The sequence below is a fragment of the Strix aluco genome, chromosome 8 (genome assembly GCF_031877795.1).
Source record: "Strix aluco isolate bStrAlu1 chromosome 8, bStrAlu1.hap1, whole genome shotgun sequence".
Classification (NCBI taxonomy): Eukaryota; Metazoa; Chordata; class Aves; order Strigiformes; family Strigidae; genus Strix; species Strix aluco.
Window position 1 is genome coordinate 15,086,930 of NC_133938.1, and position 576,716 is coordinate 15,663,645.

Consider the following 576,716-nt stretch of genomic DNA (forward strand, 5'->3'; position numbering starts at 1 on the left):
ATGTTTCTTTAGTTTTCACTAGAACATAGTTTTCTTTTTTTCTTTTTTTAATTCCAAACCAAGAAAGCAGACAGAAAACAAAGTAAAATCCATGGTTTGAGGGTTTTGCTTGTTCTGAGAGTTTTTTGTTTTCACTGTATTTTGGTGGTGACTATTATCATATTAAATCAGAAGGGGCAAGAGAACAATACATCCTGTGGAGTTGGAATTGCTCCCTACCTTTTGGACTTATCTTTGAATAAAAAATTATTTCTTTGAACAGATGGGTGAATTCAAATTTCTAGAGGCAAAGAACATCAACGAGGTAATTGGTTTTCTATAAAAACTTTCAAGATTGAGAAGAAACCTTGCCATAATAAATGAAACTATTTGTGTGGAAAGGAAAAGAAAAGGGAGAAAAAGAAACATGAAAAAACAGTACTTTGAGAAAGTTGCTACTTGGCTGTAATGATGAATCTGCAGTTCAGGAATATTCCATCCATTTTTAATGAAAATTTCATATACACAGCATTTTTGGTAAAAGGCTACTGGAGACATCTATTCTTTTATAGAAAAGGGAGTCTATTCCACTGACGACATAGAAACAGAGCAGTACTTTGATATGTTTTAGTGGCTATAATTGACCTGAGGCAAGAAAATAGGTTACTTCCCAAATTAACTTTAATATTCACTAACAGCTCTTCCACCCTCGCAAGAACTTCGCCCTCATCACCATAACACATCAAATCGCCACTTTCCATAAAATTATCCCATCTGAGACTCCTACCCCAAAATCCAAAGATTTGTTGAATTTATAACTGATTTGCTGCTGTTATCTGAACATATTCCGTGTAATTTTGATACTGTAACAATGAAGAACAGAATAAACTAGATAGATCAGGAAGGGTTGCACAATGAAAATTCCAGACTTAATTAAATTTATTTCATACATAATAAGGTGAGTTAATTTTCAGATTTTTTTTTTTTTAATGGAACTTCTAAATCTATATGTAGAAAGAAATCATTGTTTGTTTCATGTCATTTGTGAAGCGGCTGGTGCATGTGTGTCCACTGACAGGCTCAATGGCTTCTGCAACATCACTGGATAACTGCTAGAATCAATTCAAATCAAATTACATGCATAAATCTAATTATCTGCTATTGTTTATAGAAGCTAGCCCCGAGGGATTTAACAGATAGGAAAGCAGAGTGTGGAAAAAAGCTTTGAAGTGGGTGGTTCTGTTCCACTGCCCCTCAGCTTTCAGGTGTTCAAAAGTACAGGAAATTTAAAAAACTTCACTGTGAATCTCACACAGTAAATAATTACATCAGGCTTCTGATTGGTTCTTTCTATTTATTTTGTGCTACAGTGCCACTCAGACTAAAAATTACTCATTCTTGACTGGAACATATTTAATATTTCAATCAGAAAAATAACATGTAATTTCAGTCTTCCCCTTCCATCTCTCCTCTTCGCCATTAAAAGTATTAGGAAATAAAAATGAAATTTTAACTTTTATTTAATTAGTTACTATTTTAAAGATGTTTTTGTCATGATTTTGTCTGTTTTGAGCCTTTACAATGTTATTCTTTTTTTCATTCTGTGTTTTTCCACTGATGTATATAATTTCAAATTCTTCAATAATGTAAGAACGTCTTGGGGATTGTCTTCTAATAGTGTAAATCAGGAGTAAATCAACTGAAGTTAATTTAAAACAGATGCAATGGGCTTGAAAATCAAATCTTTTTCTCTACTGTATTATCTTTTAAACAAAGTAGTTGTTCTTATTTTTAACTACATATGTTTATTTCATGTTTGCTGTGTGTTGATTAGATCTCTCTGGATGGCTAAGACAAGCCTACTCAAGTTATAACAGGAGCAGTGCCTGTGAGCTCAACTGATAGAAAATGCCTTCCAGTCTTGCTGAGTCTTTTACCAACACTTTGTTGTCTGCTACAAGACACAACATTATTAGGCAGAATTGCATTTCTAATTGATAATACCTAATTAATAAATTCAAACCTTAGAGTACTAAAAACTCATGCAGTTTATATGCTATTCTCTTGTTTTCTCTGAAGTTTTTCTGTGCTGGAACACTGTACTGTGAATGTTTTCATGAACTTTCCTATAAATTACATTGCTTGCTATTCACAGATTGCTTTGTTCCTTAACAACCTTTGAACTTTTTTCTTCCTCAGCAGACTGGTGTGTAGTGCTATAAATTACAGTTTTCATAAGCTGTGCTATTCATCTTTTTTAGAGAGAAAGAGTTGACATAGAACTCTAACATATGAATCTTAAAAGGAGTATAGTATTTGCATTCTTTTCTCTCTTGCTGCTTAGCGGAGGAGGTGTGAATGTAGACAAGTAGAGGTGGTCAGCTGCACTGGACATGATTTCTGATTTTGAGAGTTCTCTGAACTTTGCCATTCACTCTTCCATGCTATAAACAAACTTTTATTGTTCTTAAATACTTAGGTAGCTGTTAACAAAAATGAAATAAGTCATTGCTCAAAAAATGTCTGTAATGCTTCTAGCAAGGCTTTATCTTTATGACACTAATGATAATCCCTTGTGTAATTAACTGTAGAGTGGTTATGCATGCAGTATGCAGTCCATGACAAGCCTCATAGAAAATACATCAGTATTAGCCACAGGTGAATTCATTTAGAAAGATTAATGACTGCACCTGAATTTTAATGTCTGAAAAGGGATGGAACACTGAATCCTTAATTAAAAAGTTGAATGACTGGTATGGTTTGTTTAACATCGCAAATTTCAACGGGAGATTTTTATATTCAAATGAAGTCTGCAAAGGAAAACTTTCGTTAGAAGGTGATGAAGTACGGGTGAAAAGCAAAAATGTTTTATGTGCTTTACTTTATGTAAATCGATACATGGATCAGTAGCTTTGATATGGATCAAATGAAGTATAATTATGGTTCCTCTCTGTTTACAGTGAATATGGGGCAAAGAATTCTTAAGAAATGCAAGGCATTGCTACACTCCTACTGATATAAAGTTAGATGAGAGGAGCAGTAAAATTGACGAGTGATCTTATTCTTTCCTTAATGAGATGGTTTCCTCTTCATTATTATTTTACAAAGTTTTTAATGAAGAGAAAGTAACCTTGAAAAACACTGTTACAATCCCATTCCCAGAAGATGCTTAACTCACTTTTTTCAAACTCAGCTTTCAATTAGTAAGTTAGTTAAAAGTAATTCAGAGAACCACCTTTATCAATGCAAACAGTGTCTTTCAAAAATTCCTTACACTTTAATATTTAATAAAAAGAGAGGCTAGATTTTGAGAGGAATAAATAATTGAAGTAAAGCTCTCATACCTGTTCAGAAATGCTAACATAAGGGACATCTGAATGTACTGTTGCTATGCTGCCTAAAACACATCTTTAAAAACTCTCTTCTGACTGCTTTCAGTTAGTCTTAATCATGGGAATTTTATTCTAAAAACCAGAGCCCTGGTAAAGCTTATTTGAACAGCAAAATGGATCAGTGTTTTCAAAAGCAAGACTGTGACGTTTATCTACTGACCTGAATAGATACTGAAGGTCAGTTGTTTTACTGTCTTATTCCTAACAAATGAGAATCACCCAAACTTTATTTTTAATGAGATCTCCTTCTCTTTAACTGCAGTACTAGACTCTAGAAAAGCAGACTTCAGAGCATAAACAAGAAAACTGGTTCAATTGAAGATTGTCTTCCTAATAACCTAATTATATTTCCCATTGCTCCACTTTTATCCACTAGGAAAAGGAACATAGACCAAAAACTTTGAAATGAGAGAGAGAAGAAAGAAATGGGAAATCAGAAGTCAAGGAAGGAGTGCCAGTGTTTTATCCTGGGAAGCACCTGTGACTACTACTTGCAGCTGTAGTAAAGCAGGTTGCGATGCTCTTTAGCTGCAGCACAGTGCCTGCTGTACCACTTTTACTGCCAAGCAGAAGCATGACTTTATTCTTGACCACTTTCCAAGGAGACATATTTTTAATGAAATGTCATTAAAAGAATGTGTACCTTCTTGCAAAGCTTCAAGGTAGGGAGGAGGCATTTGGAAAGGTGTGTGGGGTGTGTGTGTGCATGTGTGTTTGTGTGCGTGTATAAACACTCTTTCAGTTACTCATGTAAACTACCTGTTATATTTGCCAAGACACAGAAAACTAGAACATTATACATATATAAACATATTGCAATATGCATATATGTGTGTATATACATATATAAAATATTTTCGTTTTCAGGTATATCAGCTGTTTGAATCAGTTGAAGGGTAATATGTATAATAAACTGCTAACATCTCCAGTTTAGTGTTCAGCTTGTTTATTGCTCCGTATTTTCATATTTTCTGCTGCAAAACAATCACTGGCATATGAACTGTAAATATTTTTGATACTCAAAGTTTAATTCCCTGGAATTAAACACTGACATTGGAGAATAAAAATAAAACTGGAAAGACATGTTGAAACTTCAGGATTCTTGTCTTGATAAACTTGGTTAATCCACTCAGCAAAAAGTCAATCGCAGCATACACCTTTGAGGGAGTTAAAGCAATGATTTTGTTAATACCAGCAAAATCAGTTGCAAAAGGTGTTATTAAACCTGTGACAAGGAAATGGTGGCTGGCAGAAGCAGGTTAAGTCCTTGGCTATCCAAAATATTTTGCATAATATGTCAGCTGACTTGGGCAAACCTCAAAAAGCACAGCACTTGTATTGAGCTCTTATGCTCTACCTAAATATTACAATTGAATGTGTTTGACCCAAAATCAGTAGGATTCCTTCTATTGACTTCAGTGGAATTTGGACAATTATCGTCTAGGTAAATAAGTCTAGGTAAATAAGGTTAATAACACCTTCTGAACCAGGAAACTAAGTTCCCTGGGTTTAGTTTTTCAATTTTAAGGAGGGTGGTCATTGTAAGAGATGGGACTAGAATGAGACCTTGGAGCTTGGTCTAACTTGTAGACCATGCCCTTTCCTTTAATTCTCTGGGCAGTAAATGACTCTGGAAGACAAAATTTAGGCTGGACAAGAAAACAAACAAGATGAGAGTTGATACAATACTAGAAAAAATGGAATGTGAAAACTAAAAATAACTATTTCAAAATTGTTCAATTTTGCCTTGAATACACATTTTAATATTTCTTATTATATTCAGACAATCTTTTTTGTTACTGTTCTGGGGATTCCATATGCTGAGGAGAAAACAAGCTCTTGGTAGATATTTACAATGCACACTATATCAAAAGTCCCATGTGGTTGTTAAAAATTCCGTGTGCAGACACACTCTTAAGGACATGGGGACACACATTCACACATATCTCACCTCTGCAATACCAAACATCTCTGCACCCTAGGGCTCTCACTTCCCAAAGGAGGTGAGGGGCAGGTGTAATATGGGCACCCTGTCTCCCTTCACTCTTTGAAAACCGAGGAATTTGCACAGAAACTTCACACAAGTCTCAAAGGTTTGTAGTGTCCAGAAGGTGACCATCCTCCCAGCTTAATGAAGGCAAGGATAAGTGTAGTCTCTTTCCCAGAACCACAGGGGAAAACTCCCTAGATTTTATAGAAGACTTTCCATTGACTATAACAATGTTCTGGGTCCATCTCAAAAGCCTGATTCTTCTGTGAAAGTTTCCCTTTATGGGAATGATCTTTCCTAACATCACCCTTTTAACTCAATACACCATATTTTTAAAAAAGATTTTTTTTTAAGTTCAAGTTAGTATGCAGTTTAATAGCTGGATGTTTTCAGATTGCCATGGTTCATTTTGTCCTGTAAAATAATTTCATGTGTGGGTGTTGCATAAATATAACTGAAGTGATACTTTGAGAGAGAAAGGGAAATCATTTTATGGAGCTTATACCAACTCTAGAAATCTAAAAAGTCTGAGACAGTTGATGTCCTTAAAGGGGCAGTGAATAACCTCTTCAGGGTGGACTGCAAGTCCCACGGTACACTACAAATCCCCACATCTGCTGTAATCTTAGCCTGTTTATCCGGAAGCCAGACACATGCAATGCATTATTGGATCAGATCTGAACCACTTTCTTTGCTGAAAGAAGGAATATAATGCTTTTTGCCATAAACTGAGCTAGGTAGCATGTTTTAACATTATCAGTACAATGCAAACTCTTTTTAACACAATTCAGAGTTGTGGCTACAGTTGTAGTATCTAAGGGGTGTATCTGAAACAGTTATGTTTCTTGAGGTAATCACTTGAACAATATACAGCCTTAGAAAGAGAAGTCCCAGCTAAAAGCTATTTGAAAACAATGTAGCCCACAGGGCACCCCGAGATAAGCTGATTCTCCTTTCATTGCTTCTTAACCCCCCATTAAAAGCTAAGCGCTCCATTCTGCCCCTACTTGCACCCTGCAGATCCTGGAGGTTTGTGCCATGTGGATGAAAGGCACTACCCCAATCTGTCATTCAAACTACAATTAGACATCCATCTTCAAGAACCCAGGGCATAAAGAAAATATAAAATAGAGGCAAACAAGGTCTTAGCAAAGTAGAAAACAAAGAACACACGGCCCACATAGGCATGTTATGTGTGTTTTCATTTCTGAGATATTTTGTAGGCTTGGAAAAAAACTGGATGTATAGGTTAAAGCAGTCCCTAGGCAAATTTAACTTGCACAAGCAGCATTTATGAGCTGATCACCATCCGTTATAACTGACCTTGGCAATACTACAACAATCCTATATTCACACGGATAAACTCTTCTCTGCAACTTCACCAACTTATTAGGGATAAACAGGCTTTACTTCAGCATCTGGCATGTGTGATTCATATCTATCTATTTTTCATTCAGCCTCCTCTTTTCACCTCTCTTTGGACAATGATTGCTTCTCCTCCATTTCTCCTCCTGTGTGCTATGTAAGTGAGTTTTCAAGAGATCAGTTTATTCAGGAGGGAAAACTGACAGTGAATAATATCCAAGAGAGTGCAAGCTTATGTTACTCCAATTAGTCATGAAGAAGTATGTAGAAAATTATTAAATGCAAGGGACATAACTAAGACTGGAAAAAAATCCTTTAGATTGGGCTAAACTGTACAGAAGATACTCTTACCCACCGTATATTGTTCTCTACTTGATAATTGTTGAAGAAAAAACCTGTGTGACTGATACAAACTGTTTTTTAAGCACCTCTCGTTACATTTAGATTTGGATTTAGAACCTAAACTTAATGTCAAATATGGATTTCCTTATTATTATGAAAAAGTGTGAAAAATATCTCTGTGTATGCATAAAAATAATATGAGGTGATTAATATTAAGGATAAATAACTGTGACCAGCACACTGACATTATATTAAAGACCATCTCAGTATCATTCTTGTGCCAGACTGTTTGTACACTTGATATCAGAGAAGCACATGCCTAGGTATTATTGAAAAATAAATTATTCTTATAAATGGTGAGATTGAAGCAAGCATTGCCAGAATGAAAATGTAATTCTTCAAAGTTACTCTTTAAGATCATATACTTTAAGAAGCATTTAGGTTTTTGTTTTTTAAGAGCTGTTGCAAATTTAATATTTCTTCTATATTAGAATGCCTGTGGAAAAAACAAGTAGAGCACTTACTACTAAGCTATTTCTCATATAGTTTCAATGTCTATTCTGTACCTGTGGTGTACCACTAAAATTTATTGCCATTTTAGTAGAAATTGAGTAATATAGAAAATAAAGAGCAACATGAAAGCACAAAAAATGTAAAGCATTATGTAAGTATTTATTTTGTATGTGTATGTCCTGATTTCAAACATCGAAATAATTTCTTGACCAAAACAGACTGCTGCACAGTCATATGTTTTATGTGCCCAGCAAAGCTGGAGTTTTACAGTTTTCACATTTAACATTAATACTCTGGGATTATGTAGTTGAAGAGTTGCACTGATTAACAACAGTGCTTTTGTTTATTCGGTGTTAAGGTGAACCAGTCCAGTGACAACTGTATTATTTCTTGCCTTTTCAGCTGTCCACACTTGCAATAAGCTCAACGTCCTGTCAGGTTTCATCATGTATCCTCTTTATTATCACATTGTGTGAATCCATATAGTTGTAAATTAGAATGACTTTTTTTTTTAAGTTGAATTCCTCATGACAGCAAAGATGCCATGGTTACCATGCCAATCAGGCACGGGTAATCCAGTCCATAATAAGGGATCTCAGGTATGCTTGGTATCTGCCTGGAAAATTAAAATTTTAGAAGTTAATGCCACCAGGACTGTTGAGGAAAACAGCTGCAATGTAGGATCTGGTAATTTTTAATATTTTTTTAAGGCTCAAGGGGAACACATAAGGCAATGTCTGTTACATATAAGAATGCTGGTATATTTATCTCTCATGTACACACATTTTTATTATCCTTCATAAAATTTCCTTTCAAAATATGACAGCAGGAGTCTGGCGTTGTTCATCAGGACTATCTAAACACAGCACCAGGTTTAGTGTTTGTATACTGTATTTGTCACTGTGATGTGGGGCCTGTTATATTTGTAATATTCATAGTCTAAATTTTCTTTGAAAAGTAGTTAGCAGCACAATGCAATCCTGGAGCTTGGCTTATGTTTGTTTTCATCTGTATGCAATAATTCAAATCCATTCTCATAGGATGGCTGTGTGAGCCACAAAAGTGTAAAAGTCATTCTTGCCTATGTTCTCTTTCCAGGTGCTGAACCAGCTATTTCTCCCTTGAAAGAACAATGAATCTGCTAGTTGTCAGCAATCTGAGGTTTAGAAGCTAAATTTTCCCCTTGTGTTACTGTGTATTGATCTCCTTTATCCTAATTTCTGTTTGTTTGTTGTTCAGTTCACTGTCTCTGAGTAAGCTAATCTGTTTAGACTTTTATGTATACACATGACTCAGGTTTAGGCTTGTGTTTGCTTTAGGATGGTAGAATTTCAAGAGTGAACGAGGTGTCTGTTACATGGGGCAGACTCCCTGTTATACACACACACTCCTGGGGATACTGAAAACCTTTAATAAATTGAGCTTCACCATTTAGGTTTTTTTCCTTGATATTAATTTGGTAAAGTGCAATTAATTTTTTTAAAAAAAAAAAAACAAACAAACCAACAAAACCCACACTGCAAAAAATTAGTAACTTGAGCACCATAGTCAGTTGGATTTCTCTTTGTAGGATACCAAAAGACCCCCAAATCAGCTAGCTCATCCCCTGTCCCTCTTGATGGATCAGTACATGACTCCTAACCACTCCAGATCTTCCCTTTGGCCGATGTGCCACTCCTCACTGCTGCTTCTAAGAGCTATTAAGGTCAATGGGTGTTTTCATTCTCTGTCATCTTTGTCTCTGCTAATTATCCCGGAGGTATAAAATTAAATCAAGGAACAAAAACCGAGTAAATATATATAATAGATTGAATCCCTCAATCCAATATGGAAAAAAATTGCTAATGATTTCTAGTAAATTGATGGTAATTGCTAAAACTTATAGCAATTTTTTTGCTTTCATATAAACAAATTACTGAAATATGTTGCTGTGATTTACATGTCCCCGTTTCATCTCACTCACTAAACGGTTATTGCTCCACACTTTAAAACACTGTTTATATACAATTCTGTAACAACCTTACTGTATGACAAACTCACACTAACATCTCTAACTTGGTGTTTGAGCATTTGCAGTCACAGAAGGTCTGTCTGGAAGGCCCCTAAGATCAATAAGATTTTTTCCATTGCTTTCAATATGGTTACTGTGAATCCCAAAGTGAAAAGTAGCTTGCAAGGAGCCTGGATATTGAGCAGGCTGGTACACACAAGTAGGAAGTGCCAGACTGTAAATTTCTGGGAAATGTTTTTGCTTCTGAGCCAGACTGCTGGGTCGGTGTGAAGCTTCTGCCTGTGGTCTCTTGTGCAGTTGGGGCTACCAAGCATTTAGCAACAGTGACAACAAAGGTCTGACCTCCACTCTAGCGCTTTGGCTGCCGCAATATCGCTTCAACCCACATGAGTGAATTTTAAATTAAAAAAAAAAAAAAACCTAATGGTTCTTTTATGCACTTCAGTAAGCAATTTTTCTTTTAAATGTGTAACATATGCTACGTCTATGTATTTTCTTCTCCTCCATTGCCCTCTCTCTCCTCTCCATTCTCTAAGAGAAGGGAAATTTTAACAATTTTTCCCCTGCTGTGCATGGGAACACCATTCAGACTCACGCTGTGTCAGTCAGAGCTCATCACTCTACAGTCAGGCATATCAGCTTAATCCTGCCACAAAGTTCTGACTTCCTCAAAATCTGAGAACTGAGTTTGTCAGCCAACAAACAGCATCAAATTCCTTGTTCCACATGTTGAATGATGAAATGTGTATTCTTTAACTCTTTTTCTGGCTTCTTCTCAGCAGTTTATATGGTTCTGTGATGGGAACTTCAAAAACTTCCACTAATTATTAGTAGCCCTGGTCAGAGAAATTTAGCTAGAATCATATTGCTCTGGAATATTCAACTCTGTCAACACAGTACAAGGTCACTTCTACTTTTGTCAGAATTAGCTTTCAAAAAAACCACCCTAGAATACAGTTCTGGCAATGTTATGGCACTCTAATTTTAACAGGTTTTAATTCAAAATTTTCTGTTTATAATAACAAATTTAAAAATAAAAATAAAAAGTAACTGGTTTTTGTAAGTGAATTTCAGAACACTTAGGTTTAATTTCTTGTCTCTTTCTATATTGAAAATTATTTTATAAAACTGAATGTCCACATGTGATCCAGGAAACTTCAATATAACAGTAAGCAGAGAGGACTCTAATATGTATCTCAATGAAATACCTTGTTGCATGGTCTACCACACATGTTAATCACATGTCTAATGTTTCCAATGTGAGCTAATAAAAAAGTAAAAATATTCTGGAAATAATGAGCCTGATAGAATGTATTTGCAGTTAATATTTTGTTTAATGTTATAATTTATATGCTATACAGTTTATTGTGGATCATAAAAGGAATGCAAATCAAGCTAACTAGATTAGTTTAAATAAAGAACAAAGTTAAATGACTTTTGCTACAAAACGCAGGTAGCCACCAAGCGCATTTAAAGCTCTTTAAACATCCCAAAGCTTTCAGCATTTCTCAACCTTATGTATTTTGCAGCACAATTGTTTAAATGAAATATTTCAGTACAAAAAGGTAAATGTACACATAAGCACACATTCAGACATTCAAAACACTAAATCTCACATCCAATGTAGGTTAAATGGCATCTATCTCTTCAAAAAACAATGTGAAAAAAGTTTTCATATCCATCATTAAAAATGTAAAAGAAAACAAAATACAGGAGAAATATACATCTTGAATACAAGTAGGGGAAGTTTAATAGATAGCAGTTCCTTTGTTTGGAATGCACAGGTAACCTCTTATGCCTTTCTCAGCTTGCTTTTTAGTATCCTGTGTGCTGCTCTACCTATCTAATTTACTACAAATTGCTTTTAAACTCTAGCTTCTAATAGTGACAGGGTTTTCCACATCCCTAAACTGAAAATTCCTGCAAATGTTAACTACTAATTCAATAAGCACAAGGCCAGCAAAACAATAAAGCCTAAACACTAATTTCCTTCACATTGACCCTTTTCTCAGAACCAATTGCATTCAGTTAATCCCACTGGTCCAGATCAAAATTTAAAAATTAAAATCTTGAAAGTCGCTGCCCCTTGAAAGTCACTGCCCCTTGAGCAATTTTAATGGGGGCCCAATTCAAAATATAAGTTCTGTCTCACTGTTGACTTTAATGACTTGAGTGAGCTTCCTTGAAAAGCTTTGTGCTGTCCTTTGCTAAGTGTCCTTTGGCACATAAAAAACAAATGGTGAGAAAAGAAGGTAAAATCAGTTTGCACTTTTTTTTTTTAATGGAGTTAATTATAACTGTTTGTTACTTCCACTGAGAGGATCAAATTCTGCTCTCTAAAGGCAGTCTAAGTCCACTGAAGCCATCTGAATTGCTCTGAATTCAACCCAGGTAAATGCCAAAAAGTATTTTTCCCCTTGGACTGCAGTGGCACAATGTTAAATGCCTTAAACAGGAAATCAGATCTCCAAAAGACAAAGAGTTAATAAGTACGCAGCTGAATATATAGACTATATAAATTATCCAGAACATACTGTGCCCAAAGAAGTGATGCCAAAGTAGCTATTTTGAAAAGCTGTCAGATGGAGACGTTTGGTGGTTTATATAGCAAATATAGACTGCTGAATGCCTCCCTTGAGCCTGACACTGTTGATGCTGTATAACCTTAATTAAGATCTGATTCTGAACTCTTCTACCTCTTTCGCTGTTGGCAGTCATGTCTACCTGTGAGTGGACAAAACTCCAGATGTAGTAACTCAAAGTTGTAACCTCCCCTCCCCAAACTGATACGTGATAGGAACGCTTAGTATTGAAACTGCTTGGAAAGATTAAAATATCACTTGTCATCTCTTTCCTGAAAAAGAAAGTAAACCTGATTTTCTAAACTGAAGACGACCCAGTATAATTATGTGACAAAGTGAATACCAGATGCATAGCAGCAAAGCAAAGCATCTAAAACATAAAAGCCAAACATAATATCGAAGTCTTTACTTTTCTCCTCATTTCTGTTGAAATAGTTGACGTGTATGCATAACCAACCGTATGTAGCACATCTGCATTCAGAGGCCAACTGTCTCTCTAAAAATAATTGTAATACTAATTGCGAGAATGATGAAGTCTGCTAAGACACACATACCAATGACATGAGTCAGCGAAAACCACATCCAGCTGTTCTGTCCTTGAAGAGTCCTGGAGCTCGCACAATGCAAAATTTCATGCTTTTTTTCTTTTATTTTCCTCAAGGACCACGGGTCAGTTTCATTTTGTCCTTCTGATCATTAACTTCAAGGGATAAGAAGAATGATTTCACCAGAACATCTCAAAAGAATTACAGTCTTGGGTTAAGTTCGGTGACTCCTGCTCTTTGCACCTCTCTGAGCTGTGAAATAGATCCTTTTCTGCTCACCTCTGTGCTGCCACAGTCTCTCCCTGCTCTACTGGCTCTTCTGCCATCTTCTGTCCTTTTGCCAATGCTTTCATATTATGTTGCTTAAAATCTTTATACTATCTGGTGCTTCCTTAGAATGTATTCAACATTTTGCTTTGCTTTGAAGAATATGTCAACAGAAGAAGAAGATAGAGTATGATCAGGAACCTTGGATATTCAAAAGACACTTTTGAAAAATTTCCTTTTCAGAGTTTACATTTTCTCTGATTTAATCTGCATGTTATTAATTAAAAGAACAAAATGAGAAGTTGCCACTACTCCCTATAACCGCTACAAAAATAGCTCTGAAGTAATTTTTTTCCTTTAAATTTTTATTTCGTACAAAAAGAAGGTAATTATTATCATGTTTTGTGATTACTTTTAAATGTTATTAGAAATCATAGTAGTCTTTTGCTAACTGCAAAACAGTTTATAGTGCAGTATTCTTCGGGTAAACTGGTATTTTGACTGTACTCCTATGACTCGCACTGGCAGTCAAAGTACTGCAGTACTGCAGTACAAAGCAAAGTACATCCCCAGTTTTCTTATTTAAACCTGATGACACAAAATATACCACTACTAAACTATAGGCTGGATCCTTAGGCAATGTAAATGGAGTTAATCCTCTTGAAGCAGCAGAGCATCAAAATCATTCATTTATTTTAACAAGCACATAATTAATTTATTTGTTTCCTTATTCATGATCAGTTAGGTTTTTCTGTTTTCTCAGTGAATTAGGATATCACATATAAGATGCACACTTTCTGTGTACTTCTTTCCATGTATTTCTTCATGTGTGAAGAGAGTGTCTTTTCTTTAAGGACATGCCTTTTCTGCAAGTTCACAGGGATGAAACAGGCCTTTTTATACTATTACCAAAATTAGAAGAGTCCAAAAGGAGGAAATGTCCTTTTTCATACTGAGGACCTGACAGAGAGAAAATTGGTGGCTTTCCATAAGTGAGCTGCTTGATTGAAGTCAGATAGTTACTTAGGTCTCATTATGTGTGGTTAGTTTGGCTAAGAATAGACACATTCAAAACCAGACATCAATGTCTTAAAAGCCGCTCATGGGATAAACAACAGCTTCTTTCTTTAAGCCACTTAATTTTTGCCATCAAATTAATATTTTATTATTCCTTAGAGCCCCTGACATGGTCTTTATGGTTTTAAGATGTGCAACACACCATATACACGAATTCTAAATAGGGTCTTGCAAGTCCATTGAGAAAAGGTGCTGGAACTAAATATTTTAGTTTCCAGAAGAAGTAATTAACCATGTATAATGTTGTAATAGTTTATTTTAAGTGAGAATGAGCAAGAGAATAAAAATATAAATAAATACAATTTCTGAATTGCTTATCTATTGGCTTCTGTTTTCATCCGTAAATATCTTGTTTAAAGCTGTTGATTGAATCTCCTGCTGGTAAGCATATATTTTATAGCCTAAACCATTCCATATTTCACACAAGAGACTTCATAAAGGAGACAGATTTATAATTTTTTTCACTGATCTCAAAATTATCAATTACTTTTTATAGAACTTTTTGCATCATTTACCAAGAAAGTATTCATGGCTTTATAGACCCTTTCTTTTTTCATCAGTCATTCAGAAGTAAAAGATTTATGAAGTCAAATGTTTTTTACCATGCTCTGATTCATACAAGCATGTTGGTTAAAATTGGTGATGCTTCAGTCAAAATTAATGTTCACAGTAATGATTTTATACTTTTTAATAATGTTCAATAGGTGAATTAAGAAATAAGATGAATACATAGACAAAGACAGATTAATATGGGCCAAAATTTTCAAAAAGGATGTTCATGAATTAATTGTACTTTCTCATTTTTTTAATTCTTGGGTATTTTTTCTGGATTATTGCAACTACTGGGAAAATAAAACCACTAAAAAAAAAATAAAACCTGCCACAGTTTGAGCAGTGATTACATTAAACAAGCAGAAAGGTAATAAATTGTTTATCAGAAATGGCTAGAACAGTTGTGACTAGGACATGCCAATAGCAACATGCAAAAGGATACTTAAAATTCTTTCATATTTAATACAAATCAGGGGCCAAATAATTAGCAATTTGTAAACACTGTGGAATTACACATGTTCTTAGCTTAAGTTTATACACATTTTTGAAAGCTTTCTTCACAGCCACCAGGGCAGGTGCACTGACATTGATACACTCAATGAAGGATTTAGTCAGGTGTTTTTTAATAATATCAGTGGGAACCCTTTATGCCTCTGTAATATGTGCTTCTGTAACAATAAGCCTATAACTAGCATTTACATGGGTCTGTTTCTGTCTGGCTCCCAAGACATGTACAAGGACTGTTCACAGCCTTGTACTGATATGCTCTTACACAGATCATTTTACATTAATGTAGGAGTGCATATTTTTTACAGAACATATGACAGATACACAGTATAGCTTTCCTATCAAAAACATGCCAGGAGAAAGCAGCTACCAGTCTTAGTGGTCATTAGCAAATACCTGGATTAAATTCCATATGGAGGGAATCTGATTACCAAGACAGCTTTCTACAAATGATGAGCAGAATGATTATAGAAAAGCACAGAGGATTATAGGAGAATGACCGTATCAGAGCAAAAAACAGCAGAGTTAGAGAGCTTAATCTGAGCTGAGTGGAATAGGCCAACTGCAGCCAAGTAGGGAAGGATGTCTCCATCAGAGCGTAACAAAGTAGGCCAATAGTGCTGGCAGTGGGAAGAGAAGTGTGAGCCAAGTCTATCAGGAGGAAAAGAAGAGCTGAGAAGAACAGTTCCTTTGATGAAGAGTGGAATGAGCCAGCCTCTTTAAAGAGAGAATCAGACCACGCTCAGCAGAGAAGAGAATTGTACAGCTACAGCACTTAAAAAGCCTGAAATCAATATTACTTGATTGGAAAGAATTGTTAAGTATTATGCCAGCTTTAGGTTGCAAACAGAGTCAAAAACCATAAAGTACTCTATGTAAAATAGCTTGACATGCAGTACACCATAGTGAGACAGACTACTAAAGAGAAAGTGAGTGAAGCCGTGGTTTACAGAGCTCTTGGAAACGTGTGTTGATCGATGCTACTAATAGCAAGATCACTGATTCAACAAGTGCCTCTCACTGTATTTACTTTCCATCAATATTTCTGTCCTCTACTCTGTCGTCCAATGATATATTGGAAAGAGGAGACAGGTAATCACAGAACTTTTCAGGAATGATTTTGAGAGAAATAGAGTCTAGTAATGCTTTCCATTTATTGCAAAGTATGATATAAAGGCAAAGTGAAGTGATTGCAGTAACCATTCAGTCACAGACAAATGGAATCAAGCAGTAAAGGTTTAAGGAAATTTTTTGATGTATGTTAAAGCAAATATTTTCTGTTTTATATCTCAGAAGTTTGCATTGAAGTAGCAGGTAAACTCTTTCCTTTGAATGACGGATTGCAAATATGGGACAAGCAAATATCTCCAAACCAGTGTTGGGGAGATACAACATACTTCCTGTAAAAGAATAACAATTCATGAAACAAAAGAAGAATAAAAATCTTTGTGCTTTAGCTTAAATATCTTTTATTTTCCATTATCAATTTCACTGTTACCATGATGACCTTCTTCAGGTTAGAAGACTGTCAAGAAGTTCCTAAACACAGGATGAGGTATGGCACAGAGCTGTCACTGACTCTCATGTTCCTCGGAGCATGTGTATTGGTCATTGTGGCCAGAAGTCCACTGGAGTATCTTATCAAAGGCAAACTGGTGACTTGGAATTTAGGGGTCATTTTTTTCAAAAAGAAATAAAACCTGGTGTTGTTACAATGTGTTAATTTTTTTAATTTGCACTTTATTCTGGGTAAAGAGTTGCCTCATGAATCCCCCTAGAATGATAAATGGTGGATGTTTTCCTACTTCTTCCTCTCCCAGAGCTTGATCCATGGTTATGGTAATGATTAATCCCTGAGTATTCATTAGTCTTTCTGCATAATCCTGATCTAAGAACGACAGTAAGAAGGATTCCTTATAATAGAAAGATGTAATACTCTGGGAAATTAGTCACTGAGAGTTCCAGTACAATAATGTTATATTACAGAGAGATAATCACAAGAGGAGAAAGTCTTACAGTGACACAGCATGTCTATGAGAGTCTCTGGGTTACAGAATCAAAGTGTTTTCTACAACCTCCTGTCCATGTCAAGCTTTAATAACGCCTCTCATCATGACATTAGACAAATCAGACTGAGTTTGCATTATTCTAGTAGCTTCAAGCCAGAACTGCAAATCCTGGTTGTGTCTGATAACCTCAGGGTTTTTTTTTTTTAAAAAAAAAAAAAAAGAAAGGTCTCTTCTAAATCTCTAGGGACTGTCTATTATAAGCAAATAACTTTCAAGAAATGTGGTAAATTAACGTTCCTGAGAGTGAATAGTGGCTGAATTTCTGCCAGAGAATGAAGCTGCCCTGGAGACTTACATGTGATGCTAAACTTGAGCATCCAGGCAACCACCTGATGAAGTTTGATTTTTGCCCATGTCTAAAAATAATGGTGAAGTCATAACAAAAGACTCAAAAATGTATGCATGAAAGCCTATAAGAAAAAAAAACCTTCCCTCAAGTATGTACAGCAATTAGCAACAAAAAAAGGTGCAGAAGAATGGAAAGATCACTTAGTATAATGTTTAATACAAAATAAGTAAGTAGGGAGCACTGGAAGTAAAGAAAGAAACATGATAATATGTAGAATGACCTTACGCTATCTCAATTTAAATCTAGCCTGAAAACTTTTCTATTTGCAGAGACTATTCAGGTTTAGCTTCCTCTTTCCCCATTTTATAAAGGACTTTGAACTGACTGCTTGATGTTAAAAGCAGTATATAAATTGAATCTCTATTATGCTTCAGAGCAGATAAAGATATTGCAAATGCAAAGAAAAACTTTCAAATGAGACACACTACAGCTGGAAGTGCAAACCACATTAATCCAAGAAGTTTTTGTTTTTTAGTTCTGCCAAAGGAAGACAGAGGTCAAGGGCAAAGTTTTAAAGAATATAGGAAGGGATATGAAAAAAAATCATAGAGGATAGTAAAATAGCTGAATTAGAAACAAAAGCACAAACTGTCAGATGAGTCCAAGAGACCAGGCAGGAAGCCAGCAAATATGGTTGCAATATTAAAACAAGGGATGAAAATCATCAAGAAAATTATAGACACATTAAATGTATGTGGGGAGTGAAGGAGGCAAAAGTAAGTGACACAGAGGGAGTCGTCAGATGAGTGCACAAGGTTATATTTTACGCCACATGCAGAACACTCAGGGTTTGTCACAGTTCACACAGGGCAGCAATAAGAGCATCCGAATTATTAGATAAAATCTGGCCATATTGGAGTCAATGTAAGTTCTGACATCGACTCTGACAGAGCCAAGATTTCATTCATTAAGGGAGGACTTTAATACCCACTTCAGTCACATAGGAAAAAAACTACTATTTCATTTTGCAGAGGGGAAACTTGGACTACAGTAGACAAAAGGTCATGTTCTGTAAAGATTTGTTGCCTCTGTAAGGTCTAGAGACTTCGAATTTTAACAACCATGTGTCTGACATGTAGAATAAGATCTCAAACCAAGATTTAAGTATTCAGCTTTTCACTATAATATTCAGGTGGAATTAGTTGGGTAACAAACCAAGCGCACTGCCTTGAGCTAAGCCAAGAGGAATAAGCCTACACTAGACATTGATAAAAAAGTTGGACTTCCCCAGCCATGCCTAGCCGAAAAGTCTGTTTCATGGGGATTTTTTTTTAGCAAAATCTCTATAAATAGCTGGGAATAACTGGGAAAATTGTCTAATTAGCTCAGACTTGGCATGACACAAACACAGTCACACAGTATTGTTTCAGATCAGGAGGTGCTTGTAATTCACCAGAAGAAATGTCAGAGGAAAAATTCATCAGGTTCCCAGTATATGGATGAGGAATACCTTAGGAAATACTGAGTAAAAAAGTCTGTAACCCAACCCTTCTAATTGAAGGTAAGAGGGAAACAACTCCTAGGTATAAGCATTTATTTGTATTCCTTGAACGAACCATGCATGATTTTTTCTCTTTAGAGAGATGCTGGAGGACTTGTTGAATACATGTCATATTAAACAATTATTGACAAAAAACACTCTGAAATAAAATGCTGGGAGTACAACCTAGAACACTTCCCCCTTTTTACAGTTGAATGCCCTGATAAATTAAAATCCATGCTCTCTCTTTTATTTTTCCTGCTGGTGAAGCTAGTCTTGCTTTATATGCTATTTGCATTATTTGATATGACATAGTTGTATCAAGATAGGAGATGTATATTAATTCCATAAAATCTGGTGACTCACTCATTGTGGTGGTTATGGCTTGTAAACCTCCTGATGTCTGGAAATGAACATTGCTCAGGAACTGAAGCGCTTCCTCACCTAGCTTTTGGTTTCTGATAGTGCTATAGAGATTTCCCATTTACCATAGCTGTCCAAAGCAATGTGCACAGTGCGTATCTATATATACCCAAAGATGTTCCAGGTAGGACAAAAAAAAAAGAAAAAAAAAAGTTTTTTTTGGTTTATGAGGCCACAGATCAGGTTTTAAGCATTATTGGACTCTCAACCTTACCTAAGTCTCATTTTCAGTGTGTAAGGCATATACAGACATTCACTTTGAAACTGTTTGGAATATCAAAATGCTGCAGCCCCCAGACTCTGTTTTCAGCCGTCTGGAAGCTCACTCCACTTCCCCTAAAACAAGGACTACGTAAGCACTCCATCTGAAATCACCAAAGCTTCAGCTGAAACCTTACCTAAAAAACTGCATGAGCTCAGTTAGCTTTGGCTGAAAGTAAAGGAGCAATAGCAAGATCTGTCCCATTACCTGAGATGCAGCTGCAAGGCTATAGTTGTAACTGGACGCAGGAAGGACGACTGTGTGTGCCTCAAGCTTCTTGGACCTATTTCTAAACATTGTGCTTTTGATCTCCCAGATCTCCCAAAGTTTTTGCTTAACGTACTAACCCTCCATCTTCCTTGCTGCTGGGACATTCCTCATGACTATTTGTCCTGGAGTATGACAGTCTCTCCCTAGTCAGCTTGTGCATGAATTATTACAGTGTTCCTACTGCAGGGATCAGCAAAACACCCCATCTTATTAAAACCATGATTTTCAAACTTATTATTTATGTATAGAGTTGCCATCTAATATGTTTTGGGTTTTTTTTTACTTGGGGTGTTTGTTATATTTCATACACTCCATGTTCTGTTTCTGTGTCAGCCAGGGACCATTCTTGGAAGGACAGATCCTTTGTAAGAAAGAAATTAAACTGGCAAGCAAAACTATTCATTCCAAATCATTTTTCAGTTCATAACCAGCTACAGGCTTATGGTTGTGTATCCATAAACTATTGAGCTAGACTAGAGTATTGTATAACACTCTGGAGCTGAAAATACCTTTTTTTTTCTTTTCCCATGGGAAAAAAAAACCCAAACCTCCTTTCTATTACTGGCCTAAGTTTGTGACTTAGATCTATGTAAAATTACGTTGGGTTCATTTTTCCACATTTCTAATTGTTTCTTCACCTTTAACTACTATAATTAGAGCTGTATTACAGATGAGGGAGACAAAAAGGTTAAGTACCAATACATTAAAAATAAAAAAAACCTCTTGAAAACACTTCTCAAATATGTAGAGCACAGGTTACATGAAAGTAATTGGTATAAAAGTTTTATTTATGCTAACATTGGCTAGGCTATATAATTCACCTTAAGCAGAACCATTCGAATCTTGTACTCTGACAGTGGGTGAGCAAGTCGCAATGCGTGTATAACATACAAATAACCAGTCAATCAGCTGTATTCTCCAAGTAATGATGTAAGGTCTTTCATCATCTGCCTCCTTATATCTGTGCTTATGAGCTGTCTTGAAGTTGTCCTTACCATGTGTACCACAGCTGCAGCCTGCACCAACAACACAGTGGCTGACGTGTAACCTATCCTGCAAAGGGGAACCTTCTGGGAGCAGTCTAGTGGTGTCTCCTAAGAATGTCCCCAGTTGCTAGAAAAGACAAAGAGAGAGATGCATAAAACTGGAACAGGATTTTATAAGGCTGATGCTCATGACTGATGCTCAGTTCTTGAAATTCAAGTAAAGTACAGAATTTGCTCATGTTCTCTTGAAGATAGTAATACAGTTCCAATGTGCTAAAAGTTGAGAGGTATCATAATGGAAAATCAGTTAAAGAAAACAATACATTTTATTGTCATGAAATCACAATATAATTTATAAAATAATAACATTTTTAAACATAAGTGTCTGTGAAATACATAAAGTAGCTCAAAGAAATGTTTTATTGGTATTTCATAGCCATTCATTGAATGGGTTATTAGCTTAACACCTCAAAGCAAGGCTAAGTCTCATGAGAACAAGATTTGGTTTTGCTGATCCTAAAGCACCTATGTTGTTAAGAAACAAAATCTAAAGGAAGAAAAGAACCCTAATACTGAGACTGAGTACAAGGTACTTTGTATGTAGCACATATTCTAGCATTTTATAGATAGCATAAGACAGATATAAAAAAGTTACAAAAAAAGAAAGGAGAAATGTAGATTTAAAAATTAAAGGTAGGAATATTTTATAAACATAGAAGTATAGATAGGCTACTGCATGTCGGATAGTCACCGCCAGCAACTAGCAAAGTTGTTATTTATTTTTAATTCTCAGTTGTGCCTTTAAATATTCACGTCATTATTCTTACTAACCCTACCACTATTAAAAGCTCTGCTGATCTAGATGGTAAAGATTCCAGATTTGCAAGGTTTGGGTTGGTTGAGAAAGAGATTACTTGCAGCATCTAGTTAAAAATTGCTTCTCCATTGTCTTTATATTTCTTCTTTTTTTTTTTTTTTCCCCTAAAAAATGGCTCACAAATATTGGCTATATTAGACGACAAACATGAGACATAAACACTTTTGTAAAAGGCATCCATCTAAAACTTTTTTTGTAACCCTTATATTTTATTGAGGTTTGTTCAGAGACTGTCTCATGAAGTTCTATGTATTTGCCTTAGCCTATTTGCTTGTCCAAAGAAGGGCAACGAAGCTGGTGAAGGGTCTGGAGGACAGGTCGTACGAGGAGCGGCTGAGGGAACTGAGGTTTTTTAGTCTGGAGGAGGCTGAGGGGAGACCTCATCGCCCTCTACAACTACCTGAAAGGAGGTTGCAGAGAGCTGGGGTTGAGTCTCTTTAACAAAGTAACAAGCGATAGGACAAGAGGTAATGGCCTCAAGTTGCGCCAGGGAAGGTTTAGACTGGATGTTAGGAAGCATTTCTTTACAGAACAGGTTGTTAGGCATTCGAATGGGCTTCCCAGGGAAGTGGTGAAGTCCTCATCCCTGGAGGTGTTTAAGAGTCACATTGACACAGCGCTTAGGGATCTGGTGTAGTTGGGAATGGTCAGTGTTAGGTTAATGGTTGGACTGGATGATCTTCAAGCTGTTTTCCAACCTTGATTCTGTGATTCTGTGATATGTTATAAAGCCTGTATTCTAGCAGAATACATACAAGTATGTGAGTAATTTGAACATTGAGTATACAAGTGAGTAATCAGTCCTTCCAAGATCAGGCCATAAATTTGCACAATTAAGAATTTATCAGTGTCTCAAAAACTGGTATCATTCTATAGTCTAACACAAAATGTGTTTTTTCAGTTTTGTCTATAGTTCAGGCTGAAAAGAATATACTTAAAATCATATATTTGAACAAAAAGGCATTAAATTAGAATATTTCATTGAAAAGCATCGTATTACTAGAAAAAAAATGCAATAAAGTTTCCTCTGAAAAAAAGAACATAAGGAAAACAAAAATCTGTAGAGAATTTGGGACCTGATATGGAATGCAAAATGCATGTTTTTCGCAAACTAAAAATGGGTTTTTTCTCCTATGGAAAGCAAACAGCTGTCCTTGACATTCAGCCTCTCCACCCCTTGCATAGTGCAAGACTTTTTCTTAGTGTAGTTCTAGCATTTGGGAATTCCCAAATTCTCTATAATTCCATCTATTTCTCCATGCTTTCCAATTCCTCCTATTCAGGAAACTGTTGTGGAAGAACAGAGGACACATAACAGGCTTTAACTAGTGAAAATAATTAAATTAAGTATTAGCATTTGCACTCCTTTATCAGTAGTTCCAAAATGAGATAAGTAAATAAAGTTGCAGCCTAATTAAACCATATTAATTTCATCTTATCTATTTCTCCCCAAGTGTCCTGGACAGCTGTACCTTACAAAATAGATATCAGAGATGCCTAAAGAGTAAACTCTCATTAGGGAGGTACTACTAAGCATACATCCTTTTGTATCTCATACAAAAAACTGCAAAATGCAGTTTTACAACTCCCTTTGTAGCAAAGTACAAGTTAGGTACTATAGAATAAAGAGGTAAAACAGCATAAAGATATGTTGCCTGTTCATTGCTAGTATATTTCTCCAGTCACAAAAGCAAGGGAGTCCCACATGGAACGCTATTATTTCTGTGTTATCACCTCTCACTGACATACCACAAGTCCCAGCATATTTGGTGTTTTCCTTATCATCCCTGCTGTAGTGGTCACGTGCTTCTATAAGAAACCCAAATTTAACTCTGAAAAAGAAATGCTCTTGCATTCATTTTGGGGTGAGAATTGATTCACGACTGTTCACAGCTTGGGTTGCTGGTACAGTTTCTAACCTACTTTAACGTTATTATCTAATAGCAATAAGGGATTTTGATAGCAAAAGCAACAACTCGGAAGTGTAACTAGCTCACCCTACAGAAATTTAGTAGAAAAAACACTTACCATGGCTGCTGTTTCAAAAACCTGTGACTAGCACCTTATTTTATCCCCAAACATGCCATTTTGACTCATTCATCAAAAGCACTTACTTCAGTCTCAGCCAGCTGCAAAACCATTTGAGGTTATCTTGCCAGAGAAGGAGCCTTCATATCCTGCTCGACTTGAAAAACACCTTTGCTCTTTACATACCGGAAGGTAAATACACTAGAAAAATGACAAAGCCTACCACAGTTCAGATATTTGAGAGTCTCATGAAGAAAAGGCACATAGAGAACCTGAGTAGATGCTGCCCATGAACTTTTCAAAGAATGCAAGAACATAATTCTTGCCTCTCTGAGGTGAGCAAGTCATCAGCTCACTCACAATTCATTTCTCTCTTAACAAGCTTATAGAGCAAACCACTACAGAGAAGAGCGTGCTTTAAAAAGAGATCAACAGCAATCCCACTCCCCAGCTATGCTGTGAATCTTCTCAGGAGACAAGAGTTATGCATGGCCTTCCCTGTGGCACAGTGTAGCATATAATATTAAAAGTGAGGGGCAGAAACAATATAATTAAAAATTCCTTTAATTTCTTTTACTTTGCAAAGCAAAGGATAAAAGATTTGAACAATGTTCCTAAGAGTAAAGCAAATATCTAATCGGACTCCAGAGATGGCACCTTTATAGTAAATGTTATATCCATGTTGAGATCTCCCTACTCATGTAGATAGGGCTTCCTAACAGATGTTTATGTTTACTAGCATTAGCACATGCCACTTTATTAAAGACAGCATCGGAATGAAGTCCCTGAGTTTGAATTTCATAAAGTTTGTTAAGGAAATATTTTTGAAAAGAAAGGGAGAAACTATGTTTTAATGATGTTCACATGTTTCCCCAAAGAGTGAAAGCTGATACATGCAGGCGTCGAAAGCATTACATGCTAATTTCATTAAAGTGGGGGAGGGTACCTAGAAAAAGCACAAAAGTAAATGCTGTTGACCTCTCTGACAAGAGGCTGAGAAGGGACCTGCTCTGGGAAGCCAAGACTTTTTGCTTCTGTAACAACTAGGTAGGTGATGGCTGTCTTGGAATATTTATGGTATCATTTTATTTATAGAAGATGTCCCTAAAAGCAAACAGTTTTGCTTTATACTACACAAATCTTATGGATAATTACAAAACGTAACATGGAGGTTCAGTAATGCTGCAGACATCAACAGTATTTTCTAAAATGGATTATGAATGAAAAGAGAAAAAAATGTCTGATACTGATCTAAGGCTTGAAGATAAAAGGTTAATCAAAACAAGACTTTTGCTGATGCTTTCTAGAAACTTTTTTGTTTTAAGGGGAAAAGGTAAAAGTTGAAACTTTGTATGGAGCCCACTAATTAAATTATCATTTACCTGAAATGAGTCTTGCAGTTCCAATAAAGATGATCAAATGCCAAAATGAGCCTTAAGTAGTATGAGTGATTATGGTCAGAGACCTATAACCCAAGAGTTTATTTTGGATATGTATCTTTTTTTCAAGCAGGGAAACAGTCCTGCTTGCATCTCTTGCTCTACCCAAGCAAAACAAGTTCAAATCATCAATTCCATTTTCTTAGTGGAACCCATACAATAGACTTCCCATTCATTTAAGCTATGGTGGGTTTTTTCCTAAGAAGGAATTGCTAAGCTGCATCTTGCAAAAATGTCATCATCTCGAACCAGCTAAAAGAATCAAGAAAAATTAAACCAGACATTGTAGTCCCACAGAAAAGTTTCACCAATAGAGAGGCTGATTAAAGAGGATTTGCCACCTTTCTATATCAAAATTTTAATTTCCCATGTTAAACTGTTTCTAATTTCAAATATAAAACCTAATCCTTCAAGCCCTTGGACATGAAAAAAACTGTTGTTGATTAGGGTTTTCTTCCCTAATTTTCTCCCCTAATTAGCAAAGTTCAACATGGAAATAAATGAATTTTTTGAAAATGAAACACAAATGGAAAGAAACATTACATCTGTGAATTCACTGTTCATTATGCACGATTTGTAAGAATGCATATTTCAAAAAGAAAGTCATTAAAGTAATTCTGCTGTTCTGTTTTGCAGGTCTTCGTGACAGTTTAAGCAATAAAATGGTTTAATCTCTCTGGATTGCAAAAACAGAAACCCCTGACAAGGACAGGAGATTGACAGAATTTGTAATAATATATTTTTACTTATGTCACATATTTGTAATTTCAAGGACATGATTCATGATGACCCTATTGCAATATTGTGTAGGCATTGTTCTACACTGATTTGCATTAATATCTACAGAAGAGTTTTCTTCTCTTAGTACTGCTTCAGAGGATATGCTTGTCATTAAAATTCTGATCACAGATGTGGGTTAAAATATCTCTAACCTTTACAAATGTATTATGTGGCACTACTGACATAGCTTTTATTGCAGATAAAATCTATAACAAATTCTCTGTGTGACAGGAGAGGAACATGATTTTGTATTAAACTCACATGATAGAGATGCATTCCTTGCTTGTACTTTTAAAATGTTTTGGATATAGTAACAATGAGTTAGGTTTCCTACTCCATTGCAGTTAGAAAGCCATTAAATCTATTCATTTTGCTTTAGCTTTGGTATTTTAATATTTTTTTTTCTTAAACTGACTTTCAGAAGATGACATAAAACAGTGGAAAGATTTCAACTAATTTCTAATCTTGGTTGAATTCATGAGAAGTAAATAAGAAATCAGTTTATTAGGTTGGACTACTTAATATCCATCATTAAAAATTTTTTATAACCTACATTAAACACAGCCGTGACCTTCTGCTTCTGTTTCCTAACTTCCTTTGGTATTCACGTGTCTAAAAGGGTCTCAATAATGTATTTATTTTCCAAATACTTTTTGCACATCCCTCTGTACAAACAGTGTGCTGAACATCACTTCAACTTGTTCATATGTGCAGTAGGAAGGCAGTACATTCCCCATTGGTCATAGTAACAGTCCACACTGGTTATAGTCACAGTACTGTCATACTGGGTATGTTTACACAATTAAGTTGCACCAGTTCACAAACTGAAAGCATGCATTTAAACTAATGTTTAACAGATACTATTCCCCAATATTTTTTTTTTTTTGCAAGAGTACATTTTTTGCTTATACCAACCGGGGCTGATTCCAGCCTTGCTGCAAAATAACGGTTTCCATTGGATAAGGTGACAGTTTCCATTAGTGGTTATACTGGCATAACTATCACCAAAACCTTACAACCAGATCTACTGCTGTTAACTCTGTCTAAGAACGGTGAGGCTGTCATTGTGCAGCTGGAGGAGAGGGCTTGCTGAGGGTCAAGACCTGGACATTGGAAGTTTATCATTCTTACTGTGTAGAGCTGAAGACTTAACTGGCTTCTGATGTCAAACATGCTCTTTAGATGAGCCTGTCCTAATGAGCACAATGCAACACAGTCTTCCATTTCACTATCAAAGCTTGTGACAATATTCATGCATTATCCATGTGTTTATATTAATACAAAAGTTTACTACACTTTTTTTCCCTTTTATAAAGAAAAGAAGGTTGTACCAAGTGACTGTTGCATCTTCCCCTGTCAGGGTGGACTTACAAAATATATTTGAATCTCATGTTTACTGGTGGAGAGAGGTATATCTATGTTAGTGGTTGATCTTTAACTACAACGTGTTTTCCTTGGGAAAAGGAATTGGAAAATGAGGGCAATTTAATCAAAGAATGAAATTAAAATAAATAAATAAAATTAACTAATAGTGGTTATGACATCTTTAGTTTCTACCTCAGGAACCAGGGTACAACATCAGAAAACATAAGAAAATCCCATCCTAGTCACAGAGCTGGGCTGAAAGGATGTGGTTGGGGCAAGAGGGGAAGTTCTTATGTGAAAACCAGTGCCAGGGCTCTTCAGATCAGTCCAAATGGGTATGTGTGGATTGGAGAAATGCTTCTAAGGGGCAAGGATTTCATTCAGATGTCACCAGATCTCTGGTCTTTGATTCTCAAGCAGGTTTATCTCCTTGTACAATCTCTAGCACCTTGGACATTCAGGAACAGTCTAGGGTTATGGAGTAATTCATCACACACTCAGGGAGGAATAAGCTCTTCAAAAAGTTGACACAATTGTCTGTGGACCCTTGGAGAAGCAGTCCTGTATTGACAGTAATGAAGATAGAAAATGCACAAAGTTTTGTTATTTAGCAATACTTAGTGACGAAAGGGTATGGGGAAGAGAAACAAGCAAAAAGCAATGAAAAGGTGGCATGGGAATTTACAGAATTGGTGAATTTTGGACGGGATGAGGGGTGGGATTTGGCTGATTAAGGTCATACATACTTGATTTTGAAGGCTTCCAATGCATTTTTTCATATGGAAGGGATGTATTTTGAGGTGACCAGCAGGTCGAAGGAGGTGACTCTTGCCCTCTACTCCGCTCTCGTGAGACCCCACCTGGAGTACTGTATCCATCTCTGGGGCCGCCAGCACAAGAAAAACATGGACCTGTTGGAGCAAGTCCAGAGGAGGCCACGAAGATGATCAGGGGGCTGGAGGACCTCCCGTAAGAGCACAGGCTGAGAGAGTTGGGGTTGTTCAGCCTGGAGAAGAGAAGGCTCTGGAGAGATCTTATAACAGCCTTCCAGTACCTAATACAGAATCCAGTACCTAAAGGTACTCAGAATACAAGCAGGAAAAGTTAAAGAAACCACTCAGTGTCTTTAACTACTATGCTCTTCTTATTTAACCCTTCCTTCAGTGCAGCAAGAATTTGTCACAGTAATTGGAGGCTGAATATTCAAGTGTAAGTGCTGGGATATGACCCACCACTGAGTTGCCATCTGCACCTCTACACTCACTAAAAGACTGCTGTATGCCATCACACTACTGAGAGCTAAGGAATAGGTCGTGATAACAGATGCTTTGGGCCCCATAAGCGGATAGTCAATTCTTCCCAGTGCTCTCTCACAGTTAATGTTGGCTTGTAATGTCTTAAGTCAACTCCTGTTCATAGTGAATCCTATGTAAGTATGCATATATTTTGACATTCTGATTTAGACAGAGCAGAATGTATACTTAGTGACTCATTTCCTTGTCTGGAAAAAAGTGAATTAAAATCAAGAACTCTCAACATATTTCAGTGTTTCAAATTATTTAATTGATGAATTTTCAACCCCTCTGAACTCAGACTGATAAGGTAGCCAAAGAGCTGTAGGACAAAATCTTTGTAAAAAAAAGTATTTGACCAGTGGTAGCAATGAAATGTTTCTTTTGAGAATTGCAAGAATGTGAGGGGCTTCTTGATGCAAAGAGGATTATGTAGATAAAAGGTCCCCAACCCTGCTGCTGAATTTTCTCTGCAATTCACTTACCTAATAAGATTAAGGGAACAGATACCAGGTTTTTGTTGTTGTTTTAAATTTGTTTAATTTAGTCATGATGCTAAATCATTTCCAGAATCTTACATGGAATATAGTAATTTGAGATGTGCAGAGAATACTAGATGAAGTTTTTTCTAAATACCAAATTTCCTTACCTGTAGAATGGGAATTATGATGTTAAAGCTACTTTTCTGAGAATTTCTAAAGTTTGAGAAATTCTAAAGTGTTATATGAAGAATATACATACCTAATGTTTGTATTATATTTCCAAACAATGTGTTTGTATAGACATACATAAAATTAATAATAAATTTCCTGATATTATTGTATTTTAAGTTCTATTTTATTAACTATATCATTAATATTCATTTTATCAACACCAAAAACCTGATGAAAAACACTCTTAAGATTCCCATTTACTGTTATTCACTTTGTGTCAGGTTCTAACACCACTGACAGCAATTTCATAAAGACGTTAATGAATTTTACATGATATTCATGAGAATGAATGTATTTCTCACCAGATAACATGTACAAGATTCTGTCCAGAAAAGAGTAACTGAGTTTGCAAAAAATGTTAAAATGTAGTACATTTCTGAGAGAACAATTTGTAGTATGCATGGGGGAAAGCTGATAGCATTTGTTCATATTGTAAATTATACAATTCTTCTCCATGTAGTATACTTCTACTGAAAAAGAAAGAGAGAGAATTTAATTGCTTTAATGCCTTTTTCAGGGGTGCTGAACACAGATGGATACATTTGTATTAGTTTAAGATTATGTGGCAAAGAATATAGAAATCTGCTATAAATAAAATTCCAAGCCATTTCAGTCTTCACTGTCATTAAATGCCAGATGAAAAAATCATTAATGTTTTTTCATCATACACAACTACAATACAAACTATTTTTATTTCGTTTTGCTCTGGTAGAAGCAAATGCAGAAAAATATTACAGATTTTCTTTCCATTTTTGGCAAAATAATAATTTTATTAATTATAACAAATATTTTTGTTTCATATTCTACTTGATTTTCAGTAATCTGTTTCCTTTAAATACAATATCTTTATAGCTACAAGAACAAATTCAGCCTGATTCAGATGTGTGACATACCACTGAAGTCAACAGAGCTGTCTCTATGACATGGATTTTTCTTTCTGTCTCTCCATCTGTCACATACATTCATGTCAGTGTGATACAAGATGAATAAGCTCTTAGCACGGGCCAGATTCTGCAAGGTGCTGAGTGCCCTAAACTCAAACCAGCTTCAAAGGAAGCACTCAATACCTCCTAGCATATCTGGCTCTAAATACAGTATTTCCTTGTATTTCTCCATAATTACTCTAGGAAATACTTTGAATAGTACAAATATTGAGTTTAGCCAACTGCCAGAGTCAGCATCAGAGTTTTTGGATAGATCTGTGAAAAGTTGCATTTGGCTCATTTTTTGGTTTTTTGACCTTTTTTCTCCCCACTCCCTTCTCCACATACACACATAACTTTTGTTCATGCGATTGAGCCCAGTAAACACAAAATGGGTTTTAGAGGTGTTTTGGAGGGTGAGATGAAGACTTATGCTACACACAAAGGCTGAATATATGTGGAGTGCACGTGCATGCCTCTGTCTCGGTGTTTGTTTTGGGGCAGGTGATACTTATATTCCCCACAATGCTTTCTTTTTACAAAAGTGGGACCCAGCTGACTCAGCTGTCATCAGCTTGAAGTAGTCCCTGTCATAATAAAGGAAAATGCTAGCAATAAACTTATTTCCCCTCCTCATGAATTGAAATGTTCCTGTACTTCCCAACTATCCCACATCATTCAATGTTCACAGCTGCCATTCCTCTGAGAGCAAATTTTTTAAAACTTGCCAGGTACATCCAATAGCATTTTATAAATTAATGTTATTCACACATGGTGAGTTTTGCAGTTAAACCTACTAAAGTAGCAAAGACTTGCTTACAGATATAGATAAGGGAAAGAAGCAGAGCTGGGTTATTTCAGTCTGAGCCAGGCCTAGCAGAGGAGAGAACTCTGCTCTGCACCCTATGCTTTCTCTCTGTAGCCTGAAAGAGCATCTAGATGCAACACAATTGAACCTGCCCTCAGCTTCTTCCAGCCACTTAGTATTGTCATAAGAGACAGCACTTTTGACAGTCCGACCCAAAATAATCCAAATTATATTTGCACTGATAAATATATCTAAGGGTTCTAGATGAGAACAAATGAACGCAATCCTACTCACTCCTTCTCAGGGTTTTGCAATGAGATGAGATATCTTCATAAATCAGATCTGCTGAATAAAGTGTTGGTACTGTAATAAAATTATGAATATTAATAACAGGACAAAGCATACAACAAGGAGTCACAAGAGAGTGACACAGTAACGAAAAGGTAGATAAGCTTTACACTCTTCGTGAAGTAATTTCTTTGCATTACATAACCCAGTGGAAAAGGCTAAAGTGGTTGCTTAAATTCAATCTTCAATATTGCTTCTCTGCAAAAATAAATGTGATGAAGTAAAAAGTAAGACTTGCATGAAGAATAGGATTGCCTGAGTTCCTGAGCAAACAGAAAATTAACCCAGAAAGATTTCTTTAAAAACAGTTTTACTGATTTGTTTGACCTTATTAGCTCTTTAGCAATTTTGTTGATTTTTTGCCCATCAGCCCTCTGTTTCAAATCAGCTTCAAGACTTACAGGGAACACAGTTTGGTAGTATGCAAATCACTTTTAATGAAAAAGACCTTCCTGACGGCAACCAGAGAAATGAAAGATTTAATTCATCCAGGTGCTGAAATTCATGTCTATCAAAACTGCTTTCATTCACTTCTCAAAGGGAGAAGAGTATTTGGATTACTAAAACAAGAAGTGAAAGGAAGTAATAAAAATTATTTACGCGACCGGAGACCCTGGTCCAAAAAAAAAAAAAAAAAAAAAAGTAGCTAGATTTTCCATTCAAAACTCCTGGGATGAGATTCTCAAAACAGCATCAGCGTAGACACCAAATTGTCACTAATTGTAATGGTAAATGGGTATCAACATCCATTAGCTTGTGAAAAATATCGCAAAATAAATGTGTTCCTCTTTGACACTGCAATCCCAGTGCTGCTCCCAATACTCACCTGGAATAAAAGACCACAGATCCATTAATTAATCCATCTCCTCTAGAAGCTTGCTGTTGCTGCTTTACAGCTGGAACCTCAGTTTAAAGGTATGGGAGGTGGGGGTCCTGCCTACCTTAGGTGACCTGAATTGCTCTTTGAAAGAGTGGCTCTTTCTCTCTCTCTCTTTTGAATATGGAGATAGTTAGAAAGACAAGGGTCCCAGTTTTGTATTTAAATTAAGTATTTAATGCTGGGTTTTGTTAATATGCTCCAGGATTAGCAAGCAACTTATAATTCCTTGGCTTTAAAAATTTATTTCTTTATTCAGATCTTTGGCCTTAATCCCATGAAATACATATATATGTTTAGTTTAGGTACTGCATACAGTTACACTGAAATTACTAGAAACAGAAAATAGGAAACTAAAGAATAGCCCAAACCTTTCAGGAATCAAGGTATGAAATGGGAACATTCTCAGTTGAGTGTTATTTAATATACTTGATTAAGATATTGTTCCTGAAATTAAATAGCAAATCTCAAAATGGTACTTGCAAAATGAACATTTCATATATTAAAATACTGCATTGGTAACTAGGGAGAAGAGAGGAGACTGCTGTATGATGTTGGTACAAACATCATTGCGTTCACTCGACTAATCTTCTGTTGCACTGCATGGACCGTAAACAACAGAGTCTGCTGGGGAGGATCAAACAGGAAAAGAAACAATGTGAACTAAGTCCAGGAAAATACCAAAAGTCTCCAAGTCAAGTCAGTCGGTCACTGAAAATGCCTATCTGTCATGTTAACAGACCTCTTTTTTCAATTGCAAAGACAAAAGTCAGAAAACGGTGAAGTCATTACACAGTCCTAAACTTCAGACCCAGGTAGGGCAGTGAGCAGCCTCCGTGAGAGGACCTGGTGCTCTAGGGAGATGGTGTGAGGTGCAGAAGTTGGAGAAGGGAGGAGAGTTAAAAGGGCTTACATGGGAGCATGTGGGGGAAGCCCTGATGCAGGAAAGGAGGCAAAGACCCAGGGAGGATGATTCAGATTTCACTGCCACTCAAAAAGTGTGTGAGGGAATTATCAGATATCCAGCTCACCCCTTGAGCCGTTCCAGCACTTAAAGGCAGAAACACTAATACTGTATTTACAGAGAGAAGAGACACTTGATCTTTTGTAATGACAATAGACTGACTTTTGTCTTGTTTGATGACATTATATTCATAAGACACAAGTGGAAGAAGCCCCAAGTAGCTTTGAAAATACAGCTACACTTACATGAATACTCACAAATCCCTTTCGTTCATGGAGTTTAGCAGAATGTGATTTGTTTCAGTTGGACACTCAGAAAAAAAAGATGTGATAAAGCTGTACTGAATGTCATACTATAATATGAAGCCATGTATTTAGATGTGATGACTACAGTTTTAAAGAACTCACTGTGAATTCTGATACATAATCTTGAATACTAGTAGATAACACTTCTAAAATAGAGGGTTTCTGAAATTTGCGCTAATCTTGGTAAAACAGAACCCCATATTAAACAAATCAAATGTTTTAGGTTTTTTATTTATCATTCATCAATGCACATGCTGGTTTTTTAATTATTTCTTGCTGAACTCATATATATACATACAAATTTTCACTTATATACTTAAAAGAGCAAAACTTCAGGCACTTCAGAAATTTAACATAATTGTTGTTGCAAGGAATAGCTGGCCCTCTGAGGTGGATAATAAAGGCAGAATAGTTTTATGACAAGAAAACCAAAGTCTAAAATTATTTTTGTTTCAAACAATTAAAAAAAATGCATGTTTAGTTTCACTAGATTTTGTAATATTTGTTTTCAGTTTGCTTTAAAAAAAGTGGAAAGTGGATAAGAATACAACTATTAATACAATAAACTTTCTCACACTGCCTTTTTTGCCTCTGTAATAATGATGTTTATGGGTGGATTTGTTACATACTGGTAATTGGAAGTCTATGATATTTTACCTTATTCTGTCACCTGGTATTTACAGTACTTTTTATTTCCCTATATGATGTTCTTCAGAGTCTTTTTTGATGCTCATAGCCTCACAAGATATAAAACTGTTTCTCATTATAAATTCAGGGGGTCAGTTAGCATAATTATGCATAACATGGTATCTATGTGAAGGCATTCCATCTTTAATACAGAGATATATTGTGTTATTTCTTCTGCTTTCCTTTCTTTTCTTGCCTTCTCTCTTCCATACCCCCTTTTCAACCATTTCTTAATTTTACTAGATTATATTGAAAAAAAGTTAATACTATTATCCAGTTCTTTAACTAATGAAACTAAATGAATCTCCTGTTTGACCATTTCTTGCTTTAGTCTGGTTAAAAAATGTGTTTTGTTTCCTTTTGAGCAGGGTAACAGACTGACACAAGAAATGTATTGAGGCCATTTATATGCAGATGATCTGCTGTCCTGCTTCTTTCAGTAGATGCCATAAATTAGCATTCAAATTTTGCTACAATTTTGTCAGGTCTATTTTTTTATTCATTTCATATGTATTTAATCCCACATCAGTCTCAGTTGTTCTGCAATATGTGCCATATTGTAGCAGCTTTTTAGCTGCCACTGATGATTTTCACATTCCTTCAGTGTGAGGCTTTAATTCTACTAACACTTTTGTTAATGAAATACATTTCACTTAATGGAATTAAATGCATAGCCTGTCTCTTGCTCATTACACTATACAGTCTTAGAGTTTGGATTTAAATTTCACCCTTCTTCTATAAAGATTATCGGCCGCATTTTGGCCTAACAGGCACTCTATGCTTTGTATGAAGTGTGGGAAAGCTGTTATTACAAGTAAAATACCAGTAATAGTTTCAATGTTCTCTGGAATGTTCTATTTTATTCCTTTTTTTTCTGTTACTAAATATGTTTAAAATGCATTTTCTACCATTTCTTTATGTGGGGTTTGAAAGGCTGAACTATCAATTTGATCACCTACAGACATCATAGGTAAACCCCAAACTATTCAGAGCATCCATTTTTCCATTTTTTTATACAAATTATGAAACTACTTCAGAGATTCTCTCCAGATTAAGAAAAAACTCATACATATCTGCAAACATACAGAAGAATTAAAGTCATATAGGAATCTACCCGTGAAAGAGTTTCTTACCAGCCACCAACTTTCCTTTCTTCATAGATTGCATATTTTGTGAAAAATCTATGGAACATTTTTTTAAATTTTAAAAATTTTAAATTTTTGTTGGGATGTGGATTCTCAGTTTCTGAGTGGATTAGTTTGGCTGTGAATTCCACATGTGTGACCTAATACCTCCTTGGAGGGTTAGACTTGAGCTGTCTCCAGGTTGAAACCTGAAGTCTGGTTGCTGTTCAGATGGCTTGTTTCTGGCATGGTTCGTTTTGTCTTTTATGAAGATTTTGGTATGAGTTGGGGTAAAAAAAGAAAAACCTTTAGAAATTGCAGGTTTAATTGTAGGATTCTTTTCTAGCTTTGTCCTGGACCTACAGAATTTGTAATAAATGCCTCTGCAGCGTAGGCTCTTTGGACTTATCATAGGTAGTTGAAAAGCAGGGTATCTACCTCACAGGATTAAGCAAGGATTGTTTGTTTGTTTGTTTAGATTAATAGAAGGACTTTTTTCTTTTTTTGATATGGTTTCCTAACCCTATAGCTTATCAATTAAAATTATGATCTTATCAACATCTTTGCTATTATCAGTGAGTTTGTCTGAAGCAGAACAGTGAATATATTGGCCATAGTTACATGCCTGAGACCCGGAAAACAGGGTCCAAAACTCACAGCCAGCTGTACTACTGCTGCATCACATTTCTTCACCTCTACAAAAAGACCTACAAGGGATCAAAGGTTTCCTCAGAGCCTTCCTTGGAATCTACAACACTTTGTCAAAAGTTCTCCAGTTTAACAAAGCAGCTTTTCTCAATGAACTTCCTTCAGACAGAAAATCTCTGACTGTCTCAGCCTCCTTCAAAGGTTTCATTTACAGGGTCACCAAGGATCTGGTTTCTTCTACTTTTCTCTTTAGGAAACCAGATCATAGGCTCTTCTTTAATCAGCTCTGGCTCTGCCGGAAGTACTTCATGTAGAACCTTTTGATATTGATTATTTTGGATACTTGGGGTTTAGTTACAGTTTGCACATGCATTTATGATGAGTTATGAGAAATCCAGGAGCTTTTATTTTATCTGAATGTGTTCAGTTATTGTTGATGTTCACATCTGCCCGTATTGGAAATAGGAATAAACAAAAATAGCACCAACAGCAACCACGTTCGTGCTTTTGCATATTAATCTGACTTTGTAGGTACTGAGTTACATCTGCTGGACTCTCCTTTCCGGGATGTGGCAATGTCCTATGAACGTGATAGCCAGTTGTTAGAATGTATTTGGCTTTTCTGCCATTATAACCGTGATTGGTTCTTTTCCACTTTCCCATTGTCTAATCAACAGAGAATTGTTAACAGGTTGTACAATTGCAGAGTAAGGATGTTCATGTGGATTTAAATAAATCAAAGGGCCCTCTTTTATAAGTGAATCAAAATCAAGCCTCTTGTAAAGTTAAAAAATGTTTTTGAATTTCTTTGTCCATTTTCTGTAATCTTTCCTACATCCTTCACTCTGACTCTGCCTGACTTGCTCTGTGATCTCAGTCATGCCAAGAGATAATATGCTTTTCTCATTTCTTTTGCTTCAGTAATATTTTCCTGGTAAACTGCACTCTTGTGTTTTCCCGCTAGATTATCTTGTTCCTTTCAATGTTCCTTTTCTTTTTCTTAGTTATTTTGGATGGAGGGCCTAACAAATTCTGTACCGGATGCTAAAATAATTGCTATATCTATGACATAATCTTTCCTTATTATCAGACATGTTTCAAAATGAAGGGTAGAAGTGGGAAGAATGCACAGTGCGTCTACGGACAGCATATTCTGAAGCATGACACCATTGAATCTGCTCAATTCTTCAGCAACACCAAAGACACTGATTGGCACTAAAAAAGGGGGATGGAGAAGACACATGACAGGTCACTGAGTTCAATGGAATATATTACAGAAACTGAGAACAAAAGACAAGGAATCTCTCTAGTCTAGATTTCTAATTGCATAGGCAAACAGGTGAGATGACTCCTTTAATAAAAGAATAATTCTCCATTAAAGTGCAGTTTGTTTGGTTTTTTTTAATCCCTACTACAGCTGTCGGGAGTCTGGAAAATTCACTTTTCTGATGGTTGGAATCATCTCTGTGTTTCTTATCTAAGCATCGGCTGATTTTTCATTTGTCAGCCTTGTCCTATAGCTTCATATGGCTGTTTTTCAGCCTGGTGTCTAATAAATACATTTATAGACATCAGCCATATCCCCTTTCAGCTTTTTGCTTAGCCAGACAAAAACAGCAAAGCATTTCACTCTCCTCCCTGAGTGGTGGCTCTCCAGTCTGCCAGCCGTTGCAGTTGCACCTCTCTGCAGTTACTCCAGTTTTAGCATATTTTCTTGACTCCAAGTGACAAAGACTGTGCACAGAATTTCAGAAAAGGCCACACTCTCAGGCCTGTGGATGGTATGAGTATTTCTTTTTTTATTATAGAAAAATATAATACTATATTTTATGTATGTATGTAAAATATTTGGGTACATATATTTTATGTAATAAAAAAACCCCAGTAATCCTGTTTTGTAATGACTTTGTTTCCTAGCTTAATGGAAACTATGAATTTCATGCTTCTTCTCTTTATGCCTGGATCTTTAAAAAAAATTGATCCCCAGACTGATTTTTGAGGATTCCTGCTAGTAAACTTCCTGCAGTTTGATGCTGCTTCTTTCAATACCACCTGTTGCCATCTATCCATTAGACAATCTCTTATCCACTTTACAACTCTTCTCCTAATCCCCTGCTTCCTATGTCATGCTGTATCATATGCAGCACAGATACAGATAAGATGTATCACAAATCCTTTGTCTAGAAAATCAGTTATCTTATTAAAGAGAGATAACAAATTCACTTGGCACAATCTATCTTTAGTAAATCCTTTTTGTATGTTATCCCTTTTTCCATTTACCTCCCTGTCTTCAATTATTTTTTCCTTCAAAATTTCTTCTAAAGCAACTGAGGTCAAACTAATGGGTTTGTAGCTGCATAGGTCTCCCTTTTAGAAATGGGTAATACATTTGCTATTCTCCAGTCAGCCAGTATCATGTCTGAGCTGCTTCCTACCAGGTTTGGGATTTCATGTTCCCTTTCTTGTCAGAATTGTGGAATGGAGTTTATTTGATATCTCTCCTTGGCTTGAGTGCACTCTGCTTTTAGCTTTGCTTCCAGTTTGGTAATTTCTACCATCATGACTTCCTTCCTATTACTTAGCCTGTTTCCTCTCTGGTCAATATTACTGAAAACATAGACAAAGTAGTCAGTTTTTAATTGTAGATAGATTTTTTTAATTTCCATTGACTCCCCCTTGTATTGATGCCCCATGTTTTATTTGGTCTCATTAAGATTGTTTTGCTGTTTGTTTCAATATCACTTCCAAATTGTAGTTCAGTTTGACTATTGACAATTTTCACTTTACCTTATATTTTGACCTCTAAAACACATCTGTCTCTGTTGATACGTCTTTTTTGTTTCATCCTGTGCTCTGCATATCTCTAATAATCTTCTTGAAGGAGTTCTTCCTTTGCGTGGAATAGTTGGACCACTTTCCCTCACACATTCTCTCCCTTCCATCAGCCCCACAGTCCACATAGTTTTAGCACTTTTGATTTAAAGTAATTCCAAGGCTCTTACATATTCAAGGTCTTGAATAGATCAGTCTATTTAATTTCACTAACAAGACCTTTTAGATTATCAAAATTTGCCCTTTGAGCTCTAAAGCCTTATTTTTACTGATTGTTCCACTTCATTTAAATGAGCTTCACTCATGATTAGTTTTTGGGCCAGTTTTCTCATAGTATCTGTATTGCTTATTAGAATAATGACCGTAATACTTTTATCTCTTACTGACTGTTGACTGCTTGGTAAACATATGCATTAATTTAGCTTAAATGTATTCTGTTTGAGGCATGTCATCCTTTCTTATTTCTTTTTAATCTATCAGATTATTAGAAGACAGTTACACAAGGTTATTTATGCTTTCTTCACATCTTTTCTGGGTAGCTTGTACACTTCAATACCATGGTCCCAATATATAATTTTACCTTCTCTTTCCTGATCATCCACTGGTATTTCCTCAACCATAGCTCAATTTTCATTGACCAGATTTTCTTCTTGTTGTGTACAGTAAGAAGGCATAAAGATGACATGAACCTCTGCCAAGAGTTCCTTGATTTTCTTAAGGTTCTTTTCTTAAAAATGTGGATCTCAGTCCCGATTGTTTCCATGAATATTCAGCCAGATACTATTCCCATGCACCTTCACTTTTTAGGCATTTTTCCCCCATCTAAATTGAAATTATTTAGTGTAATCATCTTTGATGTATTCCAGCAGGAATTTCATAGCGTCATTTTCCCACTGTGAAGAAAATTAAATTAAAAAAAAGATTCTTCTCTATTCCTAGCAGGATCCTTTTTTCCTTTTCCACCCACATCCCACATCCTCCTTCTTGGGAAATGACCTCGCATCCTGTTCTGTGGAATTGATCTAGTGACAACTTAGTTGTTTCTCTTTAACACAGGCTCCCAGTTCATGTAGACGCTATTTTTTCTCTTAGTCCATTTTACCATGTCTATTCACAGATGATCCTGCCTTTTGTTCTTCCTCACAAACTTCTCTACCATTCTCACTCCTCTGGATCCTAGCCTCCTACATTTTTTGCTGGAATTAACTTTTCCACTTTCTTTCTACCTTCTGTTTTGGTTTTGTCTGTGGTACTTTTTCAGTCTCCCAGATGGTAAGCATTTTCTTTAGCTTTCCTCTGTTTCCCAGACTGTTCCTTTTGTTCATTTTGTTGCAGGCTTCCCTAACTCACCAGTCTCCTCTGAGTTCTCTCTTGTATGACCTCTCGCTCAACAAGTGTCCATAAATCCCCAGCTGCCAATTCAGTTTGCTTTTTCTTACTCCATTTCCTTAAATCCACATCTTCATTCAACATTGCCTCCAGGCACATCTCTAATAAGGTCTTCTCTTCATGAACTTTAGCAGATGACACTTCAGGCATACATATCTTTACAGAGAATAAGATACATCTCACAGCTTCTGCATCCAGCTCACATTGTCCCTGCAATTTTTCTTGTACCCTCCATGGCTGTCTTGATTCCTTACATAGTCATTTCCTCTTATCTGTACCTTTAAGGTGAAAATCCCTCTCGTTGCTGGATATTTATTTCTTTTTCTGGGCTTCCCTGCTGCCAGTGACATGTGGGTTGGTGGGACTGAATAGTTATGCCATTATCAGCTTGGCATACTGCAGGACTGAGGAGTGTATTGCAGGGTGCAGAGTAATAGGAGCAAATTTGGTTCACAGTCCATCTTTTTCAAAGCCATCTATCAACCAGGAGGCTGCTTTCCACAGCTATCATATACAGGTTTGATATTGAGACTAGACTTCTGAGTGCCCTGCTGGAGACAAATTCATCTGTTATTACCTGGTGAGTGGTCACTGGAAAAAGAACAAGTGAGAAAATAAGAAGTAAAAGTTGGGGTTCAACATACAAGTAAGGTATTGAGAAGTTGTTGAGAAGTTCTGGAAATTTCATAGGGAAGGATGAGATTTCAGCCAGGTTAAATATTATCTGGGTAAATATTCAGATACAGAGTCTAGTTGAAGGATCATCTCCTTCTCTTAATAAAACAATCAAACTCCCAAACCTTCTCCAGTGAACCAAGAACATTTCTCAGAGGAAGCACTTTATGGGGCTCAGGCAGACACCAATAACTGTGTCACATAGCATTTATTAGAAAATCCAAATATATTCTCCTCTACTTTGTCCAATATCTATGTGATCATTTATCTGCAGCAAATTTTACTGTAAATGTGATTATTTCCAAGAAGCAATTTTTCATGACTGGATTAAGTATAGTACTTACCATATATTCTGTTCAGATAGAGGCATTATTCTGGAGTCTGTGTTACAAGTAAATGCTGGGATCCTACAAAGAGAGCTCTTAGGCCTTTACCCCAGAAATGTGGATCAGAAACAGGAACAGACTCATGTTCAACTCAGCTTGATGTGCAGATGAGCTGGAGTCAGAATTCAGCCCTCTCTGAACAAGCAGTATTTACAGTAAGACATGCTTCTTACAAGACAAAGTTCAACTGTTTTAACTGCTAATATAGGACGTTTTGTCCCACTGAATCTCACCAAATAATAATTCTCAAAGAATGTTGATTTCATCCATTCATGTTTTCAGCCAGTGATGAAAGGACATGTGGTCAGCCATTTTCCTTTCTTCCCATGATTTTGGTCTAATTTCTGAGCAGAATGAATACATGTAGAGGTTCACAAAATTCTATACCATGGTGTAAAAATAACTTATTTGAAGTACTCTAAACAAAACAAAAAAAAAGTTCAGTTTCCTCTTGGATTGGATGCAGGTTCAAGAGGGTTGAACATACTCTCATATTTCTCTAATCAGCTTAAGTACTGCATTTAAATCAAATCAAAAATGTGCAACAGGTAATGTTTGTGGTATTTATGGTAATAAAGGAGAAATTCTGAAGTGGTTGAATGCAAATGTTTTGTCTCTCTTTTGTCTTGATAGATTTTAGATAACGTTGAAAATACTGGCTGGAGCACACACCATCATCCTGTTAGTGATCCTCCTGCACAGAAGTGCTTTGAATGCTGCCTTCCCTTAACTATTTTAAAGACACCTGCACACTCACAAATAATAAATCTGTCAAGGCACACTTGGAAATACCCCATCACCATTTGTACAAGTTACTCTGTTCAAAATATTTCCGTGTTCAAAATCATTTAGCAGAGTTTACCAGATTTATAATCATTTGAGGCTTGCAGTATAAAACCCTAGCTGCATGACAGACTGAGTTATTAAGTGTTTATAGAAATCTGATCAAATGGACCATCAGAAGCTGGAGGAGCGGGGGGGGGGGGGGGGGGGGGGGGCGGGGGGGGGAGAAATCTGTTTTAAACTCGACCATAATGACAGCTTTCCTCATCTTACAACTGTGACATGAAGAGGGAGCTGTAGCTCTTCTGAGACACAGCTCTGCCTGAACCAGCGTATCCAGCCAAGCGCCCCGATCTCCTCTCTCCTTCCTCGCTCTCCTCCGCTCCCCTCTCTCCTTCACTCACTCACTCACTTACTCTTCCTTTTTTTTTCTTTTTTTTTTTTTTTTTTTTTTTTAATCCCTGTGCCCCTATGCCAGTTATTTTAAATGTATCTGTTCAAGTGGAGATAATCCATGCAAATCAGAGGCACTGGCTCCCAGTGCTTGATTCACAAAGAGAACTCAGCTTCAGGAGGTCACTCGTTCACAGCTGCTCCTCCCATTATATTTTTCCCTTATTGCAGAACTGCTGCATGTATACAGTGACTGAAAGGACTCAATTTACTGCAACTGCTGCCTGGTTTTACTTACAACTTTCTTTAAAGGGGGACTTACCTTCTATCAGTCTTACTAAGGTAGGAAGTCTGATTCTTCTAAAGACATGTAATGCCTCCAGTGTTTGCTCATTATCAGATCCCACTATAATGATGCATATTGTTGTCAGAATTAGGTCCTAATAGAATTGCGCCAGGTGCCTGATGCTTTTGTTACTTGTGTGTATAGGTGCAACTGTTTAAACGGCTGTTTTACTGTTTATTTAGCCAGCTCTGTAGCTGCCACACGGCGCCCCCCCCCCCCCCCCCCTCCCTCCCCCCCCCCCCCCCAGTTTTCTTTTCCTTTTCATAGTGGCAGGTAGGATCTTAGAGCAGCAGCTTTCTAATCTACAAATGTAATCTTCAGTCAAGTTTGTATTTCCTTTTTAAAATGTTTTCTAATGTCTATGTAAGTTAATACAGTGGTCTGTACCCCCCCAAAAGAAAATAGTATCAAGAGAGCTTTCTGGCCTGAAACCTGCTATCTTTGGAGCAGAACAAACTGTTGAAAGGTTTAAACAAAAATAAAAAGGTTACTTTTTCTTTGCAGTGTTGTAAACAAGGAAACTCCAGGCCTCACTGCAAATGGGCTTGTTTTAAATTTAGACCACAAGATAAACATACAGTTAATAGAATTGCCAGCAGAAGTGGTGAAATGGAACCCTCACAGTTCTCTGTTAGTATCTATTGTTCAGAAAGGTTGGACAGGCAGTGCTTGCTCTGCAAACAAAGTGCAACTCAGAAACAACTATTTGAATATGATTCTTACAAAACTCCTTAAGAAAAGGAAAGTCAGGCACTACTTCATTAGTTACATTCTAACTTTGAGCATACATCACATGAAACATTGAACTAATGCATCTGACAGCACACACTGCTTTTATGAAAGCAGACATTAAATTTTGCATTTATTTATGTATATTTCTTTGAATTTGTCCGAATTTAGGGATACAAATGATTAAAATAACTATAAAAACAACTTTGGATGTGTTAAATCACAAATAATGGATTTGAAGAGTAATGTGTTGAAAAAAATAGAATTATTCTGAGTTACACTTGTCCCACAGTAAAGTTCTTGTTTGTTGTTGCACAGCTGGAATTAAGAAATTACAATGATTAGCTTTGGAGCCACCCCGCTTTTGTATAGACTTACTATCTAACACACCCAAGTTAATCAAAGAACAGTTCTGTGAAGATTTAGACAGAATTTAAAGTGAAAATTTAGTTGACCAGCCAGGATAGAGAGAGAAGCATAGATATTACCAAACATATCCTGTCTAATTTCTTCAAGAACACTTGAGGCATACATTTTCCATTTCACCTTTTTCGATTAGATATTTTTAGTTAGCATGCTTCACGAAAGAGTACTTGCTCACTATATTAAGTATTTCAGTGCCTAAAATGTGCATCTTTTCTCTTTGATATACAGTCTGCTTTTTGAAAAAAACGCATTCTGATTTTGGAGTACAGTACAAACCTAGAGAGCCTTGTCATTGTTAGCATAAAGAAGACATCTACACAAGTATTACTGTGCAGAGGGCAATCTTTCTTTCTCTGGCATTTGTTAGGTTACTGTACGTAGAATTTAGCAGATAAATATCTTTTGCTTCATGGCATTTTGGAGATCCTATTGGTATGCAGGTTACCCTGTGAGGATGGCAACTGAAAAAAGAAATATGTTTTATAGCAGTGTGTAATAAAAGCCCTTCACAATGATGTAAGTGGAGTCTGACCTTTCTTTCTTATCCTGTAATTAGAATTTTTATTAACTCTTTCAAGTGCAGAGTTTTTTGAGTAAATTAATGTTACTTAGGGAGAACAATCATGTATTTTTGATCTATGAGTTTTAAAAGTAAAATTTTAGAATCCTTTTTAGACAGGGAAAAATAAAAATATATTCTTCCGAGCAACTTCTTTCACACAAAACAATTTTGATTTGTAGATAAGGGAGATTTGATACAAGCATCCTGCCCCTCACACCCCCACACCCCCCCTCCAGAAGAAAGAAAAGAAAAAAAGAAGGGAAAAAAGCATTTCTAAAAAAGACTTTCATTCTCTGAAAGAGGAGGGGAATGGATTTTAGAGAAGAGAGCTGAATTTAAGGAAAGACATTAAGGATCTTTTGTCTGACTGAATCTCTGGCCAGGATAAAGTTGGGAAGTAAAGGTGATCCCTGTGGAGTTTAGTAATATACAGAGATGAGATTAGATGACTCACCACTGGAGATATGAAAAAGGGAGAAAAAGGCCTTTCCAAGGAAGATTTTTTGTAAGTGGATTAAAATATTGTTGCAGCAGACAGTTATTTCCTGCTTCCTTTCCACCTTTTACCGAATGACCAATGTCTTACAGGGACAAAAGTGTTCCTTAGTGAGTCATCATCATTATTTCATACAGTTACTTCCAAATTATGTACTCAATTCTTCTTGTAGGTTCACCAGGTTTACCTGACATAACTCAGCTTAATTCCTTGATACACTGAAATAAATGAGAAGAAATCAGGCGTTTATATTATTTAGGCCTCTGAATGTATTTTCAGTAAACTCTCAATGGAGTGAACCTTTGTGTTGGATTTCAGCCTAGTGTAGACTACACAGTTTTCTAAACAAGATTGTTAGTGTCCTCCTACAACCAGTGCCTTTTTTCTATTGGTGTGGTTTCTTCCTCTGTCTCTGCAAACTTGCCATTGCTATAGTAACTCAGTCAAACATCTCTTCAAGATAAGTTACCTGATACTCTGCTGTAGTGTGCCTTGCAGCAGAATCTATAGGATGCAGTAAACCTTGTAGCTGTATATCATGCAGGGCTCTTACTCCCATCAGGTTCTATTCTGCTGGTTTTACAGAAGACACTTAAAAATATAAATTATCATCTTAAATGGATGCTATAGGGATTGTTAATAAGTTCCATTTGACTTCTTAAAGTCCTTAGTTGCTTTCAGCTCTAAGCAGGTACATTTGCTGAACTATACCTTAAAAATATTCTAGAGAAGGACCAAATTTGGGAATCCTAAAAAGTAAGTGGTAGAGTCTTTGAGAAAAGGTACAGTTATAAATGGGAAATATAATTGTCAATAAAGCCCTTGGTTAATGATTTGTCAGTATTTTCTATAATTGCATAGAAAGAATACATTCCTCACAGCTTCTCATCAACTTACATACACAATTATATCATTTTTATCATTGCCTTGTACTGTAGAGTAGATTATTAAAATGTAATGTTGTAGAATACAGACCTTGCATTTCTTTTGCAGATAAAGTGTGCTTATACCTCTAGGGGTTAAAAGCTGAATTGGATCCGTAACTTGCCTACTGACAGCCTTTGAAGTTGCTCTTTATTTATTTATTTATTTATTTATTTATGTCTAAAGGTTTAGATTGACATCCTTTTATATGTTTGGAATTCTTCAGCAAATGTAAAATGCTTGGTAATGACTGAAATTAACCTAAGGCTTTATATATCCATCTTCCCCAGGAACTGCACTGAAGCTTTAGTAACAGTTGAGAATTTTATGCAAACTATTCTCATGAGAACATTTCATTTCTCTGTCCCATCATACTCTCTTTATAATTTCTAGAGGTGTTTTAAGTCAAGTTGGATCCTTTTGCATCCCTCTATCCCTGTTACCTCTTCTGGGGAGCCTACACTAAAATTTTATCAGATGAAATGCACCAAAAGAGGGGCAGATAAAAAGAAAATAAGTGGAGTGGAAATGAATCTTTAAATGGCAAGTCTGTGAAACATGGAACATGGTTATCTGACGTTATGTCAGAGAGTGTTATCTTTTGAGGAGAAATGAGCAACAGCAGTCCACACAGGAAAAGTAATTGTTGCTTTACTTCTGTCTGTTTATTTGGGATAGCTTGAACTGTCTCTCACTTTTTCCTTTCTCTCAGTGTGAAAAGATTAACTATTAGAAATGCAGCCAGTAGACATCTGACTTAAAAGCAATGCTCATTTGACCTTTGGACACAAAAAATCTAATGCAAATGAAAATCTCAGCAACCTCAAACATCACTGAGTACAAGAAATATGCAGAATACGGATCAGTAGAAATTCAACACTATTAAAAATAGAAATAAAATAAACCACTGAAATCACATGGTTAGATTAGCATTTATTTCTTCATTCCATATCAGAGTATCAGATGCTGAAGCTTTGTCCAGTGTACCTGAGGCAAAAGATCTGTGGCAAAATTCTGCATTATTTTTAACTGCAACTGAAATGTTAGGGAGAAGAATAAAGGGAAAAAGAAGGGTAAGAGATGCTTAACCAATACCTACATATTTCTCAAAGGTTAGGTTTTATAAGAGACAGAGTACACAGGAATTAAGACGTATTTAAAGTCTGTGTGATGCTACCACTTCTTTATTTAAAGGTTACATTTGTCATGTAAGGGACTTCATCCCTCCCATTGTTTTAATTCTGCTGGTTTGGTTGGGGGGGTTGGGGGTTTTTTTAACTTGGGGGGGAGTGTTATGTGAAAATGCATGAGTGTGAATGGATAAAAATCCTTCAGTAACTAGCCACTATTTCTTACTTCTCTTTCTACCAAGTTAGGAAGGAAGAAGGCAGGAAATGAAATGCATCCCACATGAGACAAAGGACTGAAAGAGGGATGCAGGTTCTGTCTCTGGAGAAATAAAGCTAGTCACAACAGGCCACTTAGAGCCAGGACTTTGATATCTGTCTTGCCCCTACAGAATAGTCTATGACACTGAGGAAGAGGTTGAAATACTTGTTAAAGTCACTTAACAGCCCCCATGCAATTTCTGTTACCCAGTCTTTGCACTAGCTGAGTTAGGTGAGTTCATAGAACAGTAATAGTATAATGTTAATTGACAACCTAAAATTTAAAACCAGAAAGAAATTTCAGAATTTGCTCCAGTGAACCTGAGGATATATAATTCCCATCACCTTTACAACTGAGGCAAGAATGGTTTACTTGGAGGATATAAGGGAGATATATTAAGATATATTAAGTTTTTTTTACTAAAACTTCATTGTCCATGTTGAGTCCAAACTTGATCACTAGAGAAACAGCCAGCTGAATGAGCAGGCAGCTCAGAAGAGGGGATCCACAGGGACCCCATGTGTAAGTGACCTTGTTCCACATTTCCAGCAGGTCATGGAACTGGTCTGCACCAAACTTTTCTATAGTTCCAGTAGCTTCTGCACTTCCTGTCCAGCGAGTTATGTGTAACCTGGTGTCTTTTTTCAGGGGAGGGAGGGATGGCCCACAGAGAGAGATGGCTGAAAGTTAAAGAAGATAAATGTTGAGCTTGCCAGAAAATTATGCAGATCAAAAGTGTTCCACGAATGTGTGTTATGTGGTTAGTTATTATGTGGAGCAGGCAGGACAGACAGACAGATGCAGAAGAGCATTGGGGTAATATGGGGGACAGGCAAGGACATTATAAAAGGCTGCTTGAAAGTCTGACATGGTTTACAGCCAGAACATTTGGTTTTAATTTATTTAGAAATTACATTCCTAGATTGTGAAAAACTAAATACAGCATGGCATTTCTGGGGATCTTCCCTGTCTTGTTTGGCATGTATCTTTTCTCTAATGTTCCAGTCTCTATCCCCTCAAAAAATCCACCAAAAGTGTATCATAAGACCTGTTTAATTTCCTACAAAAGACTATACTAAGTGTGCTTTTAATGTAATGATGTCAGTGGCAGATGATAACATGTATTAAGTAGTGCAAACTGCTGATTATCTGTCAGGATAAATCTGTTTATTTCAGAAATAGCAGTCTGACAACCCCCTGTTGTTAATCATGAAAGTACATGCTAATGCCAGGTACTGTTTGGTTGGAGTCTCTCAGAGGAATGTGTTTGTTAGATTTTTGCTTTGACAGTCTTTACACCAAGTTTTGCAAATTTTCTGTATGTATATGTATATTTTAAAATATTTTTTTTTAAGAGCGAGGCTAGAGCAAAGCCGCTGATCTACAACTTAGGTTCACAGCAATTCAGAGGAAGGAATGACTTGTGAAAAGAGAGACTGGATTATAGGATTACACAGCAGTTCAGACTGTGCCCATGGCTGGGTTCATCTTTAGTAATTTCAATGCAGACCCATTAGTGATGAACAAAAAAAAGCAAAAGGAAAGTTAGGGAGTTCTTTTTCCCTGGGAGTCGCTCCTCTTATATTTGTTTATTTATTTTGCAGCATTTACAGCAGTTCCTAATTATATCCTGAAATAAAAAGACCATCTCCAGATGATGCTCATACCATTCCCCCTTTAATGAGATAAATGGCAAAGTGAACCAGCCAGCTTTTATAATGTGAATTTGACCCAGCTTTTGTGTTGTAGAAAATGAATGTTATGTATTTTGAGTGAAACATAAATGCAATACTGAGGTGCAGTTTGCCAAATCTTAGGTGAAGAGGTATTTTGTCTGACTTTATTGCATTTTGATCATTTCATGAATGTCGTAAAATGCTGAATAGCATAATAAAAATTGATATTTATATTGACATTTCAGGATTCTAAATAGAAGCTGAGAAAATCTAAACAGTCTTCAGTATCTCCGCAGCTGTTCATCTAAACCCATCTGAGTTCTGACTAATTCACTTTTTCTCCCCACATACCCTCAATTGGCCCTAATATAAACATCTCTCTCTAAAGCAATTTCTCCCTGGAAGATTATGCACATCTTCATCTTAATTCAGAATTTACATGTGTACTTTGCATATTTTTGCATCAGTATGTGTGTTTTAAATTAGATAAAGGTCACTGTCATTCATAATCAAGAAGAAGGTGTATAAAAGGTCAGGATTCAATAAAAAAACCTGATTAGATGTAGAGGTTTGTTCATATGATTCAGTATATCATTGGATAAGTGGAAATCATGAGTCAACAAATTAACCTTGGTATAATGGGTTACTTGCTTCATTAGGATCAGAAATGAGAGTCACAATTTTTTTTCCAATGTACTCCTTGTTTGTCTCCGTAATAAGAAAAAATACCATGGTGTTGATAGTTACACAACTGAGTATTTTTATAATTTAATTTGGCTTAAAATGCAACACAAATGACAGTTCTTGTGTTAAAAAAGGAACTGAGGCACCAAATACATTTGCAATGAATATAAATATCAATGAAAGTTATCCACTGTAAAAATAGGTAGGTTAATTTAAAATAATGGCCCGTATGTTTCATATAGGCTTTAGTTTAAGCACATTAAAGAACCCGTGATGATTCAGGCTTTCAGGGTCTAGTGTCAGGAGGAGATCCAGACGCAAGTGAGCGTGAACTAAGAGCAAGGATGAAGTTGCATTCCACATATTGGTTCTGCCTCAAACTTTCCACATGTTCTTGGGAAAATCACCTATATTGACTATGCCTCACTTCCATCTGCAAAAAAGGAAAAATAGTAACGATGCTTATATTGCAGGAATGTTTCTGTTTCTGCACATGGATTTACCAGGAGGGCTAATGAAATTTTAGGATTCCCACCACGGCCCTGTTCATTCCCCCATATTCCTAGTCACTTACTGCAGACAAAATGGCAGGGCTGTGGATCTCTGCACTTGAAAACATCTGAGGATTCTTCAGTAATATTCTCCAGGATAGATGAGAAATATCAGAAGTGAAAGGAGTCTATATTTACAAAATAATCTGGCCTAGAAAAGACAGCATCATTTATACAAAATGTTAATACCATATTTTCAACTTCAGACTGTACATACTTGGTGCAATTTTTATGATTACACCGTAAGCTTTTCCAAACTGATTTTTTTGTGGTGGTTTTTGGGGTTTGGGGGTTGGTTTTGGGGTGGGGTTTTTTGCCTGGAAAGTGTTGCAACTATTTCAACCTGTACCATAGCAGAAAATTCTATTAGAAAAGCAACATTACAATTAAAATAGTTATACATGTCAATGTTTCAGACATTGTGTATTTCTTTGAGCTTTCTTCACGTCTGTGTAGAATAAATATCAAGTTACTACTTGTTCATTTTTTTTTCCCTTGGGCAGCATTCTGTACCTATTAAATCCTAAGTATGAAAGAAAATTAGACTTGCCTGTTACCACTATAAACTTACACCAAATGGTTTTCAAATAACATGTAGGTAATCTCTCTTCTGTAAACACAGAGACTTGGGGTTGCTCATAATTAAAGCTGCAAGCATCACAATTTAAGCTGACTCTTTTCTGATGTTCATATGCCTCATTCTCTCCCAAAATAAAATAGAAAGAAAATACACTGAATCATAGTAAACTTTCCTTATTTACAATATTGTTTGGATTTTATGCAGTTTTAATACAGCTATAGCATTAGTCTATTATTTCATTCTTTTCAGTTGGGCATGAGCAGGACTTTCAGATGGGGCATTAGCAAGTGAGATTGTAGTATCTGTTCCTGATCGTTAAAAGGATCAGACAACGTTTTTGTAATAATCAGGCTTAGCTTACTGTAACTCCCAGCTTCTGCCTCTCCTCTATTTCATAGGTTTGTAGGGCTGAGTTGTTTGACTGGTACCCACCTTTCAGAGCCTCGCTGTAGGCAAACTCCTGATGTATGTTGGCCTTGGAAGTACCAAGCTACAGAACCAACATGTGAGTGCATGGAGGGTGTACCTTCGTGAGGGTGCACATAAATTAGGAGTGCACTCTTGAAGCAAATCTCCTTGTCCTCCCAAATTACTGAGCTTTGGCCCACATCCAAAACCATCCTTGTTCCTTCTATCACTAGATATCACTAACCTAGAGGATGTGTTTCAGGAATGCTTCTGATGGGATCTAACCAGTCGTGGGCATTCAGACTACAGGACCAAGCTAGAACTACTAACCCAAATTAAAATACCTTGAAATATGCACATTTATGTTGGGTTCTCAGTGTTTGATAATTCACAATACTCTGACTTCTAGTGAGTGGTAGTATTTACTAAGATAGACATATCCTGAGACATATCTACATAGAGAGTTGTCACTAGACAGAATTCACCAGCTCTAACCCTTATTTCAATTTTAGGGACTCATAGTGTGTCCAAGTTATTACTTCTAGGGACTTGCTGCAGATGTAACATAAAAGGAAACTTTGTCCACCTCATCAAAGCTAGGAAGTCATACAGATCAAGGAATACCCTTTCTATACTATGGCCATCTCCTGTGACTTGTCAGCTGATGAAAAAGATGCTCCTCATAGTCTCTCTTCTCTCAATAATATCTGCACAGTAACAATTGGGTCCTATGTACATAGAAAGAAAAACTCTTCGTGCTCCACTGAAGCTCAGGAAGTGACCTTAGGACACTGGACAGTGTCTAAGTCTAAAGAAAGCTAAACCATAGGAGTTTTGTAGATGATAGCATAGCTATTCCAGTCAGTTTTGTGAGGGCTTTCTCTGTAACATGGTAGGAGGTAACATGTAAGTGGGTGAGAAAAGGGGTTTATGTAAAATGACTAGACTTCAGAGTCCTCTCCCTGAAGCAGTGTTGTATCAGCTGTTTTTGCAACTAGGTAGCTCTGTGAGGAAGGGACGTTTCTCTTGTTCTTGCAGTATCTCATACAAATCTTTGGACTATGATAGCGTGAAATAGTCCCTGCCCACACCAACTCACTTTAGCTGCATAGATCTGTCATTTTGTAAGTGATTCATTTAGCCCATAGTGTCTGTGCTGAGATCTCTCTGAAGACAAGGTGTTGGAAATCAAGAATCTCCTAATTCTGACACTGGTTTGTAAGGTACCTTTGGAAAACTCACCTAGGTGAATTTTTTCAAACTTAAAGTTGTGAATTTAAAATTCACGTTTAAGCATCTAAATTAGTGGTCTGATTTTAATGTGTGCTGACACTCACATTTTCAATCAACTTCAAAGGGAGCTATGAGTGCTCAGAAGTCTAAACCTATGAAAATCAAGCCAGTTAGACACTCAAACTTGAAAGGTTTCTCCTGTACCATTATTGTTATTTGCATTACTTTAGTTCTATAACTGGGGTTTCAAGCTACTAAAGTGCTAGGCACTGTATTTTATATATCTTTTTTTTTTTCTCATTTCTTTATGTGTAAAACCTGGCACACAAGGATGTTATGATCATTGTTTGGTTAATATTTGTATATAGCTTTGAAAAATAAATGCTCTATAAACACAGGATATAATTATTCATGGAAGAAAATTGTATTCCTATTATTCATTCCTTTTTGAAATAAGTTCCTTGGATTTTGAACCTAACCTTAAGAACCAGCGTTGATACTGCATGCGGAATACGTACAATAAAATATAGGGGCCAAGTTCATAATTTGCTGTTAAAATATATGCTATAACTGTAGTAGTTTGAACAGTAAACAAATTAAATAGTCGTATGCTGTGTTTAATTTGAGCAGAAATCACAACATTTAACAACTCTTACATAATCCTCAGAGAAATTAAGTAGAATGATGAACCACAAAGCTTTCCTTAGAAACTTTTGTCTTATCCATACCTCTTTATTTTAGTTATGCTGATCCCTTACTAGCAAACAGTAGACTCTTTGTGACTGGGTCCTACATAAAGCTTGCTTTTTTTCCCTGAGGATTCAATAACTAAGCTGCTTGAAACAGCTTTGATGAAACCATCTTCTTTCATAGAATGTAGTTCCAGCACTGCTGATAAATTCCACAAAATGGTGTCAATTTAACCAATGTTTTCTTTGGAAACAAAACCAGGAGGGAAACTGGTAACATATTAGTGTTTTCAGAGCAAACCTTTACATAGAAGTTATTTTTGTTTACATGTTTTCAATACCGCAATCTTATACAGCACAAAATTAAATGAAACATTTTTATTTTGTCAAAATATTTTGCTTAAAAAAAATGTTTTTCACTCACAAATAATTAAGTAGTTCAAAGATCATTTTTAGTTTAGAACTTTTTTAATATAGAAGTGTTCTGTGAATCAGAGTTTCCAACCTCTGAAAAGTTGAGGCCAGTAGCAGTGTTCCCATTTACTTCAGTAACAGCACAATTGCTATATCTGAGGAAAGGCAATCATGATCTGCTTGAGTTTTTGTATGCGTAAGTGCAATATGCATATGTATAATCCGTCAGATCCCTAATGTTAGATTAAAACAATATGTAAGCATTTCTCAAGAAAAAGAAAATTGGGTTTTTTTATATCAAAGCTTTTACTGTTTGTTGGTGGTACGGCCCATGGCTATGACACCTTGACATGGGCACTTCCCTGTGCTATCAAATCAGGAGTGCAATTTTAATATATGTAAAAGTACAGGTTGGGTTTGTTTGGTTTTTTAAAATAAGACAGGTGGTTTAAAACCAGGCACTAACTGATTAATAAGTTTGTTCATGCAGACTCTCATTCAGGCATCAAGAATAAGTGCTCTGTCTGCTTGATAAATATCCAGGCTAAACACAAATGTTGTTATTTGTCAAATAGTAACTGTTTTAATGGGCTATTCTTCATGATCTTTAACAGCTATAAATTGATCTCCAGAACACAGATGCCACAGTGCAGTAGTCCCAGTATTTCTGAGAATCCAATGTTAAGGAAACCTCAGTACAAAAGAAGGAAATGCTTTAATTTACTCCAGAGACAGAGTATATTAGGCATAGTAACAAGGATTTTAGCAACAAGCAGAAAAGTCAAGGATACTATTTTTCTACAAAGCAGATAATATAGTAATCAATCAAGACAGCCATAGTATATCTTCCAGTACTTAGAATATTAATAAAAGTAATCATCAGGAATTCTATTTAGATTTTCAGACCTTGACATCATGAACCATTAAAAATAATGATACATGATTTTAATCTGTTTGGTGTAAACTGATTGATTTCTTGCTTGTAAACTGCATACTCTTCAGATAGATCAATTTTCACATTTACCATATCTAATTATTTTCTGTTTCCTTCTTGCTTTAAAAGTCATAGATCATTTGGGGCTCCCTTTTCTTTTTTTCTTGTCTTCCCTGACAGTTTCTTGACAGCTAATACAAATAACAAAATAAAGCCTGTAGAAGAAATAAGTTGTATTTTAGAAAAGGTTTAGCACAAGTGTTTACGTCCTCTGAGTACAAAGGGCTGTGCATGCTTCCTTTATCTTGTAGTCTCGGATGGCAACATTAACAAACCAACATTTTCTGCATTTCATAAATAACGTTCCATGTGATTATAAACCTGAGCCTGGATAACTGAATGAAGTTTGCCCAAAAATGAAAAGAAAGACATATGCTCCTGAGAAAAAGGGCCCAGACCCATATCTTCTGTGAGATCTGGGAAAGTCACTCTTTCGGAAACTGCGTAGAGAGATCAAATGTGATAATAAAGGCTCACAATTCTAGCAGGTTTCCCTAGAATAGTACTTCAGAAATGTGAGGTGTGAAAGAAAGGCAATCTGTGCCAGATACTGATTAAATTTCAGTCATCTATCCAAAGCAGTCCCTAGTTGCTTGTAAAATGCTCCATGTAATTACAGTAACTACAGTTTTTAAAGCAATTTACACATTAGCCTTTATCTTGGGTCTCTCTTTGTGGGTGCATTTCTTCTTTGGAATCAATATCCTTAAAATATATGTTAATAAGCTATATGAATTTGTAGCCATATAGACTCTTTAAAAAATCCATCTCTAGTATCTTCCTCATGGATTCCTCTTGTCTGTTGGAAAAGCTTAACTGTAATCAAATATCACACTCTGGATGTTTAACTAACATTGTTCAGTGACCCCAGAGGTAAGTCACAACCATATCTAAAACTGTTAAGGAGTTAGGAGTTGATGCAAAATCAAACCAGGATATATTAAAATGCTGCCAGGATAAAATAATATTAAGGGCTAAACTTTGTCCTTTGCTAGTTACCCAGGTGCAAATATCAAACCTGGCAAATCCTTTCAAAACTTTGTGTGTCCTAATCTTTCAAATCTTCTTCTAGTCATTGGGCATGGAAGATTTTGCTAATGCAGGAGCCACTTATGTAGTTATAGGATGAACACTGGCCAAAGAAATGGGGCCTGGCTCATTGCTGTGATATTCCAATTTTAAACTAATGTAGGTGTGAATTTTGGAAGGAAACTAAACTGACTATTTCATTAAAGTTGTACTGGCTAAAAAGAGAAGAAATGCAAGGAGTGAATTGAACTCCTCACAGTCAGTAAAACTGTTCCCACCAGAGTTGCACAGTGCAGCTGCAGGTAGCTTTAAACATTTTTTGTTGTTTTATTCTGTTTGTTCAGAGTGCCTTTTGTAAGTGCCAAGCACAGTAAAGCTCCTTAGTTATTCTGCATCTCATTGTTACCAAGGCTATTATCCTAACTGGGGCTAATAATATGAAGTACATTTATGTTTGTGTAGGAAAACTAAGATCACTAGAGATAATCCAAAAAGTTGTTCCACAAGGGATTATCTAGGATGCTGTTTTCCAAAACTGTCACATATCAGAAAAAGGGCAAAGCACTTGTAACTCTTGTGATTGATCCTCTGTCAAGTCATGATTGCTGTCACCAGCAGGTTACATTCTTTCAACAAAGCAGTAGGCGCTGCTGCATTTTAAGCTAAACCAGTTAGGCTTCCAGTGTCATATTCCCTTCCTTATCTCTTTCCATACTTCATTCTCTCACATTAAAAGAGATAAATTTGAAACTGAAAAGAGAAGATGATATGTGCAAGATCCTTCTGTAGTACATATTATACCTTAAAATTCGTGCCACTTACACGCCGCCATTAGGTTTATTGTTCTTAGCTGTTATGTCTGGCTAAGGACCTGGTCCTGCACACACTAGCTATTATGTGGGGAAGCAGAACTATGTGTGACACCAAATGCTACATTTGGGCCTGAGGAGTTTTCATAATTAGGCTTATAGGCCCTGAAACCCAAGGTTAAAGCACTTAATTTACTTGAGCTGTGAGGGTATGGAATGATACATCTGTTAAAGGTTAAATACAGGCTTTAGTTGCCTATTGGACAAAACTGTACTTTTAAGATTCTCATGAAATAACAGATGTTTTTCAAACTGATTTTGAAATTAAATGCTTGTCTATGGTTCTGTTCAAAGACTCTGAAGCCTCTCTTTTACCACCAAACACCATTGCTTTGTTAGGCTGTGGTCAAGGATGCACAGGGCTCTTTGTCTTTCTCTACGCAGAGTACTCTCTTTGTTTTTCTTATTCCCTCTTGTCTTTCAGCCTTTGAAAGTGTCCAGTGGATAGACCCATAGTTCTCAGACATTTCCATGCATTTTTCTAAGGAATGTTAGAGATTTTGTTGAATTTTCCAGTGAATCCTTGCATTTGTAATTTATTTACATTAATTAATGTATTGTAATTAAATACCTACCTTTTTTCAAAGGCATTTACTTCCAAAGATATCTGTCAGTAAATCTGGTAGATTTCCTGCTTTCGTATCCATATATTAAAGTGCAAATAAGACTTGAATTAAACATTCACTTTTTGTTTTTAAAGTTAACAGTTTTTCCGTGATCAACTCTTGTTTAAAATGGTTGTCAGTTAACTGTTGATTTTTGCAAAAGATTCTCCACTGAGTGCCAGTCTTTACAAAATTGTCTCAAATAGCCTCATTGGGCTAGATTTTAGCTTGCTTGCATAAAAGGTAGTGTTCTGTCTGATTTGACTTAGAATTCATGGAAAAGCATTCCTGGCTCTTCCCCCAGTGGTCTGTCACCTTCCTCTGCCAGAAGTTGCCATCCTCCCATTTCTGCTTGTGGACGAGTTTGTGTACACATTCCTTTGCATTGCAGGCAAAATGAGCTGGGAAAGCTTAATGGACTGTTGAAGGTGAATATGAGCTAACCCAGCTCATTTTGTCTGAAATGGATTGAAAAGAACTCACATGACCTCCTTCCTCTGTCAGAGCTCTGGGGTAGTAGCTTCCCATGATGGAAAACAGTACCAACCAATTCAGGGAGATCTTGAAGACTTTTGTCTGTGTCCTGAAAAGCAGGTTCATAAGTCACATTACCTTTTCTCCAGCCCTTACAGAAAGACTTATATCAACTGTAAATGAGGAGTTGACTTTTAAGGGAAGCTAAGCAACCAGCAGTGAATTACAAGTAGGCAACACAGCTTTTTTCTAAGCTATGGCCATAGCCTCTATTGGTCATTTCAATTACTGAATGTCTAGGGGCAAAATGTCCAGGCCAAATTTAGCAAAGTCTGTAACAGCAGTAGTAAAATGCTGTCTCTGGCAAATTCTCTCTTCTCTAGATGGTGGTTCATTTTTAAAAATTACTGTCTAGGTGGTTGAGACTTCTATTATCTTTAGCGACGAGACTTCTGGAGGTGAAAGGCCCTTTCAAATAGCCATATTCTGACTCCCAGGTTTTAACCCATCTTTCTCCTTATGAATAACATGCAAAAAGCTGGAGAACCTAAAATGTCCACATAAATATTCCAAAATAATCTCATGTTCTCCCTACTCATGAACGAAGCTGATGTCTCCACTATTTCATAATGTTGCCTCACTACATTAGTAAGGCAACTGATTCATCTCTGCTACTCTCTTGCCCTCTAATATAATGTTTGAATCGGGAATGGTTAAAGTTCTCATTAGGTTTGTTGTGGGGTTTCATAATGAATTCTTTTTTGCAAGCTGGAGAGTCTTTTGATTTTTGCTTGCATATTCATAGAACTATGTCATAAACAAAGTCTAAATCTGGCACTACTCTCTTGCTAAGCCACGCTGACTGTGTTGTATCTTTCTACACTTTACCTCATAAAGAAAACAATGTCAATGCCAAGTATGGAAGGTGAAGAAGGCTGCTATTTAAAGAATAATTTTCTGGCCTATACAGCACCATTGGACGCACATCATAAACAAAAAGAAGGTCCATTGCTTTTCTTCCACAGTGCAAAATTCTGCCTTGGTCTATCCCAACAGAAAGGACAATACGCTTCTCTGTGCAAGATTGTTCAGTATAATCCAGCTGCTCAGTAGGAATGCATCTCCTCCTATATGTACATATATAGAGATAAGTAAAAAATACACATATTTTGAGAGTCCTTTTTTAACCCATACTCTCCCTCTAACACAAATACCCACATGAATCAATGAGATTTATCCTGTCAACATGAAAAGAAAAGAATATACTGATAGATAATGTACATGAATACACTGGTCAAGCAACAGATTCAAGCTTAACTGATATGTTTCATTCAGTGGCAAGAATATTTGCTTAGGGTAGCAAAAAAATTCTGTATCTCCTAACAATGTGGAACCGAATTCTTTATCTCCCCTGCTGCTAGCTTGCTTTTAAGGCAGAACTGGAGATATCTATCACAACTAAATAGGTATTTTGTAAATTGTACTTAACTTAGCTACCTTTAAGAAAAGTTACAAACCATATATTGTATAACCATTGCCAGAGATTTTATCTAGCTTGGCTGGAAAAACAACTTAATGCTACATTCTTCTTGCCAATCAGCACAATAGAATTTTGGTTTTTATCTACTCTCAGCTAACAGGCCAGTATTACAGGCAGAATTTTGACTTCCAGTTGCTGTTTTCTTTTATACTGTGGGCCTGTTTAGGGTACTCACAGAAATGTCAACAATAATACATAAAATCACTGTCATGTGAAATAATTGATTAGCTGATCAGTTTCCTATTCTATTTCTTTAATATATTTTTTCCAAGAATAATGATCATATATATATATAAATATAATAATTTTCTATGCTAAAGTAAAATGATATTTGACATTAACAAAAGGTCAGGTATCATACTGTAAACCACAATGAGTATTGCTTTTAAAGATTATTGAATTACAAGGTACATATATTTGACAAAGTATGGAATTCCAATAACTGCCATAGTAGCAGTGCCCTTTTACATGCCATGGATTTATTGACATTTGCTAACTGTAAAAATGCAAACCAGTTTGCACATAATAGACATTATCAATTTAAAAAATAAAAATGTCTCACTGAAGAACACGTCTATTTTCAACAATGCCTTCTGACTTTGCATGCACACGTTTAGACACTCAAATATCTGTGCATCCCACTGTGATTGTGGTTCATGTGGACAAATACATGTTCGTTTTCTAAAGCCACTTTCACATTGTGCTTCCTTATGCAATAATAAAACACACTTTTTTTTAAAAAAACCCACAAAACAGCGATACTGCCCTGTAAACTTGATCCAAGACTTTTCAGAGGAGTAAGATAAAATGAGTGCAAGGGCAGCATCATAGCCTCTCCATAGTATTTGCTCACACCACAGATCTTGGATCTGTCACATTTCAGTGTGATTGACTGGCCTTAACTGAAGTCTCAGGCCTTTTAAGGGTCAGAATCATTGTTGGAATTACGCCAGAGCTTGTCTGGACCAAATACCAGTACTTCAGGAACTGCCAGTGTGTTTCAAGCTGTGAGGGCATATTAGCTAAAAAGGAATTTTTGTATTGATAGGTCTGAATAATAACAGTTTGCAAACATAGTACCTTTTATGTGTGCTTGCAGTTAATAATAATAGAAAAGCTATAGAGAAGGAGGCTCCTTCTGTTCCACAAGGCTGTCCCACACTACTATAAAACTCTTAACAAGGCTAAAGCATTTATTAACCAAATGAGTTAAAGTTCACTTTCAAGGGATATTACACATTCAAATTCGTCTGTATTTTCAAGCAACTTTATCTGGTAATATCAGATGATTTTCTTATAACAGAAAAGGTCTTGATGTTTTTGTTTGTTGTTGCTGTAGTGTTTTTGTTTTTTTTAATTTGCAGCACATCTTTCAATATTTAGTGACACAGCCTAGACAAAAATCCCAGACTGGTCAGTTCCATGTTCAATGTTTAAGAGAGAGATTTTCACCTAAAAATCTGCCTTTTAAATAGTTTCCTATATGTAGAATGTGGATAAAAAGGAAGGTGGCTATGTAATAGCTTTTCATTAGTCATCATCAACTTGTCATCAGCAAGGGTGCCATTCAGTGTACCCTTAACTCTTCCCTCTTTTGTTCGTCCTTTCTGGACCTTTTTAAGCTTCAGGTCTCACTACTTCTGCTAACTACAGGGCTGTTCTCTGCCTTTTTCCCTTCAAACTCACATCAGCTATTACACACAAGAACTGAAGTCTTAATTATAAAAGAATAGTTAGGATTTAAACAATATGTGGTGCTTTCATGTAAAATGAGTTTAAAAAAAAAAAAAAAACACAAACAAAACCAATCGAACAAAAACCAAAGACAAAACTTGCATGCAGTGTAACTTCTGATAGGTTGATTGTGTACAGTACCTCAGGTTTTGATGTGCGAATTGCCATGATGGATAGATAGAAGGCTTGTTTTCACTGAACAGTGGCACAAATATAGTCACATATAATTCAAAGTCAACACTCAATTTTCAAACATGGGTGCCTTAACAATACTGCCAAATCTTGCATTCGGTCTATTAAATCAGCACTTAGGCAAATAAAACAGTCATTTGAGTGACAATTTCAACATACTAATGAGGTATTCAGATGTCAGCAATTGAAAAATACACATTGGCCTTTTGAATTTAAGCCAAGATTGGCTCTGGGTTATATTAATAAGGTTTAAGACTTTATAGAAGGATAAAAATAATTTCTGAATTTACCTTAATCTTTCTGGGAGAGAAGCAGATGGGATCAGATTTCTTTGTGAAGTCTTCACTGTTTTCCTACCTTCCACCGGGTTTTGATGTAAAACTTTCCTTTGTCATTTCATTATTCATTCATTGTATTTTGGTTCATAAGCAGGTCAAAAAGCAGCCTTATGCAGACTTCCTCACTTTCGTGCGCATTCACCACAGTTCTCACCACAACACAACCTGTTCCTGTACAAGTGCCTACATCACTTGTATTGCCACAAAACTGTATTGCTATGGATGTATTCCTTCCTTCTTTGCACTTTGTCTCTCTCCATCATCAAAACCAAGTTTAGCTGAGCCTAAAGGGATCCATGTTGGATATGGGTTTTGGCAGACACCCAGACCAGCATTTGTTCCATCTAAATAGTTTTGTTCATATAGATATCAACTCTTTTATTTTCATTGTTGTTCTTTCTTTTTTATGTATTCATCCATTTCCTGAAAAATGTTAAGACAATGAAAAATATTACAGATCATATTTATCACAGAGATGAAAAGTCTCTATCATGCTTTACTTTTCTTAGAAAACTAACTAGAAAATGTACTTTTAATTATGACTGTGACTTTCAAGAACTAAACCAAAGTATGAACTACTCAATGCCATTCCTGTTATTAATTTATTAGTAGTAATAATGTGCTGCCTACAAATCCTTGTTCTTACTAGAAGCCCACTGTGCTAAACTTCTAAACAGATTGGAAAAATTCCCGTGCTACATGTAAGTGCAAGATAGTACAAATAGTACAAAACAGAAGACAATGAGACAAAATTTGCCAACATAATAAGCAGTATTCCTTGGAAACTGTAAGCCTTACCATTCACAGGTGCAACAGAGCAGAGATTTAAAGGAGGAATTTCAAGTGGAACAATGATGTGTTATTTAACAGACACATTAGCTCAGATATTACTGGGCATGCTCTCTGACTATTCTGATAATCTATTTTACCTTATTTGCTAGCTCCTTGAAATTGCTAGGTATCCATTTACTGGATTAATTAATTAAACATATTTAAATTATGCATTAGTCATGGCTTTAGGAAGTTAGAGTAAATAACATAGGCTTTATTAATTTTTTTCCCTCTCTTGTTATTCTCCCATCCCCAGTCTCTAATTTTCATAAATTTTACTTTCATTTTTTCTTTTTTTTATTTTTTATTAATTTTTAAATACTGCTGGTTGTTTCACCACTGGCTGAGGAAGGAGCGGGTGTCTTTTCTCCAAAGTGACACCACAGCTGATCTGTGGAACTGAGAACAGAGTTGTCTCTAGGGATGGAGCGCACCCCGTTTTTCCTGTGACAAGCTGTCATGGCTGGAGGCTTAATAAATTAAAGGGATTTTTTTTTTTTTAAGCAAAATATTTTCCACCACTTTCATATTTTCAGAACATTGTTCTGGCCTTGTACAGGAGACAGGGAAATGTAAATGTCAGACATTTACTTCTGTTTAAATGGGCTCATTATACCACAACATGTTGAGTTTTTTTCCCTACCGGCCGGTTCTTTTCACTGTCGTATCCTGTAAGCACTTTCCTTGCACCTGCCTGAGGAGACTAATCCTCTATTAAAACATGTTCAAACTGAGCGAAGGCAGAAATAGCAGCCATTTTGCTCAAAGAAAATTAATCAAAACCTTGTAAAAATAAATAAATCAGGGTAGCTTTGGTGAAGACATTTGGCTGTTTGGTCTGTAGTTGAAGCCCTGTTACCTCACTATTTTCCATCTGGAGAGCAGGCTTTGGCCTTAGGGCATGGACCTTTTTTGAAAACAGTGCGGAAAAAACTCCCCCAAACGTAGGTTCTCAGCTGTGATATGAGCACAAGTGCCATACAGACCTCACTGTTCCAGGGGCACAATCTTCCCTCGGTAGTGCATTCCCCAGGGATCGGCCATACTCTCATTTTCTTCACCATGATCATGGCTATTTATTTAGATGGAACCATAATTATGAGTAATAATATGGATAATGTGTACTTCTCTCCTGCTTTGGCTCAGTGTTAGACTCTACAGGGAGCTGCAGAGACATTGCAGAGGATGGCAATGTCACTGACTGGTTCATTGAGGAGCGAAGCTGCCTCTACCAGATAACAAAGAACTGCAGTCTGACAGGGCAAAGGAAGAGCGAAAATCTGTTCTGACATGGTAAATCAGTGGACTAAACTCTGTGTGCCTGAACTGCACTATCTAAGAACTGAAGTCCCATGGGGCAGCCTTCATCAGTGTAAAGTATAGGGCTGAGCACATTCACAATGCTCAATAAATGACCATATTAAAAAAAAAAAAAAAACAAAAAACAGACACACCAACAATAACAACAACATCCCATCGCCCCCCAAAAATATCCCAAACTCCTTGCAACTGCTGCACATATGCACATAAATCCAGGTAGATAATTTATAATACAAGGTCACATTTTTCTATATCCAAACCCATCTCTGCTAATGAAACTGGTATAAAGATCAAGCATAAACAGTGAACTGTTTAATTTGAAGACAGTCAAATTGTATGAATAAATGTGTTTGTGCTAGTTGCAATGAATTTTTAATTCCTTTCAATTCCTAAGCACTTTGTATCTTTCTAAGTTGGATCTATGAATGGATTTTGTTGACATTTGATGTCAGTAAATGATTTATAACCAAAAAAGTCACTTGAAAATGCAGTACTACAATGTTCTCTCCTATTTCTACAACTTTTGTTCTCATTTGTTTCATAACATCATCTTTCATAAGATGACTTTTTCTGTGCGTTTCACTAAGAAATTTGAAATCCCTCTGTTTTATGAACATATCCCTCCCAAAAACACTCACTGAAGTTGTCCCTACAAGAAAGGGAAAAGAGGTCTGTGCTGTTGCCGAGAGACATACCATACAGTCTTAGATCAAGACAAAAGAGAGCTGGATTGATGCCAGGTATTTTTCTGGAGGCCCAAATGTATCTAGATACTTCTCAGAGAAAGTTGTTGTGGAACAGTAATTTCGAATAATGTACAGTGAAACCAGGCATAATTAAATCTACAAACAACTCCTTTTCCTTTTCTGAAGCATTAGGGTTCAAGTGGTACGTTGTTTTATTTTGGTCCCAAGTACCTTGATATATACAATCTGGTATCTGCTGAAAAGATTCCTTTCATAATGCTAACAAAATACAATTAATGCTAACATGTTTCTGAAATAAGATTATGCGGAGCACTTCAGCAGCTTATTGTGATTTTGATTACAGATTTCCACAAATGAGTAAAAATAGTAAGAACTCCTTTACACTGCTTCACAAGTTTCGAGTAGACAAATAATAGCAGTCATTCACATTCTGGAGCAGAAGCCTGTTAGTATGACAGAATGTCAGTTTCATGCTTTTCATATTATCATTTGGGCATCTCAACTAGTTTCTGATACAGACCAGCACAAAAGTTATACTCCAGCAAGGACAAGACAGTAGAGAAGCTTAACAGACTGCTAAATCATAAGACCTGCTGAGGTTCAAGGGGGACAGTTTAGGTGCTTGTGCTAATGGTTGTTCTTTATGACAAATTCTAGCCGTTCGAGGCTAACTTGAGATTTCAAGCCTATACAATAGTATAATTCAATCTATGAAGCAACATGCTACTAGTAGAAGAAAATATTACATATGTGGAATAGTGGAAGTTTTTAAGACCCGGGAAAAATGCATTACTAACAATGCTGTATTATTATTGGAGGTTTTTTTAACAAAATTATATCTTTCTTTGAAAGGATTTAGAAACCATAAATAATTTAACTTGCAGATTACACCAAAAATATCTGGGTACAGTAGTTGTAACAGCTTAACAATTTACTTTTTCTAAAAATTTTGCTTATAATTTTCCTTGGCCCGTTTCTAAAATATTGCCTATGATTTTAAAATCTGACTTTAAATACTATACTATTCATTCCTGAAGCTGCAAGATCCACAGAATTTCAACAACATAAACCATAGTAATATGTGATGAAACTCCACTGACTTTGGTAGAGCTAACTCTGAGGTGAATTAAACATGACATTTTATTGTTCTGGTCATCTTGTACAGCAGCCTTTTTTCATTTATAAAGCAATATGGTTTAATATATTCTTCTTGTCCTCGGTCCTGCTTTTGAATTACTTTAATAACAGTTGTAAATAAGCAAAGCTCATATGATGGTTCTATTACCTACTTATTAGTTTCGGATCCCATGATGGATTGTACAGCATATTGGGAGATATGCACTTCAGGGGACCTACATCTGATATATACATGTAGCTCATGTTAACTTTAATGAGAAACTTAGATATCTTATCTCATTCAAACATCTTGTATGTAATACAGATAAACAAGAGACCTTTTACTCTTTATTCAAAAAGGCATGGGATGGAAATATGCATTCTCATGCCTGGACATGAGAGGAATATACAGGCTATAAGATATGTGGTGAGAAAAATCACAGATTCTTTCCAATTCATTCAGTTTTGAAGGCCTGTAAATCACAAATGTCCTACTGTAGCCAATTTGAGAGACTACAGGGATACAAAAGACTTGTGCTGATACTGTCTTCAGGGATAAATGCAAAGCTCATTCTCAGCCAGGTGATCTGTTCATGTAATACAGTCCTTCTTTTACACTGTGCACGTGCAACCTTTCTCAGTCTCCCTCTTCCAGCCCAGAGTTCCCCTTTACGCTCCCCTGAAATCCTGGTCTTCGACTGGGATCTCTCAAAGTCTGTTTGGCTGAGGAATATCCTCACTTCCTGCTGTTCAATACCCTGAGCAGGGCCCTAATTTGCTGCTTGAGTTAACTTCATCCAGGCCATTGGGCTCTTGTAAATCCCATCACAGGGACTTTATGATATTCTTAGTTTTATTTTATTCTGGAAACCCTAGTGCCTAAAATTATCAGATTATGGGAGTTTCATTTCTCAGCAAAAACACAGACCACAAAAGCTAAAAACACAATAAATAAATAAAAATATAAATTATAGTTGTTGAAGGGGTTTTAATCTCATTATTTCTAAGACAAGCCCTTGATGTTGCAAGAAGCATAAATCATGATTGTTAAACACTTAGCTATTCTGTACCACTCTGCTAGGAAAAATATTATTTCAAGAAAATGAATTTTATAATATTTCATCTTAACCCATTATTCCTTGTATTTCAAAGAAAAATGTCAGTGCTCCTCATGCTATTAATGTCTATAATTTTCTGTTTGGTCATGTCTAATATCTTAAGCATGGTACTGTTGAAGTCAACTGTGCACCTTATAAATTCTGGCTACCTAATGACATGTAATGTTTTGTAATGCTTAAAAACTGTTATGGAGATTTAACTGACAAATCTAAAGATAACATTCATCTCTAAGAAAACACACAGAATGACAGGAATGCTTAAAATTATCTCATAACAAATGCCAAAAGGGGATGAGGGTATATTTTTCCTTTAACTGAATTTCTTCGGTCTACTCCATAGACTATTGTTTGTTAATTTCATAAAAACACTTAAGAAATTAGAATAGATTTTGAAATTAAGATCCAGCCAAGCTTCTCTAGTGTAATACTCAGACATAGTAAACAATTACATTACATAAACCAACCATCTGAACAGAAATGATAATTAAAGTAATGCATCGGTGTGCTTCATTGATTTATGAATTTGTTTAATGATTCCTGTTAGAACAGCAGAAGCCATTATGCATTCACTGATTTTAAGAGATGGTATATAGTTATGTGACCTTTCACTGAAGAAGAAAAGTAATATTCCTGAGCTATCAAAGAAATTATAAAAGAAGTATTGTTACAACAAACTTTACAACAATTTGAAAATAACATCCCAAACCCATTCATTTTCTTCATGCACAAAACTGTTCCCATTTTCCACACTACTATTCAGAAAAATGTACAGGAATCTGCCTAGTCAATGCTTGCGTGTGGGTTCCTGTCTGAAATGAATAAAAGAAGTAAGCTGGTGCTGAATTTATTTGAATCTGATTCAGATTCAGCCCAACCAAGTACCCCATATTCCTGGCTGAAAGGTAGTAGCCCGCACTCCCCCCTCAGTTACTGTTATTCATTGGCATTTGGAGAGTCCATCCAAAATCAGAGCTCCACTGTGTGAATTGTGGCTAACACATACACTGAAATACAGTCTCTGACCCAAAGCGCTTATGATCTAGACAGACAGTTGGGGAAAACCCAAGCATACAAATGAAAGCATACAAATAATAACCTCCTGCTGAAATCCAGGGAGATTTTATTCTCTGTTTCAAGCTAATTCTCAGTGATATTGAAAATCTCACCCACAAAGAACAAGCAAATATATTATCTTGCTGTTATGGAGATGGGGAGCTTAAGCAGAAAAAGATGAAGTATATTATCCAGCTCTGTGCAGGAATTTTGTGGTGAAATTGAGTCTTAATAAACAGGATCATAGATTTTTGCAGAAGGTCAACATACCTGCATCCCTGCCACAGACATACCCTGCTCTGCCCACAACAGTTTTGTGAAGAGGGTCTTCTCCCACCCGTAATATGCATCCATTAGTGCTAGTGAAATCCACACCAGGTACTAAGAGTAAATAGTATCAAATGCCTTCAAACCTTGACACAGTGGGAGGCATCTTGAAAGTAAAGAACAAGGAGCCTTTTAAATTAGCTGTTGTAAAACAAATGGAAGGGTCCAGAGGGTGCATTTGACATTTATCTGTGTATTTCCTTGCTTTTGTTGTTTTCTGTCATTGTCCTATCATTCCATTCCCCTTGATTTTTGTGTAAACTTCCTTGTTTGTTTGCTTTTCTGATAACTTGTAGAGTAAACTACTCCTTCACAAGAGAAAATGCAGCTGGGAGAATAAGGTGGGGGAAGGGTTTCTGGCTGGAATACTTTCAACATGGCATCATAGTTGCTTGTGACTTTGAGCACTGTGAAACATTTGTTTGTCTTGCTTTCTTTCCTTGCTTTTCACAGACCTCTTCAATCTCCCAGGCAGCTGATAGAAAGAGAGAATCTCCTACAACACTAAACACATTTTCTTATTTACTGTTAAGACTACATTTTCACACATAGCAGAGATTGCACATGTCAATATATCTTTTTAATTGAATGTGGAACTTGTCACATCAGGTTGTGAGTTCCTTGAAGTCCCAGAGCCCATTCTGGACTGGCTTGACACTTCAAAGAAGAAAGGGAACAAGAATGGAAAGCTCTCTGAATCACAAAGAACCAAATGAAAACACTCCATCAGACTTCAGTCCTCAATTATGCTTTTTCCCTGTGTATTTTGTCTGCCAAAATCCATAAATGACTTTCAGAATGGCAACATGATGTTCTAGAGACCAACTCTTTATCTCTTCTTATCATTTTAGCAGCTCAGCTCATTCAGGCAATTGGACTTTTTTGTATGAATACAGAGGTGATACGAGAAACTGTGAATTTAGAAGAGGGACAGACCCTCAGTCCTAAAATTGGACTGTGTCTTAGTGACAGGTTTTTGTCATTAGCTGAGACTGCCATTCACATTCAGTAGGTGAGGAACAGTAAGGTTTATGGGTGGAAGCATGGCATGGTCCTACTACAGTTGTTAGGAATCTTTTCATTTTGTGTTGTAACAAACTTTATTGTTACTCTAACAGCAGCCCATAGTTCCACAAATCTTAAAAGTGAATAAGAATGTAAGGAAAATGGATATTCTGATTTACATTCTTTCAGGTCAGGATACATGATGACCATCACCATTTGAACCCTTTACAATACTGATAACAAGAAAGTACTGTGATACCATAACCCACTGAAATATTTAAAAGATGTGCAATGGAGCAAGAAAAATGTACAACAATGGGAGGAGGAATTGGGAGAAGAAAGAGGTGAGAGGACTCCTTTGCTACATGAGCATCCAACATGCCCTACAGAATGGCAGTGGGTGTGGAAAGCCAGCACCCTCCCCCTGCTTCACAAAATTACCTGCAGATAGAGAAGAGCCAGCTGTCTCCCTAGCCCTTTGGTCACCGACTCAGTGTGAAAACCAAGAGTTAAAGCAACAGAAGGGTCTCTTTGCTCTCACCTCAGAAATAGTGCAGGAGCTGACACCCACAGCACTCCTTAAAGGATACTTAAGTCCAGAAATGCTATGTTAAATTTGGGTATCTTTTTGTACTGCAGGCATGTAAAGACAAGATAGATGTTATTCCAGGTTTCAAAATACTGTCCACCACAGTTTGGATGTGAACTCTTGCTGTAGTCACTATCATATAGCTCATTGCCGGTCTTTGGACCATTCTCAGGTAATATGGGGATTTTACGTGACTCCCACACATGCTTATCTTTATGCATTGTAGGGAGGCCCACTGAAGCTAGGAGGGCTTTCTAATTTACTGTGTATCAGGTTAAGCACTTTCATAATTCCTTGATGGATCACTGAGCAAGCAGCACCAGTGTAAAAGTTTATCACCATTACTAGCAGTAATTGGCAAAGTCTTAGCAGTGCCGGTAGAGACCACAGTTGGAGAGAGACTGCCTTAAATCCAACAATAAAAAATCTGACTGAGATTCTACTTTAAAGAGCGGTTTGGAAGCAGAGTTTTGAGTGAAAGCAGAGTATCACTGTGAGTCTGAAACTTATTCAAGCTGTCAATCTCGATGCTTTGTGTCGGTTAGCATGCCTAGCTTTATTGTTATTGCTTGTTTGCATGTTTACCAAAATGTAGGCCTACATTTTTGTAGCATACACATACTTGTAGTGAACAGCTTCTGTGAATCAGATGTAATTGAATGCTATGTGGCAGTTTATACCAAGTGAAGCTTTAAACATAGGCTGGTGGAGCTGGCTTTGCGTGTGCCTCCCCTCACCTCTTCAGTTAGTGGACATTTCTGTATCACTCACTTGCTAAAACATAGACTGTGCTGTTGGTAAGCTACTTAAATATAGAAGAATGCATCTAGGTAGGTTTGCCAAAGCAGTAAAAACAACTTAATTTTAATGTTTGACATTTTACTAGCCGTCAGCCTTTTGTAATGAGGAACTGTGCAACCTGCTTCAGAGATAGCAGCATCTCTTAAATGCCTGGGCCAGTAAATGAAAACAAAGTTAGCGTACATGATGTAAAATATGAAGTCTAGAAGCAGTGAACCAAAACAGAAAAAAAACCCCAACCTATTAAATAACAAAAACCTGCAGCATACTGACAAAGGAAAGAGATTTGGGAGATTACCACAGAAGAAATGTTGATGTCTTCCACTATGTGGCTGCATTAGAAAAGGCAAATATGAAGGATAAACCGGCCCTAGAGACAAGAAGGCAAAGCAACACAGAGAACCAGAGCTGTATTAACCACAATCCAGTTTAGTATAAATTTGTCAGGGAGAGCAAAAGGCTTTAAGGTAAGATTATGACTTTAGGCAAGGCATATTTTACAAACAGCATCTGCCAAGAGCAGCCATAGAAATAATTTTACACTAGAAGGCCCACTGAAAAATCATTCTTCTTTCCCCAGCCTCACCCTCATAGAAGGAGTTGAGAGGGGGCAGTAATTAGGAGAAATTAGGAGTAATGAGGAGCAGCTGTGGTCCAGCTGCTGGGGTGGGAGAGAGCCTATTTCTGCCCCCACCCCCCACCACCCCCAGTGTCTGGGGTGCAGGATGAGTGTCAGAAGGGTATGGCTGATGAGCGTCTCCCTTGCGCTTGGAGGTTTCTATGGTAATGAGTGAGTCTATGCAGCTTTCTCTTTTTTTTTTTTTTTTTTTTTTTCTTTCTTATTTTGGGTGTAATATCCCAGTCCGAGGCTGGGGAAAGCACTTGAAGAACGGTAGGAGTTACTCCTGAGACTGTGAAATGGCTGCTGTGCTCTCACAGGGAAAGCAGCCTGCCTTGGGAGTGGAGGGAGGTAGATTTAACTGCTTGGAGATCTGCTTGGTTTAAGAAACCTTGGTGTTTTCCCTGTGTAAAACCCTCTCCTGAAAAGTATTGGAGGAGGTGCTGAAGGTAGCTCAGTAACAAGTTTTTTCTGGTTTGTTCTTGCCCTGTGACAGAACTAAGGATTTGCATAAAGGTCAGCACTTGTTTTTCCCCCATTGTTTTCCTGACTGCAATTCAAATTTAAGGACTCACTTTCATTAGTTTTGGTTTCCCTTCCTCCATCATTCCCTTCCCTAACATCAGTTGTGTTCTTCATTTTCCTCCTGTGTCTCAGTTTTCCCGCTTTCTAGTGGGTCTGCCTGAAGCCTGTATTCCCACCTGGCAGCCTGGGTCAAACTGCTGAAGGTGTTGAGTTGTTTAGGGTTGGAGCTTATTTTACTATGAAAAAGGAAAAAAAAACACCAAGGAAAATAATAATTTAAAAAGAGCCAACAAGAGAAAGAGCAGGCAGAGAGGCCTAAAAAGGGATTTGTAAAGTTTGGCCCTCACTGTTTAAAATGGAAGTGTGCTATTGATAACTTAAAAAAGTAAAAGCAAAGACAGATAAAAAAACCTCTGGATGAAAAACAGCTGCTGAACTTGAGCCACCGATATTTTTAGGATGTTTGTTTCCCTGCAGTAGTTGAGTAGGCCATATACTTTCTTATTAATAAAATCAATTTTTCATATCTTTTAGCTCTCACGTAGAGCAAATTACACAAAACTGAAACCTAGCATGCTTTTTTGGCAGCACAATTTGAAATATTTGTCCCCAAAAGATTGTTTAAACTATAGACCTTGTTTTGATTTCTGAAGTGGCAGAGAAAGGGAATTACCTAGAATTTCAGATGCATGTTTGCTCAAGATCAAAATGATGATGAGTTACAATTGCCCTTAGAGGAGCTCAAATCTTTTATTACTAAAGAGAGGAAGAAAGTCCAACAGCATCATTAAAGACACTGCTATTATTCAGTATCTTTTCATGTGGTACTGCAATATGTCATTTGATTGTCCAAACCTCTCTGAAATAAGTGGAATTCTTGCATCACTAATTCCAGTTGAGCATAGTATTTTCTTTATGGTATGTATTAACACTCTACAGAAATAGTAAGAATAAAGTGTTACCAGAGCAATTGTATGATTGAGCTTGCTTTTGAGTAGCTTTAGAAATGCTGAAGCTTTATTTGGTAGACTAATTTTACTATTTAGTGACCTACTGGAAAAAAAAAAAAGAGCAGACCATCACCAGCTTCATAGAGTTTACATGGAAAAGTTGCTTATGAATGCAACCAATATGAAAAACAATGAAAGAATTTTCAGCTGTTGAAATAAGTTGCAATATGCAGCCCTGTAGTGGTGCAAAACAACCCCAACCTGACTGACTCTCATGTGGTCCTAGATATTCTGAACATGAGTGAGTACAGCTTGTGTATCTCTGGAGAAACAGAATAAAGGTAGAACAAACAATCCACAATAACTGTTTAACTGCTTGGACCTGCTTAAAGGGTAAATTTTACATTGGAGAAAGAAGGGAAGATAACTATGCAGATATAATTCAAGTGTTTGATGTGTGTTATGGCCCAGTATGTGACACAGTTATCTTCTATGTCTGTGTGCTTAGTATTTCTGGCTAGTGGACTGTACGCCTTTCAGAGCATCCAAACAATTTCAAACACTAGGCATACAGAGAATTGAGGCCAACCAAGTCTGAACCATGATATTAAAAAAAAAAAAAAGGCAACAAACTCTGTTCCCATGGAAATAAGCCAAGATGGGATGATAGTCTTGCGTAGACTGATAGTCCCCTTGAAGTCTGTTTCCACAGTTTTTTTTTTCCTGCTTTAACCAAAACAGGGAACTGCGCTGAGTTCTCTTCCTGACTGTCATGCAGCCATGATATGTAACTCTGGCAAGAGTACTTGGCCAAAAGCTTACAGTGCACCTGGATTCTGCCTGAGCACCTGTTTTATGCTGATTTCAGTGGGGATAAAAATTCTTTCAGGGAGTTTATATGGCTGAGTATATTGATATTTATAAAGCATGTAGAATAGCTCATATTCAACACTTCTAGGGTATTTTTATTCAGGGCAGGCCTTTGTTTTACAAAACAATGTTCAGACACTTCAAGGGTGACTCAAGGAGGGATGTTCAAATCTGTATTGCGTTGGGAGTGCTAGAAAAAATGCTGGCTTTCTCCTCTGGAGAGTCTGACAGCTGGAATGCCAAAATAGTTATTTAAATAGTTATTTCTTCTGCTGAGGATGTGAAGTTTTCGGGCTATGGGGGACTAAATGTGAGCAATGCTTTATATACAAGGAACAGTCATAAAACATTCTTCTAATGACTTCTTGTTCTACTCTCTCCATCTCACCAACTCCCTACCTATCCACAGGTATGGTACGTGGCCAGAGCATGACTTTGACACAGAATCCCCTTAGGAAACCTCAATTGTAAAGATCAGAGTGAAACGAAAGGACAAGCTACACTTCCTGATTTCCCATACATAGCTCAGCACTTGTTAGGTGAACATATATTTAAAGGCCCCAAAGAGTCTCCGCTTGGGTGCAGTGTTACTAAATTTGCCCTCTTATTACATAATCTCACTGGAAACTAACATAATTATCTCTTCAGTGCAAATATCCCATAACTATCTGGTTACTTTAATATGTATTTGGTGTGATTACAGGTAGATTACTTTACCTTCTGAAAGCTTTGTGTTTCTGCTGGTACTAGCATGCTAGTAAAATGACTAGTTGCAGTCCTGAACTGTGGTTAGAGACAGCTTCTTCCCCTCCATGTCCTTGCACTAAAGGAAAATCCATCCCTGGTGTCTGTGATCTCCCCTAGTCTGTATAGTTGTGTTCTTGTTTAGTGTAACAAAGTGTAGTATTTTTCTTTCCAACTCTGTGGCTGTACATTTTGCTGTTGCTTCAGATTTTATTTTTAAACTGATTTTTTTCTCTTCAGATATTGTAATACCATTATATTTTGCATGTGTACTCATAAAATTCTGTTTAATATTCAGTGATGCTTGAGTTGATGTGGTGTCAGGACATTACTGTCATAAAGGGTCTTTGGCCTCAAAGCTGTCCTTTTTTGGCATTTAAGCTTGAAATACACATTTCTTTGGCAATGAGTCAGACTTCAAGAACACTAAACTCAATAGTGTTTAGCACTAAGATTTTCCTGCCACTAGTGTGTTTGGGTTAATAGTTCTGTATAAAGAAAAAAATGCACTGTGTATATTGTCCATAAAATACCAAATGATAGAATTATGCCTTGCATCATTGAGGAAAAATGAATAAATAACACAAAAATGTCAGTAAAAAGCCATTCAGTCTGTAAACCCAGTAATATATCTTGTAAAACACACAGTGTGTGTTTATAAAAGTACCCAGAAATTCCCAATATATTGCAGGCATGATGATTACAGCAGAAGGTAACAATGACTAGCTAATAATTACAGTGGCAAATTTGGGCCCCGATTTGGCCCAGCCCACAGAAATACTGCAGTTAGTTTGGACTAACCATCTAAAAGGAGAAGTAGTGTGTGCTGTTATTTGTTTCCACAACAAACACTCATGTTGAAATTGTCTCAGCTGCTGAACCTCATGGTCTCTTCCACTTAGAAATATTTCATTTTGGGATAAGATGATGGACTTCAATATTGGAGAAAACCTGAGGGAGAGTGTAACAAGTCTCACTGCTAGTTTTCTACAGGCAAAGGGTAAAGTTTGCAGAATACAGGTACCTACCTATCTTTGAGCTCTCTTACCAGCAATTGGTTGGGGAACTTTTGGTTTCCCAAAGTATGAGTCTTACCTGTGACTACTGGGGAGAGGCTTGGCAATGCTGTGCTGTGCAGCAGTCTTCCTTCTGCTCTTGGAGCCATATACATAGGGACAGTGAAAAAAGACTAATCCAAGAGTCAAATGAATGTACTTGGAGCATTAAATGTGAACCCTTGAAGCTCTGTAATTATTTAAACCATGTGTATGTTCAAAAGTCTTGCTGATTTCCACATTTGCAACTAGGTAGAAATCATATACCTTAAATTATGCACATTTTGCAGCATCCTGCTGATTTGGAGTTACTTTTCTACTCTGGCTAGGGTAGATTTCCTTATTCACAGCTCTCTGCGGAACTGTGCCATCTCTTTAAGGTGTTTGTAATTGTCTCTATTGTGATTTGCCCCAAGATGACTGAGGAGGGAAGGTTACAAGAGTTTTTATTATATTTGTGATATGATTCTCTCATAAGTGTCATTTAGTATTATTTTGAACAGGAAATAAAACTTCATAAAAATAGTATTTAATAATACACATTTTGTTAATATATTTTGATACTTCTTTGCACAAGTAATGATCTGCTGGACTTGGATGGTGGGCTGTAAACCTAGAGCTTTGAAGGAATCATTTCAACACTTGGAAACACCATTGCCAGGGCAGATCTCTAGTTATTGTGAAGGTTTCCTGATGCTAGTGTACACGGGTAAAGGGTCATTCTGCAGTGTAAGCATCCTCTAATTTGAAGAAATGGCTTTATTGCAGCAGTAGTTATTGGAATAACAGCTGGTACTGTCAACGCTGATGCGCAGGGAGAGCTGTAGTGGTAGAGATTTGGTTCTCACCTACAATAGGAACTAGCATATGAGCCTCTCACACCTTTTTTTTCTTTTTTTCTTCTCCAGGAGAATTAACACAGAGTCACTTTAAAATATAAATGTTGTACATACAGAAAGATCACAAGGAGAAACGAAGAGTAAATTTAATTTAGCCTTTTGCCATAGCTGTGTATTTTGAGACCGAGAATAACTGCACTACCTACTTCTGGGAATGTCAGATGCCACAATGTAGAAAAATTATTTAAAAGTTTGCAGCTAGCATTCATTCTTTGCAGAATGAGATGCTAAACTGGGGATTCACAAAAGCAAAAGGCATCTTAGCTAAGATGCCAGATATTTCAAAGCAAAAATAGTATTTATTTCACTATCTACCTCCAGATCGTAATCTACTTACTGATAGATTAATTGCCATTGGATTTTTTTTATTTTAAAAAGTAAATAAAAATATTATAGCGGACTTCAAAAGGAGGCATTAATGCATTCAACTAAATCTTTTTATAGCACTTATGTCACACCTTTTATATAAAGGTCACAGATGGAGGGAAAGCAAAATGTGCCACCTCCCATTTCAAACGCAGCAGTTCTTGAGACTAGCAAATTGTTCTGCTACCTGATTCTTGTATTTGTTTGGGATTAAACATTTTTTTCTACAAAACATTCAAATGTGTCTTCTGTCTAGCAGAATATATCCATCACTATACAGGGACTATTGTTCTAGCACTGAAAGAAGTTTTCCTCCATGGAAGAGCTTATTTTAAAGTGCCAGTTCATCTGAAAAGCCATATGCTTGGGTTTTTTTGTGTTTGGCTATGAAGCAGGAGGGAAGAAGGTCAGGGAAGGAGGGGGTGCATGTGTGAATGTTTGTTTTCCTCCAAGAGAAGGGCATAGGCAGACTACATTGATTTTTATTTCCAATAAAGAGTGGAGACTGGAGGGAGGAGGGAACTGTCAGAGAAAGTGCATGGAAGAAAAATACATTAAATAAAGCATCACTAAAATGTGTATAATTCATGTACAGACTATATAATCATGCAGGAAGGACTGGAACAGGCTTCATATTGAAATTACGTATTTTAAACTTTTCCCATCCCCGTTACTACTGTGACCTTTGCAGTTATGTTACTGGTGACTGAAAGAAGCTTATTCAGAGGTGCAGAGCTAGTGGCATGTTGGATGGTTTCTCCAAAATGGGGGTGTCAGTGGTTACACAACATCTTCTTCACCCCAGATGTTACCAAGAAGTTACTCTCAATATTAGCTGTACTTTCACTTGTCAAGAAAAGAAATGCATAACTTCCTTTATTCCGTGGTGAAACAAAGTGGTTTAGACACCACTTGTACAATACCTGCCAGAAACAACAAAAAAGACTTTAACTTAATAGTATTTCCACATATTTAGCTGATATCTAGAATATATGACTTTAATTGATGTCTTTTTTTTGGACTGGAGATGCTGTAATAGAAGTTGTCCTTTGGCACATTACCAGAACTTACAGGGTGGGGGGAAGCGCTGTTTTGTTAGTCTTAAGCCATTGGATCGGTCTTTTCCATTGTCATTATGTTTTTGAAAAATCATCTTTAAGGAAAAATACCTCAGTCTTCTCTGAGTAATGCTTTTTGTTCATATTATCTCTGACATGGATCTTCATAGTATAACTGTTCGTTAAAATGCTGTTGCATGCTAAGTAGACTGAAGTTTACTCCTATCAATTTCCTACAAAAATGGACTGTTTCTTTGACTTTTGATAGTGACCTCTTTGTTCAAGTCTTGTTAGATAACTTTGAATTTTGTTTTCTTTTAAAAAAGAACACTTTCTTGGGGAAAGTTGATCTGTAGTTTACAAGTAGAGCTGTTTAAAATTGATCGCTTCAGCAATGTTGTGCTGCAGAAGTCTTTCAAAAGATTTTTTTTTAAATGACACTAGCTATTTGACAGAAGCCTTTGAAGGTCTTAAAATAGTATTGTGTTTTTATTAACTACAATTTTATCCCTTGTGCTCTATCTTAAAACTATGTTTTCTTTGTACATTTTTAAAAGTGAAGTCACTCGCTTTTCAAACTAAATCAACAATTGCCATGTTCTGTTATTCAATCTACAGAACTAATTCTGGCAGTAAGGAGGGAAACAATGAAATAGAAATGTGGGGGGGGGAAAACTCAACACAATCCAGACTTAAAGCTGAAAAGGAGGTGCTAACAGGGACTGGAATTGAAAGTTATCCCTATCCAATTTCTCATATGGTTCCACCTACTAAAGACACTATTATATGAAAACAACTTCTAAAGTTTATTTTATAATAAAGTATTTATCTGGTACTGTGTCATTTACAGAATGAATCAGTATGGCTCCTTATGAAATAAAAAGGTTTTTCAGTGTCTAAATAGTCTTAAATTATTATAGATGAGATTCAGGCCTTCAGACACTGTTCAGTTTAAATAGCTAAAACCAGCTTTTATTAAATTAAAACAGAATGTTTCCTTAAAACTGTTCTTGAGGGGGGAAACACTCTGGGGTTTCAGTGAAGTGCTTCAATTTTTTTTTCAATTGTTTTTTAATCATACATCCGAATGACTGAAACAATGTGTCAGTTCTCAGCTCTTCAGGCTCTCCATGTGTCCTGATGCCCTTGCACTTGGGCACAGCTGCAAGGGGCACCCCCTGGGTGGCACCACCCTGACACCTTCTGCGGGGTGACATTAACCCAGGGTCAGTGTGAGACCTGGGGAGCATCACCTGCAGGAAGAGCTCTGCATCAGTAACAAGTGTGGAGTTATGCGTCCAGTACCTGAAGCTTTAGAATTTAGCTTATTTTAAAACAGTACTAATTTGATGCCTGTTTCACCAAGAACCAGAAATGGCAAAATATTAATGAAGCTTTCTTGTCGGTTATTATGATTATAGTAAAACGATGCTTGTAGTCATGATTTATAGATGCTTCAGTGCTTGCAATAGAAGTGCAACTTTTGTCATTTATTGACTTCATAAAGAGAGACCATAAAAGATTAAGGTCAACTTTCTCAAAGGCTTTGTTAATTTTCAGAGGTGCCATAGATGCACATGCTCTGACTTCTTTGGAGTTCCATGTATGCAACTTGCCCAAAAATCTGGGCTAAAAGAGACTGAGAGACAGGGGCTTGGTTAGCTCTTGATACTCTCTTGGAAGGGGTTAGGCATGCTTTGTCAGGTAGACAAACTTAATGTCAAGTAGCTATTCTCTTGGTTGGATCAGATGCATAAAAGTTGCAATGAAACAGAGTAGTTAACTGCTCTTCTAAAAGAGAAATTAAGACAAGATTTGAATTCAGATGCAATTTAGAAACTTGGACCTGTGGCTGTAATGTAAACAGCTACAAATTTTGGAAATAACTTTCCATAGTGGCTTTAATTATTGGAAAATAATATTTACACAGTTGAACTGAATGTACAAATCAAAGTATATTTCAAAAAAACATTTTTCAAAAAATCAGCTGAGGATTATTTTTTGAGGCTTTTTAAGTCATTCATGACACCTGAGTATCAGAATATTTTACTTTATTCCTAGCTACCAGATTTTTTATGAATAAATCACTTAATAGCCTCTTTCTAACCCTGCAGAAAGTATATTTCTATCACAAATTTCCTAATACAACATAATATGATATTTGGTACAGTTATTAGTATAAAAATGGATAGTTTGCAGAGCTAATTAATGTGCCATTATTTTGCTTTTGTAAATAACTGCTAGCTTTAAGGATCTGTGCATGGATACAGGAAAAATGCATGCAATATTTTAATACTGTTTCATTTCTAAATAGCTGGTATTTGAGTGTCAGGAAGGTATCATCATGTAGTCAAATTACTATAGCAAAATGATTTTGTTTTCATGGAAGAAATCTCAGGTCTTACCACAAGTCAACCCAAAGGAAAACCAACACATTATGAATATTTCAATACCCAAATAAGGGCAATATGTTTCAATGTCTAGGTAAAGTAAACAGTCCTTATTTGGCAGACATCAATATGATTGTTATTACATTTTAGATCTATATGCTTCTACCTAGTTCCTTAATTGATGGTGGTAAAATCCAAGCCATGACAGTAGCCCTGAAACAATCTATCAGCACATTATTTGCATGCTGACTTCAGTCATTATCTCTGGATTTGTACTGTCTGGTTTCTCTTGGGGGTAGGGGAATTGAGGATTCATAGTACACAGAAAGGAAACATGGTTAAGACAGAAGTTTGATAGTTCTAGAGTACTGGAGTTCATACATTTGGCTCTGGATTTTCTTTTCATATGCTGAAAATGATTTGGCATAAATTTAATTGAGTTTTCACATGCCATCCAATAATACTTTGCTCCCCTAGGGTTCTTCTGCAACCGAGTCTCATCTATTTTCACCAACTTCCACTCACAAATGCCAGAAGACCAACTTAATGCTAACAAAGTGTCTAGCCTGGCAGATAAACCCTCAAGGAGGCAAGAAAGAATTATCTATATTAGAGTGGCATTTCAGAACTAATCCCACATTCCAAAAAGTGGCATATTTGGGTTTAGCAATCTGCATTAAATAAGCAGAGGTAAATTTGCAACAGAAGACTTATTCTGTCCTCCCTGAAGGGAGTCTGTTATTTGAGATGCCTTGCCCAGAAATGTGATGTGGGTCTGTGGTTGAGTTGAACAACTTCGAAATCCAGTAGGGAACAGATAGCATCATCTTGTTTGATTTCTTTTTATTAGTTCTGCCTTTGAGTTTGTAATACAAAGAAGGATGAAACAATGAAGGTCTTCTGAAGCTGCAGGATTTGGGAATTCAGATATAGAGGAATTCTTCTGTGGGTTTTTTCAGTTGGGAGGGGTGGGGGTGGAACACAGCAAGGAGAAAGGGGAGAGTTGCCTACCTGGTGAGGAAGCAGATTTAACTGGATTCAGTATACTCATTATAGCTAGGAAGAATTATCTAATATTATCCTTTCAAACATAGTTCTTTGAACTGTGACTTCCGTGTTTTCCATTAAAATGTATGATGAGCTATCTTGTCTCTTGTAATCAATATTGACTGACTGTAACACCTCCAAGATTACATGCTGCTCTCTGACATGTTTTCTGGCTCTGTGACAAGATCTCAAATGGGTACAAATTTCAATTTGTTTAAATCCAAACTGGGTTCCAACTAGTCTTTTCTTGGTAAAGAAAGGCTGTGCCGTAACAAAGCTAGTACTGGCTCAGTTTATTCTTGAATTATACTACATCCGATAGCCTGTGAACCAAAAACATTCAGCCCTACCATAATCCATTTTGATTTTTGGGATCCTGCTAACTTCTCTATTCATCTGCGTTGCTCCACAGTCCTTAGCTACCCCACCATAAAAAGCCTATGTTATGTATAATGGAACATAATATCAATCTTCAAACAGCAAGCTGTTTTCATGATAACACTAATATTTGGTATTAATATTTCATATTATACTTTGCTATTAAATTCTTTTCCTCCCCACAAATTCATGGAAGCAAGTTGATGAATTACTGGAATTTTTGGCTGAGCTTGAGGAATCGGGTATTCACCAGGCAAGATGGTACATGTAAAAGGAAAATCCTGAGTATTCATGCAGGGCAGAGCAGAATTATTCCAAGTCCTTAAAAAGTACTCCCTGATTAATTTCATGTGTATGGGAAGAATTTTCTTTCCTTTTAAACAGTCTTTCTTGTTTTCATATGCTCCTGGTAGCTCTCACTGCCACAGTTTACTGGAGAAAGAAATGTAAAGGCACTGCCAAAAGGGCTACTCTTACAGGTCTTCTGTACCAGAGAGCACTACAGAGTTTGAGAATTATGTGGGAGTAAATTTAATCTTAGACATTTCCTGAGTAATTTTGCAGGCACAAGAAGGGTGGCTGGTTCAGATTAAAGCCAGGATAAGAAGTTAAATTTAGGCTGTACTTTAACATGAAATCTTTGGAGTCAATACCAGCATAAACAGTTTTTAGCTATTCTTTGATGTCTGTTTATGCCCTTGCAGTTTCCTCTCTCAGCTGTACCAGTATCAGCATGAGAGAATTGAACCTAGGAACTGATCTAGATTTTTTTGACAGAATTTTCTTACAACAGAGAGCTGGGGAAGGGAAAGGTTAATAAAAGGATGACAGAAAATTTAAACCATTTTTGCTGCTGAGCATTTCATGTTGTCAAATCATGGCCTTAGAAACAGCTTTGTTTACCTATAAATAGCTGATTGCCTGTGTCCTTAATGTTCATGGAGTAGCTCTCCAAAGGACTTAAGAAAAATATCTCCTCCTTTTAATAAATTCTAATTGTATGGAATGATAGTCTTCCCTTGCAAGAAAGTGGGAGTTTGGTCTTCCACTGGCTGATCCAGGCTTGATCCCGTAAAATGTGGTCTGGGGAATATACAGGTTGGACTCTTCCAGTTGCAATATGTGATATATAAAAGGCCCATCCTGGGAACTAAATCCAATTCCAGTTTACCAGTCTAGGCGAATGTGGTGGGATCCTCAGAAATAATCTGTGTGAAGACAGTGTTGAATGAAAATAAACTAAATAAACCTTCCCGTATGGCTCATTGAGAACACCAGGGTTTTGTGTTTGAATGTCGGAGTCCTCATCTGGATTCACTCAGTAGAATGTGGACTTACACAAGATACTGCTTATTTCCTACCATTTTTTAGAAACTCTCATAGTATGAGAAGTTCATAGGGAGAAACAGTAATAGTTTTAAATGTGCTCTGATTAATAGGGACCACCCTATGTCTTGCTTGTTTGACATTTGAAAATATCTGTTACTTAGTCCTGATGAGACAGATCTCAGCAAGAACCTACAACTGTTAACGGTTACTTCTAAAAACTTGCTTATTAGCATGTCCAACTGAGACTTAAGCAAAGTTGGAGGGGCACTATTTTGTGTCTGATAATATTTTAATCATGTGATAAAATGCAAAGTCAATACAATTGCACTAGCAATATGATTCAAATGCATGGAAAGTCAGATTTCTGGAAAACTATCATGGCTAGAGGATCCCTGCTGTTTCAGATGATTATCACTTCCCCTGTGAAAGGGCAGGGGGAATTGGTTCAAGAAGGTAACAGCTTCTTAATTTGCTTTCTTAGAGTCTCACATCACCCACATATGGAAGAAGCAAAACCAGGTTAACACCCAAATTTAAACATAGTAGAGATGTATTCTCATGATGTCAGTAATAAAAGTATGTCTAAAGCAGCTGTATATTCTGGAAAGGAAGCTAACTGTTAAAGCCAAGAAACATAGTCTGGCACGAATCTTATTACAAGTCCAAAAAGACTTGATGATATACAGAGAGGTGTAGCATAACAGCAGGAAGAAAAAGGAAAAGGGGGCTGGGCAGCTGTCTGCTGTGTTAGTAGTACCACACAGTGCCAGCTAGTGTTTTGTATTGGGAGTAGCTAAAATTGATAGTAGTGCAATTCCACAAAGCTATTGCTTTTTTTTTTTTTTTTGCTCTGTGTTTGGAATAAGCACCGTCAAACACTAGCAAGTTTCTGTACACAGCATGGATCTGGCACAAGCTGTGAACACAAAAATAGAGAGGGAGATTCCTCAAATTATCAGGAGTTCAGATCATATTTGGAGAAATGTAAACCTCTTGTCTTTATAATTGCTATGATTTTTATCAGAAACATTAGGTCTTCCTTATGGGGAAATATTCAAGACATTTTATGGAAAGCATGCAGTTACAGTTTCTAAAGACCTGTTGGGGTAAGATGTAAGAATGGATTGTCAGTCATTTTAAAATTCACTCAGGTAGTAAAATGCACAGGCAAATAAAATCCGTTTTAATAACTACATATTCCAAATAGACATGTTCTGAAGGTAGTTGCCTGTTTTCTATGACACAGTGTATTAGCAATCGGTAAAATCTTTCTGGTTTAATTTAAAGGACTGTAATTTTTCCCTCTGGTTTATTTATTGATTATATTTCATGTTACTGGGGTAAACACATCATACAAGGGAAAAAAAAAAACAAGCCTGTTTATTGGCAAACAAGAGCACAGAGGCCCAGTTCAACAAGAACTTTTACAGTAGACCTTCGCAGTGCATTGGTTTTGGAGGGAGGGGGAGTTGTTCTTGAAAGTATAATTTCTTTGATATTTTCAAGCTTATTGCTAAACAATCTTGCCTAATGAGATGGATGCAGCTATTTGCAAGGATATACATGTCACCAAGAGTAAAAAGAGCAAGGTGGATGGAGAAAAGCAGGGAACAGATTAATACCATTAGCACAGGAGCTGCCCTCATAACTCTACAGTATGAGACACCAAAAGGTCTGTCTGGTTTAGTGCCTTAGTTCTGCTAGTCCTGCACTTCTCTGAAGCTTTCTCATCATGTATTTGAGCACCAGCCTTGAAAATCTTAACCAGGCGCATTCCCAGCCCTTCCCAATGTGGTTACTCCTAGGGCCAGAGCCATGAAGTCAAAGTAGGCAGTTGCTTAGGGCAGAAGATTGCCAGAGGCAGCAAAATTAGCCAAGGCCTTGCTGCTATTTTGTCTGTCCCAGAGCCCTTGAAAAACAGACTTGTCACTGAAAAAGTGGGCTTGGGGCTGTGGGAAAACTGCTACTTTGTCCATTACACTTACCAGGGCTGAACTGGCTGGCACTGTTTCTGTCCCATCATCCTAGGGTTGGCAATTCTTTTTTTCGTTCATTACTCCTCCCTCATACTGGGAAGCTTTGAGTTAGATTCTTGCCTGCTCTCTAAAGACTATAATGGCATATTCTGTCAGTACACTTAGCTGCCATGCAAAGCAGAAACTGAATAATTCTATAGTTACCTTCATGTTGTCAATCCACTGACACCTGTAAGAATTATGAAAGTTTCCAAATCTAAACAAAATTAGGATAAGAATGAGCAATTACTTACTAATCTATCCAAAGCTGCATTATTACTGCTTAGTATCTCAGCTCAGCAGTGGGGAAGGGGGAGCATGATAAATGACTGAGGAAGGACGTGCTTCAATAGAGGTCTGCTTTGGTCTGCAAATTAAGCCAAAACGAATTGGGCAGAAACATACTTTGAAACAACGTCCTCTTGCCCCCTCCTTTTCCCCTGAGTGCATTAATGATTACAAGATGTGGGATACATATCTGAGCAGCAATAAGCGCATGCCTCCCAAAGAGGAGAAGAATATGGGAACACACCCAGAGGAAACATAAGTTAGCCAACAGGCTCTTAACATTAAGAAGTACTATCAGCAACAAGGGATTGTAATACCACACATGTATCAAAACCAGGCTTTGCTTCTGTATTTTTATTGGGATGTTAAAGGTACAAAGTAGCTATTTTCAAATAAACAGACAATTGTCCTTTTTTCTTTTTTCTGAAGACTTGTATTAAAAGGTCAAAACTTGCTGACTTTTCTCCACTTATAACATTAATATAATAGCACTTTACTTTCCCTGGACATGAAATGGCTTTCTAAGACTTAATCCTACTTTATAGCCAAGGAAACTGAGGCACAAGGAGATGAAATAACTAGCACATGGCTGGAGTAAAACTAGGTTCCTTGAAATCCAGTCCTATGCCCAGTTCATTGATTAATGCTGTGTATCTGGTGAGCAGCCTTTTGTCAACTCTTTTTTTCTTGTTCTTAGAAGTAAAGCAAATTTAAGAGAGGCAGAAAGCGAACACTGTTTTCATGAAACAACATAAATCTGTCTTCCTGTGCCTCATTATTTTCTTCTCTAAGACATCTGGAAGAAAAAGGCCATGTATTTTCTATCCTTTGCACTGTCTGCTGTGAATGTATTTGTTCTGGATGGATTGGGAGGGTATGGTCTCACCAAATGTCATTTTTCAGATTTATCTTGTTTGCCCTACAGATGAAAGGATTCACAGTTTTTTATGATGTTATTTGGCTAAATTTGATTTTGCATATGATGAATATTCTGACACCTGCACTCCAACAGTTCAAATTGTGCCTTATGTGTGGACTGTTCCTTGCAAGGAGATAACCTCTTTGGTGATCTGGCTATTTTATTTCTTCTTGTCTTTATAAAAGTAATCTTCTCTGGACAAAACTGTCTGGTATGCCCAGAGTAAAGCAGTGTCGGAGTGGGACAAAAGATGTACTGTCCCTTATCTTAGTCTGGGACTAATGGTGGGATGGGTGTTTATAACGATGCGTTGGCCACAGACGTGTGGGAAGTTTCCTTTTAAGATCCTCAAGAACTACTATAAATTTAAAGTGGGCTAACTTAGCTCTGCACTAGGAAAATATGAACAACTTTTTGCAAGACATGTCTCAAAGTCTACTTCCCTTCATTTTCACTTGGCTGCCTCTCCTTAAAGATGCAGCTCAAAGATGGCCCAAAACCTCTGTACTGGCCTTAACAGCTGTAAGGAATAACATATTGGGATCTGTATCTTCAGTTTCTAGTTAAACTAAATATGACACCATGTTATTAATAATTATATAGTATTGCTTAAATTATCAACAAAATTGTAGTAGCATTTTACTACTTTATTGAGAGTTTAACTAGTGGGACTAGAGTGTATTTGGATTCAGATTTTTCTCTCTGGTCAGTAAATGCATACTGCTACAGATACAACCAGGCTTCAGCTTTGTGTGATTTATTCCATGGCTATTTTAGCAGCAAGAAAATGAACACTGGATGCCAGTTTTCTTTAATAAAAAAAAAAAAGCCATTACTAGTCCTGGGTCTGGACAGTCTTCTTTTGTCATTACTGCCTCCAAAATGATTATAGGCTGAATTCATGTACAATCTATCACATTATCCAAGGGCATTCTATGAATAGCTTCAAGCCAGAGCTAGCTTTGGTGAAGATACAAAGGCAGAATATCAAAGTCAGCAGCAACTTTCAATAATTTGTTCCAGGGTTAGCCAATGCAGATCAAAGTATTCATCTATGTGATATGTCAAACCACAACAAATTATGTTACGGATCATATATCTGCTTCAGCCAAAGTAAGATCCAAAAATGGGATAGTGTTTGTGGATGTGTAAACAAAGAAAATAAGTTGGTGTCTATATGATCAAAGGGTATTTATTAGCAAATCAAGAATTTATCATTATTTCATTTTCTCACCTCTGATAATTTTTTTCAGAAATAAAGAAATAGTAGATTCGCTATTTCCAGTCCAAATTAGATATTCACTTTGCTCAACAATAGACAGACATATTTTCATGGCTTTAGAGGTAGGTTTTTTTGAATAAAAGAAATCTAAATAATCATCCTCCTCTAATTCTGCTTTTTAAAGAACATGAAAATCTTCTAATCATTTCTGTTGGTCATACTTATTTGGCTGTTAGAGATCTGCTGTCAGGTTCTTTCCCACATTTGGATAATAGAGATAAGAAAGCAGGGCTCCAAAAATTTTATGCTAATTCAGTGTAAAAAAAAAAAAAAAAAAAGAGTGTCAGCACAGACACTGATAATGTGCATTTACCTAAGAAATCTGGAAAAAACCTCATCACTAGTTAGGTGTGCTAAATGCAGGAATTTATTGCATTGGGGCTTGTGTGTGAATGCACATGCATGTAATTACACACATTGATGTACAAATGCACACACATATATCCAATGTTAATATAACTGGGTTTTGCTTTATCTCTTAGGCTCTCCTTTCATTGTTAGTGGCTGTCCTTCAGAAACTGACACACCACTGATAAAAACACTTGGTGGAGTACTATCTTGATAGTTGAGTTTAAACAATTTTCCTCAGTTCTTTTGGATCATCAGCTTGTCTTTCTCTTCCATCGGAAATGCTGGTCATCCATGCTGACTTTAAACAGGAAGTCTTGGACATATTTCATGGCTCTCATGGAATCATCTTCATTACCCCGATTGTGAGACATCACTATCGTTATCTCATAGGTTTATTTGAATTACTTCAGAGGCTCTGACATTAATTTTCTCAGCTGAACTAAGAATTGACACCAAACCGTAGAGGTAGGGCAAAGGCATCTTCTGGGGACGTGGAAGCTTTCAAGATGAGGGTACAGGAAGTCCCAAGGAACTTCATCAGCCATTGCCTCTCTCCTTCCATCTCTTTTTAACTTCCCACTTCCTTCCCTTTTGAGAGTTGTTGGCTTGGATTTGGTGGGGGGCAGGGAGGGGAGTTTTTAATCCCAGAGGACATTTATTTTGACAAATTGTGGTAGCAGCAGCAAGGGGTGGGAGACCAACCCAATGAATAGGGTGGCTCAGGGGAGATCCATAATGGGCCCACAGGCAACCAAATGCTCTTTCCTATGCTGTTAGTACCCCACCTTGCATGTGGTGGGACCCATGCTGACCTGGAGGAAGGTGTGGTGTCTGTGCAGATGCACAAAAACCATAAGCATGTCTGTATTTCTAGTCTCCAAGGAAGTCCGGGCTCTTCGTGTAGGACAGTTGAGGTTGGATAATAAACAAAAGAAGTGATTTCCCACCAGGGGATACTTCCTCAGAAATTAGTAGCCAAGGGAAATAAGGGAAATATGGAAAGTACCAGGCATGGGTGCTTTGAGTGGATAATGCTGACAGTATAGACAACCAGCTAGTCAGAGAAGATGAAGTTTAAACTGTGCTAAGAGCTTTGGGGGAAAGGAGGAGGGGGAAATGGTCAGCTGTACAAATCCAGGGTTGATTTTTGTGGAGTTCACTGCACAAGGATGGGGACAGACAGCCCTTTGTGACAACAGTTAAGCACTGGAGACTGGAGTGCAAGAGTTAGAGTGCATGTATAGGGAAGGAATAACATAAGCCGCTATAGAAAATAAGGGTCAACAAACCTGAACACTTTGAATACAACTGACCTGATCCTAAATTTTAGTAGAAATTCTTAAAAAACAGAAACCTGAAAGCAAAGTAGCCTGTACAGATTGGGAGTAGATAGTCCAATGCTATTTTTATCTTTGTTACAGTATCTGGCTTCAGTGCAGCGGGCATGGGGGGGTGGGGAGCAATCTCTTTCAAGACTGTGTCATCTCAGCTCTCAGAAAACTAAAAGGAGAGGAATACTACTACAGATTGCCTCTGGCTGAAGAAGAAAACTCAACTTAGCTCCCCTTTCTTCACATAAAAGAGGTCTTGAAAATCTGCACAAAAGCAAGGTCCTCTCTGAACACAAAAAATATTTTAAACCCCTTCATTTATTATCCAAGAGAACTGGATTAATGGGAACAGGATACAGTCAAGGTAGTTACATTGTTGTGACTTTTCAAAACTCTTGTACTATAGTGACCATGGTAGAAATAGCTGGAACTGACCTATTCTAGACTTATTTTGTGGAGCTGAAATGTACTACTGTATTAGCAGGAATGTTTTCTGGCTACCTTATAAGAAATGGGATCACCGATCTAACAACAGTTTTCTATTAAACTGTGTTTCCTAAAAAGTTTCAAGCAGCTTTAAAGAAGGCTTGGCCAAACAGTGCATGCATCTGCACTCCCTGAAAAACAGTCATATTTCAGCTGAGCTTATTTGGACCTATGTGTAAACAGAGTTGAAATTCTTTCAAATAAGCATCAGGCTAGCCTCTGCATAGATGCAACTGGATGGCTTTGTAAGCAGCCTGCGACACTCCTGACTTCACAACAAGTTTCTTCCAGCCATGGTAATGTCACAATATTTGCCTTGCTAGCATTGGTATGTTATTGTTAAAGGAACATTAGTTTCCATATCAGATCATTTGGAAATTGTAATGTGAAAAAAAAAAAAAAAGAGGGGAAAAAAAAAGGCAAACAGTCAAAAAAACCCAAACCATTGTCAGTTTTGTAAGAGCCAAAGCCTTACTAAAGCCCTGGGGACAGCTGTGCACTTGCGGGTAAGATTTCACTGAAGAGTGTGGGAGATGCTAAAGACTGCAGAGAAGCACAGCCCAGACCAGTACATAGTGGAGGCAAAATGATTAAATACTCTCCAGTTTTGTTTGCTTTTGTCAGAACAGAGCTGGCAATTATTGCCCAAAATTTAGAAATGCTTTAGAGTCCACAGTATAGCATTAGATAATCTCAATAACCTCTCTGCTCAAGGTTAGTGGTTCACTGAGTTTTGTCTAGCAAAAGACATCCGTTTTTGCTTTATTACACCTTGGGATGCCTTTTTCCTTTAGCTGAGGTAATTTCATAGATGAAGTGCTGACCACAGTTGGTGCACTGCAGTTTGTCTCCTGTTCGGGTCTGTAATATGTGGTGTCTTCACTGCCTGTTGTTGTGGCCTTTAGCCTGCTTGTGCTCCTGTGAGTCTGCTGAGGAGCAGCTTCAACAAAACCCTGCTGCCCCTCTGTGACCATGGCGGGAGGCTTTGCCGCCTCAGTGCCAGCTGCGAGGCTGAGCGGCTGCTGAGGATCCCTTGTGCCCCGCAGAGTTTTGAAATTCCTGTTGGCAAAGGAGTGCTCCAAACTCAATTATTCTGGCTGCTGCAGGAAACGAACGGTGGCTGGAGTCTTGCCACCCTTTTGGTTATGCAAATCGGGAATTATGCAGAAGAGCTATTTGAGTCTTGTTTTATTTTTGTTTAATCAGTTGTCAACATGTTTATACAGTTCAGTCACTGTCGCTTGCCATTGTTTTGCCCTGACTCCACATTTGCGGAGGTGTTTATCACAGGGAAGGGCTGGTAAAGGGGCTGCTCCTTTCAGAAGCAGCCGGGTGAGGCTTGCAGGCGAGTGGCATTCCCCAGAGGCATGGGGAAACCACCTTCCTACCCAGGCACTGCAAACCCCATGAGGCAGAGAATAAAACAGAAAATGCCAACTCATAAATCTGCCTATTAAGGCCATGCCAAATCGGTCCCATTTCATGCTGGCTTGTCCTAAGAGACATTCTTGTCTTAATGAAAGTTGGGCTGATCTAGAGTAACTTTATCATCTGTAATTGAGTTATTTTGAATTTGCTCCACCCTAAGGTTGGTATGTGGTGCAGGGCTCCTGAGGTAGAGCCTCCCTCGTGGTAGGAGGAGGGAAAGATGATGGAAGCAAGAGAAGAGCTTTAATGTCTGCACTGCCACCTACCTGGGTGCTGTGGCCAGGAAAGACTGAGACAAGTGTAAGTGAGAGCTCCTCCCATTAGGCAGACACAGAGTATAAACCTATCACCCTTATTGGGAAATGACTGAATGAAGCTAGCAGTGTTGACCCACTTGTTCTCATCAGGATGGATCCCATTGGGGCTCAGGACTTATACTGGCATAGGAAGCTATAATTCATATTTCACAGCACTAGCTCCTGTAAATATGATGTAGAAATCTGTAAGTTTTTTTTAAACTCACATTCCAGTTTTCAGGTTATTAAGAAGTTCTTCAAATCCTACTTTCTACAGATCTTACTGTGTGTTCTGTCATATCACTTCCAATTGTGTGCTGCATCTTAAAAAGACACACTTGCTTCCTTTCTTGAATTACAGAAACTGAAATAAAAGATTATTTAATTCTCAAATCACCATAAATCATGACAGCTGTGGTAGCTCGTGGAGGCAAATTGATATTGTGCGTTTTTCTGGTTTTGGTTTTTTTTTTTTTTCACTCAGGTAACTGCCATAATATGCAAGTACCTTCAGGCAGTGTGTGAATGATGCATCCAGTGTCTACTAAACATTAGTTTAGTATATAAAGACTATATATACATATAATACTTTCCTATCTATATTATATTAGTATATAAAGAATAACTATGGATTTATACCTACTAAAACTGGGGCTTGCAGAGTCTACAGAACAATATTGCCATCCCTCAGCTTAAAAAGCAATACTCCTTTTCTTTATTTTTCTTTTTTTCTTTCTTGAAAAATCATAGAATTGGTGGCAGGTAGGAACAGTGCTTTGTTCTCATAAATGAGAAGAGCTGTAAACATTGATTAATCTTCATGTAAATTCCTTTTGCCACAGCCCTGCTGACAGATCATTATCCTCTCGAATGCCTGTCTCTTTAGCCATACTGCCTTGCAACTTTGTCATACTCTATTAAGTAAACTGGGTTGTGTGTGGCTTGGAAAGGAGAACAATAGAGACTTGGGTGTTGCAGTCAGGGCTGTTGGCAAATTAATAGATGACACCTCTTGCCACTTACAGAAGCAAGAGGAGTACTAAATCAGTTCATCAGCAGAGGGCTCAGCAGTGGTGTTTTGGCTAGGTTTACCGTGGCTGATGAGACACGAAACTAAACTGTAACAGTTGCTCAGCTCCTTGCATGATTGTTAAGCCTAGTATGTTGGCCAGGTTCCATTTTGGGTCATTATGTTGTCCTTTCTGCTGTTCCCCTGTAGTTTCAGCTGGATTAATTCTTTTTACTTCCCCTTCTGGAACCTGCTATGTGGTGCTGCTGGCACTCTTCACTGGCATCCCAGAGGCTGACTGCATGTCAGTGGTAGGTGGATGTGAGCAAGTAATCTTCATCTAAAGCCTATAAAGCACTTGATCTAAAAAGATGAAAGGACCCTAAATAAAGGAAGAGCTATCACTGTTATTCGATCACAAATAGAAAGTAGTTCCTATTATCATCATATTGAGGTTGACACCTGATGTTCAAGGAAAGGAAAAAGTCTTTTGAGTTGGTTTTGGTTTCCCCATTCTCCCATTCATATTACATCTGAAAGCCTGCCTGACAATATTGCTTTTATCTAGTCACTACTGACCAATAATGCATTTATCACATTGCAGTATCTCCAAGGTAACACTTTTCCAGCTAGAGATGAAAATTGTTGGATTCAATTTCCTCTGCACAAATGACATTCCTCAGTCAGAATACACATGGTAAGCAAGTTATTGTCCATCCAGCACTGAGGAAGGACACCACCCTGAGTTCTTGGTAACGGGAATTTGTATATATGAAACAAAGACAGATTCACAAACCAAAGCTTTCCCGAAGTACTATGGTCTTAAGTGTAGTGAACAAATGCTAGTTATTATCTACTGTAGGTAGCATATGAGAAACAGCAGATTAAATAGAAATTATTCCAAATACAGCTATGCCAAGTAATTTATGTATATTTGCAGAATATTTCTTTTGTGTAATCAAATACTTAACATTATCTAAAAACTTTTTAGCTTTCAATGTTGCCAAATGTCTTTGTCCATTGTATTATGTTATTGAGCAACCTCTGTTCTCTATTTTCATAATCTTCTTGCTAATACTGTGCAGTAATAGTCTTTGTCCTTTAGTTGAAGGTGTGGGACTAAGTATTAGTTGGAGAAAAAAACAATGAAATGAACATGCTAACCTCATTACAAAATATTGCCAAACAAATATTTCTAGCGTCTTCCTTAGAAACAATCTGATAAGAAACAGGCAAGTATGACTTCTGTTCAGCCTGTAAACACTTTGCATAAGTGTAATTAAGGACAAACCTTTTCTTTTCCCACAGTCAATTTTAATTATGATAGCCTTCTCTTCCAGTATCTGTAGATTTCTTACTGAAGTCACAGGTTGATTCTAATATTTGGAGGGGATAACAACAGAACTGAGATCCTATATGGAAACTGAGATGTCAGATTATTTTTATCATAGGCCACATTTTATTTTGGTTATTTGGATTTTCACTCTAATCTCAAGAGATGGCATTGCCAAAAAAACTTAATACTACTACTTCCCTTTTACTCCTAAGAAATCTTACTGTAGAGTAATTTCTTCCTTGAGAGGTACCAGAAACTTACAGTAGTTAATACTTGGGAGAGTAAATTTATCGGGAGGGAGGAGGGTAAATCCAAATGTTAAGATGTTAAACACCATTTTATCTGTCTTTACTTTTCTTCAGTAAAGCTATAATATCAATAAAATTCTCTTTTGACTAAAAACTTTGCAGAAACATAGCACATAGGATAATTAAGTTTGGAAGGAACCTTAGCACACAAATTTTAAGAAAATATACTCTTTGGGCGGTGATTATATGAAGACTTTGAGCCGACTTCTTTAGGACCTGTTTTTTCTCCTAGAAAATGAAAAAGGATGCTACTTGTCAAGTAATTCTAGGAGTTACGACCACTTATATTTAATCTCTAATTGTAGAAAAACAAGGGAACAAGTAGTGAAGCAGTGGACAACATCATGATTGTAATGTGATTAGAAGTTTAAGAAAAACCCCTGACATAATTCTTTATAAAACCGTGCTATATATATTTATTAATGTGCTTGCATTAGCGTGTTGGAGAATTTTCTGAGGCTAAGTGTTTTACAAAAATCAAATCTCTATCACTAGTCATACTAAATCACATACACGTTAATGAAAACTGATGGTTTTTGAAATCTGTCTGAAGGAGTAAGAGTTTGGCTTGGTGACACCTCTAGAAAGGTTTTACAAGGATATATGGTGGGCTAACAATTTCATTTTGTTTCCTTGAGGAAAGAATAAGCACAGTCAGTGAATTTATTAATATATATTTGGTGGGGAAATGTCATGAATGTTGCTAAGGACAGAGGAATAGGACCTAAGAACTTCAAACAGAGGCAGAAGAATTAGACTTGGGCAATGTTAAACTTGATGCATCTGGCAAAAATGTAACACAGTGCAAACGTATTGAAAGTTTCAAGAAATGCTCTGAGTATGCAGTAAGAAATACTAGACTTGAGTATGCAGTAACGAATGACTCATTTTTTTTGCCTGCCCACACACGGGTGTCAGTGTAGCAGGGTTGCAGAGTCTGACAGCGTCTGTTATAGCTACAAAACTAATCAACACAGCAAATACATTAGCAAATGAGAAAGCATCTGAAGAAGAATTTGAGCATGTTAAGAGATAAGTTTCTCTGTCACAGATAGGTCTGGTTTTATGCACTGTAGACTGCCTTGCCTGCCAGATCATCCTGGTCTGCTTCTTTCTCTGAAGGTTCACAGGAAAGAAAGGGGAAAAGATGTGGACGGGATTAGTTATTCTGCTAGGCTGATAGCCTGTGTGCCTGTGGCATGTTCTCTCTCCCTCACCTTCTGTAGAATCTGACAATATCACAAAAATGAATGAACACTTATGTGAGTAAAATGTGCAGAGGAGAAGATCCTGATAAATGGCATATGTAATCCTGGTCACAGGATAGCAGTTGGTATGTGTGTCAAATCACATGACTTAGTGCTCAGATGCTCGTTCACAGCTGACACATACTCATCATATGATAGGGGTGTACTTATGTCCTGGGAATCCAGGTCCTAGGTACTGTTTTCCAGATAGCATTTGCAACCTTGATACATCAGCTTGAAGTAAATGGCTAGGCCCTTAAAAGCAAAGCTGTTTCTATCCCTGTGGCATTTTTTCCCTGCTCTTATCCAGTAGTTTCAGCTTTTTCACTCCCTGTATATGAGATATTAAATTCTCTTCTTTGGCTTGCTGTCAGAGGTACAAGCTTGTATCTTTCTGCTGAGGAGGTCATAACTGGACTTCAGCCCTGACATGTTCTTGGTGACTGTTACAATCAGGGCAAGTGTTGTTATTTCCCTTTCAACTAACTTCTCGCAGATAAATCTACTAGGCCTGTCTAGCTGTGAAGCTGGGAAGTACCTACTTTGAAAATCCTTTGAAAATACAACTTAAATATACTTAATCAGGGCTAGCAAAACCTGGAAGATACCAAAATTCCTGCAAACTAAGCAATCACCAAAGCAACCAAAGTTCACAGAACCCTGGACAAAAGTGTTGGGTGCATACTGAGAAGGCATTTTTTTGCATCAGAAGGATTTGGGGATTCAGAACTTGGAGTCCTCCTCCATAAAGAAAATTTAGAAATCCTTAGGGTATCAAGGTGCTTCAGTTCCTTTGGAAGGAACTTCATGGATTGCCTTGACTAGAAATCTGAAAGATCCCAATTCCCTGTGTGAACTCTCAGCGCTGGCTGCCATGTGTAATTAAAAAAACAACTTCTGGCATCTGTGGACTTCTGCTGCCTAACCTGCAAATGCCTCCAGACTTGAGGTGCTCCAAGAGCTAGGGATCACCTGAGCAGGTTTGAAGTTTTGGGCAACGATAACTAAAACAGAACTTAAACTGTTCTTTAGCCCATCTTGCATGGAAGAATTGGCTGTGTAAGACTCCAAGGATGCCAAGAAACAGCAGGAAGGATAAGAGGGTCTGCTTTCTTCTGCAGTCTTTGTTTACAAACACTGGCAAGTATAAGTGCCTATTGCACCACAACTATCCAGTTGAAGCTGCTATTCACACCAAAAAAAGCATTCAAAGAAGCATCATTTCTTAATTAGACTACTGAGTTTTGGAAGCTACCACAGGAAAAAAAACATGGAGAACGCTGGATAGAACCTCTTTATAAACCCAGTTCCTGGTCTTTTCCTGCTTAATGCCACTTCCTAAGTGGCATTAAGTGAAATATTTATTAGGTATTCTCTCTTTGAAAGAAAATAATCAGACAAGCATCCCAAGGATTCCTACAAACATAGCATAAACTTCTGACTCCCAGTTGTTCATTTGTATGTGTGTTTGAAGGATGAAGTTTAAGGGAAAAACAGGACAAGGAGAGGCTTACAAAATACAAGGAAAGTGGCCAAGTTTAACATAACCTGATTCTGGAAATATAAAATTGATAAAACTTGGCAAGGAGTTGTATATGGTTATCCTGTTTAGCTTATAAGGGAATCAACACTTGGAAGTAAAGCAGTGTCTCTGAGATTCTCTCTAGACTACAAAAAGATATTCTGCAAATTCAGCATAAGTTTTGGTTTTAGCCAAACTCTTTCCAAGTCTCTTACAATTTTTACATCTTTGAGTCAAATGCTGCAATTTAGATTTAGTATTCTTGGGGGAAAAGTCAGGACTGAAAACTGGCAAATAATGGAAAAAGGAGGTGAATTGGCTCCACTTCTCCCAGTGTACTAGAACAATAATAATATTGGGTAGAACAAGCAGTGGAGAACCCATCCCAAACTGATTTTGGCATTTAGACATAAATTTTAGCAATGCCTGCTGTTGTATGCTTCAATAGTAAAAATAGCATCACCAAAATTATAGTCCATATTGAGACTGAATCCTGTAATAATTGTAAAGTGTGTTCATATTTTTAGATGTGGAGAGAAACTGGAAAGAAGTGAAGTTGCATGTAAGTCCTGACATAGATGCTTGTATTTTTAAATTGCATTGTGCTAGGATACCTCTGCTTTAAAAGCTACTGATAACAAAAGACACCTACTTTTATAGTTAAGATATGAAAATTTCTTTGGTCCACTGTGGGATTAGCTATAATCATAACTAGGCAACAGTTGTTGTTCTGTAGCCCTGTAATTGTAATGAAAGTCCATAATCTACTTCTTTTCTTGCAAATCCTAATTTACAGATGTTAGTAGGAATTGGAGGTAAATGTAGTTCTGCCATAATCTACTTTCTATCAGATGTTCACAAGAACAAAAATGAAAATAGAAGATTATTGCATTAGGAAAGGTTTTTTTTATTTAAAGGGTCTTTTTAAAGCAACTTGTTTGATAATATTTCTAGCACTTGCAGGCTTTCTGCTTCAAAGTGATGGAAAGAAAAATTGAAACACCTCTAAAGGCTTGCATTTTATTTAAGTTGCTTCATTTAAGCTAACTTTAGTTAAAGCACTTGGAGCCAGGGTACTGGGGAACAGCAAGCCTCCTGCCTCAATAATACAAGCCTCCTACTAGAAAGAGACCATACATCAGCTTCTGCTGCATTCTACAAGCCTATAAACTCTCCCTTTCCTCTCTCCCCCTTCTTGTTTCAAAATGGAGGTAAATCAAATATTAATCTTTCATTTCCAGAAGAAACTGTTTTAGAAACACTGACCTAGTTTCCTCATGATCTGACTTGGAGATGTTAGTATTAAAAATTATTTCAAGTATGGTTCCTCTTTTTATATGCTTCTGATGTCATGAGAGTGTTCTTTAGATAATAAAATGGATTAAATTGTTTTCATCGACCAAAGTTTGGGAACGTGTTGTTAATGCAGCTAGTTTTGACTGGAAAGCCTTTATTCTGAATAATTATGCATTCCGTGCAGGACCTCACTGGTGGGAAGCAAAGTGTTTCTCTCCTTCATTTGCAGTACTTAAGTGAAGAGCCAGATGGGTCCAGTAGCTAGAGCTATAAAAGAAGCTCTCCTATGCCTTTGGTTGGAAGTTCAATACCATTGCATCCCCTTAATAGCAGCTGCTCATGTTTGAACCCAGTGTTATGAAAGATGAACTGCATTAAATGGTAAATCATTAAATATCAGCTGAGTAATAGTACTGTGGTGTGTTGGCCTGCCTAAATCATCAGCATCTGTCTCCTCACATGCAAAGACCTGCTCTTTAAAATAATGCAGTGAAATGCTGACAGAAGGGGCAATACTAAAGCCACACAAAAAAACCCTCAAATAGCACTTTTTGGGGGGTTTCAGCCAGTGACTGATGATCGGCATCTACCCAGCTGAAGAACTGATAAAACAATGTTTTGTTAAAATTCCCAATGTGTGTGCATATGTGTGAATAGACATACATATATATCAAATATATAGAAACTGGTAATTCTGTTCTTGTTCAACTTTCTCCCTGTTACGTGATTGTCCTACCTTAAAATCTGTTTAAATTGTACCTGCCTGATATCTTAGCTTTCTTGTGAATGCTGCATTTGCCTGTTTTATCTTGCTTTTATGCAGGATGTGAAGACCACAAACAGCAAAACATATGCTATTTGAAAATCAGATCAAATCAGGAAGGATGCTGATGGCCTGAATAAAATTGTTCCAAACTAGACCTTTATTTGTCTGCAAGAATTAGTTTCTATAAAATGTCAGAACAGATTAGTACTGAAAAGCTCCCTATTGTGTGTAGTCTCACAGTACTCAAACAGATCAGCTGTGGCTTGTGGATCTTTGCAGCATGAATTTTTTGCTCAGCTTTGCTGTTTTGTGTGTTTGTAGGGTGTTTTTTACTGCTTTTCCCAGTGTTTATTCTCTCAGTCCTTTATCGTTTCTGCATTGTTGTATGCTCAAGAATGATATAACAGAAGATGTAACCATTACCATACAGCTCTCAGCTCAAACTTCTATAACCTCATCTATACCAAAAGCCAAGAAAAACATGAAATGCCAGCTCCCTAAGTTAATGATGCTGAAATAAGACAAAGTCATGTACATATGAAAGAAAGAAATTACTCTTACCATTTTCTACAAGGAAAATGATTTATTTATTGTCTTATGAGGCGACAGAATTTGTATGAAAACTTCCAGTGTTATGCTGTTATTTGTATGAAGTGCATAACAGGTGCTTCTTGGGTTTTTAACTCAGAATGCAACTATAACGACTTAGTAATATTCCACTCATTAATATAGCTCCATGGAACTGTGTGGGATAAACTTATGGGATGGGAAATGCTGCATGGAACAGTAACATTATCCAAACTTACAGACACACAGATGCATTGCAAATTTCTCCATAGCTTAAGTTTACAAGTTATAGAAAAGGAGTTCAAAATCCTTCTATAGTTTCTTCCATATCCTTCTTCTCTTTCTTGATGTAAGACACAGGGTTCTGAAGCTAGTACAAAAGAGGCTTGTCGTAGTTTAACCCCAGCTGGCGACTAAACACCACCCAGCCACTCGCTCACTCCTCCCCAATGGGGCGTGGGAGAGGATTGGAAGAGTAGAAGTGAGAAAACTCTTGGGTTGAGATAAAGACAGTTTAATAGGTAAAGCAAAAGCCGTGCACACAAGCAAACCAAAACAAGGAATTCATTCCCCACTTCCCATCAGCAGACAGGTGTTCAGCCATCTCCAGGAAAGCAGGGCTCCATCACGCATAACGGTTACTTGTGAAGACAAACACCATCACTCTGAATGTCTTCCCCCTCCTTTTTCTGCCATTTTTATATGCTGAGCATGATGCCATATGCTGTGGGATATCCTTTTGGTCAGTTGGGGTCAGCTGGCCCAGCTGTGTCCCCTCCCAACTTCTTGTGCACCCCCAGTCCACTTGCTGGTGGGATGGTGTGAGAAGCAGAAAAGGCCTTGACTCTGTGTCAGCACAGCTCAGCAATAATGAAAACATCCCTGTGTTATCAACGCTTTTCAGCACAAATCCAAACCATGTCCCCATATTAGCTACTATGAAGAAAATTAGCTTATCCCAGCCAAAACTAGCACAAGCCTCTAAATGCAAAAGCCAGTGCTGTGAAGAACTATACTTTTTTACTTCACTCTCTTCATACATTAGATAATGAATGCAATGTCACAAACCAGCAAAAATAACGAATTATATGGCCATGGCTAGAGAACATACTTTTCTGGAACATGAGGTAAATAATATTTAAATGAGTGAGAGGATTTAAGGGGATGTGAACGTGACAAATGCATATATTACATATTCTTTGATACTTTCTGAGGCATCAGAGTGCTGTCTTAAAGGTAGAAAGTCATGGAAATCACTGTCTGCACTCTTGACATGGATGTATAGTGAAAATGGAATCCAGAGGACTTCTAAGCAGCAAGAAAGAGGATTAACCCTCTGGTATACAGCATTAGAATCTCTTTGATTTCTAATGCTCAGACATACAGTTATATATGTGATTGTACCCAGCCTGAACCATGTATGTTCCTGTTGCTCTCTGAGGTCCAAAGGCTTATTAACTGATTAGTGCAGATTAGTTGGCCACATCTGACTGTCCTGATCTAGCAAGGATGTTGTCTGACTGTGCAGTCCAAGAATAAATGAAACAATAAGCACTGCTAAGTTAAGATGTCGGCATTAGATTCTCTTGGTAGCTTGTTGTCTCTAGAGGTGCAATTTGGGAATTAAATGTTCAGTAAATGAAGCTTTTGTACAGGCAAACCATGAAGGTTTTTTATGTTGAAAATAAGTGGCTGTGATCCTATTGATTAATTATAAGCTCAGGTATAGACTGAGTGCTCCTTTCCCTTACTGAAGGATAACAGAAAGGAATACAGTATGAAAAGCCATTGAAATTGGCCTATATCCAGTCATTGTCCTTAAACCCGACAGAGTGAAAAGACAGCAATCTGCAGGTCCTTTGACTAATTTGAAATCTGTAAGCAGTTACATCAGTCAGCTGTATTCTCTAGTAGCCAAACGTGGCTAGTGTTAGTAAATAAATTGTGTTTGTGGAAGTTAATTTCTATTAAGATTATTTAAGAGATCTTAATAACTTCCATAACTTCACACAAGACATAATCTACTGCTGAGCTGTAAAAAGACCTGCTTTTGACTGTACCCTCACACTGTCATGGCATCATTCTGCTATTACTTCCAGTGCTAAATCTAAGTTTAGGCTTGAAGAATTAGATCATACTTTCTAACTTTGGTTTCCCTTTCATCACACTAGAAGGTGTGTCTTGCTTATGTAAGTACTTGGTTAAATATCTCCTGGCTGTTCCGCAAGAACTGTTGACAAAGCGATGTAGCCCTTACATTTTCCTTCATCACTATTAAGGTTTAAATTAACTTGTAAATCACATCATTCTTAACAACAATAGAAAACAGGCCTCATAGTGAAGGGCATCATCAAGTGTTTGTGCAGTTAAACATATCGCCTCTGTTTGCAGTGACAGCATCTAAACATCCTGTATTTAGAATGAGTTGTGCTGGAAACACTATGAGAAAAATGTAGCCACCACTCCTAGGCTGGGACAAAATACCAGTACCCACCATTCCCAAGAAGTCTTTCTTAATCCCTATGATTAAGAACATGAATTTATCCTCCTCTTCTCTCCCTATCTCTTATCTCTCATTTGGTTTTATATCAGACACCACAGTGGCTGAGATTGAACCTTGGGAAGTACAAAATGTAGTCCCCTATGTGGGACACATACAGGGATTGTCACAGTCTCTCCATACCAATTATGTTAGATGGTACTATTATAAAACTGTTTTAAAACAAACAAAAACCCAAACACAAAGGCAGTCATGTCTTCCATTCCACAAGCTGCTGGTTCTTCCAGTTTGACTCTAACTGTATCAAAAACGCAATAAGAGTAAGCTTTAAAAACTTAATTTAAGATAAAACACTAAGCGGCCTTTACTACCTGAAAAGCTCAAAGATACTGTGTATCTTTTAGCTGTTTTCCTTTCTTTTTAAAGAAGTTGTGCTAATCAATTTCTTTTCAAAGCACTCTAGTTTCTAGCAGTTTCCTAAAACTGGAGAGAAATTGCTGTTCTTTGTAAGCTAAATCAATCTCTGAAGAGCCTTATAAGAATAAAATAGCTTAAGGATGAAACAGCAGTAAGAAAGGAGATCCATCTACCAATTTATCAGTCTATCTATTTTCTAGCTGTATCTATCTATAATGGTTAAAAGTTTTAAAGGACACTAAATTTAAGTATTTTATATTGCTTTTCATAAGGGCAGTTCAATTTATCTCTATTCCTTTGGAAAGATGAATATTGTCACTGCACGTTGTAGGCTTGTGTTGGCTAAAAGGAGTCAGGGGCATGACAGCATTTATAGAAGGCATGAGCTCAAATGTCAGTAGAGCATCCAAAAATGGATGAAGGATCACCCAGCCACTGCCATCTGTTGAGTGTTTCATGACAGCTGTATCTCCTGACCAGAGCTGGTGCAGATAATCATGAAAGGCACAGAGGAAGCATAGAACAGTTATGCAGAGAGAGGGGAGGGGAGAATTCCACCTTTAGCATAGTTTTTAATTGCACCATAATGATTTTTTAACAGACACCATGGTATGTAGCTTAGACTCTGGCCTGATTTAAAGCAAACAATAAACCACAGTGCAGCTGAAAAGCAATTGAAAATTCCTCTGCAAGAAGGTTCTGTCCAGGCTAAGTATTTAATAGTATTTCTCCCAGAGATTTTGCCCTAAAGATACTCCTGCCATAATAAAAAAAAAATAATAAAACTGCCTCAACTGTTGTGTGTCAACAAGACCATCAAAGCAAATATTCTTGTTATTGACTTACTAATGTGAATGTGGGGGTTTTAAATGTTCTTTCTCTTAAAGAGGTGGGAACTTTTGGCCATCAAAATTGAGGTACTAACATATAAGGTGCACTTAATGCCAGCTAAAACATTAAATGACTGGAATAGAGTAAAATCATGCTCGTTTTTCTATCATTTTCCCTAGCACATGGATCTACTTCCTCCCCCAAGGCATACAAAACTCCCATCTGACTTTATTGTTTCTGATACAACCTCCCATAAGCTGGGGAGCCTTCTAGATGAACTGGCAAACCGGACAAGTCATGAAATCAATGGCACAGGCAGTAGTGAAGGGTAGGTGTCATTGCAAAGCAAAGTCCTTGATGTGAAAGCCTTCTCTTATCCTCTTATCTAACCCTTGCCTTCCCCTAGCCATGTCTCATATTGTTCTGTCACTTCAGTATGTCAGGGTCTCTGTTATTACAGCTCTAGGTTATCCAGCAGATGTTGCTGTATACTGGTACAGCATGAACAATGGGAGATTAGTTTGTCCTTTTGATAATGCTAATAAAGCATACTGCTCGGGAAATAGAATTGCTTACAGATATGTCACTTATGAACATATCTAAAGTTAGGAGCTGAGACTTTTGTACAAGTTCAGATAACTTTACAAGTCTATAACTTTACAGGCAAATTTAGATAACTTTATCTGAACTTCAGCTCCTAACTTATCTAAAATGATAGTAATTCAGCTATTGTAAGTATAGGGGGTTTAGATCTTTATGATTTAAAAGCAAATTATGATAGCGTAATGAATACAAAGAGATATGCTTGAGTCTGCAGGTAGTCTGAGATTATTCAGTAATTCAATGGTTTGCTGATATGGTCGAGTCTCAACAGATTAATTTCTTTTGTAAGAGCAAGGGAGGTTATGATTGCTGCTATGTAGCTCAACAGGGTCCTCAATATCTCTGAAGAAATGATCCCTCCCAAAGCCAGATAACAGTTGTCCATGTAATTTATCCAAAACCAAAATTGTCTTAAGGATGTACAAGCCAAAGGTCACTTGTAGGACTGGTTCCTCTGTTATCATTCCCAGAAAGATGTCAGGCTCTAGTATGGCTGTAATATCCTTTAGGGCAGCATTGTTTGTTTTTTAGATCCATTTAAACACTAATAAGATGAGGAAATGCATAATTAATAATAGTATGAACAGGGGTGCCAAAGGCCATGACTTGCCTTCGTGATGCATTGTGTTACATATCTGAACTGCTCTGCTAGTTCAAATACCTTACACAATGTTAACCTTATCTGCCAGCAAGCCTCTGTTACTATTTGAACTAGGAGTGTGTAGGAGTAATTTCTGAGATGTGTGTGATTCCACAGTGTTGGGTTACACTTAGGAAAAAATGAAATTTCAAATATGTATATGTATAAGATGTACATTAAAGCTGTACAGGTTTAAAATATCAGTTCTGCTTCTAGGTCTGGGAGGTTCTGGTTTACTGCTACATTAGCTTTTACAAAATTGTTTGGCATTTATATCTTTTTATTTTACAAGTTTGCTCTGAAAGAAGCTAGTGAAACAAAACATAAGTCTACCCTCCCCCTGAAAGTCACTTTTATGTTTCTCCTTTTTTAACATGGCAAAGTGGTTGTAAAATGTACTCTTGATTCTTAAATAAAACAGCATGTAAGTAGGATAGGTATGGGAAGTGGGCCTCTTTCTCAAGGTTTTATAGACCGCACAGGACCTGAAACAGGAATACTGATGCTAAATGTAGATTTTACTTTTTTTTTTTAAGGATTTGCACAGGGTGCTTCATATTACTAAGAGATAAAAGAGAAAGAAAGAGAGCAGATATTTCTAAGAAACTGTTAAGTCAAGGAGAACTATTTCTTAATAATCAAGATGACAAAATTAAGTTCAGTTGTAATACAATTTAGGAAGAAATGGGTGATTTCAGAATAGCTATTCAGATTCCTGTGAAACTTAACAGGGAACTGGATTGCCACTATAAGAAGAATAGGACAGACCATATAATTTGACATCTGGGATCCAGGAAGACCCCCAGTCGAGGGTACTATTGAAATTCAAAACCAAAAAAGAAGTGTGTGAGGGGGAACCCTGAAATAGCTGCAATTGTGATCCCTCCCTTGTTTATGATTAAGACTGATTAAAAATGCAAAAACTACTTTTCATTGTAAAAAACAGTGAACTGGAAGAGGGGAAAGAAAAGGCTTTAGGATTCAATTTTGTAATTTTTAAATCCTAGGATTAAATGTGGAAAGGAATAGAGCTGCAGCATTTTGGGGATTGGGCTTTTTGTTTAAGACTGCAATTGTGTGCTCTTTTTTCCAAGGTAAGCGAATGTTAAGTACACTGAGATACTATTGCTCCGTGCTTCCATGCTAATAAGGCATGCTTCCCACAGTGTGTGACAGAAAGGATGAATACCATGCAGTGCTAATGGTTAATTTGTAGTGGCATGTGTGTTCCTTGAATGTTTGTGAAGTTTCATGATTCACCATCACACAATTGAATCGCTCCTTTTTTTAAGATATAGTGATATGTAATGAGATGAAGCAATGCTGACAGGGTTTTTGAAAGATACATTGTCCTCCACAGCCTATTCACTTTATTATAATAATACCCCTTAAATTTGTTAATTTCTCACGATTTGGGGGATAGAGTGAGTCTTCATCAAATTATTTCAGTATTGACCATGGTTTAAAATGTTAATTACTGTGGAATCTGTCACAGATAGCGTCAAACCACAGTGATGCTAATCTATGTCATGGATTTGAAACTCCTTTGGGAAGCACATATTTAGACTTACTGCTGAGTGAACATGACTGCTAGGATTACAGAGGCTGTGGACAGTGAAGAAAAGCAGTAATGCTCCTTCTGACTAGAAAGTAAACAATAGGGTGATTGTGTGCTTACACTTTGGGGCTAAACAGCCCGACTGCTGAGAAGCTCTAGGTAAAAAACTGCTATCAGCAAGGAGTCTTGATGTTTTCTTCGTGGAGCTAGATGTTGTCAAGGATTCAGCTGAGCCACCCTAGTGAGTGTACAGGAAGCAAAACAGGATATTCTTGTATAGGCCCTGCTTTGTGTAATTATGCAACACTTGAACTCTTGTGTATATTCCAGAATGGGTAACACACCTCTAAAAGGAACAGGGAGCCATCAGCAGCAACTAGTGAGTGAAATATTCTTATGAAAAGTGCTCTTGATTGAAATCAGTGTGTTTACATTTTCATTTATCTTTGGTAAGGATTGCTCCACCTTAGTGCACCCTCCAAATTAAGAAATTATTTTCACCCGGTTTCATTTCCTGTGTTTTTTTTCTTTTAACAAGCAATCTAAATAATTTCAGCTGTCTCTTAAAAGGGAACAATACGGGAAATGATCAGGGAAATGTCACTTCATCAAATATCCTCACATAGTTCTCAGGAATATGCTGGATTTGATGAAACACAGGCAAATTTCCTGAGAGGCAGCTGAGGATCTTGCTTCATTTTAGCAGAGGCTCCTCTTGTGCCCAGTGACTCCCAGATTTGTACTGGGGAGCCTGGATACCCAGAAAATGCTGGCATGTGCACCAGGTTTTTTGGGCCCACTAGGTTCCTACATGTAATACCAGGAGCCAGAAAACACTGAAAGCTCTGGCTGGGTGCGCATGTGTGCGCACGTGTGTATCTACATAAGTACACTATCTGCATAAGTAGTATGCTGGTTTTATTTAAATGATCTGTTTCAATTAGAGTCCCTTTTGTTCTGTTCCCGTAAATAAAAAACACATGCTAACTTTTGAATAATCCCTGGTTTTAATAGCCTGAATCCTGCCATGTCCTGTTTGTACCACAGATAGTAATGAGACTACTCTTATGAGTAAGATTCAGGGCTGAATACTGGAAACTAAATTTTGTTTTCAGCAATACATTTTTTTTCTCTTTTGTGTCTGGCAATAATGTTGCCAAAAGAAAAATCTTTGGGTAATACAAAATAATGGACATCCTTTTGTGGTCTGTGGATTATAGCACAAGGACAGATTTTTCCATCCCGTTATAAGAACATTCAAAAAGAAATCTGCCCCTCACAGAAACAGAAGAGAGCAAAAACAGATCCTTTATTTAAATAATGGTAGTAATGTCATGAATACAAGGAAAGTCTAACTAATCTATATACACAAACCCAAATTCTACTTCGAGGGGAAGCTGAAGCAGTGAATGTCAACCAGGCTGCAAGAGTGTAAATGAAGGCAGAATATGGCAAATGATTTGTAAATTTTTCTGTTCTTGGTCTTCAATCTAGCTGATGCCTGTTAGCCTGCCTTGATCTGTGCTCAATACAGTGTCGGCAGTGTGGAAGTCAGAGGGAAACTCTGCTTTAGTTTTCATATCCTGCTTTTGTTTGCAGTTTGCATAGGGGGCTAGAACCTATCCCTTTGTGTCATTTTAATTAATTTATTAAGAGAATGGCACTGCATTTAATATTTGTATTCAATGAAATGAAGTGGGTAATACTAGAGTGAGCAAAACAGTCACAAAAGACAATTGTCTGTGCTCCATAGTTCCAGGAATGCTTTAAGGGTGAGGTTTCACAGGACTATTAAGCAGTCTCACCTACTTCTCCTCCATGGTTTTTTAAAACAAACAAAAATATCTGCGGAAGAAAAAAATATTCTTTTTTAATTTAGAGAGTGGAATATTTTTTGCTGGGGTGTCAGACAAGTGCTGGTTTCAGCACAAGAGAAGACCACATGGCTGTGAACAAAGCAGAGGAGTGAGGCTGCTTCCCCAATCAAGAGCGGCAAGCTGTCAAACTGGCTCAACTGTTGTGTGAAATCTCAACCTAAAGGAGGATTTAGGAAGAAATCTCTATTTTTTTTTTTTTCTACCATGCTTTTAGCTTAAAAAATAAGTTTTGTTAAATTGAGAATACACCAATTTTTAAAAGTGTTTTTCAAATCCCTCAGTGAAGGCATGCATAAGCAGTCTTTCTGTGGTAATAAAGTGAGGCTGTTAATTTTTTATTAAATTTTGTTTTTTCCCCTCTTTATGATATGCTTTTTGTGTAATTTTTTTCTCTTCCATCTTTGTCCTTTCTGTACTCTTCTTTCAGATTTTGTTTGGTTTTTTGTCCTTCATTTTTATCCATGATTAATCTTCAGGAAGTTCCTTTGTATTTGCTTATTCCCTGCACTTTTGTTGCAGTCATCAACTCTCAATATCTTAGTGCAAACTTTGTAGTATTTCAGAATTTTATATTTCTTGATGTTCTTGCCCCTAGATTCATATTATTTCATGACCCTTTCACCGAGTCTTGACTTTTTGTTTATTTGATATTTTCTAAAGAAAAGTAAGCTCAAAAATGCTTAGGAGGTATCACCAAGAAAGACAAAAAATTAAAAGAAATATAAATACAGAAGTTTTTTCTGCCAGAGTTTTAAAGTAGACTCATGATTCTTAGGAGCCTTGCACATCATCTTAGATGCCATCTTCTAGGTTTCAGCAGTGCATTACCCCGAGGAGGTTTAGGCTTCAAATATGGATGAGAATAGTTGAGGGGGCTCTGCCAAATTTACTGCAGGGGCATAATAGGAAGCCTTCTGAACAAAATTTTAATTTTTTTTCAATGAAGTACAGTAGCCTGAGGTACACATAAGTTACAGTGAAGTCTGTACACTAATAACTTTTTAAAAGCTTAAAAAAAGTTACCCTCCCCCCTCCTCTTCCCAAAGGTCTTTGGAAGAACTGTCCTGGTTTGTACGCAACTGTGTCATTGACACTTCTTGGGGTGCCTATTCACTATTCCCAATGTCACCCCTATGTCAGCAACCTCTCCTGAACATTACCACTGCAGGTTCCCACCAGTAGGTGTGGTGGACAAGGTACTTTCAAAAGGTTAATCAGCAGCATTCATTAACAACTAGGTAACCGTATCCAGCCTGCAGGCTAGTGGTTGTTGACAAATCACTCACATGGTGCAAAGCTTGTAGTTTTTGTTCAACTGGTTGACTGCCTTGTTGTCAGGGATCCTGCTGGAGGAGGACTTTGGCAGGACCACTGGTGCGTGTTGTGCAATGGCATTCATCAAACAGCGTCACTGCCGGCACCTCAGGGACTTCCTCAGGCCTCATGTCTCCGTGCTGAACTTGCTCACAGGAATTCAGTATTTTAAGCAAGAGCAGAATAGCCTTCCTAAGGATCCTGAGTAGTTCTTGGAGTGCTTCCACTTGTGGTGGTGTCCAGCCTCTCTAGACTGAAATACTGGAAATTTTCTTGATTGTTGATAGTCTTTTGATACTTTCCAATGGCTCCCTTTCATGTGATTAGAAACATGGATAAACCCTCCTATGACTCACTGAGAAAGACACATAGAAGAGATCAGCTTACAAAGGTCAAAAAAAATCTGCAGTATGCACTTCTGCAACAGCACAGCAAGTCTCCCTCTTTAACAGCATTACTGTCACGTACATATGGGTGAATGAAGCAACATGAAGACGCAGTAAATAAGTGAGGGCTTTGCATCAGGCTAATCACTGGGTAGGCCAAATAAGGTGCTCGGCCTGGGTTAATGGCTGAGATTGTGTCCTATTATATTGCTGACTAATGCACTTTTCAGACAGAAGTTTGTACTGTAGACTTGGCCTCAGGTTTTACTGTTTTAATATCTCTGTCAAAAAGGTGCCAGTTCTTCATATATCTTTGTATATTCATTGCATTTTCTAGGGTAGACAAAACATTAATTTTCTAGCTGGATTCTATATTAAGATGAAAAACAAAACAAACAAAAAAATCACAAACTTCCTGTCTTTGTTTGGAAGATAACTGCCTCAACAACAACAAAGAACAGAACACTTTTTTGAAGCCACATAATTACAAAAACAATATTTGAATTAGCTCTTAGGATGTTTAGCCTTAGTGTATCAGACTGATATTTGTCAAACAGGCTTACTCCAAGTGATTTTAGCAGCTCCAGTGGGGCTAGTTATGGTGTGAATTATTACTCAGCGTGAGTAAGGAGATCAGAATTAAGCCCAGATACAGTCAGAAGGAAAGAGGGTTTTGTCTGATTTGTCTGTGATGGATCTGCCATGCTGTTAACTCCCTGGTCTTTCATTTAGTTTCTTTTTAGAGACTTTTGTTAAGACTTCCAAGGAGTCCTGAGAGGACAATTGAGCTTTTATGGGTTTTTTGCAGAAGCAGGGAGAAACAATCAAGTTGCTGGTTTTCTGGTAGTGTTGATTTATTTTCTGTTCATCCTGCAAATATGTTTTTATGAAATTTATTTAAAACAAAACAAAACACCAAACAAAACCAAACAACCAAGTAATATAAGTTGGGTTTTGAGGGAGCAAGAGGGGGAGCTTTGAGGTTAATCTATAGATAAGGATTTCCCAAGTATACAACAACATTATGATCAGCCCTTACAGCAGGGAGGGTTATAGCTTCTGTTTTCTAAGAGAATAGATTTCCATCTGAGCTTGTCCCTGTTCAGAAAGACTTAATAACTGAAGAAATCAGACAGTTTCTCACAAGACGCTACAAAAATGAAACAAACAGGTTTAGACTCTAAAGTTAGCAGGCCACTTGCTGGGCTCAGTGGTGCAAAATGAGTCATCTGACTACCTGAAGTCTTCCCTTCAAGCAGCCTCAGGGTCCAGCTTCCCCTTGTACAGGGAAAGGAGCCTGGCCAAACCCCTGCTGTCCCCAGCTGTGCTATGGGTGAGACCCTGCAACCAGTGTACAGCAGGCTGGGACCTTCTTAACTCACCCCACTTTCAGAGGAAACCCCAGTTTTGGCTATGAGAATAGCTTCATTTTGTCAGAAAATGTCTTTCTCACCCTTTCTAGTGCTTATACTAAGCAGCTACAGCAAACCAGGGTATCTGTGTGTGCTGCAAGATGGCCAAAAGAATTTACGGCCTTTGGAGCCAATGGGACTAACTTTGCTCAGGATCATGCCCTTAGTTAGCGTCCTGCAGCAAAAAGGCCTAGAGTTTAGTGAGGAAACTCTCTCAGGGATTTATAATATTGATGACTGTAACCAAGCCTGGCAGCCCTTGGATCTTACAGCTCTCTCTGGGCCTAATCAAAGGCCATTGACGTAAACTAAAACATTTGACTTCAGAGAGCTGTGGATCAAACTCTGCGTCTACACTGACTGAATCTACCCTCCCCTCAGACACAACCTCACTTTAAATTCTTTTCTTCTGACAGGCCTGTAGCCTCATTCCTCTCTCTTAAGCTGGGAGGGCATTTCACAGCTCTCTAAGATGCCCAGAAGTGACTTTTCCCATCTCACGGTGCAGTTTCACATTATACCTAATTCAGTGTAACTGCTGGCGGACACCAAAAGTCCCATCCCTGTATTCCTGATGTCAGGTTTAGAGATCATATGATCTTGGCGGGATGACTGGACAGAAAATTAACCCAATCTAACATGTACTTCCCTCTCTCCCCCCTCTACGCCCCAAAAGGAGCCACTGTCCTTTCAGCAGTTTTCCACATTTGCCATGGATTAGTGTAATGTGACTCTGTGCTGTGTGTCTCAGAAAGTCTGCCAGGGGCATTACATAAAAGCAAAGTTAATTTGGATTAAGGCAGAGAACTCAGACAAAGAAAACATTAAGAAAAATTCAAATGAAAATGATATGAAAAGTATTATTACCAGCATACAAGACCTGGTCCAGAAGTATTAATTAGATACTGATACAAAGATAATGGTTAAGATGGATATTATGAGTGTGAAAACTACACTTAATGTATGTTGTTATACTTACTATGATTCTCCTCTTTTTTATTTTTTTCTCAACTCAGTTAACTGTCAGTCAGCCTTTAGCATCTTGTTTAAAGGAGGTTGTTCTTGATTTTCAGCCAAGTGTTCCTGGGCCACTGCAGATAAAATGTCACAGCCAACAGGGGAATGTCTCTCCGTTCTTTGCTCTTTCTCCTACAGACCTTGGTGTTTCCTTTCAAGCCTAGTTGCTCAGTCTTTGTTAACAAGCTGTCTTTTACTGCATTCTTTTGCCCAGACATTGATGCATAAATAACTTCAGATTTACATGATTAGCTTAATTTTTTCTTCACTTCAGATATAAACTCATTTTAATTTCTTGCTTCTAATTTAGATGGTGTAAATGTCATCTACTCACATATTACTCCCATTTCAAAGTATACCCTTGAACCTCACTTAAAGGCTTGAACTCTTTTACTTTGGGTATGCATGTTTTGAAAATAAAAACTTATAAAAGGACTACAATATCTATTGTTAACTTCCAACTTTCAGTACTTTCAACATGTCTTCCGACCCCTATTGGGGAGTCTAAGCAAATGTTCTCAGTTTCCCTTGACACAATAATGAGGAATTCTCCCTATGTGTCCTCTCTTCTCCATGGTTTGAAAATTAAAGTTCTGTCTTTAGCTATAAGATGAGCAGCATATCTTTATGAAAGATAAAGTTCATATCAGATTCAAGCTACCCAGCTGTTTCAGAGTTCTGCTTTTATGTTAGGTTTTCGGATTTCATGAGGTTGGAAGCAGACTTGCATATGAAAATTCATACCAATTGTGCCTTTTAGTGATACTCATTAGCAGAGGTATTATTCTTTGTTCTTCAGTATGTTTTATTATTTAAATTTTTTAAATTTGGGAGTGTGTTCAAATTCTTATTGCAAAATCACTCAGAAAAATAGGTTATTTAGATCAGAACAAGTGGAAGAGCAGTTAATTTTTAAAGTTGGAGGTGAAATAATTACCCTTATACAGCTCATGAGCATGCCTACTGAAATATGTTTGAAGTTCTTCTTTCTCTTGCTGAAGTATCTTACATTTGCTAGATAGTTTTCTAGTGGTTGCTTGTTCTGCTCTGATGTAAATTAAATGTGAGATGTTGTAAGCTAAGTCATGTAGGCATTGTCACTGAGCAAAGGAGCTGCTAGTGCCTTCATGAAAGTATTCACAGGTGATGAGAAATAACTGCAGTTTCCAAAATCACCAAGAAGCAAGCAGGTATTTTATTTCACATATCTTTTTCACTTTGTACCTTCTATGTCAACTGTGACCAGCACAAGTCCTCCGAATTTCATCAGGGAAGCTAGAGTTTTAGATTGTATGCTGTGCAACGTAGCTTCTTAGTCAAGTAAATGGAAAAATATATTGGAATGTTTACTGGTTAATTGGTTGGAAGAAGCTGAGATCCTCACCACACAGGTCCTTTGAAAAATTGCAGCTACAGGATTTTTGTGCACTCATGGCTCTGAAATTGTCAAGCTGGCAGTGAAATATGTAACACAATGAGTGAGAAAAGGTACCAACTCTCATGACAACAGGACTTTCCATCACTCTTCCTTGAGAGTTATTCCTTTGTCTTATGAAGTAAATCTACTACAAATAAGGATTTTCTAGCAATATACTGTTCAAAAATTATATTGGGGGATCAGAGAATCTCTAGCTGGAGTATAGAGGTGGGGGAAATGTAAAAATATTTCCTTCATTGCCTTTATATTTCTGCTTTGGGAAACTGCTGTATGAATACAAAAATCCCATTGTTTACTCCTCCAAGTGGGACCTCCACAAAGAAAAATGTCCAGAGAAACACCAAGGCTGGAAAGGATAGGATGAGAAACACATGCTTTGAAGAAGGTTTTCTGTATCTTCTTTCTCTTGCACTGTCATGCTCAGCAACTCTGTCCTTACAGGAGGAAGTACAGGGATATTTTCATACAGAAGTCAGAGAAGAGAATTACATAAGGCTGGCTTCAGATGTAAGAACAATAGGCCCAGCAGCACTTTGACCATTTAGCTCCAGATTGGGATTAGGAACTTTAACGCTGTTGACTTTGTGTTGTCTTAAACTCTCTGTCAAGTCCCTAGCATTTCTCTCTCCCCTCTTTCCTGTTGATGTCTTTTCTCAGAAATTAGGGAGATGTGAATAAGTGAATAGATGCTGTGGCAGAGGAGAAACAAGAAGGTGGGTCTGGGGAGGGGACGAGGCCTGTGCTTTTCAGGAGGAAAACATCTATGACTGGGAGAGAAGTGGAGAAAGGAACTGCATGTTTTGAGGGGTTTGAGAAAGACATCTTCTACTGGTAAAATAAAGAAAATTGGGGAGAGACCTTTCTGTATATAGCCCCCTCTCCAAGTCCCTTGCAAGGGACCTTTAACCAGTTTGGCCCAATCATGACATGTGCACATAGTGATCTTTCCAAGATCACAGCACCTCAAAAATCCCAGTGATCCTGCCATGCCAACACCACCCACTTGAATTTTTGGCTCCATCACTGAGAAAAAACTTGAACTGGGGACTTCTCTATCATATACAAAGTAGGCCAAAACATGCCATCTCATAAAATCCAAAATATCTCTATCAAACTATAGAGACTTTTATGTTCAATGGGCTATGGCCCTGGTCTGGGAAACTTATGGCCTAGGTTCAGCTTTATATTTTGCCAAATTCAGTGTGAAAACTCTGGTCAGAATAGAGCATACCCAGCAGACTACACTGAGTCTCAAAACAACCACTTTAATACTGTTTTTTGTTTTTGCAAATCTTTCAAAAGCTTTTTATGAGCTCAAAGCAGAGCAACAACAAGTTTCAAAACCACAGTGTTGTTGCAAAAAGGATTTTCTGTCTTCCCATCAGTTCTAATTACGTGGCTTCTCTCAAAGCAGGTGCTTTCCTTCTCAGAAGCCATGTTAGTGGCTGAAGACATGGAGACTAGGTTTCCCAAACAGCCACTTCTATTGCTGAAAAACTCAGATTCACTTCAGTAATTTCCACTTGATTCTAAATATCCCCTGCTGAATAAAAAAAGAAAGGAGGTATCTTGCATGCTAAAAGATTTTCTGTATCTCCTTATTTACAGGGATATGAAATTAGTGTAACATTTGCCTTTCTCAAATAAAAACTTAAGCTAGAAGATTTACAAGTTGCCTTGATTTTTCTCATTTCTATAGGAAAGAATTCTTAGGACTCATTCTGTGAGTGTGAATTTCACTGTTAAGTGCAGCTGAGAGCACATTATGTGGTTTCCCAGGGTATTTTGCTCTCCTTACCTGATTCCACTGGGTCTTTTGAATTCACATATTGCATTCATAGCTTCTAAAAATCTTTCCTTTGAACATTTGCTTTGGGTTTCCTTTTTCTTTTAATATACTAAAGTTGTTGTTTTTTTAATTACTGTTATGTCGGTGTGTACAATCAGTGAACAAAAAGCCCTATCAATTTCTCCTTTCTATTTGCAATTTGATTCTGAGATGGTTGTTCCCAAAGCTGCTCTGAACTTTCTCCCTTAAGACAAACAAAATTTTTTCTTCAGCTATGGAAAGAGTACTGCTCTCTTACCCAAAATGAAACATTCCCAGGAGAAATACTGCCTTGTATTTAGAACACTGCATTTTATCATCTTGAGAGACAGGCATCCAGTCTCTCTTCCAGCTTCTATTCTTAAAAGATGAGCTTTAGGACTTAGTCACGGGGCTGAATTTCCTATTGTGCTAAACCCTACATAGTCATTCACATGAGTGCAAGATTGGTATAAAATACTACCATATCAGAATGGTCATACCGTATTGGTCTGAATATAAGGTGATGTTATAAAAGACTGAGGGGGGGAAATCCTACTTGCTGTATATGTGGATTGAACATGTGGCCTGTACCGTCTCTTCAGTTTTGTACTTCCTCTACCACTACACCCAGCAGCACTGAATTTTAGGCAGGAGGAAGTAGGAAAATAAAACTGAGTATTGCACTCAGAAGGACACCAGGTCTAATGCTTCTTTGCTGGGGATCAACGTGCCAGGCAAGCGATCAGCAAGGCAGGTAGGCTCTGGGCTTCCTGTGGGGCAGACTTGGTATGGGGAGGGTGGCAATGGAGCAGTGCTTAACATTTACCTTCTGTAACAGAAATTTTTTCCTCACTTTGAAAAGCGAGGGAGATTTCCCCTTAATTCCAACTAATGCAAAGGGTGCAGGCAGTACAAGGGAAGGTGCAACTTTTAAGGGGAAAGATGGTCTATTTCTAGGAGAATGAGCACAATAAAATCACTGTGTTCTATTTCTTAAAGACCTTTTCACACACGGTTTTAAAAAAGCAATGGTGTCTCTACAGCAGAATAATGTAAGCATAATCTTTAGCAAATTCTAAAGCTGTTATGTTTAAGCTGCAGACATACACATCTCAATCACACTATCTTTCAGTGAAATGGACTAAGCTTTCCTCCACTGCATGAATGGATAAAGAATACCGTGCCTTTCCTTTGTTATTAAATCTTGCCTAAAACTGTAAAATAATACATTGAAATAAGTTACATGTATTCTTGAAATGTTAAAAAAAAAAAATCCGTGTAAAAGAAACTGTCCTCCATGGGCCTGTAAGTTTAATGCTGACATGACTCTTTTATAGGGCCCATTTAAGATAAAGATACATGACAGAAAACAGCTCCTCTTCTGTGTTGCAGATATTTGAAAAACATAATTTTAAAATAACTACAACCTTTAATCCTTGAGGAAATTTCTTTTTCACATGGTGTCACTTTAAGCATCTAGTCTTTTAATTAAACTATTACAGACCAAAGTATTAAGGAAAGCTGTTGAGCCCCAACCTTTCTTGTCTCCCCCACTCTTTGAAAATAAACCACTTCTAAATAAGTGACCGTTGCCAATCTGAGCCAGAGGGCAGCATTCGCCACCTTATGGTACACTGCAACTCCTGATGAATCTCAACTACTTTTTTAACTCCTCTTTCTCTATAAAATACCAATAAATGTATTTAAAAATGGATTGCTTCATACAGCCTATTGCAGAATTGTTAAGTGAATAAATGACATTGCCATTAGCGTTCAGTTATAAACACATTTAAATTTTAAACTGAACATATGCTACTTCTCTGCTTGAAACTAGCAGCTTTTGCTTTCAAAAACCATGCCACAGACACAAGCATGCCATAATAATAATACTTAACACCAAGGATGTCAGAGCTCTTTAAAGATAGTATCAATATCTCAATTTGATCCATTAGGTACAGATATTAAAGAAGCTTCTTACTTGAGGATGCACAGTAATCAAAACCGATATAAGAACAGAGCTCCTATGTCTTAGCTGTGAGCTTGATTTAGTTTCTCATTCTCTTAGTTACTCACTCTGGGTATCAATTCCAAAGTAAGTTTTTATTCATATGTTTGTTTTTTGTTGCAAAGCTGTTATTCTCTTTTTCTCTCCTTTGATAATATTAAATGTCTCAGCTTAGAATCAAATTCTTGTAGCCAATTTAGTCTGGAGAATTCCTGGAGTATTCAGTTATTAATAACTCTAGTTTCATGCTCCCCTCCCCCGTAAACCTTATGTAATCATTTCTTCTAATAAAATATTTTTGATCAGATCAGAAATGTATGAAAGAATGGAAGACATTTCTTGGCTCCCAGACACATGCAAATCACTTATTATTTATTAATTCTTATTATTTAAGACAGAACCACAGATAAGATAAACGTTTAAAAAAATAATAAAAGTGAGTAATGAAACACTTGTCTGCTTCATTTGGCAAAGAGTAAGTCTGGGGCTCTTATCAAATACCAGGAGCAAGTAGAGGAGAAAGTAGGAGAGGGAGTTGGATGGAAAGATTATGTGGGGGGGGCAGGGGATACTCAGTTAAGCCCATGGAACAGTGAGCTTAGCCTCAAAGCCAAATCCTGAAGTAATTTCACTAAATTCAGTGGAAATTTGCTTGCTTGCATTAGCTGGGAATCTAACATTCTCTGCATTGATGTCAAAAGAACATCTCCAGATTTGAATTGAGGATAGCTGAAAGGAAGGTTTGACCACAATTTCACAGATGAAGATGATGAGAGAGGTTTCACTGTGCTTTGTTTCACAGCAAGTCATGAGGGAGTTTTAAATCTGCACTGGCTAAGATCATTTTGAGCCCATTTGCAGCTGACTATTGGCCACCACTTTGAAATTTAAGAGAAACCAAACATATTTCAGGAGGTTTATTTCAACCAGAGATAGAAAACAATGGGGTCCCATGGCAAGCTGAGAGCCTGCTCCTTTTAAAGGACCACATGCCACTTCAAGAAAAAAAGCATGAAAGGAAGCAATAGCGTGCAAATCAAAATAACCCCTTTGTCTTTCTCACTGGATCTATGCTTGAGGAAGAATTCAGACCTGTCTTTATTCAGTCTCCAAAGGCAACTACTTTCCCTCTGGACAAGAAAGAAATTCAGATTTAATGGTGGTGGCAGCCTTCCACTGAATGACCTTAATTTTCATGATCAATACAGGCAGGTGGCAACAATGCTCTCCTCAAATAACTAATTGTTGAAGATTAAGAATTGATTGGTTTGGGTTTTTTTTTTTAATTTTATTAACCCCCTTCCATTGCTACATGGGATTCAGCAGTTTTTCATCTGTTCTCATCCTCCAAACTGAGCTCCTGGATTCATTCAGCCACCTTTTCCTTCCTCCCTCCCTCCCTCTCTGCAGCACCATTCTGGCAGTCCTCAAGGTTCACTAACCAAGGAAGAAAAGTACCCTACATCCTTCCCTTTGCTAGATAAATATAGATTCATTTCTGGCCAGGGATGTGAGTAAATTTATCATGTTTTGCTTTTTTATGGCTTGTAATGTTTGTATTTTAAATGCACTAATGTTTTGTGTTTGTTTGGTTTTGGTTTTGTGCTTCCTGCAGGTGACAGCACTCCAAGGACATCACTTCATCTGAAGCTGGGCACAATGAGACCTAATCTTGGGTAAGACCTGTAAGGAATTGGAGATCCTACTGTGGCAGACTGAATTTGGCGGCTTCTTCATCACTGTTTCCGTCTATCCTTTCCTTAAAGCATTTGTGACAAAGTTGAGATGCAGGTAGGCCCTTTTTTAAATTTCTCATGTGCATTTATCCCCTAGGTGAATTAACTCTATTTGGTAATTTTCCCCACTGTTATTCAATGCAATGCTGTCTGTCAGCCCTCTGAGCCTGCAAGCTAGTTCAGGACCCAGGCTAAGATCCCAACATTGCAGCATGACATGCTGCCACTTAAGCACTTAATTATACGTAAGGAGACAACGATCCACATTGTACCCTTTACAAAAGAGCCACAAGGAAAAATAAAGTCTCACTGCCTTGCCAGCCAAAGGGATCTTTGCCAACACCAGGTGGTGGGAAGCATGAGGCAAGTGAGAGGGGTGACTCCTGGCACTGCTTGTGCAGCCTCGGTGACAATTAAAAAAATGCTGCTTTTGAGAGAGAGGCCAGTAGCATTTGGCGTTTGGTGTCAAGGGGCTGAAAAGGGTGCCACGTGAGGCTGAAAAGCCTTGTAAGGGTTCCTAATGAACCATTTTCTGTGGTCCCCATCCTACTTGGATGATTGTACTTAGCTGGCTACTGTGCTCTTGTGTCCAGGTTTTGCCAAGTGGTTATCTTCCTGCTTGCATCTGTTTGTTCTGTATTCACCTCTCTGTCTGGAAGGGTGCAACCGAATATCAATGAAGCTATTGGGATTTTTCCGTCTGATTGAGCTAATCTCTCCTGGAGTTCTACCAGTAGTCTAATTTAATTACCTTGCTTCAAATGCAGTTTTAGTGGGAAATGCAGAGGAATATGAACATGAAATTCATCTATATACATAAACATATATTGTGCTTGTTTTACACCTTCTGTGATATCTGTATTCAGCTCCTCTTTTCTAGTAATAATGGACAATCTCTAAGTCATTAGGCAGGGACAAGTGGACAGCAAGTGAGTTTAGTGGCAAATGTAGTCCTTGCAGACTTTCTGAAGTTTAATAACTACAGTAGTACTCTCTTTCATTTGAATATTAATAACATCATGCTGTAACTTCAAGACTTCTGTGTTCTCCTGATAGAAGAAAACTTGTCTTTAAGTTAATTTGGAGAATTAAAGTATGTTACATAAATTAATTTTGTGCTAGATAAGTAAAAGGTGTAGCTGAAAATGAATTGCTAGAATGTTTAGAGTGGGTAAAAAATCCATATTCTGTATAGCCACTGCCTACTTTAGAAGGTTGAGGCATTGTGATTTGCACTTCTATGTCTCTGGTTCAAATTTATAGGAGAATAATAGCAACACATTTGATGGCATACCTGTAGTGAGACTCTGAAGTCTTTCTGCAAGGTGTTTAAGGCAGTAATAGACAAGTGTCACTTTAAAATAGAAAGGCAAGTAATCAGCGAAGTTAGTCCTTTCCAATATTTTGTTGTAGGTTATGTGAGGAAATCTCATCTCTTTTAACTATGGAACAAAACATTATTTGAAACAAGTATCTGTCTTCAGGAAGATGTGTCTATTATGTGTTTAAAGAGAGGTTTACTTTGTATCACATGAAAGCCAGATATGCAAATGGAGTATTTGCTTATAAATTCTTATGGTCATTGAAGAGATTTTACCTAAATCTTTTCTTTAAAAAAAAAAAAAGTATGACAAAGAAAGATTTTAAGCAGATGACTGGGATACAAAGGACAGATAATGCAGACTCCAACTGCATTTATAATAGTTCACTTCTGTAAGTGAAATACATTCTCTATTTAGAAAAAGAATGAGAATATGAAAGATGTTGTGTCAGTGATTCTTCAGATTTTCATTCTATTGATCAGAGTGGAAGAAAAAGTCTTTCCATATACCTAGCTCCTTTTTTCAAATTCCCAGTCTCAGTACTTTGTGTGCTCCATGAGAAGGCTGTATACAATTATGCCTTGCTAGTAAAACAAGATAAAATAATATAATCCCATTGCATTGTCATGGAGATAAAGCATATGATAACTTATTGTTTTAGTTGATCAGCAGGGTGGCCTACTACAATGCATTCCTGTCTCCAGGCTTTGGCTTATCTTCTGATTCCTGAGAGACACAACAAAGAAAAATAATAATAATAATAGCAGTAGTCTTTTTGCTTTCACCTTATGTGAATATTGTAATAGTGGAGTCTCATGACAGAAAGGACAATGTGTGTACTACCTCAACATCAATGGCATCACACGCTGCAGTGTGACTCTGTATTGAAATGTTGGACTTATGTGCTAATAATCGTACAGGATAATAAAACCACATTCTATATGCTGTCACCTCTAGCCTGGTTATAATTGGCACCATACCTAAAGGTCTCCCTTCCTAAATCAGGACTACTCTAAGTATTGAACATAAATACTGTAAGTTTCTTCCATAAACAACTCACAATTTTAATATTTTAGTTATTGGAATGAAGTCCAGAATGGCACACCTGTCAATTATTGCAAACATTTCCACAGAAGGAACAAAGGTTCTGGATCTCATCTATAAAACTTTCTATCAAAGGAGAGCAGTCAAATCATCAAAATATTACTTTCTCAGAAATAAATAATAGGCAGCTTCTGCATTTCATATATTTGATTTGTTAAGAGCAGTTGTCTCCTCTCTTGGTTTGAGCAATCAGAAAGCAAACACAGAGCATCTCCTGCATGTTATCTTTCTATGTGTGAAAACACTTCCCTGCTACTAGCCAGGGGTTTAGCTCAGGCCATAATGGTTAATTTTTGAAGGAACCCTTTGTTAAAATATTCTCAGCACATAACTGATAATAGGGAATTAAGAGAGATGATACAGCCTGTTCTCCATACACTCTTTTTCCCTGAGGTACTGTGAAAGAAATGTGAATTTCACAGGTACAAAATGCGTTCACCCACCTCTTTCTTGCACCCCAGAGGCAGACTACTGCACAAATCACTGTGCAAAACCCCTCAGAGCCATGCTCAGGAGGCCATGAATGCCTGTGCCGCAGTCTCAGACTAGGGCTCTGCATCTTTATTAGCAATTCAAATTAAACACCCTAAATTTTGTGGTGGCTATCACAAAATGGGATCATTCAGAGAACTTGCATTGCACATCATAGTGCTGTCTTTCAGTGTTCACCGTACCAACTTTTTCCCCTCCTCCTATCCCTCAGTAAGCAGCATAGTAGGGCTGCCTCTAGGAAGGGCTTTAAAGATCAACCTAACTGTAGTTCTTTAGGGTGGGATCTTGTGCCCTTCTGAGGCCACTGAGAAGCGGCAAAAGCTATATTCTTGAGCCTATAATAGATGCAAATTGTGCAGATGAAGGAGAGGAAGCTCTAACAGCCGTTGAATGCAATCTGTGAACACTACTGTTTCATTTATACTGATGCTACCTAGGCATTTGCACTTAAAAGGAACAATAAAGAGGTGTCAGAACAATCGCAAGGCTGCAGAATTTAAAACTGCGGCAAAGACGTTTTGAGCCATGTGAAATGTTGCCTGCAAAAGATCTCCTTTTTCCGCTAGTTTTTGTTTTTACTGAAGGCTGTTCTAGTTTTCCTTGTTTTATGACACCGAATGGTTCATTTACCTTCAAAGACTCAAGATGCAAAGAGGGAGGGAAACAAATTAAGTCAAAACTGCAATGAGTGGTGAAAACTGCACAAAGTATGTCACAGCTCTTCTTTATTTCTCTATTTAGTTTTGAAGTAGCTTCGCTATGCAACTAGATGGTTAATTCACGAACTCACCAGGTAACATCTAGCAGGTAGCAGTAGAGTTGCTGCAACGCTTTGGTGGTTTTCTTGCTTAGAGGACAAAGAGCCAATTCTCAAATAATGCAACCTTTGTAGGTATGCTTGTACCGTGTTGAGGATCTGAACTGCTGTTGCCTTTTAGTCTCTTGATTTGGAGAGGGTATTTGTCATAGGTGAGAAATTACAAACTAAAAATAAAAAAATAATAATCTAGTGGCTGTCAACCCACACACAGTTACTGATTAACAAAGAATAACAGGCTTGCATTTAGTGTCCTGTTAAAAGCACAATAAGCTGTGATTGTGAGCATGATTATCTGTGAGTGTTTCTACTTACCAGCTGCAAATGTGAAAGCTATGTGTGCCTAGCAAAAACAAGGAAACAGAAGTGTTTTTTATTGTACAACAGGTGCGTTCAAAGTGCCCTAATCCTACTGAATAAGAGCAAATAGGCCTTGAAAGGGAATATGGAATCTAAAAAGGAATATATTCAGTTTGTACCAAAAAAACCCAAAAAAACCCAAAACCCAAACAAACAAAAAAAAAAAGGAAAAAACTAAAAAATGTTGGTGTAAAGCTATCTGAATGTTAGGCTAAGATTGGCTTTGCAGCTACAGTAGAATAAAATGCATTATAGGACCTGTTGTCATTCTGGATCTTCTAGACTTCCTATGGGATACTATTATCTGATTTTTATTAATATCATTCATTTGAATTCCATTAGTGTTCAGAGGCCCTGGTTGAGACTCATAGTAATCTAGCTGCATCCCACAGATCTCACAGTTTAAATAGACAAGATAGGCAATTAGCAGGTAAATGTCCCACAACTGAAGACAATTCAAGTTGCCTAAGACCTTGTCATATCTTAACGTTAGTTTCTTTGGTTTTTTACATCCCTCAGTAAAGTGAGTGATCTGCAAAATGAGAATGTGCTGTCCTCATCTTTCAGAAAAGTTATAGCATAACTAATGATAGTAAAATGCTCTAAGAACCTTCTAACTGATATATTAGAAGTTCAAAGTGATTATGTTTTTCATATAATATGGATTTGAACTGTGTGAGTCTTTTGAATCAGTATCTTTTAGTGAGGAATGTGTTTCCCAGCGAAAAGGCAGGGGGGCAGCAAGAGTGTTTGTTTTAATAGTAATCTGTATGTGTGTCTGTACATGTGAGTGAACAAGAGATCAGCAGGGCAAAACGTACCATAAATGCTGTAAAGTCTCATACAATTGTGTCGAGCAGTAAACCCAAATGAACTTGCAAAGTCATGCACTAGTTCAATTTTGGAAAGGAAAACCTGTCTTTGAAGGCAACTAAATCAATCCCTAGTTCAAATTAAATCTGGAGTATCCTGTGAAGCTCCAATACACAACTCCAATAACAATCAGTATTTAAGGTGCAGGCAAATAATGTTTCATTTTAAAGAAACTGAATGAGGATTACTGACAGAGAAAGGTTTTGATGCTGTTTTGTCATTAAAGTCAAATTATAGCATTATTGTCTTAATCCCATATGTCTCAATCATCTCTCACTCCTTCTGTCTCTCTTTAATGCACAAAAAAGCCCTGTGCATGGTTGGTCTTGTGTCTTCATCTCATTAAAGCCTTGCCATGCAAATGTATCATAAGTGTTGCCTGAAGACTTCTGTCTCATGCAAAATTTAGCTTAAACTCTACTGGCATCAAATAATTTGTTATGCACAAACCTTCTGTTTGGTTTGCTGACATTCCTTCTTAGCTGGCTCTCATGGTGATTCATTATCTTGTGATATAGATTTCCAAGTATCATCTTTGTATTGATTTTTATATCTTTAATAACCACTCCACAGAAGATGGCTCCACTTGGTGTCATTGATCGCATCAAAAATTCAAGGCTTACAGAAATACTAGAGGGCTAATTGGTAGCAGAACATTTCAGACTTAATCTTAATGCAGTCTTAATCTTCTGCACTAACCTTACTTGAAGATTTCCTTATTGAGGCTAAAGGGAAACTAGTGAATGACTGGAAATTACCTGGTGAGAGCAGGTAAAACCATGAGGACTCTAAATGTGGAAAATGGAGATAACAAAGATTAGATCTGAAAAACAACTTTCTTTTGTCTCTTCCTCTCAATGTAAGTATCCTCCTTAAAGAAGAGGTAGTACATAATTCTCCTATTAGCTGTGTGGAAAAATGCATATTCACTGCATCACGCACTGTGCAGTGGGCCAAATGGGATTGAGTTTGTGACTTCATTTAAAGAAAACTATTAGGTCTGACAAGTTCAAAAACGTGTGCTGTAGGTCACTTTTCAAAAAGAAGTGATCAAAGGTAGATAATTTTCATCTTTAATTTCTTGTGTAAAAATTAAGAGCTCTATTTGTTAGCTTAAGGCCTCAAACAGTCAAGTCTTGGCTAGGTTTGAATTTAGAATATTTGAAAATGTGGGCCAGAACAGCAATCTGGGAGTCCTTCAGTATGCTTAATTTGCTCTAATGTGTTGTTTAAAGCTTTTATCTCTTGTTAGGTTTTTCAGCAACATGATCTGTCAATGACAAGGAGGTGATATGTGTGTCCACATTTTTTCATGACTGCATTTGTGACACTTTTTCACTAAGTTATTTTCCAGGATTTTACACTGCAGAGTTATATTCTAAAACTTCAAAACAACTGAAAATAAACCACACTGAGATACAAGGGACGGGTTTTTTTAGAAAATCCAGTGATAGACGAAGAACGTGTAGAGACAGCAACATGTTAAAACCAGGAAAGATAATTTCTCAAAAAAGCTGCCCTTGTAAATTGTTAAAAAGCTGTTAAAAAAAGTGTCTCCCAACAGCCACATGGTCTGTGGATTAAACATAGCAAGGCAGATTGTCCAGCTAGTACTAAGAGTATCAATCAGGGCTACTCAATCAGTTCCTGCCAGTAAAAGGCATTGAGACAGCACCAAGTCTGCTAGTTCAGTTAGGCACTGCATGCCATCTGTGCAATGGGAACTGCCTGGTATGCTTCCTAAAAGATTAGAAGAACAGTTAGAAACATAGGATCTCCCATAGGAATGTGAGAGACATCATATGTCTGGGAACTTGGTGAGAATAAGAATGAAATATATTCATAGACTAGGTTGGAATAAACTTGGTTACTTTTTGACGAATTTCTGGGGAGATCTCTGTCCATACAAAGCCTCTGTGGTAAGCAGGCCTCTTTTTGCACTAGACCCTCTCCAGTCTGTCAGCTTAGCACTAGTTTCTTTATAAACAACCTAAATTTGGAGCTAGCTGTAAGAAACTCACATCATTCTCGTGAAGTCCAATCAAAAACATATTACATGGTTAATGCATCCATACAACACTTACATCTTTTCACTCTCAGACTGATAGGAAATTGTCCGCATCAACCAAATCTTCTCAAGCAGGAATCTAACGGTTCTTTTCATTTCAGATTTTTACTGTGTTCATCACTATAACCTGACTGAGGAATGTATTCATGGAGTAAACTGATCAGTCAGGGAAATGCTGTCACCTTATTTCCAGGGAGAGGGCCTGAAAATATAAGGTCAGTTTATGCACTGCTTATTCACAGTGGTGAACAGCGACTCCCAGAATTTTTGTTCAGCCCTGCAGAACATTTCAGATGAATAATTATATACAAATATATTCCTTAGCCATCAGCATGGCTGAGGTGTTTATGGTTTGGCCCAGGGTCAACAGGTAAGCTATCTGATGAGAGACAGTGATACAGCTGTAATGTAGTCTAACTCTTTGGACTTCCAGCTTTATATTTTTTTTCTTTCTCTTAGTTTACAATTGGCTTCCATTCAAAAAAAAAAAATATGCACATTCAATGACATTTATTATAGACATGATATACAAGATGTGCACACTATCTACCAATAAACAGAATTAGAAGATGCAACATATTGACAAAAATTAGATGGCTGACTACTTGTACCTGAATTCAAATATAAATACAGGGGAAATCTCTCTTCTTTGCCCCCTGCAGCAACATAATACAAAAGGCTCCTAAAAAAAGTACCAGAGCAAACATGATCCAGATGTCTATTGAATCCCTGCCTTTCTGTCCTCTTAAGACTTTTTTCATTGTTATTTTTTTTTTTAGCTATATTATTAATTTTTCAAGGACAGAGAGAAAGTGAGCAAAAAAGCTACTGGCGTTTCCAGCAAAAAGCAAACACTGAACAGTAAAAGCTTAAGAGATCATTTGTTTGCTTTCATTTCTACACAAAATCTTTTTATTCCATTCATTGTTTTGTTTTCAGAAAACTTCAGGTTTTGGAAGAAAAGACCTGTGGTCTCATGCCTTAGTTACATGCTATGAGAAAAAGGAAGAATTTCAAAGTATAACTTACAGCTTTTAGTAAGCATCATTTTTCAAATATATCCTTCACTTTGTCCACCTGCCAGTGTTCATAGTTCACAACATGTAGCTGTGAGGCCTGGTTGTGCTGCAGGACATAAGAGTAATTCCCATTGATTTCAATGGGTATTACATGCATCCTGCAGCGGGAGAGTAGGGCCCTCAGGTTTCACTGAATAGCAAATAGTCATGTAAAATCCACGGGTCCTATTCTTTCACTGCAGGATATGTTGAAGTCAATGGGAGTTACTTGTTAGAAGCTGTGACGGGAAAAACTTATCCTTATAAGATAAAGATGTCCATTCATTGTTGCGTTTTGATGAATTTTTTACAAAGATCCTAGTAATCTCATTTTTTCTGTAGAAAATATATTAGTTTCTGACCTTCTTTATTCTACTTCAAAAATTAAGCTGACCCCAGAGGAAAGATACAAAGCAAGAGCCCATGGAAGAAATGGGAGAAAACTCAATTTATAAAATACACCATGATTTTAGCATAGATGCTAAACAGTTCTTTATGAGAGACTGAAATGTGGTTATTCTCTAGAAATGCTCTCTGCTCACACCAATATCCAGTGTTGATGCTACTGATTTAAAGTGATCTAAATAAGGAACTAGAAGTTGGCAAGTTGATACAGAACAGAATCTGGGATCTGTTTCTCAAACTTTTTCTTATGGCTTGGATTTTGAGACTGAGATCCCATCAAATCAAAGTTTGCACCCAAAGCAGAATTCAAATATCTCCTTTATTAGCATGTTATAACAGCTGAAGAAAAGGGTTTCTTCCCCTCCCCCTGCCCTTTCCTACCTCTCCACCCCCAAGTGTTCTCCCTGGTAGTTTGAAAGCAGCAAAGAACTTAAGAAATCTGGGCAGTCTATCAGTTTGCTATGGTTCATTTTAGCTAATCCAGACATCCAGCACAGCAGGGGGAAAACTGCTGTATCTAGTGAAACAAGAGCATGAATAATTAAAACTCTGTTATTAATGAACTTCCAGTCGTTATGTAAATGAAACTGATTTCAAGTCTAATTTGTCAGCCTGAATTCTTTTTCTGTTCTCCTTTTGTCTAGGACAAGAACTCATCATAATGGACTTGATAATAAAACACTGGCAGACATGCTGTGTGCAGTGCCCATCTGAGTTAGGGCTTTTAGCATGGTTAATTGATACAGTTACTGCAGGATAAGTCTATAAGGCATTTTGTATGGCTTTACGTTTTACAAGATTTCTTTTTTTTTTTTTTTCTTTTGACAGTGCTAACTATTCTTTGCACATTCTTCATTACCGTTTACCTTTACATGAAGGGTGGCTTGTAATTACCGGCTGGTAAATACTTTTCTTCACATTTTGTGTGTTGTTCAAAGACAGCAGAGTTCAGAAAGGTCTGTGGGAAGGGAAGTCTGTAGTTATCAAACAATGGCTAACAGTCACCAGGAGAAAATGACTGTCAAAGCACAAGGCTACCAGACACTGGGTCCTTAACCCATTGTCTTGGATCAGATGTCAGTCATCATCCTGCCCACTACATTTACTTTGATATGAAATAATGAGTATTGAAGTTATGTAGAAAGGACAGGCACTCCGTTGGGAAGGATGGGACTAGGATCCAAAGGAAACCCTGAATTTTAACTTTTTTACTTCCACCAAAACCAGGCAGGATCTGTTGAAATAGTCCATACCCTATATTGATCAAGCCAGTGGTAGACAGTGGAATTTGTTGCGAAGTTGATGGGGTTGAAGGGTTGCCTCCAAAATTTAACTTTCAAATCCTGATTATTTTTTTTTAAAGGCCTCTTACTGTGTGTCCTTTAATTTTCACCAGTTAAGTCTCTCTCTCTTTTTATTTTTTTTCTTCTTGTCAATATATTCAGTATATTTTGGCCTATTAGTTCAGATTTATATTGTTGTCAGGATCAAGTGTTTAACAGGAAAAAGATGCCAGTGAATGTTCAGTAAGTAAGGAAGGAGAGAAACATAAGCACATATTTCTATATGTACCTTGTGCTAAGAAAGAAAGAGGTTAACAAAAGAATCATCAAAATAGGATATTAAGAGAAAAAAAAATGAACTGTGGAAGAAACAATGTCTGCAGTACCCTGGCACTAGCCTAGGTCTGGTATCAAGGGAGGGGACTGGAAACTGGCCATTTTATTCACAAGAAAACTGTGAAGTAAGAACTGTTTATTTTATTCTGTGTCACAAACAACCCATCTCTTTATTTGGCTTTTGCTCTTTGGGACTTTTTTCTTTTTTTGGTATGTTAACTGTGTGTTCTGTTTGTGCCATTTTTTTTTTTAATCAGCTTGCTTTCTTTAAAAAGGACAAAAAGCAGGGAAGGATCACTGGTTCTACTCATAGGAAATTGAATAAGGGTGAAAAATTTTCTGTAAAGAAGTGGGAAAACTTATATCTTAAAGTTATATTTTCTGGGTTTTTTTCCTTCAAATGGTAATGCTGAGACAAGAGCAGCAGCAGAAACCTGGGAAATGATGAATCTGTGGGTAAGGATAATAGGGAAGCAGAGCCAAGACATGTAGGAAAGTGGCATTAAGCAAGGACAGAAGGCATGGGAAGCCAGGCAGGCAGAGAGCCTGCAGCAGAAATTTTTTTTGCATTGGTTAGAGACTGATGGCAGATTTTACAGGAATAGGGACCTGAGTGATTTCCCTTATGCAGCTTCCTTAAAAATACTCTTCAAAGTGAAGATTTTCTGCAAATGTTACATGTTAGCAGGAATTTAAAGAAACTGTTGTTAACTGTAATTATTTTTAAATAAAATTTTTGCCCTGAAATCATGTTCAAACACCTTATCAGTGCTAACATACAAAGAGGCTGGATGTAGACTGCTACATGAAGGGGACAGAAAAGTCTCTCCAGTCTTTTGGGGCACTTCTCTCGGTTCTTGGGTCAACTTGCCTTGTTCAGCCTCCAAACCCCATGGAGTTCACCTGGACCCTGCAAAGGGGAATGACTGTCTGCCAAAACCCTGTGTGGCTGGGAGGGCTTCCAAATGTACCCTCCACCCACTGTGTCACACACTAAATTGTAATATGTAAGTTAATATTCAACAGAACTCTATCCTGCCTGGAAGTGGCATAAATGCCAGGAAGGAAAAAGTTCGGCACTTTCTGCCTCTCACTGGGTGGGACAGACACCAGCCTCAGGCTTTGCTTTGGATAGCTGCTGGGGACATTTCAATTCTCATACTTTCTTTCCTTTCCTGTGCAAATTGTAAAAGGTAGTCAGGGAATATTGTGCAGTCTCTGTCAAAGGGGAAAGAAGTTTTAAAAGCAACTCCTTTTTGTCACACCTTGAGCTGGGAACTACATGGTGCTTTGAGCATTCTGTCAAAGAGGTTTGGTGTACTCAGGATATGTGTTGAAATTGCTGTGGGAATATTACTGGTTGAGAATATCTATTAGGATGTCTTTTAATATCTGCTAGCCTGACTTTATTATTTCTACAATAATAAGGCCTAAGATAAATTAGATACTTGCTGAAGCTTTAAAACGTTCTTGTAACATAAACATAATGTAAAATCTAATTTAGTTCTAAGGCTAGAGCTGAAAAGAAGGAAACAGAGAAGAGGGGGAAAGAGGTTCGGTGTTTCAGGGAAACAAGTTTTGCACAACAAAGCAGGTGTTTATAGAATTCTTCATTTTAATTCAGCACAGCTAATATCCTAGTTTATGTTGTTTGGAGTAATAACAGTGTAACACAAAGCTGTAGCAAAGATTTGCAGGTTTCCTTTAGGTCAGTAACAGTTGCTATAAACACGTTGGGCTATTTTTTTATTATTCTACTCCATCTACATCTAGCAACTGGAGGGGAGGGGAAGGGGAGAGGGTTAACAGTTTTTACAGTTTAGAAGGCCTTTCTTTTTGTCACATTTAAACTAAATATACACAGGTGGCTAGGTGGCACTGTGGATTAATGTACCTCTGAATTAATGTGCCTAGAGTGGCTTGTATCACAAAGTGAGCATATCTGAAGTGCAAGCTTGCTTCCCCTCCTGATTCACCGTGTGTGCAGTCATCTGAGTTGCATTATTATTTGTATTAAAATCAGAAATCCAAAAGAATGAGCACTGTAGTCATGCGAGAAGTATACTGATGAACCTGTGTTTTGGAGCTATATACTGGTTTGCAGTCACTGTGCTGAAGCTTGCTATTTATTTTAACTGTAAGAAAGTAAGTCACCTAAACTGCAACAGTTTAAAAAGAAAAAAAAAAAATGCTTTTCAGGTGTTGGACATCATTGAGTTAAAAAATAAAGAAATAAAACAAGTACTTCTCCAGCACTACAGGCACCGAGTGTGTTGCGGGAGCACTCTAAGGCTGGGAGCTGTGGGTTCCTGTTGAAGCAAGAAACATTCAGAATCACAGGCTGTAGCCCTACTGAAATCCAACCATGCCAAGCAGGCAGACACACATTGCACAAAGCCATATACAAATTATGTCTATCTACAAACAGTTTTTCATGTAAGTATTATAGTTTTTTCAGGGGTGGTCCTTCCACTGCAATAATCAGTAAATGCAGTTTCAACAGCAACTTTGGTAGGAGTTCCTGATTGCAGTAGTGTCTACCTGAAGCCAGATGAACCTTACTTATCTAAGGAGAAGTTTCACTCATTTAAAATATTTGCTTCTCTAAGAAATAGGAAGTAGAACGCATATAACCAATAGAAATCAATTATTGCACATTCTTAACCTCCTCTAGTCAACTCCAGAGGTAATAATCACTATAGGGATTTCTAAAAGGTAATTACTGTATATTGCTTAATTATAGTTTATTAAGATCAAACATACTTAAGTATTTAGTTGATGTAACAGGAAAACACAGTCTGTGTTTATAGTTTTAAATGCAAACAGTGCAATCTGCACTGAGGCTTAAAAAAAAGTGGGTTTTAGATGTCAAGACTACTGAATTAGCTACCTTCCCCTTTCTAACATAAAATACAGTTTCTGTGACCTGAGGCAACAGTTCTTTATGATTCATGGTATATACTCGTCGTTACTACTTCTTTCTACTACAGTTGAATGTTGTAACAGAGGAGAACTGGTCCGGTACAGAATATTAACTGCAAGATATTCCTTCATGTGTATTATTAGTCAAAGATGTATACAATTAGTTAAAAAAACAACGTTGTAAAGAAATAAGTGCCTGTAAAAAGCAAACTGATTAAGGAAGAAGTACCCAACATTTAACTAGATCTATTTTCCTTAAATTGAAAATGAAAGCTGCCACTTCTACTAAAGGCTCTTGCAGCCAAGAGATTTCACAGCAGTTCAGTTAAAGCCTAGCTAATGAATATAAGTTACTTTGGTGGATTTTAGCTGACTTTGAAATTAAAGTCTGAAACTGTTGGATGCTGCTAGCGGAGCTAGACTATAGCAAAATGGACTTAATAAACTCCATTGTGCAGTTAGATCCCTAGTGAGATTTGCCTTCCATCCATGACCAATTGGTATTATTTTTTTGGTGACTGGTACTTTTGTCTGTGAGACTGGGATTTCTGGGAGTGATTAGCACTTTTCAGCAGTGATTGACAGGTTGTAGCAGCAATGAGACAATAGGAGGAATCATTAGGAATTCAAATGCAGATTTCTGTTTGCATGCTTTAGGACTGATTTGAGTGGAAGTGAAATCTAGATATGAGGGCAGAAATCAGCTATTATTTCGTCCATTTTTATAAAATACAAAAGGGAAAAATGAAAATGTGCTGAGAGAAAAAATTGAAAAGAGAAGAAGATAGACAATAAGATCACATTATTGAACAGGATTCTCATACTACAACAGTTCATCAGTTTTTGTGGGGTTTTTTCTTTTTTTTTCCTGTCTCGGGAATCCTCTGTGTTTTGTATAGGAGTTTTGAATACATGTCAGAAGTAACAAAATGCTGCTTTAAAACTTTCAGAGTTTGTAGCTGAAATATTTTTTCCTCATACTGAAGAAAAATCACATGTAAGACAGCAACAAATAGTATCACTTTGAAGAGGAAATGCATATGTTTGTTCTGTGCAGAGGCTTGATAAAAACTGTCTCTATTGCATCTAAACAAGAGGCCATAGGAAAATAATTATAGTGACTGATTCCAGGCATTGACCAGCAATTGATAATTGGCCATAAATAATTAGGAAATAATAGCTTGTCAGTGGTGTAAATTATGTAAATGTAGTAGCTGTCTCTCTAGATACTGATTCTGAGTGCCTTATAAGTGATTTTTTTATTCAGATTATAAATTTAATATACTGTACATGACAATTTAATCTTGTTTGGCATCAAAGCTACCAAGATAATACAGAATTATACAAGCCTAATCAAAGAGGGAAAAATCAGATGAACATCATTATTTTGGAGAGCTGGTTTAATGGGAGTTGACATTTTCAAAAGAGCATGGATTCTTTTTTTTTTTTGAGACAATTAATCTGAACTAGGTTTCTGAAGCAATAGGCTAACAGAACAAAACACTGACTGGAATTACAGATGTGAAAGTGTACTCCATATCTTATAAGGTATTAAATATTTAAAGTGTGATTTTGTATAGCCTATACCATTTACATAAAACAATCATGACTCTGGATTTTTATTGCTAAATTGTGTGCTCTTCAGGGCAAGGGCTGTATTTTTTTTGTGTTGTGACTCACTTCTGGAGTTTTCATCATCTTTTCCTTTTCTGTTGTTGTTAACAAAGGTCTGTAACTTTGATATTTTAGACCTTAATACACTCAGATTATATTAAAAAATACATTATATTAGCTAGCATAAATTGCACAGGAATGTGTAATGCCTCCCAATATTAAAATTTAGAGCAAAGGGGAAGGGTTTCTGTGAATGCTTCAGCTCTATGTAGTTTGTTTTTGCTGGACTTGTTAGCATATGGGCTGAAAGATGTTTCAGAATTGCTCAGTTATTGATGAAATTTAGTCCTGATGATATTTTATCCCACAAACTATATCGTGTTCACAAGATGATCATTTTACTACATACAGTTTACAAAATGACTGAACTTATTAAGAAACAGGTATTTGTCATAAAGTCAGTTAGTTCCTCAGTGTCAATGCAGTGTAATTTGAGAAGGCTTCTAAAAAGTGCCAGATAAGATATTCTGATGCCAAGCTGATGACCCAAATATATGTGGCTCTATCATAGTACACACACACACAGAGTACTTGCTGCTGCATTGTCGTGCATCTGCATTAGTGTGAGAATGGTTTCAGCTTTCCTCTCTACCTTCAGATTTTCATTCTTATTAATTGGATTTTTGTCACCCAGAATAAACAGAACCTTTGAATTTGCTCTTAATATTCAGCACATATTTGTCTCCCACTGAAGCTGGTAACATGTACATAAGGGCTTTGCTGATTCAGGACCTGGAGGGATGTAGTGACACTAACATTTGCTCAGTAAGAATAGCAATAGTTAGGATGAATAGGTAAGGTGGAAGAAGGGGGGAAATGTGGGGTTGAGGGAAGAGCAAGAGACACATTTGTGAAAATGCTGTAGTTACCTTCCGGTGTCCTGCCAGCCCAGCTTGGAGCACCTGCTGTTGCTGTGTGAGCAGGAACTCCTGCTGTTTCTAGAAGTGAAATCACCCTGCCTGTACTTGCCTGTCAGCACTGCTAAACATTTCTGCTTTCGGTCCAATTAGAACAAGATACTCACCAAAAAAGCTGGCATTTCAACATCAACATTATTTAAAAGGAACAAAAAGCACCAAACCCGCCTGCCAGCTAAAGCCTCCCCCCATGCCTTTCTTTTAGTGAAGAACCATTCTAAACTCAGACCTATTCTAAGCATGATATTTTTCTTTTTAATTTCAGTGCATTTCCTCATTTTTCTTTTGTGTGGTCTTATTCATATTTCTCATTAAGAAATAGCTATTTGCTTATTCTCACTTAGCATTGGAAGAGGGTTTTTTTTTTTCCTTATGGAAATCAGTTATAAAAGGCACATTTTTTTAAAAAAAAGTCTGATTGCTCCTTCTACAATAGAGTCTAGACATTCTACAAGAACTAACCAGGGAAAAGATATATCTGCATTAAAAAAAAAAAAAAGGTAATTTTAAAATAACTACAAGATAAAGTGGACATATGGTATGATATAAAACATGTAACTTAACCATATAGATATTTGGATTCACACTGCCTTTTTCTGGCTCTGACAGTGCTCTGTATGGGGAGATAAGGGCAGACTTATAAGGCTATGATTCAGTAGGGGCTATTTTGACAAGTTTCCACTCTGAAATTCTGTTCATCAACCTCTAATTAGCACTTCATCGCTTTCAGCTTTGTGTCACCCAGCTGGCTAGAGGAAGATGACACCTCCAACTTGAACTGGGCTTTTTTCCATTTTCTTGGAGCTCATCAAGACATGTGGTGCTTTCTTAAAGTGCAGCTGGTGCTGGCACTTTCATTGTAAATTTAAATCGCTGTGTTTGGAAAAAGGTGATAAGAACAGTTTGTTTCATGTCCCTGGTGTTTAGCCTGAGGCAATTCCCAGCAAATATATTCAAGGCTCCTTCTGGTTTGATCTGCTACAGTTTTGTATTATTATTATTAATAACAATGCTAGAAAGTACACACCTAAAAGAATACCCTGCACAGTGTATAAAATTTTTTCCCACAGTCACTAAAGTTTAAAGTTTAAAAGAAAACAAAACCACTTAAAGCATCAATTTAGATAAATAGCAAAAATATGAACTTTTTCTGTGTATATGTTTGGAGAAGGAGGAGTCAGTTTTTTGCAAGCTTTTTTTTAAATTCTTTTATTAATATATGTTTTGGAAAAAAATATATTTAATTTTTCTTGATTTTACGTTCTGCTCTATTGCTTATGCTATAGATAACATATACCTGTATTTTATTACACATTTTCTTCTGCTTATCCAATTGTTATATCACTTGTGAAATGATGTTAATGAACAATGGTGTGTATCTATATTTTGTATCAGAATCTCAAAGATTATAGAAACATGTCTAAAAGCCAGCTTCCAACATTTTTAGCTGTGTCCATTATACTCTATTCTTATACGCTTATTTGAGTACACTCACACTGTTAAGATCTGAAGGTATATGGCTTAATTGATACATTTTTTCATTTTTAAAGTGCCAAAATGAGCACAGTGTTAAGAAAATGGATCAAGAATTTGCACATCAGCTTTTCTGTTTTCAAAATTCCTACATTACTATGTAAAGCTTTCTTCTGAATGTGTACCCTGTATTCACAACTTAAGTTATAGCATCAACCAAACTAGTGAGATTCCATCTCAAGAGAGCAGCTATTGTATATTCACTTAGGGAAACTTGGATACTTTTCAAACTCACAATTAAAAGAAATGTTTCTTTTTGCTATACAGTAGGAATCAAAAATCATGGTTGCTAGTGTTTTTTTCTTTCTTTCAATATTTTTACTAATCCTTATCAGACACCAACCTAACCTTTAGAAATAAAACTCATATTAAAAAAAATTTCTATCAATTTTTTACTGGGCTTTTCTGATTTGCTGCTGTGCATTTTAATGGTGTTTAAGACCTAGGTCACAAGTACTGCTGCACCATAATAAATGACATTAAAAGTCTAAGAACCTTCTATAATGACCTTACAGATTGAGCACAGAATTGTGTCTCTGTTCCACCAGTGAGGCAGAAATGAAAGCATACATGAGAAAAATTTAGCTAGATCTAACTTTTTAAAAACTGAGTCAACACATTGGTTTAGTTCTAATTTTACATTCTGACTAATAGTTCTGGTGTAAATTGCCATATTTCCATTGCTATAGAAATTAAACTCTGATTTCTGTATGTATGGAGAAATGCAACATATGTAGATAATGGCACAATCCTGTATTTATGATATTCCATTTTTCTATAAATATAGATGTTCAGTGATTATCAATAGAGCTGCTCATTAAAATTCAGACTTAGATACAAAATGATGCCATTTTGTCTTAATATTTGAAAACCTAAAAATATCTCTCTAGCTCTCTGAAAATCTGTATTTTAGCATTTACATTCAGCAGTTTATTGCAGTAGAAAATAATTCAAACAGAAGAAACAAATTGTCCCATCAAAGTATTCTAATGATTCAGAAGGCCATTTTTTTTCCAGCAAACCAAATATTAGGAATGAAGTTTAATCAAAGATCTAGTGCTGCGTTCCCACTGAAGGTGGGGAATAACTGATTATTTTGCTGAGTTTTTGAGAATCAGCCTTGTTAGGAATAAGATCAAGCTCAATTGCAGTCTTGCAAAATTGATGTCCCCTTTGCTGCATCCCTTATACAAATGGTTTCACATTGTGAAAGGCTTCCTTTAATGATTGTTTGTTCCTTTGACAAACTAGCTAATTGTCCACTGCTCTATTCATCTTAATTCAGATTCATTACCCTCTCTACTCTTCAGCAGCTACTGCTATGGCCTCACACTGTATCATATCCAGCAACATAAAACCATTTTGCTGTAGTGCCACAGGGAGCTTCCTTGTGCTACCTGCCAAGTAGATATGAAGTAAATGGCCTGTCTCTATTCCACATACTTTAAAAGCTCTTTCTGGAGCTTTCACTGTTACCTTCCCACCCTAATACCTGAAATCCCACTTTGGCAATTTCCTCTGTCTTGCTTCTGACCGCCCTGACTACCCCTGACCTGAGCACTGAGCTACCCCCAGGGCTCTCAAATTAGCCCTCCTCCTCTAGTGTTTGAGAGGTTGGCTATATGGGCTGAGGTATATCCTGGAGAGACTAGATGTCAGGAAGTATTTCTTTACAGAACGGGTTATTAGGCAGTGGAATGGATTGCCCAGGGAGGTGGTGGAGTCCCCATCCCTGGAGGTGTTTAAGAGTAGGGTCGACATAGCACTGAGAGATATGGTGTAGATGGGAACTGGCAGTGTTAGGTTAATGGTTGGACTAGATGATCTTCAAGGTCCTTTCCAACCTAGTTGATTCTGTGATTACATTCTAGTATGTTTGGTACAGAGTAACTGTGTATCTGTGTATACATGTATATTAAATAAATGGTAAAAAAAGACTATGATCATGAAAATGTTTGTGTGAGCCAAACCCTATCAGATAAACAGATGTGTTTTTCAGTGTAATTCAGCACCACAATGATAACCCAACAATAAAGCCAATACAAGTACAGATATAAAGGTATGAAACAACATATTGTCAGAAGCAATAAAAAAGATTTAGCAATGCGTAAACAGGATAGATCCGCAAGAGGCCAAGCATGGCAGTGGTTTATTATACACACCTACCTACTGAAAGTCATACTGAGCAGAATGTAAAAGAGAGAGAAGTGGTAAATTTGTGATGGCTGTTTTTATTATTCTGCTCTTTAAGAGGTATCTAATTTGGAATTTGCATTCCACAAGAGTTGAGAGTTTTTTGTGAGTCTGATTTTAAGAGCATTTAGCATTTATGTAACTCTTAATTCATCGATGTACAAACATGAGCTCTAAACAGCTGCAGTAGAGGCTCAATTGAAATACGTGAAGGTATGCTGTTGTGCTCCAGGTTAGTACAGCACTAAACATGGAATGGGCATAGAGATATGTCCCTTGTGCCCCTGTGTGAGAACCAGCTTTGGCATAGCTGTGTGCAGCCACTGTTCACTGCTCTGTATTGCCATCGCAGAGATGTGGGACGACAGTAAGACAATTGCTGCTTTTGCTCTCGTTCGTGTAGTGAAGGTAGCTTAGTAGTTAAAAACAAAAAAAAAGATCACTGACTGCATGCTTTCCTGAAGTTCTTTCTCAGCGTGCATTTGCTCAGAGCTCCAGGAAGCAATTTTACCAGTCCCAGTATTAACAAATTAAGGTGACACATTTATGCATTATGAGATTGGCTTAAAAATCATGAAACTAAAGAACCAGAGAAAAAAACCCCAAACCCTGTCTTCCTTCTTTTATGATTATTTGCTTTCATTTTTATGAATTTTTAGGATGTACTAGGATCATATTTTCAAGCTTTTCCTGAGCTGATATTTTAAGAAACTGGGGCTCTGAAAACCAGTGATTATTGTGAAATCTCAGTAAAACCATGAGTTGTCAATGCACACTGCAGCTGAGCTGGTCCAAATGTTCCTATGGCTTCTGGGGCAGTACAGGCTTCTAAACCATCCCCGCCATTCTGCCTTGTCTAAGCAAAGCTGTGTATTTCTGGCACCTTTGGGCACCTCAGAAAACCTGAAATATACCAGTTGTGACAGAGTTATAAGAAACACACTGAAAACATACAATTGCCATTATTTTTCTCCTATAACTTACTGAGCATATACCCAGTAGTAAAGAATCTAAAAAAAAGGGTATAATTGAGCCACATAATAATAATTATATGGTCTTAATTGTAAACTTTAATGCGTGATGATTTTGAAAGAATAAAATTGAAAGCAAACACCTTTGACTTTTAGAGATTCATAGTCTTAGGGGATACTTTATTTAAACCCACTGGACGATGTAATCTTGGTTCTGTTCAAGTCAGGCATATCGATTTCTGTGGGACCAGGATTTAAACAGTAAGCCTTCCAACTAATTAAATTTTTTAAAAGTTTAGAACATGTTCTATTCTTCTGCTCGTGGATTATATCATGCTATTTTTACTGTGATCTGGCATGCAGGAGAGTTTATTTTCTGAGAGGGGGATGAGAAGTTGTTTGTGTTTTCTCTAATAATGCTTACTATTTTAGCACAAAGCATGCTCTACTTAAACTTGATGGTTTGATATGTGTTTTACATGTGTATGTCCTGCTGGGGAATTAGTTATACATATACAGATGAGGATAACTCCTCTCTTTCCCTGCATTGTTTTGCTCCTAGTGAAGCTAAGATTCTGCAAATAAAAACTTACGTGTTGAGTATTTAGCCATTATGTGTATTTACAATCTGTGTATAAAGATAAGTATTCTTAATTCTGAACTCTGTTTCATAATGTGATTGCCTTACAAACCAGGAACATGTAGTAATGGCTTAACTGTGCCAACAAAGAACTTCACATGGGGCACAGGTTTGGAAATGAACTTCAGCACAGACCTTGTAGACATCTGAACTCTATAAATCCACAGGTGTTTAAGTAGCCCTAAGGGCTAGGTCAGATAGCAGACTTGTTTCAGTATGACTTTACAAGGATTTAGTACTGTGTAAACAACACTTGCAAGGTTTTCTCTTTACTGCTGAGTAAAACCAGTAGCAGGAAGAGCCACCTTTGATTTTTGTACCATAAAAGGTAGAGTGTTCTTTTATTCTATAAACAGTGTTTGCTAGGATGTTTTTGAGCAAGACTGCACACAAAATTAAATTTTCTTAACACGTTTGTTTTTAGACCATTCTTGAAAAGAAGTTGCAGGTTGACTGGAGAGTTTGGTTTTTGCTTTCTTTTTGTTGCTTTTGTTTGTTGTTGATTTTGGTCTTTCTTTTGGGGCAAGCACGGAAGTCATTCTGGAGAAAGATAAATTAGACTGCAGTTTTATATCTCCATGCAGTGTGCAGATCTTAGGTCTGTGCATTTCCACCTAAAATAATGTTGTTGTTAAAATTTTGTAAGCAGATGGGCTTATTTCTCAGTAAAGTAACCCCAAAGCATAAGCTAGCTTGCACAGAAATACTGCTGAATTGATGTTGGGGGGGAAAAAAGTGGGGGGAAGAAAAAAAAAAAAAAAGACTGGCTAGTGCAGAGTGCTGAGAACAGTATTCTATTTTTACCCCAAAATCTGGTCTGCTAGTAATAGTGAAGGATTTCCATCAGTACCAAAAAAAAAAAAAAAAAAGACACTAAATGACTCCCCAGAATAACTTGGTAAAACAGCTTGAATGGGGAAACTAGATCCTAAGGAGGAGGAGTAAGGAGCTGAAAGGAGTAAAACAGCACTCAGAGAGGGAAAACAAGATAACCGGAACCTGAGTGGAGTACAGTAATTAGGAACTGGAGAAGGAAATTAAAATCCTTCGGGAATTCACTATCTGAGAAGGGAACTGAGAGAAATCTATTGAGGTTTATGAGAGGACAATTACTCCAAAAGCTTAATTAACTTGCATACAAAGCTTGGTTGAGGCTCCTCCTTGTTCTTGTTTTTACACTAGCATATGACTTGGTAAAATACAAGTCATTTTTTTAGTAGTTAACAAAAGGTTATTGGTCACTGTATTAATCTATAGGAGTGATAGCTAATGATTAATTCAATCATGTTTTCCTGCAGTCTTTCAGTTTCTTCTCTTTGCCCCTTGTTTAGATTTAAAAGTATTTTGAGCACAGACAGCATAGATAGTATGACTGGGATTTAAAATGCATCAGTTGCCTAAGTTATTTAAATAAGTTTTGCTGTAGCTAACCACAGTGTTTATGACATGTGAGATTTTTTTGTATAGTCAGCATAGAGATTTGCAAGAATATATTGTAGAGATTGCTAGATGTTTGCTAAATTTTGATGACAAAGAGGCACAGGGAGACAGTTTTCATTACCTTCACTCTGTCCTGGATTGTGCTTTCTTACAGAAGCCTAGTCAAGTTTGTGCTATGTGGCCCTTTTTTTTGCTGCACTGAAGTGTTTGCCAGAAATGTACACACTGAATCTGGTGTTCTCTGTGTCTTCAAGCTGTCAACTATCCTGATATCTGTCTACTACTCCCAAAGTCAGAGTTTTCTTTCTCAGTCAATGACTGCCCATAACATACACAAAGGTATAACTTCCATTGATTCAATTTAACTGAATTACTGAAACTGTTTCTTGGAATGTGATGAGGAGAAAGCCTTTGCACTTAACTGCATATTACATAAATTAATTCTATGGAAACATCCCTATGGCTGCATAAACCAGAAAATCTCAGTGCTGAGAGATGTCAGGAATTTAAGGTCATAGTGTGTATATATATATATCATGCAGAATTTTTGTCCTTTGTCAGAGAAATGATCAGATTGTGGGTCCTGCAGTTTCCCAAAAATATAATCTGAGATAATTTTCATCTTCTGTGGAACTGGACCCAAATTATGAGACCATTCAAACAATTCTGAATTGTCTTATTTATGTCACCAGTTCATCACTCTTTTCATATAAAAACATCTATGTTATGTTGTCTGGGAAACATTTGTTTTGAAGCATTGTAAGCCAAGAGTTTTATTCCTGTCTTTTTTCCCCCCTTTCATTCTTCAGGTTATTTAAAAAACCTGCCTCTTTACAAATCACATTAGGTTTGTTGTATGCATTAAATGAAAGGCTTTCAACTTCCAGAGCAGGGTGTATGAACAATTGTCTTGTGTGTACATCAACTAGCATCCTACCTAAGTGCACTGAATTTGGTTTGTGTTAATTACAAGGTGCATTTGACTGTGTCTACATGATAGATTAACGGTTCCTAATAACATCATATGCAAATGAAAGGAAATCCTTTTTCCATTTTATAGCCCAGAAGAGAAATACAGTGTATTCTGAAAAGAAATATAAATGCAGCCGTGCCAGTGGTTTGCTAGTCTGTATGTATCCGCTCTCACCAATATAAGAAAGTTTACATGAAATTGAATTATTATAATGTTTACACATGGTGGTGTTATGTTTTTTGGACACTTCAAAGAATAGTTCTCAGTCTAAAGTCTGAATGTTAAAGAATACACAGGAAAACATAAACTAGTACATACCATTTTAAACTGGGCACAGGAACATTATTCTACATTATCCAAATATATTTATGGAAAGACTGAAAGATCTCATTTGGGGATTACAAAATAGTTTATCTGATTGTTTTCTGATGGGTTTTTTGGTGTTTTAGGTTTTTTTCCTTGTCATTTTGCAACCTTCATTAATGGAAATCCTCTTCATATACCTACCTTGAATTCAAGAGAGAATAATTGTAGTAAAAAGTTTTGCTAGTACTTGTCTAATGCTTAAAAGAAATTCTGAGACTCAGCAGGATTGATTAGCAGTTTAGGTCTACAGTCTCACCATTTTTCTCTTTTTTTTAGGTAAATTGTATAATAGATATGCAGCAAAATGGATAAAAAATTTGAAGTCTTATCTTCATCACTGGCATTTCATATGCCTGAATTAATAATTGTAAAGATCTTGATGCTCTCAAACATTAATGTAATTAGGACTATGTAAAGTGACTACAACAAATGGTGTATTCACGTGTTGGGTATTTTAACAAGGGCCTAAATTTTGCCATACACTGACTTTGTTGTAAGGCAGCCTATGGAGAGCTAACACGGGGGTATTTTGCGTTTCCCCCCAGGTACCCCAAAGCTGAACTCTGTACAGTTGTCATTGCAAAAGTGAAGATATGGTATTTTTAATGGAGTTAAATGTAATTGGCAGACCTTCCTGGATTTGCTGGCTGTTAATACAGGAGCTGGTTGGACCTATTAACTGGTGCTATTACTGCATCTTTCAGTTGCAGATATTCTGCAATTCTCTGTCCATAATAAACATACCACCTCCCCTACTTTCCCCTCAGCTTTTTAAGAGGGACTAGCATTTAGTGCTCTATTTTTCAGAAAGTTCTTGCTTGGATAAGTAATCAGTTGTTGGGGTTTTTTAGTAGAAATAAAGAGCCTAAAAATGGTTAAGACTACAGAGACACATTGAGGAGGATATTAAAATATTCCTACTGCACTCTGAGGCTGTGTACTTAAAGAGCCAGAGCTTCATGAAATAAGCAAGCTGTATTGCACAAAGTTTTAGCAATAAGGCATGCTTTCATTAGGAAGAAAGAGAAATACAAATGCAAGATAAAATGTTTCTCAATTAGCTGGTCTTAATATTGCACTATATGTGTTCTACATATAATACACTTGACCAGCAAAATAGTGAGGTGTCTATGTCGTCATGAAAAACAGCACTGCTGTTTCTATGGTTTCTTATTCTTTGTGTTTCATTGGCTACCTGAATATCTTTAATTTAAAATTAAGAATTTTGTCTTATGAATTAATAAGATAGAATTCTGCTTTTCTATTTTTATTCCTGTTTCTCAGAACTGCTTGCTTTGTACAATACATCATAGAAAAATAAAGTTGAGACAAATCCTTGAAATTCATGGAATCACATTGATGTTGATTATAAAAACCGCCGTAAAAATTAAATTTGGATTTCCAGTCCTCTAGTGAGATATGGAATAGGGAATTCCAAAGATTAATACATCTTTAAACCAAAAGAAACTATAGTCACTGTTTCTAATCTCCAGGATAACCAAGTCACAAATGCAGTAAGCCCTGTAATTTATGGTTTAGTTTAGTTGCACCTCTAATTAAAAGCAAACACAAAGTGTGTTTGTAAGGTCCATTCGTTTGAATGAGAACAGGCAAACCCTTTCCTAAATAACTACTCTTTCTTCACTCAAGTTGCAACTCTCTTTCTGAGACCTCTGAAAGGAGATGAAGTTAGTGGATAGAAAGTGGCTCCTGATAACTAATTCTAGCAGGGAGGTCACTGCCATTTCAGTCTTTTGTATTGACATTCTATTTTTAAAAAGACAAGGAGAAATCAGGATGCTGATCAACAAGCGTTGCCAGAAAAGACTATTTAAAGAAAAATTAGTAGAAATGGTAGGCAGAGGTTTTAACGTCTGTGGCCACACCAAAGGAACTGACAAACTGTTCAGTTTTAATAATAATTTTGCATTAGTTTAAGTTTCTGATTTCAAAGGTAACAAAATGGGTCATCTTGTGCTTTGGAGATCATTATATTCTGCTTACTAAGCTAAAGATTTTCTCTGCTTTTTTAGAAGGGTCTCTATTTTTATAGGCATTATGAACTAATTTACAGGACCAATTAGAGAGGCTCTATTTTTGTATTCATTGACACAAAACGTGCTTTTGCCAAGAAAAGTTGGACCAGATGATCCTTGAAGTCCCTTCCAACCTGATATTCTATGATTCTATGAGTATTTCTGAAATAAGTATAGTAAAGAAGCTTTTGATTCCCAAACAGTAATTTTCCTTAACATTTCAAATGTTACTTGCCTGTGAAAAGACTGCACTTAAGTATTCAATACAGTTCTCTGAATGCTGTCTGCATTCGTCTGTGCTTAGTTCTGTCTTGCTACGATGTCTTCTTGCTTATTTTCCATTATTGTTGTACAAAATGGTCTTTTGGCAATTAGCAGTGCTGTTTTAAACCTAGTGTGTACACATAAACCAGCAGAAAACTGGCATCCCATTAAAAAAAATAAAGCATGCACATCATTATCACTGTGCATGGGAAACTTGTTATATGAGGCCAGTACTTCATTTGAGAGAACAATTTAATTTAATTTTGATACAGCTAAATAGCACCTTTTTTAAAATCAAAATGACCTTGTGTAAATGTACTTCAGAAATTCACCGAGGTAAAAGAACAGGTACAAGAATTCAGTAACTGCAGTGCGTTTTACAAGGTTGTATTTTCATTAAATTGATCACAATTTTGCCCTCTTTCTTCCATGTACGGGGGGGTTGTAGATTAACAATTTCCATTTTTTAAATGTTCTTGCTTTATAAATTAGTTCCCTTTCTTTCAGCTTTTATACTCCATGCTCCAGATAATAAATGTGTTCACAAAAGACTTGTCTGAAATAATGAAGCTGTTAAAGAACATTGTAATTTTTTACTTTAATAAAATTAATCTGGCCCTGTAAACCATTGGAAGGCAAACTTGCTCTTAGAATGCATCACAGTACCACGTTTGTGACACTGATAGATAACTATTAACTCCTTTTTAAGCTTTAAAATGCTTCAGAATGCCAGAGTAAAGAATCTAAAACTGCAGATCTTATTCAAATGAATCAGGATGGAGCAGATGGTTGAAGAAGGCACACAAGCAAGAAGTAAATCTCCTGTTCTCCCTTTCTGATTGCTTTGCCCACAGAGGAATAACGATTCAAAGAAAATCAGTAATCATGGCGGATGTCATTAGCATATTCCCAATAAGGGAGCTTACATAAAAATTCCCAGAGAAAATGAATGGCTGCTAGTATACATCAGTGTGCAAACAGTGCATTTCCAGCTGCCTCCCAAAACACAGATTTTCCAGAACTTTTAGAAATGAAGTTTGAAAAACTGAATTAAAAGAATCACACATTTGCTTAGAGAAGGAACAGATATTTTATTAACTAATACAGCTATATTTAACACTCTTGTCAGTTGTAATGCTGAGCTGAATAGTCACAAAAAAAGTTTTGTGCTTAAAATTAAGGTATCAGCAACCCTTCAATAAAATACAGGGAGAACCTTTTACTACTTCTGTCTGGAGAGGAGTGTGCAAACTGCTGTAAATCCCTTCCCGACATGTTTTCTGATTGCATTACTGTGAATGCATGTGGTAAATGTCTGCTTCCTTGTTGGTTCACAGAAGTTATTAAGTTGTTCACAAATCAGTGGCAAAGCAAAACATTTTCTCAAAGTGTTACGGAAAGAGTACTAACATAGACAAATGGCTGTTTTCTTGTCTGTCCATAAGCAATGGGAAGCCCATTAGCCAGTGTAAATGAGCATAACGCTATCTGAACAGTCAAGCTGCTACCTTTCATTTATATGGAATTAGGATTTGGCCTCTTATTTTCAGCTTTTCACTTGACATATTTCAAAATTATTTTACTTTTCAAGGAAAATGAGCACAAATTCAAGAATTGCATGCAGGATTGTCACATTCTCCTATTTAATGTAGGAGATTATTTTATATATATTATATTATTATATATATTATATATATTATTCCCATTCACTTTAATTCCATAGTATAGGCAAGGTTTAAGAGTAAATCATCACTGCTCTGGCCTCTGGATTAAGCAGTCAGCTACCACTGTTGCAACTGGAAAATGCATGTCTAATTTCTTGTGTGCCAGGCTGAATATTTATCTCCTGTTGGTTCCAAATACAACAACAGACCAACAGTCACTAAAATAAGTGCCATCACCTAGATGGTTGATAAATCTCCTTAGAAAAGCAGCCATGAGACATGGTATTGACAAGTTTTGTTGCTGAAATAAGAGAGAAACTAGGTAAGGGTAACCATGTCCCTGCAGATGCCATCATTGATTGTGCCAGCAGGAGGCAGATGGTTAAAAGATACAATAGGAACTGTCACAATAGTTTCAATTTTATTATTGAAACCCAAACTTTCAGTGGCAGTGGACAGATTGCCTTCATTTTTCATCCATGAAACATCTTCAGCATTTCCTCAAAAAAAAAAAAAAATCTTTTAAACTAGCACTGCAACGAATAATGCCTTTTATGTATACTAAGACGGTAGAAACCATTAATAAAATGCCTGTCAACAGCACATCTCCCTTTTCTCTTTAGCAAAAAGGGGAGAAATCATTAATTACAGTTTCTGTCACACACAAAAGGCATGGTTTTTGTTCTGGTCTCTTAGCACTTTAACAGCATGAATTCACCTAGTGGCCACCTATTCTGCAAAATTTGAAAAGGGATGTGTCCTTATCCATCTACGCAAAACCTTCTGAAGACATTGCATGTGTCTGCCTGGGCAACAAATGTGGTATTTTGGGTTGACACTGAAAAGAAGGATTATGAATATGGATAGGATGCAAATACTCCATCTATCTTAATCAGAATACAGGAATTCAAGCTGTTGTTGAAGGAGGGGGAAGGAACAGGGAGAAAACCTTAGAAACCTAAGCTGTAGGGGCCTGATTCTGCTCTACTGCTATCAGCTGGACTTTTACCACTGAAGTTATTAAGGTCAGGATTGAGCAGTAAATTTACAGGATCTTTTGTAAGGTTAGCATTTTACTCACTGCTCTGCCAGACACATTGACTTTGATTGACATTGTTCGCTCTACTGAACCTATATGTATTTTAAGTATTTGCTGGAAGGTGAACTTAAAAATCACTACTAATCATTCATTTTTCACCTCTGAAAATTATAGAATCATGTAGATTTTTATATATAAAAAAAAAATTCTACATATTGCAAATTTTAAAAAAATGCACAGGGAGATGTAAGTAATAAGTTTGTTGGGACAGACAGTTGTTATTATTTCAATTTATCTAACCAGGATAATGTCAACAAAAAGGTCTTAGTTTCCAGGTGTTCCCCAGCTCACCATTTCCTATCAGTTTTAATGGCTGCCTGTGATTCACGTAAAAGCATAATACTAAAGAAATAGCTTTTTAAGCATAATTCCCATTTAATTTATTTATTTCTGTAAACTGTGAGAATTAGATTTTTTTGGTTCTGTGTTTTTGTTCTGTGCTATCTAAATGTTTTATGAGACCCATACAGAGAATTCTTCTCTCTCTTGAAAGAAATCATCACTGAAATCTGGCAAATCATAAATCAAAATATGTTTTCATTGTAGGCATATGAGACTTTTTTTCAGCCTTCAGATCTAATGAAACAGAAAGTAAATACAATATTCTCATTCGCTCAGAAGGTAAATATATGTCTATTAGACATTTATGAAATGTCATTTATGTGTTTTGGTTTCAATACCTGTCTTATCAATTGTAAATGAAAGGCCTAGACTATCTATTTGGGTCTTATTCCTTCACTCAAATATCAGTTTGGAAAAAGAAAAGTCTTACTAGAATAGAAATTTAAGACCAAATCCTCAGCTGATATAAAAACAATGTAGAATATAATTCTAGAAATGGGGAGTTTAGTGCCTTATTGCCTACATTTGGTGTCATCACTTACAGGTTCTTGATCAAGAAACATTAAATTTTACACGGCTTTTTTCTGATATTGTGACTAAAGGTAGACCAATATTTTTTGTAGTCCAATATATGAATAGAATGTGTACTAGAACAAAATCCACTTTAGTATCTAGCAACTTTAATGCCAAAGTTAAATGGATTCCCAGTAAAAATGACAATTTGCATTTCGGGCCTTCCATTTCTTGTATGCTTTTGTATGGAGAAGAACAGTCAAGACCTTTAATCACCCATAGGAAAGTAAACAAGTAGTTTTAGCTCACATGTTCCACATTACCTGTTTCTGTGATTATGTGCTCAAATCTGTAGTAAGGACCCAGTCCTACACAGCTAAAGTCAGTAGAAATCTTATACATTTTAAAGTCATGGATATCACAACTCTATGTTTTTTAATAATTGTCTAACTCTGAAATGTATGGAGTTAGTCTATTCAAAATTTACCTGGGCTATAGTCCTCTTAAATGGATGATTGAATTGGAAGGTAGTTTAATACTTTTTTTCCTTGGTAACGTAGAGTCAAATCTGTGATGTTCTTGCTCTGATGTCAATGAGAAAGTTTTGTCTGAGGATTCATTTATTTGAGGATTGTTGTTGTGAGTATGGCTGAGCTATACTATAGGTTTTGAGCCAGTAAAATACATAATTCATGTCACTTGAGACATATAGTATGAATGCAGTTATTAATCTGTCAGTTCTGAAACATAACAACTGACCAGTCTGTGAGCTACATACACTATTTTTACCCTATATGTTTTTAAACCTGTGGTGAGCAGAATATTTTAGTAGCATTGGTTAAAAATGTCATGTTTGAAAAATCTGGCAAGTATTCAGAGTCATTTAATCTTTCACCAAGATTTAATCAGAATAGTCTTATATCTCTTTTGTACATTGTCAAATGCTCACCGCAATTTGTCTCCCCCCATGGTGGACTGACAGATTGAGCAAATAAGCAAAGAGCTGGAACATTTGACTCTAATTGTAATGTCAGCATTGTTAAACTATATTTATGAGAAGAAAGTTAACACTGTGACATTAATAATTTCATCAGTTTTACATGTGTTTGCTTCGTAAACAAGCAAGCCATTTTTTATAAATTGTCTGTGACCAATACTTTGTCATTCTGGAAGAAGGATACAAATTCCATTTTTGAAAGAAAAGCAGGCACAAAAAAAGAGTTTTGGCCCATATTACTATATTTTGGGAAGAGAAAAAATAAGATCTTTTAAATGTTTGCCCTGAGCCAGACTCTATAAATCGTGGTTTTCCTGTCAATAAGCAAAAAAATAATGGCTAGAAACATACAATAAAATAGGCAGGGCTAGGAAGTGTAGTATTTTGTCTAGCTGTAGGCGGATACATGAGGTCTTTTAGATTTTCTTGACTTTTTAAACCACTGGATGCTCACCTGCACTTTTAGTGATTCATGGCACTATACCAAATGTACTGGCTAATAAAGACAGTTTGTTACTCTCTAATTTTGGAGGGACATACCACATGAAACTCTGCAGCAATTTCTTACCTACATATTTCACTCTATAAGGGGAAACAATAGGAGAGAACATGACACATATTAGAGAAGTAAATTACAGTGTTATACTCCTTGGTCAAATAAACCACTGTTGGCTGGCATACCTCTGACTACCAAGGTGTTGTTTTGCACTACAGCTTAATCAGCTGGGTCTAGGCTGCTCCTTGGTCTTCATGTGCCTTAGGCAGTATAAATGCTGTGATTCGCATGCACGGTCACATGAGCCTGTGCTGTGCATTTTATACAATGTCGAATAAAATTATTTGTTAGAATGATTGATCACATACTTCTTAGATACTTAAATTATGAGAAGTTAGAGTTTACAAATATATAAAGTGATTCACAAATTTTGAAGCCACTTGCATTGTGTATTTAAACTCAGCTGCTCATGATTCTAGCACAGGTGAGAATGACTCAATAGACTTTCTGTCTGTGCTGGAGAAAATTTCAGCTGTCCAGCTATAGCATTTTTGAGGTGGTAACAAACATGTTGAAAAAATGAAGTAGTAAGTGTTGATGTTAATTTAGTATTCTCACTGTCATTTTAATTTGTAAATAAATGTATATGTATACATACACACAAAAAACCATCAACTGCTTACACTTGTGCTTCCACAAAGTTGCAAATGTTATGGACTCCCTGGCAGGGAAAGAGACCAGACTTATGTCTGTTCTTTTGCTGTGTTCGCCCTTAATCAGTTATTAAAAGTGATTAATAGAAGAGAAACAGTGAAATCAGAATAGGAATAATATTGGGCAGTCGTGTATTATTAGTATTTTTATTTCACTAAGATCTGGTAATTGCACCTTTCATGAAGTTTCTTACCTATACCTCAGTCAGGGGAACAGGTTGATGATAGACAAAGACTACTAGGGCAGTGTGCAAGCGACCTGTTTCCATTGGATTCAGCATATTTCCTTTTGGCTTTAAATCTGCCCAGATGGTATGTGGCTCCTTTAAGAGATGCGGTAGTGTACCATGATAAACTGAGCCATCTGGGCCCAGCAACCTCCTGAGGTTCCTACAGTGACCAGAGCAGTTAAGTGTGGGCTTGTGTGATTGTTGGCAGATCACATGCATGGAGAAATTAAGATTTCTACTCTTTAATCACTATAAATCACTAAAAAACTAGGGATGCCTTAATTTTAATGGGGTAGCTAATAACACTGGCAACAGGATTTTCCAACAAATAGCCCACAGGAAGCCTGTCTCCCACAACCTGAGGACTGTGGGAGTCCTAAGATATCATCTCATGACAACACGGACCTCCTTGGCTGCTAACACATCTAGAGATTGTTTTGAATTTCTCTATGGCTCTTTCAAGCCCTGAGACGCCATATATTTCTTCCCTGGATGTAAGTCTCATGCATGTCCAGAGATGAGAGTTTCTAATGAATTACTATTCTCAGTGTTTGTGGAAAGGCCGGGAATGGTATGCCTTACTGATGCTGACAGGGTAAGAATATGTAATATTATGCACATGTGTATCTTTTACATCTACATGAAACCTGGAACAGAAATTTCAGCACTAGACAAACTGAAAAAAAACCTCACCCTTCCATAAACTGAAGAAAAAACCCTCACAAAAATGTCATGAAATAATATCTGGATCACCTTACACAATTATAAAAACAGGCACAGAGGATGTAGCATAATTCATAGAATGGGCAAATCACAATACACTTACTCCAAGGGCAGTATGTCTTGCTGGATAAAGCATCTGTGACTTGCCTTTCAGGTCTCTGCAACATCATCACCTTGTCTTCTCAGTGAAGACAGTTGAGCTGTCTGAAATTTGACCACATCACAAAACTAGGAAAGCTTTGCAGTATTTGGTGCAATTGATGTGTTCAGGTGAGGTCAGAATTGAGTAAGCATGAAGAGTGAGTCATTTGTCACTAAGAAGAGGTTCCAGTGGGAAAGTAGATATGTATTCAGTGGGACAATAATGGGGAACTCACATTACACCTGCCTGCTTTGTACCTGGCCTGTTTGAGGCCTGTTTGAAAGCTGCTTTCTGTGTATAAACTTCACAATCCTCAAATTTACTCTGTCTTTTCAAAGGAAGATGGGTTAGAGGATGGTTGGTTGGAAGACTTGTTAAACTTTTCCTTTTACTGATGAGTATGTCTCCAGCCAAGCAATGAGTTCACTGGCAGAACAATACAGGGAAACTCTTGCTGAGATAGTCTTCGTTTCACCTGGCATATAGTAAACAGGGCTACCTCCTTTGTTTCCTACTAATATGTCTGTTACTGACATAACCTTTAGAAGGTGAAATATTCATGTGAAATATAAAAACAAATTAGTTTGCAATTAGTTTCAGATCTTGATGTGAATAACAAGAGTCTCTTGAATATACTAATACATAATTATTGAGCTCAGTGGAATTAATCTGGATTTGTTATGTATTCAATCCAGTTGGACCAGTATATATGTACAGTGTGCTTATTGTATTTGTAGTGTGAAGTTCTTATCCACCTACAGTTTATACAATAGTAATGGTAAAATGCCTCTCTTTCTCCTCTCTTAGTGGAATAATTATTATCCAAGCTATATTTTCATTATAATATTTAGCAGACCAGTTCTGACATTTCCACATCTTAATCTTTCAAAACGGTTAAACACATGAGAAGCAGATGACTGTACATGAATTCTCAAAACCAGGGCTGATGAACACACTGCACTGAATAATTTTAACACACGGCAGAATGGCACCTTTCCTTCTGCCTGGTGCCATTGCTCCATCCTCAAGCATCATGCAGCCCTTTGCTCTGTGTATGTTGGCTTCTTTTCACAGAAAATCGTTGAAATGAAAATGGACGTGACTGGGACAGAGGGGGCAAAGAGTTCATAAGAGGAAGCAAGGACCACCCCCAGTGCATTTCTTTCCCTGTCCTATTGCCATCATGCAATTACATTGACCTACTGCCCCATTCAGATAACTGCTTTGTAACAGATACAGAATGAATAGCTTTTTGACAGAGAGTTTTATATGAATTTACTGTAAATCTCCTGTCTGCTTCCACTGTAGTAAAAGCCAGGTAGCCAGCAGGATCTAAGCAGTGATGTTTGGTGTTGGTTTCCTTCCTTCCCTGAATCCCTCCCCCAGCTGAGCCTTATTTCCACATCCTATGGAGGACCATTCAAGCAAGAAAGCCCTTTTTAACTGTCATTCATGGAAAGAGTATTAGGCTGCCTATAGTTGGACTGGCACACTCTCTGGCTGAGCCTCACTGATCAGATGAATTGTTTGAGCCAGCTATTTCTTACATGCAAACAGGGAGAACTTGTTCAGACAGTACAGTCACCCTAGAATGGCATGCAGGGATTTAGCAAAGTGCATGCGTAGGACAGCCTTTTTAATCCTTGTTAGGCTCTTTCTACAACAGAGCACATTCAGGAATGATGAGAAATGGCTCTCAGTCTTTCATAGCCTGAAGAAAGAAACAGAATTTTAGAGTTTGTTGGGGTTGCTGTAAGTGTGTTTATATTCTTTATGTTAATGCCCCTACTGAAATAAAAGGTTTCTTTTAACCTTTTCCTTAAAATGAACAACAACCCCATGTAATACACTCAGATTAATGCTTCCCGCCTTCTTTAGACTGAGCACAAGGTAGTGACTAATGGCCTAATAGTAACATTAATTTTATGTACTCTGGCAGTATTATCTTTGTTTGGGAAATTAATATTAATGTGAAGACAAAATACACAGTGATAATTGTATTTAGGAGCACCTATCTGTCAGCTGACAACATACTTCATTTGTTTTTCAAATAAGCAAAAAGGTTATTGGAAAACTTTCTGAAATAGAGGGGCTAACTAATGTTAAAAACACATTTGTTCACTCTCTTCATAGCTGGGATTTCTCATTAGTACATATAGTATCCATTTTATCTTAAACAAGAACCACAAGAAAGAGACAATATGATGTTTTGAAGCATATAAATCTGAGGTGGACGTGCATTTTTGATCTTATTGATTTAAAACAAAATACAATGAGAGCAGCAAAACTTGCAGCTGAAATATGATTGCTTAGATGTTTTAGTGACACTGAAAAGTGAGAATCACCAACAATCACAACAGCCTGGGGTGGAGTTTTGTTGTTCAATTCTGTTATTGTTGAGGTGCAAAAGGAATGAAAAAATACTTTCACGTGTTTCCTTTTTAGTACATTAGAACACTTTAGCTTCACAGTTGTTTGGTTGTCTGTTCATAGCTGCCGAGTTTATTCAGGACACTTTTAAAAAATTAATTGTGAGAATGAAACAATTTGTTTATTCTTTACCAAAATAAAGCAGGAAAATATGGTATTTTCAAAATAAGTAATAGTAAAGTTTATTTTTAAATCAAATGTAGAAATATAGCATGGCAAACTTAGCCAGCTGCATTCAAGTACTTAGAACAAAATTGAGCCTTTTCCAGCAAAATGCATAGAGTTATGTTTTGACCTTTGATCCAAACCCCATACCTTTTATGCAAAGTAAGGCACTGAAAAACATTGTTAATTAATATCATAGCCAACTCATAGTTATGTTCAATATTTTATTTTACTGACAAACATTGTTGTTCCAGTGTTTTGAACATGAAATCAATCCTTCAAACAAATTACAGTAGCCAATCTCAACAGTGCTGGTTCTGTGGGAATGTTAATCTTCTGTTGAGTAAAGGGAAATGTATTTGGAGCCTGTGTGAAAGAAAAAAAAATAGTTGGAGAGTGAAAAGTGAGAGGAAATGAGAAAGTGAAATACAAAGAGTGGAGTGTCAGTTCATTTATTAAAATAATAAGCAAGTTTTTCTGCTTGTTTCTTCATTTTTTTGAAATTTTAAAAAAATATTCCTTATATTTTCCAGTCTTACATGCTAAGAAGTTCCTTGTCCAGCACTGCCAGAAATTAAGAAAAATCATGAGGATAATTTTTCTTTTCTTTAAAATTAAATTAATTTTTAATTTAATGACATTCTTCACATGCTGTTTTCATTCTGTTACAGTACCTAAGAATGTCAAAATAAGTGATAAATAAAACCTTATTCATGCCTCTGCTATCTGGAGTGCTTTTAAAGAACTATTTATCTGGAATTAATTTTTGCTAGTAAATGTTTAGGATAAGGGCCATATCATCAATGAGTATTAATTACCGTAGATTTATCAAATCATAGTGAAGTTGATCCCAGTTCTTAGAGAAGAGAGCCTAAGTGGAAAAGTCAGCCTCTGCTTGCACATCCTTTGTCTGAAGACCCCAGCTGTCGGTGCAGTGACTAGCACAATAGCACTCAGGTGTAGTCCTTGTTGATTGGCAGTTTATTCTGAGTTGAATCAAAATGAAGATTATTTTAATTGACTTCAGTAGAGAGTCAGAGTTTATAGCTGTAAGAAATATCTTCTTTTCTACTTCTTTTTTTGATTCTTGCTATTGCTTTAGGTATACCTGCTCATTCTAACACTTCTGGCAGAATCATGTGACTTTACCAGTAATCTAATGGATCTCTGGACATCCCCAGGAAGGATCATAGCATCAGTTCCAACCAGGTGCCCCAAAATCCCAGACAGGTGGCCTGAGAACATGCACAGATTGATTCTACACCATGTGTACAAGTCAGACTAATGCTTACAGAGCTGCAAGATTCAATGGGGACACTTTGTAGTTCCCTGAGTTTTAATAAGTAACGTGAGCAGCAAATGTTGTGCGTATACCTGGGAAAACTTCCAGCATGTGTACTGCATCTCTTTCCATGCAGGAGGATTTGCATCACGTATGCATTCTTTAAATGAAAGTGAATTGTCACTTGCTATGGTGTGCTACTTGTTTAGTTCTCTCCTATGGTTTGTAGTACAATGTTCTACATCAATTAAAAACAGATGAGAGAATGGTTTAGCTGAAGAGTTTGTTTCCTTGTAATCAACTGCAAAGAAGACCAAGGTCATGTAACAGATTTCTTCTTCACTCTCACTTAGCAAAGAAGGCTGTGTGAATGCAAATTGCTTTATTGGTGGAGGGAATTAAAATTATAAAAAGCTAGGCTTAAAGAAGTGCAAAATCAGGACTGTGTCGGAACAGGGACAATATAATTGTGGTATAGATTCCCATATGGGACTAAATTATCTGGATTTTAGTAATGTCAGCAGTTCTATGTGACTGCTGGAATGCAGCCAATGTGCCACATTTGCTTCATTTTTTAAGATGGTTCTGATTCTACACAACTTTAAATATGCAGAACGCTAAATTTGCTCTAGGTGTCATAGTGGCACTTCTGTGCTGCATAATTTTGCATGTTAATTTTATTTAGTAGAAACATAAAAGTAGCGTAGAATGTATCCTAATCCAAAGTAAAGTTACTATGATTTTGGTCCAGTTTATGGTATCTTTGGAAAAAGACTTCTTAGTTCTACAGGCACATATCAAGGTTGTCTCCCTTTACAGTGCATTCCATTCAGTAATACTATTTTGTAGCAACTCAATAAAGCTGATAGTTTTTCTGGGTAATTACCCACAGCCCCCTGCAGGACAAATTAGCATTCATGACCTGAATAATGCTTACTAGAAAGAGTTCAATGGAATTTACTTAATCAGAATCATTGCTTTCTCGTGGCTACACTATTTTTAACCTAGTCCCTATTGTCTGCTAATAACAAAAATCCTGTCAGTGCCAGGTCCAACTTGGCACTGGGTGTGTAAGGAGAGAAATATTATCCTCCTCAAAGATACACAGTGTATTTTTAAAGACTGTATTCTGCAATCTTTACTCAGACCTTGCTTAGGTAAAAGTGCATTGAAGTCAGTGGGAGATTTGCCATATGACAGAGTGTTGAATCAGACATTATGAAAAGAAGTGTATATATGTTTGCTAGGCACTCCATGATTTATAATGTCTGCTAACCATGAAAGGCTGCTAAAGAGGACTTTCAAAGGTGATTTCTCTTTTCTGGGCCTGTGAGAGGAGGAAAAGTTCCTGCCTGTTTCAAGCCATTTTGTAGGATTGGTTTTTTTAATTACCTCTGATGTTTTTTATTTATATATTTATATTATTATAAAATATATATTATTTATATATTTTTATATATATAAATTATATAAAATAGAAATAGTTATTTCTTTGATGGTTTCATGGTTCATGTTTTGCCTTCCACTTCCTGAGACTGTGTAGCACATCAAGGTTAGTACAACACGGGTGACCCCTACAATGGCTTAACCAGATACTCACTAAAGCAGACCAGGAGGATTGGAGAGAATTTCTGAAATATTACAGGCATTAGGTGCGTGCACACACACAACCACAGCCACCAACAAAACCAGAAAAATAAACAGCAGGAAAGTTATATGAAGTTGAGCTACTGTTTCCCATGTGAAATAATTCATGTTTTAGCTGTGTTTTCCTTGCATAGGGTGTATCAGTCACAGTAATAGGAAATGAGAATTCGACCCAATTTGTACAGAACTCAAGGGCTTTGCCAGTGTTGTCTGACCAGTGGCTTCAAACTATGGTCCAATGACTTTCAATTCCTAGACAAAAGTACAATGTTAAAGAAATTGTGCAGAATTGTTGTCTTCTGATGTCCTGTGCCCTTTTAAGCAAAGATCCTTTACTGTTCTCAGTGTGCATTTGCACAGTAAGATAAAAGCAAATTTTCATGACTGATTTAGTGGCCCTGGAAATGGATGTTGACAGTAGGGGTGCTGGAGATACAGGAAACCTTGGAAGACTCTTCAGGGCAATAGTCTTAGTGAAAGGGGGTATATGAATGAGTACCAATATACAACACACAAATAGCACTTAGTACATCAAAAAAACTAATTTTCACTTTGGTGGCTCTCTCCAGACCAGCCTACAGGAGTCAGAATAATCCCACGTGAGATTAAGCAAGAAATGGGACGAGCAGAATAAAAGCAATGTGAACTGTTGAGTAAAGAGAGACTCATTGAAGCCAAATTTATCCTCAGCTGTATGTTAGCACAATCCAGTTCAGGATGATCCTGACTGACTTGTTTTTGTAATTGTCAGGAGGTATTAAGTAGCGCTGCTCTGTGAGGAATGGAGTAATAGCATTGCAGCCAGCAGTACAATTTATTTTTTATGGGTGCAAAAAAAAAGGGAGTTGTCCTTTAGGTTTGCATTTGTTTTACTTTAGCAGTAGAGACTATGCCAGGATGTTGCAGGCAGAACATTTCCTCTCTACCATCACTGAAGAAATACAGTTTGCTCAAGTAAAGAAATAACAATTGTTTCCCCAAGGAGAATGAGTACTCCAGTTTCAAATGCATTAGATGAAATAACAGGTTAATTTATTTTAGATGAGCATCATATTGTTTATTTGAAGAGGAGATGTAATTACAATGGAAAACTTAACACTAGCAGAACTTACAAAGAAGTCTTAGTCACTAAGGTGGAGTTTGTGTAGTCTGTTTGGCTTTGGTTGGACTGACTCATTCCCAAACTAGACTGTGAAGTCTTCCTCTTGGATAATATCACCCTATCCCACACCCATGAATTATTTAAAACTTCTTTTCTGGATCTTCACATCCATCCTTGAATTAAAACCTCTCCAGAAGAAGGCTGGTTCTAAACTTCTAAATCATCAAGTTCAATTTTTACTTTTAAAATTTCTTTAATAGATTCATTTAAATTTGAGACTAAATGTGGTTTTCCTCAGCTTTATATCTGTATGCAGAGAGGTTTTGAGAGACCATCTTAATTGGAGAGAGAGTTTGGTTGTGAAAATACTCCTTAGGAAGTCTGAATTTCACATTTCCTTCAAAGTGACTTCTCTCATCAGGAAGCTGGCCAGAGCAACTAGAGAAAAAAACTGGGTAAAACAGCTTAATGGAAATTAATTTTGCTGTTTCACAGCAGTATTTCCTAACTCTGTTTCACTTCTGCTCTTTACAAAATGTTGCCAAATCAGCCTTTCACATTCCACCATGATAGTGACAAAAACTGTAAACTGTAAGTATAATGCATTTGACATTCTTTGATTTCTAGTTCACATGGTTAAGACAAAACCTTAAACAATTTTAAAATAAATGTTAAAAAGTAAAACAGAGTCAGCAGATGGCCAGGCTTCCAGAACCTCTTTTTTTCTTTAATGTCAATTTAAGAACAGGTCACACATGCAAAACATCAATTGAAGCTTAAATTCATTTATTGAAATAATGAACTTAATCAACCACTCCCATCAGGGTTATTTGCTGAAGACAGTATATAAGACTTATAGATTTATTGGTGGAAGAACAAGTAATGAAACTCTGGTCATTTCAAATACTGTATTGCCTGTGGATTAAAAACAAAAAAGGGTTATTGATAGTGTTTAATATAAAACAATTATAATTCTTCCATAGATACAGGTGTGCAATGCAGAATGCTTCAAGAAGTATTCAGCAATATCTGTCTGTATGGGATCATAGCTCTTTGCCCAAGAACTGTTTATTCATTCTGATGCAACAGCAATTAGAAGTCACCCACACAGAAACTCTGAATGCCTTGACAACAATTAAACTTGCAGTAGCACTGATAACCAACAGTAACTGTGAATATTTCCTTGATGAGATTCTTAAGCCCATTTTGCTGGGATGCACTGACCTCTGAAATTAAATTCTGAGAGTTTCCTGCTACTTACAGTTTGTGGACTATCAGACTACCTACTTTGGGCTTGAATTGAGGCAGCAAGACTCTTATCTAGTCAGTGTAAGATCATAATTCTCGACTGTAGTCATGTACAAAGTACAGAATTAAAAAGAAGCCTCTTAACCACCTCAGAAAAGTTTAAAAGTCCAAGGAATGAGAAACAGGAAGGTATCAAAAATACAGCATTTAAACTGGTAAATTACTGAGGTAGTTTCCAAGCACATAAGAATTAAAGCCCTCCTCTCTGACATGTGCCAATCCTGGGTATATTCAGTGTCCTAGGTGGAGATAAGGGACCAGTTTTGCTTTGCTCATGAACGAACAGGAACAGGAGGAGCGCTGTGCTGGCTTCTCAGGCACCGATAGTCTGGGAACTGAGATACAGTTGCTTGATTAGAACTGAGAGATTGACATGACTTCAGTCTATCTTCCACCGTGAGGTGTTATGGCATCTGACAAGACTGAAGGAAAAAATTCCATTGGGAAGATACTGTTGTGTTTGCTGTGTATTTCAGTAGAAGACAAGTTCGCAAAATCCTGCCATGCAAAATGGTCAAGATCAGAAATAGTCCAAAAGATGATTTAATATAATACTTGATGGTGAGCAGAACTATTAATCACAAACTAGAGTTATGCTGTTCATTTATTGCTGTATGTAAAGGGAGTGGGAATTTGTACAAAAGATATATCGAGGGAGAATCAGGCCTTGGTAGCTGAGGGATTTATATTGGCGAAAACAGCACTCAGGAAGTTGTTTAGTTGACTTTTCCTGTCTGTTAAATGTGTATGCTTTTTCAAGATGGTACCAGCATCCATGTGTGTTTGACTTTTTTAGAAAAAATATGAACTATCATTACTGAAATTATTTATTTATTTTATTCTTGAACAGTAAGCAAATATTCTGCTGTAATGTGAGAGAAACAGCTTAATATTTTGCCTCCTAGATCAGTAGGAGACTTGAAAATAAATATTCAGTAGCTCTCTAGTGAGTTTGTTAAACACTTTTGCCAGCTAAAACTTCAGCTAAGAAGTGATGTTCTGACAGTGATTTTCTTCATAAAATATTCCCTGAACCATCAACAGTTCTATGCATTGCACAGTGGTAGGACATGGTACTAATAGATTAAATGGTTTGATTTAGACATCTATTACTGCTGTGTGGAGATATGGACTCCTGCCTTCAGGTAGTCACGATGTCAGCTTCTTTATTTCCTACTGGTTATTTTTGCAAATGGGGATTTTTATGACATTCACCATACTACTGCTCATGCTTCAGAAGACATCTGATTAACATCCACCAAACGTATTTCACTAGCCTCCTTTTAACTCTCTTTTAACATCTTTTGCTATGATATTACAAAAATACATAACAATGGTCACTGGGATTTTCATGACGATTTTGTTAACCTGTATGATTGCACACATGCACTTTTTGTCTTTTGTCCAGAAGATCACTGTTATGGGGAAGGATGGTCACAATCTTGTTCAGGGCCAAAGGATCTGACAGAGGGGCTCATGGTGGGTGGAGCCCTATGCACAAAATCTTGTATTTGCAATGGTGGGTGATTTATGTAACTCATCCTTTCTAAAAAACAGATATACTTAGTGTTATATTTGAAAAGCTTGTTCTAGTCATTAATAAACTTTATCAGTGTGCGCACTGTTAAGATTTATTTATGTTTTGGTGAGGGTCTAAAGACATTGGAGTGGTTTTTAACAGAAATGAATGCTTTAGATTTGCAGACAGACTGACATAACATTATCTTTGAGAAAAAAATTTACAAGGCAAGCAGTGTAGTATGTCTTCTATAATATTTGAGTGGGAGCTTTTTTATCAATAATGTAGCTTTGCCAAACACAGAAGTATGCTGGAGACCATGACCTTTGGAAAATAATGTTTAGTGACATTAATCTACATCTAATAGAGGGGTTTGTATCATCACATTGGTTTATATCTGCATTATTGTAGCACATAGGCTGTCACCTGCATTTATATAACATGAGACTGATTATTCCTTATCATGCACAAAATGCAGACCTCAGGGAAGAGTTCATTTTGGACCATTTCCAGGGGTACATGTAATATGTTATGAGCAGAGTACTGCTTTTAAGGCTATCGAGTGCAATTTGCGCTCTTTTTCTCTTCAGTACGTCTTACGCTTGACAAGATAATTGCCCCCCGTAACATACACACATCCTAGAACACATTCATTACAAAGCCATTGTATTGACATATAGATACAGATATCGGTGAAGGAATGTAGTTGATATTCTTTATACAGTATGATATATGTGGAACATATCTTCATAAGTAAAACAGAAGTTAGAGATTGTAATAAATTGAAGATGAAGAAACAGAATTGAGAACCTTGCATGTGTAAGTGTTCCTCTCGTCAGAGAAAACAGAATGCTCTATTTCACATAAATAACTTTAAAGAGGTGGTAGTGATCAGAGTTTATTTTTTATTGTGGAGTTTCTTAGAGGTTTGTGAGTATTCTAGATTTTAGACTCTTGTGTACCTATATTACCTATGCATATATACACATATATATACGTGCTTTGAGTGTGTACCTGTCTGGAACATAATATATACATACTGGAATATCTTATCTGAGTAGTTTATTGTTTATTATTATTACAGTTCTATACATTAGACATATAGAGAATTTACAACAAAATATAAAAAGTAATCTGCCTGAATATTTAAATTACAAACAATATATCAGCCTTATTACTGAGCTTCAGATCAACACACTTTAGAAAATACGCAAAAATTATTTTTAAATTTTGTTAATTTGTTTCACATAAACTGGTAGGAAGACTAAATTTGCACTAGGATTATGTTATTATATTATTTGTTATATTTTTTCTTGCTTTTACAGTTATTTAATGACTTTTTTTTTTTTTGGCAGAGATTATAGTCCGTATCTTTAGGACTCATTAGCAAAAAAATGGGCTAGATGTCTCACATTGGACTTTTCCATCCTTTATTCTGAAAATTCTATGCAGTTCTTTATTTTCAAAGCACCTAACAGAGGTTGCTGTTCCTTTGATATGGTTGTGCATAAACATTGTTAAAATGTGATAGAAGATCAGCTGTGTTGTGTTGTACTTCCTGTCTATTTCTTAAGGTACAGTTTTTATTGAGTGATATAATCAAAGAAGATCCCATTGTAACAGCATCTATATCTCGCGTTCCAGTTTGGTGAGAACATTATATATGACAAATAACAGGGCAAAGCTGGTCATGCAGAAAGCAATCATTCCCTTTAACCTCTGTGATGAATCATGTTAGGTAAGCTGTGACCTGCTCTTCCTTTGGAAAGCAGTTTGCTTATATCCATTCATGACAGTAACAGTATATCCTGTGGAAAACATTATTTTACATTATTTCCACAAAAGTAGGTTCAAGTAATATGAAATAAACATGTATCAAACAAAATACTACATGGTATTGTTCTACTAAAAACTCATTTTGTGCTATTCTGAATGTGGGTGGAAAGAAACCTTTCTTCAGAAAGGGCTGTATTTGCCTGTGAGATACACAGTATTCCTGTGTTTGGCAGTTATAGAAATTATACCTTTGCTCCGTGGCCTTGATTTGTAGCTGCAGCTAAAAGCAGCTCTGTTCAGTGAAGGTCATTTTTGTTCTCTCCTAAACCTAATACAACATGTATGAAATCAGTGACCCAACATACTCAAGAAAATTTGTTTTATAGTAAGTTCACAGCCAAGCAACCTTTATTCAGGCCTTGCGTTTGCAACACCAGCTGTAACAACAATGAGCAAGTGTGTTCAGACACCATTCTGCTTGCTTAGTGCTACTGAGTGACAAGACCATGGTGAACGATAGAGGGTTTCAAGGTTGCATTACATCAGTCCAGCCAAAAAAGTCTGGCTAAGCACAAAGGGAAAATGAAAGACTGACGTTCTGGTGCAGTGACTCAGTGCTCTGTTCTGTTCATTTAAGTCCATATATAAAATACAGAGCAATGGAAACTGAGTGGGGGGGAAAGAATATGTTTCTTACATTAACAATGAAGTCCATGTTTAAAGTGACAGCTTTATAAAAACAAAAAATATTTAAGCATTTTTGTTTTCAACACTGGCATCTTTAAACAGCTGCTTCGTTTGACCGATACCTAAAACCAGACCCTTTTTTGACTGTTTATGTTGCTGTAGTTACTGCTGTACTTCCTACATATGCAATCAGGGGAATTTTCCAATGCACCCTCTTTTTGTTGGGCCTTCAGTTGATTTTTAGAGAGGCTGTGTTTTTTCTTCAAATTTGGAATATACTCATTCTAGCCATAAGTACTTTTCAGTCTATCACTAATGTTCCTTTCCTATTCAGGAAAGTAATTTTTGAGGCATTAAAATGTGATTTTAAATTATATTATTTACAGAAATGTAAATCTATGATAGCTCCAGTGAAGTTGGGTTTGCATGAAAATAACTGGGAGTTCACACAGACAAATAAGTGCTGTGTGGAGATAAGGCTCCAGAGCACTTTCTTACTGAAATTTGGGGCATGTGAGGAACACTGACTAGGTTTTTATTTTGCTAGATAGAGTATTTCTCAGTTATAATACAAAATGTGTTATAGATCTATCCTAACAAAGATCTGGAAATATACAAATAGTTCAGTACTCTGTATTTAATTTGCGTGTTCAGTAATTTTTTCATGGGACCAGTTAGATGTAAAACTGGACAGTAACATTGCAAAGGTAGCTGAATTGCATGTGCAAATTGTGGTAATTATACATGAAAATTAAGACTATGCTACAAATTTCTTTTTGTACATGTAGATGCATGCATGAAGTTTAGAAAATCAGTCCAGAAAACTTAGAGCACAAATGAACCACATGGATTAGAAGGCAAACAGCCTGAAAATTCTGCTGTATATGATGTCATCCCTTTGCTGTAGGTCAGAAATAACTTCATGCTGTTAATTATAGGTATTTATCATAGTTCATATGATTTTGTGGGGCCTTGTCAGTGATCAAAGGTGGTTCTTTGGACGCCTGTCATCAAGTGAGTTAGTAATTGTAGAATAGCTTATTTACTGAATCTAATATGCCATTAAATAGACTTATTTTCCCCTTTTCAGCAATCAATGTTGATAAAAGGACAGTTCTGTTTTAGTAAAGTTGATCTGTTGCAGTCAGGTACAATAATCATAGTCTTATGTATACTATATGTTTGCACATTAACACATGAAATTTATATTACAACAACTTTAAAAGTCTGTCTTACACTGGCAATAGACAGGGAGATAAGAATTAAGATGAAATGGCCCGTGAAAACTTAATTTTAAAATTAATAACAAATTTAACAAAAAGATAAGACAGTGAAATCACTACCATACATTCTTACAGTGTGCCCAGACTGATTCTTGAAACTACTGTGAAAACATAAGCTGGAAATTTAGACCTCAGAGAAAAATGTTGTGATTGAGAGATGAGGACTGCTTTTATAAATCATAATGAATATATGGAATACAAAAATAGAGAAGGATTTGAACTGGAAGTGAAGTAAATAGTGCTACTATTAAAGTGTATTACAGGTGGGAACATTTTTTCCCTTGATTCTCTGAGCGTGAAAGTACTTTTGTTTTAACTTTGCACCTGGATTCAACCTACTTTCTTTGAATCCACTTGCATGCTGCCTGGGAAAACCATTTATGTAAAGGATGACCTCTCTCCGGGTTTTGCAGCTTGTTTGTGGTGTAGATGAGTGTGCCAGTTCAGAGCCCTCTGTTCAGTGTTGACTAAGACCTTGAAGAGTTCTTCAGCCCCACTAGGCCACAGAAGAGCCTATTGAGACTGTCAGCCTTTTTTCCTGCCAGCTACTTTTTTTATTAGGCTGATAAACTCCTGAATTGTTGAAAAGCAGCTGCTCTGAGGAGGATTTAGCTAATTCTCAGGGCGCTTCTGGGTGTGTGGGAGATATATTTACGTCTGGACTATGAAGGTCCCTTGCATTGTTAGACCTAGGTGACCTCTTTCTAGATCAAAAAGAGGTTGCTGGAATGCAATTAAAATGCAGTGTTACTTTCTTGTAAAGCCCTGGTAACCCGATCAACAGTTCTCTTTTCCCATCTTTTTCTCAGTTTCTCTGCACTTCCAGATTTCATTTCTATTTCAAGTTTTGTCTGTGCCATAATTTGGTTTTACCTTATCGGAAAATGCCTCAGATAGTATTATTAAAACTCTCCTTAAAAAAAAAAAAAAAAAAAGAAAAAAAAAGAAAAAAAAGTATCCTGTCTTAACAGCCAGTTCTGCAGAGGTTCAAGCTATTAATTTTCACATATTGCTCAAGTAAGCAGAACTATGTGCATTTGATTTTTTCCCTAATAATCTCAGATGTAGTTTTGTTGTAATGTAGTACACAATTCATATTGATTAACATGTCTGTAAGTGAGATATGCATTTTATAGACACATTCCAAAGTGAAGCATGAAATCGAACTGTAAATAATTACATTTTTTAAAAGGGTGGGTTTTTTCAGTTCTGTGACAAAATTTGTACTTACTGAAACAAAGGTTTGATTAAAACTAAAAACAAATTTACATTTGTAGGAGTTTCAGCACTGTTGTTTGCAATTTGTTATATGCCTTTACCTGGCATGCTATTTCACCCTTCATGACACACATCAATACCTTCTTTATGTCTGGCTATTACCACTCATTTAAAAATCTATTTTACATGATTCTTTCAGCCAAAAATGGACCATAATGACATAGAATAGAGCCTGTGCTTCATAAATTCTCCAGGAATCAATACTTTGGCTGGGAATTTGTCAGTCTCACAAAGCTATGCATCATTAAACTTTACTATTATTACAGTGGACTCTGCTTCAAAGTTCACTACCTAGCTGATATTGGATGAACCCATTTAAACCAAGGAAAAGATATGAGACACAAATGCTTCTGTACTGACATGTATTTATCCAGATAATGTTTAATTTATGAAATATAAGTAGCTCTTAATCTGCTTATTGGTTTATGTGCAAAGTTCAGCAATATCATCATTAAAGATTATATGCTGATTACAAGTTATTGGCAAATGACTTTAAACTGAATCCATTCAGATTATTTCAAATATGACTTATTCTGCCCATAGGATCTTATATGTTAATCACACAACAATGAATTTGTGAGCACAAACATCCATTTGAATTCAGAACCCTTATCCAGCCAAACCACATTAGCAGGAGTTTTTATTGCTATTAGATTTAAGCAGATTTTGTCACTGTACCTATTTGTATAATGGGTTTTCTTAGTAAAAATATAGGTATTTGGGCAAACAAAAGTATTTGTTACATGCTATTGATCATGTAGTATGCATCAGTATTTTGTGTGAAATAGTTTAGCTCCCTTACCGAAGAGCAAGGATTTTTACATGGCTCCCAGACAGAATAATGAATAAACAATGAAATTCAGGAATTTATGGATGACACTCAGGAGGAGAACTGTTTATTTCCACTACTCCAGATTAATCTTGAATACTGAAAACATACCCACAAATCAGGATTAGTTTATAGAAGGGTTATAAGCAGAATAAAAGCTAAATTCAAAAGAAGATTATTTGTATACAGTAAATGAAACAGGCTGTATATACTGTCTGCCTCACACGCTTGCTTGCTTGACCAGTTCCTGGATTTGAGAGCTATCAGACCCCTTTGAGTAACCCTCCTCTGCTCTTCTGCAGTGATCCCGACCATGGGCCAAATGAGTCTGCTCAGCTGAGAGTACTAGTGCTGACACCTGTGGACATCATGCAGCAGTCATCATGTGTGAGTACTTGAAAAAATACTTAGAATCAGGATTAACTAAGTATTTTCTCAAGTACAAGGATCAGGATTAACTGAATTGGTTCAAGGGGCTCTTGGTTCTTCCTGCCTCAAAGAAATATGGACGCATGCAAGGCTCCAGTGAAATCACAAGCTTCTAAAAATGCAAGTACTTTTGTTAGCCCCATGAGAAGTCACCTGCAAAAAGATAAAGGACAAAATCAATGGTTTGTTGGCAGGCACACACACAGGCACATGCCCTCTCTATCCTCTCCTTGGGGTTGCCACACCTGCCCGTCTGCTGTCTCAGCATCATCTCTCACACTCAGGAGATCAAAAAAGGAGAAAACAAAAAGGGTCATTAGTTAAGAGGCGCAGGTGTGAAGAGACTTTCTAAACCACAGACTTTGTGCACCTGCTCCGGGGAGCATTGCTGGGAATTGGGACAGGTGTACTAACCTCCAAGCCCTGCCAGGCTTGCGGGGATTGCTGGCTGTGGACACTGACTTCTTGTGTGTATGGAGGAGAAAATGCTGGTCTCACTGCATCTTTGTGTTGTGATCCAGTGCATTCACAATCCAGGGCAAATTATGGTACTGTGATCACTTGCGCAGCTGTAAATGAGCTGCAAAATGAGCTCTCATTTAAAGCTAGAACAAATTCTGAATGTCTCAGATCGGCTATAAAGCTTGCATTTAAAAAAATGCACTCCTGCTTTGATTACCTTGTCCATTTCTTTTCTTCTAAGTCTTAAATACTGAAAAGAACAAAAATACAGGAGTAGGCTAGAATATTGCACTCAGTTTTACCAGGCTTCCCTCAAACATGTTCATTTCAATTGTTTTTTTAGCAGGTATTGGGTTCCTCTTACATACTTTTTTCAGAGCAGACTAGGTTACTGGATTGTTTGCTCGTGTTTTGATAGTATCTTAAAAGTATCCACAAGATCAGGTTTATCATTCTAGGCCCAGGTTTATGTGAGGATTTAGTCAGGTGCCAAAGTAACCATGCTGGAATCAATGTTCCAATAGCACAGTGCTAAGAAATCATTAATGCCCCACCAAAACCTACAAAGTTTAAACTTCATTTGAAGTGTTCGCACAGCTGAAAACCAGACATATCTCTGATCTCTCAGGCATGCACTCTTTTTATACATATATCTACATATACAAAATATCTGTTATATAGGTTTCTCACCACAGAGGAAAATACTTGAACTAAGTGTAATTAATACGTTGGAAGTTGAAAGTAAAACAGAGAAGAGAAGAGAATGATATAAAAAGAGGATGACATACAAAACAGAGGTGCACATGGCATGGCTGATAGAATATCCCTAAGGTTTTAGAGAAAATATTCAGCTTTTCATTAGTGTTGAGCACTTCCTCAGGGATACCAGCTACACAGAACTGGAAAGATAAACTTACCCTTTTGCACACAATCCCATTCAAAACCTTTCACAGCTTTTCCAAGTCGAAGGATATGACAAAGATGAAACTGCTGTCTTCATTATTGTCTTACTATTATTTCATTTATAACACATATGTACATGCCTGGCATTTCACAGATAAAAGGCAATCCAAGGCCTCTGTCCTTGGCATCTTACAATCTAAGCATCTAATCAGCACAAATCATATCTGAAGCAAAGCCACTACAAACATATGTATACCTCTGTGGGGGGAAAAAAAAAAAAAGTGTGAAAACAAAAGAAAGGTTCTCTAAGAAATGTTTTTTTGTTTGATTCTTGTTAGCCTAATTGCTTTAAAGGAGAAAAGAGTGGCAGTGGGCTGTTCTTAAGCAATGATAAGAGGTGGAAAGAGAAGATAAAGAAAACTGAAGGAAGAAAAGGAGGAGTTGAAGGAGGGGGAATGAGGTCATTGGATGCACTAGGGAAATGTGGAAAGGGGTTGACTGCTTGAGGCAGAGGCAGCAGCCTGGAAGAGAGTATGAAGTCGCAAAGAGACTAAAGGAGCACAGCACAGGGCAGAGTCTGCAGAGTGAACATGGAGTGTCTGGGGAAGCAATAGGAAGCCAGGAAGGAGATGTACATGAATTTGAGTCATTAGAGGGAAACCTGAATGTGAAGAGCACAAATCACTGGTTGTTTTAAAGAAGCAGAAAGGTGTTTTGCAAGGTAAGTGCTGATGTTTTGAGCTGAAAGTGCAAGAAAAGGCTTTGCTAGCTTGAGATACATGGAAGTTTGTGGACCAAATTCTTCCTCCAAAGTACCTGTATAAATGGTGCACACCTATCGCTACAGGCTTTAGGCTGCAACAGCAGACGTGTCTTTGCATCAGCCTTTTGAGTTTAAGATTCTTTGTGACACACACTGAATCTACACTGGGCCAAGCCAAAAGAAACATCCCTGCTGTCCCTCCTGTAGCCTACTCACCTGTTTGGTCCCTAGCTGCCTCAGAGATGTGACCTTTCAAACCTACTGTGAAGGTCATCTTTTTATACAACCCTGACCCACTTCAACATTAATAGTAAGGTTCCCATAGATGTGGTGAAACTAGAGTTTCCTCTAGGCTGTCAGTGGCTACCAGCAATCCCAGTGTTTTGAAGTGTTTTTTCTTTAATGCTACCACGTAGGAGATGCTAATATATTTCTCATTGACTCCAGCATGTCTAGTTTTAGATTGCTGCATCTATTGAAGTAGGCAGTCCTACCCAAGTTGCTTTAGCCTTTCAAAGTTCATACTTAGGAGTGATTTTTTAACTGTCTGACTAACAATCTGTTGTGTGGACATTTGAGGAACATCTAGTGTATTTTGAGCAAATATATTCTTATGGGAAATTCCTGTTGGACTGCTGAAGAATAATTTTTGTATAGAATTTTCTCTATTAAAGGCTCTACTGTGTTTTTAAAATTACATATATTTGATATAACGCTATATTTTATTTTATAGGTTTTTGGAATAATTTCTTCTCAATTATATTTACTGTCCCTGCAGCCTTGTTTTCTTCTGCAAAATACTTTATGATAAACCAAATTCTCTTTGCTTTTTATTTTGTGTTCAATGCACTGGCAAAACTTTTAGAGGGATTTATAGATACTGCATTCTTTATGCAGACAGCTCAAAATTTATAAATCCTTTTTGAAATGTCATTCAGTAAATAAATATTTTTTTTCACTAAAATTCATTAAGAGTAAATGGTTAGTGGGAACAGTTCCTTCTCTAAATCCATAGTGCTTGAAGTCCTTTCTGTGCTGCCTTTATCATCCTTGCAGAGTTCAACGATTACATATTTGACTTCAATTTACAAAAGCTTACCACTGGGGTAAAGGTAATATATTTGCTGTTTTGATGTAATCTATTTCATGAGCACTACTGTCAATATCTATAAACTTCTCTCAATACACCACACGAATGTTAACATTTTCCTTTTGACTATTATTACCTCTAAAGCAGCAAGGATGTTCAGGAGAGAAGAGGGAGAGGAATGTTTTGGATGATTTGCCAGTTACAACCCAGGGGACTACAGACGCAACTAGTCTTATTTTTATATTTATTGTAAAATTAAATGTTGACATAAGGTCTGAGGGATTTGCATGAATACAACAACGTCATTATTAAACAGTTGGGATCCTTGAATTTTTCAAAACTAATTCCAGGGGAAAAAAATGAGAGCAGAGCTCATGTGATAGAGCGTAATGAATAGTGCCTCTTGTTTTCTCAAGAAATTATTCTGCACTCTTGAAAAATTATCAGCAGTGGTAATTTCAGTGCTTCTTTCATTTAATACTTTTTGCATTATTCACATGAAGTCTGTAAAGCCATGTAATGTGCACATTGATATACTTTTTGCTATACCAGGTGCCAGTTTTATTGCAGAATATGAATGTGTGCTGTACAGAGGCCCATTTTTCTTCTCAGACAATAATGAGATATGTTTGTGTTGTTTTAAATAGCCTTGGTTGTATTAAAACATCTGGTTACAGAGAAGGGTTGTATTAAGCAAAAGGTTATGCCCGTCTCTCCTGGTATATTCAGGGCACAAGGTCAAATTTTGCATTAAATGGGTGAATGAAGGGTGAGACGTCAAAGACAGGTGTCCCTGACTGTGCTGTCAAATATTTAAAACCTAACATCTGCCGGCAAACTCCAGCCAAACCCAGTAATGGACCAGAGCTGGGTAGTTAGTGTATGTGCTAATTTCTTCCCCACATAGCTAGTGTGTCCTTTATGTATCAGTCCATAACCTTAACTGTCCTCCTCTGGTGGAATCGCTGGGCCATGAGGAGCTGCAATGCAAAGGGCTTTTGCTCTCCATAAAGGTGGAGGTTCTCCCCAAAGGCCCAGCACTCTCACTGGTTTAAGTAGAGCTGCATCAGCCAGCAGCTTTGTGGTTCATACGCTCACCACAATAAGCAACTGTGCATGAGCAAGCGCATATATGTTAAAAGCATGTACACTCATTGACAGAAATTCAGAAAGTCTAGTAAACATCCTGTCTGAAGATAATATATAATTATCCTTTTTATACTACTGCATGCCACCCAACTGTCATTGCGTCAGCGTAGGTAGTTTCATTAACTCCTGAATCCCTTCCCTTTTCATTAAGTGCACCACTGAAAGGTCAGTATAAGTGAGAAGCCCAAGACAGGTGCTACTAATTGTGGAGTTGACTGTTAGAAATAAAAACTCCTTTGTCCTTCCTGGAACAGTGAGGCAGATTGATGTTCACAACTGTTCCTAATGCTATCAAACACTTACCACTAGCACACACCTTATTCAGTAAGTGCTGCATACAGAGTATTGATATGGTTCTGCTTGTCAGTAAGACATCTTTAGCTAACATTAGTAGCCACAATTCCAAATTTCTATAATGAAAGATTTGTCAAAGATTTGCACACAAGTTTGCTTCAAGCCCTTTCTCAATTTCAAACCTACATTTCTTCTCAGTTTACTAAAATGGCAAAGTATGCCAAATTGCTGTTCAAAAATCCTGAAGGACCGACAAGAAGCAGTCTAATAATTTTTTTTTCTGTTTGTCTGTGGTCAGTCTTTCTTTCATGCATGGAGTTTCAGCGTTAACATTTGGAAAGTAAGGTCTCCTCATCACAGCTTGCTGGATTCCAGTAAAGGCTTTGCAACCTGTCAGTAAAGCTTCCAAAGTGTTGGATGCAAGAGAGCACAATGCATCAACATATTTCCAAATTTCATTCACTCCCATCTTTGCAATTCTTAGGAAAATGGAAATTGTGTCCAAATTCTTGTTATATCCCTTTACACCTATTTTCTATGTCTTGTACTCCTGCTTATTTGGCCAAGTAAGGGAGTAAAAGCTAATGCTGCTCACTCACTTGTTCCAGCTGTCCAAACTAAAGGCTGTACACTTAGCCAGGCTATTTCCTCACATCCATTTCTTTTTTATGTGTAACTGGGTAGAAAGAAGGAAGGATGAGCCTCGCCTTTGTACCAGCACCCTTCTCCCTCCCCCAGATAGGTCCTGTTTATAGCTGATTAGGACAGCTAGCAAGCCAAATGAGGGGAAAAAACTGACTTTCACAACTGCATGAATGTAGCTTTTGTGGAGCAAAGGCAGGGAAAGTGAAGAATGATTTATTTCTTAGCAATGGAAAAGTTTCATTGCCATGTCAACTATGGAACTAGAAGAGACCACTGTAATAGCCTATATAACACAGACTATAGACCGTCCCTGAACTGATCCCTTTTTAACTGCAACAAATCTTTCAGAAACCTGTGATCTTTTATTTTAAAAATTCCAGTCTTGGAAAATACACCACTATTACATGTTATGCCTTATTCATGACTACACTGAAAAGTTCAATCTTGCTTTTAGGGTCTAGGAGACACATTTATCCCCCTTCGTGGTACAGAGAGCCTTTAATAACGCAAACGCTTTTCCTCCACTGAGCAGAAGGAAAAAGGAATGACTGGAAAAGGCCTTAGTGAATTTGGGCACGGTTCTATGGAGGTCTCCAAGCTTCAGTAAGCAGAGCTGAGGAAAGCTGGGATGAGGTTGATCTAATGAATGCATCATGACCCAATGAATCAATTGGCCATTCCAGCTGTGCTTTGCCTCTGCAGCTTATTTGAACTGATTTGTTCTGCCAGTTTATTGGTACATCTGAGTGATTTTCAGAACCCATCCTTGTTGTTTAGACTCTCCACAATCTCTCCATAATTATGTCATTTCTACTGTTATCTTTATAATTTTAGATCCAGCACAACTGTGCTCATCTCCTTTCCTATTATGCAAAGTGGTTGGGCCCCTATTCATAGCAATTTGCATCATTGATTGTAAAACTGGAGGGTCTAAGTTAAAGACCAAGCTGTATTTTACTGAAGGTGGTGCTTAACAAGTCACACTCTTTTCAGTGCTGATGGTCTGCCTCTGTTCAGTAAATCTTCTGGACAAGACACCCACAGTAGAAATGAACTTTCTTAATAGGAAAGAATTTTAGAACATTTCATCATAAACAACAGTTTGGTATGCCCTTGAGATATGCAGAAATAGCAAGGATGTATAACACAGAAAGATCTTGCAGTGCGAATCCTTAAACTTAGGCTGAGCTAACCTGTGAGTTCAGATGTAGATGCCAATTATTTGAGATAGCTGTGCAGTATAAACATCCTGGGAATTAAAGTACAAGTGCTAAGGCACATCCCAGTCTTTTTCTGCAGTCTTCAATTTCCACTGAATTCCAGTAAAACTGTAAGATTTTGTTACAGCCACATGCTTATTGAAAGCTAAACAAACTAGTCTGTCTTATTAAAAAAAAAAAAAAGTCAGACTGATAGCAATATGTTATAAAAGACATAAAAGCAACTAAAATCTGAACTCAAGATGAAAATTACAATTAATGTCATCACTGGCTCTTTGAATATCCTTCCTGGAAAACTAAAGCAAAGGGTTTTTTAAAGTTTAAGGGTCCAATCTTGCATTCATTCGGAGGGGAGGATGTTTCATACTCAGTCATCTTCTGGAAATTCATTGTGAGTCGTCTTACGTAATTTAGCAGGATTTGATACCTCAGGACGAAATCACCACATCATACAATTCAGGATTGTTTAAAAATCTTGTAAAGGGTTTCTGCACCTTTTTGAGAGCCACTTACACCATTTCTTACATATGCATTAGTGTGAACTGTGCCTGTCTCCAAAGAAATTCATTTTACTTAGTGTATAAGAAGTAGGGAATATTGAAGCAGAAATAGTTTTTTGATTCTTTATAAGTACCAGTACAGTTCTAAAGATAAAAGTGTTATTCAAAATGTTAATTACTCTAACTTGCTCCAGTCTGATAAAAACTAGAGTTAGGTATTACTTCTCTCTTTCCCAGAGATGGCATCACTAAATGTGTCTCTGAACTTTTAAACATAAATATTTTATTGTTAGGATTTGTAAAAGCACTGCTTTTTACAAGGTAAATGGTGCCACTGAAAAGAAGATGTCTTGTCTGAGTTCACATGGAATGAAGGGAAGAGAAAGAAAGGTTAAATGATTGATTTTCAAATCCTCCTTCAATGTGCAAAACTACCCCAAGTCCAACTCACACTGGCAGCCAGGGACATTATTTAAATTTTATTCAAAATGTTTAAACTTAGGTTTTTAAAGTAAACACCTGAACCCATACTTAAGCATCTGAAAAAAAACCCAACATGATTTGACTGCCTAAGTACCAAAATTTTTTGGTCTCCTTTAACTTAAAATCAGCACCATAAATAGTAGTCTGGTTTTGTTTCAGTGTTAGGATGTGAACTACATTTAAATTTGGTCCTTGAGTTTGGACTTGGCTACTACAGCATACTCTTCCCTTATTGTTTGAGTTTCTTGCAGCTTCTTAATATTAATATACAAGGAGTTGGTGAGATAATAAAAATTCCAGTGAGGAAAAATTTTTAAATTATCAGTTTTATTTGGTTTGATATGCAGTTCTGCCTTTTGATTGTAGGAGGATTTGGAGATCTGTATCTATCACTCCCTAAAAACATTTTTGTTCAAGCATGATCAATTGTTCCTAGAAGTGAGGAGGTTATGTGCAAAAAAGACTACCGCATGAATTTTAGGAGGGTGTTGCAGGTTACTGACATTCCTTCAAAACTTTCAGAAGTTTTATTTTTTTAAGAGCTGATTAAAATGGAAATTAAAATATTTTCTGGCAGATATACAACTTTTTTCTCCCCCCTCCACCCCCCACCCCCCCCACCCCACATATGACTGAGGTGGATTGTACCTCCATATCTAGTGTCAATTACTGTAGGAGCACTGCTACACCAGATGATGCTAGTGAGATAGCAGGCAGGAGATTTAAGAAGGAAAGTAATTTAAGCCTCTTTTACCTATGAAAGCTGTGTTCACAAATGTATCAGCAATGTAAACTTCTCCATATTTCACTCTTTACATACTTCAACATCAGTCATTGCATCTAAAAAAATCACTGCTAGAGGCACAGAGTAATTAATTTTTGACCTTTCAGAAGACTGCAAATAATTCTAATTGTGTAATGGTTGTTTTTATGGTGGGAACACTTATTTCCTAAAGTTGGATTTTGATTGACAAACTCCATTTCATGTTAAAATATCACATAGCCATCAGGTGGTTAAAAGCTTTCAGCTGTTTCTAGCCTTGCCTGGATTTGAACCAGTGACCTAAAGGCAAAAAGCTTTGTATCTCATTAGCAAATTCCTCAGCTATGCTGTGCACCAATTCAGTTCAATTTAAATGAAAAAATTTAGCTGTGATACAAAACATAAGAGAAACATTTTACATTTAATTTTCTGCATGCGTGGGGTTTTTTAAACATTGGTAGATGGAGAGAGTTTCAAAAGGGAGATGATTTCTAAAAAATTAACATGTAGCCACTGCCACAACTGTTTAAACGTCAGAAAACTCTAATCTAAGCAGTGTTATTTCCTGCTGTGACTACAGAAAAAGCAGAAAAAAAGCAAATTTGCTTCTTTGCTGTTCTAACATATTTCTAATAATAAAGATCATTGTCTTTGAACTCTCCCAACCTTACTCTGGTCTCCTTTGCTAAAGCCATTAAAATGATTAGAACTCCAAGCAGGGTTACAGTGTTAAAATGCTTGACTTTTCCCTTTCTCCAAACAGAACGGGCTGGTTTTATACATGGCACACATCACAATAATCCAGTCTAACTCTTCTATCAGCCTGGCTAAATTTCTTCGACGGATTTGCCCAAAACTGTGTTAAAAAACATAAATCACTGGATTAAACTTGTAGAGAATGATGAAAGCTGAATTCATGTATATACATGTGGTGGTACAAATGGACTCTTTTATTATATAACCTGAATGAAAGCAATAAATTTGAAACAGGTTTAACTGATGATATTGGTAATCCACAACAGATTTCACAAATGTTGTTGAATGAACATTGGTTTTGTTGAGTAATCTCTCAGATTAAAGAAGAGATAGGTAATTCAAACAGTCTGTTGAGATTCATATTGTTTTCCTGTTTAAATTTTGCTCTGAATGAAAGCTACACTGGTCATTGCATTTTTTAGTTATTAAAAAATAGAATACTTGCTTTAAACACCTATTAAAAGTCTAGAAAGCCCATATTAATCCTCTCCAGAATGGACATTCTCAAGAGCAGAGAACCTTTTCATTGAAATTAGTTTAACTCCATTTCAAATGTGGAATTTAAATTCAGATTGGTAATTTTGGGGAGTTTTTACAGATTGTGTTAATTTCCCCCTTGGATTGTAGGGAACATGATTCTCCTATAATTTATTCTGTCCTATAATTTAGGAAGCCCTTTCCTGGCAATTATGTGAAAGCAGTATTTAGCTGCAGGGAACCTTTATGGTGATTTGAATTTTCTAGATGAGAAGGATTTGAGCATAAGCAATTGTGGGTGTGTGCTGACACAGGCATCATTACCACCTTTTGTCTCCATTTGATAATGATGGAACATGTAATACAAATATATGGCAACAATACACTAATCAAGAATATTTCACTAATGGGGAAAAAAATTATACTGAAGAATGAATTATTATATCAACAGTTCACGGAGATAACCAAGCTGGACTGAAACACTCAAACTGAAAAATAATGGTTAAGACTTGCCATTGCTGAAATCGGTGAAAGAGAAAGTCAGAAGCAACATTTGCATGACTTCAGTAGAGTTAGGAGTCTTCTGAGTCTTCTGCACGGGTGTAATTTGAATGGGAGGAGAAGAGATTTAGAATCAGCCCTATGGAAGTTTGTTAAGGATCTGTTTTGACATTCTTATCCTTCTTTGTCATGTTTGGGGTTTTTAATGAGATACACAATACCATGCTTCCGTTTTTATATTTTAACCAACCACTTGGCTGTCACATCTAAAAAGATAGGTTGGTGTTTAATCTGTGAAAAGAGCAAGGCAGATTGATTACTAGTAAAATGCGCATGAATACATATTCATGCACACTGCAGGGAAATCAGGAAGAGGAACTGCAAACATAGTAGAAGCACTGAGCTTTTAATAAGTATTGCATAACACCTTTTATGTATTTAGAATAACGTTCTGCACATAGTCATTCCTGTGCTTCTCATCAAATGTCATTGATGCGTATATTTAACACATGGTTATTTAGATGTATGCTTATTTGACAGCAAAAAAAATCACTCAACTACATTTTTCTCCAATACCAATTCAGCAAAATATTTAATTTAAAATATCCACGTTGTCTCATCTAGAACAAGGAGAATCCTCACATGATTTAAGTTAGGCAGGTGCTTAAATATCTTTGAGAGCTCAGTGATAGCTATGTAACTATGGCACAATATTTCTAATGTGGTAGATGTTCCTTAAATTTTACTCGCCTGTCACTAGGACTAGCATTTGCCCCATGCTGCTTTTTCTCCTGCTGTGTATGTTTTAATTCCTGAACCACACTCTCCACATTAAATATTTCTCTATGACAATTCCAGTAACATTTTCTAATCACAAAATAATATTTACCATCTTCCCCCATGCGGTTTTGAGAACAGAGGGAGCTGCTGCAGTTCTGTAGAGGTCGTGAACCTGCTTGATGAAGCACAGATGAATATAAAGTATTCTACTGAGCTTAACAGGCTTTATTAATGTGCAGATCCAATACACATTTTTATTTAAATTCATCTGAAGGCTAAAGGACATATTTTTCAATTGTTATTTTGCATTTAGTTTTGTGAGATTAGTTTTGCATGTTTTTAAAAAATAAGTGTGATTAGCTATCTACAAATTACTTTCTGTTAATTATAGTCACTGTACCTCACAGCTTTAGGACTTTTAAGGGAAGAATCAACTAGCAATTTAATTTGAAATAGATTTGTACAAAATTCTCTGCTTCTTGCCCCAATCCATAAATTCAAACTCAGTTTTGACTAAAATCCAAACTTTACACTTCTTTTTCTTTGAAAGGTCAAAACTAATTCTTTGAATATAATTTTTTCCCCTTACTTTCTACTTCTCATCCTCTAATAGAGTTCCATTTCTAAACAGGAATATTTTCCCACATTGCCATTGGGGAAAATATTTTCAAAGGGTCTAAATCAGTCTGTCTGAGCCTTAGTCATTTTCACACTTGATGTGTGACTAGTTTTTTAAAGATACTTAGGTAACTAAACATTTAGAGAAGTGATTGTTGAGATTTTTCATAAATATATGTTGATTTCAGTGAAAGACAAATGCCTTAATTCAAGCGGATAGTTCTGTAAATTCTCGTATTATATATATCTTTAGGTACCTAAGCCTTTGGCACTGAAGCCTGGCATTGAAGTCTTAGGCACATTTCCTTTGCAGTACAACTGCTGTGTGATGTTATCATCTTCCACTGTTTCCCCACTGCTGGAGATTGCTTCTCCCATTGGAGAGCAGGCAGGTTGGGACACACACCCACATCTCAGTCATGTCAGTAAGGAGTCTGAGGGTTTTACTTTAAACTGCTGACCAAGGCACCTTTAATCTAAGCTCTTAGAGTTTGCATTTAAGCAGCTGAAAAGCACGTATGCATTCCATTCCCCATACTCAGCAGAGGGGCAAAGCAGATAGTGGGAGACGGTATCTGGCAATTTTCTGCAATTACATTTGCTGCAGACTACTCGTAAATGCCCTTAGTCATCTGAATTCCCATTTTCAAAAACATCCTAGGCATTCCTAAGGGATTGGCTCTTCTTAATATATTTAGGTGCTGAAATTATAGCAGGCCTTTGCCAAGGAGTGGCATGTTACAGATTGTACCGGTAAAAACACAGCTGAATAGGCTTTAGCTGCCATTTCTCTCCTAGTGTTCAATCTTAGAAAGAAATGGAGCATTGCTTCCTGAAAAGTAGTAGTGAGATGCCCACTGAGCAACTTTGCAGATGCCAACCCTGCCATCTGGCACAGCCCCACACACTGCATGCCAGCAATATATACCAGACACAAGCTAAAATGAATTGCATACAGCATTCCAGTGCTCCTTTTATTTATCAGTGGAGAAAAGATATGTGTGCCAATTAGGATTAAGCTGTTGTTTCTATAATATAAAGGAGCCAGCCAAAACAGCAGGACTTCTGCTCTATAACTAAAGCCATTTTCTGAAACTGAAGCTTTGGCTGCTCAAGAGCTCCATCAGTCCATTTTTCTTATGCCCTGATAGGGGCAAACTGGCATTCATTTAGCTTGCCCCCCTGACTTCTCATTTGTGCTGAATCTATTGCTAATAAACATACTTAATTTCAGTATGTGAATGTTTTGTTTCAGTGAAGTTTTAGCTGCTTACACTTTAAGTCTGTATTTGTGAACTCTTGGCACTGACATCTGGATACTTAGCTTATAAGACCAGATCTTCAATTGCAGAAGGAGTTGGCACAGCTTGGGGATTTTAAGTCATCTTTATACTTTTTGATCCTGAAGTATTCTAATTATGAAGCATGTCAGACCTGTTCTTAGGCTGCTCTATGGCACCAAGGAATTATTGCATCAGCCTGAAGCCTGCATAGGTGCAAAGTCATCCTTCCCTCTAGCCTTGTCATCTTTGCTACTTGTAAGGTTTTGTAGCAAAGTAAAGGGGTTTTGTTGTCAAAAGTGGTTTTAGAAGAGCTTTGCAACAATGTAGAAGAAATCTTTTCCTTTTTTTTATCAGAACGTCCAGCATTCATAACCGATCTTTGTTATGCTGCTATGTACACTTCAAGAAAGAAGTAGAAGGCAACTGCATCGTGTTGCATATAACCATCGCAAGCAAAAACAATTACAACAAGCTTGCCAATCTGGTGAGGAAGGCTTTAAACTATGTGGACTAGGATATGGGGAAACAACCTCGTAGTTAAGTGAGGGAACAGAGGCTGGGGCGGTTAGTGTGTAGGGTAGCTTGATAGGAGGAGGGCAACTACCAGAAAGGCTAAATCCCACTCTGAGGGCCAACCTCAAGTGCCTGTGCACAAAAACACACAGCCTGGGAAATAAACTGGGGGAGCTGGAGCTCAACATGTGGTTGCAGAACCATGATATCTTTGGGATGACTGATGCAGTGGAACGGTTTGTAGGACTGGAGTGCAGCTAGGGTAGATGGTACAGGCTTTTTAGGAAAGGCAGGCAAGGAAGAAGGCAATTGGGGGAGTGCCATTTACATGAAGAAGCAATTCAAATCACTCTTCTAGAAGCTTTTCTAAGGAAGAGGTGGCAGGCTGGTTGAAAGAAGACTTTTTTGAGGAACTGGTAGGTGGAGTCCCATGGGGACCAGTGTTGAAAGGCAAAGAAGCTCAGGAAACCTGGAAAATGTCTAAGGACAGCCTCCTCAAAGCACAACAGCACTCATCCCAATATTCAGGAAAATGCTAATTATCAGAAGAACAAGGATGACTGAAACTGATGACTGAACTCCAGTGCAAAAAGGACAGATACAGAAGGTGCACATATATAAAAGGAAGGAGAGGATACTAAGGAGGAATGTAGAAGCCTTGACTAGGCAAGCAGGGACAGTATTAGGAAAACCAAACCTCAGCTAGAATTGAAACTGGCAAATGAAGTTATATTTGGACCTGGCAAGGGATATCAAAGTCAACAAGAAGAGCTTCTACAGCTGTATTAGCAGTAAACAGGGATAATGTGGACTTGCTGCTAAATGGGTGCTGCTAAGTAGTAACAGCAGATCCAGATAAGGCTGTAACTCTTGCCCCACTCTTTACTGACATCTCCCATGCCTCTGACTAGCCACACAGGACTGAAAGAGGACAGAAACTACCAGCAGTGGGAAAGGATCAAGTCAGAGTTCTCTTGAGAAACCTTGACCCATACCAGTCCACGGGACCAGATGGGAGGCATCTAGAAGTGCTTAGACAACTTGTTGATGAACTGGCCTCATTGTGACCAGTGAACTGGCCTTTCTCCACCATTTTTGAGAGGTCATGGAGATCAAGGAAGGTAGCCAATGACTGGAGGGAGACAAAAGTCATATCCATCTTCAAGCACATCAAGAAAGACAATGCAAGGAACTATAGGCTGCTCATTCTTAAGTCCCTGAGAAAACAATTAAGTGATCTTGGAAGCAACTTTTGGGCATGTGAAGGAGAAGGAAGTGATTGTGAATAACCAACAGGAATTTACAAAGGTAAATCATGCTTTACGAACCTGATTACCATCTATGATGAAATGAGTAGATCTGTAGGTGGCTGGGGGCCTAGTGAGTGTCATCTACGGTGACCTTAGCAAGGGTTTCAAAACAACTTCCCTTGTATCCAAGTTGGGATATCACAGTTTAAATGAGTGGACTACTAGGGTGAAAAACTGGTTGGATCATCCAGTTCAAAAGGTAATGGCCTTTTCCAAGCAGAGTTACTACTCTGCTTGGAAAGTGTAGTTCCTCTGTGATCTCTACTGGCAGTTTCATATCTTTATCAGTAACCTGAAGGAGGAGACACTCAGCACTTTTGCAGGCCTAGGAACGTGGATTGACTAGCAACTGTGACAATGGGACCTAATTAATTTCAGCAAGAACAAATGTAAGCCCTGAACCTGGGAAGAAATTATGCTCCGGCATCAGTATAGGTTGTGGACTGCTACACGGTAGCTCTGAAAGGAAGCTGGAGGTTTAGTTGCACAATAGGCTACATCAAGCAACACCAGAATCATCAGTGTGTCCTGGCAGTAATGAGGACTAACAGCATAAAGGGGTTGTATAACCAGGAGCATAGCCAGTAGATCAAGGGAAGTGATTATTCCCCTTTAATTAGCATTTGCTAGACCAGTTTTGGGATCCACAGTACAAGACAGACGTTGAAAAACTGGATCAAATTCAGTGGAGAGCCTACAAGATGATCAGAGGCTGGGGCACCTGGCCTGTGAGGAGAGGCTGAGGAACTGGGGCTTGTTTGCCCTAGATAAGGGCGGGCTTCAAGGGGACCTAACAGCAGCCCTCCAATATCTACAATGAGGTTACAGAAAAGATGTAGCCAAGGTCTTTACGGAGATGTACAACAGGATCATGAGAAGTTAACAGTCATAAATTGGTATAGGCAAGGTTTTGACTAGATGCAAGAATTTTTTTTTTCTTATGATATGAAATTAATTAGTCTTTAGAGCAGCTTGCCCAGAGAGGTTATGGGATTCTCCAAGAGAAAAGATATTCAAGTCTAAATTCCTGCTTAAGGCTGAATTCTTAGTTGCTTGTCAAAATTCAGTGTGGAGACAGCTTTAAGCAGTAATTTAGACTAAGTGACCTTGCCATGTCCTTTACAACCTGAATGTTTTTATGAATTTTGATTTTCAAAGGTTAGACTTGTAAACTCTAATTAAGCAAACTGTTAATCTTTACATGTTGTTTACTTGTAGGGCAGATCACATGTACAAAATCTGCAGGATCTGTTCCACTTTGCCTAAGTGCAAATATACATATGAGAAAAGAGGTAAAGAAAAAAAATTCCAAGGGCAATACTTTGGTGGTGTTTCAGCCTACCTGCTTCTCTGTGTTTTACCATTCAGGCACCATATGTTAACATTGCATTTCTTCACATCAAGAAGAGTTGATGTGTTTTGTTGACATCTGAAGTGCTGAAGATTTTTGCAGTAGCTCGGGAAGGAGAAGCTGTTTACCACAGGTGGTTCTGTAATTGTGATGTGTTGGGAGAATTCAGTGTTAAATGATCCTCTGCCTAACACTTGCTCATACATGCACTATGATGAGAGGTAGGATTCAAATTAGTACATTGTCCTGAAATATAAATTATGTAAGAGCAGAGGCTGGCTCAGGTGCCAGATGGGTCAGATAGATTACACTTGATTAGCCACCTGGGTCGGGTATCCTGGTACAGATCCATTCTTAGCTGCAATACATATGAGTAGAAGCTGAATTCACGGTGGAGTGGGGATCTTATGTTGCAGTGTCCTTGTCATTGTCAGTTTAATTCAGACCTGTAGCATTATATTATTGTGATTCATTGTATTTATGCTGGAAAACACAGATAGGTGATTTAGCTTGCTGTTTGTGAAACTCAACTGTTAGGAAAAACCCCAGCTGTGTGGCTTGGAGCAATGTGATGTTCAGAAGCACTTTGCTACTCAGACCTTGAGACCACTGAGTTTAGGACTAAAAAGAGAGAGGAAAAAACTGATGAAGTTGTTGCCTCATCCCAGTTCTTGAATGAAATGACCAGTTAGGAGCTGTCAGCTGCTTTGGGCTGTCTGTGTTGCTCCTTTCCGCAATTTCAGTTATGTGGGCATAAATCCATAAAATGTCCAAGTGCTATAAAAACATTTTATGTCCTACTGGGAGTTCCAGTTCCTACTTTTCCATATAGTGGCTGAAATCCTTCCCTATTTTTGTATGTAGTAGAAGTAATGCAGATTCTAGGGGCAGCACAAAGGAAAACTGCTGTTCAGGAATCCAAATCCAGGTGGCTCTTCTCAAGCCAGTTTGGCACTTCAGAACAGCAGCAACTTTTACTGCTTTGGCATTCCTTTTTTTTTCTGGACATGTGCATCTGTCATGCAAAAGAAGTTGCTGAGTTCTCAGGCTCATGAAGCTTTTAGAGATTTTGCCATCCATTAAATCTCTACATAGTAAGTGAGATGTAAGTGCTAAGTTTGGATCATGGTACCAAACATAACTGATAGTAGCCCTGCGGCTATCCACTGACTTCAGCTAAATTTAAAACTTTCATTCATAAATTCAGATTAAGAGAGCATACAGACTGTTATAGCATAGCTATAGTCCCGGCACACAAATGAATGTGCGTGCACGCATGCGCACACAATTAAAAGGTAACCTCTAACTCAGGGAAGTTTTATACTCAGAAGGCTCTAAAGACTCACTGGCACAGTCCCTGTGATTGTAGAGCTGAGTATCTGCCATGGTGTTTTATCCAGCCACTCCAGGGGAATCTTAAATGCATGCGGAAAATGTCTGCCTACACCTACCATTCTGACTGCATCCACTAAATGAAAATGAGGATATTCAGTCTTAAACAAAGCATTTTTTATTTTTATAAAGAAATCAAAACCAGTTGCAATTAAATAGCAAACAAAGGAAGGAGTGGAATCCATAAAACATCAGGGGCAATATTTAAAGCAACCAGACTAAAATCAGTTCAGTATTTCTCTGCTGTATTTATATACAAGTGCACTTATTTTTAAAGTACCCTAACACTTAATTTTGCTTTCAGTTGTATTTTTTTATTTGGATTACATATGGTATTGTGATAGGATGTTTCAGAAAGCCATAAAGTGTTCTTGCCTGTAAAAGCAATGTCCTTTCTTGTTAATGCCAAGAATGCTTTTCCCAAAACACTCATTCCCTGCTCAAGACACTGTAGCTGCTAATGAGGAAAACACTGCAAGTACCTCATTCAAATGTTTTCTTTTGTTTATCTACAGGGAGTTTACTCTGTAATAGTGAAGAATCCCTGAGTATCAATGAGTCTGAAAGTACTCCTATTCTGCCAAGAATAAAGTTGTAAAGCTTCATGTGCCAACACTTTAAATTAATCTAAAATAATGCAAAGGGGACTTTGTCATCTTGGAAGGCTTTTTACAGCCTCATCACTATTGTCTCAATTAATAAGAATATTCCATATCATTCACATGGCTGCCTTCCTCTATTGCCAATTATAGTTTCAGTGGATCATGTCCCTCTGAGTACGTATGTCGGAACTGATAGAAAGGATGATATTGGCATGCGACAAAATATACCTTCACACCAGTAGCTTTGCAACACATTGTTAATTTCCTAGGCAGCTCTGCTTACTCACAAACTTCTTTCCCAGGCATCATTTAGTGCCCAATGCTAATCAGTCCTTTTAGATTGCTTTTATGAAGTAGATAGTGCATTAATTCGGCATATAAATTGAGACACTATCTTTGATGGTGAAACAAGATTAAAATACCCATGCTCACATTTCAGTTTCATACATAAAACATAAATAATGCAGTAACCATCCCCAGCATTACAGACAGTTTCACGTTTTCTCTGTTGAATAGTGTTTAAAATCTACATCTATCGCAAACTTAGAAAAAAAAGGCCATAAACAAAATATCATGCCTGCCAAAAGACTTTCTTTATGTTCCCATCCATAGGGCCCTTAGTCACAGTTCTGGCCCAGGATTTCCTCATGAGATGCTGTTTAAGAGCTTTTAGAAAAAACACAATGCCATTCCCATGATATATGCAGTTTTAAAATTTGTATTTCTGTATGGCCAAGGGTGCTGTGTTTTGTTATAAATATGTGAAATCAATAGATTGCCCAGGTTTCCATTTTTACAGGGGAGACTGCATCATTAAGTACTGAAAGAATATAATGTAACTATTCAAACTGCTTAAAATATTTCGTAACCATAAATTATTATCCAAAAATATTTTTCGAGTAGATAAAAAGAGTTGTCAGTTCTGCATAGTGAATGCCTCATAAGGGGCTCATTTATGGTTGAAAACTGAATAAAAGCAGTAAATTAAGAACAGACGTAACCATAGAGAAGCTGTAATCCACAGCAGATTTCCTTGGTGAATGAAGTATTGTTGTGTGGATTTATCCTCCTTGCTTGTACAGTTAACCAGTCACATCTGTGGCCAAAGTGCTGTCTGTGCACACAGACAAGTTGGGTTCAGTAACCCCATGGAGGTAAGCACATGCTGGTTTACACTGTATTGATAAAGTGCAAAATAAACTTCACCGGCTGTTTCATTGGGGCATGCTATGCTGAAGGGCAGATATAATATTGAAACTGAATTCCTGTGACTTGGAGACATAAAAATGCTAGGACATTTGAAAAACTGGAAGCAACAGCACGTTTCTCCTAGATTTTATATTAGTATTGCAGGCCTTGTTTTCTGGCAAGTTACAACAGACTGTCACTGACTCACAGAATTAGTGTTTGTACTTCCTAAATACGATAATGAATGGGAGCTGCTTGAGCTACAGTGTTTGTGAAGGGAAAGCCACTTGTTATAAATATTCATTTGACAAAATGTAAATAGTTTATAGGAGTGTAAACTGTTGCAAGTTATTTGATTCAGTACAGTTGTCTCTTCCATATTGTTTGTCACAAACGCACATAATGAACAAGCCAGGATGACATGTAGACTTGACAGTGAATTAGTTTAGCCTTATTGCTGTTTTGTTTAGCTTTGTGATTACACACCAATCAGATAACTCATCTTCTTTGTCTAGAGAAAGCTACAGCAAGTTCCATATTTCTTATGTCTCTCCATTTCTTTGCTTGTTCCAGCACTTCAGCATGTCATTGGACGCTAATTTTGATTTTACCTCAAGGTTGTATCTATTGCAAGATCACTGGCTTATTAACTCAGAACATTCAAAAAAAAAAGAAAGAACCTTGTGAATTTCTTTTCATTATTGAGGGCTTTTTTTTTTTCATTTTAGTGCATGCTTCCCTGACAACAATAGATTTCATTTCAAATAAATAAGCTTCTTTCTAGCTGTGTCTCAAACAGAATTAAAAAATACAATAAAGATGGCAACAAATGTTGTTATTTAAAATTCATCACACTGGTCACTTAGAACCCACTGTCTTCATAAAGATTTTATTTTCTTTAAGTATAAAAACACATCAAGATTTATGTTTCCTCTTTAATTCATGTTGTAGAGAACACAGTAAATACTTATGATCACCTGAGCATCAAAAGTGAACTCTAGCACCTATGTCTTACAGAAAACAACTACAAAGTTTTGTAGTCTTTGTAGATGCCGCCTGTGTGTGAACTGAAACAACATATGTATAAAATCAATCTCTTGCTGGTTTGAAGTGCTTGTTCATGTTAATGTGTGCATGCACATGCTTAACCATTATTACTGCATATGTGTGTGTAGACAGAGGCTTACCAAATTTCTTTTTATAGTCAGGTAATATTAACTGTCTTTAGAGGTCTGATCAATAACTTGAACTGAGTGAAATAGAATTTGCAAACTCTTGTGTCCCTTTAAATTAATCATGGACTTTGAAGGTAGTACATACTATGTTTGATTTTGATCCTAACATAATTTAAAGTTTAAAATCACTGTTGTCACTTTGTACTGGGCAAAGAGGTCACAACTCTATGCCAGTTACAGTCATTTATACAACGATAGTGAATTTGGCTCAGGGACAGTTTTGTTGTTTGTTTCAGTGGTCAGAGTCCTTTTATAGCTATTGTTTTGGTCTAGATTGTGTTTTCTCAGACAAAAAAACAAGTCTGGTGCTTTAGAAGGTAAAGTGAATAAAGTATTTTGTCTCTACGTTTTGTTCTGAAACCTTTTCGGGGAAGTTTACACTCTGGAGGACTTAACTAGATTGCTATTTTAAGACCTGTTTCAAAGACTTCAGCAAGCTTCCATCAGGCCCTCAGGGACTGCTGGGAAAATAAAAGATTATGTGTTTTAGACAAGAAATTTTTTTTAATGTCTACTGAAATTTATCTAAACGCATTATTATGAAAAATTTAGAGCAGCAAACTTAGTGCTCTGAAAGATAATTTTCTGAAATGGTTGGAGATTCATTTAGAGCTATCAAATGTAGAAGGATTTGAAATTTGTTTGGGTTTATTTTTTCATTTAGTAATATTTCTTTCCAAAGAGGTCAGCAGGACTTTTCTGAAGGGATTTAATTAAAGTTAGCAAGTAATTTTTTGTTCTGCAGCATGTTACATATTGTGAAAAGGTTATGGATTCACCCAGTGCACCACATCAACAGTGTAAAGGTGATAGGTGAAATTCTTTTTGTTGCAAGTGCTGAGATATAATCATTTAAAAGGTCACTTGCGCTCAAGAAGAGCATTTATTTAAGAAGTAACTTGTTTTGGGATATGCTGCATTTTTAAAGGTTAAAATAGTGTCTTGCTGACCAATGTGATCAGTAAGAAGTACTTCTTTTGTTTCTTTTATCAGATTTCTGCATATTACTTCACTGTTTAGACTATTATTAACATCCTGTGCAACACATCATTGATTTGAAAGCTCAAAATACTAAGATTTTCGACAGAATTACTAAAACTTAATATATAGAAGCTTTGAGATCTAGAATTGGTGTTTATATTATTATGTACCTTGCTATGATAGTAAAGCTCTAACAATTCTAAGTGTAAAAATACAGGAGACAAGATTTATCACAGTGCAGAGTGTGTTACTTTGTGTATAAACAGTTGTTCTGATAGCAAATGCCAATCATCTAAAGTGAGGGGGAAAAGATTGATTTTTTTCTTTTTATGAAGTGATTTGGGAGTGAAATAGATTATGTAACTGTGATAGATAGACAAAAGTGAATTACATTTTAAATGATGATTTGAAAGACCATAAAACCAGAGAGGATTTTTAGGGAGCTGAAAAAGAAGATTTTGTTAAAAACAACTATTTAATTCTTACTACATTTATGCAGAGAAGTTCATATGCAATGAAAATGACATTGTGTGTTTAGAGGAGTTTTTCCTTTTTCTTTAGAAACATTTCAAATTGGCATTAAATTTCTTTAAGTCATAGTGTTCTTTTTACTCACACTACTCAATAATCCATAGACATCAAGGAGGAGATCTTTTGTAACCTCTCTTTGCTGAATAAGATGTTACGGTCACTATTTTCCTTAATCATAAAGATTGCCAGTACAGAACAGCATTTTGTTCATAATTTGTTTAAAATGGGTTTTTTTGAACTGTTATCCTGTGGAAATTATACTAGCCATGAAAACAAAGCTTTTTGGATGAAATGGTATTGATCGCTTATATCCACTGCACATTGCACATTCCAGAGTAAATTATGTGAATAGGAAAAAGGGGGGAAAAAAAGTATACATAAGGAATTAACAGTTAAAAATGAATGACTTACATTTGTTTCAGGATAATTTTTACTCAGATAAAGTCATCCTCCTTAATTTGCCTTGTTTCCATTTGAAAGAGGGCAAAATCTATTTCCTGGGCAATTTTGCACAGCACAGATATTAATACTTTGGGGTTTAATTGTATCCTGTGTTTAAATACACTGTGGGTGAAACCCTAGACCTCTGCTTAATTGCTGTGAGAAAATAGCCTGATTTCTCTGAGATTAGGCACACGCTTATGTATACTTTGACCCACGAGTGCCTCCTTCAGAATTAATCTTCTAAGGTAGTGGGATTTGCTTTTGTACGTGCAGTAGACCCATTCATGACAAACAGTGCCTAATAAACCAACTTCACCCTCCAGACCTCTCTTTTGCTGTCAGAGTTTTTCTTCAACTATTCATTTCACACATCCCTTATCCAGTTGCTTATTAGCAAATAAACTTTAAAGCAGGCAATAGGAATAAATTTAATGATTCCTCTTAATTAGAGAGGCTTAAGGTTTAAATAATGTGCTGCGGAATTGGAAATGTAAAGAATTTCCATTTAATTGTTAGGCAAAAATATTCTGAACCTGTTCCAAATATACTCACTGTTAGAAGACAGATTTCCTCATATTTATTTTTAAAATTTCCTATGTGCTATTCTTCAGTTGAACCATCTATTCCATAAAAGCACTTTTCCCTCTGTCATCTGTATTAGGATTGTTTCTATAACATGTAACAAAAAGTTCTGGTTTTCAAATATTTATATTAGTCAAAGTTAGTTCTGTTTATACTTTTTGGCAATATAACTTTTTCCTTAAAAATGAAGTACTTCAGTTTAACTAAACAAAATGTGTTGAAATGGATGGTCTTATAAACTTAAGTACACTTGGCAACAGAAAGGACTAAGGCTCCAACCAGAAAACACTGACTCAAGTGAGTAGCCCCTACTCATACAAATATCTCATTAACTTCAAAGGAACAATCCGTGTGAATTGGAGTTTTCAAAGTCTGGCACTAAAGCACCAATCCTAACTGCAAACACTAAGACAGATGTAGAAGTTTACTTCATTTTATTAATGCCATTAAAATCAGGAGTTAGGATCATTAGCAAAGTATTTCTTTACATGTTTTCTACAAATAATATTAACTTTTGCAGGAGCGTGTCCTAAAATTAGAAGATAGAGACATTTGCTTCAGTTTTGAGTTAGCGTTAGACAAAATCATAGTTTTATGTTTTCATAGTTCTGCAAAGCAGTTCTCTGTATTTGCATTAGAAATATTAAATCCAACATTCGCATATTACATTTGTAAGAGTTTAGCTGCAAAGAGTTTGACTTCACTTTTTAAAATCTGTAACTTTACAGTAGCAGAAATAATGATGTAGCATAAGAAGAAAATCCCAGATGAACTGATTCTTTTAATTAAATAACTGGATTGAAAATTATATGAATAAAATATTATTTAACTTCTATAAGTTTGTATTTGTTCAAGCAGACTTTTTGCTACTTATCAGTTACTTTGATTTTTTTGTGTTGTCTGTCATTTTCTAAATAAGTGATCACAAACAGACTGAAATGAAAGGGTTTGGGGGTTTTTTTTGGTGGTGGCTTTTTTTTTTTTTTTTGGTGGTAAACCCTCTAGCTATTGTTACAGCAAGAAGCCTTGGTTGGCTGATACTGAACTACATGGTCAGGACTCTCATAAGAGAAATGCAGTCTTCATTAAACAAGCCTTTAAACAGCAAGCCAAGCTTGATTAAAATCATATACAGATGAAATAGTTTCTTTACAATTCCTTTGTAGTTTGTGCATTCACAATAACTCTTTAGGCTTGATAATACTTAGGAGACAGCTGGGTTAGTACTTAAGATTCTGTTGTTACTTCCAATTATTGCTCAGAAGTCAAAATACATAGTATAATTTCTGTTCAAATAACTGCAAGTGTATTAATGTGATATACAAATGTTAAATGGGTTGGGCAAAAGTAAACATTACAGAAGGCAAGGAATTACAGCTTGCTGTCTATATGGAATTCTTCTGCTAAAACCTTAAGGGGCAAAACTTTAAAAACAAACAGGAAACATTCTGTGAGTTTTGTTATTGTTACCCTAATCAAGCTGTGATAGCATACGGCAGTCCTAAATTACTTTGTATTGTAAATTGTAGCTACCACTTTGTCTGCTTAATTTATATTTGAACATTAAGAGTTTACACTTCCTAAATTTAGAGGCACAACATAAAAAGAAGCAAACTTCATTAAAAGCTTAGGAAACTAGGAATTTTTTTTCCTGGCACCTAGTCAGAGGGAAAATATTGTTGGTAATACTAAACAAAAGAAAATAAAACAACTCTTTTAAACCTAGTGGTTAATTTTATTAGCCAGAGTCCAATTAAGTAACTGTAATCTTGTTGATCTTTATTACTGATGTGCATTCCTTCCATAGCATAAATCTCTATAGCAGAGAGCTTAGGACTTCATGGATGGCAGAGGCCCATTGCAAATGACAATTCACTACTAAACAAAGCGAGAAAACAACTCAATCAAAAGGTCAAATTCCTTTCTGTGGGTGATGACAGAAGGATGATAAGAGGAAAGCCTTGTTCTTTCCTTCCTTCTTTTAATGCATCCCTTCCTCAGTAAAGGCAAGTCTTTAAATTCTCTCTAATCCACAGGACCTCAAAAGTGGGTCCACCCTACCCTGCCAGCTAACAAGGCAATCCAGGACGTTAGCCACTAGTTGGCAGAACTGGTAGGACGAGGTGATATAAAGCTCTTTTTTCAAGAACTTGTAATATTTGACCTGCTCTTTCATTCCCAGCCCATGCACACACATTTCTTCTTCACCTTACCTGATGTTAGCTTCTGTATACTGTTCCAGTGAAACAGTCTTAATGCTTAGGCATGAAAAGCATCATTCTGTGTCATCTTCCCAGAAGAAGGATTCTTGTAACTTATCTGTAAGACTTTACAGGATTTTGTCCATAGGTGTTACCAGAGAGCATGTTTGAGCACGTATTTGCAAGACGGCTCCCCATATTTTCTCTTTGGTAATATAGATACTAAACTGTTTCTACTGTGGGTTTGCGCTCCACACTCACTCCCACAGACTGGCTATCCCTGTCTGAAGTAGAGTAGGGATTGCACCTATACTCATTTGATTGAAGGAGTTTTTATGCAGTTCAATTGGTTGTGGATGCATTTTTTTACTGTGTGGAAAGAATCGAAGACTTAAATCGTGTACATTTCTGTGCACTTTTCAGCAGGATCAGAAATAATGCTGTGCTAATGTGTAAACTCTTGTGAATCCCCAGAGACTGTGCTGAAGTTGTGAACAACCAGTGACAAGTCACAGCAGTGCAGAGAGCATTATGAATCACTGCAGTCCTGCTGTTCAGTATTTCATGTATTCTTTCTTCTTCCTTTCTTCCTCCTTAAAAAATACAGACGTGTGTTTGCATCTACTAAGCCTATCTAATCTATACGCTGCCAGGGTATATGAATGCTATTTCACAGGCATTGCTGTTTGTGTTTACAGCCGAAGCAATCTTCTGCTGCAATATTCAATAAAAAGAAACAAGTAAAATATCAAGAATGAAGAGGAAATATTGTGACAGCTTCTTAGCTACCAAAAATCAGACAACACCACTAAAGCCAATGGAGCTGCACCAATTTATATCTGTTCTAATTCTGACTTACAGTTTTAAGGAATAATGCTTTCTGTTGTCTTCTCTACAAAACATTTTTGTATATTCCACGTCACATATATATGTGCATGTAACAAACACTCTTAATCTGGAAAGATTAAGGGGAAAAAAAAAGGGAACCTGGGCCAAGATAGATATCAGTAAATGGGGAAACACCAATAGATAAAACTAATACGATCTTTTCAAATAATTATCACGCCCTCTGTAATTCTAACTGAAAACCAAAGGAAGGGATGTAGACCATTCAAATACAGCTCCCTTTTTTATGGACATACAGTTTATCAAGAAATATTAGTAGCTATGTTTTAAAGTCATAACCCAAGATTTCGAGCATTAAAATTAAAACTACCATACTACAGAAAACAAAGAGAGGTAAGGCATCTGCAAGTAGGGAGCAGAAAAAGATCATATAGAAATAGTTCACCACCAGTACTTAATTTTTCCCAAGGAATAACTTTTCTGAAGAAACTGTCTTCTTTTGGTTTGCCTATATTATCTAAGTTTATTGTTAATACACCTAAAACTGTACTTTTCTTTCCTTGCCACTTATCTATTAACGTATGCAGAAATATTACTGGCCCAAGAGAGTATTGTTTCATAACACCTTTCTAGCTACATGGTTTAAGTGATGAATGTACCTGTGTTCTAGCCCAACATACTCTCAGTCATTGTCTTTTTAGGTTCTTAGTTTCATGCTTCAAAAGTATCATGATCTTTTATCAGCCCACAATAGTGAGCCTCTTCATCAACAGTAGTCCCTGAAATGAATTGGAAATTGTCATGCATGCTTAGACAAAGAATGCATTGGGGAAGGAGTTCTGAATAGGATTTTAGTCTCATGATCTTTCAATAAAAAAATCTCTAAAGTTCACTATCAAATTCCAATAAATTAAGCTGACCAGATCTAGTTGAGAAGCTTTGTACAATTCAGCTTGCTTTTAATCACACTTCAGCATGCCATCAACTGGGCTTATCAAAATTTACAGATGTGATATTTACAAAAAAGATCATTATTTTTCCATGTACAGCATGTCAAATTCTAATATTATTTCATCCCACAAGTATTAATTGAATTGGGATCTGTTTGCTCATCTGTGAAATGTGTCTGTCTCAATAAAATTGTTACAATTTGCCTTTGTGTATCGATAGAAAAATAAGACTGCATTTTATTTGCCATACTTTTTTATGGTAGGTCAGCTCAGCAACTCACTGTTAGCTAAAACAAGATAGCCCAAAGAATGTTGCCATTTTGAGAGCAGAACTGTTAAAAAAATACTATTTTGTAGAAAATTGCTTTATTCCAGAAAAAAAAAAAAAAAACACAAAAAACAAAACTTGGAAACTGTGTTGAAATTCCTTCAAATCTTCCTCCTTCCATTATGTAACTCACACAGATGCCATAATGTCATTAATAATATCTGCTTGTATTGTACAATAATGACAGTCTACATGTCATTCTTGATATTCAAATGAACAGGTTCTAGCAATAATATTTCTGAGCAAAACTAATAATGAAGTCCCCTTAACAGGACAATTTTCTTGATTACAGTAAGATCCAACTTTTAATCCGACATTTGTAAATTCCTTTTTCTACTGAGGGTGAGTCTCTCTTTCCTACTTTTTATCAACTGAACTAAAACTTTCCTAGTCTCCTTTTTCTTTTCTCCATTTTTCACTCTTTAGCATGCCTTACTCCTAAATTCAGACTGCAGAGACCATATGCTTTAAACCTCCTTCTGTTATCTATCCGCAGCACACAGATCTCAAACTAGAGTTATAACATTTTTTTATGAATAGTGGCAAAGTTACTCCACATGTTTATACGTCTCACTACGTTAAAACTTGAACAGGGCTAACAAGCTAACTTCACTGTGCAGACAATATGTTGTATGGTACCTTGGCAAAATAACACAAATTTGGCTAACCAGAATATCCACAAGGTTCCTTTCCATTTATGTAGACTATGATAAATATTACTCTTAACATCCATTTACTTTAACTGCTCTATTATCTCTAACTTAATTTCCATTACAAAAGTTTATCTATATAACATTTTTGAAGTTCAAGTTTATCATTATATATATATTTGAGATCTAAATAAAAAGCATAGGAAGATTTTAAGTATTTTTGAGAAGCAAACTTGAAGGGCAGTAATTATTTATCTGTGACAGCTTAATTCTTGAAAAGCAGGAGTATCAAATTACCTGTTGAAAATAAATGCATTGAAAGAACTTGTAATTACATGCCTATTTTGTCTGCATTTGGATAAAACATTAGCTTCTGCTGGTTTTCCTCCAAGACGAATAAATTCAAATCAAACACCATCCTGACCAAACAGCATTCAAATGTCTATAAAAGTAAAAGAAACAAAATAAGGCAGTCTGGCCATGCTGATTTTACCATTTGTTTCAGGTTGTTTGCTTACAATTATCATAATAATTGAAAGGTTACCAGAAAGAATGTAGAAGACAGGGGCAACTGCAAAAGTGATCCATGTCAGAGCAATGTGAATATTAATGCACCTCCTCGCTAGGTGATGAGGAAAGATCAGTTTCACTGGAGTAGTGCAACATGTAACACAGTGATTTGTAAACTACACACAGTAATTGAAAAGACATTAATTAAACATAACAGCTCATGATAGTCATTGTTCCCTTTTATTACATCTCTTTTATTGTTAAAAATACATATAACCATGTTATAATTTAAGGTTGTTTATTTATGATGTATCTTATCATTTGTATGTGTAGTTTATATTAGTAAGTATTGCTTCTCATTTGGATAAAGTGGCATTCCTTTAAGTTTCCTGAACAAAAGGTTCCAGTGAAGCTGGTGAGGATTTTTCCTGTATTTTGTAGCTTGTATGTCTGTTTGGGCTCCAAAAGTTTGAAGTTTACACTCAAATCCGCCTTTAACAGTCTGGTGGAGATGGGCACCCATAACATTTACAGCACTCAAGTACCCAGTATTATCAGAGTATTGAATTTTAATTCTAGTATAAACAAACTTAGAACTAGTGTTACAGAGAAGCAACAGATGAAATTATCTAGGACCACAGACCACAAGGTTTCCAGTAGTGTGAGTCGAATGATGCCATGAGTCTCCAGCATGTGAGGAAACAGGCTCATGGTTTTTCCTCTGCCTATATCCTTTTCAGAGGGTAGTGCAGCTCTGAAACTGAATTAGATACCAAATATTGGGGGGCCTACACAATTGCAGGATTTTTTATTAAAGAACATTAAAAAATACTTTGGAATAGCAGGCACTACCAGAGTACACCAAAAAAGCCTGGATATATGGTATTGAAGGGAACAGAGAAGGGGAAAGAGGAAATAAATTGGTGACCTACTTGAGCATCAGGATGAGAAGTCTTCTTCAGTTCTTATTTCCACACAATGGAGGGAAAGAGTATTAAGAGAAAAGTCAGGTAAACTGCGTGCACATCTAAGCTCTTGCACTGAGAAGGGTAGCTAGATTTCCACTGAGCTATTATCTGCTTGGGGTTTTTTTATGAATGGGTTTGCTACAGTGGTCTTGACAAGTTTTTAGGAGGGTGTTCCACAAACCTCGGTCTTATAACACAAGGGTAAAGCTTCTTAGTAACTACTTTTTCCCACAAATTTCTCCTTACAACACATCTGGCGTATTGTCCATTATGGTTAGATTTTATAATCCTAGGGGCAGCAGTGCGCATGATCAGTAAAATATTTATCTTTAAGAACAAGAATTAAATCCTTTCTTGGCCAATATTCTGAAGTGTATACTCAGACTTCCAGCTACTTTTAATCACTTTCCTTTTAGAACTTTAGCAAGTGGCATTCCCTGTCCCAGCCCCTTTATTAATGGCCAGTTGTAAATGACTTTAGCAAATGGAGCACCATTTGTCACACTGTAACAAGTGACGCACTGTACTGTATTTCTAGCCCTACCACTTAATTTAAGCATTGAGATTTATAGCTTGTCATCATCCTCTCTATCTTTCTGTTCCTTCTTTGTGCCTTCCCAAGTGCTAAAACAGGTTGTTGGGAAAGGGGTTTATAAGCAAAAGCAAAGACATTTCTACCTTGGCTCAGAGCACTGAAAAACACTCATTCAACACTTTCACCTGTAAAGTGAAGTCTCCTGGTGGTTCTTCTTCTATTTAATTGCTTCTCCACATTTAACTGATATTTGATGAAAAGATCCCCCTATTTTACAATTTCTCTCAAAATAATCCCACTGTAATTCCACTGCAGTCACCTGTGTATACATGATGTTTGTTTATTACTTTCAAAGACACATATGGTACAGACAGCAGCCAACTTGTATTGCAAATTAAAAACTTTTATTTGAACTTGAAATTAGTTCTTTCTTCAGTGTGCTACTATGCTCCATGCCATCAGCAAATTTCCCTGGGCTACAAATTTGTAGCCCATTTCTCTGTCTAGGCTATATAGATTTTTATATAGATTACAGACTCTCTGTGATTTATATACTGCCACATGGAAAGTGGCAGACATCCAAGAAGTGACCCCACCGGTTTAAAGTTCCTATGAATCAAACATCTGTTCTGTGTTTGTATGCATTTGTTTATTTGTTTACTTAAGAGCACTGAGCATTGGCCTTGCACATGCTTACCCTGTCTCTTCTAACAGAGCAGATAGTTTGTTGGGTTTTACTTTTAATTATTGTAGATAGCAGACATTTTTTCTTGTCATCCTTGTACTGTTAGCAATCATCTGCTCATTTCCCTCCAAACTGGTGACACCAGTGGTCTCTTGGAAAACACTATGAATGCCTAGCTGGACATGAGGGTCCTGAAGTAAACATGACATCTGCAGTAGTGTGTAGATTTAATACTCCCAGACTGCAAACATTTGGCCTGTTTCTCTACTGCCCAACATCTCGTGAAGTAATTTCACAGATACAAAGTGAGCGCAAAGCACAAATTCAGTGATACACGTGCAGAATTTCCAACTACACTAATGCTGATATTTTGCACTGTTTATGAACAGCTGTAGCTTATCAGAAAAGGCACAGGTTAGCAAAGGATCGTGACCAGTAACATATGTTATGCATGCGGTCTGACAGGTCAAAGACAGTGAAGCTAACAGCCCATGTCTCAGTCTTTCCGTAGCACTTGTGTAACCTGATGTGACCAGCTCTGTTTTCTGTGCTGAAAGAATGCTGAAACCATTCCAGTGCTTCTTTCCTGAATCCTTGCAGCTACAAGCCTAAACAGGGCCTTGTCATGTGAAAATGGTATAAGAAGCCTTCAGAAATTCCCTGTATATAATGTCACGACTGTAACTTTTCAGAACAAAAGAGCTAAAGATCACGCAAATTGTTTTATCTTGAATCCTAGGTGCACATGTCTACCTTTCAGCAGCCAGAAGGGCAGGCAGACCCTGCCTGCTCTGTGTGCCTGCAGTAGGCTGCAGCCTCAGCTGAGACTGATGAGCTCTCCATGTTTATTAGTAAGGCTATGCAAGTTTGGGAGTTGCCTGCAGTCTTTGAGCTAGCAAACAATTGGGCCTAAAACATTTTCAGTTTCCCATGGGTGCTTAAAAAACCTAGCTCATAAATTGGGAAAGGAATTGAGAATAGAAGAATTGGAAAACAATTCATTGACCTGCTGCTCTCCAATGTGGTCTTCTTTAAAACTTCAGGATGAATTCCAAGGAATCTACTGAATTTATGGGAATTAAGAAGTCACAAAATTACTGAACAAAATGAATCAAGTTCAATTCTAGAAAAAGGAGGGAAATTTTTATTAAATTTTATGAAGCTGCACCTGTTCACATAGCTTTGAATTTTAACCCATTAAATCACCTTGTATACCCCTACATTAATCCATTATTTTCTACAGCATATTCTCAAATGCTTTGTCTCCTCTGATGCAATTCCATTCCTTCACTTTGAATGTGATCCCTTTTTATATGCTGGCCAAAATCACATTTGTTTGTTTTCCCAGTGCTGTATCACATTGCAAGCCCTTATTTAATTTGCTGTTCACCACTAGCCCTAAGTCTTTTTTTTTTTTAGTGCTTTCCAAACACTATCTTCTTTCCATAGTATATTTGTGTTTCAGATTATTTCCCTTAAGTATTTGACTTTTTAGTTTTCATTACTGAATGTTGTTTTGTCTTGTTTTTCAGGTTTGCTCCCCAGGTCTTGTAAGCTCTCTAGGTCTCCCTGTCATTTACTATCATTTAAATAAAGATTCGCAGGTAAATAATGCACAATAAAGTTGCATTCCCCTCTTCCCTTTTTTTTAATTCATTTGGGAAAATGCAAAAAGGTTACAATGGAAAAAGGGGGAAAAGGTTTACAAATGGAATTAACACCAATGCCCACAGTATTTCACTGAGTACCTCTAATTCCCTGTGTACGTATGAATGTTAAAAGTTAGTATGATACCTTCATATGTCCTCTGACATATCTTAATGTCTTGAAATAAACGTATGTTCTCTGTTGGATGAAATATACCACAATAATACGCATTTTTTCTCTCTTTTGAACCTCAACTTTTTTTTTTAATGTACAGGAACATGTTCAAAAATAGTGTATAGAGCAATATCGTTCCCGTTGCACAAAACAAAAATCCCAGCATTTTACTTCTTTTCAGGGCAGAGCTGTGTATTTTAGTTAGTGACTGCATTAACTGTGCACCAGGCTAGAATGAAGCTTCAATGCCATCATGATGTTTCTTTAAGCAGTGTTTTTCCAATTTCAGACACAATTCTAAGAGCATAATCTAAGACATTCCCTCTGGAGCTGCCTCCATACACAAACACACTTTAATAAGTGAGACCTCTGCCGGGGTCATCAAGACCGAAATGAACAACAACAACAAAAAATCTTCAGCACTGCTCTTATTTAGTTAGTGACCCAACCTTACCCTTTAAATATAGTAGGATCAACATACTGGGGCATGACCTCAAAGAGCTGTCATGTCACTTTTACTCTGCTTTTCTTTTAAAATGTTATGTAAGTTGGGGAACTGAGCTGCAGTGTGTGCTGTATCATATATCTAGATTTATTTCTCTGGATTATGGGAAATATCTGTGGAGTGGGTGTGTTTAATTATTTGCAGATTTATATTGGTATTTTAGGATTGAAATGGCAAAGCTGGAAAATAAAAATGTCACCAGTAAATTTTTAGCAACCGAAAGTGGTCACCTTATTAGCATTCAGTAGTTCTGCCCAAATCCTCAGCCATTCTTTATTACTGCTCTCAATCCACCCCAGTTTCGTTCAGACTTGGACAAGTCTTTGGCTAAACAAGAATTATTGTAACAGGATTGCCAAAGCCTTTTTTCCCATGTAAAATCATGTGTCTTCAACACCTCCACCTTCATCCTCCTTTTTTTTTATTTCTGGAGGTTCAATCTTCTGCAGTATTAAAGGCAGGAAAATAACCATATTTTTGTGCCAGTTTATTTTGTATGTCATTGGGATTTTTTTCACACTGGTCTGAGGTAGGAACACAAAGGCAAAATGCTCCTTTTTGTACCTTTAAACCCCCAAAGTCCTGTATCTCTGTTCACCTAGCAAATAACTTGATCATATCCAGACATAAATATGACACAAATAAAACATTCTTTGATTGTTTGATGTAGTTATAGTTCATGATGATAACCATTTCTTCTTTACTAAATGTGTAAAGGTGACTTCTGAGCTAGTAACTCACAATCATCCCATCTTGCTTCAGAATACTAAATATTAATTTTAATTTCACTAATACACAGTTCTGATTGTGACAATAGGCAGGAACAGCATTTGGTCGCATGAGACAATATTTCAGTTGTTGTTTTAATGTTAACTGACATTTCAAGGTTAAAGGCAGAATTCCAGATGTGGAATAATACATTTCAATTTATTGTCTTTTTTTAAAAAAAAGTGACACTTCTGTAGACATTTATTCTTTTGTTTTATTAACACATGGGTTTTAACACATTGCTTTCTCACCAAAGCCATGGACTAAACAGAAAGTGTGAAATATAAACTTTCCCTGGTGTGCTTAATGTTTTTGAATAATAATAATGAAAGTTCCAAGACCACATTAAAGCTGCTATCCTACTACTATGGCCACTGTCACAGGCCTGGTACACATTAGGAAAGCATACTGCAACAAAAAAGAAATCCAAAGGAATGGGAGAGGATGACACAATCTAAACACACAAGAATTCAGCAACACCTGCATTTCCTTTCCCATGAAAGGTAGCAGGATCTAACATAAGAACATTTTCTTTCAGACTTTTCCTCCCAATATCTTTCTCAAAGAAAGCCCAACTACAAGGTAAGAAAAGACAGCAATTAACTTCATTATATTATATAGAGTCTTAAGGAAACATTACTTTCTGTGCAGCAGAAGGAAAGGCAACAGACCAAAAAAGACCCAGAATACGCTCTGGGGTGATTCAATGCACTGCATGGGAATGGTGATGTTTGCTGTTTTCCATGGTGGATGTGAAAGGCCAGTGACATTTGCATCTCATAGGATAAACCAAATCAGACACAAGTATAGTTTTGAAAGTTCTCAGTTTTATTTTGTAACTATATGGTATTTCATCATTTTTTGCATAGGAGGCCTTTTATCTTTAAACTACAGATCATCATCTCAAACCCCAGTGAAAGATTGTGATTCAAAGTTTAGAACATACTGTGTTTAGAAAATATCTTTTCCTCCTTACCAATAAAGTAGCTTTTATTTTCTCTTATAACTAAGGTTTCACATAAAGTTTGCAGTAATTTCAATTTTGAAATTTGTCCACTTCTGCTTTTTGAAGGGTTTTTTTCAGATACTTTTAAAATGTTTTTTAATTTTTTTTTTTAAATGCCATGAAACATTGCATAAAATGTAATAAGAATTTTATTGGAAACAAAATTATGTCTGTGATTTTTTTTAATATAAAGAAAAATCACCTTCAAATTTAGAAGCAAGAATAACTCAGGCTTCATTTATCCTGCCTTTGGCAGGGAGATGAACTAGTTCTAGTTGTAGTCAAAGGATCATCCAACCCTGCTGAAAAAAGTCCATGGACTACCATGTCTCCAACTCTTATTCAACAGCTGGGGAAGAAGGGTAATAAATAATATACTTAACATTTAGATTAAACTGTACTGTATGATTTAAAAAAATATCTCTAATTTCATTGTAGTAATTACAAATATAGGTTACCAATGCTGTCTGCCTGCAGGTACTGATGGCAGTGGGAAGCCAGCTCCCGATTATGCCCGCCTGCGGGTATCAACAGCAGTCGGGAGCCAGATTTTGCCTCTGCCTGTCAGGAGGCATTTGATAACAATTGGGAGGCAGCTCCTGATGATGCCTGTTAGCTGGCACAAGCAGCAGTCCTTCTGCAGCTCACCAGTGGTCTACAAGCTGTTGTGTTATACTGGATCAGATTAACCTCCAGAGGTCCTTTCCAGTACTGTTTTCTAAAATAGTATGATATGACTTGCAATAAATTTCAGGGATGTCAACAGGATTTTAGGAGAGGCTTTGTTTCAGAAGATGTTAATGAGCTCTGCTGATAGATTATCCCACAAGAGAGGAGAGAATGAATTTATTATGTCAACTGGAGACTTTCTAGAAAAGTTGTATAAATTTAAGAGCTCTATGAATTATCCTCTACTAGTACCCTGAGAAAAGACTGTTAACTGAATAAGTTGTGTGGGAGCCACTCATGGTGACTACAGAAAAGTCTATCCATGCCCAGCTCCATCATAAAAAATAAAAAAGCTGTACCAGATCGCTGGTGATGTGATGGCTCACAAAGGCCCATTCAGTAATTCAATGACTGGAATTAACGTCACAAAATCAGTCAGAGCTGAAGCAGGGGGGGATCTGCTCCCTCTTCCATCCGCCATAGGTTTTGTCATGGAGCCCTTAACCCAAGAGGTGGCAGGAGGAGAGCTTGAATTGAGTAAATGGTAATGAACTTCCTACCTTGGTGGAGCTGACAAGAGGCATGTTTGCACTCAGTGTCCTGGAGGAAATACTTATAAATCCAGAGAGTTTTTAATTCTGCTTACTGTATACTGGACTCTAAATAACAGATGTTCTTGAATGAGGGTACAGTGTTGAGTTTTTTCTTATTTTTTGAATGATAATCAGTAACAATTTTCCCTCAAATAAATGTGATCAGCCTCCTCTTTTCCAGATATAAATGTTCTGCAAAAGCTGACACAGTTGAGATAACTGGACTAAATGCTCTAATCTGGTCCATGGTTTCAAGACAGCTAGTAAACCTGATTCTTCAGAACATGGTCAGAGAATAATAAGCAAAGTTTGCATCCAGCTCTTTAAGTGCATCTCTGCTTTAAAAGTCACTGAAGGATCAGGATTTATTCCACAGAATATATGGCTCTCATCAGTTGAACATCCATATAAACAGGTGTTTCTTCAGTTATGAGCCTGAAAACTAGCTGGAAAGTCTTCTAATAGTGGCAAGTAACAGATAGCAGGTTTTATATAATCATATTCAGAATGAGAGGATAATAAACAGCAGTATATGAAAGCAGGAATTGTGAAGCAAGATAGACTATTACATTTTTCCAAGAAGTTGGTAAAACAGCTTCCAGTGAAGACATTAGTTAGCAATAGCTCATGATATTTCTGACTAGGCCAAATAGACAGTGTCTCTGATCGCAAGGTGAAAGCCATAAATGGCAGAAAGATTTCTGTTTTGTAATAATTCTGTACCTCAAAACCAAAAATTTAAAACAGAGGCCCTAATATTGCAATAACGATTTAGTTTTCTGTCAGGTTGGACTAAACAGTGCTGTTACATAGTATAAAATTATATGTACACCTCTCATAAAAGATGTCAAATATTAATTGGCTCCTCTCTTAATGAGATTTTACAATTTTAAGGGGCAAACCACAACTAGAGCTTATTGAACGTTTGCATGGACAAGAGAGACTTGCCAATTTTTGAAGCTCTGAACTTGTATTTTGAGATAAAAGGAAGCATTGATTTGAAGAAATAGATTTTGTTCAAAATTGGGACTAGCAGTATAATTTTCATGTAATTTATTTTAGAATAGCAACTACGAATGCACAGTGTTTTAATTTCATATTTCCAAGGAAAATTTGTTGTTCTTGAGTTAAACTTCACTTTCAAATTAAAATAGCAGAAGTTTATGTTTTGAGACTTCCAAATTATCATTTCTTTTAAAAAAATAAAGTCTGTATTTATTTATGTTATATATTTATTATATATGTTTCAATTTTTAAGATTTCAATTTCATGATTCCCTTCAAGAATGAGTTTTGTTTTATTTGAAATTCTTACACATTAATTACTGGAAAGTACTTTACAGCACATAGATGAAATAAAAACCAATAGTCTTTAATATGTAACAGACTCTGAGTAGTTGAATGTACAGTTGCATCTTAGAAAAAGAGTAAGGTTACAAGACTGACACTAAAGACATACACAGTCACTACTTCCAGTCATTAACTACTGAAATTGATATAAAGTCCAGTGGTGTCTGAGCCACTCTAAAGATTAGAAAGACTCTTTTTCTTAGTTATTTGCATATTGACACATTTTCAGAACAAAAACCTTGTATGTAAAGTTTTTCTTATGGAGTAGAAGAAATAATTAGTTGCACTGTGAGCAGGTTGCAGGTTATAGATGAATACGGGTTTTAGACTGAATCAACCTTATTTCTTCTGCGATTAATATACATATTGAGTTATTTCCAGGGCTATGATTACTGCCAAGCCATCAGTTTTGTGCAGGCTTTAAAGAATATGGTAGCAGGAATAAAACTACAAATCTGTCAAGTTTTAGTCTTTAGAAGTGAGACTCTTTTATTGTTTAGAAATAGTCCAGTCATAAGTAGTATTACTCCTTCAAAAAGTCATTCCCAGAGTGCTTCAATCATGTATTAAAATTTCATTCTTTCCTTCCTTGCAGGTTTTCTTATTCTAGCAGCAGTTGCCTACATAGTCTGAAAACACATCAGATAAAATTAAATTAATATACCCCTATTGGCTGTAATTGTCTTGGGAGACTTATGATGCTTAATAATAATGACATGAATTATGAAAGATTTGTAGTGACTTGAGTTAAAAGTCTGTTAATCAAAAGCTGTTGAGAATTTTCCAGAAGAATTTGGTGTCTTTCCTTTTTATGCATTGTGGTTGAGTTGAAGACAATCTTTGAGGGCATTTACTTTCACATATATAAGATAATCATTAAGTATTTTGAAAGCACCAGAAATCAAAGGCAGTTAAGTTCCACAGGTATAACAAGTATTTATCTTGCTGAGTTCAGAAAAGTAGCAGATGGAATGTATTTCCAGTATTATTAAGCATTACAACTTGTTTAAAAGCTCCCGAATTTGCAGTGCAGTGTACCTGAATCACAGATTGTATATTATTCCCCAGTCTCATTAGAGCTTTCAAGGAGAAAGCCATCCTTACTTCTGCAAGCTACTAGTGTGTCTGCCAGTGCAATTTATGACGCAGGAGTGACCATTAACTCCTACTACTTTAAAACATATTTTCTCTTAGAGACCTTGACAAGTTAGACATAGGACAAAAGTGTAGTTTATTGACTTCTGATTGAAGAAGATGGAAAAGTAGTCCACTAAAAAAAAAGAAAGTAACAAAAATAAAGCTTGAATTACGTATACTGTAAGGTAATAAACAAGATGTCCTAACTACTAAATCCTCCCATGAGCATATATTGTTATTTATTACTTGTATTACACTGGAGAAGTTAAAGAAGGAGTAGGGCCCTGTTGTGCTCAGTGCTGTATGGACAGAACAAAAGCATATTTGTCCGAGAGAATTTACCAAACACATTTCCATTAAAACATATATTCATAATCCTAACTCTATCATATATTTAAAATGTTAGTCACAGCAGCCATCTATAATTACCTACCAAAATGAATATGTAGCTCGCCTTTCAAAGCAACATTTGCATTCCATTCATACCCATAGACCCTAAACAAGATCGGGGCAGCAATGTGCTGTCCCTGCACTGTACCAGAGCGTTAGCATGTCAGGAGTCAAGAGAAGAAAAATGAGCAGCTAAGCATCCCAGAGTAGAGTACATCAGAGGCAAGTAGAGAAAGTGCAGCCTTCCTTCCAGATCAGTTCCCTGTTTTCTAGATCCCTGTGACAGTAATGAAGCCTTGCTTGGTCCAACACTCCTTTCCTCATGCACCATTTGCTCATGGCAGTGGTCCTACTCATTCCAACTTGACAGACTGCTGCCAGCGCACCATTTAGTTATAAATATTTGCAGTATCTGGCCTGATTCATGACTAAATAAGTTTAGTTATGAAAAAATGCAACTGATACTTAAAGGGACATTAATTTTAACAATACATTTTCTATTGTAAAGTATTTCTACTGCTATCAGTGGGAATAAGATTAGATCTTGTTTCAGCTCCAGCCCAGAGAACATGACTTCATTGCTGAGTTACAGCCATGTGGCTGTGGGGATATTTACAGCATGTAGTGGTATTTCTAAAGACAAACACAGAAAAAATAGTATGGACAAAGAAAAGAATATAGAGTGCACATTTTGACAAAGGTGTAAAGCCTGAAACACTTAGCTAGCTGATCCACTTTCACTGGAAAAGGCTTAATTGTTCTTTCAGTCACATTACATGGCCTCCCTGTGTTTCTTTGTTCCCCAGCATAAGACTTGTATTATGACTTTGCTGTCTCTTCAAATTCATTACATTGTGAATTTCTAGTGAAATGTTGATGCAGATTCCAAGGAAATGTTGTTCAAAAACCTGGGATCTATGGATAGGAAACGACATCTTATTCTCTTTTCTCATTTAAAACAGTCAGAGATTTGGCAACCTTGGTAAAAATGTCAAATAAAAAATTGAAACTAGTTCAAATGAAAGGTTTAATCAAAGCTTTGAAATTAACCAATAGGGAAGTCAGAACCTTTATACTCTAGTAGTGTTATGTTGCATCTCAAAAGCACAAATTAAATGTCAGAAAAGAATTGATTTTCTCATCTTGGAACTGACAGCTACTTAATTTCTTTGATATTAAATATAGTATTAAAGTCATAAGAAACCCACAAAAGCTCCTTAAGTTTCACAAAGATTTCTTTTTCTCTCTATTTGTTTTGCTTTCCTTCATTCTTTCTAAGAAGTAAATGGGAAACCACAAATCCCACAAATCATGAAAGATCCATACAGATCTTCAATATTGAAAGTCTTGTTCCTGTGTCCCAACTCAAGGGCACATAACAGAAACAATCCTAACTTTACTTGCAGAATGGCTGAGCAATTGCTGCTGAGAAAAGAGATATTAGGGATTATAAAAGTTAGAAAAAGAAACCAAACCAAACGAAAACCATAGCTCAGTGCTCAGTAGTGAGCAAAAACCATTTAGAGAGGAAGAGGAACAATTATTACATTGTGTATGAGTCCATGGTACTCTACCAAACCAAAGACTTTTTAGAGATCTTCCTCCCTCCCCTTGTTTGTTTTTCTTTAAAGTGATGTTAGAACCTGAAAAGTTACAGAAGAAGGCAGGTAGGATGAGCAGAGGTGTGGAACAGTTTCTGTAAAGGAATAACTAGATGCTTTTCAGTCTTGGACAGATGACTGATGAGGGATATGATAAAACTCCATAAAATCAGAGTAGCATGGAGAAGGTGATTAGGGAACAATTATTCATTGTCTCTCATAATACGAGAAAAATGGGCATGAGATTATGTTGTCAGATAGCAAGTTAAAATCAAACAATACATAATAGTACATAGTAGTACCTAAATATTTCTGAGGGGGCTGTAGATAATAGAATTTGCATGGATTCAAAAAGCAATTAGACAAACTCATGAAATCCACCAAGAACTGACTCTGATATATTCTATCAGCAGATGACTGAGATGAATTATAGTAGAGACGCATTACTAGATGCCTGTCCTGTTGTTATACTCTTTTCTAAGCATCTGCTACTGAGCACTATACTGGACTATAGTGAATTTTGGTCTGAATAAATAATACTATTCTTACATATTAGATTGTGCTTCCAGAAAATACACCATGTTTGAATCTTCCTGCTAGGATGTTCCCTTTCTTTTCTTTTTATGTCTGAGATGTAGAATACCCACAACTTCACTGAAAGCCCTGGCAGCAATGCTCAACACACCTGAAGACCAGTCCCCAAAGTGTCTTTTAAAGGCATTCTATACACAGCTGCACCAAAACTTGGTCACTTGGTCTTTTATGCTAGACACAAGGGACCACCTCAGTTATGCTGCATTTATCAATTAATTTACAATAGCAAATCAGGTATGGATTCACCAAGGTAAGGAAGAAAGAGGTACAAAGAATCCAAAGAGACATATTTTTTCCCCTCTTAGTTACTGTCTGTGCAGGGTGTTGACATCCAGTGATGTTGCACTGCAGCTGCTCCCAAACATAACTGGTATCAGAATAGTATCAGAGACATCCAGCGGTGGGTTTTTTTCAAATGGTGTAGATTCTCTTTCAGTACTTTTTACCAATTCTTTTCTGGTCAGTTGATCCAGGACATCCAAAATCTTGAAATTAAAAGGGAAAGCTGAAATAGGTGTTGAGGTTGTTGAACTAACCCTTTGGATTTGTAGGTTTGGTTATTGCTTTTCCCCTTCCCTCTCTTCCCCTCTCCAGTCAGTGCCTCACTAAAATACCGTGTTACCCCAAAGGCTGGCATTCTTGTGTTACTGCTGCAATACTCATCCCTCATGTTGGTTTTGCCCATAATCTACCACATCATGTATATGCATAGAGAGTACCCTTCTGACACGAGCCCAATGTCTTTCAGTGAATGAACAGTGCAAAACAAGTTATATTTTAATTCTATCACTGTAAGTGTACAGAGTTGGAGAAAACCCTTGCTTCCAAGATTTTCTTTTTTCTTGCTGTAATCTGTCCTCATTTCTCACTTCTACCTCCCTTCCACTTTGGCTTGTATTTTTAAGGTACGATTTGGTAGCAAAGGGGGAAAATACTGAGAGTGCATAATTTAAATTAAAGAGTGCCATGCTTTCATTAAAACTACAGAAAAAATCCTATCATTACATCTTACCTCTTTTTTTCTCTAGCACAATAAATCAGATGTTCTGAATTTATAAAATAGAGCTGAAAATGTCTGTAACAAAAATGCAAGCATAGAAGGTTCTTTTCCCATTCCCACGTTTTGCTTCATGTATTTATACTATTCCATCTGTATTTCTTCAAATCATAGAATCATAGAATAGTTTAGGTTGGAAGGAACCTTAAAGATCATCTAATTCCAACCCCCAAATAGTTCTGATGATAATATATAATAAGGTTCCTCTGTTCTTCCACTTTCTTTTACAACGCTTCCCTGAATAGTAACGGGAATTTACTTACTGGCTTGAGAAACAGGTCCAAAAGCAATATGAAATTTTTCAGTGTCTGAAATGATATACAAAATGCTGAAGATTAAGTTCCTTCAAATTACAGAAAAATATACCAGTTATGCCTTCTCTTGCCTATAAAATATTCCATGCCTGTCTTTGGAGACCAGAAAAGGCTGAAGTTTGTAAGCCTTTTGCCTCATTGGTAAATAGAAATAAATAAACTAAATAAAGCACACCACAAGACCCCATTCCATCATTCCTAAATCCACTTTCTCTACAAATAGGCAGGTGTTTGCTCCATATAGTCTGTCAGGCTAAACATACTGCTCTCTAAAAAAGTCCAAGGTACTGTTCATATGCCAAATATACTGTAATGTCTGAAACACAAACTGAGAGGGAAAACACAATCCAAATTTTGCTAACTTTTTTGGGTAGATATATATTCTGTGATATGCACAGCAGCACAATTTCACCAATCTTTTCAATATAACTGCGAGAAAGATTCAGGGCAACAAGCCCTGTTCAATTTGGTGTCACAGTGGTAGCCTCATGGTCCCCATAAAGCATCCTTCCTCCCGACATGTAGCAAAGGAATCAAAGCTTCTGTATGTCTTGCCAATTGCCAGCTGCTGTTTCAATGGCTTGTCGCCTCCATGAGCTATTACTTATTCAAAGTTATAAGCCCAACATGGAACAACTCAGGACCAAAGAAACAGAAAATTTTTCTTGTGTTGCCCCTCACAGTATGGGGTGTGCCACTTAGATGTTGTTGATTATTTGGATTCATACCTTTGTATCTTTTTAACTCACTGCCTCACGCACATTTCTTACACTCTGGCCAACTTCATTGCAGCTTGTTATGTCTCATCATGTTTTCTTGCAATTCATCACTCTAGCTTCCAGCAGCCTAATCGGATGCCATGTAACTGAATTTAACACAACAGAATGTATAAAAAAAAATTTTTTCAAAATGTTTTCATCTGCCAGCATGTTAGGTACTGAGCCATGAATCTGTGCATAATGGGGAAATAGAAGCTGTATGCCCAACGAAGTACGTCTGCTGTTTGTGAATTAATAAGCAGATCTCTCCAAAGTAAAACAGTATTTCAATTTACAAACATTTGCTGTAGCTATTGGCATGCCATTGCTGCATATTCCTGGTATTCACAGATCTTCAAGCCAGTGTCTCCCTCTCTCCTTGCCCATGACCAAAGGCATGTGTCAAACATCTCTTTTCTGAAGGTTAGTAAATTCCGGTAGTCCATAGTTTCGATTTTCCTTTATTTCTATGAACTTCCATTTTTTTTCTTTGTTCATTTTTCTCTTGTTTCTGATATTGCTTTACTAAAATTAAGAGATGCTTCCTGATCCAAATGAATAAATTAGGTGCAGTGCACAAATCAGCTATACTTCATTTTTTAACTAAACACCCCAAGGCTTGGCAGAAGTCTTGAGGTACAACTACATTATTGTAGTTGTTCTCCACTTCGCTTTGTGATGGATTTTTCTTAAAACAGTGTATGATGGAAGTACTGCTCTTTACATTTTGGAAGAGGAGACAAAGGTACAGAAAGGTTAAGTGTCTGAATAAAGATTATACATAAACTGAGTGTCACAGGATAGAAATTAACTTAACACCTTAACTCCCAGAATGCCTTTTCATCCTATCTTAACTCTGTTTCTATTACACCCCTATCTGATCAGTTGACTCTCTTAAAATGTTTGCAGCACCAGAAGGATAAATACAAAGCAGTTGTCTGGTCAAGAGAGGTTGACAATATCAGACTTAGAAGGAGAAAAATTAAAAACAAATTAAAATATGAGAAGCCCACTAAAGGAGGGGTAGGTGCAACCATTGGAAACATAGATGAAATAACACAAGAGAGGAATAAAAAAACAAACAAACAAACAAAAAAAAGCCAGTGCATTTAAAATGTTGTAGAAAGTTGAATTTGATGCAATAAGATAGGGAAGCAAGTGGAGAACACCAGAGATGATGAGGTCAAGGCAGCAGGTTGGTTTCAAGAGCTGCCTTTAAATTTGTGGGGAGAGGGATTAAAGAAACTGGAATGGGGAAGAGTGGACAGAGAAAAGCAGATTTCCCTAGACAGAATAAGAGAAGGCTATAGACATGTTTCAGCTGGAATGAGCAAGAGTCGATTGGTATTTTTGGATCTACTCTGTTTTAAAAACAAATTTTCATAAGAACCTGAGGGGTTTGAAAAAAAGGAACAGTTGAGTACAATTTCAAATCTAAGTGGTGCTAACAACAACACTTCCTATAAAAATGGAAAGTGAGAGCATTCTCGGCAAATATCAAGCTAATCTTTACACCCTTTAAAGGCCACATACTTTAATGCTAGTGAGAATTATCCCACATTTGCTGGTTTTACATATATTACCTCCTTAATACAAAAATACAAACAATGGAGTGACTACATACGTATGCAGCTGTAGATAAGTAGTGGCCCCTGGACCTGTTTTATCTTATATCCAGCTTTAAAATTAGAGTCTCCAGCACAAATAGCAATGATCTATGTGATTGTGCCTGCTAAAACACATTTACTTCCAGCAACAATAGGAAAACTCCATGTGGCACTTCAATTACACAAGGAACCCAAATCACTAAAGAGATGCAACATCACAAATAAGTATTTGTAAAGGTTTGTCAGCTCCAATGAAGTTATACTTTTCTAGACTCTGCTTTCTCCATGCACCTCTGCAATTACTCACTTCACAGAAAAAGGATGATGCCACTAAAATGATGAAACCTTAATATAACCTTTTCAGCAAGAGATAAAATATATTGATTGGTGACTGCTGAAGGACATCATTAAGCAGTTCAATGTTTGATTTCATTTCTTCTTTCATTCTTTCCTTTTTTCTTATTTATTATTTGGTTGCCCGGCAGGCATCTCTGTACTGACTGACCCTGCCAGTTCAACTATTAAAGAATTTATCTCTCTGAGGAAGCCTGATGTAAACATGATAATCTGTTTGGCGGCCCTTATGATGGCCTATGAATAAAACATATGACAACACAGTTTGAGCTGAAGAGCTTACTATCTGTTACCAAAGAGAATGTTTGGAAGCTCTCTGACGGCTCAGCCATTCTGAATCCCAAAGGTTGTCTACTTTATACTACAGCTAACCCACTCAGACTCCTCACAAAAGGTGCAGTTAACTATTTTTCCCTGACAGCATCTATTTTTCTAATGGCTTATTAAAAAGGAACTAATGCAAGAGATTGGGGATTTTAATTGCATATCTGTCCATGATGAGAGATGAAGGATTTTCTTCAAGCCAAGATAGTGCTTCTTGGGAGAAAACCAACAAAGCAAGAAAGAAGGAAAGAAAGAAATTAATGAAAAACATTGATTTTTTGGGGGGAAATATCCAAAGTTCCTTATACTACAGGGTTAAAATAGCCACTTGAGCTTACATATAGAGTACAAGCTAAAGTATGGCAGTTGAACTCACAAAATGTGTTGCTCAGATGCATTGTATTTGTGAATTACTTTAAATAAGTGAACCTTTTCCCTTGACTACCTGCTGAAACCAAGGAACTCTGATTCATTGTTCTACCCACAAGGCTGAGAATCACATCTTGGCAAGTTAAAGAGGTAAAACCTGTTCGTAGTTCTTAAGGCAGATAAAGCCAGTGTGGAATTGTTTAATGTGACCTTTCCAGCACAAGAGAACTGTTGTTTTTCTGTTTTCAGGTTTGTTTTTAAAGCTAGTCATTAAAAAATGCTTATAACACACTTTTTTTTCCTCGAAATGTCTCCCTTTATGTAGAAACTTTGGCCATTAATCTTTTAATTATGTTCCTGCATATATTTAATTTTTGATCTTCTGTACTAGGAACCATAAAATGCATATTTTATATGAAGGCTGTTTTATACTACTGCATAACAGCTGCTATTGGCCAAACAACTTCCCAGGGACTGTCTCTTGTCCATCAACAGTTCTCTTTTCAGCAGCAAACCATACACTGTGCAGAGCACTTTTTACCCTGTAACTTCTCTATTTCTTGTTAGTTGTTATCAGATGCTACTTACTCCTTCATGGTAGTAATGTCTGCATAAAACCCAAGTAAGAATAAATGAGTTAAATAGATGAGGAGGTTGGGGGTTTTTTTAGTAAATTTAGGCCATCAAGCTGTGCAAGCAAAAAGTTATCTGAATAATCAGTGCAACACAGTAAGTGAATGTCAAGGAAATCTCTAGTTTAAAATAAATAAAATTAATGCCTAACTAAATTTGGTTTTGATCACCTTCCTGATGAGTCTAATTTATTATATGAGATATTTCTGATGTTAAAACTCTCCAATTAGTATTTTAAATGTAAAACCTTTTATTCTAGATTTTTATTTTAGGAACACACATTAATATAGAAAAGCTCTAACTCCAAAGCTTGCAGAGGTAATTATTTTTAATAAAAATGTAAATGAAAATGACATGCAAGTGATGGATTCACCTTTATGGGGTTTTTTTATTCCATCTTCATTTGGATCATGGATGGTTAGAACGTTCATTCCATATTTATTATGTATTTTCTAGTACCTCGTAGAATCCATTTTTTTTGGTCATTGTTAATACTTTACCTGAACATATAGCTGGTTATCTTCATCAGGAATTTTCAAATCAATGGGAAATATGCTTTAATTATGAATAAGTAAAGAATATTTCACTTCATATCTGAGTCTGCCATTGATTTCAACAGTATCAAGATTTGATCCTCAGAGCAATCCACAGCTAATATCTATTGACATTAAAGGAGCTATAAGGATTTAAACCAACACAGAATAAACACTTATTAAGTGTTTGAGAGCTACTAGGTTTTACCTGTCTAGGTTTTCCATAGCTCTTACTCTCTCTTTGTTTTCTTCTATCAGGTGTATTTATTTGTTCGGAAAATGTAGACTGCCTTAAATGTGCTTTGGAGTCTTGAAGAGAATAGAAAATAAGTTTCTGAATCTTGTTTGCCAGTTTCCAGCAATCGGGGACTTCTTTAGGCTTTCTTTTTTTATGGAAGTCTGTCTCATCTCCTTCAACTCAGGAAAATCACCATTAGTCACCTTTGTAACTTAAGTCCCTCTGCTTCTCAATTTCAGCCAAAATCTTCACTTTGACTCATGCATCAAGAGAAGGGCAATAACTCCCTCAGTGCTGTCCTTGTCTGCTCATAGTTTTGCTTGAGAGACATTGTTCTTAATCTTTCTCTGTTTTCTTCAGGATATCCTCACATAGAATTTTTCAATTTCATTATAAAAGCAAATTAGAATTATCAAGGGTTATCACAATGGTACTCCCAGTTTAGTCTCTTCATTACATGCTTGTAAATTTGTTACCCAAACATTGTCCCAAGATGTCAATTAAGGTGTCAAAAAATTGTGCATTATAGTTAAGTCCTATATCTGCTAAACACTTTACCTGTGAGAAGAGATGGTGTGATAGGATAAGTGCATTCAAAGCTATATTAGTTTTCTTCTGTTTTGTTCAGGAAGGAGCTTTTCAGCCTTTGAAAATTAGTTCTAAATATTTATTATAAGATAGCCATGCTGTGATACCAAAAACTGAGGGGAAGACATGACAAAGAGCATCAAACATGAAAAATAAAGTCTTTACCTCTTTCAGGTGTGTGTAATGCATTTCACGAAGGAAGGGTCAGGTTAGGTACTGGGAAAAATTGTCTAAGCGAGAGCTGTGGAAGCTCTGCATTATATTGCCTATGGAATCTTCATTACAGGAATTCTTTAAAAACAGATTGGACAACTATCTATTGACAGTTACAGAAAACATAGCTGATCCCACCTTGGGCAGAGGGTTGGACTAGATGAGTCATAAAGGTCCTTCTCAATCCTATTTTTAAATCAGAATTTTCTAACATCAGTATGATACATACAGCTATATGGAAATACATTACTTTCATTTTAAATCTGAGATATACTCAGGCTCAAAGGTAGGAGACCCTAGATCCACCATCAGTGAAAGCTATTTTTATAAGTCAGCAGAGTTGGAATTTGACCCTGCAGAAAATAGATACAATTTTTTATGATGTTGGCAGCAGTAAGACAAAAAAATAAAAATAAAATGAAAGTCAGAGAATTTTTTTTTCCATTAGTCTGACCCAATGCAAATAATGTTGTAGGTTGGATTAAGAACGAGACATTCCACTTCACAGCAATCACATGTGGCACTTGCAGGTAGATTTGAAAGGAGTTTCCATGCTCATGGACAATTAGTGGACTCCAGATTATTGCCTTGTTTGTGAAGTTTGTGAAGTTGTAAGACTGAAAAATTTAATCCACTTAATAATTAATGTTTAAAAAAAAAAGAAATGAAGAAAAAAAATAGATTCTGTGCTTATCATAATTCATCTTAGAAGAAATCATTCAGCTCACTTAGAGTTTATAGTATCTGACAAGTGTCTTCTGTGTTTTTCTCTTCTACATATTAATATAGCATCCGTGATGTAGCAGAATATTTTTGTGAGGACTCTCATGAGGTGCTTCAGTGATATTTTGAGACACAGCAGATTTCCAGAGTATATATTAGAGTCAAGGTAGGAGTAAAAATTTCATGGAACAGAAGAGCAGTGGGGTTTTTGATGAGATATGAACAGCTGTCACCTTTGAAATTTCCCTCTCCAAATCACTTTCAGCTCTGAATATACTTTACACAGGCTGAACAATGCTGGTGCCACACATCTAACTACTAATGTTAGGCATGAACTGCTGCAGGGAACTGACACTTAACAAAACTATTTAATGAGCATCTTTTTTTACAGCAAGCAAATTAGGTTTTGAAATTTGAAGACAATCCAATTGAATTCTAGGAAAATGGTATTGAGTGAAAACTTTAGATATAAATTAGAGAACATTCATTTAGGACTAGAGTCTTCTCCTTCAAATATAGCGTCAGATTCAAAGTGCCCGACAGTGACAGGAAATTTACTGGTGGCATATGCCAAAGGCAAGCACAGTTCCTCCAGAGAAGGTTTTGATCAGGAAAGCCTCTTTGCAAGAAATTACATGAGCAGTCAGGCCAGCTCCACTGCCTAATACAAAAGTAGAAAACAGGCACAAGAGGTCTCTTTGTGCTTATTTTGTACTCAGGAGGAGGTTTTGTCTGAAGTCATGTCTCAGCTCTTTCCAGCTCTTTTCCAATTTTGTGTGACCCATCCAGTACAATTTTCAGTGTTACACATTCAATTTACAGGACATTGACATTTCTTTCTCTCTATTATATCAATTATTAAATACCAGTAGAGACTTTACTGGAAGCTTTATGATAACTCTTAGCCTATGGTGAATTTACACGATCCATGCATGAAAGGTAAGAAGACTTGCTAGCATGTCAAAAGAAGCCTGATCAACATTATTCGGGTCCTACTTACTCACATGCAGTGGCTAATGCCTCAAGGTTGTGTATTAAATTATGTACTTTTTTACAGACACACAACCACTCGGTGGATAAGGAATTGTCTGAATGGTTGCCCTCAAAGAGTTGCAGTCAAGATCTCGATGGCCAAGTGGAGAGCGGTGATGAGTGGCATTCCTCAGGGGTTGATGTTGGGACCAGCGCTTTGTTGGCAACATGGACAGCGGGATTGAGTGCACCCTCAACAAGTTTGCTGATGACACCAAGCTGTGTGGTGCGGTCAACATGCTGGAGGGAAGGGATGTGCCATCCAGAGGGACCTGGACAGGCTTGAGACATGGGCCCATGCAAACCTCATGAAATTCAACTAGGCCAAGTGCAAGGTTCTGAACATAGGTTGAGGCAATCCCAAGCACAAATACAGGCTGGGCGAGGAGTGGGTTGAGAGCAGCCCTGAGGAGAATGACTTGGGGGTACTAGTGAATGGAAAACTGACTGTGAGCCAGCAATGTGCGCTCACAGCCCAGAAAGCCAACCGTGTCCTGGGCTGCATCAAGAGAATTGTGGCCAGCAGGTCAAGGGACATGATTGTCCCCCTCTACTCCCCTTTCACGAGACCCCACCTGGAGTATTGTGTCCAGCTCTGGGGCCCCCAGTAGAAGAAGGGCATAGACCTGTGCAAGCAGGTCCAGAGGAGACCACAAAGATGCTCGGGGGGCTGGAGCACCTCCCCTATGAGGGCAGGCTGAGGGAGTTGTGTTGTTCAGCCTAGAGAAGAGAATTCTCCAGGGAGACCTTATAGCAACGTTCCAGTACTTAAAGGGGGCTACAGGAAAGATGGGGAGAGACTCTTTATCAGGGAGTGTAGGGATAGGACAAGAGGTAACGGTTTTAAACTGAAAGAGGGTAGATTTAGATTAGATATAAGGAAGAAATTCTTTACTGTGAGGGTGGTGAGACACTGGCACAGGTTGCCCAGAGAAGCTGTGGCTGCCCCCTCCCTGGGAGTGTTCAAGGCCAGGTAGCAACCTGGTCTAGTGGAAGGTGTCCCTGCCCATGGCAGCGGGGTTGGAACTAGGTGATCTTTAAGGTCCTTTCCAAGTCAAACCATTCTACGATTATATGATGACTCTGTGGACAATTAATGGGATGTTTGCTTCTGAGTAACCTGGATGAGTTACCTATACAAACTTTATGGAAGATTACAGTTATATAAAACATCCACATCATATGATCTGTACATTGGATTTTTGGCTGATTTTTCCAATGTTGACAATAACTATTCAGCTTTTCATAGTTACTCTGAGAAGAATAATATCCAGTCTTTAGACCTCGCTGAGAAAATAACACCTGCAAAATATAAATCTGAGACTACAACCATAGTGAGTACTATGAACACCTGAGAATGTTTTATTTTAAAAGTACAGTACTTTTCTTTCTGTGGTCTCCTTTATAAACACTAGAACTGTTTATGAAAATCCTAAAACTTGAAATAATTCTGTCACAAAAGATTTTGTTCTTTTCATGAAGAAAGCACTGATTTTTTTTGCCCCTTCATCTTGAATAGACTTAACATCAATATAGCTGTTTTGTCTAACTTCAACTTCTTGAAGTGAACATCTTATCATGCCAGAAAACGATTTTTTGTTCATGCACCTGCACAATGATTAATGGAGGTGCAACCCTGGAAATAGCATTTGGCAGTTAACAGCTGCTACCAGCACTCTGGAGAGTGCACAGAACCTTGCAAAATTAAAGCCACAGATTTGTTCTCCTCTAAAAAGCCAAACAGAACTCCTGAGTCATGTGTGAGGTGTAGATTGTGTATCATAATTTCAGGTATGCTCTTTACCTTTTTGTTTAAGAGTGACAAGTTCAAAGTCAGCTGATATATTACAACAAAAGACCTCTCAGAGATGTATCAGCACACACATGGTGAATATTGCCAACACAATAAATTTTAAAGCAGTCAAATTAAAACAAACTAAAAAAGTTGCAGTATGAAACATAACCAACTGTCACACCTCAGCTAAGATGAAAGTACCCAGTTAGTCTCAGAAGAAAATATATAGAAGATAACAAAATAAATTATAACTAGGACAGCAGCACCAAACAATCCCTTCTTGCCAGTTTATTGGTCAACATCAGTTCAGTATTGAAGCCATGACTATACTTCTGTGGAATGAATGACCCTATTGACCTACACCTGTGGCAGAACAGTTGGTAATAGTTGGTAAATGACAGTAAGGCCTTCTGATTACATGAAGCATGTATGACCAAGTCTTGGATTTACTATGTACTCAGTAGTAAATGTTCAAGGTGAGCTTCAAAAGAAAACTACAGCTATTCTTCTTGACCCTAAAGTGAACTGTAATATCATTTCCCACAGTAGGACACTAGACAAGATACCAAGAAAACTCATATATAGATTGTGATAACTTATCTAAAGCAAATATTTTCAGGCCACAAATTCAGCACCTGAAGGTTCTCTAGAAAGTTAGAAAGTTTGAATTTGGCACCAGTTTGGTTCCCATCATTTCATCACAGGCTTATTGACCTCAAGGAATCTGTAATTACCAAGGGACCGAAGGGAATGTGAATGCTGATGCAAGTGCCAGAGGTGACTATCTCAAGAAAGAAGAGACTAGAGCCAAGTTAATCTAGTTTTGATCTAGCACAGCTACACTGTGAGAGCTCTGTGCCAAGCTGGCTTATGACTGTTGCTATGGAGGATGTTACATACATGTTAGATACTGATGTCAAACTTGTGTTGGACTCCCTAGAAGTCTGCTCATTGCTGGCTCAAGAAAATCTAGCTGGTTTTTATTAAACCTGGGCCTTCTTGTCTTGCTATACAGATTGCTATAAATAAGCACTGTTGTTTATTCAGGTCAAAGTGTGGTCATTCTCAAACAGCTTATGTTTTCCAGTCCTTGCTGATCCCTAACAGTGGTAGTAAAAGGTTGGAGAGAGAGCTGGCTCTGTGCACTTGTAGACATCTCACTCATGCTCTGAAGCTTTTTATGGTTTATTAAATAAATGGATTTAATGGATGTGCTGGCCCTCTGTTTCTTCTTCTTTATTTAATACCTTTGAAGTACTCTCAGTGCTAGCTGTCAACTAAGAAAAAAATATCAGTCAGACTAATGAATAGGCCCAAAGTTTCCCTCCCTATTCTTCTCCCCTGAGAAAGGCCATGGCATATTGTCGAGGCAGTACAATCCAGATTTACTATTCTCCTCATTCACTCTCAGCTAAAAACAGCTTGCACCAAATTGCAGTTTAGTAGAGCATCTGAGAACAACTACTTGTCAGGAAGAGAAAATCAGAGTAAAGACTTGGCCATGGAATCTTTTGGAAGGGAAAGGAAAGGAAGAAACTCCGCTTGACAGATCAAATTCAGAAAATGTCTTTGCTAAGGAATTTGTGCCAAAGCGGCAATGGTAAAACACTGAGTTACAAAAGGAAACCAAGGGCTAGAGACGCTGAAAGGAGAGGCTTCCCACTGTGGAATGACTGGAATGCCCCGAAAGGGAAGACTCTGTATTGACCATCTTGCTTGATCTGCATGTCAAAAGCAACTTCTGCCATATAGAAACATACTGCTGCTTGGAAAAATGCTGTGATAAACAAAGCACTTGAGGCCATGCCATTGTTCTCTTCCTCCACTGTTTTCAGGACAGGTATATGGCATGAAATAGCATGTCTTTCAGAAAATCCCATGCACAAAAGGGATAATGAAAGTAAACAGTAATGGTTGCTTTGTAATGATTGATTCTACCAGGAGTAAAGCTCACTAATGTACCATCATATTTTGTAACTGCTAAATACCCTTAAAACTAGATATGATTTTTCAAATTATCTTAAAGTTTCACAGAATTCTCCAGGAAAACTCAAAAGTATTTGAGTCCAAGCAGGAGAACACCTTCCCTAAAGAACAGCTTCCATAAGTTAACAGGTATTTTTTTGTAGCAAGGATGAAAGATGCTGGTAAACAGACAACCATGGAAAAAGGTTCTGTTGCCTGAATTGTCCAAACATTTACTAAACGATGAGTGCTTTTTGAGCACTTCCTGACATACATAAAACTATGTAGCTTTCAGAGATATGCTCATCCATTAAATAAATATGCATTCCAGTTCTTATGATGAAAGCATCCATTCCACAGAAAATTTAGAGACTTACTGATTTTTGCATTCTGTCTTCCAGTTATATCCACTCTCACTAATTAGTTCTTTTCCATTTTGTACTGTGTCATATAGATTGAAATTTGTGAGAGAATACAAAGTAATTCCAAAGCAAGTACTCTTAGGTAATTTATTTGGGACAAACTTAATTTTTCACTTACCAGTTCAGCTTCTCTTTCTGCTTTTCAGGGCCTTGAACTGACCCCATTAGACAGGATCTTTGTCACTGGCTTTAACAAGAAAGTTATCATCAAAAAGCAATGACTTTTCTACTTGTCTGCTAAGGAGCTTTGTAGGTTTCAATATAAGTGAGTTGATGCTGTTAATCACAGAATCAATAGCAAATTGATCAATCAACGTAGACAGAGTTTTGTGCCTGTTTCATCCATATTTCTGTCTAAAGGATAAATCTGTCCTAAGTATCACTTAATTTCCACTCAAGGTTTCTGGTACCAAATAGATAAGTATAGATATAAGTGTAGTTATGAATACATATTGTTTTCCACTAACCAAATGAAAGTGTCTTGAAAGTAATAATTATTTTGCTATAGTTAAAAGGCAAATATATTTGTCAAGATCATTAACTAGAACTGAAGAAAAAAGTTGTTATTCAAAGATTAATGTTTAAACTTCACCAAGTGGAAAGCCAGTAAGCCAATTTACAATTGTTTCAGTGTGGTTCAAATGCCATAACCAATATTAACAAGAAGAAAAAAAGCTTTGTACTTGAAGTAGATTGACATAAGACATAATTATCTCTGCAACATCTCTTTTCCCTCCCCAAAATAAAAGAAATGCTAAAGAAATAGAAACTGTGAGTTCAGAAATAGAGATTTTATTACTAATTATTTTGTAAGCAGAGAACATTACATCATCTAATTACTTATTCCAAATGTTACTATTAGAGTACTGAAGGCTGTGGTATAATCATCTGCTGCACTGTACAAACTTTCCCAAAAAGTGAAGCTTGAGAAAGCAAAATTTCCAAACACAATCCCACAAATGTAAGACAACTAGTACTTGGCATGTTTGGTGGGTATTATGGATATATCTCATATGGTACTCATTTGAGAACTATCATTATCGTCAACCAGGCACCATGACTGCTAGAAGAATCAATGAGATGGTACTAAAAATCCAGACCTGGTATTAGTGAATTCACCTCCTTTTTAATTCAGTGCCACTACACCCACACAGCCAGGTGGGGATTTGTCCCAGGGCATTGAAACTTTCCAGGGAGTAAGACAAATCTTGAAAAAGAGGTAATTTGTTAGTAACAAGATAGGCAAGATATCTAAGCAAAGGATATTTTGTATTGGATATATTGTTGTTAGCTGAACAAAAGCAAACCAGACAACTTAACTTAAAAAGGAAGCTGGGAATGGTTGGGTTTTGGGTTTGGGGTTTTTGGTTTGTGTTTTTTTTTTTTTTAATTTATCAGTCATTAGACAGAGACAAAAAAAAAATCACAGTGGGAGACTTGTAAAATGGTTCTTGCAGTCCTCAAGGGCATTTCTTTCAGTCTTTCAACAACAGAACTGGTCTATATCATAAGTCTTATTTATAAAGAGGCTTTCAGGCAATTTCACACTGCTTTTCTCTGATGCCGCCCAAAAAAACATGTAAACCCGAGGGATTAGTAGTGACTTAGAGGGAAAATAGTGTAAAGTTACAGGATGAACTGAGCCGGTGCAGCTGGCTTGATGCTCTGTTCCCTTGGGCTACTGCAATGAATGAAACTCAGATAAGTGCCCCAGTCCACTCCCACACCGTCAGTGTACTGACTCTTTTGTTATATCTTGCACTAGAATTACTTGGTCTCAGGGGGCCGTCAAGTCTTTAATGGCCTGTAGTGTGGAAAGAGAGAGGAGTTCACTATCTAGGAGCTGAAAGTTAAACTGCCTATTATATTTCTTTTGACAGTAACAATTGGGAAGCACAGTAAACAAAATGTTTACTCACGCACTGCAGTTGGTAGCTATTTTGATTCAATTATTTTTATGTTATAATATCTTAGCATGCAAAATAAATTGTAACCTTAACTATCCATTGTGGGTCTGTCCTGAGTTACAGGTATCAATTATATTGTGTTGCAACTGGTTAATGACACTATACATCCCAGAGCCTTATTTTGAGAATTTATTTTCTTATTTGTTAAATTTTATCTGCAGAGGAGCTATCAAATGCATAACAAGAGTGTAACTGTTCTCATCTTTTTTTTACTGTATTAACTGACTTACATCTAGTTAATCCACTTTATATTTAAATTGTTACTAAAAGTCTCATATAAATAATTGTCTTTCTGTAAACACAGAAAATTAAAACTGACACAAATTTCACCACAGTCTTCAGTATGCACAAGCTCTATTTTTAAATGAAGGTCTTAAAAACCCATCACCTCTAGAAAAATGAAGTCTATATAGCTCAGTCCCATTTGCTAATGAAATACTGATTTGTTTTAGTTTTGTTGTATTTACAGTTGTGCAGACACTTCCAACAATTCCATACATTGGAATATTTAGCATTCACTTGTCAGAAAGAAGCATTGTAGAAAAGGGTAGGAATATATTTAAGCCCTTCTACTATTGAAGTCAATAGCAATATTCTCTGTCACTTCAAAGCTGGAATTGGAATATTTTTTAATAGTTCCTACTCACTCTGTTAGTGAGTAAAAGGCTATTGAAGGTGGATAAGAGTAAAGTTTTGCTTAGTAAATAGTGCATGATCAGACTTACTCCTTTCTCACTGAAGTGTCGTGAGGATTAATTTGTTAATGTCAGTGCAGCACTTTGAAGGCATAATAAAGAAAATAAAGTTACTCTGGTGATGAGTGCCACAGAAGTGTCTATAAATGAATAAAGTGCTGTCTAAGTGCTAAGTATTATTATGATTACTGCCTGCATTTGCAAAGAAGTGGTTAAATACAGTGGGATGTGGGTGTAAAATTACATTTTAAATGGATCTATTTTTGAGATTACTTATCAGCATGATTAGTGTGATAATAATTACATTTATCATTAATAATACATTTTTGAAAAGTTAGGCAAAAAAAGCTAACAAGTTTGATTTTGATTTTGCCAGAAATGCGCAGTGCTTTCCAAAAGCAATCTGTGGAACTTGTCTCTGGAATGCAGCTGTGTAAGATTTCACTAACATCTTGCAGGTGGAGCCTAATTTTAGTTCAGCCTTGAGAAGGGGGAATTGTTTTCTCTGATATGCACAGCACCATAACAGCAGCAAAGCAGGTGGAGCTTTAGACAAGTACTTGTTTACTTTCCTGTTTAAAAAAAAAAAAAAAAAAAAAAAAAACCACAGATGATTCATATCGTTAATCATACAGTTTTGATTTGATTTTAACAAGTCTAACAAAATAGTCTGCAGCACATTTGACCTACTGATTCTCAAATGTGGAACAAACCCAACAGAATGGAAAATGTTCAGAAAATGAGCATTCAATCCTAAATATAGTGGAGAAGTAGCTAGTAAATGATGGGAAGGAAAATTTAGAAATACATCTGCTCAGTCACAAAGAGTGAGCTGCAGAATCAGTCTCAACAATTTCTCTGTCAGCTTCAGCAGTCTCTTATTAGGACTCTGAAGTTAACTTTTTGTAGAGCCTTGAGATTCTTGGGCTGCAAAACATGGAATTGAATCAGAAGATTAAATCTAAGCAGCAACTCACTGCTTTTAGTCAAATTGGTAAAATAAACTCAGTATAATAAATCTCATTCATTTATTTTTGATCAGTTTATGCTTTAAGCTCACCAAAAATCCTTAACTGAATAATCAATAACTTGTGACCTTTTATCAGTTGTTATGAAACTTCTCAGTTTATACATTGCATGGTAGAGTAATCCCATAGTGTCGATGGAGCAAACAGTGTATTATTTGGTTAGAAAGGCTATTTTGCTATACATATTTCTCTTCTAGGCTTCCACATTTATATACAAGATATATTGAGGTTTTCAATTTATTGCCTTCAAAACTGAAGGGTCCTTTCCAGGCCTATGTTTCACAATTTTTTAATGTGGTAGACTGTGGAGTTGGTCACACACATGGTTGTTCTAGGTTGTTCTTTTCAGATGGCATTAACGGTGATATTTATACCTTGGGTTAACTTACTCAATGTAGTTAGTCCAAATCTACCACAATAAAAACAGTTGTTGTGCTCTAGGTCATGTATCACCTGTAAGGAAATTGTGACTGCTGGATTAGAAAATCTGCAGCTCTCTGACTCTTGGTTTCTACTGCTTTTAAAAATAACTGGACAGCTGGATCCAGCAAAGAACTACTGTTTCATGTATTGCTCTTTCCAAGCACCCTTTTGGGGAGTTCATACACTTATTACCCTTGACTATATAGACCTTGCCTTCCAAATATGTCTTTTAATGAACAAGAAGAGATGAGAATTTGTCTCCAAAGTTTTTGGTAATTTCTCAAGAAGTGTAAGATGCTCCTGCATTAACAATTAGATGGTCTCGTTAAAGGTCTATATTCAGAGTTCTTTTCTTTTGCTCCAGACAGACATGGCATATCTAAATAATTCCTAAGAAGGGCAGTAGTTTACTTAATCAGTTCAGTGATCATCTATTTATTTCTTCATAACAGTGGTAATAACAATACTTTTTATCCAATGATCCCATAGTGCTCAACATTTTTTTCAAATGGCTCAGCCACCTCAGAAACACAGCACACTCTGGAGCATAAAGGCACAGACTGTTGACTTCTCTCCAAGTAATTCTAGTATGAAATTGATTGGTAGTGACACTCCTGTGAAGCTCAGAGGTGGTGAACAGAGCTCATCTTATCTTATATATCACTTTATCTTAGCACTTACAAGAGGTCTTCCAGACATCAGAATAGAAGAGCTCCTTATACTGAAGGTATGTTTTGATAAGTTACACCTGTCATCTCCTTCTTCTGTATGTACAGAGCCTGTGTGATGGGGGCAGCAAAGAGGTCTGAGCATCAGTGACTGACCTCTAGTCTCATTCCTATCTGTTCCAACTCATGCAATTGCACCTGCCTAAGAATGAGGTGTGTGCTGATCTGAGGATCCACCCTGAAGTGATCCTGTTTATGGAGGTTTGTGAAGAAAGACCTGTCAAGAATTAGCAGACTAAGGACATGAGTTCACTGGGGTTTTTTTAAGAAAGCAATAATACCCCAGGAAGGATTTTGTGGTCAAAATCCTGTTCTTACTCTGCCACTGAAACTCTGCTGCCTCAATTGTAGAGCAAATTTATCACTGATGCTGAATGTCTTCTTCTGAAATATTTAATGGAGATTATAGCATTTAGAGTCAGTACCATAAAACTGAGCTTTCAAAATCACCAAGAATAATATCCCCAGAGTTGAAGAAGGAAGGTTGCACAATAATTCCCTTTAGTCTATCATTTTTTTGGTATTGATTTATGCTTTCCCTAGGAGCAAACTCCAGCTACATGTGTAAAAAGGTTTACTCTCTCAATTGGAGTAGTAGCAGTGTTGGTACTTAAGCCTGTGTAGATCAGCACTGTAGACATGGCTCAAAGAATGTTATTGCCGTTCTATAATAAACGAAACTCCACAAAATAATGTTTGTTTCTAGTACTATCTGAACTGCAGCAATAGTGGTAAGGATGATATTCAGATTGTCAATAGGGACAAGTCTTTGAGCCTGGCATGTCCGAGTAGAGAACAGAAGTATGCGAATATACTGTAGCATTTGGAAAGAAGCCAACATTTAGAAAGATATGACCTGGGAATAGTTTTTGCCTTTGCCTAGTTTCAGTGTTTCTTGAATTTAATGAGGATTCACAGAATATATGGCCATTGCTAAGTCTTAAAACATTATCAAAGGCTTTCTAAATATTCTTATTACTTAAGCTCAATTGATTCTGCAAATATTTGCCAAGTCTATATTTATCCCCCTATATTTCTGGTGTCTTCAGTTTCTGTTAACCAAAAATGTTTCTAGCATTTCCATGTTTTTACTATGTCTAAGCAATTTGAGCTGACACATCTTGTTCTGATTTGTATTTTTTCCTAAGTGATGAAAATGGGCCTCAAATCCAGCAAAAGCTGAACATGCTCAACACTGAAGGGATGAGCATAAGAGCCACAATGGTGTTTCAATTCAAGCTAAAGAAAGTGGGGTTTGCTCTCCTCATGGCATGTCAGCACCTCCTATGTCAACTGAGGGAAGCTGTTACTATGCTGATTAATATTGCTATCATACAGAAGTCCTCCTTCTGAACCAATGTTTTCCAGTGTAAATCAAGGTAACTCTTTTCAAGGGATGCACTGGCATTATATCAAACCAAGCCTTTCATCATTACTGCCACAGTTAACTGTATTTGGCAAACAAGAACTGTCTGGGGAAGTTAGACCTTGTGCTTTACAGAAATAATGGTGTTGTGTCATAGACTTTTTCCCAGCGCCTCACATTAGAAGTAATTTAAAAAGACCATATCCTTCCTTTAAATTGTTGACAAGGACAAAAGTAATCAGTAAATGCAGTGCTGCAAAGAACTAAGTGATCAAGGCAGCACTAATGGGGGGAATATCCTTTTTCATTGTCCATTTCTGAACAACATCAGCTAGTTTATCAGGATATCCACTTGTGCATTTCTCTTTTTTCGTACCTTGAAGGAATTGTCTCTGCCTTTTTCCTAGGGCCAGGTCATGTGGAGAAAAAGGATCTGATCCTGCTTGGGTGTGCTTTCTCGTTTAGTGGGAGAGTTAGATCATTTTTTCAAACTGTTGGTGTCCCTTGCTATGGTAAATCTACTGGTACAAATAGGAGAAGCTCTCAGGGAGTGGCTCTGCAACAAGAGCAGTCTATGGCTCCAAGGAAATAAAGTCATAAACTCTCTAGGAGTACTTTAGTTCTGTAGCTGAAGAAGCATTCTGTATGAAACATTGTAAATGCAAAATACCAATGGGCTTGATATTATTTTCTGTTTCTGATGGTTATAGGAGAATGGTCCTACTGCAGACATATTTGTGAGATAAAAGATCACTATAATATTTTAATTTCTCATGGGAGTTCTCTGCTGAAAAATTGGATTAAGAAAGGACTTCTTTCAGCTGAATTATAAAACCAGAGCAGATGACTTTATTGTGAAAGAGGCTGGAAGTCAGCACTGCCCCAGAAGCCAGCATTTATGGATCTGTGCTGCAAAGAACTGTCTCTGCTACAGTTCCACTCTATTTGATGAGGATTCCTGAAATCTAACTGTCAGCTCTTCTGCTCTGCCTCCCCAGTTCCCTATTCCTGATTGGCAAGAGCACGCCTTTTAAAAATAAAAAGCCATTTCGGGGAAAAAGGAGAAAGAGAAGGACTTTTTAAATTAACATTGAAATTGTCAGAGACTAATTGTATGTTAGCATCAAACAAACACTGTCGATGTTGTTGTTGGGTTTTGTGTTTTATAAGTTTTCTGTAACCCCTAATCAAACACGGGCGAGTATCTGTTGAAACAATGTATGTAATTTGTTTACATTGTTAGTTGAGATAATTACAAAGCAAGCACAATGGAAATAACTGGTTTCTTACTTTTATGTGGAAAGTGTTGCGGGAGGGGGGGGAACTCAACAACTAACCAGCGGTTGTCAGCTGCTCTCTAAAATATTGCCTAATTTACAGTTGTTGCATATTAGCATTGCTAAGAATGCTAGGGACATAAAGTGTCATGTTGAATATAGGGTGATGACTTCATACTAGAGCAAGTCTGGGGATATGACCAGTTTGCAGTCACAGAGAAATCAGCTTTAATTAATTTGAGTGCCAGCACTGTGTATAATTACACAGCATGAGAGTTTGCATGCAAATTCTAAAATGCTGATTGTTGAAATACTTGCACTTACTTATTAATACATTGGGACTAAGCAATCCTGGCCTGTAAGCAAGGTATAGAAAGAACACACAGTGCTGTCAGGGTAATTTGCACTACCCTATGGTTAGCAAGCAGAATTCAGATAGTTCTGCCTCTTAAGTGATAAGCATAACATATTAGTCATTCTTGTGGGTGACATACCTTGTAGCCCACTCTCAGTGCACAACTCAAACAAGATGATCTATTATTATTAAAGTTGTCAGAAACATAACAGCAGTATTTGAGCTTCATTTATTGTAGACACCAGCTACAACTCAATCTTGCTTTTCAATTTAATTTTTTATTTACTTATTATATATTGTCACTATTCTCAATTAGAAAAAATGGCTTGCAGGCAAATGTAGAAATTGTCATAGCAAAATTAGCCCTCTTGTGTGATGTTTTGTACCTTTTGGAGACAATGACAAAAGACCACATGTAGCTTTTTCTTCCCTACCCAAAAATTACCAGTGCAAGGCTTTTTTCTGGACTTTACAGTTGCCAGATTATGTTCTGAGGCATCAAAACTGGTAGCCTGATAAATGGAAGTCGTATATTGTCCTGTCCAGTTTTTAATCAGCATGTTGGTCTTAGCCATGAGTGACTAATCCTCTTTGCAATCAATTTATCTTAGTATTTTACTGCAGCAATGAGTTTCACTGATTAATTATATGCTGAATAACAAAATAGCAGGAACACTAAAACTACTGTCCCTTAATTTGGATGAAACTCTTTCATATGTCGATATACACAGGGAAAAATCCAGAGGTCATTCATTAATTTATACACCAGCAACATCTGCTGCTACCTTTCTCCTTTTTAAACTCAGATATCCACTCTTCTTTAGTATCTCACCATATGGAAGTTTCTTCATATCTTTAATCATGCTGCTGACCTTCTCTGGGTCTTGTCAAAATACATACATAATTCAGAAAAAAAAAAAAAGTTTGAGTGTACTTGCTCATCACACAATGATTTTTTGTATACATCTAGGTAGTATAACAGAGGTTAATATGGGAATTTACTTTGTATGCATCTGAAAATTTGCTGGGTTTTTTTGTTGTTTCTTAAAGAATGTTTTTCATTTGCAAAACATTAACATTTGTCAGGGTTATTTCCAGCCACACAGAAAAATGTTCCTTTGTGTATTTTGATTATTTAAAGCAATTTTGTTTCTTTAATGTATATGTGCATCCAGCACAGCATGTTCACTGCTTTGAATGAATATGTGGGGAATGCTGTTAATTTCCTCATGTGCATGTACAGGAATGCTTTTATTGTCTACTGCACATGTTGAGATGGGGTTGCTTTGTCTTCTCTTGCACATTATTTAGTGCAGACTTCTTCTTTATATTTGAAATGTAATAACTACCATAGATTACAAAATTGACTATAAACAGTATATGCTAGACACAGTTAGGGTTTGGGGCTTCCCAGGGTCCCCAAATGAATTCCAGAGTGCTCTGTTAGGTACCAGCGCTTTTCACCATGCTTAGGGTGCTTGGTGGTTAAGAGGGGAGTCCAATATAACTAGGTGGTACCTGGAAGATTTCACTTAGATTACAGTGAGGAAAAATACTGATGCTCTAAAAAAAATTTTTGATTGCTTGATTCCATGAGTTTAAGAATGTTCTAGAATGCATTAGTTCCAAATCCATCCCCTAAGATATACATTTTGCTGAGCACAGCAGATCCTGCTGCATAGCCAGCAAAAAGTGCTCAAAGAGGTCTACACCTCCAGCATGCTGCAAAGTCATCTTCCCCACGGACCCGGGGTCTAATAGCTTGAAATGGGTGTCACAGAGACAAGATTGGTAAGATGTTATGAATTGCTCTGTGACTGTAAGTGTTTTCACTCACCAAGCTTCAAGTACAACTTGAAAATATCATGTTGAGAGGACTATGTGCTTCATCCTGCCTTACATTTAAGCATGTGTCTAATTTTAAACACATAAATGGTTCCATTCACTTTACTGGGATTGTTCTTGTACATAATTTTAAATGTGTGCTCAAGTGATTTAGTAAATTGTGTTCACAGAAGACATCAGAGGCCTCAGTAACAATGAATGTGATGGGCCAGCTGGAGACCAACTGTCAAAACCACTAGGTCTATTCTTCTCCAGTTTAAAGAAAAATCCCAGTTTCTCAAGATTTCTCACATCCTCCCATGTAAGGCTATGATAGGGTTTTTCCTTCAGAGGGAATTCTTCTGGCAGCCCTCATGAGCTGTCCTAGCTATGAGGATATATTGCACTGTGGTCTCAGTTCAAGTCTCATCAAATGGTTCATCATATTTATACTGTCCCTCACTGTGTATTTCAAGAAAATTCAGGTATTTTTAAAAACAATCAAAAAAAACATTTTACCATTGTTTTCAGGAGATTTCAGTAGAGCCCAGTGCTGAATAAATAATGGACAGTACAGAAAAATATATTTTTCTTCTTCTGAAATACAAGTCAAGCACAAGACTACAAAGCAGATAGCTATGATTTAGAAAACTATAACTCAGCATTAATGTTTAATGGATGTGGCACATTCCTTGCTGTGAAATGTTATAAATCACTCATTGAAAAAAAACCACAGAATATTTCAGGACCATGTTGATGAGGGTTTTGTGTGGTTCAAAGGTGACATGGAAACAATGACCACCTGAACACAGTATTATATCGCTGTGACAAAGAGCAACGCAACTCAGATCATTTCCTAAACACAGAAGAAAGATTGTCTTTTTTATTGTTCTTCTGATTCTGCTGTATCTTGGGTATATTCTTGTTTCTTCTAGCAAGAAGTAAGATTTTCCACCCGTCTTCTATCATTCTTGATTAGAAGCTTTTCTCCATGCCAGTTTTCAGTCTATCAGACATGAATGCTCTTCACTGTGTTTGACTATAGCACTAAGTGAACTGGCTGTGCCCAGAAGACTTGATTCTGCCATCCTTATTCCTGTGGAGATTGATTTTGATACTGACTTTACCCATCCTGAGTAATTTCTTTCTTCTCAATAATTATATTGAAATCAGCGGGACTATTCATATTAGTAACCGTTCACCGTGTACTGATGTTCAGAGCATGGCCCAGGAGGGCTGATGGCTAGTATGTTGGTCTGCATGAATATAGGTAGTTGAATCTGGCCCACTGAGTAGTTAGCTTAATAGCCGTTTCCAGAGAAATTACTGCTTAGTACAATGGAGGCAGATCTGGATCCTAATACGTTTTCTCTCTGTGTTGCTTCTCACATCCTTTTTTATTCCTGAAGTCAGTGTATTTGGCAAAACGTTTCCCTACAAAAAGCAAGGTATGTGGTTATAACCAAATGAGCAACTTGGAACTACAAAAAACCCACAAATCACATTTGTTTATAACTTGTTACTGCTTTTGTTTGTTTCAGAAAAGCCTATTACATTTACTCTTAAATGATACAATATGACCAGTATGATCTTGTGGTCTAAACAGAATAGATGTTTCTCAGATTTTTCTTTCTGCAGCTTCTCAATGTTTTTCATTAAACAAGAGAACTTGTGAACTTTAATTCTTAAATTCACCTTTTAACCTCATCGATCATCATAATGAACTTTAATAGCTAGAGGTTCACATCATACAAACTCTATTGTGGTTCAGATTGGTTGATTTCTTTTTTGAAAGATTTTGGGAACACTAGTTGGTTTCAATCTTGATTATATGTGTTGCACAGAAACTTTATTGTGAATATTCCTTTCTATTTAAATAAATAGATGCTTGTTTGAAAGAAAACTTACTTACACCAAAAGGTCATGGGAAGCTTACTATTTTAAACATAAATGGCCCCGGTATTTTATAATTTCTGAATTTTTCTAACCTTTTTACATGTGTAGTTTAGATAATTGCTAATGATTTCATTCTTTCAGCTCCTAAAAGTGGATATTTTCCCCTTTACCCTAAGAGATGAATTTATATCAAAAGGGAAGTCATGTATAAAAACAGAGCACTATCAATATTAGCAGTACAGTTTTGCCTTGAATGTTGCTACTGAATAGATATTCCTGTTGAGTGCTGTGAACCTATCACTAATAATAGGTTAATACTAAAATTAACACACAAACCCCAGAAGAGAAGTACCCAAAGGCCTTGCACAGCTTTTAAGTAGTACACGTGTATTACGTTCTGTGTTGGCCCTCCCATGATGTCTTTTGTCTTTCTACTATTTAAGCTGACTGATAAACCTGATGGCATGGGTACTTTAATGTAATGGAAGTATTCTCACTGCATCTTTTGTACCAGAGGTTTTCATATCAGCCGAACTGGAAGAAAGGCAGAACTCGACACTGTGAGAGTATTTCTGGTCTAAAAATGTTTAGTGCGTGCTTACATGTTAGGCCTTTATCTATTTACACTTTTACATACATATACACATTTTAATTTTGTAACCAGTAAACATACAAATTTGAAAAAATATCAAAACATTCATCCAGGTTCCAGTTCAGACACACTATGATCAGAGCAAATACTGAGAAGTTAAATTCTATACATTATTCAGGAGAACAGAGTAGAAGATCATGGTAATGGCCCCTCTTGACCCCAGACTCTTCTTATCTGAAGCTCATTGATAACAAGTGCTGTGACATATTCACAGACAGTTGTTTAAAGCTGTTGAGTTGAAAATATTCTTTTTTTCCCAAAATATTTGGCTGATTCTTTGCTAAAAGTTGCCTTCAGGCAAATACATGGAAAATGATACAGCTTATTAGAGCTTAAACTGAGAAAAACTCTTGATAGCTGATGTTCACACATCACTAATAACCTGAAAAGCTATGGGTTTTAGACAGTGGTATTTAAAGCAAATTCCATGTGATACATTGCACAAATGCCAATCCTATTCATACAAGGGTCCAAATGTTAAAAATGTATTAAATCAGCTTTCTGAATACCCCTGTTCATTATTTTGCTGACTTGGAAACCTTGGAGTGTTTTGTATCCATTTCATTATCTCCAAAAAGCATGAATTGTAATGGAATTTACATAAAAATCCTGCTGGAGAGTGGAGACTTTACTGCACAGTCAGCTGCCCCCCTAATCCAATCTTCCCCAATGCAGTTGGCCCGGTGGTTGCCAAACTCTAACAGTGGGGAACTCCTTTGTTAAGAAAAGTATGAATTTGAGCTTTAAAATGAGCAGAAGTCTTTTCTATTACTCAGGATGCCTCCTCTTGCTGAGTTTACATGAGATGTCTAGCAGGAGGTGTTATTAAATAGCCTCAAAAATTAGGCAAAAAACCAATTATCTAGAAAAGGGACACAAAAGGCTTAAAGAAATGAGCATTTGAATTTTCATTATTGAGTATCCATGGGACACCACACCACTATTTGAATTTTGTTATTAACCCTTTGCATAAAAAGGATTTAATACTTTTAATCAGTTTTGAATTACACTTTGAGGAAAGCAGAAGTTGGGAATTTTAAAAAGCCTCCTTCATTTCTTTCAGTGTTATTTCAGTGCTCTCATGTTTGCACTTATCTCAAAAGAGTTTTAACTTTGTATTAGATTTTTTGTGAAGGTTGATTACATGGGCATTTCAGTCTCACCTTCATTCTTTATTTAGCTGAAATTCCTAATCACTTCAGTGGGTGGTAGACAGGACTCAAGTGTTCCTTTAGATGAATTTCAGCTTCTAAAAAATCTTAGGGGTTGAGTAATGTATTCTTGTTTATTTTTTCCACTTTACAGATAAAATCTAGAGAGCATTCATCATCACCTGGATAGAAGTGATTTAAAGCAGTTCACAGTTTAGGCTGGCAGCCATTTTCAGAACTTCAGCAAAACATCAAAATCAGAACAGCAAGAAATAATATAATAATGATTTCATGTGACCCTTGCAAAAGGGATACAGATAAAGATTCACATACTGCTAGAGAATTCTACCTGGATCAGTTCTGGCTTTATTGACAAAAAGCATACAACTGCCCCTGCCTCAGGAAAAATGCTTTTTTCAAATTAACATTAAGAAACCTATGCTCTTTTATTCTCCTGGAAATAAAGTTTTATAACAGTTCAGTCTCCTTTTTTTATTAAGAAGGATCCAGTCCCAGTGCCCATGTCTGGTCATGAGACTCTCCTCACTTTCCTGATCAGTTTACTCTCCCAGTTCTGCTTCTTTGTCTCCTTCTTCTTGTAGCAGTCTTCATATTAATTTTTTCCATTCTCTTTTACGTTTCTTATCATAAGATTTTCTTCATTATAATCCATCTAACAGTGGTGTTCAATTTAAGTATCACTGAACAATAAAAACAAGTTACTATGGCAGAACACATGTAAGCTTAGAAGTTGTGCAGTCACTAACAGAAATCTTCATTTGGTTTCCTTTGTTTTTACTGGGTTCTATTGATTTTTACTGGAGTACCAGTCTTCCCAAGAGCCAGCAGGAGAGCAGACCTTTGGCTCTCTTTCAAAATGCATTCGCCAAATAATAGCATTAGAAAACTCCTGGACTTTCTAATAGAGAAGACAATAGCAGTATCCAAGAACTGTATACCAGGATCCTGTGTACACCAGAACTGTACACCAGGATCCTTTGAGTCTGCCCATTTAGCCACTCTACACTCATTTAGAAAGAGATCCACAGAAAACTCTGACATCAGTGGATTTACAAGGGCAGAGTTTACTTGACACTAATAGTACTGATGAGAATGGCAAGATATTACAATCTTTCTTTTACTGTTTTAAAAAAACCTTCAGTCTTCAAGCAAATATGATATCACTTCACTTCAGCCCTATATAGAAGATATATCTTTGGACAGCAGTAAAATTTGGTGGATGTTGTTGTTTTATGACCTACCTTAATTTTTTAATATGCTTTTATGTGGATGGAATTTGTTTCTCCATCTGAAAAGAATTCTTAGAAACAGAGTACAGCCTTTTTACTGAGGTAAATACAGGCTTGGCCTTTGTCTGCTCATTTTCTGACATTATAGTTAGTTTCTGGGAGAAGGAATGAAGGAAGCATACAGCCGTGCATGGCCAGGCCCCCTTGAACATTGCTGATGAGTGCACAGTGCTAGTGAACTGAGGAGGAACTGAAAGGACTGCCAATTTTTTTTGCTGCAGTACTACAGAATAAACAAAATAATGCAGAGCCAAACACAGAAAAACACTATTACGACAAGAATCAAATATTTTGGGGCATTTGAAAAAGCTCTGCAGAAAATCAGACTCATATCTGCAAAATCATTGCTTGGGCAAGCTCTGTTTGAAGATTTGTGGAAGGATCCATGATTGATCCTTATACTGAAAAAAAATGTAATGGGGGAACCTTTAATATTTGTGTCCACATCTTTAGCTAGTGGAAACGATGCAGTTCCATTAAGTCAATGCAACTGTCCTAATTTGCACCAGCTGAGCTTCTGCTTCTTTGTTTGTGTAGCCTTGTCGGCACCCCTTCTAAAGGAAAGCAAACATTCATTGTTCTTTCCTGGGTCAAAGAAAAGTCAATGCAGAAGGATCCCAAAGTTTCCTTATCTCTTCTTTTTTCATTTTTGCAACTAGCATTGTTCACGTACAAATGATTTAAACTTGCAGTGCAGAACTTAATGCATGTGTTTTAGAATGTACCTGACGCTGGCTGATGGATGAGTAATTTCCATGAGTAGAATTCACTTATTGTCATTGGTTTATGCAACGTAATTCATGCTACATTAATTCAAAATGCGTAAACTGAAAAAAACAGCACAATCTGAATCACAATTCATTTCTGATGAAATTAAAATCACCTTTTCCCCTAAAGATTTGCTTCTTGCCCATTTATTTCTTTTAGCAGTCATTTTAGACCCTTTATTATTTTATCCTTGTGGCGTCACAGAACCTGTTCTCAATAAGTTGCCTTTTCACTCTAAGTCGAGGCAACACAGTATCTGGATCCATGCAATGCTGTCTGCAGACAAGCTATTAGTGATTGAGGCATGATCATAGTGAGATAGAAGATGGTGCCTTCATTTGCATTCACATATATACACTCTTATTGCACATTAAGAGTTATATTGCTGGCTACGATTTTATTATTTCCCATATAAACACTTGCTCATGTTCTCATAGGATGTTATGTGTTCATTACAATAAGAGTAGCTCTCTTGATTAAGTTGAAATCCATATCTTGAAAGGGTTTGGAAGTTGTTGAAAAAGATTTTTGAAAGCTGTTTTCTAGGAAGAGTTAAGGAGAAGATCTTTCTCAAATGTTGGTAGGTATTTCCAGTCATCTGGCTTCTTTCAGAATTAATTGGGAGGTCAATACTTAGTAACCCCTTAATAAGTCAATGCTAATTATAATGTAAGAAATATCACAGCAAAACTGGGGTCCTAGGATCCATCCTCTGCTGAGACATTAGAATAACTTTCAGGACTCTGGCTGAGGGTTTGGTGCTGAATGTTTCTTGTGACTGTCTCAGAATGGCTTGCAAATCTCATTAAAATGCTATAACCAGAATGAAATGTGGTTTGGAGCGATTTCCTTGTCCCTGATGGAAATCACCCGTTCCCAGGATATTGCTTTCTCAGTTTTGCCAGGGACAATATATCCCTAAGGCTCACAAAGCACTTGGGAGTAAGGAAAATGTTTGGCCTTTAAAATAGACAAGGTTGTGTCAAGAGTCAGTTATTTTAAAAGAAAAAAAGAGGTCCCTGGAGTGACAATCTTTGCAAGTTTAAAAACTTTCCCCTTTTCAAGTGGTGCAAGCTGAGCAGTGGGCTCTCCTTGGCTGTACATTCAGCACTTTATCCATGAACAAATTATAAATATTTCCAGAAAACCCATTTCTATATTTATTTTCAGAGTGATGTCACTTCCCCTCTTAGTACAGCTGGTAGGAGAGCAGTTTTTTGTAACTGGAGGACTTCAGTCCAAAGCGAATATTTTCAGAGAGTATAGGGACACATAGTCAGTGTGCTAGCTCTGTAACTGCAGTGGTTTTCACTGTAAATGAAACAATGTTACTTTCCAGTTCCTCACCCAAATTCTCTGTATTTTTTTGGTTTAGTACAGGCTAAAGAGCACATTTTTTTGCTGGGAGTCTCATGTGAAAATATTGACAACCAATCACCAGGCAGTCTCTAGTAGCAATTACTGTAAACTGTGCTGCTCTATCCAATAACATTAATTTTTTTAACAATTGCCTTTCCAAAAATAACTAAACTTTGTGAAGATCAAAAAATGAACAGAGCCATGTAGTTCTCTGCTGCCTTTGAAGTATTTTCTGAAATAAACCTTTATTTAAATATATTCTTCAGTATACAAGTACTATATAATTGATGCAGTAAGTTTATCTGAACCTTTGATCATACTTTTATCAGTATCAAAATACGTTTTATTGCATTTTATAGAAATGTGTTACATTTATATACCTTTTTGTTTACTCTCCACCACTTTACCCCTGAGAAGAGGCTCTTACGAGGCAGGGTGTTTAGCAGCATCCTACCCACGTTTCGGCTTAAGGGTGCACTTCCCTCAAGGAACAGAAGGCTGCTTAGTTTATAAATATCTTCTCAGCCTCTTTCTATTTGAAAGGCCAGTGCTGCTGGGGCTCAATCACTGGTGGATAGGCAACCTTTCCTGTCTGGCTACGGTAAACAATCATCAGGTTTTACCTTCTCCTGCAGGAGTCTGAGAGCGTTAGCTGCGTGATAGACCTATGCTCAGGAAAGAAGGGCTCTGTCACTGCTTTTATATCTACAGAGCACAATTAGCTGCATTTCCTGAGCCATGGCTGCCTCATTAACAATGTTCTTTAGAAACATTTTACAAAAAAGGGGATTTGTTTCCTTTTCATTTACATACATGTAATGCTTAACTTCGATGGTATGGCCATGGTTTTCAGAGCAGGGCTTCTTATCTAGCCAGTAAACTGGATGATGCTTTATGAAAGCCAAGCAGTTCCTTGAAGTCACACATTCCTTCAGTGGCTCAGTCAGGATTAAAGTCAGGTTGCTCTTACTCCTTACTTCTCACTTAATCACATGGCCTCCTCCACTGCAGACAATATGCATCTGAATTACATTGGCTGGAAAAAGTGCTGCAGACAAGAAAGAAAACAGTATATCATACTCTATAGCCTTGGGAGTTGGGGCAGGTCAAGGCAGGGTTAGCAGCTGGTTGCAGGTAATGCATCTTTTCACCAGGAAAGGTCAATTTAATGTGAGATCCCTATCAAAAATGCTAATTCAGTGCCCTAAAACTCTGGTTTGAGCCCCTAAAGAAGGATTTCAGTAGCCAGATCCTCCATCTTTAACATTTTAGTGTTCAGAAATTGATTTCCTGCAGGTTTAGATAAGACACCATGTATCTTGGCTCCAATACAGGTTTCTAGAACTTGAGTTGATATGGGAATTTTGTGTTGTGCTTTCTTTATTTTGTGTATTGTTAAATTATACCCTTTGAGGTGCTCTCATCATTAGTGTCATTTACTCTCAAATTCTTACGAACGTTATTTTGAAGCACTTCAGATATTTTCATTTTAATGACACATAATGATAACTGCAATTATTAAAAAAGACATCCCCATGCAAACCTAGCAACTTCTTAAGAATCCTAGAGTTCCTTAGAAAAGCAATAAGACAATAAATTAAAATAACATCTAGGCTAATTGTGAGCCAATTTTTAAAACAGCATTTTAGTTTGCTATTTAAGTGTTTTCATAGTCTGATATCTAAAGGAAAATAATTCTATTGAAACAGCAATTTTAGAGCACAGAGGGCAGAAACACCCAGTTTTTAGTAAACCTTTGGAACAGCTAGCAAAAGCAGTGCCACAAGAAAAAAGGAAGTAATCATTTCCACAATATCGAGAGTGCTAAGATCATGTACTAGCAGTACCCTGAATGTTAATTACAGAATCTTGAAGTCAATTCAGTATTACATAAAGAATCAATTCAATGACCTGAGATCAGATGAAATATGAAAAGGCTTCTTAGTCTGCCTTTGTACCCTGATGGAGGCACTTTCAATCAGCGGAAACCAGTACATTCATTTACTTATTAGGAAGTTATTCAGAAAGAGAACTCCACTGTGAACCATCTATAGAACAAACTAATCTGGTGTCTTTCCAGGAGAGGTGACCATCTAATGTCTGAAATTCACAAGATGAAAGAAAATTTTTGCTGATGTATAGATACATGCTGATGCTGAATGACTATTAAAAGATAGAAAGGATCAAAAAATTCACCAGAGGTTTTTCTTGCTGACAGAACATGTGTTATGTCAGTTTTGGGGAATGAAAGGGGATGTAGGGAGAGCAGGGCAAATCATAAAACCACAGCATGCATGTTATAGATAACACCTGAAATATACAATATAATAACTCAGAAGAATACAGCAAACTTATTACAAATTCCACCAAACCTCAGAAGATCATTAAAGCATTGAAATTATCGTGAATTTGCCCTAATCTGATGTTCACTCAGTCTTGCCAGTGATTTCATGACTTTAAGCAAGTATGTTCTGTAACAGCATTTTGAGTAAACTTCTGTTCTAAGAATGCAGCCAAGCATCTTAATTTAGCTTTATCTGTAAAGTTTCTAGATTGTCTTGTTCTATGGAATAGCCCAAATGAAGTTTAGATAAGCATGAAGCTGTAGAAATCAGATATAATTAAGGGATTTGTTCCATTCAGCTCCCATATTCATCCAGTTGAGTTCCATGTTGAGCTCCCATATTCAACCACTTTGACTATGTACTTGAGAAGACCTTCGATATGCCACTTTGATATTAATTTTAGAATACGGTCTAGATCTCCTCTTATCTCCTATCTCACTCAGTATCCTCAGCAATTTACCTGAAAAAAACAAATCAGGAAGGAGACAGTGTTGGCAAGCAGATAGAGCAGCAGGGTGGTGCAGTTCCAGGTTTTGTATCTGACTGGGTGGCTGAGCACCATTTTACCTTTCTGTGGTGCTATTTCTATGAAATTTCAGTTAACTGATTTCTTTAATTAATTGTGCTTTGTGGTCTACATGTGGAATACACTATGGAAGACAGACATTGTTTATTACTATGGATATGTCTACTCAAAAATTAAATATTTTCATTAAAAATATGAGTTTATGTTGTTGTACAAAAATGTTTTCAAATCGTTTGTTTGATGTTCTTGCATTGATCTCCAAGTGGCTGTTTTCAATTTTGCTTAGATTGATTAAGAACAAGTTAAGAAGCTAAACCAAACTAGAATATTCTTTAACCTGGGTTGTACCTTTTTAATCAAAGCAGTTCACTTTATTTTTAATCTATTGAGGCAGTTGACAAACATGAAGCAGGAAGAAAGAAGGCAGAGTACAGGACAGTAAAGACGTTAGTGATAGGAAAGTCTGAGAGACTGATTATGGCAGACCAATGTAGTCTGAAGTTTGAGAGAGAAGTTTGTGGACGCAGTAAGACATCAAGAAGTTTTATATTTAGAAATATAATTTTCTTTTTCTTGTGTGTGTGTGTGGCCAGCAGGGACAGGGAAGTGATCTTACCCCTGTACTCGGCACTGGTGAGGCCCCACCTCGATTACTGTGTTCAGTTTTGGGCCCCTCACTACAAAAAGGACATTGAATTACTCGAGCGTGTCCAAAGAAGGGCAACGAAGCTGGTGAAGGGTCTGGAGCACAGGTCGTATGAGGAGCGGCTGAGGGAACTGGGGTTGTTTAGTCTGGAGAAGAGGAGGCTGAGGGGAGACCTCATCGCCCTCTACAACTACCTGAAAGGAGGTTGCAGAGAGCTGGGGATGAGTCTCTTTAACCAAGTAACAAGTGATAGGACAAGAGGGAATGGCCTCAAGTTGCGCCAGGGAAGGTTTAGACTAGATGTCAGGAAGTATTTCTTTACAGAACAGGTTATTAGGCAGTGGAATGGATTGCCCAGGGAGGTGGTGGAGTCCCCATCCCTGGAGGTGTTTAAGAGTAGGGTCGATATAGCGCTGAGGGATATGGTGTAGATGGGAACTGGCAGTGCTAGGTTAATGGTTGGACTAGATGATCTTCAAGGTCCTTTCCAACCTAGTTGATTCTGTGATTCTGTGATTCTGTGTGTAAATGATAAAGGGGAAATATAATCCTCAGGTCTAAGCTGTTGAAAGCTCAAGCTATGCAAAGCACCACTGATAGAAATGATGTCAAAAAAAAAAAAAAGATGGAAGTAAGAGATGTGATGAAAGACGATATGAAACTCAAAGAAAGTATTTGCATGTATGTTTATGTTTGGAAAGCCAGATAGAAAACAACCAAACAGAAACAAAAAGTATGGTTAGGAAAAGCTGTTTTTAATTGCTAAAACAGAGTAAATTTTGAAGGGTTAAGTATTTTTGTTGATATTTTCTGTTATAAACTGAATAAACTAGTTTGAAAAGAGCAAGAATATTTAGGAGAAAGAACTTTTCACAAGCTTTTTTTCTGGGGTTTTTTGGGTTGTTTTTTTTTTCTTTCTTTCTGGTCTAGTATTTCTTAACTCTTTAGCTTGTGTAGATTCAGAAAAAATGCTTGCCATTTCTCTGCCTTGGAAGTCAACATAGCTACATTTTAATAGGAGATTTTTACGATACATAGGGTTAATGAATGTTATTTAGTATAGAATCATGAAAGGATATAACTTATGGAAAGTCATTTTGTAATTAGGTAAGGGTTGTACTTATTCCTGAATGGAAACGTACAGCTAGCATTTTCAAAACAAATTATTGCATGCAAACTACTGGGAGTCTATCATCAGCACAATGTTTACCAAGAGATTGCTGGAAACATCCCAGTTGATTACTGGTATTGAGGGTGAGGTTTATAGCACTGTTTCTAGTCTGCAGGCCTTGCTGTGTACCTGGTGGATACAACAAACGGACACTGCTTAGGTTAGATTTGTAAAGGTTCTTTGCTTGCTTGAGATTTTTCCCATGGAGTTAGCAAATAATTGGCAGAACCTTTTATGTATTAGACAAACCACATCTCAAACCACATTTCATGTACGATTTTTTTCAGCTTTTCATCACGCCCATATGCACACTGTTACTGCATTATGTCTTTGTATTGATACTTTTGTGATCAGGAGGGGCTGTTTGATTCAGGTTTCAAAAAGAGAGTGAGATTTCAATTTTTAAATGGTTGAGGATTCTTCATAATGAAAGGTTCTGTATTATAAGTATATCTGTATATCTAGAGCACAGTATGTAAACATAAATCACTTTATTATATTGACATGTATAGGTATATTAGGTATAATCTGACTGTCCACATTTGAAGTGAAAATGTAACAATATATCTGTAGGTTATGTTGTCATTGGGATAGATGTAACTGCAAACGCATAGCCATAAACATAATTTACTTATATCAAAGAAAAACCTGGGAAAGTGTATACAGCTTTTAACCACAAAGATTTCAATACAGCTTTGCTAAAGCTAATGCAAGATAACTGGGAGCTGTATGAGTTTCTATCCTGTAGGGACTTCCTGCATCACAGCAACACTGTGCAAGGGAGGGAGCAGTCTCCACAGAGCTGCTGCGGCCTTGCCAGGGTGGCAGCAGGCCTCCCCAGCACTCGGTCCTGCCCAGTTCAGATCTGAATGATACAGGCGCTACTCAGGTCCAGCTGCAGGCTCTCTGGCTATTTACTGCATCTGTGAAAGAAATCATAAATGCTTATCTGCAAGAAGTGGCGAAATAGCAAATACGTATATTCTCTGTATAACAGATTGCAAAATTGTAAGAAAGAAATTTAGGTTAACATTAATGGTTTTGATTCAAAAGATTCTTTAAAAGATTGAAATTTCTATTTTAGTTAGCATGTATATTTACAGTATTGCTTAATGCTGCACCTGTAACAAAAAAACCCTCAGGTGAACAGTACAAAGTGTATAGTACTTTGGGGGTCATTCATGCTTCAATTCTGTGATTTCTTGGCAATCGTGTGTAAGTTTGTTTTGAATTATTATTTGATTAAGACAGGACTTACAATGATCTGGATGCCTTCTCAGCACTGAAGAGCTTACATACCTTGTAATTGCCTCTAATGTATTCCAGTTTTTGTGTGCATTTGTAACCATGACATCTGGTTCTTTGCCAGACTTTTTGGGTGGCATTGATGTACACTTCATTCTCAAAGTGCTGAGTGATACGGTCATGAAAAATACCTCCTCTTTGCCCATAAAAAAACCCCAATCATATCAGAGATGTTAAAATTTATGCTAAGTCTATTCAGTGAAACATAAATAGTCATCACTTGGAGAACTTGCTGTGCAAGGCACGATCCTGCAATATGCTAGGCTCTTGCTAGATATTCTCAGCACCCTCAATTTTTAGTGAGTTGCCTGATGCTCAGCACCTTGTAGGATCTGGCCTCAGAGAAGGAGCATGAAAAGACCCAAAGCAAAATGGCAAACATTCAGCTGTTCATTGTACAACTTTTCTTCTCTCTCAAAAGTAACAGTTCAAACAAAGGATTAATTTAGAAAGAGAAAAAATAATTAAAGTTGAGAGAAAAGGAGGAAGAAGGATGTGTGGAAAAGAATGTTAATAACACTATTTGAAGAGGCATAGAAATTAGAGAGATGGAAAACCTGATTTTTCTTTTAAATAACATTAGGAAGGTTGTAGATGTTTAATATTGTCCTTGAATATTTCACAAATGGCACAACCACTTCATGAGATGCCAATTGCTGAAATACAGAGTTGTGATTTAAAGTGACAATGTCACCTTAGTTTTAGTCCAAGTGATGGATTTTGTTTTGAAACGGGTTATACCAAACCTAAGATGTGTTTGCATTTTTTTAATTTCAATTAAAATTACTCTGATTAAAAACACCACTCCCATAACTTTCTATTAAAATTTTGTATCTTCTAATGTGAACTCAAATGGGCCTTACAAGATACCAAGTGCTCAGGAACAGGGCTGATGCATCTGCATAGCCAAGACAGACACCAAAAATCCCAAACTGTATAGATTAGCTTTGAACAGTTTTTTCCTTTTTAACTGAGTGGCTATAAACAACACAGACAAAGAGTTTTTAAAATATAGAGGAAGCATATTCTTAATAGCTTGCACCTGGTTTATGTGAAAAACTAATATGGAATCCTGCAATACTGACTGATACCACTTCCTTTTCATTTTTTATTATGATAAAGAATAAAAATGGCAAGGTGGTGGAACAGGAAGCCTTAAGTCTTTATTTCATTGTTTTTTAAGTAGCAGATTGCACAGTAAATCAACTTAATTTATTTACCATGTTTATTGTTAAATTCTCCAGATTAATTAAAGCCCTGGAACTGCATTCATATAACAGAATATGACCTCTTTTCCTGGCTGTTTAATCCATTTTCAAGCTGCATACACCTCTTTGAATATGTGTTAAAGTAGTAGCCTCATTTGACAGGGAGATTTCATAAAGCTTTGAAGTGTATCATTAAAAGGGACACTGTCAATTTGAATTTTTTCAAGATGACCAATTTAAAAAAAAAATCTTTTGAATGTTGAAAGTTTTTTCTTAATTCCTAGAAAGAGTCTACAATTTTTTTTTTCTCTGTGAATGTTTGGAAGCATCAGTTAGAAGACCAGAGAATATTACTGTCATAGTCATCATTATTAATCACGAACACTTGTATATTCCCCCTCTCACATCCTTTTCTCTAACAGGAACTCCGCCTGGTGCATACAGCCAGCTTGAGTCCTGTGAATCATCTTAGCATTGTTGTAAAACTTTGAAATAGGACTTTACTACAACATTGCTTTGTCCTGTGCACTGCGGTTATTTTCATTCTTTGACTGCTGTCTGTTTTTTAGAGAGGTTTTTTAGGCCTGAGCTTTCCAGCGCCTCTCTCCAGCAGAGCCCTGCCGGCAGAGACTGCACTGCCAACCAACCTTTCAGTCATGGGTCTTTGATAGACAAGCTCTGCCAGATGTAGCTGCCATGATTTCGGATATTCATGCTCACAGCTGTCCATCTTACAATTCTGCTGGAAATTACTGTCAACCTACAGGGACAAGAGAGAGAAGCATGTGCCTGTACTTGAGCCACCTACATTCACATCGCCTGTTAATTTAAACTGCCAGTGAAAGAGCTTTTGCCCTAATCTTCTGGACTGTCGATGGGATTACGACCTTCCAGCGGAGGGGCAGGGCATAAAGCTGGGAAATGGAAACATCCAAAATTGTGGCAGCTTTGTATTTCAGTGTATGTGAGCCAGAGCACAAACCACCAGTGCTAAGTAAACAGGAAAAAAATAGAGAAAAAAAAGGTCTTTAATCTTTCTCAGATACACTGCATGACAAATTTTTAGATGAGAAAGTGGCATTCAAGTTCCCAGTGTCCTTTTAATGACTCAGTCGAATATATTTTATTTTCCCAGTAAAGTTGTTAAACTGTGAATATTTTATCCAAAGCAATTAAAGTTACTTTTTACTCTTACAAATTGGGTACAGAGTATTTAAATATGAGAGAGGGAAGGAACACTAGATATGATAATATCTGACAGTTTATGGGAATGTGTTTCAAATTACAAGCAAAGCATGTGCATGCACACATGAATACAGCTGTGGTTTCTCTTCAGCATTAGGTATTGTACTTTCATAAAAGAAAGAAGTGAAGGCTCCTGCTATTCTGTTCAAAGGAAGGACGTTTATATATTTTATATAGCACTCTTTATACTGCTGTGTTATGGTATGTAATATATTGGAAGTTCTCAGTCTGTGATAGACCCCCAAAGGGTAGACATGTAGGTCTAAGAGATGAAAAAAATCAAAGACATGATCTCTTGACAGAATTATATAACCTTCTCACACTGCCTCTGAACTTCATTGAATCCTCGAAGTGACAGAAAGCTGGCAAGCTAAGTAGAAGCAGCTGCTTGTGATGGCATGCCTAAGATATATGAATCTTTTCAGTGTGATCAATGGCTGAACGCTCAACCGCCCAAGTCATTGATCACCGTGATGACCCCAGTTCCGGCTAAGTCCATCAGGTTGCTGTGGAGGCTTTAAGAAGAAGAGAGTGGAAAACGGAAAGCAGGACATAAACAGCAAAGGGAGGAGAAAGACAGAGGCATGAGCCCTCCTCATAAAAGTTATTCAGGAAATTGCAAAGCTCATTACTATGTGTGCGGTACTTGATCACACTGAAGTTTTGCTTTAAGGTGCATACCTGAATAAATGCTGAGAAATTCTGTTCTATACATAGTCTGGGATTGCCACAGGAGCCTGCCTTCCACGGAATTTCAATCAGGGCTAGGGGTATAGGTTCTCCATGCTCCTTTGGCAGTCTCAGCTATAATATACACATGCACCTTATTTTTTATATCCTTTCCACAAATGTTCTTTAAAATATTTCATGTAATAAACAAAATATCAACCCACAGTGTATGCCAAATTTTGCCAAAGAAAGCAACAAGGATATAGTGCAAGCAGAGTGTTTATTATGTGAATGTGTAAAAAGGGTACAGGTGAGTTTTATTAAATGTGTTCTACTCATACACAAAAATAATTTAACAATTGAATGGTTTCACAAAAGGAACTCTTTTAGTGCAGTTGCATCATGAAAAATGACTTTGTTAGAATGGCAGAACAGGTTTCCACATGCTTTAAGTCTCAGAGGATTTATCTAATTTTCTCAGTTCACTAATAAAAATATATATTACAGCTTTTAACTACAAAACTTGGAAAACTCAAATGGGCTGCAAAAGGCCAAGCTGTGTTCCTTCTATCTCATGTATCCTGTTATTACTAAAGATGCTCCCAGTTAAAACTTAGCAGTTTTTCTGCTACCCTTCATTGTGGTAGTTCAGTTTTAGCATAGCACAGAATTTAAATGCACTGAGACTGCATAAATCTCATTGTTGATACAGTAAGTAATGCCAAAATTCAGTTCACTCCATCAGAAGTGGGAATAAAAACACTTTTTCCACTAAAGTAATAATACATGAATGTGAATATACACAAGGGGTCTGATCCAGAAGTAAAAGTCTCTCCCAATAACTTGGAATCTGGATTTAGTCCAAAAAGCAGATCTGTTGAACAAAACCAGTACATTTTACGTCAGCACTTTTAAGCATGGAAATGCCCTATAAAGACAAATGTCTTTGAGGCTATTGTTCAATTTAAGGTTAGATCTGTTTCACAGAGTTATATTCTGAAGGAAGACTAGTCTTACATATACAAATTGTTTAGTTTCATATAACAAAAAATTATATGAATCCCAGCTACTTTCATTTAGTATTCATGATGCACCAATTAGATTATAAGACTTGAGCTTAGAGCCAAAGTGCTCAAAGCAGAAGAGATTAATTTCCATTTTCACCAAGAGAAAAACCACATCCCTATTTGTTGTATTATTCTGATGCATGCATTATTTCTTTTGTTTTCATTTTCACATATTTCCTTTCATTATATAGTAGTTGGACTATAAATAGAGCCGTTAGTAAGGTATAGTTTCCAAGTACATAGAATCAGAGGAAGAGGTGCTTTCTTTTGTCCTTGTGCAAATTGGGAGTACTTCCAGTGGTACCATTGGGATTACAGTATCGTAAAAATGAGATAGAATTACATTTTTAATCTTCCTTCCGACCATGTCTTCATATCCTTGTCTCCAGGTCCAAATGCTCTTTGATTTTTGAGCACTTCTAAGTCAGCAAAGATGCACTGTCATGGTGATAACTGTTGGATAACACTGTCATGAAAATAACTGAATTAACTGGTTAGAGTACAGTTCCTTATTTCATTATGTGACTGGGATATCGAGCTGTCTTATTTTTCTTTCTCAGTGCAAAACACGTAATAATTTACACAGCAAATTCTTTCACTGTGACATACATTGCTTTGAGGTTTGAATGAAAGAAAGTAGTAAAGCTAACAGTTTTAGCCATGAAGATAAACGATCTATTCAGTTTGTTCACCTTCACCTCTAATGTGTGCATCCATTTGCACCTGCATAAAATGTGATTTGCAAATCCAAATTTAGTTTATATGTAACACATATTACTACTACTGGGTTTTATGATTGTGTCTTTGATCTCAATATGCAGACCTTTGGCCACGTCAGTTCTGCACATCTCAGTTATTCCTTATGGGCTCTCATTGAATCCCCCACTACAAAAAGGGCCTCTTTTGCATTTAGTTTTAGAAATACTGTATCAGAACAGATTTTTGTAGAAAAGCTCTCAAAGACGATCTCACATACTCCACTGATTCCAGATGTTATTAGAAGTGCTTGTCAGCAGAACGACCTGCCATCACGTTTCTGACCCGGGCAGATCTCTGTCTTACTCTTACTGTTCCTGGGCATTTCTGTTATGTATTCCCACCATCCCTCTCCATTCAGTCCTGTAGCTTAATGAGTTGCCAGAAAATCCCTCCGTTTTTATCTTAAAGGCAGGCAAAAAAATGCGTGTGTCATTTTGCTTGGAAGTCACAACACCTATATGATTTTTTTTGAAATTGCATTTCCTGCAGCAGAAATGGGAGCACAGACAGTTGGCCCAGAGGAACTCCTAGACACACACAGCTGGATAAATTCCTGCTGTTCACTTTTGTCTTGCCTGTAGGCATTTTTTAACAGTTTTCAGTTCAAGTGCTCTTTTACCTCTTGTTTAATTTTAATTTGTCTAACAACATAATAATACCTTTAGGGAGTATTAGTGCTACAGTAAGAGCATACATAAATTCTGTATATACATGGATGTATGTACGTGTGTGCAATGAGCAGTGCCTCCTCTGTAGTAGTTCCACTCTCCAGCTTGCTTAAGCTGTAAAAAGATCACAATATGGTCACTTGCATAAACAAGGAAAATGGACTCTGTATTGATTAGGCTTTATAGAAAGGTTCTTTAAGCTTGAGTAGAGTTGAAACTAAGTGACTAGAGAACTTAGCAGAAATTGCTCCAAGCAATACACCAGGCAGTGAGTCTTTAACCTGGGGAGAGAGAGAAGCAGAATGTGTTGAGCACCTGGAAGTGGGAATCAAAAAAATGAAACGCTGGAGAGTTTCACTCAACTTTTGATTTTTTCTGTCATGCTACCCTTTCTGTCATGCAAATTTCTCCCTTGTTTGGCAACCATATGAAAAATGGAGCTGTAGCAGCTACCAGTGCCAGACTCCATGTCCTCTTCCTGAGGCAAGACATTCAGTCTGCAAAGAACCAGGGCAAGGGGAAATGGGCCATTCTCCCAAGAAAATGTCTGTTTTGGTGGACCAGGAAAAGGCTCTGCGATGGATACCTGCAGTGCAGCAGCTCTTGAAGAAGGCTCCTGCAGAGAGCAAGGTGGTGCTGGGCAGTGGGAGGATGCCAGGAGCTCTGCTGGTGCTGGTGGGAAAGGCAACCCTGCTGGATTGCTGAAGTGAGTTTTTGGAGGTTATATAAAATGTAGTTTATTATACTCAAAATGAGGGAAGGGGTGGGGTTAGGTGAAAACAGAGACTAAGTGAAAACCTACTGGAGAAGGAATGAAACGGGGGGAGGAGACAAACCTTTATTGAAATTTAAAGGCGACCCATGGCAAAAATTTGTAAACTGCTGATAAGAAATCTAGTAAGAACTGTGTGTCCCCTACAGAGCTGCATGGCATGCCTTTGTTTAGAGATTACATTGTATTATACTCTATTGTACCCTGTGGAAAGCACACCCTCACCAAAAAACTCTTCTGAAAATTTTAAACTTTTGATTATTTCAAATAAACACTAACAGGTAAAGTGCTTGATAAAGTTTAAAATAGTTTAACAAGTCTGCTTTTTTTGTATAGGTAACTTATTTGTTGGGTAGGTCTTTCATACAATCCTAGACAAGAATCAAAAGGATAGGAAAATATGCTCCAGAACGGAAATATTTATACTGGAAATGTGCATGAATGATCCCAAATATATCAGCCTTTAACTCGGTTATATTTCATAAATTCATAAAATTAACAAATGAAACAGGAATGTGCACAGAGCAACATGTAATAACTCTCTCCATTTCTATATTTTCTGATCATTTCTGTTCCATGCATCTTTCTTCATATGGTCTTTGAGCCCATAAAGAATAAAGTCAAATTTCCTCTCTTCTGTGCTGCAGTAAAATCCCACAAGGTCCAAAAAGCATCCTCTAATGAGAAAGCACTGTTCTGTGGGGGGTTTTGCAATATTTTTTTACAAAAGTCTCCAGTTTATAAACTATTCAAACAAGGAATATATTGCTTGGCACAGATTTCCAGTTGTATATGGCATAGATAATTTCAGCATTATAAAATTATTATTATAAAGACTATGCACCAGATTGTCAGCTGCTGGAAATCAGCATAGCTCTTCCCATGTTACATGAATCAACTTTTAAATGAATTCTTTAAGTGGAACAAGTTATACTACAAACATTTTGTACTCTTTAGTTTTGCATGGATATTGAATTTTTTAGGTATAAAGTTTTGGGGGGTTTTAAATTTTAATTTTAGTACAGAATTGCAGACTCTGAACTTTAAATGATCTTTGCATCCTCTATGTCACAAATATCGTTTGGACACATTATTAAAACTTATAGTGTATAGTTACATATAAAGCTTATATTATATATACAGAGCTGCAGGGAAATACCTATTTTAAACTACGGGGACCAGCCCTGCAAACACAAGTAGTTTTCATTTATAAGATTAGACCCTTTGGTTTCAAAGGGACATCTTCAGAAGTACTGATGTGAAAAAGTATTGCAGATTCTGTAACTTGTAGCTTCTCCTTCAGAACCCTAAAAATATAACAACTTCACTGATGGATTAGGACATAGTGCTGTCGTATGACATGGGCCCACAAACATTAGGCTTCAGCACCTCAGCTGGAAAAGTCTCCCCAGATCCTCACGAGACATCCCATGTAACATGGACTTTAATGTTATATATGATGGGATCCCTTGTTATGTATGAAAAGCATACTGGGCACATTTTTCCCTGTATTTTCCTAATAAGTCAGTGCTGTTATGGTTTTTTAGTATCTTGAGTTATGGAGCCTCTAGGAAAGCTGCCATGGCTCACACTGAGATAAACTGTAGAGAGTGACTTAATATTGCACAGTCAGAGGGGCTGATCAGACTTTGTTATCACTGACAAGATGTAGAGTGGTACTGACTCTGACTCCATGATACCTCTCTGGGACAACAGTGGCCGAAGTCAGCTCTGTATTTACCCAGCGTTTCCAAAAATCTTTAAGACAGCAGTAATCCAAGACCTTACTTGAAAATGAACTGTGATCGTTTACTACATGTGAGCAGATGGACAGCTATGAAAAATGCATGTAGAAGCAAAAAACAGTGTAGAATATATTCTTTAATGCAAAAAACCCCAAAATCAACTAATTGACTGTTTAAAGACAGTCCTCAGAATATGCAGAATTATGTTTCAATGACGTATGTCTACCATTCTTTCCTATATGTCTGACTATAATCCAATCTAATTCAATCTATCTAATACATTTCTAGTGTGGTTTTCACCATAGAAGCTAGGCATTGTTAGGAACTTATCTCTGTTCCCACTTTACCTTGGTGGTGACATGTTTTCAAGCCAGATGATATTCTGTGTCAGAAATGTCAAAACTTCCCATAACCTGAATTTAGTAACCCCCATGTACTTTTAGCTTCCTGACTCTTCTTACTGTCTGCATTTCAATATGGAGTCCCCAGTATCTGCTCATCACTCCTAATTACTTTTATTTTAGCCTATGTTCCTGATTTCTGGGCCAAGAAGTTTAAAGAATTATGATGTACTCTGACGAAGCATTTAATCAGGGCTGAGTAATCAAACAAAAAGCTTTTCAGGGCAGGGTGGAATATGGGAGGAACCATATTGTCTGCCCGATTATTGTGTTTCCTGTTCTCAGCCCTGAAAGAGTTCCTGCAGGGACCAGAAGACCTGCCCATAGCTTGATGGGAAGCGTTCCCGAGTAAATTCAAGCCATGTAAAAAGGGAGTGGTGGCAGAAAACAACATAAAATCAGTGAAGTAGGAAAGATTTAAAGTATACACACTTTTCATCTCCTAAAGTCTTTGTCATCAGGGTGCAAAACTCTAGAAATATTTGTGGCTATGGGTGAAGGGCAGGGGAAACCTAGCCATTAATTCCTAAGAGGTGTTATCAGATGCATCGAGGTTTGGCTGTAAATTTGACTACATTGCTGTGGTGCACAGAGAAATGAGTGAGGAAATATCTGATTAAAGTGTACATTGCTGCTGAGGCAACTGAATGTTGCCATAGCAATTGAGATGAAATGTGCAAAGAAGTGAGATAATTAAATCTAACCCCTTTAGTAGTTTTGATAGTCAATGCACTGCCAATAGGAAAAGTTATCTACAATGTTAAAGATAAAACATATTCCTTGTGGAAGTACTCCTTGCTGGTATTTTGTTGCTCTCTTTCTAAATGCATTGCTTCAGGTAGCTAATTTGAATGTTCTCTTTAATAATCAAATACAGTTTTGACCTTGGTCTGTAACAGCCTAGAACTTTTGCTGACTTATTGTACCATGGGAACTGTCTACACAAAATATCCAGAAAGTTTTTATTCCCCCTTCCTCTGTGTGCAGTACAGTAAAGCCCGGCTGTCATCTCAAAGCTTACAGTTCAATAATATCTAGAACGTGCTGCCCTCTTCAGGAGCTAGTGATTAAAAATAGGTGATTTTGTTTATTGATTTAGAAACTGTAGGGAGAAAACAGGAACTACAGAACTGAGTAAGTTGGGTTTTTCCAACATTTGTAATGCCAATGCCAGAGACACTGAAAGTAGCTGCAATATTAATAGACAAATCTGATTTTTAAAAAGGAAGTTTAAAACTTGTTAACATTTCTCAAACAAAATTTGAGAACTGGGTGGTCATACTCACATACACTCAGAATATTTATTTCAGCCAGTGAAAGCAAAAGCTAGAAGCCTTGACTCACTTCTTTTAAAATAATAATTTTGTATTCTATATACCAGCAAATAACCTGTTATTAAAAATTGTTTCCAAGAAGAACTCATACATTAGCTGTCACACTAAACTTACTTTACTTTCAGCTGCTTGCTCATCTGAATCCATGTAGGAATTTAGGCCACTGTTTAGCAGAACATTAAAACATACACTTAACTTTAAGCACAAACATTGCTGCAATTACTTCAGGGGGATACTCGCGTGAAAGTATTGAACAGCTTGTGTATCAGTCTGGAGTCTTGCATGCATGGCTGATAGGTAGGGGACAGGCCCACAATTTTCAGTTCATATCTTACAACATTGTAAGTCATGTTGTAGAATCTTAATAATTAAGCAGTTAAGAACTAGAGGGAAAATCTACACTTTCGTGAATATAATTCTTTTTGAAGTCATTGAGAACTTTTGCTCATTTATGAAATGGTGAAATTTTATTGGTTTACAAATAGCTTTGGAAAAAAAATTATTATGGCTTTGTGGCAGAGGGACTCAAAAGCTGTGTGGAGGAAAGGCAACTACTGCTTTGCCGAAATGAATGGATTTTTTATGTAACAGTCCTGAACAGGCAGTGGATTAATGATTACCTCATCCAAACAGCATGGTTTGCAAACTGTGAGGGCTGAGGAGCAAAGATCTCTGGGAAGGACACAGAAGCCAGTGCTTTGTGGGAATCTGGCTCAATTGAGATGGATGTTCAAAGGGTTCTTTTTAAGCCTATGCGAAATACCGTTTCTTTGGCTGAGGGGGACCCTATTTTCCTGCATTTCATAAATGAAGCAAAAGAGATGTTCAGTGCTACATCTGACATGAAGCACCACACAGAAGATGTAGCCCTCAAAGAATGGAGCTAAAGTGGCTTTAAACCATCTCTGTAGATGCTCAGATTCAAGACTGGATACCAGCCAATGAATCTCTGCGTAAATTAGAGCAGCCCTCAGGGACTGTTCTGATTTACATTAGCTTTATGCAGGCTCCCCATATCTTGTGCTGTGCTGCAACCTAGATTAAGTCTGAATTTCTGCGGCACTGAACGCCCTGGAAACTCCCTTTTTGCCCAAGGTAAACTTCTTGAACGGAAATAACTCCTGTACTATATCGGGGAATTCTCTATCTGGACACTCCCTCACCTGTAAATACCTATATTTTATCCAGCAGTATATGCGGTCATGGTGAGAACCTGGAACCAATCTATCATTTATTTTAGTTTTCAGTTTTTCTCTTTAAAGGTAATGGCCCTACATAGACATTCGCATTTTTTTAAGTGGTTTGTAACTGTATCTCTTGGTTATAGTAACAAATTTTTAAACATAATTTTTAACTGAATTCCTTAACTCTCTCCCTTACATGTTTACTTTAGGATTTGATTTTCTCAAACAATGAAAATAGTTAAGAATAACAAGTGGGTTTTAAGTGTTCTCCCTTCTTTGGCATAAAACTGTTTTAGCTCTGAAAACTATGTATGAGGCAGATAGGCAGATCCTGTACCTACTCTGGACACTTCAGCAGGAGTAAAATTGTATTCTGTGTGAGAAATGATCGCAGAATTTAGCCTATTGTCCTGAAAACTTTTTATTCTTGAACCGCACAATTGGGACATATAGCATAAGATGTTATAGAAAAGTTAAAATCCTCTCTGTGGAGATATTGAGAGAAAGTGATCACTCTCTGTTCAGCCTTTAGTTAGAGGAACTGGTAGCAGTGATTCATTTCTTTCTAAAGAAAACATAATAGCTATGATGTCAGGTATAAAACAGACTGAAAGGGATAATAGAAAAGAAGGAAGAAAAGAGAGCTAACTAGTATCCATTCTTTCATTTCCACATCACAGTTAAAGCATGCTGATGAGGTGTGTGGTGTACTTAGTACTTTCTCAGTACCCCAGTCTAACCATTGTAAACTTACAACCCATGAGCAATCTTTTCCTAAAGCAAAATGTAAAGGCTGATTAATTATTTTAGTAACTGTGAAAAGATTTTTTTAAAAAATCATAATGCAAATTTCTTAATGAGTTAAGAAGAAAATCTTTAACATTTCATTGATAATTGTCTCTTCTCATCTTAACCCTTTATGCACATGCCTTCCCTGTTTTCTCCCACTCCACAGCAGAGTGACAGCAAGCCCATGGTTTAATTTTCAAAAGCACAATCACAAGTTGGATGCCAAGATCGTATGTCTGTATTTTATGAACATTATGCAGATAAATTCCAGCTGGCATGTAGTTCTAAATACAGATATGCACAATAGCCTGTGCTTTTTTCTAACCTCGTACCTGTGAAGTACATGTAATATCTACTCAGAACTGCATTAAACTATTGATCCATGATTTGGACACATATTTTCATATTTTGTTTTGATGCTGATGCATTGTTTGGCAGCTAGAATCCCTGCAGATAAGAGTATAATAACTAATAACATTTTCTTTGCTTTCTAGGGTCTTTATGGCAGAATGATGAATTCCATCTTTTCCAGAATGGTAAGCAGAAAGCTATTTCTGTTTCTGATAACAAAGAACATAAGATAAATTATTGTAAGAAAAGATTGCCAAATTGCTTGAGAAATAACCGTACTGTACAATTGCATAATTATATGGTTTATACAAGTGAAAATATTTGAATATTAAAATCCTGTAAGCTACCTAGAAAAGATTTGCAGAACATTATGTTAATTATTCAAAAGAAAATAATTTAGGATTTAACATCCTTGTTAGAAAATGCTGCTGACCTCAGAATGCTCAACTTTTTATTTTTCTTAACAATTTATTATAATGTATAAATTCCCATAAGCATAAATACATTGTTCTTTCAGTGAAGAATATAAATATCTCTCTTCTTTAGGCTGAGAAAGGGTGAGTTCCATAGCATGTGTTACTATTTGAATTGTATAAAATCGATCTTTATTTATGTTTCACTGTGGTTTTGCTGTATCTGTGAATTTAACAATAAGTAGTTTCCAAACGTAGACATCATTTCTGCATGCTATCATGCTGTTTAAAAAAGATGGTTTCATTTGTCATTCTTTTTTTTTATGGCTGAAAAAGACAATATTTATTTTGCCCCTTGATCATAACATCTTTACAATCAAATAAAAAGAAAAATTCATCATACTGTATGTGTAAAGGTCATCCTAAAATAACACTTCTGAGCAAACTATACTGAATCCTGTGAGTACGTTGCTAAGGAGAAATGTTTTCCAACAGGTCTTGGGCATTCACTTTACCAAAAAAAGGCTTTCCCACTACATAAAAATGTAGTCTGAAATCAACATAAAACCATCATGAAGTGAAACTACTTGTTAAAGTGGAAAGAAATGTTACCCAAAAAATATCCATCTGAGCACAAATTCTGACTTGAAATGTGACTGCTTCTTAGTGTTACACTTGAAAGATCTTCCATCTAATCCCAAAAGGAACTCAACACTCTTCAAAAAAGATTATTCACAAACTTTAATGCATGAGTTTAAAACAATGATAGATTTAAAATATGTGGGACTGAATTTTTGTTGTCTTTGATAGAAAGTATCAAAGTTGCCAGTGTTCAAGAAAACCAATAGTAAAACACAAGTTTTATGATGAACTTTAAGAGTGATGACTTGATTTCTGATGAACATGGAAGGTTAGTTCTTTGAAACTTATTTCTAGGAAAGTAAAACCTGCAGGTGAAGCTGTTTTGAAACACTTGTTTTTGACCTGTAGATCTAGTCCTCTGATAATAACAATGAGGTCTGCTTTGGTAAAGTCTGTAATGTATTTTTACCTGCCTGCTAACAGGGGGTATTTCAGAAATATCAGGGCTGAGGATCCTTTAGAGGCATATCTATGATTAAAGAGAGGGAAAAGTCATGTTGAACTAAGGGTGGGGGGAAAAGTGAAAAACAAAAAGAACAATCCAAACAGGCATGAGAACTACATTTAACCTCCTTCATCCACAAACATAAAAATGTTCAAGAAGAACTCAAGAGTGATTTTTAATCAAAAAGATTAACTATGTGACAGTTAAGTATGTTTGGGATTAAACCATCAAAGGGCCTGTCTCTTTTGTGTATATTTGCCTATTAGCAGTAGGCACAAGGACCCTATGTAGGTTGCAGTCACAGACAGACACTTGCACTGCACACACCCTTTTCTGCAATGTTCATTAGGCAATAATATTGTCAAAGGTAAGTGTTTACCAGCAGCTTTAGTCTACTTAAAACCATTTTAGCCTGAGGCAGGTCTTGTGAAGAAGGCTTGGGGGAAGGGCAGAAGAGAGACAACATTTCATTTTTCATGAAAACAAATGTATTCAGCCAGTATCCTGATTTGAGGTAATTTATAACTCTAAATTTGCATGTTAAGTGAAATTGTAATTATTTTTATTTTGAGGCCAACTCTGTGATTTACACTATAAGCAAAGAAGATAGGACAAAGGCTTGTAGTAACCTTAAGGGTTACTACAACAAAGACAGTAATAGATTATTTGGGGGATAATTAATTTTTATATGTATAACCATGTACACCTCAGTGAATTTTCCCCGACTTGCTCAGGAATACAGGGTTACTCTGCTGATTATGGATTTCCTTTATGTAAATATTAATTCAAATATAAATATATTTTCAAGCTGGGTGTCCTTTGTTTAAGGAATGGGAAACCGAGCTTCCTCATATTACTCACTTTCAACACTGCAAGGCTGTTTTAATCCTAAAACCAAGATAAATGTCACAGAAGAAAATAAATTGTTGAATATAATTAATATCACCTTAAGAAAACACACTTTCCTTCTCATATCTAACTCTAGCTGTGCTTAATGAATAAAGATTAAATGCACATTATTATGAACAGTCACAACATCTAGATTTTAATCTAAAAATGGACTTTTTTCTACATATGTTAATAAAGGACGTTACCTCAAATTACTCCTAAACATGTAACGTTTAGTGGTAGCATTTCATTAAATATATAACCATTTTGTCATGAATTTTTAATTCCACAACTTCTAATATATGAGAAATCACGTTAGATAAACTGAGAACATAAAAGACCCACTAACATACGTGGAAGACCATCGCAGCTAAAAACTGAAGACAAAAAATAGTTCTCACTTTCCTCTCAATTAAAATCTCTGTGCAATTATTCTTTTAGATTATAGATCTCTTTTGGGATTCTTGTTACACAGAACTTTTTGGTTCATTTCACAGGAATAATATTCATCTTAATTAGCAAAAACAATTGATGGGCTTTTCTTTTTTTTACAAGAGGGAGTTCACTTGGTGTACTGATTACAAGTAGTAGATTATCCTGATAAATGAAAAGTTCTTGTCTTTCTGAACAGCAGCTGAATATGTTATCTGTCTTCAGCCTTGTAGATTCTTTGTTAGACATCACCTTGTTGAGACAGAATGACTTACTTGGTAAGTGGTTGACCCGATTTTTTGTCTGGCACCCTAACATTGCTGGGCATTATGCCAAGCTGGATTCTGTAGCTATTTATGACTGCATTCAAGGTTCAACTATGCAAATCACAACTATTAGCCAAAAAAACATAGCAGATTTGTTTTTTAAATATTTCCATAGCTCACAAGGTCAAAGCATTTGTTTTCACAATTTTAAAATATAGTTTTGTAAGTAATGATCAGTAATGTTTAAGGAGATTGCCACCTTTTAACATTTTATTTAGACTGAATTAGACAGAACATAAACATTTTTCCTCATGTGCTACAAAATAATTGTATGGAGCGCAGGAAGAAGGGACATGAGCTGAAGTGAAAAAATATATATCATTTTATCTGTCTGTGAACAGCTTAGCTGCACCACATAGAATTACAATAAAATAAAAGGATGATGAACTATGACAAAAAATCTTTGGAGAGTGCAGTCTTCCTCCTGAAGGCTGCCCTGATGAAGCTGGCTGTAGGGAGCTGCAGAGAAGAGCAAGGCCCAAATGCCTGCCCTGCTCCACATTGCCTGCCCAACTTCTGCTCCGAGTTGTTTTTTTGCCTCTGTTATTTCCCAGACCTAAAACTATCCAGCATCTTGTTGGTGGATTGTAGTTGCAGGCAGATACAGGGTTCAGTGGCCCTGTAGACCTGTTCTTGCATCATGTGCTGAAGCTGTGGAGTTTTTCTGTTGGGTTCAGTGTTGGTTCCTCACCCCCCGCCTCCCCCCACCCCCATTCCCATGACATTTGAGCAACACCAAGACTGAAAAGTAAACCTTGTACAACTTCAAAATGAGGTAGCACTACAGAAGTTCTTGGGGTTGGGTTTGCCATTTGCTCTGGGTGTTGTCCAGACTGGAATCTTTTGATAATCATATGCACAGGCTGTCCTGGTCACTATCATCCTGCAGATTAGATATTGATTTGTCTCAGTTCTTAAAGATAACAATGAAAACATGTTTACAAAACTAGCAATGGTATATGTTATGTAGTAAAAACTGTGTTTACAGAAAATCAAAATGTGATTTAAACACATGTAAAATGATTACTCAAAAATAGAATTTGAAATGAGGTTGTGTGCACAAGCTGTTGCAAGACAGATTTTAAAAAGATGTGTATCTCTACCATACACTAATTTTCTGACAAACTTAACAAAAGTATTAATAAACCTTACAATTTTATCAACAAGCTTATCTATAAAAAATACACAAAAAATAAAAACTCTATTAACCCAACACATATTCTTCAACATTATAGTATGAATAGGCAATAGATAATATTAATATATAATATATATATAGATGGATATAATGATAATATATTATAGACTATATATAGTAGACAATATAGGAAATTGAGACATTTCCTCTTAGAGAAAAGAGACGTGGATATAAACATGAGCAGTGCAGAGTTTGTTTTCTAATACAGATTTGGGCATACTTTGGATTAGGTCCAAATTTTGTGACAGAATCCGAGGTGGGAGCACATGTTCCTTCACCAGGTGAGCATCCTTCACATAACATGGATAAAGGCTGCTTAATAGCGTGGATAAAGGCTGCTTAATTTATTGATTGTAACATGAAATAATTAACAAGGCTGAACTTCTGGTTCAGAGTATTTCTTTAGCTGAAAATAAGGATTAACATTAAAAAACTAAAATAAAACAGCTATTTGTTTTAACAGTTTGCCTTATCAGTCAACAGTTTTCTTTATAGTTGTAAGGCAAAAAGCATTTTTTTTAAGATTCTATTGACTGAGAAAGACAATCTGAGTGTGAACTAACAGTGGCTGAGTGTATTTTTCATTTGTGAAATAGGTTTTATTCATCACCTGAGTTTTGTGGGTTGTAGAAGATAATGTGTTTCAGCAGAATTGAAAGAATTATGGGAAAAATTATGTGAATGAGTGTAGAATAAAGCCAACTAAGATGAACTAATTGGTCGAAGTCTGACTTCTCTGGTTTAGCTACGATCCACTGAGAGCAGAAGAAGGACTCATTGATCTTAGTAGGGTTTCTTCCCTTACAAACTGCAAGACTGAGACTGTAGGGCTTCCCTGAAGACAACTATTTCCCCATACTTCTCCTAACAAGGTGTGAAAGAGGCTTCCAACAAAGTAGGGAAAATATATTAAAGTGGAACAAAAAATAAAGTTTGAATTAGGAATACAGAGATTTTCCATCAAATTCATAGGGTTTGTATAAAGAAGTAGAGTTTGAGCCTTATTAATACAATACAAAGCCCCAGAATTTATTCATGGTTAAATTTCTGTGCTTTAGCCAATCCTTTTTTGAAGAGTCCCTTCTCCAACAAAAGGCACAGAGCACTGTGTTACAGTAAACACTAGCAACTCTGTCCACAGTCAAATCTAAATAATACTTAAGAAACTAAATCCAAAACATTAGCAATAAAAATACTTAGCATGTATTTCTTTCCTGGGAGCCTACATGGAAATTGAATTCCACTGAGCTGCACTTACACAGAACAGAATTCAATTAAAAAAAAATCCGCCTGGATTCCATGCTGTGAAAAGCCCTTGCAAATTTATTTTAGAGACTTCGGGTGTGGAGCCTGGACATAGTTTTATTTTATTTTTTAATGGAATCACTCTTAATGTCTAAGGTTATTCTTTACTTGCCTCTGCTGCACAGTTTTCACATATAAGCCAACTGAGGACAACTCGTTATTAAAGAAGTCGGCAGGTGTCCTGCGCTCTGAAACATATTAAATAAAGAACTCAACAGGATCATGTCGACTGTAAGCTCCACAAAGAAATTAAATAATGAAGACAGAAGCTCTTCAACAAAGACCAGTTCTGCATAAGTAAAAAACGTCTCACCAGAAGATGGAAAGTTCTCCTACAGATTTTTACTACTCTCTATTTTGGTATTTTCTGAAAACAGGCAGTCTACAGATTTTAGACACTTAAACTTTCTGACCTGAGTCTTATGCAATAGAGAGTGATCAGGATGGCAGGAACTGAATAGTCAAAATCTGCCCTTCTCTACACAGCTTCATTGCTCAACAAAAGAGCCATTGCAAAATGGCCTCGTTATCACTCTGAAGTTTGTTGAATTGTCTTACCCATGTCAATATTAATATGAAATAGCTCCGGGAAATACAAAGAAAAGAGTAGAAAAGGGTCCATTGTATTTTTAGTTAATATTTTTCTAATGTATGACGCCTTCCAGCCACAGAAACGTTTAAAATACAGTCCCCTTTGAGATTTAAATGTATTTTGGGATAAGGTAATTTTAAATCAGGAAGGTTCAAAACCAATATAAATACACTTTTGAACTTCCCACTTATTCTGAGTTGCTGAGTAATTGCACCAGACAAATGTTTTTAGAGTGGGCTTTAATATAAGGAATCACAAAATTTATTGGATTTTCATTTACTTAAAATGTTGTCATGCAGTAATTGTTTGAAGAAAATTGACAATTAAGAAATCTAACTAAGTCTCTTTTTGAAGAAAAATTAAACTTCATTCAATTCTTTTGGGGAAAAAAAAAAAGGTTGACTTCAATAGAAGTAGGTCTGGGTAACTCAGAGTCGATTGGAAAATAAATTATGCTAAGTGCATCCAGACTCACCGAACATCTTTAAGAAACAGAGTGTTCGTAATGAAACAAAGTCTTCCGACAGCTTAATATGACTTTAAAATAACTAATATGAAAAAATATTACAAAACCTTTGTTGACCAGGTGTTTTCCCTTTTTATCAATACAATATATTCCTATAATGACCATCCCATGCTCTGTCATTAAAATGTGAGCTTTCCTTTCAGGTGCTTTGCCTCAGACATATGGAATTCTCATCTGCAGTTTTTACCTTCAGTCTCCAAGTTAATCACACAGGGCTCCTTGAACGACAGTTTGCTGCAAACAGAATTCCATACTCTGGGACTCAGTGAGTTAGTATGAATTTACCAGAATAATTAAAAACTCCTTTTCCAAAACTCACCATCAATTTTAATACAAGACGTAAGGTGACACATTCCCCTATATCTGTGATTTCTAAGTTAATATTGTTGATGAGGTTTAACAGGCATAACTATTTGTAGGACTGGGAATATGTTCTTGGTTCAGCAAAAGTTTGCTCACCTAAACCTGTGCATTTGCAGAAGTAGGGCCTCAGCTTATGTTAAGTTACAGGTGAAAAGTAAGTACGAGGTTTCCGTGTCCTGACGCCATTCATTCCTACCAATAATTTATTCCATATCCATATGCACTTTTCCAAGAAGGAAACAAACAATTCTCTAATACTAATTCTTCCCTAGACACAACTTAAACTTGAATTAGTTACTATGTTTGCCAGTCTCTTGTTGTCAGCCTTATGTCACTGGTATGGGTAATTATGTGTTTAAAAGAAATATTTCTCACAAAGTTGAGATGAAACCACAAAACTAGTCCAGTTAAATGCACTTCAGCCTCAATCTATAATGGAAAATTTTTCTCCTACCATTTTTTTCATTCCAGTTGCCATTGTCAGATTCCCCAGAAAAAATCCATAATGATCCTCTTCCTTTCTTAAAATGAAATATGCGCACATCGGTCTGCCTGGAACAAAAATACTACCAGTGCTGCATTACACTAATCCACAGCCAAATGCAAAAATACCTGCAACGGACCACATGCTGTAGCTATCAGGGGGTGCACTGGTAAAACTGAAAGCTGAATTTGGAGCAACATACAGGCTGAGAGCTATGCTTGTGGCTCAGCCTATATGACTGTCTAACACTGTAATCCCAAATCAAAGAATGTGGTAGGAGTGTGGGAGCTTACCCTTGGAGATCTCTTGAGTGAAGCACAAATGGCAATCTATAAGTGCACTGGAAGAGTGAGTGACCAAACAAATTTAATGCATTCAATCACTTTTAAGACATCTCATCCGTGTGTAGCATTTTGATCCTGTGCTTGAGTAAATGTATGATTAAATTTTTATTAAAAGGTAATGCTCCTGTTTTAATGATAGTTAATTATATATAATTAAAATTAAAGGATTAATAATATTAAACATTTCATCAGAGGTAAAGATAAATATAAATACATATACTGTAATATGATTAAATATGAATATATAATATTGAGCATATATTATCTTCAGTGCATTATGTAAAATAGCAAATGAATAACATAATATATGAAATAATATTATATTCCATGTACTATGTAAATTAAAGTCCTGGTTCAGTACTTCTATGCTCATAAAATCAATTTTTTTTTTTGGGGGGGGGGGGGGGGGCGGCTCTATGCAAAGAATAGTTGAGGTAGCCTTAAAAATTATTATAAAAAGTCCCTATGAAACAGATGCTTACACTTTATTGCTACATCACCTTTCCATGTGAAAAGTGAATTACAGTGCTAAATGACATACATTTTGGCCACAAAAGAAATCTTTTTTAGAGTCATAGATCAGAATTTGGAAATACCTCATTTCTAGCTAACCCTGAATCCATACACCTTTATAGGCCTAACTTCTGATTTTCATAATGTTTGAATCATGCCTTAAATATTTATACACAGGGTATTCCTCTCACATGCCACTTACTTATATCTGACATATGGAATCTCATTTTTCCTCTTTTTTTTAAAAAATTCAGTATTTAATGAAGCAACAACACAACTTGATCTCTACCCATGGATATACCATGCTTTAAATTACAACACTCATTCCAGTTGTCATTTCTGTCATTAGATACAGCAAATCTGTATCTCCAGATGTAAATTGCTATGAATCCACTGAACCTTTGTCCGGTAAAATTTTGTGCATTCACATAGTTTAATAAGCTGAGAAATGTGTTAGCTTTTTAAATAAATCTTTAAATTGTGTAGTTCTAAATCAGAGAGGTGTTTTGGTCTCTGCAAACTATAAAGAACTAGTGTTTTCCTAACAAGATCTTAAGACCCTTGGAAGAATTTTAAGGATTTTTATGAACCTTTGTATGCATTCTTTAGCTAGATTTTGGCATTGTTTCAGTGTAACTCCAGTACAACTCAATCAGTTTATTTTATAATTAAAAACAAGGAAATAGTAACAAAAATCATAATATATGGTACTCGTGTTTATAATAGAAACATCCATAAAGAAAGAAACATGTTCTAACTCTTCTCATTACCCCAAAGGGAATTGCATCTTTAATCACACAAAGCACAACGGCTTTCTAATTTTGTTTAAAGTGTTTCAGTACTTACAAAAACCAGATCAGGTTATTGTAAATCTAGAGCAAATTAGAATCATTGGCCTCTGCTCAGCTGTATTCAAGAATACTATGTAAATCATAAATTTAATGGCATACTAAGACACACATCTGTTTCTATTTTGTAGAAGTTAATAATCTAACTTCAGAGTATTTAAACATTACTTTCATTAACTGGAAAATTGTGAAAAATAGAGACCGCTATAAGTCACAATGCATTGCTGCAATATGCTGAGGGAAATATAAAAATTGCAAGTCTATACAGTAAAGCAGAATTTTCTGAGAGATATGTGCCATTGCCTGTTTCATGACCTTGCAGCTCCTCTGTTTGCTAGGGAAAACATCACTTACACAAACAGAGCTGCCTTGCTAAGTAGAATCTGCACCTGCACATAGTAGATTTCAGTTTATATTTTTAGTAGCAAGTGTCTTTCACAAGGAATAGATTATTCCTTAATTCCCTAAAACTATATAGATAACAACCTAATGACTTTTCTATAATCCAAGTAAATAATCTGTAGATCAATATGCATATTGCAACTGATTTTAAAGATATTTTGTCACTAGAAATGATAAAAATGTTGTGCTGCATAGATCAATTCCCAGTACATACTTATTTTTATAAAACTTACTTTGTGGTCTAGCATGTACACTACCTTATAAATTGCTTCATACTATAGTTCTTATGGAAAAGTTTAGTTTATTAACAGATTAATACACTATTTTATACTGTATCATAAAGTAGGTGTCATGCACAATTTATATAATTTGCAAAGAACCAGTTCCATGTGATTCGTTGGAGACTGTTTTCAACTCTTGGTTGTAAAGACACTAGTCTCCCCAAAGGAAACAACTGTATTACCATATATGTACTAATCTTTTTGAAAACGTAGTTGAATTCGGTTGCAAGGCAGAACAGAGTTGGTCTGCCAACTTTAGCACTGTAATAAAAGATCTAATTTGCAAGGTTTACTATGATAATGGATTGTGAAGTGATAACTTTTGACCAATAAATTCCTTGGAAACTTAAAACTGGGTTGCACTAAGTGTCAAAATTAAAATATGCAGAATATTAAATTAAATCTTTATTCATAAAAATGACAATGTCAAAACCCTAATTTCTTATAGAATTTTTTCTCTTCAAATAATCTATTTATTAAAAGACATGCAATCCTTGGGAAGTCAGATCTCACCTATGTGCAGTTTTGCTTGTGCTAAAATTACCTATGGTAGTAGATATTTTGCATTAAACTTAGGGTGCATAAAGCTGAATGGGATTTATGTAAATAACTGTATGAATATGTATCTCACCTTTTACCAGTGCTAATTTCAATGATCTGTGTTTGAGAGGGAATTTTATTAATGTATACAACTGATAGGGAATTTGCACATTAATTTTGCTATCAACAAAAATTCTAAAGAAAGCAAATTAAATCAATGTAGCCATAGAGAGAGGCGACGGGAAGATAAAACAGAAGGGCAAAACTGGGCACCTAAATGGTACAATGCAAATTTGTAGTTTAGTTTTCAGTAAGATTCAGTGACTGCATATGCAAGAAATTCTGCTATTCCTGTGTAAATGCATATGGAGTTATCACTTTGCTTTCCAAGCATGCAATAGGAGCTGAAGTGTGTTGTCTTAATGATATATTAAATGTAGTATTATGATTTACCAGATATGATAGGAAAAGATCATATTTTGGTGCTGACTATTCAACAAACAGCAGCCAGTGCTCATAGTGAGGTGGGGAATAGCATCTTAATTAATTATTGAATATATTTTAATATTTATAATTAGCAGTAGTACTAAGCAGTCAGTCGATGTTCCTCACAACGGGAGCATGGTAGTAATATCATTCTTTGACTGCAGTGTTTTTAGAAAGGCGTAACCATACCTTCAATCAGATTCAAATACTGTTTGTCAAAAACACTGAGGTCTGTCAGAAGTAAATGATCATTTAATTAAAGAAAAAAAGGTGGAATATCTTTGATCCCTATACTTTAGTGATATTAATTCCCATGTGCTGCAGGTGTTTGTAATGTATAACAAATCATTACTGAAACAGGCTTTTATAGGCAGTTTCGGTGAAGGAAAATGACTGTTCTTACAGCTGCCAGAGTTACACCTGGCAACGTAACACAAGCATGACAAAATGTGAACTGTAAGATGTAAGCTTGGAAACAAATCTAGGTCTCCTTTTCCATGCTCTGCCCATGCCAGCTGAGATGGATTGCAAAGCAGTGCTGATGTACAAAGTTGATGGGCAGGGGGAAGAGACTGAATTTGCTGCTGTTTCTAGGCTCTCTGACCAGTGATCCATGATGCATCTCTGGTATCCGCTCCAGAGGGAGCCAATCACATAACTGTCAGCATTTCAATGGCAATCAGTACCAAGAGGAAAAAAATATATTCTTATAAAAAAATATAAGGGACCAAGTCCTTGGTTTAAACCGCAAAGCAAAATCAAAGCAAGTAGAACCAATCAACTGAGGTTATGAGCACTTCCAGAGCAGCATGGGAAACTAAGAAGCAAAACCAGATAAACTGTACGTAAAGCATGACTTCTACATTGTCTTAATTAAAGCTACCAATTGAAAATTCTAAATGAAAAAAGAAAACACCAAAACCCACCACTTGTTCTTACAGAATAACACCTAGTGGCACACTGGGAAAACAGTGAATGTGAACTGAAATATGCAAGTTTGGAAGCAAATATGGCTCTCATGCCTCACCTTTCGACAAGGGAATTTGAAAGTTGCAGTCATGAGGTGAGCAAGTCCCAGTGGGAGGTTCTTTTCTGTTCGTGATTGATAGTGAGCACCCTTTTCTTTCCTGTTCATAACCTATTACCATAGCTCTGAACTTGGGTATTGTGACTGTGGACCAGAATTTCATGTAGGCATCATATTGAATTCCAACAACTAGACTCCTAAAAAAGAAATGTGGAAGGAATTTAGGCCCTGAAGTTTAAAAACCCCTCTGCTTAAATGCTGCCTACCTGGGGAGGATGCCCCTGTTCAATAGACGCTTCCATGGTTTTATATTAAATTTTCCTACAGCTCTAATGCTCATCATGCTGAGTATTGCTTCAGTCAAGATAAACCAGACTAAGGAACTCTGTGCCTTCATCATTGATAAGGCTGTCTGTGAAACAAAGCTGAGCAGTTAAAGGTGACAGACATACTCTAAGAGCACCTGACACCCACCAACACAGTTAGCCTGTCACTAAACCCAGCAGTAATCACCACTTTCTTTTAAAAGTGTAGCTTTATTCTACAACCAGCAATTAAGTCCAAAGTGTGTGAAACAGGATCAGTTCTCTCCTCTGCCTGAAGGGATTCAAATGCATATTTCTCCCCACCTAAACAGTTCTCTAACCCACAGCCTGATTGGAGATGGAGGTATTCTCCACTTCTGTTAAAGTCACGCACCAGGCACAAAATGATTCAGGATTCACTGGGCTAGAAAGTGAGAGCACCAGAGGGAACATGACTCTATAGCTTAATGATTTGGGCAATCAGTTGGAATGGGGAGGCCTGAGTTCCAACCGGTGGTCCAAGAATTTGATGTATTTTATCCCATAACTTCTCAAGAAAGTAAATTTAACCTTACCCCCAACGCATGGGTTCATAGAGCTGTGCAGATAAAGATTAGTATTTCTTCACATCTTGGCCTATGCCATCAAGAACATGGATTTTAATAGTGCCTACGATTATTATACTAGGTGCTTGGGTAAGAAAAGAAAAGCCTTCATGGATTCCTACTTGCAAATACAATGGTTTCTCTTTGAATTCTCCATTCTTTGTTCATCTTTTTTACATCATCTTTCATTTTGTGACACACAAGCAACAGAAGAGTGGCTAGTGACCTAGGTAATATTATAGTTAAAAGCACTCTATAAATGAATGTAAGTTTGTTCTAGATCTGCAATTGGAGTTTGATAAAGCAAATCATAAGAGGTATAGGGGTTAGCATAGACATCCAGTCCTTCTCCCATTCAGTTTCAAATCTTCCCATTCTGTTACATCAAGCAGTAGGGTAGCAAGAGGGGGGGAGATGTGGTGAGAATACACCGTGACCTCAACACATGCCAGTCTGAGATATGGGGTACTTCTCTGCTGCAAACTACCGAGTGAAAGAGATACAGAGATTTAGCAAAATCACAGCAAATTGTCTAATACAGTTGTGTGAGGGGGAGCAGAAGAAAGAGCTCCCTACCTGCCAGGCAAAATTACATTTATTTTAAATAGAAAAATCTATTTAATTTCTTACTATTCCCTTGAGCCTTGCTTCTTTCCTTAAAAAACATTATTTGCTGCCCAAAAGCAGAAGTAATGCCTATGCAGATATAGCAGCTGGAGAAAAGGGAACCTAGAAATGGGCAAAACCATTTGGAGAATTGGGATCTCATGACATATCTCTTTCCCCAAAAGCTCAGCACTGCAGTTCCTTTCCCGGTATGATTGTTTCAGCTTCTGTGCTGAGCTTTTCATATGAAAACAGGGAATTGTACTCGTCTCTTTTTAAACGTGTTCTGCTACGTGACTCCTAACAGCTCAATCTCGAAAACTCTTTGGCCTTTATAAATGCCTGGAGCATTAAACTGTAAACTTTTCTCCAACATACGCCCATAAATACCCAAAGCCCAAAGTAAGGAATGTACTTCTTCAACAACACTGAGCTCCATCGCTCCCTCAGATTTACTTTTCAGAGAGTGGAGAGGCAAATGCAATGTCTTAGCGTGAACATAAAATACTGCACCTAAATTCACTGGTAAAAATCATATTGATCTCTTATAATTTATTAATGTGATACAAAAATTCTGTTTCAGAATACCTAGTTAATGTGGCATACACATGCTTTTGTTTCATAGCTGCATTTTCTCTGAACAAGGTTGTTTCTAATATTACTTAATTAAACAAAATTAAATTAATTTCTGTCTAAGAAACAAGAAACAACAGCTTTGTTGAATAAAATGATCTTCATTTTCTTGAAGCTATTTAAATTAAAAACATGAGTTTCTACAGTTGGAAAAAAACCATCCATGGTTAAAATGTTTGAAGCCCATCAATCTCTTTAACCACACAGCTAATGTGTTCCTTCTGTTTTCTTTGAATGAAATCACCATGAGTGGTTAGATGTTGATTTAACATAAAGCAAATGGAAATGGGTGTTTCCTTAGTCATGTGTAGAATTTATTTTTAAAAACAATTAGCAAGTGTTATGAGTAAGTCAATGATTTTGTCATTTCTTAAATAATTATATAGATTATGAGTCATTAAAATTGATTACTGAAGTAAACTATGTAAAATGCAAATTCATATTACATTTATTTGTTAGGAACAGCTGCAGAATTCTCTTATTTTATTGATGGGTTTCATTTTTTCCCAAGTGACACTAAAATCAATTACTTAGTTTAAAAGACCGGTAATTGTCAAGACGTATTTCCAAACTTTTAAGACAATACATTGGATGTTTCCTCTTATGGGTTGTATCATTCACACTTTATCCATATAAATTTGTCTGCAAAATTAACTGGGTATTTTCCAAAATAAAGAAAGCAAAATTTTGCCATTTCAGTTTTGTGTTGAAATAGTAAAATCATGTAATGGTTTACTTTTCCATGTACCATGGTAAAAAACCCCATGTCTTTATGCCAATTAAACCCTGCCTTTCTATTGCACCAATTTTAGCTGATGCTACTACACTACATATATATATATATATATATATATATACACAACCTCTCCTATCAGTCTTTCCTAACATTACATCTCATTATAAGTTCATTGATACGTTATTCACAGGAGTACATCCAGATAGGAGGAAATGTCAGTCGCTAGTATTTAAAGTTCAGTCATAAAACTCCAGTAATAAAAAAATACGTTTCATAAAATCTGTGTAAACCATTTCTCATGGGAGAACTGACACTTAGGGCAATACAAAATATTATTTATTAAGATATTAAAACATTTTAAATCAACCTTTTTAAGAATAGGCAGATGTAAGCTGCAATTCTATGGCAAAAAAACCTCTAGTGGAGTCTACAAGATCATATCACAGACATCATAATTTGGCTAATTTTTACTGCATGTTAAATCACCTTTCTCAAATGCATCTCCTTCAAGTACACAGCTGACAGTTAAATCTTTTCTAGTTGTTACTGTCCTACACATAGTCCCTAGAAATGCTAATTGATACACAGTTCTTGTGATTATTTAAAAAATTACTACAAATTTGCTTTTAGTTTTTCAAGGACATGATCCAGCAGGTTCACCAAAACAATTCAAGAGCAATACACACAGAATATACACCTTAACATGAAACATTACAAAATTTAACATTGGTAAAAGGGACAAATATTATCAAATGGTTTTGCTAAGGTTATAACATTTCTTATAGTGTTTTCAAGCTAAATAACTTGCACTGTTGCAGCAAAGCAAGATTTTAAGGAAAATTTGTACATACTTGTGGAGTCCATATGGCATGAGATACGTATTTTACAGGGATATGGCAAAAAGCAAATAGTAGGCAGTTTTAATGGTGAAAAGAAACTTGATTTGTTATAATTCCTTCTTATACATTAATATTCAAATCTGGCAATAATTGTGGCTGAGTAAAAACTAAAGGATCAGATTCAAGTATGCCATGGGTATATGTTTTAAAGAGACAGATGCTGATTCATGTGAAGTAAAATTAATCGCTTGAATAATAATATTTTACTTGCCAAAACAATATACACCTCTGCAGGTACTTACATCTTAATCCAGATTTAATGAGAATTAATGGAAGCACGTGTTTTCGAAACAAATGCCGAAAGGTCTCTGTCTGCATTTTTATCAATTGTTTAAAACTCAGTTTTACAACTTCAGGGTTGTAAAACTTAGAGTTGTAAAACTCCAGTTCTGCATGTAGAAGGAAATATGATTCCAGAAGTTTTTGATGAAAAGGGGGAAAATAAACTTCAGTCCTGCAGTTGAATCCACATAGGTGAATTCACTTCGACTTCAGCAAATATTAACACAAGGCCTAGTTCTGCAGTTCGTTTCAATCTTTTTGTGGGTAAAAATTTTTTACAGAAAACAACAAGAGTTTTTGCTCCAAATAGAAGAATTCCCCTCTCTCATGTCTTCTCAAAGGAAAACTGCCAACCCCACATAATTCTTGTGTTCTTGACTGTTTTCTGGCTAAATCCTGCTCTCATCAACTGAGCAAAAGGCTGTTAGCTCAGGGCTATCACTGCTTATCTGCAATTACATTTATTTGACAAAAAGAAAGTAGGATTTGTTAATTATATGTTTTAAAACTCTGGTGAAATGATAGCTAATCAATATGTATATCTTTATATTTCTATGACCCTCTTTTTAAGCATGTTTCCATAACGGATGCATCCAGCCCTTTCAATGAAAACCAGTTTCTAATAAAATACATTAAAATGCGTGTATGATTTGATTCCATTAGAAATGCATAAGGGGTTACTTAGGGTTTATACAGATATATATATATAAAAAAGAGTATTTTCAGCAAGAAAGGCCAGTGGGCTCTACTAGGGATATGTAAAAGACTTAAAAAACTGGGGGGAAAATGGAGAACCTGCTCTTTTGCTACATTCTGCTCTCACAGTAACCCATACTTTTAACTTTTAACTATATCTAGTAGGTACAAAACTATCACACAGACACATGATCTCCTGTCCTCCCATGCTGAGTTTGGTTTTGAGGCAGTTTGCGGATTTAACCCAGTTGAAACTGGCCTCAGGAAGACGTACTGCTGGCTATGGCAGAACTCCTCCTGTGGTCCTAAAAGCCTGGCGCTGCTCTTCCACTTCCCTGTCCCCTCTACAGCTACTGTGAGTTGAGGAAGGCCAGCGTGGCTATGGCGTGGCAGATTTCAGTCATTTTTAGATACTAAACCCTGGGATTATTGCTAGCATTGTTGAAAGTTTAATGCGGTTATGAGGATCCCTGGACCAGTTCTATCATTCTTACTACCTTATGTTGCAAGGTCTTAAAGATCCAGTTTCCTTTTAAACATGTCATGTTTCTCTTGATACGTGTTACGATTTTCTGAAGAGGAACGCTAATTGCACAGGTATGCAGAGAAGTCACAATAATTAAGTTAAAAAATAAATCATTACCATTAACAAAGGTAATGATCCCGATTCCCTGGTGTGCCATGGGTGTTTTAAGCTGAACTGTCAATATGCTTTGGACCTAAAAGAGTTTATCAAGCCCGAGTGGTCCTGCCTCGTGCCCGCGATTCTGTGCGTACATTCATTCGAGAGGATTTATTTCAGTGCTGCAGCTAGAAAAGGGAGAGGAGGGATAAAAAGAAAACCTCGCAACGAGGAGGGGGGAGTTACCAGGACAGGTCTGGCGCTGCTTTGGGCTGTGCCTGTGCTTCCGCTGAATCCCCGCGGCGCCCCGCGCAGCCTCCGCCGGGCCGCGCACAGGGGCGCTGCCAGCGGCCCTGGCCCCCCGCGGTCCCCCGCGCAGGAACGCGCCCTTGTTCATGCCCAGCTGCTTCTCCCTGACCTTGAGAGCCGGCAATTGTTGGTGTTGCACACCCTGAAAGGTCAGAGCGGATCCTCGGTATTTTGCATCAATACAGAGGAAAAGAAAAACCCAACCAAACCACCTACCAACAAACCCCAACCCCTGGTTTCTAAGCAGATTTTTGGCAGGAAGGCAACAGCGCTACTAGACTGCGTTTTGTATCAGAGCGCAGGAATGAGTCAACTTAGTATCCTTTCAACCGTTTCCAAGTGCTGTTTACCCTGTCCGGACACGTTTTCCCTAACGCAGCGTTGTGGTTCCAAGCCCGTCCCTGACGGCTGGTGCGGGCGGCGCAAGAAGCGGCGCTCGGCGGGCAGGGGCCGAGCCGCTTCCACGCGGGGAAATGGAGGGAAGGGGCCAAGAGAGCCGCCAGGGCATCGGGGAGCGGAGAGCCCCTTCCCCCCGCCGGCTCTCGCTCGCCGGTCGCCCAGCCCGGGGACCTGATTTTGAGTGCAGGCGGGGAGGGCGGGTGAACACACACAGCGGTGCCGTCAGCGGGCCCGGCCCGGGCAGCCCCGCTCCGCGCAGCACCCGCGCAGGGCCCGTCGCACAAGTTTGGGTGCGCGGTCGCGGTGCGCGGTCGCGCTGGAGGGTACGGCCAAGGAGAAAGTGCCGCGGAGACGCCTGCCGGCCTGCAGCGCGCCAGCAGCCGCCGGCGGAGGGCGAGGGGCGGCGGCAGGCCCCGGGACCCAGGCCCCAGGCCCGGGGAGCGCCGAGGCCCGAGGCGCCGGGCAGGGGCGCCCAGCGGCTCCGCGGCGGCGGGCGGGCGGCTGCGCGGCGGTGCGCGCCCCTCGGCAGCCGCGGCGATGGGGCGGGGGGCGGGCAGCGCTGGCGCGCAGCCGGTCTGCTCGGCCTTTGGTGCCGAGCGGCCGGGCGTTTGATATTAGCCTTCACCCCCCCAGCTGGAAAAAAAAAAAAAGGGGGGAGGGGGGCAGAAAAAGAGGCAGGAAGGGAGAGATTTTTGTCCTTCGCCGGTGCTGCTCTACGTGATAATATGTTTATGTGATTAGCTGAGCCCAGGGGTGGGGAGCGGAGGGAGAGGGGGTGGAGATTGGAGGGGGAGGAGGCTGGAGGTGACTCCAGTTCAGAGCCGGCGGAGAGTCTGTGTCAGGACTTCGCAATCCCCAGTCACACACGGAGAGGTGCATGAGCAAAAAGGAGGCTGCGATACAATTCATTGGGATTTTTTTTTTTTTTTTTTGGTGTGTATGTATTGCGTTTTTCCCATTGCTGCGCGCGTTACTAGCTCAGCGCCCGGCGCCCGGTCTCCAGTCGCTGGCGGGGCAGCAGCACCGGGAGGAAGAGGAGAAAATCCGAGGAGGGGCCGGACCCGCACCCCGCCAGAGGCCAGAATGTCATCCCGGGAGATGTAAATCCGGTCGGTGCGAGCGACAGAGACAGAGAGGAGGGGGGGGGGTCCATTGTAACATTTTCGAGTTGTTCCCCGCTACTCCTGCTGCTGGCATCGCCTCCTGATCGTTCCACAGAAAGGACTCCAAAGCCTGGGCACACGCGCTGCGCCCGCCGTCCCCTCCGTTTCGTTTTTCCTTGAAAATTGAATTTATTTGTTCTGTGCGTGCGTGCGGGAGCCTGGCTGTATCGTACGTTTCGTGCGGAGCGGAGTGTCGGAAACTGCAGGAAAATGTTGACTTAGCCCCCGAAGAGCCTCCCGGCTGGCCGCTCGGAGGAGAAGCCGCCGTCTGCTCCGCGCTGCCCCAGCCCGCCGCGCCGCAGAGCCAGCTGCCTCCCGCTGCCCGCCCGAGCCCGGCGCTCGCCCGCCCGCTCCCCGCCCCGCCGCCGGAGCCCCGGGACTCACCCCGCCGCGCTCTCCCGCAGCCCCGCGCTCGGCGGGGTGACCCGGCTCGCGGGTACCGCCGGGCCGAGAGACCCTTCGGCTCCCAGACAGAGGTAAGCGGAGCCCCCGCGCCGCAGCAGCCTCGCCGCTCCGTTCTCCCGGCGCCCGCTCCCCACCGAGCCGCCGGCGGGGGAAGCCCTGATTTCAGGGGTCCGCCTCGCCTGCCGGTGCCCGAGGCCGCCGCCCCCCCGCGCTCCCGCGGGGGCCGCCGCCCCTCCTGCCGGCCCCCGCCGCCGCCGGACGAGGAACGCGCCCCTCCGTGAGGCCGCGGCCCTCGGGCGCCAGCACCGCGGCGCCGCCGCCGACCCGCACGGCCGCTCTCCGCCCGCGCGGAGCCGGCCCCGCCGCAGGCCGCCCCCCCCGCCCCCCCCCCCCCGGCCCTGCGGAGGGGCCTGCGGCAGCCGCGGCGGGTCCCCGCAGCCCCCCCCCCCCCCCCCCGCCGCCGCCGCCGGTGGCCGCCCCGCCGCGGGGGTGCGGGACCGGGGGTCGGCCCGCGGAGCAGGCCCGGCCGCGGCTCGGCGCTCCCCGGCGCGCATCGCGCAGCGGGGAAAGTTGCATCCGTTCAGTAAATAATTACCTGTTGCGGGTTTATTTTTGTAACTCAACCGGGCGTCCATCCACCAGCCCGTGCTGGGGGGGGTGGCGGGGGGGGGGGTGGCGGGAGGGCTTTGGGAAGGGGAATAAATTACCCTTTGTCGGCTGTGGAGTGAGAACAACTTTTTTTTTTTTTTTTTTTTTTTTTAAATTTCTATTTATTTTCACATGTAGAAATCTGGGGCCATCTGGAGACAGAAAACAGAGTGTGTCATGAGGCACCGTTGCTGTGTCTGGCTCTAAAAATAACATCTTGTTGTTAGTCTGCGCTAGCCCTGCTGGGGCTTGAGTGTGGTTTGTTGGAAAGTAAAGAGAGCTGCTGGTGCTCAGGTGTGTTTTTCTTTGCATAGAAATGCCCCTGTGCGCGACGGAAGGAGTCCTGCAGAACAAATGTTCTGCTGTTTGGTTTCCTCCAGACGCTCCGGCTCCCTCCTTTTGTTGCTTGCCACGAAAAGAGGTGCCATTTCGCATCATTCTGCACAAATTGTTTGAATTAATGCAAGTGTGAGTTCTTACCGTTTGAAGGAGGGTATTAGCATATCAAAGGTTTCTTAGCTCCGGCTCAATTGAGAAAACTTCAGCTTGTCTTCCATTTGCTTCCAAGCAGAGGCCCAAAGGGCAGTGGGAATTGTAAAGGGGTAAAATGGGGAGGTGGATTTGGGTTATGTTTCTGAACTTTTGCCGTTTTGCAATTATGCGAATGAAAAACAAGGTCCCTTCGCTGCAGAGCCCTTGCGAGCGCTCGGACAATTACGCTCTATTGATTAATGGTTTGTTCTGAGGAAAAAAGTGACCTTTTATGATAGGCACTGTTGCGTGGTTTCTGATGTCTCCTCTCTGTTAGGGGGATTTAGAAAGCCCTTTCTACCGCACTTATGCTCTGGGTATGGCCTACACGTTACTGCGTGCAGGGACTGAATGGGGAACACCTTCTAATTACTTCAGAAAACAAATGAAATCTTGTAATAAAAGACCTCTCGATTCCAGACCTTTGAAACAAATATGCTTTCCTCCTTAATGGGTGGGTAGGCTGGAATAATAGATATTTTTATGGAGAGTTTTAAAAGAAGTTTTGGTCACTGCCGGCCATATGCTTCAATTTCCTTTTTATTCTAGAAAAAGTGAAAATGAGTAATTCTTGTAGTCTTATTTAATCAGTGATACTATGTTTACTAAGATAACTTAATTTGCGGTTAGTATTACCCTATAATAAATAATTTGAAACCAGGTATGGCAGGAGTGCTGTTTTAGTGGCTGTGTAGAACATTCATCACATTGTACGTTGTCTTACATGACTACATATTTGCAGTTTTTTCTTATTTTGTTGCTATTTCCTTGAGTCTGAAAGGGGATGTGGCCCGGCCTACCCTATTATTATCTTTGCAAATCAATATTCATAATCTAGTAACCCCAAAGCCAAGCAAAATCCAGTTATCTGTCAATAAGTTGGGACCTTTTCCAGGGACCAGATGTTTCTTGGGGACTGTATTCTGTTTGTATCTCTAGCAAAAAAGAACTTCCTATGCCTTCCTTTCCAATCCCCTCCTTCCAAACCACTTACTTGAATGATACAGATACTAAACATACATTTTGTGTTTTTAAAAAGTTGGTTTAAGCACTTGGTATGTAGCATTTGGTCTGTTGTTGATTTTTGTTTGTTTGTTTGTTTTTTGTTTTTTTCCTTCTGGTTCTCCATTTGATGACTTGGGGGGGGGTGTTTCTTTTTAAGCCATGGAAGTGATGTGCCTTTATAGAGTAGGATGTCTTCACTCATGCTTGTTTCCTTTCATTTAATGAAGGGACTGAATATATATGGTATGTCTTGGCAAAAACCCCTGCAGTTAATTAAATAATTTATATAGATTTTTGTTATTCTTAAATGTACACGACTATTTGGGCATTTTGTAAATAGATGTGTTTAGTGGTCCTAAAATTGAGTGTCATTACTTTCAGGTAATTTTCAGCAGTTTATTTACCTAATGTCTTTAGCTGTCTGAAGTAGTACCTTTTGGTGGTATAAAAGGAACATATTGATGTAATTGCCATTATCACACTTAAGTTGCTGTTAACTAGACTGCTTTGAATGCAGAGTGCTATAAAGAAAGCGCATTATCCTTTCAGCTATTAGGGATAATCTAAAAATTGTCTTGAAAATGTTGCACTTCGGTTTATATGATGGCAACTCCAAATTCGACAAATCTCTGAAGGTAGAAAAACCGTAGTGGAAAGAAGATTTTCAACATTCAGATGACAAAATTGGACCACTTAGAGAAAAATTAATGTGCTGCAGCAGCACTTCAGCTGCCATTTTCAATCACTGTGGGTTACTATGTGTTGGCAACAGCAAAAAAGCATAGACGTTCAGATAGCTCAGGGAGCTGGTAGTTGGGGGAATCAGGATATTGAATCATGTGGGGTAGAACAAACCAATTACTTTAGGTTTTGACTTGAGAGTTTCCAGTAAACATTTTTTTTCTGGCTTTTGGCTCCCCTACTCGTTAATAGACCAACATCAAAGCAAGCAACCAAACTTCCAAATGTTATAAAAACTAATGTAAAGATACAGATCTCACATGTAGTCTTGCAAGTCTTAATTTAAGACAAGCAGTTGGAGTTTTTATTGCTGCAATTTTCACAATCAGCAGAGACATTAACACCAGGCTTCTGGGTGTTTCCCTTCTTAAAATGAGCAAGAGGAGAGCTTTAAAAAAACCAAAGTTTGCTTAGTTAGTTCTTACTTGATCACTTTAGAAGCTTTCTCAATGTTTTATTTATCTCTTACTGCTTTTAATGGGTAAAGTCAGGAAAGGGGGTTACTCAGGAGTTCTAGTCTCTAGTAAGGAAGCACCTTATTAAAATTTAAATAAGAAAGGTAGTATAGTCTTAGGAGTTTGTAGTCTTTATGGTAAATAATATGTAATAATATGATTATTTTTGTTTCTGAAAATACAGTATGTAGACATGACATTTTGATTAATATATATTTTTAAAATGGAAATAGTTATGATGAAGAAAAAATGCTACAGTCCTGAATGACAGCTTTTTAGAAAGATCCATAATTTTCATTTAAGGATGTTGGAAAGAGAAGTCTCTAGTTAGGCAAAATATTTATCAAAGTTGTATTTGCAATACATTTCTGTATAGTGTGTCATAAATTCATACAAATAATAATGTCCATCCAATATAAATAATTGTTTAATGTTTAGAAAGAGTAGAAACATAATCATAAGTTATAACCAAAATTTGGTCTAAAAAGTTCATGTATTTCCAAGCCCCTGCTCATCCTGCATCCACCTAAGATGTTGATATATGTGTAAGAAAATACTGTTAACTTCTGGTATGGCTCTTGCACCATGCCTAATAATAATGAAGAAAAAACTACCAATAACCACTTGGAGATATATCAGAAAATGCTCTGTCTCTTCTGCATTTCCACTGAGGAATATATGTGGATGACTGATAATACAAGAACTGGAAGTAACAAATAATGATTTTACCTGGTGAACTGCAAGAGAAGTAGTTAAACTACGTCTGGTGTATAATTGAAATCATATTCATGCATAGGTAGACAACAAGTCAGTTATAAAGCAGTATACTTTAGAGCACAGGCTAGTGAAATTTATAGTCAGACATGTTACTTGGAGACATGTTAAACAGACTCTGTCGAAGCATTTCTTAGGACTGATGTTTGTGATGTACAAAAGTGATTTGAAATTGCAAAAATTTCACCTTTTTAAGTATTTATGTGCAGCTTTTAAACTTAAAAGCTGTCTGTTATTTTTTTAAAACCCTCAGTTTGAAACGAGTAAAAGATTTAAACCATCACAGTTGTAATTGGATGTCAAGAAAACTGGAAAAACAAAAAGCTATTTTAAGACCATTCTCAATACTCTTAACAATCATGTTTAATATTTAAATAGTTTTCAAAGATAGCTTCATTTTGTTTCCAACAGTTCCTAAAATAAAAGTAGTAGGTGGCTCTGTTGGAATATTGGTAACTTGCGATCTAATGTGAATATATACCTGATTTAGAAAATACTTCCAGTCCTTATTTAACACGTATGATTCTTTTCAACATTCTTCATTTAAAAGGTGAAAGACGAAAAGCTTAAAGCCCTCTTCAGTAGAGAATTTTTTGGGAGTTCATGTTTTTTTTTCAACCTGTAATGTACGAGATGTGTTTCTACAGCATAGGCTGTGAAGATTGTGTCGCTTACTATAAGCGATTTAGTTATAGAAATACACTTGCATAATGAATGCTAAGGTCTTACAGCATTCTCTACACACAAACTGATAGTTAACCAGAAATTGATTCCTTAGGAAAAAAAAAAAAGCCTTCAAATTTGGAATCGTAGCATTGCCAGGTTACGGATTGTTACATTAGATGCAGTATTTTATGGGTTTTAGAAGAGTATGTAATCTGCATATGTCATGATTTCTTTCTTTTTTTTTTTTTTTTTTTTTATAAGGTACTGTAATGATTCAACTTACTCTAGCCTGCTATTTACCCAAATTATTTAGAAAGGCATAATAATCAAAAACATTGCAGCCTGACTGAAGCAAGCACAGTGCTTAACACCTGCAGGTAGAGTGCAGTCTCCAACAAAATGCTATTGATTGTTATCCTGGCACAAAGCAAGCTTAATGACAACAAAAATTCTTTTTTTATGAGTAAGGTACTTCATGTTTGGGGAATGTTTTGCATGTTGTCTGCTAAGTCCCATCACACTTGTATAAATTTGTTCAATTATCAGAGCAGCTAAGAGGAGGGGAAAAAAAAAATCAATTTACCCTGAAAAGCACCAGAAATAAGATTACCTTCACTAGTAGGAACTTGCCAGCACTGTCTAAATCGCTTAATATTATCAAATGTTGCCATTTTTCATGTTCAGTAAGAGGGATATTGAATGTTCTACATGTCCAGGTCTGCTATTTGGCTACTTCTTTATAAGGTATAAGCAAGTCTTATTTTTATTCCTACGGTAGAAGTTACAGATAAACCGGAGTATCTAACAATATAGAATAGATGGAATAATACTATTCACTGGAGAAACAGTATTTACTTCAGATAAGTGATCACAGCTAGTTTTTTCTCCTGTCTAGCTTGTTGTTCTTGTAACAGACAAATGTAAATATGTTAGCAGACATTTCAGAGTGAAAGGCAAGAGATAAAATGTAATTACTTTTCAGGGTGGCCCTGATGATGCCCGAGTTCTTGTCTGTAATACAAAAAAAAAAAAAAAAATCTTTGCTCATCACCTCAGAATATGAAGGCCATTGTTACTTCTGAATATAAAAATATTTTCTGATTTTTAATGTTGACCTCAGTATTTATCTTTAGCTCTTCTGTGTAAGCTGGAATCCTTATAGCCGTAAATTCTAGTTGCTGTTACCCAACCGAGCATTTAATAGAGCACCTAATGGACTCTGCTCCTGTATTTTTCTTGAATGCATAACATCTTGCTTCATTCAGTCACCAAAACTAACTTTGCTACAAGGACAGGCAACACGACAAGTTAGAATCAATGAACCATTTGTAGGTCACAAAGTCAGTTTACTGGAATTTCAGAGGAAACTGGTTGAAAAGAGAGGACAAATGTCACTTTGAATAGAGATGTTTAAATCAGACTTCTGCCTTAGGGTAAAATTTAGGTCTGTTGTAGCCTAGATGTAATGTCTCCCTCTACAGAGCACAGCATTAATCATGGCTTGACAAGTGATCATGGGCTGAGAAAAATAGGGCCTGTCTTGGTTGTGTGGTTATTTTTTTTTTAATCTTAATCTCTTAGGAGCACATTATAAACACTAACATTTACACAAAAAGATTTAAGTATCAATGTCTGTATTTCAGGAGTGAAAGTAGCTAGCTTCAGAGAAAATCTAGTTAGAGCTAATAAGAAGCTACTTAGGTTTCTTATGTAGATGCAATATTAAGAATATTTTCCTTTTAACGTAATGCAGTTTTTTGTCATAGGAGATTTATCTTATGCCATTTCCTCATACAAATATAGTGGAGTCTAGGTCTGCCTATTTTGTCCCTTGGTGTACTAAGTAACTTTGAAATTACTGTCTTTTCGCTTTATCAGTGTTTTACAATGTGTTTACCATCCAAGGAAGATACTTCCTTTTGCCCAAGCGGCAATGTAGGGAAAAAGTGGAACTGTTTTCAAAATGTAATGCAGATTGACTTGACACTGATCAATGTATATGAGTTTTTTATACTATGTTTATATTTTAATGATGTGTTACTTGGCCACACTGAGCTACAAAAGCTGGAATGAAATAACAGGAATGAAGACTGCTATTTAAGATCCTGAATTCTGATAGTGTTTAATATGTTAATTCTTAAATTAGGGATGTCTTGATGCATATATTAGGTGTTGGGAGTGTTCATACCTTTTATGGTAAAGAAGGGAATTTTCATACTTCTTGGGCTTTCTTTGGAGGGCACGGTGCAGGGAGCAGCTGAGCACTTAATGTGCGCCGATGCTAGAGAGGTGTATCTCCTTAATGTACGGTTAGATTTGTATCTGCAACTGTTGAAAAAATAGATAATATCAGTAAAGTATCAGGAAAACAATTTATCACTGGAGAATTGTGCTTTAAAAATTAGGCTACTACTGTTTATTTAGTTGCCTCTGGACGTGATAAAATCCCAAATCTGTCACTTGGGGTAGGCTGCTGCTTTCCTTTGTGCCTTCTGTTGGTATTTTCCTATCAGTTGACACCTCAAACCAATTATTGCTCTGAATCTAGATGACAGAATAATCTAACGCCGATTACTGTTAAAAATTGTTTCTGGCAGCTGGGGAGGGGATGACCGACCTTGTTTCTGACTATCATACTTGCTTTGCTGTTGATGGGATGTGGTGTAAATAGAGAGCGAGCCTTACTCTGAAATTAGTGCTGCAGTGGTGGAGAGAGATCACATGCCAGAAGGAGACTTCAGATCACCTTTCTATATATTCTCTTACAGTATCGTATTTGTCGTTTTTTACGGCATAGCAGTCTACACCGGTGTGAACAGTGTTCAGAAACAGTTACCTCCCAATAGGCAGCATTGCTTCTAAATAAAGTGACATTTTAAGAAAAGATTTCCGAGAACAAGTTCAGCTGTTGACTCTGCATTTCTCTGGCAATTTCCTGATGCCTATGTTGATGGTAGGCAGAATTCTTTTCATCTGATCCAGGCATCCTTTTAATCATTTTTCTAAGCTTAATTTAGACTTTTTCTACGTGAAGTGACCGACTTCGAAAACTTTGCTTTCCCAGAATGAATAATGATTGCATCTTCGGTTTGAACAAAGTGAGTGTTCTCCAGAAGACCAATTCGTAACTATTTGGTTGGTAAATTTGTCATTTAAATATCGAAGGGCAGTGTCTCCCGCAGCTTTGATTTACTTCAGTCTAATAGGTATGTCTTAAATGCAGACTGTGAATCGGTGAGGCTAATTCTTGTGTAAATCAGTATAAAGTGCTTAAAGGAGAGAAGGTGCCTCGGCTGTTGAGGGGTATTGCTGGCTGTGCCAGGAAGATGGGCTGAGGATCGGAGTTGTTTTAGACGAGAAGGGGAGTTGCAGTCTGACATAACTTGAAAGTGAGAAGAAATCCTTTTGCCCTTCAGGCAGTAATCTTACCGGTGCTTGAACAGACCATCATCTCTCCAAAATGTTAGATTTTTTTTTTTCTTCCTGCTTTCTCTACTTCCTCATTCTTTCCCTCATTTGAGGAGGTGTATAATAGTATGTGATAATTACTGGTTGTTGATGCAACTGTTAAAGATATTCCAGCAGCAAAGAAGAGCTCTGTATGCAGCAGTCTCATCATCTTGAAGTGAACCCCCCAAATTTGTCCTACATTTGTCCCCTGTAATGGCTGTAGTCATACTAGAATATCATGAGTCGTTTTCCACTTTTTAAAAGCTGACATTGAAACCTTGAAAGGTTATATTTTGAAGTTTATTTTTCCAGTGAAAATTAAAATCACACAGGGCATATGTGACTTTATGCCCTATGCATATGCATTTATTTTATAAGTATTCTTCATGAGTCTAATGGCACTATTTGCAGAAGTAAAGAAAATGGTATTTGACTCTGTAAAAGAACCAAACCACAGGCATACTTTCATTCTTTCCATGTTAGAAGAGAAATTAATGTTGCCTGATGGCTTCCCAGTTTTTTGAGTGTGTGCTAAAGGTTAGATAGGACGAAGGCTTAATTCTGATCTGCTTAATATTTATAGCTTCATTCATTGAAGCTTTTTCCCATTTGCGTTGAAGGAATTTTTATCTAGGAAGCTCATGTTATTATGGCGAACAAACTTAAGACTTTTTAAGGTAAGGGTATTGTCTTTTGGAAGAAAAGCAGTTTACTCCAGTTAGATGAAAACTACATTGTTACTTCATAATTGGATATAAATTGATAGACACTTCTTTAATTTTCAAGATAACTTACCATTCAGTTCAATTGCTTTTTAAACTTCAGTGGAGTGCATGTGTAATTGTATCTGAAAGTGGCAGTGGGTTTTATCTCCCAGCAGTAAATAGAATGAGGGATGCTGCTGTTTTCTTGGTTTTGGGTTAGGGAGATACATCAGATAGGACGAATTTGTTTTCTTGTTTGAGGTGGTCTTTCATTTCTGTTTGGTTCTGGGTAAGTGGAACAATTATTTTTTTTCTTTCTTTTTTTTTTTTTCCTTCTCTTTTTTTTTTTTTTTCCCTACCCTGAAAGCATTTATGTGACTTTGAAAAAGAGATCTGTGTATTTTGATGTAGGAAAGACTAAAGTGTGAATGTTTTAACTTTTCTGAGGAGACAAGAAGAGACACAGAGCTGGAAAAAAAAGACTGTTTTCTGTGTTGACTCCTTAAGCCAGATAACATTGAGCAAGGATTTCTGAGAGAGTTTCTTTAAAATAATGACTGATTATTTGGGTTCTTATGCCGGCTGTTACCCACGTTTTTCACATATTTTTGCTCATTCTTCTTATTACCTGCAGAGGGAGCTTGTATATGAGATAATCAGAGTAATCAAGGCATTCAGGGCTGAATTGCTTTCAGTAAGTACAATTTCATTTCACAGTGCCTTCTCTGTTATGCAGAGCAGAAAGGCTCTTCAAGATGGCTTTTAAAAAGCCTGTCCCTCAGTAACAGTAAAAAACAATGGGCAAAAATTTTAAAATGTCAGTAAGCAAAAGCTGACTTTAGAAATACTTCATATTTCAAAGAAGTGCCTTTTTAGTGAAAATTTCAAAAGGATCTGAGGAAAACAATTCTTGCATGTCATGGTGCAAGAGGACAGTTTGTATGACGGGAAGCAGATTTTTGTTGCATAAACTGTCTTCTCTGATTCTAAAAATGTCAGCATAAGAGAGACAACACAGTATTTTCAGGTCTTCAGTACATCTCGTGCAGTGTAGTGTGCTAGCCAAAAAGCAATAGGTAAGTCTTTTCTATTTACGCAAGCAGTGCTATGGATCATAATCAAGGGGGGTTGCAGATGCAAAGCTAACTCTTAATTTTGCTTTTTCTCTACTATAAAATATAAAAAGGTGTATGAGTTTCATCCAGATATAACTGATTAATTCATACAGTTGGTCTGAAGCAGGCAAACAGTGGTAAGGATTGCTGTCTTAAGCTTTACAAAAATATTGACAACAGAGAGCAAGGAGTATTATAACCTAAGTTTATTTGTAAATTGTTGCTTAAAAGCGAGCCTGAAGAATCAGAAACTTACTTTAGATAGTGATATTTCATTAATCTAGCACAATAAAAAAACCCGATCTGGTTGTATTGCAGGTTTTATAATTTGTATTATAGTTATGTGGAAGTGTATGATCCTTCAAAAAGTTAAGAATTTGGAGAAGACAGTAATTCATTTATAATACAGTTTAGCTTGCTGAGCAAGAAGCATAATAGATGGTACTTAGATGAATTCTGCACTATTTATCTCAGGAAAAATGGTGGCAATCATTTTACTTCAAAATATTTCAGTAAATTTAAAGATGATTTGCTATGATGCTGCTTGGAAATAAAGCAGTATGCATGCACATTCCATAAAACAGAAACAGCTCTCCATAACATGCTCTCCTGTAATAAATCTGCCACATAAATTGGTTTGAGAGTTGATTTTTTTTTTTTTTTTGTTAGTTTAAACTAACAGAACTTTAAACTTAACATATGTTCAGTCTAACGTGGTTTTAGGATTTAAGTTTGGATTCTCTTTTTAAACACCAGGAACGATTTACCATATCTAAAAGAGCAGCAACTTGGTGTCGGTTTATTATTTATACTGGCTAATCCTTGCTAATGTGAAAAGTCAGCTTGTTATTGTAACACCAAATGGCCCTCTAAGTAGGGAAACAGTTAAGTAGATCTCCTGTAATAGGTTGTTGTCTAATAAAGAGATTTATGGTATTGGCATGGGCTATTGTATAGGTATTACCCTCTCACAGCATGATCATGTATTATCTTAACAACTCAGTGCCACATTTATGTTGAGCATTTTCATAACAGGGTAAGAATATTAGCCACAGCAATTACACTCCAATAGGATTATAATGGTAAGATTTACAGAAAATATATAAATTATGTCTTTCATAGAGGTTTTGATAGGTGCTAGGAGTTGAAAAGTTGCATCATCTTTTTTTTGCATGGGAAAATTGATGTATTAGTCATGATGAAGAAAGAGATTTCTTAATTTAATCTTGTTGAGGTATTATGGGGAGGCAGTGGACATAATCTTTCTTTACACAGTGTGTCTTTTCTTTCCCCATGAGGTAAGGATGTTTCAGAAATTCCATTCAGTGGAGATTGCCATACAATATGAAAATCAAGATGTATATGTAACTTTAATTCTGCTGTGAGGATAATACGGCTGGGATTAAGATACATTTGTTAACACCTTTGTATTTTGAAGGTAGAACAATGGTAATTTACTTGATACATTGGAAGAGCCTACTTGAAAAAAGTCATGTTACTTTGTTTTAGCTGTAGCGTAACTGTGTTTCATTAGCACCAGGTTTTTATGGTGATAAGTAACTTAGATACTTTTAAAAATTACTACAAGGAACAAAAGTGACAATAATGTCATACTTGTACAGTTTTCATGTAAGTGACATTCAAGCTGTTCCTTAATTCTTAAAATTTTCCATCTGTTTTTTTAAAAAACAAAAAAGTGAGACATTAATACTCACTGACTTGGCAGAAGCAATGTACTAGTCACATTTCGTAAAACTAATTATGTTTTATCAATAAAAAACACTTATGGGGACTGATTGAACAAAATACATTAGGTTATATAGTCATTTATGAATAACTGCATTGAATAGAACAGCAGTCTGAATGGCAAAGGGTGATGAAATAGCCACACATTTTAAGATGATACCTTGAGGTATAATTCAATAAATACTGGAATAATTAGTGTTTAAACAAACAAAATACCTTTCTTTCCCTGATTTACTGTAACAAAATGATAATTAGGTCATCCCAAATTAAGAAAATGTATAGATGGCAATTCTTATTGTAGAAGAACTTTCCAGTACATGTTCCATGTATTGTACACATGCATGCATAGTATTAATTAAGTTTGTAAGACATGACATTTCTGGGTGTTTTGGGTTAATTCTATGTATAAGACTTTTATGTAGAAAGATCCTGTACCCATCTGTTTTAAATTGTTATTGATTATCAGAAGCCAGAGGAAAGATGCACCTGTTTCTTTTGACATGAAATATTCCACTTCTGAAAAAGTGCTGATAGAAGGTAATATTGCACACAGGTTTAAATGTTTTCTGGTGGATTACTGGAAAATAACTGGGGCCTGAAAACTGCATTAAACAATGAATATTCAAAACTTCATTATTTTTGTAATCATGATAGCAATGTATGACTTCCATCTGTCATCAGTAACTCATATGTCTTGTATTTACACAACTAAAGCAAAATTCTGGAGCTTTGTCTTTAGTTTTGTGTTCAGAACAAGAATTATGACATGAAGAATAACGTTTTCTGTTTTAGAAAAACTTCTGTAGGTTCTTAAATTCTGTAGGTTCTTACATTTCATTCATTTTGACTGTGGAAAACGATTGTATCTTTTGTTTGTAAGTAAAAAGAAAACACAAAAGGACGAGTGTTACCCCCTGATGAATGTGGAGCTCCAACCGGTTTAAGAGCGTGAACTGTGACTGCATTGTTGAGGGCAGTGCTTCGCTTGTATACACTAAGAAGCAGCCAGTACTCAGAATAAAAGATGAAGAATGCATCAAAATTCAGTAAGAGGTAAAGCATTTTTATCAATGCTTTAAATATTACAATTATTCATAATTTATTTAAAAAGTATTGAAAAATAGGTTACAGTGGATTTCTTTTACACATATTTACCATTGAAAAAGTTTTCTAATGTTTTAGAAGACAATTTCTGTGTTTTAAAGAGGAAAATATATGCAGAAATATTCCTATCAAATTGTTGACCTTATGTGCTCTTCTGAAACATTTTTTGAATATGTATATATAACTGTAAAATAAATATTAGCCATTTTTCTTTTTGTACAAATTCCGTAATGAATGGCTTCTTAAAATCAGTATTCTTCTGTTTGCAAGACAATAAATCAAAGCACAAATCCACATTGTAGTCATTTTACTTAGTGTGCATTAAAAATGAAGCCACACTAAGTCATACTTAACTGCCCACAGACACCTAACCCTGAAGAAGGGATAAGTCTGTCTTTCCCCCCCACACACCTCCCCGTCTTTTTTATTATTATTTATATCTCTTTGTTTGGAACAGCAGTGCTGTTATGACTAATAAAGCTTTTGTATTTGGCAAATGGGATGCAAGTAATCAGCAGTTTTTGGCTTACGACTGAAAAATCTGCCGAACAGAGCACATTGTATAACCTTTGAAGTATACCTGTGAATGAAATTGTTCCTTATACTTCTGTCACCTGTACAGAATTCATAGATCTTTACTACATCCTCGCATATAACGATATTATTTCTGATTATAGTGATATTTACACCAGTGTTTGGACAGTGGCATGATTAGAAACTACTGTTTTCAGCGTGCTTCTGAACATATAGTCTCTTAGATTTTTTTTTTTAAGATAGTAATATAGTGACTTACAGTGAAATCAGCATCTTTCTATTACCTAGCTAATTAAGGGCCAATTTAAAAATTCTGTTTAATTTAATTGCATTTAGCTTAATTTTTTTGTTCAGCTTTGATCATTGCATGTGATTGCTAAGATTCTCTAAACAATAAATTTCTTGCTTCTTGTCTATTTTTCACAGAAAATCACTCAATACATGAAACAATTATTTAAAACAATTGTTTTTGTTCAATATATTAAAAAAAAAGTTACCAAAGTCCTATATGTTAATTGAAGGAAAGTCTAATAAATGAAAATTTTATAGTAGGTCTGCTGCAAGATAGCCAGTAAATTATTTCTGTTTACATTTTAAATAGATATATAGTAACCAATACACCAAATAAAGCCTGCAGCATTAAAAGATTATTAAAGGTAATTGGTAAGGATTTATGAAAAATACATGGGGCAGTGGGAAAATTTGTTGCTGTTTCAGTGCCGTGGTTAAGCAGTTTGCACAACTGTGTTCACTCCTGCACGGTTGAGAAACGATTAGTATCTCCTCAATCATTTAATTACAGCCTTTATTTAAGTTACCTAAAAGAACAACTGTTCAGTTCTTGTATATATAGGAAATACTAGCTGCTGCTGAACCAACTGAGCAAATATGCTTGGTGGAATTTTATTGTGGCTCGCAAATGGTATAAAGAAGTAGCTCCCGGTATTGTGCTCTAAAATACACTCAAGTCCATCTGACCGTTGAACAAGTTGTGTTTTTACTGCAGTGTTAGTGAAGAACTGTGAATGCCAATATGTACAAGATGTTTCCATCCAAAATAAAAAAAAAAAAGGAGCACCTTTTTTGCTGTAGGCTTGTGATTTGAAGCTCTCTGCTATCATGGTCTGATATGTAACTGTTGTCATCCTGCATGCAGTGGTGGTCTTTGTCATGGCTGCCACTCAGGTCTGGGAAAGTAGGATTCTCTCTGTCATGCAGACTGAAATTCGTGGCTAGATTCTTTCAGTTGCTTTATAATAAAACAAAGGTGTAATTAGGACTAATTTAGCTAATCGTCGTGAACTGGAGGTAGTGCCATCTGCCCTTCCCCCTCAAAAATTGCTTGTGATATAAAAGTGTGATTGTTGTGAGACAAAAGACAGGAGTGTTGTGTGTGCTGTCTGCTGATGAAGATCCTTGGAAACCAGGTTTGTCCTTTTTCAGTTATTCACAGTCAAAAAGTCAAAATCTCCATTTTAATGAAGACATTTCAAAGAACAGACAGGTTGAGAAAGATATTGTATTTCTTTACATGCGCCTTCCTCTTAAACATGGAAGAACCCTTAGGCTATAAATTAAAGAGTATTTTAGCCTGTGTAGTTGATCTCAGGCTGCCCAGTAGCAATGAAGAGTTAAAGTTTTAAAAAAAAGAGTTGTAAATGGCTTGGTGGTTTTGTGTTTTTCAGTCTGTGGTTATCTTATGTCCCCTTCATGTCCCGTTTTTGTCAATATTTTCCTTTCACCTAAGAACTATAGCAAGTGGGAGGAAAAGTAACTTGAAAGAATGTAATTATGCCAGAGATGCATTTTCATGTGGGAACCTTTATAATGCCTTCATGTAAATGACATTCACTATGGAAACCATAAGAGCACTTATGAACAGAAAGGTTCATCCTGTGCTCCATGAGAAACACCGATTTGCTTATCTCTCTTCTCGGACAGGGCACATGCAAGCGCTGGGGCTGGGGGAGTCTTTGACCACACTCCCTGTCCAGGGCTGCAGGTGAACTGTGCGAGGGCCCTGGGAAGCATGCAGGAGCGTCCTGACTGATGGTGTGTCTGGAGTCCATGCAGTTTTATGAATGTGTAGGAAATGGAGCCACCTTAGAGGATAGTTGTATTTTGCGTTTTTAATTTTTGCATGGTAGGTTATTCTCTTTTTTTTTTTTTTTTAAATTGGTGTGTTCTCAGGTATGCTCACTGACATTCAGTTTCACTAAATGCTTACTTCAGGAGTGGGAACCTACAACAGAATAGCTTTAAGGTCAAAAAACCCTTACAGTTGTGTTGAGAAACCTTATTAAGCAGCGCAGCACAGTATATGGCACAAAGTACTCTAGCGCATAGTTGGAGCAGCAGAGTACCTCTGTGCAGCAGCCTGGGTCGCTGGCAATGCTCATAGCCTTGCTGGCTGGATTCCAGATTGTGGTTCCTAGAGTCCAGGGTTTTTAACCTGGAACAAGAAGAGATGTAGATTTATTAATTTCAAAGTCTTCATATTTGTAAGCTTTGTTGATGATTCTTGGAATTGTTCTGTGATGTTTGTTACTATCCCCACCACATTCTTAAAAATTAATCGTCTTGTTGAATAGTGTTTCCCAATCAGCTTGAATTATTGATGTTTTGGTCCTTAGTAGAAGGACAGTGGTACTCTTCCTCTCATACCACAGCCCATTCAATGTCAGTTTAGCGAATTATATCCCAGTACCTGTAATAGAATAACGATATGAAAAAGAAATTGTAATTACGGCTTATTGAATGGGGCTCAAAATGATAAGTGGGAAATGGACTTTTGTGTAAGTCCAGGTTTTAAGAAATTGATGCTTTGTAAATGTTGAAGCAATTGGTGCCTGCTTTTGGGAAGTTAGAGCTATTAGTGGTCATTGCAACATAAATAACTTCCTAGAAAGGAATGCAACATTTAGTACTGTACTTAAATATTTGAAAATATTTAGCTGAATATATTTTTTTCTTAGCTATTTTAAGCTATTCTTAGAGACTGTGCTTTTTAGAAATATTTTTGAACGAAGTTGAACATAGTAAATGAATGTCTGCTCATGAATGTGTGTATGGTTGAGTACATACATGTCTGGATATTTATTAACACGGTACTTACTCAAAAGCACAAAGTGTCCAGTTTATCATGTGATAAAATTGTGAGGCAGATCAGAAGAGATGCTTGTCCAGAGTCACAGACGAAGGTTGCTGCCAGCTAGGAAGAGCCTGGTTTCCTTCTTTCTGCTCTCAGCCAGCTGGACTGTACACGTACATGTTCTAGTTAGTAAATAACAACACCGTGGAAAAGCTAAAAAGTGGTATTTACCTAATTGTCATAAAATAGTACTGTAACAGTGAATTTGTTTTTTATTTTGGTGACCAGAAATCATTGGGGTGAAATGTCTGGCTGTTGAAATCTTACACTGTGCTTGCTGCAAGCTCTTCTTGTATTGTACACCATAGTAATCGTGGGTTAGATATTTTTATTTTTAGAAGATCTATAAAGCTGCTATTTTTAGGTCAAAAACATCAAATCACCTTTTGACTGAAAAGATATTAAAATAAAACTAAGTAACATCTAGAGAGTATGTTGATAGCCAGGCAGTGTTAGGTGAAGTATTCTGTCATACCTCTGTCTGTCACTTCTTACGTATCTGAGAAGATGGGCCTTTATGTTGGGTTGGTTTTTTTTTTCCTTTCCATTTTTGTCTGTGTTATTCATCCTCCTGTCTTTCTATTTCTCTTCTTCCAAAAATAAAATCTTAGGTCAGCCCAATGGTGACCCGTAAATAAACTGTACATTTATTACTGTCGCAACCTCTTCTGGACTTGATTTTTAAACAAAAAAAAAAAATGCCCAGAATGTGCAGTAGATGTGTTGAAATTGTGGTCAGCTTTTTTTAAGCTTTTAAAAATTATTATTATTGTGGACCGTGAAATTATCAGTCATTTATAGAATATGATTACTTGCAGAACAGCAAATGTTTCTAAATAATTTTATGCAGGTACACAGGCAGACGTGCATCTTACTGCATGTGCATGCTGGCCCGTCTCATAACATTTAGTGCCAACATTATCTTTCTCTGTCTTCACGTTTATTACTGCTTTGACTCATTCTTCAAACAGATTCATGGCTTCTGATGTGGATCGGTGTGCTTTTCATATGTATTAAAAAGTAAATAGTTGCAGTTAGTGTAGTTTGTGTTTGTGTCCCGGACAGAAATAAGTCTTGTACATTGGGTTATGAGAGTGTGGCAACTGATCTTACATGCTGGCAGTCCACTTGAAGGAAATCATATTACACTCAGATATTTTATACTAGTAAGTCCTTCCCTTTTCTGTACTGTGCTGCATGTTTTCTGTTCCCTGTTGGCTTGCATTCTTTCATTGTCAGTCCTCCTCTGCTCCTTCAATTGCCTCTTTATTTTGCACAGCCTTCCCGACACATCCACCCATGGCACGGCAGGGCGAGCCTGCCTGCACTGCTGCATCTTTCCTTAGGCCTTCCCTTTTCCATCTGCTTGCTTTCCTTCTACGCCCTACCCAAGGGCTTTCCCACTTCCACTGTACTTGAAACTAGCTGGGAGGATGCCATCTTCCAGCTCTGCCTGCTCCCTTGGCTTTTTTTTTTTCCTTTTTCTTTTTTTCTGGCCCCACGGTGTGACTTTCACTGATTTCGGGTGAGTAACTGGCGGTACGGGGAAGTCTACCTGATGATGATGATTTCATTGTGCATCTGATTTGTAATCTATACAGAAGTGCCTGCAATGCAGAAGGCTTGATAGTGTTGTTTAGTGTTAGAAATTTAAAACATTATAGAGCAGCAATTAAATCAAGGTGGCTTGTTGAGCATGTGTATAACCTGCATGGTTTTGTGAGTGTGAAGGTTTTGCACAATATGATAACTTTGGGTGAGCTGTGAAATACGGTGATCTAGATTAAATTTGAGGTTTTTCATATTGCTGAATGAGAAGCTGGTAAAACGGCATACATTTTCTAAACAGGCACAACTTCTCTTAAATTTACCATCTATCTGTTGAGCTGTCAGACACTGTCACTGAAGGCTTAAAACTATTTTCATGAAAACAGGAGTTTGCTGGATTTCAAAGAAAATGCTATTTTTGTTAAAAATAGCAGTCAGACCAAAAGGTTAGACTATCATCAAAGTGTCTGTAAAAATATGTTTAAGACCCCGTTCTGTTCTTCGCTATCACAAGAGAAGATAACTTGTAAATTGCCTTTCATAAAAGCGAGTTTGATTTAAGGTATTAATAAAATCTAAATTTGTGCATTCTTGCTGTGGGGACTGAAGATTTTAATTTAGTGAAATGCCAGAACAATTTTTTTGTGCTCAGTTTGATGAGTGTTATGTGAGAATTCCATCTTACTAAATTAGGGCAGACATATGTATTACACTGTTTACAAACTGTTATGATTAAAACCTGTTAAATTTCATATTTAATATTCACTCATCTTTGAGCAAAAGAGTCACCTCGGTTTTGTCTCAGCGCTGTTGAATTCTTGTATTAAAATAGATTAAATTGCAGATGTTAATCTAAGTAATTGTGGAAAGTTGTGACCTGGATTTGAAATAGCCATGAGACTACTACAGCAGCAGTAAATCTTCAAGAACATGTAAGGCTAGCACATGGCAGGGGATGTCTGATGTGAGAATTAGAGTGCGGGTGGAGGAATAGCCTGAAAACAAAGTCATGTGCCAATATCATGTTTTTCTATTCTAAAAGAAAAGAAGAATTTGTCACCTTAATATAAAGCTGTGTTTTTACAGGCAGCACACAGTAACTTCAACAAATTTTATTTTAAAATGGTAATCTAAAATTCAAGATGTATTTAAAAAAGACTTTGTGGCACTGAGGCATCTGGGTTCTTAATCCCCATGTGTTTCCTCCCGTGACAGTGATTCCAGTCTTTGAAATATGTATGGGAATTGCAGGTGCAGACTTCAGCCTAAAGAAGCCATCAGTCTGAGGAAAAAGTACATACTGAATGTACTTACCTTTTGTTTTAAGCTTTTTCCTTCTGTCCTTAAATGAGTGGTTTTTTTCTTGGCCAAGCCTGGCTTCAGCCCTAATTCTGGGTACTTTAAAGCCTGATAGCATCAAAAGGTCCTGAGTGTTAGTTACTATCAAGCACTGGCATTGCTGGAATCTTTTATTATCTTATTGCTTTGATTTTCTTCATCTCTCTTATAACATGTCAAATAAGAATGTAGGCGATGTCAGGAGAATGGGATAACAGTAATTTTTAAAGCAATGTTTTGACTTTAAAAAAAGGTTAAAACAATAATTTTTAAGTAATTAATAATGGAAAAATCAGGGGGAATTAATTGCTAATTAAAAAAATAGATTAAGTATTTTCTACATATTTATTTAATCCTGTTTTCTGTTCTCTTTTATCTCTGGATAATTTTTATACAAATTTCTTTTTGCATAAAAGAAAGAAATGAGCTTGCAGATACTGGCCCCCATGTATCCACACAAGAAAATTATCTTGGAGCGCTATACAAAGGTGTTACAAGAGTTATAATATCTATTATTGCAAAGGTGACTATTGATTCTTTTCCGTTTACTAAGATTGTCGAGTATATGAAGTTAGAGTCTGAAATACTTCTCCATTTTTTTAAAATCATTTTAAAAACTGCTTTACAGTAATATGGTAAGACCAGCTAGAATATTACTTTGTTTGTTTTATTCACTACAGAGAAGGGGTGATTGGCAGGCTCTGGCATTCGGCTGTCCACGGCTGAACTGCAGGGCTTGAGTTGCGTTGGCAGGGCTGCACGTAAAAGTTTGTGCCGTGCTTGCCAACTGTGTTCTTGGCTCAAGCTGATGTTACATGTCTCTCGACTCCAAAGGACGCTCATTTGCCAAATTCTACCTAAAAATGTATGCTGGAATTCCTAATTAAATAAAACCCTTGATATTTATTTTATGCCTTGGAAAGGCACGCATTCTTTCACAGTAGATACTGCTTTAGTAGACATAAAAATAAAAATTAAAAAAGGCCAAGGTGGATTAAAAGGCTGTAGTTGGTATTAGGAGAGAAATTGTCTCTTGCAAACAGATTGGTAGCTTCAGTTTCTTTTAAGTATTGAAACTGTGGGACTTTACCAGGTTCTTACCTGAAATTCTTTGCATACCTACATTTTTTGTTTGTTTTTCAAGTTTTTCAAAGATTGTTCCACTACAAATGATAATTGCACTCAGTATATAATTTCGTTGTTTTTTCCCCGCTATATAACAATATAGCTACCTTATTGTTGCCGTAAGCTAAAGTTAACAGTTGAACGATAAAGGTATAATTTATGCCAAACTGGTCTAGAAGCTTTTTCAGAAGACTGATAGCAACTGCTTTTATACATATTGCTGTGTAAAATGCTTATTAATGTTAGCAGATGTTGCACTTTAATCCCCCAGAATGATTGTTTGGTAGCAGCAGGAGATTTATTAAGCTTGAGTTGTGTGAAATTGTGTGTGCATAAGCTGCTATTTAGATTGTAAAAATGCCATTGAAAACTGTTAAAAAGTTCTAACTGTAATTGGCAGAGAGGTATTAGCTGTTCTAAAAGAAGTATATGTGTACCGTTGGCCCTTGTGCGGTAACCTCTTTATCATTTATCTTCTTGTATTAATGTCACTGAATTATTAATTCATGAGCAGGGTTGGATAGGGTGAAGGCACTATTTAAATGTGTGGCACATGTATCCTTATCGCTGGAGACATGAAAAGAGTCATTTTGTATTATCTATAAAATGGAAAGGACATTTAAAATTTCATTTACAGTAATCCACTTCACTTCCCAGTAAAACACCTAGATTATTGCTACTATAATATAATGTTCTTATTAAAATTTTGTAATCTTTCCACTCTGTTCACTTATAAATATTGTTGATAGACAAATGTAGACTTACTTTTTTCTTTTTAGTTGCACATACATTTCATGAACTGCAGCAGAACATATGAAGAGCAGGTTTTTTTATAAAAAAATATTTCTCTTTAATTTCTACTGAAAGAATACACAGTAAAAGCCATTAAGTATTTGTAATTGTGAAAGGCTAAATAAATTATAATTTAAAATCATAATGTAACCTAATTAAAGAAAAATACGATTTGTTCCAAAGTAGCAGTGTCATTGTCACATTGAGCTACCAAGACCTATATTATTTAAAAGAAATTGTAAATGCATGACACAGAATTCTTGGTCTTCTTGGTGAAACCACGGAATATCAGAGGTCATGTTGCTGCTAAAAAAAAGTGTTCAAAATGTATCTTAAATTTCATCTGTGCTGTATGGATGATTTAAAATAGATTATGGGAAATATAATGTTTTCAGTCACTCCAGTGAAAAGAGTTCATTCTTTTCAATACTTTAAAAAGTATTAATTCTTTTTTAAAATTCTTTGAATGAAAGCCGTTTAGGGATACTTTGTCCTCAAGTGCTCACTATGGCTGGCGTAACAGTGCTGGAGATAACACATATTCCATTTTGTTTAAAAGTTAGAAGATACCGCTTCACACTTCCCTTTTCACAGCGCATGGAAAAGGCCTTCACTGTTTCTACAATACATCTTTTTTTTTTTCTTTTCTTTTTCTCTTTCTCCTCCTACCCCCAAGGGAGAAAAAATACTATGTAGGATGCTAGGGAGGAGAGTTTTAAATAGGGGTATATGCAAGTAGAAGGAGCCTTTCTGTTCAGTTTACAATTACGAGAGCTCTTTTTGCTCATGACTTCTCCAAATGTAATTATTGCAGTTTTCTGACTTAGCCTGTCTACAAAAGGAATAAAAAATGAACTGAAATAGTTTTCTATTTTTCTATTATAGTTTGAATAAATAAGAAAGCCCACAGTTCACCGCAGTTAAAGGAGTGATGCAGCTCTGATGAATGACTGGTAGTCATTCAGCTGCCTTGCACAGTTAAGAATAGTCACCTGAATGTTCATTGCTTATTAAATTGTACAAGAAAATACTCTTAACTATAGTTGCATCATTAGATGCCTAGGTAACTTGTACATCTTTACAGAGCACATCATCTAGTAACATAAATGAATTCTTTGTTTTGTTGAAGAATCGGGCCCTTTCTGAGTAGATACTGAATATTTATTTGCCATATTTATTGCGTATGTTTTGCACATTCTTGATGATGTGCGAGCAGTAGTTACGTAATTTGGCCGTATATTTGTGTGTAGGTGCAAGGAAGAGAGTTAGTGCTGTCTCTGCAGTACTGTCGTATATGGCTTCTCACCCTTGAGTTCTTATTTTCACCATGAATGTGTATATGAGAAAAATCAATTATGAGGGAAGAAAAACAGAGTTTGATGATTTTTATGTAATGATTTTTGAGTTTTCAGCCTTCTACTTCTAAGTACTACTGGTATGTAAAATTGGTGAACCTGAAAGATGTCTCTCTGTCAATGTGTGCTTCTTTTTTTGTGCTTAATATACACACTGAAGTCCTCCAAAGGGTTATGTAATTTCAGTGAAGTTTCTACCTGTAAGTCATACTTGCCTGGAGAATCTCTTGTGTGCTTAGAAAGTAGTTAAAGATCATTCTTAGTTGATTATTCTTTCAAGGGTGACATATTTGAGGTCTCCATCATTTCTTCCCTTCTTCTGTTGTCAAAATTGCAAATTTTGATGTGGCTCATGGCCAAGTATGGGATAGTAGCACAGCGCACTTCTCAGGTTTCTCTGCAAGGCATAATCCACTGTCTTTTAATAACTGAATGGTTTGTGAATGGTTTGGAAAATACAGCTTTATGGAATTACTCTTAGAAGTTTGTTTGGTGGTGGTGGTTTTTAGTGGAACTAAACTATGGTCTTCTGAAGCTCCTGACTATCAGGCTGCTGGTAAGAAAATACTACTTTCTGATCACTGTAATATTAATTGTGCATCAGAGAAAAGAAACAAAACTAGTAATAACTTAAGAAGGTGCTATTTGAAAGAAGAAAAAGAAAAATACTTAAGTACAGCATGTTTTAAAACATAATTAAAAGCATGCATTATTGAAATGGTCTTTCATGAAATGCACTATTGTGATGCTATGGTAAATTTTAGTACTTGAGGATATGATGGAAGTAGAAGTATTTAAAAATACCTTTCTCCTGCTCTCTATATTTAGTCAGAGGTTTTTCACAGTTCTTTGCATGCTTATCTGATGTATTTTATCCTAGATTATCTCATTACTCCCAAGAAATCCCTTTTGGTAATATTGATAACCTAATATATGACAGATTTTGGTCATTATTATTTCATTTAGTGGTCATATGTATAGACCAAGGGGGAATCTGAATATTGATTCACTGAATGGCTAGTAACAATGATTTATGAGTCAAGGATTCAGTGCAGTGAGTCAAACACAGTAGAGATTACATCTTATGTGCCACCATTGATTTTGTTTCATATTTCACTGCACAATGATTAGGCCATGGTCTCACAGATGTTAACATTAGAACCGTATTCCTCTCTAAGCAAAAGATATGCCACAAATTACACCCAGTGCATTCTATGTATATGTATGTGCCTCCTGCTTCTGATTCTTTAAAAATGATAAATATATTTCAGTTACTCTTTAAAGAGTTGGTATTTCTCTGGTAACAACAAAGGTTTTTGATAGAATTTAAAAAAAATAATCTGAAGTGACTTTGCTGCCTACACAAGCTTGTTCATGAAACTTGAACCATATAATTTATACTGAATACAGACAACATACATTGATCTTAAATACAACTGATAGAAAAGGGGATGCTTTAAAATGGATGCTGGAACAGCACCTTCATGAATCTTTTTGATAACATGCCTTGTCGCATGCCTAGAAAAGAAGTCTTCAATGCAGCAGTTTCCAGGGGATTGGTGCTACCAAAGGGAGGTTTGTGCATGAATGCCAGATGCCAAGGCTGCAGCACAGCCATCCTCAACCGTGGTTTGGTTGCAGGTCCAGTGTATTGGGGCTACACAGCCCCCATTAACCCAGTTATAGCATGGGTAAAAATGCTGTAAATGCATGGGTAATGTATCGGGTCTGGCTGAGCCAGAATTGGTTTTCCCCTGTAGCAGCCCTCATGGTGCTGTGTTTTATGCTGGGAGCTGGCAGGGTGTTGATAGCACACTGGTGTTGTGGCTACTGCTGAGTAGTGCTTACACAGCACCAAGGCTCTTTCTGACATTTCCCCCCCCCACAGTGGGACGGGGTGGGCAAGATCTTGGGAGGGGACACAACCAGGACAGCTGACCCGAACTGACCAAAGGGATATTCCATACCATATGACGTCTGCTCAGTATAAAGCTGGGAGAAAGGAGGAAGGGGGTGGGGTCACCCTTGGTCCTCCGAGGCAACCGCTACGCATATCAGAGCCCTGCTTCCTGAGAAGGCCTGACATCGCCTGTTAATGGGAAGTAGAGAATAAATCTGTTTTCTTTTTTTTTGCTTCCGCGCGCGGACCTTTGCTTCGCTTTGCTTATATTAAAACTGCTGTTGTTTTACCCACAAGGGTTGTTTTGTTTTCCTATCTTATTTTCTTTCCCTTCTTTGCCCTATTGAGAAAAAAAGGGGAAGGGGGGGGAAGTGATAGAGCGACTTGGTGGGTACCTGGCATTTAGCCAAGGTCAAACCACCACAGTCTATTTTGGCGCCCAACGTGGGGCGGGACAACGGCAGTTTTATATTAATTGTGCTATAGCTATAGCAGTTAGTAAGCGACAAGCTCTTGTGCTGGTCACGGGTTTGTTTATTGCTCTGCTTATCTTTATTTTGCTAAGCTCGGGAACATGCTGGAAGAAATTGGGAACATCATGAGTGGTTTTATTCTGCAAGCTCCCGAAGTACTTATTAATCCTTATGTTAGCTCTTTGATACTGTTCATTAATGCTATTCGCCTATTGTGGGCTGTGTGGAGCTCGTTAGGTTTTTGGTGTAAGAGAAAGCAAATTTTGGGTGAGAGAATACCAAAATGTGCCCTGAGGCGGCCTGTCCCTGGGTGGCAGGGGGAGTGGAAGGATTTGGGCAGATTCCTAGGACGGTTATCACCTCCTGTAGCCTGGGATCTTACCCCTGAACAGGCAAGCAACCCCGCAAAACTGACACAACACCTGATAGAAGGGTGCCTTGTCTATCCTGATGAAAATCAGCAACTCCTAGCGCTGTACTGGGGCCTGGCCTATGCTTATCGAGCTGCAGTTCAGTGTTCTCAAAGGACTGTGGTGGAAACGGGAACTCAAACAAAAACAATAACAGCAGAGATTGCCCCAGTAGTAAAAAAGAAACAGTGGACAAGGAGAACAACAGGTCCATACCCTCGATTAATAAGGGACGAAAAAGAGGAGGAAGAAGCGGGTCCTTCAGCAAAGGGGTCAGAAGAGGGAATAACAGAACTCAAACAGGAGGCAGAAACTACCCGGTCCCTGACATCATCAGAACTGCGAGATCTGCGGAAAGACTATAGCCGCCAGCCGGGTGAGCGGATTGCTGCCTGGCTGCTTCGATGCTGGGATAATGGGGCTGATGCTCAGCAGCTGGAAGGTAAGGAAGCCCAACAGCTGGGTTCCCTTGCTAGAGATCGAGGAATTGAAAGGGGAATTGGAAAAGAAACAGGAATTTGCAGTCTGTGGAGACGGCTCCTTTCAAGTGTTAAAGCAAGATATCCTTTCAAGGAAGATCTTACGGATAACTCCCCAGGGAAGTGGGCTACTGCGGATGAAGGTGTCCAGTACCTGAGAGAACTAGCAGTGCTGGAAGTCATCTATAGTGATCCAAATAATGATGAAGCCCCTAAAAATCCAGAGGATGTCCTGTGCACACGGGCCATGTGGAGGAAGGTGATTAAAGGTGCACCATCCTCGTATTCTGCGGGCTTGGCTGCGATGTACTATCCAGAAATGGATATGGGAGAAGGATTAAGATGTACGCCAACTGTGGAGGCAGTCTCTTCCTGGCTTCAGAACTTTGAAGAGAGTCTTGGAACCTCCTCATCTCTACGGGCGAGTGCCTTAGATGTCAGGAGCACCCCAAGAAATCGGTTCTCTTCCACCCCAGTCAGAGGGAAAGGGAAACCTAGGCGCATGACACGTGGCGAACTTTGGTTCTTCCTGCGTGACCAGGGGGAGGACATGAGGAAGTGGGATGGTCAACCCACCTTCAAATTGGAAGCTCGTGTACATGAATTGCGAGGAAAGACCCCTGCCAAGAAGACAACATCCAAGAAGGTTGTTAATGTAGCTGGCGTGAAACCGCAAGAAAGTAATCAGCGATCTCCCAGATACAGGAAGAATGAGATCACCTCCCTTGGCCCTGATGAAGGAGTTTCCGGCCTGGCACAGCAAGGGTCAGACAGTGAATACTCTGACCAAGAACAGGAATAGAGGGCCCCTGCCTCCAGCCAGGAGGAGGAAAGGGATGATCGGGTGTATTGGACAGTGTGGATTCGATGGCCTGGCACATCAAATCCACAGAAGTACCAGGCTTTAATCGATACCGGGGCACAGTGTACATTAATGCCATCAAGTTATAGAGGGGCAGAACCTATCTGGATCTCAGGAGTGACAGGCGGATGTCAAGAACTGTCAGTACTGGAGGCCGAGGTTAGCTTGACCGGGGATAAGTGGGAAAAACATCCCATTGTAACTGGCCCAGAAGCCCCTTGTATCTTGGGCATTGACTACCTCAAGAGGGGGTATTTCAAAGACCCAAAAGGATACCGATGGGCTTTTGGTGTGGCCAGTGTGAACACAGAGAAGGTCAAACAGTTGTCTAATCTGCCTGGCCTCTCAGGAGATCCTTTTGTTGTAGGACTGTTGCGAGTTAAAGAACAACAGGTGCCAATTGCCATGAGGACCGTGCACCGACGGCAGTATCGCACGAACCGAGACTCTCTGGCTCCCATCCAAGAACTGATCCGTCAACTGGAGACCCAAGGTGTCATCAGTAAGACACATTCGCCTTTTAATAGCCCAATATGGCCAGTGCGAAAGTCTGACGGAGGGTGGAGGTTGACAGTAGACTATCGTGGCCTGAACGAAGTGACGCCACCACTGAGTGCTGCTGTACCAGATATGTTAGAGCTCCAGTATGAGCTAGAGTCAAAGGCAGCCAAGTGGTACGCCACAATCGACATCGCCAATGCATTCTTTTCAATTCCTTTGGCAGAAGAGTGCAGGCCACAGTTTGCTTTCACGTGGAGGGGTGTCCAATATACCTGGAATCGACTACCCCAGGGGTGGAAGCACAGCCCCACTATTTGTCATGGACTAATTCAAACTGCACTGGAAAAGGGTGATGCCCCTGAACATCTACAGTACATCGATGACATCATTGTGTGGGGCAACAAGGCAGAAGAAGTGTTCAAGAAAGGACAAAAAGTAATTGAGATTCTTCTGAGAGCTGGGTTTGCCATAAAGAAAAGCAAGGTCAAGGGACCAGCACAGGAGATTCAGTTCTTGGGAATAAAATGGCAAGATGGACGCCGCCATGTGCCTATGGAGGTTGTCAACAAGATAGCAGCTATGGCTCCACCGACCAACAAGAAGGAAACACAAGCTTTCTTAGGACTTGTGGGATTTTGGAGGATGCACATTCCAGGTTACAGTCAGCTGGTGAGCCCTCTCTATCAAGTAACCCGAAAGAAAAACAATTTTGAGTGGGGTCTTGAGCAACAACAAGCCTTTGAGCACATCAAACAGGAGATAGCTCGGGCGGTAGCTCTTGGGCCTGTTCGGACAGGACCAGATGTGCAAAATGTACTTTACACATCAACTGGGGAGCATGGCCTCACATGGAGCCTCTGGCAGAAGGTAGCAGGTGAAACTCGGGGTCGACCATTAGGATTTTGGAGCCGGGGATATCGAGGATCAGAAGCCCACTACACTCCAACTGAAAAGGAGATTCTGGCAGCATATGAGGGGATTCGAGCCGCTTCCGAAGTTGTTGGTACAGAAGCACAGCTCCTCTTGGCACCGCGATTGCCTGTACTACATTGGATGTTCAAAGGAAACATCCCTTCTACACACCATGCAACCAGTGCTACCTGGAGTAAATGGGTAGCGTTAATCACGCAACGAGCTCGACTGGGAAAACCCAACCGTCCAGGAATCCTGGAAGAGATCATGGACTGGCCAGAAGGTAGAGATTTTGGAGCACTGCCTGAGGAGGTGGCTCGTGCCCAAGAAGCACCACCATATAACGAATTACCAGAAGATGAAAGGCGGTATGCTTTGTTTACTGATGGATCCTGTCGTGTGGTAGGAAACCATCGAAAGTGGAAAGCTGCTGTGTGGAGCCCCACAAGACAAGTCGTTGAGGCCACTGAAGGAGAGGGCGAGTCAAGTCAGTTTGCAGAAGTAAAAGCGATCCAACTAGCCCTAAAGATTGCTGAACGAGAAAAGTGGCCAGTACTGTATCTCTACACTGACTCCTGGATGGTGGCTAATGCTCTGTGGGGGTGGCTACAGGAGTGGAAGAAGACCAATTGGCAGCGCAGAGGTAAACCCATCTGGGCTGCTGCACTGTGGCAGGACATCGCTGCCCGAGTGGAAAACGTGGCTCTAAAGGTACGTCATGTAGATGCCCACGTGCCCAAAAGCCGTGCCACCGAAGAACATCAAAACAATGAGCAAGTAGACAAGGCTGCTAAAATTGAAGTAGCTCAGCTGGACCTGGACTGGGAGCGCAAGGGTGAGCTATTTGTAGCTCGATGGGCCCATGAAACATCCGGGCATCTCGGGAGAGATGCAACGTACAGATGGGCTCGTGATCGAGGGGTGGACCTGACCATGGAGGCCATCTCACAGGTCACTCATGAATGCGAAACATGTGCTGCAATCAAGCGAGCCACACGAGTAAAGTCTCCCTGGAACAGAGGGCGATGGCTGAGTTTTCGATATGGTGAGGCCTGGCAAATTGACTATATTGGACCATTGCCACGAACACGCCAAGGCAAGCGCTACATACTCACTATGGTGGAAGCAACTACTGGTTGGCTTGAGACGTACCCTGTAAATCATGCCACTGCCCGAAATACCATCTTAGGTCTTGAAAGGCAAATTTTATGGCGACATGGTACTCCTGAAAGAATCGAATCAGACAATGGAACCCATTTTCGAAATAATCTCATAAACTCCTGGGCAAAGAAACATGGCATTGAGTGGGTGTATCACATCCCTTATTACCCACAAGCGTCTGGAAAGATTGAAAGATACAATGGACTGTTGAAGACTATGTTGAGAGCATTGGACAATGGGGGATGGAAACACTGGGATATAAATTTAGCAGAAGCCACTTGGCTAATTAATACCAGAGGATCTGTTAACCGTCCTGGTCCTGCCCAAACAAAACCCCTTCATACTGTGGGAGGAGATAAGGTCCCTGTAGTACACACAGGGAAATGGCTGGGGAAGGCAGTATGGATTGCTCCTCCCTTGGGAAAAGGCAAGCCCACTCGTGGGATTGTTTTTGCTCAGGGACCTGGATGTACTTGGTGGGTAATGCGGGAGAATGGGGCTACTCAGTGTGTGCCTCAAGGAGATTTAACCTTGGGGGGGAAATAATCTGTGAGCTGAGTTGTATGTTGCAGGAAGTGATGGAGGAAGTAGGAACGACGAAGAGTGAACCAGATACATGCGATGATGACCCAAACCTAGCCGGTGCTGGAGTCCAACAGTCAAACATACTGCTCCTGTCCTGAACATCCACCTTGACAGATGGCAGCCAAGTCACTGAACATCTAGAGGAGTGAAGAAAGCTTACGGAATGAATAAATGAGTGTTATGTGGGACCTGGGCATGACGTAAATGGTATGGAATAAGGGGTGGAGACTGTATCGGGTCTGGCTGAGCCAGAATTGGTTTTCCCCTGTAGCAGCCCTCATGGTGCTGTGTTTTATGCTGGGAGCTGGCAGGGTGTTGATAGCACACTGGTGTTGTGGCTACTGCTGAGTAGTGCTTACACAGCACCAAGGCTCTTTCTGACATTTCCCCCCCCCACAGTGGGACGGGGTGGGCAAGATCTTGGGAGGGGACACAACCAGGACAGCTGACCCGAACTGACCAAAGGGATATTCCATACCATATGACGTCTGCTCAGTATAAAGCTGGGAGAAAGGAGGAAGGGGGTGGGGTCACCCTTGGTCCTCCGAGGCAACCGCTACGCATATCAGAGCCCTGCTTCCTGAGAAGGCCTGACATCGCCTGTTAATGGGAAGTAGAGAATAAATCTGTTTTCTTTTTTTTGCTTCCGCGCGCGGACCTTTGCTTCGCTTTGCTTATATTAAAACTGCTGTTGTTTTACCCACAAGGGTTGTTTTGTTTTCCTATCTTATTTTCTTTCCCTTCTTTGCCCTATTGAGAAAAAAAGGGGAAGGGGGGGGAAGTGATAGAGCGACTTGGTGGGTACCTGGCATTTAGCCAAGGTCAAACCACCACAGGTAAAAATATGTTCTTGTCTGCTTTTGCCTGTAACTTGATTTAATTTTGGAAGTTAGTAGCTCGTGGGTATTTGCTGGTGGCTCTATTCTGGTCTAATGAGGTGGTCTTACTTCGGTGTGTCTGCTGTGAAAGGCATATCTGTACTCATTCTCCTGCTTAAGTCCGGTGATGAGCGGTTATAAAGCAGATCGGGTGCGTTGAAATCCTTGCAGACAGCTAGAGAAACACCACGTTGCTGCACAGGTACGGACATGTTTGACCACAGTCCCAGGACTTAGTTCTGTTTGTTTTGTTTTTCAGTCTACTTCCACTTCAAACAAGTTCTCGGCTGTGAAAAACACTGGATGGGAGGAAAAAAAAGAGATCAGCTAAGTGGCATAACAGCTTTGAGAAATACGGGCCTTTGCAAAGCCTTGTCAAGGCTGTCAACAAACAGTTTACTGTCTTACAAGACTGCAGTGTCTTTGGTTGATGTTAGTCTAGTGATTTTTTTTTTTTTTTTTCCAAGGGAAAGGAATGATATCTTCTAATATAAATAGATTATTTTGAGGATTTCTCTTCTGTGAGAAGTTTGAAAAGCCTTTGAATTTTCTTCAACTGTTGTGATTGCTTCTTTTGGTTTGTCATACGGTTCTCGGTGTTTTTTATAGCTATTCATTATTTTCTTGTTTATTTTTGATGTTCATAAAATCCGTCCTACGTAGGTTTGAAAATGAGAGCTATTTGTTTTGCAGTTTAATGAAGAGAATGGCAAACAGCTTTAGACTGTGCCTCTGGTGTCCAAAGTGATCAGCATATTTAACATGCTCAGCATGACACTAAGATATTACAGCCGATAACGGTTGTAATTGACTTACAGCATCCCTTTCCCTCCCCCCTTTCTGGATGCTGGGGATTTATCTTTGAGACCCCAGGAAGATGTAGTCACACAGAGGGCAGAAGTGTTAGAAAGGTTTTACCTGCACTGTTTGAGTGGAGGTGGTCTGATGTAGCGGCATGGTGTCGATTCAGGTGAAATACAGGGAATTTGCAATGAGGATTGAGTGAGACACCCCTCCACACACCCCCTGCTGCTTTTTGATTCTGAGCATTTAGCAAAGGCAAAAAGAGAAATTCAGACTTGGCAAAAGGAGAGTGCCTGGAGCCAAAAAAAGCCATTCTTATTAGCGCTAGCAAAGGTTTACTTTGCTGGCTTATTGAATGAAAACTCCCTAGAGTGTCCAGGCTTTATCCTGTGTTAACAAGAAGGGGCAAAGCTGGCTTGTCGGGAATGGAGCGCCATGTAACGTGTCTGTAAAACACAAGAATGAGGCCAAGCTGAACTGGAGTGCTGATGAGGAAGGAAAACCTTCGTCTTTTCCTCTCAAATCCTATTTATTTTCTCTGTGAATGATTGCAGTAGACCACCGAGCTGCTGTGGACTGATGGACTAAATTGTGATGTTGCACTGTTAAAGTAGTGTCACTGCACTCTGTGGTGTCAAGGCTTGAAATAGGTAGATTTGATATTTTGAATGATCTGCTGCACTGATGAGGTGGGAACCCAAGCTGGTGTGGAGTAGGCATTTCTGTGGTCATTCTCAATTTACAGTACACATTTATTGCACACTATTTCAGGTGTTCCTCAGGCATGGGTATATCACTCCAGAGCACAACGCAGCTGAATGCATTGAAGTAATTTTTTTTGTTGCCAGGTTGGATGACCTTGGTCAAGTCTTGTTCTTACTGTATTATTCCCTATCCTGATACTGTATTCCTTCCATGCAACTTAGGAAGAGATGTTTTGGGTTAGAAATCCAGTGTTCAAGGTGACAATTAATATGGGCTGTTGAATACAGAATTGAAGATAAGACTCTCTGGTACATTTTAAGCATTGAATTACTTTTAATGGAAAGTAAGTCTTTGTTAACCAATTTTAGACAGAGCAGAGTTAGCCTTTCCTTTCTTCTTGCAATATGCAACTTGTTTAATTGGAACAGATCAAGCGTTGATTGTTTACCATAAATAGTAGAAGGATGCTAACTAAATCAGCATGGGGTCTTGATTGTCTTCAGTTTTTTTGGTAAGATCTCATAACTTTGAAGATTTTCTACGATCTGGTAGTGTAACACTAATGCAAAGTTACTAATGTAAGTCAATTTTTGAATAACCGTATTGAAGACTGAGGAATGCATCTGAAGATATATTCAGTGTTCAAAACTAGAGCTGGGTCTCATTGCAGATATGTATAAAACTAGCTCTTGGATCGTAAAAAGTATTAGTCTCATTCTAGTATTTTACTAATGTGGCTTAGACAGTTTTGCTAATCACACTGCACTAATTAAATTCTTATGTTACAGATTATAGGAAGTTTAACTTTTTAAAAATTGGGAAAGCCTCATGATGGGAAAGCACGTGGACACATGATTTCTCAGGAGACTAAGTAGTCTATTATATTGTATGAATATATATCTACTCACCCTTGCCTCCTCTTCCCCCTCCTTTCCTCTGCAGAGTGTCTCAGATATATTACAGAATTACTTAGTTTCATAAACTGGGTTATGAAAGGCAGTGGGGGTGCTGCATGTGTGGCAAGGTAGGTCATACAGGATTTATAAGGAGGACTGCCTGGGTCCTGCTAGTTCCTCGGCACGTACGAGCTGTGCAGCTATAGCTGGTGTTCTTTACCTCTCTGTGCCTCATCATCTGCAAAGCTAGTGTAAATTTTATTTCTGTAATAGGAATGTTAAAGCTTGACTGAGGTTGCAAATGCTTCACAGTGTTTCTAAGATGATTTGGAAAATTAAGCACTATATTGTAAAATATATCAGCATTAGTCTGAAAGACTTTCAGCTAAAGAAAAACATCCTGGCTTAGCTGGAAATATCTCTGCATTCCCCTCTGTCTTAATTGCCTGAAAAGCTGGATGGAACAGGAGGGAAAAGGCAGCTCTTGAGCGTGCTGTGTTAGTTGTCCAGAAGCTCTTAAAAGACCCTTTTTTTGGCTTTTGAAAATAAAACCTTGGGAAGGTTAAACAGAGTAGAGTTGGGATGCCTTAGTCCTTTAGAGGTCTTTCTCTCCAAAGATGAAAGTATTTCAAGGAGCATGTTTGGAGCAGCTTTCTCTTATCTCTGGGGTGTTCTCGAGCCATGTTGCAGGGAGAGGGGTGGCCAACAGTGGCACGTATTCTGCAGCGGTCGTGTTCTGTGTGTAAGAAGTTTCTGAAGTACAGAAGAACAAGGAAGCGAGGCAGGGGCACAAAGATACTCGGGACTTGGAGCACAGCTTATGAATACAGTATGAAGAGCTGCCCAATACCTTTGCAGTGTACAGGTTTGAACATTAACATTTCCATTACTGATCTAGTCTTCTTTAGCAGCACATATGTGAAGAAACTTAACAAGTTGAACCACTCCTGTTTCCAGCAGAGGGTTGGTTTTTTTTCCTGTGGGAGACTGCAGTATGGCCCAGAGGTAGGGATTTAAGTTACAACTGAAATTTTCTGGGCAGCTTTTATTGCACTCTGAAATTCAAGCAACCTTTTGCTCTGGGGAGTTTCTCTCTGTCCCGCCCACAAGCCAAAGCAGTCAGTGATCCAGAGAAAAGGTTTATTAAAGTCTGAGGGGAAATAAGTTATTTGTGCAGGACAGCCGCTCACTGTGGTCTCCTTTTTCTGTTTACAAAGAAGTAACTTAATATGTCTTTTCCTGGTCCTGCTTGTTTGGTTTGGGATTTGTTGTTGTTGTGAGATGCCACTGACAGTCTCCGTATCGCTGATGGATGGTCAGAGGGACTGGGCTGACAACAGTGTCTCTAGCTGGAGTGCTCTCTGGCTCCAGCTCATGTCTGGGTATCTTTTTCAGGATTAGCTTTTGTTATGCTGATGAATAGTTGTTTTAGAACTGCATCGTTCTTTTACTTGGAGCCACATAGAGTTTCTCAAATATATAGGTTGCATTAAAAATTGTTCGCTGTGAAGCTGTTAATTTTTAGTTGAAAGAAAAGAAGCAAACCCAAACCCTGTTGCATCAGTTTTCAAACACTGCTTAATTTTTTTCTTGCTTTTTTTTTAGAAAAACATGTGTTACTGATAATCTGATAGGGGCTGGTTAGTTTATTTTGAATTCTTTTTGCAGCAGCACACTGAGTTAAATTCTATGTCTGTAGGCTACAGCAATCTAGAGAGAACAATATATTGCACAAAGCACTTAAATTTGTCCTTAAAATACGTTGCATTTATTCTTAATTGAATAGTTTCTGCTGGTTTTGATATCCCAAAACCATCAATATCCTTCCAGAAACTGTGGTTTCTTATTAAAATAGTTAAAATAAGTCAGTTTACTAAATCGGATTACAAGCTCAGAAACACTCAATTTAAAAAAAAAAAAAAAAAAAAAAGGTCTGTGCCATAAATTTTGCACCTATTTCCTAGAGAGACTTTGGGTACCGCAAGTGGTGCTTTGATTATTGTTTTTGATTTTAACACAACCCTTCTCCCCACCCCCCCCAGTTCAAAAAAGCCCACAAGGAAGCAATGAGTTTAAGGATGATATAGCCCAGGTATGTCACTATCCACTTGAAGATGAAGGAAGATGTCTCAAAATCTGGGTGTGCAGTGATATATTGTGGAAATCATGATAAAACTTGAGTCTCAGGAAGTCAAAATCTTCTGGACAGACTGGGAGCAATCAGAAGGCTGACTTAATTTCACTTTTAGCCATTATTGTTCCTCATCTATTCTCTTGGATTATTCTGATTGCTTACTGAAATTATGCTGATTAGTCTGTAGTGTCTGTGAAATAGTTCTATGATTTTTCCTTTGGGTGCTACAGGTAAAAAATTAATCCAATCTCTTCCCAAGCTTTTAGCTGAACTATCTCCAGGGTTTTTTTTGGATATATCATGGTGGCAATTTTTTATTCTTTACTCAGCAGGAGCTCCTTTGCAATTGTAATTTCAGCTGAATGCAGTGCATCCTTTGTGGATTTTTAGATTATTTTTTCTTTTTAGTTGCAAAACACTCTCGGCCCAATGTGAAAGATCTAGAGATACAATATGACTGTCTCTTCATAACTGCCTGTGGGTTGTCCTGTAGCAGCTGGTGTATCACCATCGAAATTGAGGGCACATCTTTTACCTCTGGGCACATGGGTCTGTGCCAGGGAGAGCCACGCTCTGGCTGTCCTGCACTGAAGCATTCTGTTCACTATTGCATGCTCTTTGTTGAAATATGTGCAGATAAAAGCGCTTGTGATTGAAGAGCACTTGTCTGTAGTTGGAAATTGGAAAAAGGGTTTGTTTTTATGTATAAATAAACATAAAATCAGTCGGCTTCAGATGTTGGTTCTCTTTCATTTCCATGTGAGAAATCACAAGCACGCTTGTGTTGTGTGAGAGGGATGCCTACACTGAAGTGGCATCACTCCTCTTAAAAAGGAGACAAGTAAAGAAGCCTGCTTGGCTATTTAATAATCTCCTGTTCTGCCACAGTCACATTGCCTTCATTGAGAGCCAGAGAAATTGTTCCATAATGTTTTCTGTTAATTCCTGTCTTTCTCTCCTGGGGAAAAAAGTGAGTGTCAGTCTTGTTGCTGTCTGTGTGCTCAGGGAACAAACTTATCATTGATTAATATTAACATTGACTAATATAAAAGGAGTTACACTTTCTACTTCTGAAAGTGATCTACAGTTCATGGAATTTCTTTGGCATTTTGTGTTCTTCATCCCTTCCAGTTCTCCTTGCCAAGAGGGTAAATGTATTTTTAAAGCCCTCAACATGCTCCAATACTCATAAGACTCATAAGTGGCCCTTGCATCCTGCCACTTAAATTTTTACATAGTTATCCTTACATGTTCTTAAAGTAACGTTAATTTCAGCTGTCTCAGACAACATCCGTGCAGTCCTGTCCGTTGGTCTTGGAGAGGCCAAGCCAGCGTGGCACCAGACACAGCTCTTTGGGTCTATAATTGCCTCAATGTTCAGAGAGTCATTCTTCTGGAGTTGTTTCACCTATGTGTAATATATAGAGCCAGCTTTGTAGTTAAAAAGAATTTGGTTTTATATGGATGTTAATTTTTCTATAGCTACTCAAACTCTAATAGTTGGGGCTGAAGCATGATCTAGCTTCACACAGTGATATGGAAGAGAATGTATATAGTTACTCAGTTGGCTGGTGAGAGAATGAAGTCATTAGCGGAAGGGAGCACTCTGCTGTCAAATCTTCTATCACAGCTACTGCACTCTATCACTCGAATTATATTTTTCAAATGCAAATGATAGCTTTAAGAATTCTTCCTCTGCTACATCGTTTACAGGAGCAGTTCGGTTCATATTTCTCAGTTGGAGACAAATCTTGTCAGAAGCTAAGGACAGGAGAGTCTCATCCATTATGTTTAATTCCCTTTTCTCTGAAGGTGTTTATTTGGTAGAAATACGGCAAACTGTAGAGTCATATGAAGAGACTTCCTTACCAAAGAGAGTATTTTGTTGGCAAAGTTGCTGTTACTGCTTCTCATCCAAGGAGTGATCTATGTGTAGCACAAAGGGAGTGCCGGAGCCGTGACAGTGAGGAGACCTGCAGAGCTTTACTGTTGAGTGATGTTGTTCTGTTGTACTCTGCCACTCCATGTTTCAAATCCCTAAGAAATATGGCAGTATCCTAGATTTAATTTTATTGTTGTACTTTGAGGTAGAGAAATGCAGGTAGTGTCAGATTTAGGGAGTGGGAAAAGCTTAGCCTAGTCATCTGCAAATCCGGTTTCTTACATTCAGAAAAAATGTTATCTGTTTTTTTCTGTGTGTCTTAGTGCAAGTACATCAATAACATTCATACTTTCAACTTCAACATGTATAATTGTTTGGCATTCTGTTTAATGATCACTGACCTTGAGAGATAACATCCCACAAACCTGCCAAATTCCCAGCTACAGTACAGGTGTACTGTCAGTTTTTATTAAAAATTTCTGTCTTCATGTCAAGTAAAATTTGGTATTCCAAATTATTGGTGTTCAGCTATTGATGGATTTTTTTCTCCTTTTCTTCCAAATCCTCTGCTTCTCCAGGTATGAAGATGAATAATGCAGACCACTGGTTTCGATGATGCTGGGCTTTTATAACTGGATTCATTAAGGAATACAAAGAAAATTCTTACAGGGATCAATAATGGTGTCTTCTGGCTGCAGAATGCAAAGTTTTTGGTTTCTGCTCATTATCAGCTTCCTGCAGTGTACTGAAGGTAAGCTTTAGTTTATTTTTTACTTGAGTTTGCAAATGAGACGAATGGTCTATACAATTAATTTCTGTTAGATGACTTTTAAGTTTTAGGATGTCAAACTAAAAGTATCTGTAGCATGTTCTAGGTTTAATTTATGAGACTCAAATTGTCTCTTTTTTTAATGAAAGGTGAAAATATATTTTTTTGGTTTTGATACAGTGTAGTATGTTGAAACTGAAATGCAGTATTCAGGTATCTGAAGTGACAGTATTAATATCCTTGATTGGTAGGTGCCTGATTTTTGGACTCTTCCTGTTTATTCTTTTTTCTTCTGTTCTCGTTGCGCAACCATTTAGAAGCAGTGTATAGATATGTTAAATGTGATATAAAACAACTAAGTGCAAACAGAATACCTGTTTCTAATTTGTCTGGCTGAAAATAAAATGGAAAACACTTCATTAAGATTAGAACTATGCAAGTTAAATTTCAGGAAATAAAACTCAAAGTGCATACAGAAATAGCATCTACTTAAAAATATTTTCACTTTTTTAAAAAAAAAGGGAAAAATACTTCACTGCTATCAGATGTGTTTAAAATAGCTCTTTAAGAGATGAGGGAGGAACAGTCTTTTTAAAAGAAGTTGTATCATCTATTCTTTATCTGTTTTTCTTCAGAAACTCTACTTTATCCAGTCAGTTTGTCTCCCCAGCTGTTCTTGTGGCCCTTTTAATAGACAGAGAAACACAAATGAATGATCAGGAAAACATGGTTATGAATTTTTAATGACAAATATTTGTATAGAACTTGAGGCTATTTCTGGGTGTAATCATTTTGATTGACTAGATTGCAGGTGAAAAGACTTGTTTAGTAAAACAGCACCTCCATGCCTTCTTGCATTATTCAGTAATCGGTATATAATATATAGGCTTCTTCGGTGCATCTGTGGCATGATCTCACCATCATTTAAAGCAGATACATACCATACCCTGTCAAAATTATTTAAATTTTAAGGCTAAATTTTCAGGGATAGTTCAGGAAAGCTGCTCTGCCTCCCCTTCTCTTCTTCCCCAGATCTATACAAACAAGAAGGATCTAGTACCCAAAAATGGCAAAACCCAGTATTAAAAATTTAAATACTGTATACAGTCTTACATATTCACTGTGTAATTTCCTAATCATTTATTCTAGACTAACACCACTCATTCTTGTGTTGTACTGACAGACAAGCTTTGCTGAAATAGGTTGTATGTATGTATGTGTGAACATACACATATGTCAGGGAGTGTGTCCTGAGAGTCTCCATGAAGGTTACTGAACATGGGGAAGTCTCATTTCACTTAAATAGCTTTCACAGTCAGTTTCCTTTCCCTCCCCTCTTTCTCCTTAAATATTGCCAGGATATATTAGAAAACTGGCATTTCCCATGGCACACTGCAGATCTTGGATGGTTTCATCATTGATGGTATTTCTGATTTGATAGCTGCTGTACTGACTGCTCTCTTGGTGTCTGTTGAGTCTGTGGACCTGGGTATAATCTCACTTTTATAGGAGAGTAAGTGCCAGCAGCTGGAAAGTAAAATGCTTTTCAGGCTCTTTCACAGGTAAGGAAGGTAAATGCATATTAGGAGAATGGAATTACAGATCTTATGACTGGCTGGTTAGGTAATAACTTGTGTTAATTATAAATGCACTTATATTGCAAAAGTGGTTGCACTAGTGGAAACCAAAGGTGTAGGAAGTAGAGGCATCTATTTATGTTTTTTCTGAAGTTTGAAAATACTAAGGATTTTATTTGTTGTTATAATTGTTTCAAATCCCTATATTTATTATATTTTACAAAGATTCACATATTTGCAGCTTAATGCTATGTATGTGGTGGTTGAAATAATTTGAAAACAAAGGAAAGCAGACAAACAACGTTCTCTGGTTTGGTTATAGTGGCAAACAGCATGCTGCAAGGAGTGTTTTATCTGCTGAGTTTGGAAAGGAAAAAGTCAACTGAGAACTTCTACAGATGAAATTTTACCATTTGCAGAAAGCTAATTTTCATTGTCATCTGTAATATTTCAAGTTCATTTTGTTCTGTCTGTGTTTTTTCTTGCTTTTAGTAGCCAGTAGCAATCTTCTGATGCTTCAGTTGTGAATTTACTTTTTTAAAGTCTATACAAGAGCTGCTTTTTCAGCTAAAAGAAACAGGGAAGGAAATTGGGAGCAGATAACAGAATCATACCAAATTAATTGTAAATTCTTAAAATAAATGAAATATTGTGGCTCTGTATACTGGAAATGAATATTAATATAGAGTTGGCTTCCAGCCACAGAAGCAAAATGAATACCACATTATTACACTTTCTCACAAGATTACATTGCCTTCTGCTTCAGTAATAAGAGATGCCAAGTGTAACGTGCTTTAGTAGCACTTCATGCCTGGAAGTACGAACATGAACAAAGGTTAAAATAAGAGCATCTAACTTTTGCTAGCAATAAGAAAATCTTTAATTCTCTCGCATGAAACCTAGGGCTTTTTTATAGAGATCTTATGTGTATATACAGGTTGTTGCAGTTGGTGGGAGAGATGAAACCTGGCTGAATTCCCTGCTGTTATATTTTAATGTTTCCGTACAGTTAAACAGACAGAGAGGGGGAAAAAAGCATCCTGGGTGTGGACAAGTGATTCATTTGTTCATATAATGAAACATTTTCCAATCAAGATAAAGACTTCATTACTCTCATAGTGCCTTAACTTTAACTCACCAGGGAGTTAGCAAGCAGGCACAGTTATATGAAGGCTGCAATTTTATTTTCGTGTTGCCTATCCAAATAGGAGTTATATCTTCAGTTAAGAAGGTCTTGGTTATGCTTTGTTTTTCCTGGCTAGCGCAGTCCAGGTGGGGTTGCTTTTGAAGCAGTCTGTTTCTTCAGGTAAAAGGAACCTGGAACGGACAAGTGCTAGCAGCTATAGGGGAAAACCACACCGAGTTATTATACGCTGCCGGTACATAGATCAACAACAGGTCAATATTGTTGTGTAGTAGCTTGAAAAACATTGTTATTATCATCAACAGCAAGCATTGCAGCCCTAAATAAGGAGAAGATGAGAGGCAGGAAAAGGAATGAAAAACTGGAGTCATGAGCTTAATGTATTTTTCTGTCCCTTTTTCTAGCATATTCTACTATAGGTATGTCTTTAAAACTACAATTTTATTACAAAAGACAGAGTGAAAGAACTACCTTGGAAATTAGTTAGAATTGATGCTGCGCAGGTGGCTGTGTGAAGCCTAGCCTTGTACCGTGGCTGATTGCCTGGGGGAGACGGGAGCTCCCACTGTGGCTGTGCCAAGCCTGTCCCCATCCCACACCATCCTGGCTCTCTGGTCTCGCGAAGGGACGATGGGACCTGTCAGTGCCATGCAGTTGAGTCCTGCACCTTTACTTACCTGTTTCATACGAACTGTAGGAAGTGAGTTACTTTTGACACTGCCTCTTTTTTCTTTTTTTTTTTTTTCCCCCCACTTCCTAATTAGGTGAAATCATCCAACAAGTTAAAAATTATCTGAGAAAGTACAGAAAGTCAGAGTGAGATCACACATGCCTTGTTTCCATAGCAAAGCAGGGTAAAAAGCTTATTATACATATTATTGGTTTCTCTTCAAGCAAGTTAAGACAGATACACTAATACGCATATGAAAAAAATATCAGAGCTAAGCATTCTGATTAAGATTGGTTTTTGGACTGTACAAGTTTTGATATTTTAAGCTTTATCTTGCTTACAAAATCCACCTTTTTGACTAGCTTTAGATGCCTTTTGTTTTTATTCTCTTCTGCTGCTTGAGAAGCACAAGTGCTTGGAAAGCACTGAAATAATTTTCTTTGCTTACATTTTATTTTAATCAAAGTTTAATACAATTCTAATTCATTTTGTTATGAATTATTATCTATGCATTGTCCAAAGGATGAAGCATCATGCTTTTATTATCTATTTAATTCTGTTTTCCTAAATGGCATTAATGTGTTTTTAAAAGAATCCAGCCTGTCTTTTGCTCTGAATGTACATTTTAATTAACATTACGCTGAGAAATATAAATTCCTCTAAATTCCACTTATGCCAGCCAAGAAGCTGAGTGTTAAATTTGAGGCAGTTTTATATGTGTAGCCAACATTAGTGCATTTACTAAAGAAAAGACATCCTAAATACAGACAACCTACAGTGGGCCACTACAAAGGTACTTGCTATTTTAGTGTATTGCTTAAGATCTCCAGCCTCCTGTCACGCCACTCAGAGTGTCTAAGGCAGATGGCACAAGTACTCAGCAAACTAGAAGCATGTCGGTTCTCCTACAGTTTTACTAGGAAGTATTAGTAGGATTTTGCCCAGGATAAAAATTCAGAAAGTCTTGTGCCCTGGACTTGAGAAGAAATCAACTTTTGTTAATTAGCGGATTTAAGTTCTACAAGGGGTGAAACCCATTACAGAGTCACGCAAGAGCAAATAGGAGCACTAATTTAGTCTCTAGCCAGGGAATTTATCACAGCGAGAGCTCTGTGAAGCACACAGTAGGCAACTACTTGGTTTAACAGAGGTTGCAAAGCATCTATGAGCACACCCAGTATAATAAGGCCAGCCAGTTATTGCACGCCCTTTGAAGGGTCATTCTAATAAGACTTCAAATACTATCTTCATTTTTATCATGTATACCTAATGTGTTATGATTTTTTAACAAATGTTTTTTCTTAATTGGCCAATACAGACTATGCAGATGAAAATATCTGTGTGAAGGGAGCAATTGGGTTTCTTCAGAAAGCAACTGCTGCACTGAGTCCTGTTTTCTTTCCTGGAAGAGCGTGCCATTTTCAGAGGGATGTTCTGGTGCATACTTATCTGGGACATCTCTTTTTCTTTTTCTGAGGGAGGTGTGGGCCCAACATACCTTCCAAAAAGGAAATTGATCTAAATGGTGACACCAAACTTCTTAAAGAAGTATGTCTGTTAAACTTTTCAAGTGCATTTCCAGGTAATAGAGACTGACAGACTGCCTGGAAAAGCCAGAGATTCTTCAACATGCTGGCAGTGAATATCCTTTCATATATTCCCTGAGCAGTGAGGTCTGCAGGATCCTATGCTGTAACAGTACATTTTTGAAACTAAAGCAAAACCACCACTATTAAAATGTAGAAGAACCATGTAGAAGAATGCATGAAGAACCATTTTAAATACTGTACTAACACTTACATGAGAACTTACTAGGAAATATTAATGTGAGGATCTTATAATTTAAGCAAAGCAAAAAGTATAAATGTATAATAGTATTACTATTTCTATATGCTGTCGTCTTCTTCAGTTACTTAAAAACGTTCTCCTTTATGAGGTGAGATTTTGCATCTTCTTGAGCTCTGTATTCAGAAACAGAAAAGGACCCTGTAATGTGTAAAACTGTAGAAACACAGTGGGTTATGCTAAGGGCAGATGTTATATTTTCAGAGCCCTCTAAGCTATTACTTCAGTTTACCATCTTCCGTTGCCATAACCTCGGTGAGTCTCGGTGGGCGAGGCGAGCTATGCAGCTGACCACAGCAATGAGAGGGGATTGACTTAACCTTCAGCTAACCTGCACCGACACCATTGCCGAAGGGGCTCTTCCTTTATTAAATATAAATCTGGGTATATTTTAGATTAGTTTATTATGGTAAGGTACTTTTCCAAGAACACAATAGCAGAATTTGGACATACGTGTCTTTTAAAAAACAAATAGGCTTCATTAGTATACTGTTACTAAATATGAAAAAACTATATCATTTATTTTTATTAACAGTTGTACTTTAAAAGTGTTTAATTATTTTCATTTCTGTTTTCTGTCAAGTGGAAGAATACTGTTTGTCTTAGTAACAAGGTTTTTTATATAGCTTTAACAACATTGTCTGTCTTTATATTGTACTTTCAGGTCATAGTGTAGAATGGAAGTATAACTGCCTGAAGCATCTGATACCAGTGAATGCCTCAGCACTGGCTTTCTTATTACATTTAGTGTCCTTATGATAAGATTATAAAAATTATTGTAAAGTATAATGATTTTAGATTTAATATTCGTTGCCAAGTTCTACAAGCACATAATGGGTTTTATACTTGCAGGTAGATCCATTGATGTTCATGGTCTACCTCTGTGAGTAAATGGTACAGAAAAGTAATACATTTTGTGCTAATTGTGTGTTGTACAGATGTCTTAATAGCAGCAAGTGTATGTAGGATGAAAGTACTACAGAAAAAGGACTTAAGCAAACAGCTCTACTGTATGTTTCATGTGTGTGCCCATTTCTGTGTATGTGATAACATTCCAGATTGTGTTACATGAGGAAGAGGAGATAAAACCATTCACAGGGAGAAGTTCTTGGCTTTTTGTCCATCCATACTCTTGTCATAAATGCACTTAATAGTATAGGAGCTCCCAACATGTTGTTACACAGTTGTATATATTTATACAGTAACCTTCATGGAAGAGACTCTTAAAAATTGTCTGGCCTTTTACAGTGGTTAATTAGTGTCATATTTACTCTTCAACATTGGTTGGTTAGAAGAATATTTATAGTTGCTCCCTCTGATTTTTATTTTTTTTTTATTATATGACTTTGCACTTGGTTAATATGGCTCTAAAGCAGCACTTCATTGTATTGTACGCTGTCCAAGTATAAAATTAGAAGAAAGGAAGATAAGGAAATAAAATACACACATATATAGTAAAGGTTCCTGAGTAATTTTGTTGTACTTTCAGTTTGACATGGTACTTATTATGTCCCTGTGTTACACTTCAGGTTTTTTATTTCTAATCACTTCAAATTTGGTAGAATTTCATTCTGTCAAAGCTGGATCAGCTCCAGTTTTACTGATTTCTGTAAATAGTACTGGTTTATACATTGATGGTTTGATTGGATTGACATTTTGACTGAGACACATGAATGCTGGGTATTTTTCCAATCATTGTTCACTATTTTTCAGAAATACTAAGTTTTTTGCATTTTTAACAGATGATAGATTTTGTATGGGTGATTCTGTAAATGAGCCATACCTCAAATCCAAAGACATCGTATGATAAATCGAATATGCAGTTCTTTCTCATAGATAGGAGCTGAAAAAATCCTTTTGCTTGAAGGCATCCCGAATTCCTGCCCTTCCAGAAAGAGTCTTGAACTACTCCACTGGCTTTCAAAACCCAATTGTGCTAAAGCTCTTTGTGTTTCTGTAATGTCTGTCTCCTGGCTTTCTTTTGAAGTGTAAAGAAATAAAGTTGTATGAATGTTAGCTTGGTTCGTGGGTCCTCCTTTCAATCGGGGAGATGATTCATCCATGTCCCGGTGACATTAAGGCAACCTGTGTAAACATACGTGAGTGTGTTGGCAGTGGTAGGGAAGATGCCCTGGTTGTTCCTCCTGAACTTGGACCAGTCCAGGTGGTTGGGAATGTTTCATTGTTTTTGTCTTCTTGATTTATGCTAGTATAATAGTCACTGATGTTTTCTCGGTGTATAAAATGTGTGTGTGTGAGACTAGTTGGGAAGGAAAATGAATTTTTTTTCATCTGTTGCCTGAGCAACACATACATGTGAGAAGCCCAGGGGGACCACATAATTTTCAGTTGTTGGATACAGCAGTCAGTGAGTTTTATGAGGGATCTTGATGATGGAAGGAGAGCTGGCTTTTGTGTTCTCCCTTGTCAGGGATTTTGATGTCTCTCTCAGGAGTTAGGTAGTTTTGTTGTGTTCCAGCAGAAAGTACAATTAATGCAAGGTGCTGTTTGAGCAATTTTCCTGTTAAATTTGAATCCAGTAATTCATTTAGGACCCCTGAGAGGAAGTTGACACTGAAACCAGATTCTCCTATCTGCTGCATTTTTAGTTGAAAAAACAATGAGAAATGTTTGCTTTTTAAAGACTTCAGCACTATTTCATATCACTTCTGTTTTAACCATCTTCCTAGTGAGCTTCAGTCAGATTTGCTTGTTCGCCACTGATCCTGTTGGACTGTGCATGTGTCTTGATCTGCCTTCACAGTGTTTCACATTAATTTCTCCTATTTCTCCCCATTGAGCTACCCCAGTTCTTTTCTCTAACTTAGGCTTGTAGATTGCCTTTAATATTTTGGTTTTGTTTTGTTTTTTTTTTTTAATTATAAAATGTTACTTTAAGAATAAAGTTGGGATTTATTCTTGTTAACATTTCATCGTTAATATTTCATTGTTAACATCTCATTGTTAACATTTACCATTGAAAGTCTGTTGGAAAATTGTGGGTTTGTGGCTTAGAACTGATCATGCTTTTTAGTGGCTTAAGATAAATATGCTTTTAGTAAACAAAAATGAACAGTTTGCTGCTTATGCTTTTGCATCATTTAATTTGCAACAGATGAAGCTGGCATGCGTGAAGAGTGAAGCATGGAAAGTACTAGAGGGCAAACGGGTGGTTTGTGATGTGGATTATTACCCGTAAAGATGGATAGAGTCCACAAAACATCACTTCATGTATTAATGTACCAGCTGGAAAAAAAATTAAATATATCAGCATAGCATATCATGCATAAACTGTTTGGTTTAGGCCTTCAATTCAAATCCTGCTCAGTAATAAAAAACCTTAAATCTTCTATATCTTTATACTAGTGTAAAGATACACATTTATATCTTCACATATATAAAAAACATCTGCGCAAATATATTTTTTTAGAACTCAGAATACAAAAGTCTGGAAGTCATTCATATGTAAACTGTCTGGAAGGATTTATAATATGCAGTGTTTTGTTCTGCAATGTAAACTAAGTGCCGACAGAAAAAAGGTTGAGAAATGCATCTAACCACCAGTGTTTTCTTTACCAGTTGCACTGTAATCTATTAATACAACAATTATTTTGTTATATGTATTATATATAACAGTTAGTTTCCTGTATAAATTACTTTGAATTTCACTCTGTTAAATCAGCAGAGTCCTAACTCAGTCCAGGCAACAACTGCAGTTATAGTATGTAACCTTACCTCTTTGATGCATTACTTTATAGCTCTTGGATTTGTTATGGATCAATTTTAACAGCATTTCTATGTTGCCTTCTTTTTACAAAAGGTCTTTTGAAGTATGAAGAGAGACTTTCTGAATATTTGCTATTAAAAATTTGCCATCATGTTAATGCCATTTATGACAGACTCAATGATTCTGACTTTATTTACCTCAAAGCCTTGTCTGTTTCCATTCTTTTTAATTCCTTTTTTTATTTGTCCGATTAAAAAAAAGAAATAATCTAGTGACAATAATGGGGAAAAACTTTACTGAAGAAAATCTTTGGTCAAGGTGTGAGTGATTGTGACCTGACCAAAATTTATTCTCTTGATCCTATTTCCATTTGGAGTAAGATCAGATCATAACAGGAGGGAAAGAAAGACACACACAAAAAAAATGCATTTAAAAGCATTCAAAGATGTTAAGCAACAATAAAACTGTGTAACCATTTAAATGACAGCAGCTGACTATTTGAATTAACTTTGTGTTTGGCTTAATTTGGGGTCCTAATTATTCCTAACTTACGTGAGTAGATTTCAATTATACAATACTGCAGGGATTTGTAGCTAAGGCAACTAAAGGAATCATTTTACATAAAGTACTTTTGTTCAACTGATTAGGCAGGTTAAAATAGAATGATAGAAAATGGGAACTCTTGTCTGATAAAGCCCAATGAATTCTTTCCAATGACACTATGAAGAAATAACATGAGGAAAGCTCATTACTGAAGATTTTGAGAGTTTTTATGCAACATGTTTATATCTTGATAATGTGGCATTAGTTAACTGCTCACAAGCAAGTGATTCTCATGAGTATTAACAATAGATCTATCAATAAAAAAGGCAATTCACATTTTTATGGTACCTTAGTTTGGTCTTCATGAGGTGGCTTTTCCTAGAAGCTTGTTAACTAAAAATCTATTTCTTAAAAAGATTTCTTTTTAAATATATATTTATTTATGCTAGTTAACCATTTAAATAGGCAAAACACACTATGTTTACTGCATGTTATTTCATGTTTTAGACATGAAGGCAATTTTAGACATACAGCTCTCATCTCTAATATCCCATTTATCTAAAATTGCTATTCCATGAAAATAATTCTCAATTATGCTACATCCATAAGATAACCTGGGGGAATTAGAGGTGAAAGAGGTATTGGAATAAAAGACTCTGGAATCAATTTCCGTTTGTATTACCCACACAAATGTATACCCTTCATTGGGAATTAATTTTTGAACAAATTACATGCATAGTTTGATCGTAGAAACGGGGGTTTTTATATATATGTATATTTTTTTTAACAGTGTGTACATACATGCTCAGCTAAAATTTCAGTTTTATTCTTTGAGCATTTATGAAGTCATGCCTTCTAAATTAGATTTGCAGCATAGGTAGGTGTCTCCTTTCGATGATGGTAGACTAACATACCTAGATTTAGAATGCTTATTTTTGTTTTTCTCTGGGTTTTTCACACTCATCTTTTTTGGTTTCCTCAACCAGAGTACTGAAGGTTACAAGAATGCTTATTCTGCTGACTCAGGAGAATAGGCAACACAAGCATGTCTGCAACCTAAACTGATAAGTCTGTTTTTAGAGCTGTTACATTTGCCTGTGTCATTTGAATATACACTTAGATTTTATAGTCAGAGACTTTTAAGAGAAGCACTGCAGTTGTTTTCTGTGTATGTTGTGTTTAGGAGATCAGAACTTGAACTACCTCTAATGAGGTCAATGTAAGGCTTTGATGCTGTTTAAAGGGAGAGGGAAAATAACTACCTACGAAGCATATGGTTAGAATGTGTAATGGTAATTTCTAAATTAGATCCCAAATAAATATGAAAATAAATTAATAAATTTACACACTAATAGATCCACATGCATTTCTTCCATCCCCCTTGACAAATTCCATCTTTTTGTGGAAAATACGTATTTTTGATCATGTCTGCTGTTAACATATTAACACTACGCACTTTCAATTAGCACTGCTGACAAGTTATTTAGGAAAGTCTCTGGAGCATGTGGAGATGTGCACAGCTTCTCCGAGTCAGGTGTTTGCTTTCCAAAGTGAAAGTATTAAGATTTAATTATCAGAAGATGTTTGCAGTAGGCAGTGTGCCTGTGCCTTTGGAAGACTGTCAAGGGCAAGGCTGCAGGTGCCCTCCATGCACCTGGGCAGGAGTACATCTGCGCCTGCCCCGGGAGCCCACGTCATGGAGGTTGGGCACGGCTGCGCTTCTGAGTACACACACATCAGTGGGGTGAGCCAGATAACGCTGGGCTACAACATTTTCATCTGTTGGTGGTGGGGAGCGTTGAGTCCTACTCTGTCACCCCATCAACTCCCTTTGTGCTGGCTCTGGCACCCGTGTGGTGGCCCTGTGGTGAACTGATACGGGGAGCAGGACTGGCAGGAGATGGTCTTTCTTTTAGGAAGATGTTTCCCAAAGTTACCTCCCTGAACCATGTCACCCAGGCATTGGAGGTGGGAGAGGTGTAGGTCATGGTAGAGCTGTCAGAGTAAGTAGATGAAAAAAATAGTGAGATCTGTGCATTCACTGGAGCTTGGGAAACCACTGTGCCAGATGAACAGGCATTTTATTTTCAGGAGGTAAAACAGGTCTGAAATGTGTCTTTCTTTGTTATAATTTAGTACCGGCTTGACTCTTAACATGATTAACGCTACTTTGTGGGACTGAAGTCAGAGTACCTAGAGCCTGAATCTCCTTGATTTAGATAGGAAGATGGTAAAGGGTATCCCACATTTTCTGCAAGTTTTTAAAAGTGCAAATATGGACTCTCTTTGTGGTGTTACAAGGGTGTGGTTAGGTAGATGTCAGAATTGCATCTGATTTTTGTCCTGAGGAGGGAAACAAGATTTTTTCCAAAGGACTCATTTCCCAGATAAGGTAGTCCTTTCAAAAGTGCTTTAGGGATTTTAAGATTGCATGCAGTTTTACAGAAGCTGTAAATTGCCTCATAGTATCTTGGTCTTTCTAGTTCAGGTTTTTTTCTTTCACTTGTAGTCATTATTGGAAGCTTTGGAGAAAAGTGCCAAAATGCACAAAGTAGCCTGTTTATAGCTCACATTTCTTAATTATCCACTGTTACTGAGTCCCAGTAGATATATCTGAATTCATTGCTTAACTAAATACTTTTCTAATATCCTAAGTTTTATCTTTAGGTTTTGGAGTGCATTACTATGGTCCTGTATCTCCTTGTCTTTTGTAGACTTTACTTTTTAAGGACATTATCATGGAGCAGATTTCTTCATCTCTCCTCACCCCATTTTCAGATCATTTAAGGAATATACTGAGTAACACTGTTGCCTTGTGAACTCTGTCATTCTGTTTCTTTCCCTCCATCCTCTCCATCATCTTTTTCTGATGATCTGTGCCACCTTGCAAACCTCAGCTGCGCAGAGGAAATCATTCAGCTTCTCTGCATTGTCTTCCTTAGCCTTAGTTGGTCAGCTAATTCAGCAAACTCTTCACTTCTCACACAAAAGTAGACTTCCTACTTTTGTTGTACGTAAAGAATTTCTGGTTATGAAGTCATTGGAAAATGTTTTGGAAAAACACCTGTGAGTTTAAGATGTGCACAGGACACAGGCACAGAAAAATATACCACAGAGTCAGGAGACAAAACCAGTCATATTTTGCTGGTTTGGTTAACTTTATGTAGTGATACAGGTCACAGTGACAGACACTTTTCTTTAATTTTGCAGCACAGTTATAAATTTAGCTATATCTAATTGCTGCAAACTTCTCCTGCTCAGCAGATTTTTTCTTCTTGCTGAGCAAGTAGTGTGTTTATATGAATGATACTTGGGTATATAAACTCGGTTTATGGATGTTTAAGGGCTTATAATTTTCTCTTTAAAGTCAAACTTAATTTTAAATTTTTTTTTAATGAAAAGATTTTATGGCCACCACATGCCCCATGAGAAAAGGAAGAAGTTACAGATGGTCCAGAGGAGAGGGTCTGCTTCATACATAAAAACTTCATGTCAGCATTTCAACAGAGCATTTTCTTAGGGTATCTCTGTTATCACTGACACTTTCACATTGACAAGCATATGGGATATAGTGCTGAATGTGTAAATTGAAATGATCACATCTAGCATTTCCCTCTACCAGGTGCCAGCTTGCTGCTGCAGCTCTGCACTTAATGTTGAAGGAGGAGTGCTAGGAATAGTTCCATTTGCTAATTACCTCTTATCTCCAGCACATAGTCCTTGGGCAAACACCTTACCCAGGTGTTTTTGAGAACACCTATCTGGACAGCGCAGGATTGCAGGTGGTCCTGTGGTGACAGTACAGTGTGCGGAACATGTAAGAAGTCTCCATCCATCTGTGTATGGATATGGGGATTTTTTTAAGTCTTCAGTGAAGAACAGGAGACAAATTTGAGAAAATTTTTCTGTCTTTGTAAAATTTGTCAGTGTGAAAAGCAGAAGACTGCTATTCCTCAGCCCAAGAAAAATGTATGCATGTGTTTGTTATGTTGGAGGTTTTTGATAACAAACCTGATTGTCTTGTCTTGCAATTTCAGCAGAAAGGAGAGTACATACATGCCAGTAAGAGTTCTGCAAGGACCTGCAAGTTAAAATAAATAGAATGTGGTGGTTTAAGGAAGTGGTAGAGTCTAAATTGCCTTTCAGTACTCCTTTTCCAGGATCCAGTTTAACAGGATTATATAATTTTACTAATACCACTTTGATCTGTCATTTATACAAAAAGGCAGGCTTTCCGAAGCATTTGCCTTACATGTTCTTTCTGGGCTAGACTTAATCACTTGCAGAACTGATAATATTTTCTCATCCTTTAAGAATTCATATTACAGTCTTATGCTTAATATGACTGTGGTTTGAGTATGGAATAGTAAAAGGAGCTTTTTAATTCATAATCCAGTAATTCAGACAGCTAAATTATGCCTCCCTTCGCCTGATATTTATTATAATGAATCCAAAGAAACTTCAGAAGTGTTGATGTCATCCAATTGCCCTTTTAGGTTTCTTTAATGCTGTTTATAGAATAGATATGTTCCTTACTATCAGTAAGTACAACATCTGTTTCTTTACACTTCCTCCTTTCATTTTTCCACACTTCTCATAAGTTACAGTTTTCATTCTCAGTCATTCTTTACAGTCCAAAATTCATGATGTTCACTTGAGATTCTCAGTTATATATGTATGCTCAAGACAATTTTCTTAGTAGTTGCACCTTCACGCTCATTTTATTCTTGCATCTAGTTTGCAAGTTAATATTTATGAGCACTCAGGAGTTGTTATATAGCAACTTGTTAATTAAAAAAAAACCAACAACAAACAAAAGCAAGAAAAAAACCCCCAAAACCACAAAAAACAACCCAAAGCAAAAAAAACCAAACGAAACCCTGATGGATGATATTACCTTTCCTTTGAATTCAAAAACTCAGACCAGAGTTTGGAATCCTGATGAAGAACATTTAGTTACTAGTGATGCACTCTTTAAAACAAGTTATGAAGAGCTAGTAAATGTTTTAATATATAATTGATAATTAGTTGATAATTGCAGAATCTAGCAAATCAACAGGATTTTTTTAACTCTCTTGAAAATGACTCCTACCATCTCTCGATGTACTCTCGATGTAAGTTTAAAAATAGTGGTCTTAAGTGTATTCAAAAAACATCCCAAAGCCTATTTTAAAGGATCTCACATTGTTTCCAAGGTTAATTCTCGTACGGTTCTGTGAAAAGAAATCCACACATATCTCTGTCTTCCATTTCTTCTGTAATCTATTTGGTTTGCAATGTTACTGCAAGAAAACAAGGAGGTTGTGTTTCAACAGCTAGAAGAAATTGCCATTTCATTATCACTTTGAGTAGAAGTAAAACTGATCAAGGTAGTAACACTAGTTAATACACGAGGCAAGGCTGACAGTTATGGGTGTATTTCTGAATGTGTTAGGTGCCTAACTTCCATTTCAATCAGGAAGAATTAGGTGCTTTAAAAATCTTAAAAATTATAGCAATTGATAGGAATTCTCACTTAACTGAGAAATACTACCTCATAAATGGATTAGTTCCTCTCTGCCTTTGTTTAGATTAGGAAGACTAATCAAATTTAGGTCACATTTCTGTCATGCACAAATTACACTGAATTAATCATCGTTTCCTTTCACTCTTGCTTTGGCTGTGTTCATCCCCTGCTACTCTTCTGCTGGTCCTGGTGCCAGCCTTGGAGGGGTGTTTGGGGGCTCAGCAGAGGCAGCTTGCTGTAGGATCAGGTTAGCTGTACTGGGGACCTGACCCTGTGAAGCAAACTGGGCAGGTTAGCTGAACGACACGGAAACTTGGAGCGCAGAAACCTTCTTGTGTCTTCTCACCTTGAACCACCACCCACCCATTAGCTGGTATATTCTTCTTGCCTACTTCTCCGTTTTCTGCATAAGTTTCTGGAGAAGAAAACATAATTTTAATAGTAGAAGAGAACAACTGTGTGCATCCACTGAGTTTTATTTCCCCCCTGCTAAAGCCTGGTCTTGTATTAGCAAACTGTTTCTAATTTCTGGTAAATTTCCTAATTAGGAAAAAAAAAAAAGGTAAAGCAGGGCAGAAAATTTAAAACAAAAGGTAGCGTGAAAGCTTGGGAGTGTGTGCAGTAGAGTGTAGCACAGCTCTCCACTGCACAGTGTTCTCAGAACATTTTATGAACGGTTAACTTCTAGTGCTGTTGTGTTAACATTTCTTCATTTTATAAATGAATAAAGCATGGAATGAAGGGTCAAGTTACTTGCCCTAAAATACAGAGGGAGTAAACACTGGAATGCTGATGAACATTCAGAGGTCCTTACCTCTCAAACTAAGGATGCTAAAGGAAACATTTTTTAAAAATAAATTAATTCACTTACAGTCATTTCCTCTGGCATCTCTTGCATAAGACATACATTCATAGCTAAACAGTTTTGACTAAAAACTCAGCAGGTACCAAAAGGATAGTTATAAATATATATATCTTTTTGCGTCTTACAGGTGGGAAACTATCCTGAATTTGTAGTCCTAAAAGGAATGAGTCTGGAATAACCTGAGCATGTAGTTACTCTGTGCAAATCAGACTGCCTTAAAAATCAGTGTGTGGCTTTTGATGTAATGGATTAGATCTTTCTCTTCTCTTTACATATCTAAACTATTGGCAATGCATGGTTCTGTTAGTGCCAATCTAAAGTAAAATAAATATTCATGATAATTGGATCCAGCTCCCTAAAATTAATTTAAACTTTCTCCATGTGCTTAATCTCTATTGTCTTCTGTCTCTGAGTTTGTAGGCAGCAATTCAGCAAGCTCAGAGAACAATTAACTTCTCAAAGAATTTTTTCAATCAATTAACTCTAATTTAAATCTTAATCTGATTCTGGAGGTAGAACTGTCTGGCTAATTTGTGAAGACTAGAGCTTACTTGAAATGCAACAGCAGCACTGGCCAGTTTGCTTCGTGGGCTCTGGAGACATAAAATGGGTATCCCAGTTTCTCGATGAATTCAGTGCTGGCAGTGGTCTGCCGTGGTGCTGAGTGGGGTGTGCTGCTCCTCCTCTGCCCTAGCCCCAACTGCTGGTTCCCCCTCTCCCCAGTGGGCATGGCCGCCTCGTGCTGTCAGGAACCGGAGCTCGACCCTGATGGTGCTGGCCTGGATCATTTTCCAGCCCTGGGGATGGCACAAGGGGCTGGGCATTGATGGGGACATGAAGGAGAACACAAGGCTACCCCTTGTGGTGGCAGTGCAGTTTTATGATGGATCAACTTTGAAACTATTTCCTCAATCTGCCATCAATGTACGAGTTTCTAGAAAGCTTCATTTTTCTGTCCCAAGAGCCAAGTATTTTTAAAATTGTTGATGTGCTTAGAGGTAGAGGCAACTGCTTCATTGTACGTGCATGCTATAGGTTTTTAGGTGTTATGAAAAGTATGTTTATGGATGCCATTAGACATTGCATCTGCATTTTAGGTGCCTAAAACATAGTTATGCGAGACTATGACAGCGGTGTTTTCCAGCTCTTGTTTCTGCTGAAGTGTGTTAACCTGAGGGAGATGGGTAAATAACGAAGACCAAATAGCATCTCGTACCTAGGAATTTATTTCAAGCCTCTGAAGAACTCATTTACCTTGTTCAAGGGGTCACTTCTTTAGGCGACTCCTAGACCAGAAAAAACAGGATTTTCAGAGAATGCCTCCAGGCCAGGTAAGGCCCCAGACCTTTTAACTCTGATTTTCATTATAATGGCTTCCTAGTCCAGGCATGAATAGACATCTGGGAAACTGATCTGTTCATCCTGCAATAGCCTGAGCAGAAAGTCAGATCAGCCATTTCTTGTCTTCCCAATGTTTGTTGTAGCTGTTTCATAAGTTTTACTGTGAGATTTATGAGCTCAGCTGGGATTCATATTATAGAAACAAACTGAATTCAGAAGAAACTGGACATTTTCACAAAAACATGATTTTTTCACCCCTTTCCAAAACTCAATAGAAAAAGTGCCTCTAAATGAAACAAATGGGAAATGTTCATAGTGAAATATTTTATCTTGGAAAAAAATTAAGTTATTTTAAGAGTAATGTTTATGGCATCAGATGTTAAACAGTAATTCTTAAAATGATGAAAAAGTTCAGATACAATTTCAGTGTATCATATTAAGCAAACTCAAATTTTATATCCTGTAATTAAAATTTTCTATTAGACTTTAGTATTTGTCTTTACTGTGTATGTCTTATAACTACAATATAATGATGATTTGAAGGGTAGTTTTGTTTTCCCCTTTTTTTTGCTACAATGCATGCTTCTTTTGGATCAGTTTTATACCATTAAGACTATGTTCACATACTATTTTGAAGAATATATGTATGTGTAGGGAGATAGAGATTGAGCTATAGAAATAAACTCTTCCATTGTTTTCATCATACTGGTATTTCCTATGGTCTACATGTAATCTTCTTTGTTATGTCAACAACCAAAACGTTCTTAAACACACTGTTGTGCAGTTCAGATCTGTTTCTAAGTATAGTTGCCACTATTCTCAAGTTTCTTCTTACGATTTGATTATTCATATGGCAAGCTGTTGGTGCCAAGGCTTAGCAGTTTTTATGTACAGGTTGCTCTGTACCATGCAGAAGAGGCTAGGTTCATGCAAAAGGCAATAGATTCCTTTGGGACATGTAGGAAATATTTAGAACAATTCAAAAAGAAAATCTTGCTGTTATTTTAAGAAACATGGACTGTATTCTTTCACCTCTTAACATGGCGTATTTTCTGTTACTGCAGCTTAATGGATCTGAATCTGAACAAAGAAATTGGATGTTATAACAGTACCAGCAATACAGATTTGTTATGTTTGGTGGTTTTGCTTAAGATTCAGCTGGAGGAAACTGCATTTTGTAGTGACAAGACTCCCAAACTGATACAAAAGAGTAATGGACAGTAATCTGGAAAAGGCATTCTAGACACTGGCCATATTATACATAAGTTGCATGTGACATCCGTAAAACACTAAAAAGAGGCATTAGGTAATAAGTAAGCTATGTGTGTCCTGAATACTTCTAAATATATAAGATTTCTAATCTGGAATTGCACATTATAGTAAATCTTGAATCTCATTTGAACAAAGCCTGATTCCCTGGTGCAAGGAGAGTGGTGTCCTACTTAACTGCATTTTTAAAAAATAATTTTTTACTCCAGAAAGCAGGAGGGAAAAATACAAATTTCCACAGCCATATTTGATATAACTAGTGCTGGAAATCGTGAAAGGCAGAGATGCCTGATAGGAGACTAAGATATTCCGCTTTGATGGAAGGGAGAGGAAGGTAGCCCTGAGCAAGTGCTGTGAGCAGCCCTGGGGGGACTCCATCTTTAACAAAGGAACAGAGGAAATGTAGCTGCGAGTAACTCTCTGAAGCAAGTTAGCTATGGGTAGAGGAGGAGCTCGAAAACCTGCCAAGTGAACAGTGCAAGAGCTAGGAGGGGTTTCCTTGGGAGGCAAGCTCTACAATTTTGTTTTCATATTCTACATTTCTTTCTTAACTCTTCCCAATTTTGTAATCAAGAATGGGACCTTTTTGCAGTTCTCAATTTTAAAAAAAGTTTATCTACCTAACGTGTGCAGGGAGCACCCAGGACATCGAATGGGCAGCAGTGGGATGCATTTCCTGCTAGCTTGCTTGCTAGCGTCAGCCTGTGAGTGGTGGTGTGAGCGACAGGCAGGAGGAAGATGCTCCCCTGGCTGGTGCCCCGCATGCAGCAAGGTTTCTGTTTGGCGAAAGGTAGATAACAGCAAGGCAAGATGTTCCTGCAGGGTGGGAGAAAGAAAATACTTCTTATACAGGAAAAGCTGCAAGCTCTCAGTCCAAGTAACTGTGCGTGATTACTCATTTGTAATGAGTAATACGCAGTTTCTCACATGGAACACTGAAATAGTGAAAAACAGATACTGTATAGATATTCTAGCTATTTTTTGTGAGGTTGAGAATATTTGTGTGGTGTCTGAGGGGAAAAAATCCTGTAGTCACCTATTCCAGGTTTCTCTAGTGATGTGCTTGAGTGGGGTTGGTGCATAAAAAACCCAAACAAAAACATTTAACCATATGAACACAGTGTACTTTAAAACAAAAAACAGCAGAATTAGTGTTGCAATTAAAATATTTTCCCTTGATGTTTATTTTCTACATGGTAGCTAGTGAAATTTGTTGATGCTATACTGGGTTAGAAATGGTAACATGTATCTTGCATCTCTCTGAATTGGGTTGTTAGCTCTAATAATCTCATGAGAGATCTGAACCCTCTCAATTCCTTATCGTCTGCAGGAGTTTCATTTTCTTTCTAATTTCCCCTTCAGCTGTTGTTCTCTATTTCTGGTTTGTCTACAATTTAAAAAAAAAAAAAGTTTTTAGAACTCACTTCTTGTTAATCCCTTTCTTTCGCAGTGTTTCCCTTTGGGGCAATTCTTAATCTCCCAGAAGCATCAAGGCATTCAAGTTAATGTTGGTTTAGTGGGCAGCCCGGATAAGAGAGCATTCTTTAGCACATGGTCTTGTATTTTTTTTTAACTTCTTCATCCAGTAGGATTGTGGATTTCTAGAAAGGTTTGGAGTTGAGGCTGCAGATGTGTTCAGCTGGTAGCTTCTGTCTCCCACCATCCTTCCCTATTTCCTTGCCAGTTCAAACAGCACTTTCCAGATTTTTTAAATGAAATTCAGTTCCCCTTACTCAGCCTAAAGTGAGTAGTAGAGGGATGTATTAATTTAACCTAGAAACTTGATCTGTGAGTTATCTCAGGTATATCAGCCTAGGTGCTTGTTGGGACTTGGATATGAGTCACAGGAATGAAAATTTCTTGCCAGAGTTTTTAACTGCAGTCTCTAGGCATAGCTAGCATTTTCGAAATATGCAAGAATTAAGTTGTCTCATTACTCTTCACTTTGCAGAGGTGAGAAGTGTGTCAGCACCTTCCCACAATGAGTAGAAGTATTTAAGATTAGGTATATTTTTTTCTCATTACTTAAACTTAATCTCTTCCCCAGGTACTTACTATTTTTTGTCATCTTTGCCTGTTTAAGACTCCCACTGAAATAATAGGAAGCCATGCTGTGCATCTGGGGACAGTGCTTGGCCCTTTGGAAGTGTTTTGCTGTAGGGTCTCTACTGCTGCAGTACAAGTCTCATAATTTGAAATACCTATTCTGCATTTTAAACCATAAGAGAAGTGAAAAAAGAAAAAAAAATTGAAGACATGACTATGAAGCTTTTTTCATCTGTATGGAAAATGCGGTTCTCTCATTAACATTATTAACGCAGTTAGTAAGGAAAGAGCCTGTCTGAAGCAAAGATATGTATCTGTAAAACTCAAAATAATTGGCATCAAGGTAGTAAAAGAAAGTAGTCACTGAGATGTAGTTTATTATTAAAATTAAGGCATCGAAGTTTCTTAAAAATTGTGATTTTTATTTTGACATAATTACATGAAGACGGCATTTCCTGAAACAAAACACGCCATTTATACAGGCCGTTGAAAACTCAGCTCTCAAATTAATCTGACTTCAGCGCTATAAATTACGCATATAAGCAGAGCCTTTAACATAAAATGACTGTGGCACCGGCATCATCTTTCATCTCCTTTCTCTCCCCTGTCTCACACTTGCTTCTTCGTTTTGAAAAGGTCATATCTGTTAGTGTAAATGGTCTTGTACACCAGTACTAATAATAACAGAAGGGAAAGACAAAGGAATCTCCATTATGGAGAATTATCAATACATGTTGCTTTGTCTAGATTTCAATTATTATTAATTAAATTAACAAATCCTTCAGCTGCTAAGAGTAATAGAAAACTGAGATTAGACTCATTTGCGATTAAAATAAGGCAGTGTGACCACTTAGAAAAGCATCCTACCCTTCTCCTCCACCCCTGGGACTTGTTTCCAACTTTGCCCCTCCCTACAGAAATGTGGTCTGAACCCTGATCAGTAACGCAACATGGGTGATCCACTTGCACTGTAAAAAAAAAAAAAAAAAGCCACACCACAAAACACCTAGCCAAAACAAGGGAGGAGCAGCAAAGATGAAAGGCAAACTTTTTTTTACACAGACACACACACACATACACACCCACCCCGTTTTTTTTTGTGGTGATGCTCGTTTTTGTCGTTTGAAAAGACAGTCTTTTTAAACTCAGTTTGTAGTTGGAGAATTGGATTTTCCCAGTGCAACAGGGTATGAGAAGACAAATTGAAGGATAGAACCCGTGATATTTTTTACTCCCACTTTTGGGAGGAAATGAGAGGTTTTTATGACCCTTTTTATTTAAGGAGAAAAATAGAACCCAGGTTGTATTTGATGTTGTAAGTATTCCCTTGCTTATAGTTTTGAGGTATTATCAGTTTTTATAGGTGGATTTAATTTCCATGGAGTAAAATCGGTGCTAATTTCAACATGTGGCAGGCTACTGTAACGTTATTTCTTCTGCTGTTTTACAATTTCTTTTTCTGTTCTACTGCTTGATTACTTTTATTGTAAACCCACAAAAGAGCTGGCATAATGCACAGATTAAAATTACACTTTTACAAGAATGATGAAGTGTTAAACTAGTTTTACTCAGACATTTTGGGCAGCTAGATTTTAATTATTCGACTAAAGTTGTTAATTCAGCTCAATAAAAGCTGTATCCACATGATAGATGTAGATGTCAAAATGCCACAAAGGGTTCCCTGTCTTTGATTAGAGGTGTTACTATGATGTTAAACCCAGATTACAAGAGCGTCTTAAATTCTATTGATTCTGTCATCCTTCCTTCTAATGTGCTGTTCAAAATCAATGTTTTTTTTTTAAAAAAAAAGAAGACAAAGAATGACACTATATTTCCCCCCCTAGACCTGGTGGTTTCTCTGTAAGTTGTTACCAAGAGACAGTCCCCACATCTTTCAGTCAAGAAAGGACTCGATGAAACAGGGATTTAGTCTGACTCGGCTGTCTTGCTTTAAGTTTCATTTTGTTATACATGCTTCACCCATCTTGGGACGTTGTATCGGAGCATGTGCTTGGGGGATGCAGCTGTCAAGCATTATTCCAGATAAACAGAGCCCAAGCTACATCCTATCAGAGAAACTGTCCAGAAAATCAGATACTGCTTCTTTTGGGGTTAGCTTGACTTTTGCTTACATGCGGCACAAAAGAGCTTACAGAGAGGAAGCACAGTCCTTGGCACATTTTGACTAGTTGCAAATTCATGAATACTCTGTATTCTGCCTTTGTTTAAGGCTTAGTCCTTATGACCCCAAGCGTTCAGTTATTCCCTTTCCACTACCTTGCTCTTCTTTTCTCAGGGAGATAACAATGGTAATTCTCCTATGCAAATGATACAATTCTTAATGGCAGTATTCTTTAAAGAAGAATTGGTAGTATTTTAGGAATAAGAAGAGAGTAAAGAAAGAAAAAGGCTATGGGTGTTTATGGGAGTAATCCTGCAGAGGAGGGGTCATACAAAGTGGTTGAATCTTCTCCTTTAAATGTGTCTTCCAGTGTGTTTTGTTTGAACCTTAAAGGCATAACCTTCTTAGAAGTAATAGTTAAAGTCACAGCTTACAGGATAAATACACTTTTAACTTTTGTAGGTCGAAGTGCAGTTAGGAAATGCAATATCTACTGTATTGAGCAGAACATTTTACTTTTAACGTATGTGGTTGTAATCTTAAAATTCTGTATCCTGCACAGAAGAATAAAAGCTGGAACTAAATCTTATTCAGTGCACACTATCCTGCTTAAAAGTAAAACTCTACAGTCCAATTTTTTTTCCTAAAACCAAATACTAAAATCAGCATGCTTAACTTTTAAAAATTTCTTTTACATAGGCATCCTGCAGAAACATAATGTAAATGTTATGTACTGTGACTTGGCATTTATTGCATTTCAAATTTTACGCCTCAAATGGATGGCTTAAATAGGAATTAAGACAAAATGATTTTTTTTTTTTCCATTTAAGTAGTTGCTGGGAAAGAGGGAATAGTCTGAAAATACCATCTTGTAATCATGAATTAGAATGAGTTATGCCAAGTAGCTGTGGAGGCCATTTAGTATTTCAGAAACACAGCAGGGGAGCTTTTTTAAAAGACATAATTAAAAACAACGGATGATATAGGCTGTTATGGATCTTAGGTCCCAGGCTTCCAGAATAATTTAAGTTCCTCTAAAATGCCTTTTGCTGTTGTTGCCTATTAGCATTTGTGTGATATTTCCCTTTAGTCAGTATATTTGAGTGGGGAGATTTCAGTAGGTCATAACTGTGTTGGTTGCTTCCATAATGTTTTGGTCAAATACTGTTCGATTGGTTTTAGATAACAGACCTTCTGAGAGAATATTTGAAAAACGTTATTGAGTTTTGCTGTTTTGAAAACCTTACCTTAACTAGGAGAAAGACCATACTCTACCAGTGTAGGTGAAGTTACTTCTATTGCTATAAATGCAAAGTTGTTCAACTAACTAACTAAAGGTCAGTATTTTTCTTCACTAGTTGCCAAATTGTATGTGAATTGTTTACAGTCAGCTCTCTACTGCTTTAGGCACAGAGCACCATGCTTTAAAACAATTCTGCGTAGCTACACAGGATTATATCTTAAATTTCATTGTAGTATCAGCAGTTTTTACTAGGGACTGCAGTATTTAGAAGAAAACTTCTTTGCCGCTAACAGTGAAGATTAATGTGCATCTTTGAAAAACAGAAAACATAAAAACATGCATAGTACTTTCAATACTGTAACAATATTCCTGAAAAATGTTAAATGGGATTTTGAATTGAAACCTTATTCTTTCCTTATCGCAGTGTTGATCTGTAATCATTATATACTGTCCTCTAAATTCCAATGACATATCACCGCTGTAGACGTGGGTCAGTAATGCTGTGACACCAACCATTGGCATCTTTAAACAGGATATTGTCTAATACAGTTTATAGCTTCATTCCCTGTACCATTAAATAAATAAAGCATTCAGTGTGTGCATCAGTGCTATCAAGCATGAATACCCTGGTGGACTGGGAATTAAATGCCAAGTGAGGGTCAGAAGCAACAAAGGCTGAATAACACTCAGCAAATGTATACATATTAGGTAAGGAACAGTGCCCCTGATGCAGAAGAAATTGAATAAGCACCTTGCAACATCTAGATGGAGCATAAAGGCTTCTTTTGTTTGCCTGAGCTGCCATCATTGACCTAAGTAGAATATTCCATTATTGAATGAATTGAACAATACTTTATTACAGGTAAAAGGAAATCTTGAGATCCCAAATTCTTCTGTGCTATTATACAATTAGACCTGATCATTGTACAATCTGTAGCCCCTCAGGCCACAGGGACTAGTAAAATATATTTTGCACTATGTTCTCTTAGCAGGCAAAAAATATTATCACTGTTTTGCCAGATTGTCTGTCTTAAAATGCACTTAGAAGTTTATATTCTTACAGATAAGGAATAACTTTGACTGTGCTAATTGTGCTCGTTTCCCTCTTTCTAGCAGTTCAGTTTTGGTTCGATGAAATACTCTGATTTTTCCAAATACAAACCATGTATGTAGGTGACAGTATTGCATGATGGTTGACCGGCATGAAGTTACTGCTGAAGCAGCTTTTCCTCATCTAATTTAAACAGTTTTCCTGAAAATATCAATTATGTTTTATGATCTAATATAAATGGAAAACAATGTGTCTAGCAAAAGTTCCCAGAGGCTGAATATAGTTGTTTCTTTCTTGGGTTATGTTTAAACAGTTCCCATAAAGAGACATATTTTTGTAAATACTTAAATTGGTTATTCTTCATTATTATAGTTTGGCTTTCTTTGTATTACACTATAGTGTACAAATATCCTAGAAATACTATTTTTGTTATTAAGATTTAACAGGACCAAGTTCTTAAAAGATTTACCTTCTTTGCTTTGCTTGCCTAAAGTATGAATAATGAGCTTTTTGACTGATCTAATGTAGATCATTTTATTTTAGCATTGAAGTATCCTGTGTAAGCAACTGAAATGAAAAGCCAAATACTGTAGTATGAAACCTTTGTTAAAACAGAAGGGCAAAAATTAAATAGGTGACTTCCTGCTAAACTGAATCAAGGGGTAATTATTGCTTTGGATGAGTAGTAACCCGGAATGCTGGAGTACTGATAACTGTCTGTGTTCCCATAAAATTTTTCTTCTCCAGTCTTCATATATAAAAATTAAGTTGATTGTAACTCTATCAGTGGGTTGGGAGAATAATTGCCAATAGTTAGAAGGAAAAAGCGTGGTTATGACAGAATTTTCCACTCAGTTACTTAAATGTGTTCTGCACAAAGACATTTAACAGCGAAAAAAGTCTGTGAATTGCCTGAATTGATGGGAATTAAATAATGAAAATTAAATGAAATTTGTTTTGGAAATAAAAATGGAAAAAAATCAATAGTGCATCAAACTGTCATAAGAGGCTATTCAGTTTCTTGCATAGTTTTAGTAATTTATCTCCTGAACTAAACTGGTGGATGTGCTGATATATGATACTACACACTTACCAAATTCTGTAATTTAATCCACACTGTAACTCAATAGCCTTTTGCCTAAGATGTTGTAATCTCTTTAGGATGTGCTTATCCATGAAAGTAGAGCCTACCAGCCTCTGTGAGACTATATGTGAGCACAGAATTAGAGCCCATTTAAGTAGTCCAATGCCCTTTTCGTTGGGTAGTTTAACAGATCTGATTTTGTAAGGTTTTCTTTGCTAAAAAAAATCCCTGAAATTAAATTAAGGTAAAATAATAAAATTATAACATCATGGTAGTTGTTTTATTCCTGTAGGTGAGACATTTCAGACCAGATCCTCATTAAATGTGAACAAGTTAAATTGTGATGACTTCACTAGCCATGAATTCAGTGCTAGCTTTCCCTTATTAATATTTGTTTTTATGACTTTGTGTAAATACCTCATTTTCCTGAGAGTTTGAAAATATACTTACACACCCTAGAATTGACAAACATTTAGTGACTCCACTAATTCCTACCTCTGTTTATATGTTCAGAGCTAACAGAAACTAAACAGGTATAATGATGGGTACTTTAAGGCTTTCCTGTAATCTCTTTTAATGCTCTTTATTTGTGAATTGGATAACAACATGGAAAAGGTCGAGCTATTGTCTTTTGAGTATTCAGTAGCACAGTGTCAGTGGCCAGAGTTACAGTAGGTTTGCTTCTGGTCATGTGAAAAAGGTATTAATTGTTCATTGGTCTCATAGCGGTTTTGAAAGTTTGATTCAGGTGTGTGAACCCAGTTATGTGAGTGGTAGTAATGAGTGGTGGGTGTTGTTTAAAATGATAATAAAACAAGGCTTCTATATGATTAGGACTGCTCACTGCCTAAGCAGGAAAAAAATTCGGGTCCTCCATATTCTCCCATTTTAATGATTATATTACCAGTTTCATGGAATAACTGGAATGCTGGAATACAGACTGCAATAACTGAAATAGCTGGAATAAAGATACTTTTGTATTTGAAAGTAAATTCAGAGAAACCAGATAATGAGGTTTGACTATTTTGAATCCAATGAATAGTTTAAAAAAATTACTTTAAAAAGGTAGCAGTAAGAATAAGCAAGGAATTATCACTTGGATAGATGTAAATGCAGATTGCAAAATTATGTAAGATTTTTTTTTTACTCTGTATTTGTGAAGTCCTTACCCTCATAATAGAGGTAACGGAGATGTAACATCTTTTGTGGGAGAACATCATCAGGGTGAGCTTGTGGATATGTCCCCTCTCCAAATTCTCCAGAGTTCAGCGCTTCACATGGCTGGACTCAAATATTATTTAATGTACAATGAAACTCTGAAGAGAGACTATAAAATGGATTTTTAGGCTCAACAGTTGTAGGCAAATAATATTAAAACGTGTTCTATCTTCTGTTAGAAAGACATTTTCCTCTTAATTTTCAACCTCTTCAATCTAATCTATGTGTAAAAGAAGGTGCCATTTTTTGAGCATTTTTGTGGAGCTGATAACGATAAATAAAAAACTAATTTGTGTGGATTCTCAACAGTATACAATTTGACCCTATTAGATTCCTCAGACCCCTTAATCTCTCCACATCCATTTTTACCTGAAGTTGTTAATTTGTAAAATGATAATTAAGATTTTGTCAATTAATTTTTTTTTTAAGTTCTAATAAGTGTATTGTATCACTATAATGAACATGTTCAATTTGTGCTTGTATGGCACAATTTCTTCTTAGGCATCCTATAATCTCTGCTTCATTATCCAAATAAGATTTCAACTTCTTTTCAAGTACATCCTCATGATTAATTGGGCTATTAGCTAGAAGGTACCTCATGCAACTGAAAGGGTAATGTAGCACTGATGTTTTGGGATGTGTGTGGTGTCCTCCAGAGACCAGAAGAGGCACCCCCAGGATTATGTCTATGACAGACTTGAGATACCCTGTTCGTGCTTTAATAAGCAATTGGAATGGGTAATCTGGCAACGTGTCATTGTAAGTAGTGAGTAGTAATTGCTAGAAAATAAACTGACATTTTGCAAAACAACTGCGTGCATGCACATGTGGATTTTTCACTGTAGGTCTGGAGCCAGGAGTTGAGGCAATCCTGTTTGTAGAAGCCTGTTTCTACTGAGAAAATAGAATAAAGTATGAAATAAAACTTGTGACTAAGCTTTCTAAAAGTACTGTTCTCTCTTAAGATCAATAGCCTCTGTCTAAATTCACATTTCTTGTGGAAAATAATGTAGAATAACAATACTTTTCTCATTCACATGTTTCGCTATTTTAGGAATAATTGGAATGCCCATGCATGCATTTTTAAAAACAAGTAACAGTAGAATGTATCAAAAAGTATTTATGAACCACTGATTGGTACCTCTTAAGTAATTCAAACACAATTAGTATTTTATCTGTAGCTATGAACCATACCAAAATATTTCTGATTTTAAATAACTAAGGAGGAGTATTTCTGATGTTGTTATTTTATTTAACTTTATCTCATTAGGAATGGTAGGCTCTGTCATTCCACTAAAAGATCCTTAATCTGATAATTTAACAAAAAAGCTCAGAGACTGTCTAATGTTGCTCCCTGAGAAGTAACCTTCTCAAATCCTGGATAAAGCTGCCTATTTGGATTATTTGTCCTGTACAGTTCAGGGGTTCATATTAAACATGCATATGTCACAGCATGTAACCTGGGTAGACTTTGAATTTCAGAGCTGGTCAGAAGGAGCTGTTCAAAGGAAAGCAAGTGTTCCTCATTGCTTTAAAGCGTGCCACTTTCAACTGTGCACAGCTCCTTGTGGCTTTATCCTGTGTTCTGCTTGCCTCTGCCTTCGATTGCTGTGTTTATGAAGACAGTTACTACCTCCTATAGGTACTTACACATAAATCACCTCTTCGCCCTCTGTTGGATTGATTTTGTACCCCAGGTAATGGAAGTTCATAGATTCTGAGCCCTTTCTGTAATGTTGTAATAGATATTTTGCCTCAGAGGAGCTCCAGGCTTCACATGCTGAGCCTCTCTGCCTCCAGACCCTCCCTGGCCACCCATAGCAACCCGTGTGCTCATGCACAAAATACAGGGGCTTTGAAACCTGCCGGCTTTCCAGCAGAGGACAGGCCTGAAACTCTGTTCTCCCTTGTTCCAAATCCTAACTCCTGGCTTGGTACGTTCAGCCTCCTCTGATCAGAAACGTCAGTGTGGATCCAAGAAAAATACTCAAAAAATTTTATTTTTTTAAAAAAAGAGTAAAATTTACAGTATGTAAATTGCCTCAGCTTCTGCTGCATACTTGCGTCCCCCCAGTCCTGCTCTTCCCAGTGCAGCAGAAATGTGGCATTTCAGTGGGCCTGGCCTGGTTTCACAAATTCAGACAAGGTTTGCTTTGATGTTGACTGCAGAGTCTTATTTGTCTTGGTTTACATAGTAACTTCAACAGCTGCCAGTGTATACTATGGCATAAAACTTGAGTGTGCCCAGAGCTGCCCAAGTGTGTAACTACTCAATGTTACGTTGTGCTTCCTCACCCTCCCTCAACCTTGAAGAAAGGCAGTATAGTGTTTTATAAGCAAACTGTGCTTGATCTTGCCGAACTGTAAAGCAATAAAACATAAACACCTATTTTGAAATCTGAGTTGAAGAACAAGCGGTTTAAATACTGACTGGTTTTGAAACCAGAGCCGAAGAACAAACAGTTTTGCCCAGGCAGGCAACCTGGAGTGCTGCATTAATTCACCCGATCTGTTTCCGACTGTTCCCTCCTGAGGTGTTGGGGGCTCTTGTCTGTGTCATGCCAGCTGGTGAGGTACACTTGTTGGGTTGAGGATGGCTCTCTGCCAACCTGCATTGCTTCCAAACATGTTGAAGTGACTAAAATTTAGATTTGAAGTATTCAGTTACTGTGAGCCAGCTCGTCAAGGTTTTCTTTTTCCCATCCCCAGTGACGCCCCCTTTGTTTTTTTGTGCTGGAAGATGCAAAAATTGTGGGCTGCTGCTTTGAGACTTTATCAAAAGTTTTTGATGAACACCAGATGAAGAAAAAGTCATCTTTTGTAAATGTTTATGTTACAGTTAAGAAATAATTTCTTCCTAAGCACCTGCAGTTTTAGACAGCAGAGTCTACTTACAGTTTGGGGATTTTTGATTTTCTAGTACTTATTTGTGCTTTTGTTTTGACTCTTGGGCTCTCATTAGTTTGGCAGATGCCTTGCTCTGAAACCATGTGATGCCTTCCTGGAAATATAATCGAGTCATATAAAACTGTACAGATCGTTTGAAATACTGCATTCAGTGTATTTTTAGTTTTGGCCTATTTTCTTTGGCATTTGTATATATATAGCCGATCTCTGCATTTTTTCTTTTCAAAATGAGTTTTTATCAGTAAGTTATTGCTAATTCTGGAAACAGTAATCTTTATACATTTACAATATTGGCATGGGAGCTTTGGAGATTAGAGATTCAGTCTTGGTCTTGCTTAACGTTAGGTATGTGGTCCCACACTCTTAAGGTCACTGTTCTCCTTGTACATTTGATGGTACCCTCAAGGGGGATCTCAAGTCGCTGGTGGTCTGACCTGGAGTTGTCCACTGCTAGGCAGTAGGAAATGTGGCTTTTTGGGGCTTAGGTCTGAGTTAGCAGTCAGGACTACTTGCTGACATCTCCTTCCACCTGAGATCTGGAAGTCAACACTTGTTCCGGCATTTAACTTTCAAAGGTAAACATGTTGGGAGTGGTTCTGGTTTTGTTGCTGGTGCCATTGCCCACCTTTTACACAAAAATACTCCCATGCAGGTACACTCGCATAAGGAGCTGGAAACTTGGAGAGTGTCTTCTGTGCTTGACAGGATGAATGTTTATTTACTCTGAGGCCACCCTAAGCTCCAAGCTGAAGGGGTCCGCTCTGCCCCTCCTGGCGATAATTTGCTTGGGGAAGGTACAAGAAACCCTGCAAAATCCTGTTCTAGAATAGCCTGATGCTGATGTTAGATATATAGCTTCCAACCTCTATCAAGTATAAATTGTCTTAAAGCATGAAGGCCTGTTGCCAGTGATCTCAAAAGAGAGTAAAGGCTTCTAACTAGGTCATTCAGCTCCTGGTCATGCTCCTGATCTGATGCAGTAGTCTGTGCTCAGTTCTAGGCCAAGTTACAGCTGTAGTCATAACCAGAATTATTTCTTTGGTCCTAAAATGAATGAATCCTCAACTGCCTTTGGGTTACAATTTTATAATAGGTCTCTGGAACAACCTGGTATTGAGAACTCACAATGGTATTAATGTGTTACCTAGGAAATGCTAATTAATCCACACATATAATTTCCACAAAAAGCAAATGCTGAGTGGTTTATTAACCTTTTGTCTGACGGAGGTGGAGAGAAAATGTAGGCCTCACCATTAATCCACCCTCTGAGAGAAATGGACAGAGAAGAGGTGGAATTGCAGAGTTTATTATTTCTCCCCAGTAAGAGTGCCAGTGCCATATACAGAGTTTATTATCAACTTCTGCCCACAGGGAAGTAGGAGGAGGGGGAGAGGGGATAAAATTCATTAGTGTATGCTTAGCAGTAGTGATGTCAGGAGTCAGAGCTGGGTTTATTAATTCCCCAGTGCCCAGGAAGGAAGGAAGACCGGCAGGCGAAGGGCAGGGGGAGGCCAGGGAGGGCTGGGCAGGCACGCTGCTGTGCTGCTTCCAGGTACTGTGCTTCCATTGCAGGCAATTCTCAGCTTGCATTTCATAAGGTGAAAGCGTCGATTTGATCTAGAAGAAAAGTCTGGGAGGTGCTAAACTAACTTTAAGTCATGAGTGCTGTCGTCTGCAGGCATAGAATTAGTTTGGGATTTATTTTTAATTCCCATTTATTATGTTTATTCCACTTCTGTGACAAGTTTATTAGAAGTTAAAGTTATCTAGGAAATAGTGAAAGCAGAAAAAAATTTTTTCTTTTCTTCTGATCTCTAACGAAATTTTTGGATGCAAGAGGATGAGATTAAACTGGTTTTAAAATTTTGCATGACCTGGTCACCAAACCAAAACAATTTGGTTTTTCATTCCAGAAAATGTTGTGCTTTTTTAATATGTCCGTTTGTAATGTAAATGAGTTGGACAACTTAATTTAAACAGCAATAATCCACAAGATTTGAAGAGGTGCACATGTAGTTGAATTCCAGTCTGTTTTTTCCCCCAAAAAGGTCCTACATAAGTAAGAGTAAGATTTGATATTTAATTAAAAAAATACTTATTTACCCCTTCTAGTACAACAAAAGAGGAATAATGTAAAAATCTCAATTGAAATATCATTGAGGTAGATATATCCACAAATTGGCAGTGACGTGCAAATTCAGTTTAAAATCTATGTTTATTAAGATGTTTGATTATCAATCACTGAGTTATTCTTTAATAATAAAAATGCATATCTAAGTAAGGATAAATCGATTCTCTAAATATAGGTTTCTTTCCAACAATTTCTATAATTGAACTTTGATTTAAACAGGAATTTAAGTGGTTCTAAACAGTTTGATTTACATTCTTCCACCCTGTTTCCAGAGGTGTGGATGGCAGTGGCTCTGCATGCCACCCATTCTTTGCTCATGCAGTTATTCCTTGGCTTAGCATTTAATTATTATTGCATCAACAGACTCTTCTCATCTCCAGTATGTAAACAAGCACAGACAATATTGCATATCATACATAGGAGATAGGAGTACTGTGTGGCAATGGAAACCAGAGAACTTTTTGAGCTTTACTCGAGGTTTCCATCTACAGAACAGCTTCTGTTCTGGGAGTCTTAGGGATCTCTCAGACAATCCTGTCTCACGTCTTGCTAAGGAATTTCTGAGTAAAGCTTGTCACCAGAGGGATCTCTTTTATCTCGGTTGCTGCCAGTGGAGCTAGGTGGAGGAGTTCTGTTTTCCTGTCATGTGCCCTTGGCAATTTGCTAAGCACCGTGGAAGTGGCCTAAATCTCTCCTTTTATCATACAATTAACATCATAACTTAGGCATGGAACAGGCCTCATTGATTGACAGTTATCTTGAATTCACCTTTTAACCCCAAAAGCTAAAAAAGACCAGAGAATGTACTTACCAGCAGACCACTGATTTACAGTACAGAAATAAAATGAAATGAAAACAGTGCTTGTGTTTACCAGTAATTTAGATAAACTCCAAGGGGTTTCTTTTATCTGTCTCAAGCTGATGGAGTTTTTATGCAGCCCTGTGACTGGGCATCAAGCTTGCACACAGACGCTCAGTCCTAAGGTTTCCCTTCGTGGAGGAAGACCCCTATTTGAGGATTGGTATTCAGACTGGGGGATGCCATTCAAATTTACATTCCCTTCCACTCTCCAGATTTCTGTGAGTGTAACTTAATTAGTAAGTTGATCTTAACCTTTTCCTGCTGCTGCTTAATTTTTAGAAATGCTAACAACCTTTGGGAATGGTTAGGTGGAGCTATTCCTGTCTAGACAGTAAATACAGCTTAATGACTGTCCTGGTCTTTAAACAATCTTTAACTCGTTCTGAAGTACATGCTCCCTTATGCTTAGTAGCACAAGGGGCACCTTCAGCATTCTGACCTCTTTTCACATAGAAAAATCCACTTTATGTAAACAAATATGTGTATTTATTAGCAACCAAACCTTACTCAAATCTTTAAATGCAAATCACGCGTGTCAGATTTAGTAATGGTTAACTGGGGCCAGACAGGGTAGTGAACAAACCCTCTCAGTTTGTAATGGATTTGTGGGGACTGACCCCAGCTTCGTCTTTCAGGGATACTGGGACAACGTATTATGCTTTCTCCACCCACCCTCCAAAATGTGGGAGCTAATTTAGCATAATCTGCAGAGTGTGGGGAGTTATTACTGACCTCTGTGTTTGCTTTCAGAAGGCACTGTTCTTTATAGAAGCTTGAAGCCAGACATCAAAGTATTAATTTTGATGGACACTGAATTTCACAGAAATTCTGAGGGAGTTGTCAAAATGTGAAAGCAAACATCACAGAGGAAAAACAACCAAATGCTGGTTTTAGTTACTTTAATCTATTCTGGTTTTGTATAAACACATTTGTGATGTTGCTTACTGCTGGCTGTGTACTCTTTTGGGCATGAAGATGTCCTTGATTCCTGTCTCAGGCAGTGTTTCTTCTCACTTCATCAGAAATTGGTCCTGATTGACAACAGACATTTGTGTTTTTAAACTGGCAGTTAGGAATAGTCACAGTGCCACAAAATAAAATAGAAGACATATGTCCCTAGAAGCGTGTAGTGAACGTAATCTATTCAGAGTAGTAGTTTCCAGTGGGCTAGCAGCAGGGAAACTTAAACACATGCATTGAAAGATTCAAGAGTCAGTCTTCATCTGCTTATCCTAAAAATGTGTGCTTCTAAAAAAAATGGTCCATAGAAATCTTTCATAATCTGTTGCGGATTTTACTCAAACCTTTGCAAATAAACTTCTGTAACTTGCCTTGCTGACATGGTTGTGTCTGTGACTGTCTTTGCTAACGTTAAAGATTAAGGTGCCTAGGTTTATGTGTAAAACTTACTTTTTAATGTAGATTAAAATATCAACAAAGTAAGTGCCATACTTACTCATGTACTATTACAGCCCACACACAGAAAACAGGAAAGTTAAGACTCAAGGTCTATTCTATAATTCAGGGTTTTTACTGAAATTTGAAGGCAATTTAAACCACCTACTTATTTCAAAGGTAGTATCGATAGACCACCTGCTGTTGACATGCACTAAGAAAGATGGAAGGATGTAAATGAGTTTTAGTGATTTGCCTGCCTTTGAATACAAATGAGGCTAACAACCTCCCATCCTGCACTCTGGCAGTCAACTACCAGAATGTTTTCAGCGTGTGTTATTGGAAAGTGAGTGTTGTCATCATGAATTATCATTAGACTTTGTTGTTGTTGATGACTACTTGTTAGCAGTGGATAATTCAAGTGTAATTCAGTTAGAATATTTCAGGTATGTCACTAACTATGTATTTTGTAACCAGCATTTGACAAGGAAAACTACTTCCAGCTGAAACCTGGGGACACTTCTCTTACCTGCACGTAGGTGGCTGTTGAAGGATTTGTGGTGGAGAGCCAGATTTAAGCTGAATTATCTGAAAGAGCGAAGAGAGTAGAAGGCTGCCTATCCCTATCTTATGGTCATAAATGTAATCTTCCAAGCTCAGAGTTTTCAGTCTGTCCAGGGAAGATATGTAAACTTGTCTAACGGTCATCCATGCTTTTCTGTTAAGAACACCAGGAGACTCGGAAATTAAATCAAAGATTACAGAAATGTCTGTAAGTTTTTCTTTTGATGCGGATGCAGAGGCTTTTGTGATGAAGACATTATTTCTTCAGTGGCCTAACAAAAAACTAGGAAGCAAACGATTAAGGGCAGGAAGAGCTCAGTCACTTTTTGGGCTGATGAGATAAAAATCTGAACAATCAGGACTGTCCCTTTGGAATAGCACAGTTGGCTGCTGGGGGAGGTTTTTGGACTGATTTCCATTCATTGTTTTCAGTGACCCTTCTTGAAGAGCCTGAGAGACATTTTTGAAGTTAGCACTTCTTTCTTCACTTGTAAATTTTGAAAGCACTCTGCTGTGATTCATCTGTGGTTGCAGACTGCCACTGGCTGTCTCCTCCCATAGTACCAGCCATCCCTTTGAATATTTGCCACCTATTCCTTGCTTATGCACAGCTTCAAAAGCAACAGTTGTCACAAAGAAACAGGCTATCCTAAATGACAGCTTTCACTATCTTTAAGATCGTAGGTCAAAATGGAAAATGAAGGTTCGGGGATGATTTGATAGCACCAGATACTATCCTAATGTCTTCGTAAACTGATTTTACAGTTTAATTCAACACTACAAAACTGCCAAGTCAAAGAAATGTCTGCTTGTCCTTAAATGGGCAGCTATCGTAGCAGTAATTTGCTTATGAGATGCTTTCCTTTCTGGAAGACTAGTCTGTCTTGGTTCTTATCAAAAATAAATCAATTTCCTGTGGAAACTGACATAAATCTTTCAGATTGTTTCTTCATATTTGTGCAGCATTTGTCAGAGTTGCTGTTAGCTATAGCTGGGTATTGTCTCCTGATGAATTGTAGCAGCGGATGAACAAAACCATATTAATCTGTTTTTGTTAATCCTGTTTTGTAATTAAATACATCTTTCATAGAAATTCTGTTAAGATTTGAATGAAAGGGGATTTATGGAAACATGACTTGCTTTTTATAAGATAGTTTTAGGATTATGAAATCAACACTGGGAAAAAGAAAAGTTTGACTTGCTCACAGAGCGAAAGATTTTCTCTTTGTTATTCTTGCTTTGCTGGTGCTATGAAAAAAAAATATAATAAGAGCATTCAAGCTGGGTTGCCTGTGGTTTAACTCTAATTCTATAGGCTGCACACTCTTTCTCCCCAAAATCCCCACAGCAAGTGACCTTGTCAAACAAAAGTGTGGAATAATGGGAGGCAGCCCAGGGACTGTGGCTCATTTACAAGCAGCTGTTTGCTACTGTCAGAACAAAGGCAAATCAAAGTTGCATTAACGGGGTATGACAGGCACAGTGAGCAACTCCCCAACAATGTTCATCCTCTTGTGTTGTTCTGGTTATAATATTGGTTTGCCTGAAGGAGAAAATGGTCATAAGGTCAAGTCAGACATGTATGTTTTCAAAAGCCTTTCAAAATTGCACACATTTTTCAGCTGATCAACTATTGATGGTTTTTAACAAAATTAGCATAACAGCAAATAAATACATATTTATGTGCATGCCTGACTTTTTGTATGAGAATTAGAGCCACACAGAGAATTAACAATTATGTCTTCACAGCAATATAAGTTTGTAGCATCATCTGGCCTTCCCCTCTTGTCAGATTCAGCCAGTCCAAGAACTAAGGCAATTGTAGGTAATGTCGCTCTTGAATTCCTACATGACATCCAAGCATGTTTGGAGGATCACTCCGTCTTCTGCACAGCTTTTGTAATTTACTGCTTGATTAGAACTTTCCTTTGCACCTTCCAAAATAGCACCTAATTATCTGACCCTCTGGTAAAGAGGTTACATAAATGATATACAACCTTCCTTGAATTTCTATTAAAAGTGTACCCTGAATCCTGAGAAACATCGTGAGCAAGGTCTACTTGACTTAGTTGAAGCCTGGTAATGTGGTAGTTATTGGGAAAACTCAACACCGATAAAGAACACAGAAAATTTCTTACAGAGTAGTAGAAGTTTTTAGGCAAAAAGAGCCAGAATCCAGCATATAAGCAAGCAGTACTCCCTGATCGTGACTTAATGGAGTACGCAGTAGGTAGGTTTTAGCCATGAGAATGAGGCTGTTGCATAACTTGAGCCTGTACTGCTCAACGCCAGTCAGTCGTCCAAAATCATTACAAATCAGTTAAACTTGCTGAGAACACATCCGAGAGAGGCTTGGGAAGAAAGGAAATTCAAACAGAAAGGACAGGAGAATTGCTGGACATGAACTTTGTAACAAGGCACACAATAGGCGGCACATCTCTCAGTGTTTATTGTACCTCACATAGGGTGATAAAGACTGAAGGCAGAGTGACTTTAACAGTCCCTGAAGTGCAGTATTCCCTGAGAAATACACATTTTAAAGTGCCTTACTGCCATTATGAAATTTATAAATTAAAATAAGGGAAGTGGTAAGACTTAGACATTTATTGGGCAAATGGATATGACTACTAAATCATTAATAAGTGGTCAAAAAGATTATTTGTTCCAAAAAACAGCTGAGAAACAGCCTTTTCTATTTAGCGAGTATTTTACTACTAGTGTAAATTCCTGAATTGCTTGATTATTTTTTGATAGGGAGAGGGATACTCAGAAGAAGAAGCAGAAAAAAATGCTTTTGAAGTAAAATATACTGCAGATTTAAGGCAACTGTGGAATACGTTTTGGTAATGGTATTTGACATCTGCTATATTTCATAATTCAAGATACGATAAACTTTTTTAAAATTTAACAATCTGAAGTGCAGTTGCTTCATTTTCAGCCAAATTTGCGATTTAGTTAGGTATGTTGAGGAGGTACAGGTATGAATAATGTAGATAAAGGCCGATTAAGATATGGCTAGTGTACCTCCTAACCTTTAGAGACAGCATGCTTAAATTCTAAGCATTTAGGATGAAACTTTCAAAAGTGCAGTGGCTTGCATGCATACAGAGTTGTACTGACAACATCTTTTAAAGTGCTAACATGAATTTAATTTAATTTATTCTCACAAACTTGCAGTTCTAGCTGTATGTGTTATGGTATCATGTACAGGTGCCAGCCAAGATTACAGCTCCATTGAACTCTACTCATCCAAAAAGTTCTAAATTTATCAGCATGGAGAGCTTGTCGAGTTTCCTCTTTCACTGCCATTATCAACTGTTTTGAAATATTCAAAACCTTAAGTGATACTGAAAACTTACCCAGTGTCCAAAGCACATTGTGTATTTTGAAGTGAGAAATAGAACTGTACTTGTAAAAGTGTGCTAGCATTTAGCTTAACACTCAAAATAGAACACAATTTGCATAGGAAATTTGATAATATTAATTTATTTCTTTGAAAGGTTGAGATTTCTTGTACTGCTCTAGCTGTCACACAACGTGCAGCAGTTTTGTGTCATCACTTTATAGTCAGTATATTTAACAGTAGTTAAAGAAATGGAGATTTTATTTTGTTGTGAATCAATCTGTTGAACTCACATGACAGTATCCTAAATTCCTTTCAGTTAATGGTCTTACTCTTGCTGGGAAAGGAGGACATTTTGTGCATTATTTTGCTTGAATAGTGCTAACAGACTAGCAGATGGTCACTTTCCAACTGGTTTGCCTTGAAAAAAGAAATTAAAATATTATAGTGCCGGGGAGAGATGTTGTAATGTGTCCCTTTCAAATTAACAGGTCGTTTTTTCTACTATTTTATGATTGTAAAATAGCTCAATGTCACATAAAAGGTTAAAAGCTGGTGTAAATGGCATCATGGGAAATTTGAAATAAATAGGGTCTCATATGGTTTATGGCTCTATACTTGAACACACAAGGAATGTATTTCTTTCCTTGAAAAGGCGTTCTGTAAGAGCTTGCCATGTTAATATGAATTGTGGTCACAATAGATTCTATTTAAAGTAGTTTTAATTCACAAGGTAATATTTTTTTGTTTACTAAACTACTCCTTGCAAAGGCCACTTGTTCAAACTGTTTGTAAGCCTAAGAGAAAATATGGTATTTTCAGAAAAAAACAAGCCTCAGATTCCAGTTCATTTAACTATTCTGCTGGAGTCTTAGTGGTTACTTTTCATAAAGCACAGACCTTCAGAACTGATTAAGTTTCAGACTCCAAACTGTTAGGTATTTCATATTAGTGCCAAATCTGTTTTTCATGGTAAAACTGCCTCCACTATGATGTTCTGCGATGTGCTAGTTCCAGCAACCCTACTGAGCAAGACCTGAACAAATTTAACTCCTGTTTCTGTCCCACTGGCTGGTTTATTGCTATGCAGGTGAAGAAAGGTGATGGGAAAGCCCTCATAAAGCTTCTCACTAGCCACCTAGGTGAGATAACCCTCGTTTCTTCTTCTGATACACCGTCACCTGAGGCTGTTACAGCATTAGTGTCCAAAGATAAGAGGAGGTGGTTAAAATTGAACTGAAAAAATTGCAAGGGTTTCTGATTTGTAAGTCTGTAAAATTGTCATGACAATGGGAAATGTTTTGTCTTTCAAAATCATTAGCGGTGGTAACCTTTAAAATTATTGGTCCCATGCAGCTAGAATGTTTTCATGGTGAATCTGATACCAAGACAATTTTCATTTTTGTTTTGAATGGGGGATTTTGAACTACATCTAATTCCATCAGGGACCTGGAAGGAGAGTTGGGAGAGAAAAGAGCCACTGAAACATTGTCTTGTGCCCAGAGCTTGTTCCTCAACATAAAGTTTGTGTAATTTTCACAAAGGGTACGGCTGTTTCGGAGTTTGTTTTCAGTCTCGTCCTACGCTCCCAGAAAGAGGCCTATGGATAAGTTGCCTATAAATGAGCATCACAGACAGTTTGTTTCAAAGTGCCTTTAATTTTTTATTTCTGTTTTGCTTCCAGTCATCTTTGCTTAATATAGTTGGTAATCTGTGAGGAAATACAGAACACATTGCCTGTATTTCTTAGTAGATGAATAGCAATGAATGGTAACTGCAAAAAGAGGCTATTCAGATAGGTGATGAAGCCTGAAGATATAATTTCCCTAAAAGCTAGCTAGGCCAATTAAAATTAATAACCATTTCTCATAACTACTGCAGGAGAGAGTTGTGGATATTTCTGCATGATACTGTACAGGGACATATTTAAATTGCATTTGAGCTCCGAACTGTTCGGAAACTGCTTATCTACAGTTAGTGGTACCACACCCAACCTAATAAACCAAGAACTGGCAACAGTCAGTGATCAGCTTGGCGCTACCCTGCTGTACAGCTTTTGGCCAGTTTGAAGTACAGGCAGTGAGTTGAAGTTTGCAGCAGCAAGGGAGGCGGCATGCCCACTGCTGCGCCACGCGGGCTAGCACAGGCATAAAGAAAGGGGTCGCCCTGGGCTTCCACCTCTACGGAACAAACTGCCTCTGTTTTCAGTTGATACTATGAGTAACAAGTAGGCTTCAGATGAAGAACCAGTAATGCCTTGCAAAAACTCCCCGCATAATAGAAAAGTTTACTGAAGTCCAGGGATTACTGTTGTAGAGAATAAGAAGTTCGAAGGCTTTTGTTCAAAATTGCAGGAGTCTAAGCAAAAAGGTGAAGACAAAAGATGAGGGATAGAGACTGCTCAAACAGAGGACATAAAAATTCTAAAGACTTGACAAGTCAAATTGACCACCTGGAAAATTGTTCAGAGGAGAAATATCAGGTTGTTATGGCTTCCTACCAACAGAAGAGACGGAGGTATTTTTTTTCACAGTGGATTATGATGGAGCGGGGTCTGGGTAATATTGAACTCCTTCTCTACATGTTGTGTCGCTGGGAAAGCCGGAAAGACATTGTTTGAATCTCAGATTGTGAAACTCTTGAATGGCAGAAATAGATTATCACAGAGATGTTTAGCCCTAAAGGTTCAAGATCACTGAAATTTAACAGAAGACATAAAAATAAACTGGTTGCTGTCATTGTGCTCAGGAATCCAGACTAATTTTTCAAATAAGAATAAAATAGTGGTAAGAGTGTGCCATAGTAAATTGTCTGTAAATCAGCTAAAGGCCTTTTTTCTTCTGATGGATGCTACATGCGTATTTTGCAAATGAACATGTTCATACCGAAATGGCATGTTCATTTGCTTTTGAGTTATCTTTTTCTAATGGAAACCTTTATTTGTCTTTTTCATTTTTTTTCTTAAGGTGATTGAGTTTTAGAGGCAGTAATACAGATATTAATATGCGTTATTGTAACTGGCTGTAATTAATCCATAATTCTGCCTTTTTAACTGGGATGACAACTACAGGGGCTTCAGTTTTTAAATTATGTAGGAATAGTTCTTCCTATATATGATTTAGGCTTTATAGCTGGAAGAGGTATTTGGATTAAAGAATATTTTGAGCTAATAGAGTCAGGAGTCAATTTCAGCCTGAATTATCTCATGAGGCTCTGATCCTATGAACTGTTTTGGAACAAAGGTCAAAGATGAGTTTGCCCGAGCTCTCTTAGCCACCAAACACCTACATTGTGCTTCCTTGGAAGAGGAATATGGATGGGATTTGGGTTGGGTTTGGAGGAGGGTGTATTTTGTTTTGATTGAGCCTGCTTTGGAACAAGCATTTATTGCTTTTTATGCATTGCGTGTGTACAGATCTGTTGAACAAAGGTTTCTACCAACATCCTTAGTTTATGTTGGAGTAGTTGAATATTACAGCAGAAAAACTGTGTCATACCATATGTTTTCTTGAGATGTGTGGTTTATCTACCAACCAAAAAAAAAAAAAAAGACTGTGGCTGGAGTCATAAAACTAAATAAATAGCTTTCTTTGGGTAGTAGACAGAAGAAAGTACTGTTAACATGTTAACCCCTTTGAGTAATGGATAAAACTAAATTTGTAAATGACATTTATCCAAATGTGATTTCATGATAAAGTTCAGGAGTTAAATAGTGAGTATCTGGAGTGTCCCACTGCAACTTGGATCCTGAGCTGAATCCTTTGCATTCTTTAAGTACTGAAAGAAACAAAGAACATTGGAATGGCGTACAGCAAAGGATTAAAATCATCGGGGTTTATCAGTCTGGTTACTTTTAAGTAACAATGTTAATGCTAACATTAGATTTATAAAAATAAATCAAAGAATTTGGTTCTGGTGGTTGTTGCTTGGAATAAGACTAGAAATTAAAAGAAGATTTGTCCATTGGTAAAATAGCAAGGAGACCATCAACTGGTTGCGGCGTTTCAAACAAGAATCAGTTGCAGTTCTTCCTTTAGAAACCTTTCTGGTAGTCTTTTTCTCTCTGTAGTCCTAAAGAGAGATTTTAATTTTTTTCCTTGCTATAATCCTTCCCTGTCTCTCTGGGAACATAACGTACTTGCCTGTTGTTCCTCCTGTTTCCTTACTTTGAAGATACTTCCTCTAAAACCTGCTTCAGGATTTCTTGAAGGATGAGATAGAGACACTAATACAGCTTTTTCCCCTTTTTGGCCTTCCTGGTGTTGAAGTACTGAGAACTGCTTATGCTCAAAGTTTGGTGTGTGTCCAGTGGTGATGTGTGATTACACCAAAAACAGAAGGAAAAAACAAGTTTGGATATGTTTATAAAAGGTAATTATTATCGCAGAGGAAAAAGACAATGATACAGTAAGCTATCTGAATGACTTGGCATGGAGTCAGTTTTTAATCTATTTTGTTGTGCTTTTGAAAGCATTTATTTTGTCTTGTACTTCCCTTTCCCTGTTCGTGTCTTTCATAAGCATCTTACATGTCCGCAAGTAAAATGAATGACTGATTCCTGCTTCCAGGAGGATGTGCTCAGAGGGGTAGGACCACAGAAGTTCCTGCGACTTGAGACAGGCCAAGATAACCAGGCTGAAGATGTTAGCAACGGTAAATTGGGAATGCCTTTCTAGTAAACACAGCTGCTGAGACCTTCCAATGCCACAAGCAAGCCGGTCAGTCCCATTTCTAATCTGGGAGCTGATGGCTGTATGCTGGAGCTTGCTAGTTAATTGCCATCTGCGGAGAGGAGGCGGACGGCGCTGAATGCCGCGGTGGTGCGGCCTGCTCAGGCGAGCTCCCTGCCACTTACCGGGCTGCCTGAGAGGAATGGGAAAGCTACTTTCTCAGTCTCTGACCAGAATGCATGATAAGGCTTGATGTCAAAAAGGGCAAGATTGGGCTCACAGCAATTATGGCAGAGGCATACTGGTTTCCTTGACAACCAGATTGAGGATTCTTTGTGATTTATTATTTACCACTTCAAACTCTCATTCTCTGATTTAATTAGGGAGAGGGATTTCCATAAGTCCCCTCCCTTCCAAATCTGAATACCCCCGCACTATTGTAACGACCAGCTACACCTAACCCAAATCGATGTGGCTCTAAACCAGCTACAAATTAGGCTTGGCATTTAGCGTTTGGAATTTTAGGCAGGTTGCTCAGACAGCAGTTAACTGAAATTCAGTAGATATTATGTTGGGTGATGACTTGTTAATCTGCGTTTGCTAGCAGGGATAATAGATATCTTCATTTACCACCTCCCCTTCCACCCTCCCCCAACCTCCCCCCACACCCCAACCCCAGTTTTTGAAAGGCAGGCGACTGCAACAAGTGATACTTCTCAATTGTCCTTAGAGCTATGGGAAAGATAAAATTATCTGTATCTGTAAAAGTATCTGCAAGTGCCAGTTTCCCTTGCCTGGGCAATTCACATTATTTTTTTCTTGAAGGCTTTATTAGCAATACATCAGCCACTGTTGTGTAAACAAAGAGTGTATTTTGATGCTCGGGAAGTTTTTTACCACTAACAGATAGCTATTTGAAACAGAAATCCTCTCCTAAAATGTGGCTAAAGATGGGAAGTATAGTTAGTCTGCTCTACCCTCACATGTATTTCAAATATGTATTTCCCACATTTATAAAGCATTGACTGAATCGTGATCTACAGGGCCTGTTCTAAATTTAGTAATTCAGAATAGAATTTTGAACACAATAATATATATAATAGAGATTTTTATTCAAATGTCATTGGCAAATCTGTGTCATTATATATCAAGACTGAAATTGGGTCCTCCAAAGGGCATTTTGTCTGAAAGTACTTTCCTGGGTTGCATATTTTTTATTTCATATTCAGCATGAGGTGTCTGCTGCATTTAATAAAATAAAATGAAGGTCACAGAAGATCACGAGTCTTCCCATAATGTGTCCCAGTAGATGACTGGAAAAAGGTAGTGATTGAAATGGGTTGAGGATCCTACGTGCAGACTATATAGAAAATTTGTGTCATTTTTTTTTTTTAATTATAGGGAGGAATTTTAGTTTTAATTATGTTTATTTCACTACGTATAGTCTTTCAGCTGTACCACCCCAGTTTTAATTTCAAAAGTTTATACATGTTTTGTCATCTTTGCCACAGGGAGTTCCTGAAGTGAGTCAGTAGGTGTTGCTCTTCCCTTGGTGGGCTGAACGTGAAAGCTCATTGAGTCAATAAAAAGACTTACAGTGACCTAAACACTCTTGTGTCAAGTCCTAGCTCACTAATGCACCAGTGTCCCATTAGGCTGTTGAGAGAAGCTGACTGCTTGAAGATGCTTCTTTAAAATGGAGTAGTCTAATGAAGCTCATTAATGCATTTTTCATTAGAACCAGAATATTGAGTGTCCAGGTTAAATTCTAAGGAATCTATCCTGCACTCATTGAGGTTAATGACAAAGCTCCCAATGATATTAGTGATGCAGGATGAGAACTTAATTGGGGTAATTAAAATTCTGCTTACCTAAAATTCCCTATTATTTTCAAGTAGATAAAATATTGCAAAATTACTACTATGAAGAGTTGTATAATGTTGGATCTCAACACATCCTTCAGAGATGACAGCATTTCAGTGGGAGATAATAATATTTCTGTATTTTGCATCTGATTCATAAAGTACCCTTGTAATCTTCTAGAGGCTTGTGTATGTGAAAACTGTAGTGAAAAATAGGGTTTTTCTTGGTTTTGGAGTTCAAACATGGTCTTCAGTGTGTATTTAAAGATAACATGGGCCATACATTGCTGAAACCCAGTAAGGGTCTGTACTTCAAATTCAGCAGTGGCAGAGACAGAAAAGGCACTGCAGCAGTACCGTGGGATTGTGTAAACTGCAGAGAATAGTTTCATTAAATGCAGCTTGCTTTGCGGTAGTGCAGACTTGCTAAAATCGCTGTTTGCACCAGAAGAAATGCAGCTTGCTTACCGAGGAGAATAGATAGAATAGCCAGCTTTAGTGCCTTCCAGGGAGTCTAAAGCCTCCGTTATAAATGATTATGTCAGGATGCCTAATTTAATAGTTACCCTAACACCTGCTCATTCCTGCCTCCTTTGGACACCCCTAACCTTCTCCTTCCCTGCTCGGCGGCCCCGGCAGATTAACAACTCCCTCCTCAATTACGCTGCCATAACGCCTGCTTTGATCACACTCTGAGCTCGCTCTGGAAATTATCTTGATTAATAAAATCCACCGCTGTAGCAGAAACAACCGTGTAAACGGATCGACGAGTGGAGGAGGGCCCCGGTGGGTGCGAGCCGAGGCTGGCAGGCGCCGGGCAGGGCTGGCCCTGCGGCTGCGGGAGGGCGGGGGGCGGCGGCCCTGCGGGACCCGCAGCTCCGGGCGGCCCCGCTGCTCCCTCCCGACCCGGCGGGCAGGGCAGGAGCCGTCCCCTCCGACCTGCGGAGCCGTCCGCCTGTTTGTACACCTCAATAATGGATCAGGAGAACACGGCACTTTCGGTAAGAAAGTGTTGGTTTAGGTGGTGTGGAAAAAAGTGGAGCGATCAGGTCTTTTATACTTCATAGCTGCCTCCTCCCGATACTTGCTTTAGACATGTAGGGAAAGATTTTCTTACAAGGAAACTGTGACCTGGCACGGTGAAGCACTATGCAAAGTACATTAATTACTGAGGAAATTACTTTACCTTCCACATCTGTAGTAGTAGTGCAGTACTTCTGTCTTGCTGATTATTGAGCTTATACTTGAGCATCTAACGATGATTTTTTTCCCTGGTCTGGTGCGGAGCTTTCCTAGTCCGTTATTATTGGTTGTATTAAGATCAATGAACAACTTTGGAAGTACAGTGTTTCAGCTATTAGATGTGGGCTTCTAAATAGAAGTAATTAGCAAATGCAAAGTTTTCCTTTCTGCGTTGTGTTACAGTGTGTATTCATCCCTTTTGTTACTTTCTAATGTAAATAGCATTAATTATGGAACTCTTATCACATCATTATGGAAAATTGTTTGCTTTCTGTCTTAGCACTCAGAGAGAGATTTCAGGGATCCTGATTTTTCATTTATTTCATTTGAGCACTCGTTTGCTGGTTCTTTAAAAGCTGAGAGAATTCTTGCATCCACATTGTGACAGTTGGCAGGGGACACAAATTCCAGGATTAAAAACCAGAGTCCAAATACAGAAGCCCTGAATTTGAGTCCAGGTGGAATTTAGCTATGCTGTCACTTATCTCCCTTGTCTTTAGTGTTTGCAGTGAGGCGTTCCTTTACAGGTGATTAACAGCAGTTTAACAGGGTAGCAGAGGTGCATATTTCCTTTATTTACTCTGGAAATGGTACCTCTGTTGCCATTCTTACTCCTTGCTGCCCAGGGAGCACGTTAGAACTGCATGTATTCCTTAGGACTTCTAAAATTACCTATTTATTGATAATCAATTAAATAGTTTTCCTTTCCTCATACATTTTATTATTCAGAGGATGCTCTCAAGTATCTGTGTAGGATCGTTCCATGATTCCCAGAATGTGCCAGAACCTTAAGTATGTTGTAAAAACTATATATGGTATATCCCTCTCCTGTCTATAATAGTCTTTTAGAAATCCACAAATATTTCATAGAAGGCAAGGTCAGGAAGAAAGCCTTTCACTCTGACAGGCATTTTCCAAGATTGCTTGCTACTCTTGTCTCATATCTATTTGTGGGAATACTTGAAGTGACGGCACATTTACCTTAAAGTACATTCATCACATTGCTTTTCTCCTTGTTTTCAAAAGGTATGACTGTGTATTTTGGTTTATCAGTTTCATCGGCAGGGTCTTGACGCTTTATGTTTCCAAGGATTGTTCTTTCTACTGAGTCCTCAGAAATGTTTTGGAGGCTATAATGAATGAGAAGGGGGATTGCTGCGCTATTTGCATACTCATAAGCACCCTTTAAGTGGCTTGCCGTCATTAAAATTAACCATGTAATTCTTCCGCTGTAAATTATACTGTGACAATTGACTCCACCCCATCATTTTATTGAAACAAGAGAGTATATGAACTTTTACATTGTTACTTGATGCCATTTCTAATGTGTATATAACTCTGTTTGTAAACAAGAAAACACCCCCTTCATAATTTTACAACTGTGATCTCAAATATTACCATGTGCTAGCAATCATACAGTATTTTTAATTACATCTGTGATCAGTTTTTAGCATGAGGGCTGTATTTGGTATTTTAAACTCTGACACTTACAGAATAACATTTTGTTTAAAATGAGCCAGTATTATCAGGGTCCAGTTTCTACATTTTAGTGAGATGAAATGTTTTGCTTTCTTACACCAGTTAGGGTATAACCCATTTAAGAAGGTGCTGTACACAGCACACCAAGGGCACCCAACATATCACCTGCTGGAATGATTTAACTTGTGCACATATTCCCAAGGAAATGGTACGTCTCTTTATGGTTTTTATCAACCTCTGAGGTGACAAGGCTTTGGGTTTCTTAAAGATGAGAATAAAAGCATATTTCTTTTGTCAGCTGTTCACTCTGAATACTGCTCATGGAAATTACCCTTTCTTCCTCTGCACCTCCTCAACGCATGGTTTCCAGTCAAAAATGATTGAGGTAACTGGAAATACAAATTGTTGTCAAAATACATTTTTAGAGAAAATAAAAGAATATTTACTTTTACTCTGCTACCAGTATCCTGTGCAGAGGAAATAATTCAGCGGGAAATCCTGTTGACACAAGATTTCTGACACATCAGCTTTTGTGTGTCTTACCTCCCTGTTTCAGAGGTTGTTTCTGATTCAGAAGCTTCTCCTTCCTGACAGGTGGTGTGCTCAGAGAGTTCACAGTTGGTAAACTGGAGATAACCTCCACGAGGGGGATTTACAGAGACCATGGGACTTACTTGCCTTGAGAAATTTTGAAGATGTAGTGTATTTAACGGCAAGAAAGAAAAGGGTAGAGTGCTTTTTGCGAGCTGGCAGAGGATCAAGTGTGTATGATGTGAAGGAAAAAAGGAAGGAGATTCTTGCAGCCTGAGAACAGACATCTGGCTGGCAAAAGAAATCTCATTGACAGATGAATACTCTTTCAAACTGGGATAATTTTAGATCAAGAGGGCAAAGTTTTGCTCTCATGCATACAGCTCCCACTGAAAGGGATGGGAAAGGTGCATGCATATGAGAATAAAATTTGGTTCTAAGTGAGAACTGAACAACACACATATTTTTACACTAGATATTTAGACTTTCATGTTTAGATCACATGGTTTCCATCTGCCATATGTAGGCATTGCTAAAATGCTGCCAGGAACCAGGCTCTGGTTTGGTGACTTTCATTAAAGGAATTAGTGGTTTCTATCCAGTTTCAGTGTGGCTGGATTCAAAGTGCAGAAGCCCGTTTTCACAGTTTAGCATTAATTAGCACTCTTGTGGCAGCCTCAGCAGGGAGGTGAAGGATTAAATGGGCATGAAGACCAAACTATCTCTTTTCCCATAGTGGTGATTCCTTCAAAATAGGGTTGAGACATGATGGACTAATGTGGGGTTGCATGCATGGCTGCTGTCTGGGCTGTTCCTGTTCCGGATGATTGAAGGACTTAGGTCTACGGGTCTGTCAATGTAGCACTCTCTTCTCTCCTGCTGTTTAAAAAACCCAATGTGAACCCCAACAAAAACACAGTCCAAAAAACCCCTTCATTTTGTTACCTTGGAAAGACATATTCTGCCCTTCTGAATAAGGAGTGAGAGCTGTTTAGGAGAATTTAAATGAGGTCCCTGCTAGCTGGACACAGGAAGGATCGACACTGTTCCATTAAAAGGCTGAAATGCTGCTGCTCACTTCAGGTTTTGCTGAATCATTCAACAAGGTGCAGAAAGCAGGTAAGCCCTGACTCCTTTTTTTGCTGAAGAGAGCCTCACAGGGATATTTTTGAGAATTGCATGGAGACTGTAAATGAAAATTGTAATAAGTTTCAGTGAACCTGGAAGGCAGGACCCGTCCTGGTGTGAGTCAGAGGGTGTAACTCAGGCTTCTGTCCTGAATTTCATTAATCAGCCATACCGTGCTTTATGCTTATGTACACTGAATATTAAGTATATAATTACAGAAAATTACTTACGGTTGTAATTCTGCTGCTCACACCGAACCTTTAAAAAACAATAAATTTGACAAAGATTTTAAAAATTTTAATTTTTGAAAAGACTAAATCACAATCTAATAAAATGTAAAAAGTATTTATAAAAAGCCATCATTAGTTACATTTCTAAGAGCTTTTATTGGTAGTAATTCATATTTCTATTTTGTAAGACAGGCTTCCAGATTTTAGCCAAGTAATTAAAATCTGAAACAGTATGTCTGAGAAGCAGAATTCTGCAAACCAGTGTTAAAAATCACTCCTCACAGCTAATTTATTCAATGAAATAGTTGCCTTGCTTCAGTGTAACTTAAATGGTCAAGTCTGTTCCTTAGGACTTCAGGCCTATGTTAAAAGTTCAAATAATGAACATACTTTCATGTACTGTGCTTTGAGTTAATCCTGTTTTTATGAATGAGTTAAAAAAAAATAAGGAAGACGTCTCTTACTAGGAAAATAGATATCCTTCACTAAATAGTCCCTTTTCTCTAGATGTCCCCTCCTTCCAGCATCTTAAATGAAAATAATGAATATATACTGAAAATGGCAAAGAATACAGCTGTAGGAGAATATTTTTGAAATGATCGCTTCCTGCCTAATTCTACCCCGACTCAACAGTCGGGTTTTGTCTGCCAGGCTGCAGTGCGGGCTGGCTGTGGGCTGGCTGCTGGGTTTCCCTGAAAGAAGAGCTGAGTGCTGTGAACTCCAGACCTCTATGCAGTATCAGAAGCTCTTACTGTGCCAGTGTAATCTTTTAATAGACATGCTTGCCAGAATGACTTTTTTCCTTCAAAGATAGAATTAGAAAGTGCAGTTGTCACTTAAATTGCCTCTATCTTTGTAGTAGTTGGTAGTGATCTGTTGACCAGGATTGGATAATTTAAAAGCTGTTTAACAAAATAACACGCTTGTCTGTGTGAAATATATACAGTGCTGAGAGACGGGGAGAAAAGTCTCCCTTGACAGAGTTTGTGGGATTCTGTAGAAACTGCGGGATGCTAAGGCTTTTCTGTGGAATTATTAAAGCTTAGCAGAGCCCATGTTGAGCATTTGCATGATTTTCAGATGGCAAAGCATGTTCAGCTGTCTCTGTGCACCCTTCGTGCACGCACGTACACACTTCGCTGGGAGAAGGAGAGGATTCTCAGCACAGTTTTTGTCGGGCTTTGCATTTGTTGAACACATATTATTGAAATGCTGCCCAAGATGCATCACTACTTCTTGTGTAGAACTTGAATCATCATGTTGCATGATTTGGTAAAATAAAAGAGATTGTGAAAGAGACAACTGTAAACATTCTGTTTGAAAAGATGTGCTCTTTTCAAAAGACCTTTCTGTTAGAGCCAAATAACACAAGAAGCAATATTTCCTTGCTCTCAGAGACATATATATTTATTTCTGCAAAGATTTGTTTTGGATTCTCAGTTCTTCCAGTATCTGCATTCTTTGAAATAATTTTATATTTCCATGTTGACTTTCTCTGTGCTTTAAGTTTTAATCAAAGGTTCCTTGCTTCTGATGTCGAGGAGTACTGATGTTAGCCTGTTTACATTGCACTATTTTTCCTCTGTATGGGGTGAACATTCAAATGTGGTGCTGCCTTTTTGCTTTTATCTACCAAAGTTGGCACACTCTCTTATTATTGACAGCTCAAAAAGATGGTATGCTAGTGGGCAGGATGCTGTGAATTATTAACTTTTCTTTGCACTTCGACAAATTTAGGTTATCTTTCTAAAGACAAATCATTTCTATGAAGGAACCAAGACAGCAGAATGGTGAATAATTGCAAACTTGTATCAAACAATTTTTAGCCAAATGTGAGCTTAATGTATTTCTGAAACACTGTTCTGAGTTACATTTCTTTCATAGAACTTGTATTTTTTTATTTCGTAGACTAAAGTATAAGAGGAAAGATTTTTGTTTGTGATGTTTCATTTAGATTTTTTTCTCAGAGTGTTTTTCTACATGGAATGATCAATAAAGCATTAAAGAATGTATATTACCACTAAAAATGCCCTCTACCTTTTTTTCCTTAGAAAGGCGCTTTTGCAAAACCAGTTTATTTTCTTCTTTCAATAAGGAGCCTGCACTCAACTAATTTGAGAGCAGATAAAACGTGCAGAAAACACATGCTTGCCAGGAAGCTTTTCTATAATCAAAATGGTCAGCAGGACAGAAACCACGCTCTTTTTCTCATTAGGTATTAATCTTCTTCCATTTTTGAAAAAAAACCCACACAACACTGATTAATGTATACAAACATAAATGAATCAGAGGCAGTATATGTTGCATTTGGTAATAGACGCTTACTTGAGTTAATGTTTAGGTTGTGCTGGAAGTCCCAGCCTGGGCACCAGAAAGGTCTTTGCAATCAGGAAGCACTTTGCGTTCTTGGGCGGCAGACAGCAGGAGCGGTGTCATCCATGGCACGGTTTTCTTTGAAGCAATTAGCAGGAGGACGAAGAATGTTGCTTTCAACTGCAAGAGGACAGCCAAACAAAATAGATTTATGCAAGGTACAGTAAGGCAAGCAGCAGGTTGAACACAGGTTGGTTAGAAAATACAGCATCGCAAAATATTCATGAGGAATTGCATTGGAGATACAAAGTTACCAGTGACAACAGTAATTATTGACAGAGCCACATACTTACTCTAAAAAGCTCTGGAATGATGTAGAAGCAGGCAGTAGCATTCAGATGCCAGTCGTGCAAACTTCCATCCTGTGGCAGTGCATCTGTTTATCGGGAATTATCTCCTGAATGTAAATGAATTTCAGTCCTTAGTCATTGCACCTGTTGCCAAGAGGTATTTATTCCAATCACTTGCCTAAAGCGCAGGGAGTTATTGCTTGACGTTTTATAGCTCCAAAAAAAGCTGTCGTTTCAAAATCATTTGTTCAGAGAGAAGAAAATGGAGCAAAACAGTTCATTTTACCCTAAGCACTGCTATTTGGCAGTATTCACATTTGCACGGCACAAAGCTGCAATATTGATTTTTCGCTCACAGGGCCTCCCACTAGTTCTTTCTTCGATTGTCAGGGTTGCGAGATGGATTGAATTACACTTTGCTTGTTGATACGCTTATTTTTTCTTTGTTGATAGGAAAGAATTACAAATAAAGCTTCAGCATAAAGATCACAGCACCTTTGTTAGTGGACTTTAGATTTATTTATTTCATTTAGTTAAAATTCTTTCTGCACCATAGAGATTCCTTAGAGCAGTCTCCCCACCTAACGCATGCTGCATTGTTTTGCTTTATTGCTTGCTGCTTTTGCAATGTAACACTTACATTACAATCTCAGGTGTGTCCTCTGTTGCCTGTGAAGTGATCTAACCTTGCTCTAGTATTTTTAATGTTTCTCCTAATACAGAACTTCTTGTGGATGCCTGCAGGGGAAAAAACTGCAGGATAAAACACATTCATAGTACTTTTAGCAGTTGCCATAGATGATGAAATAAGATTTGCGGGCAGCTGATCTCTGTAACAAACTGCAGAGGTCTTGTATTTGAATTCAAAGTATTTCTTAGCAGAAGTGGAGACTGTGCTGCAGGATCCGCAGTGCTTGTCACAGGTAGTTTGGTGTGTGTTTTTGTGGTGGTTTGTCAGCCCTAGCCCCATAACAACCCCCACGTCTCACCTGCTGCTGCACACACGCTGTATGCATGGCCACCGATACCTCAGCGGCTGTACGCCACGCACCCCCACCCCTCCCTGCCTCCCCTTCTGCAAAAATCCCCTTTGGACAGCTGAAGATGCTGTTCTTCTTGCTGATCGAAACCCAGAAGTTGGGGGGGAGTTGGGAGCAGGGGGAAGAGCAACTGGACACCCCTGGTCAGGCCATGGCAGTGATGCACGCTGGAGGAAGGCTTGCAGAGTACAGGAGATATAGGTGCCATTGCCGCCAGCTGGAGGGATAAACTTTATGTGGATGGCATTCAGTTTGATGGGAGAAGTAGGATGTAGGAATGGCAGTCACTAGCAGCATTATATTTGGTCCCACTGCAGCTGTCGTGATGGTAGTTAATCAAAGGAGCTGCTGTATGCATGTGTGGTGGGGGCTTTGCGTGTACCCCTCTGTGCCCATTTCACGCCCTCACTAAGCCGTGAGCAGCTTCTGTCTTCATTGTATTAATTTGCTGCATGGGAGGAACATGTAGGGTGTTAATGTGATGGATTCGTGTTTTAGCTCTTTCTAGCTTTCAGCTCATGATACTTCAGCAAGCCTCTAATAATAGTGTTTGCACATGGTATGTGCAGCCAAACCAAGAGCCAGGAGTAAATTTGAGAAGGAGCTGTGGTGCTTTCCACAGGGATATGGCTTCTTCCATTATTAACAAGTACTGAAGCATGTTGGCAGAGTAACAGTACCAGTTTCGTGTAGGATATGGTTCCACAAAACGTAAAGTGAAGGCAGACCCGGTTGCTGCGCTCTGGCCTTCCCCCTTGCCCCTGTGCAGGGGTGAATTCCCGCCCAGCCAAAGAGCTCGTCATTGGAGACCTCATCAGTTCTTCTGCAGCAGAGGGAGGTTAGAGTCAGACCAGCCCCTTGCATGAGTTTACTACACAAGTTGGACAAAAGCTGGTGCTGGTGCAAAGTGTAAGGCAGAGGAAGGGCAGATGGGAAGATGAGCTCTGGCTGCCAGGGAGCCACATCCTAACACTGGCGTGATCATTGTCAACAGCTCTTTTTTGCAGTCCTAACAGGTAATCATCTTCATACAGTAGGAGTTTTAATCCACAGATCATTAATTCAGTAGGAAAAGTGACAGCATCTGGTTTGTGTGAAAATTTACTATCAAGGGGTTATCTCAAGTTGTTCTTCATCTTTTTAGATCCTTGCTTCCTCGCCTCTTCTAACGCATCATACTTTTTAAGAAAAGTTTCTTTGCCTTCAAAACACTGTAGAGCTCCATACTTACTAGCTATTTCTCTTTGCTGTCACAACTTGTCTCCAGCAGCCTGAACTGAAATACTAATGGTGTTGTGCTACTGTGTTAGGATGACTTTTTTTAAAAAGAGGAAATATCTGTAATTCTGCTGAAAATTTAGAAAGTATTTACTCTTTTAAAGAAATAGGTATTTAACACTACCATGTTGGCCATCTTGTCTTCCAAAATGCAGTAATGCACACATTTTATAAGAAACAGAAATACTCTGTTTAATAATAATCCACCAGTAGCTGTGTACAAGAAAGTGTAGTATACAGATATGTCTTTCTGATGAATGTATTTTTTGCATAAAGAAATGTCTGTAAAAGACTAAACATCTGGATGAATATCTGAACCATTGTTTTTTTCTAAAGTATTTCATACTGCTTCATTAGAAAAGTTACCTATTTTTAGGAATTCTCCCATGCAGAAAAACATGTTAAAAATGAGAATTCCGTGGAACACGTACATCATTTTTGGGAGGGATGGGGAAATTTTATACAGTATTCATCTGCAGTGCTGATCATTTATATATTTGTCCAAAATCTTATCCATCTGTGGGTTTATTTATTTAAAAGGCACAGTAAATAGCACTGACGTTCAACTAGGTAAAGTATCAGCCATGTCTATTACACCTGGTGGCACAAACATGTCCATGCTGGGGACAATATAGCTAAGCAAAAGAAACCCAACTCTTCCTGGAGAAAAGAAGATACAAATTAAGAAAGACTAATGAAGTTGGAACTATGGCTTTGGTTTTTTTTTGTTGGGTTTCTTTTTTAAAGTTGCTCTGCATTTGCAAATCCTGCCTGCTCTGCTGCGTTCCCACTTTGAGACATGGCCTGTCTGACTGTGCCCAAAGAGGGGAGAAAGGAGCAGAGAGAAAAGTGGTAATGTGCAATGTAGCCATGCAGATAGGCACCACTGTCTACCCTGGGAAGGGTTAGAAGAAGTGAAGAGGAATTTCCTCCTTTCCCAGATTAAGGACACAGCAGTAGTGCCATAGTGATGTGACAGTTTCATGAAAGATTCTTCACTTAATATGATACCAGGTCAAACTGTTTAAAGGTGCACTTCCTTTAGCACAGTGATGAGAGTTAGGGCCTATGTGACAGAAAAAGAATAGTCCAATGCAATACATCCTTTAGGCTAAATCCCATTTTTTTTCCCCCCTTTTTTTTTTTTTAGGTTTCAGCCGAGCAGCACTACCGTTTGGTTTGGTTAGGAGGGAGCTCTCCTGCGAAGGCTACTCCATTGACCTTCGGTGTCCAGGAAGCGATGTTATTATGATAGAAAGTGCTAACTATGGACGGACAGATGACAAGATTTGTGATGCTGACCCTTTCCAGATGGAGAACACGGAATGCTTCCTTCCAGACGCCTACAAAATTATGACACAAAGGTAAAAATATGTATATCATTTTGAGGACTAAAGAGGAAAAATGCCTGAATTAATACAGTAAGAGGCATATACTGTAGGAAATGCTGAGTTGTAGTTGCCAGTTTGCTATTGAGGTAGTATTATTTCTATCTAGTAATATTAGAAGGAAATAAAAACTACCAGTTGCAATTAGAGAGGGTTTTTTTTAAATTCTGTGAGCAAAAGTTAAAAAGCAGAAAGATAACTGCAAGGAGAATGGACCAATTCACTTATTTGGAGATTCCCTGTCTCCTTGTCTTTTAGGTGGTCAAACAGCACTCAAAATGTGTCCAAAAGGCTGCTGCATTTTTCAGTAACTTCTACACTTCCTGTCAAAGTTACACATTTCCTATGAATGCAGTAGATCATTGCTGTAGTTCCCACCTGTAAAATGCATCCAATGGAAAATGCTGGAATGATTAAATGCCAGGATGGTTATATGTCATTATACATGTGTGTACAGAAGTATATATGCGTATAAGCACAAGTTACATTATGTCTTAGCGACAGCAATTGTCATTCAGAGAAGACAGTCAGAAGAGCCAGTAAAAGTGGTTTTAGTACAAAAGGTGCATCAGAACTAAGATTCACAGAAATTCCTGTGCTACAGGCCACATACGGGCAGCAGACACCTAGTACTGACAGCTGTGGAAATGTCAGCACAAATCAGTCACTGGCATTGTTACTGGCTTAAAATACAAGCCTGAATAAATGCAGGATTGGCGGGAAGTTTTCCTCCCAGTGCATTTTTCCTAGGGTGAGGAGTCTGAACCAAAAGGGGATGGGAATAACCTAGGAGCTTTCCGGTGCATGTACACAGACGTGTCAAATGAAACATGCAAGTTGTCCTGCATCCTTTGCTCTATTTACTGTGTTGTGTTTGAAAATAGTAGCACTCAGTTAACATACAGTCACAGCTTAAAAATAAACTTCCATTTTGATTTTCTAATTCATTCAAGTTGTCAGGAGTGTGACTCTTAGAATTTTTTATCATTTTCATGTGAATATATGGATGTTCTCTACTGCTGTAGTCAGATACTTGGGCTAGATCTCAGGCTTCAATTTCAAGTGCTGGGGGTAAATTAAGGATATCAGGCCTTTTATTCTTGTTCTGTGTTCAACCTGTGACTTGTTCTCTGATCAGTAAGGGAAAGGCTCCATTGCTACGCTAGTAAAAAGGTAATACAACTTCTCTAAATCACGTTTGAATTATCTTTTTGTGGTTCTAGTTCGTTGTTAATTAGATCAAGCCAGATTTCCATTGAGACTGAAGAAGCAGTGTCATCATCCTCTAATCTGTCAACTCCCTTTGAAACCACCTTCAATTGCTTTTGTGAATGTAGTGCCTCTCTGTAGACTTCCTTGTTGTGTAAAATGCATGTTGTGTTTTGATCAAAGTCCTCCTTATGTTCACCGCAAATATACAGATTAAGGTAGTCAGAGACAAATACAGAGGCACAATCTTGCTTAAAGTGACATCAAACTGTTACTGGAAAGCTGCAATTTCAACCCTCCCCCTTCAATTAATAAACTGTAAGTTTATGATAGCAAAGTATTTTTGGACTTCCCCAGTCTTTCACTTCTACCCTTTTTTCAACAGATTAAAATGAAACTGTGATCACATGTATGACATTTGTTCAGAATAGCTACACTCAGAGAGAGTTTTTAATTTTTGTTCTTTTTTTTTGTCTAAACAAACGACAAAGATCATTTGACACTTTCCTTTCTATTTTTGTCTGGCATTTATAGTAATTTGGAAGTTTACTTTTGTAGTTTTCTTTCTCAGATCCTGTCATTAAGTAGAAAAGCTGTCTCTTGCCTTGTTTAATCTTTTATCAAAATTGCTTAATTTGTGCTATATTGCAAGCATAGAAGAATGTTGCAATTTTCTTATGAAATATTAAACGTTCTTGTATCTCATTATTTATAACTGCATTGGTGATCATAATTTTTTGTTGTCTAAGGCAAACTGTTGTTTGGTACTCAGCACATGTCCTTGATCTGATACCTAAAAGTATCATATCAGCTGTATTTTGATGGCAGCAGTTGCATAGAAAAATCTCACCTGAAGGACTATCAGGTTCATTGGTTTTCTTTTTTGGTTTTTTTTTTTTTAAACTGACTAAAAAAACCCAATCTGTTAGAACATTTGGTAACAGGAAAAACTTTCCTTCCATACTTTTAGAAATAAGCTGCAGTAGTTTCTACATTGCTACATAAAAATCTTAACAGTGTTTGCTTTTGAGGGCTAATGACATGTTTTTATCACTTCAGCCAGCAGTGTTTTTACCACTACGGTTGACCACTCAATTCAGTTTAGACCAGTAGTTAAATGTAGTTCCACGGCAATTATTAAATACTCATCATTCATTTGCAGCATTACTCCACAGCTTTTGCACAGCAGCTACATTTACTGTAGTTACAATGTGAAAACACTAGCTTAATGAGATCAATACTGTGAAATCTGGAGATTGAAAAATAAGATGAGGTTTCCAGTTTAACACAAAGCCATGTAATCATATGCCCTGCTCCTCTTCCAGAGAATTTGAGATACTAGCACACAAACTTTGCCAGTGTCCACTGATGCATCAGCTCCTCTTTCTCAGAACAAATTTCTACTTAATTTTTTTCTCCCTCCCTTTTATTTCTGCAGTTCTCAAAAGATTTTTAACTTAATGCTTTTCTAGGAAGCCTGACTAGAACACTAATGACTTCATTGCTTTACTTTTACCTTTGTAAAGTAGTTATTAAATTTTCAGTCTCTGATTGAAATTACATCCCAATTATTCCAGAATAAAGTCTTTCAGATGTATTTAGATTCCATGTAAACTTCAGACTGGCACGGTTAAAATTAAAGCTTTGAAGAAAGAGACTAGACCTTTAGAAAATCCCTCTCCTCTTTCACGCTTCTCTGATAATTAACCCCAGAGTTTGCATACAGTCAAGTTTGAGAGATCCTACCACACGTGAAAGTTAAGTATAGAAGTAAGCTTATTTCTAGAATAGTAGGTGAGGGAGTAGTGTAAGTGAGTGGCAGAGGACCCACGTTTCAGGCAGTTAGATCTTAAAATAGTCAAACTCTTTGGTGCTCTGCTGTCCTTTAGCAGGGACAAATCTTCTGTTTCCTCTTTGTTTAAAAAAAAATTAAATGAACAGGGAAGCAGAAGATGCAAAGCAGCCTGAGGAAATTGCTCTAGTTGCTAGCTCATAAAGTGTGTTTGTGTGGCTGTAGCCAGAAACTGTCACGAGACTTGGAAGCTGATAAGGCTAACTAGCACTGCTCTTTATGGGCACAGCAGAGATTTGAAAATTAACATGATAAAATTTACTTATGACCTAGTCTTAAGTCCATTTCCACTGTAAACAGATTGCAGGTGGATTGCGTGAGTTATATTCAAACTGCCTGTGCATTTATGAGGACTTTCGGCTTCCAGTGTCAACTTCAAAGCCCCACTCTGCAACTGCAGGTGGATAGACCATAGGCTTTTGTTAGGACAGGCACTTAGGGTTACAGAGACACCACATAGTGTTTGAATTTCAGTTTTATTAGCTTAAATTAATAACAGATATTTAAAAGTACTTGTAAATACATACTTAAAATACATTTCAAAGGCAAAGGCATATTGTGTATGTAATTTTATAGTGAACAATTAACTGCTAAGATGTGTTTTTGCATGCTGGGACCTTTCTCTTCTGAATTAAAAATAGACTTTTTTTAGTAGGAATAATTTTTCCTAGTCCTAAACTTTTTGTTTAGGAAAGGTTCCCAATTATTTTAAAGATTAGACTCCATAACTATGTTTGTGATTCCAGTACAGTGCAATTAGATGTTTTTTTTTTTCGTCTGTGTATTTAAGTAAATACTTGGGTAGTGTGGCAGATAATAATTTTGAATAGTGTAATTTTAAATCTTGAGAAACCTATATTAAAAAAAATGTCAGGTCCATTACAATCTGTACACCGTATTTTTTGAGTAATTTACAGTTATAACTATTGGTGGGGCTTGTAGAAAATTAACATTTTGTATTTAAAGAAAATACAGCCTATTAACTCTGAATCTATGGAACTATTTACTTAGACACAAAATTCAAGCATTTACTGTTGACAGCCAAATTAATGTTAACTTCAGAAAGAAAACAGTTTCCCTCCTAATAAAGGCTAAAATACCGTGAATTTTTAAACAGGAACTTCTGATCTGTGTTCTGATACTGAGAGCATAGTTATGATAATTAAAAAGAGGTAAAATTCAGACTGTTTAAAACTGCAAACTTTGCAGACCATACAAACATCCGCATTAAAAAATATACTCTCACAGTTGGTATATTCAGTTTACTTTTGATCTGCAACAGAAAGGAGGTTACATCAATCCTGCACTGAAATGGCCTCGAAATTCTATTTTTGTCTGCAATTTATACTGTAATTGTAGCTTTATGTGATCTTTACATCTTTACTAAGCATTTAATCAGTATCATTTTGCTCTTTAAATATGCACAAATAAAGCAAACCTCATTATAAAATGTAAGCATAAATATAAAAATAGGTATAATAGGTGAACTTGGAGAACTGTAATTTTTTTAAATACCCTTCCCTTTTAAAACATTGCTGCAGAAAAGTAAAAGGATTAAAAGAGGAATAAACCCTCTTCAGAAGCGAGTGTTTTTTCTGTTGCACGTACCCTGTCCTATCTATAGCACATGCAACACATGCACTGTCAATTACCATGTCCATCATGACACCAGTGAAGAGTTCATGCTTGGGCTTTTGTTACCATGAACTTTTCTCACATACTCTTAACCTGTTACGTCCATCATCTCTCTGCAAGACAGCTGTGCTTATAGGGAGAGTGTTGAAAATGTAAGCAAAGTGCCTCCTGCCCCACAGAGTGATGAAGGGGAAGCTGAAGGAAGCAGTGGATCCATTCTTTCCCCTAAGACTTTATTTTTTTCTTATCCTTCCCAACGGGAGAGTGGAAGAATGGAGATGTTAAATTCTTTTCCACCTATTCACATGTCCAACAAATATGTCATTTTAAAAAATCCTATATATAAACGAGAGTAAGACATTTTTGAAAGAAAACAAAATGAGTTCTCTGAAGAAGACACATCTCTCAAGCCCCCCGTCTTGTTCCGGCTTGTCAGCTCTGCAGAGGGAACATCATCATACTGTATCAGTGTCCTTCCAAGTGAAAATAAGTTTGGTCTATTCCATAATGTGAGTGAATAAAGAAAATCTTCCACTGGACTCCAGGCTTGGATGGATAGTGGGTAAATCTATAACTGATTAATGTCACTCATTGGAGTGAAAAGGTCTAGCCAAAGGCAAACTTTGCACAGGGTGTCTTTGCTGGTAGAAGGCAAAACCTGCTGTGGGGTCACTGCAGAGCTGAATTCAAGCCTTTGGAAGACTTCCACAAAGAAGCGTTTTCGTCCCTCAGAAATAACTTCCTCACACAGGGCCCACGGTTGATTCAGCATTTGAACTGCAGCACGCTTCAGATTTGCATTTCTTAATGTGACTGAGAACAGTTTTCACGGGCAGGATTTTATCCTCTGCCATTTGCAAATGACTGTTATTGTGGTAATGGCACACTTTATTTCGGGGGTCTGCCAGGCTTAGACAAGGGCTCTGCTGACCCCTGCTGCTATCTTGCTTTTTCCCTTGCTTTTCCTTCTGCAGCCAAAGATTGCCTCCCTTTGCTAAACATACTATGTAGTGAAAAGTGTCTCAGAATAAGAGATATACCTTGCCTTTTTCTCCTTTCTAGTCATTAAGAGCTTGCATATCTGTCCTTTTTGTGTCAGAGAAGTGCCAGTGTCGATGATAGGATAGCACAGGCTGATGTGGATAAGGTACATTCTCAGAATTTATGCACGTCGGAGTTGCTCTGGTACTGATGCTGATCTCATGTACGAGGTCCTTCTTTTGCTTTGGCATGCCAGCAGTTTCTGTTTCAGCTTGCTGACAACTGTTTCACAAAACATTTCCCATACAAGATGATCAACATTAGATATCGTTTTTAAAGCATAGTTTAAAAATGAAGGCTTCTACTCATCTGAAACAGACGTAGGTCTTAGTATGGCAGTCACCCCCGTGAGTATTTCAGTGTAGCAGAAGCTTAAAATACTCTTTATTTTTAAACTAAGCTTTTCACAATACCGGGCCATGGCCTGATTGATTTTTGTTTTGTTTTGTTTTCTATGTTGTTAGACTTAGTTATGACTCAAATGTAACGAAAAAAGCAGAAATACATTTAGCCTATTTTCATGAACTAGGCATAATCACAGAGCTTAGAATATTCATGAAGCATACCGTAGTCCTTAGCTTTATTACAGAAAAAAACAGTAACACCCATGACTGAGAAGAACCTTATCTGGCATTGTGCATTTTCACTATCATTAATTCTTAGTATGAAATTAGTAGGTCTAGTTTACTCGTTAAAAGTAGGGGGTTTTATTAACGGGGTTGTTCTATCGTGACATTACTTCATAAATTAAATACAAATGCTCATATTACAAGGTTCTGAGCAGTCAGGTAAGGTGAAATAGCTGTCAGTGGTACTTGATTATCTTTTTGCAGTGCATTCTATTATTATTTCCTGCAGAAGAAATTATACTACACATGTGCAAGCACATAACACACATGCACGTTATAGTAATCACGGCATTGGAGAAGCTACAAAGGAAACAACAAAAGGATCATTGATACCAACTAATGACATTTGAAATTTAGATTTAATTTACTTCAAAAAAGATTAGATTCATTATTTTACCAGGGTGTAGCTTGATACTTTATTTAGTGTTTTCATATCTTATATTTAAGTTGTTTCCTTTCTTATGGGCAAAACCACCATCAAGTTCTTCTTAAGTCAGTGTATATCTTATCTGGCAGGACAGTATATATATATATGCATCAGTCCTTCCATGCTGTTCATGGGTGAAAATAAATATAAGTAACTATACATAAGTATACATAAATTGTTAAGTATTATATGCTGTTTCTTGTATATTTGAGCATCATATAAAATACATGTTTCAGCCTGTGGTTTTCTTGTTGTTTTTTTTTTCCTGATTTCTGAAATGGGTTTTACTAGGTGTACATACTGTTTAGCCTACAATTAATCATGTACTATATGTTTTGGGTATATAATTACCTCTCTTGGTAATTTATTAATGTTTTTGAGAACTTGACTGAGACAACATTGCTTAACCTTCAACAGCTTTCAGCTGAATTTTGTTTTCCCTTGGATTAGTTTGTATGAATTTTATATAGTTTTCAAATTTCTAGTCTAGCCAAGATAAGTTCCTGGTTCAGTTGCACTCAGAACTTTATTATTAAAAAATCCTGATTTATATATTGCTGTGCCCAATTTAGTTTGTATAGAATAATACTGTAATAATTGAAGCCTATTAATTCCTCCCACCCCAATATATCCTCTATAATACTTAGCCAAAACAGCTACATTATCTGATAAGTTGATTTAGGACTTTATACATGTGTTCATATAACCATTTATCTCAACCCTTGCTGAGGAGACCTTTATTAAGCTGTGATGACTGCTGAATATGAAATGTAACCAAGATTATTTTTTTATTCAAATATAATTTAAATATTCATCAAAGAGGAGTTATGCTTGAAACTGACAGAGACTATTAACATCAAAAAATATAATTAACTGCACTGGGTATCATGAAGCAGAGTTAGCCAAATAGCCGAGAGGTCTAATTGCTCTAGAGTCTGAGAAGCAATAGTTTTATTTTATACTGTTGCTGTGGAATTAATAGTGATGTGGTTTCCTATGCGAGGCAATTAAAAGCTGCCTGTTAAGGTTCATTGCGCTATAGGAAATCCGTTGAATATCACTTAGTAAACAGAACCGACATGGAAAAGGTACATGAAGATGGGCAGAGCAGGGTATAGATCATAAATTAGGACAGATTAATATGAATTATAAATATACGTAAGTAAATTATGAGTACTTTTTAGTGTTCTAAAGTCAGCAGTAGCGATGAAAGTGAAAGTTTTCATTAGTAACACAAAGGAAATAGAATTTAAAGATTATTACAGTGAAGCTGTTTAATTCAGAGGAGAGGAATAGAAGAGTAACATGGGTTTAAAAATTAAAAAGTAGCTACAGAGTAGTATAGAAATGAGCAGATCTCATATTCTGGAAATTTCCTTCTGCCACAGAATAATCTCCTACTTACAATAAAAGAACCTTTTGACCTTTGTGGCTCAATTAAGCTTTTTAGTTGAATTCAACAAGAAGAAACTTCTTTATTGAATCCCATAGATTCTGCCCGTGCCCAGGGTTTACAGCCTAAAAAGGGGTGGCCATATTCATGGCATTTTGACACTAATGAGTTTCCGAAATGGAAGAGTTTAAGGATCAAAGTTGCAAGCAATAACAGTATTTTACAGGGTTTCTTTTTTTTTTTCTCTAATAATAAAATTGCAATCTAATTGCTTAATAAATGGGCCGTGATTACTGAAAGACATAGATAATTTCCTTCTTTGCATTTCCCCTCTTTGCATTTTATTTCCTACATATTGCAGAAAAATAATTAGCAAAAATGCTATGGCCACAAATTAAAGAGGTATTTGTGGTTTTTTTTTTCTTTCATATAAGAACTGTAAATGAAAGGAATTTGCATGTACATTCTTTAATTTGGTATGATAGTCAACTTCTATGTTTTTTATGAAGCAATCTTAAAAACTAGTGTCATACTGGTAAAATACAATCAAAGAATTCAGCTAGAATTCCTGTTTTATATAAAGATTGGCTGCCTGTTTCATACATTATTTAGCATGCTTACCCTGTTTATATCAGTGACATAAGAGTGCGTGCTACTTTCTTAGAAGAGTACTGTCTTTGCCGCTTCACAGCACAGTGCCTTGTACTCCCAGGCTTGCACATGGTGTTAGCAGATATTTAAAGCACTTCAGCCTAACATTTTATAGGTCATGATGAACTGAGCCTATAAAACAAGACGCTGCAATGAAGTTAATGCAGTCTTAAGAGTGTTACATGGACCGAACACTCAGTATTCAGTATATTTTTAGCCTGCTGTAGACACATCAATGGGGAGAAAAGGTTCTTATAACATGGAATTTTTCCATGTCAAACCTGCTTTATAATACACTTACAGTGCAGAATCTTCGCTACAAATTCACTATTGAAAGCCATATCTTTTTTCTTCTACCGCACGCACACACACCTTCACACACATACACACACAAAATAGAAATTAGGTAGCAGAATCGTTTCATTGAGCAAGCCACCCTGACCAAAGACAGTTTGAACACCTTAGAGGAAGAAGTCTTACTACGTCTGAATGACACCAAGTTGTATAATGTTTTATCTTATTTTGCCATTATATGTGCAAATGCATTATCTTATTTTGCCATTATATGTGCAAATGCATCTGTATTCCTTTCTTAGTAGTAATCTGTGATCTCTGATCTTACTGTTCATTGCTTCTCAGATACCTTGCTTCTTGTGATATATGTGATGAAAGAGCAATTTTGAAATGAGTTTAATACACATATTTTTCCAGCACTGTAGAATTACTGTTTCACCATAACTCAAAGTTTGTGCTCCTTTTCCTTTATTTAATAAATTTATTTAGGCTAAGTTGTAAGTTTAACAATAACGTGACAGTTCTGAACCCTGAATCTTTTCCTGTTTACTGAATTTCTTAACAGCATTGAACTCAATTGTACTATTACACTCATGAAGCTGTAGGTGTTTTCTCATCTAGGATGTAGTAGCACTGATACTGCCTTCAGTATATTATTCTAGTGCCAGCATCACTGGTGGGTATGAAAAACATTTACTTTGTATATTTAGCTTTCTTAGATAATTTTTGCTGCCTTTGTGACAGAGCTACAGCAAAAGAACACCTCCTGGAGTCGCATTTAAAACAGGAGCACTTTGGGTAATGTACTGTAGACAGAACACATATGAGTTAGTGCTCAGTTATCATGAATGCCATCAGCAATGCCTTGTTGCTTTCTTATCAGCCACTTCCTGCTGTCAGCCCAGTTCTTATTTCAATAGAAAAGGATTTGCATCAAATGTAATACAGTATTATGTATGGCTAACATGGGGTTTTTAATTGTGCAGGCACATGAGACTTCTTCAGTGGTAGACAGTTTGATAAAAGGATTAGATCATGAATATTTTTGACACAATTAAAGATTACATGTGCGTTGACAGAGTCAAGCCACTGAATTTTCTGATATGTTTTTTACAGAGGTGAATCTGTTTGACTTGCATAAAAACCAACTGCAGAATACACAGGATTTTTGCAGATGTAAAAGCAAGCAAATGAAAGCAGCCCCCTAAACTTTGTTGGGTTTAAAACTGGAAGTTCCAGGAATCAGAGAGAGCACAGCTCAAATCAATAACTTAATCCCTTAACTTCAAATCACAAAGAAGAAAGTGCAATTGTGCCTTCCAAGTTAGAGCAGGATACTTTTGCAGGGGAAGTCCTATACCTGGAAGCCCTGCAAGCTTTCCAGATGATAATTAGATCCAGACATCACTGTGGATAATAAATAACAGTGCTTTTGTGACAGTCATTCCTCTCAGAAGAAAAGAAAGTACTTGTAGTGAGGACTCTCAGACACATTTTAATAGGAAATGACACCACTGTTACAGAGTTGATTAAAGACCTACCGAGGGACAGCAATTCTGGAAAAAATCAGCAGATGAAATAAGAGTTGTAATTTTATTATTAGTTATCGGTTAAATATATATATAACTTTAAAGCTATGAAATCTGCATTTAAAATCATGAGAAAAAGGACCATACCATCTTGCTAGCAGATTGCGCTTTTATAAATCTCGTAAAATAACCAAGTTGCCTTTCGGCCTCTTGCTCAGCATTTTGCTTTGAGTTCTGTTGAGCTGTAGAAATGAGTCACTCCGCCCTGTGGAAGTGGTAGATATGCAGCGGTGGGCACATGGCCTCTGTTGATGAAAATTATAACCCAAAAAGGGGATATTCCCCAAGGCAAGTTTACAAAAAACAATTTATTCTTTTTCACCCTGTAAAACTCATCTTACATGCAGGATGTCTTGCATTATTACAAACTCTAATCCTCTGAGTGGGTAATTAACGGACCAGAAAAGCCATTTGTGGAAAGAAAGAGCCATAAGGGTGAAAAATATTTCTCCGCTGAATGATCTTTAAGGAGTAAATAATTACAAGAGTGAGAGGTTTGGGATGACCAATCTAAATCTGAACATAATTAGGATGAACACAGTTTGAAAATCGAAGCAGTTGGCATGTGCAACAATTCTCATATCAGAAGACTAATTAAATATTTAAAAGCCCAAAACCCCTCACTATTCACAGAAAAATAACCTGCCACAAAAGGGTCTGTAACTTTGCAGATAATTAGGAAGGGTTACAGGGGGAAAAAATCACAGATTGGCTCCAAGGTTCTGCAAGGTCACATCTTATTATGGTGTATCTTTTATATGGCCTGATAACAAGTTTCTTGCTAATTTAATCTAAGTAGGGCATCCCATAGCGATTTCCCATTTCCCTTGTTAAAAATGTGATCGTTTTTCTATGTGCAAACTGCAGTAGGTGAACATTTTTATAAATAATTGCTCCTAATTGATACAGACTATAATATTTTTAATTATTCAAGGGGAATGCATGTGTTAAAGTTCAGTTAGGGTTGCCCCCACCACACCCCCCATTTGAAGTTGTTCTCATCCTGTCCATTGTAGAGGGAAACCAAAGGACCATAAGAAATCATGTTACCTTGGCAGCCAATTCTGTAAATTAGTAAGTCTTACTTTCCTGTTAGAGCTGAGAGACATTTATGTTGAATATGCATTTCTGCAAACAGAAGAGCTGTGTTAAACTCAGGAGACCCATAGTGGGTCAAGCTGAATTTGCATTGAGCTGACCTGGAGGTCCAGTCAAAGTGTGAACATTAAAAGTGTACCAAGGCTTCTACATTTCAGAAGTTGCGGTAACAAATCACATCTGTCGTTTGAAATACTTATTTTAGTAATTAAAGTGGGTGATTTTTTAAAATATGTTTAAGATCTGTGCAAATTGACGTGAAGGATAAAGCTACATGTTTTCAGTATTGCAATTCTTCAAGTTACTAATTTAATAATGACTCAGAAGCGCTCTTAAGTTGCATAACTTTTTACTACATTATGAATATGGTGCATGCCAAGCCATGGATAAAAAAGATTGACAGTGCTGCAAAAAAAAGTTCTAGAGGGTTTTCACTCTTATCCTGTGCTCTCTACCTGGGATTCTCTTCTGCAAGTCTGTTGCAGTGTTATGCCTAAGAATCAGACACTGTGCTTCAGGATTTTCAGTTGGATTTTCTATATGCTTTGCTCTAGCACTGTGCCTCAGAAGTAAATGCCACTTCATAAAGCTCTGATATTATTGCCCAACCCTACATTTCTTCCCTGAAACTGGCTCAACCCACAAGGTGTGATGCTGCACTCACTCTCATTCAGTGTGAATAATGTGTGTAAATAGCTCAGATATTATGCTGCTGCACAGTTAAAGTTTTCATTAGTAAATAAGCATAGCTGCAGGCTATTTATTTTGTCTAAATGGTGAAACATTTAATTGGATCTTTTGGACTGATTACTTTTCACTAGCGCAGATCTCCTTGGTTTAGTTGGTGTGCTAAAACACACACTGCATGTAATCCCATGCTGCATTTTGCTTGCAAATATGCATACACATAAATAATATGACAAGATTATGCATATGACTTTATTTCCCTTTCTTCTTCCTCATGGACAGTTGCATTAGAAACATTTTCTCTAAAAAGCAGATCTCTTCTGCTTCATACTGTTACAAGGTTTGGGTTTGCACCTACACAAAACTCACCAGGAGATTGTTCCATTTACTTTGCACAGCTCATTGCATCTTCTGATACCTAGTTTTCCTGTCCTTGCTTTACAGTCATCTCACAGGCTCTGGTAGTTCTGCTAGGGCTTTCAGATAGTGGTAGAAAGTAGTGGGGATAGAAAGATGGGATTGTAAAAGCACTTATACTGAGAGAAGGCAGGAGTAACGTGTTCCACTGGAATCTACATTTCCTTTTTTTTCTTCCCTCCCTATTTTATCTGATGCTTCAGTTTCCGGTTAATACTTAATGTTTACACTAATAAACAAAGTACTGGAATAAGGATGAATTATAACACGTACTGGAACAAGGATGAATTGTAACGAGAAAAAATGGTCTCTGATAGTTCAGATGTGAGTGAGATTTGTCTTTTTAACAGTGACTGCTTTGAACTTAGAGAACTTGAATACAAAAGAAAAATGGGTCATAACTAAATGTATTAAAATTGTAAGAAGAGGTTGAAAGCAAGAAATTTACTTTGCCATGCAAGTCTGATACACATTCATTGATAGTGAATCAGACTGGGTAATCCTAAGAAAGGGCCTGTGGGAGTTGCATATTTTCTGTTGTGTTTTATTGTCTATTTGGAGTTTTCATCCTTAATGCGTACCCATAGACTCCCACAAGATTACATTGTATAAAGAAAACACAATTAAATATTATTGCATATTTATTGGGCAAATGGAACAATGCTATGGTGCACCTTCTTCTACAATATTAATTATGCACTATTTAGCTTCCTTATGTCATGTTTACTCAGTAATTAGGAAGATTTAACAAATCATCAGTATTATATTTCGAAAGAAAATAGAAATAATTTTCTCATGTCCCCCCCCCCCCCCCCCAATATTTTTCATCCAAAGCCACCAGGTTTATTGCGCTAGTGGTACATGTTGCCAAATGCATAGAAAATCCCAAGTCTGGGTTGTGAATTTTCAAATGAATTTCTAGGATGCCTTACTGCTTTAGTGGTCAGAGGAAGATCTCCAGTATCTAGACACAATTCATCTGGTCAAATTCTGCTTTCATATGTGCTCATGTATCTCCCAATTTTTTCTTAGATTATGAAAACTACCACCACAGCACACTAAATCTGTTTTCCCTTTGAGCTAGGTGGTGCTATTTTCTTTCTGCATGCTTGCTCCCCCATAACAGTTTTAGGGATTCTAACTTGAAAATAATTTTTAGAAAATCTTACACATGAGTACGCAAAACTGCCAGTGTGGCATCCTGGGTTTTTAAAAAGCCAGTTGCAGGATTATATGTCTGTCTCAAGGAGACATGGCTCTGTAGGGATGCATGTGCTCACTCTTCCTGAGTGGGTAGGGTTGTGCTACTGCTGCTGTGGTTGCTGGAGCTCTATGGATGTTGCAGGGATAGCTGGCCAATGCTGCTTCAAATCAGGGCTTTATATAAGCAAGGCTGTGGTTTTAGCAGGTTTTTGCAGGCTTTGGTTAGGCACAATTTGCTAACTCATTAGGTTTCAGTATATAATAATGTATTTCTTGTGAGGTGAATTTGAAACTCAGAATTTAAATACATTCCTTTAAATAATTTTATCTGCTGTGGTATGTGTATATGCATACATACGTATCTATACACCCCTAAAATAAAATCTCTGTTCTCTGGCTATTTTATATGTAAGTTTTGCATATACTTCTAAGACCAAATTAATAAAACATACCATTTAAGTAATATCTGACATCTTCATACATATGTAACTTTGAGTTTAATAACAGGAGTGCAGGTCTAGTGAATATGCATACAAAAGCAGAAGCACATCTCACGTGGCAGCTGTAGACCGTCAGGAATACATATGTAAAGACAGCCATTTACTCTGGGCAAAGAGGTTCAGGAATTTTTCAATTTAAAATACTCCACTGTTAAAAGTCAATACATGAAGTGTAGTCATCCCACATTCCCATCTCTTTTTTACTCAGACTGCAGCTCACCCAGGGTGAGTAAGGGACAAGAAGACCATATGGAGTATGTGGTGCTACAACTCAGAGTTTACGTGCTTCAAGTGGTGTTTAAGCAGGTTGCTGCAGGCGATATGCAGGAACATGTCATCATGCTAGCTTTTAAGTATTTAATCAATATGCTGAAGGAGAAATATTGTCAGATCTGACTTAAAAGTTTCAAAACATACCAAGATAGATTTTTTAAAAAATGTATTGACAATTCTATGAAAAATTAATTTTATTTATTAAACATGGCTTTATACTGTATCTTTTTTTTTCTTTTTAAAGTGGAGTGCACATGACACTTTTCTTGTGTTTGCCAGTTTTACCTTAATGAAACATTGCATTCACAGAAATGCAGCATGAGGAACACCCAGAATTATTTTGATAGCCCATTTCTGGCTAGGCATTAACCCATATCCTTTTCAAAATAACATGATGTTTCTTTTATGTTACTATCTTTGTCAGAGTCATGTATGCAAAACAAAAGAATTTGGAGGATAAATTGTAATGTGGACATTATTTCCTACATACCTTAATTTTGCAAACTGCAAGAACCACTTGAAAAGGAATTGTATGTATCTTTATGTGACTGATGTGGCTTACCCATAAAGATGACCTCTTCCCTCAGTCAATCAGTTTGGTCCATGTAATGCTAACATCTTTCCAGAATCTGCTTCTCAGATTCCAGTAATTCACTTTCTGGTCCAGTCATGATACACTGTGTTTTTCATTTTAGTGCTGGAGTATTTGTTCAAGTCCATAGATTTTGCATTTTTAATCTTCCTTAGAACACTGGTGAATAATGGCCCTTGGCAGGAGATAATGAAATTTTCTTAATTTATATTTTCAAGCAGAAGCTTCAATTGAAAATGGCATCCTATGGCCTGGAGACATAGCTCTAGTGCAAGTTTCAGGGGAGCTGTAATAATAATGCAGTGCCAGTGGTGACGGGGAATGATAGGACAGTGAAGAAGTAATTTAAGAAAGAAAAGAGAATGTACCAAAGCTTTATTGTAGCATATCTAATGATCTGCTGAAGATTCCCAATAGCTTTTGGAGCATGACAGGAGAAACTAATGTTATCTTGCCAAAACAGAAGCCCCTGCTTAATCAGCAGAACAAGATTATTGATTAAAACACCTCACACAATAAATTGCACATGGAATCTCATCTCCATACATTGCACGTGGAAAAGTGCAATAATGAGCATAAGATAATAAAAAAGAGCAAAAGCAATTTGTTGGGAATTGTACAAGTCAAGATTAGAGTTGAAATGCAAACAAATTATCATGGAAAGTATAGCTGTCCTTAAAGCCGAGCACAGAAGGGGATGGATGCAGCAGGGACATGGCTACGCCATGAGCAGTAGATACTTGCTAACAGCCCTGCTGGAGCTGCTTTACTTTTCTTTTTTTCTGTATTCATTTGAAATGTGAAAGGGCCATTCCTCATTTGCACAGTCTTCTTCCTGAGGTGAAAGGAGTTCAGACATTGTACTATAACTGTTAATTAAACACTCCATTTGATTTTTAGATTACTCTAAGTGATGCATCTGCATTATGAAAATGTAACCTTTCTTCATTCATACTAAAATACTGAAGAAATGAGTGTTAGAGCACACAATTGCTCCTTGCATTCATGAGAATAGTGATACTAACTACATTTCCCCTTGCAAAACTCTTGCCACTGCTAGCACAGGAACCTGAATTATCATTCCTTCAGTGCTACAGTTAGTCTTTTTCTAACTAGGGTTTCAGATTTAATTAATGTATTACCTTTCCTAAATCAGCTGTTACTGAATTTATATAGAGTTCTTTGCAGATCTGCTTTATTTCCTTGTAAATGACAAAGACATTGTATCATAAATCTTTGTGAATACTGTGAATGTCTTAAGCATGAAGACATTTCTCAGTGTGAGATCATATGAATTTTAAGATTGTACATAAAAACCTGAGAATTTGCGTATTTTAACATATGCTAGAGAAGTATGTAGTTAAGTAGATTACAGAACACTTAAATGGTACTTAAAACATACAGAAAACTTAAACACTGTGTTACAGACACTGAAACACTAAAGTATTAGTGATTTGACTTCTTAAATTTGCAGAAATTAGGGCTGGTTTGTATCATGCCTTCATTGGAACACTTGTAGAACAGTTTGAATAGATGGACCTAACAGTATATTGTGTAGAAAAAATAAGGTTGGTTAAAATAATTGAGGGACTTCAAGTTATTTACCAGTTAAGGTTTTTGAGGTTTGGATTTATTTTTTTCCTGATGATGTCTAGGCCAGTTTTTCAAATTGCCAGGAAGTTTATTTCCGCAGTAGTCTTGTTTTGAAGAATCCCATGAAGTGGCTGCACTCAGAAAGGGCTTGCCCATTGCAGAAAGGAATGAAAATGGGTTACAGGATTGAGTTGAAGGCTGTAACAGTGTAATATCCTCTTCTTTGGGCATAGTGTTTCTTAGTATAAAGATTTCTCAAAACTATGAAGCTCTGCAGTGGCAGTGCTGTGGTAGCTTTGGTAATTTGTAACCATGTAGGATAATCTGCTGTTTAATGCTATTTTATGGAGAGTGAAGTATCTTTTGTCAATATACCACAGAACTCAGTGCTTCTTGTCTTAAAGAAGCTCAACTGAGACCTTTATCAGTTTGTAAAATGGTCTTTGCAGGCAGCAGCAGAACTGTTCTCTAACTAATAGAGAAGTTAGTATCCCTGGTTTTACAGGGGGAAAAAAACAATGCAGCAGACAGAAGACTTTCATTTATGCAGAGAACAAATCGCAGTAGTGTAAATTCCCTGAATTACTTGTCTCAGAACTACCTCTACGAAGTCCACTTACTCTTCATCTCTTCTCTGTAACCCATGAATTGGGATTGACAGCTGCTGTAGTTGCTGTTGGTTTTTTTTTAAGGTTTCACTGGAATTGAAATATGACCAATAACTATGCAACAAAAAATTACCTGAATGTTGACTTTTTCAAATGTGAATATCTTAATCGTCTACTTTGAAATCTTAGAAGTGCGTGAAAATCATAATCTTATATGAAAATTACTCAGGTTTTATAAAATGCAACCAGTAATGCAGCAAAATCAGTGATTTGAATGTAGAAAACTACAATTCAAAGCATAAATCCTTCTATTCATTTAGTTATCCAAGTAATTGTACTTCTTGAAGAGGTGGTGGTGTGCTTTGTAGCACTGCTGTGTATTGCAGCAGTGGGCATAGCTCGTTGTTTTGGAATTGGGGTCTCTTGCATTTTGGCCAAAGATGAGCAAAAGGTGACTGTATGCACAGTGAGTGAAATCTTGAATGAAGAAGAAGTAAAGTTTTTATCCTGTAAACACCACTCAGTGTCTGAAGTTTGACACTGGCACTTACTATACAAAGAAAAAAATGCTGCATTTGCTTCTGAATTATTATTATGCATCCTTTCGATACAAGCTATCATGAAGTTGCTTTCAGTTTCCCGACTGATGGCAACATTATGAGTCTTTCACTGGGGGAAAATGGAAAGAGAAGAGATCAACTTTTCATAGGGAAACAAGAGTCCATCTTTTTCCTAAGGTTTACAAGTACTGCTAGTAGAACTTTTTTTCCCCATAGCTTGATATGACCTTCATCAGTTTCATTCTCAAGCAATTTCTCCCAATATGTATCCATTTTATTTTGTAATAAATCAATATTTTTCTCTTAATTGCCACTCATTCAAGTGTAAAATGAAATTTTCATACAGCTCAAAGCTGTGGAAACCCTTATACTGAATGATGCACTACACAAGGTTTTTTTGTAGGAATTATTTTGTCTTCAGCACAAGGTTTTCACTAAAGAAACAGAAAGAAATATAAAGAAATTAATTACAAAATCTTACATCTGAGTTTTTCTCATGCTGGTTAGTCTGGCCTGAGGTATGGGGCATAAAAAACCCTGTACAGGGGTTAGAACAGAGAGGCCTGTGACATTTTGGGCCACATTGCCTTCTTCTGTTTCTACAGCTTCCTCCTACACAGCACACACGAGAGCAGCACTTTGACCTTCGTGTGAGTACAAAAAAGTGGCTGTATTGTACATTTTCAGTGTTACAGATTCAGTACAGTGATTTTCTCAGCAAGTTCAGTGCACAATTCAGCGTCAGTCCGAAAGCCATTGGATGCACCATACTCGTTCCAGACTCTGACAACACTGCGTGAGCTGTTGCACTGAACGGCAGTGCTGATGGGAGTGGTGCGGCGTTACCTGTGCGATACCTGCACAGGGGACCTGCCTTTGCTCGCTGGAAAGTCACTGCCAGAGCAGCACAGAGGTGACAGGTGAATTCTTCACCATCTATCTGTAGCCCTGATTGTGCGTATAATACAGAAATCCCTGGCTATTTCCCATTAGTTCTGCAATTAGGAGCCCTGTGAGGCTAAAAATAAGTAGCTTTAAAAAAAGCAAAAAGGAAAAAGAAAAGAATTAACTGATAAAGTCAGAAGAGTTGTTGTTCCCGAGTTTTGCTCAGCAAGAGGCACAGCATGTACTGACCAGCTCTGTGCTAGTTTGATTAGTATATAAAAAGTGATTTATATCAGAGTTCTTTAAATGTGCTTGCTCTACCATTTATGAGGTAGCGTGAATTATTCTTATACCTGTTGGCAATGTACAGCTGTGGAAAGCCGCTGATACAAGATAGGTTATTTTAGCTTGGGATGTGGTATTCAGGGAGTGTGGGAAGTAGTAGGGCAGTAGGGAAGTTGATGTACAGCTGGAGTCAAAGGCTAGACTATTACTTAAGTTCAGACTTCTGTTATTCAGTTTGCTGACAAACAAAACTAACCCCTGGGAAGATCAGCCAAGCTTTTTTTCTTTTAGTCACCAAACTCCCTGACCTTCTCTTTTTTTTTGTTTCACTTCCTTATGACTTTTTTTCTTTATTACATTTTGACCATCTCTTTAGGGTTAGGTGATTGTTTTTTAACTTCCAAGCTAATTGTTGGTGTTTTTTTATGGAAAAATTAATATTGGTCTAAAATATCTTTATTATTATTTTTTAAAAAATAAAAAACCCCATTCATTTCAGTAGACCCTCATGGTTAGAGGCATTATAATAAGGTTCTTTGTATCAAAATGCATTGGTTTCCATTGTTAAGCAAATCATATATATGTTTCAGTATTTAGTCTCCTCTAAAATGCATTATAATTAATTTTCTTTCAGTTCTTCTTTTTAACTGTTTTATTTTCTCAGATGGTCATTCTTTACCTCTTCCTGTAACCTAACAGAGGAAGCTTAGAGTCCACCAATTGCTCCTAAAATAATTAAAATGGAAATGCTAATCCTCTTTGTCTACAATAACTCTTCCAACCAAAATAATTTCCTTGAATCACGACAGTAATCTCTCTGAGATGTGAAACTGTTCAGCAGTATGTATATCTCCAAAGGTGAAAAGAATTGCTCATTTGTGTTATTGTACATTATTCAAAATTACACATTCTTTCATTTTTTATCATCTTTGCATTTTGCTTTGATTTTATTGAACAGTAGAATCAAATCAGTATATATTTGGGACACTACCTCTACCAGTGGGAATGAGTGACATTTGAGATAACATTGATCTCCAAATTTAAAAGCATAAAGCTTGAACTGAAATATTGTCTCGAAGTCTTATTTATGGACTTTGACTGATCTAGTAATTAACTTTGTTGTCTTCTGGATTGGAATGCCCAAGTGTGAAGAGAGTTAGCACTGCATATAGTGCTTTAGTATGAACTTGCAAATTAAATGTAATTTTAAATTAATTAGCTCGCTTTCTTTTCCCATTACAGGTGCAACAACCGAACACAGTGTATAGTAGTTACTGGGTCAGATGTGTTTCCTGATCCTTGTCCTGGAACATACAAATATCTAGAAGTTCAGTATGAATGTGTTCCTTACAGTAAGTATAATCTTTTTATTCTTGCTCACTTCCTCTGGCCCTCACAATTAAAGCTGGAGTGCTGTTACATGGAAAAGAAGCATATGTTTATGGCCCACGGACCCATTATGCATGCAGAGCACTTGCAGACTAGGGCCTCCAATTAGCTTCACGAAGTGTGGAAGGAAGCCATGGTGTGATGCTGGCCAAGTCTCTGTCTGTGTTCTTAAGTGTTTGGCTTTTAAGGCTACTGTTTTTCCAGAAAACAAACTCAAATTAGCTATTCAATAGGCCAGATAGAAATTTGTACTTTTGCCCGCTACCAGTTGCTGACAAATTGGCTTGGCTCACAGACTTCTAAAGCAGGAATTGACTTCAATTTTAATCATGATCTACTTGAAAGGCTACCTGCTGTTGTGGTGACTTTGGGTGCACAGCAAAACCCAACACTGACACTCGGAGGCAAATGCCCCAGTTCAGGGACATTGTAAGAGGACATTGTGCTTCAGGGGCGCGTTATAAGTGAACACAGATTCAGAGTGAATAATTCATCAATAAGTTACTCAAACTTGGTTCTTAAAAGCAATGGGGAAAAGAAATGTTCACTTTTTATGTAAAGAGAAAATAGGAATTGTGCCTTGAATCAGCTGCCAAAATAGAATTTTTCACTGAAAACAAAGCACTGAAATCATTTTGAGATAGAAAAATCTGAAGTTATGGCTACTTCAGCAGTTTTGTACAATATTCTTTCTAATGCCAGAATTCAGTAGCTTTAGACATACTTCTTTCCCTGGAATAATTGATGCTTTTTTTCATTGACATGTATGCATGTTTATAAAAGTTCTTCAGATCCAACACTTTTAACTGCTTTTGCTTTCTTGTAAGGTCATTCTTTGCAGTGATTTCTCCCTCGTCCTGTTACTCAACAGAGAAATAGCTGTGTTTGCAATGGAATTTGAGCAATGCACTGATCATTCCCTTAAGTTATTGTTAAGCGTGAATTTCTTGATCTGCAGTAATCCTTAACCAAAGTCACATTTTCTGTTGGTACAGGAAACAGGCCAAGTCTGAGATGCAAAAACACTGTGGTGACAGTATATATCCAAAAAGGAAGGAAATGAGTTCTGGCATAAGCAAAGCTGTGTCAAAACTGTCCATACTATTTCCTACACGATTTTAAAATTTAGACTTCTTAAACCAAAATACTACTCTGTACTGCTTCACCACTTTGAACCTTCACTGTTGTTAAAGGCCAAACACAGATCATCTGTTTTTTCTTCATTTCTGCTATGTCATTGTGAAATGGTTGCTTGCTGATTTTTTTTTTTTTTTTCCCCGTACCATTTGTAGGATTGGAAGCCTACTGCATACAGTGATCCCTAGTACCATTCCTGTGTGTAGTATTGGTGGCTTGTTGTAACTGTTCTTCTCCTGCCACTTTTGAGGAGTGATGTCTTACCCCATTCTAACCAAAGTTTTGTTCCACAAAGATCACTTTTACTTTAGCGCTATTTTCATTCCCAAATTCTCAGAAAGAGGGCAGTGCATCTGATTCCAAACCATGAGGTCAGTCAAATGGAGGTTACGTTTCCAGTTCCAGTAGGCTAGCTCATAGAGAAAAAGTGTCATGCAAATAATTTTCAAACAATTTTTTGTGCTGTTTTAGGAAGACAAGTGTGGATATATTCTACCGATTGGGTATTGCTATCTACAGGAATCTTTTCTTTTCCAGTTTTCAGAAGTATAGTGCCACAGCGCGGCCTACCCTGTACTCTAACATGTAGTTATTCTACTTCTAAAGTGTTTATTTTTGTTTACTGTCAATTGCATTGGCCTACCTTTTGAATTACGTAATTCTGTGTCTATCATAACTCGGTATTCTAGATACTTCTTGTCTTTCAAAGTCTGTAAGTTTTGGAGTTTGTCAGCTGCAGCGTGTACAATGATGACACTATGCCCAATTCCAGAACTGTAAGAGGCATAACCAGACAGTACCAGCCAGCAGTCATCAAAAAGGTTGCCAGTTACAAAAATCAGTTTTGAAGTTTGATTTCAAACCACATTGTGCTTCAGTAACCGTTTTGATTGTTGACCATCTTTCTTCCCTGTCCCACAAAGCCTATCCTGGTATTTTTCCAAGTCTCTTTTTTTGACACCTGATAAACTCCAGTTATCAAGTCTAATTTTTTTCTCCTTTACTTGTTCCAGTGCTCCATATCTAAACGTACGGAAAGACTGAAATCATTAGGTTTGCAGATAGCAGCTGTCCCAGCATAAGACTTGTTAGAAAGGTGGGATAGGCTTTTGTGGGTCTAGGAAGGGAGGTTTTTAGGGATCACAACACTTCTAACCAATGTTCAGTCAGGGTTCTTACTTTTCCTTAATTTTATCTTCAGTTACTGCTAGACTGCAAAATTTGCAATGTCTCACTGTGGCACCTTTCAGTCCGTGAGAGATTACAAACAGCAATCATACCAGATTTTGTGGTAAAAGCTGGGAGTTCTTACAGACTGGAGTTGGTGTCACCCTTGTACAAAACGCAGTTTATGAGCTCCTCTATATCTCGCTGGCCTCCAGAAATACATAGCTGCTTTGCTGATCATACATACTGATTGAGCTTTCTCTCCGTTCTGTATTCAAGTACAAGATTCATTATTACAAGAAAGTACTTAATGAAAACTTCCTTTTTTGCATCTCACAATGTAGACAAAAAAAATATATTGAGATACTCATTTGTATTTCCAATAAAACTAAAATTCTAGACGAATTTGATAGGCATTGCTTTGTCCTTAAAGAAGAGTGTTATTGATTAAATTACAAAGAAATTGAGAGTACCATACTTGACATTTCTCTCAATTATGCTGCACAGTGTATGTTGACACTTTGACTGAATAACAGAAGTCAGCCCTTTTGTAAAGAAGAACATCAAAAGTACCATTTTGTACATCTGTGCATTTTTATTTTCAGTCTTTTTTGGACTCAGGAATTCAATAGAAAACATTTTAAAGCGTTTTATTCTCTCTCTGTCTGTATTGATTGGACTTTGCAGCATTTGTTTATTTCAATAAGCCCATCTGTCCCTGAAAAATGTACAGCTGTACACCAATGCACACAGAGCAGACATGCCAGTAATGATTTTAGTTATCCCTATCTTTTTCCCCCTCTCCTATTACTAATTCTAAGCAGGTACAGTATCAATATTGCTCTTTGGCAAGGAATAAACTCATGCATAAAAGTTCACAAACAGAATCATCTGACAGTCATTAACACTGATTGTGAAACCCAGGAATTCACCTCAGATCTTCTGTTTACTCGGATAGCTCAAGAATTACAAATTGCAGAAAAACAAGTGTTTTACCTAAAGGTGTATAAATGAACAAAGGCTAGGAAAACTACTGCTCATTTTGAGAATATTAACCCCTTCCCACTCCCTCATAAAGTTTTGGAATTGTTCCCTGAAGAAGCACTAGATCAGCTCAGCCTTTACCATTCTCTCAAAATAATCATATGTAGTTTTGTTAAATGAGTCTGAAAATCCAAAACTTTATACGAAACATACAAATACATTCTTCAGGATAATACCGTAATACTGAAAATGTAATAGCTGTGCAAATAGTTTTGATACACTTCCTTGGTATCTGCAGCTATTGTTACATGGATTGGTACATCTGTCATTTTTGAGGTCATTTTACGAAACTAAAAGAGCATACTTCAAAGGCTACTGAGTATATGAAATAGATTTTATTGCAAATAATTATTGGAAAGCTGTTTACTAGCTGGACTTCAGCTATATGTCTTCCTGTAATACGTTCCTTAAAATTTCCTCGGGGAAAAATTGCTGTAGTAATATAACTTCGCTAATTGGGTTCGGTTTATATTTTCCATGCGCGGTGGCGGGATGGATATTTGTTTTAAACACTTAGTATGACTATCCTTGCATACTAGCTTGCTGTTTCGGGCTTAATCGATGATGCTGGAGAATATCTGAATGAGCTAAATGTTAATTTTTTCTTCTCTTTTCCTCTTGCTTACTGTGCTTTTGCTTCTTTTTTCTAGATGTTTTTGCTTATTCCTTCTAGTCTGATTTTGCAGTTATAGACTGAGAAGTGGCAAAAGTTCTCAAGATTAACATTCAGGAAAACAAATAAAATAAAGCCTAAGGAGAGCTAAAGGATGCAAGCTGCTTTCTTTACAAGAAAGAAAAGCAGAGGGATGTCTGGGGCAAAGATGGGGGAAGGTTTAATAAGCAGACATACAAACCTATATAATTAATATACTGCAGTTTGGATTGATATTATCTAATTAATATAATACATATATGTGCACTCGCACATATATGATAAATTAATGTGTCACTTAAAAATCAACTTGATAGCATTATACTTTGAGAAGAAGAAGAGTATGTATAGCATGCATTAGTAAAGTAATTCATTATTTATTCAGGTTCACTAAGTGAAACTACATGCCAACATATCTGTATTGCCTCCTTAATCTACTAAAATGATTGATCCATGTTCACTTGTGTAACCGTAGAATCTCTCTCCTGCTAGGTTTTCCTGTTGTCTGTTTCTCTTTATCCAATATAGTGCAGTTCTTATTCTCCCTATATTTAGCGTCTGTTACTAATTTAATCTTTAGATTAATAGTCAATTTATGTTAATCTTCTTTCTTTTTTCCTTGCACTTTTTTATTTTTCTTCCGATGCTTAAAATAGAAGTGGAGCAAAAAGGTAAATAACGTATACAGTCCAAACCCCAGCTCCTTGTTATGTGCCTTATGGATGTTAACCTCTTCCCTTCCCCTCCCCACAACACTCTTATATTATGATAATCAGCAGGATCTCATAAGTACACCTCATAAAGAAGTCGACTGTTTGCAATAAAGTGACTTGGCTGCTTAAAGTAGGTGGCGGGGTATAGTGTCTGAAATACTTGGGCTGGAGGGAAGACTCCCTTGCTTTTTTCTCTCCCTTTCTCTTTGTCTTTCTTTCCCTCTCTTTCTCTCACCCTTGAGTAAATTCTTGTTAATCAAGTGTCATCTTGCCTGGCTTCCAGAACCCTCTCCATAGCATGCCATGGTTACAGGGTTTCCTGGTCTGTTTCATTCATTGCTTTGGTTGTGTTTTGTTTTCTCTGCTCCTAATTGCTTTCTCTATATACCTGATGATTTGTTTTGTTCCTTTATTTTTAATCGAGGCACCTCCTTTTTCAGCCTCACCACTTCTTAAAGTTCTAAACAAGTCGATGTGATTTTTTTTGGACTGAAATACCTAGCGCACTGCTGCACACCAGTTAAAAGCTCTGGAGCGTTAATGCGTACTCACTAAAAGTCTAAGATGAAAATGCAAGAGTAGCTCTACATTTTCAGCTGTCTGTGTATGCCATTGAGCCTTGGTCTGTACTAGTGAAAACAGTTCCCATCCACTTTCCATACTGGTACAGCAAGAACATGGTAACTTTAAGAAAAGTGGATGATAAAGGGTGATAATTGCATTAATTATAACATAAGGTATAATCTAGTGCCAATTAAATTGATTTTTTTTCTTCCTGACACAGTCATTATGATTTACCTACCTTTTTTTTTTCTTTTTTTTTTCTTTTTATTATGAGACAGTCTTAATTTGACGTAATTCTTGTCTTACTTCTCTCTGTGACTGTTAGTTTTTGTTTGCCCGGGGACGTTGAAAGCAATTGTGGACTCACCGTATTTATATGAAGCTGAACAAAAAGCAGGTGCTTGGTGCAAAGATCCTCTCCAGGCTGCAGATAAAATATACTTCATGCCATGGACTCCGTATCGCACCGATACTTTGATAGAATATGCTTCTTTAGAGGACTTCCAAAATGGACGCCAGCAGACGACATATAAACTCCCAAATCGAGTGGATGGTACTGGATTTGTAGTGTATGATGGCGCTGTCTTTTTTAACAAGGAAAGAACTAGGAACATAGTAAAATTTGACTTGAGGACTAGAATTAAGAGTGGAGAGGCCATAATCAATTATGCTAATTACCATGACACCTCTCCATACCGATGGGGAGGAAAGACTGATATTGACTTGGCAGTTGATGAAAATGGCTTATGGGTAATTTATGCTACGGAGCAAAACAATGGGATGATAGTAATTAGCCAGCTGAACCCCTACACCCTACGTTTCGAAGCCACCTGGGAAACTACATACGACAAACGGGCAGCATCCAATGCTTTCATGATATGTGGCGTCCTGTACGTAGTGCGGTCGGTGTATCAGGACAATGAGAGCGAGACCGGCAAGAACGCCATCGATTACATCTACAACACCAGGTTAAGCAGAGGCGAGCACGTGGACATTCCTTTCCCCAACCAGTACCAGTACATCGCTGCAGTGGATTACAACCCCAGAGACAACCAGCTGTATGTGTGGAATAACAATTTCATTCTGCGATATTCTTTGGAGTTTGGCCCACCTGATCCTGCCCAAGGTAAGAATTCGGTTTTTCTCTTTTTTAATCTCCTTGTACTTCCATTCAGATAACTATGTTACAATATCTTTGGTCTTAGACTTAGCTGTTGGCAGAGAGACAGGGAGGGATTGTTTTCTCTGTGCTGAGCAGTACAGCATTACAGTGGTGCAAGACAAATTTGCAGAACCTGTGAAGAGAGAGAGAATTGCTTTATTTGGTTTATAGGCTTGTGCTTTTTTTTTTTTTTTAATACAAGTGTGTAGCTTTTCTGTGTTTGAGAATGAGTTGGGGAATTATTTATTTACTTTATACCATCAGTCAGTTTGACTTCTATAGCTAACCTAAGTTTGAGTTCATTCACGCTGAGCCAGAAGCCTGTTCCCATCCATTCAGCGTTACCTGACTTTTGAATTGATTACAACATACATGCAGACCTTCTAACTTCTTGGCACCAGCAGTTGAGAGCAATGTGTGCTGGGAGGTCTCAGAGGAGATGTATGGGTTAATGTGCAATTCCAAACATATGTTTTCTTCAGCAGCCCTATTTTCACAGTTTCTAGTGCCGGGTTAGACAAGATTATCCAACATCTTTTTAGCAGGTTTCTCGGTAAGTCCATTACAATTTCACTTCAGCTCAAAGTTAGAGCAACTGCCTGAAAGGAAAGACACTAACTGATAAAAGAGGAAAGAAAAATGGAGGTCTTTAGGTCTCAGAAATCCCTAAAAATTACATGAACAGGCACAGCCACATACTAACATCTGAAGAGGAGAGTAAATACCAAGAGAAATGCTCTGTGGCAGAAGATGCATGCAGCAAGGAACAGAATGTTGATAAGCTGCTTCAGCAATGATGATAATACTTCACTTCTCTCATCTAACGGGTATGCATGTTTAGCAGCCACTTTTTCTACTTCAAAAAACTAGTAATAATGTCTTCTCCACATGAAAAATAGCTATCCTGCTTCAGTGAAGCCGATTCATGCACAGCAGTGCAAACTATGTAGTGTGAACACAATTATATCAACATCCATAGGGCTTTTCCAGGTACAATAATATGTAAGACATGGCAGAACAAGCAGTTTAGAACCAATACATTAGTGATCTCCAGAGCCAACTGACGATCTGTCCAATCTGTCTTCTGCAGACCTCCCTGGCAATACATGTCCAGGCTCAGGCAGGTTCCAGGTGTTTGGGGACTGAGCTTCAGCTGCGAGGGCAGCTATCCTGGCTAGCTTTGCTCTCTGTATGTCAAGCTAGTCTGTTCCTCAGAGAGTCTTTGGGACTGCTTTTAGCACAGACATACCCACCTATGTAATCAGACAAAATTTAAAGCTTTCATTTTCATATATTCTCATGCATGTCACTTTCCATTCCGTTTAACTGAGATGAAGATGCATTTTAAATTCTCCAAAGCTTTAATACTAAGAGAAGAAAATGGAGGTGCAGGCTCTAAGTAGCTTTCGCAATTCAGGCAGCTGCCATGAATTTAGCAAAAGCTAATCTTTAAATCTGCATTGAAGGAAAAGTGTTAAGGAAGAGCAGGGAGAGAAGAAAAGGCTTTGTGGAATCCTTCCTTTGCTTTAGTAAACCACCAAAGATCTGCAGTAAGACATTTCATAATGTTTTTATTATGAGAGGGTTGCCAAGATCCTAAGTTACAGTACGTGTGCTGGCCACATCCCATCTAATATCAGAAAGAGATTTGGGCATCCACCAGCACCCCTTCATGTTCCTGGTTTCCTTGCTGGTATGCAAGGCAGGGGGGGAAATGGTTTAATCCAACCAGACCTAGTCAAGAAAGGGTCCAGGGCACACTGCAGGGTGCTTGCCTCTCCTCTGAGCTCTTTGCCCATTCACCCATGAAGACAGAGGAGGAATATTTTTTGAGTGATTTGTGAGTTTGGGTTTTAAATGCATGATGACATCAGTAAATATATTTTTATTATGGCCTTTTTAAAATATAGAAACCATGTGTAGACACTAGGTTTATTTGAGTATGTGATGCATATATTCACAAATGGTAATTTTCCTTATATAAAGCCAATACCCAATATTTTAATCTTGTATGGATCTGTACATAGCAGATCTAAGAATATGTTTCAGTTCATTTCCTCTTTTGCCTAAGCCAATTGCCTGTAGTTAAAGACTACTAAATTAAAGGAAAAAATATCTAATATGGTTGTCCTTGAGATGTACTGCTATAAAACCAAAAAGAGATTCTGTACCGTTTCTAACTCTACATTTTATTTGTATTATACTCTCAGCTCTTCTTTGTTTCAGCATAAAGTCTGTATAAATTGAAGATCAGTCCTTGTATTGTTACACAGTTAAAGGATCTATATGTGTAATACACATTTGGATTTTTTATCTCATGGAATTAGATTTTCAGCACATTTGATGAAGAGCAATTTTGTGTTTCTCTTCTGGTTTGGTTTGGGTTTTTTGTGGTTGACTCAGATTTCTTAATCATCTACTCAAAGACATAGGTGTTAGGATAACATTCTTTAAGTCACCTAACACAAGAACTTTCTTTTAGTGTCTTTTGCAGTGGTACTTTAATATCAAGAATTTAATGGTGTCACAAGGTCAGTGCCTCAAAATTGGGAGTCGTGGCCTTTTCTGTTCGAATGGTTAACTTGGGGCCATTGTGGGAAAATCAGCAATCTGTATTCGCTCTGTTACCATGGGAGCAATAATGATATATAGACACACACTGATTCTTTTTTTTCCTCATCTATCTGTCTTGACTATCAGTTCTTGTCTACACCATAACTTCCAACTACCAAGTGCTTCAAAAACAACAATATTTTTTCCTATGTGAAAGATGAATGTGTCACATTTGAGCCACACTTTTGGGCTCAAGGGTTTACATATGCACCTGGGGCCAAAATCTTGGGCTCATCCATGACCACAAAACTGCCTTTTTTCTCTCTGTTGTTTCTTTCATTTTTAATCTGCCTACTGAAACCTCTGAAATACCATTATAATTAACCTAATGTTGACCTTGTCCTTGCTACAAACCTACACCATTTTCTCCTCTTGCAACTGTCCATGTTATGTGCTCCCCGTATCCTTATTTTCTTAATTTTCAGGAGAACTCTTCAGATTTTTAAAGCTGCGGATGCTGCAGCCAGGCTACTGTCTTACTCTGACAATGGGATCTGCTGCCCTTAGAACTCCCCCCTTAACCTCATTCTTCATGTGTTGTTTTTTCTTGTCACTCCTCATGGGAATTACAGTATGTAGATGTAGAAATGGTTTTCAGAGGTACAGCTGACAAGTACCACAGTAATGTGCAGAAGAGCACATTTTCTAAGGTTAAGTGTAAAAACTACATTTAAAAATCAAAACCTTAATTTAGAAATACAATACAATACATCAGGCCCTACAAAAAGCCGCTATGAAAAATTTGAAACAAACCAGAGTTTTTATATCCTTGGTAAATTTAGTGGATGTGTCCTGTTACACACTTTCTAAAGGAGGTATCCAAGGGACCAAATGAATCCTCACTGAAATAGGAATTTTTAAAAGAATTTTAAAAGATCAGGAAGAATGAAGGAAATTTTCCCCCTAAAAAAGTGAATATGAGCATTACATTGAGAGGTTTCCTTGGTAACAAAAAGAAGATAAATCCTTTTGTTCTGTGTTAGTGCATTAGGGAGAGATTTCATCTGCACTCATCCCAATTTGCGCTAACTGTGCAAACTGTTCGAACTGAAGTTGTGTCCCCTTTTGTACCATGATACCCATCATTAAGTTTTATTGGATCACTGCAGGAAAATATGGATGTTGTGAGGGTGGACAGAACAGAAACTCGGAGACTACTATCACCAAGGGCTTAAAATAATAGGAAACTAGTGCAACTAAATCTGTATAACACCAAGAATCTATGACGAAGTCATGCAGCAAATTGATAAGTAAATTAGATCTGTACTATTATAGCTAATCTGATACACTACAGATTGATTAAAGAGTGGTTGTACAAGTAAAGACAACATAATGGGGACCAGATAGCACATTTCTTGATCATAGGTATTTCGCTAATTTTGTGTCATATTTGTTACCATTTACAGCGTATAAATTTATAAATGGCTATGTAAACATTTTGCTTTCAACTAAATGGGATTTGGCAGGGTCAGTAGAGTACCAGCTAGCATAATAGCTGGAACCTATAGGTGATTAGGTGAGTCTTAGTGACTTGCCCGCTATTCACTGAAGCATGAAAACAGGCACACAGTGGTAATAAGCAGAAGGCAGGGAAGTCTGGATTTGCACAGGTTTCTGGTCTCCGTTGCTTTGCACAGCAGCTCAGCATATGACACATTTTGATGATGAAGGCAGGCACATAGATTTTCATGTGTCCGAATACATTAAAATACCTGATCTGTAAGAGCATATGTTTAACTGAAAAATCCATACAGCTGATTTCTAAAACTACCTAGATGCCGGAGATGAAAATGGAACCATTAGTATTTTCAGAAGTGGTGCATCATCTGGACATTTCAATACAATTTTACATCTAAGGTCAGAGTTTTTTGGGTGGGGATTTTTTTGTTTGGCTTGGTTTGGTTTTTTAAAAAATATATTTTATGCCTGCTTAGAATAGAAACTCGTTGGCAAAGAATACTAGATAGCTTGTGTACCTTCTCTAAATCTACTCTTCACTGTCAGTTGGGGAAACAAAGTTACTATTCCCCTGCTGTCCTAGGCAATTGTGTTATGTTTTTTATAGACATCACACTGTTAAACAGGTGTTAAGTTTTACTCCAGTGGTGTCTTCATTTTTAGAAACAGCTAGTATGTATAACTGTTTAAATCAGCTGTTAGGAACTGCATGGAACAAACATAAATTAATTACCCTCACCTTGAGTCTTTGGATTTACTTCCTATTGCTCTTTTCTTACTTTTTTTTTTTTTTTTAATTTTACGAAGAGTGTCTTCAGCTGATAATGAGACACGCCTATTTTTTAAAAAAAGGGAGAAGGCAGAAGAGGTTTTGGTTTTCTCCTCAATGTGTCAAGCCTAGTCAAAAAGTACAAAATAGAATCTCACGTTGTAAAAGAGGCTTTTTGGCATTGGCCAAAATTACGTATCTTCAGCCTTGTAGAGGCTCACCCCTGCTGCTCGGAACAATAGGTTAATAACCTCAACATGGAGTTTGTTCTTCTTCTTAGCTGTGGCATATTAATCATCACTGCCATTATCTTATATTGGCAAAGCGCTCCACAAGTCAGTGCATGAGAGCCCACAGATGCCATCACCCTCAGCTTTCAGAACGAGACACATCAGGTGGTGGCAGCTATCATGTGTCTTCTTGAAGCTCAGGAGAATGGCCTTGCAGAGTAAGCTCCCCAACAGGTCATTAAAAACAAAATGATCTGCCTTCTAAAAGCTAGATGTATTCCTTAAAGTGATGTGTTAGGTCATTTCTTATTTTTTCAACCTTCTTCTTTCTCAGACTTCCAGGACTGTCTGAAGTTTCCTGGTACATTCTTAAATATATTGACTTCTCCTTTTTAAAAATTTAATTCAAGATAAAATCTCTTAGAAATTATCTGTATTTTTCTTAGTTTTGTGAGAGAGGTGGTTTGAAGTCTTTCTCCTAAAATGTGAGATTATAAATATTTTTCTAAAGTATGTACTACTAGTAAGCTGTGCAGGTCATTTCTGAATCATAGGTGATATGCTTTGAAATTGGTTGTAGTGGATAACATTAAAATTATTCTACCTAAAGTTACACGATGATAGCAGGATATTTTAGCTCAGGATGCAGCACAAAATGTGTTCTGAAAATTGCTACCTCACTACTGAACTTCAGAGAGTTTTTATGAATTCTTACAGTGATATTTTGCTCCTGAGACGAAACTATCCTAAACATTACCGGTTTTGAGTAGTAATTGCGATAATGCTGATACTCATTTCAGTGATTAAATATGTACTGATTAGCACAATGTGTTAGGGGATGCATAGTAACAATTGGTTGTCCCCTGCATCGTTCTCCGTCCCCACCACTTCCCTGTTCCCCAGGACCTGATTCAGCAGGCGTTGCCTGACACTTCTGCAAATGATTGCAAATGCTTTTGATAAATGTTAATTGGGAAAGCACTAGAAGGCTGGATGCACTGTAATCAAAAGAAAATTACAGCAGTTTCACAAGATGTCAGGCAAGCACTTGCAGAACAGTTTTGCAGATTTCAGTAGGTTTCATAGTAGCTGCCTATGCCACGAGTTCAGCACAATTACACAAACTGTATTCAAGCAGCCAAGAATGCGACTGAAGAGAAGACAGCCTCCGAAGAAGTTTCTCATTTGTGAGCAAGAGAGGGATGAAAAGCACGTCTTTGCATTTAGTCTTTAAAAACAGATGATGTTCAAATACTCCACTCCAAATTCATATGAAAATAGAAAGATAAATTCATGTTTGAGCCTCTTAATATAACTAAAATATAATTGAAAAAGGATTTTGAAATAATTGTTATCTGCCAGACTACTGAAAGTTAATCTTATTCAAAACACTAACTTAAAAAACATCTGCTGAAAGAAAGTGGGGTAGCTCCTCTTTTGTTTTTTGTTTATGATTTAATTTAGAGAAGGTGTATTGTCCAGTAAGTCAGAGTTTGAGGGCCTAGCAGAAGAAGAAAAAAAGAAAGAAAGAAAAAAGCTACTTTATCCACTGAAGTTAATTCTAAAATTAGTTTCATTTATTTCTGTATCAGGATTTAAAAAATACTTTATACAAGCTTATTTATTCTCAGCACAAGGTTCTGTGCTTTTATGTGTCTATAAAGCACTAACGAAGATTTGGAAAGAATTAATGATAACCATTTCTGTTACTTTCATAGAATCATAGAATGGTTTGGATTGGAAGGGACCTTAAAGATCATTTAGTTCCAACCCCTCTGCCATGGGCAAGAACACCTTCCACTAGACCAGGTTGCTCAAAGCCCAGTTTAACCTGGCCTTGAACACTTCCAGGGAAGGGGCAGCCACAGCTTCTCTGGGCAACCTGTGTCGGTGTCTCACTACGCTCGTATAGTGAAGAGCTTCTTCCTTATATCTAATACAAATCTACCCTCTTTCAGTTTAAAGCCATTAAACCTTGTCGTATTACTACATGCCCTTGTAAGAAGTCCCTCCCCACCTTTTCTGTAGCCCCCTTTAAGTACTGGAAGGCCAGTGTAAGGTCTCCCCGAAGCCTTCTCTTCTTCAGGCTGAACAACCCAACTTTCTCAGCCTGTCCTCATAAGGGAGGTGATCAAACCCCCTGATCATCTTTGTGGCCTCCTCTGGACTCACTCCAAACAGGTGTATGTCCTTCTTATGTTGGGGGCCCCAGAGCTGGACACAGCACTGCAGGTGGGGTCTCATGAGAGCAGAGTAGAGGGGGAGAGTCACCTCCCTTGACCTGCTGGTCACGCTTCTTTTGATGCAGCCCAGGATATAGTTGGCTTTCTGGGCTGTGAGTGCACATTACCACATCATCTTGAGCTTCTTGTCAGCCAACAGTTTGCTCACTTGCATTGTTTCAGCTGTTGCTCAATATACATTGGAGGTGATGAAGAGGAATTCCGGACTGTTACCTCCACTAGCATTAAGTAGTATTATCTCTCCAAAGCCTCAAAACCATGGCATAACTCGGGCTGTACCTCAGCAGCTCCAGCGATGCGTTCCCGATGTGGGTCAGTGGAGTGAGCAGCTGCAAGTCCCAGGCAGAAGTGATTTGGCCTAAGCCAATCCTAGTGTTTCATAAAAGATTAAACTAGGTACTTGCCACTGGCTTGAACGAGTTGTGTCTTCATACCTGGTTTATCAGAAAAGGATGTTAAGGCCTTAAATGTTCAAACACAGGAACACCACGTACATGCTAGGCGCTGCTTCTGTTTGGAGCTAATCGAGCATGCTGCAGCTCTCTCAAGCAGAATGACTGCCGAGTAGGAAGATGTTATCGTAATTATTTTCCTGGAAGGTGTGTACTGGGTGACTTGAAGTTTTGGGTTGTGTTTTTTTAGAATGGTCTCGTTAGTTACAGCCCACTGCCTTTGTTGTTAAAGCTGGACTGCATTGTTTATGGCACACTGATTCAAATGATTCTGTCTGTTGAGTTATTCCTTCTGCAAAACTGATTAAGAAATCTTTAATTGCTTTGAGCATGTTTGTTATGTACTGATAACTCACTAGTACTGCCTTTCAGCCTTTAGAAATGCAACTATCAATTTTTATTACGGAAGAGATTATTTGGCGAATGTGCTGAAACATCATACTAGTATGAGCTGAGAGTAAAAAAAAAATAAATCAAAGTTATATCTTAAGCACCCAGAATAGCAATAAGAAAAGAGTAATATTAAGGTAAAGGAAAGGAGACACCAGAGAATCCTTCAAAAGAACATAAATAACATTTAAATAACTTTTTTTTAATAATTCTTAAGTAATTTACTTTATTATTACTCTTAATTTTCTCTGTGCAGTGCCTACCACAGCAGTGACAATAACTTCTTCAGCAGAGCTATACAAAACCACAGTGTCAACCACTAGCACTACATCACAGAAAGGTCCCATAAGCACAACATCAGCTGGAGGAACAAAGGAAGGAAGCAGAGGACCCAAGCCACTGCCACCCATTTCCACAACCAAAATTCCTCCCGTGACAAGTTTTTTCCCTTTGCCAGAGAGATTCTGTGAACCGACTGAGGCCAGGGGGATTAGCTGGCCTCAAACACAAAGAGGAATGATGGTTGAACGCCCTTGCCCCAAAGGAACACGAGGTATTGCCTTTAAAAATATATATTGATTTCAAACAGACATTTCAAATGCAATGTGCCACTCTCTCATGGTGAATTTTTTTTTAACCTCAAGCTGTCTGTCACATGATTTTTTGTTACTTGGAGAGTGCAGTATCTACAGGCACCGGTCAAGTTTTAATCTGCAAAAGGCATTTGAGTGTAGCTGGAGAATTACCTTGCGCATGCGTTTTTGAGAACTCAGGTCAAATTTTAGGGCTTTGCTTGAGGACTGTTGTAAAATACGCTTACAGCTGCCTTTCTCATTATGAGCTCCCCTCTGGATGAGCTCCAGGAAAAATCAAGGGCTTTTTGTTTGTTTGCAGAAAACGTCTGGTACTTTTCATTGACTTTTTTATTGCTGTTTGTAATCTACATTATTTCCTTACGTTTTTGTCAATTATTGTCAACTACTGCCATTAGCGGCATTCAGAATTTAACATTGCTTAGGAGCACAGTGTAGCCAATTTCCTGAATGCATGCAGAAAAATGGTTTCCATTTCACTGTAGTTTTCTACATCTGTTGTAGGAACTGCCTCATATCTCTGCGTGGTCTTAACAGGAGCATGGAACCCCAGAGGCCCTGATCTTAGCAACTGCACCTCACACTGGGTAAATCAGCTGGCTCAGAAGGTTGGTTGAAACCTTTAAATCTGGTGTACGCTGGTGATTAAGGATTTTAACTCTGAGCATTAATAATTCAGTTTGTTGAAGCCATCTTTATTACTCCGTGTTCATTTAAAGTAGAAGGATTTATATGTACTTTGTGCAAAGCACTGGCCAACGGTTAGGTACATATATGTGTTTTGGTACAATCTCCCTCTAAGTTCTTCTGTTGAATCTGTGATTACGTGTTTTCATCACTATTTAAAGCATAGTAACTTTGCTGGTGTTCAAAAAACAAAAGCTATATTTGCTTAATAAATCAAATATTATAAAACACACAGCAAAAACTATGGTACACAGCAAGGTTTTTCAGTTCAGGAAAAATGACACTGTAATAAATAGATTTTTGTCTGAGTGTATTAATAACAGTATGATTAGAGCACAGAGCCACTCTCTGTGTTTTCCCTCCCTACTGAGATTTACTAAGTTTATGAAAACTGGATAATTTGTTGTCAGTATCAGGCTATTTGACTTTCAAATGCCTCACACACTAGTATGAACAAATAGATTTCTTGCTGTCTGATAATGGCAGTAAAATAAAAGTGAGGATGAATAGAAGATCTAGCCCAAAAGTCCCAGTCTGATTTCTGGTTTTGATGGCTGTTAAGAACTGCTTTTGTGTGTCAGGGATCTAAGAACCTTTAATCTTCTGAGATAAAGAGAACGTTATTGGTCTCAATTAGTTGCACATTTCAATGTATGTGCAAACGGTTATTTCACCACAACAAAGGTACACAGGGAATTGGAATTAGGAGCCGCAAGCAGAACAAGGGATCCTGCTGAGATAATCTAAATTGTCATTTCAGATCAGAAGTGGAGAAAATGCTGCTAGTTTGGCCAATGAACTGGCTAAACACACCAAAGGACCAGTCTTCGCTGGCGATGTTAGCTCATCAGTGAGGCTGATGGAGCAGCTCGTGGACATTTTGGATGCTCAGCTGCAGGAACTGCGGCCCAGTGAAAAAGACTCTGCTGGAAGGAGTTATAACAAGGTACAGACCTCCCGTCACCTCCTCCTGCTGGGATAACCATTGCCCTTGGTTTTTTTACTTTTTTTCCTTTCAGAAATATTAATCTATACTTTGTTCCCACATGCTACAGTTCTGGAATAAACATGAGAGAGAAAACAGCTGTAAATATACAGCAGAAAGTTGCAATTACCTTCTTTAGGGAATAAGATATAATTCACGGTAGCTGACTGGTCCTAAAATACATAGCTGTGTCCCCTATTAAAATCTGGAATGCATTATAACTAGTGTGAGGGAAATGGGCATTAGCTCTCAGAAATTCTGTAACAAATCAGCGTTTTTATCCAGTGATCCTTTTAACCCTGAACATGTAATAAAATCAGTGGGATTCTGCATAGGTGCAGGCTTTTATTTTAATCTGACTTCCTGCAGAATAATAGCACTTTCTTAGCCTTTTAAAGACGCCAACATCACTTATAATTGATCTTTATAAAAATGCCTTAATATGCATATCTAAAACACGAATAAGTGTTTTCCCTGGAATGATGTTCAGAGAAACATTTCAGAGAAAACGTATGTCTTTGTGGTTTAAATACAAATCACAAGTGTTATTACTATTCCTCTTTTTCTCAGAGGAAATGCTGTATTTCTCAGCCTCTTCCTTGCATCAGCTTAGTCAACAAGTTCCAAATGAAACGATTTTTCAGTTTCCTTTAGAGAGAGAGCTCCATGCACTCCTCTGTTATTTTGGGAATAGTTTTGTTTATAATCCCTAGCTGCCCTTAAAAGAGTTTTCCCAGAGACAGATCAAGTGCCCACACAGGGATTTTCTCCTTTGACCTTTTCACACAAATTCCACCATTTGGGCAAAGATATCTGGGCACCTGTATAAAGGTTGGGGAAAAACGTTTCCTGTGTGATGTTTTTTTATAGTCATCACTGGACAGAAACTAGATTAATGTCCAGGCTATAGTTCAAATTAGGGATTTGAAAAACCAGACTAATTTTTTGATATTTCTGAAGCTTTCCAGAATGTGTCTAACTTCTGATTTTCTTTTTTCTTACTAAAAAGCTCCAAAAACGAGAGAAGACATGCAGGGCTTACCTTAAGGTATCTCTCCTGTGCTGTCACCCTGCTTTCTCCCTGCTTCAGCAACCTGCCACGCTTTATCATCTTGCTGCATGATCCTATGTATTTCAGTCTTTGATAAATGTGTATTGTGCCCCATATCAGCTGTACAAATGTTGGCTTTGCACAGGTATAACACTCAGAAAAAAAAAAAAAAAAGATCAAAGTTCATACCTCTTTTACCTCAACTTGTTCAAAACTAAAAGAGCAGAAATGGTTATTATCTGAATTGGAAGTAACATCTCTCTCATAATACAACTTTGGGTAGAGGAAAAAGCTGGCAACCTAACAGAAATTACTTCAGCTTGGTAGTATTTTATATCAAAGACTGTTTAGAGTTAATTTGCTTGCATGAAAAATGTACATTATATAGCCTGCTTTGTTCTTTGTGTATTCTTATACCTAGTAAAATCACTCTTTCTTACAGTTTTAAGAGTTGTTACAAAGGCCAGATTCAGTGACTTCAGGATAAAATGTAAAGGCAAACATTTCTCTAAGTTTACTATTAAAATGTGTGCCACATGTCCCATTAACCAGGCTATATGGAAGGCATGTAACACATTGCTACCCGATTTTCAGTTTCTTTCATCCGCTGTAGAATGGTTGTCCACAGTGGCAGTTCTTGCTCTGCAATACAATGCCAGTAGTGCCACCTCACGCTCATGAAGAAGATAAAAAAGAACAGATTGTGCCTGGCTCTGAAAAATTTTGTTGCACATTTTTTCAAAGTTTCTTTTAAAATACTGATTTTTACTTATACCCTCCAAGATAAGATGTAAGAATGATTTTTTGAAAAGAACCTTGAAATACTTTGCAACATAATAAAATAATTCAGACTCTTACTGAAGAGATATTTATACAGGATGCTTCTGTCTTTTATCCTGCAGCCCAGAAGTGGATGCGAGATGTCCAGTTGTGCAAAAATCTGACAAAAAGAGACAAAGATCTGGAGAGAAATTCACTTCTCAATAATAATTGTAATAGTTTATTATTAGAAAGTGGTTTATAGTAGTAAAGGGAAGTCCAGCAGATATGTTTTGGATAGACTGAGTTTTCATACTTCGTTTTCAATAGTAAACATGAATGTGAGAAGAGAATAATGGATTTGCTCCAACAGCTGCATCACAGGGGCCGCGTGGTCTTCCCACTGCCTGTTCGCCTCTGTCTGAGAGGAGAGAACGCCTCAGAAATATTGCTGGGCAGGTGATCATTTTCCACAGGAAAAATGCAGAGTTAGATTATACCATAATAAATAAAATCATTTCATATTAATGAATGCATACCATCAGCGCTATCTGGAGATACACAAGAAACTGTGGTGCAACCTTAGTTTCCAACCAGTGTCATTTTCTGTAGGTCTCAAATGGGCTTCTCTGCTTAGATAAGACTAATAAACCTCTTGAAATTACAAATCAAAAGCTGACTTACACTATGCAAATGAAGCAAGTTCCCACTTTGTGACAGAGGATTCATTTGTACCTCAGATTAGAGGCTCCAATCTGTATTTCTTGGTGACTAATGAATCTGGCCTCTGCAGACCAATTTCTGTTCCACTCTAGTTAATGGCTACAGCAGTATCAGTGCGAGCATTTTGACTATTCTGTCTCCCATTAGAGAAAGAAAAAAGGCTTTAATGCCACTTCGAAGTATCTTCCACCTGCCAGGAAGGTCGTGGTGGCTCACAATGCAGACAGAAAGAGGATATTAAAATGGATTAGGCTAATTAATCTTGCTCTGACAATAGCCTTGACCAACTTTTCTTATTTGTTTATTTGCACAATATAGCATTTCAGACCGACATCTTTCTGTTTGTACAATGTGTTCTGTTTCCATTCCCAATGCTTTTAAATTGATCAAACAAATTATATATATGCTTAATGACACATTATGACTAGGTAAATGGGACAGAGTAAACAGGGTGTTTCAGCAATGCATGGCGTACTTAATGCACAGCATACTCAATGCACAGCTACATTATGCATTAATGTAAGAGCCTGCCTTCAATTGATTAACTGATTACTCTGATTGATTGGATTATTTTGTAAAAATAATGTAATCATGTCGCTGAATTCTTCGTCTTCCTTATTTACTGTTACTTTATATGCAGCTTAATGAACCTTAAAACATGATGATAGAGTTGTTACGAGAAAGACTTTTTAAAATGGCAGCTTTATTCAGTTTTACAGTTTTGCCTTCACTGATAACAGGGACAGTCAGTGGACATCTTGTTTGCTCTATTGATTTCCTTTTTTAACTGACCTTTGTGTAGGAATGGGAGTTAGTAATCTTTTTAAGTATCTATGAACAGGTACAGGAACAGGAGGGGGAGTGAGGGTGGCCCGGGCTAATTTATATCCACTGAGTCAGCTTCATTTCATGCCTCCTGTAATAAAGAAGGCAGTTTGTCATAGAAAAGTAGTTTATAGTGCTATGGCTGCATGAGTTGGGCTAAGTTTCCAGAAAAGTATTATTGTCATTTTAGCCTAAACTGCAAAATGCCAATTTTGGCATCAGTATTTTTAAATAGAAGTTATACATTTTGACATTAACTTTTAAGATGAAAGCTTCAGGCAAAACTTCTGGCATTTATTTTTACATTTTTCAGCACATTAATAAGACCGCCTTTATAGCTGACACAAGACGAGTCAAATCTGCATGTTTACCACTTAGAGACCACACAATGCTAGTAGCTAACTGCACTTCTATTAATGCTAATCCAGCAAGAGGATGGAAAATATTTTTATGTTGAAATAGTTTTCTAGTGCCATTAAATCACAGTAAATCATTCTGACAGTTAAGTATTATAATTGTCACCAGATAACATTGGAAATTTTCCCCAGCTGCCTAGGGCAATCAGACCTAATGATAGTTTTCTAATGAATGCAGGCAATTGTGGATACAGTGGACAACCTGCTCAGGCCTGAAGCTCTGGAGTCCTGGAAGGACATGAATTCTTCAGAACAAGCCCATGCAGCCACAATGCTACTTGATACGTTAGAAGAAGGGGCTTTTGTCTTGGCTGATAATCTCTTAGAACCAACTAGAGTCTCAATGCCCACAGAAAATATCGGTAAGTAAATTTCTTTTCAAGCCTAATTTAAAGTGCTGTGCATTGCATTATACAAAAGCAGGAAAAAATATTCCAGATAGCGACATACTCTTTGAAAACTGAGCTGTGCAACATTTGGTGGAAAGGTAAATGCTCCTAAGCAAGGGAGACACACTTTTCTTGTTTAGTTCTTCAAAATTAACATTATTCTTTTGTGTCATTAATACAGTGTAAAATGGAAAGTAGGTGATGTTGCAACGTTGATTTACCACTGAAAAATCATTAGCAGAACATATGGGTATGAAGAGTGCTTAAATGGCAGAGTATAGATTTTTTGAGGTAACTGCTTTCTGTAGAGCAGTAGAAATGCTTTTCTGTTATATATAAACTGTTTCTAATGAATTTAAATTACTTTTTTTTACAACATACTCTGCCAGTTAAATATTTTAGGCGCTCAGAACATAGGCCAAATGTTTACATTAAACATGACTGCCTTCAGGTAAAAATGTGTTCAGTGAACTACATCTCCCATAATGCAGAATAGCTATGCTTCAGAGACTGCAAAATAGCTGAAGATAGTTGGATCATAATTCGGAATTTAAGTGGTGACAGAGAAATGAAGGGGTTTGGTATTAGAGATGTGCAAATATTGGTACGCGGAATGTGTTAAAGCAAAAATCATTGCTATGCATAAAATTAAAATTCCTTCATCTTATTACAGAGATTAATGTAGTCTCAGTGAGGTACAAGGAAACTGAAAGTCTGCTAATTTGAGGGGTACTGAGATGGAGGCTTGGAATAGACTGCAGAAATGAGACTTTTCACGTTTCAATGTCTGCATATTTGTCACTGCAGAAGATGATTCTGCCTAGTTTTTAATTTGAGTAGGAAGATACTAGGAAAGGTGTTACAATCCGTTATCAAAGTAACTGCACCAGTTGTTTCTGAAGGAATGTGGGTAGAATCACAGAAAATCTCTCTCAGGATGTACACGAGCGGTTCCATGGAGCTCAGTAGACTGAACGTCACTTCTTTTGATAAGCTGTCTTCAAGTCATAGTTAGTAACACATTACTGATGCCATGCAAGACTGAATTCCCACCGCACATACATATGTGTGGCTTGAAAGAGAAATCATTCTCTAATTTCATACGTTTTGTTAGTTTATAGTTTAGACCTATAGTTAGACCAGCTTAGTGTAATGCAGATATTTGTCAACAAATTGACTGCTCTGACCTATATGATTTTACATATCCAGGGAAATCCAGCCTTCAGTGGTAATCCCACAAAAGCTTCCTGATATTATAAAATTAAAAGTTAAGTAAGGCTGAGTGGCATCTAAGTTTTCAATTTCAGTATTTTTTTAGTAGAACCAATAAAATGATTTCCTATAAACCTTTATACAGAATTAGATTTAGGAAAAAAATTAGAAATTTTTTTTAGATACAAATACTGACTTGGCTAAATACACGGCATAAGTATACTTAGGTATTAATTTGCTGACTGTTTTAAAAACTCTTTATATCTATATCAATACTTAAAGTTCTAAATTTTTGCAGAGGATACTGCATAGGTATTAGGAGCTTTAAAATTGACATTTCTCTGCAATGTGTGTGTGGTATTTTTTAGTGTATGTTTTGGGGACACAAAACAAGATTTGATGTCATGTGATAACTATTAAAGTGCTGTCATTTTAGTAGTGTGCTCTAGGTTTAGTTAAAGAAGCTGTGTGCTTGAAACATGCAGTACAGATCAGTCTTATGGTGGCAAATCAGGACAGCAGGGTGAGAAAACTAGAGTGGGGGGAAATATTGTCATCTGGCATATTGCAGTCTGGCCAAGAGACCTTCTCGGCATTCTTCTTTTTTACCACTTTTTTTTTTTTTTTTTTTTTCTGCTCTGCTTAGTTTTGGATGTTGCAGTGCTCATTACTGAGGGCCAGGTGCAGGACTTGAAATTTCCTCAGGGCAGTAAAGGAGGCAACTCGATTCAGCTCTCTGCAAGCACCGTGAAACAGAACAGCAGGAACGGTGAGTCTTGGGCACGGAGCACTGAAACTCCATTAACTTTTATAAAACCTACATTACCTCCCCTAGTTAAATATACCAAAACAAAACACAACAAAACTGCTCTGTGGCCTTTTCTTGAAGATCATGGGTTCCTAAGTGTTTTTCTTCAAATCCATAGCCTGAGAATGCCTCTTTACTGATGTTTTATTGTCAGTTCATTAGAGTACAGGTTGCTATCTTTCCATAGACCACTGTGGCATGATGATTGGATTTTTTTCTTTTGTAGGATTAGCAAAACTGGTTTTCATCATTTACAAAAGTTTGGGGCGTTTTCTCAGTACTGAAAATGCAACCATAAAGCTAGGCAGTGACTTTGCCGGGCGGAATAGCACGATCGCAGTCAACTCCCACGTCATTGCAGCCTCTATCAACAAGGAGTCTAGCCGGGTGTACCTGACTGATCCTGTGCATTTTACGCTGGAACACATTGATGTGAGTTATGCTAATGAATTAATGGGAAGGTCATAAAATCAGCAAGAGAGAAGAGCAATGCAGAAAAATAACCTTTTTCCATTTGAATTTTAAATGTTGGACTAGGTCAGAGACACAAGCTTAGTTAAGTCTATGAACATAAAATTAAATGAGCCTGGTTCAGTGATTATTAGAACTTAAGTGTATTCTTAATGAAAGCTAATTCAGTAATCAACATGAAAATGTAAATGACTAATTTGTTTCTAACTGAAAATTAACTCTTACCTTAGCACGGTAGAAAATAACTGTTAAGGTTCTTGATGGTCTGATGTAGCAAGTTTTAATGACACTTTAACTTTGTACATTAATTTTGGACCAAGTTCTAGAAGCTTATACGAATTGTTTAAATACATTTATTCAGGGAAGAATAATGTATTATATCTTGGTTTGTTACACTTTAAATTTGTGTATATTTTCTTCAAGGTAATTTATTTCATATATTTCTTCTCTCGTTAGTTTGGTCTTTTCTGTTTTCATGTCTCACATGGGGAAAGTAGATAACCACTACTGTGATAGAGAAAATATGGTTGAATTTTCCTCTCATTTTGCCTCTTTCTATGAATCTGTTTTGATTGGTTTTCATCAAAATAGGTAGACATTGAGTAATAAACTTTTTCCTGATGTCTGTTCACATGACTTTGGCCTGACCAAAGGTGAGAATCAAAGGAAAAAGATCATATTTTCAAATTCTCAATTACAGGAAAAATAACTTCAGAATAAAGTCACAGTCCTAATTTTGCAGAAAGCAAAAATGGCTATAACGTACCATCAGTGCATAAAATCGTAAGATGGAAATTGTAATTGTTTAAAATTGGGTCTACCCTAATTGAGACTACACTTAGAGTGTTTCGGACTATAAAGTCCCTTTTAAACTAGATGTCTTCCTTGTATAACAGAGTCCACAATTTTGCTGATGAAAAACTTTATTGTCCGAAACATGCAAAGTTTAATCTAAATTACCCTTTACACATATTAAACAATTGTTATTGCCATCTTAGTGTGTAAAATCCTCATTTTATGTTATCCTTTTATCTCCCAGCCTGACAATTATTTCAATGCAAATTGCTCCTTCTGGAACTACTCAGAGAGGACTATGATGGGATACTGGTCAACTCAAGGCTGCAAACTGGTTGACACAAATAAAACTCATACAACATGTGCTTGCAGTCACCTAACCAACTTTGCAATTCTTATGGCTCATCGGGAAATTGTGGTAGGTAATGATGTTTCTAGCCATCAGCAGGGAACAAACTTTTAAAGATTTAGCCTTAAATTTTTAGCAAGATCCAAAATTGCTGAGGTTTCTTAAGTATTTATAGCTTCTACTCACTCTTTCCAATGCAGTTTGCTTTCTGTAGCACTTTTCTTCCTCACCCATAAAGTTACAAGCAAAATAACAGGAAAGAAAACAAAGGAAGGACAAGAGTTTTCTTCAAGTCATATTTCAAAGTTACTGACCAACCTTACAACCATTTTACAGACTTCCCCTCAGTACAGCTGGAGAGTATCTATAGGGGTAGCTGTGCGGGCTGTTCCCTGGAAGCACAAGTGCCAGCTCTTCATAGAGTAGGAAGGTCAAAGAGCTTCCATACTGGTTGTTTAAATGCCTTTTCATTCTCTGAAGGTTTGTTGTCTAGTTAAAGCACTTACTGGATGTCAGGGGGCCCGGAGCGTGCAATATTTGCAAGGATATGAGACTTCTCATAAAGGCATTGTATTCGGAAAGGTCGCTGGAAAGATAACCGAGATGACAAAAGTGATTCTGTTGCAACTGAAGCAAGGAACCTTCTTTGGCTGAACATGAGATTAGAGCTGGAATTACACATAACATATTCTGCATTTTGTCCTCACTGATGTGTAAATTGTTGCTTTCTTCACCACTGTGGAATTGCAGGTCTGTAGGAAAGAACATGTACTCTTTTAGGAGGTCCCAGGGAAAGGTCTTCTCTTTCTTTGCATCACAGCCTGGTGGCGTGTTCAAAATGTTATGTTTCTCTATTTGTTCTTGTCTGACAAGTTTACCGTGAGCCATAGGAAAAGTGAAAATGCTATCTGATCTGGCTAAAGTAGTCACATTTTTCTCTCAAACCTGCTCCTTTTCTCCTTGCCCTAATCTTGCTCTTCTGCGAAGCTGACCTGAGACTGAGAAATTACTGAGTACATTTAGCCCATCTCATGTAATGGACAAGTAACTTCTCTGGATGCTACCTGTGAAAATAGGTTTTTGTTTATACTCATAAAGAGTCATATTAATTTTCTCCATTCTTGGTTATTTCTAGTACAAAGATGGAGTGCACGAATTGCTCCTCACTGTCATCACCTGGGTGGGAATTGTCATCTCTCTTGTTTGCCTGGCCATCTGCATCTTCACATTCTGTTTTTTCCGTGGCCTGCAAAGTGATCGTAACACTATTCACAAGAACCTTTGTATCAACCTATTCATTGCTGAGTTCATTTTCCTAATAGGCATCGATAAGACAGAGTACAAGGTAAGTTTTTTCCATGTGTACTGATCTTGTTCTCTGAAATGACTGTTTGAAATGGATTTGAATTAAAACATGACAACAATGCCAGCCTTTCAGCATTCTGACACAGCAAGGCTGAAATAAAAGCTCAGTATGAAAATAAGGTAGACATGTTCATAAATAGTATTTACATCCATCAAAAATATCACTGTGGCCTTAATTTCCCACTTACTGCAATGTTTTTCATTTTCAGTTGAGAAACATTGGCTATTAACGAAGCAGGTGTTTAAACTTTTGAAAGAGGAGATGAAATTAAATGTTGATGTACTAGGAACATATATATGTCTCAACAGCTATTGGCCCATTTTTTGTGTGTATATATATTAGTAAAGAGCCTTATCTATATATTTACACATTTTTGACACTGCGCATTCATGCAGGTTTTTTGGCAGTATTGGTGAAATTCATTCTGAACCAATTCATTGGGTTGAAATCTAATAATTCAGTATAGTTTCATCCAGAACTCAGCCAAAGGGGAGACAATTCAGACTTGATTTTGTTACGGCAGCAGAAACTTCCAAATTACAGCAGATAAAAATGGCTTGATGGCAACTTCATAATTTGAAATAAGCAGTACTACATTATGCATCTAGAACCAACTGTTTATGTCTCGGATTATCTAAACTGTAAATCCTAAAACTGTATCAGTTTCAAAATCAAAGATTTGCTTATAAAATTGAAAAATCCACTCTATAATTGAAGACTAAGGGCTGAGGGCATGATTTCCTTACCTTCATTCATACTGTTTAGCTAATTTACTTTCTGTAGCTACTGAGCACACATTAGTATTTTCAAATGTTCAGTGTATGTTTTCAGGTAGGGAAAATGCTCCTGAATTTGTGAACGATCTCTGATAGAAGTATATGCTCTTCTATTACACACTATATAATTGATGATGTAATGGTGTGAACATTTTGTGGTTTATATTTCCCTCTTTCTTTTTCTTTGCAGATTGCATGTCCAATATTTGCAGGTCTCTTACACTTTTTCTTCCTGGCAGCCTTTGCCTGGATGTGTCTTGAAGGAGTGCAGCTTTATCTAATGTTAGTAGAAGTATTTGAAAGTGAATATTCTAGGAAGAAGTACTATTATGTTGCTGGCTACCTCTTCCCTGCTACAGTAGTTGGTGTCTCAGCAGCTATTGACTATAAGAGCTACGGAACAGAGAAAGCGTAAGTAATTGCAAGTGACCTGAGTGTTTTTCAAGTGAATAATTTTTTAAAGCCTATTAGCTGTCAGAGGGTCCCTGACAGACTAAAATACCATCTGAAAGCTTTATTCGTAAGAGAATGGCAATGCTGTGCACAAATTACAATCAAGTCTTTTGTAATTCTCTAGGTTCAGAGGATTTGTACTCTAGAGAGACTGATTCTAAATTATGGTCTTTCTTTTAACACAAAAGACTGACCTGAAACAAATTGAAAAAGTAAATAACTTTTTGGCCTCAAATGTATATTAAGTAAAAATTCTCAACTTAAAGCATCTGACAGGCCTAACCACCCAGTTTTAAGCTAAAGCTTCATTAGATCTCTTTGTTCAACTGTCCCTCTAGCTAACTCTCGTCCTGAATTATGACAGTACAATATTCCAACCCATATGTTTCACTTTGATAATATTTTATCAAGCGACTAGAGCGGGATTAAAATTAGCCACTGCCTTTTATTTACAAAAATACAGATATATATAGAAAGTGACAGAAGGTAGACAGAAAACATTTCTGCGGATGTGAGTTGCTGGAGGCATGAATTTGCCTTCCAATAGTGTTTACTTTGTCCTTTGATTAAATTAGTTACAGAATGGGAAGATACTGTTGACTACAAGAAAGCTGCTTGATTTCGCTACTGATGAAAGACAAATAAGAGCAATTCAGCAGGGAACTGGCCTGTATGAAAAACGAATTGCTAAGTGAAGTCTGCCCTAGTAGGTTTACACATCATATAGTCTAATATCATATGTATTCTTTCTCTACTGTTCAACTCCCAGTTGAGGCATTTTATTTATACCGTATTGGTTTTCAGCAAAACATGGCATCTGAACATTTTTTGTCTCACATTCCTCAGGAGTAAGCACTTTGCCTATGATATAAAGTTAAAAGCAGAGTTTGAGGATTACATGGAAAACCTGTGAAAAATATTTACTGATGTTAGGTTCGTTAGTCCATGATAACACCTGTGACCAAGCCTTTTGACTGAAAGGAAAGAGAGCTCGTTTTGGTTTTGTTTGTTCTCATATCTTAGCTATTCCTGATGAAAGTTCAGTTCAAGTTCAATAGTGTTATTAAAGAGGACTCATCAGAAGAGTTTCAGGTTAGGAAAAACTGTCCATGGACTAAGCGGTACTGTGCAATGTTTATCATTGTTTGCTGGCAAAATGTTACCTTAAGAAGTATTTTAGCACTTTCCATTTGTTGGACTGAGGTGCTAATGCAGTTGTTCACTTTTCATTCTCTTTTTTCCATTATAGTTGCTGGCTCCATGTAGATAACTATTTTATCTGGAGTTTCATTGGACCTGTTACCTTTATTATTCTGGTAAGAACTTTGGTTTTTTCCTTTCCTTTTAGGTTGCCTCACAGCAAAGTTAAAAAGATTGAATAACATCAGTCAATACCATCCTTACTCGCAAGACGTTTCATGAAAATGCTTATAAACAATTTGTAATGTGACCAATGGTTATATAAGTGTTCAGAAATCTTTAGAGTGCTGACCAAATGATTAATTGTCAAAGCTGTGGTGGCACTTCAGCGTAGCCATTTTTTCCTAATGGCTTGAACTCTGAAGGTCGTATTGACATGTGTAGTCATATGAAAAATCAATGAAGTACTAAACATGGAGATTTTTTTAAAGGAACCATTATTATTGCTTTCAATTGAATCACTATTGTACATGTTCCAGAATTTAACTGCTAATTATCCAACATAATTATCTCAAAAGGGTGTTCTAATGCATTGGATAATTAAATGAATCTTATATTTCATTACTCTTACACAGTATTTGTATGTGTATTTGCATATGCATATTTTTCCATGACTACTTCTGTGTGTATTTATGCTACATGTAATGTATGTCAGACATACAAGTTCATCTGTTTTAGTATAAATAATAGAATACTATGTAACCAGTAGAAAGCATATACACATTCTTGCAATCATTTGAGTAAAGTCACTGTATGCATGCACACCCATCTCTACACCCACAGCTGTGTGCCCCGTTGTCCACTTAAGATTGAATATTGTGTTCATACATCAATTATCCATTCTCTGAGCACTTTCAGATAAAAAGCACATAGTCATCTGTCAACCCAGGGGAAAAACATCTCCTTGTTATTTCAGACTAATAATACCAACACTGCAAAACATAGGAATTTGAAAGGAAAGTGAATGCAAGACGTGTGTTTTGGCTCACCTTGTTTTTCTCTGCTAGTTCAGTATCTTTAAAGCCTGGCTATACTTGGGAAATGTTCTAGAAGGCTGGTGCTGGGGACATAGCCTATGTACATAGAGAGCTTTTCTCATAACTGCTGATAGTTTGGAAGGTTGAATTCATTTGTTTTCATGCTTTTGAAAGTCTAAATAGTTACCTGTTCCCCTGCTTTTATACTGTAGCAGAGTTGTGAAATGTTAACAGAAGTTCAGTTCCCTTGAATTTCCAAATTCAGGAATTGTATTTTGTCATTATTATTTTTCAGCCTGAAGCATATGCATCAGGCATAATTTTGAAATTTCTGACTTCTGTAGATCTATACGCCAGATGTACTATTTCAACACTTTTTGTAGCTTACAGCTTACATTACTTCTCCATGTGAACATAAACTGATGCTTTGATTATGGAACTTTCTATAAAAAATGTACCTGGACAGTCTTTTGTAGGTACTTTATTCCTTCCTGGTATCTTCAATATTGAAATAGCTTATGTATATTTAGGTTGTTTTTACTCTCTGTTTATATTAAAACTATTTCAATCCTTGAGCAGTCTTTTAAGAAAAGATGGTTGTGCAGTGTAGGAGTTGAGTTCATTGGCATATCTTCAAAGAAATAGGCATAGATGACAAAACTCACGTGTGTATGAGTTAAATTAGAAAAAATACAGTGTTTATAAGATATAAGTATAGGCCATAATAATTATACAGAGTTTATTCTAAATACATTGAAATTAAATCAAGGCTCAGGATGATAGGAATTCTTTTTAAATTAAACCTACAATTACAATTGAAAGATATACTTACTGTTTTCAATGATAGGCAATATTTTTCAACACAAAGTTGTTTCTTGCAGTTGTTGTAATCACTACTAGAAAATTGTTCTAAGTTTGATGCCACAATAGTTCAGTTACCTCAAGTCTGATTGTCTGGTGATAATTTTGCTTTTCATGTCTAGCTTTTTATTTTATTGTTACTGGGAGTATTTTGCTAAGTCACCTCTATTTTTCTCCCTTGCTTTAAAATAACATTTCACATGGGAAGCTTTGGGCATTGCTGACGGCTTTTTCACTTTCTCATAACCAGGTCAGAGTGAGAATAGAGGTGAAGGACATTTAATCATATTGACCATGTACAGACATAGTTCACTATTATTTACTGGCCATGACATTATTATCCTCCAGCAAATCATTTAGGCTGAGAAGCAAAAGGCCTTTGGGAGCAGTATTCCCAACTTCAAAAATATGAAACAGCAGGTAGCAATCACAGCACAGTTCCTGGGAGTAATTCTTCTCTAGCAATTGCTTTGCCCTCTAATCGTCCCAACTGAGAAAGCAAGAGAGACTAGAGGAAGAGAAGTGTGAGAAGTGTAATGGCTAAAAAATAATATGTCATGTGCAGTGTAACCGAAAAGCCATATTTGTACTGTGGCTTACTTAGTGTCAATAGCATGTGAGAATTTCACCTTGGTAAGCTTTTTAGCATGTTAATCAAATCACTTTTATGATTCTCAGTTTAATAGTACTGTCAATGCACATAAACTCTTTTTTGACAATATTGCTTACTACTTTAATTTACAGTTTTTTCTCCGAGTTTCTAAGCATTTGCACTTGCACCTGTATACAGATTTGCACAAAATGAGGGAGGGAAGTATGAAGTTCCTCAGTACGTCTTCTGAGGAACTTTTCAACTTCAGTGTTTCCATAGCCTGTCATGCCTTTGGGCACCAGGGTTATTATATCTATGAGAAAAGAGCATGTAAGTAATGAGCGGTGGGAAACCATTAGTATGCCTGAAATGGTTTAATGAAAGCTTGGATCATGATACGTCAGGAGCTGTTCTTATCATTTGGACAGCTCCATCTGCATCTTTAATAATTAATTCAGTTCAGTAAGAGTTCAGTGTGCACACTCATTTAGAAGCCTTCTTCAGAGAGCACCTCTCTCGCTGCCAGTCCCAGAGAGAAATAGGCTTCTGCATGGCTAAGAGCAAAGATCTGGAGATACAAGAGCAGTTTTAGAGCTGCATTTGCCAGGTAACAAAAGCTCCGGGGAGCTGAAAAAGGGTCAGAACATGTGCAGTTCAGCTAGGTTACTTCAGAGTGGTGTTTCTGTTCTTCTGTCTTATCATATCCATGTCAGCACTGCTGGCTGTGTGGAATGAATTTTAAGCTGCTAAGCTCAGGCAGACGTGATTCAATTGAGCAGGTTCATGGCTATAAAACAAACAGTGCACTACTGTAATCTGTGGTCAGAAAAGCCTGAGTATTTTGACTTCTGTGTAGATCCATATGCATTCATATCCAAAGAATGGGTGATGTTGGTTTGACATTAATTCAGCTAAAACTACTGGAGTTTGCTTCTCGCAGATGGAGCCAATGTATTAGGCTACCAAAGGTTCTTTAAGCATTAACATAGGAAGTTTCAGTGTAATGTTTAAGCATTAACATATTTCATTAACATAGGAAAGATAGTTTCTTTTTTCACTCAGGTTGAAGCATTACTTCACCAAAGTCACAGATGTATACATACAGATGCACACATGTTCTAGCTCCACATATGAAAATGGACTGTATTTGTAAGCTTATGTATATAAATAATACATGTATAACATTCTACAGTAGATAGTTGGTAAATGGTATTTATATATTGCTCGCAGGGGGATATTTATCATAATTATTGCAAAACCTGGCTTTATTTGGCTACTAATTCATTGTACCTCCAACTAATGCCAATCCATTAGTCTCCTGTGCAGGTTATTACATATACTTTTTAAAGAAGTTAATTTGACTTGAAGACACTCCTTCTCTCAAAATTACATAGGTTTCAGGTGCCAGAAAGACAAAATTCCTATTTCTACCATTTTTCATGTCCAGTGCCTTCTGATTTCCAAACCAGAAATGGCCCTCTTTGTGTTCTCTATGAAAGAAGCATGATCTTCTAGGGTGCTGCATTAGATTATTACCATAAAAATTCTTCACATTTTATATTTTAAAGTAGTTACTTTTTATTTTTTAATATATATCTAATTGTCTTTCTTTTGCTCTGTTCTATCCAATTACACTTGACATATTAAGACATAAGTAGGAATTGGTATTTTAAAAGGTGCTCTAATTAATTTTTTTTTACTTTTACATGCATATCTAAAATCAGAGTATAGATTAAGATAGTTGTCTATGTAATCCGGTATCCTGTCTCTTATAGTGGATAACATATTTTAGAAATTACAGCAGAAACCTGATATAAACATTAATGAAATTCTATCAATCCAAGTTTTCACTTATTGTTACTGACTTTTAAGAGATCTCACATCATAGCTCCACCTACTGGAGCTTTGTCACTCTTGGTATCAGCAGAATCTTCAAATCTGAACCTGATGCCTGACCAGACTTTTAAATTCTTATTTTTAGCTTTTGAAAGAGTGTTGGTCTGATTTTCAGAAGTGCAGCATGAAAGAGATTTTACTGACTTTATCAAGGGTATTATTTTACGATTGTTTGAGATGTATACACTGTGGCTGTGTGTGTGTTTACATGATGTATTCATATTTTTTATTGTCATTCAAGGAGAGTGGTACTGTTCAGGTGCAGATTTTGGTTCATCTGAGGTCGATGCAACCCAGTAGTCAGGATGAGGCCTAGCCAGTCACTAGCTCTTTATGTTAAATGAAGTGATGAGAAAGTCATCACTGTCAGAGGCCCATTTTTTCTTTTAAAAGTTTGTTTTCAAAAGCCCATCTTGCCATTCACATGGGCCTTTGTGTGGCCCCAGAGTACTGCATGTTTGTGGTGAACATTCTTCTTGAAGAAAGGTGTCCTACTCAGACCGTCTGTCAAGCTTGGAAAACATCTACAGATTCATTTGCTTAGATCAGTAACAGTTCAGTCCTCACACAGTCATGAAACAATTTGGGTTGGAAGGGACTTCAGAAGATCTGTGGTCGAACCTTCTGCTCAAAACAGGCTCAGCTCTGAGCTCAGACGTGGTTTCTCAGGGCTGAAAAAGCTTTTCTTATACAAAGTTGGTACAAATAAATGCAAAAGCACTAAGTGTGTTTCCTTCTCCCCTCATGTATTTCTCACCAAGAAAAGTAATTCAGCCATTCCTTCTAAAAGCAATTATTCTCCAACAAGTTCCCTTCCCTCACTGCTTAGTGTCGTGTCTAATAAAATGGCAGGGTGCCCAAAAGTCTTTAGCTCATGAGTTCCTCCAAAACAATCAATTTCTAGATGAAAAGCAGTAAGGGAGCCAAAAGCGAATCTATAGAAAGGTTTGGTTACAGTATTTGTAAGTGGGCAAAATAGGCTTTTGATAATGATACAGTGTGTAACAGAGATGCCAGCATGTTTGAACAAGTGGCAAACCATTGTCTTTTGACTGCTGAAACTGAAAACTATGCAATATTTCACAGTGATGGAGAAACAAGTATCATATGTTCTGTTGTCATAGTTACTTTGTCTTCAAAGTACAATATTTTTCTTTTTTTCTTTTTTCCTTGGAAGGACATTTTCAGCTACTGTGATACAGCATTACTGTTTCTGTGGGCTGCTTCTGGGAGCCTGTACCTAAATTAGCATTAAAATGTCTATTAAGAAACTGCTATGTACAGTTATTCCCTAGTCCAGCAAGGACATATACAGACAGAGCTGAGTATCTGCATAAAACCTGCTTAATACGCTGGAGCTTGGCTTAGGCTCTAGGGTAGGGCTGTGTCTGCTTGCATGTCACCGAAGGAACCTCAGTATGTAAATACAAGCTTTTGTTTTTCATCTGTCAAACCAGCACTTCAGTTGTACAAAGAATCAGAGGATAAAAACCTCTCATTTCATAAGGTAGTCATTTATGGGCTAAGCCATATCTATGAGTTTTTGATCCAAGAACGATGTTGCTAGTACAGTACAGGATACTCCAGGGTAGCTACTTAGGCAAGGATTAGCTTCCAGCTGTGCTGTAAATACTATTCTGAACTGGATTGTGCACTCTCAGTTTCATAGGTTGCAGCCAAAGTTGATTTACATGTTAGGACTGGCATGGGGCATGTCTCTTAACTCTTAATCTGTTTGTTTTAACAAAAAGTAAATTTTTTTTAAGCATGATGGAGAAGTGTATGTTATATCAGCTACCAAAATGTGCAAGAAACTTACTCAAATACAGAAGAAGAAAGTCTGCCTGCAAAGGCATGGAACTGAGGGTCAGGTCACACGCAGAGCCCCCATGCTCTGTCTGGTGCAAAGGCTAGGGAAAGAAGCAACTTTGTTGTCTCACCCATGGAACTTACACAGTACAGTGGAAACCTAGATAAGAGGAACAAAATGATCACAATGATATAATGAAGTGTTTCTCAACTGGTTAGTCATTACCTATGAGAATCATAAAAGGTAATCAGCAGGGTCATGAGATACTAACACTTCTATTACATTTTGCAGCAATGGAAATCATGCTTAACCTACACCATGTACATACCTCCACTTAAAGGTCAAGTATTTTCTGTCAGTTCTTGAAACACAGACAGAAATAAATTATAAAAGCTTATTTTTGTTATTTGTATCACATACACTTTTTGCATTAATCTCAAGATACAATTGTAAAAATGTTTTACTTTGAATTGGGACTGATGAGGTCAAAAGCTGCCAAACACCTCTGGTGTTGAGAACTGTGTTACAGTTCATACTGTCCATCCTGATTTTGAGACAGCAGCAGCAGCAGTGAATTATTTCTATTTCTTAGCAGTAGGAATTATTTCTATAATACATGCCTTTATTAGCAGACTCTGATCAGAGCCTTCAAAATACTTATCTTTTCAAGATTGTTAAGACCTGCTCCTGATTAGGATTTGAGTGACATTTCTGAACATTGTGGCACAGCTGTAGGAACACATCTGGTATGAAATGGTATCCCCAATGTTACAAAAATTGTGAGGATTTTGATGCTGCATTAAACCAAAGGCTCCCCAGAGTGAGGGATTGGCCTTGATCATTCTCCATCAGTAACCAGTTGCAGATATATAACAGAAGATTGTAAGAATGGGGTTATAATCTATCTATAAGGATGTCCAAGCATATTCTCCTATCTTCTCTTAGCTATTGGCTCAGCCATTTCTTGTGGACCACTCCAGTACCAGATAACGGGTATATGTCTTCTCCCTGAAAGAACATAGCTCATATGTTTTTAAACATACTGTTTTATTGGAATTGTCTGCATGATATAGGACATCACGTACTAATTACTCAAATTAACTGTATACCACTTTTCAACCCATATTCTTCAGGCATCCTCCTATTTGGCTTACTTCTGCTCTTAACATGCTTTGAAATCAATAGGGAAAAGACACCTAGTATCTTTGATACCTGTGATTCTGTTTCACAGTGGGAAAACTATAAAAAATTAGCTTCAGTAACTTCCTCAGTGTTATTTATATAAATGACACAACAAGAATAAGACAGCATAGTCCTTTCCTTCAAGTGGCAGTCTCGCTTCAACAGAATCCAGACTACAAAGGGAAAGAGGGCAGTAGGAGGGTATACCACCAGCATATGTCTATGGCACTGTTAAGTTTGATGCATTTGCTACATATTTGTGTTTCTTTTTCTCTTTTCTTTTTCTTCAGTTACATTTAAGGTGTTTTCAAGACCCCAGTGGAATTTGTGAGAACAAAAAGGAATGAAAAAAAAAAGAAAGGGAGAAACCAGCAAAGGCAAAAACATTCCAGAAGCAGAATGGGGTGATAAAAAGACAACTAGTATAGTATAGTAGAGGGGTAACCATAGTCCTTGGAGGAGGTCAGTGAGATGGGGAACAGGGCTAGAAGTGACAGACGAAGGTGAACAGAGGCTGAGCACAACATGCTGGAAGACAGAGCTAGACTGACAATGACAAGCGTTGGACATGAGCTAAATATGGCGGTTTGTGACAATGTGGTGAATTTGGAAACTAAGTGAAACAAGGACTTCTAACATATTTTTTCCCCTCATATGTATTTGCAATCACCTTTTAAAGACTGTCTGATATAGTTACCTAGTTTCACTACATATTTGAAAATAAATGATGGGGTTTTTGTTTAGTCTGTAACATCATCATTATTCAACCTATTACTTGAAGTAGCTTAATTTCATTCTTACCTGTTTTGACAGCTGAATCTTATCTTCCTGGTGATCACATTGTGCAAAATGGTGAAGCACTCAAACACTTTGAAACCAGACTCTAGCAGGTTGGAAAACATTAAGTAAGTGCTTTGTGTTCAAGTATGAGAACTATGATTATTTTCTGATTGCTAAACTGATTGAAAGCTACTCTCCATTAGGAGCACATGCCATTGTCTCCCAGCAACTGCAGATGTCAATTAGAAGCAAACAGAGCCAATCCTGCTTTCGTCACATTGTTGCTGTAATGTCACAAACGCCGGTCAAAATTAGATAATTTCAGCCTGGAACTAGTGCCAAGAAACTGTTTCACGGAAATGCCACAGCACTGTAGTAATTTCATTTGCATTTAAAATGCAATTCAAAAATGATGTTCCTGTTTGCATGGCTGATATGATTATATTAAGTTTGTTTTGTTAAATGACTTTTTGATTTAGGGATTCTGAGCTGTTTCTACTCGTAATCCTGTTCTCCCGAGAGAATTGACTCTATTATTATTGTTAACTTGAAGATTATCTGCTGTTTTCATGCTAATTTAACAAATGTTTACTTTATCATGGTGCTGTACTGTAGTATCCCTTTTGCAGAGTAATATAAGCATTACACAATTAACAAGGCTTTGGAAGCTCTTGCTTCTTTAGATAGTCTTTTACTGTATTCTGTATAGCTTTATGTTATACTGAAGGTTTTTGTTATCAACATTGAAGGGATGGTGCAATTTTCTAGCACTGAGGGTTGGATGTGAAAGGGTCTTACAGATTTGCTTTGAATGTTGAAAATGACGAAGGGACGTTTTCAGTAAGGGTAACATTGTGAACTAGATGTTCTAGATAGGTCAGTATCAGCTTCATTGCATGTTGCATGATGAGAGAGAGAGCTAATCTTTAGCATCTCTCTCTTTTCTTCCTTTTCCTCTTTCTGTCTTCTCATCCACACCAGTAATTACCGTGTTTGTGATGGCTACTATAATACGGACTTACCTGGGTAAGATAGAACCCTACATTAACAAATTTCTAGCATGATTTTTAACTTTACAAACTCGGTCAATATTGTGGATTTCCCTTAATTTTAATTAACTAGTTTTGAGATACCTGATTTGCTAAAGAATTTTTAACTATTATATGCCTTTATAATTTTAAATTGCTTGCCTCTGCATTTTGAATTTCCTAATTTTGACTAATTTTATAGACAATTAAAATGCTCTTATTAATTTCTGTTTCAATTCTGTCTAATAATTTTGTTTCTCTTTTCTGCTTATAATGCTTTCTAGCTATGAAGATAATAAGCCATTTATCAAGTAAGATCATTAGTTAGATGTGGAATTCACTGACTAAATTCCCTTTCCCTTTCATTCTGTGCCGTTCTCTACAATTCCTTTTCCTTAACCTATTCATGATGGAATCTTTTTTAGACTATTCAGTAGAGCAATATCCATATTTTTGTCACATTTCAGCAGGGTTTCTTCATGCGGAAGTTAGACCATCTAGCTTCAGTTTAGCTGAGTTTATCGGAGCATTAAAGATTTGGGCTCTAGGCTTTTAATCTGCTGTTTAACCTTTGTGCATTTGTGTTACATTATTTGGTGTCATATGGCAGAACCACTGTTTAAAATCTATGGTGTGATTAGTGGCTAAGCCAGATTTATCAATTTCTTTTCTAAAAGCAGATAAAACAATGGAGTAGCTGGGGCTTGTGCTATATTTCTGCATTTCAAAATAGTTTTGACATCCTATGCAGTTCTTGAGAAAGAAAAAGGTCATATCTACTCTTGCTGTTTTCACTGGAGACTAAGAGTACTAAATGGAACTGTTCTTTCTTTAATAGATAAAAGGTTAAACCCAAGGAATTTTTACATTTGAATATGAACCTAGTAAGAGTCAACTGCAGGAACTGAAATGTTAATATTGGATTTGGCGACATGCATTCTCATAAGTAATGTTACTAAAATTAATTTTATTTTACAGATCCTGGGTCCTGGGTGCATTTGCTCTCCTGTGTCTCCTTGGCCTAACATGGTCATTTGGCCTGCTGTTTATCAATGAGGGAACTGTTGTGATGACGTATCTCTTCACAGTATTTAATGCTTTCCAAGGAATGTTTATTTTCATCTTTCATTGTGCCCTTCAAAAAAAAGTAAGTCACTGAAAAAACAGATGCGTGTTCCCTAACTCTAAAAATACCACATTTATTTCTTAAAAAATAGCAGTGGCAACAACTAGAGTATTTTGAAGTTGTTTGAAGAGGGCACTAGGATTCAAAAGCAGTTCTTGCTGTGTGTGCTTGTGGGAGTCATGTAACTGCTCTGTGGCCTGGATGGGTTTAAAATGGATGTAGCATTTCCAACCTGAGCTTGAAAAGTTTTGAGGCTTTGGGAAGAAGATTACTATGGAAAATGTACTCTTTAACATTGGTAATGGTATATATTAGTCTGGACTTACAGCCAAAAGTCTTTTATGAGCGTGTGAAACAAATCCTGCCTCTGCTGCAGCACTACAAACAGGATCATTTACAATATCAGCCCATCTGAGCCTGGAAACTCTCTCTTTCTCAGATCAAGGCAGAGGACCTCTCCTGAGATCCCATTAAGCTGCCACATAAAGCTATGGGTGATAGACAGGGATTGTACTATATAAGTGCTCGTTCATTACAAAATTAAGTGAGATGTAAAAATTAATTTTGTTATGAACTTCAACACACCATAGAAAAAAGTAGTCATTAATGCTAGACAACTGCTAATGGGGAGAGTTTTCCAAAGATGCCAGCATGACTACATTTTTTCAAACGATTCAGCAGCTTCATGCTCTTAAATGGAAAAACTAGAATCCCTTGGCAAGAGCCTTCCCTCATGAGTAGGATGTACTAAATTAGTTTTGCTCCCCTTCGCCCGATGGGAGCAGAGAGGTCCAGAAGGAGCAGATCTGCTGGGGAAAAGCTAGCAGGGGAGAGAGAAGCAAGCAAGAGAGAAGGAAATTAAGGGCACAGCTGGGTGGGATTCTCTGGGTTCCCTGCACCCCCTGTCTTCCTCAGACTGAGGATAGAGACTGCTTCCAAGGATGCCTTAGAAGTGCTTTAGTGAAGGACAAAAAGAAAAAAGCTCGTAGCATGTGTTAGAAGACATGGCAAATGAAAGTAACGAGAGTTGAGAGGAAGGGTAAATGTCAAAAAATCCCACCCAAAAATACTTAACATAAAATGCAATGCATCCTACATTTGGAAATACCCAATTTGCAATATTTAGATTCTAAATATTTTTACCAGTTTGAGGCTGGAGACCTAGCAATTATTAACTCCTGTTATAATTAGCTCACCAGAGGCATAATTAGCTGATATTTATAAAATGGTTTGAGACCATTGGATAAAGCGTCGCTGTGTAAGTACAAAAATCACATTCTTGCGTGTTCTCAGCTGTACCAGCTATAACAGTATCAGCGTCTCTAAATTTGGTGTAGACGATGGCATTCAGCCATGTTTTAGGAAAAGATCTGGTAGACAGAAAGAATTTTATCCAGATGAACACAGCACTCCTCTCATATTGAGAGAACAAAAGCACACTTAGAGAGGAGATTGAGCCTAAGAAAAGAAGAGAGGGAAGAAAATGCAAGCATTATCAAAATGCAAATAATTTCTAGATTAGGGTTTCATATAATGTTGCCCTTTCTACCACTTGTATTGGACTTGAAAATCAAAACCAGATTCCTTTTTTATTTCTTTTTACAGCTGTGCATTGTTTTTATATTAAGTGGAGTCAGCAAAAAGCAATATTAAAATATCAGTCAAGTGTGAAAAAGCATAACCTAGAGCAATAAGATTTATACCTGAAAGAATGTTAAAGCTGCCATTTAAGATTTTTAAGTTTCGATGCCTTTGACTGGATATCATCCTATCCTCTGTCTGCATAGCTAATGTAGTCTTTTTATTCTGTTATTACTAGTTGGTCACTAAATTGAACAGAGAAATAGAATTGTGAAAGTGAAAACTATTATGTTTCCAGTTCTGACAAGATGATAGTGCTGTTGCTTCCATCAGTTTCCAACAAGCTATAATTTAGAAATAATGACAGTGGAATGCGCAGTGCTGACAGATAATGTACATTCACTGCAATATAGGCATTAGGCAAAACCAGCCCTGGAGGGTGGTATTTGGGTAAAAATACAGTTTTGATTGCTATTGTCTCTGCTATGTAGTGGTTTGGAGCATTTAATATCCATTAGTGTTCAGGAATGTATTTTCTTAGGTGTTATACCATCCAGTGATGATATATATAGACTTACGTTTTTCAGACTACAGAGTTAAAGATTATAATTCTATGTCTGTGCATTTGTTTTCATTTTTTATGTGTTTTTGTGCTGATATAGATAGGGGTTCACTTAAAATATGTACCATATACTTTTATAAAAAGATGAGTTATTGTCCCTAGCTTGAAGTTAAGGCACTAACTACTCAAATTTTCTTCAACATTGTGGTTTATAGAAACACAACAGTATGTATTCCATGAGTAAAATTCTTACAATATTGAAAACAGCACATGGCATATGTAAATCCACACTATTAACTTCTTGCATTTTCTCCTCTCCCCTTTTTACACAAACGTAACTTTCTGTCCTATATATTCATCGGTCAAACAGAATTTCCAATTAGCTGTAATCCTACTTTTCGCAGAAACTTAGGAGTCTCACTGAAGTAGAAGAGACACTTAGATTCCCAAGTATCTGGTGGAAGATTTACAGATTTAGACTTAACCATCTTTACAAATTTTATCCTTTCACTGATGCTGTCTGAGATGTGTGTGCACTATTCTGTTATGTGAAAAGAGTAGTCAGTGTAGCAGTCACCAAATATGAGAGAATTAACTGCTCTGTAAATTAATCCTGATTACTTTCATGACAAGTGGTAACACACATAAATTATAAAACTAAAGTTTCCAGTATAACACTGGAAACAGAAGGTGAATAAACGCAGGCCAAATACTGGAATCATTAATTAGTTTTGTTGCTCTGTCAGACAAAAATCTCATATACAGAGGTATATTCAGATTTCTAGGTTCAACAAAGACAGTAATGAGGATTTTATTTTTTGGTCCTAAAAGTGAAAGATGCTTCATTTCCAGCCTTTACAGTACAAAATTTGACTCTGGAACACGGATGGTGCCTCCACCAGCATAGCTGGTGCTCTGCCTGGCGTGGGGCAATGGCTTTTGTGAGCTTTGTACAATCCCTAAGCAGGGTGACCATATGAACTAGCAGCTGTTTGAGTTACACAGAGTAACTTTATATGAAAATGCCTTTATAGTCATTGCAGGTTTTGCACACTTTCTTGGAAGGGATAACATAATGGGCAGTACCGAGCAGCCCAAAGGCTAGTTACCTCAGCCCTTCTTGCGTGCTATGGTGGGAGACGTGCTTTCTATCTTTTCTGCACCAAAAGCTCATATAACAAGGACTATTTTCAGCCAGAAATCAGTTCAGGTAAACTTAACTATATCAGTCTACAATATGAAGATGAAGTAAAAATAATCCCATAAATTACTCAGTAACGATTATTCAGGCACATCTAAATGAAGTGCTTGTGTACCTTGGAAATAGTTTGTTCAGAAGTCCTGGATAGCTGAGAATGCTGCAGCTAAGTAGGGAAAAATACTCAATTTTGATTAATGGCCACCAATTCAACAGACAGGAACTATCTGTTTGCTTGAAAAGTGTGTGAGTAGTTTCAGTGCAAGGTTCATGTGTTTTTGCCAGTGGAGATATTTAACACGCTTTTTTGTGCTAAATATTTTTTTTTTTTTTCCCTGTAGGTACGTAAGGAATATGGCAAATGCTTCCGACATTCCTACTGCTGTGGTGGACTACCAACTGAGAGTCCCCACAGTTCAGTGAAGGCATCAACGACAAGAACTAGTGCTCGCTATTCCTCTGGCACTCAGGTAACAAAGATTTTGACAGCATCTTTTAATTAACTTTATTTATAAAAAGCCTACTGAGATGTATTCCAATCAGAAGCACTAATTGTCTTCTCATTATTATCATTTAGATGGCAAATATATACTTTGGCATAGTAGATTTGATTTCTTCTTCTTTGATTTCCTTTTACTTCAGTCTAATGCAAACACCTTATTTTTCTTCTTAATTAGGGGCTGGTTTATAGGAAGGTTTATACCATCATGTTTCATCTAAATGAAATTTAATAAATTAGAGTTTTAATAACAAAAGAAGGAGTTTCACTACATGCTAGAAGAATGGCTTACTTTAGGCCAAAATAAACACAAATATTCTACATAATAGCACGTTAGGAAAAAATCTTTTTGTAACTTACTGTGCTTCTGTTTCACTGCTTTATGTTAACAGAGTCGTATAAGAAGGATGTGGAATGACACTGTGAGAAAACAATCTGAATCGTCTTTTATCTCAGGTGACATCAACAGCACTTCAACACTTAATCAAGGTCAGTCACTGGGAACATTTCAGTTTTAGAAGCCTTAAATTTTATACAGATTTTATACCATTTAACACAGAGAATTGAAAAGAGTGTTTTGAAAAAAAAAAAAAAAATCTGGAACTAAAAGCAGAGTTTTAAAGTCATCCACCAGCACATTTTAAAACCGTGTTCCCTCAACTGGTCCCCTGCTATAGAAGTTGAATTCCTCCATTCGTGGGAATGTATTTAAATAAGTTTCATCAATAATTTAACTTAAAAGCAAGATCATAATTTTAAATCTTTCCTAACCTTTATAGGTTAAATCTGAAACAGAAATATGAGTGCAGTAACATTTTAATGCATATTTGACTATGATTTTTAGGTTCAGAAATTTTCCCAGTGAAATCTAATTGATATCATTTCTATGCAAAAGGTGTCTGTAAAGCATTTATCTTTTCTATTTCAAAGAGCATCATATCTGTCACATGGGATAGAATCCAGATTTTCAGGCACAGAGAAACCAAAACTCAAAATTTTTCAGCTCAAATAGACTTTGAAATCTGTAACCTCATTCTCATGTCCAGTTAGAAGACAAGGGTACCAACTGAGACAGAATGTCCCTTCCTTTCTCCCCTTCCCCTTGTGTTTTTTTATGGCAGTTTGATCTAGCAGTAGAGGGAAGACTGCTCTGTGCAAACCAAGTTCAAAGCCTGTTCTTCCACCCATGTCCCTAGGAGAAGAACACATAGCCCTAATCTCATTGCGACCAGTTTCTCAGCTCACAAAGTTTCAAACAGAAAATTCACCATTGTCAGGGCTGCTGTAAAGCCCTCATCAACCACAGCTAGCAAATTTTCCTCCATTGTTTTTTTTCAAGGTTTGATAGCAGGCACACGTACCTGATGCACATTCATTTTAGAAGTAAAAAATGTGGTATTTTACGAAAGAAAATACTTCAGAAAGCATGATTCTGTTTTTGCTATTTGGCACATAGAAAGTGGGTAAGACCTGTGTGTCTCGCTGCTCCCCCATCTGTATCTTGTACGTTCCTCTGGCAAAATGAAAATAAGTAACTTCCCCTAAGTAGAAAATGTGTATTTTTCATGCCCAAGAAAGAAGTACATTCCCTTCTAGTGTCTTAATAAAATCCTGTAAATACACTAGAGATAAAAGTCTGGGATTTCTCCCTATTTGGATGTCTCTGACTCCTGAGGTTTGCTCTAACCATGCTGCACCCTCAGTTAATTCAGACTTGAACAAAGGTCTTGGAAGCATCTCCCTGTTTCAGAGCTCCAGTCTCAAGTCACTGGAGATGTTCTGCCATGATAGAAAAATTGAGACAGTCTTTATTCAGTTATAATATCACCAGTATCTCAGTGATACATATGTGTAAGGGTAGTTTAGTAATTAGTGGCAAGTGTCATTTTTCCCTTAAAATAAAAATAACGCTTTTAAAGGTGGCAAAAAATTTAATTAAAAAAAAATTTCTCTTTATAAATTACAGGTAATAATTCTAACCAAGATTAAACATAGTACACCAAAGAAAAAAAACCACCAAACCCAAGCAAAATATGTTTCAATTAGTATTTCTAGTAATAAGTACATTACAACTGAAAAAAGCTATGATCAAACCTTTTCAGTTGTTCACTGATACAAACTTACAAATAAGAGTAGAATAATCGGGCAATAATTTTCTGAATCTTAGATTTTTCTGCTCATTTCTGCTACCAAGTATCCATGGTGGTACAAAAAGCATTAATATTTGGAATATATACTATCTTTTCCTTGCCAGATAAAAATACCCATACTATAGAAATATAGCTGGCTCTTTAATTGTCCTTGGGTCTGTAATACACTGGTCCTGATATGCTACTGTGCAATGCAATAGCAAAGAAAGTGGAATTTTACCTTAATGAAAGGCTTAAAGTAAGTTTTAAATCACAGCATTTGGGGGGGGGTGGGGCGTGGTGTCATTATTCCAAAGCTTTTTTCTTCTAGTAGCTAGAAATCAGATATTAATTGATTTTTTAAATAATTTCTCAAAATATGCTGATTTTTTTGTCTAATTATTCTGAGAGTTGTTTAAATGGTGTTGCATTAGCATGTAAAATGGGTTTAAAAAAATCTGTTCATGTAGTATTTTGTTTCATCTTACACTGTTTGTAAACTGATTGTTTAAAGAAAATCTGTCATTCGAGGAATTCTTTTTTAAAACCTGGCAGATAAATTTGCAGCATGAATGTCCCGGGAGAAAATGTGAATGCTCTGATTTCTTAGAGCAAATATTTTGCTTTCCCCTCAGCATGCATACTTTTGCATATACTAAGATATGCTTCTTGCAGTTTGTCATCCACTGTCTGTTTGAAAACAGCAATTCCCTTCCACTATCTGTGTGTTTTTAATAAAGTGAATAACAGCTCTGATCCTGTCATAAGAGATTTTTCAATACCTTTCAATTCGAGAAATTCAGTTCTCAATTCAGGGCAGAAGTGTTCTATATGATCATTTTTAAAGTTATAATAGCTTTATGTAGTACCTTGATCTCTACCCATTTAATTGCTATTCTTGTGTAACAGTGATTTTGTATACATTAGTAAATGTCACTCTCACCAGATGTTTACTTTGGGGATTTGGACAGCACCTGTGAATTACTGGAATCTAACTGTATTTTCCTGCTCCCATTTCAAATACATAGCTCAAATACATTCAGAAATTTTCAGCTGAATTACGTTTGACAAGTCCTACATGATTCATGATGAATAAAAAATATTCTTTATTGAAACTGTCAGCCTAAAATTAAAGAACTGACATTTTTTTCTGTTTCTTTTGCTTTAGGAATGACTGGCAATTACCTACTAACAAACCCTCTTCTTCGACCACACGGCACTAACAACCCCTATAACACATTGCTCGCTGAAACAGTTGTATGTAATGCCCCTTCAGCTCCTGTGTTTAACTCACCAGGTGTGCTTATACTTCCTGAATAAAACTGCTGTTCTTGGCTCGCTCCAAATCCCTTCTTTTCTCTAGATAGAAACTCAAGTTGCAATACCCTAGCCGTACATTCTGAATTTCTGTCAGTTCGAGAAATACAGTATTGCCAATGTCAGCTTGTAAAACTGCACTATATTATAGTAATGCCTTTGCCATAACAGGATTTACCAATAATTATCCATGTTTTTAACACAGGTGGCATAAATCTTAATATACTATTACAGGACTGACACCACATGGTCCGAGAGCCCATCTTCAAGATATATATCACTTAGAGGTATCATGTCTATGCAATATAAGGTTGACTCTAAAGCTTGCTGAGAAAAACCTGCTTATGGAATGAATTAGATACTAAAGCAGCGCAAGGCATCTTGACACCTTTGGATACCCCAGCGTCAAACAGATCCAAACTATAGTATAGTGCAGCTTTATGGTAGATCATTTTCCTGTAGAAAAATCTTGAGAATTAACAGTTAGAACAGTTTAGTTCTGTAGGAATAAAGGGTGTCATCACTTACCTAACATTTTGTTACGTTATCTAGTTGCTTTTTTTAACTACAGTGCAATTCGTCAGTTAATATCTAGCAGTTACTGTTTGATGAGTCATGAGATCACTTTAGTATAACTGAAATGATAAATCTTTGATAAAGAGCTCATAAAACCTTGTTTCCAGTTTTTATTTTAAGTTTCCTTTTTAACTGAACTGTAGTTTCTATTTTCATTCTCTTGTTTTCTTACTTTCCTTATGCTTTCCTCTAGCAACCTACAGAGAGACAAGTATGGGAGTAAAACTTAACTTTGCCTATCAAATGTAAATTTTTTCAGCATGATTTTTAATGGGCACAATTAAAACATAACTAGCGGTCATGAAGTAGACTCAGCGGGCAAGTGGTTCACAATTTGCAAATGAAATGTTTCCACATTCAAAAAGTACTTGCATACTGCTTTTTGGGAAACAACATGAGGTCTGTAGCAAACCCTATTGGTAACAGAAGTTATGCAATGCTGAAATAATTTGCTGTTTAAAACCAAAGCAGTGTCAAGCAGAAATGCTTAACAATTTACTTGTATTTTTACATTCCCACAGTAATCTTGCTACAGGCTATGGAAAGATTTCAAATGAATTACCTGATCATGGGCAACAAAATTTGCCTCATCAAACCAATTTGAATATATTCTAGGATGCTTAACTCTGCAGTATATCATAGAAAACTCATTTTGGATTATCAGATATATTTTGGTATCTGTTTAGCAGAAGAAAAAAGAATTAAAATTATAGAATTAAATCACTTTCATGAGGGAAATGAATGCCAGCATGTGGTCCATGTGTTGTCTACTTTTATAAATGCCATATGTTCTGCGCAACTAAATCCATTGCAAGAAAAATCTTGGAACATATATGAAATTGCAAAACTATAAAGTTGTTTAATCAAAGCTTAAAGAGACCTTTCAAACAGCCCTCATCACTGTTTAAATCAGTACACATGGAGAGGAGTTAACAATAACACAAATACAAAATGATTTGCAAATTACTCAGAATTTATTTGGAAATTATTAATCTATTCTTTAAAATTCAAGACAATCTTTTCATGAGAAAACACAGTTACTTTTTAATTGAAAACAATATTTCCAGAGAAGATTGAATTTTCTAGGATAAGCTGCAGCTTTAATTATGAAAAAAAAAGACAAAATGGGAAAATGTATAATCTTTTCCAAAACAACTTTTTTCATATACTCCTCCAAGCCTTGCATATAATGCAGCAGCCTCACAGTGGTCAGTTTCATTTCAGTAAAGTCACTCCATTCTTTCTTTACTTCAGACAAATCTGTAGATAAAGTGATTTTCTAGGAATGCTCTAACCATCTGACTTTCCATGGTTCAGACTGTTTAATTTCTTTCAAAGTTGTTTTTTTTTTTTTTTTTCTTTTTCTTTTTCCTTTGCTTGGGAAGCACTGTGCTGTCATAGTTTACATGTCTTTGTGTCTGTAGGAAAACCTTTTCTTTATCGTGTTACCAAAAAAAAAGCCAAACCCAAAAGCATAAAGACCTTAATCATCATGAGACTTCATTTTTTTCCCCCCTTAAACTTCTTTTCATGTTTCCAGCAGACTTACCCAATCTGTCATTCTCCAGCAGCTATGAGATATCGGCCATGGCTGATTTCCTCTTCCCATTCCACAACTAATATTTATTCTTTGGTTTAATTTCTGTGACCCATACTTACAGAAATTCCTAACATTTCTGCATTTGACTTCCATGCCCATGGTAACTGTGGGCCTAACTCTTAATTAACTATTCTGGTTCATTCAGCGCTGTCACTGTGACTGATGCAGACTGCAGGCAAACTTTGACCTTTAGAAGCCTGGGGCCGTTGTTGGCAGACAGAATATTAGTGCAAAAAAATTACATTAAGTGGGAAAAGAAAAGCTGTTATTGCTTAGTAATCTAATTTGCTGAACCCTTGCTCTGACTAAGTTGCTGAGAAGCTCAGTAATTCTTCATCATGTTACAATAAATCATTTTACTTTCTTTTATATATCAGCTACTCTTAGGCCAGATAGCCTGAGCAGACAGACATGATGTGAGTTGTCCAAAGTGAGTCATTCCACCTGCTGTCTATCGTGTTGTTGGATGGTGCTTGTGGGCCCTGGTCCAGTAGTGTGAAAGATGGCTGTCCTTGTTTAACATAAATTCTTTGTATTTATCCATTTTTTTCATTCTTTTCTTTACTTCATCTCAAAAAAAAAAAAAAAAAAAAGGAAAAAATTTTAGAAATGTTGTTAAAGTAGTTGCTTGCCAGTTATGTGGGTTTATGTTGTACATTTACCTTCAGTTATGTCTGTGATCTAATTCCTTTTTAATTTAGTGTCGTTTAGGACAAATTCTGTTAATTTTCTTTTTCTAAATCATGGTGGTGTACTTCAAAACATAGATGTTTCCAAATGAATTGCTTTGCATTACATATGCAAGGGCATGGAGTGAACAGTTCCTTGTGGAAGAGTCACAGAATTGACACTAAATTAAGAAATTAAAATGCCACTACTCCCCACAGGAAATACATGTTACTATTTTTAAAATGCATCTTTCCTCTAAGGTGTGCAACTGTTTACATTTGGGAATGTTCAATAACCTAACTTTTCTCAAGTCTTACTTCCAAGTACAACTTTGTCCTGAACTACATTAAAGAATTTTGTTTAAAAAAAAAAATTAAGTGGTAAAAAGCACATCAGGCAATAACCAGATCTGTCCTTTTCCATTTCAGGACATTCACTGAACAATGCCAGGGATACAAGTGCCATGGATACTCTACCGCTAAATGGTAATTTCAACAACAGCTACTCGTTGCGCAATGGAGACTATAACGACAGTGTGCAAGTTGTAGACTGTGGACTAAGCCTGAATGATACTGCTTTTGAGAAAATGATCATTTCAGAATTAGTGCACAACAACCTGCGGGGCAGCAGCAAGAACCACAACCTGGAGCGCACGCTACCAGCCAAAGCTGTGATCGGCGGGAGCAGTAGCGAAGATGATGCCATCGTGGCAGATGCCTCATCTTTAATGCACAGTGACACCCCTGGGCTGGAGCTCCACCACAAAGAGCTTGAGGCCCCACTCATTCCTCAGCGGACTCATTCCCTTCTGTACCAGCCCCAGAAAAAAGTGAAGACCGAGGGAACCGACAGCTACGTCTCACAGCTGACAGCCGAGGCTGACGACCACCTCCAGTCCCCCAACAGAGACTCTCTTTACACAAGCATGCCCAATCTCAGAGACTCTCCGTATCCAGAGAGCAGCCCCGACGTTGAAGAAGACCTCTCTCCCTCCAGGAGGAGTGAAAATGAGGACATTTACTACAAGAGCATGCCAAACCTAGGAGCTGGCCATCAGCTTCAGATGTACTATCAAATCAGCAGGGGTAATAGCGATGGCTATATAATTCCCATTAACAAGGAAGGATGTATTCCAGAAGGGGATGTTAGAGAAGGACAAATGCAACTAGTGACAAGCCTTTAATAGTGTAGCAAAGAAATATTAAAGGCCACGTACAAGTATTAAAAAGACTTAATTGGCCCCATGCAGGCTCCCTCATATCTGCTTGAAGAGACAATTCTGTTGACCCTGTGGTTCTCCAGTAACGGGGATGACTGGACCTCGCAGTTCTGTGAATTTTTATAAAACAAAAACTTTGTATATACACAGAGTATACTAAAATGAATTATTTGTTACAAAGAAAAGAAATACCAACAAGGTATTTTAAGATATCTTCTGCTGCTGAATTTAACAAAATTGTGAAAAAAAGTGAAATAAACACTTTCCAGCCATTTTACTGCAGCAGTTTGTGAACTAAATTTGTAAATATGGCTGCACCATTTTTTTTTCTAGGCCTACATTGTATTATATACAAGGCGTAGGCTCTAAATCCTGTGGGACAAATTTACTGTACCTTACTATTCCTGACAAGACTTGCAAAAGCAGGAGAGATATTCTGCATCAGTTTGCAGTTCACTGCAAATCTTTTCCATTAGGGCAAAGATTGAATACATGTCTAACCACTAGCAATCAAGCCACAGGCCTTATTTCATATATTTCCTCAACTGTACAATGAACCGTTCTCATGAAAAAAATGGCTAAAGAAATTATATTTTGTTCTATTGCTAGGGTAAAATAAATACATTTGTGTCCAACTGAAATATAATTGTCATTAAAAAATAATTTTAAAGAGTTTGAAGAAAATATTGTGATAAGCTCTTGGTTGCACATATGTTATAAGCTGTTTTTCTTACACTCTGTTCATAGTACAGTAGTATGTTTAAAATGCAAGTTCTACCCATTTTCACTTATTTTTCACTGTAAACAGTGTTCTGCTTTGACAAGTTAGTTTTTATTCTTATGTTTTGAATTTTTACTGCCAAAAAAACATAATTTGGGGAGAAAATTGTTTTAGAAGCCAATTATGCCAAGCCTTGCACAAATTTGGTATAGCTAACAAAGATTGTAACTCAATTCCCTGTTCATTCTTTAATCAGGGTTGGGTGGTAAGGGGTAAAGGGGACACTGGACACTTCTCACAAGCTTTCTCGTGAATGAAAGGTGCCTGTCCTTTAAAAAAATAAATAAAATATAACTATTACTCTTCCATATTCCTTCTGCCTATATTTAGTAATTAATTTATTTTATGATAAAAATCTAATGAAATGTAAATTGTTTCAACAAAATTCTGCTTTTTTCATCCCTTTGTGTAAACCTGTTAATAATGAGCCCATCACTATTATCCAGTGTAAAGTTTAACACCTGTTTGACAGTAAATAAATGTGAATTTTTTTCCAAATAGGTAAAATGTGCATTATTATGTACAAGCATAATTGGCATCAGCAGTCCTTCGACCTAGCTGTATCCTGCTTAGAATGGTTTCTTTACATTTCATGATTTAAGTGTCGAGAATACAATAGAAACTGTCTACATAGCTTTACAGAAGAGAGGTCATCTTTACTATTCATTACTGTTAGTCACAATTGAATAGGAACAAACACAGACATAGCAGGGTCATTAGGAAAATGTACTGTAATTTCATATATTTACATAACTTTTAAGTAGGCATCTGTACTGAAATTAAAAGTAAGGTGGTAAACACCACTATCATATTCTCAGCAACAATAATTAATTAATTGTTAGTGATGAAGATATATTGTTGCAGTGGGGAAAACATGAATAAGCAGCATTTGGATAGCACTCTGAGTGCTATCTAAATAATGAATCCATCACGGCACTGTTTTGAGTTAGATAAATAAGCATGACTGTCCCTATTTTTATCAGAGAACTGCAGAAGGCAGCTGATGCCCAAGATGTTATCTACAAATCAGTGGAAAAATTGGATGTCTGAAGTCTTCGTTCTGTTGATTCCCAAGTTTCGTTTGTCCCTCTCAACCAGGGCCTCTCAAACAGAACACCAAGGACTTCATTTGTCAGCACTTCCAAAATTGTGTTCTTCCAAACAACTCTAAAATTAATGTCCCATCATCACAGAGGCCACGGTTTCATGTATGGCCACTCTGACTATATGTATGATAACAGCAAAAATTAATTTGAAAACCGTAACAATTCTGTTACCTTCTAATGCATTGGAATATACAAAGTCCATTTGGAAAATAAATCGATGCATTTTGAAAAAGTTTGGATTTCAGAAGAATATTTTGGGCAAGACTTCCTGCTGTTGAGACAATTCAAACTGTAAAATCCAGGTTGAGATGGAACCATGGGGTTCAGGTAATCTCAATATATCTGTATTCAGGACTGTGACACTGTAGCAATTGTTCTTGAAGAAAAAGACATCTTCACCATTCATCCTACTGGTAACTCTTGCCAGTATGTTCCTTAACACTTAAAAATTTACAATGTTTGCAGTAGAGTCACTGAAACATTTAAAATTTATTCAGAAACTGTTTACTTCTCTTTAGTAGAGATGCTTCAAAAATCTGAAGTCTCTATGAAATAAGAATTTGTTCTGATTCAGGTTATACAGCAGACTCTTTGGAGCAAAAATGATCCCCTTGGTCTGTCTGGCAACTTAAAAGCATACTTGCTGCCTTTTACCTAGGAAATCATGTCTTAGGGATTTTAAAAATGGTGGTGCTCAAGTAATTACAGTACACATGACCTAATAACGTCACCAACGTTCAGCAGAATCTTCAACCCTAGTTCAGGCAAGTACTCCTTTGTGTCTAACTAAAGGTGGCAAAACTACGTGCTGGAAAAAGGTTTGTAGCATTGTGATCTTAAATATATATTCAATTGCAAATGTAACAAGTATTCATAAAACAAGAAAATGTAGCTGATGAACCTAAGATGAACCAGCTGAACCTAAGTATCATAAGGGAATTCTTTTGTTAGCTTCTTTGTAATGTAGATGTTGCTTTTTAGTGAGCCTGTTTTTTTTAATGTTATGCTAGTGAGTGTCCTGTGTTTAGCTAGCAGCTAGCAGCCGATACCTTGCCAAATTTCTGTTGGTGTAACTTCTCAGTGTAGTAGGTTACAGTATAATTATATAGCCGACAGCTTATTGTAATTTCTTTATGTTCTCTTCTCACGTTCCTGCCATCTTGTCTTGGGATCAGAAGGACAGAAGAATTCAGAGGAAGAGTTCGAGAATAGCGAAATAATGACAGCAGAATTAATGGAAACAAGTGTTTCTTCAGGGTCATCAGTTAACCAGTTCCTATGATGGTGCCGAGGATATGCTGCTATTTTAGGCACTGTCTTTCAGAAGAGCTGTAATTTTCTTATGGCTAGTAATCTCCTGTTAGTATCAGTGTTAACCCTACTGGCTCAGTTCAATTCTTCCTTGTAACTTCAGTCCAGTTATATTAATTCCTACAAAAGATTAAATGGGATGTGCATTTAGTGAACTGTTGTATAATGGTGCTATGCATTGTTTAATATAAAATACATCTCAATTCTACATAAGTGAACCATAACATAAAGAAATACACTGGTAATACCTTTATAGTTAAAATTAACCTTTATCTGTGAATTCTACGATACACCTTTGCTTCTTTTAAATTTGAAATGAAATTACTAATAAAGTTTACATATATTCACTTATGTAGGCAATAAAAGGTGTTTCAAATTGACATAAGTTATGGATAAAATATGTGTCATATTTTATGTCCTAATTTTTAAGGAAATTTTTTTCTGAACTACTCAGAGCGTATTAATGGAACAACAAAAAAAATAAACAGTCCCTGTGTACTGTTGTTATCCCACTTTGCCTCTAAACTAACAAAACTTGTCTTCTAGACTTCATTATATGACAACATATGCTAGTGTAAAGTTTTGTCCCTGAATAAAATTATTTTTTAAATCAAGAGAGGCTACAGGTAGACAATTATACAGGTACGACATCTTCCCTGGGGTTTTAACTCACTAGTTCTAGGGGACAATGGAGAATGAAAAGTGATGGGACACAGTAGTAATTTTTCAGTACCAACTCAACACTTATACCAGGAAGGTCACGGTAAAGCATACCTTAGATTTTTTTTAAATAGATAGTGACAGTCACTGTCCACATTTATGAAGACCATTGCTACCATTTCAGTAAGCAAGAGTCTTGCTGTATGGTGGCACTATGAGATAAGGACCCCAGATTTATGGATGCCACTGGCATGCAGGGTCTGTACTCCACAACTACACCACAGGATGGATCCAGCTTTGTACTGAGTTGGGGATAAAAATTACCACCACAGCCCTGGAAGCAAGAGAGCTGTGCCTCTTGTTTATATAAACACTTTGTAAATTACTAGTAATTCAATTAATGGATCCAGATCAATCATCCAGCTCTGACAAAAATCTAGAGTAAAGATTCATTAGGACCCTGTCTATTTCAACAGAGTGTTTGGAGGTTTTTTTCAGTAAAATCCTTCATGTGGTTTTTAGAATGACAACTTCCAAAATCCTTTTATTCATGCAGGATAAATTCTCAATGGTATTTCATTAATTCATGCCTAAGAGCATTAATATCTCTTCTTACTGTATTATGTCATCATTAATTTCAACCGCTCCCCATCAAAGTTCCTGGCATGTGAAACGGATCACACCACGGTGCAGCCTGAGTGGTTATAAATGCTACTGAATATCATACAAGCCCCAACTCAGCAGCAAGGAGATTTTAAAGGACCATTCCACATAGTGCACCAGCTGTTGAAGTCATCAGTCCAGGATCCCCGATGGGGGAAGTCGCAGTTGCAGAAATAACATTCAGAACAGGTAGTTTTATCAAGAAAATTCTTCTACAGCAAACTTTGTGTAATTCTTAATCATTTCTTCCTTGGGTGCATACCTCCTTTGTGTGTTGGGGGAGGAGCCCAGACACAATGTAGACTGTGCACTGCCAACCGGTTTAAAGTTTAGAGACAGCAAAGCTGAAGCACAGAAACATCTATGCACATTCAAAGGTCTGGTTCACAAATAGGAAGCAGCAGGTTAGTATCTGTATGGGCTTTTCTAACGGAGAAGCAGGCTCTCTGAATAAGCAGCCTTGAATAGCTAGCTGGAATAACTGTTCCAGTCCTCTTGTAGGATAAGAATTGCTTTAAAATAGCATAATGATGCTGAACTTTCAGCCTTCATGATTGCTTAAAAGAATGAGTCCCAAAGGTTAACAAGGTTTTCATGAAAATAATTCATTTTCATTCACTTTAAATATACCACTTCTTTTTTGCATTAGCAGGACAAATAGAAACTTCTTAACTTTTAGTCTTTATACAACTCATTGTTTTAAATTCTTCCCCTACATCTCCTATTACTTGACTCCTTTCTAAACAAATCCTTGTTTTCAGCCTCCTCCATTTCTCTAATGCCTTCCTTGCTAGTCTACCGAATTACTTTTTGTCAGTGTGCTTTAAGAGATAGGGAAAGGATAAAATTATGGGTGAATTGTTATCATTGATTTATGGATGGAATTGTATTTTCCATTCTGTACTCCTCACACACACACACATGGTCTCACATCATCTTTTGTTTTCATAGTATCCCTTCACAACCCTTTTTTTTCCATGAAACTGAACATAGCAAGTAATGGCCTAAATAGTTATGGTTAATTTAGAACCCTGCAAAGCCTGCAAATACTTCTAATTATTCCCCTGAATGTGTGCCCAACCTTGCATTTGTCAGCATTGCATTTCATCTACATCATGCCACCCATTTGTTCACTTTGTTAACCCAGGTCATTCACAATCTTCCCTAGTTCTGATTAACTGAAATAATTCTCTGTTAACAACAAACAGTGCCACCTTTCAGATATCCCCTTTTTCAGATAGCACCAGTTGGAATGCAGTGTGTTGGAGCACTACACCATTAGCCTTTTGCCATGATAAAGAAAGTCACCATTTAATCCTGATCTACCTCTTTGTTCCTAATGCACAACTACTTTAGCTTTCATTTCCTCAATACTTGTTTGCTTTAATGACTTCTTGGTAGGGATATTTTTATAAGAATTTCTTTTCTTTTTTAAATCCAAATAAATTACATCAACCATTCCCTTTACTCTCAGCAGCTGCATGATTGACAATTTTAGTATGTTAGAGAGGCACAATTTTCTTGCCCTAAGCAGTTACACCTCTTTTGGCAATGTTTCCTCAGCCCTATGTGCTTAAATGTGGAGGTGCTAGATGCGAGATCCAAAAAGCACTTAACTGTTCAAAGTGAAACTTAGGTGGAATTTAGGCACTGAAATCCCAAGGTAAATCATCCACAGGTACAACAGGCATTACTACAGGGACAGAATTAATTCTAACCTTGTAGACACATACATTTTTGTCACTAAAGCCGTTTTGTCATCCCAAATTCAGTTACTGTGTGTGTGCAGCCACATCGTCACAGCGGAGGTGAGCTAAGGCAAGCCAGGCACCACAAGCAGTGTCACTGTCAGGTGTATCAGTGCAGCCTCTGAATGCCATAATCCACAATTTAGTTTACAAAGGGGCTCCTTTCCTTCCCTGCTGAAGCTACTGTCCTGACAATAATTACACTTTGTCTGGAGATAAGAGATAAGCCCTGTGAGTCTGTGTAACTTTGCAGTGTAAATGCCACCACTGAAGCTCTGCAGCACTCGCTGATCTGCCCGTACTTCAGCTGGCTCATTGCAGCAAGAGCTGCATTTGTGAATCTTTCCAAATCGCTGTGAGCCCATGTGTATCCCTTTGCTATGGGAAACAGGCTGTAAAATATCTCAAAGCTCTTTGTTTTCATCACATGGCAGCTGAAGGCTCTGACCACGCTGGGTTTACTGTTTGTGTTGTGAAGGGTCACAGATCCTGCCTGTGCAGATCCAAAAACTCCACGGGTTTTGGCATAACACACATCACGTGTGCGGGGTTGTATGAAGCTGCTGAAAGGCCGTGTAGCGCCATGTCCGCAGCAGCGGCCATGCCGTGTGGCCTGCAGGTAGCGTGTGGGTGCTCTCCAGCCAAAGGTGGGCACTACAACGCCGAGGTGCACTCAGGCCCCTCCATTTCCCACACACAGTGTCTAGCTATGAAACTCAAAGAATCAAAATTGGGCTAGCCAGAGTAGTTAGCTCCTCACTGTGCCACTGAAGACCTGCTCACAGCAGCCCACTTCTTCCAGTGTCTGTGCTGAGTTACCATCATGCTACTGCTGCAAATGTTGACCTGGGCACTCAGCTCTATTTCTCTCAGGCAGGAGTAGCTTAATGTGAAACTGCTGCTAAAAACCTTCCTGAGGAGAGCATCAACCATAGCTGAAATGGCTGGTGACAGGGTTGTCTCTATGACAAAGCACAAACACATGCAAGTTTATATGACACAGTGAAGGTTTCCAAGCACATTAGAGGCTGCTGGAAGAGCCAGACCCTGGACTTTTTTTCAAAAACTGGGGAGAGAAGGGGAATACTGACAGATGGAGAAGAAAATAAAAGGATAATATGAATCAAAGAGAATTAATTTTGCCCTTTATCATTTCTCTCCTTTCTAGCACCACTAGCTGCTGCCCCTTCAAGACAGAAAAATTTCACTAGTGTCCATCCTTCTGGGTAATTTGACAAAATACTTCAGTTTAGTGAAGTACTTCTAACTCGTCAAGCTTGTTAATTCACGTTTACAGCCTAACATTGCCAGATCACAATATGCTTACAGAAAGCAGTCTAGAAATTTATCATTGCAAGCATATCTTGAAATTTTCAAAGCACACTTTCAAAACTGAATTTAACCAAAGCAACTTATTTCAATGGACCAAAACTCTACCAGTCACAAAACCACTGAAAATGAAGAAAACAGTCAATACACCTAGCGAGAGAAAGTTGGTTAGGCATTTGCCTTAGCATAAGCTTCTCATAAATTGTCTAGGCCAGTTTTCTAAAGCTATGAATACACCCTTCCCTGAGAACAAGACTGATCAGTACCAGCAAGGCAGTGTTACCCATCCAGAGGAGTTGGTAATATGCACGGTATCATACTCCTCAGCATGACTTAAGGAATCTGGTCTACATCTGCTGTTAAAACCTATATATCTGCAGAGACAATGTTTGTCTCATAGTTAAAGGATTGCTGGCCTGAATGAATACTACGAGTAAGTAAGCAAAAGTGTAAGTAAAAGTGACACCTATACATAAAGAAGGCTAACCTACATTTATGGACAAAACTGCTCCTACAAAGTGCTGTGTAATTTGCTGAGGACTTTTCATGATCCAGCTCATGGTGTGCACTCAGAAGTTGCTCAGTGCAGATGGAGAGAGTACAAGAAGATGCATTCTGCATAGTCTAACATCTAAAGTAAGCAGGTAGCTGCTGCAGGGCGTTTCTTCTAGGTCTCGGCAAAAGTTTCTTGTAGATTAACTGGCACTTAGGGGACTACTTGGTCTCCCCACGTCAAGATAAGAACATGCTACAGGCTGCTTATAGTTATAAGTGTTCTAATTAGGTCGACTTGATTATTGTTCTGTGGTTTGATAGATGCTGTATTTAAAGTAATTTCAGATACTAATTTTTAGACCTTTTTTGTGAACTAGTAAATCAAGTGCAATTTATTCACGAAATTATTCTTTTCTATCTTAATGCCTATTCCCTCTGGCTTGTAACTTTAATTAGAACCTGCTATCTGTTCATACTGGTAATGGTAACAGTTGTCACCAGAGCACAGATGCATAGATTCAGCTCATACTGCCACTTTGACTTTATACTTAAAACCTAACAATCTTCCTGGCTATACATCTGAGAATACCATCCATTAATGCTTTATTTCACTGCCACCCTGAACTCCAGCCTCTAAACACTAACAATCTGATTATTTTTTAACCATCCAATAATGCATTTTCTGAAGAATAGAAACTTTATAAAAAATAGCTTCATTTGGAGATAAATGTCTGCCTGAAAAGGTTATTCAGCCCATCCAGATTTCTTTTTTATTACTATAGATTTTCCCAAGGCTGTATTGTTTCTTGAATAATTATCGATCTAAGCAATTGTGTGCTAAAGTAGACTGATTCATTCATTAAACATACACACAGAAAAGCTCTTGGTTGCCCTGGTAAAAACAAACAACTCGTCTTCTTTTTTCTGTCTGCTCCTCAACCCCTCCCTAGAATATGATTACACTGAAATGTAATCAGTTAATATTTGATTTGCATTTGTCAGGAAAATGAAACATAAAATATATTTCTTTGGAGCAGAAGAATTAGGATCTGGAAAATTGTTCAACTAATACTAGCCTTGTTTGGCTTGCTTCTTTAAACACTGATTCACAAGTTTCAGTAACTTGTTGCAACTAGTTGAACTAAGTGAGCTTCTAAAAGCTTTCCAACTTCTTATTTAGAGAAACATTTCCTTCCAATAAAAACTAAATCCTTTTTCATTATGTGATTTGGAAATTGTATATGTTTCACATTTTTCTGATTAAATAAATCAGGAATAGAATAGCTTTCAAGGTTTCTGTTCACTACAAAGATACAGACAAAGATCCTCTTGAAATGGTCTGCATACCTGCGTCAGCAACACCAGCAGGGAACAGGGTTAAGAAGGTACCCATTTGCAAACACTGAAATGAAAAGGACCTTTTTTTCATTGACTTATATGTACTCCATGGATGGTACAAAGTTGCATTCAGCCTAGCAAATCTACGTATCTTCAAACCCCCAGCACCACTTGCTTACTACAGAAGAGCTGCATTTCTCCTGAATGAATGGTGAAGGGTTCCTGCATGTCAAATATTTAGTATTTGGTTATCCTCCAAAACAGGACAAAGGAATAATCTAAAGTGTCTCCATGTGAATGGTGGATCAGCATGCTGTTGTCTGCTATGTGCCCCAGAATGAAGTACAATAGGTTATACTCTCAGTGAGAAAAAAATGGTAGCTCTAGACAAACAATGGCTCAACAGCTGTGAATCTGCTCAGTATACTGAAATTTGAGTCCTGGGTGCTAGAGGCAGCAAGACTTACTGAAAGCATACAGCTGAAAAAAGTCAGTATGAGGAATGAAATTTAATTCTGTAACTCCTCCACTTGAGAGATCATGAATATATCTGGTTAGCTTTGGCAAATTATGGAAAAATACCATGGCCTTCTGATACAGCTCTCAATATTTTTCCTGAAATACTGAAAGATTATCACAAGCATTTTATTGTAGTTACAAGGCAGTACACAAGCAAGCATTCTATTACAACAGGGAGTGGCAGAGCATGCAGGATCTGCACAAATAAGTTTTGACTCAATTTATGCCAATACAAAATTAGCATATTTTGATTGAGGTCTGTGAGATTATTCCAGACCTGCACTGGTTAACAGGAACAGAGTGAGGTTTCCTCTCTGGTACTGTCTATTACCTGCCATTTCTCTCTGTTGTTCATCCTCTATGTTTTATTACCTTATCGCAGAGCCAGTGCTGTTCCACATCCGTGCTCTTCTCCTTCTTGTCGCATCACTGGTAAATTTAATGCTCACTACTTAATCACTTTTCTCTCAACAGGTAAGGAATAATTGAACAGTTGGGGGGTGGGGAATGACAAGATTTAGTGCATTATTTCCTCTTAGGAAACAAGACAACTCATCCATTTATATTTATGTATATTCAAGTTCTTCCATTAGCCGAATGACCCTACAAGTAAAGGAATCCAGCTTAACTAGTCCAGTTGGTAGTCCAAGTCCAGCACTGGGCCACAGTAACATCTTCAACAGGAGGAATAGTGAAGAGAACAGAAGACAGGAGCTTTTGAGACATATTTCTTGTTGCCATGTTTTGTTCTGCCATCAGCACCAGATTACTGTTCATAACAGTAAAGCCCGTAGTGAAGCCCTGGCCGCAGTTAAATCAATGGCAAAAGTTTTTGCTGACTTCAGTGAGATTCTGATTTCTTTTCTGAATCATTAAGAGGATCTTTTTGTATTTCGGTTTGTTGATTCTTAGAGTTGGGTACTGGACGTTAAAAATGAAGACAAAAAAGACCTCAATTTTTCAAAACGCTTTCCAACCATGGAAAAATGCTTTTTTCCTTTTCACTACTTGTAACCTTGTCCCTGCATGCATCACCCCCAATAAGTGCTATTTCACAATGGAGAGCTTATACTGCTTTTCCCCCACTAGATCAATACCTGTCTAAAAGTATTTACTCACCGAAAGGGCTGTGATCCTTTTCTTTGTCACCCTTGAACTTCTGTTCTGCTCTTGAATTTTTTTATGCTTTTTGACATAGGTTCTTCCTTTGCTTCCTGGCTATTGCTTGCCTCTAATAGGATGGTTTTTTCTTCTTTGCTCTGACATTTATTATAGAGTATATATCACAGCTTTTCCACTTGTCTAATCAGAGGGTAGGTCCAGCTCTGAAATTGCAGCTATTTTAAAATGCTACCTATAAACACACATTTTATCTTAAGTTCCTGTTCACAGTAGCTTAAAAGAGACAAGAAGATGATGATCAAAATAGAAAATGGGAAAGACTGACTGGGAGACTTGTTTTATAGAAACAGAAGAAGAGTAGAAGGGCAAGTAAGACATATAGGTAATCCATTCTATACTGGAGTAGGGCAGAAGTTATTGTATCATACTCCTGTGAATGTATTCAACTGAACCACTTATATGCTGACTAGCAAAGACTAAAGTGATGAAAGAAGCTGGAATAAAAGGATATTAAATAAGCCCTGGATAGTTGACTGCAATATTCACAGCTTTTGGAATCCTTTATCTTTCCTGCAATTGGCCGCTGACATGCCATTTGTCTTTAGAGGAGCTCGTGCTTCTGTCCGGCTGTCTGAAAAGCAGATAAACCATGTTCACTGTCAGTAGGGACTTAAAAACCTGTATTCTTAAAGCAGTATCCAGAGCAAAAAAGCGGTTGTTCGCTTCCTCCAGTCCAACTGAAAGCTTCTTACAGAGATGGAGACACAACAGGAAAATTAAGGCAGTCACCCTTTTGGCACCTCGAGGTTGAAGTCCTTGCTTTGAACCAGCAAGAAAGGATTTAACAATGGATCCCTCAGCTCAAGGAAGAATAAGCTAATTACAGCAGCACTTGGTGCCCAGCACACACTGTCAGTGCCCCTCCTCCTGGGCCCCGACACAAAATGACCACCAGAATGCCTGGTCTGAGAATGAGTCTCACAACAGAGATGTTTCCTTTATCAAGTGCCCCAATACAAAGTTTTATGTAACATACATCTGAGAACTTATCTGCTACAATTCATTCAAAAAGAGGGTCACAGCATCTTATTTTACATTCCAGACAACATGATCGTTACCTATACACTTCTCCTTATTCTGATTTGCTTCCAGAGGCTACTAACCTGCACAAGATGTAGCACCATTTACAGCCCAGATTTCAACATGAGACACATATATGACTTTGGAATAAAATCTGAAGCAAATCTTTGTCAATGTAGCTGAAATAATAAGAACACATTTTTTTCAAAGGGCAGCATTTCAGCATATCTCTGAACTCAACATAAAATGGGAACTTTGACAGTGCTCTCTTACATAACAGAATGTATTAATTAATTCACTTTTCCAGATTTCTAGTGGCAGATACCTTTTTCAACCTTAGCAACTAGTCAGATTGCCGTAATTACAAAGAATACACGGTGCACAGCGTATGATCAGAAGCATATAATATACTTGAAGTGTAAAGCGCTCCAACAATAAAGCTAGAATAAATGTATTGTTTAGTTATTGGCACAACTGGTACATTTATAGCTGCATCCAAATAGCGCTGACTCTGAAATTAATGGCTGTGCATAATTTTTCCAATTTGGTGCATATCATTTTTAATTTATTAAGCCATAGGTTAAAGCTGGAGGGAGGAACATTTTAAACTACAAATATATTGTGGCTTATACTATTACATTCATATTAAAGCTTTTTTTACTGGGGTTCTGTGTAGGGGGGCGGATAATGAAAACCTTTTACCTATGCATGTCAGACACCATGTTGAATAACTGCATAGAAATCTAACTAAACCAAAACAAAAGTCAACTTCCTTCCCAAGTCACTCACTGTATTTTCTGCTCAGAGCATACTGAAAGATTAGATAAATTGATATATAAAAACTGAAGTGTCATCAGTTTTATTTCTTGCATCATCTTTCTAGACTCCAAAGACAATTGCAGTTAATGAGCATATTACTTTTGATTTAAACAGGCTTCAGGTCATCATACTGTTACTACTTCATCCTCTTTGTGTTCTTATTGCCATACTTGTATACCATAGCTGCTTTCTTTCCAAGTTTTCTCATTCGTTCCAGAGCCAGAAGCAAAACCAGGTAACTGTTACCAGGCAGAAATGTACTCCTGTACATTTGTACCATTTTCTCTTTAAGCTCCTGCAGTAGCAGTGTCTAATGCAGCACAAATGACTTGAAGCACGTAATACCACTTGTACCCTAGCAGCTGCATAGACCCTTTTCTCCCCTAGCAATAAAATAGCTGCAGCTGACCTTGTATTAGCTTGTTTTTAAAAGAGAATAGCAATGAGAACAGTATCATACCAGGCCTTCATTCTACTGCTGTAGAAGTTATCTGTTGAAGTCAGTAGAAGTTCTACAAATGTATCTTTAACTTCCCTTACAACTTGGTTTTCCACCACCTGTCTGCCACAAATCCTCGCTCCCACTGCCCTCCCCAAAGAAATATTAAACTTACTCCATGCATGTAATATCTGGTAAGAGAGAAATTCCTGATTTAAGAATTAGAGGTAGCTCAACCAACTTGATCACCCAAAACTTGAACCAAAAATAAAATATTCCACAATCTACCCATAAACAATTCGGAGACAAATTTCAGTCCCGCAGTACTTAGGACTACACTACTAACAGCATTCTGTAGGTTACAAGCTGATTTGCCCATATTATTTCAAGGTGACTGCATTTTTATGTAGCATATGCCTAACACCATGGGTATGATTACTACTACCATGTAACATCAGTTTTCATGGGTAATTAATTGATAAATGACAGCCAACTCCTTCTTAGCTGCTACATAAGTCCTTTATTAACACATTTAATTAAATAAAGAGTGAGATAGTACAAATCATAGTGAAGGACGGAGAATCAGTTTGTTCATTTTCATACCCTGACTTCTGCAGTGCTCAGTAACAAGGCATGGCTCATTGCTTTCTCTTACAATGGGTCATCTGCACTCAGAAGAAAACAAAAAGTAAAGCCAACAGACACCGTTCTTTTCCCAAGATAGCTTAAAATTAAGCTGAGGAAAGGACAGGAATCACAGAGGCTTGTCCTTTAAGGTTATTCACTGTGGCTGCAACGTTACATGAGGAAAGGCAAGTGAACACTCATAACATCAGCCCCTGGAAAATAAAAAGTGACCAAAAGGAAGCAGGATGACAACAGAGGAACAAAAATCACATAAGAAGAAACAAAAATTTGGAAAAAAAAAAAACCTAAGCCACCCAAACCAAAAAGGAATTGGGGTGTTTCAGGTTGACATAGCGCTTAGCGCTTAGGGATATGGTGTAGTTGGGAACTGCCAGTGTTAGGTTAATGGTTGGACTGGATGATCTACAAGGTCTTTTCCAACCTGGATGATTCTGTGATTCTGTAAGGAGGGTGAGAATTTTAATGACACACTAAAATAAGCACAAGTATTTATCCAGTGAGAGATTTAAGCATGAAGACATAATGGCACTGAAGAAGGGATCCAAAATTGATCTTCCTTCTGTGGTGTGAAAAGCAAAGAGCTGGTGGAAATCTTTACTGTAGCTAATTCACTGTATTTTCAAATAAACCAAATTTCTAATAAAAATAGTCTATTAGCATCAATATCACAAATGCCCCTGTTTACTTTTGCGAATCTGAATTCTAGTTCAATTTTGAAAAGGGGTTACCTAGAAACATTTGTTATATTGATGCTGTTGAGAAGAGGTTTCACAACAGCTGCATGAAACTAATATCCATATACCCTTCTGAGGTTAATACTTGTAAAACGAAGATGCAAAATTAATATATGCATTTCTAAAGTGTGTTAGATCTATACGCCTGACAATGCTAACTACAAACCATGTCCTTCACTGGAAAAAGTTTAAAGAAAATCTCCCCTAAATTGTTATTCTATACCTAAAGAATAATACAAAACTTGTCTAACTGTTCTTTATTCTAAAATGAACTGGGTTTGGTGACCCTCTGACAGGCTGCAAAAGGCATCTCTCTGACTGAGTTTTGGTGGAATGCCAAAATGAAAGAGGTACATTTTAAAACGTGCCTTTAGGTAGCTAAATATCTTTAAAATATTTACAGCAATTAAAAGCTATTGATCAAATTCCTGCCTGAGTCATTATTACAGTCCTGCTACAATACTGTGGCGCTATTAACTAGAAATTATAATAACTTGGCTCAGACTTAGGAAGCCAAACAACTATCTAACATCAGCCTTGTAGAGATTTTTAATGATTATTTCATTACAAAATAAATAAATGATAACTGAAGAAAGCTATTTTAATTTTACTTTTACTTTTTTTTTTGTTATACCAGTGTTTCTTTGCTGAAAAATATCTAAGTCTGGAATTCCTGTTCAAAACAGAATGAACACAGATGAGCTGCAGTTGCGTTTTCACTTCTGAACCTGATTTTGAATTCTTGTTTTACCTATCTTTATTGAGATATGAGCCGGACTCTCTTCTCCTATACTTCTTCAAGCTTGTGTGGAGGTTCAAAATCAGTTATTCTGCTGTATTAATCCACAGAATACAGATAAATTTAATGTGCACTTGGTGATGGAACTCAGCAGTTAAGACATTTGGGAGAACACAGTGCTCATATATCAGAAAAACATCCCTCAAGATTTTTGTTTTAAATACTTTTCCAGAATTATGAGACAAACACTTTCACTAATGCTTACTTTGTTTAACTGTGCATGTTCTCTTCCCTGGAGCAACTTGTCTGAAGGAAGACTCAGAGAAGCAAGTCTCTTGCAACATGTTCTAGAACAAAGGCTGTGGGGCAAAGTCTTTTTGCACAAAGAGGATGGACCAGCATAAGCACCAAGAGCAAACTGGGGAAGAATCCTTTGGTACAGGTTCCTTTTAAAACAAGATTTTTAAACAGCAGCTTTCTACCAGGCCCTTTGCAAGATTCAGCCACAGCTAGAAAAAAGCCACAACTTAGATCTGCACTCATAGGGCAAATCTCCAGGGCTGTCTAATTACATTTGAGATTTCTCTGCCCCTGTAAGACGCAAGGAGCAGCCAAGCAATAAACAATGAGAATAATTCTGTGCTTAAACAACAGTATCTAGTGTCATTTTAGACACTGAGCAAAGACATCTGCCCAGAGAGCATCCCAAATGAGACTTTAGGGGACCATTCTAAGAGACAGAGCAATTGCTGTTACATGTCTAATTCCTTTAAACAGAAAACAGAAGTTTACAGTGTTTCCATATTTATTAGTTGAGGCCATGATCCTTAAAACATCACACAATATTTAACATTAATCACAGCAAAGTTATATGCAAAGATAAGGAATTGTACTTGTGCTGATTTGAAGGCATTAGTAAAATATATAACAGTGCTTGTGAAGCTCACAATTTTCAGAAAATCCACAAGACTTTAATTCATTTAACCTCATCTTAGAACTTCTTGCCTCTCAGATATTTTCCTGTTAGCGATACACAACCTTAGGAAGAGGTTTAGCAAAAAAAAGTGAGATATTACAACCTTTGCTATTTTATATTCAAATACATTATCGTTCTACCGAGCAAGAAGATAATCATAAAAATCCTTTTATGTTTGTATTTAATTCTGTGGTTTAAATTGGAAATATTGTGAATTAAGAGTCTTCATCTTTGTTTCAACCATATATGTATTCTTAAAGGCATAAAATAGTTACCATACAAATGCCATATCATACCAAGCAAATGCTGTGCAATGACTAAAAATGTATTATAATTCAGTGTCAAAACTAAATGCAACATATAAATACACATCTTATATCTGAGAATAAAGTCCCAGCCTTTATTCTCAAAACATCAGCAGCTCTTTTAAGTTCTATATCCTCAGCCACTATCATCCACAAAAGGTCTGGTGCACACAGAAATGGGAACTCAAAGAAGGGTAATGGAGAAGTTGTAAAAAGTGGTACAAAAGGAATGATTGCCTCCTGAAGTTCTAGTAGAAATGGAAAATGAGTGTTTTAGAGTGACTCAAAATCTTATCATTTACCGGCTTAAAAAAAAGACTCAGATAATCACAGTCTGGTAACAAACTTTTTCATCCTCAGAGTTTGGGGATGAAAAATAATCCTTCATGAATGTGCTTGCCTGTACTTCTGGAGTTCAGGAGCAGCCGGGGAGGAAAACAGACACTGTTCATCTTCCTGCAAGCTGCATATTCCTAAGTTTGCCTGCTTTTCCATACAGACTTACGTTACTTGTATGTGTCAGCTGAGTCCTCCTCAATCACAAGCAAGCACTTGAGGGTACGGTTTTCTATTCCAATCACCGACTCTAAAAACAGGGGATTTGGAAGATGATAGCAAGACCTACATGCCTGGTCTCTAGCGCCTGCAAACTATGGCATGGCAACTGTTTCTCCTGTTGCTAAGAGACCAAGCTGGAAGTATTGGGTTGGTCTCAAGCTTTGTTCTTCATCATGAAGGGTGGGGGTTCCTCTGGGAAAGATTAGCCAGGTGTGCTATTGCCACCTTTTGCTGTATTTAGGTATGAAATGGAAGAAGATGGACTTTAATTCTGCTGATATCTTGAGAGTCTCAGTTTTCATCTCCATCTTCCTCTTCTATCCTACAATTTTATCCATTACAGTGTGGGGAAAAAAAAGTTGGGAAAAATGCGACCTGACAGATTTTAAAGCCAATCTTGGACTGCAAAATAAATCCTAGGTCAGAACTATTGATTACTTGGCATTCATTGCTGACAGCGTCAAATAGGTGAGGAAGATGAAAACCTATCTTGAAAGCATTGTTACTACAGTTATTAAAAATAAAATAAAATCCTGCAATGTCAAATACAACTGTAAGAGAATGGGTTGGACTATATGAGACATTTCATTGCCACTGGACTTCTTCAACCTGTGTCAAATGCTAGAAATAAATCTACTTTCAGCTGTAATTGAAGATTCCCTTTTTCCAGGTAACTGTGCAGCCAGATAAAAGCTGATCCTTCAATTTTACAGGTGGTAGGAACTAAAAAATCATTGCCAATGAGAAGACAGGAGGCTGGACTTAAGTCTTCAGGAAGATTTTTCAATAGGTCTACTCCACTTCTGAAGGAATGTGTCCATTTAGGCTATAATCATTCTGTGATAGGAACCGTGCTGTGTTTTATGTGACACTTTAAGAAATATATCAAAAAACCTCTGGTTTATCTTTTACTTAGTTCTGCTGAATTATCAGAGGTACCTATACTACTGTGTGTGTATATATATATATACACATACACACCACCTTTGGATTTACGGTTTTGCCAGGAAAAAAGTAAATCTACTCCAACAGCAGAAGATAACTTTCAATTCCAAAGCCCATGAGTTTCCAAATGACTTAGGTGACATCAGCTTTTCAGCAGCTGCTATGGCAGAAAACGCTATGGTCTGAGAATCCATTTCATAACAGTGGTACACTATAATTCTTAGCCACAACAGGATATACAGCATTGCCTAAGAGGTTCATCCCATGCTGATAGCTGATGTAAGTTTAGGCAGCTTTCAAGTCACCTTCACTTCAATACAATTAAGTGAAATTCAGTGGTACATAATCCGCATATAGGCTGTTTACACAGGACTAACATTTATTTTGCACAGAAAATACAAGCTCGCTGCTGAGTAATGAAAGATGTGAAGGAAGAAAATACAGTAAAGATCAGAAATGAGGACAGTTCTAATTAATATAAGCAAAAGTATAGCATAACATACAAGACAAAATTGCCCTTTGGAGACCATGGGTGGTGTTTTATTAGCAGTTTCAGAAATACTATTTTATACTTTAAGATATCCGTCAACAGTCTCCAGAGCCAAGGCTTCTGCTTTCACTGCTGAGCTGCTGTTTGGCTGAGCGTTACATTCTCCAATTTGATCCTGCCTGAAACAGACGCTTCCATGGTTGGTAGCACTGAAAACGCAAATTAAAACTTTGAAAAATTATATTAGTGGAAAACATTCACTCTCATATACCACAGCTTTGTTTTGAGTCAGGCTTCCTTGAGCACTCTCAATTTAACCACTTGCATCCTAGAAGATTTTCCATTCTCCATACTCATTCTTAAGGAGCACCATCACAGGTTCTCCACTGTTGCAGACTACGAAGGAACTAAGATGATTAACATAACCGTACTACATGAGGAGGATGTTCCCAGGATAAGTATATCTTGCACACTGCATTTCCATGAATAATTTCTACCTCTAAATATTTAATTTAAATCTAATTTAAATTAATCTAATTATTTAGATCTAAATATCTAATTGCTGGAAGCTGTATGGTCATACTGCTGGGCACTTAGATGGGCTTAGCAACTCTGATGAGGAACACAACATACTTATTCTGGCAAAGGACCACTCTACAAACACTGTACTCTTATATCAGCACTATCTTAGTTATCTTTGTACAGCATCACACTGCAACACAATTATGTTTGTGTGATGATGGAATGGAAAAGGGTAGAACTGCTTTCAAAACTTTACAATGTCTATCTGAAATTTACTGCTATCAAGTGTAAATCAATTTTTAAAGCTGTTTGCCAGAACTACCAATTCACCATGAAAATACTTCAAGGAGAAACAAAATATGATTTTATATGAGAATAGTTCTGAGCTTGCTAACAAAGAGATGTGTTATCACAGAGTAGACAGGGATAGATCTCGTCTGTTGGGGTTTTTTGTCCAGTCACTGGAAGAAATTGATAAATGAGAGATATTAATAAACATATCCACTCAAAAAAAATATTCTCAGTCTTTCTCATCTTTGCTGTGCTTGGAAAGATTTGTTGTTAGGGAAAAGAGAAATTAAATAACTACCAGAAGTACTCCTTAAAATACTGTAACACACCTTTTCTTTGGATGCTTCAAACTTTGTGAGGTTTAGTCTGAAGACTCTGTTATCACAGCCATGCCAAGTTAACAAATTGGTTTGGTGTCCCTAAATGTTGTTACACTGCATTCAGTTAAAGTCAGTAGGAACCTGTGAGACCCTTGTCTTCTCTTTGTCTTGAACAAGAATATTTCCTGGTTTTACTCTCAAGTAGCTGCTGGACATGAGCTTTTCCAAAACTAAAAAGAAACATACACTCAAGTAAAAGTCAAGGGCTTGTCTCTGATCAAATTTAGAGGTTGACGCCAGACCCCACTATGGTTGATCTCACACAGTTGGTCTATGAGGCTGCTTTACCTTCAGCATGCTTCCCCTCACAGCAGCAGAGGAAAGAGTAATTTTTTAAGCAACAGAGAGGCAACCTAGTAAAATAACTGTCACAGAAGAATGCAGTGAAGTGCTGATGGCAGCGTAAGATGACTACTTAGGTCTGGAAGATATCTTCATCTTTTCCTAGGTTTCCTAAGCTAAACTAAGTTGCACACAATTTTAGGCACTTGTATATCAAACTTAAATATAGCCCAATATTAAAAAAAAATTAAAATGTTAAAAAATATTTCCAATTTAAAAAAAAAAAAATTCTACACCAAGAGGATCATCAGGAACTCAGCAGAAGAAGCTGTTTACTCCATACTTCTGCATTTCTAGAACTGGCTACTAGCTCCTACCTCAGGCTCTCTTTAAGCTTACCAGGAGCTGGGAAACCGAGTCTCCCCTGACCTGAGGATCACAACAACCCTCCCCTCTTCAAAGTCAAGATCGTCAGGAAGATAAAGTTGTACCTTTGAGAATAAGAGCAGCTAAGAGCTCTACAGAGGCTGTGAAATCAACAGAACCAGTGAGAGACTGATGTAGGATTGCGCCTTTGTAAAAACAGCTGCTTCTGGCTTCCAATCCAAACTGGACTCTGTGGCAGCCCAGCTGCTAAACCCGATTTCAGGACTAAACTCTCCCTTCAACAACTGCCTCATATAGACCAAGCAAAGATCACAGAACAAATAAAATGTTACACACCTAGCAGCTGTACTAATATGGTTCCTATTAACTTCTCTCCCCTCTACCCCCAAAAAAGCCTTCTAATTCCTGGATTCATCTCAGCTTGTAGGGAATTGTGGTGACACAGGTAAAGGGGCAAATAGCAGCAGTCATTTGCTCCCTTGCATTGATTTTGCCACAGAGAAGCATAAAGCCTTCAAAGGGCCTGATCCTACTTCTTGCTTGAAAGCCAACCTGATTCTTCACTAAACACATAAGTAACACATGCCTAAAGGAAAGGTCAAACATCTGTGCACAAGATGTACATAATCCTACACAAAACCACCAATTCATCATCCTCAAGCAGAAAATATAGATATTTTAGTATTAAAGATTTAATTTCTTAGTTTAGCTAGGAATTTACATGAGTTACTCCAGGAAACCTGGGGGAGGGATTTATAAAGGCAATAGCAGAAGTTGTATGTTTAAACCACTTCTGTAAGCCTCTGTGCAAAGTTATACATACTGAATGCTAGGGGAAAGCAACTATGATAAAGAACATCATCTGATCTATGAATAGCTGTAACACAAGAACTCTTTAAAGTGACAACCCAATTACAGGGAAGAGCATTGCTTAGACCAAGCCCACATGATATGGCTATTAGTAGATATGCTCTATGGAAAACGAAAATTAAAGTGAACAGTTTGGCAGGGTGAAAATCTTGTAAAAATTTCTTACTTGTATGTAATAAGGAAAATTTATTTGAACATGGGAAGAGAAAATAACTCAGAAAGTTGCTTAATGGTACTACAGGATGGGCCAAACCCTTGAAGCCTCCAAAATGGACAATATTTAGTATTCCACCACTCTGAATAATCACTTTCTTGGACTACAGCCACAGCTTCATCTCCTGGGTCACAAATTTCTTAGGAAGTTGCAAGCAAAGGATGGCATTGCAATCATCTGGGTCCTGGGAGGAAATTTTTCCTGTTATGTGTAGGCCAAGAGCACCTAAATATGGAAAAAGAAAATAGTATTTGGTGAGAGGTAGTATGTGCACAGGCCTGCAGGATTAATCAGCTGCTGTCTTTGTCTGTGCTTAGGCAGGAGAGAAGGAATGAGAAATGGTCATATTCTTTGTTTCCGCTGTCACAAGAGGTGCCGTAGTCAGGCTTCATAATGTATTTTTCTCAGCTTTACTTGTAGCATACGAAAAATAGCAACAATAAAGAGAACAACTAGAAAGGACTCAGAAAACATGGCAATGGGGCAGGACAGTGAGGTGCCATACAAAATAAATAAGGACCAGTGAGTCAGACCACATCAATAATGTAGGTCAGCATGAATGTCTAGGAGTAAGCTTGTGTAAGGTTTCTGCAATTAAGAAAAGAAAATTCTTTGACCCCATGGCATGTCTTCTGAGATGAATATCCCACGGCTACAATTAGAAATATTGTTTTGGTTGGTTGACCCTCTCTGCACGTACACCCTGAGCTTTTAAAGTATTTGTTCTTTAAGGTGAAAGGAAGAGATCATGATGGTAAAAGAGGTCGGGTCTAGAACTGAACTGAAATGGAAGTTGCTGCTGGCAAATTTCACTTCTTTTTCTTAATTGCTAACTTGACTGTTTAAAAAAAAGAAAATAAAAAAAGATTTACTTTCAAGGACAGATTCATATCGTCTTTTCCCCTCCATTTATCAATAGATTTAATTTTGGTAATTTGATTTAATTAAATCATGCTGCATATTTCTTAAGCTTAAACACTGTTGAATGTTCACAATGCAGATGTACATTCAATGACTAGTAGGGCTCTCTTGATAGAGGCTAAATACTCTCACAGCTACTTACAGTCATGCCCTGTTTTCTCCAGCAATAGCCACAGACTTTGCAAGACAACCATAAGGAAAGCAAAAGTCACAGACCACTGTTTAGTGAAAAACAGTATTATGCTTTTGGTTTTCTCTATTTATTGTCCAGTGACCGATAGCAATGCCAGCAATGCGTGTAGGACTACCTCGTTTTGACATAGTGCTATGTGTTTTCTACAGCCTTCCATATAATTCTACACAAACTACTTCAATAGATGAATTAATTATATCTGCAGTTGGTATAAATCAACATAGCTTCATTACAGTTAATAGAACTATACTCATTTATGTCAGCATATATTTTAATTAAAAAAAAAAAGTTTACTGAGCCACTATTTGATGCAGAGACATTGTTTCACTTGTTCCCTTTCTGTAAATTTTCTTCCCTATGAAATGTAACAGCAGAATGTTCACAGTGAAAAATTAAAAGTGGCATGGACACACCAAGAAAAGGTGTATGATGCTCACAAAAGATGCATAATAGTGCCAATCTTGCTCATTTTATAAATCATTTTTCTAATCCTACCTCATTTTTGTATTCCATAAACCAAACTAGTATCACTAATATTACTTAAGCTTCGAGAGTGGTAGATTTGCAGAGGCCATGGACTTCCTATCATAGTTCCTTTTACCAAAAGTCTCTTCCTCTCTTTTTCATTATTCTGTGAACTGAAAAAAATCAGGTTGATAAACTGCATTGTGTCATGTAAATACAAACAAAAAAGAAACATCTGTCCATTAGTCTGGAGGTGCCTGGCCTTTCACTGCTCAGTTTCCCATAGCATTTAACTGCGCTGAAGTAATCATGTTTTAGTTTTTAGAAAATGTACCTTTAATTATACAGTCATCTTCAAGACTAAAAAAAAAAAAAAGATAAGGTTTTCTTGGCTCTCAGAAGATAGCATTTCATGCCCTGATGATTTTTTATAAGGAAATGAAAAAGTAAGTGTGAATAGTTTGAGAATAAATTACTCCAACATGAAGCGAGCTCTCATTCACCAATACTTACAAATAGCTTAAGCAAAGATAAAATAATGTGTATTGTAATTAATATTTTAATTTGCTAAGAAAAGCTAAATAGTGATTAAACCCCTTCCCCTCCTCCTTCCCCCTGATAATAATGAAGCTAGACAATTTCAAGAGAAGCAGAGCAGTCAGGAGTTTAATGTCGTTGATTAAGAACATGTTTCCATGGTGGCTATTATGTCCCTCTTTAAAAGACGAAAACAAAACCAAGCCTATTTCCTTTTAGAGCTACAGGGTTTCTTCTGCCTTCATAAGACAGGCAACAAGAAAATGTTTAGGGATAATTAAAGGCAATTAGGCTCATCAAGGCTCATTTCTGGTCTAGCTCCACTTCTTCTCCCTACAATGTGTGCTAATTGCTGCTTCAACATATCAAGTATCATGGGTTATTTTTTTTTTTGTACTTCCACAAGCAAGACTATTTGGTCATTACCAGCTTTGACAGTGTGAATAAGAGACTCTTGATTAGCTTTTTGTTTGCTTTTTTAAAGATTTATACTACATGTCCTATTGAATCTGATAATAAAAAATAATAAATTAACACTTAGCAATTGTGCAGTACCTTCTGCTAGAGGATCTCAAAGTTCTTTGCAAACATTAATGAATTAATTCGTTCAACAGTTGTGTATAATAGGTATCATCATCATAATTTTGCAGACTACTGTACACAGACACAAAGAGGTTGGGTAGCACATTTAGTGTCACAGTCAACATGTTTTGTTGTTGGTCTCCTGTTCACACACAATGGAAATAGTAGCTGGTTTGCCATAAACATGCCTCCTGCGTAACTTCTTTGGTTATATCTGTTTTTGATTCATTGATAATCAGGTAATTTAAGGTATTTAAATGTCTAAACTCCAAAAGGAGGTTTCTAGTGGGAAATTAGTAAGAGGCAGATATCCAGAACTAGATACAAAAATATTCAAGTACATTATGTGTTGCAGTAGAGGATATTAGGTAGTTTAGTTATTGAAAGCAGAAAAGGTTCATTAGCACAACTCTCCAATTATCAGTTTCTGATGGCACAGTCATGACTGTTCAACTCCCATGGACCCCTTCATGCAAAACTGCAATCCACCTACCCACCTCAACAGCTCTCCAGCCTTGAAAGCAGTTGGATGCCACATACATTTAATTTTTCTACCAAAAAATTTCTTTCTCTACTGCTTCTAAGTTCAGAACACACAAACAAGAAACTTCATGCATGACTTTATGATTTTGAACATGGTCTTACAATTTTGAACATATTAGAACATTAATCAACAATACCTCCTCCAGCAGTGAAAGGTGGGTAAGATCGCTTGCATGTACAGCACATAACAGGCTGCAGCTGACACATTGATTTCACTTCTTTGTACACAGCAATTTGTTCATGCATCACACATCCAAACAACTGTGAATGAAATAGGTGACAAGCCCCCACCAAAGTCCAGTCTGGATCCATAAATTAGACAATTGTCCAATCTTCTCATCTTCTAGACCTGTCTAGTAAATATAATCAAATAGATTAGGCTTCTCACAGAACAGGAGTTTTCATTCCTCACATGTAAAACCTGGATACAGTTCTCTGCCTTGGAGGGACTTAAGCTCACATGTCCAAACTCCCACCTTCCTATTTACAAAGTCATGAGGTGGAGGAAAAGAGATACTTAACTCTTGTTTGAAGTGTTTTGTTTTGATAAATATTTAATAATTAAAAATAAGAGTACAGGCAACTACATGAGCAATAGCAGTAGCACATCTGAGCTTTGCCACTTAAAAATGGATTGCAGTCCCATCTCAACCACTGATGATGGCTAGCACAGTTTTGAGAGGTAAGAGAAGGGCTGAAACCCACAGAAGATGAGGTGACAACTGTACCCAGTTTGTCACACGCTGGCCGACTGTTTTGGCTACTCAAAAGCTATGTAACAGGGTACCACAGTGTCAGCTTCCATTCACTGTCCTGAGAAGAAATTTAGGATCACAACATTTTGAAGATGTGACAACACATGTCATTTCAGGCAGCCTCAATGACTTGACTAAATGGTGCAGTTATTTCTTATATCATCTGCATTTGGGTGTTCTTTGAAAACTCATCCAATAAGCAGCGTTGTGCTGCTACTTTTTTGTCTTTCACATACACTACTCACACCAGTTCTGCAGCTTTTAAGTCCTGATTCATCATCTGCTTCCAAGTAACTAGAGAGATTTAGGATTACTACCGGCATTAGTTTAGCTACACCTACTTGTGGTTTCTCTAGGGTCTTGAACAACAGCAAAGGAAACAATATGGGCATCAGGCATTCTGCAAGTCTTTCAGCTAGTATCTTAATGCTCATATGGAAATGGATTATATGTGAGTTTAAATAGACATGGCATTACCACTTTAGGTGGTGAATTTCTTCAAGTAAAAGGGTTTATTTGGTGCAGAAAAGCATGCTTTATAAGAGATACAGTGTAGAGAAGCAGTTTGGCTGGAAATTTCAAGCAGGAAGCTATGCTTTTGTACAGCCACAAAGTGAGGCTGAGACCCACAATCTCTGGCTCTAAGCACAGCTGTCTACTGCTATTCATCAGTCTTTGCTCAAGGCAAGTAAGAAACACTATGAAAAAACGTCTTGGCTGTGATCAGACCATTTCTCTTCTAATAATAAAAATGAATGCTCTGCACAAACTTTACTGGCTCCACCAAAATCAAGTCATAATTAAGTTGCTTAAAACAGAATTAATTTTGAACCTACTCACATCCTAGACCTCAGCGTACATTCGTTCTTCTGGACAGTTATATCTCCCCAAAGACATTAGTACAACTGCACATTGTCTTTTACTGAAAAAACTGGCACAAAACTTGCTTTGCAGGTTTGAATATGAGAGTGTAGTCTATTTACAACTCTCAATAAGGCGTACTTCGGGATGAAAGCAGAATGATTTTTTTTCCTCAAGTGAATTTTAGTGTATTCTACAGTATTGTGAAAGCAAGAAGCACCCACTTGGATTTTCTTAATAAAAAGAGTATGACTTAATAAAAGAATATAACACATTTGAAACAGTCAGAGATGAGTAAGACAGCATAGTCCATTTTAAAAATAGAAATACTTCCCTCACTTCTCAAAAGCTGCCCCCATTCTCAACCCATGCCCCTCCACACTCATAATGTCTTGGTGCAGCTAAAAGATTAGTTACAAGGTGCACTATATTCTTTTGGTTCCTTGACATTTATAACCAGGAAACACAGAAGAATTTTTCAGATTCATAAATCAAATCAACTTTTTAAAATACTTTACAAAAAGACCACTTCAAGTATTTCCACAGTGTTTTTTAGAAGACCTACTGAGTACCAGTTATCACATCTGATATACAAACTCCCTGAACGGTCTGATTTAAGTCCCTACTTAACCATATGCTTCATAAAACCTTCTATATCAAGGATAACAAACTACTTACTTGCTTAAAGTTGTCCTTAACTGAATAGGAGTTTAATATCCTCCTTCCTGCCAGTCCTCACATCTGTTCAGCAAAGAAAACCTGGCTAGACCAGTCTTTCTAGCTTCCCTTTCCTCTACTACATCTGCAAACATTTGTTTCATAGGGCTAGGGGGCATTTTGAGACCCACAGATTGCAATATCCTCCTCAGCCACTGTTTTAGACCTCTGTTCCTGAGTACAAGTACATACCTCACTGTCTTCCAGATAAGCAGTAGCTGCTCTGGACTCACACACATAATGTTTTGCAGCAGGCATCTTCAGAAAGGTTACAACGGAGATACGCTTAATGCAGAAGGGCAGAGAATTAGACAACTCTTGTTATTTGCTAGTCACAGGAACCAGATCCAGTCCAATAGTACCTTAAACCAGTTACCATGGTCTTCCTACTGACTTAAAAAGCCAGATATCACTTTGACATTTAAGAACTGAATCCGTGCTGCTTTTTATCCAAGATTCCCTGAACACCAAATGGTGAAAGACACTGCAGAATCTCCCGCATGCAAAACCTCACATGGTTTTCCCCCACTGGAGAAGTAGGATACAGGCAGACTTGTACAGCAGTTAGTTGTCAATTCAGACAGCAGTTTACTTGGAGGTCAAAATAAGTGTTCTGACAGTGGTGTTTACTGGATATGCTTCTGAGGTCTGGCTAGTTCACCAATTACCTTCCATTGTTTTTGAGGCGGTTTCTAATAGATGGTTTATGTTTTCTGATGATGACAGCTTGAGAATTCCTTTCACTATTCTAACAGCTGATTAAGTGGCATTCTTGATCTCAGACAAATAATCAAGGGTCCCATGAATATTCTCCTATCCAGGAATTCATTTCATACTCATATATTTTTCTTATCCTGTGAAATCTGCTACTGCATAAGGTAAGGACAGAGAAGCATTGTGCTAGTGCATCCGTTTTTAGGGTAAGAACTAGAACACTATTTCTAGAAAAGCTTTTTTTTTATGTCCATTTCTTTGAGATACTGGATATTAAGAGGTTAGCCCTTTACTACCCTATATGGCATCTTATTGAGATTTCAGGCATTAAGATACCATAGTTGAAACATCACCTCTGAACAGTAGTTTCAAGTGGTGAGGTACTGCATAAGGATTCAGTCATTTCCAGTGATGTTCAAATGTCCTGTTACATTTTTCAGTCCTAACCAAAGAACTATTGATTTTAAACTACAGTGTCATGAATTATATTACTGAAAACAAGTTAGGTAGAAACTTCCTTTAATAATTAAACAGAGCTGAAAAGGGAGCTCAGTTCTTTGATTACCCGTGACTTTGCATTTTGCTTCATCTTTGATCTGGACAAGCAGGTAGATAAATGGTTTACATAGAAAGTCACACAACTTTATTCACTTAACACTGAAGGCTGTGCTACATGTATATATATATATATATTTATATACATAGCAGACATTTACCTGATGTTCACTTTCCAGGCTTTTAACGAATCCAGTGCAAGTCTGGAGTACTTTCTTTAGCTCTGTCATGGTTTAACCCCAGCCAGCAACTCAGCCCCACACAGCCATTTGCTCACTTCCCCCCACTAGGATGCAGGAGAGAATCATAAAAGTGAGAAAACTTGTGGGTTGAGATAAAGACAGTTTAACAGGTAGAGCAAAAACTGTGCACATAAGCAAAGCAAAACAAGGAATTCATTCCCCACTTCCCATCAGCAGGCAGGTGTTCAGCTATCTCCAGAAAAGCAGGGCTCCATCACATATAATGGTTACTTGGGAAGACAAACGCTGTAACTACAAACGTCCCCCCCTTACCTCCTCTTCGCCCAGCTTTACATGCTGTGCATGACATTGTATGGTATGGAATATCCCTTTGGTCATTTGGGGTCAGCTGTGCTGGCTGTGTCTCCTCCCAGCTTCTTCTGCACACCCAGTCTCCTTGCTGGTGGGGTGGCGTGAGAAGCAGAAAAGGCCTTGGCTCTGTGTCAGCACTGCTCAGCAATTAACAAAAACATCTCCGAATTATCAACACTGCTTTCAGCACAAATCCAAACCACAGCTGCATACTAGCTACTGTGAAGAAAAGTAACTCTATTCTAGCCAAAACCAGCACATTCTCCACCCCTTATTCCATATCATTTACATCATGCTCAGGTCCCACACTATCCAACACATCCTCATTAACTGTCACACCCCTTCCCATCCTTTGATATGAATACACAGATATCATTCCCTTAGTCTATACACCACTCACGTGAAATGTCTCTAAAATGTCCATAAATGCCCACAAATGTCCTCAAAATATCCATTGAGTTCATTTAGTCCATTACTTTGGGCTCCACCTGTCATTGTGGTCACTCAGGACAGGAGAAGTGGTGTGTTGTGTGGAGTTCCTGGGCACAAAAGCCAATAAGGTTGTGTCACTGCTGCACTTGCACTGCTCCTTATAAGGCTTGTCCTCCATTGGTTCAGGTGGTTCCTGTTATAGTAATTCCTATAACATGCAACTCAAATCATGGATTACAACAATTTAGTCATAGAATCATAGAATCGTAGAATGGTTTGGGTTGGAAGATACCTTAAAGATCATCTAGTTCCAACCCCCCTGCCACGGGCAGGGACACCTTCCACTAGACCAGATTGCTCAAGGCCCCGTCCAACCTGGCCTTGAACACTGCCAGGGAGGGGGCAGCCGCAGCTTCTCTGGGCAACCTGTTCCAGTGCTTCAGCATGCTCACAGTAAAGAATTTCTTCCCTATATCTAATCTAAACCTACCCTCTCTCAGTTTAAAACAGTTCCCCCTCATACCTACCACTCCCTGATAAAGAGTCCCTCCCCATCTTTCCAGTAGCCCCCTTTAAGTACTGGAAGGCTGCTCTAAGGTCTCCCTGGAGACTTCTTTTCTCCTGGGTGCACCTCAACTCTCTCAGCCTGCCTTCTTAAGGGAGGTACTCCAGACCCCCAATCATCTTTGTGGCCTCCTCTGGACCCACTTGAGCAGGTCCATGTCTTTCTTACACTGGGGCCCCAGAGCTGTACACAGTACTCCAGGTGGGATCTCACGCGAGTGGAGTAGAGGGGGAGAATCACCTCCCTTGACCTGCTGGCCACACTTTTCGTGATGCAGCCCAGGATAAGGTTGGCTTTCTGGGCAGCAAGCACACATTGCTGGCTCATATTCAATTTTTCATCCACTAATACCCCTAAGTCCTTCTCCGCAGGGCTGTTCTCAATCTACTCATCGCCCAGCCTGTATTTGTGCTTGGGATTGCCCTGACTCATATGCAGGACCTTGTACTTGGCCTTGTTGAACTTCATCAGGTTTGCACAGGCCCACCTCTCAAGCCTGTCCAGGTCCCTCTGGATGGCATCCCTTCCCTCCAGCGTGTTGACCACACCACACAGCTTGGTGTCGTCAGCAAACTTGCTGAGGGTGCACTTAATCCCACTGCCCATGTCACTAACAAAGATGCTAAAGAGCGCCAGTCCCAATACCAACCCCTGAGGAACGCCGCTCATCACTGCTCTCCACTCAGACATCGAGCCATTGACAGCAACTCTTTGAGTCCAACCATCCAGCCAATTTCTTATCCACCGAGTGGGCCATCTGTCAAATCCATGTTTCTCCAATTTAGAGATAAGGATGTTGTGGGGGACAGTATCAAACGCTTTGCACAAGTCCAGGTGAATGATGTCAGTTGCTCTTCCCTTATCCACCAACACTGTAATCCCATTGTAGAAGGCCACCAAATTCATCAGGCAAGATTTGCCCTTAGTGAAGCCATGTTGGCTGTCACCAATCACCTCCTTATTTTCCACGTGTCCTAGCGTAGTCTACAGGAGGATCCGCTCCATGACCTTGTGGGGCACAGAGTTGAGACTGACTGGCCTGTAGTTCTCCAGGTCTTTTTTTCCCTTTTTAAAAATGGGGGTTATGTTTCCCCTTTTCCAGTCTCAAACCCAATCTTCTACAGTGGGCAGTTCTTCATTCTCCCCGTCCCTGCCTTTGCCTTCTGTGTCTTGGGCAGTGTGACTGGAGAGCTTGCCAGTGAAGACTGAGGCAAAAAAGTGGTTGAGTACCTCAGGCTTCTCCATATCCTGGGTAACTAGGTCTCCTGTTTCCTTCCAGAGAGGGCCCACACATTTTCCCTAGTCTTCCTTTTATTACCAATGTACCTATAGAAGCTTTTTTTTTAACCTTTTTTCCTCCTTTTACCTTTTTTTAAAGGTATTTCCATTACAAACCCCACCCTTGGCCCCTTTGGGCCAGGTTATAGAGTTTAACATTGCAATAAACTCCTCCCCTTGCTCCTAGCCTGGCTAGCAACAAGGTGTTCCCTGCTATAGTAATTCCCATAACATGCAACTCAAATCCTCGTTTACAATAATTTAAGTGCATTTCCATTACAATCTCCACCTCTGGTCCCTTGGAAAGACTGGACCATAGGGTTTAACATTGCAATGAGCTCCTCCCCTTGCCCCTGCTCCAGGTTAGACTAATCCACAGACTGCAGTCCCTTAGGGTTGTACCTGCTCCAAATGAAGGCTAATCTATGAGCCACAGTCTCTCCAGACGTATACCTGCTGTGGCATAGACTTATCCACAGTCAAAGTCACTTTGTGGTGCACCTGTTCCAGCATGGCCTAATCCATTGGCCACAATGCTTTCAGAGATATACCTGCTCCAGTGTGGCCTTACCCACAGCCACAGTCCTTTCAGGAGTGAACCTGCTCCAATATGGCCTTGCCCGTGGCTGCAGTCTCTCCAGGGGTGTACCCGCTTTGTCATGGGTTTATCCATGGCCACACACTTTGAGGTGCTCCAGCATGACCTCGTGCACAGTCACTGATGTTTCAAGGTGTGCCTACTGCAGCATGAACTTCTTCACAGCCACAGATGCTTCGAGGTGTGCCTTCTCCAGCATGCATTTATACTTGGGCCACAATCCCTTCAGAGGTATACCCTCTGTGGCACACACATAACCATGGCCTGGGATGCTATGAGATGTACCTGCTCTGGAGTGGACTTGTCCACAGCCACGGAGGCTTCAGGGTGTCCTGCTCCTGTGTGGACTCATCCACAGGTCACAATCAACTTGAGTTTACACTGGAGTCCCAGCCTCTCCAATACAGCAGCACAGAAACAGTAACGATGCCCTGGCATCTGCCAGCCCAAGTGCATGGTCATTGCTGTTGTAAAAATGTTCCCAGGCACAGCAGAGTAAAATGATCAGCAGTACAGCAGTACTGCAAGCAGCAAAAGCAAAAAGCAGTCTCTAATGAGCACTAGACTCTAATACACAGTAAGGCAAGCAAGCCCCATGGCAAGCACATAAGCCTGCCTGTTAATAGTTAAACAGCAATAGCAGCTATAAATTCAATCTAGCACATTCCAATCAAATCTGTTGTTATCTCGAACCCTTCAAGCTCCACACTAAGCACCAAAAATGACTGTTGTGGTTTAATCCCAGCTGGCAACTAAGCACCACAGAGCCGCTCACTCACTTCCCCCACACAGTGGGATGGGGGAGAGATTGGAAAGAAAGTAAAATTTAAAATAAAGATAGTTTAATAGGACAAAAAAGGAAGAAAAAAAATGATAATAATACCATAATAGTAATAAAAGAATTAGAATATAAAAAAAATTTATGCACAATGCAATTGCTCACCACTCACCAACCAATGCCCAGTCAGTTCCTGAGCAGCGATCTGCCCCATCTGGCCAACTCCCCCCCAGTTTATATACTATCTGTGACATCCTGTGGTATGGACTATCCCTTTGGCTAGTTCAAGTCAGCTGTCCTGGCCATGCTCCCTCCCAGATTCTTGTGCACCTCTTCATTGGCAGAGCATGGGAAAGTGAAAAATCCTTGACTTAGGATAAACACTACCTAGCAACAACTAAATCATCAGCGTGTTATCAACATTATTCTCACATTAAATCCGAAACACAGCACTGCACCAGCTACTAGGGAGAAAATTAACTCTACCCCAGCCAAAATCAGGACAAGCTCATAATAAAAGAAACCTAGGGTAGAATTTCCAGAGCCTACCTCTGGAACTCCATCCACTTCTAAGCTTCCTTTATCTACTATACTTTTGATCAGGGACAATAGATGTTTTCAAAGGCCTCAGCTGACATGATTCCAAGGTTTTTCTTCTCCTGAGAAATGAAGTCCATTAGCAGAATCCCTGTTCTCATGTACTCCCTTAAAGTGGATCTTTTCAGCCTTTACCTACAGCAAATATCAGCCAGAAGTTATTATGAAATAATATGCTCATATTTTCTAATATTGAATTTTCTGAGTCTTAACTGCTTTCAACTCTGCTTCGTTGAAAAATGCAAAAAGGTTTCCCTTCTAATCCCCCAGAAGTGATCGTCTAGATGAGCAGAAAATGGAGGTGCCATGTTTCCAGCTGAAACTGCTCACATACTGCAAAAAAAGAAGAGAAAAGAACAAAGGTGGTGCAATAGGCTCTTGAAAGATCTAGAATTTAAATAAATGAAGCACTGTTAAATTACTAATTGCAATCAGTTGTCTAGCCTCTGCTCCCCAGTCAAATGGAGAGGTAATTTCTACATGCCAAACATGCTTTTATATCCCCATCCCTTCAGCCTCCAGTTATGCATTCAGCATTACCCCCATGTTGACTGTAAACACTGTGGCATTTTATTCTATTACACTGACATGGGCTCCCTATGGGAGTTTATGATGAGCCATTCACACGGACCTAGTATTCTAAACATTCTTCCTTTCCTCGCCTTTCTTAAGAGTCCAAACCAGTTTTGTTTTTCATGATCAGTATATTGAGCCTTCTGTAGGCAGGAGTCTATAGCTGTCTCATACTCTCCACAACACAGAAAGATCCAGTACAATTTGGACTGTGCACAATTGGTATTATTCTTTCAAAAAAGAAAACACTTTACAGCCAGTTTCTTAAAAACAGTTCTTTACATAAATATGACCTTAATACTTACGATGACTTGGTTTTCTATGCTTTTTCAAAAACCTTTCAAATGGTCAAGTAACATATTTTCATGCTGTAATAAAGGGTATGCATCCCTATTTTATTTAAAAAGAATGGGGGGGGGGGGGTTTAGAATATAGGCTACAGAACATCTGGTGCCTATCACAGAAATCATCCTTACTGGAAAACAAAGCACATACTTATCTATTGCTAGATGGAGGCAGTACAAAAAGGGCAAAAATTACAATACCTGTGAAAAAGGAATAGTCAGTGCTTCAGATTTCCGCTTCCAGCTCTCAAGTATGGTACTTCTGTTTTTTATAGTATATGTTTTACACGCATTTCTTACATTACAAATGAATCTATTCTAGGGTTGCAGAGGCTGGGTACAATATGACTAGATACATGGCAATACAGCAAGAGTGATTTACAGCATGTCATTTGTGTGAAACAATTGGCACCTAACCTATAGTATCTATGTTTGTATCTGGTTGAAGGAGATAACACTGTTTGTGAAGTACATCACATTTGTTATCTTGCTGTAACATGGACTTCTCTTGAAATGACTTGCTCCTGTATCACTTGTGAATAGATGGATGAAACTTTGCATGGGTGCTTTCACATGAAGAAAGGAAATGGATGCCCTCACACTAAGATCTCCAATTTAATTCCTAATATACATAAAATTTCAACTTGACTTCACCTAGTGAAACAACTCTGACTTATCATTTACAAAAATAGTTCTTGAAGAGATCCATAGCATTTTATTTTTTAATTTGTCCTTGATTAAAATCCAGATTATGATCCATGATCATAATGCTGAGTGTTGAAATCACTCATATGATTTCAGTTGCAATTATTACTCAATTGCATATGAGTAATTACTCACAAGTGGGAGAAATGGCTGCAAGCATTTCTTTTAATCCTGAAACTTTTCTCTTCAGAGACTCTTTCAGCCTTCGGCTTCTAAGTAAGTTACATGCTGAACTTTTATTCTTTCTCTCCCGTTCTTCCTTGACATTTTTACTCTTGTTGTTGTTCTTATTGAGTAAACGGGCTTCAGGATACATTTAAGAACATTAACATTGCAACCTGGAGAAGGTGATGAAAGTTGTTAAAATGTAAATTCTCTATGTAAATTTCCCCCCCATTTTAATTTAATGCCATAAAGGAAAAAAAGGCCAGAAATGCCCAATTTAATACCAAATTTAATAAAATTAAATTAAACCAGTTGGCAAGACTTATGAATTTAGATTTTTCTCCCAGTTATTTTGTGATTTGTGTTTTTAAAAAAGATGGAGTTTATCAGTCAAAATTTTGAGGTGGCTACCCATGGAAAACAGGAATGGAAAAAGAAAAGCAAAAAAAAAGTGAGGGAAGACTTTAAACTGCACAAAGGCACCATAGTAGAAAGCAACCCAATGTACTTCACTGTGAATTGAAAATGCCAGCTGCAGAGGACAACTTTTTTGGTTTGTTTATTTGGTTTTTAAACAAAGAAAGAAGGCTAATGGTACCCTGGGCTGCACTTGGCAAAGCACTGCCAGCAGGTTGAGGGGTGTGATCTGTCCCCTCTACTCAACACTAGTGAGGCCACAACTGGAACACTGTGTCCAGTTCTGGTCATCCCAGTATAAGCAAGACATGGACATACTGGAGAGAAGGGCCACAAAGATGATTAAGGAACTAGAGCATCTCTCCTACGAGGGAAGTCTTAGAGAGCTGGGGCTGTTCAGCCTGGAGAAGGTTCCCCGGGAGATGTCATCAGTTTGTATAAATACCTGAAGGGAGGGTGCACAAAAGATGGAGACAGGCTCTTTTCAATAGTGCCCAGTGACAAGAGGCAACGAGCACAAACTGAAACACAGGAGGTGCTATCTGAATATCAGGAAACATTTTTTTACTGGGAGGGTGACTGAGCATTGGCACAGGTTGCCCAAGGAGGGTGAGGAGTCTCCCTCCTTGGAGATATTAAAAAATTATCTGGACGTGGTCCTGGGCAATTGGCCCTAGGTAGTCCTGTTTGAGCATGGGGACTGGACAAGATGACCTCCAGAGGTCGTTTCCAACCTCAACCATTCTGTGATCTTTCTGATCTGATATCCCAACCTTTCAAATAGTCCCTGCTATTCCTTCTCCTGCCTGACCCATACAGTGGCAATCCTAGTCATAAGTGGTGCTTAGCATTCTCACGTCTCCTTGTAATGTATTGCTGGATATATTGCCAGGTACTGTCTTGGTGAGCAAAGTGCTATCTCACTCTTTCCATTTTCGTTCTTTTTCTTGGCAGCCTTCTAGACATCTATTCTCTCTTGCCTTGGCATATCTCTGACAGTAGCAATAGTAACTTCTGTTAAACACGGGTGTTTCTGCATCTTTATAGAAAATTTTACATAAATTAAATGGGAACTATTAGTTTATCTAGAAAAGTTAGTTCAGAGATCATCATTTTGGATTCCCAGCACTTGGGAGTAAGAGTCAAATAAATGTGTACAAGCCACAAATTATAGGTAAAATTCTCACTCGAATAACTCCGGGGGAATCCGATTTTAGGGGATGGGTACAAACACATCAGCTGAGCACTTGCACATACCAGTGATTAGTCAGGCAAATTATTTAAATTTGCTGCTACAAACAGAATATTTGCAACATAAGTAGGTGCAGAATTCTGGGCATATCATGCATAATTAAAAAACATTGGCCAAAGGTTTCTTCCCTAATGAATTTTCCCTAAGAAGCAACAATATTAGAACCTCTGTTATAAATGCCTGGAAGCATTACCATTAAAAATCAAACCAAAACAAAATGGATTTTTCTTCTAACTGCATTTTGTTTTTCTTTCAGTATGTAACAGGCACAGCTAGTGTACTTCTTTTCTTGCTATCTTTACTGCAAAGCTTTCCCAGGATGCTGTATTTAGTCAGACTCTATTAAAATCATCAGCGAATAGAAATGTCTTTAACCTAGATTTAAAACCACAGCCTGATCCAGTATTTAAGATCTTGGCCAGGAATTTGTTCCACAGTCACCATCCATAATGACTGAGAGGTCAGAGGCTACTTTGCTACTCACAAGTGCAAACGGAACAGCAAATGTACTGGAGTTCACTTGCTGCCAATTGTAAGGGCAAGGCTTGTTTTGCAATAGGGCATGGAAGATTAAAATAACACAGGAAACTTGGCTAGAGGATAGGTCCAAGTGGACCTTGAAGGAAGTAATTACTTTGTACTACTGTACTCCCTCTTCCTCCCTCTGCTCTTTCACTTCTTTATGTGCTTAATTGTAAATTACCCTCCACTCCTTCTATCACTGTTTTACTTCTTCCTTGTACCAGTGAAGCAATACAAAGTGCTGGTACTAAATTCCTGCTGTAAAACCAGTGCCAACGCTTGGTGTCTATGAGCTTTGGAGCACTTTGAGCACTGGAGCTAGTGACATTACAAAGCTTGTTAACGTAAAATCTTCTTTGTGTTACATTTTTTGCAATACATTTTACAAAAATCTACCCCAGGGAGCCAAGGGGCAGTTGCTTCTTTATTACATTTTAGAAGAGCCACATTATTAGCGTTCCAGTCTATATATTATGAAATTAAGTGGATACCCTTGGGGTTAATTCCTTGTTGTAATTGTAATGAAAAGAAACAATTTCTAACCCTCCATTTAAGATCTATAACTATTAAAATCCACTAGTCTTAGTGACTCCTGGGGCCAGTGAAGTACTTCAGTGTATATGAAAAAGGGCACTCCTACAGTGTCCAATATCAGTAATTTATAAAAATAACAGCCTCCAAGTGGGAAAACTAACAAATGAGTTTCCATTGAGCCCCTCCCTGCTGTTTACCATTGCATGCTGGATTCATCAACTACGTAAAATTATATGCATATCGAAATTATGGAGCTGGGTTCCAAGATTATATTATGCCTAGAGTAGGAAAGGTAGAGCAGGAGTCACACAATACAGTGATTAAATACAAGGAAAAATCATGCAGTACAGCCATAGAGAATCCTCTTAGGAAAAAAAGTTAAAAAGCAACATTTTTTTTCCAGAGGCTTCTCTGTAGTAAACTATCCCACTTGCTTCAACAAATTTTAACTGATAATAAACCACTTTTTTTTTAAATTTTCAAAGATTAACCATCTATTTCAAAAACATTTACCTCCCTCTGAAAATGCTTAATTTATTCAGTTTGAGAGGTATACAGCAGTAACAATGCTATTGCCTATTTTCAATGTCTTTATTTGGCTTTTCTACTGACTTTAATACAGCCAGTTTTTATGTCATCATACGTGGCAGGTTTTACCATCTCTCTTACACGCTTGTACCTCTTTTCACTTTTCATAATGCTCAAAAGAGAGAGAAACATTTTCATAAATGAGATGAGAAAAAATGGATTTTAAAACCACAGTAGTTAAAGGAGATGCAGGAACACTGCACTAGAGGAACCTGCTATTAAATCATTTTTATGGACTGACTAGGTTTCAATTTGACAGCAAACCTTTAGCATGTAATTCAGTTTGTTAGTAGCAAAATAAAATGTACATCATCAGATAGTGTCTTCCAATTTAAAATGCTTATTAAGATCATTGTTTTTATTAAGCTAAAAATTGTATAAGTGCATTATTGGCTAACACAGCATAAATTCCCATTTGGTATGCATGCATGCTGAATGGACATACTAATTTAATAGCAGGAGAGTTTTCTAGGACTTTGTTAGAGTTGGCTTGTGAAAAAGAATATCCCTTTAAGATTTCAGGAATGGTCTGTCTTTTTGACAAAGGTACTTGTTTATCTGTGGCTGACATAGCTTTAATACCATTTATCTCTCTCTTTTATTCATCATAGCATAAACTTCAGAAAGGAAAAGGGTCAGACATGAAAGAAAGAAATAGTTGTTGTTTTTAAAAATACCATTCTATGGGCTAATAAAATAAGTTGCTGTGTACAGAGGAGTTTAGAATCTATTGGTTATTTTTAAGGGAAAGAAAGAATGAGGCATCATTTTATATGTCACTGATGAGTGAAAAATGGGTTTATTTTTATTAGTATTTATTGTAAATTCATGTTAATGTCACCTGTTACTATTGGCAAGCCATGCTGGAGAATGTGCTTATTTCTCCAGTGTTTACAAACCATTTACAAATCCGATCATTCACAGCTTGTGCATTCTCTAGTCATCACGCCAACCAGTGAATCTAGCACCACCATCTCAGGCTGGTATCTTAGTGAGACTTAAATTGCCAGCTTCAAAGGACAAAGAACTGTTACTCTTGCCTGCTTTCAAAGGATTAGAGAAAGTTGTAATAAAATAATTGCAGTAAAACATGAAATTGGAAGGCTGATAAGGAACTACAAATACTATCATTTTTACCATTGGCACTGCTTTATGTGCTGAATATATGGGTCTTTAGCAATTGATGATTATTAGAACTTAGATAAAATGAGCAGGTGGCCTCCATCTCACTGGACAGGTGTTAGCATCACATCTAATGAAGCTAAACAGAACCACTGTCAATAGAAGGCTGTAAGTTTAACACTTTTCATGATCATTACATCCCTTTTAATAAATCAGGAGCTGTTCAGAAAATACATGGCTATCCCTAGGAAGTAGAACACTTTCTAACATTGTGCAGATGGTAGAAAGGGCTGCACTTCTCAAGGCCGGTTGCTAATTATCCCATATCAAATATAGATAGGATGACTGCTGGGCAAATAACTGAGCAGAATGTTGATACTGGGAACCTCAGCAAGGACTGGAAATCATTTAAAAATTAAACAGGGAGATCTGACCTTTGAACTTCTGATAGTTTCTTCCTTATGTCTTCATAGAAATGGGTTTATTCAAATCTATCTGGAAGTTCCCGCAATTTCGCTGCTGATCATGTCCTGAAGGGAGCTTTCCTGAAGTGGGACAGAGCAACACACTGATAAGGCTGGGGTGTTTGGAAACTATTGTTTTAACATGCAATATCAAGTATATCGATTTTATTCTAGCATCAGAAATAATATACAGAATTTTGGCATTAAAATGCTACCAATAAAATCATATAAGTGCTGAGAATGTGTCTTTACTATATGTGAGGGAGCATGCACAGGGTGAATGTTAACTCTGTTTAACAGACAAAGATGATATAAAACCCCTGAGATGCTGAGTCTGTGGATTATGCCTATTTACTTCGATAGTTGTAGTAGAGATTTTATTTGTACTGTGTACTGCATTTAGTCAAGGCAAATTCACGTTGGTAAGTTTAAAATAAACATAAAACACATCACAGATGCTAACATCAAATTACAACTTGAATAATTGCAGTATAACTGTCTAAAAATTTCTTGTAATTTCAATTTCATAATGTACTCCTTTTTTTCTTACACATATCCCTTACTTATGCAAATATAAACATCACTACATTTGTGAAAGAATGTATTCACCATATATATATTTGCCAGCTCTGAATAGCAAATATATAATTGTCAATATTGCTTGTTTAATACTGAACAGTAAACTGGTAAAAGAATTCAAAGCAAAGAGCAATACTGGAGCATTCTAAAAAGGTATAGGCATGCTTACGTTTAATTATTATTTATGAAATAATGACCAAAAGTAGGAATTTGCTTGCTACAGAGAAAAAAAAAAAACAAAAAACAAAAAACAAAAAAAACCCCATTCAGTTTAAATGGCTTTTGTTCAATTTTAAAACTTGACATTTTAGCTACTGACGCAATCTCTTTTGAATATATTCCTAACATAAGATAGCTGTATTTTGCAGACTGCATTTTGTGGAAGAGGAAAAAATCACAAAGTAGAACCCCTTCTCTCTTAATGTGCACTGTCAAGCCATAAAGATAAGAAACACTGCCGTGCTCTTGGAAGCTGATGGAAGTTGGTTACATGTTTGTAGATAGTGAAAAGCCCAATAAAAATACCCAGTATTGGCTGAATCAGCATAAAATTTTTCCACTGAAGTTCAACTATTTGTCTCCTTGAATAAATGGACAAATCACATGCGTGTAATTTGCTCTTACATCCTAACTATGAAGCCATAAGCAAAGGGCAGAAAGTAAGAACAAACATTAGTCCAGAAACTAACTTGATTCAGCATTCACCTAGGAGAAGGGAATTCTGGCTTCCAGTTTCTGCATCCAATTAATGTTTGGAATATCTCCATCCTAAATACCTCCTAGCCACCAGGGGATGTGAATTCAATTGTCAAGCCCAGACAGAAACTGAAGTCAGGACTCCTGCATTCCTGATGGGCTCTCAGCACCACTGCATGATCATATAATGGCAGGCACTTGCTAGATGGGTGCAACCCAGACTGAAGGGCAGACTGGGATTGCCTAATGTCCTTGACCCTTTTGGAAAACAAGGGGAAAAAGATGCCTAGCATTGTAGGCCAACACATACAATAAATATTAAAGTCATATCTGAACTAGTGAATCCAGCCACACAGCACAGATATAACTTACCTGTGGGTCCTGCAGATTAGCACCATCGTGACGTTCCAGGGTTGAAGACAAGCTATCAAACACTGCAGATAAATTTGCTGTAGAAGAACTATCTCCCCTTACTTTCTGATGAGGATTTTTCAAAATGTGACTGCCCCAACAAGAATAATGAAGAGCAGGAGGAACCACGTGCCATCCATTCTCACCCTGGCACACCACACCACTCAAGCACAGCTGGATGAGGGTTTTAAAGGGGCAAAAGGGACAACTATGCACCCTGAGGAGCCTTTGTGTCTCTTCTTTAATCTCGCATATTTTCCACTGTGATTAACTTGCTACTTGTTTAATCCATGTGGGATTGCATTTAAAAAAGAAAAAAAGTGAATAACCTGTTACCTCCTCGCTGATGAGGAAATGGTTCTTCAGTGTGGTAGATATTTGGAGCCGTTTACAATGCAGGGATTACAAGTTGAAGAGCTGGTGTGCTAGACAAGTATTGCCTACAAGCATGTCATTCAAGTGCATGAGGAATTGCCTCTCTTCATACATTCTGTTTAGAAGTGTAATGGTCTGAACTGCTTTGTTCTCCACACATATTAAAAGCAGAGTCATCACTGAGTTAAAGAAAATAAGCAAGTACTGTCTCCACAGACTTTTAAATAACAGTTCCTCCCCTTTTACTCTTGGCATTGCTACAGATGAATAGCAGAATATTGGATGCTTGCTACAGATCCTTGAGCTGTTCCATTTGCAAAGAAAATCTGAGCTCTTTTAAAGAAGCATGTCATAGTTCCAGCAGAAAATATACCACTACTGAAGTTTCATTTTAATAGTTGCATAAACCCACGGATCTGGACAAGTTTTGTTTTCATTTTTACACTGGAACTGTGAAAGTTTCTCATTTATACTCCGTAAGAAACAACTAATAAACCTGTCTCTGATCAATGTTAACTCAAATCTGAAACTTAAAACAGTTAATCAAGCTATGAAGGAAACATTCTGAAAAAAAAAACCCACCCAAATTTAGAAATGTTTAGCCATATGTAAAAGTAGCATTCTGTCGTAAACGGTAAGAGGGGTCACACAAGTGTTACCAGAAGCTTCATACTCCACACCACCTTGTTTCAGTGACAATTAAAAGTTAAATGCAGAATATCTATTAGATTTTCAACCTGGCCAAAGCCTGGTACTCATATCTTAAACAAATGTATTCAGTACTCTTCTTTCAGGCCAGTTATGGATTGAATCATTCATTAACTCTGGAAGCCTTCTTCATGTTTGCTGAAAAACTTACTCTTTTAGATCTCTAATGATTTCTAATTAGATTACTAATGACTAAAATATTGAGTTACTACCACTTTATTTACTGGAGATATTTTTTTTCCCAGCGTATACAGTATTTTGAGTGCTCTGTCAGGAGTTTTCAATAGCAGCAAGTATCAAGTTCAGAACTTGGAGTTCTTAAAAAATGGAACTAAAATCAGCTCAATACCCCCCCACCCCCACCCCCCCGCCAACCCAGGAGAAACAAATATTTTCCTGGGATCACTCACTGGACAATACATTCCCACTTGCAACCAAAAGTTTCAGTACAAAACAAATAGTTTCATTAAATGGAACTAGAACACAGCATTAGTTTGGGAAAGCACAGCAACAGAGTGTGAAACCATTTGAAAAGTAAGCAAAATATACCCCCAAACAGGGTGTAGAACAACTGATTATTGGTAGTACCCCAAACACGTTTGGACAGGCTCCTCTCCAGGTGACAGGAGAAAGCACTACTGGATTTCTTGTCATCTGCACTGCCTGCTCAAATCTCTCCTGCTGGGTGATCTTTCTAGCTGAAATGTCATCTCTGCATGGGGCCAGCCTGGCCTCAGCACTTCTATAGATACTGTGAGAGATTTTTGTAGTTCTGGGCAGGTGTCTCCTGGGGCATCCACAGAAATGCAGCCAATGCTGCAGCTGCAAAATAAGGCCAGGTGCTCATCCACTCTCTTGGTGCTACAGAAAGGGAGATCTCAGGACAGCTCATTTAGATCCTGAAGTCTTCTGCAAACTTCTCACTACCTCCCTCCATGCTGCCAAGTCTCTCTTTTCATCCCTGTCCTTATCCTTCGGAGGAGGCTTAAGAGAATAATAGAGTACAGTCTACTGAAGATGCCTTTCTGTAATTAGGCAAAGGCTCTGACCTCTTGTTTATATCCTTAGTGCATCCTCTGGGCCTCGCAGAGTCAAATCGGAGTAGAGCATATGCTTCCGTGCATTAGTAAGCAAAAACTTACCAAAAGCCCAATAGTCAAAATTCAGATGGATGTTTGCACTGTCACAGGGCTTGTTATTTTTGTTTGTTCTTTCTCTTCATGCAGTTCATCAATATATGAACAGATTTTCAGTTGTCATCTATACTCAGCAAACTATATCAAATAACCATTGCAATTAAACTTAGTCACATTTTCCTTTAAAGTTGATTTAGATTGCATTGTGATAATTTTGGATATACGTCTTGTAATTTTACATTGATCCTTCATATATATTTATCACTTTATTTTGTACATGTAGATACCCTTCAAGAGTTCCTCCTCAATGACTTCTCATCTTGTGGTTGTTTTCTTAAGAAAATGTAACTCCAGGCATATTTGTATTAAGAAATACAAGAATAGGGAGATGAGTAAAAAATATAATGCAGTTGGAAAAACACAACTTCTAATCATCCAGTACTATATTAGCTTGAGAACACTAAATTAATAAAACATAAAAAACCAAAAATAGATATTGCTCAGTTCTTGACATATATTTTAATTCCAAATTCTTGTATTGGCCACGTGTCAACTCTCTACCAAAGTTGCTTACAGAAAATAGTCATGCTAGGAGTATATATAGGGTTTTGTTACATATAACAGAGGATGTTAAAAGTCTTCTCTGGCGTCATATTTTATGAATATATGCTTTAAGAGAAGCTTGTAGTTTTCAGGGTAAGATCACAGATATTCATAATAAAATATACTGAAATCATACTCTGATTCCTTAGTTCTGCCTCAGAAACAGACTGAGGGCTAAATATTGCAGGCTGCGCAGTACCAATACCAAGATTTTTGAGAGGTAGCACAGCATTTCCACTACTGTCCCCATGTGGGTAATAACGAAATACCAGAAAGTTTGGCACAAAGGTGATCTTCCACTGTACTAAATAAAGTCAGATCACATTTCGTACAACAAGAGGGTGACAAGGACAAAGAAGAGCTGAATATTTTTCAAGTTCCAAAGACTGTGAATCCTTGCTTGTTGGAGGTGGTTTGATTTTTGTTGTCCCATTCCTTTCCATAGGTTTTTTGATAGCTCACAAAATAATGAAGTCTCCAAATATAGGCCAGCACATCTGTGTCCCAGATAAGGAAAGTGATAAACAGTCCCATGATAAATGATATCTCAGGGAAGGATACCAGATATCTTGATGACTACTAAAGAATTTCCATGTGGAGAACAAACACTATCAGAAAAAAGGAAGATATGATAAAATCAAAAACATTTCAGGGACATGAGGCAAAAGAGGAAGATGAGGAAATGTAACAGTTGTCTTTGAAACTGCAATGAAAGTGATTCTTTCCATGTTAGTCTTTTTCAGCCAGGGTGTATGAAGCTTTTATTGAAACCTTCACTATTTGTGTTGGACTGAAAATATTTGAGTTGAAATGGATCACAAGTGTTTTCTTCCATTGGAATTGTGATATTCTGTGGATGAAACTGAATATGACTTTACAAGAACTATTAGAAATGCCTTCCTCCTTTCAAAAAGCCTCTCCCTCACTTTTTTTTTCTTCCCCAACATTGGTAATTGCCAGTAATGCCTATTTTTTTTTCACTTTTTAAATATAAAGTTAAAAGGAAAATATTTTCAGAACAACAAAATTTCTATCATATGAACAGTTAATTCAGAATTTGATGGCAGTCACTGTACTGTCCTCACTATGCATAATTCCCTTTTAGAAAAGCCTTCACCCTAGAGTTATAGTAGAAGAAGCAGTGCTTACTTTAGTATTTTTCTTCCTTAATCCAAGATAAATCTCTATAATTAGAATTGACTGCTTTTTAAAGGAACAGAAATGGCAAGTGGCTCTATCTTAAATTAAAAGATCTATTACCTTTGGTCTTCTAATTCTTCTCAGCAATGTGTTGTCTCAGGAGACACTTTCTCATCCTTATGAAAACTAACTTACTGAAGGTGTAGAGGGAAAAACACATCATTGGAGTTATGTACTAAGTGACTGCATAAGGAAGATATATACAAGTTTAGAGCAATGGAAAATAATTGCCAAGTATGTCATGTATGATCATTTTATTAGAAAATTTCTGTAGCATAAGCTATTCATCAAAGAAGACATTTTTATTGAAGGCTACATTCTCATTCCCTCATGCAAATGGGACAATGGAAAGTAAAAAGTAGAGACTCACCGTTTCTGCTTTCATGAGTTGAAGGCCTGAAAGCTTAGTGGCACCTCTGGTACTCTGCAGCTTTGTACAGTCATACCCCAGAAACCCTCATGGTCAGCAGTAAAAGTGGTATGCCCTGCCAGGGTATCATGGCATGTATTTTCAGTTAACTGTTCATTCTTTTTGCTCCCAGGATTTTCTTTTTTCCTGTGTCCTATAAGCTTCTCTTTTTAACTTCACTGTGTCCCTTTCTGTCCTGATCTTCACATGGCTGTGGCTTTAAATTTGGACCTTAATGATCCTCCGATTTTGTATGCTCATCAGTCTTTCTTTTCCTAGACAGACAAGCAGCAGATGTCCTAAGGTCTGCCAGATGATCTGAGATTTTCAAGACCTGTCGTACCCTGGAATTAGTGAACACTGGCAGCATGTACAACAATAATAATGCTGGAATCTATCTGTTGGCTGATGCTTTGATTACAAAGTAATTTATATAACAGTAACCAATACCATTTGTCTAACTACTCACAACATTCAGTGGATGGTATGTACCTCACATTAAGAAGACCTGGATCCACACCAGTCCAGCTTTTTTTTACCCAAGATAAAAAAGACCACAGTACCTAACCAAATGAAACATTGACCAAAAGCAAAAATAATTCTCTCACCGGTCCCTCCTCCAAATGCTTAGTTTTACTCATTCTGACAATTATTTAATCTAGGTAATGTAATACATTCTATATTTCAATGCCTTCTGTTTTTCAGACCTGTATGTATTGCCCTTTAAAATTACACTGTACAGCCACACACTAGCATCCACTGGAGGGATTTTACAAGTCATCAACAGGCCAGATAGCTTATGGTTGCTGAACACAAGGTATTTTGACTCTCCCGGCTAATTCCACTTATTTCAGCAGAGCTGTGCCAACAGTGAGTCTGAGCCCTCTATCTAAATTTAATCTGTTCATTACCTCCAAAGACTATTGCAAATAAATAGGCAATCAAGTAGCTAGAAGGACAGAAAAGAGGGATACAGTGTATAATAGGTAACCTTACAGAAGACAATCAGAGCACTGATTCCTTTCCTTCCAAACAGCAGACAATAACAGTTCAAACTAATCACGATTCAAATTTTCTTTTCTACATTTAATTGATACTCTTGAGACTTCATTCAGCTCACTCTAAATCAGTCCCTTGGTAATTGACTTCACCGATAACCAGATCAACCTGCAGGTAAGAGCTGGATTGGGATTTGCAGAGCATAAAGCCCTGTGCTTTATACAGCAGCAGTGAAAGCTGCTCCAATACATACAGAGTGTAAGCAATTGTTGAGAAAGGCTTCAGATGCCCTGACAGTATATTTTACCTTGAACTGGTAAAACAAGCTCAGTGTTTACCTAGTTCTTGGCTTCTTTACTCCTGCTACACTGAGAGTGACACTTGTGAAATGGATATCTTTCCCCAGGGGATGAAGTTAAGAACAATTCAGTTTACAAACTCTAGGGTAAAAAGGACCTTTCAGATAATGCTTCCAATAAGGACTGACTGGGATGTTTCTTCACCTGGAGTATACAACTCACCTCTACACTCCTGTGGACTCCTGCCAGTTGTCTGATACTTTCTAGTCATTACCAAATAAAATTCTATCTCGTTAGAAAATTTCAACAGACATTGCTATTTAAAAGACCTTCCAAAGACATAGCAGAATGTGTCTTTGGGTTAAAGGAGAATCTTATCTCACTATGGTTTCTAAATCTGTAAGGTTTTCTGAGGAATGGAGTGTTGAAATCTGATTGCTGAGGCTGTGCAACAAGCATGAAAGCGAAAGAGAAAGATTAAAGATGTTTAAAGTTCAGATATATCTTTACTATCTTTTTCAGCACATTGACACATGGATTAAATACAGTTTCTCAGAAAAGTGAAAAAATCATTTTAATAGTCTAGTTAGAATTAGGTAACATAAGGATTGCTATCCTCACACCTAAAAGAAGAATATTCTACCATGAAACAGAATAGCCCTTGAAGTAGGACATTCAATAATAACATTACTAAAAGTGCCTGTTTATTTTTGATCAGACTTCAGAATGTTTTTTTTTTTACTCTTCAGGGAAACATGTATTAGATTTTGGTGTCCTTGTGCTGCCGTCTTTATCTTCGAACTCTTCTTCAGAAACTATCTTTTTTTTTCTTCTGTCATCATACTACATATCTACAGTGCCATATGAAGCTCTTCCATCTTACAAGAGCAGTGGAGATCAATCATCTAATGTGGGGCATGAGCTTCCGTTTTACTAGATCATCTTGGTCAAACCATTTAATCTTTGGGAGCTCATGTACATGACTAACATATGGCTAATGACCAACAAATGATTTAAGTTCACTGGGAGAAAACTGTAACTGTTGTCTGCTGCAGCTACTCTAGAAACTCGAAGCATAAGTAACCCGGGGGGGTAGGGGCAGGGATAAGAAGAACAAACTCAGAGTGGCCCAGGTCTACACAGCATATCTCTTAGGCTAATGATTCTTCTTCATTAAGGCTATTAGATATCCTAATATGAGTATCTAGTACCCTCTGAATAGTTCCATTTTCTGCCTAACCATTCATAATGGACTTAATTCCCAGCCTTTCCCATGGTTGTTTTAGCAGCTGAATACTCAATAAATAAAGGTGTGGGGGACAATTGAGGAAAATGGTGAACTGTAAAAAGGAAAGGCATTTTTGCATTTCAGAAGATTAGAATAAATCATGTGCACTTAACTGGCACTTGCTTTTTTAATTTAATTAATGCTAGAAAGACACTTTGAGACATAGTGCTCTAAAGGTGCTTGGAAGGAAAAAAATTGTCCCCCAAGTGTCTGATGTGAAGAGCCCCTGGGTGACACTCAGAGTAATGCACTTTTTGAGCACTTCAACTTACTAGTGTCTTTCAGTGCTTAATTAACATAATTTGACACAATTATAGATATAAACACTTTATAAACACTTGGTACTAGGAGTGTCAAAAAAGTGTTGATCTCCATCAGTTTATACTGGAAACAAAAAGCTCTACCACAGCACTCAAACAAGTGCTTAGAACTGTTCTACACTATTAATAATATTCAATGCGCCAAAACCAAAAAAAAAGTGTTTCCAAAGTGTTCTCTGCATAAATTCTTTAAAGATTTTACACATTCACATAGCAGGCTACCTAAAATAATTAAAATTGTATGAAATGCACAGTTATTCAATTCTGCTGCTCACAAACTAGCTGCAATGACTGTGTAACTCAGCAGTACTTGGAAAAACAAAACGGTGCCATTCAGAACAACAATTATCACCTTATCTATCATATTTGTATGTTAGATCTTCTGAAAGAGGATTGAGAATACGTAGGCTGGTATGTAGCACAGGCCCAAGTCCTAGTGTTTAAGGCAAGACTGAATGGAGGTATGCCATCTGACACTGTACCTAAAGAGTTTTTTTCTGGTTATGCTCCTAATTTATTTGAAAAAGTATTTTGGAAAAAAATGCCCACATGAAACGCACTGTTTATTTTCTCGTTAAAGCTAGTAAGTCCTTCCCTTAATGCACACAAGAGTGCTTCTTTTGAAATGTTCTCCCAGAAGATACTGCTGAGGACAGGTTCCAACAGGCAGAGTTTGCCCAGCAGTGAACCCACACTAACTGTCTGCTACAGAAGCTCCATTTCTTATCTGAGCAACAGGTTTTGTGCTGAAAGTTCATTCTGCTGAAAGTTCATTCTGTTCAATGGGGAAAAGAGCAACAGCACAATGCTTAGGTTTGCTCACAGGACACTGCAGTATTGCCTCTCCCTCTTTTGAACCATGGATTTTCTTTTAATGAAAACCATTTTTAATTATTAACTTTTTAATTAATAACTTCTGTGCAGTACAAAATTTCAAATCAGGGTGAGGGCTATGTTTTGTGCAAACATATGGTAAAAGGACCTGTTTCTAAAGATTGATTTGAAATAAAAAGGAAAAAAAAAAAGCATGCTTTTTTCTGTTTTCCCTTCTCTTCATATTTATAATTTACCATGCATTTACTAAGTCAGAGACTGTGTTTTGCAAAGTGAGTGAAGCACATAAACCCTGATATATATTATCTCTTTGCATGTGAGGTAGATCAGCTAAATTTATGAATATTTCACCTGACAGTTACATTAATCATCTTAACACTTTGTGATATTTTTGCCAGTAGAGTGGAATGACAACTGATCATATTAAAGATCAGTCATCATGTTAAGAAGATACTATGTATCTGAAATAAAACAAACAAAAAAAATGTAAAAGCTGACATTTTCAAAGTCATAATCTACTTTCACTAGGGTTAGCATCTAACTGCTTTTGAAAATAACCCACTAGAAATTTTCCCTATTTACCTTGTTAAGTGTTAGAAGTATGTTCTTGCAAGATCCATCCATTTTGATTTAGGATATGTGTGATTTGCCTTGAAATTATCTCTGTCACGTGCAATTGCTGAAACATTGCTTGCCCAAACCAGACCAGAACATTTTTTCTTTTGGTTTGGAATGAGGCTGGGAGTGGTGTACAACTGAAGATCCTAAAAAAAGACCAAAATAGCTCTAAAAAAAAAAAAGTACCAAAAGAATAAAAGAAAATTTGAGGCAGCAGGAATTACAGGATCATCTGAAAAAATCAAACCAATTTTTTAGGCACCTACCAGCAGCAACTGCAGAAACTGTGGCCTTCCTCTCTGTGTCTGAAATTTGCCATCTACCAATTTAAGGCACTGTTGCAGCAAAGCACTTAAGCACTGCTTAAATCCTCTTGAAGTCAGAGAGATTTAAGTAAGTGAATAAAATTATGTGCATACTGAAGTACTTGGCTGGGCTGGGTTGCATTGTTGAATTTGGCCATGGACAATTTTAAAAGATTACTCCAAGGCTGAAACTGTTATCTGCAATTTCCTTGACAAAAGAAGAGGTATTCTACCTTTCTCCCTCTAATACATTTGAGATAAATAGGAGAATAGAAACAGCTAAAACTGGTTATTTTTCAGGGGTGGGGAGGAGGAGGAGATAGTCTCCAAGAGAAAAAATGGAAGCTGTTTTTTATTTCCTTTCTGGATAAATAAGATACGTCTCAGGTTCTTGATCCATCTTTTCTAACACCGATGTCTTCATAGTCAAGAGTTCTGTCTCTTTACCAAGTTGCACATTACACCTCCCAACTTTTTGGGTTTTGCTGTGAAAAACACTAACGGTTAGAGATTTTTTTTAAAAAACCACCTCTTCTCCCCTGAATTCAACCACAGTTGAGGAAAAGTCTAAAACTGTGATTGAAAAAGCTCCAGCCTCAATACTATCTAACCACACAGGCATTTCTTTGTTTGACTTAGTCTAATTCCTCTAGGATCTAGGAGTCTGTTTCAGAGCATGTTTAAAACTATTCCAGTTTTAGCAGTTCATTTAGTTTGTCTTAAGCTTGATAGGAATCCAAAAGTTATGCAGAGGATTCCTTAAATCCTGAAGGGTGCAAGTCGGAGGCAGGTGGTGGAAAATATACATAATATACAAACAGAAGTTGCTCTCAGTAAAATATAGCTAAATATTCTTTCACAATGAACGCAAGAAAAGCATGGTGTAATAGCCTAGGAGGGAGAGCACTCACTACAAATCGGAAATGTATTAAATTCCTTCTTCATCCTGAGAGAGTTTACATGTATATCTCACAGCAAAAATCCCCCACCCTTAACCATGAGGTTTCTTCTCCACAGGTGCACTTGAAAAGAAAACTGCTAACATTGTTCTGGTCTTCCAAGAACAGTTCTAGGTGTATAACATGGGGAGCTTGGGAACTGCAGATTTCAAGTAGGCAGAGTCCAACCTTAAAACCCTAGACCAGGCAACTTAGCTCTAGACAGAGGAGGAATTTAAAGCAGATTTTTTGAAACATATCTTACTATATAGTTTCATGTCTCTAGGTGAACCAGGTGTTTAGATACCTTAGATAGTGTTTAGATAGTGTGCCTTAGTGTTTAGATACCATGCAGGTGTTTAGATAACTTCTCTTTGGTCATAATTCCACCATATTCTAATCAAGTAATGTAAAAGAGATTAGATGTCCAGGGATTAGACACCTAAAACTTAGTTCCTGAGCAAAACCACTTTTGGATGGTTATGGTTTATATTCAATTTACCAATTAAAACCTAGATTTAGCCCTCTTCATGCAACAAATGGTTTCACTTAACAGTTGGTTTGTCTGCAATTTTTATTTCTTTGTTCATTAGAAAGAAATTACAGAAACAGCTTTTTTTTTTTTTTTTTTTAACAAGAATAAAGTAAGGTGTTTTGTTCTATTATACTACTTTATTCACCTAATTCCACTAGCAAAAAATATCTTTCCCATGTCCGGTTAAACGTGAATATAACTCTGTGGTGGAACAGTTGATCTAGATGACAACTATCTGTCTGTTATTCCTCAGCTGCCACTATTTCATCAAAACAGTCTGGCATTGTGGGACTATGCCAGTTATATGACAAATAGGGACCATTTAAATGTGGACCTTATGTATAGCACAATGCCAGATTTCTTAATAAAAGCAGTCCTGGAACAATCAACCTCATCCCTTTGCTCATTTTCAAACCCTGAATTCTTTCAGCATGTATTATAAATCACTTTTTTCCCCAGACAGTAGGCATTTGGGATCCTCCAGCCTTCCAAGGCACTTTACTTACAAAAGGTCTTATTTTCCTCCACTCACAGGTTGGTTTCTTTTTTTTCCTTGCAGTTTTAGTCATAAAATAGCCTTTTACTCAGAAGAAATGCATTAATTGCATATGTAAAGATCATTCATGAGTAGGAGGGGATATGTAAATGACAATGTACTAAGAAGACAATCAAAACAGTTAAAATTGCAAATACATAAGGACACTGATGGAATGATTAAGACAGAGCTGAACTATGTACACACCCTTATGATGGAAATTATATAATATTACTTAGTTGGTTGGACTATGCATCCTATGACTGTGTTTGTCTTAATGAAAGGGTTATAGTTTGGCATGGATATGACAACAGAACACAGTACTCCAGTGGAAAATGTAAAGCAACCCTAACAGCAACACAATCAGACCCACTTAAAACACCACATAGTTATTACATTTTAGGAGGCAAACACATTTGTTCAGCATCTATCTTAATATTTTGCATGTGATTAGCTTAGCTCTGTCACACTGTGTAAGCATGCCAATAACATATTGTTGAAGTGATATCAGCATAAATGAGGCTTCTTTTTTGTCAAGGGCAATAAGAAGTATCCAGTAAATTGTGCTGTACCTAGGCCCATAGCCTAAACTGCAATCCCAGATACTTATGGAAATCAGGCACAGCTGGAATTGATTCTCATTTACCTTCTCTGTGCAGCTGGATTTAATTCACAATTACCTTCTCTACGTCTTTGTCCAAAAAGAGCTTTTTCTAAGACATCACTGTATGCAGATTTTTCTTGTCATTAGGAAGTTTTGATGATGGTCTTGACAGGTATCATCTATTTTAATAGGCCGAGTAGCATTCAAATCTTCAGTTAATTCCATGGTCTGCTTCATTTATTATCTGCCACAGGTGCATTGTTCCACTTCCAACTCAACCTTTGCTCAGGTACTGACTGGCCAGTCTGGACAAATAGCTGCTTACACCTGCTGAGAAGGCGGCAAGAAAATCCCGTCTTTCCTTTCCTTAAGCCTGTCATGTGTTGCTACTAAAACTCGATGTTTCCCTCCTGACAAAGAGGGAACACAAACTTGCAATAACATAAGCTTAAAAATGCTCTGCTGTGCAGATTTTTTCTCCCTCCTCAAATCACTCATATTAATCTACTTGTTTCTTCTTTATTCTCTTCCTCCCCACAACCCTACTGTTTATAGTGAAAAGAGTCTGCAGGCACACCAAACAGAGTGGCTAAAGCCAATCTGAGGGAAACAGATTTGTCAGAAAGCACCACAGAGCTCAGCTACAGAAGCATGGCGATGGGCATCAGATACAGCTGCTACAGATCTCATAGAAACACGATGGTTGGCTCATACTTTGGCGCAGATTTCTGATTGAAATCGATGGGAAAAAAGAGCTATGCAGGCAACTGCAATCAGTTCACATGATGTGGGAGAGTGTGCCATGCTCCCTTGTGCTGGTATGGGAGAGGTGGAGACCTTTATACAAAATAGGAAGTAATTTTATGTTGTGTTGAAACATTAAAAAAATTATTAAATTATCAAATTTATTCACATTTCATCTTTAAACTTGCAGTAATTTTCTTCAATTAAAAAACTTTCTCCCATAGCTATTGTATGAAGAAGGGTATGTAGTAAGTAATGTCATTGTGTAATAAGTATATCATAGTAAGTGGAATTACAGAACTAAAAATTAAGCAGTCTTAGTGGCATGAAAGTCCACTGTATTGTGTTAACAAGGACTCTAGATAGGTGAGACACGGTTTTAAGAGATGATATCAAGATCTGAACGTTGTCCATAGTGATTTTAAATATTAATGAAGCATCACTGTGTAGCTTTGCATATCCAAAGACAAATTCCAGTTTAGTTTTTATGTAGCTGAATAACTAATCTTTATTACCTTATAATCAAGGTTCTGAGTTTTTTAACATTTACATTATTGATTCATGCATACGGGATCAATTTGCAGGTCATTCCTTTCTTTGTTAACAATTTGTTTCTCCATTATGAAAAATTGCCAATCTAACTATTGCACACTGCATTGGAATTTAGCTTTTGTGACTTGGATTAGATCATATTTTTAATATTGAAAAATTACCTCGTGACTATTTTTGGTGACAAGTCTTTTCCTAGTCTTTCACTTCTTTTTCCAGATAACAATTATCAGTTGTCTAGATGATTACTTACTTTCTCAATACTCACAGGGTCATAATTGCTCACTGGGTAAGTGATACAAAGCCTCATTAATAGAAAAAAACAAAGGCAAATATAATTCTAATCAGACTTTATATCCTTATCCATTCTATATTTGAGGCACAGTAGATGAAGGTATTAGGAATGGACATCTGCCTCTGTAGGACTCTATCCCCAATTACTGCCTCCCAAAAAGGTTTTTCATTGAGCTTTTACAGTTTTTTTTGCTGCCTATATACATACAAGGGAGCAAGGTATAATGTATAAAGGCACTAGCATGTATAATGCCTTCCAGAAGAGTTTTGATTCAAGGCATGCCTGCATATCAACAAAAAAGGATAAGTCCACTCATTAGCAAACGATCATCTAAACCTCTAACGAAGTTAGCAAGACAATAATCCTTGTTAGCACTATTTTTTACCTAAATAATAGAAATATATCCCCTGTCTACTCTATGTGACTTATCTGAAGCATGAAGGACACCATACTCATAAGGGAATCGGCAGCAGCACTACATATATACGGGCCATATTGTCAAAGAACACGAAGATTTCAACTCAGGGAATTGTTTTCTCGGAGAATCTTTTGGGACGCCTATGAAGCCTTGGAGATCTTTTGGGTATTGTGAACTGTTCTTTTATTTTCAAGCAAAACAACTCTAATGGAGTTTATAATGCTTAACCTCTTGAAGTCTGCAAAGAGTTCACAAGGACCACTTTAAAAAGTATTTTCTGGAAAACATATTTCTTGTAAAATTTGAAAAAGCTTAGGGTAGTTTACTAGATAACCAGGGAATTTACTAGAATAACAAGGGAATTCTAGCAGTGTAACTGACTGCTTCATCTGGACTAAAAAAAGTTTTTAAACATCAAAGCAAATGAACTGAAGAACCGGAAATTTATCTCATCAAAATCATTCTTCAGATTATGTAAATAAATGACCTAAACAATGGAGAAACTCCTACCAGCTACCTACTAAATCTTTGAAAAAATTAAAATACATTCTCTTAGTCACTTTGAAATACACTTCACATACATTTGGATCAGGAAGAATTTAACCAGCTATTTTATTTAAAATATTAATAGTACATATTATACGATGACTTGCATTCCCAGTGCATCACTAAGTAACACACAAAAAGCAAAGATAAAAGGATATAGTTCATACTGAGTGACATGAGCAGCTAACTGCTATAGTGGAGGAAGACAAAAGAAAATCCTTTGATTTTATAGGCAAGACATTGTGAAAGAAGCAGAACAAACTCCATGAAGGCTAGATGGAGTTTCAGACTTTGGACTTGAGGTTTATAGGCATTTCAGATCAGTTGTGTACCCTCTTGTGTCCCTTCCTTCAGCTTTACAAAATAAGGTCAGAACTGTGCACATACAGATGAGAAAATATATTATACACGTAATTGTGAACCTGCAAGGTATTAAAGAGTTAATATGGATCAAAGTATAAGAAAAATCTCAAGCCATTTACTCATTTCATATTCATTTATCTCACACAGGATGAATTATGACCAGTTGCTGTACTTTCCTAGTTAGTCCATAGTATAGACTGTTAAAGGCCAACAAATGTCAACCAAAAGAGGGTTCCATCTTAAAAAGTATTCAGCAAAACATCCGATGATTTTGAATAGTGGCTAGTTCAATAAAGTAAGAATTCATTTTTAAATTCAGTGTAATCACTGCTTAATGTGTCAACATATTTCTTCCAGCAATCTGGATAAAAAATTCCTATTTCATAAGAGACTTCCTTTTTGTAGTCTCCTTCAGAGACACGTTAGAAGATCTTTATACTGTTTGTTGTCATTCATTCCAAACAGGCTCACTAACAGCTGGCAGGGATGGATCAGGTCTTAACCTAGGAAAGTGGAAAAAAACAAAAAAAGACCTACCAGGAGATTCAAATTACAATTGCACTCAATACATGAACTTTCTTTGTAGGAAAGAGGTTTCAGATGCAGATTTATTTATAGAAGAATATGGACATTTCGTCCAAATGACCATATTCACATATGAGCTCCACTGAATCCTGCTGAAATTGGGCAAACTCATTGTTAAAAATCCTATACAGTAAAAAGCAGGGCTTTCTCATTTCTTGCTTTGAAAGTGTTTCTTTCTCTAAGCTGTGAACTTAGTCCCATTATATCAAATGTAGACATGAAAAAGGAAATCAATCCACATATTCAAATTACTGACATTTACCCTACAAGGAAAATGATCACAATTGTAAACATAGGTCATGAGCATATTTTTCTTGTATGTTACAAAGCTCTGGATATCTTGTGATCACAGTTACACAATAACTCTAGTACACAAGAAACAAAGCCTTGTTATGTTATGAAAACATCAACACATCAAACAAATGAATTAGATTTTATAGGTATAATAATTAATATGTGCAAAAAGGAGAACAAATGATCAAAACAACTTAATTAAATGTCAGACTTTATAAGCATATGCTCACCTATGATACACAGACTTAAAAGCATGTAGGCAAGACCCACAGTAGGAAACATGCTTTGGTTTAATTACTGGAATAGTTAAATAGCATTTACTGAAGAAAATATAGGATCATTTAATGGAAATGCAGAAGTTCTTAACAACCTCCAAGGTGTAAAATAAGAAGTGATTTGATCTTGAACCAATTATAGCTGTTAAAAACATTATTGGAAAACTTTCAAGATTTATTCCAAAAGATTACATTTTTAAAGAAAAAATTTTACATTTTGAGTAATTTATGCAAAATGACTACACTATAAAATTCTCAAAAAGTAATTTCAGATTAATTTTAAATTGGGAAAATATCTCAGATGTGAGCTGTGCAAATCAGAGCACAGTGGACAGTTCTAATTCACACAGTCAGCTCCTCACACAGTAGAAAATGCAAGGTTGCTTTGTCTTGGCACACCTCTGGGATAATATTTTCTAAATGTTTTCATTTGGAACTCTTTTTAAAAATATCAGGTAGAAATACACATTTCTTTAAAACATTAACAGGGTTTTGTAGAGCTGTTAATTAATTGCTTACATGTGTGAAAGACTAATGCAATTATTTTAGGCCAGCCAGGTAGAGAAGACATGTCCAAGACTCATGCTGAATTCCTGTCAATGGACCTCCATAAGCCAAACCTTGGCTTCTTCAGTGAGGACACATGCAGATACAAAGGCATTAAACATATCTATTGTACTAAACCCAAGATCAGCTGGAATTCCAATTCACAAAACAAATGGCACCTTTCCAGTCTCTTAATTAGTTATTATACGCCCTTAGCACTTAGAAGATTCTTCATGTGAAGACCAAAAAATGATAATCCTACTTTATATAAATATCATTCTCATTAAAAAAAAATCCTACTTTAAATTCAGGTAGAGTTCAGAAATAGAACTGTAAGGGATTTAGCCCCAAATTTAGTGATATCAGAAATGTCTTTCCATTGTGTTAGAGGATATGAAAGAAATCTGAGACAACTAACCTCAGGACATGCAGTTAATTAAGAACTGAGCTGGAACAAAGCTCATGGCTTTCAAATCGGAAGCTAATGTGTTGCCAGCTGGAATGTATGGCCCCCCCATGGCAAGGCTGAAAGTACACATTTGTAAATGGTGTTTCTCCATGTTTTCTCTGCTCTGGAGAAACCCAGAACTGTAAAGGATACAGAGAAATAAACTGCAATTAGTGCAGTTAAGGAGAAGGCTTTTTTTTTCTCCCCCGCTCCAAAAGACAAAAGACTCCCTTCCCTCCATGAAGGGAAAAGGGAAGAATAAGGATGGAATACCAGTTATCTGGGCAAGAATAGTCAGTAAAGCTTTTTTTTCCCCCAAAGTATCTCTTTCTCATGCAAATAAACTTGCACATAAATGCTTCTGCTTCTGCATGGGTCCACCAAAAGTTTTTGAATTTCTTAACCAAATTTGACAAAAGGTTGGAGTTGTTAAAAATCAGTAACTGCACTCAGATTTTATGAAAACAGCTAGGGCAAGTAGTAAAGAAGCATCTAAAAAAGTTACAGAATGGCCACAAATGACACCAGATAGAAGAAAGCCTTAGAAAAGCTCATCAGTGAGCAACACTTCACCTGAATCTTGTATTTTTGTAAACATGAATGTCAAACAACTAGAAGACACAAATTCATATAAAACTACAGTTAATTTATCCTGGAGCTTATGAAACTACTTGTCATTTAATTGTAAGAACAGCTTGACTAGCACATTTTTTAAGTATCTAGGGAAAAATGTGGTGGTCGTTGTGGTTTATGCCTGTACTAGAGCACTGAGAACTCCCAGCTCACGCTACAGAGCTGTCCTGACAGACTGGGAATTCATAGTGGATTAGCTGCCTCTTGAAAATGGTCTCCAAACTTCTCTGACATTATGTATTATTATAAAAATAGTCTGATAGTCTTTCCATGAGCAGAGAATCTAATGACCATAAAATAACTAGTTACTGGCACATGAATCTCTTTGAACAGAAAATATTTATATTATTTAACTAGGGAACTGTTTTTCCAGTTTCCTTTACAAACTCAGAAAGTTAAGGATCAGCTTTAGAAAAACTTCAGAGACAACTGGTGATTGATGTTCATTTACATATAGAGACTTGTGCAAAGACATTAGGTGTGGTTTAGTTTAATTTGAAACAGATGTATAACTCATGATTGAAGAAAAGCTCTACCTCATAAATTTAATTAAATGATAAGATTCAGAGAAATCTGTCAATAAATCCCAAACATTCTGGGTTGGAAGAACTATAGCACTGTTGCACATATGCTAGCAGACTGCATGTTCATAAAATGAGATGTTACCAATATACCATGTTACATTCATGAAGGAATGACTTCCTGAATCCCTGAAAAAGGTCCTTCACTGTGCCAGGAAAGAAAAAGAGATCAAGGCAATCCACAAGCGCTAAATACACCTCTCTCTGAAATGAGATGCTAATTCTACATTTATACACTTTCACCTTATTCCTCCTAAACAAGTAAACTGCTAAAAAGGAAGCTGCGTTATAGTGCCATGAAAAAACAACCATCATTTCTGCAATTTACTTTCAGCATCATTGGTGAGATACTATTGGCAAAAGATCTGCCAAGAGATTAGATTTAATAAGTTTTTATAATCAACAAATAGGATTTTGAGATCGATAAATTTAAACTAGTAACAAATCTCTCCAAATGCATATTTTACTGTCTATTGTGCAGTCTGGAATGAATATAAACTTTAATGAACAAATAAATCGAACTTATTTCTAATTTGACATCTCTGATATTCATTAATTTATCTGTTCCAAAACACTCTTTACAGAGAGGTCTAACAAGCAAAAAAACACTGATATTCATCTCATTATTAAAGTTAAACACTTTTAATTCTGTTACGTCAACTCACATTCTTGCATTTACTAATTGTTAGCTAATTCAAAATGCCAGCAAGGATTTACCAATCCTAAAACTGAATTTCTCTGTCTGTCTCTAAACCATTGCAGTTATCTGTTACAAATAAATTAGGAATAGGACTCTTGTTTCTCTAGACAATAACTATCTAGTAATTTAGAGATAAAACCAATTAGTATTAGATCCCTTTTTACATCTCATTTTAATTGCTATTATATTGAATATTCTTATTCTTCAATGGGTAGTTCCACTAACAGGATTCTAATATTAGCATGTCTTTTGTACCTTTTAACTATCTGAAATTATTTCAGTAAGGAGTAAGACTTCTTAGGCATCTTTTCCATTTACTAGTCAGCTAACACTGTAAGACTAATATTTCATGTTATGAATCCTTATTGAATCAGGAATTAAGGATTAAATAAAGGATACAAAAATTGCTAAGTTTAAAACACTGTTTAATTTTGGTAAAGGTATGCAAATCAGACACTGGAACAACGCTTGTGAGAAAACTATTTAAGCATGCTTGAATTTCTCTTTAGTTGTTTAACCTTCCATTTTTTTTTTCCCGATAAACATTTGCCCTAATGCCTATTGTGCAAAGAACAGTAGGAAAATCACCACAGCTCCCCAAACTGTATCAGTGACTTCCTGAGTCATTACCTTGCAGCTACCATAAGTAGCATGAAAAGTGTGATTTCTACCACTCCCACTAGGAATCCAGTGCAAAGTATTCAGCATGATGTCTCACAGGGAGAAATCAAGATCTAGAAGCTGCATCAGTACCCACCTAAATTCAGTCTCCAACCTCCAATGTTAGATTAAAAACATTCCTAGTACAGTTAATGCATGTAATTCCATTTCCTGTTCTTGAGTAAAACTGTAGCTATATGGTCTCTTTTGTTACCTTGTTGATGAGGCAATTGGCTTCTTTACTGGCAGGTGTCAAGGTGAAAATGCAAATCCTAACACAACCTGATAAAAGGTTGTCTAGGCAGGAAATCCCATTCCAAGAATGAAAATGCAGTGTAGAATATATGCTAAAACATTATAAATTTAGGTAGTACAATAAAATACATTAGCCTTTTTAATACATTAAAAGTTTTCCTTCCTTGACAAAAACTTTAATCTTAGGGATGTCAAGACAGCTTTTGTTGGCTTTTACAGCCATAAAAACAATTATTGTGAGCCAGGAGACCGCCTTAGGAGTATGGTGATTAAGTTTACTTTTTTTAATATATTCTTGGTATTTTTAGCCTGAAAGAATTTTAAGTCTAACATTAGTTAAAATCTAGCTATATGTTATTTGAACAGAAACCAAATTTTTTGTGTGTATATATATATATAAAGAGACAGACAACACAGTTGAAAGAATGATTCATTAATCTCCTCATTGCCCTCAGTACTTGCAAATCCTGATTTCCAGGAAAAAATACTGCCATGTTCTACAATTACATGAATAAATACGTAAAATCTTAGAGAATACAGGATAGTTGTTCTTCAGCCAATGTCAGAGGAACAACAGAGAGTAACTGTAAATATTAGTTTATAGCAATACCATAGGCACCTGTGTTGTTGCGTGCATTTACTTTTGGCTCAGAATATAAAGCATCCATCGGTTATCAGATGGCAAAACCTGCAACAACATTTGCAATTAGCAAATGCGAATCAGATCAATTCAGCATTTGCTGAAGGTAAAGGAAGAGATGTAAACAGTCATACATACTTGAAAACTAAAGACTAAGTAAACAGAAATCAGAGTTCTTCTGTGGAACTAGATTATATCCGTGACATTTCATCCAATTGTTTCTGTCTCCCCTGTTATTCTTTGCTGGAGATCTGAAGGCATAAAACTTCAAAAGTCTTACGGGGACAAAGCTCAGGAGGTGAGAGAGAGAAAAATAGCCTGGATAAAAGGTCACAAGTTGTAGAGAAGGGCATAAAGTAGAATCCTAACACAAGTACCATATATGATAGATTCCTAGGCATATTTCCATTGAAATTATCACTGAAAAAACTTTTGAAAATAAGTGCACACAAGTATGCATAGAAACAGACAGTCCAATAAATCAGTGTGAGACTAAACACCAATGCCACAAGACAGTGAATCATCACTACTGATAACAAAATATTGAACACATACACACACGGTACATGCCAAAGACTGTGTAGTTCTTTTGATTGTAATTTTTTGAGGTTTGTATGAGTATCAATATTTGCATAGTAGGAATTCAAGGGTTATTTTAGCCTCTTTTAAAAACCTTTGCTTTAAATAACATTAGCTTATATAGAGTGCTGCGGTACATTTTATAACACCAATATTTCAATTAAAATAACACAACATATATACATATGAAAATATATAAAAGTATGTATAAAATTCTATTATTGTCATCATTCAAGTATCTGCTACAATTAATTATGTCCAGAAAAGGCAAATAACGTCATGCATTTTTTCCTCAAAATTAAATCCAGGAACAATTGTCTTTTCAGGCAGAATAGCTTCCAAATTGATCTATATATAAAGAATAACCTTTGTTGTGTACAATGATTGTTTTTATAGTTTTGCATGAATACCTCAGTATATATAAGCTGCACTGAGAAAACACATTAGATAATTTAATTAAACTATTAAACCTGTAACCTATTAAACTTGAGCTAAAAGTTGTCAAATGCTGGGGAAGCCATTCCACAAATATAAGAACTCTTATACCACCATTAAGAAAATAAAACTGAAAACAGTTACTGAGCACTGTTTCATAGCCACATGAAATAATATTTTTCTATGTCTAACACATAATAAGAAACTATCCCATAAAAATCACACATACTTGTTAAAAGAAATAAATACCCATGGCCTTAAAGGCGGACAAATCATTTCATTTCATTAGTTACACTGTGTAAGGCCTTCATCGAGCAAAGATTTATGCACGTGTTTATGCACACAAACAACCTCATGGATAAATCTCACACATGTAGTTCAAGACAGATAAGCTGTTACAGGATCAGAACCTAAATAAGTGCTTGCTCAGATGATTGGGAAGCTGTTCCTGAGATTGATACTCAGCCACCCTCAATGTTGGCTAAGATTTAATTGAATAATCCAACTGAGTGCATTTGAATTTGATTACTTGTGGAGTTAATGCTACACAACATGAGAAAAATGGCAGCACTGCACCATTAGAGATGACAATTTTTGGTTGATCAACCTGAAGGTATAATCAGGCTGCAACATTAATGAGAAGACTGAAAAAACCTCAGGGGAAAGAATCAAAGAAATGTTTCTTTAATTAAAAAATATGTTGAAATCTTTAGTCATTATTATCATCAAACTATTTTCATGCATTGTTTGGGAGAATTAACCAAGCCAATATTGGAGGTATCATAATGTCTTAAAAACCTATAAACACGGAACAGAAAATTACTTAAGTGTGTAAGGTTGGCATACAGAACAAAATTAATCTTATTTACTGAACTTTGTTCCTGCTTAGTTTCAGCCTTGCAGGGGCCAAGACGATTACCTAGCTGAGTTTACAAAGAAACTAGTTCTGTAAAATGTAAAAGAAAAAAACCAAACCAAAACAGCAATCCCTAAGTCACCATTTGCTCTTAAAAACACACCTATCCTGCTGTGCTATTACCAGTTGATGAGTAATGAGTAGCATCAAAGTAATTAAAGGCAATATAAGAAAGATGGTGCATCTTAATGACAGGCAATATTAATTATGCCCTGTGAACGTACACTACAGCTCAATGGCCATCACACAAAGAAATTATTAGAGGCAACTTACTCTGATTTTGTGAGCCATAGTTCAATTAAATTGTATTTGCCCTCTTAGAGTCCATCTAAACATTCAAATGAATTGTTTTAGCTCACAGAACTGTGTGAGGAATTTTATACTTGAAAATGTTTATGTTTAATAACTGAGCATAAGGTTCCCTGGCACAAAATGGTGGCTGAAATAGAATGGCTGCCCCCATGTATGTAGTGGGGAGGGACGTTGGGATCCTTATACCATGTGACCAGAAAAGGGGCAGGGCACTTCTCACTTCTCATTTTGAAGATTAGGGTCCTTACACTCCTCCTGTTTATTATTAGCTTCATCATATTCATTTTACATTTTTCTGTTTAAAACAGGTGCAATCAAAGAGAAAGTGCATCACATGACACATCAGTGATCAGCCACACACCACATGCAGTGCAGAGCATACATAACCCACAGGCTGTTTTCAAAATACCTAGTGAAAACAAATACATGAAAAGAAATCAAACCTCGTTTGCTGGAATTCCTCACAGAAAACATGATCCCTGTCTTCCAGCATGCATGGGATGACAGTGAAGGATGTTTGATTAGCTCTTCAGTGTGTTGATAATGACTCTCAGAGAATTATACTATACTCCTCTGTTGGGGACAGTGAGAAGATTCAGGCCATATGGGGACAAATCAATCTGGTTCACCTGCTTTTAATAGATGGTGTGTTTGATTTAATAGAATTACATCCACTTAGGATTTGCCTTGAGTGGATAAAAAGGTGCTGGCCAACACTGGCAAGGTGTCTCCAGTCTAATCCAGTGTAATTTCCACATTCTTAATGTTTGGAAATAGTGTTTTCAAACATGGATTAACCTAGTTTTAATTCATTAAAGTATTTCATATGAAATACATGAGTGTTTCTAAGCAGCAGTAAGATGGACACTCCAGTCAATTCAGGAGGCCAGTTTCCATTTAAGCCATCTGGGACTAACAGGCCTTCACTGGGTAAAGAATGAGGAAGGCAACCTAGAGCCTTGGTGTGGAAGTCCTGAGATAATGACCTGATACAGCAATCTATTTTGTGAATGAGATTTAAAAAAAAGAAAAGAAACCTAAAAACTTAAGCTGTTCCCAGAAGAAAAAGCATTTTAAGTTAATAGCCAAAGTGAAAAAGAAAATCCCATATGGAATGAATAATTTTCCTAACACATCTTTTTTTAATTTGAAATAAGATTTGTGATAACAATGTTAATGCTGGGGATTTTAAGTGACAGAATATTATTCTAACTCAGTCCTTTAAAGTCTCCAAAAAAACCCCCACAAAAGCTCCTTTGTTAGGCCTAGTTTAGGCCACCTTAAAGCTCCTTTCAATCAAAGTACAGCTTCTCATTAAGAGAAAAATGATTATTAACATCCTCATTTTGCTTCCTCTTGTGAATTATTTGCATTCAAAAATGTGCACGGCATTAGTTTCAGGGTAAATGCAAATATGACAGCAGGATTTCTCACCAAGCTCCTTTTTATTATTAGCTCTTTTTATGCCCTCCATTTATTATTCCCTCATCTTTTTTTGGAATGTATTAAAATGTTACATTTCCTAAAATAATAATATTTTCCTTCATTTGGTAATTGTCTCAGTCCAGTCTACAAAAGTCTCCATCACAGTGCCTACTGTCTATGATTTGGAATAGTTTATAATAATTGTTCATCATTGCTTAGGGAATCTTGAGCATTAGCTATCACAGTTATAGAATCCCTTCTCTCCCACTGAGTATGTGATTATTTTAGGTGAAGTTCACATGACAGGGAGAGAGGGCAGGGGCACTGCAAAGCTTATACTGTGACTGCCCATAGTAGACTCTCAGTCTGTGGTCTGAAGTTAAATTGAGATGTTTTTCAGTTTTTTAAGCTTCATCTCTCCCATGTCTGCCAGAAACAATGAGGCCAGCTCTGAAACATATTTCGAGATTATTTTAAATAAAACACCAAAACAAAACAAATAAACTATTACTATGACTCATCTTCCTGACATTTTAAGAGCAATGATCTTGGATGCTGAAGATTAGTCAAAACATAGTGTGTTCAGTTAGAACAAAATCAAGTTACCAGTGGCATACTCTCTGCCAGGGTTGTATTTGATAAACTGATTACAATTACTTCTTTTTTCCCTGGTCATATTAAAAAAATGGAAATAGATCTGACTAATAAAAGCAAACTAATAAAATCATTTGATCATCCTGATTCACCGCACTTCATTGTGCCAAGCTTCCCTGTTGACTCTCAAATTGTTATTGTCAAATTCTCAAGCATTTATTACACTCAGGATGACTTACGTGTCCCTTTTTTCTGTCATTGTCTTGATGTCCGTCATCACACCATCACCACCATTTAATTGCAGCAAGGCAAAGACCTCTCTGATACCACCCAGTGAATATGAAATAATTTTGTTTCAGAGTAACGTATTCTGTAATAAAATCATCTACTGTGATCTGTATTGACATGAACACAGATAACATCAAATTCAGAGATGTATCTAAATACATTTAGAAAAAGTTCTTAGTTGATATAATTTTCAACTTTCTTCCAGGGGAGTCCCTAAGATTTATCATAGGATCATTTACCAGCATATAATTGAAACATTGCTACTGAATTTGACCTACTGGTGTTGAAAATTACTGAGGGAAGAAGAACTAATAAAGCAGTCACTAGCAGGATGTATGCTAAAAGCAGATTATATCCTACTTGTATCTTTCCTATGCCTTATTCCATCTCACTTGCACAAATGTACGTGCCCATTTTGTAATCATGAGCGTCAGTATGAGGAATCTATGTAATTCTGAGTTCAAGTGGTGTAACTTACTGCCTTGGAATTTGTTCCTGTTCTTAAAGTGGTTTCTCAGTTATGGCGGATTAGTTTTCTGTGATGTTTTGTGGGAGAGACTTAAGTTAACTTAGGGTTCATCATGATATGGTACCACAAAGAGCTGGAAGTGCTGAAAATGGCAGAAACACATTGTCCGTGTCATTCAGTGGTGATCCGTGTAGCCAAATTAAAAGCAGCATAAATGAACTCCAAAAATTGTTCTACCCATGTGAAGTCAAGACAGATGTGAATTTTGGGGGGGGGGGGGGAGGGACAGACGGGATGGGACATGGAGAATGGGTGTGGCAGTGAATTCAAGACACTGCAGGCTAAAATCCTGTTTCTTCTTCTGCTCCAACCGTCTTTTAACAAGAGTGTCAAGTATTAGCATTTGCATTTCTAGTTGTAATGGCCACAGTGAATTTCAGATTGAAGTAAGCTTTTGAACCTAAGAAATTCTAACAAGTGTGCTTATAGTCTCTTTTTCTTTATAATTTATTTCCTATAGCATATTTTCATCTTTCCTTCTCTTTTTTTCCTATTCTGATATAACAATATGCAGCAATTACCATTATTATATGTTTTAAAGACATATTTGGCTCAGCTATGTTTCTCTCATTCTTTACCAGAGATAATTACATCAGTAACTTATATTAAAATACAGAAAAGATATTGGTTGTACAGAGCTTATTCCCTGTTCTTTTCAGGAAAGTTCTTCAGAGCACTGAGCCTTTCATTTGGGCAAGTAGTACAGCTTCTTAAAAAAAATTTAGTTTAATGCCATCTAATTCTGCAATGATCAGTTAATTATGGACTTCTGTTTAGTTTCCAGTCCAAGACAAAGACATAAAATCATCACCTGATGATTAGAGGAGTACGTTTCTATGATTTAAAACATACTGTAGTACTCAGATACACCTTTAGTATCTCATTATTTTAGGAATAGTAAGGAAAGGAGCACAGGTTGCAGCACAAGGCTGTATTGACTGTTATTAACTTTTGCCAGTCATCTCTGCTTCCACTTCCTTCACCACATGGAGATTTTCTGAACAGACAATAAAACAACGCCTACAGTACAGATAGCAAACACAAAATCTGAACTCCTGTCAAAACTAGTAAGATGATGCCATTTTCAAGCAATCATTGAAGGGACAGCATTTGCAATAGAACTCTTTTTTGAGAGGAATTCCATACATTTGCTATTTTCTATTAAAGGTAAAACAAGAAATTAAACAATACTTCCAAATCATTTTTAGTTTTCTTACTTGGAGAGTGGTGGTTTTCCATCTTGGAACCTGACCTTTCTGTTATATGCAACCGCTGCTGGAGACAGCAAAGAATTGTTTCAGAGTTATATTTCAGAAAGAGTTACACGTCAGAATGGTTATTCTAAGGAATTATATGGTCTGTCCTGTGTTTCTGTTCCATGAAGCAGAAAGCCTCACAACCTTTCGGTTAGCAAATTGAGGAAACTTTTACTCTAACCGTGCCAATCTCTGTATTATAAATCTCTCTTCGTTTCCCTCTCAGCATTTGCCTTTAGCTGTTCCAAAGCCTGTCAGAATGGGGTAATAATCTCTGTTTGGACTTAAGGTACATCTAGTTCACAACCACCATACCACAGGTGAAAGAGGTCAACAAGATTCACCGGGGCCAAGGTCTACCACAAGGACAAATACAAACTGCATTTGGCAGAACACCTACTTATATCACATACAGGCTAAGAATATATTGTTGTTCTTTAGACCTATGAGGCCAAATCATGACCTATGCATCTATTAGCTTTTGGCTTCATAAATATGTTTCCCCTGGACCAAATTTATATAAGTATGAAATATTGCATGGCTCCAGGCAGAAGTAGCAGCATGAACACTGACTCAGCTTTGTTGAGATCACAGTCTTTACAAAGCCAGTAGAAAGGACTGGCCATTAATTTTCTCTGGTATGACTGTACTTTTCTCATTACCTGCAAGAGTTTTTTTCCAGACTAGTAAGCTATGGCTGTAGGCTGGGGAGAATGCATTTCAGTGAGATAGAGCTCATAAAAAATGCGACAAACTGCAATGCCAAGATTGTCTCAGTTGCAAGTGATGTACTGAAATTAAACCCCAGCCCAAACAATAAGGACACTGACAGCGCTATGCTAGTTGCAATAGAGCCTCTTATATACTCCACGATGAGACGTAGCCTCAGAAGCCCAATACACTTAGAAGCTCTAACACCCCAACCAGACATTTCAGAAAAACAATTTAAAAAAATTACTAACAATTATTTCAATCTCTGAAGCTATTTTTATTTACTTATTTCACTATTTTTCCTTTTGCGATCAGACCAGTGAGATATCCAATTAAAAAAAAAAAGCTCTTCCAATGCCCTTCTAGTAACTGGAGGATGGTCCCCATTAATACAGGAATAAGCTACTTCAAAATATTTTGTAGGGAAAAAATATCTCCTTCATCCACTATGCAATTGTATATATTCAATTTCACTTGATTTCCTCTCTCTTTTATCAGATATGCTGTTCCACCTGCCATAGAAGTTGAAATGTCTATCAGAATACAGCAAAATATACATAGGAACAATAGGTCCGGTTCTTTTATTAGTAGTCTTTACTGAAGATACACTCTCACACAGCTGCAGGCTGAGAATAGAATAGTAACTCTTATAAGATATACATTTTTCAATTCAGTAAGATGTGATTGGCATAACATGATATAAAAGAGATACTGAAACAGGTATCTTCTGATAGGTAACTGTCTACATCTCCTATGAGCACAACTCATCCAGGACAGAGAGATGAATATCAGGGTGTTGATCCATTTGAGCCCATTCTTTTAGGAACAGGTTTATTGATAAGAAACAGCTTATTATTATTTGGAAGTGTGAGAGGAGCATTGCATGTCAGAATGGAAAAAAGTGAAATACAGAGCTAAGAGGACATCCCTGGAAAAGGAACAAGAAGTCTGTCAATCGCCTCTTTTTCCATGAGTACTCTGGAGGTCCAAAAATACTAAACATGAAAACAAATAAACTGAAAATATTATTTCAATGTTCAATCAGAAAATATTACTTCAGTATTAAACAGATAGAAATTGGCATTTTAAAAGTACACTCCCAGAAGAATTTCTGAGGGTCTTGGGTTAGCCTTTTAATTGTCTTTGCTGAAACAGAAATACTGATTTATCTCTATCAGGGCAAATGAATTCCTTTTGTGGTATTTAATGATGTTATAAAATACCTAGGAAGCATTTGCTACAAGAGAATAAATAATTATAATCATGAACTTGATATTGTGCTTCTTCAGTAAGAACTCATGGAGTTTTGTCAATAAAATCCAAAGAATCATACAAAATTGTTGTTCGGATTGTGTAACAGGGGATAAACTATGTTCTGGTGTACATAGATGTACCAAGAGTGAACATGAAAGTGTGGCAGGAGGGAAAGCTGTTCTTGCGTCACCTTTGAGCCATCTACATTGAAGTGGGTAAAAAGGGATATTTTCCAATTTATCGGAACTACCTGGGTGTAACTGCCTTAAAACTGTGATTGCTCCCTGCACCACATTCCCTCTTCAGTCCCCACATAACTATACATTTTTCTTGTACCTTCTAAAACTTTGCCCTGGACCCAGTATGACGCCATATCACCATGCAAGTCCCGGCATTGTGCTCTATTTTGTCATAGGCCTGGAAGCAGCAGAGTGCTGAAAGCATCTGGTTAACAACAGACCTCACCCATGGAGCTCAAAGAAATGGCGGCTGCTCCGTATTTCACAGCATGGTTTTATTTGGAGAACAAGGTTTTTCTTCTCACTTTTTCAGGCAGTGAGGCATTCTGGGAAATAAGAATCCATATGGATCAGTCCAGGGTTTTTTTTGAAAGGAGAGCTATAAGGAACGTTACACAGTGTGTAGAAAGAACTCTGCAGATTTACCAGGCTATTATTGCCTGTAAGCCAAAATATGACGGAAAATAACAAGATACAGTCCATTTCTGTTTACATATATGAGATTAAGAATTTTCACAGATTCTGCATCTTGCTGGGCAAATCAAATCCCGAAGCTTTGTCTTGACAGTCGTTTACACAAAAGCATTTATTTCAGCTTTCATCTTAATGCCTTTATCAGATGAAACTTTTACTTAGTCATATTTATATTAATTTTAGTAGCTAGCTTAGTGACTCAGCTTTCTACAGGGCTATCTTCTGCTTTCTTTCCTTTAAAAAATGGAAGCAATTATTTGTGCTTATGAGAGCAATGGGAACAGCAATGCAGTAAAGACAAAAATATATGAAATTATCCACAGGAAAATTACAGAAAAGCTACAGCTGCAGTAAGTGTTCCCACTAACTACCCATTCACTGACCTCCTTCTTGAATTACTTACTTGAGTGAATGACACATCAGAGAGACAATCTGAGAGACCCATTTGGCTATCACCCCACTGAAAATGTCAGCTGAGCTCTGTTAGGGAATTCTGTTCATGTTGATCAATTGCTAAAAACCTTAATACAGTAAAGGCTTAGCAAGCACACAGCTGACTTCAATGACAGCATCTACATAAATAAAGGCACAGATTTGCTTGAGTCTTTTCAGCATGATCCCTTAACTTGAGATTTAGAAATTTCCATTGCACTGGGAAAAAATAGTTTAAAAAGTATAAAAATCCTACAATCTTAACTAGGAAAGATGGTGTCAAGAACAGTTTTTTCCTAATTTTTAAATAAAACTGTTAAAGCCAGAATTTATTCAAGCAAATTAGTTGGCTATTGTATAAATGTTGTTTGACATTAAAAAAAATCCAGCTATCTAGTACAATGGGATGGTATAAAATACAGATACACTACATATTAGTGTTCAAACCCAAGATTTGATTTATAGAAATGAAAGCACAGTATATTAAAGGGAGAATGTCGTGACTGATTTGAATGAGAGATACTGGACTTCTCAATGTTGTTACCCTGTCCCTGTTGCTAAGGCACCTTTCTTCATTAGTCATACTATTTGTATGTGGATGAATTCATCCAGAAAACATCTTCTGCACTTAGTAAAAATGAAATGTAAGAACCATTAGAATGTAGGTGGAAAGGTATTTTTCAGAAAAGACAGCAAGTTCAGTAGAACAGTTGTTCTAGCACTTATTAAAACTTTCCAAAATGGTATTTCATCTTGTGTCCCTAATTACTGAGCCACACTTCTTGTATCCTGACAGATAAACCTGTTTAAAATTCTTGAAGAGGCTGAAGAGAAATGACGTACCCAGCCCAAAGCACCTTCGCCACATCTCTGACAACATTCAGCTCAAGGCACTCTGACCCCTCAGTTGATTATCTGTGCCTTGACAGTGCTGTCTACAAAAAGTGCCAGAAAATTAGCACTTCTGAATGCCCTGTTTTGCATTCTTCAAGTACATTATTAGAATTCTTTTGTCAAAAGAAGCATGCTACATCATTGTATTCATAATAAATGCTCTTTGATTTGTATGACTTTGTGTTTGTAATACACCCAAACAAAGATCTCATTTGTTCTGCTGGCAAAAGCTAATCTGTACAAGGGTTTTTTTTTATTATTTTCTGCAAAAATTGCCTTTCTGAGCCTAGAGATTGGGTTAGCTAAAAGCTTCACATTCATTATCTTTAAGGTACCACGTTAATGAAAGGATTTTAATCATTGACATTGCTATGTGAATTATTATTACACAAACCCCTGCTGTTGAGTAAGACAAAATTAACCCACTGTAAGGGGCATTAAAAAAAAATCACAGCTAATTAGTAAGCTAACAGGAACAAAGAGAATGTATAACAAAGATGTTGAGAGGAAGACACTTATGTAAAAGCTGTAGCTTCCATTCCAACATTGATCTTTCTGTATGGAAATCTTTTTTCTGTCTGATTTGTTCCATTAGACTTAAGCATTTTTATGTTTTGTAATTAGTTTTCTAAGCCACAATGTCTCACTTCTCTCAAACTGTAAAAATCCAAAGGCTCATAACAGAAAATGGAAGATATTTAAAAATGCTTTTAAATTATTTCCCCAGCGATCTGTATCAGAAGCATAAAGTAATTCTCTGGATTATTCTAGGAAATTATTTCCATTCTCTGCTGTTCTCCATGAATTGCAGAATACTTTAACTAATCTAGCCAGGTTCCACTGGAATAAACCCTTCATTTTAATGGATTGATACTATTGTCCAGGTTGCAATTCCATATGGAGTAGATAAATGAAGCTATAGGTTTAAATCACTGCATGGCTTCTCTTCTCCTAGTCATGCTGGTTTCCAATGGGCAACACATCATTGTGCTGATGTAAGAGCCAAGGATGAGACGATCAAACCTCAGAGAAGTATTCATGCTGGGTGCCATTTGTTTATAATTGCTCTTTGTAAGTTATAGTTTCAGATAAAGCTCCCAAAATGGAAGGAAGAGAAAATAATAATTAAGTCTGTCTCTCTTTTTGAGCCTGACAAAGGCTTTAAAAATTTTTTTAACGTGTTTGTCCTTCCATTCACTATTCCACACATTCCCTGGCTTCTCTCTTTTGTTCATCAGCCTTTTCAGCCTGATAATTAAGACTCAAAATATTTGCTGCCGTTGTTTTTTTCCAAACCATCATTTGGTTTGTGTTGTAAATGTGCAACAACAATCATCTAGTTCTCTTGTGTGCCAGTAATTTAGTATTTCAATAATCTCCAATTGTTGAAAGGTTTAAAACAAATCAACATTTCTAGCAGTTTCCTTTTCTTTGTGGGGAAAAAATATGTGAACATAACATTTACAGCATATACTCATATTTTCCCTTTTTTCCTCCTTTTTTGTGATCCTTATGAGGGAATTAAAACATAGGGCAACTGCTGAGCATAAAACAGACGACTCACTTCAATAAAAAAATAACATTCTTGCACAGGGGCAGTTTTTACAACCAATATTATCTCTTCAGATCTGCTAGTGCTGGATAATTCCATTAACTCTTTTTATCCAAATCCAAGTAAAATAAAAGAAAGAGGTAGTATTTAATGCTTCTGCAAGGGGAAGTGCATTTCTGTTATGTAGAAATTTCCACGGAAGTATCTTATAGTGTTTTAAAAATATTAGCTAACCATACCAAAAAACTGTAAGTCAAAATTGTGTTAGTTCCACAATGTACACAATGGGTTCAGGAAGCTTAATGACAAAACTGGGGACTAGATATTAAGCACCTCAGAACACATTTTAGAGAGTAATGACATGTATTTTATTTCCAGAATCCCTGGGCAATGTCTTTCTCTCCAAATTATCAAGTCTGTAAGGAACTGCCTGAGTCACTATTCTGGGGAGAACTGGGGATGTTAATCAGCCTAGTTGTCTAAAATGGATTTAGATATCCAGTTTACATAGCACTGAAACTGTTTACCAGTGATTGGCCTAGAGTCAAGTAAATCGGTGATAACTCCCAGAACAGAACTTACCCCACAGTCCTCACTCCCAGTGTATTTTTTCATTTTTGTAGGGTTTGGGTTTTTTTTTTCATTCAGCATTGATACACCAGGAACAAAATACAGTTTTTCCTACATTGTAAGTTTTCCTATAATACAACTTTAAGAGCACAGAAAAGCAACACAGAAAGTCACCCTAAAATTGTATCAAAATCCACAAATGATTCAGCTGAAAACATAGGAAGGACATTCAAGTTGCAGACGGGAGAGAGTGTGGACCTGTCTGACTCCTTTAGAAATTGGAACCGATTCATTAGTTCAGTTGAGAAATGACTGGCAGTCACAGAAGACAGCATCCAGTCTCTCACGCTGTGGCTGTTCCCAGTGTGCGGCAGCTGGATCTCTAGTCCTGGAAGTGAGGAACCTTCCAGGGAGCGCGAAGTAACAAAGCTACTCAGTAACGTGTGCTCTCCCTGCGGTCAGTATTCCTATAATGCCATCCAGTCTTCAGTTAGATTACACCCTCCCTCTTAAAAAATAGTGCTATACAGATGTGGAAAAAGCTCCTTGGATAATCACACATAACTCACAAGCTTCCTTCCTTCCAATTTTTAGAATATTTTGGCAAAGACTTCCTATACATCTTCCCTCGCCACCAAAGGGGTTCCCTTTCCCTCCTTGTACTAAATCAGTCAGCTTAATGCTGACCTGTTTTGAATCTTGCAATGGGGAAAACTAAGGATAGCTTTATCTGTAACAACCCCAACTTATATATCATTCATATGCTGTATTTGACTAAGCATGAATTGAAAATAAACAATTTCATGAAAGAAAAGAAGCTGAATTAATTTTTCAGATGCTCACAGCAAATCTCTGTTGTCTATTGAATGTCATGTTTTTACGGATGGTAGATAGCTATGTATTTATGAAAATTAGATATCTATATGTGTATGGTTTCACATATAAGTGTGTATGTGCATTTGCCTGTAAGACTTGCATAGGAAAACTGATTAGAAAAATAAGACTATCAACCCTGATCCATTTGTGCTTTTCAGCTTCATATGCTACATAATAATTTGCTCAGATTTCATTCTGATGTCAATAAAAACTATATGCAAGCAATGAATGCATGATTTACAATAGAAATTTGTTATTTATAGCAGAGAGGTTTCTTTTCTTCTTCATAAATATTATTTAAGCTAGCCACTAAAATCTGAAAATATAGAGGTCCTGACAATACCCTTTTTGAGCAACTGTTTCATATTGTTAAAATGATTCTAGCTCTGTTTCTTCAAAGAACTTATGTATATGCTTCAACATTAGCATGCATTTAAGTTTGTTGCTGAATAGTGTTGAAATTCCACTTTTTTTTTTTTTTTTTTTTAAGATACATACTGACTATTCTAATGGTAAAAAATGAATTCTACACCCCTTCTTTATGTCTTATACAAATGATTTACAAAAGTTTTTGAATTTTTATCTTTGTTCTGCTGCACTACAAAGCAGTTATCAGACCCCATTGTGAACACTTTGGAAAAACACAGCCTGGCTGACAAATTAGTAGTATTTGGTGCTAATATTACTAATTCAACATTTGAAAGGGCTGCTCACTGGGGAAAAATAACATGTTCTCTAAGTCACAGGAGAAACTAGGGAGATAGTTAATGGGTGTTGGCTGTGCTGCACATATTGTGCACAATGCTGTTCACATTGCAGCTGACTGACTGCCAATAGATGTGGAAGTAATTGTCAACAAGATTTATTGTTACTTTCACATTTATACAGTTAGAGAGGAAAGGTTGAAAGAGTTTTGTGAAGTTCAGTGCTGACTTCTAGTGAACCATAGCAACACGCACTGATTATCACTAATGCATGTCACTGAAAGAATTTTGCATCTTTGGAGGCCTTAAGTCATTCTTTCTTGTCAGAGCAAAATTCCCGCAATCCTCAGTAATTTTTTTCTGGGATCAATACCTGAGCTCTGACTTCAGTTCTAGCTCACAAACTAGCAATTTTTCAGTACACAACTGGACTTGGAAACCTCAAACTTTTTAAACAGAATTAGGGCACTCAAGGTAATTAAAAAGTAACCACTAGAAAGATGCAGATGGTTTTTACTTGAAATTAAGGGTTGTAAGTGGGGGCAGGGAGGAGGCCTTTGCAAAGTAAAGGCTTTAGCTCACCAGTCTGAAAGAGCACAACACACTCGTTATATAAATGTATAAATTCCAGAGGCATGAATTTCAATGAATGCATTTTCAGCTTCTGTTCCTGTGGTTTAGGCTTCTAGAGAATGTTTTTAACCTAGCTTCACTAAGGCAAAGCTGTTTGATTTAATTATAATTTTTTATACATATATATTCAAACTTTAAAAGGATAGATTTATTTTACCAAATGCTACAGAATTTAATCAGAATCCAAGACTCAATGTCTCAGGCATTTTTGTGTCTATCCAGATAGAGCAAAAAGTTTTACTTTGAAGGCTCTTAGGACTGACCTGCTTGAATCTATGGTGGGTTTATTTCTTTGTTTCAGATGGAAATCAACACAGGTGAACTTGGTTACATTTTTGCTGTAGAAGACCCCTCTAGCTCTGGCATCTTCTTAACTGATAGCTCGAGACTATGATACACAAGACAGACTGACAAGAGATAGCCACAAAAATTTCTGCAAAGAAACTAACGTGGAAGGGAGAGGGGGGCTACAGTTAAGAGGCCTTATGCAGTGCTATTGGATGTTGTCGCAGTCTGCACCAAGATCTCAGAAAGCCAACAGGGAAGATATTTAGGTCCAGTTATTATGCGTGAAACATACTCTTACAGTACTACACAAATACATGTGTGCAATTACCCCATCTGTGATGAAGATAATTAACTGCTCAGTCAGTGAGGTGGACACCTACTTGTTCATTTGGCAGGATATTTTGTCAGTTTCTCTGCACATAATTAGCCCTATTAAAGTCTCCATTTCTATCTTACAGACGTCACTGGTACTGATAAAATTCTTTGTTTTATTATACTTTAAAAGTCCAATGTACCTAAGGCAGCAAGTATATTTAAAAGTGCTCCCTGGAACCACATTTCTGTTTGCTTGTGGTTCTGTACTTACCTATTAGGAAGCATGACCCTAATTTCAAAACTAGGCATCCAAACACATGCCAGACAAACAGCTGATAAAAGTCTCTGAGTTCATCTGTTTGTTGCCAAAGAGGGTACAGCTTATTGTAAACTAATAAAATAAAAAATTATCTCTTCTCAAAACTTGATCTTGTTTTCCAATTTCAGGTGGCATTTCCTAGCACTGTTGCAGCTGTTTAGAGAATTATCTTGGTAATGAAGGACATCTGGATAATGGACAGAGTATCAGGATATGGAGAAAATAGGATGGGAAAAGAACTACAGCAATTTTGGATTGGAACTACTCTAAAGTGTCCTAACAAGTATTAGAAAAACCAACATTTCAGTTAAGCAACCTGTTTATCTAAACACTATTTACATTGCAATTACATTTTTTGCAGGAAGACATCTGAAATTGTAATGCCATTTAAAAAAAAATTATTTCACTACTAAGAAGAAAATCAAAACAGTTTGAAACAGTATTCTGATAATGAGGCAAACACTGTTACAAGATACAATATGGGAAAGATTCTGTACACATCCTTGTGAAAGTAATGAATTGCAACCTCAGTGTTGAATGTTACTGACAATTAGATTTGGCCTAGAGGTGAAAGCATTTTATATCTATGTCCCTCTTCATTTTAGGATTTCCCCTGTTTTCCAAAACAGCTACTATTTTATATTGCTCTTCATAACCTTCTATATGCTTATTTCAGAAAAAAATATATGGGAATAGTGTATTTGAAAATAATATTACAATTGTCATCTATGTATGGGAAATACGACTGCTCTTTTCACATAGGCTGAGAGCTCCATGTTCCAAGTCTTGAACACATGTGCATGCACATACACCAACTGCTTCTCCAACTCTGCCTACACTGACTGTCCCCAGGGTCACAAACAAACTATACACCCTCAGGCAAATTTAGTCCCTGATAGTCAAATAGTTCTCAGAATTAGCAGAAGTCTGAATCATGTGAAGTGCTGAGAAATCACTGATGACTGTTGTGTATCTGCGTGAGCCAGAATAAGAGCACTCACACAGCTGTAAGAGACTCAGAAGGTAACGCAAAGATAAAGCAAAGTATTAACAGGGGTAATTTCTGAGAGAATGAGGCCAGAGGGCTAGGTACATGCTGTATTGCATATGGCCCAAAAGAGACCCCCTCTGGCCCTTCATTCTAGCAGTTCTGTGTTATGCATATGAAATAAATGAAAACTGGCAACAGAAAGATATGCTAAATGGAGTAGTTCAAATTAGTGATTTTGGGTAATAGAAATTTCTGCCAATTCCTTTCTCCTGTAGAGAATCAAATTCAAAGCTTCATCAGATTTGCCTGAGCAGCTCTACAGACTGACAGCAGAAATTAAGTTCTGCCTTGTGTGGTCCTCACCCCAGGTAAAGACATGAGATACTACTTGAGTTATAAGCAAAGTTTTCTCTGCCAAAGGTTAAAATCCTGACTTCTTTCAAGGCCCACATCACACCCCCAATATTTAAGTGTTCTTGTTCAAATGGGAAAATGGTTAATTTTGTAAGAAAACTTCTAAGGATTCAAAGCCTATATCCCATCCTATATCCATTATCATGAGCTAACAGGTGGAAACATTACAGTCTGAAAATAAGTTAATCTGTTGGACCATTAAAGATAATTTATGTGAATAAAGATACAATTGCCCAATTTACAAATAAGTCAGGTAAGGCAACAAATTATTTAGGAGACAAAAATAACTAGGTGGTTATACAACAAAAATATTTACCATGACTTTTTTTTAAGATAGCATTACAGATCTCTTTCATCATGCCTACATGTTAGAGGCAGTAATGGAAGAGCTATTTTAATTACAAAGAATCAGTGTAGCACATACCACTATTTGGCAGCTGGATGGCATTAATGCTGAGTAATGCAGAAAGTTTCCAGAGATAACATCTTCATTAGCAGGACTATGATGTCCTACACTGTCTTGCTTTTAGGTCCACTAGGCTGAAAAACAAATATTATAGATGAAACCTTCAAACATCATGAACAATTTTGTTCCATATTTGCTGCAGAGAAAGAAAAAATACTGAGGTATAAAATGATAATCTGGTGACTGATGCAGACAGTCATCTGGTGCCCTGTTTCCCTTTCTCCCAAGCACGTCCGAGGCACTCCGCTGTCTGACATCAGCCCCTCACCCCCTGCTCACCTTCCCTTTTTATGTGTCAGTAAAAACCTAGTACAGATAAATTAAGGTAGTTCAGAGCGTATCCCTGGGTTTCATCATCTCCTCAGTTACCAGCCATAGGACAGATTACAATTTCACAGATGCTAGGAGAGGAGATATTATAGCAAAGCAGTAGTGCCACTACAGATAAGGTTAAGATGGCACTTCCATTATAAACACCTATTTTCAGTGGCTTATAACTTCAGGCTACAAATTTCTCTCAGGCTGAAACCTGGCATATTTGGGCTCAGCTTGGTAATGGCTTTCCCTCTCTCTTCATACCATTTTGATTAGGTGTTTGCAATACGAGAATGGAAACAAATATATGTCTCTGGTCATTTCAAATGGCAATGAAATACTTTTCTTTCATGAAAAAGCCTGGAGGGCAGGATGTTCCTGTCATTCTAACACCCATTTTACTGTCAGCTATTTCCCCCAAAAGATCATTTTTAAAGTGACAAAATTCACATCATTACTTCAAAAAAACATTCAAGACAGCTAAGGGGTATGGTCCATGCCGATCTGCTCTGAAGGACATGCTCTGTCCCTCTGAGAGGCGAGAGCTCACGGTGCTCACCAAAGCCATGCAGTCCGGGCTTGTTTTTGCTCAGGGTTATGATAAAAGCCACCCTTAGGAGAACAGCATTTCTGGGAGTTCAACATATTGACCAAAACTTCAATACTCTGGCATGAAGAAAAAACAAGCATCGTTATATAGCACATAAATCTCATTATTCTAATAAGTCATTTATTCTAATTGTCTAATTATTTTGAATTATACCTCATTATTAAAATCCTGTTTTTTCATTCTGATCTTTAATGAAGGATGTAATGAAATCCCTAAATACAGTACTGGGTTTTTTTGCAGCCTTCTCCTCTCATAAAGTTTATAATTTTAGCCAAAGATGATAATTTTTCATCAATTCTCCAAAACAACAGAGACCTACTTGCATGTCTGTCTACCTGCCTGGCTCCCTTCATGATAGTATCTATTTCACCATCTATTTAAAAATATAAATAACTGTAATAAACTGGCTGAATGAGACAAAGTTCGTGTTACTTCTCCATTGTATTTCTCATGTACCAAGATATGCATAACCCTTCTGTACTTCCAGTGAGCTGAGAAGACGCTCAAAGTGTATTTTTAAAGAGTCAGACTCACAGTGGACAGAGTAGAAGAGAACAAAGGAATGGGATCAGGAAGAGGAGAGAAAAAAATGCATACCAACATTTGGAGAGAGAATATAAAAATGATTAAACAACAGTTATTGTTGATGTTTTTAATTTTTTTCAAAATTTATTTCTGATTACCATCATCAATTTAATTTTTTGCCAGCATATCTTGTGCACACAACTCCTTTGTAGTTCTGGAACATGTGTGGTAGGCACATCCTTCATCCTTACTGGGCTGCAGTAAACCTGCTATGTACTTTCCTTGGGACACTGAGCCCAGACACACTGGGGAGAGGAAGAAATCACGATGGCATTATGTTAACTAAATCTCCTTAAAGTCTGTGAGGGCACCATATTGATATTTATTGTAGACAAAGACATTCACATGTGGCAGATATAGACAGTGGTATGAAACACATGGAAGGAGGTAACATACTCCTCTGGTCACTCCAGCTTGAAACACTTGGCAGGACTGGGAAGAGCCAAAGCCATAAGCAATTAAAAACTGAACTGCTGTTGTTTGCTTAAAAAGTGACAGAAAAGGGAATATCATAAAAATTATAGCAATAATGCCAGAGCAGGAAAATTAGGAAATTCTTACATGGAACATACACAACAAAAAGCCACCCATTGAAACAGAAAGCAATGATTTAAGTGTGTGCATATACTGTACTGCGAGAGTACACCAGCAATGACTGCAGTACACCAGAGAGAGACCCACACTACCTTTAAACTAGTAAGCTCAGGTACTGCCAGCAGTCAGCTAGGGCAGCACAGAGCTCAGCATGGGCTAATTTACCCAGCTTCTCTGCAAAGTAAATTGGTTGTGCTGAGCTCAGTGCTGCCTTGGTTAGATTGTTACCGGTGTTTGAATTTAAATCTAACTCAGGTTTCTCTGCATTACACTGCAGGCACTTGAATGATTGCTGGGTAAACCTACTGAAAGACTTATAGAAAGGCAGTTTTTAGATAAATTGTACACCTGTGGAACTCCTAAAAATATCATTAAGTTAATAGTATAGTGCAGCAAGACTCCTCCCAAAATACTAGATACATAGGCCGTGGGAACATTCATGATTGCATTACAGAGATTGCAAAGGCCATAAGGAAGAGATATTATTATGCTGCAAGGTGTAAACCCCTATTTAAATCTCCCGATAAACTATTAGTTCAGGTAAGGTTTGGATGACAATCCTATATGGTGTATTTTATATTCCTAATTGAATATCCTGATTAAAAGTACCTTTCTAGTGACTGTTGTAGGAGAATCTTTTCAGTACATGTAAGCCATCATTATAAACACAATTTAAAAGCCTGAGTCCAATCTGGTGAAAGGGTTTTACATCAGCATGGATATACCAGCAAAAAACCCAAACCAACCTAAACCAAAATACCCTAACTTAGGGATGTTTAGCATTTAGTTCTAAATTCCAACTCACAAATGCATCCATCGACCTCAAATGTTACTTTACTAGTGAATAGAATTATGTGTTGTGGTTTTGTCAGATGACTGTATGTCATACAAAAGTATTCCTTGAAGAGATAGATGCTTTTGCTTCTTTGCAAGAAGGATTGCAATGGTTCAGCCAGACTGAAAAAATACTTTTGAGTTAGGCATGGGCTGGTGAGAATTGTTTGTGATTGAACGTCAATGGGTGAGAGCGCAAAAAAACCCCATATAATGGCAGATGACGGTATGTGAAAGTGCTGGTTACGTTGACACAGTATCACTCTATCAAACTTTATAAATGAAGGGCAAATTAAATTAGGTTAAATATATGGTTATTTAACAACACTCAACCAAACATTTCTTTGCTGGATAGCAAATAAGGCTTGTATTTAACCAAAGATTAGTGCATTCCAATTTTAATACCAATGCAGTTTGTTTTTATAGGAGGATCTAAACAGCACTTTATGTTGACATTTCTATTGCGTATTTAATGAACGCATATCAAATATGCATGGCAAATAAATACTGTGTTCCACGTAAACCTTTCCTGCACATTCCCTATCTTTTCTGCTTTGAAATATATTTGTTCTCATAAAAATGCATATCACTACAATGTAACTAAATCTTATTTCAATTTTTTCCAGACAAGAAACAGAAATCTAGATCATTATAAGTACTGCTGTTTTAAAATGTAGCCCTAAACTGTACTTCTGCCTCCCTCTAAGCAGTCAGTCTGCCGAGAAAGTACCCTTCTGACAGAACAGATTACGACTATCCAAAATTCCTTAATCTACTGTCCATATAGAACAGTGCTGTGGCATTGCACGATGCAACCAATCAAAATTAGACCTGGCAGAAGATCCTAACTACATTTTTTAGCCTGCACAGCTAAATGTTTTTGTGCTCAGCTAGACACAGGAATGCCTCATTTGATAGCATCTGGTTAGTTCTAGGTACAGGGGCGTTAATTCCAGCACAGTGTTCAATTTTTCTTGATAAAAGGTTCATCATTCACATCCCAATGGATCCTAACTGAAGTTTACTTCATTGGGAATTCTAGGGGACACGTAGAAATGTCTGGCAGACATTTGCTTTGTAGGAGCCTAATATGTCTCTTCAAAGAACTGTTTAAGCACATATTGTGAATTATACTATATGAAGAATAGTTTAACATATATGTTTATTGCACATATCTTCTGGCTACTTGCAAGTAAGTCTAAGGCTATGAGAATTGTTCCAATTTTAATTTTAAATGATGTAATCTAATCTATCAATTTACTATTTGGTTGCCCTGCTTAGCTTGAACAGAGAGCAGACAACTCCGTTTTCTGTGCAAATATATTAACAAAAAGGCAGTAATTAGTGCTTTTTTTTTTTTTTTCTGTTTTGATTCACAAAGGCTTTTCAAACAATATTACAGATTTTTTAAAGGAAACACAAACATTGTATTTGTTTGGTACCTTCTAGTCCAGAAATAACAAAAAAAAGATTTCCTTAGCTCAATAGATTCTGAAATGAATGCTTGTTTCTGCACACCTTCAGGTTTTGGTATTCTATAAAGGAGGTTTAATGCTAGTCTGCCTAGTAATTCACTATGGGATGTCTTTATATACCACTGACAGTAATACAGCTCATTTTGGGTGATTAACTTAACCCCCAGTATTGCAAGTGCCTTGCTACATTAGCATATCTTTCAAGGAATAGTTGCAATGTGAGAAAATTGCCTGTAGGATTATTTGCAACTAGGAACCTGTGAAATGTAAAATAAAATTGAAGACTATAAAGTAAAACATCAAAGCTACCTAAAATATTAATAGCCAGTACTCCAAAAAGTAATTTAGAAGAATTGCATGAGGGAGTGAAAATTACTAATTTAAAAACAGATAGCCTTGGCAAAATAAAGTCGGAAGTTTAGAACAAACAATAGATAATACAAATTCATTGTATACACAATATGAAAAGAATGCAACCAGCACTAGCAGCTTTAGTAGCTGAAGAAGGCTGGGACAGAAAAGCCTGACCAAGCAAGCAACTAGATCTGTACAAACAAAACAACAAAGTTGCATTATATTGAGTTTAGGTTTCTGGAGAGAAAGAAAAACAGCTATTCTTTAATCCATCTAGTTTTCTGTTACATTTTCATTCTAATTGAACATAGGAAGAATTTGTGGGCGGATTTTCTTTTTAACTGATGCATTTGGAGCTGAGAGCCATTGTCACGCTGTTCCAAATCATGTTTTCACCTGCTCACTGTGGGGCAAACCATGTTGGAATTTTCAGTCGAGCTTCTGTGAGAGATTACAAGCTTCAAAGCTAACATTGTGAAACCTGTTTCCCTTTTGATATGCACTTTTTCTTTTAATAAATTTCAGAACAAAGAAACAAACTCAGATGAATCATAAAGGCACAGAAAATAGAAGAAAAAGTCCTTAGTCTTGAATCAGGCCTCAATTCTGCACGACACATGGCAGAGCTTCGAGTTGGATTCATGTTTAATCTTTTTACCAAACCACTGCCCCAGAGAAGTTCTTACGCACTTACGCCGCTCACTGCTCAGAGCTCTAATACTGGTCCAAGAGCACGAGCACAAGCAAGCTCTGTGTGAGTCATGGAGGCTGCCTGCCATCCAGGGCTGCCCAGCCTCAGCTCTCCCTCTTGGCTTGGGATTACACAGGCCAGATGATGATCTAAAGGCCTGTATGAAATTCACGGCACGTTCAAGACTACGCCAAGTTGCACCAGTCGCACGGAACACCTGCAAGTGAAAGCAATGGGGCTACTCTGTCCTTGTCTGCTCTTGACTTTGTGTGGGGTGATTCCAGGTCAAAGTCTAGGTAAGAAGCTGTGATTTACTGAAACCCACATTTGACTTCTGAAAGTCCTTAACATACTGTTGCCAGGGCTGTTCTGTGAAACCGCATTAATGTCACAGCAGGTGCAGTTTTAAATCTTGCCAGTGAAATATACATTGTACAGCAAGGAGGGGGATTTCTGAAGAAGTTGCCACATATACAGGGTCATTCCCTTATGCAGCTGAATAGTGCACAGGCTTTGGAGGAAAGTGCAGAGTCCAGGTATTTATTCTCATATCTCACCTGTTTTTTCTGAAACGGCCAGTGACCTAATGTAGAAGTCTCCCACGATAAGGCATTAGTACACGTTCTACAGAAAACATAGCTTTGGTTGAAAGGGGGCTGACTTAATCACTGAAGAGGTCTTTTTTAATCACTAATAACTGTGATCCTGCTATTTCCATAGACATTTATAGTCTATAGACCATAATCATTTATATATAAGTGAGCACTTATATATCTATATATACACTTATATGAGCAGCACAAAGGAATTCCTGCCAGTAAGTCAGCTTCATCAGGGGCTCAACTTAAACGCCTCTATGCAAATGCACGTAGCATGGGCAATAAACAAGACGAGCTAGAGACATGTGCGTGCCTGCAGGGCTATGATCTTATTGGCATCACAGAGACATGGTGGGATGGCTCCTATGACTGGAGTGTTGGAATGGAAAGATACAGACTCTTTATGAAGGAGAGGCAGGGAAGACGAGGAGCAGGGGTCACCCTCTATGTCAGTGACCAGCTGGAGTGCACAGAGCTCTGCCTGGGGATGGATGAGGAGCCGACCAAGAGCTTATGAGTCAGGATTAAAGGGAAGGCAGGGACAGGAGATGTTTTAGTGGGGGTCTGCTACAGGCCACCCAACCAGGAAGACCAAGTGGATGAGGCCCTCCATAGACAGGAGCAGCCTCACGTTCATGAGCCCTGGTCCTCATGGGTACTTCAACCACCCCGATATCTGTTAGAGGAACAACACGGCAGTGCATAAGCAACCCAGGAGGTTCCTGATGATAGCTGATGATAACTTCCTTCTCCAAGTGATAGAGGAGCCAGAGAGGAAAGGTGCTATGCTGGACCTTGTTCTTGCCAACAAGGAGGGGCTGGTGAGGGGTGTGAAGTTCAAGGGCAGCCTTGGCTGCAGTGACCATGAAATGGTGGAGTTCAAGATCCTTAGGGCAGCAAGGAGGGTGCACAGCAAGCTTGCTACCCTGGACCTGCACCTCAATTACTGTGTTCAGTTTTGGGCCCCTCATTACAAAAAGGACATTGAATTACTCGAGCATGTCCAAAGAAGGGCAACGAAGCTGGTGAAGGGTCTAGAGGACAGGTCGTACGAGGAGAGGCTGAGGGAACTGGGGTTGTTTAGTCTGGAGAAGAGGAGGCTGAGGGGAGACCTCATCACCCTCTACAACTACCTGAAAGGAGGTTGCAGAGAGCTGGGGATGAGTCTCTTTAACCCTTCCAACCCAAACCATTCTGTGATTCTATGATATCATGGTATGATGTGGATAAAAGGATTACAAAAAGAGTATTGATACTACACTTCTAGCTTATATTTAAAAGTCGGGGAAGGAAGCTCTTTCAAACTGACCTATCTATCCAAGTATCAGATGAAAAAACAATGTCAGCAGTTATTTTCAGATTACTTACTCTAAATACCAACTGGAATACAATGCCTTTAAAAGAAAGGTGGTTTTGTTCTTCTTTGAGCTATATAATGTGTAGAGCAATAAGGGAAAGGCACCTTACAGTGAATGATTCATTTTTCTGCAATGTGTGAAACCTCTTCTCATTATGCCATACTTACAAGGTAGCAGAAATCACCTTTGAAATTACTTAACTGAATTGTAGGGATTATTCTACGGATAACCTACCACAAGGCTGATGTATCTTTTCTTCTTCCACAAAGGGAATCTTCCTAAATAACACTGAAGTTCATTGTATTGATAAACTCATGATCTCATCTAGCCTGTATGGTTTCTTTGGACAACCATCCAGAATCATTCAGAGCTGCATGAAGAGTCTAAATCAGTGTGGACTGGGAGGATTAGATCCACCTTCCACCCCTGTTGCACTGAAGGTATTTTGACTCCAGTTACAGAAGTCATCATGAAATGGCACTGCTTTGTTTTCTGAACTGGACTTTAAGAACAAGGTTACTCTTCACTCTAAAAAGCTTGCCTGAGCCAAACTTTATAGGTCTTGCTTAATGGTTTCCCAAAATTCTCTCACATCTGTCTGCTTCTATGTATAATGAACTATATGACCAAGACTGTTTCAACCAGTGAGGGCAAATGAGTGACCTTTATAGAGAAATCTGTAATAACTACACTGTCCAAACAGACATTTTGACGAAAGAATAGAAAAATAAAAATACCCAGAAATAATACTGTGGTTTAAAAGGGACTAAATGACCACTAACTGATTTCTATTAATTTCACTATTGATTTTCTAAAATAACTGCTTGATGCGTCCTATGTGTGCTAGATTCTTTACTCAACAAATGTGTGTGCCAGAATTTCCATGTCAGAAGTTAGTGCTGATATTTATGAGAAAAGTGTCTCATCTGTTATGAAATGGCAAGTAACAATTAAGTCAAACTAATTCAAATTTTTTTTTTTTTTTCCCCAGCTTTACATTTAGTACCGGAACTTTAGAGAGAGAACTATGCTTCTCTCAGCTGTGAAATACTGTGCCTTGGCAACTTCCAATCTGTGGATCCATGATCCTGAGGCTGGTGGCCACACAGATGCCAGGACTATCTTGACCAGGCTCATGCAGTCTTTTCAGCAGCTCAGTATTTCTGAAATGCATCACTGTACTGATTCTTTCACCTCTTCTCTGGGAGTGATGCTTTTTGTGAGGCTGCCTGGGCTAGACTTCTCTCACCTGAACTGGTGGCTTGACTGTTCCAAGCACTTGGCACCCACATACCCACTGAAGGCAGGGGGAGAGATGAGTGTTCTGAAAATTTAGTTCATCAGCCTTGAAAACATATGCAATACTTATACTGGTACATTACTTTTTCACCAGCTGGGGTAGCTGGCACAAAAAAGGCTTAAAGCTTGGAAGGGTTTTGTTTTGTTTTGTTTTCTGAGTACTTCCATTCCATTCAAGACCATACAACTCTGTGACTGCAAGAAATATTTGTTACTGAAGTACATGACACTTCTATGAGAATTTGTAGTCACTTGACTTTTGTGCGTGTGTTGATAACAGTACTATTTATTACAGAAGCCTAAAGTGTCTCTTTGAAAAGAAATTACCAAACATAATATTTCTCTTTGTACAAAAATATCCTGTAAAAAGATTATTTTCATGAATAGCAACACTTTGCTTCAATTTGTATGTCTGTTTGCAAATTCTAAAGACGCTTTTAGATAGATCTCATTTCTATGAGGATTTGATAAGACAACTCTGAGGATATAATAAACAGATTCTATTTATAATGGACTTGCTAACTAGCACTCAGAAAAGACTTTTATGCATGAGGTCTTTTTCTTTGAATTGATTTTCACTGGGATAAAACTACTATCATAGAATCTCGTTCAGTCCATAAGTATGTGGGGACCTGATTCTGTCTGAACTCACATCTAAGGAGAAAAATTCAGTGTTTCTGGGAACAGTAGGTGATGGCAGTACATTGACATTTCAATTAAAAAAAAAAAAATAAAGAAACCAAGTTACTGTTCCCTCCATTTCAGGATTCTTGGGGAGATCTCATAACATTGCACCCACAATGTCCAACTGGTGTCTCATCTGTGGTAGTATTCACATCTAACCAGTTTATCAAGCATACTTACTTTTCTCAGATTACACATTGACCTTAATAAGGATTGTAGAATTTATATACTGACACATGGTGAAAAGTTCAGGGGGCTGATTTTCACAATTACAGGAAGTGCAAGCTTCCACAAATAATAGCTTAACATGACTGAATGAGCAAATTGGTGATTTTCACATACAAATAGATATTTAATGAGCAGAAGTTCCAGGAGTAACAGGCAAGTTTCCAGTGCCCAGTTCATGATGTTCAGTAGAAATGGACAGGTCTTTTCATTCTGAAAGGCAATGCCCCTGAAGAAGAGAGCTGATATGAAACTACAACTGACCAGTTTGACTCTGCTGCCCATTTCCACTCAACTCAACCACCAAAATTTTTGTTTGTTCATTTGAAGAGATGATTTGAAGAGCTGTCTAATCTTATTCCTACAAGATTAAAGTCTATGAAAGGCCCATCTTACTTTCCTGTTGCATGCAGAATTTTGTCTGTATGGTAGAAGCCAGTATAACTAGTTTAGACCAACAATAAATTAATTCCTGTGCTCAGGGACCATGAGGAGCTCTCTAAATGTTTTTGAAGACCTGGGGCAGGATAATGCAAGTCAGTGGGAGAGAAGAATCATCCTGGATTGCAGGGTCCTTTCCTACAGAAGGCACCTGTAAGTAACTTTGAAAGTTTCAATCATGAAGAAGTCTCCAGTGTATCAAAGGTTACTGCTTAAATCTTCTTGCCCCACATACTTGTTACCACCTTATCTGGCTGTTCTTGACAGATTCAGGAAACAGTGCAGAAACAAATGATACAAACATATTCAGAACAGTTATCTCTAAAATATTACAAAGGAATTGTAGTTCAGTGGTGTAAAGAGTAAAAAATAAAAGCTTGACTTTAAAAGTTGTTTTTTTACCACCACAATTTGTTGAAGCAAATAAAAGTATAAAACACTTTACCATTATTTTAATGGATACATCATGTTCCCCAGCATCAGAATTACAAAGGTGTAATTTGTTGTATTTATAACCTCTATCCTCATTTGCAGTGAAAATCTTACACATTTTCTTTAAAGACATTTCACTTGGAATACTTACCTACCTTGCTATTTTGCTCTTATTTATTATTATTACATATTTTATTCTATTCTTTCTAAGAAAATAAATGGCAAAAGACTAACTCATTATACAGAATCTCATAAAGCTCTCACATCTCTTGGAAAAAAATGGTTTATGCTAAGATTGGTACTGACAAGCACTTTTTTAATTGCTAGTAATGTATACACAAAGAATACGGTAGATATTAGCACTGATATTGCTGCTGAGGCTAAAGTAATATTCTCTGTATCAGAAGTCCCTGCCATCATTTTGTTCTCCAGAGGATATGGCTTGATTAGGGCAGTCCCATTGCTTCATCTGAAATCTTAGTAGATTAATACTTTCATCAGGGCATCAATTTGTCCCACTTTTCTTTTTGCTGCTCTTTGTGAGTGACACAGCCAAAGGAATGCACCTCTTTAAACTGTCATTCAGTTTAACTCCTCCTCTGCAATTATACTGGCATGCATAATACATCATAACAAATTGGATTTTGCAAAGAAGCAACAACAGAAATTATATTTGCTTGTGGCATAAAACAGAAGCTGTTGTAATAGGGGAGAGAGAGGGTGAGCAACGGATGAAGAAATCTAATGAATTAAAACCACTTACAGAAAACAGCAGTTGCCTTCTATTTTCTAAAGGTTTCTTCTTCTTCTTTAGTATAAAGACCAACTGCAAAAGCAAAATGAAAGAAAAAAAGGAAAAATTAAAACAAATAGCTTTACAATTAGCAAAGGCTTTACAAAATTCTTTAGTGTGTTTGTTGTTCTAGCAGGAAGATTTTCTTCCGGCTTTAGAGGTTAAATGTAACTGCCTTACTTCAAGTAAAGATTTCTGTTTGAACAAAAATTGTTGAAGAGACACCACCAGGTGAAAAATCCTATGTCATATAGGACAAATACCTTTACCAGATCTCCTGGTTGGAATAAAGAACTTCCATTGTCCTTTGATGAGTAAAAGCCTTTCCCCCAAATACTAAACTCTGTGATGCTCTTCCAGGTCTCTCTAAGTCTAGCAGACTCAGTGGCTGTTATCCTCCTCCATACATTTGATTGCCAGAGTTACTGAAGATAAGGGGCAACACATAGTCTCCTTCAAGTAGCTGACTAGAGCCAACAACATATCCCCAGTGTGCATGGGACTTCAAGACAGCAACCAGATCAGTTGTCTGCTCCAGATCCCTCACAAAAGGCGAAATATGCACTTGGCAGAACATCAGCAAAAAGTCTTTTGCTTTATAAAAGAATTTAGATAAAACAGAGGGATGTTTCCAGTGGAACACTGAAACCATTCTAATGTTTTAAATCTGAGACTGCCTTCACGGTATCCTTCAAAATTTAAAATGTGTTTTCCCCACTCAATTTCTGCTAGCTTCAATTAATTTCATATTCTATGGCACGTGCTTCACTTCATTTAAAAAAGAAAGGAAGGGGGGCATCAGCTTTACTGGGACTAGGAAGAATATCTGTCCTTGTAAAAATGTAGTATTTTTGGCTCAATGTTTATAAAACAAAATTTTGTGGGTAAAATCTGAACATTTAATATAGAATTAGAAGTGTATTGTTCAGAAGCCCTGTCTTAACCTTCCTCCCCCATCTCGCATCTCCCATGATGATGTGCTAAAAGTTCTTGATTCAGACTTCAATAACCTAACAACATACTGGTACGCAAGAAAAATAAAAGTCAGAGAATAAATAAGTGGAAACACAATAAGCAAAAGCACAAAACCTAAGAACAGTAAACTGGCATCTTTATGAATTCCCAAGCTTTTTTGCAGCCGGACTTTATAGTGATAGATACTCCCTGGAATGTTTCACTTAGCTTGAGGATAGTAGCAGTGACATAGGTGGTGACTTCACATGTTGTGGGTGTAAGTGATCGAGATATAAGGGGTATCAGTGTGTGATGGTTTTGGCTGGGATAGAGTTAATTTTCTTCACAGTAGCTAGTATGTGGCTATGGTTTGGATCTGTGCTGAAAACACTGTTTATAATACAGGGATGGTTTCATTTTTGCTGGACAGCTGACCCCAACAGACTAAAGGGATATCCCATACCATATGACATCATGATCAGCATATAAAACTGGAGGAAGAATGAGGGGGAAAATGTTCAGAGTGACCGCATTTGTATTCCCAAGTAACCGTTATGCGTGATGGAGCCCTGCTTTCCTGGAGATGGCTGAACACCTGCCTGTCGATGGGAAGTGGGGAATGAATTCCTTGTTTTGGTTTGCTTGTGTGCACGGCTTTTGCTTTACCTATTAAACCATCTTTATCTCAACCTATGAGTTTTCTCACTTTTACTCTTCCAATTCTCTCCCCCATCCCACCAGGGGGGAGTAAGCGAGCGGCTGTGTGGTACTGAGTTGCTGGCTGGGGTTAAACCACAGCACAGTGATAAAGTGATAGAAGGTGTGAGTTTAGACAGTGAACATTTCAAAATACGCATGTTAGAACTATGCAGCACATCTTTATAGATAAGGAATTCACTCTTTTCTCCTCTAAAATGGTATCCTTCTAACTTTTACCTTAATGATGGATGAGAGCTCCAGGACCACTGCAAGGCCTCACAACATGGAAACATTATAATACCAGTTTGTGGAGAGTAGAAATTACCAGAAAGATGACAATTTCTAGACTGATCTTAAAATAACCAGGTACTTTCCTTCTTATAATTAAGCCAAGATCTTCCTTCTCAATTAGACTGGCAGAAATTCCTTCTCAGTGAGACTGGCAGGTGGATACATAGTTATTTCCAATAGGATTAGTGTATGTCACAGGGGTAGAAATGAATCAAGAATTGGGAAACAGGAGAGCCTTATGCAAACCGGCAAGTTTGACTGCCAATTATTTTGGTTGCATTAGCAGACTGCTATCTGAGATGCAACTACAGCCAAAGTTGAAAAAAGTGGTATCTTTGTAGCACACACTGTGTTCATCTGTTCTTCAAATTAGGATAAGACGTTTGGTTGCTTACACAGTTATTACATTAGTGACCATTTTCAAGAAGTATCCTTCAGCTACTGCTTGTCCCACACTAACACTGCTGAAACAAACAACTTGGATTTCACTGTGAGTAAAATGAGTATCTTTTGAGAATGATTAAAGAACAGACTCTAAGCACATTTCTGTAGTTTAGTATCCTCCTGTCACTAAAGTAGTAAAACTGCATTTTCTGTAATAATCTTTGGCTTGCACATTTATTTTAATACTAACTATGTGACTGTATTGTTACACAGATAATTGTGGGAGTTGTCAATTAAATTCTCATTTATGTTCAAGCATGAGCCTGTACTTATTTCCTTATGCACATGTGTAAAAGAAGTCTGCATCTTGTAAACTGTGCTTTGCTTGATATATGCAGTTTTTATAGTTTATCAGATATTATTATGCTGAAGACTTCCATTCTCTTCACTTTTTTCTACAATGCAGTACTGCATAAGAAGGTACTCTATATTCAGTTTTTTCAGACCATATTTTAAACTTTTTTTAAACTTTAAAAAATAATAATGAAAAACTCCCAGTAGATTATGTCCAAAGATCATAATCAGGTCTGTATCTGGGTGAGATTTTTTTTAATAATTTTTCCATTCTATTGAAGTTAGAGAGCATATTTCATGGCACTATTCCTTCTTAACAATAAGAAATTCACTTCTAAGTGTAGGGCAAGCAGAATACTTGCATGTTAACAGGTAGCGCTGTCTGCTACGTGTGGGACATTTCCCACAGAAAGAAGCATGCTGAGGTTGATCTAGCTTTTTATGATTTTCATGCTAATGAATGTGCAAAAATATAGGATCACAGGTAATGATAGAAGTTAAAACAATATTTGTTAGGTTTTTAACATTCCTTTGCATTATATGTGAACCCAAAGAGTACAATAACATATAGTTCAGAAAATAAATGGATCAGTCCTTTCTCTTTGTCCAAATTGAACAGGAAGTTGACTAGCAGCAATAGGTGGTGAAAAATAAATTGCATTTAGAAAACTCCATCAATTTAATAATTTAGGGTATAATGAACAATACAGGAAATCTGATTAATTCTTTTAATGAGTTTTAGCCTACTGTGTCCTTCTAAATACAAGGAGGATCTGCCACTGAAATCAAAGGAAGTTTTGCAGTTCACCTCAATGAATCCTAAGACCTGCACATCAGATTTTGTAACAATAATACACACACTGATCTGGAGTAGTAGATACATAGGCTTTGCCTGAAAATTAAAGGCTGGAAAATAAAGGGTATACTGCCCTGGCAGCCTAATTCACAGGCTACGTTATCCTGCCCGGAGGTTAAGTGCCCTCAGACTGAAAAAAAAGCTTTAGCTATTTTCTCATAAAATGTAACATATGATGCAGACATTTAATGGTCTCCACAGCTGGTGAAGAGTTACTCTCAGAGGGCTGGTAGGTTCAGTAACTTCCTTAACTTTTAAATACTTAATGGACCTCCCCAATGAAGCTAGAAATCTTGTAAGACCAGGCTTTAAAAAATACCCACTGCTGTCTACTTCTATCCAGATGAGATGTACCAAGAAAGCAGCTTATATAACTAGATCCATGGTTGAGTCTCATTTTCTAAACTTGCAAGATACCCTTGAAATTCTGCAATACCAGATGCTGTTATTCAGACATTATTGATTATAGTAAAGATTTGTTTTGTAACAGACAGCTCAATAATGGCAAGGACTTGAGTCACACTTATCACCTTGTTACACTTAAAGATGACATACACTGTAAAGCCTTTCCAAATCCCATGGGCTGCTCTGCCCAGAGCTGCTGAACAATATATACCTTCAGTCCTGGCATTTCATCACATTCATCACATCCCACATCGTAACACTTCTGAATTCAGCCTGTATTTTTCCTAGATTAAGAAAACCAGAAAAAATCCCAACTTTAGGCCACTCCTGACTGGAGTAATCAATGTATCATTTTAATAAGGACTATCACAATAGTCTAGTTATGAAGAATTCAAGCAGTGCAATGGTAACAGGGCTGATGGGTCAAAGAAACTAAGGAACCATATTGCACACCAGGGGGTTGCAGAGCTGTGGGTGGATGGTTAAAGGACAGAAACCCTTTTGATTTCTGGTATGAGAGTTCATGCCTATCAGCAATATAAACCAAGACTGTTCTCTTCTTTCTTCAAATATGCCATAATTTCACAGGCCTCACTGATAAGATCACCCTGCATATCCAGTTCAATTCAACTAGAGTCTAGCAGTAACCCACATATACTTTAAAAGGCTCAGAAATGAGGTGGAAAAAATTTAATTATAAATGAATTAAAGGATTGCTAACATTCTAGACCTGAAACAACCTAGAGTAAAATGGGATCATGAAACTGAAACTGCTTAGAATTAGTGATGGATTTTTAATTGTAAATAGGTGGAAGTTATTCACCCTTATTGTACAAATGCATTCAACAGTTTCTCAGAAGATGTTCTGGTATCTTTTGAAAGAGGAGACAAATACATGGATTTCAGTCCTTCTCAAACAGCAATAATGAGAAGTTTTACTTCATTTATTTGTGGCATCCCACAAGAATCAATTCTCTCCAGTCATTTTCTATATTACTCTCAATCACCAAGGTGAATTTGTCAAATTATCTAGATTTATGTGTCAATAAAACAATTATGATATTCAACTCTTCCTATGTTTTACCACATCTCCAGTACACAAAGTGCTTAGATAAGATCAGTTCATTTATAAAAACACCTGGCTGCATTTGAATCTAAAAAAGACAGAGTGCTGAGGGGCACAGGAAGGCATTAGGAAGGATATGAAGGAAGGTGCATTCTTCTTTGAAAATGTTGGGACCAAATTAGCCAGTTCAATACATAGTTTGAGGGTATTTGGATTCCTTGATGCAGCTAAGTTACATAGCACTATTCATAACCAGCAGTTTCTGATTGCTACAAGGCTTCATCCCATTTTGGCAGATGAAGCCCAGTCTTTGGTTATTTACATGTGTCACCTCTCAGCTGGATTACAGCCATGTAGTTCCTGGGCATGAAGCCATCACACCTTAGGAAACTCCAATTAGTAGAACATGCTGTAATACATGAGCTGCCCTGAGCAAATCTATCCTCTCTTACAGTGGCTTCTTATTGAGGCTTAAATCAAGGGAAATTCTCAGTTACTACTTTTAAAATAAACAATAGCCTGGGCCCAAGATTTTTAGAAGACTAAATAAAATTCTGGGATCCACAACCTCAAAATACAGCTTCACCCTTTCAGTAACATAATGTTCAGAAAGAGAGTTACAGCTTGTCTACCTAGAAGACGAAACATCCCCAATGATGGAAGACAGAAATTAAATCAATGTGCATTTCTGTGATCTTACAATCTTTACAAAATACATATTGTTGTTAAAAAAAAGAGGGGGGGGAAGGGGAAGGGGAAGGGGAAGGGGAAGGGGAAGGGGAAGGGGAAGGGGAAGGGGAAGGGGAAGGGGAAGGGGAAGGGGAAGGGGAAGGGGAAGGGGAAGGGGAAGGGGAAGGGGAAGGATCAGCACCAACAATAATACTGTCAAAATCATAGCCTCCACTACACATGCTTTCTTGCCCCTAGGGAGACTATTTTGAGAATAAAAAATAAAAGGCAATAAGGAAATAAAATAATAAATATTAAACAGATGTTTCCTAATAATCTACTGAAAAGCACTTGCAAAAGATTAACAAGTGCAGCACAACACCTGTATAGAACTGAGAGCAGGGATTACCTGACCATTTAGTCATGTTTCCAGTCATTTAGTTGTTTTTCTTCCTGCACATATCAAATCTATGGGTTAACAGGGCCATTATTCCTTCAATGAGCAAATTCCTCACATAAGAGAAGGTGACAGTGTAGTGACAAAAACGTCATTAACCATCCACCGAGTGTGCACTATCATCTTTCTGAGAAGAACCCAGTTCCTGGAAGACAGATGTCTATCTCCAAACTGACACCACTGCTGAAAATCTCAGAACACAGGCCAAGGGATACTGGCACCTTTGTTTTCTCTCCTTTGATGATCTTCCCTCCTAGTGTGGTGAGCAAGTCAGTGCTGGTGCTGGAGCAGAGGCTGCCCTGCACCGAGCCCATGCTGCTGCGCCACACCTGCTCCTGCACCAAGCCCAGGGCTGCAGCCCCCAGGGTGACCATCCAGCACCTTTCAAATGCACTAAATTAACTCAGAAAGAAAGAGATTCCTACTGCAACTGCGACGCGTGAGGAAATGATGCCAACTCTATGAATGATGAGTGTTCTGCTTGCCATGTTGAAATTGTTTGTCCTGTTGTGCGTATCCATAAATTAAGCAGCTGTTATTTTTTTTTCCAATTAAACACAGCCCTTACAATGCATAATGGGTCATTCAGATGTGTGTCTAATCTGTCTATCCTCACTAAACAAAAGACTAGATTCAGGCTTATAAACAAGGGGTCAGCTGTAGAACATTCATTTAAAAAGAAAAAAGAAAAAAAAAAGCTGTGGAGTTGAGTTCTGAAAGGATTAACATTGGGAAAATCTCCAGACCAACAAAAGAAACAAGTGTGCCCACACTCCAAACTTGATGGCAAAACTTCCTCCCAATCCTCTCTGCTATTTCAGAGGATAAGAAAAGCTTATGTGTAATTAAAAATAACCATGTATTTGCACTTGCTAAACTGACCTCCAGACCACATAGGCTTTTCCAATAAAGGCCATACAAAATGCTTTGTTCATTTGTCATCTTTGTATTCAGCTGGTATGCAGATTCCTGTGGACAGGTGAAGCTTGTGTCATAGGTCATTAATCATATATCCTCCCTCTCACATCCAAAAAAGCAAGGCAATTGATCAGTGATCCTTAAATCTTTTCAAACTCACTGAACTGCAAGAGTTCAACTTTTCCTAGAACCTGAGAAGCTGAATTTCATTACAAGCAAACCACTCTCCTGCTGCTGAAAGGCTGTGTTAGATAACTCAAAAGGAAATGCTGGAATTCCACATTGTGTGCAGAATAGCCTATCCTTTGAACATATTTATTTCTTCCCTCTACTCCACTCCGCTACTTCTGTGCCAGTGAAAGAGCACATCTAACCTTTATAACCTTGAAAGTTGCCTACGGTAATAATCTTTTCTTATCCATATGAAATGTGATTTTCTGGAGGCTCTTGTTTAATAATTTGTGATGGGTGATACCTTGGAGCAAAAGCTCAACAGATAAGGATGAAAGCAACATACACCAACAAGAGTGACCCCTCCAAACTGGATCCTTCAGTTCAGCTGAGCTGGGCTTACTGAAGACTGCAAGTAGGAAATGAAGACACAGTTGAGGATAGAGTAGAAGGTAGACTTGGGTTGCTAACTTCAGTCTCATCCTAGGGAGACAGTCACTTAAAACCTTAAAAGCAGGTTAGCCTTAGCTGTGCCTCTTTATTACACACTGACACTTTTGGAGGGTGACACAAGAGTTATAGGACAAGGAACATTTCCAATGTTTATCTCTCTTTTTGCAGTAGAGGTGAACAGACTGAACATACTCAATATCTGTATTAATATCATGTTTGGCTTGGAAACCAAACATGCCATTGCTATGTAATGGCCATCTCTCCAGGGCACCACCTGGTGTCTCCTTTGCAGGTTTGGAGTGGATAAGGGCTCATGAGACCGCAGCAATTCAGGCAGGATACAGCTAAAAGCATGAGGAAGTCTGGGCTGGTCTCAGATTTCATGCATGGTCTTAGTGTAGTAATTATGTAGGCACTTCTTAATGGGTGAATTCCCACCCATAGGATTTCCTACCTCCCTAGGAGTATTTGGTTTATTAAAAATGCCAAAGAGCTCCCACAAACTGAAAAGAGCTGGAAAAAAATTCATTAACTATAACTGATATTTTCACCCAAGTTTGCTATCGTTGCTGGTTTTACAGATGTAGACCTTTTAATCTGCCAGAAAGCCTTGTCTCCTGCTGGGGAGAAATGGGACTTTTTTCTAAAGAAAAGAAAGGAAGGGAAAAGAAAAGAAAAACTACGACATTTTCTTAAAGATATTTTACTGAAACAGTCGTCAGCCTGCCTAGTAGTTGGTGACAATTGTGTCTGAGAGAATAAATCAATACTGGTAAAGCTGCAGACTGTTAGATGACATTTTTCTCAGGTGACAATGTTCTACTGTGTCTCCTGGTGTTATTACCTTTTCATTGGCTTTGGAACAGTAGAGAAAAGAGTGAAGAAAGGATTCTGATCAGAACAAATACAGGACAAAGGCAACTGAATTAAGACCTTCTATATGAATCTCTTCCCCAAATCTTCATTGTCTGCTTAGACTGCAAGGATGTCAAACGGGGATAGCTTCCTGCTGGAGCTGCTTCAGGGCCCTGGTAGGTCTGGGCACCATACCAACAGCCACTTACTCTCGCCACTCATCCTCTTCCACTCTGATAATCACAGCAGCAGGTTGATTATTGGGTTGTAAAATACAAGGGATTTAGTGCTGACTGCAGCACTGAGTGCCTCCTCAAATTCCTCATTGCAGATCATTTTCATAAAATTTGTCAAGGGTCTTGTCTGAATTGTATTTTCACATAGTTAATCCTCTGTCTGTACAGCAATCTGGCCCTGTGCTGCTTGCACTGCAAAACACGCCTGTGGCTGACCTGTGTGTATTCCCTGCACATTCATCAGGGATGTAACTGGCCCAGCCACCCACTTAGCAGGTCCTGACAAATACTGCTACAGAGACATATGGACTGGCCACAAAGAAAAGTAAAGACAGTGAAGAAGTTAAAAAAATCTAGAGGAGGTAATATGAGATTACTGCTGACAGACTTCCCCTAAGTACACCCTGCAATGTGTAGGAATAGTCCGTGGAAAGGTATAAGAGATATCTCTGACTTTCAGGCCCTGAACTTTGGCAGGGTTCACAGAAAAGTTCACTGGGAGCCAAGCTTAGCAGTTTATGATAAGGATGAGTTAATAAAATGGAGAATGAACTTAACTGGTGCCCAATAGTAGTAGGCAGAGCAAGTTCTGACTAAGAGAAAATGGACTATTAAAACACAAGTTATCTGCTTGACCTTAATACTAGAGAGAGAAATAGTCGGAGTTTTCCCCATCCATTTTCTGGTCCAGCCTTTTCATTTGGTGTATTTTTGTTTTCCTTTCTTTCTTTTTAATTATGAATGGTGAAACTGTTGCCACCTTTGATCCCACTTGTGACCACATTCAAGGTATTTATGCCTTGCAGCTAAAAAAATTTTTTTTTGTATTTCCTCCAATGCCTCACTACTTACAGGGCTGAAAAGGATCACAAATAACTGCTTAGAAATAAGGACAGTACAAGGGAAAGACACCACAGGAATGCATTGTATTTTATCATGACAGACAACAATACTCTTCTTAGGTCATGTTTCCATTCTGAAAATTAAGTACAGTGGAAAACAATGAAAGTATTTTGTAAAGGAAACAAAGATTATATTATTCAAGAAGGAAAGGAAGTGGTACAAAAATACCTCGGGAGGAGACAAGAAACAAAATGTCAAGTACTTCAATGTTTATTTTTGGAAGCTCCATCATTTTGTTTTTAATTAATATCTAGTAACTCATCTCTAACAAACAATGCTTTCTTCCATACTCCTCTTCAAACACAGGCTATTTCCATTATGCATTCATTTCTCTAAGTATTTTTAATAAATAGTTTTTCTAGTAAGATGACTGATTTGTGAAAAAAAAAAGAGTTTGCTGTACAGCTGAACTGAGAAACAGGACCTTGTTCACTCTCACTAATGGATCAGCTGACAGTCAAAAACAGAGGTGTCCTTTCATCTGAAGGACAGCAGCTTAGTTAGCAGAATTCAATTAAGTTTTCAGGTAAATTCAACTAAAGTAATCAAAGTCTGTTATTTTAACAAAGAATATAAAAACCTATTAAGTCTCTTGGTTCAAAAGCTGTGAGAAATGTATAAATACAAACATGGTTCAAAAAGTAAGAGAAATGTGTAAATATAGACCTTTGAACACAGAGTACTTTTTTTCTGTAACAGCATTAAGCTGCCTGATGACCCAAATTCAACAGCAATGCATTGTATAGTCTTTATACAGTAACATGGCCAGCTCTGGCTATTATTCTTAACACTTCTTTCTTTACATACATTTTAAACAGTCTCCCTAAACTGCAAAGTAATACTGGTATTTGCTAGCTTTTGTCAAGTGGTATTGCAAAGATATTTTAAAGTAATTTATTTCCCGTGTTCACATTACCGCCTTGTGTTCATAAGAAATAGCTGCTGAAGAAGACACCTTCATGCTCCCATTTATTCCTTTTGCCTGATTGTAAAAAATGTTTCTTAGTAGACTTTTTGTACTGAAAATTATCACTTTGTCACTAATGATCTACTTTAACTTACTTCTAATATTTTGCTACATATTCACAAGCCTATTCTCATTTCTGAACTAAAGGCTTATTACCATATAATTACTTCTGATAAAAATAAGATTATCATTTCACTTAAAATGAAGTGTATGTGAAGTAATTCTATTAACTTTAAGGGGTGACACTCTGAACTTAAAGCGTAACTACACTTAGGCTCCAGTACTTAGTTTTTAACTCTCAAGGTTGTTAGTAAGCATCTGAGAAGTGCACAGAGGAGGAAAGGAAAAAAAAAAAAAAGAAGATCCCTGTTTCCCATTTTCTTAAATTCAAAGTGTTTTGGTATGGCAGTGTTGCACTGACAAAATATTGTAAGGAATAAATTCTTTATAAGCAGTTTCTATTTAAAATTCTGTATTCTCTTTTTCTTCAGATAGCAGCTACTGAAAAAAACAACACCATATTGTAATACTGAGTAGTGAACAATCACTATCACCCCCAGGCATTCTCTATGTAATGCAGTAGGAGCCTGTGTTTAAACACATTCTGAACGTCTGACACACACATGCTATACGATAAGCGTCTGTCATGATGGTGCTATCCTAGGGCCAAAGACTCTGAACTACTGCCTTAACCCACAGGTACGATTTTTGAAGATCAGGATTGAAATACAGTACCAATGGGAACAAGTAAAGATACTATTACCCTAGGAATTCATTACTGGATTATTCAATTGTGTCCTTTTCACAAACACTAAAAATTCCTTAAAAATACATAGAAGCCACAAGAACAAGAAAGCAATAGTTTTCACTCCCAAGACAGGGAAAACTGAAGGCTTGCAACTTCTGGCAACAGGCAGAAGGCTCCTTCTCACCTGCAGACCTGCAATTGCAGAATAGGTTCCCTGACAGCAGACTAGGGGAAGAAACCTCTGTTTGGGGCAGCATCATGAACAGGATGCAGCAGGTGACAGTGGTGGGAGATCCCTTCCTGCCAGGAAAGTGGCACCTATCTGCCACCAGACTCGCTGTGCAGGTAGGCTTGTTGCTTACAGTGGCACCACGAGGCCATCCGAGCAGTGGAGCAGGGATGAGAAAGGTTGTGCAGTCTCCTTTGGAGGTTTCCAAGGACCAGCTGAAAAAAACCCTGAGCAGTCTTCTCTGACCTCCAGCTGCCCCTGCTCTGAGGTGGCAGATGGACTAGAGACCTCATGAGGTGCCTTCCAACCTGAATTATTCTGTGATTCCATCACGGCAGAACATATTGCTCAAATTACTGGCAAACTGTGCAACTGCATCTTCCCTTAGCTACAGTGGCATTAGATAATGTGAAAAAATTTATGCCAGCCATCAAGGGCAACAAGCTGGCAACAGAAATTTGTACAAATCAGAGGGACGTGAAAAGCAGTTTGTCCTAAAAGTATATCATTACAATGTCTTTGCTTTGTAGCTTCAGGCCAGGACAGTTGAGGTGCTGCAAGAGATTTTATGCTTAAAATACAGCTGGCATACACATCAGCAACAAAATTCACCCTAGCTTCAGTAAAAACCCCTTACATTAATAAAGCCAGAATGAAAAGCAAGGGCAACTTTTATAATTGTGGCAGTACATTGCAACTGTGATACACCAAAGAGGCAGAGATAGCAGTAAGTGCAGTCCTCCAACCAACGGTTGCAGTCACAAATGCTGTTATCCCTCGCTCCTTAAATCCCAGCTTAACATCTTATTTCATTTATCCCCATTCACAAATCCCTTGGTTTACTCAAATACTTTGCCTCTGAGCATCCCTTCAAGGAAGGAGTGTGGAAACCACCCAAAGACTTTCTAGACTCAGCTTGAAACTTGCTCCAGGCTCTTAGCCAGGAAGCCAACAATGCCAATGTTCTCTGTGGAAAAAAATCCCACAGGAAAAGCATGAGGTTGGCACAGCCAGATCAGCACACTGTGTCCCTTTCCCTTGCACCCTCAGGAGTGGGTTAGCTCTGCAGTGAGCTTGGGTGGATGGCCACGCTCTCAAATCCCAGGTACAGGGAGCGACAAACAGGTAATTTCAGGCACCTGGTGTCAGTGTCAACCCACTGCTCTGATTCTCTGCCCTGCCCTTTTTGTAACCTGCCATTAAGTGCTAACAGGTCTAAAACATTTCCAAATCAGAGAGGCAGTATTTTACATGCCCTTTCCCCTTTGATCTGCACTGGCATAAAGAAGCTGTGTTATGCCCTTTAGAAGCAGTATCAATGATTTAAATGACTCCTTTTGGGGATGAACCCGCTTTATCTCCCTCTGCCTTCCTGATGTGAAATCTGGATGCCTAGAGTTGCATCCTGGCCCAGTTTCCCCACTGGTGACTGAATAGTATTTTAGACAAACTGCTTCAATGGTCAGACTGTTAAAGAAGCAGAGTAAACAACAATTACTCATTTTTGTTAGGAAGCTTCCTTCCCTTCCTATGGAAAGACACTGCGAGTAAATCAATACTAGCTGTACAGAACACTCTATTGCAGGAGTGCACCTGTAGAAGATAACTGTAGCTCTTTTAAAACTGTAGTCTTTTAAAAACGACTAATGTAAAACTCTGCCCATAAATAAATCTTTATGACAAAAAATATTTATGACTAAAACTATGGTTTTAGTAGATGTCTAACATCTCAATTTTATAATCAAGGCAAACAAGTCCCATGAGTACAGACTGAAATGTAAACACTCATCTTGGTCTTCCACCTGAAGAATGCTCTACCACAAATTTCTAAATAAGAAAAAAAAAGAGTATACAATATGATAAGAAAAAGAACCAGTAAGTTATTAATGTTGTTCAGCCATTGCTATAATCGATGAAACACTGATAATCGTTATTTACCAATAACTACAACCGCTAATGAGAAATTTCAGCTGAACAAAGATGCATGCATCTTATTTATTCACTTTATGCATGACTCAATACTTCCATTAGTAACTTATTCCAGGCTTTCTAGGCTCTGCCGTAGAACAGAGCCACTGTGCTCCCTCACCACCATTCCAGGGTATGGTCAGATTGATCAAACTGAGAATGTGAGATTTTCCACTTCTGCCTACATACAGACTCAGCCTGTACAGATACTTTCACAAGGAAGACTCCTGCTCAAATTTGACTCAAGCTGGTCACAGTTGCATTTACTACCAAGGAGTACACAGCTGGTGTTGCTACGAGGAATCTTAGCAAAAGGTTAGCACTGAAGAGATTTTTTTTGTTTTCCCTCTCTGCCACAGGATCCATGGATTATTTTAGGGTATTCCCATGATCTACAGATTTACAAAATCTAGCACAGGCAAGGTCCTGATCCATGGCTAAACCTCAAGCACTTCAGTAATATTTAAATATAATATGCTTTCTGCCTCTCTTTTTGAGAAACTTTATTTCTGAACTAGGGATAGCAACACTTTGTGACCTCAAAAGAGAGTTGCAATACTGCACTAATATCTTAAAAGACTTTCACAGTGTACATCAAGCAGAAAAGCCTATATATAAGCAAACACGTCATTTATCTGTACATGTCTACAACAAGCTGCTGGTCACATTATACTCCTAATGAAAAAATGTCAATGTCAGAACACCCACTAGGACAATTTTCACCCTTGCTGGTAGTCTGGGAAGAATTTACAAGGACTAATTGTACACAATGACTGGCTTTCCAGTTTGTAAAAATTCTGCCAGTTATGACCATGAGTGATGACTCTTTTGGTAAGGGGCCTTAGACTCACATGTTTTCATTATAACACCTGTGCCTACTAAAAATGCACTTAAATTTAATGTGTAAAAACTTCAGACTTTTTTAAAGCTATGAGCTGTGGAAAACATTGGAAGATTGAAACAGATTTCATATAATATGTTTATCTAGTTAGGTATCTATTTATTGATCTAATGTGTGTGTTCACACAAAATACACAAATGTTACACAAAAAGTATATAGTAGCAGATGCTTTACACAGATTAAATGTTATTTTTATACATCTCTGAAGTCTCTGCCTCATATTAATACAATGGATTGTCAGAATTTTCCATTGTTCCACTTCAAAGCATGCAATTATATTACCTTAATTGGAAGCACTGATGTGTTTTCACGAAGGATGTTTATTTGTATTCTGACTACTGAGATATAAATATTGGACCATTTGCTATATTTAGTTTTCTACTTACATGAATTTTTGTTCTCTGCATTTTATCTTTACAAACTATCATATTGAGTGTATTTCCAGTGCAGGAACTATGAAATTAAACTAATATAATCTAAAAACTTTTTCTTATTGGGATCTCTGATCAATTCTTTACAGTCAAGGAACATGTTAACTGCAGAGCACAGCAGTGAGAAGTGCCACAACTTTTTGATGTGAATTGCAGCAGAATCAAACAGGTTAGAAGTTCATACACTGAAGAGCTGGCATCCATTAATCCGAAGGACACTTACAAAGTTTATGTGTAATTTGTTCTCAATACAGTCAACATGGATACACAGAACTTTTTATAGCTTCATTATTAGTAAAAATAAAATGTATCTGAGACATTCTGAACTGTTGGGATGAGAATGTAATCCTTCTTTCAGGATTTTTCACTTAGACAACATTCTCACATCATCATACAATATCTGTATCAAATTACACTAACCCTTTTCTAAGCCCACAATAAAAATACATTACTTTGCCCTGCACTTTGTTTACTGTAATACAGTTCTGATTATCATCATATATAGAGAGGTCTGCACACGGCTTGACAGTACACTGACACCTGCGGTCAATGGCTATGAGAACTGTGTCTATTCATTAGAGAAACAGTCTTACATTTCACTCCATGGAACATGCCCTCTAAGAGTGTTTTTCCTCAGATAATTTGCTATTAACTGAAAAAACCATAATTCAAAAACATTTCAAGATTACTTATCAGGTCATAGCATTCTAGATTTATCATTTAATTAAGGTTTTACTCCACAAAAGGGTATATCTTTGGGCTTCACTTTGACCATCTAATGTGCAATAAATGTATTACTGAGGGTTTAGACTTGCTTGGTTTTTGGTCTCCTGGTGATTTACAGTTGAATTTGCATAACAGCACCTATGAGACCATTTCAGAAATGCAATTCCCATCACAAGTCTAAAAAGTGCACATGAAGTACCTAGCTGTAACCTTATACAATCACATCTGTTCACCTTAGAATTGTCTAATTTGACCTTTTGAATTTAGCTGTTTTTCTTGATATTCACCCAGTGTTCAGTCCAATGAGAAAAACATTTTGGATTTCTCACAATGTACATCAAGAGATGAAATGTCATTTCTCTGGGGGATGATCAGAACATGTTTAGTGTTATGCTTGCATTAGTTGACACAAGTGCTGATTAGATGAAAAGGTCTGTGGCCATCCTAAACCGACAGTATACAACAAAGCGCAGGTACTAATCATGCTTCCCCTTTAGCTTGGAGCATAAAAATAAGTGAAGAAGAATAAAATGAGGAATAAACTATCCAAAGTCTGAAGGAGACTAAAAATATGAAGATCTCTGACAGCCCCATAGCCCACGGAATCATATCCATATTCTCAGTACTCTCCTGACATGCTGAGATTTTATTTTTCAGAGGCAACAACAGGAATGGCATCAAAATAGTATGAGGCAGTATCCTGGACTTCCCAGCGAAACTTCCCTACAGGATCCCAAAGTCTACCTTCTAGGTGTGTTCAGAAGATTTTGCAAATCCTGAGATTTTTATGAACCCTTGTCTCACTGTCTCATAGCTTCTTCTTCCATAGGAGAGGAAAACAGACTCGCAGACAGCAGCAGAGTTTTTACTTTTCACAAGATGTGGAAGGCAAGAAAACACCCCTTCTAATTTGGTTAGGAGTGGACTGCTGTTAAAGCCACAACATTAGAGTACCATTACTGAAAAGTCATTTTTGCTGATATGCAGATAAATCAGAGGCTTTTCCCTTGAGCAGTGATCTCCTTCTTTGGAATGAGCATACGTATAGCAAGGAATTGGATAGTTTTGTTTGCACAAATGGTACGGATCCCACAAACGGAACTCATCTAACAAAATGTGCATGTGTTCCTCTACTTTCCCTTTCTCTGAGTTCATCTGTGTGTTAGATGAGTACTGTATGAACAAGGCAGGTGACATCTCTATCACAGGCCAACCTAGTACTCGAGTATTTTACTACCTCGAGATGCCACTAACCTGCTGCAACCAAAATCATTGGTAGCAGCAGGTGTGGGAGAGGGCTGTCATTGAGAGAAAGGAAATGCTTTTGTTAACCAAGCTTAGACACAGAAATACTGTCATAATAATAAGAACCGTTTTCAGCCTTTGCCAAAGCTTTTATGAAGGAGCAGGTACAACTACACGGGGACAAAGCAACTCAAGGTTCCATGTGCCAAGGTACAAAAATATGTAAAGGTAGGTAGAAATGTGTCAGTCAGGTAAACAGGAAACATCCCTCTTCTGGTATGATCCAGGCCAGCTACATTGTATGACTGTTCTCACTGCATGGGGCAGAAACTAAGGCACCTCTCTTCTCAAAAGTCTCTATCTTTGATATATAGACAGACTTCCCTGCTGAAGAATTATTATCATGTTATACCTAATACGTGTTACTGAACTGGATGAGACACTAGAGCTGCTTTAACTTTGCTAGCATTTATAGTGATATAAATGTCCTTTTAGCAGTAAAGTTCCTCCTTTAGAAGAGCTCCTTCTCATTCTTTGTGCATCACTAATGGCTTCAGCTCACTGGAGAACGGATCCAATCCACCGGAATCAGTTTTCAATGATGCAAAATGCAATCAAATCAAGGTACTGCCCTAGGATATCAGCTACAGAAAAGATTATAAAAGATGTTTCAAATTTTAATTTCAGTGCAGTGAAGTTTTTTATAAGAGTTTCTCTAGGTGCCTCTGCAGAAAACAGGTGAGGTAATATGATTCCTACCAATCTTGACAACTTCCTACAAAAAAACCCCACAATCAGACAAACCCCACAATGTACTTTCACCATCTGCAAAAGCTGAAAACATCAGTACGCTTAACAGATGTGACTCTGCAATTCCTTGAATATCCCAAGAAGTCAGGCTATAACACTCATATCTTTAAAACTAAATTTACTGGATTTGCTATTAAACATATAAAAGATACTGGTTTAGGTAAGTATGAGATAAGGATATTCTTTTTGTTTGGCTAAAGATTCTTTAATGTAAATTAAGCAACACATGACAATGTGTGGCTGTGTGAGACTGCATGACCTCCCATTTTGTGAATTTTAAACAGGAACAATGCACGAAGCATTGCTTCACTTTAAATGAAACAAACAAACAAAAAAAAAAGCCAACATTCCCCATGGAACATGTAATATGAGCAAAGGTCTCTACAAGTCCCTTAACGATGGAACAAATCTTTATATCGCAAGCCATAAGGATGATTGAATGGTTCCTCTGTAAAATGTGTAAAGATATACAGGGGAAAATATTTTAGAAGATGCCATACTAAATTAGCAGTTTCATGTCTGTGAAGGAAATCTAAGGAAAATCTATCTACAGAGTAGATTTTCACTTTATTACAGTATTAATTATACTGTATATAAAAATTATACATTCATTAAAAACAATGACTGTTTTATAAAATGTGGTTGTTTCTGCTGCTTTTTCTCTTAATGAACCCAAACAGACCTACTGCTAATATTAATGTTTTATACATAAAAACTAGGAATAAAATATATATGGGGCACAAGCCTGGTTTTGCTAAAATTACTTGACAGCACTCTACAGAATCAGGACCCATGTATGTTTTGGCCATACAAATTAACTGAACTTAAAATACTAAATCTTGAACATTTCCAGAAACTATACCTCATAGTACCAAGTATAATAGCTAACTTAACATTTCATTAAAATTATTCATTTAAGTAGCAGTTATCATTGATTTAAGTAGCAGTTCTTATTATTTAAGAATTCATCATAGAGAATGCTTTTCAGGAATTTCTTTTTTAGTTGTTTTGTAATTAAAATATTCTCAAGTGGAGATTTTTTTTAATACTACTCAATTAAATAAAATTTTATACTTTACGCATCTCATTTTCTTAAGGGAAATTTGTAAATCATGCATTTATTACCCAATATTGTTCTATTTTTTAAATTACTGTCAAATTACATATGTCTGGTAACTCCCTTTGAAGTAAATGAGTAACATTTATTCTCAATAAAGCTTTCATTTTAACTAGGCACATTAGATATCATTAGCACAAATTCATTATAAATTATACTTCAGATTTCATACAGAGTTATTTACCTAGCCCTTTTCTATATTTGAAAGTTAACTAAGATAATATTAGTTTTAGTAAATGCCCTGCAGTTACCCAGATATTAATATGAAATTATTTTTCCTTGTTTTCTATTATATTCACAAGGCATAAATATATAATCTAGGTTTATTTCACAAGTATTAAATTAAGTTCTATATTTATTTTCATTCTAATGATATATCTAAATTTATAAGTGTAATTTAAAATGATGCATTACAAACTACTATTTTGAATGTAACTAATTACAAAAGGTACATGAATTCTAAATAATTGCCTAAATATAAATGAAATTAATGCTGTTTTATATGATCCTCCTTTAAAAAGTGATTTCTGCTTAATGTACTGCTTTCAGCTTCATTTGTTATTGTTGCAGTACCTACATCCATTACTTTTAGTAAATTCATAGAAAACTCATAATTTCTGCTCTGCATCCAGCATGGATACGAGTACTGATAGGAGCTGTTGTCACTCTGCCGAGCTGGAAGCTCTGCAACGGCATACAGGATGTTTCTTGTACTCAAATCATACCTGTTGTGCTGCTCATTGAAAGCTGCTAACATGTCTGAATTGTACACAGGAGCTGTCAAGCCCTGCACACAAAAGTACAAAGGAAAGAGCAGGACACAGAGAGGAAGAAGCCTCAGTCTTTCACCAACAGCTGTACTACCAAGTCACCCTGGCGAGGCAGCTGGAGAAAGGAGCCCACACTTTACTGCCGCACTTACGTGCTCTGGATCTTGCCTGCTCCTGGGCTTCCGTGGAGACCAAGACCCACTCCCACCAGGGCACTAGTTGGGCTTTGCTTCCGCCTCTTCTCAGCCACCTTCTCCCCAGAGGAGAGGCACAACCTTGTACCAAGAAGCAGGGACGGTGAGCAAAGGGAGTAAGTGATGAGCTGATAACAGCACACCATGTGTTGAGGCTGTATCAAGCACAGCTGGGCTCCCAGCCATGACTACACACCCCTCCCTTTGCCTTCATCACTCCTGCACCTGCACTGTGGCCCTGAATAGGGAAAACACAAACAAGGAAGGGAGATAAAAGAGTATAGAAGGAGAAAGAACTCGTGCAGTCTCTGCATGGGCCATAATTTGGCTTCAGGTAGCTCAGCTATGTATATAAAAGAAGGAAGTGTAACTGAGAACATTGCCAAAATTTCTACAACGTGGTTACAGCAATGGCGGATAAGGGAAGAGCAACTGACATCATCTACCTGGACTTGTGCAAAGCATTTGACACTGTGCCACATGACATCCTTGTCTCTAACTTGCAGGTACATGGATTTGACAGATGGACCACTCAGTGGATAAGGAATTGGCTGGTTGGTCACACTCAATGAGTTGCTGTCAAGGGCTCAATGTCCAAGTGGAGAGCGGGGATGAGTGGTGTTCCTCAGGGGTTGGTATTGGGACTGGCGCTCTTTAACATCTTTGTTGGCAACATGGACAGTGGGACTGAGTGCACCCTCAGCAAGTTTGCTGACGACACCAAGCTGTGTGGTGCGGACGACAGGCTGGAGGGAAGGGATGTGCCATCCAGAGGGACCTGGACAGACTGGAGAGGTGGGCCCATGCAAACCTCATGAAGTTCAACAAGGCCAAGTGCAAGGTCCTGCACACAGGTTGAGGCAATCTCAAGCACAAATGCAGGCTGGGTGATGAGTGGATTGAGAGCAGCCCTGCGAAGGACTTGGGGGTACTGGTGGATGGAAAACTGAACGTGACCTGGCAATGTGCACTCACAGCCCTGAAAGCCAACTGTATCCTGGGCTGCATCAAAAGAAGTGTGGCCAGAAGGTCGAGGGAGGTGATTCTCCCCTTCTAGTCTGTTCTCGTGAGACCCCACCTGGAGAACTGTGTTCAGCAGAGAAAGACATAGACCTGTTGGAGCAAGTCTTGAGGAGGCCATGAAGATGATCAGGGGGCTGGAGCATCTCCCTGATGAGGACATGCTGAGAGAGTTGGGGTTGTTCAGCCTAAAGAGAAGACTCTGAGGAGACATTATAGAGGCCTTCTGGCACTTAAAGGGGACCTACAGGAAAGGTGGGGAGGGACTCTTTATCAGGGAGTGTAGGGATAGGACAGGTGTCCCTGCCCATGGCAGGGGCGTTGGAACTAGATGATCTTTAAGGTCATTATAGAGGCCATTATAGGCCTCATTATAATGACCATTAAGGTCATTATAAGGACATTATAGAGGCCTTCCAGTACTTAAAGGGGGCCTACAGGAAAGGTGGGGAGGGACTCCCCACAGGTGTCCCTCCCCATGGCAGGGGGGTTGGAACTAGATGATCTTTAAGGTCCCTTCCAACCCAAACCATTCTATGATTCTATTCTAATTTTTCTGTCAGAAAGATTTATGAGTTTTGTTTTGTTTTGTTTCCATAGAAATGCCAGGAATGAATAATATCACTGAAGCAGGAACAACAGAATAGATGTGCAACATGACCCTTATAATTAAGTAAAGGATGCAAATGGCAAAGCTAATGAGGGAGAAAGTACATTCATGATCACTTTACCTGTTTTCTTTAAATATTTGTTTTCTCTGTTTACATTTAGATATTTTTCCTTTCCTGCCCACCCCAAATTAGATAGGAAAGAGGAGCCAGTGTTCAGGTAGGAAAGGAAGCTAGAACTCCAGCTGTGCCTGCAGCTAGAAAAGCAGTATGAAAGAGACAAAAGAATTCTTGTGCTCTTAAAAACAGCAAAACAGCAACAAAGGTCAAAACAACCTTTTCCCTTTGCCTTCCCTTTTCAATCTTTGTTTCAAATGGGCAAATCACTTCAAAATGACTGTTCTCAATCACCAGACTCACAAGATTTATTCTGTCCTCTGAAACCCCAAGAAAATATATGAAAAAGCTCAATATGAAATGTAATATGGTCTGATTTTCAAAAGCTATCAGGAGCCACAATTTCTGAGACCTGCAGGTGTTCAGCAATTAAGTATAAAACCTTACTCAGCTTTGTTAACCTAGTTGCTACATTTTTAAGAAGAATTTATAAGGTAATAACTTCAAAGAGCTGAAAGTTCTAGAAATAAGGCAAGAAGACATAATCAAAGTTTTTGTCTATTAATATTTTTTTCTTTTGGTTCTATCAATATTGCAGAATTTCTTACCCATTCTTACTAGAAACTTGGCCAAGTTTTTTAGTATCTTATAAATCAAAACTGATTTGAATAAATTTTCCCACCAAAAGTTAAGAACAACTGGCATGTTACTGGACAGGAAATGAAAAAAAACAATCAAGTCTCCATGTGAAATAGAAGGTAGGACTTCATAATGTTATTTCATTGAACCTCAAGTACAGGGAGATAAACTCTGGGTTTGTAAAACTTGGGCTGTCCTCACTGTTTTTCAAACTATGTGGCACCACTGCTGCCTTTGCAGTAATTTCCCACTATCAGAGCTGAGCTACTCCTTGAGCAGAGTCAACCTTAGAGTTGTAGATGAATTCTGTTGCAGGGTTAGTCTTCATCTTCACCAGCTGCATCTGCACTACTGAGCTTGGCAGACTTGAGCTCAGATCTCAAGACCAGATTTGCGACCCATACCTACTATGTCTGTCAGAAGCATCATTGGCCTCATGGTTAAAACACTTCATATTTCTGGGTAAAATCACCCAGACTGTTGCAGCACTCTCACCAGTACACTTTGTAGACCATGTTTTAACACGCCCTAGAAAACGTTCACTGTAAGAAGTTCCTGGTATGAATAATTGTGGCTGCTAAGGATGCTACACTTCCAGCCGCCTTCTGGCTTCTGCTGGAACTTACTAGTTTATGTAAAACACAGACAGCATCACCGAAATTACTTCCATGACAATAGAGTCATTATTTGGTGATACCTGCAGATTGGTATCCACAACAACAATTCCAAAGTCTGGGGTGATGTTACTCAAATAAGCCTTGTCAGAGCCTCTAAATACCACACAAAATTATTTTTTTCTTTTTTCTTAGGGTAGTATAGTGAAAATATTGGATATAAGTTCATCTCCTATACAAGCTCAACAATTTTATGATTTTCACAAGAAATCACAATGTATCCCAACAACTCACTTTTTACCCACATTACTATTATTTGGCACACTTAACCCTTCTATTAGCATTTTTGAAAAAAAAACCCTGTTTTCTGTTATAGACTCATGTCCAGAGGCAATAAAATTCTCCTCTCAGTGCCCTGAATTACCCCTGGAAAAACCCACAAGTGATAACTGACTCATTCATGTAGTTGTTGCCAAATCAGAAGCTCACTGCACATCTTCATGTGTGGGCAATCAAAACTATCTGTGCAGAGAAAAGCCTTTATGTCACTACAAATGTAAGTCTATGTGCTATTTTCATTAAGTCACTTTCATTAGCTACTTTCACATCTCTCAGGTTGACTGTGGCCCACTTTCAACACGGCTGCTTCCTATGACCTGGAATGGTGACAGTGGAAGCTCATCCTCCTAAAAAAGCTCTTATATTTTTATGAAAATTCCCTTTTCTTATGAATTATTTAGTGCCTCAGACTTTTTAATGTTGATTTTTTTTTTTAATGGAAATTTAAGAGGTACCCAAAAAAACGCATTCAGAAAATAACAACTTGGCTAATGTAAAGTGCCAGGATAACATTAGCTTTACTGTTACAAATTAACTTTATTCACATTATAAAACACAACTAAGAAAATAATGTAAAAAAATACTGTACGATAAAGTAAAAACAATACATAATTAATGCCATAATAAAAGAGCAATATGATGGAAAACTGTAATGGAACTAAATACAGCACTGTGAAATGCAGCCCATAAATGTGCATAAAATATGCATAAAGGTGCAACTGCTCTCAGCCTGGTCACACAAAGGAGGATTTCATGAAGTGACTAATGGTTCACTTGTTCCAACCTGTAGTCAAGGAAAGTACTGAGAGACAGAAATTTTATTTGTCACTTGAACCACTGGTATTGACTGAAAAAAGAGTAAAGCATCAGAGAAGTGGTAAGGGGAGGGTGGGGGCAGAGGGGCTGCCAAGAAAGCTGAAAGAACATATGAAGTACTGCAGTCAGCGGTGGAAAGTTTTACTCTATCATCATTTATTCATACCATGGTAGTACCTAAATACCATAATCAGGGATCAATGCCCTGTTATGACAGGCTCTCTGGAAACATTTTTGTTAAAGGCAGTATCACCATCTAATTTTATTTGGTATATTTTCAATGCCATTCTAATTACTCGTCAGTGTACAAATCATCAACCAGAAAATACAAGAGAAGTGTTATATGGTATTTTTGCTCTTTGGTATTTTAGAATAATACGTAACAGAAGTTAGGGGTCTGTTTAATTAATTTGGTAATTACTGCCCGATGCCATAAAAACATGAGAAGAGGTACAAACAATATCTTTAATTACAGCCACTGATCAGGATCAGGGCCACAGTGTATCCCAGGTACACACTGAGTACTGTTTTTTACAAAGATCAGTTTACTCAAGGACTCTGGTGCACATGTCAGACCTGGATATCTTTCACATGCTGAACATGAGACTAACAAGAGTTGAGTTTTACTCAAGGAGGAGAATGAAGATTTCTGACACTGATTGCTAAATTTCCCGTGTTATGCTGGGTTTCTCAGTACTGAAAAGATAATCCATGACCCCCCTTTTTAAGCTGTATCCATCTTCCTTTCCTTTGTTTATTTGCCCATTGGCATGGACAGATACCCGATTTCACACACATAAAAGTGGGATGCATAGCTATCTGCCTAAATAACTTGAAATCCTGATCTTAAATAATTTTGAGAATTAATAGTTGAGATGCAGAGTAATTTCTAGTTTACAGAGTTTCTGTTCCAAGCTAAGATGTTGCTATACTGAATCATGTATGGCTGTTTTATCTAATACTGTTTAGAAAAATATTTATATTTTTCAGAATCATAATATGACATATTCCCAACCAACTCAACATACAAGCTGTGTATTAGATCCCCTTCCTGAAGCCAGTGTATAAACAGAAAGAGAGACAGATTTTGTTTTAAGATGAATTATGGGAGAGTGGGCACTTGGAAAGAAATGTGGGCAGAAATGCTTTCTTGAGTACTAGAAAAATAAAGTCATATCACTGATGACAGTACAGCACATTTCCTATTACTTTACGAACACACTGCAGCACCATAAAAAAATTAAAGCAATAATTAGAAAAAAAGACTGTATTATATAGAATAATATGATAAAGAAAGAAAACCTGGCTTTGACTAGGATGAATTGTGCTTCTTAAACCCACTATGATTATTTGAAATGGTAAACAAAACAGTGGATAAAGAAGCAATGAATATGATATACTTATGACTTTTGAAAGGCTTTTGATAAAGTTCCTCACAAGAGACTATTAAGGAAATTTAGTAACCACAGGGTAAGAGGTAAATTTTTGTCAGTGATTAAAAGCTGGTTAATAGGCAGGAAGCAAGCAGTAGGAATAAATAGCCCATTCTCAGTATAGGAAAGATTAATAGTGGGATACCCTAGGGACCAGCAGAAAGGCTAATATTGTTTAATATATTTAATTATGGTGAGAAATGGGCCAAAACAAAACCCACAGTTCCAAATATTTCTGAACGCAGCAAGGTTTGAAATCAGAATCTGGCACTCAAAACTTGTAGCTCAGACTACTTTCAATAAAGTGGTTAGAAGAAAATTGGGAGGAACATCACAGAAACACAGAAACTTAATGAACCTGGTCCAGAAAATGCAACATTACATGAAACACACTGTCCAAAAACTCTGTATTTCATGATTGGCTGATGTTATTTAAATATATGTTAAATTGCTTTAATCATTCAGGATACTGACTAAAGGTAAGCTCTTCAGATTACTGCACCTTCTTGACCTAAGCATTCAGTTGAAGTTCAGAACTCTGTCAGGAGAATAAATTTCTTCTCTGTTCCCCTTCTCTAAAGAAACTGATGCAATGCTTCTTTCTTCAAAGGCATGTGCAAAATCCTGCTCCTGTTTTAGAGCAACAATCCTCTCAAGCTCTTTTGTTCATTTGTTTATTTGTTTAGGGCCAAACTAAAAGCATACTTGCGGGGGTGGGGTGTTGGATTTGTGTTTGGTTTGGGGTTGGGGGAGACAGGGTTGTTGCTTTTCTTCTGTCTTCTCACCAGTTTCTTTCATTTTCTTGTCATTTCTTTGCAGACAAACTTTCACAAACCACCAGTCAAATCAGTGACTGCAGATACTTTTTGCCTTTCTGGTTTTGGAAGAATGCAACTGAGACTATTATGTCTAATACAGCATTGTATAAAGAATATAAGGGTAACATAAAAGAAGTTAATAGTAACTGAGTAAATCTTTTGACAATGTATTTTAAATTAGACCTGTGGTGCAAAAGGCAAGAGACAGAATTCAGTGGTCTTGATAGACTCCTCAGCCCTATGTTCTTGTTGCCCTTACTCACCTGACAGCAAACTTACTGTCTTCTCTGTCTTTGTGAACTTCTGTAACTTTTGTATTGAACTTCTACAACAGTTTAAATTGCAGAGTATATATATAAGCAGTCTATATTTTGCACACCTTCTGAACCAAGAGAATAAATTCTATAATACATTATTAAAAACAGATCTTCTCTCTAATGATAGATCTGAGATGAGTTGCAAGATGTAGAACAGGTGAATATATGAGATTAGTGAGTTGTGTAACAGGTCTCGCTTAGCATGGATTTATTGCAGAATCCTATCACTATATGCTGCATACTGGAACTTATCGTATCCTAGTACATAATATTTCAGAGATGAATGAAAAGAATGGGAGAAATCTAATTCTTCACAGCTCAAGAGGGCTCACTGGCATTAGGAATTTAATTTGGCTGCATCACTGGGAGGAAGAAGGGAAAGCTGCAGGGCAGTACTGGGAAGAGGAAGGAAGAAAGAAATACAGTCCCTTACCCTGGGCAGTACACAGCTCAGAAGTTGGAGGGACTCTGTGTGCCAGTGTCTAAAAGCAGCAGAGAGTGGGAGCAGATTATAGTAGATGAAAGAGCTATTCACTTCTTTTCTTGTCTTTTTTCAACCATAGTTGAGAGAAGGATGATTAAGAAAAACAGCACCTGCACCCATAGCCATGGAGATCTATCCAGAAAAGCTGCTAGAAAGTAATTAATTTTTTTTGCTGCATAAGTATTTTAGTTTTTAATAACATATTCTACATAATGGAAAACCCCTGCCCAGTTTAACAATGCAAGTCAAATTTGCAGAAAATTCTGATGTTCTAGAGAGGACAGTGCGTGGATATGCTATATTGGACATAGTTGAAATTACATTCACCTGTGCCTATGCTCAACTGCACTGGTAAATAAAAGAGGTTTTTCTAATACAGACTGAAATGAAGCAAGGAAGAGCAAAAAGAACAACAAAGTCTGCAAAGCTGCCGCTTTAGAGTCTGTATTGCTGTCCAGCAAAAGCAGTTAATAAGAGTGTGTTAACACACAACATTACAAATTAAAATTGACAGGCAAAGGACTTAAATATCTCTGAAAGGGATCCTATTCAACACTGGTTTTGAGCATTCATGTAAAATTAAATGTAAGGAGTCACCTGCAGCCATGTAATTATTATAACAGTCTCTAGGACAAACCTGCTAACTTAAATGATTACAAAATCCCTGTGCATAATGCAGCTTTCTTGGTCAGAAAATCAATCACCTGCATATTTCAGAGAAATATTTACATACTTGGAGGTGAAAAATTAAGTTTTTACTGCTTTTTGGAAATTTCTGTTACTTCTACAAGAACAACACAGCAAACAGCACTTGGGATGGCATTTATTCTGTGTATTCATCTCCTTCCTTCATGGGCCACTGGGAAAAAGAAGATTGTTTTGAAACTCCTCTAACACTTGCCCTGATGCATCAAGCCCATTGATTACATTCTGGGTTTCTACCTGCAAAAACCAGGAAGGATCTGATGCACAGACCATCACTAAAAATGCCCAAAGACATCTGTCTCAATTGCAGCATTCAATTTTGTAACTTCATGCTGTAGTGTATCTCTTCACTAGTATTCATGCCAGTGAATGCTAAAACTGTATACGTGCAATGGCACAACATTCCTTCCAAGCTAATAGAATTAATATTCCCCATGTCTTAGTTTATTGGGCGTACTACACTGTCATGCTCAGCTGGTGTCTTGCTAACATTGTGCTGTGCATGGAGATACACAGCTAGCAATAGACACCAATGCCCTTAGTTGAGATGAAGAATTTGGGGGGGTAAAGAAGGATGCACAGTATATACAGTCTATCTATTAGCAAAATCTTTTTCATTTGTTTGACACTACGCCAAGAAAAAATCAGCTGATAATTCTTGTTTAGATACATGAAAGTAGTTAGTTCGGTGCAAACTAAACTGGTATTTTAAAACAGTTTAGTAATTTTTGCATTTGAGTAGGGAGAATATGTTACATCATAAACAAAAGAGCTACTTTACTTCAAAAGTACATTACAATTAACCATAATAGCCCCTCATTTTATGAAATGAATCTTGAGAGAAAGCACTAAGCTTTGTGTGTCATCATAGCAAAGTCTGCAGGGAAATGACATACAAGCTTTCAACACCTTAAGAAAAATTAATTACATGAAATAAAACAGACCAAATGGCCAAGCATAAGGAGTAGCATCAGTAGTATTGACGAGTTGCTGTATAGCAAAATTCTCCCATTACCACTTTGTTCGACTAACTATACTATGTAATTATAACAAGCTCTCTTGAAAGTTATCATTGCATGTTGAGCTGCTTAAGGTCTTTAACTAATTGCAAGTCACTCCCATGGATCTCAAGTACAGATGACATCATTTCTAAGTGGAGAAGACTGGGGTAAAGACATGGAGCCATGCTCTTTTTCTACATTTCTAATATTTCTATGTATTGTAAATTACTACTTAGATCAATTGATGCTTTCATCTATTATTAAGGATTTAATGGATTCTCTTCTGTTGATTACACTTGAGGTAAGATGCAGGACATTCTCAGCAGAAGGTGTGTTACTCAACATCTCTCTTATTAGTGATTTGCTAGTGGAAACCTTAACAGCACATTTTTTTGCGTGTAGTTCAGTGTTCTCTCTTCAGGTTTGAAACTCAGACACTGCTTAGAAAAATGCCTGTTCATTTTACAATGTTATCTTTTAATGTTATTTTAAATGTTATCTTTTCAAACAGTAATTGCTGTTTTTCCTCTTCCTTTCTTTGGAAATTGTGCATCTGCTGAGAATATTGTGTGGGCCTTAATCTATATAGGTTATCCCTTCAACGGGTCAGGGTCCACAGTACTCAGTCATTTAGAAATTTTTAGAACCTCTTGATCTGCATCTTTACAGATAGAATTTTAGCAAGTAAATGTTAAATCTTTACATGCATAAAAGGATATATTCCCATTTCTGATCATATGGGACAAGTCTTAAAAGGAAGCTTTTACAAAGTTTTGGTAGTTTTGCATCTGGTCCTTCTTGAGTCAAAAGAGAATATTGACACATTCTGAATGCAGCTCTCATGGTTGCAGTGTGCTTTATTAATACACAGTCAGACCTACCATCAAAAGAACCAACTTGGACCAGAAGAGACTCCCTTTTGACTCAGCAAGAATCAGACTGTAAATAAGAATATAAAAAGAGAACTGGTAGTACTAGCCTGGGTCAGAAGCCAGAAGATGAATGAAATTAATTCAGCTGCTATTGTACTTAAAAATTCATCTTATATTTTTCCGTGCTAGCTCATGAGCTTTGACTGCTTACATTACCCCTGATTATGGAGTCATCAGGGAATCTGCATATCAAAGATTCAGCTTTGGATCTTTTTCCCCTAGAAAATCATCTATTTCTGCAGGTAATGACACATAGCTCCAGGTGTCACAACTGCAGCTTCCTGTATTCACCATCCTCACTTTTTTCTGACACCTTTTGTGCTGCAAAGTGTCAGTCTGGTTCTGCTCACTGGCTTTTGCCTCAGGACCATATTCTGCACAAACGCTGTTCACCTTTAGCTACTATCTCCTGCATGGGACTGACTGGCAGTACTGTCTTTATTAATGACATTTATTATCAAGTATCTTCAAGGACAATAATTGGGGGGGGGGGGGGGGTGGTGTCTGCAGAAACACACTCAAAGCTTGATTTTAGTTTCTTTTCATTCTCATTTACAAAAACAGATTAAAAAAAAATTAAGGTGATACAAATGAGAAGAAAACTGCCTGTGTCCACATCCTCTCTTGCTCAGAGGCCAGGTGCAAAAGCCAATACACCTTAGTGTGTCACAAAATAAGACAGAAGTATTCTTGTGGCCCTATACTTATCCACCTCGCTTAAAAGTTCACAGGTGATGAGGAAGAATACATCTTACACTGGCCAAGAATGGGAACTGCTAGGAGCCCTGCAGATACAATTCTCCATAGCTCCTGATAGCATGTACAGCTCTATAGACGTTTGTAATCTAGGCAGAAACTCCTACAGCTTTGCCTGGAATATGCAAAAATAAATGTTATAAGGAAAATAAAAGCCTCTAAAAGTAATTATTTTGGGGGAGGGAAAATGTAAATATAGCATCAGTGTTTCTCATATTATTGCTACTTTGTATCTTTAGGAATACACAAGTCCATTTTGTTCTACTTGATTGGACTTTTTTTTCCATGTATGGTTGAGCACAGAATAAACAGGCTCATAACTGTCAGCGCATAAGTTACTGCCAATGTTGCCTTGGGATCACATTAACTTATATACCTAATTTTTCTTCTTTTTAAATTTTTTTTTTAATTAATAGATTTTCTTACATGTATACATTTAGCATTTTCTTGTTTAGCTGACATGGTCTCCTTTTGGGGTTTCCCCTGTGGGTGTGGGAGAAAGAGATTGATGAATTATAATTTGATGAAGGTAGTTATGGTAGCAGAAACTGAGAAATGGAATATTTGCAAAATGCCAGAGGTGAAGGAATAGGATACACATGATTAAAGTTGCTATAAAATCAAAGCTGTCAAAGCAACAATAGCAGTAAAAGAGAAATATTCTAGCAATGTTGGCTTCCCCAGAACATCCAGTGGTGCCATGAAGCATATTATTTAGGCAAATCTGTTAGGAGTATAGGAGATTTGGATTGGTTATTTCTCTGACTACAAAAAACATATGTTGAACTATAAACATTGTTTGCTCCAGGAATTTAATCCAGGACAACTGGGGATTGCAATTTCCTAATAGCATTCACAGTGCAAACATTTACAGCAGCCTATACGAGGACTGACTGACTGAATGAAAGAAAGGTAAAGGACCTGGAGACCAGACCTGGAGAAATAAAAGTGCAGCAGAAGAACCAGAGAGAAACTGGCTTAGCAAAGGACTGAAGTAAGCAGAGTGCAAATGCTGTCTTTAATATAAAGTACATTTCATTGTGGTCAAATGTGTACAGTCAGACTTTTGGAGTATTGGTGGCTCAGTCACCAACGCCTCAAGTAAGAAGGGGCAAAAGAGCAACTAGAAGCCAACTTGGCTCTTAAATATAATCTAGGAATTTATGGGTTTTTAAAATATAATTTTCTCCTTTGAAACTTTGTTTCCAAATTTGTTGACAAGAATTTAATGCTTGTTGCTAGAAGTTTGTTTTCAGCGTTAAGATTAGGAATGACAGAGGAATGTGTCCAAAACACACCATTTCTTTGGAGGCAAAAAAAGCCCCTAAATGAAGTTCTGTGCGTGCAGACAAAACCCTGTGGGCAGCTCTAAGACTGGAGAATCTCAGGAGATATACATATTGCTACGTATCAGCTAGTGTCCCTCTGGCAGAAGGTGAGGAGGCAATGGGGAGACAGTTCCCATACAGGATAAACTCATGTTGTTCCTTTTTTCTGTCTGCTATGAATAGCTATTGAGAAAGAACTGAACTATATTTTATATATTCCCTTCAGAAAAGAACTTAAGGGAATATCAAAAGAGGATGATGACTGCAAGAGGAGGCAAGAAAAATATTAGGAATTAAATGATTTAATATAAGTGGCAGAAAGAAAAACATAGCGAAAACTGCTTTTTAGTTACTTAAAGATGTCAGTATGAAGCAGGGGCTACAGAAGAATAAAACAGACATGTTTTCAAAAAGAGAGCACAGAAGCTGCTGAATGCTTCTTCCCTGCTTGTAGTTCAGATCGAGCAGCTTTATCTGCTAGCCCAGGGAAACAACACATTCCTCGCACAGAAAACCTCAAAAGGTGCAGGACAAGGCTGGAGAGCAGTGATGATGAACAGATTTGGTGTCTAGTGTCACATTTATTGTTGAAAGATCCATGCCTTATTGCTCTTTTGTGCCAGTCCAGATTTCTGACAGCGCTGAAGTTGATGCTGTTGCCAACGGTTTGCAAGAAGGCTGTGAGAAAACTGACAAAAAAATTTCAGCAGAACCAGACGAGATTTTACGTGGTTCCAGCTTTTGTCATAAACCTGGAACTCAGACCAGATTTGTCCAAAAATGTTTTCAGTGACTCATGACAATTGTTCACCTGGAACTTTTTTCAGTGAAACAGGTAACATATGGATCTGTTTATGCACGGACTAAAGAATGGGTTTAGTTTGACTTAGAGATTCAAAAGCAAAAATAAAAAATGCAAAACCACAACAGGTACAAAACCTACAGCTGCATTCAGATCCACACTAACAAAGGACTCATACCAAGGAAGACAAACCAAATATTCTCCTCCTCTGTGTAGTTTTCTAAAAGATGTTTATTAAGTATTGGAGACACTTATGTTTAAACATAGGCTTTACTGTTTGACATTCCACTTTTTCTCTCCATTCAACAGTGAAATAAAGGATTTCAGGTTTAGCCCTGGAATCATCAGAATTATTCCAGTCACATTGCCAGGTTAGTGGCTTACCAGTTTCCCCCCAGTGCAGAAATTGTAGCAATGCATTTGTTTCCATAGTGACAGGATGATGTTGGAGGGTGGAAGTTTCCCTGCTTCAAGGAGAGTTGGGCTGCCATGGAGAAAGCCTTTTGCTAATGACAGCGAAGGGCCTTCAGGGAATGATCAGGGACCAGAACTTCTCCAGGAGCAAGTGCTTTGCACTTTTAATGTTGTTCTGCCATTAAAGCTGAGATTTCAAAGCTGTCTAGAAATGCCTAATCTCAATAGGAGTTTGGGCACCAAAATCATTAGGCTTAATTTTTCAGTTTATCTAAACAGAAAAATAAAAGAAGTTAAATATTAAGTTTTTCATGAAGACTTTATATGTATATACATATACATTTAATTAAGCAAGTTTTTTTGTTTTGTATTAAATGAAGTTTTTATGAACACAGTAAAGTAACATTCCTAAACACAATGTACTAGCACTTTTGATATATGCTAGAGTATTTATATCCCCATCTGTTCAAAAGAAACTGTCTGATCCTTTATTCCTTCAAGTTCTTTATTGTCTCCTCATTATGTATCCTTGACACTACTAGATGAATTTGGACACTGAAATATTTCTCACATCTTAATGCAGTCTTCATGTTATCTGGTTTTTGCTTTCATTTTCCCTGAAGGCTTTAGCAGACACAGTGGCCATCTCACTGAAAGCAAGGTGTGGTACCAGCAAAGAAGCTTCAAAAGCTATCTGAACACAAAGAAATGCTTATTGTTTATCTTTTGTATTCAAGCTCATCGAAACCTTATTCAGTAGAGTGCAGTGATTTGAATCAAGAAATTAAAATTAAACTATTTTTAAAAAGGCAATATTAAATCAAAATCAAAGTCAATTGGTCTTGGTTCCATCCAGTCACCAGATCTGATTTTCTAGTTTCGTTATGTAGACTCTAAGTCCAGGCAGCTAAAGGATAAGCTTTTAGCTGAAATAGCAAACTTGCTAGGGTCTAGAGGGAACAGACAGAACTATGCAAAAAACCAAATCTTTGGAACATATGAACTTCACCTGATTTTGTATTTACAAACCCAAAGCTCTTTCCAATTTACTGCAGTCTAAAGGTTGTAAGTAAAATTCTGTATATTACAAGTCCTCCAACCAAATTTCTGGTGATCAAAAGCAAAGCTATAGACTCTTATTCCAGAACATAGTCTTCTGAATTTTTGATTTATTCAAATCCAACACATCAAAGGGTGAGAGCTGAAGACACAGGGATCTCAAGAGAGACACAAGATAATGCCCTGTGATGTAATTCTGCAAACATATTAATTACCTGTGTACATAGATGAAAACTCAAAACTAAAAATATTACTCTAGAATCCACCACACACAGAAACACCAAGCTCCTGTGCTTGCTATCCCCAAATTCTCTCCTGTGTTTTACATATGGTATTATCTGTTACAGCCAAGGATATTTCTTACAATAAAAAAATAGAGTATATACCCTTAGGTATTTGCAGGCACTTGTATCTCCAAAAATACAATAAAAGAAAGAGACATTAGCCGTGGAGGAATGATGCCACAAAATACTAGTTCCTGGTACCATAAAATTTACAGCATCCATTCTCTACCAAAACAAAAGGGATACTTCAAAACTAAGCATGTAAGCTATGTTCTGTATTACATAAAATGTGTAAAATTGGAAAGCTACTCCACAAGTCTAACATAACACAGTGTTTTAAGTATGATAAAAAAGTAACTTCAAAGACCAAAATCATACTTGGAATACTTATTCCACAAAAGCAGAGGATGGGGTTTAAAGTGGGATTTAGTATTTCTGTTGTAAAATATAGTTTTCTCAATTACCAAATGTTTACATGTGCAAAGAAATGTATCTTTGTAGTCTTTTCTGGACTCTAGATCCTATTAAATTCTAATCTCTGTCTTTATCTTTCCAAGCAGAGTCTTTTTCCTGTTCAAAGGCAGTAATCTCAGGATGAAAACTCTCCAAATGGAAATGGATTCAAAATGTGCATGACACAGGTTTCTCCAAAAGTCACCAGTTTTACAATACTTTTAGGTCACTGTAGATCTGATATGATATGCAATTCCATCTGAAATAACAGGATTTGGGATATATTTATAGTGATATTTCTATAGTTCTTAGTAATTCTGCAGTACTGAGGCTGTTCTTGGTCAAAAAAGAGATCGCAGTATGAAAGCAAGCTCCTTTCTTCTACCAACCTTCTTTCACCAGAAGCTCTTTAGAAAGAAAGACAGTCCAATCATTTAACTACAGCTCTATCTACCCCAATGTTCCTGCCTAGAAGCTGGAATGCAGTAACAATCATAACCCAGATCTAATGCTGAAAACCTGGCTTTTTTATTTTAAGAGGAAAAGTTTAGAGGTTTTCTTCAGGCATTCTAGATTTGCTTTCATACATACACATAAGTCAAGAATCTCAGTGCATGGAATACAAGTGCTCCTTTCGCAGGAGAGACGTAATTTTTGCATGAAATAACTTTAAAGATCATACAGTGATGCAAGCACAGACCATTATTCCCTACAAATAAACATTCATAACTATTCTTAAAATTAGTAAGGAAATCAATTTTACTCTATTTTCCACTGATTATTTTTGTATTGCCGCATTTCCTGGATCTAATCAGGGATGGAAGTAGATCTGTGGAATACTGGAAAAAAGTGAAAAATGGAGTTGAAGTCCAGTCAGAAATATGAAGTGCCAGGGTCTAAAAAACAAGCATATTCTGAGAAAATGGTGAATGCAATAATGCAGACCCAGTAAGGCTATGAGATGAAGGACCTGTTGGCAACTGCAGCAAACATCTAGAGGTTTGCTTACAGCTACTGAGGATTACATTGAAGGCAGAAAATCTCCTTGTGGGACAAGTATTCTTTAGTTTAACTTTGGTTTTAGTGAAATTATCCCAGCACATGAAAAACACTTTCCACAACATGCCAACAGTCCCATGCAAGAGGATCTCTATGCAATGATTTTTGTCCCACTTGAGTAAGGAAGGAAAGTCCCAGCCACCCTCCTTTCCAGGTCCAAGGCATCAGGCTCACTCTGGAGAACTTTCTTTCCTAGAGAAGCAGAATATTTTGTGCCTTCCTCCTAAACAGCATGTTTGAGCACAAGTTAATTCTGCTGGTTTGGTGACAGCACCATATAGATTAAATATGAATATTCTCAAAGGAGTGATTCACATTAACTGTGTCAAAACTTACGTACAGAGTGCAGAGGGTATCTCTGTGGAAAATTACAAATAAACAAAAATTATACTAAATGGACAGTGGCAGAACAATTTGCTTGGTATTTCTACAGAGGAGAAGTGGTATACAGGCAGCTCTTCAAAGGTTCTAAAATTATTATAGCTATTACAGTTTGTCCTCAAGACTAAGTTTTTATAACATAAGGAGACAGAGATTATTTGTGGTTTGGCAGCTGAACTGAAAAAGAAAAATGTTCCTCAACAAATAGTTCAGAGCAAAGCAAACTTAAAGTGATTAGGACTTTTGTTGCTGAAATGAAGAAACCCAAAAAACTCTCTTTTTCTTGTGCAAAACTGCAAAGGAAATGAAAGGGCAGATTCCCATAACAGAAGACAACCTCTTTTTAATAAATAGACCAGTTGGTAACAACTTCCACCTGACACATGGGAAATATGGTTTCAACATCTACCTCCAGCTAAAGAGAGCTGAAACCATGTTTCTAAAGCACATGTCCTAACCACCAGGCTAGATGATAAGCCTTGACCCTAGATTGTCAGTGTAAACAACAACTAGAAATTCCATAAACCACTTGTAAGATATGAGAAAGAGATGCCTTCCCAAATGCACTTTTATTTCCAATACTCAGGTACCCTTTTAAGACTTAGGTGTACTTACTTTTATAATCACACACTGTGCCGCCAAAGCAGAAAAAGTTTAGGTTTGAACTTGAGTTTTCTACCGTTGTAACTGAAAAAATAGGCATTTGAAGGTGCCCCCCTTCACTTTGACTTTGTGTAGAGTATTTAGTAATTTAGACAACAAAAAAATAAGAACAATCTTCTGAAGTGCCATAATGATGGCATTCAGCTGTGTGGTCAAAGGTACTTCATCTTTTGAACATTGAACGATTTCAGATAAGAAAAAAATAGTTTCAGTATTAGAGGGTGGGTAGTATACATCTTAAACATCACAGAACTTTCTTGGTGTGTGAGCTCTAATCCCCTTAGACAGGTGTGTATGTGTATATGTGTGTATAATATATAAACATATATAAGAACTGACATTTGATTTTCCACACCTTGAACAAACATGTACTTCTGAACCATTCAGTGAAAAGGCAACAGTAAACTGGTAACTAATTAAGATATAATCCTCACAGATATTTTTTATTCAGATAATTCCAAGCAGATGTTGTAAATATGGGGAATGCTTGAAATTCTCCACAACATTTCCATTGGAAAGCTAGGGAGGAGACCAGTGAAGCTGATCCAACCCTTCACTGACTGTTACGATTGGATTTCTAGCCCTCTGAACCTCGGAGCAGCAAAACCAGGCTGTAATGCAGACCAGAATCTGGCTCTAAGCCTTTATGTTTTCAGCAGCAGAAAATAAGATTCATATAGTTTTGAATAAGCACAATGAATGTCATAGGCCCGATACAGATTTTCAAAGTTAGGGCCAAGTAGTTGAATGTAAAGCTACACATTTCTGTACAGTGTCTAGATTCATATAACAGAGATCTTTACAGAAATTTAAGCGCTGACAGATAAGATGGAATGCTTTCATGTATTTCATGTCTCTCCTGCCCTGCTAAATGAGAATTGTAGTGCCACAGTTTAACGTGCCTGTAAAGCAAACTACCTTATCAAAAATTTAAAATCAGCTTTATTTTTAAAAATGCAGGAAGAAAGAAATGTTAAATAAACATAAACCAGTAGTATCTAAAGTATTTCAAAGTTGTAACAGTCTCAGTGTTTTTTTCCTGTCTATTCTCAGCATTTGTAACAGAAGTTGTTTGAAATGCAATTAGCGAGAGAAGTTTGAAAGGAAAGCTTGACAATTCTGTTCAATAAAAATATTTATTGTTATTTTACCGGTCTGAGAATGTCATGATTTTTCCTTTGGGGCTCAGAATTGCACTTTAATACCTTGATAGATCATAACTGTTAGGTTATTATAAAACGTTGACAGATAAGGCTGTGATTTGTGAAAGCTCCATATGAATTTTACGTTTAATTTCTGTTAACATTTGACAGAGCTTCATGACATTAGAACCACAAAGTTCATTGAAATTCAGCAGTAGTTGCATACATTTCTCATTTATAGATAACACTTGTACATCTCCTGACACAAAGATTCAAAATGAATCTCATCAAAAGCTGTAAGAAATACACAGTGTTTTATTTCACAATAAAACTGAATGCATCAAAGAGCCTCAGTGTTGGTAAATTACTCCAGTTGGGCATAGGGAGAATTTTTAATTGGTTTGCATCTTTCCTGTTCTGACAATGTTATATCAAACACATCAAAAAGTAAATAAATGACTGAGGTTGCCCCCAAGGTGGCATGTCAGCAGTGGTGCTTCTGAAAATTATTACTAAAATCATGAATGGTTCATACAGACTAACAGCTTCTGGAATTTTTTGTTTATTTGTGTAATAAAAGTATGAACAATCTTTGTGAGTTTTGAATCAATATTTAATGAAGTCTAGCTTTCATAACGGATGTCTGTACTTATTAACATAATCAGCTATTTGAATAAAAATATACCAATACTAATGTAAGAAAATAAATAACAAGCAATAAATAATGAGTACACAATAAATATACTAATACTAATATAATAATTTTGGTTTTCCCAAAATTTTGTGCATTAGTCCTACTTTACTGACTAGGGTGAAGTATTATTCAAAACCACTTTTATATCAGTGATTCATGGAAGATGAAGAGATAGCTTGGGAAGAAATTATGTGCAGCTTTTAAAAATTGCATCATATCAGGGCACTTCTTCAGAGGTCCCTCAGAGGGAAAGCGACACATCAGGGAGAACAACACTCCCCAACAACAAATCAGCTGTGGAAGCTAGAAGTCAAGCAGCTGAAGCCTGGAAATTTACAGATCCTCCCTTGACAATCTGCAATACAGAGTGGATAATCCAGATGTCTTTCTGAATACTCTTTCAGCCCTAGAAAGAGCATTTCCATATTCTTGCTCAGGAGCTATTGTAGAGGTTACAACTGCTCTGTTTTTTTCCAGTAAATAACCCAAGGTCTAATTTACCAGGTATTTCATTGTGAAATCCTTGAGATATTTCCCAAGGATTAAAAGCATGAGAAAATGTCTAATAAGAGTCAAATTTTCTTCATCTCATGGACCCTGTTGACTTTGAACTACCATTAATTTCAGCAGAATATGCAGACTAATAGCAGGTTTGTGATTTCATATAATGGTTGCATCATCTTTACTACTTTATTTCTAGTTAAATATCATCTTAACAGAACTGGAAGTGAGAACACCATTTTCACCTTTCTAGGTGTGATGAAGTTAATCCAACTCTGTAACCTGCTTCATATTTGAAAGTATTAGCTGGTATTCAGATCACAGCAGAAGGTATTTAGTTGAAACAACTGTCAGATTTGATTTATTTAGCATTATTCAGATTTACAACCAAACACTTTTAACCGATGTGCGAATTCTAGAGAGACATTTAAATGCCTTTCTGCTATTTTGATTGTTTGTTATAAAATTTTGTCTTTGACAAATTTACAGAAGTGCATTATCTTTTATCATTGTGACCATGGTCCTTTTGGTTGAGATGTACGTGCCTTGTGTTCTGTGTTTATTTATACTAGAGTTATATCAGACATTCCTTCCACAGCCCACACTTTACTAAGGAGTTCCAATACACTTCTAAGGTTTTTGTTCCATCTTCACAAATACTCACATAAGACAGTAGATAACTAGGTATATTCTGGTGATAAATATACAAGGTCATTCAACCAAGTACTGAATGTAGATTTTCAACTGCCGCAAGTGTAGGTCTCTTCCATTTCCCTAAAGTAATAATTTTATTTGCTACTTTTATATAGGCAAGTATCTTGTGCTGGGACAGGAACTAACTGTAGCTAACGAAATGTAGGTAATGTGTAATGTATTATAAATTAAGTGCAATAGCTTGAGAGATGGACCAAGATTTCGATTTTTTGGATGCTGATCTGACTTGATCTTCAAACCTCCTAAAGTTGTGTTACCGGTCTGAAATAGAATGTTGTGTAAAAATAGGCATGTTTGTTAAAAAAGAAGGAAAATAGAATGGGTAACTTCATTCAAATGCCAGTCTTTGATAAGTAACACTTTGGCATAGAAAAGTATTGTGAATAAGCATAAATGGAACTGCTCTTTGCAACAATATGAATGAATGCTGTGAAATAAAAAGTTACCTTTTTTTTGCCTTTATCCTGAACTATTTCAGAGGCAAGTGTCAAACTCCTTGATGTTTTCCACTGGAATAGCAGCATGCCAAAGAGAAAAACAGCCCAGATACTTATGAACATGATCAACTGGAACATCCTTGAAATGAGCATCACAGGGATAAGAAAAAAGAGAAACACTATTTATTTTTGACAGAGCTGTGTGTACAACTCTAAGTGATTCATCTCTAGATAATCTATTTCGGATATGAAACTAGTAAGACCTTTCTTTGAAACATAATCTAGTCAGATAGAGATGAAACCATAAAGGTCAGGATACATTCTGGAATTCAGATACATACTGAGGTGCCAAACACATTCAACTGGATAAATTTATCCTTAACGTAATTCCCATTCCTGTTCCCTAGACCCCTGTGAAGAAAAGTGAAGTGATTATTGTATTTTTTTATGCTACCAGACTGGAAAACAAGAAAAATCTGTAAAGGTTTGTAAGTCTAAAAAATGGTATCGAAGTGGGATTTAAGCCACAATTACAGAATAAAAAGACTAGGAATAAATATATGGCTGAATTAAGACCATCAGAGCTGCAGTCAAACAAGAATGTATAATCTTTTATAACATGTCCAATAAATGTTAAACCAGGCACATTCTACACAGAATAAATGCTTTTTATATATGAATGATTTTTAAGTCTAAATAAAGGAATTAAGATTAGGATTCTACCATGCTCTATTTATAGGATTTTCAGAAGATGTAAAGTCACTGCAGTAGTAAGGATTCCAGCAACTACAAGTATTCTAAAGGTAAATATTCAGGGTATTATGTCGTGACAGCCTTCCAGAAATAATGTCTTTTCAAGCATTGTGAAAAAGAAGAAAAGTGATGCATGCGAAGTAGCAGCTGGTATCCAGTTATGGCCAGTAACCAATAAAACCATTAAGTACACAAAAGTATAAAATAAAACTGTACAAACAGAAACAACTTTTGACAGTGATCTATAGCCCCACTTCAAAAAGGAAATCTTAGTTGAGTGACACATCAGGAATTGTAATAAAAAATTAGACGCTCAATACTACAGTCCCAGGCTACATCAGTCTTTGTTTCCAATGACAGTTTCTGATTTTGCGTCAAATTGTCACTAGAAAATTGAGATAAGTTCTTTTGCTCACCAATGTCAGAGAATCAATATTCATGCCATGCATAATTTTCCAAACAGAAGAGAAAAAATATCTAGGATTTTTCCCAACAATGATCAAAGGGTTAGTCTTACACAGTCTTTGAAAAGACCTGGATGTGACTCTTTCTAGATGTCAAAAATGTTGATCCAAGGTCAGTCAAAAAGGATTAAAATAACATCAGGTTTTGTTTTCCGTAACAATCTCCAGCTTTTATACTCCCTCTGAACTCCTATGAATATAGCACTAAACTAAAGGACTTCATGATCTCATGTTCTCTTCTACTTCCACTGGGAGCTGAAAAAACAGGTAGATATAATTTTTCTCTAATTTAAGCGATAAGATGGTATTGTTTAGCTGTTACATTTCTATTTTCTTACAAGTTGATTATCACCACAATATGCAGACTCTGCCAAGAATTTTAAAATAAATAATGTCTCTCCCTTCTCCAGAGATCAGAAAAAATGAGATAGAAAAGTGTGTGTGTGTGTGTCTGTGCATCAGAAATTTAATGAGGGAAAGCCAATTCAATGAGCTGAGTTTTGCTGAATGCTGTGAGGTTGAGAGTCATTTTTATTTATTCCTATGGTAAGTTTCATAAGCTTAGTTCTCCTCTCTGTGCTAGTGAGATTTCTTCTTCTGGTCACAGCTTCGTGATTCCAGTGGAATGTAGCTGTCAGAGCTTATAGCAAGGAGTATATTTAAAATATATAGGGCTCTGAATATCAGGGAATAAAACAATCTACAACATATATTCACTAGAGAGCCCGAGTGGAATGCAGAACAGAGAAATGATGTTTTCAGTTGCTTGCAATTTCCACCACTTTGAACTTTCATCATTATTTGCAGTTTCTTTACAAAGAGTGGATTATAATAAACACTTCTGGAGGTCAGAAACCATCATTGCAACATCTGTGCTCAGGAGACCAAATTATACATTTGGTATACACATTTGTGGAGAAGTATGTCCCAAATAGCAATAGAGATTTTGAAGCCATGATCAATCAGAAATCTGCAGTAATATTAAGGGAACCATGATAGCTATATAACATACCTATAAAATATATACAATATAACATATTTTTAAGGATTCCCAAAAGAAGACCAAGGCTGCTGACGTCACAGACTGAGATGTGTGAGGGAGAAAGATTCTCTAAAACCCTTGTTCATCAACACTCTTCTCATCTCTCCATCTCCATCTGGCAGGCAACGTTTTCTTTTTCCTCAGAATTGTCTTTCCTTTTGTGCCTTGGTTCTAAACTACAGGACAAGAGGAAGAGTCATTTTCACTCAGCATAGCCAGATTCAGGGATACAAAGGAGCAAGAGGGACTGAGAGACCAGATTTACAAGGCACAGCCTCATTGCCACCAAATGCCTGAAACTGGAACAGAAATTGGTGTATGCTCAAGAGGCAAGAAACAAGATCCTCTCCTGAAAACCAGTAGCTCCTGCCTCTCAGTTTCTGTCAAGGTCTGAGTTAAGCAGAGAGTGCACAACTACTATAAAGCACACGATCTTTGTTTTGGTGAAAACTAGCTACACCTAGGTTTTAATTCCTATAGAGTTCTGAGTTCAGTGGTAGCTGAAAGACACAGCTGTTGAACACTGCTATCTTAAGGCAAAAGTCTAAATGTCCCAGGACCTTGACATTCAGTTTGAAAGACTCTCCAAAATCCAACAGTGAATGACAGGTTTGCCAGATATGAGGCATTATATGGAAGGTCCCCTCTGCTGTATGGAAAAGCCTCACAACCCAAGGGAATATAACAGAAGACAGTTTTTCCTTTATTTTGGGGCAATAGTACGTAAGTTTGACATGGATGTAATGGAGTACATGTCACATGCCATGTTTAACAGCATAGATAACCAATTCATCTGTCCAGAAGAAGAAAAGATCCTAGTCAGTGTGTGTCAAAAGACTCAACATCTCCAAAACAGGCTTGTATTCAAGGATGCAGAATACAAGGGAGAGAGTTTGAGGGAACATGTTCTATTATGATAAAATTGTGGTTGCTGGTCTTTAAAAAGAAAGCCAAAAACCCAAGCATGCCACACTGGCATATTGTTCACTATGCCACTTGTAAATACCGTCTTTAGTCAAAATGGCTATCGGATCCCTACAGTCTAGAACACGTATCCATATTAAGTAAACCTACAAAGTAGTGGTTGGAGAAGCTGGAGCAAAACATTATTTCTTCAGGTTAGTAAATTTGAGGTTCTTCACTGGAATGCCCAGTCCTTTCATTGTATTGGAATGCAAGTCCTTTCAGTTTTCTTGATTTTTCTTGATGGACTTGGAAATAAGCACAGAATAAAATACAAGTTGGTGCTCAGGTCTTTGTAGTACACAAATCAATCAAGATTCAAACAGAAAAAAAAATTAAATTTGAATGCCTGATCATCTTGTCCTCCTCTAGTCTGCTCATCTGTAATACTTCCACTAATAAGCTCCATCCTCTTTATGAATTAACTGTACTTCAAACAATACCCTGAGAATTCTTTCATGTCTTTACTGTTGTTGTTTTATTGTCTTCACTCCTTCCTGCAGTTTTATACTTCACCTTTTGTGTTGGGTTTTTATATCTTTTCATGCTTCTTTTCTTTTTTCTTTTTTTTTTCTCCTCCTCTTTTTCTACAGCTTTTGCTTAAGATTTCCATATCTATCTTAACCATGTCTTTTCGTTTCATTTCAATCCTGAAATGAATTGGTTGAAGTAGAGTTTATGGAAGAGTTGCAAAGAAAATATGAGGATCAATCAACTTTTGGACGAATACTAAAAGTAGCTCTGAAAAGACGGTCATTGGCTGGGAGATTTTTTTAGAGCACACAGCTGTGGATAAGGCATTTATACACTTACTATGACCACTGAGCTTCTGTCTAAACCCGGAGATGCTTAAGCTTCATTGGCTCCACTGCAATTTTCCCAAAACCTTTAGAATTGAAAACTCAGGAATCAACAGAATAGTTTAGTCTAGACAACATTCAACAGCTTGACAAGCTCAATCCAGAAACTAAGCTGCTTAATATAAAATACAGAAGCAGAAATCTAACTAAGTAGAGAGAGACCAGAACTCAAGATCACTCCTTCTGGCAAATGTCCTGATCACTGAACTACAGATTTATGTTTCTCTGCTTGCCAGCTTTCTGCATAACGGTACATATGCACCAGGAGAGGAACGCATGCCACTGCTGCCTAGCTGGTTTGGTAGGCATATTCCCAAGAGGTAGAAATACCTACTTAAATCTGCTCCACTAGAAAAAAGGGATTGAAGTACTAGAAAGTCTGTGAAGACACTATGAATCAAGTACAAGCCTGCATACTAAGTGTGAGACTGTTATAGAGGAGTTCTTCCCTTTTATGTGTGTTTTAAAAGATAGCAATGCCTGAAACTTGTAAGGGGAGGAGGGATGGTAGTATAGGCACCTACCTTAGGAGGAAAAAATTACTCCCTGAGGCCCCAGTTGAGTAGTCTTTACTTTCCTATAAGCCAACCCATGATGGCAGCTTTGAATCCCATGCTGAGGTTTTTAACTCCCCCATGCACTAATGCTGAGAGCTTCGCCACCCAGCTTCAACTTCGGGATTCACACTGGACATCTAACAGCTGAAAATCAGTCAGCACAACTTGCGCCTCCCAGGGAACTTAGTCTTTTACAGTGTATGCCTCAGCACTCATTGTAATTGAATAATATTA

At 37.3% G+C, this 576,716-nt stretch overlaps 1 protein-coding gene and 1 long non-coding RNA gene across 21 annotated transcripts; one reads left to right on the plus strand and one right to left on the minus strand.

The window, feature by feature from the left end:
* Nucleotides 1-42,465: 42,465 nt before the first annotated feature.
* Nucleotides 42,466-442,054, plus strand: ADGRL2 (adhesion G protein-coupled receptor L2). Of its 20 annotated transcripts, none has more exons than XM_074832365.1 (28): nucleotides 42,466-42,939; nucleotides 118,447-118,622; nucleotides 256,243-256,284; nucleotides 259,145-259,197; nucleotides 313,757-313,929; nucleotides 369,674-369,887; nucleotides 390,575-390,684; nucleotides 396,324-397,124; nucleotides 405,572-405,868; nucleotides 406,413-406,516; nucleotides 407,356-407,541; nucleotides 408,590-408,628; nucleotides 411,533-411,716; nucleotides 413,602-413,724; nucleotides 413,990-414,195; nucleotides 415,274-415,447; nucleotides 416,514-416,723; nucleotides 417,711-417,931; nucleotides 419,223-419,289; nucleotides 427,305-427,396; nucleotides 428,253-428,297; nucleotides 428,584-428,610; nucleotides 429,278-429,446; nucleotides 433,108-433,236; nucleotides 433,658-433,754; nucleotides 436,563-436,691; nucleotides 439,265-439,317; nucleotides 439,985-440,120. In XM_074832365.1, exons 5-27 carry the CDS (start codon nucleotides 313,857-313,859, stop codon nucleotides 439,300-439,302), a joined length of 3,735 nt encoding a protein of 1,244 aa, XP_074688466.1. In that variant the 5' UTR covers nucleotides 42,466-42,939; nucleotides 118,447-118,622; nucleotides 256,243-256,284; nucleotides 259,145-259,197; nucleotides 313,757-313,856; the 3' UTR covers nucleotides 439,303-439,317; nucleotides 439,985-440,120. The 20 variants fall into 20 exon arrangements, with proteins under 20 accessions (XP_074688466.1, XP_074688468.1, XP_074688467.1 ...); XM_074832354.1 differs by lacking the exon at nucleotides 439,265-439,317 and adding an exon at nucleotides 437,481-437,498 and having other exon boundaries at nucleotides 42,496-42,939; nucleotides 433,658-433,721; nucleotides 439,985-442,054; XM_074832350.1 differs by lacking the exon at nucleotides 439,265-439,317 and adding an exon at nucleotides 437,481-437,498 and having other exon boundaries at nucleotides 42,498-42,939; nucleotides 439,985-442,054.
* LOC141926497 (uncharacterized) lies at nucleotides 275,148-276,057 on the minus strand. Its single transcript, XR_012624136.1, has 2 exons — nucleotides 275,794-276,057; nucleotides 275,148-275,609 (listed from the first exon to the last, which is right to left on the minus strand). It is a non-coding gene; the product is annotated as an uncharacterized LOC141926497 (long non-coding RNA).
* Nucleotides 442,055-576,716: the final 134,662 nt, after the last annotated feature.

Bases quoted from the DNA above. Each gene is read 5' to 3' on its own strand.
- ADGRL2 (XM_074832350.1), top strand. From the start codon at position 313,857: ATGGTGTCTTCTGGCTGCAGAATGCAAAGTTTTTGGTTTCTGCTCATT. The intron at 415,448-416,513 runs GTAGGTAATGAT...GGTTATTTCTAG, and splicing joins TGGCTCATCGGGAAATTGTG to TACAAAGATGGAGTGCACGA. The intron at 417,932-419,222 runs GTAAGTAATTGC...TTTCCATTATAG, and splicing joins AGCTACGGAACAGAGAAAGC to TTGCTGGCTCCATGTAGATA.